This window comes from Cnephaeus nilssonii (assembly GCF_951640355.1).
Source record: "Cnephaeus nilssonii genome assembly, chromosome: 2".
NCBI classification, from domain to species: Eukaryota; Metazoa; Chordata; class Mammalia; order Chiroptera; family Vespertilionidae; genus Cnephaeus; species Cnephaeus nilssonii.
The window spans coordinates 8,117,217-8,693,932 of record NC_137073.1 but is presented as its reverse complement, the minus strand read 5'-3'; the positions used below and the strand labels follow the sequence as shown (position 1 = coordinate 8,693,932).

Here is a 576,716-nt window from a genome sequence, read left to right as displayed (position 1 = left end):
TAAAATGCTTCGAGCTGAGTGATCTAAAGTAACATGGGAAGCTTTCAGAGTCTTATGTCCTCACCTGCAACATAGAGATAACAATAGCATCTACCCTGAAAGGTGGGGGTAGGCACACGGTACCGCATCCAACACAGCATCTGGTATGTGGTGAGTGATGTACATGGAGGCTATTATTTCTTAGTTCCAAGTGAATTCCACCTAACCTGGAGAGATAAACTGTTTCCATTTTATCTTGAAAGATTTTATTGACTAACTCTTATGTGGTCCTTAATATATGACAGGTATTTTGTTAACCATTTTTTACATACATTAATTTAAACCTTACAAACCCTATGGACTAGATATGCCATTATTCCTATTCATTCCCATGTTATAGAGGCGCAGGAGGTTAGACAACCTTCTCAAGGTTACATGGCTTGTCAGTGATGGAAGGGGAGCTCTGGGAGCTGGTTAGTGATGGAGGGGGAGCTCCAGGAGCTGGTTAGTGATAGAGGGGGAGCTCTGGGAGCTGGTTAGTGATGGAGGGGGAGCTCCAGGAGCTGGTTAGTGATGGAAGGGGAGCTCCGGGAGCTGGTTAGTGATGGAGGGAGAGCTCTGGGAGCTGGTTAGTGATGGAGGGGGATCTCTGGATACTGGTTAGTGATGGAGGGGGGAGCTCCGGGAGCTGGTTAGTGATGGAGGGGGAGCTCTGGATACTGGTTAGTGATGGAAGGGGAGCTCCGGGAGCTGGTTAGTGATGGAGGGAGAGCTCTGGGAGCTGGTTAGTGATGGAGGGAGAACTCTGGGAGCTGGTTAGTGATGGAGGGGGAGCTCCAGGAGCTGGTTAGTGATGGAGGGGGGAGCTCCGGGAGCTGGTTAGTGATGGAAGGGGAGCTCCGGGAGCTGGTTAGTGATGGAGGGGGGAGCTCCGGGAGCTGGTTAGTGATGGAGGGAGAGCTCTGGGAGCTGGTTAGTGATGGAGGGAGAGCTCTGGGAGCTGGTTAGTGATGGAGGGAGAGCTCTGGATACTGGTTAGTGATGGAGGGGGAGCTCTGGGAGCTGGTTAGTGATGGAGGGAGAACTCTGGGAGCTGGTTAGTGATGGAGGGGGGAGCTCCGGGAGCTGGTTAGTGATGGAGGGGGAGCTCTGGGAGCTGGTTAGTGATGGAAGGGGAGCTCCAGGAGCTGGTTAGGGATGGAGGGGGGAGCTCGGGGAGCTGGTTAGTGATGGAGGGGGAGCTCCGGGAGCTGGTTAGTGATGGAGGGGGAGCTCCGGGAGCTGGTTAGTGATGGAGGGGGATCTCTGGATACTGGTTAGTGATGGAGGGGGATCTCTGGATACTGGTTAGTGATGGAGGGAGAGCTCTTGATACTGGTTAGTGATGGAGGGGGAGCTCCGGGAGCTGGTTAGTGATGGAGGGGGAGCTCCGAGAGCTGGTTAGTGATGGAGGGGGAGCTCCGGGAGCTGGTTAGTGATGGAGGGGGGAGCTCCGGGAGCTGGTTAGTGATGGAAGGGAGCTCTGGGAGCTGGTTAGTGATGGAGGGAGAGCTCTGGGAGCTGGTTAGTGATGGAGGGAGAGCTCTGGGAGCTGGTTAGTGATGGAGGGAGAGCTCTGGATACTGGTTAGTGATGGAGGGGGAGCTCTGGGAGCTGGTTAGTGATGGAGGGAGAACTCTGGGAGCTGGTTAGTGATGGAGGGGGGAGCTCCGGGAGCTGGTTAGTGATGGAGGGGGAGCTCTGGGAGCTGGTTAGTGATGGAAGGGGAGCTCCAGGAGCTGGTTAGGGATGGAGGGGGGAGCTCGGGGAGCTGGTTAGTGATGGAGGGGGAGCTCCGGGAGCTGGTTAGTGATGGAGGGGGAGCTCCGGGAGCTGGTTAGTGATGGAGGGGGATCTCTGGATACTGGTTAGTGATGGAGGGGGATCTCTGGATACTGGTTAGTGATGGAGGGAGAGCTCTTGATACTGGTTAGTGATGGAGGGGGAGCTCCGGGAGCTGGTTAGTGATGGAGGGGGAGCTCCGAGAGCTGGTTAGTGATGGAGGGGGAGCTCCGGGAGCTGGTTAGTGATGGAGGGGGGAGCTCCGGGAGCTGGTTAGTGATGGAAGGGAGCTCTGGGAGCTGGTTAGTGATGGAGGGAGAGCTCTGGGAGCTGGTTAGTGATGGAGGGAGAGCTCTGGGAGCTGGTTAGTGATGGAGGGGGAGCTCTTGGAGCTGAGCTCTCTGCCAGAACTTCCTGCTGTCACAGAGATACAGCTGGAGGAGCTGGTTGCAGTGGAAAGAATCACAAAAGATTTCTGAGCCAAGAAATATTATAGGAGTGAGGTATGAATTCCACACAACATAATTCAAAAACGTGCACGAGAGGGGCTGCTGTAGCAGCATCTGTGAAGCATGTCTGTGAATGAGTGTCTGCTGTCCACCCTCTCAAAGGGAAGGAAGTGAGCTCAGCACCTTGGAGAGCTCTTTAGGCACGAGCCAACTTCACCTGATGACTTCCAAGCAATCTTGCCTCTAGCAGTTAAAATAATACTTTGACAAAGATAATTAAAATGCACATACAGCAAATATGCCTATACTGAGGAAATGTCTGAAGTTCATGAAATGTGACTGTTCTCTTGTGATATATAGTCAATCATCTTAGCAATATAACAAGTTACCATTGTGCATCTCAAATGAAGAAGGAACAATAAAAAGCCGAGGAAGGGCTGTTAATGGTTTGAATAAAGGCAGCTGCCTCCCTGAGCTGCGGGGGTGATGAAGGTGCTGACACATGACAGCAGCAAGGTGGGGGTGGAAGGCTGAGGGCGGAAACAAGAGCGAGGAGGGGACAGATTCCGAGGAACAGGAAGCAAAGGAACATCTTTCATTAATTAAGAGCCTACTATATACAGCAATGTTGGGAAACTTAAATGTATTTTTTAAATCTTAAAATAGTCATGATGACACAATTACTGATCCTTACATTACAGATGTAGGAAATGGAAGAGACAAAGGGTAAGGGTGGAGAGAAGGAGTGTGTAAAGCAAGTCGGTGGAGGAGAGAGAAGTGGAAGAGAAAAGGGAAGCAAAAGATCAACATATATGCACAGCTGATGTGGCTCAGTGGTTGAGCATCATTGTCCCATGGACCAAGAGGTCACTGGTTCAATTCCTGGTCAGGGCACTTGCCTGGGTTGTGGGCTCAATCCCCAGTAGGGGGCACTCAGGAGACAGCTGATTGATGTTTCTATCTCTCCCTCTCCTTTCTCTCTCTGAAATAAATTTAAAAAATCAACATATATAAATGGGGAAGTAAAAAAAAAATAAAGGTACAAAAATACCTAAGAGAATAAGAGGAAAACCAACACAAGTCAAAAAATCCCAGTGATCCTAAAAGTAGGACAAATTGAGCTCTTTTTTTTTTCCCCAGGAAAGGTTCCATGGGAAGAGATTGTTCCAAGTCTTGTCTGTGCAGAGAACACAGAAAAAGGAAGAGATGCCATGCTAGTTAAAAAGGGGCAGAGATTTGCAAGTGTTGGCAGGAAAAGATACCAATGGATGTGCAACACTGGCCTGAGGCTTCCTGATGGGGGCCTGCAGTGACCTTCTATCTTGAAGGAGGCTATCCAGGCCAATTATTTCACCTAACTCTCATAATGAACAACCTTAGGAGCTAGGCACTGTTGTCAACACCATCACAGAGGTAGTAAGCAGCTGAGATGGGATTCAAATCTGCTGTGTTAACTATAAACCTGATGTAAACACTGTCCTTCTTAGTTAAAAGAGTGGAAAGAAAGCATAATTATTTGCTCATCCTTTGTGGATATCTAGGTAACAATGCTCAGCAGGCCTCCTTCTTCTTGCTCAGACCAGTTCACAGGGCTGGGCCAGGGCAGGACTTGCTGAAATGTTTTTGCTGGAATTTACAAAGATACTGGTTGCAACCCTCCTATAGATAAACTAGTGACCCAGTGCACAAATTCATGCACATTAAAAGGGGATTAATTAGAGGAGATAATTTAATATTGCTATTTGCCCTTTCTCTATAATAGAAGTGTCAGAGATGAAAGAAAATTAGTAAAATGTATATGAAAACCTTCCTCCTGTCAGAGTCTGGAGCACACCACGGGACCCAGAGTCAAGTCCCAACCCACACACATGCACCCACATGCACCCCGCCCCCCCCCCCCCATTGGGCTAGATCCAGACCTGGCCAGTCCCACCCTTGTCAAGCCCTACAGGGCAGGGGGCATAGCCTCAGGTCCCCTGGCCCGGCACCAGGATGGGGGACATGACCTGAGGTCTCCCAGCCCAGACCAGGGTGGGGGGCGTGCCTTGAGGTCCTCCATCAAGCCCCGCCAGGTGGAGGACATGGCCTGAGATCTGCTGTCAAGCCCCGCTGGGTGGGGGGCATGGCCTGAGGTCCCCTGTCAAGCCCAGCCAGGCAGAAGGGTGCAGCCTCAGGTCCCATGACCTGGTGCTGGAGTGGGGGGTGTGGCCTGAGGTCCCCTGGCCTGGCGCTGGGACAGGGGGAGCAGTCTGAGGTCCCCTAACCCAGCTTCAGGACAGGAAGCACACCTTGAGGTCCCCCATCAAGCCCCGCTGGGCAGGGGGCATGGCCTCAGGTCCCCTGACCTGGCACTGGGGTAGGGGGTATGGCCTGAGGTCCCTCAGCCTGACGCCAGGGCAGGGGGCCTGGCCTGAGGTCCCCTGTCAAGCCCCATGGGGGCAGAGGAGGGTGTAGCCTCAGGTCCCTGCTGATTGCTTGTTAAGGCTCCTTATGGTAACTTGGCCTCAGCTGTGGGTACAGCCATCTTTGTGATGGAGTGATGGTTAATTAGCGTATTCCCTCTTTATTAGATAGGATTTTGTTTAGACTACATAGTATTTATTTTTTTAAATTGAATTAGTTAAAAACGTTAAAATATTGGGAGATTTCACACAAAATCCCAGATAAGCCCCCATTCACCTGGTAGACCTGGAAGCTACAGGAGACCCTAGGAAGCGAATCCTTCTCTTTTATAACAGCACCAGCAAAAGTCCAGAAGCTGCTGTCTGTTGTCTCTTAATCAACCAATGCTTTCTTGTGAGTTAAATGCCCTGACTCACCCGGCCCCGGTCATACGTCCACCATCCTAGTAGCTGGGGTTGTGGTCATTCCCACCAAAACCACAGGATGGGTGAGTGCAGGACAGGTGCCTTCGCAAAATAAAGGCAGGACACTGTCACAAGAAGAGGAGGAAATAAAATTTATAATAACAGATTTCTACGTCCATTATAGTAAACTACCTCTGCCATTAAAACATTTGTAAGTGAATAAGTGAAAGCAGGGCACTAGTCAAGAGCCACCCCAGGTCTGACCTTGGGGGACTTTAGAAGTCACTGTTCATCTGTGGCTGGGATCCCACTGTGCAAAACGCTATGCAGGCACCCAGAACACTCAGCATTTTCAAGGGCCAGGCAGGAAGCTCTCTGCAGGGCTACGAGGACTCCGGGGCTGTTAGGAGGCAGCTATTGGCTGATACTGTTCAGCAGCAGGCTAGCTCATTGACTCGCAGACGGTGAAGTCCTGAAAGGTAAAGTGGGTGCAGGTTTGGGCAATGCTTCCTCTGCAGCCTCTGCAGCCTGCCCACCTGGAAGGAAGGGCACGTGGTGGTGATTCAAGGAGAGAAAGTGAAAGGTACCTTCTTTACCAGGAGCCTTTATTTTCCAGGTACCGTGACAGACAGTTTTCTATTTGCTATTTCATTCAACTCTTACAACAACCCTGTAAAGTTAGAGGAATTTTAGTACTAATTAAAGATGGGGAAACTGAGTCTAGAAGTTTCTAAGCACCTTGCTCAGGTTCACATACCTAGGTACTTATTGCATCCACATATAAACATACATATTGATCCCCTACTTTCATTATAGGCATTAAGTGCCCGTCTTCTAAAACTTTCCCATTAAGGCATTTGTTGTATGTGCTCATTTACTCACATCTAACAAACAATGCATTAGACTGCAAGCTGCTTGTAAGTACCAGTCTTACCTGTCATATCTGCTAGATCACCACTTTATCACCTGGCAAGGTGTTTGGCAAAATGGATAACTTGAATGAATATAGGAGTGAATGACTTAACTTGTGCTTATAAAATTCATATTTATTTTATTCCACAATCATTTTGTGTGTTTGCTTAAAATGCCTCTTTGCTCCCTCAACCACTGGAATACACTGTTCATAGTCCTTGTGAAGTATGGTAGCAATCATCTCAGGTAGAAACTGCTGTTTGGGTTCTATACTTATTTGTTTGCTAAAACAATAGAAAGTTATTTTGATTTTCTGAACTTATGTATGCTATCCCAATATTCCATTGATGATGGTTTGAATATCCCATTGATTGTGATCTCACTGGTTACTGAAGCACATTCTTCTGGGAACCAGGACAGCTCAATTGTCCTAAATTGTCTCAGTAGCTACGGATAATGCATTCCGGTTGACTCAGTGGTCCCGGAATCTGGACAGCACAATTATTCTAAATTGCCCTGGTGGTCCCAGATAATGTGTTTCTGTTGATTCAGTGATTCGTAGATACTTTAGATAACCAACTTGCTCAATTTCGCTTCTGTAAAATGCTTTTCGCGAAACAGGTTCCTCATTCCAGACCCAAAGATGTAATCGATACTTTTGTGATATTCTGCCAATATAAGCCAGATGTGGCAAGCTGTTCGGGGCTGTGAAGTTTGCAGTGCTGAATGGCTCCCTAGTATGCCGCCGGCTTTTAATAAATGACTCCATAATTCAACTTCTTGAAGCGTCCTTTGTAAGATGGAGGTACACTACAACACTTGCATAATATGTAAAGCTATACACAAAATAATGTTTTATAAAAATCATTTTATAAAATTAAGCAATATTCAAATAAGTTTTTGCACCTTGTTTTTTTCCAATGAACAATACATTATAAACATACCTCTAGAGTAATATGTATAAATCTAATCCAGTCTTTTTTTTTTTTTTACAACTGCATTATATTTCATGGAATAAATATACTGAGCTTTGTTCAACTCTTCCTTTGTTGGTCAATATTCAGGATTTCCTGGCTTTTGTTCCTTGTCATTTTAAACATGCTTCAGTAATATCTCTGTATACATATTTTATTTACTCATACATTTGTATTTATGGAGTAGACTTCCTGAAGTGGAACTTCTAGGTTGGAGACTATAGTGTATGAGATTTCTTAAACAGTATAATAGATATTGCCAGACGGCTTCCCAGAGACGCTGCGGCATTTCTTATTTATGCCAGAAACACATGAGAGCATTCCTCCCCTTCACATCTTTGCCAAACTTGTATAATAATGCTTTCATTTCTTTGTCATCCATTGAATGAGAGGTGATGTTTTAATTTGATTTTATCCAGTACTAATAAGAACTTGTCAAATGTTTATTGGCCATGATTTCTGCTTTTGTGAATTGCCAAATTGTGGAAAAGTCTTCCAGAAGATCATCAAACCCTATTTTCTCTTCTTGAGCACAGGACTGGACTACATTTCCCAGACTCCTTTGCACTTGGCATGATCATGTGACTGAGTTCAGACCAATGAAATATGAGTGGAAGTAATGGAATTCTCTTCCCCAGTCCTGTTTCAACAAATCCTCCCAAGTGTCATTCTAATACGGAGAACTTTGAGGCCCTAGAAAGGGGGAGTTATGAGACCTGTAAATGAGCACATAAATGGCACCTGCTGTACAGGAAGACCTATTTTAGTCTTCACAGAACAGATACAGACATTCATATTATGTTAAACGGTGGCGATTCAGGGGTCAGAGAGCACCTGCCACTACCTATACTGATATTCTGTTGATATCATTTGTCTACGAGTTTGTTTTTTTGTTTTGTTTTTACATTTTTGAGATGCTTGTTTTTTCTTAACATTTCTGCATCACCTGTATATGTGTTAATCTTCTATTTGCAATGTCTCAAATTTATATTTTCCTCAATCTATCCTTTGTCCTTTGATTTTATAATATCTTCTTCCTTTAATTTAAGAAATTTTTCTTTGACCTGAGATTTACAAATATTTTCCTTAAACGTATATTCATATTTTATTATGAATTATTTTCATCAAGCCAGAGCTTGTGTCTATATGTTCTGCATAGTAGGGATTAAGTATTGCATATTCCCAGATAGATGGCTTGTTATGCCAGAGCCTTTTAGTAAATAAACCTTTATTTTCTCACTTGAGTTAAACTATCATCTATGTAAAACACTAAATTCATTTATATACCAGGATCTAGTCTGTATTTTCTATTGCTTTCTACTGTAGTGTCTATTATTATGGCAATACTGTTTTGATTAGAGCATCTTTGGAGTATGTTTTTACATAAATGGTAGAATAATTCTCTCTCTGCCATTCTTCATTTTCAAAAACCCCAAATTCATTTTTAATGAATAATTAAAGCCAAAAATAAAAAAATAAGTAAAACATGGGATTCTGATAGGAATTTTGATAAATATAGTAACTTGGAAAGGGTGGATTTTTATGATCCATAGTCATCCATTCAGGAGCGTGCTTTGTCTCTCCATTAATTCAGATCATGTTTTATGCTCTCCAATAAAATTTTATAGTTTTATTCAGATAAGTACCGTGCTTGCTAAATTTATTCATAGATATTTTATAGTTTTTACGACTATTGTGAATGGGTCTCCCCTCCTCCCACTTTCATTTCTAACTGTATATTTTTAATGTTGAGTGATCTTTGATTTGCTGCTTCTATAATTCACACCACATTAAGAAGCCCGGCCCACAATGAGTGCCATAGAGAATGTGCAGGATGCATGCTTCCAAGTCTTTGTGTGTGTGTGTGTGTGTGTGTGTGTGTGTTTCCCCCCCACAAACTATGTATTCTAGCTGGGTATTCTAGAAACCAGGTTGACAAATTGGTATACTATAAGGTAATGGATGAATAATCAGGGTGTGAGCAGAGGTTGAGCTAAACCGACTTATCGTGGCAGCTGAACTTGTCCATCTTGAAATGCATGGTGATTCTCTTGGGTAGGAGTTAACACACAGGAGCACACAAGGGAGTGCTCAGAGGACGTTCTACATGGTGAGCTCAGGATAAGCTGGGCCTTCATGATGAAGACATAAGGGGGCTGGTCTAATGCAAGTAATAAGAAAAACTCAAATGCTCAACAGAATAATTGAGGAGAACAAGAACTGGAGACCACAGGAGGACCCAGACAAATAGGATCAAAGTGCTGTTGTGAAGGGGAGGATAAAACTTCAATTATATTTTTTAAGTTTATTTATTATGAATGTATTACAGATGTTCCCTTTTCTTTCCTCCATTGACCCCCTACACCCACAACCCCCAGGCCTTCACCACTCTATTGTCTGTGTCCATGGGTTATGCAGATATGCATAATTTCCCCAGTTAATCTCTCTCCACCCACCCACTCACCCCTGCCTTCTCTCGGAGCTTCGTCTATCTTTTCCATGCTTCTATGTCTCTGGATCTATTTTGTTAATCAGTTTATTGTGTTAATTAGATTCCACATATGAGTGCAATCATGTGATACTTGTCTTTCTTTCTCTGACTAGTTTATCTTGCTTAGCGTAATACTCTCCAGTTCCCTCCATGCTGTCTCAAAGAGTAAGAGTTCCTTCTTTTTTACTGCTGCACAGTATTCCATGGTATAAATGTGCCACACTTATCTTAGCTTTTTTACCCACTTAACTACTTGTGGGCACTTGGGCTGTTTCCTGATCTTAGCTATTGTAAATTGTGCTGCTACGAACATAGTGGTGCATATATTTTTTATGATTGGTGTTTTGGTTTTTTTAGGATATATTCCTAGAAATGGAATCACTGGATCAAATGGCGGTTCCATTTTTAATGTTTTGAGGAAACTCCACACTGTTTTCCACAGTAGCTGCACCAGTCTGCATTCCCACCAGTAGTGCACTAGGATTCCCCTTTCTCCACATCCTCGCCAGCACTTGTCATTTGTTGATTTGTTGATGGTAGCCATTCTGACAAGTGTGAGGTGATACCTCATTGTCGTCTTAATTTGCATCTCTCTGATGATTAGTGACTTTGAGCCTTTATACTAGTACTTAATAATTAGAAAATTAAAAAAAAATACATATAAACAATTTTGCTAAAGGACATACAGTACCTGTACACTAAGATTTTTAATTGACAAGATAAATTGAAAAAGACCTAAAAAGTGGATTAGAAGACTCAATATTTTTAAGATGCCTGTTTTCCTTAAAACCCATTTAAAAATCCCAGGAAGCTGTTTTCTTATAGTAATTAATGAGCTGAATCTCAAATTTCATTGGAAATGCAGAGGCTTTAGAATAGTCAAAACAATCTGAGGAAACATATACTATTAAATTAAATAATATAGTAGAATTATTTTGTTATTCCTCCTCACATGTTTACTGTATTGTTGTTGAGGTCTGAGTTAGAGAACATATGCTCTCTAGACTTATTACAGAGCTAAAGGGATCAAGACCGTGTGGCATTGGTGTAAAACAATGGGACAGAATAATGAGCCCAGAAATAAATAGACCCACATGTGTTTGGTCAACTGAATTTCACAAAGGCGCTGAGGCAATGCACCGGAGAAAGATTAATCTTTTCAATAATAATTGATTTTCCATTTGCTAAAAGTAAGAAAGAATCCCAGCACTTGCCTCACACACAAAATTTAACTTGAGTGGATTATGGATCTAAACGTAAGAGCTAAAATATAAACTTAAAGAAGAAAACACAAGAGAAAATCTCAATGACACTTAAGGCTGTCTAATACTTCTTAAATAAAACACACAAAAATCTATAATAATAAAAGTGTAATATGCTAATTAGACCAGTTGTCCTTCTGGATGTCCTTCCAGACAAGGCCTGGGCTGCGAGGGAAGCCCGGATCCCAGGTGCCAGAGGGAAGTCGGTGCCGGCAGCCAGGGAAGGAAGGCATACTCTTGCCCAAATTTCATGCATTGGGCCTCTAGTAGATATTATAAAAGAAACAATATCAATAAATCAGATTTTATTAAAATTAAAAAGTTTTCTTCTTCAAAAGACTTTCAAAAAATCAAAAGGCAAATCACAAACCTGGAGGATATATTTTGAAAACATATATGTAAACAAAAATTTACATCTAGAATATATAAAGAATTCAGTATTCAAAATTAAAAAGTAATCAGACTGAACGTGAATCATCCATCTTATATAAAAACTGCTGTTTGAAATTTTAACCCTGCTATTTGGCTTCTGTAAATTCTTGCTTGCTAAGACTACTGCCACTTTAGAGAGGCCATTAAACCTTCCCCAGACAAGGTTATCAGTGCTGGCACCAGGCCAGGCCTCTGGTTGAGGTCTCAAGGCCCAGCACATAGAACTTGCAAAAGGGGCCGGAAACACCCCATATTTGGGAGACAAAGAAGGTAAAAACATATAAATAGGGAAAATTCCTGCATGTTGGGGCCCAGAATTTGAGAGACATTTTCCTCTGGACCTGCACGTAATAAATGTAACTCCATCTTTCTAAGTATTGCTTTGTTCTTCTTCGGTTTTCTGTAACAAAGGGGTGTGAGGGAACTTTCTGGGTTATGGGAATGTCTTCTGTGTGTTTGGGGGGTGGTTACATGGGTGACATCACGGTAACATGTGAGATCTGTGCATGTATTGCAAGTAAATCAGACCGCAACAAAACACAGTAAACAGGTGAGGAGGAATAACAAAGTAATTACCATGTATTAATTAATTCTTACCTGGGTTATCTCAGTGAATCCTTACCTCATCTCTGAAAGGTAGGTACTCACTTCATTTTCTAGTTGAGGAAATGGAGACTCAGAGGGGCAGGGGACATGCTCAAGGTCACACTCTAGTAAGTGTCTGAGCTGGGATCCAAAACCTGAATCTGGAGTCAGACCTTTGCTACCTCTTCATCCCATTGAAGCAGGAATTTGGGGGGAACATAAGGGAGCTTAGGGATCTTTTTAGAATTTGGGGTCCAAGGAAAAGCGTGGGGCTGCAGACTGGGAGAAGGTACATTTCATAACACAAGGAAGTCAGGTGCAGTTATATTTCCATAAGACAAGGAGGCAGCAACAGGTATATTTACATAAGACAAGGGAACTGGAAGTAGCCAAGAAAGGTCATATTTACAAAATAAAGAGAAGGAAGCCCTTCATTCAGAAGGAGAGGAAGAAAGCCCAAAGGGAATAGGGAAACAATAATGAAGGAGGGGGGAGAACCTCACAAGTCCCATGTGAAGTTTAACCTTTGAGCCCAGGAGTTACTATAGTAACAAATCTAAGGGAATAGTGACCAATCAGAGGGGATATCAGGCACCAGGATCTGCGGCCTATATAAGCCATAGGGAAAGGGAACCCAGTGGGACTCTTCCTCCCACTTCCTTCTATGTGGGAGTCAGTTCTGTGGGACTCTTTCCCTCGCCCCCTGTGGGAGTCTGTACTTGTTCTTCAATAAATCTCCACCTTTGCTATACCACTTTCTGTCCGTGGATTGATTCTTTAATTCCGGTGGACAAAGAATCCGGGTTCCAGTCCAAAAATTTGGTATCACCATTAAGTTCATTATCTTGAGTCAGAGGTGAACTGGGACTCATCCAGGCGACAGAGGCCATCGTGAGGGATGGCGAGACCCCCGAGCAGCACAGAGAGGGACGAGGTGTGAAAACTTCACTGGGCACTTGTGTGGTGGCCTCTTATCCGTGGAGCCGGTCTGCACCTAGGCACGCCTGTCAGGTTAGAACGCGAGATGAAGACAAGGCCCAATTCTCCAGGCCCTCTGAGCAGCTGGGATTCCTTTCCTGTCCTATGGCGTCTCTTGGAGCTCTTCTTCATCTCCTGAGACCTGGGCTGTTCCAGAGTGAGTTGGAGGGAGACCGTGTCTGGAACATCAGCCCCCTGAGGGCAGGGATCTTCAGCATCTTATTCACTGGTTTTGCCCCAGGGTCTAGCATAGTGCCTAGCTATTTGATGATTAACTAAGTCCTCCATCCATAATTTCAGCAACCTTATGCCCTCTTGTCCCAATTATGCCCCAATTAATTGATTATCTGTCTAGATTTAGTGGGACAAACGCAGGTGACCAGGAGTCAGCAATAACGGCCTATCCCCTGGTACTTCAATGTCTAGACAGCTGAGCCGAACCAGAACACATGACACACAAGACAGAATGAGTATGCAATCACCCAGGGTTTATTTACCTATTCCTGGTGGGTCCTAGGTTCTAGCAAAGGCCACCCGGCGATGCACACTGAAGGACAGACGATGAAAACAGACAGGCAGGCGGCCGCAGTTGGTTCAGGCTCACACAGCAGAGCAGTCAGGGGCTTGTCTCACGGAGCGACATGGAGTCCTCCTCTTAACAGGCAGGAGACGTCAACTGAAGAAGGTCCTAGGCTTATATAGATCGAAGTAAACAACTTGTGTCCTTCTCAGTGTGGGCCAGACGGTGTGCCTTATGCTGGGAGCAGGGCGTTTACACTTTAAGGGCTCAGGGCTTTCACATCAAGATAGTGGGGTGTTCATTAATTTTGGAAGTTACAGAGTATTGGGGTTCCCATACAGCAAACATTTCACACAATAATTATTTCATACCTTAGAGGGGTTTCCTTATGACCATAACATTATTATAACATCTCTGACCACTGTCTGCCTTGTTAAACCTCATCGTAAGGTGAGACCCGGAAGTACTGCTCATGGCCCTGTGAGACCTGCAGGGCCTCCCTCAGGCCCAGGCATGTGCTGGCCCGTGGCCTTTCTCCCGGAGGCGGAAGGAGGCGCGCAGCATGGCCCCTGCATGGGCTGGTGCAACAGGACCCCCCTCTCCTCACTTGGCCCTGTGCCTGCTCCTGGGGACTCACAGGGCCAGCCGTTGACGGGATTAAGATTTGATTTGACACCCCATTGGGGCACCACTCCGAAACTCAATTGTGCCAAGCAGTGGAGGAGCACTTACTGGTTTCAGAGGGGATGGAAACCAATTTAAACAACCTCTGTTCTCTTCAGCCCAGACACACACCATTGCTCCGCGGGCTTAGGAACAGCTGCTGCCACCGAGCAGAGACGGGAGCTCGCTGCGAAGCCCTCCCTCGTCTGTCTGCAGCACAGCCAGGAGAAACTGCGTGCCAGCTCGCTCAGACCCTGAGTGCCAGCTCCCTCAGACCCTGCGTGCACTGTCCTTCCCACCCAAGTCAGCCTGCTTTCCTCCCGGAAGGCGGGGCGGGGCTGGGAGTGCCAGCAGCCCTGGGCCTGGGGCGGGAAAGCAGGGAGAGTGTCGGCTCCCTCTGAGGGTAGAGCTTAAGCTGCAGGGAAAGCAGAGAGGCTGTGACTCAGGAACTTTAATGGAACCAAAGTGGGTGGTGGCCTGATTGTCGTCGCAGGAAGAGGCACAGACACGGATTTACTTTCCAAAGTCCAAGGGACCCAAGACAGCAAACACCAACACACCGAGCAGTTCACTGCGTGCCGGGAGGGCATCCAGGCTGCGACAGTTAATGTTAGGTGTCCTCACGGCTGGGCGGAGGGCGCCGGTGGCTGGGGAAACTGTGTCTGGGTGTGTCTGGGCGTGTCTGCCAGGGCATCTCTGGAGGAGATGGGCATTTGAATCGGGAGACTTAGAGAGGGAGACCCTGCACCAGGGTGGGTGGGTGCCATCCACTCCACTGAGGGCCCAAAAGAGCCAAAAGGTGAAGGAAGAACAGATGGTTTCTCTCCCCGCGCTGGGACACCGTCCTCCCCTGCTCTCAGCCATCAGCTCTCAGGCCGCAGACCTGGGCTGAGTCACCCCACCGGCTTTCGGGGTCTTTCACTGGCAGATGGCATACAGGCCTCTTCAGCCTCCATCGTCACAATTCCTACAGCCAACCTCCTAATCTCCTTGTCTCCTTTTGGTGTAGTTTCTCTGGACAGTCCTGACTAAAAACTGGGAGATCTGAACTTCAAGATGTCTGGGTAGCAGAGATTTTCAGAATAAAGTAGAAGTGTGGTTTCTGGGCTGTAGAAACTGAGATGGCGACAGAACTGAAATCCTGAGTCCACCCAAGCTGAGAGGTAGTGTTGGCAGGACATGGATGAAAGGAAACCATCAGCCTGGGTTTAGGGCAGTTCTCTAGGTTGTCGGTTGATTGTGAAACTGGCCCAGCCCCTGTCTTCAGGTCGCTCATAGTCTATGGGATGGACTGCAGACTTGGCGACAACCGTGACTTGTGGGATGTGCAGTCATCAGAAAGCGTAGGGTGGGGCCAGTGGAGGTCAGGTATTTTTATTTATTTTTATTTTAGAGAGAGAGGGAGGGAGGGAGGGAGAGAGAGAAAGAGAGAGAGAGAGAGAGAGAGAGAGAGAGAGAGAGAGAGAGACATAGATGTGAGAGAGAAACATCAATCAGTTGCCTTCCATATGCACCCCAACTGGGAATCAAGCCCTCAACCTCAGTATGTGGCCTGACCAGAAATCGAACCTGAAACCTTTTTCTTGTGTGGACAACACTCCAACCAACTGAGCCACCCAGCTGGGGAGGTATATATTTTTGAAGATGTGAGCAGGAACTATTACAGCGAAGGATGGTGTGTGTGTGTGTGTGTGTGTGTGTGTGTGTGTGTGTGTGCCCGCGCACATGTGTGTGGTGTTTACATGCATTCTAAGAAAAGGCGGCAGTTGGAACAAGGGCTTGGAAACAGTGCACGTTAAGGTCAAGTGAGAACCCGCTGGTCCCTCGGTGGCTGTGAGGAGCGTCTGAGAGGAGGCTGCTCCTGAGAGCCCTGGGACACCAGTGGGTTTGTTTCTGGCCAGTAAGCATGCGCCCTCGCTTCTTCAGTGACTGTCCTCGGTTATATTTGAGGAGTTGCTCCCTACCCCTGCTAGGCAGCCACATGTGGCCGTGGAGGGTACCTGCTCAAGGCTGGTTAAAATCAAGCCCCGGTTCTGTTCACCAACCACAATGGTGGTGGCCTGTATCGTAAAGAAGGGACATTTCCCCCCAACTTGAACCAAGGTGCCACATGGGCTGGCAGCCACCCTGGTTGTGATAAAGTGTCCAGCTCTCCTTTATCCAAGAATTGGGCACGTAACCAAGTCTCTGCCAACAGGGATCTCTCTCCATGGCGTTTCTAACAAGGATGGAAAATGGTGGGAGGTGATCATCCAGGGACGGAAGCGACCCCATTGGTGCCTGCTGCAAGGACCTCCCCAAGCTCCCTGGCCCCGGCCCTTTGCAAAGGTTCCTCCTGCCTCCAGGAATGTAGAGCTTTGGAGAAAACCATCGCAGTTTAGGGAATCACGTGGCCAGGAGGGAAGGTGCTGGTTTTGGTAGGATGGCCAGGGCAGCCTTTTGGTAGGTGACGTAAGGAGCCATGCAGATCTGAGAAAGGTGCTCCAGGCGGGAGGGGGTGGCGTGGCGGTGCGGGAGGGGGGGTAGCAGGAGCAGAGGCCGAGGTGGGAGCGCCCGGGGAAGGTTGGAAGAAGAGCAGCGGTAAGAGTAGTGAGACGGAGCATGGCGAACGAGGAGGAGACCACAGCCAACATGGGTGCAGCAGTGGCTGAGAACAGGGGCTCTCATGTCAGCCTGTCCCCTCCAATGTGTGACGTTGGTCAAGCTACTTGACCTCTAGTCCTCAGTATCCCCATCGGTTAAATGGGGCCAATAATAAAACCCACCCCACAGGTTGCTGTGACACGTTAATATATGTCAAGGGTTAGAAAAGTGCCTGGCACATGCCTGACTGGGTGGCTCAATTGGTTGGAGGGCCGTCCCATACACCAAAAGGTTGTGAGTTAGATTCCCAGTCAGGCCACATACCTGGGTTGCAGGTTCGATCCACAGTCTGGGTGTGTTTGGGAGGCAACTGATCCATATTTCTCCCTCATATCTCTCCCTCCCCTCCTTTTCCTTTCCTAAAAACATATCCTCAGGTGAGGATTAAAAAACAAAGAAGTTCCACTCTTACTGGTTTGGTTCAGTGGATAGAGCGTTGGCCTTCGGACTGAAGGGTCTCAGGTTCGATTCTGGTCAAGGGCATGTACCTTGGTTGCGGGCACATACCCAGTAGGGGGTGTGCAGGAGGCAGCTGATCGATGTTTCTCTCTCATCGATGTTTCTAACTCTCTATCCCTCTCCCTTCGTGTCTGTAAAAATCAATAAAATATATTTTAAATAAACAACACAAAAAACAAAAAAAACACAAAAAGAAGTTCCTGGTACATACTGCTTGATAAATGTTAGTTATTGCTGAAACCGTGATGACAATTACGTCTTTATTCTCAATGCAAGGGGAAGTCCTGGAGGACTCCAAGCAGTGGAGGGACATGGACTCACTCAGGTTCAAACCTTGCTCTGGCTGTTGTACTGAGAAGAGGTTGCACTGGGCCTGTTACCAGCCGCGGCCCAGGCAAGTGCCAGTGAGTGACAGAGTCAGGAGAGCATCTGCAGTTCCCACTCTGCTTTAGTCACTCAGAGCTGCTTTCTGCTGCTCCCCAAAGAGACCCAGCACCGTTAAAGAATTTGAGGCTGCCCCTGGGGGGAGATGAGGCGGGAGAGACAGGGGCACGGTCAGATCACACAGGGCCTTGAATGTGATTCTGAGGAGGCTGACCTTTTGGGTAAGGCAACGGGGAGCTTTTGAGGGGAAGAAGAAGGATAACATCAGATTTGCATTTCCCAAATCTCCCACTGGTGCGATGCAGATGACAAAGAGGAGGAGAGAGACAGAGACCAGAGACCCAGCAGTGGGGATCCATGGGCGGGGGCGGGGGGGGGGATAATTCTGGGGGTGACAATGAGGCCTCAGGAATAATGACGGAGACTAGTTCTTGCTCCTTTCAGTGGTGGATCGGGACTTCTAATGGGACTTCAGGTCCCAGGGTTGCGATGGGCTGTGTCTGCTAGAACCCGGAGAAATGCCATCACAGATGGATGGTTTTAAGCCAGCGCTGGGAGAAATCTATAAGGCAAACCCGGCAGGATTTAATCAAAGCTCCTGGAAATAATCTCAGATTCCAGCCTCCAGGCCAGGGGTTAGAACAAGGTAACTCGAGGACCAAAAATAATGCAGACCTGCTCTGTTGACCCTCTCACTACTTAAACATGTGAATTAGTTGCCATGGAGATTTCATATTAAAATCTGAGTTTTCTATACAAAAACTCTGGCTTCCCAGGCGTGGGCACCGTCCACACTGGCAGTAATGAACTGCAGGCGGGAAAGGGTGGTGCCTGGTCCGGAGTGCCGGGGCCTGGCTGGCCATCTACGAGTTTCCGCCACCGCCCACCCGCAGGCCTTTGGGATGGTGACCTCCGCCAAGGCGCGCTCTGCCCAGGTTCTGTGCTGAAGAGAGCCATGGAAACTGCTCCGTGCCCACCTGCAAATGCCAGGGGCTGGGAGGAGTTCCCTGTTCACTGTCAAATGTCCTCACCCCACAGACACCAGGCTGTACCCCAGCCCCTGCTCCCCGGCTCCTGGCGGCCGCTCCCTCCCTTCCTCCACGCATCACTTGTGCCGGCTCCCAGGCCCTCCGAATAATTGGGTCTGAGCAAGCATTCCCGCTATAAATATTAATTTGGATATGCTTGGAATACGCGGCTTCTTTTAGATGAATTGTTAACTAGCTTTCTATCTGAAGCTTCGCGATGAGCCAAGCGAGATCTCTCTGCTGGCTTCTCCCTCTACTGGGGGCGGGGAAGGTGGAATTCGCTGCAAGTGGCAGGGTTCACCAGGAGAGGGGAGGGGAGCGGTGTCTGGTCCGGCTCCCTGAAGCTGCACGCTCCTGGACTCACCTGGACAATCTGAGAGGACTACCTTTGCCGGAAACCAGCAGCCCGCAGGTTACAGTCAGATCCCAGCTCTGCGCTAAGTCCCAGCATGAACTGGGGCAAGGTACTTAACCCCTCTGGGCCGTGGTTTCTCATTTGCAAAACGGGGCTAAGATGTGCCTCCCATGGCTGTAAAGGGAATTCAGTTAGACGATGTGTGTTGGGTCAGCACAGCTGATTCTCAGTAAAAAGGGTATGTTAATGAAAGAGAGGATTCTAGAGCTACTTCAGGGGAGTCCACATGTCCTCACCCTTCCAGACACCTGCACAAAATTCAGGGTTTTGCCTGGGCCCTAGTTAGAGTGGCCCTGCCACACTGGTGTCACGTCTAAGTCACCACTGTATCTTGAGGAAGCACAGCCACCCACCCATTCATTCAGTGAACACTTACTAAGTACCTACTATGTGCCTGGTATGATGACAGCTCTGAGGATGCAGTGGGATGGCGCTGGGGATGGGACCACAATGGGAAGGCGTTTGCTGCTGGGAGCCAGCGTCTGCTGGTTAACAGTTCAGATTTTGGACCACAGAGACTGTTGGGTGCATCCCTCTGTAGCCTGTGACCTTGAGCTCACAAAGGACCTGGCCTTCGAAAGTCCACTGTCTTCATCTATAGCATGGGAACAACACTCCCACCAGACAAGGGGATAATAGGTCTGCTTTTCTTGCCTGCCAGGACTTAGTTTTTTGTTTTTTTTTGCTTTGCTTGCTCCAAAGCACAAACAAATGTGTAGTGCTCCTTTTCCAAAAGGAAGGCTGCCTCAGGAGGTGCCCCAGGCTCACACGGCCAGTGCAGCCCTCCTGGCGCTGACCAGCTAGCCAGTGATCACACTGTTCCAGCTGCCGACCAAGCTCATTGTGCAAGTGCTCATGTGGGTGAATCTTCCAGAAGCAGAGAGCAGAGCCCAAGCGTTCAGAAACCCAGGAGACCCTCCCACCTACACAGCAGGGACTTCCAGGCTCCGTGGCATTCCTGGCCTTGCCACGGCGCTGCCTTTGGCACCATGCAATTCTAGACTAGCGGGCTCCTGTCCGCATATAGCAGCGTGGACTCTGAAGCCAGCTGCTGGGCTCAACGTCTGCTCCACCATGTCCTTGGCTGTGTGCCCTTTGGCAGGTTAGCCAGCCTTTCTGGACCTCAGCTTCTTTGCACAATGGAGATACTGATGGTGCCTAAGTAATCGATGTGCTGCTTGGGTGGCCTTGTTCCCGGTGTTTCACGGTGTCAACAGCTGGGAATGGGCCATTGCTGAGCACGAAGTTAAAGGAAATAATATACTGTGACTGGTGGTAGAAGGACCTCAATAAATGGCTTTTTGTTATTATCATTAATACCTTTTATCATTACTATTACTATTTATAATGGAGCTATACTAATGCTGATAAATTTGGGTGGGGCCGCCCCTGGCTCTCACCCACAGGGCTCCCAGCACTGGTGAGACTGTACAGGCAGCTCAGGGAGGAAATGCTTAAGAGAAAACCGGCCCGACTCACAGGGTTGTTGTCATTCCATCTGCCCATTGTCCCCAAAGCAGCTTCCATTTGTGCTGACAATTGCTTCCACTGAGAATGACTGCCCCTTCCTTGACCTGGGCTCAGGAGGCGGCTCTCACTGGAGCAGAGCAAGCTCACATGCTGTGCAATGTTACCTGCCCCTAGGGGTGTGGTTAGGGACTATTCTTAAGGCAACAGGAGAAGCCGGCAGGAGCAGCCTCTTGGGCTGTGACCTTGTCCTCTGACTGGCCGTTCCGGCATCTCCTCCTGCCTGCCTGCTGACCTTAAACATGCTTCCTTCCCTAGTTGCTCAGGGCAACTTGGGCGGCACCAAAGAGTAGCCAAGGTGGGGCTTCAGGGTAAGGGAGGCAGCAAAGTATCTATTCCTCTCTCTGAAGAGTCGACCTGAAAGTAAGGTGGTAGCTACCCTCTCCTTTCACTAACCTTTGAGCTCCAAGAAGGCAGGAACCATGTCTGCCCATTTGTCCTCTGCATGTACAATGCTCAGCACATAGCAGATATTGGAAGTATTGGATGGACAGATGCACAGATGGATGGATGAATAGATGGATGGATGGGCAGATGGATGGATGAATAGATAGATGGATGGATGGATAAATAGATGGATGGATGGATGGATGGATGGATGGATGGATGGATGGATGGATGGATGGAAGGACAGATGGATGAATAGATGGATGGATGAATAGATAGATGGATGTACAGATGGATGGATGAATAGATAGATGGATGGATGGATGGATGGATGGATGGATGGATGGATGGATGGATGGATGAATCACTGAGTTTCTCTACATCTCCTAGTTGCAGGACCCCCACAGCTGTGTTCCCTATTGTCCATAGACAAGTGCAGCCTAGTTCCCAGACTCCTCTCCCAAAGGCAGAGGTTTTACATCCCAGTCATTTCTTGGTCTTTCCATCATGAGGGCTGGGCTCCATCTCTATCCGCCCATTGGCTGGCTGCACCCTGGGCCCCTCAGAGCTACTCAGACCTTTGGGTCCCAGGTCATCTCCTCTGGCAGCCCTGCCCTCCTGTCTGGACATAGGTGTGATGGTCGGGATGACCCACTCCATTTGCTGCAACAACCCCTCAATCTCACAGGCTCAGTACCACGGTGTATTTCTTACTCTTGTTACAACTCAATCAGCTATGGAGCCAGCAGTCTTACATGTCATAACTGAGCAATCCAGTTTCCTCCATCTCAAGGTCCTGCCTTCCCCATGGGGTTCTGCAGCTACAGGGGGTCCCTATGCTCTGAACAAGGAGCATGAAATATCTCCTGAGAGATTAGGAGCCCGGCTGGTGGTGCACATCTTACTCAGCCACGGTCGGCTGGCAGGATCAGCAGTGCCCTCAACGTAACAGCAAGGGAGACTGGGAGCAAGGTCTCTGTCCCCAGGTCAACAACAGGGGACCTGCAGCACCTCACTCTGTCACAGCTTCCTCTGTGTCTCATCCCAGGCCCTGCTGCACAGGACAGAGCCCAGCTCCCGGCCCCAGTGGCCAGCGTCTCCCAGCCCTTTGTAAGGCGGAGGCTCTGCTGTGCTGGGACTGGAGCTCTGTCCTCTGGGGGTGGGACTGGTGGCCGAGGTGCTGCCCCCCAAGGGCCTGGCTTCCTTTTTACTGGGCCTGCCCACCTGCTGGGGGCCCTGGTGTTTCCTTCACCCCAGACCTCAGTAAATGACAAGTGATGACAAAGACCTTGGTGACAGGATGTGCCCACCTGGATATCCAGCATCCGATTCCTGACACCATCCACCCAATTGCTCAAGCCAGAGACTTAACCTTCTGGTGACTGTCCTCCTAAGGGGACCACTACGCTGGTCTCTGTCACCTGCTCTTGACTCGCCCGTGAAGGGACTCACAGTGTATATTCTGCCCTGAGTTCCGCTCAGCACGACCTATGTGAGCTGCACATGCTGTTGGCGGTTCAGCAGCTTACTGACTTGTCTTTTTCCTGCAGGGGGACACTGGGCTTTCCGGTTGGGGCTCCCGGGAACAGGCTGCCACAAAGCCTCGAGTTTCTCTGGTGAGCGCGAGCATGCTTATCGATTGGCCACGTTCCCAGGAGTCGGCGTCCTGGGTCATAGGGTCGCTGTATGTTGAGTCTCAGAAGATACTGACAAGCAGCTTTAAACTATGTATACCAGCCCCTGCTTCCAGCACGAGGCATGCGTTTCAGGCCTCTACTTCCTTGCCACCATTCGGAATCAATAGTCTTTTCAACCTTGGCCATTCTGGTGGCAGGGATGACCGTGTGCTGTAGGTCCAGTCCTGCCAACCTCCCCAAGACATCGCCGCTGTTCCCTGGAAGCTGCACTGGGCTCCCCACTGCACCCTTTGCTTTCTGCTCCTGCCAGACCCCCCAGCGTATCTTCTCACAGCACCCGGATACTGACACTTCCCTCTGAAATGCTTCACTGGCCCGGGTCCTGCTCAGAAAGAAATCTGTGCTCTCCCGGTGACCTTCAGGCCTCCATGTCTCCCTCCTCCCTTCAGATTTGAGTCCAAATGACGCCTCCCTGGAGGGCGGGCCTTTCCTCATTCACTGATTAGATAACGCCCCCCCTCCCGACCCCCTTCACTGCCCACATCACCTACCCCACTGGCTCGCTCTGAGCTGCTCCCACTCGCCTGGAAGCCCCCTGCCAGCGCTCCCTCTGTGCCTAGCACCCGCCAGTCCCGCACATGGAAGACCTTCCTCAGTGTCTGTTGTGAGCACCTGGGGTCTCTGGGGATGGGGTCTTGTGAGGTCCAGGGCCTGTTCTTGCTGCTCGTGTTGTCACTAAACCACTGCATTTCTCACACAAACCCCAAACTGCGGTAAGTGAGAGTGAGAAGCCTAAGGCCCGGATGCCCTATTGTCCAGCCATGCTGGTCTGATGGAAATTCAAGTCCACACCTTGATTCTGACTGAGAACAGACCAAGCCCACAGCGTGGCGGGCCGGCCAGCCTCCCTCCCTCCTCAGCAGGGCTTTTAACCTGGGCCTCCGTCTGAACACGCCACCCCGCCACCCCTCCATAAAGCCTGCCTTGGGGACCTTCTGGAGAGCAGAGATGTACGGCCCTTCCAGAGTCACCTGCGAGGGCCAGGGAGCTGTTCTTGTTATTTTCTCCGTTTTTCTCTTGGACAACCTGGGGCTGATCTAACAGAAGCTCCGCTTCCCCGCCCCCTCCTTCCTGGAGCACCTAGAGGCCTCCCACCCCCCACAGAGCAGAGATGGGCTGCGGGACCCACCACCTCTTGCAGGCTGCGAGGGAGAGAAGGCAGAAACGGAGACGAGCTGATTTTGCGGTATGAAAAACAAGTTCCTCTCTAAGCAGTTTCTTGTCATGTAGCGGACTGAGGCGCCACACCCAGGCAGAGTTCTCGCGCATGCGTGGGCATTAGAGGGCCCGGGCGAGCACGGTCCTGTGGGCCTCTGCGCTGGGCAGTGCCACCGACTCGCTCACTCTCTTCTCTTTCTGACTTGGATTCTCTGTCTCTCTCCCGTCCCCTGATTCCTCCCACCACAAACCCATATGGACCTAAACTCCAAAATGTCAGAGACGTTTCCCCCCGCCCTCCCTTAAGTGCGCAGGCACCATAGAATGGGAATCCTCTGAGATATCTCTCAAAACGTCTCTCTCACACAAACAAGCACAAATACACACCCCCACTGGTGCACACACACACACATATAGAGGGAGACACACCCACACACATCACCTGACTCATATCCCCCTCTGCCCACACAGAGCAGCTCTGGCCCCATCATTCATTCACCCCCTCTCTGCCCCTGTTTCTCCTCATTGATGTGGACTCAGAACTCTGAAATGACCAAACTGAGTCCCTTTCTGGATGCGTTGGCTCCTCCCTGCCTCTAGGTGGAGACATACATGTATGCACATGAACCTGTCTTGTCTTCCTGCTCTCAGCCCTGCCTTGCCCCACGTGGCATTCTTTCCTGGGTGCAGCTGCTCCCTGGGTGGGCGATGCACAGTGGTCACTTCATCAGCTCCTTTGCTCGGTGTCACCATGATTGATGGCAGAAGCAAATGGCCCCGGCTTGTCTCCTTAGGGGGAAAGGGCACGCAGCAGCATAGCCACAGACACAGGCAGTGGAGCGAGGACCCTGACCAGGGCGGGGTCAGCAAGGTGGGCCTCTAGTCCCACCCCAGCGTCCCCCACTGTATGTTCACAGGCCTTCGCTTTCCTCCACAGATTTGAGGCTCTTCATTGAAACTGCGGGTGGCACAGGATGCATTCTTCATAAACACCAACGGCCTATTGCTTATCATTCTTCACTCACTCTCTATTGACTCAGAAAATCTCAAATAGCCAATGAGCTTCTTACAGAAAATCAATATCTCTCTGGGTTCAAGCAGCAAGAAATCAAGGACAAGGGTCAAACTGTTCATGCCCTGTCATTGAATCATCCATCCTTCCATCCATCATCTGTTCATCCATCCATCCATCTATGCAATTATCACTCATCCACCCACCCATTCATCATCTATCCATCCAAATATTCATCCATCCATCCACCTCTTTCCATCTCCACTTTGATCCTCCTAGTCAAAGCCAACATCATCTCCATCCTGAACTACTGCAATGTCCTTCCAGCGGGGGCCCCTGCTTTAATTCTTGCCCACCCCTCCTGCAATCTATTCTCCACCTCGAAGCCAGAGTGATCTTTTAAAAATATAAACCAATGCCACTCCCTGCCTAAAGCCCTGACTTTCCCTGTGCATTTAATATACTCCAAATCCCATATTTAATTCAAGGTTCTGCGGACCCTGTCCCCTCCTTCCTTAACCGATTCTCCTTTTCCCATAATCCCTCCATGCTTTGGCTATCTGAGCATTCTTTTCATTCCTTAGCACACCAAGACTACTCGCCCGAGTGTTTTCATTGTCACTTAGAGTTCTGCTTACCCCAGGCAACATGGTCTGTTGGACATCTATGAATGCTAATGCCCAATTAAGCCAGAGTCACGCACAGTCCCCGGGATGCCCTGGTGGGCCACGTCACAGCTGGTATTATCCTCAGCTGTGATTGTGCACAGATTCTTACTGTTCTCTCCTCTTTCTGACCCAAGTTAATGAACTTCCATCTGATATGATTTATTCAGATTACCACCCTGTGGATTCAAACACTAAATACTTTTTGGGCTCAGGGCTCGATAGACCAGATCTATCTAGAGGAAGAATTTCCTAATGTAAATAATGTGGTCTGTAACTAGTGCCAGTGGGGTCTTGTATATAAAGGGCAGCTGGCTTTTCTCCTAAGAGTAGTAGATCTGGCCTTGACCTGGCTAGAGCCGGGGGCTGGCTTTTGTGTCCTCAGAACCCATCCCCCTACTTGCTGATTGCAAACCCACGGCAAATCCTCAGCCCCATGGTGAGCTTTTCCTGTCATTGCCTGGATGTAACAAGTGTTCTCAACTCCCCCTAATCTTATTAAGCGGCGGCTCCTGCACAGCAGCTGGGTGATTTTCAGTCCCTGCACGTTGGGTGTAGTGCAGCATGCAAGCGGCTGAGCTGCTGTCAATTTCTGAGTGGCGGGCAGCCGCATCCACCCAGCCTCCCCCGCGCCCGCCTCAGCCCAGGGCTCCCCTCGCCCAGGTTCGATGGCTGAGGTCTCGCTGAGGCTGAGGGGCACTTGCTCTCTGACTGTGCGTGTGAGGCAAACAGGAAGGTCAGAGGTAGCTGGAGGGAGGCCGAGGGGAGGGTCCGCTCCATCCTGTGGGAAGAAGAGAGGACACCTGGGTCTGACCTGAGCCTGGCCCCTCCCTTCCTGGGTGACGTTAGCCAGGTCACTCTCTGTTTCTGGGCCTCCGTCTGGACCTCAGTTTCCTCATTTGTGAGGAGCGAAGTTGGACGGGTAGTTCTGAGTCTTCCACTGCAATGGGGATCACATTCTCTAGGCTACGGCTGCCCACTGCCCGACGCAGAGGCAGGACCAGTCCAATAGGCTGCCAGCTAGTCCGATACACAGAACTCACAGAGGGCGGGCTGGCCTCTGAAAGCCCATCTGCAGGGCGTTAGGGTAAAAAATACATAGAAACCAATTTACGTCCTCCCTCCCTCCCTCCCTCCTTCTTCGTGGCCTCTCTCCTTTCCCTTCCTTTTTAAAACGTTTTCTCTCTAGCTCCTTCTCTCCCTCCCTCCCTTGCTCTCTTCCCTCCTTTCTCATTTTCTCTTCCTGTTATTTGATAGCCAAGAGCCTGCCTCAATTTTCTCCTGGTGCCTAGATGCCTGAGCCGCCTCAGTGTCATTGGGAAGTTAGAAACTATCACTATGTGTTAGGGAGAAGGAGAGAGAGAGAGAGAGAGAGAGAGAGAGAGAGAGAGAGAGAGAGAGAAGGAGAGAGAGAGAGAATGAAGAGACTTATGTATGGGGCTGGCAGCCCAGACAGTCAGGCAGGAGTTGATGTTTGAGTCCTGAGGCAGATTTCTCCTTCCCTGGAAGCCTCCTCCGTTTCTGCTCTCCAGGCGCTCACCTGATGAGCGGAGCCGCTGTTACCGGGGCAACCTCCTTCGCTCAGCCAGCTGGCTGGGGGCACAGAGCATGTTTGCAAAGGCCCCTCGCAGAACCCCAGGATCTGTATTTGATTGCACAAGTGGGTGCTATAGGCTCGCCAAGTTGACACTTACAATTAACCCCCACAGCATCCAGTGACCAGTGGCATTTAAGACCCCCACGCCTGTAAGCCAGAATTCTGTAGGTTCCCCTGGCTGAGTCCCCTGGGGCAGGGGGGCAGGGGGCAGTGGCTGCGGCTGCAGCACTGAACGTCTGCCTCAGGGCAACAGCGCGGGGACGACTCTGCGGCAGCCCCGGGAGCACAGGTGGCCGCGGACAGAGCACGCGGGGCCAGCGCGCAGGGCCGCTGTGGAGCCCTTCTTCTTAGACCCAGTCCCTGCTGACACTCCACCCTGTGGTGGGAAGGCCCAGGAGACGTCTGGTGCTCACGATTTGAGACGAGAATGACGCCAGGGAGCAGGGTGGCGTGGGTCCCATCAAGAGAGCACTTCGTCATGCTGGTCCTGCAAGGGGAGGGCTTGGGCGGCCTCGGGCAGGGGCCGGCTGAGAAGGCCGCAGGGAGAGTCAGGGCTGGCCGGGGAAAGGCAGCCGTCTGCACATCCCAGCCGCGGGGGTGGCGATGGTCAGAGAGTCTCCTGGTGGAACAGCGAACACGTGGTCTCTGCCATGGGCCAGTCCTGTTTCATGGTTTGATCCATGCGGCAATGCTATGCGGTCGTTACCGTTATCATCCACGTTCCGTGTACGGAAGACGGAAGCCCAGAGAGGGTAAGCACTTGCTGGTGGTTACGTAGCTAGCGCGTGGTGGAGCCGGGATTCAAAGCCTGGCAGTCTGACTCCAGCCTCTGCTCCGGACCACCCGCCTCAGGGTGAGAGGACAGGGTCCGGCGTGGGCACCTCCGCCCGCTGTGACAGACCGCAGGCGACCACAATGTTTACGGAGCAGAGCGAGGTCCAGGTGCTTCTGTGGGTGTGAGCAATGCAGTGTGGACTGGATGTGGCCATGGGCTCCGGTCCTCGTGGTGGACAGGCCACCGGAGGACCGAGTAGGAGCCTCGGGTTTGCTGGCTCTCAGCAGTACCCAGAGCTGAGGAAACCTAGAGGTCTGCATGCAGCCGAGGCTCGGGGACAATCGGAGTCTTTACTTTTTTTTTTCCAAACTCAGCCATTGGCAGATGATTGGCTTGACGTGGGCATGCACAAGGATGATGCCGTCACCTGGTTGTTTAAAGGGAATTCAGGGGCCAGAATTCCGGGTTCGAGCCCGGGCTCTCCCTCGCCACGGGACGCTGGCAGTTTGCTCAGCCTCCGTGTTTCTCAGTTTTCCTGTCTGCACAACAAGGGTGGTAACAGCAGGCCTCCCTCCGAGGATTATGAGCATTAAACGTGTCGATATTTGTTAAGCACGTAGAATTAGACCTGGTCGATTGTAAATGCTGTGAGAGCGCCAGTGAAGTAAGCTCCTCCGCATTGTATTTCAGAAGCTCCAAAGCCAAGTGGATCACATCTTTATAAGCAACGATCTCTGTGTTCTGTCTCCCCTGCTTCTGCGACTTCCGTCACCTTTGTCCTGGTCTTCAGGTCCACATGGAGCCCAGACCGAGTGCGGTCCAGCCCTGTCCTGGCGCTGAGCCCTGTCCTGGCGCCGAGCCCTGTCCTGGTGCTCGCCCTGTCCTGGTGCTGAGCCCTGTCCTGGTGCCCAGCCCTGTCCTGGTGCCGAGCCCTATCCTGGTGCCCAGCCCTGTCCTGGTGCCCAGCCCTGTCCTGGTGCCCAGCCCTGTCCTGGTGCCCAGCCCTGTCCTGGTGCCCAGCCCTGTCCTGGTGCCCAGCTCTGTCCTGGTGCCGAGCTCTGTCCTGGTGCCGAGCCCTGTCCTGGTGCCCAGCCCTGTCCTGGTGCCCAGCCCTGTCCTGGTGGGGTTCGATGGGGCGAAGGTGTGAAGCCTGGCTCTCCGTGGCCCTGCAGGACTCCCAGTGCCTCCTCTGTAGTCAGCACAGTCCAGCAGGCTGAACACCTTCAATGGCTCTTTATCAACGACTCTCCCACCAGCATTTTACACCGGTGATGGTCTAGCTACCCGCTCAGCCTCCAGCCCACACCTCTTTGGGAGAGTCCCACGTCCTGGCCTTCCCCAGCCGCAGCGTCCTCTCTCCCATCTCCAAACCTTTGCTGCGCTATGTTTATGGCGAGGTCCACCCTCTTCTCTCTCTACCAAACGTACCCCTGCCTTGAAGGTCCAACACGCAGTCACTTCCAGTATGAAGCCTTTGCTGATTTGCCCATCGCAGAGGTCAGTCCTTCCTCCGAACCGCCGGGTGCGAGGTCAGTCCCTCCTCTGAACCGCCAGATGTGAGGCTGGCACCGTGACCATGAAGATGACATTCTGCCTTTCCTCTGGGTACCAGGGAGGCCGGGATCACAGGGTTGAAGGCAGAGATCATGGAGCCCCAACATCCTAGCTTTGTCCTCTCATCATTCCACTTACTGGGCTGAGACCACAGGTGAGTTTTGGCGTGGAGCCTCAGCTCCTCCCAGCTACACAGCAGTGGTAACAGCGCTGCCTGGCACCTCCCAGTGGCCCGTGTCCTCTGGTTCCCGAAGACCATCCTCACACTGGCGACAGCCATTCCTTGAAAACATGCTACTCCGCCGTTTTGAAATCCTCCCGGATTTCCCACTGTGCTCAGAATTAAACCCAACTCTCCCCTGGCCCCTAGATCCCATTTCCCACCACCCCTCTCGCTATGCTGCCCCGCTGGCCTCTGCTGGTCCTTGGACAAACCCGCCTCGGGGCCTCTCACTTCTGGGGCCTCTGGGGCCTCGGGCCTCACTCTTTCCCTTCCCTCACCCACTCAGAGCTGCTCTCAGGCGCTTGCCCTGCAATGGCAGCCTGTACTCTCTGCTGGGCATGCTGTTCCCCCAGCTATTCCACAGCACGTTGACTGACTTCCAGGCCATCTCCCTCCACAACCACCTCAGGGTGTACAAGCTCCAGGGAGCAGGGGCCATGGTGTGATTTACTGTTTTATTCCAGACCTGGATCCTCAGCGTCCTTGGCACGTAGTCGCACTTGAGCAATGACCGCTAATTGAACATGAGGCTCCACACGGGGCGGCTCCAGGCGGGCACGCGTCGCCACAGCCACAGTTACTGAACTCTTCTGTGGGAGCGCACACCGTCTTCCCATCTTCCCGCTGACACGAGAGTTCCCCAAGGGCAGTGGCTGTGTCTTATTCATCTCCGTATCCCGCCCCCCCCCCCCCCACCCGAACCCGACTCAGAGCAGGAGCCAGCCCACGCATGTTAATGGCAAATGGCAAAGACCTCTGCAGACATCAGAGGGCAAACCCGGAGCAGCAGGCAGCCCCTCGCCGGGTGTGCAGGCCTGGACGGATTGGGAACGTTTCATCACCCTTTATCTCCGGCAGCGAGGACACAGCCTGGCGGGATGGAGACAGAAGAGCAGGGGCGGCCATGCCCTGGGGGCCGGAGCGCTGAGAGCACTCAGGAGAAGCCGCAGTCCCTGCCCTGCGCCTCCTGGCCCTCCATCCCTCCCCCTGAGCCCTGAGCCTGCCACCTCACACCACCTCCTACTTCTCTCCCTCCCTTCCGCCCCCCCCTTCTCTCCCCCCCCCCCCCCCCCCCCCCACCGCTCTCTCAGACTCTAGAGGAGCACAGGGCTCCTTCCTGTGGGAGCCTTGGAGCCTTCGTCACTCCCGGGAGCCCAGGGTGTGACCAGCTCCAGCTCCCATCTCAGAGGCCCGGAACCCAACACCTGCAGAGCCTGCGGCTCTGTTCCCACGCCTTGTTGTGTGGGATGCTATTACAATGCCCTCTTTAACAGAATGAAGAAGCCCCAGCTTCAGCCAAACAATAAATAGGGTCTAAACAGAGGCTGTGGATTTAGTTTCTGAGGAGCTGTGGTGAGCAAGCGAAGGGCGCTAATTTGTAACTCCTGGGGAGAAGCACTAGGCACCCCACACTCCAGTTCTCTCCTCCCTCCTGTCCCGCTCAGACCCGAAGACCTCTGGGCCCCCGTTGCCCTTGGAGCAATGCAGCTTCTTGCATGATCCCGCCAGCTGCAAACATCTGGAGGGAGCATCAGGTAATCGGTAAGTTATGGGGTGGTGGGTTAAAAAGGAAAAATATAGGTAAGTAGGTAATGTTTGTCCTCCAAACTTGGCTGAGCAGAATGCCGCGTAATGATAATTTTGTTCCTACCATGTGTCTGCCCTAGTGCTTCTCTTGTGTTATTTTATTTAATGCTCACAGCCACCCTGAGGCAAGTGCTGCTTTTATTCTCCTTGTATAGATGAGAAAGCTGAGGCTCAGAGAGGCTAAGAACTGGCTCAAAGCCACACAGCCGTAGGTGGCAGGCAGATTTATTTCTTTATTAATTTTAAATTTTTCATGTTGACATTACTGCAGATGCCCCCATTTCCCCCCTTTGCCCACCTCCAGGGGGTTTGAATGCCAGCCGGCTGACCCCGTGTTGAGGTGAGTGCTTGGATCCACCTCTGCTGAAAGCATCACCTCGCAGTGAACCGTGGCATTGCTCTTCCCACGCTCAGCATACGGACGAGAGTCACTACTATTCATTGTTGCTCAGCAGGTGCTGTGCGGAGCACTTCTCAGGTGTTGCCTGGTTTATCCATCACAAACACCTCAGGAGGTAAGTTCTGTTATTATCATTGTATTTCACAGAAGAAGACTGAGCATCAGAGATGTGGAGAGATGTCCCGATGATGGTGAGGGTAGAATGGAGCGCGGACCATGGTCCAGAGCCTCGCTCCTCGCTCCTCGCTGCTGCAGTTCCTGCCCTCACGCTCACTTCAGATACAAGAACAGCCTCTAACACAAGAGCCTGAGCTCAGTCCTCAACAAACACAACCCCAGAATTTCTCTACATGACGTGTGTACCAGAGGCGAAGAGAACTCTGAGGACTTGGAGGGGGGCAGAGCCACAGGTGGAAGGGGCCTGGGCTCTTGAGTGACAAGAGAGGGAAAAACTTTCTTCCAACAACCCTCATTGGACTATGGTGGACAATGGAGAAATACTTTCTTTTTGAGAATACAAAATATTGCACCAAATTTTTTGTTATAGAAACTATATTACTGTAACTAATAGCAAACCACTGTAGTCATTTTGACACCCAGTGGTAGATAAATCTGATTTGCCGGCAATGACAGAGTGGAAGGTAGAAGGAACTTGTGGTCTGATAAATTCTCTGAGGAGCTCCAGACTTCCTGTTTTGTGAGCTAATAATAATCCTTCCTGATCCCCAGCCATGTTCCTGGGGCTAGGCAAGGGCCAGTTGTGGGCCTGGCCAATTGGCCTGGGAGTTTGGCTGTGAGGAACTACAGGCCAGTTGCTGGCACCTCCCAAGGGAGTTTATTAAAGAGGAAGTGAGCAGGTTTTACAGTAGTTTGAGGATATTGATGGTCAGTGAGGGGAGGCCCCTTTCTTTAAAATGATGCCATAGAGCTGAGCATGTGTCAGCGGTCCTTTATCCTGGAACTGGTGCTCATGAGCCTCAGCCTCCGTAGACATTGTGGCTCACTTCTGACTGGGACCCAACATAAGCTCCACCAGCCCTCCCCCCCTTGATTTCCACCTGCTGCCTACCTTGGGGTTCCCAAGCCAACAGAGAAGGGAGAGAGGTCAGCTGCTCTCAAAGCTGCAGCATGTGAGCCTATGGATGATGAGCTCAACCACTGCTACGGGAGAAGGCCAGACAGTTGAGGTTCAAGCTGAACTTCAGTGGTGTCCTAGGGCACTCTTCTCTGATGCCTGCTGATGCCCTGGGCACACTGGCACCAGTGGGAAGTTAGTCTGCGTCCCAGGAAAGGGCAATGCTGGTGGGCCAGGTAACTTTATTTCACACAGCATCAGCCTTCCAACTATTTGAAGCTGTAATAAGGGTCTTGGGAAGTCTCCTGTCTGGCCATAAAATAATAGAGGACTCCAAGAAGCCCACTGGTGATGTGAAGGTTAAGGATTATGATGATAAATCATTGCACTGGCTCATGACCTGGCCATACGACAGCTTCCTGCCTTTGAAACACTCAGAAAGGAATTCTGCATTTTCTCACCTAAAGACAGCAGCAGTGCCCTGCAGGGGCTGGTCCCTGTTGGTGGAATTTCAGCTTTGTGGCTGATGCCTAGAGGGGTCTGCATGGATAGGCTGGCCAACGGGCAGTGGGAGCCCTTTGGGACCTCCGGGCAATGACATGGGTGACAGAATGTTGTGAACACGCCAGCCACAGGGTTGAAAGCACAGGATTTCGGATGCTGGGCTGGATAAGAACATCTCTTGAGAGCTTCCTCTTTGAAGAAAAATAATAAGACCTACACATTTTAGTGCTACTGCTGGGGATTAAACTGAAAATTCATACGCTGAGGCCTTAATGTCCAATGTGACTGGACGTACTCCAAGATTAAGCCTTTATGGTGGTAGCCTGGTCCGTATGGCTCAGTAGTTGAGCATCCACTTATGAACCAGGAGGTCATGGGTTCGAGTCCCAGTCAGGGCACATGCCCAGGTTTCAGGCTCAGTCCCCAGTGGGGGAGGGCAAGCAGGAGGCAGCCAAGGCTATCAGTGATGTTCCTCTCTCATTGATGTTTCTATCTCTCTATCCCTCTCCCTTCCTCTCTCCATAAAAATCAATAAAAACATATTTTTTTAAAAAGCCTTTATGGTGGTAATTAAGGTTAAATGAGGTCATAAGTGTGGGGTCACTGATCTGATAGGGTTATTGCCATAGAGTGATCTCTCTCTCTCTCTCTCTCTCTCTCTCTCTCTCTCTCTCTCTCCCAGGTAAGAACGCAGCAAGAAGATAGCATCTATAAGCCGGGAAGAGAGCTCTCAGCAGGAACTAAAAGGATTGGCATCTTGATGTGGGATTTCTAGCCTCCAGAACAGTGAGAAAATGAATTTCAGATGGTTAAGCTCCCCAGTCTGTGGTATTTTGTTACGGCAGCCGAGCTGACTACAGCAGCTACATGCCGGAGCATTCAGTATTACTGAGGGAGAGGTCGAGCGTCTGGAGCAGGATCGATGTATCCACAGGGCAGCCAGTAAACTCCGGGGCGTCTCTGAAGGCCGCCCGGGCTGAGCCCCTAGTGCGGGCTGCCATCTGCCCGCCCCTTCCGCTGTGCTGTACAGGGACGGTGCGGGGCCTTCCTCAGGAGACCTGTCACCTCCAGGTCTCTGACTTCTCTTCCACCTCTGAGACCAGGATTCGTGAAATCTGTGTGCCCCTTGTCAGGCAGGCTTTATTCGGGAGTGGATGTTCTGCAGAGCCTGGGATATGCACGGAAGCCCAGCGTGGGTGTGCCCCGCAGCGTGGAAAAGCAGGCTGGAAGAGGACTGGACTTTACAAGCAAGAAAAAGAGGCCCCGAGGCTGATTGAGCTCACCCCGGTGAGGGCAGGACTCAGTCCTCTGTGATCATCATCTTGGCCACAGCACGGACTTGGAAAGAGGTTGTACAAATGAGAAAGCAAGAGTCACCCCCATCCCAAAGCCAAAGGTCAAAATTGTTCACACCAGTTTGTCTCTCGCCAGTTTTCAGAAGTTGAGGTTGTATTATGTGTATTCCATATCCTTCTGTCATGGAATCCGATACGATAAATATTTCCAATGACAGTAAGTCTTTTTCTAAAACATGAGAAAAATGAGAGGACTGGGTGGAAGTTTCTTTTCCACAAATACGTGCAGATAATTTTCTATTTTATTTGGTGAAGGAAATCCAGTGCACACATGTGGAGAGTGACTCGTGTGGGCCACCGAGGGCCATGCTGCCTGCACGAGGAACGCTTTGAGGAGGGAGGGCAGGGCAGGCGGGAAACCTGTGCAGAGACCTGTCTCGTTGACTAATAAGCCACCACTTCCAACTCTGCTTACATCGCGTTTCTCAAGACAGGAGGTGCTCCCTGCCCTTCAGACACACGTTCTCTGTCCTCTCATTGGAAATCACATGCCAACATGCTAAAACATGCTAACCCAACCCAAACCACGCCCAAACTCAGCCTGCAGTGGACATGAGAGGACAGTCCCGCCACTGATGATGTGGAGGGATTTCTGTAGGATACTCTCTTACATTCTTCAGCATTCTCTTACGTTCAATAAATACCCACATTTTTAATGGACAAAAGAAAAAAAAAGCCTTCTTACCGTCAGCTAGACTTCCTATTACACACAGCCAAATACAACATAGCCCAGTTAACACAGACAGTAAGAACCTTTCCTGTCCTTTCAAATGAGACCCACGGCCACTCGGCCCGTCTCAGCTACTCCTGATTTGCCCCGGCATGGACTCCTAGGCTCCCTGGAATACAAACCTACTTGACTAGGATGAGCATTCCCCGAGAAAAGGAGCCTCGTCTGTCTTCCTACCATCATACGCATGGCGTGCAGAGTAATGCGTGATGTGTAGTGATGTGTAGTGGGTGCTCACTGGTATTTATCCAATGAAAGGGGACCCTGGACCCCTTCCATCAGAGCTGCTTCTTCCCTGATTGGGCGCACCACTCCTTCACCATCGCCCCACCACCCTGCCTCTTCAGCTGGCCTCCTGAGAGAAATGAAAGGAGGCTGAGGTGGAGGTGGAGGCGGGGTCGGGGGGGTGGGGCGGGGCAGGCAGGAGCAAGAGGGACTGATGGTCCACCTGCCAGCGTGGCCCTGGGTAGCGGCTTAATACTTTTGAGCCTCTCCTGCTAAATAACAATGATGCCGATTTCAGTAGGTGATGTGACGTTCCCACATCGCTTCAAGTTAACACACCTGTCACCCCGGGGCCGGGAATGCTGGCTGCTGAGGGCTCTGTCTCGCCCAAGGTTATGCCCTTCCAGTGGGTGCCCCAGCCAGTGAGCGGCCGGTGTGTGGACACAGAGAGCAGCCCCCGTGGCCATTTTGGGAAAACTCTGCAGGCCCCCCTCCTGTGTTCCCGTGGGAGCTCCTGAGTCCTTAGTGCAGCCACATGGTGGGTCCGCTTCTTTCTCCCGCCTTCCCAGCTTCCTCACAGGTTTATTCCAGAGAGGAACGGCTTCCGCGTGCATTCTCCATGTCAGTTTGTTTCTAGGAAACCTTATGTGAAGCCACGCGGACGGCGGTGGGATGGCGACCACGGCTCCTCTGACAGGCTGGGGGTAAGAGTGGGGAGGGCTCCGAGCCAGCACCAGTCCATCCCGCACCTGAAGGCTTTCTCCAGCGGGAGGCTGATCCTCGAGAGAGACATGGGTGACTTATTCCTCCCCAAGATGTCATCCAAGAGGAGGCCCGTTCATCTCTCGGGGCTGGCGGTGCTGCTGTGGGCCCCCAGGGGCAGTGACTGCACAGGGAGGGTCAGACCCTACAACCTGCTCCCGAGTCCGGAGCTGGGCAGGGTCACTCCCTCTGGGCTCTTCCGTCAGCATCCACCCCACCGGCTGCAAACACCCCCGCCTCCTTCCTTAGCTAGTCTCCTGCCAGGTGCCTTAATATTCTACTGAGAAACGCCCAGAGAAACCTGCCAGTCTACACAGAATACAGTGCAGGAAATCATGTTGGACCTCCCTGAACTCACCAGGCGTCCAGGCAGTGAGATCCTAATACCTCCCGTTCTTTTATGGTAATGAGAATGGAACAGATGCCACGGCAGCCCGCCCATTGCAGCGTCACGATTCTCCTAAGACATTACCCGGAATCAGCTCGGGGAGTCCCACGCTAACGCACTCAGAGCCCTGCAAGCAGCCGTGGGGAGTTTCAGTGTGATATACACGAGAGCATGGTGCCTCTTTCAGAATCGTTCCCATTAGGATCTTGGAATAAAGGCCCTTAGAAAGCTCATTAATCGCAGGGGCCTGTGGGACAGGAATGTAGACTGTTGATGGGACAAAGCGCATGCGAGCGGGTGTTGGTTCACGTTTCTTATTCTCTCCTGGCGGTCTTCAGGCCGACCTGCCGGAGAAACTCCGCCGGGGCTCCGGGAAGAAGACACAATTGCGACAGAACCTGTGTGGACGGCGACGGAAAAGACCCCGCTTCCCGGGCCGGGGGGTGGGGGGGCGTCCTGGGGCGTGGCACCGGTGTGAGTCCAGACAACCCATGTTTGATAGAAGACCCCGAACAACCAGGAGGAGGAGGCAGCCGCCAAGGAGTACCGCAGCAGGCTCCCATCGCGTGTGCCCGGCCGCCCGGGCAGCTCCAAGAAAAAGACAGGTTAGAACATTCTAGAGGAAAGCAAAGAGCCAGGGTCCCAGCTGGGAGAGTCAGTGGAAATCGAATGGGAGCAGGAGGCGAGAACTGGCCTTTATGGAGCACCTAGGGTGCCGGCTGTCGTGTGTGTGTGTGTGTGTGTCTCTTCTGTGTGTGTGTGTGTGTCTGTGTGTGTGTGTGTCTGTGTGTCTGTGTGTCTGTGTGTCTGTGTGTGTGTGTGTTTTCAAATAATGGGGAGTGGCCGAGGGAGGTCTGAGCGGGAAGGAGAGGCCCGGTTATCACAGGTCCATCTCCTCACTGCCCACTTCTGCTCACGCCCCACACAGCACCACCTGTCCCCTGGCCTCTGCCCCACCCAGGGCATGCCCCCAGGTCTGCATTCAGCCAGCTTCCCAGCATCTTCTCTGGGCCCCTACCACCTAGAACCCACGCTGAAGCCGAAGGATCTCTCCAAAGGCAAATACGAGCGCGTCTTTCTATGTTTCCCAAGAAAAAGGCCAAATCCTGAACAATGCTCCCCGGTGCAAATTCCTGGAGGCCCTCCTCCGCCTCCCCTTCCAGCCCCTTTCTCCTGCCAGGGCTGCTGGCTGTTCTCCAGGTCCTGCACACCGCGGCCCCTCCCTTACCAGGCTGCTCCCTCCCCTGGTGCACTCCCCGCCCCCCCCCCCCCGTGCCCACCCCCGCCCCCTCAGTGACTAACCCCTGCTCATCTGCACATCTCAGCTCATGTCCCTCTCAGAGGTCCCAGCGAGGACAGGGCCCCTCATCACACAGTCCTGCCTCTGGCTGTCCAAGTTCACATTCTGTGCTCAATAGATTGACTCATTGAGTCGCTATCATGTTCCTGGGAATGGAGACTTCACCCGGTTCTGCCCCCGGCAGTGGGAAGCCAGCACAGGGCTGAGCACAGAGTAGGTCCTCTGCTGATGTGAAGTTGCATCAAATGTATGTCTTCACTTTATAAGAGAGAAAATGGGGACTCAGGAAGGTCAGGCCACCTGCCTCCGGGGGCCCATCATAGCTGGGACACACACCTTCATAGAGCCTCACTCGCCTGTGGATATGCTGGCCGGGAGGGCCCCTCTGGGAGAAGGGGCGGCTGCTGAGCACTCCGCTCCTGGGGAAATAAACGGCAGTGCTACAGTCGGCCCCGTCTCCACTCCATCACCAGCCACTTAAGAGGCCAGGCTCCTCAGAGCCGCCTTCAGCGGTGGGGAGACAGATGGTCCCTAAAGACCCATCTCATCATCCCAAGGGCCAAGTGGGACCTGTGGAAGGGTAACTGGCCCATCAATAAGGCCAGCCCTGATGCTGTGATTGCACGGGGCAGAGCGTGACCTCCCCGCAGAGGCGAATGGCAGTTCTCGGAAAATAAGCACGGCCCCCGGAGCCCCCACAGCCCCCGCAGTCCCCACAGCCCCCGCAGCCCCCGGAGCCCCCATAGCTCCCAGAGCCTCCACAGCCCCCACAGCCCCCGCAGCCCCCAGAGCCGTTGCTATCACATGGGCACCGGTCCTAAGCAAGGCCAGAGGAATCAATGAACTTGTGACGCACACTTCATTGTGCATCTCCATTCACGTGTGCACACTGGGCACAGTGGGGGGCACTGGGCACAGTGAGAGGCACTGGGCACAGTGGGGGGGCACTGGGCAGACGGGTGGCAGATAGAACCGGGTGGAAGCCATGGTGTCTGCATGTGTGCACATCTGTGCAGGAACCCACATCTGCAGCTGGTGTGTGCCTCTGCAGACACACACCTGTGCGTGCATGTGTGTGAGCATGCCCCAGCACATGTAGGCGTGCGAGCACGTATTGCTTATGGATATGCACACCGGCACAGCTGCCCCAGGACCTGTGGGCCTGCTTTATTACCAGGTCTGCGTCCACGCTGTAAGGCATAGGGCATGGGAGGTACTCAAGAAATACTTGTTTTAATGAATAATAGAGACTGCCTACCACTGCTCCTACTAATAACAATAATTATACTAAACGGATAAAACGAAGCATTTCTGGACAGCATGAAAAAGTAGGAGGTTCTCCGGCACAGCCATGAACTAGACAGAGGTGTCGGGAGACACATCCCTTCTCTGATCCTCAGTTTCTCACCTGTCAAAGGAAGGCACAGTCGGCATAACAAGCAGGAGGGCGAGAGTGTCAATTCCACAGGCTCCCTTTTCTCGTAGGAGGCAAGGCTGTTCCGTGAGAGAGGGCTGGCTGGGGGATCATGTAAGGGGATTTGAGGACAGGTGGCTAAATCTTGGAGGATTTTCCAAGAAAAATGAGGAGAGATTGCCAAGGTCAACAACAGGATTACTGAGTGCCCTGGTGAGATTTCACCCTATGAATTGGGGGCAGGGCACCAGCTTGCATCCTCTGATGTAGTTTCAGGTCCACAGAAGAGACCAGGATCCTAGGGACCGCAGATTCCAGTGGGCGGGGTAAGTAATTGACAGGGAGTCAGGCCTTCCACCTGAGGAAAGGCCAGGAGGGGCGGGGGAAGGCTTCGTTGCTTCCCAGCAGCTGGTAAAGCAGAATCAGCATGAAGAGGTGAGAATGCTGTTAGGACCAAGGCTGTGGTCAGGCCCTCAGAGGCGTCTGTTTTAGCGGTGGGGCAGATGGGGGTGATGAGGGGAAGTCCGTGCTGAAGGTCAGGGGCGAATGTCCTTGAAGGAGAGGAGTTAGGGATGAGGCCGGGGCAGTGAGCGCTGCTTTACAGGGAAGGGGATCTTGCAACTCTTCGATAATCTCATAAAAATGGCAGACCCTCCCCTGCAGAGGGGCCGCACTCACCCTTCCACAGGGACGCAGAGGGCTCTGAGCCGGGCTGCTGGGAGACCCCTGAGGGGAGGACAGTAGCTGGTTGGCTGATGGCCCCGCATGAAGGAGGGGCAGAGCGGAGAGGGGGTGGGAAGCAGGACCCACAGCCTCACTGCAGGCAAGGCAGAGATGACGAGGTGGAGGTGAAGTGACAAGGGTGCAAGGAGGCAGCAGGCCCAGGGCGAGGCGCCGGCTGGTTGTGGGCCTGGCCGTCCCGAGCGGGACTCTGGCGTGAGGTTGCCCTGCTGGCTCTGTGAGCGACAGCGCTCGGGCGGACGCGTGCACAGCTGCCATCTCCAGGGCTGCGGGCGCCGGATGGGAAGATGAGAGTCACGAACATGGTCCAGGATCTCTCCCCACAGCTGCTGCCTTCTCCTTCTTTTTGGAGCATGACTTACTTCCACTTCTTGTTCCTGTTACTTCTATTTCGAGATCTGCCTCCAGCTGTCTGTCTGCCACCTCAGAGCACGCTGGGGTCCAACTCCCCTGCGCGCCCCGGGCCTGCGCCCTTCGCTGGGGTCTCCTAGCACCCTCGTTCCAGGGGTTCCTTTCAGTCACCTCCCACCCGGGGTCCCAGGTGCCTTTTCCCAGAGGGACCCTGCGCCAGCTCTCCCAGCCTCACATCCCTCTGCTCCTCCCCACTGAGGTGCTGTTCCCTCCGCCCACCCTATCCAGAGCATACACCTCGGCATCTACAGAAACTGAGGGGGGCTCACTTTCCTCTCACTGGAAGCAGGAGCCGGAGGGAAGCCACGCAGTGGCCGCTCATCAGGGGCTCGCAGGAGCCGAGCACGGGGCATTGCTTCCCCACCTCCCTGGCCACAGAAAGCAGGTAAACAAACCTTGGCCACTGAAAGGACAGCACCCACATCCAGCAGCCTGGATGTCCCAGCTGCACTGGTGAGAGATGCTGTCTGAGGACCCGGAGAAGCTGGGAGCTGAAACAGACGGGAGGACACAGGCCAGGAGGCAGGGCACCACTGAGAAGAGTCTGAAAAACTTGTCAGCCAAAAAGGGAAGCTGAGGAAGCCCTTGGATTTCTTGTCCTCTTCCCCAGAGATTGCTGAGGACCCAAGGATGGGTCATGACCCTCCACCAGTGGTTCAGAAGTTCTGGGAGCCCCTCTCCTTGCCACCACTGCGGGCACATGGCTCACCCCCAGGATGTACCGTCTGTGCTAATTGCCTGTTGACCAGTTGGTGTCCTTACTGGACCCCGATTTCCCTGTGGGAGTGTGTCTTATTCACTGTTGTATCTTATTGTCCAGCACAGGGGCTGGCGTGCAGCAGGCCCTCACTTCCGTTTGTTGAGTGAATAATGAGCGGAACAAATGGTGAATGCTCTGATCCATAATTCATCTCCTGCCGGAGCACTCGGAGAGTTCAGTGTTACAGACTCTTCCTCTAAACCTGCAAATGGCTGGCCCTTAGGTGAGATGGTCAGCCTTGGTCCATGCCAGGGCTCATTTCTTCAGGATCTGCGCTCTGCCAGGCCCAAGGTGCTGAACTGGGTCAGTTCACCAGCATCTGGAGCATGTCAAGGCTTCCCATGGGGAGGTGGTGGAGCATTGGCCAGGTTTATCTCAAGAACTTCTAGGAGGTCTGAACGTAAAGTATTCTTCCACAACACGTGGAACAAGGGCTGGGATGCGGAGCCCAGGTTAGGCTAAAACGTCACCACAGTCTCCAAGCTGATAGGAAGTCTTAGGTCTTTTTCTTCCTGGAGACATGTTTACTTCTATTTCCCCCACTTTATCTTGAACGTGGATGTCAACAGGAAGTGGAGTTATAGGAGAGCGCTACCAAACAGGAAGGCCACTCTGCCACGCACAGAGGGAGCCAGTCAGGAAGTGGGGACCAGGGGCCCACAGTCCCTTCCTCAGTTTACGCCCAAGAGGTAGGGCTGGGACCTACCAGGAGGTGTTCCCTCCACAATTCCCTCTGGTTAGTCTTTCAAAGATCACCGGGCTGCTGGATGAACAGACCTGAGAGGCGGATTCTCTCTCTCTCTCTCTCTCTCTCTCTCTCTCTCTCTCTCTCTCTCTCACACACACACACACACACACACACACACACACACACACACACACACACACGGGAGCAGGTCGGGTTTAAGACCAGGCCTGGCTGACACCAGCTCTCGAGGTTTCGTGTAACAGAAGAGTGTCTGAGATCCATTCAGTCAGCGTTGGGGAACCTGGGATGGAATTGCGCCCCACGTCATTCTCGCTGCTGTGAACAGCCAGGTATGAGAAGCAAATGAAATCTTTATGGAAAATGCCCTAGTCATTCATTCAACACACCCATGATCAATGCTGATGACTAGCCTTTGTCAGGTAGGTGCTCACTGTGCCCCAGGGGCTGCTTACAGCACTTTATACGTATTAACTCCTTCGAGCCTTACAATAACTCTAGGAAGTAAGAATTACTGTTATCATCACCATTCACAGGTGAGAAAGGGAGGCACGGAGAGGTTCAGTCACAGGAGAAAGGCCACCCAGCAGTGGACTGTAGACCTGGGATCTGCACCGGGACAGCTGGCTGCGGAGGGCGTGGTCTTAGCCCCCTTGCTCACTGAGGGCGAGAGCGGCTCTGGGCCCTGGAGGAACCCCGGTGAAGAAGACAGTCCGGACCGCTGTTCTTAGGGTGCTTGCATCACAGTGGGGAGAGAGGAGCGCAGACAGTGGTAAAAGCCAACACGGAAACAAAAGAGCTGCTTCTCAGACGGCCGTCAGAGGCAGATTCTCCAAGGAAATAAAATTTGAGTTGAGTTAAGATTGCAGTGACCAGAAGGAGCCAACCAGACGATGACCTGGGGGAAAGTGTCCCAGACAAAGGGGACACAGCGGGCACCCAGCCCTGAGGTAGGAGCAAGCTGGGAAACGTCAAGACGCAGAAAGAATAGGGCCGCCCTAACAGCTGTGAGGGGGCATCTCGCTGTGGTGTGCATTTGCATTTCCTTGACGATGAGTGACATTGAGCATCTTTTCACGAACCTGGTGGCTGTTTGCACGTCTCCTCTGGAAGAATGTCTATTCAGTTCCTATCGGTGAGGATGTGGAGAAATTGGAAGCCTGTACACTGTTGGTGGAAATGGAAATTGGTTCAGTCACTATGAAAAACAGTATGTAGTCTCCTCAAAAGATTAAAAATAGAACACCATCTGATCCAGCAATCCCACTTCGAGGTGTACATCCAAAGGAAGTGAAATCGTGAATTCAAAGGGATGTTATCACCCTATGTCCACAGCAACACTGTTCCCCAGAGAGCCAGGGTGTGGACACCACCTAAGTGTCCATCGGCGGATGAGTGGATAAGGAAAATGTGTAATATACTCGCATTGGAATAGTCAGCCTTCAAAAAGGAGCAAGTCCTACAATAGGCTAGGGCAGGGGTCCTCAAACTTTTTAAACAGGGGGCTAGTTCACTGTCCCTCAGACCGTTGGAGGGCCGGACTATAGTTTAAAAAAAAACTATGAACAAATGCCTATGCACACTGCACATATCTTATTTTGAAGTAAAAAAACAAAACGGCAAAAACACCCGCATGTGGCCCGCGGGCCGTAGTTTGAGGACGCCTGGGCTAGGGCATGGGTGAACCTAGAGGACATTGTGCTGAGTGAAAGAAGCCATCGCAGGAGGACAAGTCTGCATGACTCCACTATATGCGAACTCTAAAACACTCAATTCCCAGAAGCAGAACGGTGGTTGCTGGGAGCTGAGGGGCGGGGGGGGGGGGGGGGGGGGGGCGGGGGATGGGGAGCTGCTGCTCCATGGGCAGAGTGTCAGGCCACATGAGTGCATTCTAGAGACCTGCTGGACAGTGTGCGCCTGCATCAGGGGTACTGGACAGCGCACGCCTGCATGGGAACGCTGGACAGCGCATGCCTGCAGCGGAAATACTGTGCTATACACTTAAAAACTCCCTGACAGGTAGAGCTCCTAATAAGTCATCTTATCCCAGTAAAATATACTAAAAAATAAAATTGTAAGGAAAAAAAAAAAAGAGGTGGTACCGTAGTGAGCAAGGGGGACTGTGGTAAGTTACAAAACAGGTGAGAAAATGCTGGTCCGATCCAGTAGGCCAGGGCAAGAAGCTGGATTTTTCTGAATACAAAGGAAATACTCATAGACTGGCCTTTAAAGCAGAATAGAACGATCACTCTGTCAGGTGTGTCAATAATGGATCATCAAACCGCTGCCTGGCAGGGCCTAGGCGCTCGGCACACACAGCCGCCCTAATGGCGGGAGGCACCCCGGGGAAAGGCGAGGAAGCTACCACTTGGCAGAGTAAGTGCCACGTGAAGTCCTTTCTCCTCCAAGCATCGGGGATGCTGTGGGAAAGGACTGTGAGAGGATGTTGCTTGACGGTCTTCTTCCGACAGGAGGCCGTGCAGAGGACTGAGCTGGTTCTGCTGTCCGCTCCCCCCTCTCTGCAGAAGCCTCTGCTTGTCCATCGGGTGTGGGTGCTCATCTTAAAATGTCACCTGAACCTGAGCAGTATTCACCCATTCACACCCAAGCGCATCCGCCCGCTAGACAGGGAAAAGGCGGTCACCTCCTGCCCACTGGCCACTGGCCACTGCCCGCTGGCACTGAAGCCTTCTCCACTCAAACGGGCATGCCCTCCTCTGGCTGCCCAGGCAGTGCTCCCCGATGTCGCCCAGGCAGTGACATCTGATGTTGTTTCCTCCCACTCTGGACAGGAGGACTGATCATTCTTTTGGTGCCAGAAACAATGATGAAAAAAAGCAAATGTCTTATCTTTCAAGAAAAAGAGGTGCTGGTCTAGCAGGAAACAGCAGACCAGAACAGGAATGCCCGAGGTGCTGGCCATGGTCACCCCTGAGGGACCATGGTCACCCCAGATGCTGGGCATCCCGCTGCACGTGCAGTCCTGCACGCCGCTCTCTCACTGCTGAGTGCTGCCCACACGACCAGAACTAGGCCTGGGACCTGGTTGAGCTCAGACCTCAACATGTGCTTCTAAGCCACGTGCAGATCTTGGTTCCCCAAGCAGGCGTCACGCTGAGTATCTTTGAGCCTCTCATTTCATGCCGTCCATGTGGTGGGGGTTTGAAGCCCGTGGTTGGCTGGTGTCCTGACCGGCACGCGAGTCCATAAATGGCTGGAGACGCAAACCTGGATGATGACACACGCTTCACAGTGACAACTGGAAGCTGCCGAGTCAGTGCAGGCTCTCGGGAAACAGCGTGAAGCAAACACGTTGCACAAAAACCCTTCCCATGCTCTGAGCCATAATGTTACTGGACAAACTCATTTCAAATAAGTAGCACGCTCTCTGATGTCAGCGCGAGGAAGGCTAAGGGCCAGGCCATGCAGAGGCCACGAAGCACCGTCCGGCTCGGTGGAGAGCAGGCTCCGAGCCCCTGAGGCTGTAGTGCTCTCAGAGAAACTCAGTGGGGCCGTGGCCACTGTGGCTGCAGGCCACGCACTGGGACTCCTGAGAGGACAAGGGTGCCAGGGAGGATGTGCTGGAAGGAGGAGAAACGGCCTTCCAGCCCCAAGTCAGAGCCCAGAGGGGGCGTCTGCTCAGGTCGTGATAGAAAGCAGTTGTTCACAAAGCATGAGCACCCTGGCTGTGTGGGGTGTAGAAGATACACCTACTAACTCCTCACACGGAGTGGAAACTCCAGGCCATGAAATTAATGCAGAAGCTGCCGGGAACTGGGGACTCTCCGGCCAAGGCCACCTCGGAACCAGGCGATGGCATCCCTCCCAAATCTAGGCACGTGCACGACTCCTATAGATGACAGCTCCTGCCAAGAGGGAGCTCACAGCAAATAGTACCATAAACCATGTTAAAATCTACGCAAGAACTAACTTACTACCAAAGAGACATTGCACAAAGAACCTCTGAAGCAGAGCCTGGCGGGAAGAAACGGAGTCCAGGCAGAAGGAGGCTGCCAGGGAGAATTACAGAGCACAAATCAGAAGTGAAGGGAAGGAAAGAACAAATCAAATACGGTTCCTTCTTGGCTGTTGATGAGTTGGCAGGTAAACGAAGGCCTGGGAGGGGATGCTCCCAAACAGACCGGAGTGAGACGGGAAGCAGCAGGGCCTACGGTCCAGCCACATGTCCTCTCTGGCCTTGGACAGCTGGCTGCCCTCTGTCCTGGGAGCCAGAGGCTGCTCCTGGTTTCCCGGGAGACCAAGTCTGTTTACTCAGAGCATCGAAGATGAAGTACGTTTGCACCAAAGCGAGTGGAGAGACACGGGAAGCCAGCTTTCCTCGCCCCATGAGGCTTTACAATGCGTGGCTGACCCACCCACCTGCTCCACAGAGAAGACCTAAGTCTACCATTTGTTTGGTACGTTAAGAAGCTTAGGAAAGTCAAGAGCTTTTTTTCCTTTTTTTCTTGTTTTTCACTAAGCGTGGCCTGCTGGGTAACACGCACGAGCCGGAGGTGGCAATGGTAGGGAAATCACACGATGTCAGCGCTCACCTATGCCTTTGGATGGGACCTGTTGGCAAATGGTAGCCTGTCACTCCGGAATGAGTGAGCTGGGATGCAATGTCAATTTGAGCAGATGCCTTTTTCTACTTTTGCACCCCAATTTAGGGAGGCGGCGGCGCAAACATCAGAAAGTGCTTGCCTAATGCATGCGTTTTAAATTCACAGTGGAAGAGAGGTGAGGAGAAGAGGGTGACCAAAGGATTTTTACAGTTTATTGAGAGATAAATGTAAAGGAATAACAGGAACTGGGGGACCCGCCCTCTTTCATTCAGGGAAGACGCAACGAAAGGGCCAGGGCTCTGTTTCAAAGGCAGCTGAGCAAGGACAGGAGGAGGACGCAGCAGCCACCGTGCGTGTGGGAATCAGCCGGAGTTAACGACGAATCACGTGGCTAACGATACTCCCGGGACCTCGACAGCAGAAGCAAGTCCAAGCCTGAAGGACAGGAAGCTGCCTGGCAGCACCTCTGTGGGGCCCCTGCTACCAGGTGAGGGTGTGGTCCTTCGGGGTCCCTTTCGAGTCCTGTGCTATAGAGACTGGGCATCAGCAATGTCTGGGCTGTAAGCTCCCCGAAGTGAAGAAACGAGGCTCTCCTAACTGTCTACCGAGCAAAGCATAAGGTAGTGATGTGGTTTTCTAAAAGAGCTCTCTTCCCGGCCAGGGGCCCAGGCACCGGGAGCAATGCAGGAGGAGCAAAGAAAACACAAGTGTCAATGTGTTAGATCCCATCCCTTCTGATCCCAGTCTGAGAGTTGGGAGCTCAGGGAGGGGGCAGGTCAGGGGGGTGCTGAGAAGCCTGAAGCAAGGCCTCAGGACTCAGCACACTCTCTGCTTAGGAAAGCATGGAGTTAGGGTCAAGTTCACAGCAGAGGATTATTAAAGAGACTTGGGGTGAGCTATATTGGGCACCCAGATAAAGGTCAGAGGATATTTCAAACTATTTTGATCATGTCTCTCTCTCTTTTCTCCTCTGGGCAGTGTTTCCACAGCTTCCGAGCCCCTCTTAGATGTTCTTTCATGCACTTTGACACCTAAAGTAACTTGAGCTGGAATCTTTCATCTTTCCCTATTTGATGTGAGTGTTGGGTAAGACATCTACATACTAGTAATAAAAATAACAGCTCACATTCACTGAGCACTTGCTGGTGACCAGGGATTAGTTTATTCAATCCTCACAACAATCCTAGAGGTAAATACCAACATTTCCCCATATTTGGTTAGATTCGTGTGCATAGCAGGTGGCAGAGCTGAGAGTGAGCACAGACTGACCCTGGAAGGCAGGCCTGGCCATCACTCCCACAGGGGCCCATCCAGACATCCATGGACTGCCAGGTCGATTGACAACTGCAACTCTTTTGTCAGCAGATGACAAAGCCATGAGAAGATGATTTCAAACACTAAACAAAACCTCTGAGAAGAATACTAATACATTTGAAGGAAGGTTGCATTTCCAAGGTAACTTTGCCCCTACCAACCGATATCATCCCCTGGGAGGTATGGATGACCCCAGCAGCCATGACAAACTAAAAACAAATTAGTAGATTTTGATGAAGAAATACAAACTGCCAGTTATAGGAACAGTCTCAGGAATATAAATTACAGCATAGGGAATCCTACCTAATAAAAGGGTAATATGCAAATTGACCGCACATTTGCTAAGCCTAAGCCACGCCCACCAGCCACGCCCACCAGCCAATCAGGGCGAGTATGCAAATAAACCCAACCAAGATGGCTACAGCCACAGAGAGCAAGGTTTCCCAGGCAACGGAGGAAGCCAAGCTTTCCGCCTGCCCTTGCTAGGCCTAAGCCTCCACTCAAGCTACAAAGTTTCAATTATAGAAGGTAAACAAATCTTAACAGAAATAGCAGCAGCCACGGAGCTGGAGAGAGCAGGCCAGGGTTGCCCCCGGCAACGGAGAAAGCAAAGCTTTCCGCACACCCTGGCCAGGCCCAGGCCTTCACTTAAGGCTACAAAGTTTCAATTATAGAAGGTGAATTAACCCCAACAGAAATGGCTTTCGGCCACGGAGCAAGCAGGAGGCTTGGCTCCACTCCAGGCTACAAAGTTTCAATTGTAGAAGGTAAATAAATTCCAGATACCAGAGCCTCCTCTTGGGTCGCCAGGGGCCCCTGCAAACCACCACAGGCCCCTCGCCCAGGCCTCCCCACTCCCCAAGGGAACCCCCACCCTGATACGGGACACCCTTCAGGGCAAACCAGCTGGCTCCCACCCCTGCACCAGGCCTCTATCCTATCTAATAAAAGAGTAATATGCAGATTGACCATCACTCCAACACACAATATGGATGCCCCCATGTGGTCAAAGATCCTGCCCCCATGTGGACACAAGATGGCCACCACAAGATGGCCAGCAGGGGAGGGCAGTTGGGAGGCACCAGGCCTGCAAGGGAGGGAAGTTGGAGGCGATCAACCCTGCAGGGGAGGGCAGTTAGGAGTGACCAGGCCAGCAGAGGAGGGAAGTTGGGGGCAAACAGGCTGGCAGGGGAGCAGTTAGGCATCAATCAGGCTGGCAGTGGAGTGTTTAGGGGGTGATCAGGCTGGCAGGCAGAAGCGGTTAGGGGCAATCAGGAAGGCAGGCAGGCAAGCAGTTGGGAGCCAGCAGTCCTGGATTGTGAGAGGGATGTCCGACTGCCCGTTTAGGCCTGATCCCACCGGGATCAGCTTAAACGGGCAGTCGGACATCCCTCGAGGGGTCCCAGATTGGAGAGGGTACAGGCTGGGCTGAGGGACAACCCCCCTCTCCGTGCACGAATTTCGTGCAACAAGCCTCTAGTATAGTCAATAATATTCTGATAACAATGTATGGTGCATGGTGGGTATTAGACTTATCTAGGGGGTCACTTCCTAAGGTATATTAATGTCTAACATGGTAAATGGAATTTTTTTTTTGTTTCTCTTTCTATGAGTTCATTATTGGTGTACAAAAAAGCCATAGATTTCTGGATTACATAATTTTGTATCCTGCTACATTGCCAAAATCATTTATTAAATCTAGTAGTTTTTATATGGAGTCTTTAGGGTTTTCTATGTAAAATATCATGTCATCTGTGAATAATGACAGTTTTACTTCTTCCTTTCCAATTGGATGCCTTTTATTTCTTCTTCTTGTCTGGTCGCTATGGCTAGTACTTCTAGTACTATGTCAAACACGAGTGGTTAGAGTGGGCATCCCTGTCTTGTTCCAGTTCTTAGGGGGAATGGCTTCAGTTTTTGCCCGTTGAGTATGATGTTAACTGTGGGTTTGTCATATAGGGCTTTTATTATGTTGAGATATGCTCCCTCTATTCCCACTTTGCTGAGAGTTTTTATCAAGAAAGGGTGTTGGATTTTGTCAAATTATTTTTCTGCATGGATTGATATGATTACTTGATTTTTGTCTCTCAATTTGTTTGTGTGGTGTATCACATTTATTGATTTGCGGATATTGTACCATCCTTGCATCCCTGGAATAAATCCCACTTGGTCATGGTGTATGATCTTTCTAATGTAATGCTGGATCCAATTTGCTAAAATTTTGTTGAGGATTTCAGCATCTATGTTCATCAGGGATATTGACCTATAATTATCTTTCTTTGTAGTGTCTTTATCTGGTTTTGGTATTAGGGTGATGCTGGCTTCATAGAAAGAGCTTAGAAGTGTGCCTTTCTCTTGAATTTTTTGGAATAATCTGAGGAGGATAGGTTTTAGTTCTTCTTTGAATGTTTGGTAAAACGCCCCTGTGAAGCCATCCAGACCAGGGCTTTTGTTTGCTGGAAGTTTTTTTTTTTATTATTACTGCTTCAATTTCATCTGTAGTTATCGGCCAATTCAAGTTTCTTGATTCTTCCTGATGAGTTTTGGAAGATTGTATTTCTCTAGGAATATATCCATTTTGTCTATATTGTCCAGTTTGTTGGAGGAGAGTTGTTCATAGTACTTTTTTACAATCCTTTGTATGTTTGTGGGGTCAGTTGTTAGTTCATCTCTTTCATTTCTGATTTTGTTTATTTGGGTCCTCTCTCCTTGTTTCTTGGTGAGCCTGGCTAGAATTTCATCAATCTTGTTTATCCTTTCAAAGAACCAGCTCTTGGTTTTATTTATTTATGGTCCCTATGTCATTTATTTCCACTCTGATCTTTATTATTTCCTTCCTTCTGCTTACTCTGGGATTTTCTTGTTGCTCTCTTTCACATTCTTTAAGTTGTAGGGTTAGATAATTTATTACCTTTTTTTTTTTTTTTTTTTAGGCAGGCCTGTGGAGTTATGAATGTCCCTCTCAGGACTGCTTTCACTGTGTCCCATAGATTTTGTATTGTTGTGTTTTCATTGTCATTTGTTTCCAGGATACTTTTTATTTCTTCTTTGATCTCTTTGGTATCCCATTTTGCAATTTACCATTGAAACAAAAAAATTAAGACACTAGGAACAAACTTAACTAAGGAGGTAAAAGACCTGTACTAGGATAACTACAGGACGTTGAAAAAAGAGAGAGAGGAAGACATAAACAAATGGAATAATATACCATGTTCATGGATTGGTAGAATCAACATCATTAAAATGTCCATACTACCCAAAGTAATCTACAGATTTAATGCAATCACCATTAAGATACCAATGGATAGCTGAAACTGGTTTGGCTCAGTGGATAGAGCATCGGTTGAAGGGTCTCTGGTTCGATTCTGGTCAAGTGCATGTACCTTGGTTGCGGGCACATCTCCGATGGGAGGTGTGCAGGAGGCGGCTGATTGATGTTTCTCTCTCATCGATGTTTCTAACTCTCTATCCCTCTCCCTTCCTCTCTGTAAAAAAATCAATAAAATATGTATTTAAAAAAATAAAATAAAATAAATAAAATACCAATGGTATATTTCACAGACCTAGAAAAAACTCTCCAAAAATTCATATGGAATAATAATAATAATAAAAGACCCTGAATAACCACAGCAATCCTAAGAAAGAAGAACAAAGTTGGAGGGATCACAATACCAGATATCAAGCTATATTACAAAGCCACTGTTCTCAAAATGGCCTGGTACTGGCACAAGAACAGACATATAGACCAATGGAACAGAACAGAGAACCCAGAAATCAACCCAAGCCATTATGCTCAATTAATATTTGACAAGGGAGGCAAGAGCATACAATGGAGCCAAGACAGTTTTTTCAATACATGGTGTTGGGAAAACTGGACAGAGACATGCAAAAAATTGAGACTAGACCACCAACTTATGCCATACACAAAAAATAAACTCTAGGATAAAGGACTTAAACATAAGACAGGAAACCATAAAAATCTTAGAAGAATCATAGACAGCAAAATATCAGACATATGTCGTAGCAATATCTTTACTGATACAGCTCGAGTACAATGGAAACTAAGGGGAAAATGAACAAATAAGACTAAAACAAAATAAAAAGCTTCTGCACAACAAAAGAAACCATCAACAAAACAAGAGAGCCCACTAGATGGGAAAACACATTTGCCAATGTTATATCTGATAATGGTTTAATCTCCAAAATTTACAGAGAACTCATACAACTTAACAAAAGGGAGATAAACAATCTAATCGAAAATTGGGCAAAGGACCTATATAGACACTTTTCAAAAGAGGACATACAGAAGGCCAAGAGACGTATGAAAACATGCTCAAAGTCACTAAACATCTGAGAGATGCAAATCAAAATGACAATGAAGTACCATCTCATACCTATCAGAACAGCTATCTTCAACAAATCAACAAACGGAAAGTGCTGGTGAGGATGTGGAGAAAAGGGAACCCTCATCACTGCTGGTGGGAATGCAGACTGGTGCGGCCACTGTGGAGAACAGTATGGAGTTTCCTTGAAGAATTAAAAATGGAACTCCCATTTGACCCAGTGATCCCACTTCTAGGAATATATCCCAACAATTCAGAAACACCAATCAGGCAGGATATATGCACCCCTATGTTCATAGCAGCACAGTTCACAATAGCTAAGATTTGGAAACAGCCTAAGTGCCCATCAGCAGATGAATGGATTAGAAAACTGTGGTACATCTACACAATGGAATACTATGCTGCTGTAAAAAAGTAGGAACTCTTACCATTTGAAACAGCATGGATGGACCTGGAGAGCATTATGCTAAGTGAAATAAGCCAGTCAGAGAAAGATAAATATCACATGATCTCCCTCATTTGTGGAATACAATGAACAACACAAACTGATGAACAAAAATAGATCCAGAGACATAGAAGCATCAAACAGACCATTTAACCTCAGAAGGAAGGCAGGGGAAACGGATGGGGGTAAGAGATCAACCAAGGGACTTGTATGCATGCATATGAGCATAACCCATGGACAGACAGTAGGGGGGTGAGGATATGTGCAGGTGGGTGGAGCGCCTGGGGAGAAAGGAGACATATGTAATACTTTAAACAATAAAGATTTTAAATTAAAAAATAAGTATAAAAATAATTATAAAATTTAAAAAAATAAGTGAGAATCCAGACCTGGTTAACAACAACAACAACAAAGTCTAGCCACTATGTTGTACACCTGAAAATAATATAATATTGGATGTCAACTGTAATTTAAAAATTAAAGAATGGTAGATTTCATTTGTTAGTACAGTTTTAAAGAAAAATTGAGCAGTTAGTAGAGAAAGTTCCATGTACACACCTCACCCCACTCCCCATCTCAGCACACTATTCCCATTACAGCATCTTCATTTCTGTTAAAACATCCACATTTGTCTCCACTGCTACACATTGCTATTAGGTCCTTAGTTTACACTAAGGTTCTTTCTGTGTGTTTCACAGCTCTATGAGTTTGACAAATTTACCGCCATTATGGCGTCATAGAGTACTTTCATCGCCCAGAAAATGCCCTGTCTTCCCTACACGTCCTTCCCGCCCCAAGCCCCTGGCAACTGTTGAGCTTTCCACTGTCTCTATGGTTTTGTGTTTTCCAAAATGTCATCTACAAGTGTGTAGTTTTCTCAGACTGGCCCTTAAGGTTGCTCCGTGTCCTTTATGGCTTTATAGCTTAGTTTTTTATTGCTGAATCATATTCTATGGTACAGATCTATCACAGATTATTCATTCACTTACTGAAGAATGACCTAGTTGCTTCGAGATTTTGGCTATTATAAATGAAGCTGTTATTAACATCTGTGTGCAGGTTTTTGTGTGTACATAAGCTTTCAATTATTTTGGGTAAACACCTAGGAGCATAGGTGCTAACTCATGGTTATATTAAGCTTTGTAAAAACTGCCACTCTGGCCCTGGCCTGTGTGGGTCAATTGGTTGGAGCATTCTCAAGAAATCCAAAAGGCTGAGGGTTTGATTCTCGCATATTCCTAGGTTTCGGGTTCAATCCCTGGTCAGGAAGTGTGCAGGAGACAACCAATCCATGTTTCACGTCGATGTTTCTCCTTCTCTCTCTTCCTCCCTCCTTTCTTCTCTCTAAAATCATTTTTAGAAAAGAAAGTAACCACACCCCGTCTTGCAAAGTGGCTGCACCATGTAGCATCTCCACCAGCAATGAATAGCACCCCTATGTTCATAGCAGCACAATTTACAATAGCTAAGATTTGGAAACAGCCTAAGTGCCCCTCAGCAGATGAGTGGATTAGAAAACTGTGGTACATCTACACAATGGAATACTACGCTGCTGTGAAAAGGAAGAAACTCTTACCATTTGCAACAGCATGGATGGACCTGGAGAACATTATGCTAAGCGAAATAAGCCAGTCAGAGAAAGATAAATATCACGTGATCTCACTCATTTGTGGAATACAATGAACAACATAAACCGACGAACAAAAATAGATCCAGAGACATAGAAGCATTGAACAGACCGTCCAACCTCAGAGGGAAGGCAGGGGAAAGGGGTGGGAGGTAAGAGATCAACCAGTAGGCATTGCTGTCTGTGGGCACCTTGCCAGCATTGGGCACTGTCAGCTTCGTTTGGGTTTTAGTCATTCTAGGAGGTGTGTAACAGCTGCAATTCCCCAAGGACATGGGTGCTGAACACCTTTTCTCATGCTTATTTACATCTGTATGTATATCTTTCATTGGCGAGGTGTGTGTAAGATCGTTTGCCCATTTCTTATTGGATTGTTAGTTTTCTTAATATTGAGTTCTAAGAGCTCTTTGTATATTTTGGATAAAGGTCCTTTAACATATGTGTGTTTTTCAAATATGTCCTTCGTGCCTGTGGCCTGTCCCTCCATGCTCTCCAGAGTGTTGCTCCCAGAGAGCAGTTTTCACTTTTAGTAAAGTCCAACTTATCAAATTGTTTCCTTTAACAGAGTGTGCTTTTGGTGTTAATCAAATATTCACCAACAAACCCAGGGTCACCAGGTTTTCCCCTATGTTATCTTCTAGAAGTCTTGTAATTTTGCAATTTACATTTAAACCCTATTTCAAGGTAATCTTTTATTTATTTGTTTATTTTACATCCAGATGTCCAAATGTTCCAACACCATTTGATGAAAAGACTATTCTGTCTACAATGAATTGTCTTTGCTCCTTTGTCCAAGATCAGTTGACTATATTTGTGTGGGTCAATTTCTGGGCTCCCTATTCTATTCTATTCTTTTCTATTCTATTATAATGTTCTATTCTATTCTATTCTATTCTATTCTATTCTATTCTATTCTATTCTATTCTATATGTTCTATTTTATTCCATTCTATTCTATTCTTTTCATCAATTTGCCTGTGCTTCCCCATACCACGTTGTCTTGGTTATTTAGCTTTGCAATAAGTCTTCAAGCCAGGCAGTGTTGGTCTCTGACTTTGTACTTCTTCATTAGGTGCTGCTTAGTGTGTGTCTTCTGCTTCTCCACAAAAAACTTTAAAATCATTCTGTCCATATCTACAAAATAAGTGGGTGGGATTTTGTTTCTGCTTCAGGTTTTCCATTGAATATATAGAGTAGGTTGGGAGGAATTTATATCTTCACAATATTGAGGCTTCTTATCTATGAATATGGAATATCTCTATTTAGATCTTGATTTCTTTCATCATAGTTTTATGGTTTTCACTTATAGATCCTACACATATTTGGCTAGAGTTATACCTACTATTTTGCGAGCTAATGTAACATTGTTTGTTTTAAATTTCAAACTCCAGCTTCCCATTGCTGGTATATAGGTAAAATTGCTGGTCTATAGGTAAAATTGACTTTTTATATTACCTTTATATCATGTGGCCTTGCTATAACTGCGTATTAGTTCAGAAGATTTTAGTGATTCCTTGGGTTGTTCTTTGTAGACATTCATATGTCATCTGCCTGCAGAGATGTATTATCTCCTTCCTCCGCATTCCTGATAGATTTTATTTCCCTTCCTGGTGTCATTGCATTAGCGAAACTCCCAGGACAATGCTGGGTAAAAGTGGTGAGAATGGGTGTCACTGGGCGGAGGGCAATGACAGTCTCCTGCCCAGTAACTCTGCTGTTAGCTGTTGGTCTTTTAGATGATTTTCAGCAAGTTGAAGTTTTCTAGGAGTTTTTATTATGAATGGGTGTTGGATTTCGTTAAAATTCCTTTTTTCTGTTTATTGATATGCCATATGCTTTTGCTTTTTTTCCTGGTTAGCATATGAATTATATTATGTGATTTTGGGGTGTGGAACCACCATTGTAAGCCTGGAGTAAATCCTCTTAGTCGTGGTGTAGAATTCATTTCATACATTGCCTTGGTTCTATTTTCCAACGTGTTGCTGAGGGTTTCTGCATCTGTGTTCGTGAGTAATATTGGTGTGTGGTTTTCCTTTCTTAGAGTGTCTCCGTCTGGTTTTGGTATTTAGATAAAGCTGGCCTCATAGAATGTGTTAGGGGGTGTTCTCTCTGCTTCTATCTTCTGAAATACATTGTAGAGAATCGGTATCACTTCTTTCTTTAAATGCTTCATAGAACTCACCAGTGAAAGCATTTGGGCCTGTATATATATATATATATATATATATATATATATATATATATATATATATATATTCATGGAGGTTATTAACAATAAATTCAATTTATAATAGATATAGGCCTATATAGATTATCTATTTTTACTTGTATAAACTTTGGTAGTTTATGTTCTTCTTCAATACATTAATTTATTTAATCAAATTTAGGGCTATAGAAATATTCATAATATCCACTTACTATCCTTTTAATGCTCATATGACATCTCCCCTCTCATTTCTGATGTTAAAAATTTGTGTCTTCTCTATTTTTGTTATTGTTGTTGTTATTCTGATTAGAGGCTTATCAATTTCATTGACCTTTTCAAAAAGATTGACAGATGTCAGAGAGGAGGTGTCTGTGTGGGGCGGGGCGGGGGAGCAGACAGGATGAAAGAAGGGGAAGAGAACAGCCGAAGAACATATATGCATAGTCCATGGACACAGACCACAGTGTGGTTCGGGCCAGAGGCAGGGGTCTGGGTGGAGGCAGCATGAGTGGGGAGTGGGTGGCATCTCTAATAGTGTCAACAATAAATTTAAAAAGATGTATTTTATAAATAAAACTTTTGTACCACCAAATAAAATAATGAAAATAAGAGCGGCTTTTGGTTTCATTGCTTTTCTCTCTCGATATCCTGTTTTCAAGTTTTATTAATTTCTGTTCAAATTATTGTTATTTCTTTCTTTCTACTTGCTTTAGGTGTTTATTGCTTCTTTATCTAGTTCTCCAAGATGAAAGCTTACACTACGGACTGTTGATTTTTCTTTCTTTTCTAGGATACCCATTCTTTCCTGGAATCCATTTTATCCTCTCCACTGGCTGGGAGTGGGGTACGAGAGGAACCCTGACCCTGACCCTGACCCTGACCCCTGCGTTCTTGGCTGGATTCTGACACTGATTCCGCCTCTCAGTAATACTAACATCACAGAAAGTCTCAAAACACATATAGACTTCAGCCATATTACACGCTCCTAAAAATAACTGCTGTTCGGATTTTTGACACCTCTTTTATTTTTCATTCTTCATCATATCTTTTCAAAAATATTGCGGAAAATACACAAACAATCAAATTTACCATTGTAACCATCTCAAGGTGAACGATTCAGTGGCATTTTATATTCACAATGGGGTGTAACCATCACCACTATCTTGTTCCAGAACAAATCATCACCCCAAAAGGAAACCCTTAGCAGTCACTCGCCATTCTCCCCTTCCTCTAGCCTCTGACAACCATTATGTCCATGTTTCTGTCTTCATGAACTTGTTTATTCTGGCCATTTAATGCTGAGTGGCATATTTTTAAAGCTAAGTTTATGTATAGTGTGTAGCATATAACTTTATTTTTAACTCACTATTGAATTTCAAGGGGTCATCACATTACGTGCTGCCTAATAGTCTATTAAGAAAGTGTCATGACGTACTTAGCTATTTCTTATTTGGAGTTTTCTGGAAAATGTCTTGGTGATTCTGCTTGGCGTGCTGCTGTAGCGAGCACATGATGGACACCGCCCTGCATGGGGGTCCTCCCCAGGCCCTCATTATTTCCTTGGGTTTGATTCCCTGGGATCCCTGGCGGGGGCATGAAACATTGGGTAACCTTTAAGTTCTCTGTCCGTCTCCACCTGCTTTCCAATGGGTTGTGTTAACGTTCAGCATTACTGGCCAAGACACGAGGCACCAGCTTCACCATATCCTGGCCAGCGCTGGCCACACCTTTCTGTTGAAGTCTCCTTGATGTGTGACATATGACTTTGAAAACAAAGCTGTTTTCAGCGCCTCCTTCTCCTCACACCTGGCAGAGTGATTTTCTCAGAAAAACTGGCATATCAAGCCAGATAACATTTCCAATTTATCGCTCCCGAGAAAGTGGCTTCGGGATAAGAACAAATACAGTCTGTGTTCAATCTATTCAATTAGAACAGAACAAGGAATTTCTTTCAACACACACAGATCAGCAAATCCCATTCTGCTTGAATTCCATTTAGCATTTATGTAGCTTAATTAAATCACCCGTGGGGCTGCGTACAGAGAGCACGGCCTGCAGGAAACAGGCTTGCTACATCCTCTCAGGCTCGGGGGCAATAACTAAGTGATGCGGCTGGTTGTCAGAGTCCTCGGCATCTCCTCCAGGTGCAGTCGCGGCTGCAGCTTGGAGCTTGTGAACAATGCGCTGGAGCTGGTGTGGCGGGAGAGCATTGGCCCTGATTCCTGAGCCTCCAGCTCTCTGTGCTGCCCCAGTGCCTTCTGACACAGGCTGACATTCTCCATATGGGCAACCCAGCCCTCTCCACGGGGGAGGGGGAGGGGCAGAAAGAAGAGAAGGAGGAGGCCATTACCAATAATTCTTGTGAAAACCAGTGGCTTACTCAGTGCAAGCCAGTCTGGCTGGTTCTCCAACCAAACATACTTTCTAAAATAAAAATGCACCATACTTTCTAAAAGCTCTCTCTCTCTCTCTCTTCCTCTCTCTCTTCCTCTCTCTCTCTCTCTCTCTTTCTCTCTCTCTCTCTTCAGTTGCAAAGTGCAAAGTGTCCCGTGCAGAGTGGCAAATGGCAGCAGCTATGAGTAACAGGGTCCCTGTGCTTCCACCACCTAAGCCAATAGGACAGCATTTGTGGGCTCTGCCCCTGGCTAGTTGGCCATCTCACTGCCCTTCCAGGGCAGGGCCAAGCCTTACAGGAACTCCATGGATCAGCCCCCAGGAGGAGAGTCCTGACCACCCCACTTTGCAGAGGAAGAAGCAGGCTGAGAGCAGCTACGGGGTGGTGGCTAAACGCAGCCATTGCTGTCTGGTTTCTGAGCGCAAGCTTCCAGCTCCCCCGCTGTACCCGGATGACGGAGACGAGAAAGCGAAGGACTGTCCTGGGGGGGTGTGCCTCTCTTACGGAGCCAGGAATGTGCCAACTGCGCTGCCCCGTGAGCGTCCTCTCCAGGTAAAGCTGGGTTTCCGGCCTTTAAAGCCTTTGGGAGACCCTGGCAGCCAATGGGACCGGAGGGTGACATCCAACACTTCACAGACGGCAGAGCCAGGGGAGTTTTGTTTTTTTTAACTGTGCTTCAGTTGGTGACATCTTCTCTCCCTAATGTCTTTTCACTGAGCTCTCCATCTCCAAGAATTGTGAAGTGTATTTGTGGGAAAGGACCATGCATTCCTCCCAGAAGGCTACAGAGCCTGGCACCACCCACTCCCCTCAATTCACAGTGAGGACTTGGGGACGGGTGTCATCTCGCCAGGGGCACAGGGAGCTGGCGGCCCCTCTGCCACCCCACCCTCAGCTCCCCGCTCCCGCGGGAGGGGCGGGCACTGTCCTCTCTGAGCCACCAGGAAGGCATGCCCCGGGACCTGAGTGCCCACCCAGGCGGCCCTTACTTACCAAGATGCGAACTCCATCCACGCTGCTGTGCAGGCCCAGGGGGTGATGTGGCAGGTAACAGCCTCTTTGAATATGAAGACGCGTGAATTGGGAAGCAGCTGAGTGTAAGAGGAAAATAAATTTGAGAGGATCCTGATTCTGCCGCCTGCTGCCCAGTTGACCCCGGGGAGCCGTAAGACGTCGCTTAGCCTGTGCTGTGCCCCACGGTGCCCAGGGTGTGTACGGCAGCGCCTGACGCACGCTAGGCAACACCTGCATACAGGCAAACAGCTCATTCTTTTCAAAAAGTCATTGAATCCTCCTCATCGTGGTTGTGTTATCAGGCTGCCTGGCTCACCTCTGTTCTAAATCTGTGACCCGAGGAAATAATTTAATAATGCTGAGCCTCAGTTTGATTGTCTAGAAAATAAGAGTAATAATAAGACCTCCTCGGAATGGCTGTTAAGAAGACTAAATGAGAGCAAGGCATGGAAGCTGGTATTTAGGAAATAAACTGTTCTGTTTTTATCTCTCTGCTTATGTGTGGGAGAGGTGGCAGGAGATGAGAGAGTTCAGAAAGGACTATGTTTCGAATGACCTTCAATGAAATTGAAAACTTATTCTTAACAGCATCAAATTTTATGGAACTAATTCCAAGTCTCAGGAAGCCTCTTCCACCGTGCTAGCAATATGTCCAAGACAAACACATCAGCAAGGCTAGCGGGACTTCCTGCCCCCCCTCCCTTCTCCAGTCCTGCCTCCTCCAGCCTGGCCATCAGGTGGCAGGTGGCATTTGCAAACTTTTCCCTTTTCGTTGCCAAATTCCCAACTGGTTGCCACTCCTAGAAGTAATGTGCCAAACCCTGAGTGGGCGGTGAATGTGGGAGAAGCTTAAACCCACCCCACTGGCAGAAAAACAACCCCCCCCAAATCCTATTATAATCTGTTCTTTCTCTCTCTGTTCCTTGTCACCAAGGTAGTTGGAGCCTCTGTCTTCGGCCTCCTCCTCCTCGCATCCTGTCTGATTCATGTGCTGCTGTCTCGGTGCCGAGCCAGCTGCTGCAGGCAACTGCGGCATCCCAGGCAGGACTATTAGCAGCAAGAGCATCTGTCGGGAGAGAGTGGAAGAGGCTGGGGGACGCTGCACAGGGGGAGGTGGAGCTCGTTGGGCAGTGAGTGAGGCCATAGCCACCCTGGTATTTAACAACATCTAAATAATGATAATAATAATAATAATAATAATAATAATAATAAAAATAACTTATGTACTAAGTGCTTTTAAACACATTAGTTTCAATTTTTAAAGAACTCTATGGGACAGGTATTATTATTCCTACTTTATAGACAAGAAAGCTAAGAGTCAGAGGTGTTCGTAGCTTGCCCAGCTTGGCATATCTAGTCATTGGTGAACCTAAGGTTTAAATGTAGGTCTGAGGTCACACAAAGTGTGTGCCTTTAACCAGAACTTCCGCTGTTCAGCTCCCCCAACAGGAAAATGATTGAGGGGCTACTTCTCATACAGGCTCAGGGGTGAGGACAAGGGTCATATTTCAAGACGCGTGGGAGAAAGTCTGAGGTGGACACAGGCTTGCGCAGGAAGCAGGAGACAGCGCACTGGCTGGGACCCGCTGAAGACTTACCCTCCAGGTCAGGGCAGGCGCTGAGAAGCTCAACCTGGCGGCAGACACTGACCCAGAGCTGCAGGGAAGCAGCGGAGGCCTGCTGTAAAAGCGTCAGCTCAGTCCCACTGCCTGAGATGGCAGCAGGCCCTAGTAGCAGAGCGGGTGAGTAGGTCTGGGCGTCGGGCATGGGAGCAGAGGACCAGCGCAGAGGAAGGCAGGCTGGAGGCGGGCAGGACGAGGTGGCCAGCACCTCGGACAGCGAGAGTCCCTGGAGAAGCCTGCGAGGTGAACCAGGCAAAACCTAGGAGCAGGGTTCAATCACGCTCATGGCCATTCCTGTGCTGAGCATAAAGGAATCCAAGATGCTGTCCATGCACATGAGCAGTTAACCCACAGCCTCCTGGAACATGACTGAGAGGCAGCCTGGCAGGCGCCAGCTGTCATGGGATGCGGAGGGGGGGATCCTGCAGCCCAGGGAGGGGCAAGTAACTCAGAGTCAGGGGTGGCCTGAAGAAGGCCTCAGGGAACAAGGGGTACACTGCCATCTCAGCCGGGGGAAAAGGGGCGGGAGGTGAAGGGAAGCCTGAGCAGAAGGAGCAGCAGATAGAGACCTGAAGGTGGGAGCAGCGGGGGCGTGTTGGAAATCAGCGTTAGATTACCTGGGCGGCAGGGGAAGGTGGATGGGGGCGAGGGGAGACAGGCATTTGGAAGGAAAGAAAGAGAAACAGAACCTAAAAGCGCTTTGACAACCCGACAACGAGGCCGGTACATTACAAAGACCAAGGAAAACTGGATGGATGGCTGCTCTCCTTCCAGAAGCGAAGCTACGGCAACCCTGGGCCAGCGCTGTGTGACCTGGAGCCGAAGGACAGCTTCTCCGGTCAGCAGGCTGAGCACACTCCGCTTCCCACACCTTCCTCTCCACACTCCACAGGGCTGGGCAGGACAGTTGAGTTTTGTTTAGAGTATTTATCTTAAGCAGGGGAGCAATATGATCTTGCTTTACAAACATTACTCTGACTAAGGATGAGGGACTGAAGGGAGACGTGTTAGCTGGATATCAACATTATATAGTTGGGAAATAATGGCTTGAGTCACAATGATGGTGGAGATGGAGAAAATTATATATATATATAATTAGAGAGAGAGAGAGAGAGAGAGAGAGAGAGAGAGAGATTTTAAGGAATTATCTCACTCACATAATATAATTGTAGAGAGTGGCAAGTCCAAAATCTGCGGGGTGGACCAGCAGGCTAAAACCCAGGGGAGAGTTACCCTTTAAATACAAAGGATATAAGCTGGGAGCGGTTCCTTCTCTGCCAGAAAGGACAGTCTTTTTTCTGTTAAGTCTTCAGCTGACTGAGCGAGGCCCACCCACATTACAGAGGCTTATTTGTTTACTTCAAGTCCACTTTTTTTAAATGTGAATTTTATCTAAACAATACCTCCTCGAGCACATTTAAAACAATATTTGACCAAATATCTAAATATCTTGATTTAAAAATTTACCAACTCAGGGAAAAATATTTAACTTTCTTAATATCAAAATGCCTGTTAGAGGTTCAAGAGTGAGTATCATATAGGCCAGAAAGCAGGGAATTATAATCCTTGGGCCAAATTTTGCTGTGACACCTGTTTTGGTAAATAACTTTTTTGGAACATCTATCCGTGTGCATATCATCTGTGTATTGTCTATGGCAGCTTTCCATGCTACAAAGACAGAGTTGAGGAAATGTGACAGAAACCATCAAAAGTATTTTCTACCTGGCCCTTCACAGGAGAAGCGCGCTGACTCCTGGAACAGACAATGAGACATCCACGTCTGGAAGGCAGTTTCCGAGTGGGGGCTGGAGACGTGAGTGTAGAAGATCGTGTGGATTGGGAATGGCACGAGGCATGGGGACCAGGACAGGGTTCTGAGTGCTCTGGCATTAGAGGTGGAGCAGAGGAGCATGCGAGAGGCAGGAGAGGGCAGTGGGAGGCGCCAGAGAGGTGGGGGGACCCCCAGAAGAATGTGGCATTGCAGCAGCTGTGAGAGGAAAAGTCCCACGGAGGTAAGCTACGCCAGCTCTCCTAAAATGCACAGGAAGATGGGGGCCCATGTGCCCCTGGATTTGGCATCACGATGGATGGACAGGTGGCATTGATGATTTTAAATCATGTCATTGAAGTTGTGAAGAATAAACTAGATTAAAGTAAAACAAAAAGAAAATGAGATATAGAGCAGTTAACACACCAAAAATAAACAATGTTTTCTAAGTTACAGGAAGGGGGACATGGATTTATAACTAAATATTTTTGTGAAACTATAACACGCCGAGAAGAGAGCATGAATCACCGGTGTGCAGATCAAACATTTTTCAGAAAGTGAGCATACCTGTGTAACCGCTACTCAGATTATAAAACGAAATATTACCAGCATCTCAGAAACCTTTGGTTATAGACCACATGTGTGTGTCTCTCCAATACGGATATGCCGAAACCCTAATCCACAATGTAAACGGTGCTTGAAAAGGGGGCCTTTGGTCATTGGGGTAATTCGGTCATGAGGTTGGCATTCTCGTGATGAGATTAGTGCCCTTACACAGAGTGAGGCGAGGGCTTGCTTTTCTCTCTGCCATCTGGGAAAACAACAGGAAGAGGCCCATCTGCAGGCGAGGAAGAGGGCCGTCCCGGAATGCAAGCATGCGGGCACCCGACGTCAGGCTTTGCACGCCCAGGGCTGTGCGAAATGGATTTCTGTGGTTTAAACCCTGAGCCTGTCGTGTTTTGTCGTGGCAGCCAGAGCCGAACAGGAGGCCTCCCTTGCACACCCCACAGTCTGATCTGCGTTGGAGATGAACTTCCAGTTTCAGTTGCTGGACAATACCTTTCTTTCCCTTTTACTTTTGAAGGATATTTTCACAAGGATTGTAATTCTTTTCTTTCACTACTTGGATTAAATTGTAGCAATTACTTCTGAATTCCATACTTTTAGTTGGGAATTGAACCATCAATTTTATTGTTCCTTCATGGTGTGTGTGTGTGTGTGTGTGTGTGTGTGTGTGTGTGTGTGTGTTAATCCTCACCTGAGGATATTTTTTCCATTGGTTTTTAGAAAGAGTGGAAGGGAAAGAGGAAGGGAGGGAGGGAGGGAGGAAGGGAGAGAGGGAGAGAGAGAGAGAGAGAGATGAAAGAGACACATCAATTTGTTTGTTATCTCCCAAATGTGCCCTGAACAAGGCTGGGGATGGGACCTGCAACCCAGGTATGTGCCCTTGACCAGGAATTGAAACCCTTTGGTGTAAGGGTCAATGATCTAACCACCTAGCAAAACCAGCCAGGGCTTACTGTTCCTTCTTTTAATGTAACCTACCTCCCACAACTCATTCCAGCTGCTTTTACAATTTTATCTTTGTATTTGGTGTTTACCGTTTTCTACAATGTTCTCATATGTGTTTGGAATTTTTGTATTGTGCTTGGAGTTTGTAACAATTCTTAAATCTATGTGTTCTAACTATTTTGGAAAAATCTATTTTTACTCCATTCTCTCTCTCTCTCTCTCTCTCTCTCTCTCACTCTCTCTCTCGCTCTCGCTCTCTTTCTCTCTCTTTCCTCCTCTATGAGACTCCAATTACACAAATGTTAAATCATTGTATTTTACCCAATATGTCTCTTAAGCTCTTTTCTCTATTTTGAGTCTTGTTCTCTCTTTCTGATAAAGTCTATATTTTTTATAAAGTCTTATTTTCAATTCCAATGATTTTCTCTTCAGTTGATTTTAATCTGTTATTGAATCCATCCATTGACTTCTTAAACTTGATCTATTTTCTTAATTAATTTTTAATTTGATGCTTTTAAAGTATATTTTCCAATTCCCTGATAAAATTTTTCACCTTCCCCTCTATTCCGTTGAACATATTAACCAGATTTATTTTAAAGTTTATGCCCCATAAATCCAATATCTGAATCATCTGCAGATATGTTTCTATTGTAGTTAATCTTGGTTCCATTTCTTTATATGCCTAGTAATTTTTGATTGAATGCTGGACATTACACATGAAAAATTAGCAGCCTATAAGTGATGATATTTTTCTTGAGTATTTACTTTAGCTACTGGAAGGATTGAGATAGGATACCTTAATACAATAAGACATGGAGGTAATTCAAGGTTGATTTCAGTCTTTGTAAGGTTTACCTTTAATACTATGGCATAGCCCTTCAGGAGTCCCAAGTAGGATTCTATGTGCTTTCAGGGTCCAGAAAGTAAAAGCTCCGCATAAATTATAAACCTTTTAACAGAAATTTATTCCCAGGTCCTTAATTTTCTCCTGTGATGAATATGAATTGGCAAATGCTTTGGGAAGAAAAGTGGCATAGCGTTTTAGATTTACTTCTCATTGACATTTTATTTATTTATTTATTTTTAATTTTTAAATAAATCTTTATTGTTCAGATTATTACAATTGTTCCTCTTTTTCCCCTCAAAGCTCCCCTCCACCTAGTTCCCACCCCACCCTCTTCCCTTACCCCCCCCACTGTCCTCAACCATAGGTGTACGATTTTTGTCCAATCTCTTCCCACAACCCCCACATCCATTTCCCCCTGAGAGTTATCAGTCCACTCCCTTTCTATGCCCCTGATTCTATTATATTCACTAGTTCATTCTGTTCATCAGATTTTTTATTCACTTGATTTTTAGATTCACTTGTTGATAGATAAGTATTTGTTGTTCATAATTTTTATCTTTACCTTTTTCTTCTTCCTCTTCTTAAAGAACACCTTTCAGAAACCAAGATGGCGGCATAAGGTAAACACCTAATTGTTGCCTACCACAACAATTTTGAAACTACAACTGGAAAAAGAGCGCACACCATCCAGAACCACCGGAAAGCTGGCAGAGTGGAAAACCTACAACTAGAGAAAAAAAAGAGAGGGGGACGCTGAGCCTCAGGAGCTGTGGAGGTGCGGAGATCCGTGAGCGCGGAAAGGGCGGGCGGGCGGCTGAATACATGGCAGGCTTGCTCACAGTGCGAGGAGAGGGAGGGCAGCAGACGCTGCGTGGCTAGCTTTCTCGTTTGGAAGAAAAACAAAACCTCCCGATTGCACTGAAATCCAGCTGCGGTCGGGTAGAAACTGGTCTGTTTGGCAGCTAGCGAGGCTCGAAAGCTGCCTTCTCTCAGAGGCGCGCAGCCATTGATTAGGGCACGGAGAAAACGGCCCTCTTAGGGTGGCGTGGACAGAAACCAAGTTTGTCTGTGCCATTCTGAGAGTCTGCCCCATCCAAGCTGAGCACAGCCCTCCCAGTGGCTGGATTTCTCGTTCGGGAGAAAAACAAAACCTCCGGTCTGCACTGAAATCCAGCCCCAGCTGGGGAGAAACTGGTCTGTTAGGCAGCGGGAGAGGCTCGAAAGCTGCCTTCTCTCAGAGGCGCGCAGCCATTAATTCGGGCACGGAGAAACCGCCCCTCTTAGGGCGGAGCAGACGGGAAACCAAAGCTTGTCTGCGCCACCCTGAGACTCTGCCCCATCCAAGCTGAGCACAGAAGCTCTCCCAGCGGAGACACTGCTGATCCTCACAGCCAACTGGCTTGGAGATCAATTCCCGCCAGTGATACCAACAATCCCAACCACTCTGAACTCCAGTTTCTGGGGACACGCGGGGGACCCAGATGCCTACGGGACTCTCGGCCATCGGTCAGAGAGTGAGAGTGACTTTTCTGTCGGTGTGGATGACACCAGATTTCAACCACTCTCATAAGGGACACATTCAAGAGGCAGACTCAGTGAGCACCAAAGCCCTACTGTGTCTCCAGCACAGCAATTCTTCCGTTACAGACACAGCAGGCCCTCACAAGCAATTGGCCTGGAGGTCAATTCCTCCCAGTGTACCAACAGCAATCAAGGCTTTTAACTACACCAAGACTTTCCACTCAGCCCACAAAGGGGAGTACCAAGAGCAACAACCTAGGGTGATTGCAGAAGCTGAGCTACCAGCCCCTATAGGTCACTGACCACACAAAGCCACTCCATCAACACAGGGAGGCAGCCAAAATGTGGAGACACCGAAGTATGTCACAAGTAGGAGAGATAGATGAAAGCAAACTAATGGACGACACAGTGTTCAGAACCATATTTATAAGGTTACTCAAGAATCTTCTAAAAACCGCTGAGAAACTTGAAGAGACCTTCAAGGACCTAAATGAGAATACCAAAAAAATGGAAAAGGACCAGTCAGAAATTATGCATACACTGTCTGAAATAAAGAATATACAGAGTAGAACACCGCACCCGAAGAGTCAAACCAAAGATCTGGAATATGAGGAAGAAAAAAACACCCAACCAGAGAGGCGGAAAGAAAGAAGAATCCAAAAGTGTGAGGATAGCATAAGGAGCCTCCGGGATGGCTTTAAGCGTACCAATATCCAAATTTTTGGGGTGCCAGAAGAGAGAGAGCAAGATACTGAAAACCTATTTGAAGAAATAATGACAGAAAACTTCCCCCACCTGGTGAAAGAAATAGACTTACAAGTTCAGGAAGCGCACAGAACCCCAAACAAGAGGAATCCAAAGAGGACCACACCAAGACACATCATAATTAAAATGCCAAGGGCAAAAGACAAAGAGAGAATCTTACAAGCAGCAAGAGAAAAACAGTTACCTACCTACAAGGGAGTACCCATACGACTGTCAGCTGATTTCTCAACGGAAACTATGCAGGCCAGATGGGAATGGCAAGAAATATTCAAAGTGATGAATAGCATGAACCTACAACCAAGACTACCCTACCCAGCAAAGTTATTCAGAATTGAAGGGCAGATAAAGAGCTTCACAGATAAGAAAAAGCTAAAGGAGTTCATCACCACCAAACCAGTATTATATGAAATGCTGAAAGGTATTCTTTAAAAAGAGGAAAAAGAAGAAAAAAGTAAAGATAAAAATTATGAACAACAAATACATATCTATCAACAAGTGATTCTAAAAATCAAGTGAATTAAAAATCTGAGGAACAGAATAAACTGGTGAACATAATAGAATCAGAGGCATAGAATGGGAGTGGATTGATAATTCTCAGGGGGAAAGGGGTGTCTGTGTGGGGGGTATGGGAAGAGACTGGACAAAAATCATACACCTATGGATAAGGACAACGGGGGGAGGGAGGGAATTGGGTGATGGGGAGATATGGGGGGAAAAAAGGAGAAACAATTGTAATAATCTGAACAATAAAGATTTATTTAAAAAAAAAAAAGAAGAATACCTTTCAGCATTTCATATAATACTGGTTTGGTGGTGATGAACTCCTTTAGCTTTTCCCCATCTGTGAAGCTCTTTATCTGACCTTCAATTCTGAATGATAGCTTTGCTGGGTAGAGTATTCTTGGTTGTAGGTTCTTGCTATTCATCATTTTGAATATTTCTTGCCACTCCCATCAGGCCTGCATAGTTTCTGTTGAGAAATCAGCTGACAATCGTATGGGTGCTCCCTTGTAGGTAAATAACTGTTTTTCTCTTGCTGCTTTTAATATTCTCTCTTTGTCTTTTGCTCTTGGCATTTTAATTATGATGTGTCTTGGTGTGGTCCCCTTTGGATTCCTTTTGTTTGGGGTTCTCTGCACTTCCTGGACTCATAATTCTATTTCTTTCACCAGGTGGGGGAAGTTTTCTGTCATTATTTCTTCAAATAGGTTTTCAGTATCTTGCTCTCTCTCTTCTTCTGGCACCCCCATAATTCAGATGTTGGTACGCTTGAAGTTGTCCCAGAGGTTCCTTACACTATCTTCATATTTTTGGTTTCTTTTTTCTTTTTTCTTTTCTGGTTGGGTGTTTTTTGCTTCTTTGTATTTAAAATCTTTGACTTGATTCTTGCGGTCCTCTAGTCTGCTGTTGGATCTCTGTATATTATTTTTTATTTCAGTCAGTGTATGCTTAATTTCTAGTTGGTCCTTTTCATATCCTCAAGGGTCTCACTAAATTTATCAACCTTTTCTAGAAAATTCTTGAAAAACCTTATAACCGTGGTTTTGAACTCTATATCCAGTCATTTGCTTTCCTCCATTTCTTTCATTTGTGACGTTTCTTTGTCTCCACATTTTGGCTGCTTCCATGAGTTGATAGAATGGCTTTGTGTGCTAGGTGTCCTATAGGGCCCAGTAGCTCAGCCTCCCCAGTTACCTGAGGTGGACACTCTTGGTGCACCCCTTTGTGGGCTGTGTTCACAGTCTTGTTGTAGTTAAGCCTTGATTGTTGATGCTATCACTGGAAGGAATTGTCCTCCAGGTCAATTGGCTGTGAGAATCAGCTGTGTCTATGCTAGGAGAACTTCTGTGCTGGAGATACCCTATGAGACAAGACTTGCAAAAGCCTCTGTGCTCGGCTTGGATGGGGCAGAGTCTCAGGGCGGAGCAGACAGCAATGACTTCCCGTCAGCCCTGCCCTAAGAGGCCCCTGGGTCTCAGTGTCCTGAGGTAATCGCTGCAAGCACCTCTGAGAGAAAGCCACCCTTGAGTTTTGCCTGCTGCCAGACAGTCCAGTTTTTTCCCGAATGAGTCTGGGTCCCCAGAGTCTCCCCCAGAACTGGAGTTCAGAGCCGTCGGGAGCTTTTGTCTCCCTTCCGCTTGAGAAAGCCAGCCATGTACTCAGTTGCCAGCCCTCTCCACGCGCGCGCACCTCGGTACCTCTGCCTTCCACAGTTCCTTTGAGTCTCAGTGTGCTTTTCTCTTTCCTTCTAGTTGTAGAATTTCCACTCAGCCAGCCTTCCTGCAGTTCTGGATGATGTCCGTTTTGTCTTTTAGTTGTAGTTTTGAAATTGTTGTGCGAGACAGCAGTTTAGGTGTTTACCTATGCCACCATCTTGGTTTCTCCTCTCATTGACATTTTAGTCCTCCAATTTCTGGCAGCTTTGGAAACTTAAAAACTATTTTTCTTTTCTTTCTTTTTTTCTAGCCCCAAAAAGACTGCAGGAAGTCTGTTTATCTGTTATTTTCTGCTCTGATTCTTGACCTCTTATCGGTTTATCAGTAACAAATATTTTTATTGTGGTAAAATATAAATAGCTTAAAACTTACCATTTAAACTATTTTAGAAGTATACAGTTTGGTGTTTTAAGTACACTCACATTATTGTGAAATCACCACCACCATCCATCTCCAGAGATTCTTCATCATCTCAAACTGAAACTCTGTACCATTAAACATGAACTCCCCATCCCCCTTCCTCCCCTATTTCCTCCATCTTCATGGAAGAAAAGTCTAAGAAGAGAAAACAGGCATGAGTAGATTTATCGTGAGGGGATGAAAAACTCCTCCATTGATTTCTATTTTCCAGAAACATATGAAGTCACATCATCATGTGAGAATAAGAGACATGCAGAGTGGGAATGATAGGTCTGAAGAAAGGTGAGAACTTATGCACAATCATCTAGAGAACAGGAAGGAGTTGTACCAGAGAAGCACAAGGATGGTGGGGCCTATGGAGCATCCACGTATGGTCTGAGGTCATGAATTTTAAGGGAAACTGGCTATCCTGACTCTGATTTTCTTTAGTAATGTTTAGCTGGTTAGGGGATTTAACCATCTGAATAAGATGAAAGAAGAGAGAGAGGAGTTACAGTGTTTTCAAGGTAATAATTATAAAAATGGGCCATGAAAGCTAAGCTAGATAAGGAGACAAGCAAAAATAGCAGAAGACTGATGAAGGGGGTATGGCCAAGGGACCTAGGATGGCAAGGATGAAAGAATTGTGGCTTTGAGCATTCTGGAATAGGTGAGCAGAAATGCAAAATGATAGTCTAAGACTGAGCTGTTTGAAATATATTTTTTGTGGAAAAGGGGTAAACTTCCTGGTGCAAAGTTCAGGGTGTGAACACTGGTGTGGGTAATGGAAGTGGGGCAGGATAAAGGTGGTTAGAAGGGAGTAGGTCAAAGACCAAATGACAGCTACAGGAATATTTTGACCACCAAGAATGATGAGAAGAGTTGGGGTAGGAAGAAAGATTGTGAGCCTGGAACTAATATACTTAGTCATTAAAGAAATTTCTAGTTCTCTACCTCCACTTTTACACACACACACACACACACACACACACACACACACACACACACACTGTGTCAGAAGGCATCCAATGGCTGTAAGATCAAACTCTTCAAAATAGCTTTGCATCAGCATGAGATGGTAGTAGGGAGCTCATCTGGATTTCCATGTCCCTCACTTTGAGAAGAGATTCTATGTCGATATTAAACTACTTTCTGAATCTAGCTTATATCTGCTCCTGTTCTCTCTAATTAAAAACATTTATTAAGGCCTTGTGAGAATGTCTCTATAGGAGGCTTTGTCCCAGTATTCATTTACCTTATTGAGAAGTGGCTTTGAGGTTTGGGTGGAATTGAGTCCACTCTCCACAGTGTCATTTCCCTTCAACATGCCTGCCCAAGTGTTAGGCAGGCAAATGAGTTATACCCATCAGCGTGGAGCTCGGGACTCTTCAAGGCTGGGGAGCGAGAAGCTCCCACAGGCTGGCATGGGAAGGGACTTCTGGACGTGCTTCGGCTATTTGGCTGCCCCGAGGACTGAGTCAGGAACAAGCCTGGAGGATGACAGAGTTTGAAGAATTCTGATTCATCAGTGTCTGAAACCTAGTGAATCTGTTGTGTGTGTGTGTGTGTGTGTGTGTGTTTTATGAACCCAAAAACTACAGCCATATTTAATCCAGTTTGTTTAGGTTTTTGCTAAATGGTACCTGAAAGCATTGGTACTCATATGAAAATATTTCAGTTGCTGCGGGAAGCCACGGCTTGCCAATACTGTCAGTACACCAAGTAATGCGGAAGGCCGATGGACCTTGGGCGTTAGCAGGGCTTAAACACTGAGTGTTGAAATAGTGGTGGCTCACTGCAATTCCCTAACCTGATAATCCTTTTACTGTTTACCAAACTTTACCTTTAATATCCCTGTATGCATTGCTAAAGGGAAAATGTGTATTCAAGTAAATAAAAGGTCAGAAGTCGGTGTGCTCTTCACGAAAGAGACACCCCCTCTTCCCCAATGCCTTCTAAATTCATATTTCTTGTATAGCATTTTCATTTGTGCATCAGCCCTTCCTTCAGATCCTGAACCCAGCTGTGCAGGTTGTGGCAAGTTGCCTCTTTCTGTGCCAAACTTGAACATAGCCAGTGCCAGAGCCTACCAGATGGGTGGTGATATTAACCGTGGCTGAAGCCTGATCCCAACATGCCATAATGGAATGTGCTGTTTCCTGCTGAGCTCTGGCCACAGTTCTCCCGTGAAAGAACTGACTGCTACATGACCGGACAGTTTCACTTGAATGTGAGTGCACCTGTTCTCAGGAACATGGCCTTGGCACAGCCCATGCAAGCTCTGGTCTGATTTCAGGTGAAGAGCAGATGCTGTGCAAACTCACTTGCCATCATCAAAAAGATTCTTTGTGTACACAAGCTTCCGCCAACATTACCATTATTTTTTTCAGTCTCTGCTCCTGGAGCTTGGAGCTGATTTAAGCTGTTTAGCTGTAACAGCTTCTGCCCCGAGGGAACTCGGTGGAGAGAGACCCCAGGCAGCTGATTAGGTCAGAAATGCAGACATGCCTATTGACGATCCACCCGAAAGCCAAGCACGTCCTTCGCCTATTAGGCTGCCCGAGTTGGCCTCGTCGCGGCCCTGTGCACCTAATGAGGAGAAAGACTCAAAGAATCCACAGAGGACAGCCCTCCTCTAAGCTGGCAACCAGGTTCCTGCTGCAGGAAGCACCGCTGATTTACCTACAGAGGAGGAGTGGTGTTCAAGCGGCGGCAGGGTCCAGGGGAGGAAGTAGCCTAACTAGGCTCCCTGGACACCTGGGCTTGTTAGACTTAGGAGCAAGCAGCCCCGGGTAGACAGAGCGGTCCTCTTTGCCTTGGTCCACTTAACACTAAAACAGGCTCTAGCTCCCATTCCGCAGCTCTGTTTGGCTGCATGTGCTTTTCACGCCAACACGCAGAACAATCCATCCCAGAAACTGAGGCACAAGGTAAGGAAGATGCCAGGAGCTCCATTTGCACCATCTGCCTAGAAATAGTACTTTAGATATATATGTCCATTTTACATATTCAGAAGTTAAAGCTGTGGAGCAACATCACATCTAACGTCATAGAGCTAATAAGTGCTGCTCCGGAATGCAACCTCTGATAGCTCTCTTTCTCCTGTAACAGTGGTTCTCAACCCTGGCTGACCTGGAACCACCTGGAAAACTTTTCTAAAATCACTGATAAAGAGATCCTACTCAAGGTCCTGCCCAGCTCATCAGTGTTCTGGAGCAGGGCTGGACCTCAACCCAGCTCACTGGAGTGTTCTGGAGCAGCGCTGGACCCCAACCCAGCTCACCGGAGTGTTCTGGAGCAGCGCTGGACTCCAATCCAGCTCATCAGTGTGTTCTGGAGCAAACTTGGACATCAATATTTGATAGGCTCCCTCCCGACTGGCTTAAGTTGAGGAGGAACAAGAGGCTATGTCATAGATGTGCAAATGTCCATGTGCATACCGATCGCTGGAGGGCACTGCTGAAAGGCAGACCCTGATTCTGTAGGTCTGGGTGGGGCCAGTGCTGCCTTTCTAAGAGGCTCCCAGGGGACATTGACACTGCCCTTTGGGGACCACACTTTAGGGAGGGGGCTCTATCAGTGTCTCTCAAACTTTGGTGTGTTTATAATTAAAAATTACTTTAACGTGATATATGCTAAATTTTCATAATAAATAAAATATTTATTGTTACCATAGAAAAATAAAGACTGAGCAACACAGCAGAGGTGATGAGGAGACGTGACGACAAGAGCAGCTTGTGTCCCGAGCTGGATCCTGGACAGAAGAAGGACATTCATGAAGTGAGTGTGAAAGAAGAGCACAGTCGAGTTAGTTAATAGCAAGGTGCTGCCGTTGGCGCCCTAGTTCTGGCACAGGTGCCACAGTTGAGCAGGACATTAACAACCACAAAAGCTGTGATGGGTATACAGGGTCATCTGTGCTATCTTTGCAGAAATCTGTCTGTAAAATCTAATTTTATTCCAAAACAAAACGTTTATGAAAAGTTTATTTTGGAATAAATTTAGGTAGTAGTGGGGAACACCTCCCCAGTTAATCCTAGTATCAGCCAGAGTTGAGAATCACCTCCCAACAACACTGTAGCAGGTAATCTTCGCCCTGGCCCATGTGGCACAGTTGGTTGGAGTGTTGTCCTGTGCACCGGAATGTTGAGGGTTTGATTCCCGGTCAGGGCACAAACTAGATTGTGGGTTCGATACTGGTAGGAGCTCAAATGGGAGGCCACTGATTGATGTCTCTCTCTCTCTCTCTCTCTCTCTCTCTCTCTCTCTCTCTCTCTCTCTGTCTATGTAAAATCAATTTTTAAAAAAGATGGTAATCTCCCACAGTGGCGTCCTTGAGAATATACACACAAACCCATTCTTTTAAAAACATCAGCAAGCATGTCAAACTCAAGGCTGGTGGGCTGCGAGTTTGACGAACTTGCTCTAATGGATCCTATAAACACACAATGGGCGACTTGTTCTCCTTTAGCTGCAGGATATCCCGCAGTAAAGCGCACGTGCCACCATTCTGCCGCCATCCTTCTCCTGACAGACATTCACTTTGTCGCCCTGTTTTCGGTCTGTCTCGTCCCATCAAACCTGCCAGCAGTGTGGCTTTCAGTGCGTGGCTGGTGCTTTCCTGGATGATTGGTGAGCCCTGGCTAACGAAAGTGCCTCTCCTCCCGCCATCTGCTGCAGATGCCCTCTGTTTCCCAGCGAACGACGGCACATTCTCAGCGGCTGCCCACGCTCACGCTGCTGGTGTTGGGATTCACTCTTCACCCTCCGAGCGAGCGGAGCTGAGCACATTGTCCCCTGTGCACCCAGGCGGTGGCACCGGGGGTTGCTGGGCAACAGGGGCAGTGAGGATGGAGAATGCGAGAGGGAGTGAAGACCAGTGGGAAACCTGCTCCAGGACAGGAGGTGGGACGGGGATAGGACTGCCCGGGAGGGCAGTGGGGGGCAGGCCTGTGTCCTGGGAAGATTCCTGCCTCCCTGCCCAGGCTGTCGGAGGGCATTGGTGTAAGATGTAAGCCAGATCCTGCCCCATCCCTGCTGGTCAACATGTGTATGATTTCAGTTTCACTTGGAATGAGACCTGGTGTCCACACTGCGGCCTCCAGGACCTGCATTTCCTACTGCTTCCCTGCCCTCACGCCAGGCCACTCTCTCGCTTGCCTTGCACCTTCCGCTCTGGTTACCGGTCAGTTCACGGGAGGCGCTGGGCTCTGCGCCACCTCAGTGCCTTTGCACTGGGCTTCCTATTGGGCAACTGGCACCATCTCAGCTTGCAGTTCCCACCTCTGCAGGCAGGCCTCTGTGCCCACCTCACACACCTGTTGGTGTCCACTGTGATCCCCCACAGGTTCCCAGGGCTGTGACTTTCCTGTCCCCCAGGCCTCCTTTGCTAGAGTGATGCCCGTGAGAGCAGGCACCTGGTGGTCAGGTTCTCCTCTGTTCCTGGTACCCGACCCAGAGTAGGTCAATACATCCTTATTGGAACGGATAAACAAATGTTCAATGCCTGAAACGTCTGGGGCATTTCCCTACTTGCAAGCTGACATGTGAGCCTGCCAGGGCTCCACAGATGCTGGTAGGAGACAGGACTCCCGGACCCCGTGTCCACAGCACCGTGCGGTGGGTGACGGGAAGGGAGCCCTGAGGTCAGGGCGTCGGAATCTTTAGACTAAGCAGTCAGCGGGCCTGCCCAGAGCACCTGCGCTACACTCCAGGAAGACGCTTTCTGTCTTCTGAGGCTGGTCTCCATGCAAACGTCCTTGAAAAGATGCTCAGAGCAACCTCAATCAGTCCTTTTGCTTTTCAGACCCGCAGAGATGCAACCATGAGGACCTGTCTCCTTTCACTAGTACCAACCGCCCAGGAGCTGGCCTAGGAGTTCAGATTCGTCACATAGGCGTGGCATGTGGCCTTTGTCCTGTGTCCGGCTTCCTTCACTTAGCCGTCCTCCCGGTTTGACCATGTTGTTCCAATGGCAGGATTTCCTCAAGAAAGTTGTTTTACAACCAGCATGGTCTCTTACAGAACGGGTGGGTATTTTGTCTCAAGGTTTAGGGCCCGTCTATCCTGAACTATGTAAACAGACCTGGCACAATAGCACTCAATCCAGACCATAAATATTTTTTCAAGTATCTTTCTTTGAACTATGTGGGAATCCCCACAGGAGGTATGGAGGTTGGAGGCAGTATCCAACCCTTGGATTTGGGAACTGGGCACTTTGTAAAGTAGCGGGGCCCCAAACACTTGACCTAGGGTTCAAGGTGAAGTTCTCAGGGGGTAGGTCGGAAACAGTCACTATATATAAGTAGAGAGGACCAGAGAGGATGTCTGAGTCTATGAAGGGCGCCATCACAGACACCTGAAGCTCCATGCGGGCGGGGCCAGCATTCACTGGGCTTGTCCTGTGCCAGCACCCAGCACCCAGCACCCAGCACTGCGGGTGCAAACCTCTCACTGATTGTCATTGAATTGAGGATTGGATATTGGAATGGATGAATAAACCAAAGAGGGGAAGGTTTTGATTTCTGTTTGTTTTAATCCTCACCTAAGGACATGGAGAGAGAGAGAGAGAGAGAGAGAGACATCGCTCAGTTGCCTTCCATATATGCCCTGACCAGGAATTGAACCAGCAACTTTCAGTGCACAGGACAATGCTCAACCAACTGAGCCACTCGGTCTGGCGGGAAGGCGGAAGGTTTTCATTTTAAATGAGCACATAGTTTTCATGTTGGAGGGGTCCCATATCCCAGAAATCTCAACAGCTACATATTGTCTCCTGATTCTCGGGCCCCCAAGTGGAAGGGGGGAATTACATACAATCTTGCTAAACTTTCCTGGGAACCAAGAAAAAAACCTTTTTATTCTTTTTAAGTAGGCCTGAGCCTACTCAGCAGGGCCCAGAAGACAGACACAAAGGCAGCGCGATCGAGGTGGCTGACTGCGCAGCAAAGTAGAGAGAATCACCCACGCCTTCGCCCGCAGGTTGTCACTTTAGAAAGTTTAGTTATGAATGGTGGCACCATGAGGAAACGGCCGGGCCCTGCCGTCAAGGGTAAGCTGACAAGATCTGTTCAACCCCAGCGAACCCGGTGGTCCCGTGACTGCTCGCTGCCCCGGGTACACACTTGCATATGTACTGCAGCGTGACTTGCTTTAATGAAAAGTTAGGAACAACGGAACAGCTGTCAGAAGAAAAGCTCAATTAAATAGAACAGATAGTACTGAGCTATGATATAGAATATGTTTGAACGAAAAGTTGTTTCCAGAATGATACAGAATGATAAACTTGACTTAAGACACATGGAAGATTCTATTTAGTTTTTACACGTGTGGTATTTCCCAAGCTGATGGCAACCACTGACTCTGGGTTCGGGGAGAAGAGACAGATTGTGTGGGAGATCAAAGGAGGTATTAGTTTTATGTGAAGAAACTTTCATTTTGTGGGAGAATGTTTACATGTGCAATGGAGCATAGCAGTTAAGTAGGAGCATAATCTTTAGTGTCAGATCTGAATTTGAAGCCTGACTTTGCCATTGACTAGCTGTGTGACCTTGGGCATGTTGCTTAACATCTCTGTGCCTCATTCTCATCATCTGTGACATGGGATGATAATATCCGTCTCCCAGACATTAAGAAGATTTAAAGCATTAATGCAGATAAAATGCTTAATGTTAGCTATTAATATCATGTGTTACTGAAAGAATTAAAATTAATTGAAAATGTCATCCAAGAAATGAAGGAAGGGAAGAAGGAAAGAAGAAAGAAGGACAGTTTATATTGCTCTCTCCACAGTAAGCGCGGGCTTCCATCAGGAGAGTGTTTACAAAACAGAATGTCCTCTTGAATCCTCTGGAAATGTCGTGTCTTCCTCCCACGCTCCGTGTAATTATCGCGGCTGGAGCTTCTCCTTCACACAGACCCAATCACGCTGCGGCGGCGCTTGAGTTCAGACAGCGAAATGTCTTCCTCTCTCTTTCTTTTCAACATAATCTAAATTTAACAAGCCCATTAAGGAAAAACGCTTCAACAGGCGACATTGAGCTGATTACAATATTTAATAATCCTACTCCCAAACGAGGGCTTTTCAACACCAGCGTGGAGCCAGAGCTGTGCTCATTGTAGCCTTTTGTGCCAGGATCATGTGGGGGTGCCAGATGGGGAGCCCCTCTGTGCTCCAGCAGAGAGGGAAATAATTGCGGTCACCCTGGAAGGGCCATGTAGAGTCCCCAGTTCTTGGTAAAGTTGGGAGCCAGCTTCCCTCCCCCCACAACAGAACAAGAGACCCTGTTCCACAGGAGAGGCCAGACCCGCTGTCTGAGGCCCTGCAGCCCGGCCCAGGTGCTGTTGCGAAGCTGGTGAGCCGCCTCGCTGTTCTGGTCTCGCTCAGCTACAAAGCAAAGGGACTCGACAATGTGAGGACTTTGCACCACCAGTTTAGGCCTCTGTGGTTATGATTCTAGAGCCACTTGCCTTTGCCACGTGACTGGGAGAAGGACGACCTCCCGTGAAAGTTGGCTCTGTGAACGCATTGCCTTGCCCGTGGGCACAGACCCCGCCTGGACACCATGAGGTCCCATAAAGTGCCTCCCGCCGGGCCTGCAAGTGGAAACCTCTCATTTGTGGGGCAGAACCTACCATTCTGGAAAGGTCTTTCCTGGTACGAGGAAGAGGCTAGCCTGCAAACTGGAGATTGGTGGTGGGAGTGGACCCCGAGGATCTGGGGCCTGTCCTGAGAGAGGCTGTGTCCCTGCCAGAGACCTGCGGACAGCCGGTGGCTGCGCCCCTGTGGATGGGGTCCCACCTCCGCCTCCGCTGCCGCTGACACTGCGCAGTCCTCTCCCGGCTCCCGTGTGACCGGCGCTTCGCTCTGGATGCTCTGGCACTGTCCCTCGCGGGCCTGTGCCTCAGGGCCGGCTCTCGAGCTGTCTCTGCAGTTCCTTCTCTCCCGCCTGCACATTTTCTTTTGGTCTAAAATGTACTGACCTGTGTGGCTTAGTGCTTGTGTGGGTGTCTGAGATTATTCGGACTTTTAAAGATTCAAAATGTACAGCCAGGTAAAGGAGAAAGTCAGCCCAGAAACCCCAATGCCGGGAGCAGCCCATGGTAGCTGCCCTTGACAGTCAGAGCTCACCGCCTGGGGGCCATCCTCAGAGGCCCTGGCTCGGCCTGATGGGGGCACTGGAAGGAATCAGCCACCCGGGGTCCCTGAGGGAGGAGGGAGCCGGAGAGCTGGGCATCACCTGCTTTCCTGCCTCGTGCCTGTGGGCTGCAGAGAGCAGCTCAGAGAGCCCGGATGTCAGACGGGCCACTGGCCTCGGCCCCTCGGGCTCCCGGGACAATCGGCCTTTGGTTGATCACAGGATGGTCTTGTGAGAAGGCTAAAAGGCTAATCCTTCCTGTAACACTTTAAGTTGAACTTTCCCAACATTTGGAGCCTTCCCAGAGAAGCAGAACCAAACTATGTTGTCAACCTGAAGCATAATAACCTCTATTTTGTAAAAACTGCTGTTTAAAATACTCTGCTATTTTTAGACGGTCCCTTATTCTGTAAATTAACTTTATTTTTTAGCTGCTTGAATAATAGGGAAGATAAACTTAGCTGTCTGACCTTGTAGTCATCTAACATAAGGTCCAGAAAAAGCCTTATTTGGGAGACAAAGGGCTGGAAAGATATAAAAAGGGACAGCTTCCTCCATGTTTGTGCTCAGATTTTCTTGGAGGTGACTCCACTGACACCGCCGACGTAATAAAACTGTGCAACTCCATTTCTCTCAGCGTCGCTTGGTTTTTCTCTGGTCTTCTGTAACACTGGGAGCACTATCCTCAGTGTAAACACACAGCACAGAGGCGCTGCCTCCTGGGAGAGGCACAGTGTGTTCCTGTGGCTGTCGAAAGCCCCTCTCCCTCCCCACCCTCCCCCACTGCACAGGGAGGGGAGAGAGGCTGCCTGGCTGGGACGCAGAGGGGACAGCCAGCGGGCCTGGCAGCCAGCCCCGCACTGTTACTGCCTGCTTCCCCCGAGGTCCCAGGCCACGTGAGAGCGCAGCCTGGCTTGTACACCGGGACCTAACCTGATGATTGACACACAGTCAGAAAAAGTATCTATTTCCTGAATTTGAGAAGCAGAAGGAGGTCTCAAACCAGGCAGAAGGCTCTGCGCTGCCCACCCAGCCCTCTGACCTGGCATCCTCTCCCTCCCCCCCCAGCTTTCTTCTTGAGATGAAGCAGATTTATACCTAAGAAATAGTGATATGGCTGCTTTCAGAGAGCAGCTGGGATACATCAGGGAGGAAAGGAGGCAATTTAACCTGTATTAAAATAATCTTGGATTTTAAAAAAACATATATAGAAATTATCCTATCAAATATAGATCTCACTTTAAGTTTGGTAGTTAATATAACACGGCAATGGTGAATCGTTTTAAATGGACAACTATATCCTGCGACAATAAAGTTTCTCATTAACCCTCTTGGTCAGCAAATAATGGTCCCCAGAGGTGCCCGAGTCCCACCCCTGCAATCTGTGGGGCGAAAGGAACTTTGCTGATGTGATTAAGCTCAGGATTCTGAAATGGGAAGATTATCCTGGCTTAGCTGGATGGATCCAGTGTAATCACAGGGTCCTGCTAGGAGGGAGGCGGGAGGGAGAAGGTCAGGGTCGGAGAAAGAAACCGGCTTGAGTGATGCGGGGCTGAGAGCAGGCTGTGAGAGGGCTGGGAGTGGACTGTGTGGCCTCAGGCTGGAAAAGGCAAGGAAGTGAGACTCCCCTCAAGCCTCCAGAAGGAATAGGGACCTGTGGACCCGGCACTGTCCGATAGGGGGCGCCATTTTAAACCACTGAGTGAGTGGTGATTTGTATTAGGAAACTACTACAACCCTGACTTCTCATTCCCCTTCCAGAGGCAATTACTCTTCCCTGTTCTCTTGTCTCCTTCCAGAGACAGTCTAGATAGATAGATGATAGATAGTTAGATAATAGATAGATAATAGATAGATAGATGATAGATAGATAGATAGATAGATAGATAGATAGATAGATAATAGATAGGTAGATGATAGGTAGATAATAGATAGATAGATAGATAGATAGATAGATAGATAGATAGATAGATAGAAAGATAGACGATAGATAGTTAGATAATAGATAGGTAGATGATAGATAGATAGATAAATAGATGATAGATAGATGATATAGATAGATAGATAGTTAGATAGATAGGTAGATGATAGATAGATAGATAGATAGATAGATAGATAGATAGATGATAGATAGATAGATAATAGATAGATAGGTAGCTAGATGATAGATGATAGATAGATGATAGATAGATAGATAGATAGATAGATACATAGATAGATAGATAATTGATAGATAGATAGATGATAGGTAGGTAGATGATAGAGTGAACCCTGAAAAAAAGAAAGAAGACACTTATTAAGTAAGGCTCCTGGCTATCTGGCTAACTGGGCTAAAAATATATTTTTAAAGCAAATTTTAATTTTTTAAAAAGAGACCTAGCAGGCATTTCTGCTCAGGGACCTCTCAGCAAACTGCACTCCTTGGAGAAGCCTTTACTCTGACCTGCCTCCCTGCATTATAAAGGTTTCCTGGAATCCTATTTCAGCCAATAGGATGGAGGCTCTCCCCATCCAGTCAGAGCTGCATAGCTCTGTCCAATCAGAGCAGCTCTATTCTGACCAATCAGGGACCAGGGGCAGGAACTTCTGCTTATATAAGCCAGCTCCTCTCTGGCTGGGATAGTGCATTTTCCACAGAAAACTGAAGACTGCGCTTGCCGGGTGGGAGCTGAAGATGTCTTCACAGCCATGCCATATTGCCATATACCTGCTTGCACTTCATAAAGTTTCATCTTAACTGTACCCCAAACTGGGGATTCCTGTTGGTGTTGAATTGATGCCAATGACCATTGGTTGACAATTGATATAGAGATAGATATAAGCATGTATATGATAAATTCATAGATGCAGAGAAATGGATATGGAGATACAAAGGTAATAGAGATGACATACATGTCATCTGACATCTACTGTAAGCCATCACAGATACTAAGCATATGTGTACAGGTATGTATGCATAGTTTCTGTGTGTCACACAAATAACAATACTGTACATTTTTCTCCACCTCCCTGTTTTCTTCTAATGGTATATCTCAGAGACCTTTAATATCAGTGCCCATAGATATGCTTTGTTCCTCAAAATGCATATTTTAATTAAAAATATGAAAAAACTCAGCAAGGAATTCCTCGAGACTCAGTGTGCTTTGGCTTCTTGTTTCTAGCACCACGGGTCTCCCGGATGGGCCCCTTCTCCGGCTCCCTGAGGAAATTTATAGACACTTCACTGGGTGGCTCTGATGCTCCATCCACTTCTCTCTGCCCCCCTCCTACATCCAGGTCTCCTTCTAACAAAGAAAGTCAGGCCGGAAGTGGCATGAGCGATGCCTGGGAACAGCGCGCTTCTCCCACACATGCACTTGTCCATTAGAAATCACCGGCCCAGCTAGCACTAATTTCACTGAAACCAGGCAGTCCTGGCTGAACACCTACGACATGTGGGAGCCTGCCTTGCTGCTTCATCTGGGATGATAGCCTCTGAGTATAGCAGCCTCATTACTTTGTGGTGCTGAAGATTTAATTAAGAGAGACACCATGTACCTAGCCCAGTACCTGGGTTGGAGCTCCCCAAAACCCCCCTCAGGTTTCAGGATTCTCAAGAAAAACTCAAAAAGCTGTTATGTTTAATTATAATAAAAAGATACATCTTAAAATCAGCCAAAGAAATAGACACATAGGCAGAGCCCTGCCAGCTGTCCCATCCCAGCGGCATCACGCAGAGAGCACTCAATTCTCCTGGCAATGTCACGTGACCATGTGTGCACCATCTCCAACCAGGAGGGTCACCCACGCCTTGGCGTCCGGGAATGTTTAGGGGTCAGTCACAAAGCGTGGAGTGCCTCCAACCACCTGAATGTCAAAGTGCTATAGCGTGCCCCAAGCCTCGGGGATGCAACAGTAATTATTTGCCATTAATCACATTGTTAGCATAAATCAGCGGGCATGGCTCAGCGTCTCAGACACACAGAGACACTCTTAGGAGGCAGGATATCGCTCAGATCCTCACAGCCCTCTCCCAGCAGCTGGCCACGGGCCAGTCCTAAAGACCTTTGGAATGTAAATAAAGCTCTGTTTCTGTCTCCCAAACCTCCACTCAAGCAAGATTACGAATAAGCCAACAATAAGCCCCAGCCCTGCGCACTGCCTCTGTGCTGAGCACGGCTTCGGTGCCATCCCACGTGATTTTCACAATAATTCTCAGTGGTGTCACTCGTTTCCTGTTTTGCAGAAGCTGAAACCAAGCCTGGGAAATTGAGTAATTTGTTTAATATCATCCTGCCACTGCGTTTGGGGCCAGGATTCAAGTCAAGCCTCTAACAACAGAGCCAACGCTATAATCATCTCTTCTTGCCCCGCATTTACCAAAATGAGCACCAACAGAGACCAGGGAGATGGCACGTTCACCTGGATGCCCAGCAAATTCACACATTTTCTCATCTCTTTCCTAAATGTCAATTCCCCAAGGAAGAGTTCTGTAGATCCTCAAACTTAATTCAATCTACCTGTCACACACCCACAACTTAAGACAGTCAGGAAGAAATGGAGACTTAGGTCATGAGAGGAAGTCGGAAAAGGCAGGTGCCTCCGCGGCTGCCAAGCGCCGGTGGACAGCCTGTCCTTGGCAGGAGGGAGGGCCCAGCGGCCTCCGCCAGCTGTCAGCGAGACTCATCCTGACGGGCCCCTGATGGCTCCTGTCTGGGGAAGTCGAAGAGTTGGATGTTTTTGAGGAAGGCATTTGCTGAGGGAAAAGGGCATGGCATTTGTACAAGCTTTTAAATCATTATTTTAAATGTTAAATGTTTAAGTTTCTTGGACCCTGGACAAAATCCCAAATCACTCTATTATTTAAAGCTCACATCGTTGTGCATGTTATTGCCTCTTCAAAGCACACAATAACACGGTAACGACAATCATTTAAAATTCAGAGTAGCTATTTTTCACATGTAGTATAAGTTTCTTGAAAGCAAGAATAATTTCTGATTTATTTATCAATGACTAGAAGAGTGCCTGCCTTTAGCAGACTTGTCAATAAATGCTTGATGAACAAGCAAACGAATACATTAATACAGTGTTATCAGTGGTATGTTTTCCTTAGACGTTTCTTACACCCCCCCAGGAAGGCTAACCATTTGAGGATGAAATGTTATTCTATGGGGATAGGAAGAAAGTAATACGGACTCAACTGTGTGCCCCCAGCGTTCATATGTTGTAGTTCTAATCCCCAGTGTGACTGTATTTGGAGACAGGTTCTTTAGAGGCCATTAAGGTTGAGTAAGGTCATGGGATGGAACTCTGACTCCATAGGTCTGGTGTCCTTAAAAAAAGAGAGACCAGAGAACTCACCCTGTCTCCACCATGTGAAAACACGACGAGAAGGCAGCTGTCTGCAAGGGAGGAAGGGAGATCTCATCAGAAACCAAATTGGCCAGCACCTTGCTCGTGGACTCCCCAGACGTCAGAACTGTAAGAAAATGCATTTCGGTTCTTTAAGCCGCCCAGTGTGTGTTGCTTTGTTATGACAGCCCAAGAGGACCGATCTAAGGCTGTAGAGGTCACCTGCATAGCCTCAGAAGCAAGATTTGACTGAGTTCAACCCCCATCTCTGCAATTTATAAACTTTGTAAGTTTCAGCATATTAATTATCCTCTCTGTGCCTCCCTGCGCACATCTATATGGTAAAGATAACGTTAGTCCATCTCACAGGGCTTAGGGGAGGAAATGGCTTATTCTTACACGGAAAGTGCTTAGAACAGAGCCAGGGGCATGGCATGTGCTATATGTATGAAGCCGGCTGTGTTCCGCAGATGGCCACAGCAAGGTCTCATCCACGTGCGCTTTGGCAATGGATCTCACCACTCCTTCCTGGAGAGGTGGAGTCCATGTTCCCCTTCCTAAAATCTGGGTTTTCCCTGCTATCTGCTTTGACCAATGGGATGTGGTAGAAGAGAGCTGTGTAAGACCAGGCTTCGAAGATCAACTTCCATCTTCAGCTCTTGGAACACAGATTCTTGAAACCTGTGAGGAAGCTAAATTAGCCACACAGAGGTCTGAAAGGAGGAAAAGCAGGCCCCAGCCGACATTCCCAAATGAGCTCCCAGAAGACATCCAGTGACATTGTCAGCCATGTGAGGGAGACTGACTTAGACCCCCCCACTTTCCCAGAACCTCAACTGATACCACGTGAACGAGGAATCCCACCTAAACACCCACAACATGATGAAAATAGTCTATATATATAAAAGGCTAATATGCTAAGTGTCCGGCCAACCGGTAGCTATGATGCACACTGACCACCAGGGGGCAGACACTCAGTGCAGGAGCTGCCCAGTTGCAGTGACTTGGCAGTGGCAGTTCTCGGATGATGCACCCTGAAACCATAGAGGAGGGAGCCCGATTCCTCTCAGGGCCACGCAATTCCACCTTCAGCCATGGGAATGTTGTTGCTGGGACACTGTCGGCCCCAAATCTGGTTTACTGCACATTTGCCTTTGCGTTCCACACCCTGTATGACAGCAACTTTGCAGAGTGCCCTCTTGCACTCTGGGACCTCTGGGGGGATGTCAGAGAGCCGGTTTTGGCCAGATCCCTGCAGATCAGGCCGAGGAACCCCACCTGTGGAGGGACCCCGCTCACTCTGAAGGCTCCCTTTGAGCCACGGTGCCACCCCAGGTGCGGCCAGCCAGGGAGGGATCGCGGGAGGTTGGCTCCAGGGCGTGTCCAGCCTGTCTTGCCCAGTCCCACCCCGTGGGCCACCTTCTAATTAATTTCCTTTCAATGTGTGCGAATCCATGCACTGGGCTACTAGTAAATAATAATTGTTTTAAGGCATACAATTTAGGGTGGATTTTACACAGCAAGAGATAATTCAAACAGAAATGAGTACCAGAAGTTATGTCCTGTGTAACAAAATCCTCAATTATGTGGTAGTAGCTTTGGGTTTGGAGACAGCATAGCCTGAAGGGCAGGGTAGTAGCTGTAATACTCTTTGTTAAGGCTCCAGAAAAATATAACAAGGTATGTCATATATATATATGCTTTATAATAAAAGCCTAATATGCTAAGTATCCGGTCGTCTGGTGACTGGTCGACTGTTCAACCAATCAAAATATAATATGCTAATGATATGCTAAGGCCGCTCAACCGCTCGCTATGACATTCACTGACCATCAGGGGGTAGACAGTCGACCGGTTGACCAGTTGCTATGATGTGCACTGGCCACCAGGGGGCAGATGCTCCAACCAGTAGGTTAGCTTGCTGCTGGGGTCCAGCCTATCAGACTGACCAAGATAGGCTGGACATGCCCTGGAGCCCTCCTGTGGGCCTTCCCCAGCCCGATCATGCACCGGTGGGGTCCTTTGGCCTAGCCTGCATCCTCTCGCAATCCGGGACCCGTCAGGGGATGTCAGAGAGCCAGTTTCAGCTCGATCCCACAGGCCACTCCCCTCGGGAGGGTGCCAGACCCAGGGCTCACAGCTGGTGAGCGCTGCTGCAGCAGTGCAAGCCTCTCCTGATCAGGACTGATTGGGCATGAGCCCACGACAGGCACAGTGGGGCTGGGATGAGCAAGAGCAGCAGGGAGGAGCTGCAGGTGGTTTTGGACTGCGGGTTTCAGCCCGATCCCCGCAGGCTACCTAGAGGGACCCCACCCATGCACAAGTTCGTGCACCGGGCCTCTAGTGTGTGTGTGTGTGTGTGTGTGTGTGTGTGTGTGTGTGTGAAAGCATGCAAAAGCAAATATGAAGAACATTACATTACAGTTGACCCTTGAACGATGTGGTGTTGGGGCACCAGCCTCCTCGCACAATCTGCGTATGACTTTTGACTCCTTCAAAACTTGTCTCCTGGTATTTGGTATTTGGTGGGGATTGAGTCCAGGATCCTCTCAGATACCGAATCACATGAGCTGAAGTCCTCTAAATGAAATGTCCCAGATCAATGCATATAGTCATCCTTTCCCATCTGTGGGCTCTCCACTGAGGGCTGAAAACAGTACAGGTATTACTGAGAGATAAAAAGCCTTGTATAAGTGGACCTGCAGAGATAAAACCCATGTTGCTCAAGGGTCAGCCCTATCTCTAAAGTAGGTTGGTGGGTAAGTTTTGTTTGCTCTGTATTTATTTGCATTTAGTAAAAATGAACATCTGTAACTTTGGGGATACAGTTTATTACTTCTTAGTGATAAGATATACACATACACACACAGCACCCTGAAACTGCCAGGCCTCCTAGACGCTCATCCCCTTTCTACTGCAAGGTCTGGTGGGCCAGGGGTGCCAACCCCTGTCACTGAGCCCCAGTTTTCTCATCTGCAAAATCGGACCCCCTGTGACCTTTCACACCCAATGGAGCTAGACGGAAGAGAGCCCCAGGACTTCCAAGGCTGACCTCAAGAGGGCTGTGGCGTCCACCCGTATCCCCTGGAGTCCTGACCTTAGTACCAGGCTTCATGCCTTGAGGAAGCCGAGGCCCTGGGAAAGGCCCACATGGAAGCTGACAGAGGCCTCCGTCCTCAGCTCAGCCGACCTCCCAGAGAGCATCCAACGACGACCCTTGACCTTGAGGAAGGCCACTTTAGAGCTCCTGCTTCCCTGTGGGTCCCTGGCAACACTGATACCACAGGAAGCAGAGGCGCCGTCTAGTCGGGTCACAGAATTGTGAGAAATAATAGCTTGCTTTATGCAACTATGCTGTGGTGTGGTTTGTTGCCCAGAAACAGATAACCAAAACAAGGAATGTTAGTTGTTACTGTGATTTTAAAACATATATATTTCTGTGGTGTTTGATTTTCCTTGCGTTGGCTACGGCCCACCCTGGATTCAGTGGGGAAAGGGTCCTCAGTATGTTCAGGTGTCGCTCGACCTTTGCTTGCGGTGAAGCAATTCTGCACATCACTTATTCACAGCCTGCCAGAGCCCAAATAGAGTCACAGATTGGGAGACGCAAGATGACACAAGTACCTGTCAGATAACATGATGAAGTTTAACAAGGATGAATGTAGCCCTGCATTAGTATTAAAAAGCCAGCTGCCATGGGCATGTGGCTTAGCAGAAACACACACTTAAAAACTCAGACTTGCCCTAGCTGGTTTGCGTCAGTGGATAGAGCGTCAGCCTGTGGGTCCTGGGTTAGATTCCAGTCAAGGGCACATGCCCAGGTTGTAGGCTTCATCCCCAGTAAGGGGCGTGCAGGAGGCAGCCGATCAATGATTCACTCTCATCATTGATGTTTCCATCTCTCTCTCCTGCTTCCTTCCTCTCTGAAATCAGTAAAAATATTTAAAAAAAAATAAACTCAGGTTTTTTTTTTTGTTTTATTGTGTGTTTTTTTTTTTTTTTTTTTTTGCATGAGGTTTATAAGTATCGAGGGAGTGATGAGGTGGCCAAAAAAGCTCATGTGGTTGTGGTCTGTATTAACAGGAGCAAAGCACCAAGAATAAGGAAGGCTATATGTTTACTCTACTGGGTCAGACCACACATAGGGGCCCATGTTTGCCCAAAGCACTTGAAAACTGAAATGGAAAAATGGAGCCAATTCTGGGGAGAGTGACAAACCAGTGTTAGAGAGAGAGCAGTCAGCTCCCCGCCATCTGGTAGCTTGCATTTTATATGAAACCCCGTGAACCAACAAGGTAATCTTGGAGAGGTAGGAGTCGTAAAGCAAATGAATAAAGTTGAGACAAAAAGGTCGGTGGGACTGGAAGTCTTTATATTGCTTATCCAAAGAAAACCTGTCCACAAAAATGGAATCTTAAGTGAGATTTAACTCATGAGAAGCAAGTTATGTAAAAGAATTGGGAAGCAGCCCGGCCAGCGTGGCTCAGGGTTGAGCATCGACCTATGAACCAAAAGGTCACAGTTGGATTCCTGGTCAGGGCACATGAATGGGTTGTGGGCTCTATCCCTGGTGCGGGATGCACAGGAGACAGTAGATCTCTCATCATTGATGTTTCTCTTTCTCTTTCTCTCTCTCTTCCTCTCTGAAATCAATAAAAATATATTTAAAAAAAGAATTGGGGAGCATCTTTCTAGTTCATAGAAGCACAAAGTGGAAATATTCCCCACCTGGGACAAATTGGACAGGGAGAGTGGTGTGAGCTAAGAGAAATTGGGAGCGGGGCGGGGTGGGGGGGTGGAGGCACATCCATCCTGAATTCAAATGTTGTTCCAGTGTTCTCAGAGCATTGCTGTCCCTGCCATGTTATGGGTTTTGAAGTCAGGTTTGGGGCTTGACTCATCTGATGCTTGTGCATAGAAGGTATAAGGAAAAGGGCCCGAGGAGCAGCCCAGAATGTCCTCGGAGGCCGGCATGTGGAGTTTAGGGTCAGAGTCTGTGTGTCCCCAAAAGGTGATGCTGTCATCTTGATTAGTGGAAACTACAGGGGCTTGTTCAGCTCAGCAAAAGGCAGAGTTTTCTATTCCCATATCCGGTGACAGACTCTGTCCTGATAGGTAGTGAGTTTCTCAGGGCAGGAAGCGCCTGAGTGAAGTCTGGGTCCTGTCTGAGGTGACGGTAGCTGGACATCACACAGCTGGGCACATGCCACAGTTGGGAATGGTAGACATGCCATTAAATAACATTGAATCAAGCGGTAAAATGGTTATTCTTTTTTACCCTGCTGGGTTTCATCCCCATACAACAAGGTTGTGTGTTCAATGCCTTGTCAGGACAAGTACAAAAATCAACCAATGAATGCATGAATTGGGTGGAAAAACAAATTAATGCTTCTCTCTCTCTTTCCTCTGCTCTCTTTCTCGCTAAGTCAATAAATTAAAACAAAAAGTGCTCTGGCTGGTGTGGCTCAGTTCTGTGAGCATCATCTCATGCACCAAGAAGTTGCCGGTTCAATTCCTGGTCGGGCTCAGTCCCTAGGAGGAAGCATGCAGAAGGCAGTTGATCAATGTTTCTCTTTCTCTCTAAAAGTAAATGAAAACATATTTTTAAAAGTAATTCCTTCCTATTATTCCAGTTTTGTTAAGGAGAACATCTCATGTGCCCTTAGTATCTAACGTTTGCTCTGTATCCCCTTTTACAAAAGGAGATAAATCTTTAGGTAAAGATTCTTCCTTGCAAAACTTTTAAAACTATTTTGCTCTCATTGTATTTATTTATATGTGGATGTATATACTTAAGGTAAATGATGTGGAATTTATATTTATGGCAGTAATTTAAACAGTACTTTTATAATAAAGTACATTATTAAAGAATCATTTTGATTTAAAGAAAAACATCATGCATACAGGCATGGATGCTGTATGCTGTGGGCTGTAACTATGGGGAAAACATTACAACGCTAAGAACATAAGTGCCTGTCCGAAAGCCCTGGTTAGACCATAAAGTCTTCCCCGGTCCAGAGCTCCTCAGACCCCATGGGATGAAATCGGGTTTAAATTGCTTTGCTGATTTTCAGAACTAAGTCAGCCCTTTTCAGGAAAGCAGCAAGCCAGACTCCATTACACATGTTTGGTTGATTGGAAGGGCCCTCTCTAAGGATGTTGGCCGCACTCTTTGCTATCTTGTTTAGTTCCAGGTTCAGAAAACCCCAGCGTCGATGAATGTTCTGTGTAACCAGGTGTTGGGTCCAACACCAGCCACGGTGTTGCTGTGAAGGTGACTTTCCGATGTGACTGACATTTACAATCAGTGACTTTGAGTAAAACAGATTAGCCTCCATCATAGGGATGGGTCTCCACCAATCAATTGAAGGCCTTATGAGCAAAGACTTACGTTTTCCGACAAAAGCAGAAATTCTGCCTCTAGACTACAACGTAGAAATGCCGCCTCCGTTCCAACTCTTGGACTCGAGACTCAACATCAACTTGACCTGGGAGACTAACCTGCCCTGCAGTCTCACACTGGCCAGCCCCACAGTCACGCGAGCAACTCCTCAAAGTAAGTTTCCCCCTCTTTCTTGACAGGTAGATAAGAAGAACATCAATATCCATCCATGTACCTATGTCTATAATTTCTCTCCCTGTGTGTGTCTGTATATGTAAAAAGCAGCAACAAAAACCATGGAGGGATTTCTTGTTTTGTGCTACTAATACTATGGAGGTGGGCTTCAGGTGATATTGATCCCGGGGCTCAAAGGGTAGCATAAAAATTTATTTTTACCCATTTCTTGGCTCTGATTTCTGATTGTAAATTCATCCGCAGCCTCTACAAGGTGGCCCTTGGCAGCTTGCATCCTTCCAAGTGCAAGTTCAAAAGTGAAGACGGTATCTCACTCCCCAACAGTTCAATTAATTGTGCCGCCTCTGGCTCCAATAATCACATGCCCACCCCTGAGCTCATCACTGGGGTCAGAGAATGGACTCTGATTCCCTCAGCCAGAGGCCTGCGAGTGGAGAGGGTTGGCTCCCCAGAGGGAGTGAATTCAGGGGATTATTATCAGAATGAGGGTGGGAGGGTATGGGACAGGAATAGCAGATCCGTTGCACTGGTGATTCTCAAACATTGATGTGCACAAGAATCACCGGGGGATTGGTTAAAATAAAGGTTCTGATTCACTAGTTCTGTGATGGGATTTGAAATTCTGTCTCTCTAATAAGCTCCGGGTAATTCTGATACTGCTTTGAGGGGCCACACTCGGAGTACCAGGCCAATATACCGTTGGTGATAAGGGCCAGGGGCAATGAGAGCTCTGCCTCAACTCAGCATGTTGCCAGCCGCTCCAGCCCTTCAGTGAGGCCTGGGCTTCCACACGCACAGGAAGCCCGCCTCCTCCTGGCCCGCGGGGGGCGTGGACAGAAAGCTGATCAGATACGTACACCACGCAGCAAGAGCCCCGGGGCTGCAGGGTAAGTGAGGACAGAGGCGGTGCCCCCAGGTGCCTTTGTGCAGAAGTCTGCTCTCCTCAAGACTTACACAACTCACCGCTGGATCAGAGCACAGCCCCGAGCTGCTGTTTGCATTCCAGGAGCAGGATTCACTGGAGAAACCAGAGGTCAAGGTAGAGTCAGACAATTTCATGGTTGAAGACGTTAGCCCATACCGCACGCTTCTCCGATAAGGTGCTTGTTGCTGGAGGGGAAATTTGAACTTTGTTGGACAAAGGAGACCAAAGTCTTTTACTTTTTAAGTATCATGTTCGTCTTTCCGCCGAAGGCTTCCAGTCAATCCTCCGTGTGTGGGTTTCAAAGACCGCAGGATTTGGGAGGCAGCTGGCCTGAGAGAATCACTGAGCCTTTTAGAAAACATCTACGATTGGACCAAATGTTCCAAGTCAGATGCCAGATAATCAATAGCTGATTCAATCGGGATTTTTAGCTGTAACAAGAAATAGTTATATTTTTGTCATTAGGGGAATTTGATTAATCTTTCATGGTTGATCCAGTTCTCAGATATTGACCACAGTGATTGCCTTACAAATAAATAAAATGAATATAAAAACCTCAGTATTCTTAAAGCAGCAGCGATTGATGTCACAGGATCCTACCATGACTTGTAATTTCCCACCACATTTCACAGAGACACAAGTGTCGCTTAGCCAAGCAAGGGGCCTTGCGTCATGACATGGGTAAGGCCTCCGGGTTCAAGCCACATGTCTACATGAGTCAGAAATCAGTCTCTTTGGTAAAACTGTTTTTAAATAAAGAGGGTTTATTTCTAAAATATTTTACTTAAGTTCAGTTAACCAGTGGATTTTAAGTTCATTTCACAGAGCCTGACCCATAGGAGGTGTTCGGCTGCATTATGGAATGAATTATACTAGAAAGATGTAATTTTCCCAATCAGAGTTGCATTTCTGGTGGGAAAGATAAAATTGTGTAAGGAAATAAAACTGTATGTGCAAAGGGACAATGGGCACAAAATTGCCTGTTGTGTTTCAAAACAGCCCAAGATTTTGATACTAATAAAACAATGAACTCCATGGTTGGAACATAGAGAGGCAAGTATGAAAGAAGGAAGGGGCTAGATTATAATGTGTATATGTCAGACCCTTTCAGTTGCAAGTTGTAAAATACAATTCTATTGGTTTAAGCATAAAGGGAATTATATTGGTGCATGTATACAGGACAGCTGGATTCAGGCATGGCTGGATCTAGGTGTTCAAGTGGTATCACCAGGAATCTGTCTCCATATATATCTTAGTTCAATCCTTCCCCATTTGGTTCTATTTTCATACCAGCTCTCTCCTAGAGGCGAAAGGGTGGGCGTCGGCAGCCCCAGCTTACATGCCCCTGGTTGAGGAGTCCCACTGGAACCAGATGCTCATGGTCTGAACAAAACACCGGGGTCTGACACTTATTAGCTCTGATCCGTAGCCCAGGCTAGGTCACGTGTTTATTCTCTAACCAATCAGTGTAGCCCAGGGAATAGGATATTCTCATTAGCCTTCCTGGATCATGTTCACCTCCCTGAGCCCTGGGCGTGTAAGCAGTCCTACCCAAATGCATGGACTGGATTTGGGAGAAGTAGAAGTTCTAAAAGGAATACTAGGTCAAGTAGAAAAGCGACCACACCAAAAAAATAAATAAATAATTATAGCATGCTGTATGATCCCACTTCTATAATATTCCACTAAATGCAAACTCATCTCTAGTGATGGCAAGCTCAGTGCTTTCTGGGGGCGGGAGGAGAAATAGAAGAGAGGAATTATCAAAGGGCAAGAGAAGTGTTCCAGGCAATGGATAGACTCATAATCTTGAATGTTTCTTGGGTATATTTGTATCAAAATTTACCATCTTACATACTTTAAGCATGTAGTTTATTGTATGTCATTTGTACTTCAATAAAGCTATAAAATATTGGAAAAGAAGGGAAAGTATGATGGATGGTCAGGCAAACAGCAGCCTATGATAGTGTGCCAAACGGCAGTAGAGTTGACAAAACTTTGTAATCAGAAGACTAATATAATTATGGCTTTAAGATCAATGTGGAAACCATATGGATGAAGTACGGGTGCGACAACGGCTGGGGTAGAAACAAGGACACCCATTAAGAGGCATGTGCTTTGGGGGCCCCACTTTTCATCTCCCAGCCCACCCCGACCTTGATGCTTTGCTGTGCAGCCACCTCTGTGCAGGTGTAACCGGCAGCACCCCAGCTCAGCTCCACCTCAACTCTCACTTTTGGTCCTATGTCCTTTATGTAGCAAAGCTGGGAAGGTACAGTCTCCAGCCTGGCACTCAGGCATGCCCACCCTGTGAGTGCATGGGGGCGAGCACCCCAGAGGAGGTTAGCCAAAGGATAAATGCTTCCTCGTTCCTCCCCTGGATGGGAAATCCTTGCTGCGCTCTAAACACCTCCTCTGAAGTGTCCAGCTGGACCTGGCCCCAATTGGCCAGCACTGGTGGCCTCCTCCATGGGGTTCTCTCCCTCCCCTTCACTCTCCCCGACCACTTCCTACAATAAGTGACCTGCATGAAAGGGGTAGGCCCTGCTTCCTAGGGCCTGGGGCACCTGGGTGGGATGCTAGGGGCACAGGACAGTTTAAGTGGGTTGTGCTGAGAGGCTGACTGAGGCAATGCTGGTCTGAATGTAGAAGCAGAGGAGCATCATTCAAAGGCGATGAATGGCAAGTGGGAGAGAGCACATACACCTAACCCATCCAAGAAGGCAGTAGGACCCAGAGAACACCCAATGGCAGGCATGATTATTTCACAAAGAACAACATAGTGTTAGAATCACATAGGATCCATGACTCAGACAAGGAGTTAATACTTCAGTTTGCTGGACATTTAAATTGTGGACAATCTCATCCAGGTTCATTTTTAAATGCTATAATGATTGTTTACCAATGGTCCCAAGATATGAAACATCATTTGTGCACTAATGAGATTGATGACAGGATGGAGGAGTTCAGACAGGGGGTGTGGGCTTGTCTTGACTTCGCACATGGTACCTAGTGCCTCACCTGGAAGCCTGCGGCCGGGGCCTGGGATCTTCTGTTGGCTCATTTACCTGCAGGTCTGCAGGCCAATGCTATCACCTGGGGGCTTCCTCACAACACGGTTCGGTCTCACGTCTCTTGAAGGGACACAGCAAGTCACACAGCGTCATTCTGCTGGTCACGGCAGTTACAAAGCCTGTCTATGTTCAAGCAAAGGACCACAGACCCCACATTTTGACTTGTGAGGGTCACATTGTGAAAAGACCATATGGGATTGCATGCTAGTTTTCTATGGCTGCTAACAGATTACCACAAACTTAGTAGCTGAAGGCCATGCATCTCTAATCCCATAGACAGTGTTGTCCAGTGGAAATACACTGAGTGGCCAGATTATTATGATCTCTGAACGCATAATAATCTGGCCACTCAGTGTGTGTGTGTGTGTGTGTGTGTGTGTGTGTGTGTGTGTGTGTATTAGAGGCCCGGTGGATGAATTCGTGCATGGGTGGGGTCCAGCCAGCCTGGCCAGGGGGAGGGGACATGGGCAGTTGGCTGGCCTGCCTGCTGGTCGAACTCTTGGTCGAGGGGACAATTTGCATATTAGACTTTTATTATATAGGATATACACTGAGTGGCCAGATTATTATTCATTCATAGATCATGATAATCTGGCCACTCAGTGTATAATGCAAACCACATAGGCCATTCAAATTTTTCTAGTAACTACGTTCATGAAAGTGAAAAGAAACAAGTAAAGCAAATGTTGATAGTATATTTTGTTTAACCTGATATATCCAAAATTTTACTATTTCAACATGAAATAAATATTCTAACCATTATTGAGAGAATTTACATTTTTTGCTAAATTTTCAGAATTCATTGTGCAATTTTGCACACACAGCATGGCTTAGTTTGGAGTGGTGGCAATCAGATTGTGTAGCTGCACATGGTGCATTAGAAGTTATTCTATGGCGGCCTCTAGCCATGTGAAGAGCAGGCTGACAGCACATGCTCAAATGCCAAGCTGCCCCTTCCCCCAGGGGACGCCCCAATCATGCCGATGGTTCCCCTGGCGCTGTCTGGTGCACTCCTGTACAAGGGGCAGAGGGCAGGGTGCAGGGAGCAGATCGTAAGCTGCTCTAGGCTGACCCTCAACAAAGTCACTCACTTGACACTTGGCCTTTCTTCCCACTTCTGTTCTCGTTAGTAGCCAGCTGTGTTGGGAATAGGTAATTGGGCCAAGTCCTGAAAAATAAAATTTTATTCCTGTTTTCTCTTCTGGTGCTGGCACCATTACCCACCCCTGAAGGGCAGGCCCCGCAGGTTGGTAGGTGGACAAGGCTTACATTCAGAGTTCTTTGCCTCCCTTTGCAGCCAGGGGCCCGTGGACAACATCAATATAACCAACCCCATCCCAGGGAAATATACCTTCAGATGGCCAACTCCTTTCCCCACTTACAGCATAGAACAACCTATTCTTGGAAAACCCTCACTCATCCTCCTTGAGAAAACTTCTCCGGCACCACTAATGCCCCTCTTCCTTCATCCCGAATGTCTTCCTTCTACCAGAGCCCTTAATGGTTTTTTTACTATGATGGTTTGTTCATTTCTCTGCCACCCCCAATATATTGTTGCATTTTCAAAGAAAAAAGACCATGCCCTTCATCTCTTCATGCCCTGTGATTATCACAAGGCTTTTCCCACGGTAGATACTTAGTCACGGGGGCTCCTTTGGCTCATTACATAGAGGAAAGCTAATTGGCCCCTCTGGGGGAATGAATGCCCGACCTTGGCTTTATCTTCATGAGCTTCTGTTGTTGTCCTGGGTCAAAGGAGCCACATGCAATTCAAAGCACTAGGGGTTGAATACAGGGGTACTTGACAATAGGCCACTTTATCGAGAGAAGGAGGCCTGTTCATATACTGTGGGGAGGGAATCAGTGAAATTCCTGGCCCTTTGCCTTTGGCAATAGTCTTTCTTTTTTTTTTTTCAATTTTTTTTATTAAGGTATTATATGTGTACATATCTTACCATTGCCCCCCCCACCCCACTCCCATATATGCCCTCACCCCCCAGAGTTTTGCGTCCATTGGTTATGTTTATATGCATGCATACAAGTCCTTTGATCGATCTCTTATCTTCCCCACCTCTCCCTAACTTTCCTGCTGCAATAGTCTTTCTGAGCAGCAGGAAGGGAGAGCCTCCAAGAAGGTGTGCTCTGCTGAGGACTTCAAAAGGATCTTGGCCAAGAGAATGCCATTTCTCTGCCTGTCCCTTGTCTCAGAGAGAAACTATGGAAAGGAGAGTTTCAAACAGACTGAAGGGAGTACACAAGCTATTTTCAAGGAAAACAGAGACTAGAGCAAGGCCATCTCGGGATAAAAAGAAAGGTATTCCTCAGCTCTGTAATAAAAGTTCATTTCCATGTTACACCACCTCCACGCTGCTCATTGCTCGTTATCAGCCTTAATAATGGCACCCCCGATCCTCCACGTGATACCCTCATTTCACAGGCCGTTGATCCCACAACTCTGGTGACTTTTATTCATTTTTTCATGTATTTATAGAGTTCATACTATTCGCCTGACACCGCCCTCAGATCTGAGGAAGTAGAAATAAATCAGACCTGTTTCCCTGAAGAAGCTCATATTCTAGTGGAGAAACAGATATAAAACATGAGATTATAATCCACTGTCAGAACTCAGTAATGGAGCTGCCTCTGACCTGCCGGTGGTTCATTTACTCAGCGCATACATGTTACTGAGGGCCGGGTGCTGGACAGGCTCCGGGCCACAGCAGAGAAAGAACAGTCCAAGTTGCTGTTTTGAAAGCTCTCTGAGCTGATAAGAATGGATTTTCAGAGATCGGAAGGGATAACCATGTGGCTGGAGCTCAGTGGTCACAGGGCGAGGTGGCATAAAGTGAGGCTGCAGAGCCGGGCCACGCCGTGAAGGGCTTTGTCGGAAATGCCCACCGGTCAGCTTTACCTTTTCTTCCCTAGATGAATGGTTACAGGCCAGAAAGTGACAACACATGATTCATACTTTTGCATGATTATTCCGGCTCCCGGCTGGAAGAATGGATCTGGGTGAGGTGATTGAGGGTAGAAGAAAATTCAAGATCTGAAGCAGAGAGATCAGTTGGGAAGCTGTTGGGCAGTTTAGGTGAGAAATTAGGTGCATTAGACTTGGAAATGGCAGTAAAGATGGGGAGAAGCGATGGGCAGAAAGGCATTCTCCAGACATAATAAGGCAGCCTGAGCAAGAAGAAGCCAGGAAGTGAGAAAATGTGGAAGAAATATGGAGGCAAGAAACAGTTGAGGAAATTTATCTTCTCCCTAGTCACCAAGAAGAGCATAATCACACCAGAGACGTCACAGCCACCACCCCACCACCACCACCATCACCACCACCAGCACCAGCACCACCACCGCCATCATCAGTGTCACTGCCATCATCATCTTCATTCTGAATGCCATCACAATGATGAATATTTTGTGATGCACAGTACTTTTCGTTTAAAAGTGAATTTTCATCAGTATCCACTCATTTGAATTTCTCAAGTTGGCTCGTATATTTTGAGTTCCCAATCTCTAACTACGACTTTGCTCTTTGAAACCTTTTTTCCCACCACTCCATTCATGGTCACTGGATGTTCAGTCCCGAGATATCTCTCCATTACCTTGTGCTTTGTATCTCCTTTATCTTCATGTGCTGTCCTCCCTAGTTTAATCACTTGGCCAGACACTCCCAGCCTGTCCTTTATGGCCATGGAGGGCAGTCGTTCATTTGATAACCCTTTCCATCCCAACCAGCCCTTAAACTTGGATCACTTTGGACATTCAATTTTTCTGATTATGCACATCACAACATCTTGAGGAGGGTAACCACTGAGATTCAACGTTCTTTATTTAATCTCCTTAGGAAATGCCTTTCACTTTTCAAATCACCTTCCTATCACCCAAGCCCTAGCATCACCTTGGTCCCTCTCTGTTCAGTAGGTAGCTCCGTGGAGAAGCTCACCCCCCACTTCAAAGAAAAGACAAAGGAAACCTTCACATTGTTCCCTGTGCCTCCTCAACTCTGCAGCTTAAAATCTTTGTTTAGGTCATTCTTTCCATGATTTCAGCTTATCTCTGTATCCAACCTCGTCTTTACAGTGCTATCAGTAATGGATAACAAACTAGTTACCTGACTTAATTACTTGGATTGAGACGATTAGGAGCAGTTTATCTTTAAAGGCTGTGAATTCGTTAGACCGAGTGTGCTGTCTAGATCACATCTGCCTTAATGATGCTAAAGGTCACCACTATTTCATCCTCTGTGTGCAGAGTGCAGAGGGGCTTGCTCACGCATTTCTCATCTCTGAAGTGAATACTGGCCTGTCTCCTAGGTGATCCCTTGGTTTACAGGAAGAAGTGGGTGCCCTTATAGTCAGCAAGGTACCCTGGTTAGGTGCCTGTCACCCCTGCATTCGCAAGGGACTCTAACGGCCACCCACCCCAGACATTTATCTGTTAACTCATGTGATTTCAACTGGTAACAAAAAGAGGCTAATCTATTTTTTAAATTGCCACAGAATATACTCTTGAATTCACTCAAAAGCAGAACACCAATTAAGAAAAATCCTACGCAGAAGGTTACCTAAAAAATTCGGTGCACGATTTATGAAATTTCAAATATATCTCTGCACAAAGCCAAGCCACTAGCTCACCGGGAACCTGCATGCCTGTGCAGACCTTGCACATGTGAGTAGCTGAGCTCAGCGTTGACATTTGCTTGGGTTTCCCATCGCCTGTGATACTGTCATTTTTATCAACCCTTTGCTAGAACAAGTGGTGTCACTGTTGTCCCTGGGTCATCTATGTCCTCATTATACAAACTCTGAATATTGGGAGGTTCTCTTTACACCTGAGAGGTGTTCACTCACCTGCTGAATGTCTTTCTTTGACCCAGAAGCACCAGCAGGTGGACGTAGCTCGGAACCCACTGCAAGAGAGCAGAGCTGGGGAGTGGGCATTTCTAAGACCATCTCTTCCCAGTTGTGTGTGGTTACCAGTCCTCACATAGGAAACTACATAGAGGAAATGAGAGAGGATGGGGAGTGCAGGTCCAAAATGTGCCACAAAGCCAGGTAGACCTACGGGAACGGTGGGAGATAAGATACAGGCTCAGCAGAGGCCAGGCAACCTGCAGAGTGCAGGGTAAAGAGTGGAGACTGTGTGACGTTGAAAATGTTATTTAAATTCTCTCTAACCCAATAAAATGTAAATCAGTGAAATATAAGCACATGTAAATCAGAGGGAATATGTCCAACCTATGGATTAAAACATCTATTCCCATTTTACTTATTTTTATTCTTTTATTTTGGCGTAGCCTACATGAATAGTCCCATGCCTACCTTTTTTCTTTGTTTTGAACCATTTTATCAAAGTATGATTGGCATGAAAAAAGCAGTACATATTTAATGTATACAACTTGGTGAGTTCGGGAGTAAGGAGATCAATATACATCCATAAAACCATCACTACCATCAAAGCTATAAACATATCTATCTCCTCCAAAAGTTTCTTCCAGCCTTCTTTATTATCATTATACTAGAGGCCCGGTGCCTGAAATTTGTGCACTGGGGGTGGGGGGTCCCTCAGCCAGCCTAGGCCCTCTCGCAGTCCAGGAGCCCTCAGGGGATGTCTGACTGATGGCTTAGAACCACTCGAGCAGGCCTAAGCCATCAGTTGGACATCCTTAGCACTGCTGCGGAGGCGGGAGAGGCTCCCACCACCATCGCTATAATCGACAGCCATGAACCTGGCTTCTGACTGAGTGGCGCTCCCCCTGTGGGAGCACACTGACCACCAGGGGCCAAGTCCTGCATTGAGTGTCTGTCCCCTGATGGTCAGTGCATGTCCTAGCGATCAGTTATTCTGCCATTGGGCTGAAACCGGCTCTCTGACATCCCCCCAGGGGTCCCAGATTGCGAGAGGGTGCAGGCCAGACTGAGGAACCCCACTAGTGCACTATCGGGGCCAGGGAGGGATGTGGGAGGTTGGCCAGCCAGGGAAGGACCACAGGAGGGCTCCAGGGTGTGTCTGGCCCATCTTTCTCAGTCCTTATCAGTTGGACCCCAGCAGCAAGCTAACCTACCAGTCAGAGTGTCTGCCCCCTGCTTGTCAGTGCACATCATAGCAAGCAGTTGAGCAGCCTTAGCATATTATTAGCATATTATGCTTTGATTGGTTGAACAGCCAACTGGACGACTGGATACTTAGCATATTAGGCTTTTATTATATAGGATTATTATTATTATTATTATTATTATTATTATTATTACTTTCTTTGGTGGTAAGAACACTTAGCATAAGATCTACCTGCTTAGCAAATTTTAAGAACACAGTCCAGTACTCCAGAAGTTACCTTGCACAACTGAAACTGTGTGCCTTTGACCATCCCCTTACCATCCCCCTCCCCCAGCCCCTGGCAACCCCTTTATCCTCTCTGATTTTTAGGTTCCATGTATATGTAAGATCATAGTATTTGTCTCTCTGTGTCTGGCTTATTTCATTTTGCATGATGTCCTGCAGACACATCCATGTGGGCACTAGTCCCCTGCCTACTTCTTGGCACCCCTACTACTCTGCTCATCTCCAATCACTTTTTCCTTTGGAAACGACCAGCTCCTCCTGCTCCAGGGCCTTTGCCTTTGTGCTTCTCTCTGTCCCAAATCCTCTTTCTCCACATCTCCCATGCAGCTCTTGCTCATCACTCAGGTCTCAGCCAGAGTCCGCCCTGGGCACCTGCCCTCTCAGCCCTGCTGGGCCACATCTCCCGTTTACCTCCCTCACTGCACTCCTGGGAACCTCTAAGTGCTTCATTGCATTAGTCCTTTGGTCACTAAATACCTTTTCCCTATAAAATGCGAACTTGATGAGGATAAGGTCATTTGACATTAGTTTCTCATAGTCTGTCCACCTCCTACCAAGGAATGTAGCATACAGTGAAATCTTAATACGTAATAAAATAAGGATAAGAACATGAATCGAGTCCTTGCACACTTGCATAGTTTTAAGTGGTTTTCACATATTGAACAATTGAATCCTCACTAGTTTGTTGTTGTTATACAGATTGCATGGCTGAAGTAGTGGGCTTGTAGAAGTCACTGTGCCCCAAATCGTGCTGCTGCTGAGGGGCAGGGCTGGGATTCTGCCATAAGAAGGTTGGTTCTAGAGTTCAAGCCCTTGTCTACTGGCCTCTTTCGTATCCACAATCATGTGGATATTTGCAATGAGTGAATGATTATCCAGGGAAGAGGGGGTATCCTCAGACCCAGATGGTCTTTCCTGAATTCCCAGCCACATTTACTTGGGCTGGACACTTTTATGGAAAAGAACTGGTCTGGGTAGTCTCAGGCACCAAGTGGTCCCAAAGGGTCATCCTACTTTTCTAGGATGGCACACTCACCACAGGAAGCTGACTCATTGGGGCCAAATCAAAGCCTGGTGATGGGAGGATTATAATTCATGCTCTGGTGTTGCATTATTTATGACTGGAGGTGGTCCATGGGGCCTGACTACTTACAAAGTACTGATGAATTTCCCACATCCCCAACTCCGAGCTCCCCAGAAATTCACAGTCCTTGCTGCTTACCCTCTGAGAAGTGTGGAAGCAGAGACTAAGAAACTGCCTCTTTGGTTTTCTCTAAACACAGCAGAACTCAAGGACCATGTGAGTTTTTGTGTCCTGTGTGGGAAGGTCCACACTGTCACCTTACCTCAGCTCTCCTAAAGGCCTTCAGAATGCAGGTTAGCACACTGCCAATGGCCTTGGGAAGATGACCTCCTGTCTTTTTCAGGTCTGGGCCATTTTATTCCAATAGTGTCATCAATATTGATTATGTGCCTACGCTATACATAATGATAGTACTAATAACCTACATTTCTACAGTCCATGTACCAGTAAACCCTCAAGTTTGCAAGGAAGCTTGAAGGTCACCAACTCTAACATGACCAAGCCTACCACCTCCAGCATTGACTTTATCTTATTCAGTTCTTACAGCCTCACCAGGGAAGTTGGCCATTGGTCCTCCTTTAAAGATGGAGGGAGGCAACAGGAAGGCTTACCCAAGGTCACTCAAGAATCAAAGGCTGTGGGGAAGCATGGGACTTGGTTGGAAGGTCTGTAAGGAGGAATCTCTGAAAGGTCAGAAGCTTCTGGGGGACCTTGCCAAAGGCGGCAGACCCTGCCTTAACTTTTCCAAACAAGTCTGAGTCAAGTCAGGTGTTTTACTAGAATCATTATGTTTAGACTTCAAAACGTCCTTGTTTGAAAGACACTACAGATGCAGGTGTTTTCTCAAGGATGCTTACCCTGCTGATTGTATCTAGAGGTTAATTTTAGTTCAAGCTGTTGTTAAAATACAAGCCTAAGGAGGCAGGCAAACAGGACACCTTGGTGGCTATAGCCAAGTAGTCCCTTAGCTTCTCTTTCACAGAAACATGTGTCAGAGTAATCATTCATCCTTCACTCAGGGTCTGCTGGCCAGTCCCGGCAAAAGGCGGAGCTGGCACTCAAGCCATTGTCCTTGTAAAGTGACATGATGGTGGACACAGCAATACACTGACTCTACCTGGGACGTATTCATTAGCTTTTGCTATGCACAAATCTTCTCAAGCTTAGTGGCTTCAAACAGCAGTCTTTTAGTCACTGTGGACTGGCAAATTAGGCTGCACTCATGGGGTGGCTCTTCATGTCTCCCCTGGGCTCCCTTGGTGGGCTCCTGGGTCAGCTGAGAGCTGCGGGCCTAGGATGACTCAGCTAAGATGGTTTCTCCCTAGTGGTCTCTCATCCTCCCGCAGGCTACCTAGGCTTTCCCTTGTGACCGGTAGGGTCCCGAGATGGGAAGGAAGTTGCAAAGCCTCTTGTGGCCTAGGCTTAGAACTAGAGTAGCATTTCTTTGGCCACAGTCTATTGGCCAAAGCAAGTCACAGGACCAGCCCAGATTCAAGGGAAGGGATACAAACTCCACCTCTGGATAGAAGGAGCAGCAAATCCTCCACGGAAGGGCTGTGCCCTCTCGTAATCTGGGACCCCTTCGAGGATGCATTGGTGGCCTTTAAAAATCTACTGCAGGATGTTACAGAGAAACATTTAATTTTTGAAGGACATAATTCTAACACTCGGGACATTTATATTCCAAAGGTTAGTTTCCTTTTTAAAGTATAAATATATGAAAATCACTCACAAAGAGAGGCTGAATTCAATGTATGTAAATTATACCTTAATAAAAAATGAAAAAAAATAAACCTTAGAGACTGATCATTGTCCCTTGTAAACATGTTACCGTATTTTTCTGTGTATAAGATGCCCCCATGTATAAGACGCCCCCCCGCCTTTTCCAACCCCAAATTAAGAAATCAATATTTTAAACATAAAACAGAACACATTTTTATTTAGTAACTAGAGGCCTGATGCACAGATTATTGCACCGGTGGGGTCCCTCGGCCTGGCCTGTGCCCTCTTGCAATCCGGGACCCCTCAGGGGATGTTGGACTGCCGGTTTCAGCCCGATCCCTGCAGGCCAAGCTGAGAGACCCTACTGGTGCATGAATCCGTGCACTGGGCCTCTAGTATGCATATAAGATCTTTGGTTAATCTCTTCCTGCCCTCCCTCCTCCCTGCTTCCCTCTGAAATTTATCAGTCTGTTCCATGTTTCCATGCCTGTGCGTTTAGCATATTTGCCCTGATGGTCAGTGTGTGTCATAGGTACCAGTTGAATGGTCAAATGGTCTAACGTTCGCTTGGGCTTTTATAGATATAGAGTACCGCAGGAAATGTTTACATACCAGTACTATGATACTATGTAGCATATTTTATTCAGCCTCTGTTGCATCACTGCTCTCTTCTTCATCACTATTAGATCCAGACATATCAATTTCTTCAACTTCTATTGTATCACTGCTGTCTTCTGAGTCACTGTCTATATATGGAGATCATCCTCATAAACTGGTGGCATTTTCTGAGCTAACTTTGTTCGTGTTCTCATGGCCAACCCTTCTCTCCTCATGAAATTGAAGCACCATTTTGCCTTTCCTGTGAAATCAACAATGTTCATTTTGCTTGCAAACATTCTTGCCTGACATTGAATAAGCTTGGTTGACACACATAAGCCACTCTGGCGCTGCTCCATAATCCAAGTCTTAAGCCTCTGCTCCAAGTTTGCCCATTTTGTTGGTTTTCCTCTTAAGGCCTTCTTCTTTTTTGGCATCTTAAGGAGTTGTTCTTCCTGTTTTATCCACTGTCTGATCATACTCAGTGGGAGGAGGTCCAAATTGTCTCTCTGTAGCTCTATTTCCATGCTCTTTTGCATAGCTGATTACATTCAGTTTGAATTTTGCAGAGTAAGACAATCGCTTACTGGTATTTGTATTTTTATTTTTTGACATCTTTATGGGCTCATAATGCTCTGGTCTCTGTTGCATCTGTGCACTCTCCACCTCCACCTCCAATTATGGCATCAGCTGACGTCAGTAACAATAAGGCTCGTGATTGGAGGAAGCCTGTTTGACAAGGTATGGGCAGCTACGCACCCACGCAGCTCCCTCCTCGGCTGACTTCCGTGTATACGACACCCTTCAATTTTCAGTGTAACGATTTTAGAAAAAAATAGGTCTTATACACGGAAAAATATGGTAATATTTATTTTACTAGAAAACCAGTGTTTTAATGTATTTATCAACACATACAATGAATGCCACATATGATGATGTTTCACTCTTTTCAAAGTCCTCTCACATCTCTTTTCTCCTTTAATCAAAGAGCAATCCTGCACTAGGGTGGGAGTTAGTGCCATGTTCTGCTTCATCCCAGGAGGCTGAGATGTAGAGACCCCGAAACCTTGTGGTGTGTTGTGGCTCTGACTGTTGTACCATTATCTCCTGAGTCATCACACCTTTGGCTACACCCAACTGCCCAGGTGCGGGGAGTTTTAATGCCATGTTAGAGGGAAGGAACATAGAAGGCCCTTGATACTGAACATGCTTGAAAAAGCCTAAGAGCACCTTATCTGGTCACTGGCTGAGGTGTGATGCTCTAATGCCTCACCTGTTAAGTGACTTTCAGTTCCTGATATAAATACTCTCAAGAATTTTGTCCATTATTTAAAATAATTATCATTTATTAAGATTTGTAGAATGTTTTAGGTTTTGCAAATCAATGTACACATATGTCATTCCATTTCATCTTCACAATTAGGGACTATTATCAACAGATCTGTAAGTCAGGACACTTGTGGTTGCCAGTGACAGCAACCTAACTCAAACTGGCTTAAGCGAAACAACAACAGAAGAATGTGGTACTTAGAGCATACACAGGCCAGCTGGCTTCAGCCGTGCCCTAATGCTGTAAAAAAATCCCCACCCCTTCATTGCACGTCTGCCTTCCTCCAAATTGTTGTTATTCACAGGTAGGCCTTCCTTATAGTGGTTAAAAGTCGCCACTAACTCCTAGTTTATAATCTTGCAGGTTAGGGAAACCTGCAGAATAAAGCTCCCTATTTCTGGTAGTGCCAAAAAATTTCCTGGAAGGATCCTCACAGGCCTGGCCTAACCTAGCCTGAGTCACATGTCCCTGTCTGAACCAATCACTGTGGTCAAAGGGATGCAGACCTTTGATTGGCCATGGCTGACTCATATGAATGATACTGCCGCAGGGACAGGATAGTTCTTCAGAAACACAAGGGGAATGGTTCAAAATCAGGTGCCAGAATAAGAGGGCAAGGCACTGGCCAGAGAGACAACAGATATCCACAGCAGTAAACAAGAAAAGGAATGTTTGTATCATGAAGTGGTTTTGCTAAGATGGCCCACGGCCTGAGTGCAAGGTCCGAGCTCCAAGCTGGGTTTGCACATGAGCCCTCTGTGAAGGGAACAGCCACTGCCCACCTTACACTGCACACAATACTCTGAACAATTCTGTTCTCCAAATAAGTAGTAACTTTTTCCACATCAGGCAATTCTCCAGTTCACAGTGGACACCACCTGGATGTCCCACAACTTAACTCACTTCTGACACTCCCAAGCTGAAGACAGCGGCAGATCCCACAGCTGAAGGGCTGGGTCCCACAAGACTGCCCCACTTCAGACACCAAGCACAAGTCCGGTTGTCACCTGTCTTTCTGACCAAGCAGCTGTAGATGTCAGCTTCCCAAGACTCCCTCCTTGGGTTTGATTAATTTGCTAGAGTGTCTCACAGAACTCAAGACAACAATTTACTTGAATGATTATAAAAGGATATAACTCAGGAACAGCCAGGTGAAAGAGATGCATAGGGCAAGGTAGGGGAAAGAGCATGGAGCTTCTATACCCTCTGCCAGGTGCCCCTCTCCCCGCACCTCCAAATGTTTACCAACCTGGAAGCTTCCTGAGAATCCCATTCCCCTCGCCCCCCCACATACACCACCTTTTGGGGCTCTATAGAGGTTTCATTACATATGTAGGATTGATGAAATAATTGGCCATTAGTGATTGAACTCAATCTCCAGCCCCTATCCCCTCCACAGGGGTTGAGGGTGACGCTGAATCTTCCAACACTCTAATCATGTGATTGGTTTCCCTGGAAACCAGACCCCATCCTTAAGTGATTTCCCAAGTCATCTCATTAACATAAACTCAGGGGTGGTTATGAATATCAAGATACCTTAATATCTCTTATAACTTGGGAAATTCCAAAGAGCGCTATCAGAAATGAAACAAAGATGAACTACATATTTATCATAAATCACAATATCACACCCTCAGTGCCATTTCCTGCTGACCTTGGTGATGTCCTGATTGTTTATTCAACAAGCACACCAGAAGCAACAGCAGCAATAACAGCAATCATAGTCATTGTGGTAACATCAATGTAATGACATTATGCCTGAACTGTTCTAAGTTCAACTGAGTCCATTTAGAGACCTAATTGGCTTTCCTGACCTACTCATGAAACAGGCAGCATCCCAGCCAGTGAAGAGCCAGGTGCTCTGAGGACCGAGCAGGCGGGACAAGAGTCTAAACGTGGTGTATGTCAGTGAGGTCCCCTCTCCTTAGCAGGTGACCTCAGGAGTACTGAGAATTCCAGACTGACTGGCTTTCAATTCCACTCCTGGGAGAGGCTAAAACCGCAATTGGCTCCAGTATTAAGTCTTGGTAGGGCTTAGCAAACACAGTGGCTCCATTTTGGGTCTGTTGTTTCTTTTTAACAACTTATATAAGCTTATTTAATTTTCAAACCAAGCCTATTAGGTGGCTTGATAATTACTGTTTCCTCTATTATTATCCCCACTATCCTCAGATGAGGAACCTGAGTCACAGACAATTTTTAAGACTTGTCCTCAAAATGCTGCTAAGGCCAGGGAAGACTGAGCTCACATACCTACCCAGTGAGGGGTGAGCTCACACACCTGCCCAGGGAGTGGTGAGCTCACACACCTGCCCAGGAAGACTGAGCTCACATACCTAACCAGTGAGAGGTGAGCTCACACACGTGCCCATTGAGGGGTGAGCTCACACACCTGCCCAGAGGAGACTGAGCTCACACACCTGCCCAGGGAGGGGTAAGCTCACACACCTGTCCAGGGAAGACTGAGCTCACACACCTGCCCAGGGAGGGGTGAGCTCACACACCTGCCCAGGGGAGACTGAGCTCACACACCTGCCCAGGGAGGGGTGAGCTCACACACCTGCCCAGGGGAGACTGAGCTCACACACCTGCCCATGGAGGGGTGAGCTCACACACCTGCCCAGGGGAGAGTGAGCTCACACACCTGCCCATGGGAGACTGAGCTCACACACCTGCCCAGAGAGGGGGGAGCTCACACACCTGCCCAGGGAAGACTGAGCTCACACACCTGCCCAGGGGAGAGTGAGCTCACACACCTGCCCAGGGGAGACTGAGCTCACACACCTGCCCAGGGGAGACTGAGCTCACACACCTGCCCAGTGAGGGGTAAGCTCACACACCTGCCCAGGGGAGACTGAGCTCACACACCTGCCCAGTGAGGGGTAAGCTCACATACCTGCCCAGGGGAGACTGAGCTCACACACCTGCCCAGGGGAGACTGAGCTCACACACCTGCCCAGTGAGGGGTAAGCTCACACACCTGCCCAGGGGAGAGTGAGCTCACACACCTGCCCATGGGAGACTGAGCTCACATACCTGCCCAGGGGAGAGTGAGCTCACATACCTGCCCAGGGGAGAGTGAGCTCACACACCTGCCCAGGGGAGACTGAGCTCACATACCTGCCCAGGGGAGAGTGAGCTCACACACCTGCCCAGGGGAGAGTGAGCTCACACACCTGCCCAGGGGATACTGAGCTCACACACCTGCCCAGGGGAGACTGAGCTCACACACCTGCCCAGGGGAGAGTGAGCTCACATACCTGCCCAGGGGAGAGTGAGCTCACACAGCTGCCCAGTGAGGGGTGAGCTCACACACCTGCCCAGTGAGGAGTGAGCTCACACACCTGCCCAGTAGGCACTGAACTTCCCCAACTTCTCCTGGCTATATTAGAGGCCCAGTGCATGAAATTCGTGCACTTGGGGGAGGGGATCCCTCAGCCCGGCCTGTGCCCTCTCGCAGTCCAGGACCCCTCGGGGGATGTCTGCCTGTCAGCCTAGGCCCAATTCCCTGCAGATCTGGCCTAAGCTGGCAGTCAGACATTGTTCTCACAGTCTGGAGCTCTCACAGTCTGGGGCTCTCACAGTCTGGGACCCCTCACTCCTTATTGCCCACTTGCAGTGGAGGCAGGAGAGGCTTCCACCACCGCCTCTGTGCTCCCCACTATGACCCTGGCTCAGGGCTTCTGGCTGAGCGGCACTCCCCCTGTGGGAGCACACTGACCACCTGGGGGGAGCTCCTGCATTGAGGGTCTGACCCCTGGTGGTCAGTGCGCATCATAGTGAGAGTTCGTTCTGCAGTTTGGTCGCTTTGCATATTGGCCTTTTATTAAATAGGACTAGAGGCCTGGTGCACAAATTCGTGCACAGGTGAGGTCTGGTTGGCCTGCCCCAATGGGGGCCGATTAGGGCTGGGCCGGAAGGGGTGGGTGGGGATGCGGGAGGTCAGCCGGCCCCGCCCCCAATTGGGGTGGGGGGGCCTATGGAGGATGGAGCCGGCTGGGGGAGGGTCCTGGAGAAGACCCACTGAGCTGGAGCTGAGCATGGGCCCCAGGCTTCCCAGGCAGGATGGCCTCAGCAAGGAAACAGAAACCCCAGAAGGTTCTGCCTGCAAGCCCTGAGCTCCCTTTGGCCAGGCAGACTCAGAGGTAGTCTCTCTGTGTGTACATTAGACTCAGCCCGGCACTTGCCTTTGTCTGTTGGTCTAATCCACTGCATCGAAAAACTTGTTCCCCTTCTTCTCTTTGGGCCCTTACAACAAATACAGGCCGATTGGACAACACTGGCCCCAGTGGCAGAGCCAGGCCCCACAATCACCAGGAATTTAGGCCTAAGACAACTGGGTAGCAATCTCCACGGAGCAGAACACACTGCTTTATAGCCTTATTCTCTCCTAAAATGTGCCCAGCTGCTCCTCTTAAGCCGGGATAGACTGAACTAAGGAACCAAAAACTGAGTTTCCTTTGAGGTGGGATCCACCAGGAGCTGGCTGGTGGCAAAGCCCCTCACAGGCAGCTGCCTTCCCCCCAAGCTCAGTGTGCTCTGAGCTGGTCCGTTTCTGGCCGTGCAGGGTCCTGGGTTGCTGGTTGGGCAGCAGGTCCACAGGGTTTCTCTCCACCGCCTCTGGCCTCCTGAGCAGTACCTGAGAGCAGTACCCTCAGGCCCAGCATGCAAGGCAGTTGTTGCTAGAGCCGGGACTCAGAGAGCGAAGGAGCTGGCCCATGTAGAGAGGGACCCACAGGTGGCCAGGGCACACCCCCCACCCCACTTCTCAGTCCCGCTCACATGGATCGGGCCAAAGCCTGCTGCTTGAGACTGACACCACATGGGGAGGGTTGCAGTGGGGAAAGGGGCACCCTGATCTGCCAGCCTTGGTGACGATCATCTCGGTGCCCAGCTGGTTGAATTCGTCCTACAGAGCCTTTATTTCAAGCTGCAGGCTCACGCTGGCCACCTTCACATTCTTCTTTACTGGCGCCTTGGTGGCGGCCACACAACTGGCCCTGGGGCCCTCGGGCTCAGCAGTGGCGCATCACAGGGACCGGTCGTTGTGATCATTCTGCCATAACCATCAGTGGGCATATATATATATATATATATATATATATATATATATATATATATACACACACACACACATATATCTATATCTATATATACATAAATATAGTGAATCTATGAATTAAGCTAAGTGAAAACAAACATAAATGGCTTCATTTATATGATATTTGGAAGGTAGCAACATTATGGAGACAGAAGATAGGCTAGCAGTCATTCACCAGGGGGCTTGGGGAGAGGGAGAGGTGGTTACAAAGTGTGCAGAGGAATCCCTGCGGTGGTGCTAATTACCCAGTGGTAGGTGTTTGTCAGAACTCGCAGAACTATCCACTAAGATGTTGAATTTAATAAATTACACCTTCCTAAAAAAATGAAAGAATATGCCTCAGGGACTGATTGTTCTCCTCTAATAACTATACTAATATTTACTTTACTAGAAAACTACTCTTTTAATGTATTTACCAACAGATATAATTGTTATAGAAGGTTAGACAGACATGAGCAGAGCAAGGACGATGGGCCAGGTACCGAAGGTCACCAGGGTGGAAAGCCCCAATGCCTAGCAAGGGGCAAAATCTGGGAAAGAAGAACCTCACCCCCAGGGTAACATGTCCTCCCCTAGCTTACCACTGGTCATGCGGGTCAGACCCCCTGACCTTTTACTCCCTGAGAACACCTAGACCTCAATTGTATTTCAGCTCCAGGCCCAGAAAAGCAGAAAAACCAGACAAGTGATGCCAGGCTGCCTGGGCACCAGTTGCATTGACTAATGACCCCCTGCCCTGGCACCGACCAATCAGTGGAGACCAAGAGCCCAAAAGAGCACAGCTGAAAAGCTGATGGATATTCTATTGAGACCCTTCCCTAATATTTCCACTTGCAAGATGGAGATAAACATGCTCAGGACAAAGGACCCACTGCCTGCTCTCTCTCAGAGCAGAATGCCCGCACCATTCCCTTCCCCCTTCTTCCCTCTAAGGGAAGTCTTTTTTTTTTTTAATATTTTATTGATTTTTTACAGAGAGGAACAGAGTTAGAAACATCAATAAGAGAGAAACATCGATCAGCTGCCTCCTGCACCCCCCCCACCGGGGATATGCCCGCAACCAAGGTACATGCCCTTGACCGGAATCGAACCTGGGACCCTTGAGTCCGCAGGCCGACGCTCCATCCACTGAGCCAAACCGGTCAGGGTGGACCCCACAAGTCTTGTAACCAGGGGAGCAATGGGCAGCAGCAGCTCGTCCCGGGCTAACCTCTGAACCTGTCTCCAAGGCCCCCTTTTCTCTGACTTCCCAGTGAGACAAAGCAGCCCAGCCTAGGCTCTCCTGTTGCTTCTATGCCCTTCCTTGTTTCACTGTCCTAAGTGTGTTTTTGTTACTTTGCTACCTACACTTTGTCTCTTGATTGGATTCTTTCCTTCAAAAAGATAAGAACCAAGGTCTTGTCATCTTGCTGGTTACATAATGAGCCCCATTGGAAAAATAGATATGGCTCCCAATTCTCTCCCCACATGGGACTAAAGCCATCAGCTTGGGCATCCAAATAACCTTAGGTTGATGCTGTCCGGCCACCTAAGAGAGCTGCCTGTGAAAGTCACCTGGCCTTGCTCAGCCTCAGTATTCTAGCTGCAAAGTGGGGTCCTAGTGCTTATCTAACCAGGGAAGTAACCTGATGAGTTCTATTATTGATATTGGTACCAACTGTCTTTTCTGCAATGTTCACAGGCAGCCTATGCTATATAATAAAAACCTAATATGCTAAGTGTCTGGTCGTCCGTTCAGCCAATCAAAGTGTAATATACTAATGATATGCTAAGGCTGCTCAACTGCTCACTATGATGTGCACTGACCACCAGGGGGCAGGCACTCCGACCAGTAGGTTAGCTTGCTGCTGGGGTCCTGCTGATCAGGACTGAGCCAGATGGGCTGGACACGCCCGGGAGCCCCCCCAGCAGTCCCTCCCCGGCTGGAAAACCTCTGGCCCCAATCATGCAGTGATGGGGTCCTTTGGCCTGGCCTGCACCCTCTCACAACCTGGGCTGAGGGACCACCCCCACCCCAAGTGAGCGAATTTCATGCACTGGGCCTCTAGTCTACATATATAAAGGCCTAATAGCAAATTGTCCCCACAAGAGTTCAACTGGGCGACCAGGAGTTTTCTCACTATGACATGCGCTGACCACCAGGGGGTGGCGCAGAACAAAGGAAGGCCCCAGCCGGCAGCCGGCAGCTGGAGAAGGGAGGCCCTTGCCGGCAGCCAGAAGGCATCCATCAGCCCTGATCACCAGCCAGGCCTAGGGACCTTACTCACTTATGAATTTTGTGCACCAGGCCTCTGGTGATCAATAAAAAGTAGCGATTGTCATCATGTTGCTGGTTCTGGCTTGTTTACACTTAGGTAGGTTTTATGCCCTTTCTCTGCTCTGCTCTATGGCCAGGGGGCTTCCCCTGTGCTGCCTGATTTCCTCAGCTTCTAAGGGTTGGCTTCCTCTTGGGTTTGGCCAGAGGCAGGCATGGCAGGGTACCATCGGAGAGCAGGGGGAAGGGGACACAAGCTTTTCCCCTTCCTCTCCACACACATGGCTTCTGGGGCTCTTCCAAGGCAGATCCATCATGGGCCCAGCATGGCCGGTTCCCTGAGCTCTGGTGACACTCTTCTTCCTCTCTGGAAGGAGTTGGCAGCAGCTTCCTGCTTATCTAAGCTCTGGGCACCATGGTGTCTGAGGCTTGGTCTCAGGAGGGCTCTTCCCCAGGGAGATAACTCCTTCTACTACATTCCTTCTGTCTTATTTTTTAACTAGAGGCCTGATGTATGAAATTTGTGCAAGAGTAGGCCTTCCTTCCCCCGGCTGCCAGCACCAGCTTCCCTCTGGCCCCTGTGATCCAGGCTTCCCTTGAGCCCTGGCTTTGTCCGGAAGGACATCTGGTCTAATTAGCATGCTATTATTATAGATATATTTTTATTGACTTCAGAGAAGGAGAGAGAGATAGAAACATCGATGATGAGAGAGAATCATCGATAGGCTGCCTCCTGCACACCCTACACTGGGGATTGAACTCACAACCTGGGCATGTGCCCTGAATGGGAATCGAACCTCTACCTCCTGGTTCATAGGTCAACACTCAACCACTGAGCCATACTGGCTAGGCTTCCTACCATTTTAAATACTTGGAAGTCATTTCCATCTTCCTGCTTAGACTCAGACTGATACAATCGCCATCCCTGAGTTTTCTGTTTGAAAAATATGGATCTGACTTCTGACTGCTAATGTATCATGAATTCACTGTGTGGTCTTGGCCAAAGCTATAGATATCACCATGTCCCAGCTGCAAAGCAAAGGTGCTCGGTGTGGCGAGCACTCGGGGTGCTATTGTACTAGAGCCTCTCCCCACAGCCGGGCTAATTTTTATCATTAGTCTTATGACATATGTCTGCATTCCCTTCACACTGGCTTCTGACTGTTTTTTTCAGGCTGTCGAGCCAATTACGAAATAAGTTGGGCTGGATCCAGGCTGTGGAGAATGAGTGCAGAGGCTGAGTAAGGTGCAGGCAGCCTCCACATAGCATCCTTTGGGGAGAACCAAACAGGCAGCGCATCCCCAGACCGGCACAGGGGCCCGCCACACCCGCAGCCCTGCACCCACCCTGGGAGGAGGTGCTGGCTCCTTCGCTCAGCCGCCGTAGGGCACTCAGCCAGTAGTCCTGCTGGCCCCACAGACATCACCAGTTGAAAAGCCTAGAAATGGAGGCATTCCCCTGACTGAGTCAATTAAGATGTCAACCCCCAGCCAATGCTACTGTGACTGTAAAAAAAAACCCACAACAACCACAAAAACAAAACCCTCCAATTTCTTTTCTCCCCAGAGCTCTTCCTTCTCTTCATGTAAAAACATCATTGAGACTCTACTGGAAGGGACCCTGATCATGCCTCAGTTTTCACAGGCTGTCATAACAACTGGTGACCACCTGTAACCATAGCAACAACAGCAACAACAGCAACACTAGCCTTTACTTTCTAAATGTTTTCTTTGTTCCAGATACCTGGTCAGGTTCATTCCAATTTAGCACCTCAGTTGATCCTCATTATAACCTAAAAGTTAAATTCATGTTCCACATTTTCAGCAGAGACTGGCCCTAGGAGTAGTTCTGTCATTGTTCAAATGCCTGTAACCTTATCAAATAGAACTTCCCTGACTGCCTTGCCTGAAATTCATCTTGTTCTGTCTTCCAGTTCACCGAGTCTTTCTTCTGCCCTCCATTCTGCTGCTGAGCCCACTCATTGGGGCTTTATTTCAATTACAGTGTTATTCAGTTCCGTTTAGTTCTGCTTTACAGACAGATTCTGTTTCTTTGCTGAGTTTCTCTTTTAGTCTCACGTGTTTTCAGCATGTTTATTATTGCTCATTGAAGCATTTTTTTTATGGTGACTACTTAAAATCTTGGTTTCACAATTCTAGCTCTCTATCATTTTCATACTGGCATTGACTGTGGGCTTTCATTCAACTTGAAATTACCTCTGTCCTTTGAACCATGAGTGATATTAATTGAAACCTGGACATTTCGGGGATTATGTTATGAGACTCTAAGTCCTATTTTGACTTTCTGCATCAGCTGGCTGGCAGGGGAAGGGGCTCACCACCTCGTCACAGTTGGTGGGACAGGAGTCCAGGCTCCTGTGAGTCTCTGTGGGTACCCAAGTGGGGGATGGACTAGACTCTGCTGCTGCCTCCCGGCTGGGAGGGGCAGGTGTACCTTGTGGTTGCCTCCCAAGTGGCCTCCACTGACAGCATAAGATGCGCCTCACTGCTGGAAACCAGGGAGAGTCCTGACACCACCCTATGGGGAGGGTGAGCAGCACTTCATTATACTGGGAGGGTGTGGGATCCCAGACTCCCAATATAGGCTCCTCTGGCAGCACAACAGTGGAGGGGCCTTCGTGCCAGCCTGGCAAGGGCAGAGCATGGGCTCCCCACTCAGGCTGTGCTAGCTTAGATGGGCACTGGGCCATAGGTTTTCCTGTGGAGTTTGGCTAAAGTAGAGCAGCTATTGTCTACAAGTTGTCTGTTTTGCTTGGTTGCCCCTTTCATGGTCTTGGACTGGAGAAAGGGCTTTGTTGGGGGGCTTTTCTTTTTTGCACCCCTTGATGCTTCCAGGTTGCTGGGTTCTTCAGCTCCAAATCGGGATATCTGCATCATAAGAAACAAAAACAAAAATTGGGACCTCATGTATTCCATCTTCCCCAAAGTGGAAGTCCCCATAACCTCTTAAATAACATGTTAACTTAAGGTCTGGCTGTCGAATTCTTAAATAATATAATGTCCACTACTTCTTCAATCTTATTATCCTTCCCCTTTACACATCCACTCCACTCTCCACTCAAACAAAACTATTTACTTGTGGGTGGGAAGCTGGTTTCAATTCATTCTATTGCATCCCTTGGATAAGTTGCTCAGCCTCTTTGTCTCAGTTTCCGAAATAATAGTGTATATATCTTAGGGCTGTGGTTGTGAAGGAAAAGGGTAGTAATTCTTACACAGTAATTAGCAGTGTCAGGCATCTGATAACGTCTAGTGTATACTAGCTCTTCTTATCATCCAAGCTTTTCTTCCTTCCTAACCTTGCTCCTCCTGCCCCAACTTCTTCTCATTCCCAAACTTGACACCCTCTCTACATTCCAGTTTCAGTGGCACCTCTTCCATGAAGCCTTCCTGTGTTCTCTCAGAACAACCAGTCCTGCCCTCCTGTGAAATTCACAGAAGGTTTTCTATCTTCTCTTCCAATATTTTTATGGGATTTCTTTAAGGTAAGGACTACACTAGACTCAGCCCCACATGCACACACTTCTAGCTCATTACAAAGACTCATGCTGAGTGAGAGAATTATTGATTCATTAGATAGAACAAAAGGGGCCATCGATTAAGTCCCATGTTCCTGTGTTAGATAGAATGATAACCCATCCTAGTTCCTGGGACCTGTAAAGATGTCACCAGTCATGGCAGAAGGGACTTTGCAGATGTGATTAAAAGTCAAGGATTACAAAGTGGGGAGATTATCCTGGATTATCTGGGTGCACCCAAGGTAATCACAGAGTCCTTATAAGTGACAGAGGGAGGCAGCAGATTGAATCAAAGAAAGTGATGTGAGGATGAAAGCAGAGGTTAGAGTGATGCGGTTGCTGGACCTGCAGAGGGAAGATGGGAGGGGTCTATCAGCCAAGGGATCCGGCAGCCTCTCTAAGCTTCCAGGGAAGGAAACAGATTCTCTCCAGGGCCTCCAGGAGACACAGCTCTGCCAGCACCTGGACTCTAGCCCAGTGAGACCCATTTGCATTTCTGACCCCTAGAAGTGTAAGATAATACCTGTGTGTGGTTTTAAGCCCCTGAGTTTGAGGAAATTTGTTACAGCAGCAATAGCAAACTAATACAGTGCACATCACTGACATCTAATAGGAAAGCTCATTAACAGGATTATGATGAAAAATAAATGCATTTATTCATTCATTTACTCAACAGTTATTGAGGACCTACTATGTGCTAGGCATAGTCCTAAGTGTGGGAAGTTGACAGGGTGAGTGTATTTAAACATAAATTGAAAGCTGTTACTGCTCTCAGGATGCCCACAGTAAGGGGGCATTGTGCCCCTGGCCAACAGTCACACCAGGCAGGGATTATCAGCAATCACAGCGTAGTGGAGGCTGCCAAGCGTCTTTTTATGGGAGGAGAGAGTTCAACTTTGCCCAACACCACCTTGTTCCTCTGCTTGCAGACCGACTTGAACCCGAGTTGAATGGAAGTGTTCTAGTCCAGTGGCCCAGACACCATCAGTGACACAGCAGAGCCAGAGTGCAACTGCCTGTGCACAACCCTGGCTCCCCACTCACAGTCCATGTGGCCCTGAGCACCTTATATGAAGGCAGTAGGAGCACCCCTCTCCGGATGTGATGAAGGACCGAGGAGTTCATTTGTGTTCGCACTTGACAGAGTACATGGAATATGTAATGTTGCTAAATTTAAAAAAAGTCCTGAGTCTAACCCCAAGTCAGAATTTCTGAGAGCAATGCTTGAAAGTCTGCCCTTTAGTCTCATGAAACTGAAGATGGGAGCTGCTGCACGCCCCTCCCCTCACCCCCCAGGGTAAGCCAGTCACTCAACTACTCCACAGACTTGCCTGTTTTTGTTTTTCTTGTGTTTTCTAGAGAAAGCCTGTGTAAAGGTTACTCTGTCACCATTTTTCTTCCTAGACTCATGAATTTTCTTACAAGCTAGTTCAAACTTTATTTGTTATAAATTACCCTTTTAAAATGCCTAAGCGTTGGTAGTTAATAGAAGAATAAGGATTATCTATATGTTCTCTATGTTCACTCATTCATTCATTCACTCACCCAGCAGCTACTTAATGAGTCACACCCTGTGCCAGATGTGTGTGTGCGTTAATGTGCATGTGCCAGATATGTGTGTGCCAGATGTGTGTGTATGCCAGATGTGTGTGTGCATCAATGTGAGTGTGCCAGATATGCGTGTGTTCCAGATGTCCAGATGTGTGTGTGCCAGATGTGTGTGTGTGCCAGATGTGTGTGTCAATGTGCGTGTGCCAGATGTGTGTGTGCCAGATGTGTGTGTGTGTCAATGTGCGTGTGCCAGATATGTGTGTGCCAGATGTGTGTGCCAGATGTGTGTGTGTCAGATGTGCATGTGTCAGATGTGTGTGTGCCTGTGTGCCTGTGTGTGTAGGAATTACACTCCTTTCTAGAGGAGGAGGATTCTTTAATAGCAACTAGAAGTCAACCAATCAAATGTACATGTGAGGAGCACAGAATAAAAAGATACTCCAGGCAGCCAAAGGTAGTCTTTCATTCAGAAAACTCGCCAGCCTCAGCTCTCTGCTGTTGGGGAGAGAACCTGTGCCAGGCCCGCGGTTCAGCAGCTGCCACGCAGTGCACAGCAAGGCTGTGCTCACAGACCAACAGCCCGGGTACAGAGGAAACAAACTCCATCTGGAGTCCGTTCCCGGTGCAGGGAGGAGCTGGGTGAGAGGCAAGGCGCAGCAGGCAGTAGCATGATGAGCTCTGGGAGTGGCAGTGGTGCCTGGGGGCTGACTTCCAGGTTTGGGAGCCAAACACGGGGTTCAGATCCTGGCTCTGCCACCTACTGGCTGTGTGAACTTGGCAGATTCTTTGGTGACATATAGGCAGATAGTCAATATAGTGAAATATGGCACAAGTAAAACAGTGCTTCCCATAAGGGGCCTGGGAGAGCTGGGTATTTTTGTTTGGTTGGTTATTATCAAAGTAATAAATGTAATACAAGTTCATTAACAGGTGAGAAAACACCAGTTGCTTATGTTCCTCCGTGGCCCCTTCATCTGGTGCCCTGAGGTACCTCCTCAGCTAGCCTAGGACTCCGCCAACCCGGCTAAAACCAATAACACAAACCTGGCTAAAACCAATAACACAGACAAATGAGGGCCTCATGATTGACACAGGACCTGAAGTCTCTCAACCCAGTCGCTCCCTCTCTCTTCTCTCTTGGGATGGGAGGGACTCGGCTAACAGACTCATCCTATTCGCTTGATCAAGAGCTTCGTGATGGGACTTGCTTAGGAGGTCACTGTCCTTCCACTCCAGCCCCTGTCCTGGGTCATAAACCAGGAGCGCCTAGGGTTTGGGCAGAACGTGTGGATGATGCTTGACCTGCCTTCATGGAGCCTTCAGCGCAAGGCAGCCTTTCCCGGTCTGGTCCTGGGGGATGCATAAGCCTTTCAGACCCTATAAAACGCCAGCAGTTGGACAAACTGTGGTCTCAGAGGCTGTGGACGGCTGCTCTTCACATCTGCTCCGTGCTGTCTGCCCAGCTGGCTGCCGACGCGGGGCCACAGTGGGCAGCTACAAAGTGCTTGGAATGAACTCACGCGTCGCCTAATTACTCCGAATTTGCACTTACCATGTCCCATTTTCTTAATAGGTAAGTAGCCATGTGTGGGCATTAACCAAAGGCAGCAAAACTCTGTAGAGAAAACCACTTAAATGCGTAAATATCCAAGAGGAAGCGTAGTGTACTGGTTCAGGTTGAGGACCAGAGAATTTGGGTCAAATTCAAGCTTGGCCACTCGCTGCCGGGGAGACCTCAGCATGACGACACCTCCGTGGTCTAGAAACACGGACCCATGATCACCAGGGAACAGAGTACATGCTTCACAAGGTCAGTGGAGACCAGGGAGGCTCCCTCTGCACCTACACGCGTGCTGTTTGTAAACTGCGTCCTGCTGCAGGTCTCCGCAGCCTTGCACTCGTAGCCCAAAGCTCAGTAACGTGGACACTGGCAGGCGCCTGCGTCTCGGGCCTGGGGACACAGGGCAAAGGGCAAGAGTGACGGAAGGCGGGGAGAAAGAGCTCGTGGAGTCTATTAAGGCGTTCCCGCATACACAAAGAAATAGACATTTGGCAAAAACAAGAAATCGATGTGCTGACCGAACCACTCAATGGCTCACCTACTCCGCGAGCAGCCCTGGCCATTGGCATTTGGGAGGAGAATGGATTTTTATTGCTTAATTCCCTGCAAGCGAAGGGCCAGTGAATTGTAAAATCCTGTTGCTTAACATGTAACATTAAGTATTGAACTAGAGAAAAAAAGAAAATCAATTCCAGGTTTGGTTGCTGATTAGCTTTTCTCGGGGAATAGAGAGTAAAGTGCCGTTATTACTCTTCTCTTTAATTCATAAAGCACCGTGCGATACCTCAGCAAACCCGTTTGCCATCTTAAGCTCAGCTTCCACTCGGCGGCCAGCGTTCTGCGCACCAGGCTCACTGGTGCTCCGGTCCCAGCGGCTGTCTGGGTGAGCCCAAGTTCAGGAGATGTGCCGGGATTCTGAAACTCTGCAGATCTCTGCTTCCTGGGGGTCTCTGTCCCCAGTCCCAATTCATTGCATGTCACCACCCACCCACGCGGTGAGGTAACAGGACCCCTACCTCCACCTGCAGGTGGTGTCCACTGCTAGTTTGTCTGCATGAACCCTGCGCTGCACTCCGGGAGTAAGTGTCTGCCCCTGCCTGCCCTGGGGCCGCAGTCCCGTAGCCTCGGTGGTAACCCAGTCTACTTGACTTGGTCATCCCTTGGTTTCTTATTCAGCAACCCAGGTGAAGAGAAGGCGGAGATCAATATTATCGTCTCGTTTCTTTTCACTTTTTACATTGTTATTGCAAAGTCTACTTTATAATTAATAGCTGTTTACAATAATTCCTGACTTTTTAAGAAGACACAGCAGTGATTTGGGGCCAAAGGAAATACGCCCAAGGCCAGATTCAATCAGGTTCTGTGGCCTCTGACATAAGGCTTCTACCGTCAGGAGTTCTTTCCTCCTAGCACAGGTGCTCCCTGCTCTCCAAGCAGCTCTTCCGGAGTCTGCGGATCGGTTTTATTGCTGGGATTCCTCCTCCCAGGCCTCTTTGAGAGCTGCCTGCACGACTGCTCGCAGAGCCATGGTGCTGCTGTGTCAGTCTATTCTAGAGCCCCTTCTCTTCCTTCTCCCCCTTTTCCAAAAAAATCGTCAGTGACGACTGTGTCCCAGACACGGCGTTTGAAAGATGAGCCAGAACACAGCTGTGACTTGAAGGACTCAGAGTGGAGTAGACAGACTATTAGGGCACCGCCATGCAGCGGGTGCGGCGCCAGAGGCCTGGGGCCCAGAGAACGCATCTTTCTCTCTGCGCCTCCACCCCCGCCTGGGCAGAAGGCTTCTCAGAAGAGGTAGCGTTTCAGGGGCGTCTGGACAGGTTGGAGGCAGGAGAAAAACAAAGGCTGAGAAGAGGCCATTCAGGAAGGTTCCATAAGTTCAACAGATTGCGAATAGCTCATCACGAGATCTGACCAGGAACAGACAGACAGCAGACAAGGCCCCACTCAGGAAGGGCCTCGTTCCCCACATGAGGACTGGTCTCCACCCTCCGATAACCAGGACATGTGTGAGGTCTAAGCTGAGGAGGAACACGCTTTGGTTTGCTTTTAAGAAAGTTCCCTCTGGCGGCACCATGGACAGTGGATTTGAGGAAGGGGAGAGCCTGGAGGCAGGGAGTGGAGGTGGAGATAGAGGAGGCTCTGACAACAGCAGGAGGATGGAGAGGAGGCGGCAGATCTGAGGTGAATGTCAGGGGAGAGGACCCTGCCAGTGTGGAGCAGCTGCCGAGTTCAGGCTGAGGACCTGGGCCCCTGCAGCCACCTTAGTTGTCTCTGTCCCCTATGTGTCTTCTACCAGAAAGTTCCTCCTATGAATCAGCACAGGCCCAGCTTACTCAGCTGCTTACGCCCTGCCAGCTACCAGGGCACAGCTCAGGGTGGAGGGATATTCTGTCCTCACTGTGACATTTAACAGCATCTGTAGGCATCTTTGGCTTTCACAGTTGGAGCTGGCGGGTGCTACTGCCATCTAATGAGGGGGGACCTGGGATGCTGCTAAGCATCCTACAGTGCACGGGGCAGCCAATGGCCTCCTCTCTGCAATCTTCCCAGCTGCCCCCGGGAATGTTAGCATCCACCTTCCACCCCCTGGACATAGTCCTATCTTAGTGTTTGTCCCCCTTATTTCTTTTCCTACTTAAATAATTATGTTAGGTTTTTCCGATTACACAAACACTGTGATTGAAACAATGCAACATGAAATTGTATGTGTGCAAATCCACCCTTTCCTGGGACCCCTCTCCCCTTCGCCGCCTCCTCCCCCACCATATGAACAGCTTAGAACGTATTTCACTTTGCTCTCAGTCACACAATTACTCATCAGCAAATGTGGATGCACACATGTACCACATTACAGGGGTTTTCTCCACTGATTTTTTACACATTACTATGCAACTGGCCTTCCTGCTTGACAATCCCATGGACATCTTTACAAGTCAATAGATATACATATATTCTCTTCTTCTAATTTACTTATGCAAATATATGCAGATTTCTGTAACAAACTCTGAAGGGATCAAATCATAAGTGGGAAATTTTTTTTCTATTATGGTGTTTTGCTTGCCCTACCCAAATCCTGTAACCATGTAACCTGTGCTAACAAAACAGCTGTAAGTCTTCTCTGCCTTTCTCATGTACCCATTCACAAATTTACACACACACACACACACACACACACACACCTTTTTTGTCATTGTTATAATAATAAAAGTAGTATCATATGGAACACATTTCTTTATTTTCTTACTCAACAATACCTCATAGAAACCCTTTTGTTTAAACTACAATTCATTCTTTTAAGTGACTGCAAAATATTCTATTACTAGTAGCCCGTTTGCACGAAGATTCGTGCAATAGACCTTCATTCACCTGGCTGCCTGCACCAGTTTTCTGCCAGCACCGGGGACCCAGGCCTTGGCTGTGGCCACTGCCTTCTGCCTTCTTTCAGGGTCGGGGCTTGGCCCTGGGCGGTGGCCTTGGGCTCGGCCGAACCCAGCGTCCCTGCTACCAATCGCAGGAGCCGACCCCCATTGGTTTCCTGCAGGCTCCCCGCTGGTGCCCAAGGCCGGGAAAGCCTCGGGCGGCTTTCCCGGCCTTGGGCTCGGCCACACCCAGCGTCCCTGCTACGGATCGTAGGAGCCGACCTCCTGGTTGTTGCCTGCGATCCGTGCAGGCTCCCTGCTGGTGCCCAAGGCCGGGAAAGCCTCCGCCCGAGGCTTTCCCAGCCTTGGGCTCGGCTGCACCCAGCGTCCCTGCAACAGTTTCCTGGTGGGGCGTGGTTGGTGGGCGTGGCGTGGTTGGTGGGCGTGGCTTGGGCGTAGCGAAGGTGCGGTCAATTTGCATATTTGTCTATTATAAGGTAAGATATGGCTTATTCTACCTTTCCTTTGTCATCAGCATTTATTTTTGCTACTACAGGCAATGCTGCTATAAACATTCTAGCACACATTTCCCCATGTGCTGGTGTTTTTACTACTGTGGGTGGGTTCCCAGAGCGGAATTGCTGGGCTGGGCAGTAGGTGTACATTCAATTCTGAGAGGTACTTCCACTTTACTTTCCAAAAGGACTATAAAAATTTATATTTGCTCCAGTAACTTTTTTTTTAAATTAAATTTTATTGGGGTGACATCAGTCAGCACGAACATATAGGTTTCATGTGTGGATTTCTAAGTTATAAAATCTGTATATAGCACCATGTGCCCACAGCCCAAAGTCAAGTCTTCTCCTGTCACCTCATATTAGGGTCCCCTTCTCCCCCACCCTCCCACAACCACCACACTGCTGTTTGTTACACATGTTAGAGTGGCCATTATCAACAAAACAAGCAACAACAAGTGTTGGAGAGGTTGTGGAAAAAAGGGAGCCCTCATTCACTGCTGGTGGGAATGTAGACTGGTATCATCACTATGGAAAGCAGTCTGGAGATTCCTCAAAAGTTTAAGAATAGAGCTACCATATGACCCAACAACCCCACTCCTGGGTATATACACGAAATCATATATACACAAAGATATATGCACCCCTATGTTCAGTGCAGCATTATTCACGGTGGGTCAAGACATGGAAACAGCCTCCAGTAACTTTTGAGACAACAATTTTCCCCTCATGCCCACCAGGAATAGTGTTATGGTTTGTAATTATTTCCCCCAAACTCTTGAGAGTAAAGTGATATTTTGTTGTTATATTGATTTTAATTTTCTTACTATGAATGAGTCTGAACCTCTATCTCACATTATATAATTCATAAACTCCATATCCACACAAAGATTTTTATATAAATATTCTTAGCAACATTATTCAAGATAGCCAAAAATTATTAATTACCTGGATAGCAGACAGGCTTAAAAATAAAACCTAAATCACAATATTAGAAAACCATTGAACATACTACACTGGCAAATTCTCAGGATAATAAAGCCTAATAATTGGGAAGGATACACAGAGACCACAGAAAATTTTACAGGCAATTTGACTAAATATAGCTTTATGATGTTTCCATGTCAAAACTTATTTCTTTAAAACTCAGAAAGAAGTGACAGATTTGGGGGACATTTATAATAGAAATGATACACAGTGCCTAAAATTCTGAAATAGACGGTAGACAATAGAGGCCCATGCCTCAATAGAAAGTGGACAATGCCTAGCCAACCCCAGAGGAGCGAATCCACCTGACCAGGGAAACAGTGTGAAGGACTTTTGCTAATCACAAAGGAATGCATGCTTGTTAGAGACAATGAAATTAACAACCCTGCAGAAGTATTTGGAGGGAAAAGTCCATCGCCTCCTGTAGGAGACAGGGTCCTGGCAGGAGGCAAATGACCTACTCGGGGTTTAAATGAAGAGAGTTAAGTGAAGGGGCATTAGGCACAGGTGTCGGCGGTGAAGGGACTGGCAGGGGCACAGGCAGCAGCAGGAGGCTCTTGCCTCCCCAGGTTGAAAGGGGCCTGGGGAGGAGTGAATGTTTTCAGATCAATGGCTGGACCTATGGAAGCAGGGCCACCTGGTGGAAGCTGTGGCCGCAGAGGGAATGCAAGCTCTACCAGAACCTCAGCAAGACGGGCAGGGAGTGGGTTGAAGACATAAATCCCCACCCGTCTCTCCTCTGGCCATCTGATCTACCATCACTGTAGGCCACTAGTCAAACCAACTGGGAAACACAGGGCAAGGGAGCCCTCGGAACCCAGCCCACAGGGGTGAGCCTCCGGAGGCACAGAGCAGGAAGGGAAGGATGGAGAAAGGGTCAGTGAGGCAACCCAGAATGACCAGCTCCTCCCGCTGCTCACCACCTGCCCCAATCCCTGGAAGCAGAATAACGATTATGAATGGTCTGGGGTTTATTCTACTGGAATGTTTTCTATGCACGGTCTTATCACTGCTTACTTCCCAAAGCTAATAAATTTAATATTTAATATTTAAATAACATTAGTGCATCAATAAAGGAAAAAGAGAAACATCCAATGGAAAAGTAGCCATCAAGATAAATGGACAGTTTACAAATGAAGAAATACTTGAGATTAGTAGAGGCTAAAAGAATAAGCCTAATTTGTAATCAAACTCATGCAAATTAACATAACAACAACGTGTCATTATTCATCTATTAAACTGACAAAGAATATGATTATATATGGGATGCCTCCTGTTCTCAGGAGCACAGTGATAACACAGTCACTGGTGGCAGGACAGTAAATTGTTTTAGCCTTTGTTGAGGGTAATTTGGCAAGATATCTTAAAAGGCTTTAAAAAGCATTTACATCTTCTCCCCTAGTAATTCTGCTTCCAGGAATTTATCCACAGGAAATACTCAGAAATGCACATGTGACATCATTATCACAACAGTATTTACAATAACAATAAAATATGTGTGTGTTTTTTAAATATTCACATAGGAGATTTGTGGGGGAAAATTATGGCATGGCCATACAATGAAATACTCTGATGCCATTAAAATCATGATGCCAAGAATATTTAATGACACTAGATCATGTGTGTGGGATGCACCACAATAATTAATCATTAAGCAAAATAATTTGAATGTAAGCCAGGGTCTACTGTATAGTCTATAATCTTAATTTTGTAAAAATAAAAACAACACAAAAAGAACATATATATATATATATAGTTTCCACTTGCCAGTACTCAAACTCTCCAGCTGAATCTTTATCTATACAAGTAGAAATAGAGAAATAGAGACAGAGATAGAGGTAGAAATACTTATATCTACAGTATATATCTATATATAGAGAGAGGAAGGCTAGACCCTAGAAGAAATGATACTAAATTTTAACAAAGTTTCTATCTATGGAGTAAGATTATAGGTTATTTTAACATTCTGTATACTTTTATTTTCCACAACCAATATATTTCTTATGTATTAATTCTGTAGAGACAGGCAAAGGTATGCCAACATCAGTTCATCTTCTGTGTGGCCACATGCAGGTTCTATTTCTCCCTCCTGGTCCACTGAGCTGGTAGGTATTTTAACTTCCAAGTAAGATGTGAAGTTCCTAGAACTTGGAGAAGAAAATCGGTGCTCTTCCAAATACATGGCCACGCCAAGTCTATGAAGTGACTCCCTGGGAGATTTTCCTACGGGTGTAAAAATAGATAGCTGGTTTGTTTTTTTAATCTAGATTCTGCAAGATAAAATGAAGTCATCTCTTTGCATGTAGCGCATCCTTGGGTGTTGTGTTCTGCGGGCTGTCTGAGCTGGCAGTGCTAATGGATGAGCCAGTTCTCTCAGGAGTGGGAAGGGTTTGCAGGAGAGGACTTGAGGGTGAGACAGCCATCCGCTTGTGAGTGCTAGAAGGCGGGCGCGACAGCACACACACAGGGGCTGGCATCCTCAGGCCACATGGTGTGCTCCAGGCAACAAAGTCTCCTATGGAGACCCGTACATGTCTGTACAATGTGAAAGCCAATAGGAAGCTCGGGTCCCTTCAAAAAGAGGCTCGAGCTCTGGGGTTCCTCCCACTGACATTTCTAGGCCCCGGGTTTGATCACAGCCACGGGGGCAACCACAAGCAGTCTGGGTGCCACAACGGGGTGCTGGCCAGTGGGGCCTGGGGCATGAGAAGACACTGGGTGGGACTGGGAGCTGGTGTCTTTAGTTCCAGGCCAGCGGGAGAGTTGAGCTGGGCCCCTCAGATCAAAGCCCACAAGCACCATGTCTGGGACAGGAGGCATCCAAGCTTCTGCAGGCCCAGGGTGAGCTGAGCTCTCGCTCCGCACAAGCTGAGCCATGTCCCTGTGAGCCGCATGGGCCCCCTTCTGGGGGCGGGCACTGCGCTCTGCACCTGCCTTCATCCTCTCCTGGTCTCCCCACTGCCATTCTCGAGTCCCTGACAGTTAGGCCTGGAACCCTGAAATGGACATGAGCATAGGCCATGCTCAACCACCCCGAACCCAGGCACCCACTCGAAATGTCAGCCTCCCGCAGGTTACTGAGGTGCCCTGAGCAAGGAAGAGCTGCGGACACCTGGGCCCCATCCCTGGCATGAGTCCTCACAGCCGCATGCGGTACTAAACCCAGAGCCCCCGTGTGCTGCACGCAGGAATGCAGTTCAAGTTTAAATCTGCGGGTGTGCTTCCGATTGCTCCCAGGTTAGTCATTTGGAGCTGAGGTGTCTGTGAGACAGCCAGGCAGATACAGCATGCCAGCCGAGGGCCAGCCGGCGGTGGTTGGCTGGGGAGCTGAAATCCCTGCTGTCAGTTCTAGTGGAGACAGTGCCAGGTCGGGAGCTGCTGAGGGAGGTGCAGGGGTCAGAAGGCGTCCACACGGATGACTCTGGGGAACAAGATCTTGTGAGGCCCCCATGGGGCTGGGACCTGGCTCCTTGGCAGGTGGAGAGGCAGAAGGATGGATGGAGTACCGGCTGGAGCTGGAGACCATGCCTGAGGGGCAGACTCATCCCAGGGAACGCGTAATGGTCAGACGGCAATGGGGGTGGGGTGGAGAGGGTGGCATAGCAGTTGGCATCAACTTAAATGGAACAGAAGCTTTTCCATGAAGATGGGAGTGGTAGGGAAAACAAGAAATATACACTGAGTGGCCAGATTATTATGATCTCTGAATGCATAATAATCTGGCCACTCACTGTATATCCTATATAATAAAAGGTTAATATGCAAATTGTCCCCTCCACCAGGAGTTCGACCAGCAGGCAGGCCGGCCAATTGCTCATGTCCCCTTTTCCTGGCCAGGCTGGCCGGACCCCACCCATGCACAAATTCATGCACTGGGACTCTAATACACACACACACACACACACACACACACACACACACACACATACACACACACACTGAGTGGCCAGATTATTATGCGTTCAGAGATCATAATAATCTGGCCACTCAGTGTATATTTTAAAGAGGAAAAAAATGAAGAAAAATAATCACCTATAATCTTTATTTTTTTAAAATATACTTTATTGACTTCAGAGGGGAAGGGAGAGGGAGAGGGAGATAGAAACATCAATGATGAGAGAGAATCATTGATCAGCTGCCTCCTGCACACACCCTACTGGATCAAGCCTGCACCCTGCGCATGGGAATCGAACCTTGACCTCCTGGTTCATAGGTTGACTCTCAACCACTGAGCCACACCGGCCGGGCAATCACCCATAATCTTACACACCAAATAAAACCATGACTTGTTATGTATCCCTCTATACCTTTTCCTAAATATGTTGTTGTTTGTTTGTTAAAAAGCACTCTAACAATATATTATTAACATCGTTCCATGGCAATGCTTGAAGAGTTATAGCATTTTAATAAATTCTATTAAGTGGATTTAATTATTTTCAATAATTTCTTATTGTTGAAGCTTTACAATGCTTTTTATAGGAAAAACGCTACTATAAGAGTAAATCATAAGCCAGCTCCCTTCACGGCGGGCTCTGCCATGGACCCTGAGGTCTCACCGTGGAGCCGAGGGAGGGAGGCCGCAGCGGGAGACCCTCTGCACTCAGGCCCAGTGGTCACTCTCCACTCCCCACGTGGCTCCCTTCTTCCCCAGATACTAGTCATCTGAGAGTAATCTACGCTCCCCAAGCCCCGCTGTTCTCTGACGAGATGGTATCTGTTCATCATTCTGTCCTTTCACTGAACTTAGTTAACAGACATGAGTGCTTAGTGTTCCAAAGGTCTTATCCTCATCGCAGCCCTCCAGTGTAAGTCTCATTACTACACCCCATCTCAGGATGGACTATGGCTGGGACAGGCTACTCTGCCCAGTTACCCAGCCAGCGGGTGGCAAGGTAACTTTGTTCTGCCATGTGCTTTGTTTCTGACAAAGGACAGCTATTGCATAAAAGTAGCACATGCTGAGGAGTCTGAGGTGTGTGCGTGTGTTTTCCCAAAAGAGCAGGTTTTAACAGATGAGAACCCTTTCATCCTCGTTCTCCCGAAGGAGGTGGTCACCAGCCACCACAGTGATGGAACCGAGGGCTGAGGAGCTGTGACGTATGGCCTGCATCCTTCACGGAGCAGCGTCCTTTCTGTTACACTGCCCACGCTTGTTAGGACACAACCTTTCAGACCTCAGAGAGGGGCCAGCTGTAACTGGAGGACAAAAGCGGTTGCTACATCTGGGTGGGTGGGTTCATAGCGTCAGAGGCCCGTTTCCTCACGCCTGGCTGACACCGAAGATGCGCGAGGACTCCAGTTCCTCCCGCAGATCCCCCAAAGGTGATCAAAGCTGTAAACAGCAGAATATTTGCAGAGATCAATGGAGCATGACAAAGCTCACATTTAACAAGAGAAATGAAAGTAAGAGTTTACCCGCAGTCAGTGGTGGGGTGTAATGTCACATCCTCACGCTGAAGGTGGAGGAGTGATTGAAATCGATGCTACAGCGAGTGTGTCCCCTGCTCCACATCTGAGCAATCCATTTGCCTCCAGCAGAACACGTTGGGAGGGTGCTTTTGTTGTGTTGCCTCGCTGTGAGGTTTGAATTCAGGTAGAGAGTAGCAAATTAGGCCCCTTTCAGCCAACAGGATCATGAGAGATGGTCCACAAACCACTGCCGCCTGGTGTTCCCAGAGACATCGGGGCAGGGCAAGAGGCGAGATTCCCAGGGGTGCAGGCCTGGGCTTTGATGCTGGATGGATGTGGCCTCTGGGTTATGTTCCTCCCTATACTGGTTGGGTGACCTTAAGCAAGTCATTTGACATTTGGATCCAAGCCACCTCATCTGAAAACTAAACTTTCCTGGGGATTAAATGAGGTGTCATATAAAGAGTTCACAGTTGGCTTTCATAGACATTTTTTTTTAAATCCTCAGCTGATAATTTTTTACATGGATTTCTAGACAGAGTAGAAAGGAGAGAATATGGGGAAGGAGATAGATAGATGATCGATAGATAGATAGATAGATAGAACCTGCAACTGAGGTACATGCCCTTGACTAGGAATCAAACCCGTGACTATTCAGTCCTGGGACCGGTACTCTAACCACTGAGAAAAACCAGCCAGGGCATAGGCATCATTTAGCTCTTGTGCCAATACAATTTATCAAACCCTTTACACATGCCACCTCTTCCAGGAAGCCTTTCTTAATATCCGAAGCAACAACTGGACACTAAAGTGTTGTTTGCAGGCCAGTCCTCCATCCTGAAGCAGCAAGGTGCTAATCAGTAGCACCATCACCTGTAATTCACCACATTGCAATGGATTCTGGGACATGATCAGAGATTATACAAATGTACATATGCACACACATACATCCTATCTAATAATAGAGTAATATGCAAATTAACCATCACTCCACGACAAAATGGCGGCCCCCATAGCCACAAGATGGCAGCACCCAGTCACCTCAGCCCCGCTGCTGGAGTGTCTGGTCTGTCCGACCAACAAACAGAGCCCGAAGAGCAGGGCATGGCGGCTTCCTTAGTGTGGCAGTGGGGAAGCCACAGGCCCTGCAGACAGAGCTCGGAGAGCAGGGCATGGCGGCTTCCTTAGCACTGCAGCAGCGGGGAAGCCCCAGGCCCTGCAGACAGAGCCTGTACAGCAGGGCATGGTGGCTTCCTTAGCACTGCGGCAGTGGGGAAGGCCCAGTCCCTGCAAACAGAGCCCGGAGAGCAGGGCATGGTGGCTTCCTTAGCACTGTGGCAGCGGTGAAGCCCCAGGCCCTGCAAACAGAGCCCAGAGAGCAGGGCATGGCAGCTTCCTTAGAGCAGAGGTGGTGAGAACACCCCCAGGCCCAGCAGACAGAGCCCAGACAGCAGGGCTTGGGGCTTCCTTAGTGCGGCAGTGGTGGCAAAATCCCCAGACATGGCCGACAGAGCCCAGACAGCAGGGCTTGGGGGCTTCCTTAGCAAGGTGGCGGTGGGAACACCCCCAGGCCCCGCAGACAGAGCCCGGACAACAGGGCATAGGGGCTTCCTTAGTGTGTCTGTGTCAGTGAAACCCCCAGGCCTGGCAGACAGAGCACACTGCAGGGCATTGGGGCTTCCTTTGCATGGCACATGGCAGCAGCAGGCAGAGAGGGACAGCAGGGCATGGGGGCTTCATCTCCATGGCTGCAGGGAAACCTCCAGGCCCCGCAGAGAGCAGAGAACCATGGGGAGTGGGCCTAAGCCATCAGTAGGACATCCCCTGAGAGCTCCTGGATTGTAGAGGGTGCAGGTTGGGCTGAGGGACCCCCGTGCACGAATTTCATGCACCAGGCCTCTAGTATATATATATGGATATAGCCTATACAATAAAACCCTAAGATGCAAATCAACTGAATGGCGGGAAGGACCAGACCAGTAGCTATGACACACACTGACCACCAGGAGGCAGACACTCAATGAAGGAGCTGCCCCCTGGTGGTCAGTGCACTCCCACAGGGGGAGCGCCGCTAAGCCAGAAGCCAGGCTCACAGCTGGCGAGCGCAGGAGTGGTGGCAGGAGCAGGAGCCTCTCCTGCCTTTGTTGCAGTTCTAAGGACCCCTCGGGGGATGTCCGCCTGCAGGCCTAAGCTGGCAGGCGGACATCCTCTGAGGGGTCCCAGACTACGAGAGGGCACAGGCTGGGCTGAGGGACCACCCCCTCACTGCATGAATGCCGTGCACCGGGCCTCTAGTAATATATATATTAACTCATCATAAGATTAAGAAACAACCTGAACTTTTAGCTATATTCTGTGAAGACCCAACCATGGTTTGGAAGCAGTTGGATGAGGCTTAGACAGTACGGGGGATGAGGAGTCAATCACTTATCTTTCAAACACGTCCAGAAAGTCTAGATGGCCACGGGTTCCAAGCTGTGGGTTTTTCATGGTCACCTTAAAGGTTCCAAATTGCCTACACATATGTGTTTGGACCGTGGAAATCTTCAGCAAGCAAGACCTTGGGACTTGTGATCTTGGGAGCCAGGCAAGCAGAGAGCCCAGCTCTGGGCTGTGATGCAATCAGAAGGGGTCCAGGCCAAAAGCTGAAGCATGAAGAAGAACCTGACTGCAAGGTCAAAGACTCCAGGTCGGTTGTCTTAGATTTAGGATTGTAATGAGAGAGAGAGAGAGAAAGAGACAGAGAGAGAGAGAGATCTGAGACAAGAATGGTGAGAGAGCCAGGTAGGGAAGCAGACCACACAGGGACCTCATGGGGAACAATGTCACAGAAGCTTGTGGATGCCCAGCTTCCTCTCCATCTCTGCAAACACCAGTTCTACACCATAAAGACAGTGAACAAATAAACCAAATACTGAGAACAAAATTACCATGGAATAAGCAAGGAAGAACCCATAGCCATCCTATTTAATGAGCTTCTACAGATCAACAAGAAAAAGAAAAACACTACACGCCATAAAATGAACTTTTAGAGGAAAGAAAAGTAAGTATGGACAGCATATATATATATATATATATATATATATATATATATATATACACATACATATATCCTACCTAATAAAATGGTAATATGTAAATTACCATCACTCCGCTACGCCCACAATTGGGCCAGCGGGAGGCTCAGGGGGCGGGACTCGGGGTGGCCGGGGTAGCTGATTGGGCCAGCATCTGCGCCATGGCTGTGCTGCGGCACAGAACAGGCCTCTGGGGCAGCAAGCTCACGTCCCGCTGCGGACCATCAAAAGCGGGGGAGCTGGGTGCCTGTCTGCTCCAGCACCAGGCCTTTCAGAAGCCTCCGCCGAGCCGGAGGCTTCTGAAAGGCCTGGTGCACCAGCGGACAGGCACCCAGCTCCCCCGCGATCGAAAGCAAAAGCGTGTAGGGGACCCTACACATGCATGATTCAATCATGCACTGGGCCTCTAGTATATATATGAAAATATTTTAACATCATTATTAATCACAAAAATTCATTGGGATATCATTCTACCTCATCAGACTGGAAATATTAAAAACAAATGCCTAACATGAGGCATGGTGAGGATGTGGCACAAGAGGAACTGTCACTCACAGCTAGTGGCACACAGGCTGTCACACCCACTGCTTAGGACCTGGTCTGCTCTCAGGGGACAGAGTTAAACATGCAGACGGCCACTGCCCAGCAATTCCGCTCGCAGGTGTACATTCTGGAGAAACTCTTACATGTGTGCCCTGAGATATGTCCAATTACTTTTCACAGCCGCAGCATTTATAACAAAAATAGCATTCCAGCACTCGTCTTCAAAGGAATGTGCATATAAATTGTGGTACATTTGTACAGGGAATTCTATGCAGCAACAGGACTGAATGAATGACAACGCAGCGTGTGTGGACCCCAAATGATCATTTTAACCACAAAGAGCAAGTTATAAAAACGCATTCTATATGATTCTCTGTAGATTTTCAAAAAAGGCAAAAACAGTGTTTGGGGATGCATACCTCTGGGGGAAATCGATAAAGTAACGCAAGAAATAAAGAACCCAAGGTATCTGAAGAGCGGTTACTTTGGGCAGGAGGAAAAAGAGGAAGTGGTCAGGAAGGGATAGAGAGGTGAGCTTCAAAGTTCTGGTCATGTCTAATGTTCTCTTGCTCAAGCTTAGCCACAGACACATTCATATTTGTTTCAACGCCATCTGAAGCTACACACATCCTTTGTATGCATTGTTCCAAAGCGATGTTTAATAAGTGAAAAATAATTTTAAAATGAAGTACAATTTGAGGCAGTAAGACTATTTCCAAACCGTCATCAGGATGGCTCCTGTATAGTCCCTGCCTAGAAAAAAGATTAGCTTGAAAATGTCCCTCACATATAAGTGAAGCCAAATGGTATTTGTCTTTTCCTGCCTGACTTACTCCACTTAGAGTAACACCCTCTGGATCAAATGGCAAGATTTTTTATTGCTGCATAATATTCCATTGTATATAGGCACCACTTCTCCTTTATCCACTCATCTGCTGATGGACACCCAGGTTCCTTCCATGTTGTGGCTACTGTAAATCGTGCTGTAATAAACATAGGAGCGCATAGGGGTGTATATATCTTTTCAACCAACTCTACTTAAAAAAAAAAGATTCTGACTAACCCACAATAAAAAGTGTCCCTCACAGCTTCCCCAGGAAAGGAAGAACAGGTGAGGTTTATTTATCCCTCAGTATCATGTGGACACTCAGCAACTCCTTCACAGTTGTAAGGTCTCTGGAACAATTTTCCAAATCCAATATTTGAGAGCTAATTTTAATTGGGCACTCACTATATTCCAGCTCCTCTCCTAAGTGGTGTGTACATTTATTTCATTTAATCTTCACAACACTCAACAAGGCAGATACTGATATTAGACATGATTTACCAATGAGGAAACATGCTGAGATGTTTCCAGTGAAGAAGCTAGGAAATGATACAGCCTGAACTCAAACTAGATCCTTTTGCCCCCCCTCCCCCACCCCAGCCTTTGTTCTAAACCATTATGCTAACCTTGCTCTTTGAGTTTTATGTAATTGTACTTAAATATAAGAATCTGAGTTAAAAAGCTAAAAATCTGAGTTCCAAGATTCCATTTATTCCTCTTTTTTTAAACAGTAGAATGAACGCATTCACCCTCTCTTCTTCCGGGCTCTACTGTAAACACAGCCGCATGTCACAGAGCACAGAGCGGTGGGCTGGACTGCAGACTCAGCCACACGCCATCCTTGGTCTTTGGTTGTAACCCTAAAACACACTATGAAGGGCAGGCTGAGACAAACCTCCTGGGGTTTCTTCTAACAACCTATTAATGAATCTGTTAGAAGAATAATAACTTTTTCTTTATTAGCTTTCCAGCTGCCAAAAGAATTTTACAGTGTTGAGAAGATTTAAAAATGAGTTTATATCCTCCTACCTCATCACTTTTATTTCTAGAAATTTAATCTAAGAAATATCCAGACACATGTATTTTGGTGTCATTTTCAATTGTCCAGAGTCAACTATTTCCTTTTTCTCTGACCGAAACCCTTGGGTTTTCCTTCAGGAAATGACTGTTTCTTTGTCATTTTAGTAAGAGTATAAATAAAGATGCCACGTGTTCTCTTGGCCAGATGGTGGACACAGACACAGGTACACCATTAGGAAATGTTTGACGTGGATTCCTGTCTTGGGTCGTGGTCTCAATGGACTTCCCATCAGTTTCTGCCACTTGGATACTCAGAGCTTCCCGGGTCCCTCTGCTTTCTAATCGCTAGTTACTCAGTTTGTGATTCAAAGTTGTGAATTATCAATAATTCCCACAAATTCTTTCTCCCTTCAAGCCAATCAAGATTGACTTCTGTTACTTAAAATTAAAGGATCCTGATTGAAATATTATCCAAAAAATATAAGACACTCATCATCATATTGTTCCTAAAAGTGAAGAAAGAGGAAATTCCTGCTTTGGCTGAGTGACTCGGTTGGTTGGAGCATCGTTCTGTGAACCAAAAGGTTGCGAGGAAATTCCTTAAAACATGGAAATAGTTCACATAAGTAAGGGTTTATTCAAATAACAAAGTATTCTACAACCACTTGAACTGGTGTTGTAGATATATAATTATTGACTTGCAAAATGTTTGCAACATATTGTTAAGTGAGAAAAGCAAGTTGCAGAGCAATATGTGTATAAATGTGATCCATTGTATAATATCATACACCAATATATTCCGTGATTATTTCTGGGAAGTGGGTTTATGAAGGTTATATGGCTTCATTGTTTCTTCAATAAATTTACATTTCTTAAGAGGTAAACATATTCTTTTAACTTATGGTCACTTGAACAAATAATGGATTTTTCCAGAGGAATTTTTTTAAGTCACAGATCTAGAAAACAAAAGTGAGAATTCCACAAAAGTGGCTGGCGAGAGTTCTGATAAAGCATCACAGATTTTCATGGACAAGGTTCCTGTTCCATGACTTTTTGCAGCCTAAGTGATGAGCCAAACCAAAAACAATAACAATTTTTTGAGAAAGTATCAATGGCTGGAAGAAGGGGAAAAAACTACTGGTCAGCTTTATCACAAGTCAGATTATGACTTAACTAGTTATCTATTTTTTAAAAAAGAGTTAAAGTTGAATCATGGGAAAACCACTGAACTGGAGTTAAAGGAAATGGGTTTCACCCTGGATCTGTCACTAACCAGCTCTACATCATCGGGCAAGTCAATTAACATTTTAGTTCTGTTCATATATAAAATGAGAGGCAGAAATAGATTACTTATGTAATTTTTCTGGAGCCTAAGAGTCCTCAGTTTATAAATAGGAAAAGGACAAGGAGCCTAATTTCCAGGTTCAGCCTTTTGCAGTATCTGTCTAGCATCCCTTCTGGTCACCCCACCTGGTGTTGAAATGTGAATGCAATCTCAAACCACAAGTGGTTGACTAGTCACTCAGTAAGCTTACTCTACCGAATGGGAGGCCCATGGTTAGTTCAGACATCAGTGTGTGCACCAAACAGAACCAATGAGATCAACACCAAAGACGTTTCCAAGACGGACTGGGAAGGAGTCATCCCCTTTCTGCTAGAGCTGACCGAATGGCAAGATGTTGCCCTTGGACCCATCTTTGTCACCAGAAGAGGAGAAGCTGGGTAAAAAATTATACCAACAGAGAGGGGAGTGGGTCAAAGATGAGAAGAAAGGGAAAACCCTGATAATATCGTTCAAACAACTGAACCCAGCCATTCCTGAAATCATTATGATAGCAAATCAATTAGCTTCCCTTTTAGAAAGCTTAATACTGTTTAAATTGGGTTGCCCTGATGGCTAAGTTTATGTGCCAACTTGAATGGGTTAAGGGATGCCCAGATGGCTGATGAAACATAATTTCTGGATGTGTCAGTGAGGGTGTTTCTAGAAGAGATTAGCATTTGAATTGGTGAACTGAGCAAAGCAGATAGGCCCCCCAAAGGCCTGTGGGCAATATCCAATTGACTGAGGGCCCAAACAGAATAAAAGGGGGAGGCAGAGAGAAACATCCCTCTGCTCTGCCCTGGGACAGCAGGGCTCCTGGTTCTCAGGTTTTCAGACTCAGAGGGGCAGTTACAGCATCAGTCTCCAAACCCCACCCCCTTTCCTTCCCATTCCAGGCTGATGCTCCATCTTGAAAATGGCAAGTAATGGAACTTTCAACCTCACACCCATGTGAGCCAATGACTGTAACACACACACATACACACACACACAGACACACACACCCTACTGGTTCTATGCCTTTGGAGAGCCCTGGCGACACAGTTACCACTGCTGGAAACCAAAAGGTACCTAGCTTGTATCATCTCTTCATCGGTACATGGAGTAAAATGACAATTTTTTATCCTAACAACCAAATCTATAATAACTAATCTACCTGTGTATCTGCTCAACTTCAACCCAACACAAACCCCATTCACTAATCTCATCCTCATTCTCACAAAAACCTTGGACGGTAGATATTTTCATCTTCATTTTAAGGACCAGGAATATGAGGTGGAATGAAATAGTTTGCTCAGGATCAATCCATTTGTCTTACTTTGGAAAGAATAAAAAATGGTCAGTGTAAGGACAGGAAAAAGCCATTTCCTTTTCTTTGCTGTGGCCTTCCACGATTTAGAGAAGCACCTGGTAATTAAACCCCAAGATTGTTAGCTCCTCTGATTCAAACAGTTCTCTGTTCAAACTGCAAGACAAGATACCATAAGCTACTCTCAAGGTTGCATTCTTGCATTCCCCTCCTCCCTTCTGTTTTCAGAACTCAGGGATAATTCACACCAAGGAGTCTCTGGTTAGTAGAAAGTTCCCTTCTGCCCTCCCCTTCATACAAGCCTCTTTTGAACTCTTCATAACTTTTGCTCTAAACATATTTTACAGGCTTGGGGGAAATACTGATAAGACAACTCCCTAGGACATTTGCAGGACTGTCTCCTGGAAAGCAAAGAAACTGTAACTTTTTAAGACACTCCCTGGCATCTGCTCAACGTCAACCCAACACAAATCCCTCCCTTCCTGTTACCTAGCAACAGAAGCCATTACTGTTTAAAAGTGGAAACCACCCTTTGTTTCTTGCCCTGTATTGATTAGCAATGCACCAGCTCTTTCTTGGAAAGTAAAAATAAATTTCCTCTCTGCACCTCTTCTTTTAGTTGTGAATTCTTTCACAGCCTGAGTCACCAGTCAAATCCTAACAGTCAGTGATTGACAATTGTTTGATTATCTGTTTCCAATGAGACTTGTTTATAAAACTAAGATTTAGTTTTCATATGCCACTTTTTAACTTGGTTTATGATCTAACATTTATATAGCATTTAGTTTTAGGCAAATAAGTTGGTTATTTTCAATGATTCATTCTTTACCAACAAGTGTGTGTGGTACAAACTAATAATGGCCCCACTATCTATTCTCCCCTCTCACTGGTAACAGGAATATGACAAGTGGGAGGAAGACTGTATTTCCCAGCTTGCTTTGCGGTTAGGTGTGGTCATGTGACTAAGTTCTAATCAACAAAATGTGGAGTGGAAGTGCCATGTGGCAGCTTTTTAGACCGTCAGAATTTACCCTTTGCTCTTTCTATCTCAGCTCACTTACCCTCAGCAGAAGCATGAGCCTGTTGGGTGGAGATCTAGCCATCGTCTTGGATTATGATGCAAATTAAGCTTTCAGGAAGGAGCTTTGGTCCCTGAAGATGTTGCGGGACCAGCCTTGGATGGCCTTCCTCTCAATATGAGAAGAGAATGATAAACTCCTGTTTTTGAAGCTGATATTTTTAGTCTCTCTCACTTGCTGCCAAATCTAATCCTAAAAGTCATCCACTGTATTTGATGTTCCAATTGACATAGAATAGAAATGTAAAATTTTACAGTGGGAAGGAAGCATTGAGGTCATTAAGTCCCATGCCCACAGTTTAGAAATGGGGATCTTGAGTTTCAAAGACAGGAGTGTGCTTTTAAAGATGAAGCAATACTTATCTTGTTCCCTATTATGTTAAATACCCTTACATTTTAATCCAATTGCACAAAATTCATGGTACCCCTATTTCTATGATTATTTAGGTAGTTTGGTTTTGAATTATAAGAATAATCAGAAAAATAAATTTAACTTCAGATATTAATGAATTTGGATCCCAATACTAGCCACATTTTGACCTTGGAACTTTCTAGTCCTTGCTCACTTCAATTACTTGTAAATTTGGGTTGATAACACCTAATTCATAGGATTTTAGTTGATGTTTATTAAAATACCAGTGTCTGACACATAGTAGATACTCAATCAATATGACTTTATTCTTTCATATGGGGAACATAGCTCCAATGTACAGTTTGAATAGTGTGGTATGACATAATAAATATTTATTTGGAAGGCAGCCATGACTTGGGTCTGAATCTCAATTACCTCATCCACTGGGAATATGACTTTAACCATACCTCTTAGGTCCTCATTTGTAAAGATACAAAATAGGATTAATTGTATATCACATGGGTTGTGACAATATTTAGATATAATATGTCTAAAGAGTCTGATATATATTATATGTCCACCCCTATAACATCTGTGTCTTAATAAAACAGAAGTTTGTGGTAATGAGAAGAACCCCAGTAAATCCTGATTTGGGATCCTAAAAATTTTTTAATGCCCTTACTGAAAGACATGATGAGACAACTCAAGTTCAAATTAGTTTTGTTTTTGGGGAGTGTTACACATGAAGGAAACCCCAATGAACACTGACTTGAGCACATACACCTCCAAAAAACAATTGGCTACATAACTGAGAAGGTGCAGAAAGCCTCAGGCATGGCTGACTCTGCATCGTTAGTCTGCACATCACCATGATGCCATTTTTTATATACTAGTATTTATTTCTCTCTCTGAGTCATAGCTCTGGCCTCACGTGTTTTGGCTTTTTTATTAAATAGATTTTCCCTATCCTTTCAGCTTGGCTGTCTATCAGTGAGAATGTCCCTTTTCCAACTGTGTCTGAAAGCTAGAGTAGCAGAGAAGAAGTAGATTATGAGGGCTTTGAGTGCATACCAAGGAGTTCTGACTTCATCATGAAAGCCATGGGGAACCAGTGAAGGTTTTCAAGTTGCAAATACAATTCTCTTCCCAGAAAAGAAAACGTAGGAGGGTCTCAACATTAAAAGCATTGAGATTAGTTAGAAGGTGGTGGCAAGACAGGTGGAACATTAGATGATGAACTAAAATGATGGAAACGAAGACAGAGGAGAATTCCGAGTCAAGAAATAACTTTGAGGTCAAATGGGTAGGCTTTGACTACCTTTATGGGAAGGGAGGAACGGAGAGCTCAGCTCAGGATATTTCTAAGTTAAGCAACTGAGTAGATCTAGGTGGAGTTACCTGACACTGGAAACATAAGAAGAATGTCGGTGAGGGGAACTGAGAAGGTCAATGGGCAATCTGAGTATGACCTGTCTCCTTAAGCAAAGGTGTTCATAATTGGGCCTATGTCCAGAACATTGTAGAGGAATGGAGACTGCAGAACTGGTGTGATACAGTATTGAGGACGTACTCAGAGTCACACTTCAAGTGGGTAAGAAAAGGAGACCATGATGAGGAGGTGCCTGTGAGTGACGTCAGGTGCCAGGGTGTTGTACCATCTGCTTCTTAGTGTCCCAGCGAGTAATTGAAGCATCTCAGAGTGCGCAGGCCTTTCCTTGGCAGTACTGAATCGTCAATGACAGGAAATGCCAGGAAGTATCAAGGAAGCAAAGAGTTTACTTATCTCTACAAAGCAGACCATACAGCAGCTGCTGAAGGATCAAGTGATACACTGTTACATGTATATGAATATTAACTCACAACGCTGTACACTTGAAATACATGAGAATGTTGTCAGTTATGCTTCAATAAAGCCAGAAAAATTATCTTAAAAATCATTTTAAATGTTTTCAAGGGGTAGGAAAAGAAATGTTCTGCCTGCAGAAAAAGAGGGTCCTGAGACCACTCCCCCTGCTCATGCCCTTTGGGACTTTATAGAAATTTATATTTTTTAAAATCCGAATCTAACACTGTGCTTTAGGCCCAGGGAAAACTGAAAACTATAATGTCAAGTGTCTTCTTTCTGCAACTGCACACTTCTGCCTATGCCTAGTGAGCTTGTCAGGCTAATGAAATGTGGCACTTGATAGCATTTCTATAGAAAATGAATCAGAGATTAGACTCATGGAAATTTTAGTGCTAAGAAGTGCCTTAGAGAGGTTTGGTACAACCCACTTACTTTATAAACGTGGAAGTGAAGCCCAGAGAAGCAGAATGACATCCTCAAACCCTTAAAGCTGATTTAGTGGAAGAGAAGTGCTGAACCAGGTCCTGTTGACAATGTCCTTGTTCTTTCGCTCTGTAGAGAAGATGCCACTGTATGGGTGCCGAGCCCGGGAGTGGCTACGCCGCCACTGAGGCTCATACGCACAAAGGAAAACAATGGCTTGATTTATTTGTAAAAGGATAACTTTCCCTTTTTTTCTGATGTTGGTTTGAAGAGAAATAGGAAGCAGTCAGCTTATCTACTCTAAAAATTAATAAGAAACTCTTTTCGTGAGCAAGCATTTAAGAACTGAGAGAGGCAGAAAAAACAAAAAAGAAGACATAAAATCAGAGAAAAATGATGTCTGTTAGGATGTAATAAAGAATAAGAAAGCTAGGAGACAAAGAAGGAAATGTAAGAAAAGAAGCAGAGAAGAGCAATAAGGAAAAAAGGAGAAGAAATAATAGAGATAATAGAGATAGAATGGAAAAACCAAAATGGCTTTCCATTTTGTTTTTTTCCATTTTTATCTCTATTAATCCAAATATAAGGGAGAAGTGGAATATATAAGAAGAAAAAGTAATTCCCCGAAATCAGAGAGAGAAACTCACAGGGTATGTGAGATGAGCTTCCTGGATTCTGCAATAATTGTGTCAAGAGTTATTACCTGGCCATTCACCTGGGAAATGACAGCAGAGAGCATCACTGCCAGGGACACTGTCCGTTGCACAGTCGCTTCTATGCATCAGGAAGAACAACAATACCTCCCGTCCTTAAATCCCTGCCATGTGCCGGGGGCCCTACAAGCGTCAGTGCTCACCCTTAGAACAGAGCTCCACTGGAAAGCCCAGGTCCTGAGCGGTCCGTAGCTTCCTTCCCTAAGTTCCCCAGAGCATGACTGCACTTTCCACCTGAAAGTCTTGTTATGTGCCGAATAAGGTTAATTTCTGTCCCAAATAAATAAAAAAGATTTTACAATTATGAGGGAAGAACTTTGATTTCTGGAAATCCTTTTGTTCTATAATTCAGTACCAACAGTAGTATTCAGAACATTGTTATCATTCCAACCATATTTGTTGAATAAATAAGTGAATGGGTGGGTGGGTGGATGGATGGATGGATGGATGGATGGATGGATGGATGAATGAATGGTGAATGGACCCCAGTGTTTGGTGAGCATGTGCTGAACTCTGCAGATACAAAGATGACTAGCCAGGTAAGTGTGGGAACCACACCAGAGTCGCCAGACAGCCGCTACTCGGAGTGTGAAGGTCTTGTTGTTAGTACGCTGGTATGTCCAAGGCCACTCTGTGCCTAAGCTAAGATACCATAAGCAGGTGCAAGGACACAGGCACAACAATGCCACTGTACACTGCACACATGTACCCTTTTGTAGCCAAAATATGATTGATGTGACTATTGGCACGAAGCCTTTTCTCTGGAATAATACACAAGTTAATGACCAGTGAGTCTGCTGGAGTAGGAAGAAGTGTGCTGGCACGTGCTACACAGAGACGTAGGCTACAGAGACCAACCAGGGTGCTGGGCAGAGGGGTGAGCTAGAGAGAGGAAGGAAAGGCTGGAGAGCTCAGATGGAGCTGAGAGCTGGTACCACTATGATGTAAGGCTAAGAGCTCAGAGAGAGTTCAGATATAGCTACCAGGTTACCCAGCCAGTGTGCTGGACAGGAGAGACAGGAGAAGCTGCTGAGCCAGAGAGCTCCGGTACCACTACAATGTGAGGTGGTAAACATAGGAGGCAGCGTGCAGCTGATCAGATAATAACTGTGGGTACAGAGACTGCTACTACTGTGTGAGAAAGATATGTGTTTATCAGCTGGTGTTCAGCTGCCTGCCTGTATGGAATCGCTGTGAAGGACTGTTCCGTCTGACGGCTATATGGCCACTGGCTTCTGCAATAAAGACTCATTCTTATACACACACAGCCTCTCATGGTTTCACTGTCTGAGACCCAGCGTCCAAGAAGGTCCAGTCCCTAGGCAAAGGGGCTCGGACCCAACAGATAGTGTAGGGAACAGGGTTTGAGAAGGAACCTACTAGTACTCTGGCATACTCAGGAAGAATTTAGAAGAATATATGGACTCAGAGCAACCCAGAGCAGCAGTGCTGAGCAGGGCTCTTGCTCTCTCTGACAGTAAGCAATTATAAGACAGTTTGGTGAAAATGAGGTTGTAATAAAAAATAAATAAATAAATAAATAAATAAATAAATAAATAAATAACAGGAGAAAACCAAACCAAGATACAGAACCTGGGGTCTCAGACCCTGAATTTCAATTTCATGGGACGGGGGTCAGACTCTGCAGTGTAAACCTTCTCCAGACGACTCTGACGCATGTTGAAGGTGAGGCCCACCATTCGGGGCAGGGTTTCCCAAGTTGCCCAATCATAAGAATCACCCCAGAATAAACATACACAGCCCGGGATCCCAGCCCAGACCGAGAGGATTAGGATATTTGGGGGCAGGAGCAGCAGTGGGTTACTGCTTGTGCCCCTCCTTGCTGGGTATCTGCTCACCTTCCCTTCCTACAGGGAAGGGGTATGCAGAAAGCCAATGACAGATTGTGGGGGGTATTTCCCAATTGCACTGAGGACAGCCTAGTTATGTTTTTCTTCTTTGTGGTGAGCCCGAGCAAGAATTCCTAACATAATTACAGTCGTCATTAATGAGGAACGCTTTCTCTCTGCAGGGCACTGGGCTAAGACCATTCATTCACACAGCATCTAATTACATGCTAACCACAACACTAGGACTTCACCATCCACGTTAGAGTGTTAGAAATGAGGAAACTGAGGCTCCAAGAGTAGATGAAACTTGCCTGAGGTCTCCTGGCTAAGGCCAAGAGAGGTGAGCATTTCGATCCAGGTCTGACTAGCTGGACTCTCCATCATCAATGCCTATAGTCCTTTATCGGCCATGTTGCTGTTTATTCTGCTCATGGCCTCCCACCTGCCTGGGCTTCCATTGTGTCAGCAAATCTCCCCTCCCAGGACCTTTTCTTCCCCCGGGCCATTGCTACCTTTGGCTTCTGCTGACCAGCCAGGGAGCTCTGCTTTGGGATGAAGCTGGCCCAACGGCAGACGTTGGAGGGTTACTGAGGAAGTTGTAGGATCGTAGGACCTGCAGCCCAGCCCTTGGTTATTTCTGCTCTCAGATAGGGATGTTGAAGTCTGCTTTGTTGTGAGAAAGAAACAATAGCGTAAGTAAAGAAACTGGGACACGTCTGGCAGGGCTGGGATGCATTTTAATTCCCTTCTTTTCTCCCACTGCAGGAGCTGGACTGCCCCCTAAATCTGAGTGACAGAAGGTTCTGTTGTCACCAGGAATCAGCTGGTGCAAGAATCAGGGGGTGCAAGAAGACTCACACTTATAGATGCTTTTAGGTCTGTGTGAAGTGCATTAAAGACCATAAATCCTCGTCAGTCTGTATGCCCACCCACCGGGGTGCCCTGTGGCTGTCACACACAGTGGGGATTGAGAACTGAAGACTTCCATCCTGGCCACAGCCACTGTCTCCTTACTAGTCTCCTTCCGGTGCGGATTGCTTAGCCTCGAGGTTTAAAAAATGGAGTGTAGAGGCAGACCACTTGGGCTTCAACCCAGCCTCCATCTGTGTGACCTGAAGCAAGTTGCCTAATGTTTCTGTGTCAGTTTCCTCATCTGTACAAATGGGGACAAAAGCATACCAACATCATAGCCTTGTCGTAAGAGTCTCATCAATTAATATATGTCAAGTACTTAGAACAGGGCCTGGCACATGGTACATGTGATGAAAGAGTCAGTTATTGTCATCATATTGTCATGTGACCGCTCCATCTTACAGATGAGAAAGCTAAGGCTCAGAGTGTTCAAGGGACTTGCCTGCAGCCACAGATTGGGGCTGTGGCCTGGCCACTGTCTGGGACAGGTAGCCATCCCTCCGGCCGTTTACCTGGGCTTCTCCCGTTTTCCCGCGGGCTTGGAGAACTGCCGTGGAGGGTGGGCAGCACAGTCAAGCCTTCATCCCTGTCACTGGAGAGCTGTACTCGTCCTCCCTCCCGCTCTGCCTCCTGCCCCCACGCACCCATTTCAAGCGGCTGTTCCCACGGTCCACTGGCAGCGGGATGCCTAACACCCACTGGGAGGAACGGCCTGCTCTGGGCACCCCGGGCTCCACGCAGCTCCGTTAGAAATTAAGTCACAAATTCTAAGGGAGACTTGCTTTCCTCCAGTTATGGCTAATAGAAGGGGGTTGAGGTGGGGATGAGTGTGGCTGCTCTACAGCCCGACGTGACACGTGCGGCCGGCTCGTTCTCACCGCGGCGAGAGCAGAACCAGGGCCTGGAGCTTCATAAAGTTTTTCTTTTCCTGTGTTTAAACTCGGGCCATAACTTACTTAAGAAACACAGAAAGAGAGATTATTTAACATTTTAGAGGTTCCCACGAGCCATAAATCATCTTCACACATGCCATATTTGTTGAAAAGGACAGAATACATTCAATTTTACAGTATATTAAACTTCATCTAATTTGAACGTAAGAACAGACCAGCAAAATAAATGACCAATTTCTGAAGCAGAAATTACCATTTGGTCGCTGCCATTCCGGCGCCGCGGTGTTTCATCATGCTCCTCGCATAAAGCCGCCTGTCTGGCGGCGCGTGGCTATAATGCTCGTCCAAATTAGAAGGCGGTGAAAGAGAAGTGCTCGCCGGTTGTTTTTAATAGGCATCATTTGTCAGATGTTATTCCGAGGGCTTTGTGCTGATGATAATATGCAGATTAAGGAGAAGTAAATATGGGGAAGGAGCTGCCACCAGGAGGGAGAGGTTCCCGCTGCTGAGCCCCAGGAGTGGCTGCCGGGAGAGGGCTGGCCTGGCGGCCACAGCCCCGGGCACAGACAGCGGTAATTGACCTGCGCTGTGGATTCCAGGGAAAGGATGCTTGTGGGGTCCAACAGAGAGAAGAACGCCGCCTGGATCAACGTGCAGTTCAGCCAGGACGGTGACAGTTGTCTCGCCACCACGGGCAGAGCGCTGGTCATCTCGAAAGGCTTGCAAGTGCATTATGGGTCTGCATATTCCAGGGAGCCCCGCTAGGTCGCCGCCTCGTTTCCTAATTAAGCCTTGGTTAGAGGGCAGAGGACCAGGCTGGGCGAGATGCAGGGACAGGGACGTGCTGGAATGGTCTCTGGGAAGTGGCGGGCAGCTGGGCAAGCTCTACCCATCAACCAGTCATTCATTCCACAGACAGCAATGAAGCACCTACCAGGTGCCAGGTGCTGGGCCGGGTGGTGGATGCTACAGAGCTCAGACACTGACGTTCCAGAGAGCTCGTGGTCCGAGACAGCCAAGCTCAGGGGTTTAACACCTGGATTTGGGATTAACCCTTTGCACTCGCTTGCTTTTTTCTCGATTCCTTATTCTACTCGGGATTTAATTTTTTAAATACCCCACATTTTACAAAGTGCAGCAGTAGAATAAAAAACTGGAGTTTCTTTTCATACAAACTTATTTATTTGGATTTTTTTTATATTTCAAATTATTGATACATTCAAAGAGCATAAAAAGAGCTGCTACCGATGCTAACTGTGTCGAGTCACACTCGACATCCGAGTGCAAAAGGTTAAACTGCCTGGGTTTGAATCCCAGGTCTGTCACTTACAAACTGTGTGACCTTAGCAAAATACATGACCTCTGTGTGCCTTATATCTTTAAAGAGCTGATGGCTGAATTGGTTGGAGCATCATCTCTTACACCAAAATGTTGTGGATTCAATTCCCTGTCAGGGCACATCCCTAGGTTGCAGGTTAGGTGTCCAGTCAGGGTGCATAAGGCAGACAAGTGATCAATGTTTCTCTCTCTCTCTCCTCCATTCCTCTCTCCCTAAAATCAATAAAAACGTGTTCTCAGGTGAGGGTTAAAACAGAAAAAAATAGGTACCTGGGCACAATAGTAGGACCTATAGTAGAGTTATGAAAATGAAGTCAGGGAAGCTGACTTTGGACAGTTATTATCTGCTTTATGTCCTACCTGTAAGCTCTGTCCCATCCAGACCCAAGAGCCATCAGTTCCCACCTGGAGTCCTCTGCCTCCTGCTTGGCCTGCAGCCTCTCCTGTCAGTGCTGCGCGAAGAGACCTGGGAGCTCAGTGCAGCAAAATCACGCTCCTCACTCCCTTCTGCGGAGTCCACACTCAGCTGGGCTTGCAAAGGCCCTGCAACCGGACACCTGCCACCTGCCAGCACCTCGCCCACCGCTCACCTTCTCCAAACTCATTCTGCTTTCCAGACACACCAAGCTGCATTACTTACCACTCCGGAATTTTCCATCTCCTTTCTCTCTTTTCCCTCCCCTCCTTTCCTCTTCTTAGATGCCTCCTTCCAAGCTGAAAGGGCCCCTCCTGGAAAGCCAGCACCTCCAGGCCTCAGAGGAGCTGAGATGCTGCCCTCCTTGCCCCCAGGGCACCTGCACTTCCTTTTCATCACGTCTTACACTTGATGGCCCCAACGCAGTATGAGCATCCAATAGTCAGGACTGTCTTTCAAGTTCTCGACTGACATCTCAAGTACCAAGCCCAGAACCGGCTCAGAGCAGGTGCCCAGTGCTTATTGGTTAAGTAAATGAGTGAAAAATGAGACCCAGCAGCCTCTGAGCTGGGCCTTTGCCTTCACTCTTTGTAACATCAAGGTGACAAGGGGCTGGGGCCGTGCCAAAGTGTGCCAGGCCGAGTCAGGGATCCCTGCAAGACTCGGGTTTATGTGCATGGCTGTGGGGCCAGCCTCCCAGAACACATAAATCACCACGCAGCAATCTGGCTCCCGAGCCAGGCGCCTCCTGAGCTCACAGCTCTTTGCAGAGGAGCCACTAGAATTAGGCATAAATCCACTTCTTGATTGAATAAGCAAACACCCCACTGCTCGAAATGATTTACTAAATCACAATGCATAGTGACAGACTTGGGAGAGTCGGGGCACCGGCCTGCTTAGCAATCAGACCTCCTCTGACTACACAGCTGCCTCCGCCTCTGCCCCTCCCCATTCCCCTGAGAGTTCTCCACCCACTCACTCAATCAATATTCATTGAGCACCCAGCACACCATGCCAGCTAGGCACTTACCCAGAAATCATCTCATTTAAACTTAACCTATGCAACACCACAGAAACTTGGTGTTATTTTTTCTCTCATTTTTCAGGGGAAACTGAGGTTGAGAGAGATTAAGAAACACCCAGTATCACACAGCTGATAAATGGCAGAGTTGAGATTCAAGTCCCAAAATATCCATAGACAAGCCCAAGGATGTATCTACTGGGGACTAGGTTCTCTGTTGTCGTATATCTTCTCCTTTGTCCATAGGTATCTCTTTCCACTTCCTCTTTCTATGCCTTTTTTAATTTCCATTTCCTCCTAGAAGTGTAATTGGTGTATGAAAAAAACAAAAAACCTGCACATAATTAATGTATACATTTCGATGAGCTTGGACATAGGTATATATTTGTGTTACCACCACCACAATCTAGGTTATAAAAAAAACTAGAGGCCCGATGCACGAAGATTCATGCAAGAATGGGCCTTCCTTCCCCTGGCTGCCAGCACCACCTTCACTCTGGCTGGAGCCGCCTTTTGGCTCTGGCCCAGAGCCACCTTTCTGCCTTCCCACACTGCCCAGAAGCCCAGAGCGGCTGGGGCGGTGCAGAACGCCTGCGTCATCGCCATGGCGATGACCCAAGCATCCCCTGACCCCCGCCCCTTGGCACCTGCGTATGCAAATTAACCCGCCATCTTTGTTGGGTTAATTTGCATACCCACTCCTGATTGGCTGGTGGGCGTCACAAAGGTATGGTCAATTTGCATCTTACTCTTTTATTAGTGTAGATATCCATCATTTCCAAAAGTTTCCTAGTGTCTCTTCATTGTTGTTGTTTTTTTCTGTGTTTTCAGTGGTAAGAACACCTAATATGGGACCTACTTTCTTAGCACATTTTAGGTGCACAATATCTATTGTTAACTGGAGGCACCAGGATGTTTGGCAGATCGCTGGAACTCATCTGTAACTTCATCTCCTTTGAACAACTCTCCCTTTTCCCTCCTCTGTCCCCTGGTAACCTCATTCCACTGGCTGCTTCTATAAGTTAGACTATTCTCAATGTCTTATATAAAAGGAATCACACAGTGACTGACTTCTTCCCTTAGCATGACATCTTCCAGGTCCGCCCATATTGTTCATTTTTCTTTCTCTTCTGCTTGTATGTGTCAGGATAGGGTAGGTTAGGCTGAAGTGAAAGTACTCCCAAATCTCGGTGGCTCAATACTACAGAAGGTTTTCTATTTTTGTTCAACTTACATGTTTAATGCAGTCAAGCTTAGAGTCTTGACTCCACATAGTCACTCGGACACCTCAACTGGCCGACTCTGCCCTACTTGAACAAGGGCATCATTTGGTCACTGAAGCAGGGGACATGAAGGTTAGCATTGGCAATTAAGTGCCTTCAACTGAGAGATGTGCCTCAAGCCATTCAATGTAACTGGTCTTTTGGTCCCCACTACCTACAGGATTCTGAAGTCTGCTCTTTCATGTGCCCTAAAGGATATAACAGTTTTATTTTATTTATTTTGTTTTCAATTATAGTTGACATTCAATAACATGCTAGTTGAAAGTGTACATCATAGTGGTTAGACACATATAATTTATGAAGTGATCCCCCTATAAGTCTAGTGACCATCTGACACTATATGTAGTTATTACAATATCATTGACTATATTCCCTATGCTGTACTTTACACCCCATGACCATTTTGTAACTGTCAATTTGTACTGCTTAATACCTTCATCTTTCTCACCCAGTCCCCCAAATCCCCTCCTATCTGGCAACCATCAGTTTGTTCTATGTATCTATGAGTTTGTTTCTATTTTTTTTACAATAGTCAAGATATGGAAGCATCCTAACTGTCCATCAATAGACAATTGAATAACGATGTGGTACAAGAATACAATGGAATATTACTAGGCCATAAAATGAATGGAATCTTACCATTTTCAACAACATGGATGAACCTAGAGGAGCCAGCTGCACTAACTTGTAGGCTATCCAGAGTTATTATTATAAAACTAGAGGCCTCGTGCATGAAATTTGTGCACAGGGAGGGGGTCCCTCAGCCTGGCCTGCACCCTCTCCAATCTGGGACCCCTCAGGGGATGTCCGACTGCCTCTCACAATCCAGGACCTCTGGCTCCTAACTGCTCACCTGCCTGCCTGCCTGATTGCCCCTAACCACCTCTGCCTGCCTGCCTGATCGCCCCTAACTGTCTCTGCCTTGCCCCATACCAGGGACTCAGTATTCCCTCCTCCAGACAGTCACAGGCACCCAGACCCAGGCTTCCCTCCCTCTGGCTGGCCGCAGGCACCCAGGACCCGGGCCGGCTTCGCCTGGGCCAGCCGCAGCTGCAGGGGACCATGAGCGAGTGGCTTCACCCAGGACACAGATGCAGGTGCCTGGGACTGTGGAGTGGGCAGCTTGTCCCTCTCCCAGGCCACAGCCTGGAAGGTCCCCATTCCTCTCTCCCCAGTGTTGAGTGTCTGATCCATTACGGCGTGACAGCGTGAGGGCGTGATGACCATTTGCATATTAGCTCTTTATTATATAGGAAATATAATAACTTTTTATTGCTGAGCACTATACAACTCCCCCTCTTCTTGTTCTCATTCACTCATTCAGCAGACACTTACTGAGCTTATACAATATTCAGGGCACCATGCCTGGCATTGTGAATACAGATGTAGAGCAAACACACAGGATTCATGCACTCAAAAAGCCCCCTTTATGATCAGGGCACACATACTCATCCAATAAGTATGTGAGCAAGCCAGAGCTGCATTGAGTTCTATATAAAGGTAAGCACATTGTTATGTAAAAATCTGTAACACAAGTGTGACCTAACCTGGGAACCAGGAAAAGATTCTCTTCAAGTAATGCTTTTGATCACAAGCAACAGGATCATTCTCTGGCCGAATTAAGTATATAAGGAATGTAATCGGAGGATATTGGGTAGCTCAGTCTACACTGGACTCAGTACACTCATGATCTCGAGTCCCCAGCCCACGTTCTTTTGATTTAAAATCTGGGCAGGTGCATTTGTTTGGCAGAGTGGGGTCTCCTTTCTAACTGCAGGATGTTCTGGAAACAAAAGGATCTGCTTTCTCAGAAGCTAGAAAAGCATGAGAAAAGCCCATTCTAGTTACTCCAAGGAAGTAGCAGTGGAGCGGAAATTTAAAGACATGAACTAAAGGAATAGGAAAGGGAGCAAGCATCTTATACTTTCCTTCCTGCCTCACCTAAAAAAATTCAGATACAATCAAAAGCAAAGAAGGTAATATAATGAAACTCCATGTACCCATCACTTTGCTTCAACAATTATGAACTCAGTCTGATTTCATGTATACTCTCACTTTCATATCCTATCTAAAAAAGAGGGAATATGCTAATTGATGATCATGCCCTTACAAAGATGGTGGCACCCACAGGCAATAAGGAGGAAATATGCTAATTGACTGCCGTGCCCTCAAAGATGGCGGCACCCACAACCACAAGATGGTGGTGCCCAGTCCCCTCAGCCCCGCTGGGATGGCAGGTATATGGCACGGGCAGGTCTGCCCCCAGGCAGGTCCAGCCACTCTGTGCGCCTGCCTCTGGAGTCCCCAGTTCCCTCAGCCCCCCAGCCGCCCAGGGCCTCCTCGAGGTGCAGGCAAGCCTCAGATGGCGGCTGCCCAGCTGCCCAGGGCCAGCCCAAGGGACAAACAAATGACTGAACAGCTAGCTGCGTGGGGCAACCAGGTTGATAGGGGGGACAGTTGGGGGCAATTAGGCTGGCGGGGGGGGGCAGTGAGGGGTGACTAGGCCACAGGGGAGGCAGTTGGGGGTGACCAGGCCAGCAGAGGAGGGTAGTTGGGGGCAACCAGGCTGGTGGGCGGGGGCAGTTAGGGGTGACAAGGCTGGCGGGAGGGCAATTGGGGGCAATCAGGCCAGCATGCAGAGGCAGTGAGGGGAAATCAGGCTGGCAGCAGGGGGGGAGGGAGGCAGTTAGGAGTGACCAGGCAGGCAGGCAGGTGAGCGATTAGGAGCCAGCAGTCCAGGATTGTGAGAGGGATATCTCCCAAGGGGTTGATTGGAGAGGGTGCAGGCTGGGCTGAAGGAACCCCCCCCCCCCGCCCCCGTGCACGAATTTCTTGCACTGGGCCTCTAGTACATGTATAAAATCACAGGCATTATTATGTGTATAGTGTATTTATATATATTTATGAAAAATAATAACTAATTTACAAAAACAGCATAACCTTGGTGCAATGATCACCCCTAAGATAAACACTAATTAGAGGCCACAAATGGCAGTGGCATAGGAGAACACACACCTCGTCCCTCCCATAAGCAAAATGAAACACACACATAAGTAGGCAGCAGTCACTTCTGCAAGACAGCTGAACACTGAGTGAGCAGCTTCTGACAACAGACAAGGGGTGTCCAAGTGGAGAGGTTGGGAAGCCACAGGAGCCCTCTAGGAGCTGCATGAACGCTCCAACGTCAGGGCGTTCCTTCTATGTTTATAGGGGGCAGGAGCTCAAGTGAGGTCTGGACTACCTGCAGAATGACTGCTACATCACCTGGAGCCTCCTGCCTCCCGACAAAGGGAGCAGGAACACAGGGTGCCACTACACCCAAAGAATGGGTGAGGCTCTGTCCCCCCACCTTCTTAGAGGGGTGGGGCTCTGTCCAGGTGCTCTGGCCTACCTGCAAGTCAGTGCAGTGCTCTTCCAGACACATGGCCAGAGCCCATTTTGGCCCAAACCAAGGGAGAAAGCAGGATCAACAGAGCATTGCTACATGCACCGGGCCTCCCCCCTGGCTGCTCCAGTGCGGTGGGTCAGTGCCCCAATGCCGTAGGCACCCGCTCAGTTACTACTGGACCTGCCAAGAGCACCCAGGACACATGGTCTAATCAGAGCCCACTTCTACAGAAAGACTTTTCCAAGACTGGAAGAGACCACTGTTTTGTCTAATTTATATAAACAAACATGGAAAGTAAAACAAAATGAAAAGATAGAAGAATATCTCTCAAAGGAAAGAATAAGAAAAATCCCCTGGAAAAAAACCCTAAGAAAATGGAAATATGTAATTTCCTGATAAAGACTTCAAGGAAACATTCATAATCACCCTCACCAAACTTGAGAGGAACTTAGAGAGTACTTCAACAGAGAGTTAGAAAGTATAAGAAAGAACAAAGCAGACATGAAGTCTACAATAACTGAAATGACACATAAATTAGAAGGATTCATAGCAGATTAGTTGACACAGATTAGCTGATCCAAGAATGGATCAGAGACCTAGAAGATAGACTAGTTGAATTCAACCAATCAGAACATCAGACAGAAAAAGGAAATTTTTAAAAATGAGGATAGTTTAAGGGACCTCTGGGAATAGCATCAAACACTCAAATATTTGTATTATAGGGAATTCCAGAAGGAGAAGAGAGAAAGGAACAAGAACTTTATTTAAATAAATAATGACTAAAAACTTTCCTAACCTGGGAAAGGAAACAGACATCCAGGTCCAGGAATCACAGAGTTCCAAACAAGATGAATCCAAAGAGACCCACTTCGGGACATGTAGGCACGAGTTAAAGATAAAGAGACAATCTTGAAGGGAGCAAAAGAAAAACGAGTTAAACACAAAGGCCAACAATTTCTCAGCAGCAACTTTACAGGCCAGAAGGGAGTGGCGAGACATCCTTAAAGAGCTGAAAAAAGGAACCTACAATCTAGAGTAATTTACCCAGCAAGATCATTATTCAGAATTGAAGGAGAGATAAAGAGCTTCCTGGACAGGCATTAATTAAAGGGGTTCACCACCACTAAACCAGCTTTATAAGAGATGTTAAAGGGTCTTCTTTAAGTAGAAAAAAAGACCACAACAAGAAATAAGTAAAATACTTCACAGGTAAAGCCAGATATTTAATAAATCAGACATTTACAAAGGTTAAAAGAAAAAATTATCAAACTCAACTCAAACTGCAATAAGTAGTTAGGAAATACACAACACAAAAAGAGCTAAGATAAGACATCAATAACATAACGCATGGAGGGGGAGTAAACATGTACTCCTGAAAGAATATACTCAAACTTAGACACCTATCAGTTTAACAGAGTCTGCTGTCGATAAAGAATGATCTGCATAAACCTCATGGTAACCACAAATCCGAATCCTGCAAAAGATATAAAAAGAACAAAGAGAAAGGAACTTAAAGCAGCAAAGAAAAACAGCAAACGACAAGGGAAGAGACTGAGAGAAGAAAGGAACAGGGGACAACTATAAAAACAACCTAAAATAATTAACAAAATGGCAAAAGTGCAGACTTACCAAAAAAAGTTACAATGTTCTTACTACCTAAAGTCATTTACAGATTCAATGCAAACCCTACTAAATACCAATAGCATTCTCCTCAGAATTAGAACAACTAATTCTAAAATGTATATGGATCCATGGAAAACCCCAAATAGCCACAGAAATCTTGAGAAAGAACTAAGTGGGAGATATGCTCCCTGATGTCAAACTATACTACAAAGCTACAATAATCAAAACAACATGGTACTGGCATAAAAACAGCTATATAGATCAATGGAAGAGAATCGAGAGTTCAGAAATAAATCCTCACTTACACGGTCATTTAATCTATGACAAATAAGGCATGGCTAAACAGTGGGGTAAAGGAGTCTCTTCAATAAATTGTGTTGGAAAACTGGACAGATACATGCAAAAAACTGAAATTGGACCATTTTCTTATACCATGTACAAAAATAAACTTGCCCTGGCCAGTGTTGTCCAGTGGTTAGAGGGTTGGCCTGCACACCAAAGGGTTGCAGGTTTAATTCCTGGTCAAGGGCATGTACCTGGGTTATGCTTCACTGCCTGCCTCCTGCAACCAGTCAATGTGTCTCTCTCACATCAATGTCTCTCTCTCTCTCTCTCTCTCTCTGTTTCTCTCTCTCTCCCATCCTCCTTCTTTTCCACTCTCTGCAAAGCAATGGAAAAATATCCTCAGGTGTAGATTAACATCAACAAAAACAAAAATTCTCAAAATCTATTACAGACTTAACATGTAAGGCTTGAAACCATAAAATTCCCAGAAGAAAACACAGGCAGTAAACTCTTTGACATTGCTCTTAGAATTTTTTTTTTTTTTTGATACATCTCCTCGGGCAGGGAAAACAAGAGAAAAACAAACAAATGGGACTATATTAAACTAATGATTTTTGCACAGGGAAGATGAAAGTTTATTTTAGAATGTGGTACGTTGCTCAGGTGACTAGGCAAGGAGAGAGTTAGACACCTGAGCACAGAGCTTGGCTAAATGAGAGAAGAGTGGATGAATTCCAGGATGGCTTTTACATTCAAGTGCTCCTTCTGAGTAGCCAGACAATAAGCACATTTTTATGCTTAGCTGTCAACGGATTGAACTATGGTTGCACCCAACAGCATCAGGGTTTGTCCAATCTCAGACCAACTGCCCATGAAGTGGCCTGCTGAGGGAATCTCGCCTGATATAGACATGCTCTATTGCATGGTGGATAATTGAGTAATATTGGAGAGTAATTAAATGATTAAACCGGATTGTTTCTCTTGAGAAGTTCACATAAGAGACAGAGACACAGAAGATAGCACAGAACTCTAGACATCCCCAGAGGGAAGCCATGAAAAGAAGCTGAGGGACAATGGGTACTAGAGTGGAATGAAACAGAGTCCCAGCCCACAGGCACAATTAGTGATGAAGAAATATTACTACAGAGACCCATGAGACCCCAGAGCTCTGAATGATCATTCTGCTCATTATGGAAGGACAACTGCTGAAAGAATTTCCTATAGTTGCAGGAGATCCCGCCTGGCTGGAACTAAAACTCAGATGCCTCTGATGGTGCCTTTAAACAGTACCCTCCTGGCCCCTGCAGTACTCGGGCTCAGTGTTCATTCGCATGAGTCGGTGTGCCCAAGAAGCATTCTTGTGCGGGTGGACCATGGTTTCTGTGTGGACGTGTCAGAGCAGGTGGCTAAATATTAATAAGGAAAGGGAGCAAAGGGAATCGGACATTGCTAAGCATAATCAACCAGGTAGCATAAGTCTGCTTACTCAGGAAGTTCCAGCTTCACACTCCCCAGGGAACCACGTCCACTCCCCACAGATCACTGGGGGAGGGGTGGAATGATAAAGGGGAGGTGAGCACATGCGCAGTAAGTAAGGCCAACATGGCACCACAGAGGCCTGTCAGTCCAGCCTGGGGGAAGAATGGATCGGTTAGAAGGTGGACACAGCACAATCCCACAAAAGCTTGGGAACGTCTGGTCCTTCCTTCCTAAGCCCAATGTAATATCATCCCAGCTAACAAAGCCCCCGCCTCCCTCTCCCTCTCTCTCTCTTTCCCTCTCTCTTACTCTCTCTCTCTCTCTCTCTCTCTCTCTCTCTCTCTCGTCCTCCCTCCCTCTCTCTATCTCATTCAGTCACATGCGCTCACCCCATTTGTTTGGTCATTTTCTCCACAGCAGCCATAAGAGTCTAGCCTACAGCCCAGCAGACTCCACACAGACTGAACTCGGGCCTCAGCCAAGGGGCAGCCATGCGAACAAGCTAAGCTAGCCGGAGGGTGATAAGGCTGGACTGCAATACCCTTGGCAGGATGCAAAATGTCTGCACACTGGCCCGACCTCTGGGCCTGGTGAAGATAAGCCTGGATTTTTCCATGCTGGGGCAGATGGAGGTGGGACACTGGAAACCCAGCAGCCTTCTAACATGACCATGCCACAACCCCCACGCGTGAGTCTCTTGGACTGTTTCCTGGGGACTCCGCGAAAGAACACGGTTTCCACTGGCAGCACTGGGCACAATAAAGAGCTGGCGTGGCTTCCGTCGCGGGTGAAGAGACGTGTGCCCACGCTGAGGGGCCTGAAGCGGGGACACCCGGAGCGCCGCCCTTCTGGCCCAGGCAAGGGGAGTTTGGCAGAGCACTGGGGGCTGGCTTCTTCCTGAGCTGCCAGGGAGCCCAGCCGAGCTCTGAGAGCTCCAGGATGGCCCTTTGGGGAAGATTAGGAAACAGGTCCTGAAAAAATTGCATGTTTCATACATGCCATTGGCAACAGAAAATGTCAATGAAATGGCGGCGACAGAACACAGGGACATAAGCCTGTTTTTCTCCAAGTTTTTGAAGCACCCTCTGAACTTGAACTCTGTAGGGAGGCCAGGGAGAAAGCTGAGGAGGGCTTAGAGGTAGAAAGATTTGCATATGGGCCTTCCCCAGACCTCAGCGTTGAGCACAGCTAGCCCAGCCCGGGGTATTGTTACCTAGAGATCTCTGCTTCCTTGCACTGAGCTCCCAGGTCTCTACAAATCTCCTTTCTTTGTCACAGTAATGAGCCTAATTAACATCATTAGAGGAAATGAAAATATAGACTGAGGTCTCTGGCAGCAAGTGGGCGGTGGCTAAAACCTTCTCCAATTAACCCCTTCCTGCCTGACACTTGATCTCCTTTGGGCTTCTTTGACAGCTCAGAGACCTGGCAGTTTAATTGTTGAGCCCCTGGGCTTTGTAATAATTGCCCTCAACACTGGATGTGGCTGTCTCTGCTGTGCTTTCCCTCAGAACCCGGGTGGCAGAGTGCTTCAGCGCTGTCACACCTTTGCCTTCCTACAGGAGGTGGCTGGCCCAGTAGCAGACCCGAGACATTCTCTAATAAAAGCTTCTCCTTGATAACTGGATCTCAACTTTTTCTATGCCCTTTATATCTTCACAAAATCGTAATCCTCGGCTGAGGATATGTTTTTAATGATTTTAGGGAGAGAAAGAGAGAGAGAGAGAGAGAAACATCAATGTAAGAGAGAAACATTGATCGTTTGCCCGAACCCGCAACCCTTTGGTGCACGGATGACACTCTTTTGAAAAGATACCAGCTCTGGCCGGTTTAGCTCAGTTGGTTGGAGTGAGCTAACCTGGCCAGAGCTAGTATCTTTTCAAAAGTCAGAAAGACAATCAAGCACCAGGTGCGTGTAGAAACGTATGGTTCAAGCAATTCATTGTAAGCTCACTGTCTTGTCTGCGGAAGTTGGAACACACCCACTTGCTGGGCACTTCCACTGGTGCCTGTGGCAGCAGCCAAGGCCGAGACAGGAGCAGCCTTCATGGCATTCTGTCACTTGTAATTTTTCTGTCCCCTCTGGCCCTCTGAATCATTGCAATCCTATGGCTCTGAGGAGCTGCAGCTGGAGGGAGGGAGGGGATGGGCGTGGTCCTCTGGGCCTGAAAAGTTGCCAACAGGTCTCACAAGCAGCCACAGTCCAGGTCTCCTCCTGTGAACACAAGCTCCCATCACAGCCAGGCCGGGGGCTGTGAGCACAGGGCAAACTGGCTCAAGGGGAGGGCAGGACTGGCCAGCTTCTTTCTAGCAGGTGCTTGATTGAACTGTGATAGTAGGTCCACAAGCAAATCTGGCTTTCCCCATTGTCACCCTCATTTTGCAGACAGGTCAATCAGGCTCCGGCAGGCAGTGAGGAGTAGATCCCATCCCAGATCTTTAAACCAAAGACTTCATTGAACTGCTTGTGGCCAGAGTCCAAGCAGCAGGCAGCAGCGGGCCTAGGGCTGGTGGTGCAGACCCTGCAGGAGCCCAGGCATTGAGAGCAGAACCCACCACAGGGCTCAGTCCTGAGTCGGCAAGAAGTTACATAGGGCGTCCCCCCTCCACCTGCCGATGGAGACGGAGATGCTGGAAGGCCTATCATCCCTGATTGGAAAGTCAGTCCCTCCTCAGCTCCTCACTCCGCCTCTCCTGCCGCCTCCTGCCCACCCTCCCTTGGGGTCATTAGACATTGTAGCCACCTTCTGACTGCTGTCCCCGAAGTCTAGAATCAAAATGGCAGCCAGTGTGGTGGTTTTAAGCATTAGTGAGATCCTGCCTTTCCCTTATTCCAAACCCTCCAATGACTTCCCCTCGCCCTGCCCTTAGAATAAAAGCCCAAGTCCTGGCAGTGACATATGTGGGCGAAAGGGGCCACATGCTAACCTGACAAGCTCAGGAGAGGTCTACATGCAAACTCAAAGACTTAAATTAACTACAAGGATGGTCTGAAATTAAACTTTAACTAAAGCAGTTATGGTGTCTTTCCTGACAAGGTCAATTTTTACTTTAACTGAGCCTATCTGTCTTTTTGCATCTATGATAGCATACCCTTGAAATGTCTAGGTAACTTGTAACTTCCCTTTTTCCAGACTCCTCAGGGCACAGCCAAATGCCCTGGGCACCAGGACAGAGACCACAAATTCCTTCATTGTTATTGTTATCATGTTAATTGTTGACTGTTAACTACCCTGCACCACCTAAGTAAAAGAAGCATGTGTCTATCATTTTACTTTTTATTCAGTCCCAGAGGTTTCCTCGCTTTGCTTTCTCTCGCCTTTCTAATCTATCACCAATGGATTTCATGTAACCCACCTACGTCTCCTCCTTTGATTACAATGTGTAAAAATAGATGAAAAACCGCCATTCTCCGGAACACTATCCCAATCCTTTGTGATTCTGCTTCCCAGCAATTGTCGACAGTTTGGCTCAAATAAACTCACAAAAATTCTTTACAGGTTTGAAGGTTACGCTAACACATACGTGGCGTCTGGCTCATCTCAGCATCACTCCCTGTCTGTGCCGGGTTTCCTGTCCCAGCCCGTGTCTGCCAGGAGCACCCAGTGCAGGTTGCTGGATGAGGTGTCACGGAGCGGAAGTCCCGGCCGGTCAGCATGGTGAGGTTAATGCAGGGGCCAAGGGCTCCATGAACCTGCCCCCTGATGGCCACACCTTTGTATCGTCTCCTCTCCTTGAGTGTGGGGCACCTGGGACTTGCTCCTAATCGATGGGATGTGTTGAGGGTAATGGGATAGATGTGGTTACATGCCTGTGCACTAAGACTGCGGAGTTCATCTGCTGGAGTCCGTCTCTCTCCCTGTTGGCAGCTTTCTCAGGCCCAGAGGACACCCCCCACTCCCCTGGAATAAGCAAGTTCCCTGGTTGTGGGCGACCTACTCAGGATACCCGCATGTCTAGGAAACAAAGGTGGCCTGTGGGAGCTGGGACAGCCTCCAGCTAACAGCCAGCCCCTCAGTCTTATAATCATAAAAAATTACAATATTCCAACAAAGACAGGTCCTTTGCTGCCTGCATCCCAGCCAGCACTTGCCCGAGCCTTATAAGCCCCTGAGCAGAGAGCCCAGCCAAGCCCTGCCCGGGTCACAGAATGTGAGATAATGAATGGGTGCTGCTTTCAGCCACTAACATTTTGATAATGTGCAATGCTGGAATAGAAAACGAGTACAAGCAGGCTAGTACTTACAGTCTGTTATCCATCAGATGGAGGGTCCCAGGTCTACAATGATGTATCTGTTAGCTTTTGCTGTGTAACAAGCCTTAAAACAAAACCACATTTAGCGTATGACTCTGTGGGTTAACCAGGTGTTTCCTATGGTCTGGGCCAACAGGACCCCTCTCTGCTAGACTCTACCCTGCATCTTTGAGTACCTGGCAGGTCCCTGGCTTATCTCTGGTGGCCTCACTCCCAGGTGTGATGTTGGCAGGCTAGCTTGAGCTTCTTCCATGTGGTCCTGTGGTTTGCAGGGCAGCAGGAGAGGAAACCTCGGGGCCATTGGTCCAGAGTGGAGCCAGGTACTGGCCTGCTGTGAAAGCCCCCGGGGATTCTACCAGGAAGTCATGGGTGAGTCACTGCGTTATGACACCCGAAAGGTTTCCTCTCTCTTCAGTCTCAGCTCACCTCCCACACCTTTCTTTTTCTTTTTTAAAAATATAATCATTGATTTCAGAGAGGAAGGGAGAGGGAGAGAGAGATAGAAACGTCAATGATGAGAGAGGATCATTGATTGGCTGCCTCCTACACACCCCATACCGGGGTTCACATACAGGGGATTGAGCCCACAACCCAGGCATGTGCCCTGAACCAAAAATCAAACCATGACCTCCTGGCTCATAGGCTGACGCTCAACCACTGAGCCAAGCCGCTGGGCCACACCTTTCCCTTAATTCCCCTGTCGTTGGTCTGATGTTTCTGATGAGTGTGTTCCCCCGCACCCAGCAGTGCCAGTCCTCGCCTCTTCTCTCCCAGTAACTCCCACACTCCTCGCTTTCCTGCCCAAGCACTGCGGCCTCAAGGGGAGGGTCACAGAGTGAGGGGCTGTCAGGACTGTGGTGTCCTGAGAAAAAGAGCAACAACATGATGCGGAGCCCGCGGGGCTCCAGAAGCCTCAGTGCCATAGAGAACTCCCATGCGGGGACAGCCATCCTGCCCGTTTCTAAGACCCTGAGCCAGAGTAACCATCTGGTGCAGAGGTCCTCACAGCGTGGCCGGGGACCCGCATCAGCTGCATCACTGGAACTTGTTGGAAAGGTAGGACCTTGCGGGATCCCCACACCCCTGACCTGCCGAGTGGACATCCTGGGTGGGGAGCGAGGAGCAGGAATCCGTGCTTTACCCAGTCTCCGTGACTCTAACACAAACCAAGACTCAGAACCCCATGATGGCGGATGTCCAAAATGATGGCTACGCGAAATGTTAAATTACACATTGCGAAGCCTATGCATCTGAAATGCATTTCAAACAGATTCCCACCAACACATCTTATAGCAAGTCCACTATCTGGTGACTTTCATAAAGGGTCTCTCCGATTTACCTACACTCGGTTCTTCTGTTCATTCATTCGATGGGAACCGCTGAGAATTCTGTCCTGGGCACAGGGCGCCTGCCCCCTTCTGGTAGGGCAGACAAGTAATGTAACAGGCCACTGGGAGCCCCAGACCTGGGCCACGCCTGAAGCACCAGCCAGGTCCCAGAGAACCTGCTGGACCTGGGTTTGCAAAGGCCTCCAGAGGAGGCCGGGCCGCAGCCACACCTCCAGGTCCGACAGAAGGAGACACAGCCTGCTCTGGGCACAGCAGGCCCTGGGACCTGGAGGGCTGCAGCGTCAGCAACAGGATGTGGCGGCGAGGACTCTGGCCCGCGGGGAGAGTGCTTTCGCGGAGACTGCGGCAGTGAAATGTTGAGCGGGGAAGGTGTACACTTCTCAGCCGGCTCACCTCGCCTGCCGCTGGCTCCTGCAGGAAACCTGTCAGCTCCTGAGATCAATATTTCTGTTTCTTCTCCAGCTTCTTATCACGAAGCTTCACACGGGCCTGTCTGTCTCAGCTCGCACCTGTCAGCGCCTGCGGGAGAGGCGAGAGGGGGCTGTGGAAAGGGGGCCGAGCCCGAGGTGCATTTCCTGGGTGTCTGCTCACAGTGGGGGGTGCGTGCTCGTGCAGGGGAATCTGGAGCAAGAGAGGAGGCAGGCGATCCCAGGGACTGTCACCGTGGTAATCTCTGAGGGCAGGAGGCCACTTAAAACACATCATCTGGTCTCCCCTCTTTCTGTTATAAGTAAAAATAAATTGAAGTGGCCCAGAGATGTCAGAGTTTTCCAAAGTCACACAGCCGTACTCGCACTGGGAGGCAGCATGGAGTAGTTAGCTGTTCCCAAATCGAGCTGCCTTTCAGAAACTCGGGGGAAGCCATTTTTAAACATGGATTGTTAGCCTCCCCTCACACTGGTGGATCTAAAATTTTTAGTAAATATGTATTTTTTATCAGGCTCCTGAGATATTCTTCTGTACAGCCATATCTGAGAGCCACGACCTGCTATGAAAAACAAGGGACTGGACAGGCAACAGATCAGAATTGTTCTCTTTCCAAGTTCTTAGTTCAACTAGCAAAGCTGAGACAGGCACCCGTGCTCCTGCAGCCCATTCCAGGGTAACACCTTCAGGCATGGCTGGATCCAGCAGCTCTGAATAATGCCATCTGCAAGCTTTCTTCATCTCTCAGTTGGCTTCATACTCAAGTAGCTTCTCCCCTCTAGGGGCAAAAATAGCCACTCATGACTCCGAGTTTGCATTTTGTCTCTTTAGAAACCCTGCAGGATGAGAGCATCTCTTCTATAACTCCATCAAAATGATCGGAGTAGGTCTCCTTGCTCTGCCCATCTCATGCCATATGCCCCTCCAGGAACTGGTCACTGTGGCAGATAAATGTTCTGATTAGCCAGCCTTAAACCACCAGCCCAACTCTGCACCCGAAGATTGGTGGCATAGGCCTTAAAAATACCGCAAATGCTCCCGGAGGAGAAGGGGGATAAGACTCAGGTCTACAAAATGACAAGAATGGTATAGTCACTACCCATGAGTCCAGACTTAATGGTCATACATTCTGGCACTGGGACCGGAAGTCAAGTTTCCTGAGTAGGATCTCCCACTAAAAATGCCAGGAGGAGGTGAGATGCTTAAATATCATCTCTGTTCTCATCAACGAAGATCCTGCATCAGCTCTAAGTGCTGTCTGAATGACCTGACTTTCACTCCTGGCCACTTGATATGGACCCTGAACACATGCATAAATGCCAACTAGACGCATTCCCCAGACTCCCTTGCAGCTATAAACTATTCACCACTAAACTGATGGGGCAGGGGCTCCCCTGATCTCTTATCTCCTCCTTACTACATGGGAGAAGGGTGGCAGCTGATGGAACCATTAGAGGAAGTTTCATGTGGAGGGTGGCAGAACTGCCTGCTCAACCTGTCTGCCACCTGCCTACCCCTGGAGACAGAAACAAACTCCATTTCAATTAAGACACTTTACGTTGGAGTCTCTATCATAGCGGCTTAGCCTTCCCTCTATTCTGTTCTTTCCAGATGTTCTCATTCACTGCCAGTGCCTTACCTTAGCTCGTGGCCTGTGCCTCAGCTCCAGACGGAAGAATGAGGAGCGTGGTCACAGGGTCATTCAGAGTGAAGAACCAGCTGAGCATGGGCCCTGGCTCCGCCTAGCTCCTCCTCCCAGGCCCACCAGAGAGCACGCTCCCAGGCACTGTGGTGACATTCTCACGGCCACCATAACGACAGAGAGCTCCAACACAGATCTCATCTCTCTCCATTTAATACGTAGAAAAATGAGACCCCAAGGAAAAATCAGCCAATTTATCTAATGTTTCTTATGAGGCTTTTTCGCACAATGATTTAAAGAGAAATTTCATCAGCTGGGCCTAAGGCATTTCAGGGAGGGGAGGGGAGGGAAAAGACTATTACAGATAACATTGTAGTGAAAGCCTTTATACAGGTAGATGTTTTTCTTTTCTTGAATTACACCTAGAAAAATATTTGAGGACACATGAATGTGTGTGTGTGTGTGTGTGTGTGTGTGTGTGTGTGTGTATACACTTCTCTTTCGGAAAGGCGAGTATTAACTACCACTGCTATTTATATATTATGTAAAATGCACTCTAGTTTACATAAGCACTGTGTGTATGTGTACGCATGAATATCCAAGGTCTGTTAGGAAAAGAACACAAAACAAACAAAGCAGCTATTATACTTTGATAAAGTTACATTACAATTTGCTCTGCAAACACAGAGTGGGGTCACTGAGCCAACCCCACTGCCTCCTACACAGGGAAGGCACCGGGAGGCGACGTTTAAGCTGAGGATGTGGGCGTTGTGGGGGGAGCGCGAGTGGGGGGCCAGGCAGGGAGCAGCAGGGGCAGCTGTGCAGCAGGAGAGGTGAGAAGCACCCAGGTCTGCAGCCCCCAAGCCTGCACCACCTGCGGCAGCCGGGAGGGGGCGCTGGTGTGCAGCGGGCTGCTGAGCAGCCCAGGAGCCCCGAGTGGGCCTGACCCATCCGTCTTGACATTTCCATCTCTCCAGAAGTGAGTAATTTCCCACTCACTTCTGGGGTGACATTTTTCTCCAAAACCATGATCTGTAAAATTAGATGTCTCTGCAGCAGCTCTCTGTGACGGGAGGCGTGTGCTCCGTCCTCCGGGAGCTGGACGGAGCCCAGACAGCGATTGCTGGAGACATTTGCGGGGAGATGGAGGGTGTGCACGGCACGGGGTTAGTGTGGGCACAGGCTTATGTCTCTGATGCCCTGAGCATAACAGCCCTCAGCAGGCAGGGAGGAGGGTGGGTACAGTGAGTGCAGACGCTGCTTCTTCATCCTCGTGTTCCGTCACTGTCACTGCCCAGCCGCACCGAAATCCTTTTACTTCCTTCAAGGCACCATCCCGCCCCCTGACTCTAAGCCTGGCTCAGCCCGTGCAGGGCGTAGAGAAATGCCCTTCCCCTGTGACTGCCCGAACCCACTCCACTCAGCTCCGACGCCGTGCCTGCCCAGCCCAGCTCCCCAAGGAGACAGTTTTACAAGTTTATCCACAGGACACACTATGTATCCCTAATGCCTAGCACTGCCTTCGCTTTGAAACCTGTCCCCTGTCCCCCTGTCCCCATGTCCCCCTGTCCCCCTATCCCCCTTAACCCATATCCTCCTGTTCCCCTGTCCCCCTGTCCCCCTGAATCCATGTCCCCCTTTCCCCCTGTCCCCCTGTCTCCCTGTCCCCATGTCCCCCTGTCCCCCTGAGCCCATGTCCCCCTGTCCCCCTGTCCCCCTGAACCCATGTCCCTCTGTCCCCCTGTACCCCTGTCTGCCAGACTATACATCCCAGAGACAGGAGTACGCATATTGTTCACCACCACATACCTGGCCAGTAATAAAGTGCCTATATGCACCCTCGGTAAGTAGTTGATGAATAAATGAGTGATTGGATGAAGCTGCGGAAGGGAATTTAGGGCTAAAATGAGCTCCACCCCCAGCAGGAGTGGAAGCCACATGGCTGGGAGTGAAAGCCAGGACTGGGCGTGGGGCTTCCCTGTTTCCACAGCAAAACCGTCGCCTGTGTCTGAGACGAGTGCTCCGGGAATTATCGGGCTTACAGACAGTTTTCGGAGGGCGCAGTGCCCAGTGGTGGGAGTTTGAGGACCTGAGATGAGAAAGGAGACTGCTGTTGTGGGTGCACCTGTTCCGCTGTGCGGAGCCTCTTCCAGGCCTGGCACCCAGCTCCCTGCCCTGCTGGGCTTGGGCCCCCATGACCTTGCCACCCCCAGTTTATCCCAGTAGGAGCCTCACCGCCTCCACCATGAGCCCCGCCCTTCCTCCCTAGGCACAGAGAACACGGGCTGCCTCAGCGCTTGCCTTTTCCATTGAGAATGAAGTCACCTTCCTCCACCTAGGACACAAAGATGTGTCCTTTTAGAATTTTCCAAACGTCCACCCTTGACACTCTTTCTTTAAAATCTTCCCCTCAGGATATGTTTTATTGATTTTTAGGAATAAAGGGAGGGAGGGAGGAAAGGAGGGAGGAAGGGAGAGAGGGAGAGAGGGAGGGAGGGAGAGAGGGAGGGAGGGAGGGAGGGAGGGAGGGAAACAATGATGTGTTGCCTCCCACACTCTCCCTGACTGGGGATCAAACCAGCAACCTAGGCCTGTGCCCTGACTGGAATCCAACCCACACCTTTTGGATTACAGAATGAAGCTCCAACAAACTGACCAGGGCTTGGCAATATGTTTTTATGCCAAAAAAATCTGGGTATGGGACAGTAGGAATGTCTATATAAAACCTCAATCCTAGAACAAAAATACTCAGAAACTGCATTAGGATTTTCCAGAGAAATAGAATCAATAGATATATCTACAGACATAGATAGTATGCATATATATATATATATATATATATATATATATATATATATATCTTACCTTATAATAGACAAATATGCAAATTGACTGCACCTTCGCTACGCCCAAGCCATGCCCACCAACCAAGCCACGCCCACCAACCACGCCCACCAGGAAACCGTTGCAGGGACGTTGGGGTGTGGTGGAGCCCAAGGCCTTGGGCACCAGCAGGGAGCCTGCACGGATTGCAGGCAACGACCAGGGGTTTGGCTCCTACGATCCTTAGCAGGGACGCTGGGTTCGGCCGAGCCCAAGGCCTGGAAAGCCGCCCGAGGCTTTCCCGGCCTTGGGCACCAGCAGGGAGCCTGCACGGATCGCAAGAAACCACTGGGGGTCGGTTCCTGCGATCCTTAGCAGGGATGTTGGGTGCGGCCAAGCCCAAGGCCACTGCCCGGGGCCAAGCCCCGACCCTGAAAGAAGGCAGAAGGCGGTGGCCACAGCCAAGGCCTGGGTCCCCGGTGCCGGCAGAAAACTGGTGCAGGCAGCCAGGTGAATGAAGGTCTATTGCACGAATCTTCGTGCAAACGGGCTACTGTTATATATATATACTAGAGGCCCAGTGCACAAAATTCGTGCACAGGGGGGTGTATTCCTCAGCCCAGCCTGCATCCTCTCCAATCTGGAACCCCTAGAGTAAGGTGACCAGATTTTAACATTGGTAAAGCGGGACACCATTGATTGGGGGGTTTCTTGATTAAAAATTTGGTCTATATGGAGCAACAAAAATTTTCATAGAACGCAAAAATAGTATTGTAATATATTTTTTTAAATTTCAACATAAGTACAATTTACAAATATAATAAATAAAAAATTATGTATAGTATTATTTTATTCTTTGGCATATTTCTCATTTGAGTGAATTTCTTTTAGTAGATTGCTGTCGTTGTTTAAAAGGTCATGAATTTGCTGTAATGTAAGTCGTAAGTGTCACTTTCAAGGCCAGCGCTAGACTTTTTGCTGCCACTATAAAATATAAATTATACGAGTACTGTCTGCTAAATTCAAGAAAATTTATGTATTTATGAAATAAATAAATTACTTACCTAAATTATCTGAATAGCTGATTTGTAATGACATCACTTGTTTAACTAGCTTACTAGCACGCAGTACGATGTGTATCGTCTGAGAGACAGTTACAAAATGTTTTCATTGTTACCAATCCCAAAAAATGCCATTGTTCATTAAGTCCAAACAATGGTGGTTGAATTCTAACAACTGATCAACAATGCAAACTTTGATAAGCAGTTCTCAATAATCAGTTCTCAACAATTATTTGTTATTATTAAAGTTTAACATTATAAAATTAACAAAAATAATATAAAACTCATATCCTGGCTAAATAGCCACATGGCCGCTGTAAACCGTATATTCCCTTCCCGTTCTCCCGCCGTTCCCTAGCTTGTCATGCATTCTTTCCAAAAATTGGGACTTTTTTAAAACGCCGTGGGATGCGGGACAAATTGTTAAAAATCGGGACTGTCCGGCCAAAAGCAGAACATCTGGTCACCTTACCCTAGAGAGATATCTGACTGTCCGACTACTGGGATTGGGCCTAAACAGGCAGTCGGACATCCCTCTCACAATCCAGGACTGCTGGCTCCCAACTGCTCACCTGCCTGCCTTCCTGATTGCCCTTAACCACTTCTGCCTGCCAGCCTGATCATCCACTAACCACTCCCCTGCCAGCCTGATTGATGCCTAACTGCTCCCCTGTCAGGTATACTGTCCCTAACTGCCCTTCCCTGCCAACCTGGTCACCCCTAACTGCCATTCTCTGCCAGCCTCATTGCCCCTAACTGCTCTCCCCTGCTGGTCTGGTCCCCCCCCCCAACTACCCTCCCCTGCAGGCCTGGGTTCCCCCCAACTGCCCTCCCCTGCAGGCCTGGTCACCCCTAACTGCCCTGTCCTGCAGGTCTGGTCCCCCCCAACTTCCCTCCCCTACAGGTCTGGTCCCCCCAACTGTTCTCCCCTGCAGGCCTGGGTCCTCCCCAACTGACCTTCCCTGCAGGCTTGATTGCCCCAAACTGCCCTCCCTTGCAGGCCTGGGTCCCCCCAACTGCCCTCCCCTGCTGGCCATTTGTGGCGGCCATCTTTGACCACATGGGGGCAGCCATCTTGTGTGTTGGAGTGATGGTCAATTTGCATATTACTCTTTTATTAGATAGGATATATATATATATATATATATATATATATATATATATATACACACACACACACACACACACACACACACACACATATTACATAGAAGATATATACATATACATATGAAGTAGAGAGGTACAAATTGAATTGATTTTTGTTATAAAGAATTGGCTCATAGGATTATGAAGGGAGAGTTCTGAGCCCCAGTACCTGAGAAGCAGGTGTAAGTTCTCATGTAAGTTCCAGTCTGAGTCTGGTCGGAGATTCCCATGAAGACCAAGGTCCTGGCTCCAACACAGGCAGAGAGACATATGTTATAATTTAGCAGAGTTCAGTTGGTTACGAAGGAGCACAGTTTAGTTGATGTGCTGTACTGAATTGGACAGGGACATCTGACGGTATAAACACTTCAAATGTTCCACCAAAAACTGCACAGAGGGGTTTCTATTGGATGCCTCAGTTCAGATTACAAGCCACTCAGTGCAGGTTCTTCAGTGCTCAGAGGTAGTGGGTGTGAGCAGGAGTGATGAGCATCAGTTCTTAGCCAAGGCAGTTGCCACTGGTGTGTATCCTTCATCCTCCTTTTCCCTCTGGGTGCATTTGGGGTCTGCATTAGAGTGGAGGCTAATGACCAACATCACATTTCCCCCAACGATTTCTTATGAAATTTTTCAATGTAGAAAGTTGGAAGAATTGTATGGTAAACACCCATATACCCATCACCTGGATTCTGTCACTAACATACTATTCTTGCTTTAGCACATATCAATTCTCTATCCACTGTTCACTCTATCCATTATCCATCATTTTTTGTTTTTGTTTTTTAATCCTCATCCAAATATATGTTTTTATTGATTTTTAGAGAGAGAGAAACATCAATATGAGAGAAACATTGATGGTTACCGCCCGCCCCCCCCCCCATCCCCTGGTTACATTCCCCAACCGAGGATCGAACCCATAACCTTTTGGTGTATGAGGCAATGTTTCAACCAACTAAGCCACCCAACCAGGGCGCATCTTGTTTTGAAACTGCATCCAATTTAGATAACAAGTAATAATTCTTGGTTGGGATGAAATACTGATATTTCAAGTTTGTTGTTGTTGCTTCAGTCAATGTCAACTATTCTGACTACTAAATATGACTCACACCTCAAGTCAACTTATCTGATTCCAAAGAGTTGGCACCAAAGCTGCCGAAGCTGCTCTGAGGCTGCTCTGCCACTGGCTTGGGTTGGTTGTGGACACATGGACAGAGTAGTCTGGGCTGGTTGTGGAAGCGTGGACAGAATAATCTGGGCTGGTTGTGGACACAAGGACAGAATAGTCTGGGCTGGGTGTGGAAGTGTGGATGGAATGGGTTAGGCTGGGTGTGGAAGTGTGGATGGAATGGTTGGGGCTGGATGTGGAAGTGTGGATGGAATGGGTTAGGCTGAGTGTGGAAGTGTGGATGGAATGGTTGGGGCTGAGTGTGGAAGTGTGGACGGAATGGGTTAGGCTGGGTGTGGAAGTGTGGACGGAATGGCTTAGGCTGGGTGTGGAAGTGTGGACGGAATGGCTTAGGCTGGGTGTGGAAGTGTGGATGGAATGGGTTAGGCTGGGTGTGGAAGTGTGGATGGAATGGGTTAGGCTGGGTGTGGAAGTGTGGATGGAAAGGTCTGGGCTGGGTGTGGAAGTGTGGATGGAATGTGGCAGATAGGAAAGGAGTGAAGTTCTAGCTTGCAGTCCCTGGGATGAAGCCCACAGGCTCTGTAAGTGGTAAGTACAGTTTCCTGCAGGAGGTTTAATTAATCAAAAATATAAATTTATTAAAAGAATTCATTTCATCATATAAATTCAATGTGTGCAAATCTTCGTGATCATTTATTTAGCCCTCCTCTGTCTTTGAAAACATTTTTTTTCCATTTTAATATGAACATTTTTATTGAGGTGAAATTCATATAACATACAATTATCCTTCCTAAAGCCTGTGAGTCAGTGGCATTTAGCATAGTCACACTGTACAACCATCAGCTCTCTCCAGTCTCAGAGCTCCTTCATGCACACCATGTCCCATCCTCACTAAACAATCACTCCCCACCTCAACCCCGCCCCCACTCCCACTGGTGACCTGTAGCTGCTCTCCCTTTCCATGCATTCACTTAAGGGTTGGTACCTAGAATGTATAAGGAACTCAAGAACAAAAAGACAAACAACCTAATTCTTTAAATAAGCAAAGAACTTCAATAGATGTTTCTCCAAATATAGACAAATGGCCAAGCAACGCATAAAAGCATGCCCATTGTCATTGGTCATTAAGGAAACACAAATCAAAACCACAGTGAGCCCTAACCAGTTTGGCTCAGTGGATAGAGCGTTGGCCTGCGGACTGAAGGGTCCCAGGTTCAATTCCGGTCAAGGGCATGTACCTTGGTTGTGGGCATATCCCCAGTAGGGGGTGTGCAGGAGGCAGCTGATCAATGTTTCTCTCTCTCATTGATGTTTCTAACTCTCTATCCCTCTCCCTTTCTCTCTGTAAAAAATCAATAAAATATATTTTAAAAAAACAAAACACACAGTGAGATGCCACTTCACGCCCACTAGGATGGCTTTAGTTTTAAAATGAAAAATAGCAAGTGTTTCTGAGGATGTGGAGAAAGGACCCTCTGTGCGTGGCTGGTGGGGATACAAATGGAACAGACATTCCAGAAAGTTCACTCGTGCTGACATCGACCCAGCATGTCCACTCACCCAGCATGTCCATGTACCCAAGAGAAGCAAACACACATGTGCACACAGGCGCTGCATATGAATGTTTATAGCAGGATAGCCAAAAGGTGGAAATAGCCCAAATGCCCATCAGTGAATGGGTACATAAACAAATTATATCCACATGCAATGGAATAGTTTCATTTTTAAAGATAAATCTTGGAAGCAATTTTTGAAAATGTATTTATCTTTTCTTGACTGCGTCTGTGACTCTCAGATACTTAACTGCAAAATAAGGTTGGTTCCACTGTAACTTTCAATATTGCAATATTCTGAGATAAAATATATATTTCCAATTGCAAGTGAAGCAAATGGCAGAGCTCTTAACACTCCAAAAGATGTATCCCTCAATGCACTTTCACTGAAACTTTCTTCCATCAGTCACACTTCCATTACTGATATCAAACATAACAACAAGATATATAGAAAATACCCCTCATCAGTGGCCCCATCTCAGGCCCAAATCACTCTGCTTTTCCCATTAGAGGCTTCCGTATACAGGCTGGGACGCACAGCCATTTAGCCCGAGCGTGCCTGCACTGAGCCATGCCTGCAGGACCTGCTCCCTGACTAGGTTACAAACGAGTCTACAGCCCTCAGTTCCTCTCCACCCCTTGCTCAGCATCCTCCAGTCACACTCCGTTCCTGGTCCACACAAGCTCAGCTCAATGTCAAGTGCTGTGCATCTGCCAGCAATACTCCTCCTCTTGCTATTCCCCTGGTTTCCTCTCTTTATTCAGGCCTCTGCTGACTGACAGGCTCAAGAACATCTTCCCTGACTGCCTTCTCCACTGGCAGGCCCCCCAAATGTCCCACAATGCATGCTGGTTATTTTGAATTAAAACTATTTGACAAGCAGCTGGTAAAAGAAGGGCGGGTTGACCCTCCTGTCTCCTTGAATGCAGGAAATAAATCCTTCCTGTGAAAGGTGCCGGGGAACAGAGAGAGACCCCCTGATGGTCAGAGTTAGAAACCCAGGCCCCAGCGCCTGTAAAACCAACCTTGTTACATCTGTACTAACCTGCTGCTCCACCCTCCTGTGCAGATTCCTCATGAACAAGCACCCGACCTGTGTCTTTGTCCTGTCAATTCTTCACAAATTCCTTCTTTCTTTGTGTAAAAGGCCGCCTGTCCTGATCATTCTCCTCATCACTCATGATTGCCAAGTGCACCTGTTACCGTGGTTTCCCCCGCTAATCCCGCTAATCTGGTCTTGTGTCAGTCAATGGTGAGAGTGTAGTCCTAAGAACTGAAGATGGGTAGAGGGGATGTTTCCCTCCCCGACACCACTGCGGCCTCCATTCCAAGCACCCCCTTGCTCAGTCCCCTGCATAAAACAGCACTCTCTCCAGGTACCTCGGTTATTCATTTGCTTGTTTGCTTCATGTTCTGCCTCTCCGCTTTGGGATGCATGTCCACGGGCACAGCAAACTCCTTCCGGGCCTGTGTCCAGTGCCAGGACAGTTCCGGCATGCGGTGCGCTCCTAGGTAATATTTGTTGAACCCGTGAGGCAATCATGCTGCTCCTCCTCTCTGGACATCCACCCAGAGCCTGGGAACGCCAGGCTTTCCCAAAGAGGTGGCTTTGTAGACGAGTAGAACTTTGGGCGGAGCCATCACCAAACCCGAAGGGGGGGTTAGCACGGAGAAGCCCAGCACCTTGACTGCAACCATTGCCCTGTGCCAAGAAGTGCGCGGAGTCCTTCACCAACCACCTCCATTGGTCCTCCTAACAGTCTCACATCATGGCAATATTGTTGTTACTACTCTCTAAAGAATGAAACCAATTCTCAGGATGAAAAACAAGGAACTTGTACAAAAGGCACAGTGGTTCGTGTCAGGGATGGACTGTGCTTCACTGACAGGGTCAGGGGTTAACAGTGAGAAGTTGGGGGAGCTGCGTGGTATCTGATCAAGAACTGGGGGGGGTCTTTCTAAGCAAAGGAAAACATGACCAGATTTTCGTTTTAGTCCGTACTCTTCAGTGTGCGGGGGAGGAGAAAGCTAAGGTAAAATGAAGTGGTGACGGCTGTAAGGGAGTTTATGAGAGCTTTCACCAGATGGTTGTACTGGATGCAGAGGAGGTCATGACTCCTGTGGTCTGGGGGACGAGGTTTGGAATCATCAAGAGGATTCAGTAACTAGCTGGGGAAACAGGGAAGTGGGCCCTTTAAGAGGGAAAAATGAAGCTGCTCAGTCTCCGAGGATCAGACTTGAGCACGCTGCGTGCCGTGTACATTCTGGTTGCCTCTCCGTGAAAGGCAGTGAACTGCCACAGGTGCTGAGGAGTCTGCCAGGATCCTTATTCCTACTCAGTGGGAGGTACTATCCACCCACTTGCTCCAGGCTACTTCTCCCCATTCCGCGCCTCCCACACTCAATTAGTCACAGCGGCCAGCCCATCCACCGCTACTTAAACTTCTCCGTTCTCCTGCTGCTGACAGCGCTAGCTGTCACCTCCTGTCCAGAGTGAGTCCCACATCCTCGCCTGATGCTCTGCAGATGAATACCTTTCAAGAGTTTCCAAGTGTTCTCACCCCAAGTCTATCAGACGATGTTCAAGGACCTGCACTCCCTCTGCATTCGACTCTGTCTCACTCTCCAGCTCATCTGGGTTTTGTGTATTTTGGTGTCATTTCAGAGTTACAGAAAACTTGTAAAAATAATACATGGAATTTCCATATTCTCCTCACTCAGATAGACCAATCCCTTCCATTTTGCCCCATTTGACTTATCACTTTCTCTAGGTAGATAGGAGAGGGGTGGGCAGGAGAGAAGAAAGAAAGGAGGAAAGAAAAAGAAAGAAAGAAAGAAAGAAAGAAAGAAAGAAAGAAAGAAAGAAAGAAAGAAAGAAAGAAAGAAAGAAAGAAAGAAAGACAGGTAGATGGAAGTATATTCCTGAGACATGCCGTGCATGTTTAGTGTATATTTCTAAGAATAAGAACATTCTCTTACATAGCCAAATATCAACATCAGAAATGTTAGCACTGATTCAGTACTATTATCTACTCCACAGACTGCATTCACAATTGTCAATTGTCCTAATGATATCCTTTTAAGTTATTTCTATTTTCCAGTCCAGGGTCCAACCCGGAGTCACGTATGGAGCTCAGCTGCCACGTCTCTTCCTTTAGTCTCCTTTTATCCAGAACAGCTCCATGCCTTCCTTTGTCCTTTTTGACCTTGACATTTTTAAAGAATGCAGCCACTTATCTTGTAAAATGTCCCTCAATTTGAGTTGCCAAATGTTTCGCATTGACTAGATTTGGGTTAAGAATTTTGGCAGGAACTCCAAGGAGAGGACCGGTTCTCAGTGCACCCATCAGCCAGGGCCCAGGAGGGTGGTGCCCATATCCGCTATGAGACTGATCAGTTGGCTACACTGGTGCTCCTAATCTCTCCATTCCCAAGTTTCCTGATTCCCTCTTGTCATTAATAAGTGTCTCATGAGGAGGTATATAAATAGTTTGCTCCCCATTAAACTTTCCCCTCTAATTGCATAGTCCACTTATAATTTTCTCATTCCACCATTCCTTCTGTATTTATCAGTGCCATTCTTCTATTAGGGGGAGCAATATTTATTTTTTTATCTACTCATCAGTTTATTACAGAATTGACTTACTCGTCTTTATTTCATTTGATGGATAGTATTCATTTCTATAATCATTTACTTTGATGATCAAATTGTCCCTAATGTTGCCATGGGTTGGCCCTTTAAGCTGGCTCCTTGACCTTTTAATACACCCCTGTGAGTCTAAGCAAGTCATTGCTCTAAGGCATGAAATGCCCCAGCCTCGCCAATCTTCAACTTCTCTCCAGAACAATCTCCTACCCAGCCAGGCTGGACTTTTCCCCATTCTTTAAGTTCTACAACTTCTCCCTTCTGCATTAGGGCTTTAGGATACGTTTGTCCAGCTACCTACACAATTCTCCTCCTATTATGCCTAGCAGACATAAAGCAGGAGTAAAACAAATATGATTGGCTAAATGAACAAAAACTGTGAAAAAGGAAGCATATTTCTATGTGGGTTCAGAGGACAGATATATGGACACGTGAGTAGCAGTTACAGGTAAGTGGCAAGATTCTGCAACAAGGAGCGTGGGAAAGTATTTCAACAGGTGCATCTGACCTTCTGCAGGCGATGTCACAGGGAACCTTGCTTGGGGGAAACGGTGGCCCCTATGACCGCTAAGGCCTCTCCTATCCCAAGGACCTGTAATTCTGGTATTCTATAAGACAAGCTTGGCAGAGACACTCCTAGTATATCTTGGAGCCCAGTATGTGGGTGGATTTCTAACCTTTTTTCATGACAATTTAGATGCAGATTTTCCCACCGAGGTTGCCATCAGTTGGGAGGCGTTAACAAGCATACCCGCGCAGAATTCAGTTGTAGCAATTTAGTCCTTCCAACCTGAGAAGACATAATTACATGCCTTTTAACACGGAGGAGGGATCTGATCACTAACCATCTTTTGCCCCAGGAATCAGGGAGGTTCAAGAGGAAGGGCGGCTGGACTAGTGGCTGGCAAAGTGAGGTTGTCCTGTCGACCCCCCGCTGTAGGGCAGCGCTGAGATGAGAACCCTAGCTTCACCATCCAAGAGGTGTGGGGACGTTAAAATGCTTCAACTCAGTGAGCCCCGCCTCCTCACCTGCCAAATGGTGAAATAAAGCCTGCCCGTCAGGGACCTTGTAAGGATTCATGGTACAATATTGGTAAAGCAATTGGCGAGGACCACAGTGCATAGTAAGTGTTAAATACACACATCTTCGCCGTTGTTATATAAACGACACTAAGCAAGTGGCTTAGGCTCTTTGAGCCTCGTGGTATACACGTGACACTGAAAGTGATTATACTCATCTTCCGGGTTTTGCTGGGGCTTCACAAGCTATGACTGCGGAGTTCCTGGATGCTGACAAGGCCTAAGAAAAGGCTGATATGGTGGTTAAAAGTTCATCTGATAGGGAGCAGCTTAGACAAGAGGAAAGTGTATGTTTTAGTAATATGTTCTTTTAATTAAATTCTCAGACCAAAGATTGGCAAAATAATTTTTTCATGCTGCTTTCCATTTACAAATTTATAGCAGACAGGACTTAATTGAAAAATACCTCTTTCTATTTGGTTTCCAAATTACTAAAGTAGCTAAAAAGGCTGTGACATTTTACAATATTTCACATCTGACGGGGAAGATCGTTTTCAATGAAAAATACTTCGGTCTCCTTGTTTTCACTAATGAGACTGGCTGGGTGACAGGATTTGCTTTTGTGACAGGTCTGGCGCTGACTTCCCTAACCCTTTCCTTTTTATTTCCTGGGCTCACTCTGCCCACACACGGTGCCCTGGATAATTCACCAGACAGCTTGCAGTTCTATTTGGGTTCCATGTGGTGTGGACTCCATGCGTACTGAGGATCCGACAGGCTCCTGTCCACATCCACACCATTTACCTGACTTTCCAGCACCCAGCATGGCCACCATAGGGCCACTCTACTTATCTCTGTATTTAAATCTCCTACCCAGTTCTACACAACAACGGTCTCTCCGGGTCTGTCCAACCAGGAAAGTATTGCAGGTATCCTGTCAGAATGGGCAGAGAGACCAGCAGAATTACCCCGGATAGGGACAGACCTCGGCTGGAAACAGGGGAAGAGGAGGAGAAGTTTGTGTCGGGGATTCACAGGAGCCCTAACTCACCATCGGCACAACAGAAAGTCAATAGCAATGTGTGAAGTTGATACATCAACAAAATAACAGAAGGAGAGTATTATTTTAAAATATAGAGGTAATGACCAAGAGAGCTAAGAATGATACTGCTTAAAAGTAGAGGCAAAAGTGGGGGAAAGATTCAACAAATGATGGTTGTTTTTTATTATGGTCTATCGAATAGACTCTATCCTATTATCTTATGCTTTCTAAATCCATATTCATGTATTGCTTTGATATAACAAATTAAATAAAATCATTTCTTTCATGTCACTGGGTAGACATTCCTGGGTCTCTTGTTTTTGCAGGTACTAAAGCACATTGTTAGTAATTGTGTTTTTGTATTTAACTCTTTCATAAAACTGTGAGTGCCTCATCCGCAGGTTTTATATCTTTGTTATCTTGGTAGCCGTAGTGGGTCCAGCACATAGTATGCACACACAAAAAGGTTGTTGAATGAATCCCTGGAAGAACTGGGGTTAGGAAAAGGAAGTAAAACAACTTGAAACTTGCATTTAGACTTAATTATATCATTACACTGGTGGATCTGCTCTGAGCAGTCGGTACATAGGCTAGAAAGAGCAGAACAAGGGGCCTGAGGTAGGCTGGAGGGAATGGTAGGGAGGTCAGGGAGGTCAGAGAGGGTCTTTCTTAAGGAAACGATGCCTGTGTCAAAAGCAGGTGTTAATGAGTCAAAATGAGCAGGGTGTACTCACTTGCAAGGAGGGCGCAAAGGGACAGTCATTAGTTTAGGCTTAACATTGTTCTGATTCTAAGGAGAGGTCTCGGCACAAAGAAAAGGGGCCTGTAGCCAGATGATACCGAGTTCAAGCCAAACAAAGATTCAGGAACCAAAAATACTAGAGGAGGAAGGGGCTGCCATGGGAAATGGTACGAAACACAGAACAAATGCCATCAAGAAAGGGACAGTGAAATGCTCTCGATTGTGGAGTATGTTATTTCTTCCGTTAAAAAAGAAATGAATGCCCTTCTCCTGCCAGCTCTTTGGTCTCTTTGAAAGTAAAATATTTACTTTTCTGCATTATATGTCTCTAATTCTTCTCTTCCCGTTTGCTCTTAAACTTACCCCACAAAAACTGCTCCTTTTCAGATCGCTAGCAACCTCCACATTGCCAAATCCTGTGATGAATTCTCTGTCTTATTATACCTGAACTCTCAGCAGCACTTCACATCACTGTTCACTTCCCTCCTCTACCCTTCTTCTCAGGACCTTCCTGCATGTCTCCTATCTCATCGGCTACTCTTTCTCAGGTAATTTTGTAGATCCTCGTCTTCTTTTAATATCTCGATGTTGGAGGCCCAAGCACTCAGTCCCTGGATCTCTCCCTTTTTATTTATACACACTAGAAGCCTGATGAATGAAATTTGTGCAAGGGGCTCAGCCTCTGCTGCAGTGGTGGCTGCCTCTGCCTCGGCCCCCACCACTGCTGCTTCGTCCGGAAAGTCATCCAGCCTAATTAGCATATTATGCTTTATTATTATAGATTCCCTTGGTGTTCCAATCAATCTCTGACTATTCCTAGTGACTCCCAATTTTGTATTTCCAACCCAGAACTTAACCCTAACCTTCAGACTCATAAATTGGGCTGCTTAGTCAGCATTTCTGCCTGGCTGAAAGACATCTCAAGCATTCCATGTCCAAAGCTAAACTCTTGACTTGCCCAAATCCTGCTCAACCACAGCCTTCCCTGTCTCATGTGGAGGCAACTCTACCTTTCAGTTCCAAAGACCAAAACTGTTGAAGTCATTCTTTTTATTTATGTGCCAATAACATCTGCCAGGAAATCCTATTTGTTTTACCTTCTGTATATAACTAGCATATGACTACCATTCTAGAGTAAGCAACCATAATCTCTTTGCTAGATTACTAGTAGATTCTTAAGAGTTCTTCATGCTTGGATCATTGACCTTTAGAGACTATTCTGATCAGAGAAGACACTATTATCATCTTAAAATACAGGTTAAAAAAAAGAAATAATCATCTCACACAAATTCTTTCATATAGAGGAGTGAATACTTTCGAATGCATTATAGGAAGACCTGACAAAGACACGACAATAAGCACAATTACAGACCAATAAGCCTCATGAACATAGGCACAAAAATCCATAAAGAAATATTAACAAACTAAATCCAACAATGTATAAAAACGATAATGCATTATAACTAAGTAGGGCTTATTCCAGGAATACAAGATCGGTTTAAGATGCTAAAATAAATTAATATAATTCATCATATTTACAGAATAAAGGAAAAGATACAATAGTTTTAGAACATAAAGAAAAATAATTTGCACAATCCAGCATTTTGGGGGGATTTAGATAAAAGCCAACACTCAGCAAGCTGCAAATAGATGGGGACTTCCTCAACCTAACCAATGGAGTCCAACATCATATTTAATTTAGAAATACTGAGTGCTTACCTCCTCACTAAATAAACAAGACAAGGATAAACCCTTCTACTCAACAATGTCCTGGAGTAAGAGTAATAAGGCAAGAAAAATATATATGAGGCATCCAAGTTGGAAAGAAAAAAGTAGAAGTATATCATTTATCAGATGTAGGAAATCCTAAGGAATTGACCAAAAAAATTATTAGAAATAAAAATTAAATTTTGCAAGTTTGTAGGATAAAAGTTAATATACAAAATTAAAATGTATTTTTTGCATACAAATGGAAATTAGACAATAAAATTAGAACATTTCCACTTATATTAGTGCCAAAAATTTTAAATACTTAAAAATAAATTTAGTAAAAAGCATGCAAAACTCTTCTCTGAAAACCATAGGATGTTGCTAAGAAAAATTGAAAACATTCTAAATAAATGAACAGATATACCATGTTCATAGATGTAAAAACTCACTATTGCTAAAATCTCAATTCCCTCCAAATATATCTACAGAGTTAATAAAATCCTAATCAAAATACCAGTAGCCATTTTGAAAGAAGTTTCAAGCTGATTCTAAAATTTATATGGAAAAGTGAAGAAACTAGAATAGCGAATACATTTTTTTTTAAAAAAAACAAACTCAAAACTGTAGGACTTACACTATCCGATCTTAAGACTTAAAAAATTATGATAATCAAGACAGTGTGGTATTGGCAAATCATAGACATATAAATCAATGGAAACAGTCAGAAAATTCAGGAATAGTTCCACACATATATGGTTATCCCATTTTTGACAAAGATACCAGTGTGATTCAGTGGGGGAAATTATTGTTTTTTTACACAATGGTGACCGACCAACTAGCTGTATCTTTATTTAACACCATACACAACAAATACCTTGAGATGGATGATAAATCAAAATGTAGAAGATAAAATTATGAAATTTCTAGAACAAAAGAGGAAAAGGTCTTTGTGATCTCTGGTTAGACCAAGATGACTTAGAAAAAGCACAGGAACTTGAAATCTGATCTCTAACAGACCTGATGCAAAGGAACTGCTCTGTCTCAATCATTCAAAGAGGGCACTTTCCAACTGGGTTCCCAGAAGGCTGATATAAAATGGGCGTAGTCTGCAGAGGGCTTCAGAGAGAAGGTCAGCCCCACCCAAAAGTCCTAGCCACCTTCATCTTGTTCCCCGAAGGGGGAGCTAACACTTTCTAGGGTTACGATTGGCTCTGGAGTTGATGGTTTCTTCACAATTATCCATTCAGCTCAGCTCAACAAATCGTATGCCAGTGTAGTTCGGGTGCCCTGCCAAACAAAGGTAAACCAGCATCAGAACCACCTGGAGGGCTGGTTAAAATGGGATTGCTGGGCCCCACTTCCGGCTTCTTCCTACAGGAACTCTCCGGTGGGTCCCATGCAGCTTCGATCCCCACATTCCTGGGTGCTGCTGGTGCTGCTGCTACTAGTCTGGGATCCTTACTGGGCAAGGTAAGGATTAAGAGCAGAGATGTCTGGTCAGATCAGTGGTATGCTGGAGCCAGCTTCTACTGGTGTGCCAGAGCCCACTGGTGGCTTTAAATCAGCCATGATGGGAACATTGACACCAGAGAAAATGGCAAACTCTACAAATGAGGACTTATTTTTATTTCCTGGAGAGCTCCTTATTAACACTTACCAATGTGCTCCCGAATCAGACACCCCTAATTGTGTTCCAATTCTAGTTTCCCTGAGTCTGTTAAGACAGGAACCCTTGAGCAGGGCAGTTAAGGTCTCTAAGCCCCAGTTTCCCCACCTGCAAACAAGACAGATCTAGGCCTCAAAGGATTGGTGTGATGGGTAGTTGATAAGGAAGTAACACTTTAGTGCACGGCACATGTTCATGCCCCCGTAACGGAGCTATGATTTTATTGTTGGTGGGAGCAGGCCAAGGTGTAAATATACAACAGAGATGCAGTTTGATACGTTCGTCCATGGAGGGATTATTGTGGAGCGGATGAGAGTGAATGACCACTGGAGCCCAGACCAAATTAAAATTTAGGGAGCCTTTATTAGCCGGCCGGCCGGGCCAAGCAACTAGCAGGGCAACTGCTCTGCCATTCTCCACGCAGGGAGACCAGAGAGCAGTAGCGACCCTTTGTGCAGGACCGCTTTTAAGCACATTAACCACATCCGGTTTTTGCAGAGCAAGCAACCCAAGACAAAACAGTTTTTCCCAAGTAACGCCAGAGTCATGCCATTGACGACCATGTTATTCACAGGGTCATCCTGTTCTCCAGAAAGCTGACAGTGTTCTGTGAAAGAAGGCCTACGTGCTGGGAAGGGGCCATGAGACCATATCTCAAGGCCTGGCCTAGTGTCAGCACTGACAACTCTATCTGGGGCATAGTCCACGGCCTCTCTGGAAGCATGCTCAAAAATTCCCACCCTCCAACAGGGATGTGCAGGGTGCTACGGGAGAATGAAGACGACCCTAAGGCCCGGACTGGAAGGGGGTGGTCAGGGGAGTTTCTTACCATTTCTTTTGAAGCCTGGAGTGTGGACGTAGGGGAGTGGGAGGGAGGAATCCACTAGCCTCCCGTGCCGTTGAGGAAGCTTGGGAACTCCGGCCACGGGGCATGATCCCACACTGAAGTCCAGGTGTGCGCACCGCTAAAGAGCTGTCGGGTTCCGTCTATCATCTTTGATTACTTCTTGAGCCCTGTTCCTGCCAGCTCAGACTTCAGAGCCCGCTGCCCTGCCTCACAGCTATCTGCTCGGGACTCTGAGAATGGAAACAAGTGGGGACTAGGCAATCCTTTACGATTTACACACTTCCCTGTTTCATTTCCCAAACAATATTGCAAGAAATATAGGTTTCTTTATTCATTTATCTATATACTCAGAGAAGGTTCGCCGAGTGCCTACGCGGTGCCAAGCGTGATCCAACACACTGAAGATGCAGGCGTGAGCCTCACAGAATCTGGAAAGTGACAGTCACCCTGGAGACGAGGGGGTGACACAGGGTGGGAGGTGAGGAAGAGGCTCCAGGCTCCGAGAGCACCTCCTACCTGGCAGCCACAGGGACAGTGTGGCCGCAGATCAGATCAGAAGCACAGGGACGGGGCGTGGCGTGCGGCTGGGAGAACAGCCTGGTGTGATTTCAGGGGCCTTAGGAGCCCTGAGAGGGATTTGGGTCTTAATCCTGAGAGAATGAAGGCTTCTGAGCCGGAGAGGGACATGATCAGATTTGCATTATTAAAAGCTCTCTGTCGAAAGAGGGAAAAGCGAGACAGCAGGAGACAGCAGGAGACTGTAGGACGTTTTCAGGAGGCAGGTTGCCAGAGGCAGGGTAAGGTCGAGGGAGCGTCCTGGGGTTTAGTCAGGACTCCCTGGTGGGCGGGGGTCTGTGCAGGGGCTCAGAGCTGGGAACGGCGGGAGATCAGTTTGGGAGACCTAGGTGTGGAGACCTGGGTCCCTGAGTGCAGTGTTGGCTGTACTGGGGGACCCTGAGCTCATTCAGTGCTGACGTCAGCGGCCAGGCAGGTATACGGACACATCTGGGCTAGAAGGATCAGGCTTGGAGTTCTGAGCTAACAGATAAAAGCTATGGGTGTGAGCAGTACCATGTGGGGGCAGGGAGGGGGAGCAGAGCGCCAGTGACCCCACCCCAAGAAATTACAGAGACAGAGCCTGGCATGAGAGCCGGAGGAGTAAGAGAGAGGTCGGGGGAGGATGCGGAGAAAGAAGCCAAAACAGGGACATTTTCCAGAAAGAGAGAGTGGTCAATGTTGCAAATCTCTGAGGCCATAAACAATAAGGAAAGTCCGGGGGAAGGAGCTCCTAGGACCCAGCTGAACAGAGCACAGTGGCCCCCCCTCCCCCCACTTTCACTTCCTGTGCTTTCATTACACGAGGTCAGCCATGATCAGAAAATAGTATATGGAAAATTCCAGATATTTTGAGAGAGAGAGACAGAGAGAGAGAGGGCCACATTCACATAACTTTCATTATAGTACATTGTCATAATTGTTCTGTGTTATCAGTTATTGTTGTTAACCTCTTACTGGGCCTAATCTATACATTAGACTTAGTCATCGGTATGTCTGTACAGAAATAAACAGCATATGCAGGGTTCGGTATTATCCACGGTTTCAGGCATCCACTGGGGATCTTGGAAGGTCCCCCCGCAGTTAAGGGGGGACGACTGTAATTGGTGCCTCAGGAAAACCTTCTGGAGGAGGGCAGAGGCCGCGAGGCGGGGCCAGTGGATTTATGGGGATTTTCCTCTGAGTTGCTGTGGTGAAGGGAGAGCTAGGGAAAGCTGTGAGTGACAGTGTTTGTCTTACGCTGCCATTTCCTGCCCATCAGGATGCTTTTCTGCATCGAGTAACAGTGGCTTACCCATCACTCAGTGAATTCTTTTTTTGTCTTTTTTACAGTTTAGTTATAACCCGATTTTCAGTAAACTGACCTAGAGCCAAACTCAAAAGTCCATGTGAATAAAAACCACAACTCCTGAGCACTTACTATGCCAGGCTCCCTGCCTTCATGCCCCACAAACGGCTCAGAAGTGGAGGGGTTTTGGTCTACATTTACCAGCGGGAGACTGAAGCACAGAAAGGGTATGCAACCTGCCTAAGGTCACACAGCTAGCAAGGCATGGAGCCTGGGTTCAACATGCTCTCCTGGCACCAGCTCAGGGCTCGTCGCTGCTGTGTCTCAGGCGGGCACAGGTGCACCCGAGAGGCCCGGAGTTTCAACCAAAAGTGCCAACCTCAACTGCAAGCAGCAAGGGGCTGCTTTGCATCCTGGCGTGAGAGTTGGATCTTAGAAGAGCGGCATGTCAAGGCTGCTGGGTAGCTGGGAAGGGCGGGCTTACTTTGGGGGCTCCTCCTTCTTCTTTGCACCTTTCCCTCAAACTGTGACCTAATCTCCAATTGCAGTGACTGTCATGGTCTCCAAGCTCCTCCCTGACCTCACCAAGTAGGGGTTTTCCTTATTAGTGGGGAGCCCCATAGCTCGGTACCTCCCCGTTCTCAGCACTTACAGTCTTCATTGCATATTGTATGGGTAACACCACCCCTCCCCACCCCCATTATGCTAACTGGTGCATCCTCAGCACGTGACACCATCCTTGGAACATATCCATTCTCCATAAACCCCAGGCCACAGGGAGGCTGTGGCTCATTCTGGATGCCCTAAACTGCCTGGATCTGCAGGGCGCGAGTTCCCTGGGAAGCAGACCTCCTGGGAACAGAAAGCAGGGGCTCAGGCACTGAGGTTTAGAGACCCTCTTGGTGAATCAAAGAGCAAATGGCTGCGCTGTGCTTCAGCCCCCTGCTGTGGGCTCCTGGCTGATGAATTTGCCTTCGGATCAAAGAACATTGAACTGGAATAATCAAGAGGCTTTGCAGTGCTCTTAGAACCGGAGACCTGGGTCTATTTGACAGGCGATGTACAGATGTCCAATCAGGCCTGTCTCTCGTGGGGTGGGGAGTGGGCAGGACACATGACCAGGGTGTCCCAGTCAGCTCCTCAGCCATTCTAGAACGCTCCCTGGCCCCCCTTCCCCTCCCTCTGCCTCCCTTTCTCTCTCTATGCTATATGCACAAGCTCACAGTTACCGATTCTTCCTCATAAATCTCCTGCGAACCCACCTTCTCTCCTCCAGGCCCATTGCCTCAATTCAGGCTCCCACTGTTCCTACCTGGGCTTTCAGCTGGACCGCCATGGGCGTCGCCTGCCACCAGGTGACAGCCAGCCATCCACTCAGCAGGCATGCTGTTTCTAGAGCCCCATCTGATCAGGTCCCTCCTCTCATAAAACACCTGGGTGGCTCGCCATTGCCACAGGACAGAGGCAGGCTCTAGACAGGCAAGAAAGCCCCGTACAGCCCAAGCCACCAGACCCTCCCTCTCCATCCGTCATTTCTCCGACGAGCATTTTCACTTGAGCCATAAGATACCTGCGTCACCCCGCCCCGCAGGCGTCCTTTGCTCCACCTGGAAAGCCAGGCCTCTGAGGCAAAGTCCTGCTAATTCTTCAGGACTCAACGCAGACATGCATCCTTGTGAAACCATCCCCCACGCCTAGGATATGCAGTTGTGTCAGCTGACAGACAACCATCTGTGCTCCCACTGGGCCTATGCAATGATCTCAGAGCTCTTGTGTTTGTCTGTGTGTCTGTCTCCCCTGCCAGGCTGTGGGAAACTCGGGGAGCTGCAGGGCAATAAAGTCCAGAGGTTGGGAATTCAGGCTACCGTGACATAAAGTTCAGCATTTAAATCCTGGTTCAATCACATTATAACCCTGGGGACTTACTTAACTCTGTGCTTGAGATAGTATCAGTCTGTAAAATGGGCACAATAGCAACCCACTCATGTGCTTCTTACGATATGGCTTGGCTTATCATATGGCACATGGTAAGTGTACAAAGATAATCAGATGAAAATGATAATCAAAGACAGGTTTTATGTCCATTCCTCTTCTCATCCCTTAACACGGTGCGGGAACAAAGGAGGTAGGGAATATAGTTGAATGAATGGAGTGAGCTGTCACAGGGCGTTGGGAGGTGTGGAGAGGCACTCATTTCTGCTCTCTGCACTCACCTGTGCCAGCTGGACGTGCACGGCCCCGATTTCCCATGGGAAGACAAAGTGAGAGGCAGTGAAGGTAAGTCTGTCCGTGGCACTGGAAGGGCTGGGACCAGATCTGCCGGATTCCAGCTTCTAAATGCCACTCCCGCTGCAGCAGCATGGTTCCCAGCCACAAGCTCATGGGCTTTCCGGCGGCCCTGGCTTCCTTCGCAGGTAGGATTCGGAGCGTGGTTGTGGCCTTGAAACATAAATAGCCACCCGCTGTGGAGCGGTTTGGTGTGAAGGATGTGCGGGCTGGGGAGAAGTGAGACATAAAATCATTATTTCATGCAGGAAGACATTGCAAAGAGGTAGAATTATTTACTGTATTAATTCTGTCCTTCAGTCCCCTGCTCGCCTCTGCATAATAACTTAGTCGCAGGATGTATTGTTGGCAGCATTTGGGGACATTTCCACTATGATTTTTGCAGAAATTGAATAATCTAGACTTCTGGTTCTACCCTTCCCTCTAACTACGTCCTCTGCCCTCTGCTGGCCCTTCCGCGCTTCTTCCACCTCCACTCTCTGCCAGTCCCATTTCTTCTCATCAAATTCTGTTCCTTCTGCTGCTCACTCTTTTGCCACTCTTACCCCTTTCTCACTCTCCAAACCCCTCTGTCAACCCTCCATCTTCACTCTTATTTTCCATCTGAGTGGATTTCTTTGGCGGCAGACTGAAGGACTCATGGGTGCCCACTCCAGTCCCAGTGTGGCTCTGGGGAGAGCCCACAGGCCACCGCAGAGTCATCACATGGAGCCGGCATAGTCACTCTCCAAAGTCATGCAGAGACCACGTGGAGAGCTGCAAATCAGCTCCCAAGAGCTGGTCTTGGGAGTCATTCAATATGTGCTCAATTGATTATCCATATAAAAAAGCCAGGGGCCCTCACGACCGAAACAACAGGACAATGACTAAACAGGCTGCGTGAGGCAACCAGGCCAGCAGGGGGGTTAGTGAGCGACGACCAAACGACTGAACAGCAGGCTATGTGGGATGACCAGGCCAGCAGAGGGAGCAGTTGGGGGCAACCAGGCTGGCGGGGTGGGAGGGTAGTTGGAGGAGACCAGGCTGATGGGGGGGCAGTTAGGGGCAACCAGGCCAGCAGCGGGGGCAGTTGGGGGTGACCAGGCCGGCAGGGGCAGCAGTGAGGGGTGACCATGCCGGCAGGGTGGGGCACTTAGGGTGATCAGGTCAGCAGGCAGAGGTGGTTAGGGGTGATCAGGCTGGCGGGGGAGGGGGGGGCGGCATTTAGGAGCAATCAGGCAGGCAGGCAGGTGAGCAGTTAAGAGCCAGCAGTCTTGGATAGTGAGAGGGATGTCCGACTGCCGGTTTAAACTGGCAGTCAGACATCCCCCAAGGGGTCCCCAATTGGAGAGGGTGCAGGCTGGGATGAGGGGACCACCCCCTCCTGTGCATAAATTTCGTGCACTGGGCCTCTAGTTCATTTATAAAAATAATAACAGTAAGAAGAAGAAAAAATAAGAAAAGAAAAGCAGAAAAAGATATTAAATGGTGACTTGAATACATAAAACTAAATGGGAGATGGTGGATTAAAGCATTGCAATATTATAAGAGACAGAAGGAAGGGATAGAAGTAAGGAAGGGAAGGAAGAATGGAAGGAAGGGAAGGAGGGAGTGAAAAAGAAAGAACAAAAACTAAAAAGTAGTTCACAGAGAACTATCCTATAAAATCAACATATAGAAACATCCCCTAGAATCTCAGAGTTACAATGACTGGGATGAAGATCTTGGGGGTCTATCTAAGCAGCATCTGCACACCCCTGATTTACACACCAATGAACCACTCTTGACCACAGAATCATACTTAATGGCAGAAGGTGGGGGAATTCCCACTTCAATCAGAAACCAAATAGCTGTCATCTGATAAGCAGCTCCATGGGTCTGGGAGGGAGTATGAAGCAGGATGAGCAAAAACCAGTTAAAGCCACAATATTCCCACTTGGGTTCCCGTTTGCCACCCTGCTGCCGGGGAGCCTCACTTCGGAGGATTTCCAGGCTCGTTGCACAGGCACACAGAGGAGAGAAATTCTCCTCATGTGTAGTAGGACCACAGTTGTCCACTACTGCTCTACAGCTTCTTTCACATTAACATCAGCTCTTGCCCCCACATGTGGAACACCTGGTGACTGCTCTGGGAGCTTCAGATTTATCATCCCAGCCCTGGCCAGTTTTTCTCAGGGGTTAGAGCAGCGGCCTGTGGACCAAAGGGTCACAGGTTCAATTCCCGGTCAAAAGCACATATCTGGGTTTCAGGTTCCCCAGCCCCAGTAAGGTGCATGCGGGAAACAACCAATTGATGGATATGTCTCTGTCATGTGGACATATCTCTCTCTCCCCTCCTCCCTCCCTTCCACTCTGTCTAGAAATCATTGGAAAAAAATATCCTCAGGTAAAGATTAAAAAAAAAATTATCACCTTTTAATCCCCACAGCATCTGTGAGAAGCAGGAGTGAACATGTCCAGGTTAAATACAGCATAAGACATTCAGAGGTGAAGCAATTTCCCCGACATGGCAATGCCATGGAATATAACTGTTGTAAAGAAGGACACACAATGTTAAAGCCTGATTTAAAAATTGCTATAAAGTTTTCCTGAGCATTTATAAGGTAGACTAGAAAAAACAGAGATTTACTATGCTTTTATTTGGAAGAATAATATTTTTAGAACATTACCTCTCCTAACATATAGGTATAAACAATTTCAATAAAAATCCAAATAAGTTGTACATATTAACAAAATGATTCTTAAATTTTAGAAATAAATATCCCAAAATAGAGAAATATTAATAGGCAGTGAGAAGAAGGTATATAAATGTACTAATAGATTAATTTTCTAAGATAAGGTAATGATTGCTAATCTACACTAATACAAGAGAAAGATACAAATTGACCGTACCTTCATGACGCCCACCAGCCAATCAGGAGTGAGTATGCAAATTAACCCAACAAAGATGGCGGGTTAATTTGCATACACAGGCGCCCAGAGGCCCAGGGTGGGATGCTTACGTTGTCGCCATGGTGATGACGCAGGTGTTTTGCACCGCCCTAGCCACTCTGGGCCTCTGGGCAGTGTGGGAAGGCAGAAAGGCAGCTCAGGCCATAGCGAAGGCAGTGCCAGCAGCCAGGGGAAGGAAGGCCCATTCTTGCATGAATCTTTGTGCATCGGGCCTCTAGTCTATATATATAAAAGGTTAAGCAACCATCTAGCCGTCCAACCAGTAGTTATGACCACCAGGGCGCAGATGCTCTGACCGGTAGCTATGACACACACTGGCCACCAGGAGGCAGATGCTCAACGCAGGAGCTGCTGAGATGCCGAGCTGCGGTGACTTGGCAGTGGTGGTTCTTGGGTGATGCACCCAGAACCAGAGAGGAAGAAGCCCAATTCCAGGATGCATTACCCGAGAACCGCCCTCTCACAATCCAGGACCCTCGCAATCTCAGGGGCTATGGAAGAGCTGTTTTTGGCCCCATTCCTGCAGACCAGGCTGAGGGACCCCACTTGCTGGAGGGACCCCACTCACTACAGACAACCTTCGAACCGTGGCCCCACCCCAGGTGCGACTGGCCAGGGAGAGACCGCCTGAGGTTGGCTCCAGGGCATTAGGGCATGTCCCACCCGTCTCGCCCAGTCCTGTCCCACTGGCCTCCTTCTAATTAATTTCCTTTCAATGTGCATGAATCCTTGCACTGGGCACTAGTAAATAACATGCAAATAAATTATAATATAATACAATTACCATACTTGTTTAAAACACAATGGAAACTGGTTCAAGAATGGATGGTTTTATCAAAGAAAAAGTGTTGATAAGCCAAGGGAAGGATCAACATATATAAAAATGTACAATATGATAAATATGGCATTTCCCATCAGTAGAAAAAGGAAGAATCATTCAATATATGCTCTTGGGTATAATTTAATATATAGTCAACCCATTATACATTTATAAAAATAATAGTAAAAAGAAGAAAAAAGTGAAGTAGAAAGAAGGAGATGGATTTATTGAGTGATTATTTGAACATATAAAACAAAACAAATGAGAGATGGTAGATTAAAGCATTAATATGTTATATACAAAGAAAAGAAGGAAGGAAGGAAGGAACAAAGGAAGGAAACTAAAAAACAATGTAAGATACTCTAGGTAACCAAACTTGGTATAGGTAGAAAGACTTTTTAGCATAACAAAGAAAAACTAATATACATATAAATAGATTTTATTATTTTAAATATTTTTATTTTAAAATATTTATATCAAAACCACCATAAACAAAGCTGAAAAAATCAATTACAAATTGTAAAAGTGTTTTTGTAGAATATATGAACAGAAATAGGATACTTAAATTACTTAACATTTATGTTTATTCTGTTGCTATTTATGTAACAGAAAAAGAATATTTAAAATATGCAGAACTCACTGAATGAGGAAGAAATACAAAATCTAACAGACCGGTCACTAGCAATGAAACTGAAACAGTAATAAAACTCCTAATAAATAAAAGTCTAGGACTAGCCCTGGCCTGGTAGCTCAGTTGATTGGAGAGTCATCCAGTGTGCCAGAAAGGTTGTGGGTTTGATTCCTGGTCAGGGCACGTGTGGGAGGCAGCCAACCGATGTTTCTCTCTCACATCAATGTTTCTCTCTCTCTCTCCCTCCCTTCCTGTCTCTCTAAAATCAGTAAACATATCCTCAGGAGAGGTTTAAAAAATAAATAAAGTCTAGGACCAAATGACTTCATAAGTAAATTCTATCAATCATTAAAAGAAGACTTAATATCTATCCGTCTTAAACTATTTCAAAAAATTGAAGTTGCCTGACTAGTGTGGCTCAGTGGTTGAGCGTCGACCTATGAACCTGGAGGTCACGGTTCAATTCCCAGTCAGAGCACGTGCTCGGGTTGTGGGCTCAATCCCCAGTAGGGGGCATGCAGGAGGCAGCCGATCAATGATTCTCTCTCATTATTGACTAGAGGCCCAGTGCATGATTTAATCATGCACCTGGTGCACCAGCGGGCTGGCTGTCCGTGGGTGCCCCAGGCCTTCCGAAAGCCTCCGGCGCTGCGGAGGCTTTCGAAAGGCCTTGCGCCGGAGCAGACAGCCGGCCGGGTCCCCCGCTTTGGCCTTTGATCGCAGGGGACCCGGCCGGCTGTCCGCCGGTGCCCCAGGCCTTCCGAAAGCCTCCGGTGCTGTGGAGGCTTTCGAAAGGCCTTGCGCCGGAGCAGACAGCCGGCCGGGTCCCCCACTTTGGCCTTTGATCGCAGGGGACCCGGCCGGCTGTCCGCCGGTGCCCCAGGCCTTCCGAAAGCCTCCGGTGCTGTGGAGGCTTTCGAAAGGCCTTGCGCCGGAGCAGACAGCCGGCCGGGTCCCCCACTTTGGCCTTTGATCGCAGGGGACCCGGCCGGCTGTCCGCCGGTGCCCCAGGCCTTCCGAAAGCCTCCGGCAGCCATGGCACAGACGCTGAGCTCGCGGCGCCAGTGGCACCGCGAGCTCAGCGTCCTGCTGGCCCAATCAGCTACCCCGGCCACCCTGAGTCCCGCCCCCTGCGCCTCCTGCTGGCCCAATCGTGGGCGTAGCGGAGTGATGGTAATTTACATATTACCATTTTATTATGTAGGATGTTTCTCTCTTTCTTTCTCCCTTCCTCTCTGAAATCAATAAAAAAAAAAAATTGAAGTTGAAAGAACATGTCCAAATTCATTTTATGAAGCTAGCACTCCCCTGACACCAAACCAGATAGACACTACTAAATAAATAAATAAATAAATAAATAAATAAATAAATAAAATTTTTTAAAAATTTAAAAAGGAAGAAGAAGGAGGAGGAGGAGGAGAAGGAGGAAAATACAGGCTAATATCCTTGATGAGTATAGATGCAAAAGTTCTCAAAAAAAAACATTAACAAACTAGATTCAACAATACATTAAAAGGATTACACATCATGACATAGTGAGATTCATTCCTGGGATGCAAAGTTCATTCAACATCTGTAAATCAATCAACGTGATACATCACATTAACAAAATAAAGGATTAAAACCATATGATTATCTCAATAAATGCAGAAAAAGCATTTGACAAAATCCAATATCCATTTATGATCTTAAACAAATCTCAGCAAAGTGGAAATACTTCAACATAATAAAAGCTATATATAACAAACTCACAGCTAACATCATACTCAGTAGGGAAAAGCTGAAAGCTTTTTCTTTAAGATTAAGAAAAAAACAAGGATGTCCACTTTTACCTCTTTTATTCAACATAGTATTGGAAGTCCTAGTCACAGCTATCAGACAAGAAAAAAAAAAGTAAAAAGCATCCAAATTGAAAAGAAATAAGTAAAACTGTCATTATTTAAAGATGACATCACACTATATATAAAAAACCCAAAAGACTCTAAAACTATTAGAACTAATAAATGACTTAAGTGAAGTTGAAGAACACAGAATCAATATACAGAAATCTGTTGTTTCTATACACCAATAATAATAAGAAGAATTATTTAAGAAAACAATCCCATTTATAATTGTATCAAAAATATAAACTACCAAGTAATAAATTTAATCAAAGAGGTAACAGACCTGTTCTCTGACAACTGTAAAACATTGAAGAAATAAATTGAACAAGATACAAATAAATGCACATATATTGGAAGGACTATTATTGTTAAAATGTTCTTACTACCTAAAGCAGTATACAAACTCAATGTAATCCGTATTAAAATACCAATGGCATTTTTCTCAGAATTAGAACAACTAATCCTAAAATTTATTTGGAACCATAAAAAACCCTGAATAGCCAAAAAAATCTGGAGAAAGAACAATCTTGAGGTATCATGCTACCTGATAGCAAGATATACTATGAAGCTACAATAATCAAAGCATCATGGTACTGGTAGAAAAAAAACAACACCCAGATATATAGATCAGTAGAAAGCCCATAAATAAATTCTTACCTATTAATTAATCCAGAACAAATGAGGCAAAGAATAACAGTGGGGTAAATACAGTGTCTTCAATAAGTGATATTGGGAAACCTGGACAGATACACCAAAAAAAATGAAACTAGACCACTTTCTTACACTGTATACCAGGCATGTCAATCTCAAAGGCTAACAGAGGCCAAATAAACGAGGCATGGGGCCTTCGGGCCCAGGCCGCAAATTTGACCTGCTTGCTGTATACAAATATGAACTCAAAATGGATCAAAGACTTAAATGTAAGACATGAAACCATAAAATTTCTAGAAGAAAACATAGACAATAAACTTGCCATCACTCTTAGCAATATTTTTTTTTGTTATGTCTCCTCAGACAAGGGCAACAAAAGAACAAAAAATAAACCAAATAGGACCACATGAAACTGAAAAGTTTTGTTCAGTGAAGGAACCATCAACTAAACAAAGAAAACCTACTGAATGGGAGAAGATAGTCACCAATGATATACCTGATAAGGGGTTAATATCCAAAATACATAAGGAGCTCATAAAACTTAATACCAAAAAAGAACCCCAATAATTTGATTTAAAAATGGGCAGAAGACCTTAATAGCTATTTCTCCAAAGATGGCCAACAAACACATGAAAAGATGTTCAACATCACTAATCATCAAGAAAATGTCACTTAATATGACAATGAGATATCATCTCACACCTGTCATAATGACTATCTACCTAATAAAAGAGTAACATGCTAATCGACCGCACCTTCATGACACCCACCAGCCAATCAGGAGTGAGTATGCAAATTAACCCAACAAAGATGGTGAGTTAATTTGCATATGCAGGCACCAAGCAGCTGGGGGCAGGGCAGGACACTTGAGTCGTCGCGATGACGCAGGCATCCCGCACCACCCCAGCTGCTCTGGGCCTCTGGGCAGCTTGGGAAGGCGGGAAGTTGGCTCCAGGCCAGAGCAGAAAGGCGGCTCTGGCCAGGGTGAAGGCAGTGCCGGCAGCCAGGGGAAGGAAGGCCCATCCTTGCACAAATTTTTGTGCATCGGGCCTCTAGTCATCAATAAAACAACAAATAGCAAGTGTTGGCTGGGATGCTGAGAAAAGGGAATCCTCATCCACTGTTGGTGGGATTGCAGACACTATGGAAAACTCTATGAAGATCCCTTTAAAAATTACCAGAGGGCTGACATTAAGCTCCAGCAATTCCTACAGTAATTTGAAAAGACATATGCACCTCTGTGATCATTGTAGCATTATTGACAACAGCCAAGATATGGAAGAAGCCTGGTGCCCACTGATAGACAAATAGATAAAAAGAATGGAATGCTTTCCAGGCACAAAAAACGAATGAAATCTTACCATTTACAACAGCATGAATGAACCTGGAGGGCATTATGCTAAGGGAAATAAGTCAGACAGAGAAAGACAAATACTCTATGATTTCACTTACTTGTGGAATCTAAAAACAAAACAAAACAAATGGATAAACAAAGCGAAGCAGGAACAGACACACATATGTAAGCTGATGTTTGCCAAGGGAAGGGAGTTAGATAAATGGGAATAAATATTAAAAATAAAATATGCAGAGTTCTTACAAATGAATAAAAGTTATAAATGCTCTGATAGCAAACTAGGCAAAGGGTATGAACTAGCTGTTCACAGGATAAAAAGTCCAAATGCTCAATACAAATATGAAATGTGTTGAAAGAATTTATTGTGAAATATGTGTCTCTTGTTAACTTGGGAATGAATAAAAGAACCATTGTTGATATGTGAGGGGTAAAAGACATGCTCACACAATACCAAAAGGAGCAAAGAGATAAACTATTATTTTTTTTATTTTCAAAGGTATTATATCTTTACATATCAAAAGCCTTACAGAGCATGCATAGCACTTGACCCAGCAGTAAGCATATGCATAATTCAACCCATGATTCTCCTTCTAGGAAATGTATTCCAATGCAGCAATCAGAGATGTACTCAAATATGTACGTGGGTATACATGTCTCTGGCTAAGATATAGATATTTATATCAGCCCGTGGTGGCAGCTTCTTCCATGAATCTCAGTTACTCTTCTTGCTGGTGGCCATACCCTTGGGTTGCCCCACTGTGTTTGGGCTGCCTGAGTGACTTTTCCTATTACAAGTAGAAGATGGCAAAATGATGGCTGTCTCTTCTGTGATTAGGTTACAAAATTCCCCCCCCCCCTCTCTCTTTCTCTCTCTCCTCTCTCTCTTTCTCTTCCCCTCTTGCTTGCTTTGATGAAGTCAGTTGCCAGGCTGTGAGCTGCCCATGCAGAGGTCTATAAAGAAAGGGACCAAGGAAGGCCTCCAGCCAATAGACAGTGAGGGACTGAGGTGCTCAGAACCCACAGAGAACTGAAGCCTGCCAGCACCCACAGACAGGGCCTAGGAAGTGGGTCCTTCCCAGTGGAGCATGAGAGAAGACCACAGCCCCAGCCAACACTGACCACAGCCCCAGAGACTCAGAACCAGAGGACACAGCTAGGCTGCACCCAGATTCCCCACTCAGACACTATGAGATAATGAATGTTGTTTTAAGCCTCTACACTTCAGGGTAATTAGTTGCACAACAACAGATAACTAATACACAGCTTTATTTATAAGAATGTAAAATTGGAAATAATAAAAATGTTCATTAAGAACAGATCAAGTGCCCTATGAAGGATTCAGATAATGGTAAACTGTGACTATATTAAAAATATTAGGTATTGCTACAGGAAAAAGTTTATGCCAGATGGTAAGATAAAAAGCAGGCTACCAAGTAGTTTATATAAAACTAGTGGCCCGGTGCACGAAATTCATGCACGGCCTGCACCCTCTCCAATCTGGGACCCCTTGGGGGATGTCCGACTGCCGGTTTAGGCCCGATCCCTCTAGCAATCCGGGACTGCTGTCTCCTAACCGCTCACCTGCCTGCCTGCCCGATTGCCCCTAACCACTCTGCCTGCTGGCCTGCTGGCCTCCAACTGCCACCCCCCCACCCGCTGGCCTGCTCGTCCCCAATTGCCCACCCACCAGCCTGATCACCCCCAACTGACCCCCACTGACAGCCTGCTCACCCTCAACTGCCCCCCCCCTCCTGCCGGCCTGCTCAGCCCCAACTGCCCCCCCCCCCCCCGCTGGCCTGACCACCCCCAATTCCTCCCCCATAGGCCTGATCACCCACAACTGCCATCCCATCCTGGCCTGATCACCCACAACTGCCCTCCCTTCTTGGCCCCTAACCGCTTCTACCTCGGCCCTGCCATCATGGCTATGTGCAGAAGAACGTCCAGAAGGTCTCTTGGAAGGTATCCCAGTCTAATTAGCATATTACCCTTTTATTAGCATAGATAGAGGCCTGGTGCATGGGTGGGGGCCGGCTGGTTTGCCCTGATGGGTGTCCCAGATCAGGGTGGGTGTTCCTTTGGGGGGTGGGGTGGGCTGGGCAAGGAGCCTGTTGTGGTTTGCAGGCTGGCCACGCCCCCCAGCAGGGACCCTCATCCCATGGGGGCATGGCCAGCCTGGGTAAGGAGCTGAGGGCCGTTTTCAGGCCGGCCACATACCCCTTCAGTGTGGGGGTTCCCACTGGGGTGCCTGGCCAGCCTGGGTGAGGGGCTGAGGGCCGTTTTCAGGCTGGCTACACCCCCTTCAGGGTGGGGGTCCCCGCTGGGGTGCCTGGCCAGCCTGGGTGAGGGGCTGATGGCTGTTTGCAGGCTGACCATGCCCCCCAGTGGGGACCCTCACCCCATGGAAGCATGACCAGCCTGAGTAAGGGGCTGAGGGCCATTTGTAGGCCCCTCCCTCAGCAGTTGGCCCAGGCAACCCAAGCCTCCCTCGCGCTCAGGCCAGTTCCATGGCCGCCGCCCACAAGCCCATCCTTCAGTGGCCAGCCCAGGCAGGCAGGAAGCTTGGCTTCTTCCATTGCTGGGGGTGACCCAAGCCTCCCACACACTCCAGCTGGCTCCGTGGCCGTTGCCATCTTTGCCCCACTAATTTGCATATTCTCTCCTGATTGGCTGTGGATGTCACTGGAGTCACGGTCAATTACCATATTTATCTCTTATTAGTATAGATGGCACTATTTTTATAACTTAAATAAGTCCATATAAATAAGAATATATGAAAGTATATGCAAAACTTTCTTCATTATTGCTTTTGGAAAGACTTGGACATCAGAGCAGTCTCATCATTCTCCCCATCCAATGGCCACTTTGGAAAGTCCCCATCCTCAGGAGCCTCCTGGGAGCCCAATCAACCAGGGGGAAGTGATGTGCCTTCCACTGGAGAAAGGGAATATCAAGTGAAGGGACAGTGTTATTTCCTGTGGGGAGGTGTGTATAGGAGGTGCTATTCCTGTGGGGAGGTGTGTATGGGGAGTGCTATTCCTATGGGGAGGTGTGTATGGGGAGTGCTATTTCCTATGGGGAGGTGTGTATGGGGTGTGCTATTTCCTGTGGGAGGTGTGTATGGGGAGTGCTATTTCCTGTAGGATTGTATATGGGGAGTGCTATTTCCTGTGGGGAGGTGTGTATGGGGAGTGCTATTCCTGTGGGGAGGTGTGTATGGGGAGTGCTATTCCTGTGGGGAGGTGTGTATGGGGAGTGCTATTTCCTGTGGGGAGGTGTGTATGGGGAGTGCTATTTCCTGTGGGGAGGTGTGTATGGGGAGTGCTATTTCCTGTGGGGAGGTGTGTATGGGGAGTGCTATTTCCTGTGGGGAGGTGTGTATGGGGAGTGCTATTTCCTGTGGGGAGGTGTGTATGGGGAGTGCTATTTCCTGTGGGGAGGTGTGTATGGGGAGTGCTATTCCTGTGGGGAGGTGTGTATGGGGAGTGCTATTTCCTGTGGGGAGGTGTGTATAGGAGGTGCTATTCCTGTGGGGAGGTGTGTATGGGGAGTGCTATTTCCCATTGGGGTGTGTGTATGGGAAGTACTATTTTCTGTGGGGGGGTGTATATGGGGAGTGCTATTTCCTGTAGGTAGGTGTGAGTGGAGAGTGCTAATTCCTATGGGGGGGTGTGTATGGGAAGTGCTATTTCCTGTGGAGGGGTATATGAGGAGTGCTATTTCCTATGGGGGGTGTATGGGAAGTGCTGTTTCCTGTGGGTGTGTGTATGGGGAGTGCTATTTCCTATGGGGGTGTGTGTATGGGAAGTGCTATTTCCTGTGGAGGGGTATATGAGGAGTGCTATTTCCTATGGGGGGGTGTATGGGAAGTGCTATTTCCTGTAGGTAGGTGTGAGTGGAGAGTGCTAATTCCTATGGGGATATGTGTATAGGAAGTGCTATTTCCTGTGGGGGTGTGTATAGGGAGTGCTATTTCCTGGGGTGAGGTGTGTATGGGGAATGTTAGTTCCTGTGGAAGATGTGTATGGGGAGAGCTATTTCCTATAGGTAGGTGTGAGTGGGGAGTGCTATTTCCTGTAGGAGGTGTATATGGGGAGTGCTATTTCCTTTGGGGGTGTGTATGGGAAGTACTATTGTGAGTGGGGGGTACTATTTCCTGTGGGGGATGTATATGGGGAGAGCTATTTCCTGTAGGGAGGTGTGTATGGGGAGTGCTATTTCCTGTGGGGAGATGTGTATGGGGAGTGCTATTTCCTGTAGGAGGTGTGTATGGGGAGTGCTATTTCCTGTAGGGGGGTGTATATGAGGAGTGCTATTTCCTGTGGGGAGGTGTGAGTGGGGAGTGCTATTTCCTGTAGGTAGGTGTGAGTGGGGAGTGCTCTTTCCTGTGGGGAGGTGTGAGTGGGGAGTACTGTTTCCTGTAGGAAGTGTATATGGGGAATGCTGTCTTATATCTTGAGTTGACATTTATGCAGAGACCTGAGTGAAGTGAAAGTGAGTCACACAAACATCTGGGAAGGTGATTTCAAGCTGTGAGAACAGCCAAGGCCCAGCAGCAGGATCCGGCCCCTAAAATCCAAACTTGCCTTTGCTACAGCGCATGTAGATTTCACCACCCCCAGCATGAAGGTAGGGTTCAAGGGCTAACTCTCCCTCCTCCTTGGAGTTCTAGGTGAAGGTGGCCAGGCAATTTCAGAGACCTAGATTTCCAAGGTCTCGCCCAGCTGGATTCAACCTCTACTCCCTCGCAGGCCCAGGGTCTGCTGTAGGTAGGTGTGAGTGGAGAGTGCTAATCTCAGGCAACCGTGGCCAGCAGGGCAGTTTATCACTGCAACTAGGACTTTGAGTTGTTGTCATGGACCAAAGCATAGGGATGGCCTTCAAGGCAAAGCATCTCCCAACCCACCTGAGGTTTTGGGACATCTGTCCTGCGCAGGTGCTGTGTGACCAGCCCACTGTGTCTCAAGCAAGCTCGGTCACTGACTCTAACTGGACTTCTAGGTCTTTCTCTCTGTCTGCAGTTTACTTGCCCAATGGCCAAAGCTTTTTCCTGGTCTGTTTAACACTGACCACTGCTATATAACCGATATTTATTAGGCCCTGCCTGTAGCGTGCTCAGTGATGAGAGCATTACCCACTTAATCCGCTCCTCACATGTATGAGGAAGGCATCACCGTGGGAAAACAGGCCAGCGCAAGGTGAGCTCACTTAATGTCATCATCTCATGTTGCACTGGGACTGAGACAGGAGCCCAGATTTCTCTGGTTTCAGAACTTTTTACCTGTCTTTCCCCAGGAAATCACATCTTGATTTCTTTACATTTTTCCCTTTTCCTTCCTCTTTCGCAGTGTCTGGTTTTGGGTGTTTCCTGGTGTTTGGAACCACCTCCAGGCAGAATTGTCTTTTGACACATAAACCCTGCTCTCCTGCAGGCAGCCTCGGGAGCTGAGTCTGCCCTACCCCAACAACACCCACTCCGGCCTCGGCTTGCTTCTTCTCACCCACGCTGTGCTATGAAATGATAAAGGCACAAACTGCAAAGTGATGACCACCTGCGGCCATCCTGCGCACCATTCAGCATGCTCAAGGCTGCCGCTCGTCCCTGTGAAGGGCTCGTGGGTCTGTGCACAACCTGTGCAGACAGATGAGGGGGCCCTGTGCCCCTATTGCATGTTTGGTGTCTAAAATTCATTGGTTCCCACCCTAACCTAGGCTGCATAGCAGAATCACCTTGTTAGGAAGAGGGTTGTGGGAGAGAAAGAGAGAGTTCCTTCAGTTTCATTCTAAAACCAGAGAATGAAAATAGAAGAGTAGGGCTGGTGATCCTTATCCTATATAATAAAAGCTTAATATGCAAATCGACTGAACAGCAGAACAACCAGTTGCTATGATGCACACTGACCACCAGGGGGCAGGCGCTCAACACAGGAGCTGCCCCCATTCCTTTGGCCCCAGGCCAGCCAAAGTGGGTGACAGCAGGGGCCCCGCCAGTTGCCTGCAGAGGGAGGCGACCAGCCGGGGGTGGGGCTGGTGAGCAGGTAGCGCCAGACCAGCCAAGGCAGGTGCCAGCAGGGGTCCCTGATCACCCCGCAGGTCACCCCACAGATGGGTCCTGATCGCCGGCCAGGCCTAGGGACCCTACCCATGCACAAATTTTGTGCACCAAGCCTCTAGTCCTATATAAAAAAAGGCTAAAATGCAAATTGTCCCCTGGACCAGGAGTTCAACCAGGGGGTAGGGCCAGCCAGCCAACCACCTGTGGCCCCTCCCCCTGGCCAGCCCTGCCCCTGATAGGCCCCCCACCCCAATCAGGGGCGGGGCCGGCTAGCCAACCACCCACAGCCCATCCCCCAGGCTGGCCCTGGACCAATTGGCCCTGATCACGGTGGGCTGGCTGGACCCCCCCCTGTGCACAAATTCATGCACAGGGCCTCTAGTTTTTAATAAGCACTTCATGGAATTTTCAAGAAGCCTGTCTATAATCAGACATTTTCTTTACCTGAATGAATTACGTCTATAGCACCATCCAGGTGATTGTTCAGGAGACCCAGGTCCTCCAGCTGATTATCCAGGGCATGACTTGCCTGCATCCTGCAGCATCCATCACAGACGGCCTGACCACCTGAGGCCAAAGCCCAGGCGTGGCTAATGCAGCTGTGCGAGCCTGTGGATGTTCCTGGCACATCGCCATGGGGGCTGACCACTGAGTGGCCTGCTGGCTCTACCTGAAGCTGGTCTTGTTCAGAGTTAATCCAGGCCTAGATTGAATCATCTGTGTTACTCAGAGACTGTTATAGTTTACTAGGGTTCCGTTATGAGCTGAAATGTGTTCTCCCAAATCTCACACGTTGAAGTTCTAACCCCCATAAACCCTCAGAATGTGACTGTATTTGGAGACAGGGCCTTAAAAGAGGGGATTAAATTAACAACCCATAGGACTGGTGTCTACAGGAAGAGGACGGGGCACCCGGGATGCACAGAAAACGACCCTGTGAAGAGGCAGCAGGAGGGCAGCCGTCTGCGCCCAGGGGAGGGGACTGGGGGAAATCCATCTGCCTGTTGAAGCTCCCAGGCTCCCAGGCTGTGGTACTTTGCCGGGGCTGCCAGGACAAAATAGGGGCGGGTGTCCTAATCTCCTCTCCTTATGACGTATACGAGTCATAGTGGATCAGGGCCCATGCGACCACATGCACCTGAACCACCTCTTCCCAGACCTCATCTCCAAATGCCACCACACCCTGAGGTGCTGGAGCTGGGACTCCAGCAGCTGGCCTTGGCCGGGGAGAGGGAGACACGAGTTGGCCAATGAGAGACCTTAGAAAAGAGGAGAGAGAGAAGAGCTCGGTCTTCTCTGCCTTCTATACTTTGGGCAAAACACAGTCCTGGGTGCATTCAGTCCTCATAAAAGTGCCGGGAGGTAGAGCAGGTGGTCTCCCTTCGAAAGGCGGGAAAACAGAGGCCGGGAGAGGAACCCCGTCCTCCCAGGCGGGAAGGGAGGAAGAGCCCTGGGATGTGCTTATTTTCACAACGTGGCCCCGGGGCCCCTGCCCAGCCTCTTTTCCAGGCATTTGCAGCTCCCAGCCAGGACCAGTTTTGCAGAATTGGCCCGTCAAAGTGGTGATACTAATGGGATGAAGCTCTTAGGCCCCCGTGGCATAAGCTCATCGAGCAGAGAGCTCAGCAAAGTGCTCAGGCCTGGCAAATGCTCTAAGCAGTGATGGCTTTTCTCATCATGATGGTTATTTTTAAGCCTTGAAAACTTTCAGTGCAAAAAAGGAGACTGTAAAAGTGGTGATTTTACCATCTACTTGTGGGCACCTCGGCCAGCATCAGGACGGGGCCTGGGATGTTGTCACACACATCAGCTGCCCTGGGAAGGAGGCATCATTGTTAGCTTCAGTGTTGAGCTAGGTGGTCTCACTGCCCTAAAGCTGGGGGAGGCCCAGATGAACTTGCAGATGCCCAAGCTCTATTAGCTCACTCCAATGGACGATCTAAATAGAACTAATCGCCAGCCTCAGCCACTGCCCTGGCCCTCGCCTCACACACCACACCGCTACTCCGTGCATTCACATCCCTGGAAATGAGTCACATTAAGTTTCTTCTCATCTGAAGAACACAAGTCCTCACCCACTGCCCACCCAGAACGCCCCTTCCAATTTCTATCGCACAAGGAATCTTGGTCTTGAAAGGTTAGACCTGCAGTTTCACTCCACGAATCTGCTCCAAGTCCCCCAAGGAATCTCCCATATTGAGAGGAAGCAGAGGAACATCTGTCATTAGGCTAGGATGCACCCTCCACACACTGTATTCTTTACTGCTCCTAACTAGTCTAGGAGGAGGCAGTTTGGAAGGCTCCAATTTATAGATGAGGAAACTGAGGCATAAAGAAGTTCAGTAACCTGCGTAGGTCACCTAGTCATGAAGAGGCAAAGCCAAGCCAGACTGACTTCATCTTTCCATGTGTGATTTTAAAAAATATATATTTTTTATTGATTTCAGAGAGGAAGGGAGAGGGAGAGAGAGGTGGAAACATCAATGATAAGAGAGAATCATTGATCAGCTGCCTCCTGCACGCCCCCAATTAGAGATCGAGCCCACAACCCTGGCATGTGCCCTTGACCAGAATCGAACCTGGAGCTCTTCAGTCCACAGGCCAAGGCTTTATCCACTGAGCAAAACTGGCTAGGGCACCATGTGTGATTCTTAAGCCCCCAACTAATTTTACCAATAAGGAAACTGAGACTCAGAGTGGTTTGGTGACTTGTAGACAGTTAGCCCCTGAGTGGGAAATGAAATCCAAAACTAGTCTCCTAAGTCTAACAGTTCAATCGAGGGTCATTTATCTATTCAACATAAATGAATTGACCTAAAAGATGAAATGAGCCCCTGTCCATTGACAACTGAATGGGTAATCAAAATCTGGTCTATACATACAATGGGATATTATCCAGGGAAGGACGTTCTTCCCTGGCTGGTGTGGCTCAATTGGTTGGAGGTCGTCCCATGCATGGAGGGGTTGCTGGTTTGATTCCCAGTCAGGACACATGCCTGCGTTTTGGGCTGGACCCCTGGTAGGGGGCATGTAGGAGGCAGCCAATCAATGTTTCACTTTCATATAGATGTTTCTCTCTCCCTCTCCCTTCCTCTCTCTCTAAAAATCAATTCATAAAAAAAGGGAAAGGAGTTCTAACACATGCTACAACATGGATGAACTATGAGGACATTATGCTAAGAGAATAAGCCAGTCACAAAAGGACAAATACTGTGTGATTCCGCTCAGATGTGGTAGAGTAGTCCGATTCATGGACTTTCTGTAGAATGGTGGGTGTCAGGGCTGGGGAGGGGGGAGTTGTTTAATGGGTATAGAATTTCCGTCTTACAAGATAAAAGAGATATAGAGAGGATGGTAGTGATGGTTGTACAAATTATGAATATATTTAATACCATTGATCTGATCACTTGAAATGGTTATGACGATAAATTTCTAATATGAGAAGCATGAGAAAGCTGTAAACACAGAGTAAGTCACCATATGGGCCAGGCAGGTAATGCCATGAGCAGTGTGGCTTAGGTGGGACCATGGCAAACAGGCACACCTGCCTCATATGAATGGGACGGAACCTGCTCACTTTGATTACAAATGCCCCCAGAGAAAAAGGCAAGCCTGATGTTGGCTGATTTTCTCCTTTTCAATAAGAAGCCAGACACCTGGATTTTTACACGAAGACTCATGATTTATTTCAATATCAGCAATGAATTCCATTTTGTCAAAGCACTATCTCCCCTGCCCCCAAAGCACCCAATTATAGAATTGCGAGAAATTGACCCAGTTTGAGGCCTCTGAATTATACCATGATGTGATTCTAACAATACCGGCCTGTCTGATGGATTTGAAGGCACTGGGAAGAATCAGGCCATTATCTTCATTACTTCTATTCAGACATGAGATTTAACTTCTATCCGTGCAGTTACCTCTTTGTGTGCAATGACCTATGTGCCTGTTTCTCTGACAGGTTGTGAGCTGGTCAAGGCCAGGGACTGAGTCTTCCTTGCTTTGGGCCCCTAGAAGAAAGCTACACACATAATAGGGGCCAGTAATTAGTTATTGGATAAAGCAATTATGGTGAATGTGTATAGATAGTTTGTATATGTATTATGGATGGAAGGGAAAAATGACACAAAATAAATTTTGGGTTTTGTTGAAGGTTGGTACTTAAGTAAGTTATTTTCTTCTGTTTTCCAACTCTCCACACTGTTTACATTAATTTTGTGGTTGTTAATGAGAGAAGATATTACAATAAAAATATCAATTTGTTTTCAAGGGCTCTCCTTTCGTAGCTGCTTGCCTTGGGATACAGACCCTGCTGGGGAGAATTCACCACAGCATCCTACTCGTTGGCCCAAACTCACACCACTGAGCTCACAACCAAAGCAATTATAATTTGATATTATAGTTACATATGGGAATTACATGATTTCATTGTATTATTAAAACCTTGTATCTTCTCTACACCAAAGAGCCCATCCAGCCCCATCCAGACTATTCCCACCACCATTTCCAGGCTCTTTCTGGAAAAGGTCTGTTTAGGAAGGGTGGGATTTCTGCAGTGTGGATCAACATGGAGAGAGGTAGGGTCTTGGTGAAGGGACCAAAGAGATGACATGTTGGCCTCACAGATCATGGTGGGTGGTCCCAGCACCATGTTTAAGAGGAAACAGCCACGTCCTCATTCTTGAGTGGCGTGGGAAGTCCTAGTCAGCAGCCGAGGCATGCGTGGCACAGGGGAAGCCAAGTGAGAATCCAACAGCGGGGCCAGATCCACAGGAAGCATCTCTGCTTCTTCCACAGTCTGCCGCTCCACGGATTCCCATCCATCGGGACAATGAGGAAATGGGGCTCTGGAGGAAAATGCCCTGTGCATGCGTCCTGTGGATCCTGATGTAAGAAGAGAGGAGTTAGGCAGGGGATTCTGCACAAGAAGCACCTCTACAGAATCTCTATCCCATGGGCAGAGCCAACAGAGAGGAAAATGGAATCACCGTTGCATGATGTATGCTGGTACTTCAGGGCCACCACAATCCTGCTCCAGGGTCTGACTACAGACAATAAAGAAACATTAGCCAAGTCCTGGCTCGTTTGGCTCAATGGATAGAGCATCGGCCTGCAGACTGAAGGGTCCCAGGTTCAATTCCAGCCAAGGGCACATGCCTGGGTTGCGGGCTCTATTCTCAGTAGGGGGCGTGCGGGAGGCAGCCTATCAACGATTCTCTCTCATCATTGATGTTTCTAACTCTCTCTCCCTCTTCCTTTCTCTCTAAAATCAATAAAATGTATTTTTTAAGAAAAGAAACATTAACCAAGTTAGAACTCAACCATCAGTGCTATTAATATCCGAGCCCTTCCTTGACCCCTTCCCTCCGCAACGGGAGGTCATGTGGAGAGCATGGTTTGCACCCCACCCTAGTTTCCAATTCTACTCCCTTTGCTTTCGAGGTGATGTTCTTCTGTGTAGCAGACCCAGACGTAAACCATAATTGAATGGAAAGAAGCTGGAAAACAGAGCCCTTCCTGCTCAGGCCTTCTCTCTAAGCACAGGCAGGACCAAGGGCAGGAGACCCTGGTGCTAATGAGCAGAGACAGTGCTGGACACATGCCATGTTCGCATCAGTTACACTGGCTGCTCTACCTCCTTGGGGAAGAACAAGAAAGCTTAGAAGCATGGACACAGTTTCCTTTTCTGTGGAAATACGCGGGAAAGCCCTGGCTGGTTTGGCTCAGTGGGTAGAGCGTTGGCTTGCGGACTGAAAGGTCCCAGGTTCATTTCTGGTCAAGGGCACATGCCTGGGTTGTGGGCTTGATCCCCAGTGGGGGGCGTGCAGGAGGCAGCCAATCAATGATTCTCTCTCATCATTGATGTTTCTATCTCTCTCTCCCTCTTCCTTTCTCTCTGAAATCAATAAAATATATTAAAAGAAAAAAAAAAGAAATACGCGGGAAAACGAGTGTGGATTAGACACTGCGCTTTTTCTGAGAGCTACCCCAGATAGAGCCCTTTTTGGTGCTCTAGGCATCTTTTCCTATATTCACTCATTTAATCCTCCCAACTGTCTTATGAGGGAACTAAGGTGAGTTGAGGCACAGTGAGGACAAATGCTATGGCTGGTGAGTGGCAGTCAGGCTAAAACCTGAAGGCGCCGCACCAAAGCAGGCACTCTGAGCCAGAGTTGATGCACACAGCCCCCACCAGTCTTCGCCCCTGTTTGCCAGCTGAGGAACCTGAGGTTTGCTCATGATTCCAAACCAAGTTGGGTCTAGAATGCAGGCTGCCCGAACACACAGTGCACTCAATTGCATCGTGGAAAGAGGGCTACAAATAAGTGGCTATAAGACCCTCAAGCCTTGTATGTGATGGGCATGTAGAGACTCACCCGAGGAGACCCCACGGTTGCGGTCCAGCCAATGCATGTTATGTCTGGTTTGCTATTTATGCCAAACTCAGCTGAACAGAGCACAGGAGACACAAGGAAGGCAGCGGTCTCCGGGTGCCCCTGGGGCTGGCTGAGGCTGTGGTCGGCATCCCAGGGAACACTGGGATAAATGTGGTTTTTTAAGTTAAGGTTTCAACGTCATTGGCCTGACATGGAACCCAGGCATAAAGGGTTTTTGTTTGTTTGTTTTTTAGTTCCCCAGGCGACTGTAGTGTGTCACAATGTCAGAGGAACCCTGGGCCAGGAAATGCACTCACACTGACAATTAGAATTAAGATCTTCCCCTAAACTAACCTTCATCTAAGACACCTGGGGCTTGGCTGGGCAATGACACCTGAAATGGAAACAATCTGCCATTATTTATGGAGTTTAATTTCAGCTCTTGACACTAAAGCTATGACTGTGAGGAGGGCTTGGGAGGGACGTTGGGGAGGCCGAAGGCAGATGCTGAGGCCTCGGGATGGGACGGGAATCAGCAACGTGCTGCCCTTGTTTGGTAAACACACCAGTGCTTAATGGTGTCTAATGGTGCCTGTAATTGATGTCTGAAGTTATTTAAAAGTAAATTTACTAGAAAATAATTAGCAATTTTATAGTTCACCACTTCCTCATTTTGTGGATACATTTTTTTCCAGTGGTTTTATCAGGCACCACAATACAACAGGCCATAAAACCACATGCCCAAAATGGAGGTAAGCATGGGTCCCCTAAAGTTATAAATACATTTAAAATTTGTTTGATTAGTTCTTCATCAATGGGAAGATAGGGTTATCTTTTCCTCCACTACCCCCCTACCTTCCCATCTCCCATTTGCATCTGCAATAAATTATCCTTAATCAACATCAGGGGAAAGTAGTAGGAAGGCAGTTTGGTGTTAGCCTAGCTTTGACCTTGGGAGTTCTTAACCTTAGCAGTGAGAGCATAGAAGAAAATTGTTCCCTATTAGGCCAGCTACATCTACAACTTAATGAGCTTGAAGAAATATTCATTACAGCTCAACTCTCCCTCTCTCCACCCAGCTAGCCCAGAGCTACCAGGAGAAATGAAGAAGTAGACATTAATTTACCAAATATCTTACTAGAGAATTAGATAGATGTCTCTTTGTCCTTTAAACCTTCTGTAGATGAGAACAGGTTCTGCATCTTTCCCCTGCTTGCCACTAAAAGCATGACCCATGGACCAGCAGCAGCAGCCTTGGGAGCTTGTGAGAAATGAAGAATTTCAGGCTCTTCCTCAAAACTACTGGAAGGGGCTCTCCGGGGGTGTGAACCAGATACTTGTGTTTTCTTCAGTTTTCAGGCCCTCGTTATGTGTGCTTGAGTTTAAGAACCAGTGCCTTCTAGGGATGCTGTGAGCAAACATTCGAGAATGTGCTCTGGAAAAAAATTGGAAGATGCTATCAAAATTCTGGTATCATTGTTTCCCTGTGTATTATTAAGTGTGAATGTTATAAATAAAAAAATAGTATGCTGTACAGGCCTAGAAAACTCATCCTGAAGCTTTTTTTAAAACTCCCTATCTCTGTTGCTAAATCTTGAAACTTTTAGAGGCAGACACGCACACATCAGGATAATGTAAGACTCCAAAGGACTTTCGAGGATTGGGGTGAGTCGTGAGCCACACCAATTCTGTTTAAAAACAATGAAATTGTGCCGGCCAGATAAAAATACTTCTGCAAGCTGAATTTGGCTTGAGGATCAATATTATGCACCATACAAATGTTTGGACTGCTCAACAAAAATGTGTCCTCGATATCCCTTTTATTACTTTTCTTCGATTTTTGGTGTTATAGGAATTAATTGTTTGAGAGTCTAGTGGAGTCCAGTAATTTTCCTGAGTGACAGACTATTTGGGCCACTTCCCCACATTCTAATAAAGCCATCTCTTAGTTTTTAAGGTTGGCATCCTTAAAAGTTAAACAACAAAGGTTACTGAGCAGTAAATGAGTACATCTGGGACTAGCAGAGGAACGGCAATTTGTGACAAGCAAACTATGAGGAGCCAAGGGCAAGTCCAGAGAACAAAGGAGAAGACCTTTCCTTCATAGAGGACAGAAAGTGGGAGGAGTTGTTTCAACAAAAGTTCATTGGAGGAAAGTGAGAGTTTGGAAGTGATGGCAGCCTCTCATTGGCTGCAGCGAGGGGCAGCTTGCTGTTGCTGGGCAGAGGGGAAACCTTCCTTCTTCCCTCTGGGCCATGCAACCTGCCATGATGGTTGATAGTGCCTGAGAGTGCTGCCTCGAGGCTTCTGACTCCATTTCAAATGAGGTTTCCTTTGTTCATTTTCACAATGTTATCATTCCCCTCTGGGAAAACGGCTCTGTTCACTCTCTCTGGTGACAAAGCACCAGAACTAGAGAGTGGTTTGCTGGAGCGATGTCTTTGGAGGTCCCTTTTCAAGGTCATTCTGGCTGTCCATGTTTCAGTGGAAAAGAATGGCTGTTTTAAAGGAGGAGGAACCCTGCGAATGGGAGGGGCCTTACCCCAGCAAGTGGAGCAACTGGCAAGAAGTTCCAGTCTGGTCTTTAAGCAGAACTATTTTGCAGGAAAAGGGATGGTCGGTGCGGGGAAGGTACCACAGGTACAAATAAACTGTGTAGGGCTAATGACAAATCAGTGTGGAAGGAGCCCTGGGGATGCAGGCATTGCCAGGAGGAGGCAGGAGTGGTGGTTTGGAGACAGACTGTAAAAGTACTTATGTGCTAAGCTGAGGAATCTGGAATGTATCATGCAGGCAATAGGGAATCATGGAGAACATTTTATTGGTTTTCCTAGCATCTCCTTTGGAACCATTCTCCCCACTCAGTAATTATCTCTCTCAAGTCCTGAGAGCAGGGCTGGCTCTGCCCGGTCCCCGAGTGTGTGCTAAGCCAGGCTGCGAGCCTCAGCCACAGTGATTGGTTCCTGTGTGGTCACATGACCCACTTTTGATGGAGCTCTTAGGAAAATATGTTTTCTGTGGAATGAAGAGTGGAGTAGGCTGGACTGCAAGCAGCCACAGTAATATCATGTGAAAAAACTCAGAATGATGGCTGGTCATGTGGAAAGGTAAGAGGGTAGCAAAGGGTTGGAAGACAGAGGGGGTGAAAGAGAGGGGACTGGAAAATAGCTCCCGGATGCAGCCATACCTTAAGCCACTCACCTTTCGGAAATCTCAGTTGCACGGCCAGGACATTCCCTTTAGTCCTAATCTTGTTTGAATTGTGCTGTCTGCCACTGCCAGTTAAAGTTGACATTAAGCACGAGGTTAAGAGCTAGGGACCCAAGGCAAAAGGATGAAACGGGAAGACTTGGGTGGAGGAATTCAGCTGGTAAGTTATAAATCTATAATCTATAATAATAAAAGCATAATATGCTTAGACCAGATGACCTTCTGGACGAAGCTGGGGCTACGAGGGAAGCCTGGGTCCCGGGTGCCAGAGGGAAGGAAGGCCTACTCTTGCAAGAAATTTGTGCATCGGGCCTCTAGTAATGACAATAATAGCAAACCTGCCCGGCTCTTTCTTTGGGCCAGTCCCTCTGTGAGCTCCCTGCATGGGTCATGTGACGTAGCTCCCTCCCTGTCACTGTCTCTGTCTGATGGACGAGGGACAGTCAGTCCAGAGGTAGAGAGAGAACCTCAACTTTCTCCATTCAGCCAACAGCCTTGACCAGGAGAACAGGGGACGGGGTCCAGGGAAGCACGAGTGGAATAAGGAGCAGACTGGGAGTGCAGCTGAGGTAGGAGCGGGATTGATAGAGCCTGCCCGGAGCACGCAGCAGAGCGCCGGGTGACGGCGCATCCCGCTGGAGGCTGGCTGCAGCCCGTGATTTAGACCTGGTCCCGGATGCCCTGCCAGGGGCGTAAACAGCGCCTGTTTTATGTCTTGTCATGTCTCCCTCTCAGCAGCGCGCAGGGTAATGAAAGCCCTTCTCTCCAAAGCACTTTGCACAAGCATTCCCCAGCAGATCCTTTCCCCTGGGACCCTCTGTACCCACTTCTCCTGGGATCAAAACCAGAAATGTTTCTTCCTTAAATGATGGAAAAGAGGCTACCTAATGATCCATCAGAAAGTCTTGCCTTTGATCGTCAAAGCCACATGGACTCTGCAGCCGTCACCTCAAATGCGCCCGTCTTCCCTCTCGGGAGAGAGGCAACCAAAGGGCTGCTTCAGCTGGCTTTCCCATGACGGCTCAGAGAGAACGCGCACCGCTTTCTTTTCGTTATGCCTTTTTTTGTGTGTGTGTAGATTTTTGATCATCCCAAGGCTGTTCCCATAATCTTAGAAATAAACCGGTGACAAAACCTCAGCCCCTAAAGACACGTGCGTTTAAGGGGAAAGACCCTTTGTTACAGAGACACTGTCACCGCCACCCAGTTGCAAGTAAAGATGTGACAGAGGGGATTGGGCTTCCTGACATTTTTTCAGGAAAAAAGGTTAATCCCTTCTGTCCAGTGCAGAGCTGTGTGAGGGATGCTTGTCCCCCACCCAGTCCCACCTCCATTCCCAGGGCCACGTGGAGGCAAGTGACAGGCTCTCAGCCTTCAAGGACCACACTGGTCACGTTCCCAACCTGCTTCCAGCCTAACCCCGCGATTCCAGCTCACTTCACACCCCCTCCTGCCCGCCCGCATATTTTGTGCCTCTTCCATGTAGGGAGAGATCACAAAAGAGAAAACAAAGTTAGTTAGCAATTCTCAGAAAGCTTCATCTGCACCCTTCTCTCAAGTTGGAGATGTACAGCATCTTCCCAGCCACGGTCCCTCTAGTGATCAAGTCCCACAGTCCCACCCAGGCTGCCTACGGGCTGGGGCTCTCGGACCTTCCACCTTCCAGCCAGATGGGTGCCTTCTCCTCTGAACCAGCGGCACCTCCCGGTCACACCCTTCCTCAGCACCGGGAGCAGCTGCACCACGTGAACACTCACCAAGCAAGTGGAGGGATGGCAAATGGGATTTCACAGCCTCCTGGGTGTCTGTAACAAGCGTTACTGCCCACAATGTCCTTCTTGTGTTTAATGTAGTTGATTCTGTACAGAGATGATTCCCCATGGCCTCCTTGGAGCATCCGTGTGCTCCCCATCCAGCGCCCCTCCCCCGCCCACAGACCGAATGCCGGGTGGGCAGAGCACAGGGCCCATTGGGTGCACAGGCCACGCACACGGGCCCAGGTCCACCCAAAGGTGTGCTCCTGGCAGAATTCAGGAAGCGCTCGCCCAGCACGGTTGGCATCTCCCAAGGGGCGGCCTGTGACTGCACGCTGGCGCCCAGGCCCGGGCGCTTTCAGAATCAGGGAAAACTCCACCCTAGCTTCTACTTTTGGTTTGTGTCCTCAGTCTCTGCTGCGAGGGCCGTGGGATGTGCACGGGGCTGGAGGTGGCAGATCCGGGTCGGAAGGCTGGCTCTTCTTACCCAGAGCGAGACTGGATGCTTCCCACGTTTGTGTGAGGAACATGAAGATCTCTAAGACACGAGCCCTGAGGGTCCCTCACACCGCATTTCTCAGTCCCGCTGCTGGCCTGCACCTCGATCCCTGCATTGGCTTTTTCTAGTTCTCAGAGCACCCCAGAGGGTTCCCCGCGACGTCCTGTCACCTGTATTTATTTATTTATTTATTTATTTATTTATTTATTTATTTATTTATTTATTTTGAACAGCGTGTCCTGGAGAAATGCGACAGGACCCCGTTCCCGAGGCACAGGGAACATGCTCTCTGTAAGGGGAGGCCTCGCTCACTGGAGACCCGGAGATGTGGCTGCTGGAAGGTAATCTGTCCAGGAAACCTGCTGGGCAGACCTTTCGGGTGCCAGGTGGCGAAGGAGAGCATCTCCTGCTCTGGCCTCAGTGTGACTGTAGATGGTTACCTCAGATGCAGGGCCCAGGACTGGCCAGTGAGGAGTCAATCCCAATGAGCTCTGCATCTCCCTTCAGGCCTGCCGGTGCCCCACAGCTGTCACAGCGACCAGGGTGCTGGCCCTGGAGCCAGAAGCTGGGAGCGGCTCCTTCTGACCCCCGGACACGATGGGCCGTCCTAGCTCCAGTTACTCCTGGGCTTTGGTCATTAATCTATGTCAGAAGCACGCGTCCCAAGTGGTCCAGACCATGAGATGGAATCAGAGCTATTCAAACGGACCTCCCCTGGGCTTAGAGGATATGAGAGTCCCTGGAAGCCCTTGGCTGCTGCTCCTCAGGGCAGGCTGGCACGCATGCCTCCCTGAGCTGGGCTTTTACTTCAGCCAGAGCGCTGCTGCGGAGCTTTGGAACATCCCTAAACTCCCAAACATCACAGTCCCTCCTGTGAACACGGGGGTAAGACTTGTGGGTCGTCCCAGACCTAGAGGACACCCTGTCTTATCCTGTAACCTCACTTAAGACGTGTAAGTGTGCACGTACATTTTCATGTTCACTGAGTTTAGCACATTTTAGAGAAGTTGGATGTCTATTGGTCTGCTTCCCTTCTTGATATATGAGCCAAAAAGTAGCTGAGAGCTAAGGGAAGAGGGTCATCCTGTGACTTGGCTTCAGACAATTACAAGGAAACTACAGGTGGTGGTGTGGACGGCCTTGGAAGGACTTTTGTCCCCTGTCAGTGGCTTGGCCATGGTCACTTACAGAAAGCAGACACAGCTTCCATTTAGGGAGAAGGTTACCCTTGATGGCAATGTTCTCCACACACACTTCTCTTTCTGTCCCCCAGGTCTCCTCCTAATATCCTGCCTTCTTGATTACCCAATCTTGTATTTTTATCTATCTATCATCTATCTATCTATCTATCTATCTATCTATCTATCTATCTATCTATCTGATATATTTTTATTGCTTTCAGAGAGAAAGAGAGAGGGAGATGGAGACAGAAACATGAATTATGAAAGAGAATCTTTGATCTGCTGCCTCCTGCATGCCCCACACTGGGGATTGAGCCCGCAACTTGGGCGTGTGCCTGGACCAGAATTCGAACCATGACCTCCTGGTTCCTAGGTCGACGCTCAACTCCTGAGACACGCCAGCTGGGCTGTCTTTTATTTTGATGGTATTTACCCGTTTGTGCTTTAGCCTCCCTCTGAAGCATAAGATAAGGACAGTCTTATGAGTTGGGATGAGGCAAATTCTGATGACTATGGCCTTTAATGGCACAAGTTCTTGGTGTCCTTTTACCCTGACCGCCCCTCTCTGCCCCCAGGTTCACGTTTCCATAGCACCCTGTGCATCTCTCTCACAACAGGGTCAATGTTTACTGTATGCACGTCTCTCATAGCCATCTTCCCCATTGGGCTGGGAGCCCCGTCCAGCAAACCAGCTTTGCTCACTCCCATTCTCTTCCAATTGCCACGTGGCCCCACTACACATAATTGTAAAATAAAAGTCTCAGTGAAACGTGATTGACCCTAGAGTAATGGGATTGGCCTGTGTCCAGGGACTCTAGACATTCCTGCCACCTTTATCTGTGGACACACACTCCACACCTGTTCTTGGCCTGCATTTTCTCCTCAATGACATGAGGAACTCATTACCTTGCCATATAGTCTCACAATGTCTGAGTGGTTTCATGTATCTCCTACACCTGGAAATGACACATCCTCACACCCACGAGAAGCCAGAAGTCATATGAACTCCCCTCTCCCACCCCAATGTGCTAAAGAATCCAAGGAACCCCTGCCCCACTTTATTTCCAGAAACATGCGAGCCCTGCTCCCAGCACCTGCCCTGGCTCTCAGCCCTCTGTGTCATCCTGGAAAAGATTAGGAGTCATGGCCCCAGGTATAGCATTCAGAGCCCAAAAACTTGAAAATGTCACCCCATTTCCATCTCAAGAAGATCTGTCTGGCCCTGTGTGAACAAGCCAAGGTGCCTGGTTGTATCCAAAAGAACCTTGAGTGTGGGGCAGGGAAAGGCCGCTGTGATGAGAACGTGCGTGTTGTGGGGAGGAGGTGGGGTCCGGACCCGGTGGAGAAAAGGTATTGTATTTGAATGCCTGAAATCTAGCCAGCTCTGTGCTGTTCATAGGGGGCTGTTTTCGGACCTTAGCTTTGGGCAAAATCATTTTCCTTTAGCATCATCATATTGTCCAGTCTGAGTAAATATATACCCTTGAAATACTACAGAGGCATGTTGTTCAGGAAGAAGTATGAGGATCCACCTCCCTTCTCCTCCTCCTTCATCTTCTTCATGACCATCGTCAGCATTACTCTCCACTATGTCAATGAAGCGCTTCAGTTTTTTAAAAAAATATCTTCCCATCATTTGGTCATCAGAGAAACTCTGGTGATTGGCCAGTAGGGATTAAATAAGCCCATTTTAGAGATATGGAAACTAAGATTCAGATGGACAATGCTGCTTGTCCAAGACAGAAATAAGGCCAGGCTTAAACCAGCTACCATTCTTCTGACTGCCTTGAGGCAGACAACTTCTTTGGGGAATAAGGAGGTAACAGGTGGGCAAATGGGAGGGGCAGAAAAGACACGCACCAGGAAGAGCGGAGGGGCTGAGGTCTTAAAGAAGTGTGGCTCAGATCAGGAGCCCTAGTACCATGGACTGGGGCAGGTCACGCTCCTCAACCTGAAATTCAATCTGCGAGGCTCCCAAAGGTTGCTCGGAGGTCCTGGGAATGGCCACACCTTACTGCTCTCAAGTCCAAAGGTAAAAGGGGCTGCTGAATGTCTCTGTTGTCATTGTTCTGTGTTTAGAGCTGGTAGGTCTAGTGCCAAGGCCAAGGCTTCCATACCTTTCAGGCACAGAATGACACTGGCGAAGGAGATGAGCATGGGGTAAAGGCAGCAGCACCACCCGAAGGATGGATCTCCTTTTCTCGTCTCAGTAGCAGGCTTTCCCGAGCTCTGAGTCATCATTCCAGGGAAGGGAGGGCAATAGAAAATTAAGTATAATTTATGCTTTGCTAATTGAAATCAAATACAAAATTCAATCTCCCTCGAGTCACATTGCTCGCGTTTAAATAGGGTGGAAGTGTTATTAACCTGCCTCTATTTGAGCAGGTTGACTTAGCTTTTCTGGATAGGAAGTAATTCCTTTGTCAAGTTTCCCCACTGAGGAACAGGGCAGGGCGGCTATGTGGCTCACTCCCAGCGTCTGGGGATGGAGCTGGGGCCGACACTGCAGAAATGGAACTGAAACATCTCAAGTTCGCACTTCTTTCCAGAACCATGAGCTTCCAACCATGTCATTGAATGACCCTTCAAATAAAAACACTTAAGCTCTCGAGGCTCAGGCCTCTGCCCTGTTTCTCTAGAGAATATTAGCCTCCTGTTAAATGCCAGCGGGTGTAAATGCCCCAAGAGGTTCCCCACTGTTGTGTCCCAGGTGAGAATGACTGTAACCATCAGCTAGCCAGGCTAACAATGGATTGGCTCGTCATGTATGTGAGGACACAGGACTGGGTTCCTTTTTAAGCAGCACAGAAGATCTGGATGCTCTGAGTTCAAGAAGCCACGCAGCCAGGCAGGGAGATAAGAAGTGAAGAGGAGGTGTGATCGAGGGGCTGAGTCAACATGTGTCCACTCAGGACAGAAGAGATGGGGGAGGTTAGAGAAATGGTCATTCTTAGCTGGTAGAATGTCACAGTAAAGCTTCCCTACAAGCAGGGAAGCTGTGACCTTTGCTCCTTTGACCTTCTAAGTCATACATTCACTCCTTATGTGGCCCTCATTAGACTTCCCCCAGAAGGGACCATGTTCCCCCAAGCAAGCCCTTGGGGACCACTTCTCTTGGAAGTATCCTCACAAAAGCTATAGGGAGGGTGGGAGGGAGGACAGGAGGGCAAAGACATACACACGTAAGACTTTTCTCCTTTGTTCTCAATCCCAGAATATATATATATATGTATGTATATGTGTGTATATATATGTATATATATGTGTGTGTGTGTGTGTGTGTGTGTGTGTGTATATGTGTATATATGTGTATATGTATGTATATATATATATATATATATATATATATATATATATATATATATATATTATTTTTAATCATCACCCAAGGACATGTTTATTGATATTTGTTAGAGAGAGAGGAAGGGAAACATTGATGTGAGAGAGAAACATCGATTGGTTGCCTCTTGTACACGCCCCAACCAGGGGCTCAAACCTGCAACCTAGGTTTGTGCCCTGACCAGGAACCAAGCCCTTGACCTTTCTCTGTATGGGAGGATGTGCCAGTGAACTGAGCCACACTGGCCAGGACCATAAGAATATATTTTAAAGGACAGATGATTGGGCCCCACCTGGACTCAAGAAATGTGAAACAGGACTCAGGAAGCTGTAGCTTGAAAAACCCCACAGATGGCTCTGAAGTGTAACTGGACTCGCTCCTTGCTCTTCCTATAAAACAGGGCCCCAAATCAGCAGCACACCATACACTTTTCTGAGCAAGCATGCATTTATGCATTTTCTTTCTTGAAATAGGTGTATTTCTCTCTCTCTCTCTCTCTCTCTCTCTCTCTCTCTCTCTCTCTCTCCCTCTCTCTCTCTCTCTGTTTTTTAATGCTCACCCAGGGATATGTTTTTATTATTGTTGTTTTTTTAGAGAGAGTGGAAGAGAAAGACACACACACACACAGAGAGAGAGAGAGAGAGAGAGAGAAAGAGATGTGAGAAACATTGATAAGTTGCCTCCTATACATGCCCTGACTGGGGATTAAACCCACAAACTGGGTATGCACCCTGATTGGGAATTGAACGTGCAATATTTTGGTGTATGGACAATGCTCCAAACAACTGAGCCAACTGGCCATGGCTAGGTATTCTTTTATTTTGGTAGTAAAGGCAGAATATGTTGCCTTCAGCTCAATAACCACTCTCTTATCTGGAAAAACAATGATTTGTAAGGTTGTTTCTCAATCGGGCACACTAGTCCATTCCTCGCCAGGACCAGTTGAGAATGAGAAAGTGGTGCTCCTTACAAGACAGAACCCCCAGAAGATCTAATCTGGGTCCTTCTGGTCATCCCAGAGAAGGGAAACTCCCAGAATCCGAGAGTAGGGGTGGGGTTGGAGGTGACCAACAGAAACACGCCATCAAAACCCATTGATTAGGTTGCATTAAGCTTTATAACAACACAGTTTTCATTTAGCCGGAGAAATGACAGTTTAGTAACAGCTGAACAGAGTTAGCTCCCCACGCACACATTTCCAATTTTACTAGAACAGTTCCTGGACCGGGAGACCTGTGAACAGGGTTTATGTCGAATGCTGCATTTTAATCAAATACGACTAATGGGAAGGGATACTTTAATCAGTAGCCCTTGAAGGGGGTTGTCTCAGACAGCCCTTGCTCCCCCCCACCCCCATAAACTGATGTAACAAGTGGAGTCAGCCCTCTTGTCACTCCCCAAAATGTGCTGTCTGTGAACAGAGCAAATGAAGCAAGAGATGACCACGAGGGCAGATGGTGGGCAAATAGATGATGGTGACTGGTACCCTGTTCACTGTGTGGCTAAGGGTTATTCATAACATAAGACATGCCAACTTTCTGGTCCTTGCCCTTCTGGGGACCCTGAGGGACAGAGCCCACCCCAAAAGCATGTTTCAGAACCAGGTGCTTGGGGAGAGAGTCTGTAGGTGTGGAGACCTCCCCCCCAGAGGACTAGCTGTCTTTTCCGCTCCCAGAGATGGCGTTCACCTCTACCAAGCCCGGGGCTCTGAGCTTCGCTGCTGCCACGCTGCTCGAAGAGCAGCCCAGGGGCTGAATCTAACACGAGGGCAGGAGCTGAGCTCCAGCGCCCTGGGTGCTCATGAAGAGAGAGACCCAGCCCACCTTGGAGGGCTCTTAGAAGGAAGGTTTCCAGGGGTGTCAGCTTTTTGGGGTGAGGAATGTGCATGCCCCTCCCTTTATAAGGTGTGGAGGGAGGAAGTCACAGGGTTGTGGGATGAGATCTTTCAGGAAGGCCAGAGATACCTTGGCTGAGGTCCCTCCCCTAGGAGTTCTGGACCACTCAGCCACAATTAGCATTCCAGAGAGATGCCAGAGCAGGGTTCATACAGGAGGGCCTGGGCCAGACACAGGGCTAGAACTCAGGCTTCCCACAGCAAAGTGAGAGCCCCCAAATAGACCTTCCTTTCTTTGTTTCACTTAAACAAATATTCATGGCACTGTCTCTGACCTAGACAGCTATTCAATCCTGTCTTCAGACTCTATTCAACCATAAGAGACAAGAATTAGCAGTAGATCTTGGTGGCCATCTGGTCAACCAGATGCTGCTGCCCAGGCAGGCCTGGCTGCTCTGTAGGGAAGCAATCCCAGCTGGACGAAGGAGGAGACCTAAGTGACACTCCAGCAAGGCTGAGGCTGCAACCCTGGGGATTCGGGACTCAGGTAAGGAGTCTCCTCAGCTGCTCCCTAGCCTTCCCTCACATCTCTAGCCTTATTTGTCACCCTCTTCCTGCTCCCACTGGAAATCTTGACCAGTCATTTGGTAAAACATCATGTTGAAGGGCTTGTAGAATTTCCGCAGTCTGTGGATCACATCCGGGTCAATGCGGGGATGAGTCCGACCTTTGCTCTTGCCTAAGCACCTGGGGGCGCCGCTGTCTTCTGGCTTCTTGAGGCAAGGGAACCCCTTGGTTTTATTGAAATAGAAATGCTTCTCAGTCACAACACGCGTGAGGCCTAGAAAATCCTGTACTTTGGCCATTTCCCCGGCGGGGTCCACGATGAGCCGCTCCCCGCTGACGAAGAGGATCTGGGAGAGGGGGAAGAACTGCAGCCAGTTCTCCAGGTGCAACGCATACAGCCCTATGCGAATGGCGCTCCAGGAGGCATCGATCAGGCCCAGGGTCCGGTTTTTGAAGGCCAGCACCTCGAAGGTGGGGATCTCGGGCTTCTTTGACAGGGTCTGGGTGTAGTCAGAGATGGCCCTGGTCACAGGGTTCCTCACCACCACGATCAGTTTGATGTCCTTGGCCATGGAGTGGATGCGCTTAGGTGCCTCATTTGTCACAAAGTAACTCGGTGTCTTCTCCATGGTTATCTGCCCATCCACGGTCTTAGGCATCACGTTTCTGGAAGAGGGAGAAAAGGAAAAAGAGTGGTCATTCCTACCCATAAATACTTTAATTTTGCACGAAACGTGTGATGTAAATAGCTCGTGGGGAGCTACCACATAAAATTCATGGATCAACACTTGTGGTTCTTTTTAACTATCTGCCCCTCTAGGGTTCTGATTGTAGAATCCTCAGAAAAGGCAGCATGAGACTCATGGGTTCATGGCTGGGAGCCTTATACACCTGGGCTTAAACTGCTGCTCTATTTCTTACCAGTTATATTTAGTCTAAATATACTCTTAATTTCTCTATGTATTAGTTTTATAATCTCAGAAATGGAGATAATAATGGCACCTAGTTCCCAGTGCAGTATGAGGATTAAGGGAGATAATGTTTGTAGAGCATTTAGCATAGACTCAGGCACATGTAGGAGCTTAATACATCAAAGTTATTATTATTGTTGTAGCGGCTTTCAGAAAATGTTTGCGCTCAACAAAACCTCAAAGATTATCTAGTCCAGGGGTTGGCAAACTACTGCCAGCCTTCTGTTTTTGTAATGCCTGCAGCTAAGAATGATTTTAAATCTTTAAATGGTTGGGGGAAAACCAGAATAATAATAATAATAACATTTTGTGATGCATGAATATTACATGAAATTCACATTTCAATGCTCATAAATAAACTTGCGTTGGAACACAGCCACACTCTTTCCTTTACGTGCTGTCCCTGGCTGATGTTGCACACAGCAGGCTTGAGTTGCAATGAGACCATGTGACACATAAACCCAAACATATTTACTCTGGGCCCTTTAAAAAAGTCTGCTGTCTCCTGACCTAGTACAAAGACCTCACTGTGCAAAGAAGCAAACTGGAGCTCAGAGAAGGAGAATGGACAGGCTCTGTGACATCAACAAGTTGAATCACATCCCCGAATCTTATCCTAAAACTGACCGCGAGTTCACCTGAGAATAAAAGGGCATATAGCGTGAAAGCATCCAGCATAGTTTGGTTCTATGAATGGGATTCCTTCTTTCTTTGTTCCAGGGTTGCAGGTGGGCCACGGACTGACCCCACACCAGGGCCATGCTCTCACTTTCCTTCCCAAGGTTGCTTCTATCCCAAATTCACCCCTCCATCTGTGTTCACCTTCAGGATGGCCTCGTCTCATTGACAGCTTCAAGATACTAAAGGACTTGGATGCTACTTGTCCCCTAGCCCCCATGTAGCAAGCTTACCAGTGAAAAGGGGAGGTGCAGGACCCTATTATACTAAAGTGACCAGATTTTAACATTGGTAAAGCAGGACACCATTGACCCGGGACCGGGGTTCTTGATTAAAAATTTGGTCTATATGGAGCAACAAAAATTTTCATAGAACGCAAAAATAGTATTGTAATATATATTTTTAAATTTCAACATAAGTACAATTTACAAATATAATAAATAAAAAATTATGTATAGTATTATTTTATTCTTTGGCATATTTCTCATTTGAGTGAGTTTTTTTTTTTTTAGTAGATTTCTGTCATTGTTTAAAAGGTCATGAATTTGCCGTAACGTAAGTCGTAAGTGTCACTTTCAAGGCCGGCGCTAGACTTTTTGCCGCCACTATAAAATATAAATAATACGAGTACTGTCTGCTAAATTCAAGAAAATGTATGTATTTATGAAATAAATAAATTACTTACCTAAATTATCTGAATAGCTGATTTGTAATGACATCACTTGTTTAACTAGCTTACTAGCACGCAGTACGATGTGTATCGTCTGAGAGACAGTTAAAAAATGTTTTCGTCGTTGCCAATCACAAAAAATGCCATTGTTCATTAAGTCCAAACAATGGTGGTCGAATTCTAACAACTGATCAACAATGCGAACTTTGATAAGCAGTTCTCGATAATCAGTTCTCAACAATTATTTGTTATTATTAAAGTTTAACATTATAAAATTAACAAAAATAATATAAAACTCATATCCTGGCTAAATAGCCACATGGCCGCCGAAAACCGTATATTCCCTTCCCGTTCTCCCGCCGTTCCCTAGCTTGTCGTCCATTCTTTCCAAAAATCGGGACTTTTTTAAAACGCTGCGGGACGTGGGACAAATTGTTAAAAATCGGGACTGTCCCGCCAAAAGCGGGACGTCTAGTCACCTTATATTATACCCCAATTTGCTATAGGCATCTGTAGACCAAAATTAACTGACGGTAAACCCATTCAATACCTGTCAGTTCAGCCGACCATCTGCCACCACGTGCTCCATTAAGTCTATTCACTTCCAAGTCTTGCACCACAGTGGTACATTCAGGATTACACAAGGCCTCTTTGTTATAATGACATGCTTTTAAATGTCTCAGCTAATAAACCTTAATACAGATGAAGATCCCTTAGCTTCCCCTACCATAATTAAATTTATTTACTATCGCGTGTGTAGAGAAAGAATGACTTTTCTTTTATCTCTAATTCACATGCTCTGTCAATAATTAATTGCTACTGGGTTTTGAGCTTCATCAGCAAGCACTGTTATTGAGCAAGAGGAATGGCCTGGCAGAGAAATTCACAGGGCTGGTGTAGTTAGGCCATAATGGTTGGGCAGCACGGAGTTTTCTGATCAAAGCAATAGCCTTGGCCATAATCATGCTTATCTTGGAACAACATATTCTTCAAAGTATTTTGAATGTCTTTATGCTCATGTGTCTGTCTGGCTTGCACTAGATTTAATTGTCTCATTTGAAGGGACAGGGCTAAGGAGCACAGCCTTTGGGAGTTGCATGTGCATAATTTCAGAGTTCTGACTACCCAACGTCATCTCGATGAAGTTGCTTAACCCACTTTGAGCCTCAATTTTCTCATCTAAAAATCAGGGTTAATAAGAATCCCTCCCTCATAGAATTGTAATGAAGATGAAGGTGATAATGCAGGCAACTCACTGAGAACAGTGCCCAGTAATGCCATGATTTTTAAAACCTAAGCCAGGTGCACAAGGTCATTGGCACAGCAATTCTTAGAGAAGAACAAGGAAAAAAACCATTTACATTTGACCCAATGGAAAAGTTGAACAGCATGGGAACTAAAGAGCCCATCTAGGAAAAAAGGATATTCTGACTCCAGCCAATGCCACCAGACCACTGCCTGACCGGCGGGCTGTGGCCTGCGAGGAGCTTCTATTACGAGCTCAGCCAGCATTAGGGACTGGTCCGACTTCCCATTCTTATTTCAGTTGGAGAGAGATACTCTCTGAGCATGAAACTCACGTCCTATTATGGAAATATTAAATACGTGTTGAATCCGTAAACACCTGAAGGTAGATTCTTATATGGCCCTTCGCAGAGTTTAGTCCAGATGTGTTTTTGCCTTTTGACTCTGTTGCACTTTTCTTTCGTGCAAATGCAGCTGCTAGGTTTCTCTTCTCACCTGTCCTTTGAGTTCACGTCTAGACCTCGGTGTTTGTCTTCCCATTCCCCCCTTCCAATCCATGTCCTTCACTTTGGCTGAGTGCTGTCTGTGGTCTGTCAAGATCTTTGTGGATCTCAAGTCTTTCATCTGCAGCATCTGGGATGAAATGGTACCCAGCCCATAAGCCAGTGTGAGGAGGAGAGGACAGGTGTGCCTCACTCAGCGCTCGCACAGAGGGAATGAGAGGAGCTGCTGGAGAAGGTAGAGGGGAGCCTAGGAGCCTAAATGGCTTTGTGTTACAGTTGAATTAAATCATGTAATTTAGGAGAGTTATGCATTTGGGGCAAACATGACAAGGCCATCTCATTGGGCCAAAATGTAACTATTGAGTTGATGGGAATTTTTCCCCAATAAGAAGTATCCAGAGAATGCTTGAAATCTGTGAAGTAGCAGTTCTCCATTCCCAAAAGTGATTTCAACTCAGTTACAATCATTCATTCATTCATTCATTCATTCCATAATTGCTCACTTCCATAACTGACAATATACCAGTGAACAAAACAGAGTCCATTCCTCCACAGAGCTACCAGTCTAACTTCCACATCTGATCAACGGAGAGGTCTTTATAGCATCACATGTATAACTATTTTAGTCAACAGAGCAGATAGCGTTACTATCCCAGTTCTACAGAGAAGGAAACAGACTCAGAACCTAAAGGGGGTTTTCAAGGTCTCCCCGAGGGACCATGTTGGTTTCTAAGCTCACTGGCCAAGCAGAAGTAACAGTACCAGTGCTAACACCAGCTCCTGGAAAACAGCAGGTGCTCAATAAATACCCGTTGAATGAATTCTCACCTGGGCCCTCGATCTGGCAACTATTTCTGTACCTCTCCTAGTCTCCCTCTTCCTGGAAAACTAGAGGAGCAGCTATCCTACTCTGACAGACCAACTTCTCCCCAAATCACCTTTGGAGCTTATCCCCAGCTACCTTCTCAGGACTTCTCACCCCCAATTCTCCTTTTCTCTCCTGGTGTTAAGTAAGTCCTTCTTGACTAGATCTGATGTTTTGTCATGCTGCTGTTCTCACATCCTGGTGTGCCTGAGAAACAGAAAGAAGACCAGTCACAGCACAAGGGAGTGAGGAAAGGTAAGAAAGTGAGAAAACACGTTCATTGCGTGGGCAGGAAACTGATCGTGGAGAGCCTCCCCGCGCCGGGAAGATGCTGGCGCTTACTCTGTGTGATGAGCAGCCACCAAAGAACAGTGAACAGGAGACTGTGACATGATTACCATCTTAAGAGATGCTCTGTAGCTGCTTTGCTGAGAACAGACAAGAGTGTGGCAAGAACAGACGAAGGTGACCTGTTAGGAGGGCATTTCAGGATCGCAAGTTGGAGATGGTGGTGGCGCCAACTCCTGTGCAGAGTGCTGAGTGGTAAGATGTGTTTAGAGTCGGATGCATTTTAAAAGTAGGGACGACAGTCCTTTATGATGGCTGTGATATGTGTGCAAGACAGAGAGGCATCCTAGCGACTCCAAGATGGTTGGCCTGAGCCAACAGATTGGAGAACACTGGGAAAGAGGCCGGTTTCGGGGGAAGGTACCAGGTCTTGCTTAGTCATCTGAGGGATCTGCTGCACACCCAGGTGCAGGTGTTGAGTGATCACCTGGATCCAGGAGCCTGAAGTCCATGTTGGAGGTGGACATTCGTGTCAGGTGCGCACAGTCCACCTGCCAGTAGAAGAAGGACCTACCTTTCTCTTGAATAGAAAAGGTGTTTAGGTGCTGGGTGTGCAAATTTTTTTTTAAAATTCCATTACAAAGATTTTCACTAACTCCTTTCTGTTCCCAAAGTCCTTGATGTCTCTCTTTTACAGAGCTTAGAACAACGAACGGTCTCTATGCCCTGTCCCAAGGCCGGCATGGCGGGTCCCAGCCCCTAGAGTGCAGGCAATGCTTCATTCACCTTTGTATGCCCAGTGCCTGACACAGTACCTCCCATGTAGTAGCTGCCCCATCACCACCTATGGTTGTTGGAAGACATACACATGAAAGGATCCCTGGGAGTCAGGAGACCTGGGGCAGCTTGGGGGCATGGCTCCTCTGAGCTGGTTTTCCATGCCTGGGCGCCCAGGCTTCCGAGTTCCACGCCATCCCTGTCTGAAAGACCACACGCTCAGTGTGGAGCATATGGTGAGAAAACACTGCGTCTGGGCTTGGAACAGCTCGTTCACAGTATCTGGGGTGCTCAGAGCAGCCGTGACACCAGCGTCAACACACAGTCCTGAAGCAAAAATCTTTCCCTGAGACCACACAGCTGCTCTCGCTGCCCCAAATGTTTATGAGACACTCCACATAGCTCGCCCTGCCCCCTTTGCTCCGCTTCTGGTGGCGCTCTGCTGAGTCCCAGCCCCATCTGAGTGCAAGTTCTCGTCTGGGGCCTCACAGGAAATGATGCTAATGGTAGCCATGCACTAGCTGTCACACACCGTGCACTGAGCACTCTATGCTGTCTTCTGTGGTTGAGATTTCAAATCCTGCCAGCAGACCAGGGTCTCTAAGCATCTTCGGACCTTGGACTCTACAGCCTCGTGGTCAAGAACGTAGCCTCTGGACTTACTGAATCGGACCCACTGATTAGCTGTGTGACCTTGGGCAAATTACTGAACCCAAGTCCTGTGTGTCTGTTCTGTCACCTGGAAAGCAGGCATTATCTCATAATCCCATCGCACGGGGCTGGATGAAGGTCTCAGTGAATTAGTAGTGAAAAGGGTGCCTCACATTCTGTAGGTTCTCGATGCACTACTGTAGCTTTCAAACAACTGTCTTAAGAAGGTACTACTACTACCCCCGCCTTGGACATCAGGAAACTGAAATGGATTAGTTTGCCCAAAGGCACAAGAAGTGGAGCTGAAATATAGTCCCAGGCCTGTGTCGCGCCATAGCCCAAGCTCTTAGTCATTGCTTGGCAATTTGTAACTAAACCACGAGGCTCAGCAAGGTGACACGACTGGCCCAAGGTCACACTGTGGTAGGTGGCAAAGCTGCACCTTAAAATGGGACTCATTCTGTGTGTTGTCAATGCGGGCTGTCACTGACTTACCACTGGGGGTTACAGAAACCCATGCTGGAATCCCCAGAAATTCCTCCAGATCAAGCAGCATCATTCAATTTGTGAGATCTCTCTCCAGGGCCCCCTCAGTGGAAGCAAATGGACCGTCATGAATGCCCGGGGAGAGAGCAATCACCCGTGTTAGCTGTAAGTGCCCATTCTTGCGAAGGGTCAGCTGCCTCTGCATTGCTCACATTAGAGGTACTCGGACACCTCACATTTTCCCTAACGCGTTATCCAGTAGAACAAATGGTGCATAAATTAGCAATATTTTCTGAGCTCCCCTGATGAACTGTAACCCAAGAGAATGGGGGTTGGAGCAAGGGCATGGGACCTCGGGGGTCTCATCTCTGAGCCATACTTGCTTTGAGCAACTTATTTCCCTCACCCATCAAGTGAGGATAACATGTACTCATTCCCAAGGAAAGATACCAGGCTTTCTCTCACAGAGCAGGTCCTGGTAAATGTCCCGTCTCAGTACAGCTGGTGCCCACAGTGGGTGCAAGCACACCTGTATGTTGAGTGCATGAAGGAGACAGCTCTGTTCAAATTCTGAATCTAAATGACTCTTCCTGGTGGCCTAATGCATGCGTCCCTCTGTAAGAGATGGGTGCCCAACTCTTAGAGCACCAAACAGCTCGTGCTGGGCATACATGGTATGGATTACTAGAAATCTCCTTCTCCTTGCCACCCCAAGGTGCCCGGACATCTGAGAAGCCTTGTTGCTGGGCAGGTCCTGGCCACTCTATGGGGCTCATGACTCCAGCTGCTCAAGTCCTAGGCATTGCTTCCATTTCTCCCTGTCATCCGACTTCTCCCAGTGCCATCACCACCTGCATGTTTTGATTTAGGAAGCACCAATGGATAGAAAGCAGCCATGAATTCCACGACCCTTTGCAATGAACTTGTGATTCAGTCATCGGCACTGAAGCCATGTTTCTGAAAGGTCGCCGTGTGTGTGTTTATATGAGTTTTTATTGATTCCATTTGTGAAATGCTTGGCATCTACAGGGACGTGGCCGTCCCTTGCAATAATGTTCAAGCCCAGAGGCTGGGAAGCAGGGTTCGAAAACCTAAGCCATTGCCTACCTTCAATGTCAGCTCCCATCCATGCCCTCACCCCAACTCCCCCTCCACACATCCTCTTTTTTTATTGGGCCATTGCACCCCAGAGGTTCTAAGACAAGACACTTACTGACTTAGAATGAAGGCAATTACAGAACACCCTTCCCCTGCCGTGACCGGAGGCGATTCCACCCAGAGCTCACCTCTCTGATACACATTCATACTCACTCAAAGACTGACCCCTGCAGACCCTCACACACCAACTTCCATTAGTGGTTTCATTGTATTTTCTTTCCTCAGGCTCAGCATTTCAAGGGACAGGTGCCACAATTTAATGATGACTACAGAGGTGTCAGCATGCCCACATGGGCACCTCGTGCTCACAGCTTAACAGCCTGGACAGGAGGGCTCCCCTTGGGAAGGCTGCACTCCAGGTCTCCCCACCTCACCTCTCACTCCCCGCTGTGTGGCAGCTCCTCTCTATCTTGGGGATCCTGCTAGTTGCCCCACCCTGCTTGCTCAGCTGAGTCAGCCTCTGTCTCCCTGTGGATGTCTAGGCCTCCTGCCTCTAACTGTGGGGTCACTTCAGCCCTGACCTCAGAGTGATGAAGGCGGCTGCTGATAGGTCAGCTTTTCACTCAGGTCTTGCCTTTGCTTGACCAGCCCCCCCCGCTCCCCCGCCCTTTGCTTTGTTCCACCTGCTTCTCAAGTTCTCAAGACTCTAGCGCGTGTACTTCGTGGAGGCCCTTCACTATTGCTTGTCCAGAGCATTGCTTGTTGGCCGTCCGTGGTCATGCCTCCTGGGCCTGGGGTTCTGCCCACTTGGGCAAATGTCCTCCAGCTGCTGCAGAGGATGCATGTGTTGTCTGCCCCTGGGACCTGGCTCTGCCATCCTCATTGTCAAGGACTTTGGGAAACGTGAACCTCATTTTCCTCCTTGTATACAGCAGGGAATCCCAAGCGAGACCTATCTCAGAGATTATTCATGAAGGTTGAAAGGCTGGTGCTTATGGTTCTGCTGCGCACTGAATGCTCGTGTCCCTCCAACATTCCTGGTAGGTCCTAATCCCCGTGTGATGGTACTAGGAGGTGGGGCCTGAGGGAGGGGATGAGGTCACCAGGGTGGAGTCTCATGAATGGGATTAGTGACCTTATAAAAGAGACCCCAGAAAGCTCCCTCCCCCGGCTGACATGTGAGGACACGGGGAGAAGAAGAAAAGACACCCTCTATGAACCAGGGAGTCCTCACCAGACACCGAGTCGGTGAGCAGCTGGTCTTGGACTTCCAGCCTCCAGAAATGTGAGAAATAAGTATTTGTTGTTTAAGCCATCAGTCGATGGTGTTTCTGTGAGAGCAGCCCAGACGGACTAAGAGCGAGGTGCCGGGAAGGAATTAACTGCTCAGCACGCGTGCTAATGAAGGCTGCTATTGGACAGCGGCCTGTTTGCCCACCGCGCGTTCACAGAGCACACCGTCTCAGGACCTGTGCTCCTGAGCTCATTTAACTTTGGCCCCAGTGCATCCTTCAAACAAACTTTGCTTTTGTAAGTAATTTGTAAAGCTTCTCCCTGGTGATCCAAGGAGCCCGGCCAGCGCAAACAAAGCACATGCCATTTCACTGGCCAAAGGGTTGCTTGGTTCAATTCATGCTCCGCCAAGGGAACTTGTGAAATAAGTCAGTCCAGATGGGAGCATCCATTCAATGAGCACAGGTGTGAGCAGTGCCAGCTGTGAGAACAAGCTGGGGTCGCACTGCGGCCCCCGGCTCCCAGGTGTGGCTGCAAGGATTCTGAGTTGGGGAAACCTGCAGTCTGTGCTGAGGGATTGCGGCCCAGCTGCCCCTTCCCTGTGTTTGGCCAGAATTTCAGGACAGCGTCTTCTACAAATACCCACAAATACTCAGGCCAGAGCCCTCCATGTTGTCCTTGAGACAGTTCCTTTGCAAAGCTGCTTCCCCAAACCGAGATCTCCAGCTTCCATGCTGTAAACCACACTCATAAATTAATTACTGGGTCCTACCGTGTCTGTATGTAGTCCTGACTCTCACAGCTTGGGGCTTATGAAATACTAAGCAGATTTTCAAACCAATCAATCTGATCCTACAACAGAGGAAGAAATGACGGATGATGGAAGAGGCTCCGTGCACACCAGAGAGACAGACACAGACACGGACACACACTGCGATGAGAAAATGGAAGGTTCTTAGGGTGTCAGATATTCATGCCTATCGATCCCCTGTGGAGTTCTCTCTCTCTCTCTCTCTCTCTCTCTCTCTCTCTCTCTCTCTCCCTCTCACTCTCCTCTCTGCTCTTTTCATAATTGGCTTTCTCAATATTCAGTTCTTGACTCAAACATCACCCACTCAGAGCACGATCCCTTCCCCTAGGCAGCATCTGAATTCCTTCTCTGTCCTCCTTTCGTTCACTTCAGAGGGCGGGCGCATCGTTACCTGGAGTTATCCTGCTTATGTGCTCATTTCCTCATGCATAGTCAGTCTGTCCTCCTAAAGAATGCAACTCCAAGGAGGGAAGGCAATTGGCACTTTCATTACCTGCTGTACCCCAGCCCCTCACACAGTGCCTTAGCATCAAGTAGGTCTCAATAAATATTTGCGGAATGATGGAAGACATAAAGGAAAGAAAGCAAAGAAGAATAAATGAAGGTAAGAGGAAAATGTGCCCAAATTGAGGCACAGAATTATACCCAACCCTACACTGCAGCACCCACCCCTCCCGCCAGCCCGGGTCCTGCCCACTCCTAGTCTTCCTGACCGGCCACAAGGAAGGGCACCACTGTCCACCATGCCACTCGGCCCGAACCTGGGAGCCGTCACTGATTCTTCTTGGCCTCACCTCCCCAGCAATCTAATCCCAGGAAGCCCTGTCTGCTGCTGCTATTTCTAACATATAGCTTAAGTGTAACCTCTCCTTCCCATCCTTCCTTTGGCATTGCTGGGCCACAGCACTGCCATCTTCAGCATCCCCCAGGCTTGGCCCCCATGGCACTATGCACTGAGCAAGAGTGAGCTTTCCACAGCTTGCTGTAGCCGAGAGGGAGGTAGGGCAGCCCAGATGGTAATGATCCTTGTGTGCCTCAGTTTCCCATCTAAAAAGGGAGATTTCAATGATAACAAAAAGATTTTGTTGATATTATTGAAGATTGAAGAGTGAAGGTTGAATTGTCTATCCTACCTAATAAAATAGCAATATGCAAATTGACCACATCTTCGCTACGCCCAAGCCATGCCCACCAGCCAATCAGGGCAAGTATGCAAATTACCCAACAAAGATGGCGGTTAATTTGCATACGTCGAGGGAGGGAGGAGTGAAGACTGAAAACAACTTAGAAGGAAGAGGGAGGAAAAGCGGAAAGCAAGGTGGCTGCCAGAGGGAAAGCCTGGGCGGGGGGGTGGGTGGTGGGGGAGGCGGAGTGGGGCAGGCGGCAGCGGCACATGGGTGCAGGTGCATAGGCCGCAACGGCGGCAGCAGCAGCGCACGCGGCCACAGCGGCCGCTTGCAGGATTCTTCCTGCAAATGGGCTACTAGTATATATATAAAAGGCTAATATGCGAAGTGTCTGACCGGTTGCTATGACATGCACTGACCACCAGGGGGAAGACGCTTATTGCAGGAGTTGCTGTGACGCACTGGCCATTTACAAAGAAACGGCACCGTGGACCTGGTGCTGACAAAGCAACACTTGGCTTCCCCCAAGTGGGATGCAGGCCCGCCACCACCCCAGAGCGACACCCCACCAAATTGCAGTCGACGCTGCCAAGACCCCATGGCACAAAATGTGGCCCACAGCCCAGCCCAGCCCTGAAACGGTTGCTGTGGGTGCTGGATAATGATGTCACATAGCAAAACCCAGTTTACTCTCCCTAGTGACTAGCCTCCTTGAAGTTTCTTCAGCCCAGGAACACAACTTGCTTTATAGCCAGGTGGAAACATTTTACACTTTAACCAAATGTCTGTGAAGTGTTTTCACGTTCCTCATTTCATTTGATCCTCATAGAAGTCCTGGAGTAGGTAGGTAGGAGACTCAGTGGAATCCTATTTTATTTTCATTAGCCAGAAAATGCAGATTTAGAAAGTTTAGAAACTTGACCCGACTGAAAAGAAGTAGGAAATGGTGGAACTTGAAAATGACTTCAGGTTTTCTCAATGCACAGAATATAGTCAAACACTGCTACAGTTAAATATTTCACCCTTTGTTCTTCCTGTGTGATCTACAATAACAATCTGCTTCGTGTTGATATTTACTGCTGTGTTGCTGACAATTACCTGAAAGAGAAGTTGGGGGGCTTCACTGGACTGGAAAAAGTTTAGCTAAATCAGAAAGCAGGTGTAATTAAGCTAGTTTATCTACATAAATAAAGCTCTCGCTGGCGCCAATCACCCGCATGTGTTTCCATCTGTCATTGTCGATCGTGAATTTGGTTAACACTTCTATTATAGAGAAAGTGCGAATAGCGATATTAAAATATTTCTTCTAATTAGTTTCCTTTCAATGTGCACGAATTCATGCACCAGGCTTCTAGTATGTCCATAAAGCCCACTTAATAAATCTACCTAAACTTTATCATTACCATCATTGTTGCATCATTACTTTGCCTAAATCCTTCCAGTAATCTATCATTATGTATGTTATTAAATGCACTCCCTTTTCATGGTCTACAGGTTCTGTAGGATCTGTCCTCTACGTGCAATCCCATTTGCTCAAAGTCCCACAATGCTGCCTTCTCTTCATCTCGTCTCCACACTCCAATTCCTCCCTTTCTTGCATTTGCCTGTTCCTTACCCTGAAATGTTCCCTCCCCAGATCTCCCCACAGGTGGCTTCTTCTCACCATTAAAGGTCCAACATGGAAGCCACTAGCTACATGTAGCTACTTAAATGTAAATAGATTAAAATTAAATAAAACCAAAGATTCAGTTCCTTCGTGACAGTAGCCACACTTAAAGTGCTCAGTGGCTACAAAGAGCCAATGGCTACTGTCAGCATGCAGACACAGTGTATTCCAGAACATTCAGTGGTAGTGCTGGTCTGGACCACAGCCATGATTTGTATGACGTCTACATACCACTTAGCCATCTCTCAGAAAGACTTTTCCCTGATCTTTCTATCAAAAATCATGCCTGCCCCAAGGCACTCCACCCCATTGTTTTGCTTTCCCTTCTTCGTTGCACTCTGTGGCACTGGTGAAGATCTGCAACCATCTCATGGACTTACTGGTTCACATGATTTCTGACTCCTCTCTACCTGAATTTAAGCTCTATGATGACAGGACTTTGTCTTACTCACTAGGTTTTATATCTATCTATACTAGAGCATGGTGCAGAATAGGTACTTAATAAATGAACAATGAATAAATGAATGACCCCCCTGGATATGTACATCCACATTTATACACACTCATTCCCTATATCCCAAGAGGCCAGAAGCAGGACAAAGGAGGCAAAGTAGGGCCTACACTGGTGGTAGCTGGGCCACCAACTCTATGTCCAGGTGGTGAAAAGGTAGGAAAGGTTGAGGCTGAACTGCTGAAGATGCTGAGGCTTATTCCTGCCCCTGGCCAGAGCAGCAGGGCAAGTAGAACCAGTTAAAAGTGGCGAAACCTCCACCATGAAGTGCATGTGTGAATTGGAATCATGCATCTCCAGCCTCTGGAAGAGGTGGGGCTGAAGGTTGATCTGAAGGTCAGTTGTAGAGTTCATGATTGAGGTCATGTCACAGGTCTGGGATAAACTTCAAGGTTAAGAACAGGAACTTAGTTGGGCATCGTTTCGTGCACTAACAGATTGCGGGCTAGATCCCCAGAAGGAGGCATGCAGGAGGCAGCTGATGGGTTTTTTACTTTCACATCAATGTTTCTCTCTCTCTCTCTCTCTCTCTCTCTCTCTCTCTCTCTCTCTCTCCTCTCTCCCCCTTCTTCTCTCTCTAAAAAAAAATCAATAAAATATATAATTTTTACAAAAGACAGGGACTGGATTCCAATGGCAGGGTTCAGCCTGTTCTCTCCTCAAAGTCAACCCCCTCTCTGGAGAAGAAAGAAGTAGAATTTGCTGGTTTGTTTGTGTTGTGGGGCTTGCTGCCTTATCTCCAACAATTTTTCCATCTGCCAACTCTGCTGCAAATGGATTCACACCCTGGAGTCACCACACCAGTGACAACAATTCTGGGGCCCATTGGAATTCCTTAGGACCTATAATGAAGCATTCTGATTCAATTGGTCTGTGATGGTGTCTGGTCATTGTCACTTCTTAAAAGCTCCCCAAGGGATTCAAATGTGCAGCCAGGATTTAGAAACTCATTGCTAAACCAAATTCCTTAAAAGACAAGAGCACATCTTTCCATCTCCATGACTTTGGAGGACAGGGAAGGGCTGGAAACTAGACTGATGTTATTCCATGACAAGTAGGTGGATAGACAGATGGGCAGCTGTGATGGTTAATTTTATATGTCCACTTCTATATAGCTGATGAAACATTACTTCTGGGTGCATCTGTGACAGTGTTTCTGGAAGGGATGAGTATTTGAGTCTGTGGAGTGAGTAAAGAAGCTCCCCTCACCAGTGTAGGTGGGTATCACCCATTCCATTGAGGGCCTGAATAGAACAAACCGGTGGAGGAAATGTGAATTCGCTCTCTGCTTAAGTTGGAACATCATCTTCTCCTGCCTTTGGTCACTGGAACTTGGGCCATCCAGTGACCAAGAGCAGGAGACTATGACTCACACTATAGGCAACCCTAGTTATCAGGCATTTGGACTTGAATTGAGACTCACAACATTGGATCCCCTAGCTCTTAGTTCTTTAGACTTGGACTTATACCACCAGCTTTCCTGGGTCTGCAGCTTGCACATGGCAGATCATAGTACTTCTTGGTCTTCACAAGCCCATAATCCAATTCCTATAGTCAACTAATCATGCTCTCTCACTGTTTATATAATTATAACATCTAAATAAACACACACACACATATACACACACACACATACACACACACACACACACACACACACACATATATATATATATATATATATATATATATATATATATATATGTACTAGAGGCCTGGTGCACAAAATTCATGCATGGAGGGGGGTGGCCCTCAGCCCAGCCTGCACCCTCTCCAATCCAGGACCCCTTGGGGGATGTCCGACTGCCGGTTTAGGACATTTAATTTTAGTGCTTTTTCATTCACTGATCTGTTCATCTGTCTGTATCATGATAACCTTGAGTATCTCTAATTCTGGACACCCACCTATACTCATGCTATTATGGACTCATATTTTTTTATATCAGGTTCTTTCTTATTTGATTAAGTAAGTATACTTACAACAGAAATTGTATATCACTACCTTGAATAGAAAAACAATTACAATTGCTGTGGCAGACAGACTCTAAGGTGGCTCCCAATTACCGCTCGCCCCCCGACATTTAAGCCCTGGTGTAATCTCCAAAGCTTGAGAGTCTGAAGGACCCAGGACTTGCTTCTAATCTAATCTAATGGCAGTGGGGATGAGATATTGCCTCCATGATTTGTTACATAAGATTGTAACTTCTTTCTTATTATCAGACTCTATTGACACCCCCCCCCCCCCCGCCGGGCTTTGATGAAGTAAGCCACAATATGGAAAAGTCCATTTGTCAAAGAACAGAGTAAAACCTCTGGTCAACAGCCAGTAAAAAGCTGAGGCCTTCAGTCAATAACCCACAAGGAACTGAATCCTGCCAACAACCACACAATTTTGGAAGCAGATCCTTTCCCAGTTGAGCTTCAGATGAAACCTAAGCCCTGGCCAACACCTTCATTGGAACCTTGGGAAAGACCATCAATCACAGAAACATCAAAGCTGTGAGATCATAAATCTGTGTGATTTTAAGCCCTGTCTGTGGTAATTTGTTATGTATCGATAGATAACTCACACAATTGCCATAAATAGAAGGTAACAATACAAGAAAAGACTGATGAGCCTGCCCTAGACTCTGAGTCTGGTATTTCCTTTCTGATAAGGGAAATTAGCAGTTAGCTTTAAAGACCTTCCAGCACCAAGGTGAGATTTTCTCCTTTGATTTAAATGAGATCTTCTCAAAAAGATTGAAAGGGAATTATATTCTCTTCCCTGTCTATGCTTAATTGCATGGTTCTAGTCTTTGTTAATTCTTGTAGCCAATCACACTAACCCATTGACCTCTAACCTCTAGTTGGGAATTAACATCTCATTCAGGTTGGGGATATGTCAGCACAAGGAACCCAGAGATAACAGATGGCCTTGACCTGAGTAACCTGTCCCACCTACAGAGTTCCTGCACCTGGAGGTCCTGTCTTTCCTCTATGTCCACTATTGTGTTTCTATCTACAGGACTGGGATTACCTGCCTGTTCTCCTACAAAATGTCCCTGTTCTCCACTATTGTAGACGCATATACCAACCCCGCCCTCTTCCCTGAGGCTCTACTCACTTTGCCAGACTTTTGGGGGGTGACTGAGAGTCCTAGCAGGTTCTAGCCCCTGGGGAAGGGAACCCCAGAAAGCTCCAGGTCCAGGGGTTGGAGCACAGACAATGTCACAGCCTTTGCTGCATATCTGGTCATACTGTCTACACACTTCTTCCATCACATCTATCCACACTCATCCTGCAAACACTACATCAACTTTTGGAACTGTTTTCAGGGTAAGGATCCCCTTGCTGCTCTCTTTTGATGCTCCTATCTGGATCCTTTCTCAGTAGCCTGGCAAAGTGAAATTCTGCTTTTGCTGAAAGATCCCAGGGGGGTAGCACACGGCCCAGGTGCTCAGGGACCTCACCTTCTGCCTGGACTCACGCTGCCTGGTCTACAGAATCACCCCCGCCCCCTCTCCTCCCCCCTTCCAGCTCAACACACATCTGACACACTGCCTTGGGGACAGGCTTCTTCTTTCTTGGCCAACCTCTGGGGATATGTTCTCAATGAACCTCGAACCTGTGCACCTTGAGTTGGGATAGATGCTCCTCTGATTCCAGGGGCATAAATGTTTCCCTTTCCAGATCTGAACGGCTGCCTTAGTGCAGAGAAACACAAAGACCACGTGTGCCCTCTGGACAGATGCCTCCCCTTCCAGGGTCCCCCACCACCTGCACCTCTCCCCCAGCAGCCTCAGGCTTAGTCCTCCTGCACAGAGCCTGGCTGAGTTACGGCTTCTGGGCGAGTGTGGGAGTGTTGACACAGTGTCATACCCTAGGGAGCATTCTAAAATTTGGATTTTCTACTTAAGAAAACTTCTCAAGATCTTCCCATTTCAGGGCACATATCATTTTTAAATGAATGTCACATTCTATTTGCAAGCCATCATTTATTTAGTCATTCCCCCATGGAGGGTCCTATAGTTTTAACCAAGTTTTTATTATGACAAGGCTGAAGTGAGCGGCCTTTGCACTTGACTCTGTAGGCACTTGTTTAACTACTTCCCTATACAGCCTTAGGTAAGCTGACCTGCTTCACGGGAGTGTGTGTACGAAGGCTTTATCAGATACCGCAAACCGCCCTCCATGGTGGTTATGCCAAACTCTGCCCCCACTAGCAATGTGTGAGGGTACTCATGTCCCTCAGCACTCAATGGTACTAAATCTCTTCATTTCCATCAATCAGGTGACCCATGGCCACCCCCCACCCCACCCACCCCGGACTCAGCTCATGTGTCCTGTGTCCCAGGCTGGACATCCCCGAGCTGGGCTCTGCTACCTGTGGCTAGCCGTCGATTTCCACTCCTGACACATCACACCATATGGCACGTTTGTGTTTCCCTGTCATCTCTCCTAGACTGTGAGCTCTCTGGGATAAAGGCCAAATTAGGCTCCCAGGAAAAGTTTGCTCAGTTGGACCAGATTAACCCCCTGCTTTTTCCAGATGCTGTCTCAGGTCTTTGCCAGGAATTCTCGTGCCCTGGCAGCACCGGGAACAGGTGGAGTTCCCTGTGAACTTTCAGCATTGATAAATATTTATGTGAAAATAATTATATGTGGAAATTAATGTGGTGCAACTGAGCAGAAATAGGACATAGACAAAACTCAAAGCCAGCATCTGCTGGCGAGAATAAATATTAGCCAGGCCCGTGGACCCCCACGTGGAGCACTGGGTTATGGCCACAGACCTGCCACGTGCCCCCACATTCTGCATGTAAGCCGCTTGGACCTTCTTGTCCTTTTCTGGAGACATCAGATGGTGTCATATCTTGGATGTGCATATCAGAGAGGCCCCAACTTCCTGAAGGGCCCTTTCCTTCCAGCCCTTTATCTGGGCCAACCCTTGTTCACGACATGCCAGCTCCAAGCCTCCCCCTCGGAGCTTCTGAGGGACATATGCATGAATCCATCCAGAATTCCTGACATCATTACATCTATAGGTGGGATGCTCCCCGCTATCTCCAACATCCCAGATGCTTCACCAGAGGGACAGGCAAGAGAAAGAAAATGGGAGAAGGAGGAGAGGGAGAGAGAGTATGTGAGCATTCTGGAAAATGTCACATTGGTAATTGAATGCTAACCCTAGAAATGATTCTCATCATTGATCAAAACCAGACATAGGACCCTCATCCACCCACAGTCCGACGGCTGAGGACTGCTGGAGAACTGGCCTAAAGACCAAAACACCATTCTCCTGGATTTTCTGCTTATCATTCTTGCATGTGTGTAATATATTGCATTTCTAAACAATACACTGTTAATTTTGCTTTTTTGAAAAAATGGCCTATATTACTCTGTTTAGTCTTCTGTTATTTTTTTTAAAAATTAAACAATATCTTTGTGAAATTCATGCCATTGCATTGTGTCAATTAATCCATTTTCACTGCTGTATAATATTCCATTGTGTGACTTGCATTATTAATCCAGTTTTCTGATGATGGACATGGGGGTTGTTCCTAGACTTTTGCTTTATAGAACTGCTGCTATGTAAATTCGTGTGCGTGCCTCCGGGGTATTTCCCAAACAATGGGCATGCTGACTCCTGCCCTGTGATGTAACCCTTATAAGACGGTGGCACTTACGTTACGCTCCCTCCACCTATGCGTCAGAGTTCACATCCTAATCCTTGAGCCTTACTTTGTGCTACTGTCGTCACTGGAATTTCTCTGGGTTTGAGAGATCTTTTTGGTTTATTGATCATTTGTGTTTTCTCCTGGGTGAAATGTTTATATCTTCTGCCCATTTTTCTACTGGATTGTCTTTTTTTCAATTGAGTTTTTTGTATATTCTGGTAGTACTTTCTCTGTTATAGAGATTGCAAATATCTTCTCCCAGTTTATGGCTTAACTTATCACCTTTTTTACGCGTCTTTGGATGGTCAGAAGTTTCAATGTTAATGTTAATTTATCAATCTTCCTTTTGTGACTAGCACTTTTGTTTCTTGTTTTAAAAATACTTCTCTACCTGAGAATATATGTATAAGGGAAGTGAAGGAGCAGATTACCTGGTTCTCTGGGGAAGAGTTTGTGCAAAGGGCCTGGGGTAGGAATGTTCTTAGTGTGCACACGGGGCCGGTGAGTGGAGACAATGAGAGAAGGATTCCTTGGCAGGAGATGAAATCAGAGAGGCAGCGGGAGGCCTGATGAGGAAGCTCTACTAGTATTCTGGGAATTCTTTGGAGGTTTGGAGCAGAGGACTAAGCGTTTCCAGTTTACCGGGCCACTTTTCCACCTGCTTGGGCCGGAGTGCACAGGGATGCGGCAGCTGGAATACCCAGGAGGAGGGATCTGAGCGGCCCAGGTGAGCGCCGCCAGCCGGGGGTGGGCAGGTTCTGGGCAGACACGGGAGGGAGACAGTGCCTGCTGATGGATGGCATGTGCAGTGTGGGAGGAAGTGAGCTATCAGGGTGACTCCAAGTCACAGGCCTGAGCAACTGAAAGACAAGTGAACTATTTCCCGAGTTGGAGGAAGACGCAGGGGAGATGGGTGTGGAGGGGAAAGTCACAAGCTCTGCTTCCGACTGTTGTGCCTGAGATGCCTCGGAGACACCCACATGGAAGTGTCCGGAAGCAGTGAGTACGCGAGGCTGGCAGAGAGTTGGGTGGAGAACTATGTGGACATTGGCAACGTGTACAGATGGCATCCACTCAAGTGTATACGGAGATGAGAAAAGGCCCACGGACTGAGCCTTGGGATCCTCTACCTTGATCTCACGGGGGGAGGCGAGGGGAGAGGGACGTGGCAGGAGGCGAGCCTGGGAGAGCAGGTGTCTCCAGACCGACAGGCCATTTCCTGCTGGCTGTGTGCCACGTCTGCACCCCAGGCCTGTGGCACGCTGTCAGGAGCCAGGGCTGTGCGGTGCCGCAGCCCTCCTCCTCCTCCCCCAGCTGAATTATTAGCGCCAGTAAATGTTTGCTCTGGCTCATAAATGCATAATGCCCACCACGCAACCTCAGCCGCCTGCCATCAGGGCTCACTCAGGCACATGCAGAAGGATTGTGCGCGGAAGATATAAATGACGCTGTCGCCCGAGGCTGCTGCGGGATACGGGGCCACAGAATTAGAGTGCCACCGAATTTCCCACCGAGCAGCCTGCCTCCTAGCCACGGCCACCAGGCAGGCAGGGCAGCAGCTGTAACATCGCACAGCTGGTAACTGGCAGGAGTACAGCACAGTGCCCGGCGCAGAGAGAGAGCTGAGGAGAGCGAGCTTCTTTTTCTCCTGAGGGTGATTTGTGACGTCGTCTCCCGGGCTCCATCGGCACTTTACGTGGTCCTCCACGTGTCTATGCCCTTGCAGTCCAAGCTCCGATGTCTCTGGGCGTGGGCCTGGCGGGTGGTGGGAAGGGGGGCAGATTCCTCGTCCTGCTCCTCGACGGACCCACTTCGTCTACATCAGCTCAGGTCACCCCGCAGCCAGGGCACCAGCACTCACTGCAGCAGCTCATACTTACTGACCCCCTTCTGACTGGTCGGGGCAGTGCCGCCCTGCTGAGTCTATGCTACCGGTCCCCGCCACCAGGAGCCTCGCTGGGAGACCCCCAATAACACCTGCAACTTCCTCATCCCAGCAAACGGCCACCACTATTTACCGAGCGCCTGCCCGATGTCAGGCTGTTCCCTGTGCTTTGCAAGATTAACGTCATGGCACCCTTATGCCAATCAATCCTCTGGGGTGAACATTACTTTATCCCGACTTCCCAGATAAGGAAACTGAGGCACGGCGCAGTTCCATGACTTGTTCAAGGTCACACCCCTGGCAGAATTCCAACAAGGCAGCTCTCGTAACCAGTCCCCAAGGCCACGTCAGGATGTGCAACAGGCCGGGGGAATGATGAGCATCTCTCCCACCGGCTTCCCGAGGCAGGTCTGCGGTAGGTGATTTCCATGACAACACATCCTTTCATCGCTAATTCTGGAAAATTAGCTGGATGGTTTCACCCACTTTACCAAAGGCAATTAGGCTCTGAGAGTGACCCACCCAAGGACACCCAAACACTGTGTCCCCGGCTGAGATCTGCGTCCGGGTCCCCCGAGGACTGAGCTGGGTTCCGGCCGCAGTGTGACCCGAGCTGATGTAGACGAAGGTCTGTCCAGGGCACTGAGAGGCCAGCAGAGGGAAGGGCTGACCCCGAGAGGGCGGGGAGGTGAAGGGGGCGGCCAGTCCAAACTGAAGGAGAGGGCCTTTGGGTATCAGGGCGTATGAGGTGGGCCAGCCGAGCTGCTGTGATGGGTCAGCCTGAGCCCTTGCTCGCAGGGCATGGCTATTCCTGTGCACTGGGCAGAGGGCGGATGTGGCAGGCGGGTGGCCCGGGAAGGCTGAGGAGAGGGCCTGGGATAGTTCCCATGACACCTTGCTCCCTCCCACCCCCTGCCCCCAATCTGTGCCGGGGATGAGCACGTGAGGAGAGGTGTCTGGTCTCACTTTCCTCCTGCTCACTTTTGGCTGAGTGTCTGAGCAGGTCTTGGTTTGGGCCTGCATTTGCCCCATTGTTAAATGTCCCCCAAGCACGGCTGACCAGGCCCCCCTTTAATCAGAGGGTTGGTCTCAGCTCCACAGTGAATGTGGCCCTCTGGGTCACATGACCCTCCCACTCAACTGTGCCTGTTGACGCCCAGCTCCTGGCTCTGCCCCCAACTCCTGCATATGCTTTTGGCCCATCAGTTGGAATACTGGTCTCCAAACAGCAACAACGATTTCCCTGGATATGGTTGTAAAAGGGAATCGACTGAAAGGCTGTGTGAGGAGACCGAGCTCCTGAGCAGGATGGAAGAGGGTAGGAAGCGGGGAAGCTGGGGGCGCAGGCCACAGGAGTGGGTCAGAGTCTGCGCCTCCTCTATCCCTCATGTTCTTTCTTTCCTTATTCATCTCTTGTTCTCCCTCTTCTTATCTTTTCTATTTCACTCCACTAACAACCCAGAGTCCTGGTAGGACACTTCTGAGCGCTCTCGCTCATTATTCAAGGGAGAGGCGGTCCTAAACCACACACAGCGAGGCACAGGCCGCTCCCTGGTGCAAGTAGGGGCACTTCTAACCAGACGCCCAGGTCAGCAGGCACCTGCACAGGCACAGAACACGGAGCAAGCCCGGTGGAGCAGGGCTGAAGAACGCCAGGGCAACGCCCGGGGGCAAGCGTGTCTGCAGGCCCAAGGCTCAGGCAGGGAGGATGGTGCGAGTGGGAGGAAGTGATGGGGACAGGGGTGGTATCTGTGGGGAGAATGCGTCCCTGCCAGCTGCTGGTGGGAGTGGGCTTCCTGGGGTGTGGCGGGAATAGAATTTCTGGAGGCCGCCATGACAGGAAGAGACATAGTGGGAAGCTTTATTTCTGTGGGGTTACACTTCTGAGTTGCCAAGGCCCCACTTCCCTCTGTCCCGCCATTGAAGTGTGGCTTCCGCAGGGCTGGGATCTAAGCCAGTGCCCAGAGTTTTCGCGTCCTGTTGGGTCACAGTCCAGTCCAGCATCCGGCTGGCTTAGTGTGTGTTCCCAGTCACGGTCCATCAGTCCATTGCATGTGAGGGTCCTCGGGGCAGGAGCAAAGCCCGAGGAACCAGAGAACCAAGAGAGCAAACTCCTTTGTCGAGGCAGGGATTATGTTTCCCCAATACTCATGGGTTGCATCGGCCCTGTCCCTTCTGGCCAATAATCTCTGTTCCCAGGTTTGACTGACAGTTGCCTTCCATACATCACCCCAACTTCACTGGGCATGCATCCATCTCCCCATTGTCCAGTCCCTTCCCCCAGTGATCTGCAGGGAATGGGCTGGTGAGTCCCTGGGGGTGCAAAGTTGCAGCTTCCTGGTGAGGCTGCCCAGATGGCCATGCTTATAATGTCAGGCCTCCCTTTCGCTCCTTCCCTGTTAGTAATAACTGGCTAATTACACGGAATCAGTGGGAGGAGATGAGAGCATGAGAGCAGTGGGGCCAGACAATGCAGAGCTTGAGGCCCCTGTGAGACTTTGGGTACTGAGGCAGGAAGACCAATGAGGGGCTACAGAAATCATCAGGGAGAGTGATGGTGACTTGGATGAAGCGAAAGGTGGTGGACGTGTGAGGAGATGTAGCTCCAGCAGGATTTGCTTGCAGCCTGGGTTCAAGGCGTGAGAGGGATGGGAAGGCTGAGTGAAGGGAAGGCCGGAGCCCCCATGTTCTGAGAGGAGGAACCTCCCGAGGAGCAGCCTTTGGAAGCGCTGGGTTTGGACATGCTAATGTTTGGGTGCTTCCTAGACAGCCTAGTGGGAATGCTGAGGAGGCAGCCGGAATCTCAAGCTGAGAGTTCATGGGTCTGGACTGAGAGCCATAAACTGGAAAGCAGCCAATAGGAGGCATTTACAGCCTTGACGCTGGCTGAGCTCCTAGAAGGCCAGGTGGAAACAGAGGAAATGCGGAGGATGCGCCCCAGGCTCCCCGCGAGCCTTGACCACAGAGCTTCCCAAAAAGGGATCTGCTGACCCTTCAACAAGCAGTACCAGCATTTTTTCTTCCTCCCTTCCCCTTCCTTCCTTCCTTTGTTCCTTCCTTTCCTTTCCTTTCCTTCCTTCCTTCCCTCCTTCCTTCCTTCCCCTTCCTTCCCTCCTTCCTTCCTTCCCCTTCCTTCCTTCCTTTCTTTTCCTTCCTTCTTTTGTTCCTTCCTTTCCTTTCCTTTTCTTCCTTTCTTCCTTCTCCTTCCTTCCTTCCCCTTCCTTCCTTCCCTCCTTCCTTCCTTCCTTCCTCTTTCTTCCTTCCTTCTCCTTCCTTCCTTCTTTCCTTCCCCTTCCTTCCTTCCTTCCTTCCTTCCTTCCTTCCTTCCTTCCTTCCTTCCTTCCTTCCTTCCTCCCTTCCTCCTTCCTTCCCCTTCCTTCCTTCCTTCCTTCCTTCCTTCCTTCCTTCCTTCCTTCCTTCCTTCCTTCCTTCCTTCCTTCCTCTTCCTTCCCTCCTTCCTTTACTTCTTTTTTGTCACTTACTTGAGTCACTAATGTGACTCCAACTCACAAGTCTATTATCCTTTGTCAACCATATCAATCACAAACAGCACGTGGGGCCACCACATGCTTCCAGCATCAGGCCTAGAGGCAGCACCATGCAGACGGGTGGGCTGGTGGGCGAGGGGCTGGATTTGAGCTGCCAGGAGGGCAGTCTGGTCCCCAACAGACTTTGATAGGGTGACTGGTTAGTAGCACCAGAGGAAGGGACGCCTTCACACAAGGTGATGCCGGGGCCCACGAATGGCTTAGCACTGTGATCGGCAAACTGCGGCTCGCTAGCCACATGCGGCTCTTTGGTCCCTTGAGTGTGGCTCTTCCACAAAATACCACCGCCTGGGCTAGTCTATTTTGAAGAAGTGGTGTTAGAAGAAGTTTATGTTTAAAAAATTTGGCTCTCAAAAGAAATTTCAATCGTTGTGCTGTTGATATTTGGCTCTGTTGACTAGTGAGTTTGCCGACCACTGGCTTAGCGGAAACTGACCCAATCCTCTCCATGAGCAGCCCCCTAGTGAGCGTGTCATGAAACACTTCCTTAGAGGGTCTGCATCCAGTAAATGGACTGCGCTTCCTTTTTTAAACCACCTTATGGCATTAAAAAATCTAAACAACATGCTCCAAGGCATTCCAGCTTAACTTTGTATTTCTTGTGTGAGTGTGTGCATCAAATCTGCACGTTGTAGAAAAGTTGGGCTTTCTCTGTATTGGTGTGGGTGTTGCCTCATATTTTATCCACTTTCAAACACTACTAAAAGTAGTTTTTAGTGACACATAAAATTCCACTCTTTAAAATTCAGTTTCTGAGGATAAAAAGAATAGGAAACACAAATGGGATGTGAAATACTCAAGGGCATTGAGTTTTAAATGATATGGTCATTAAGCAAATTTATTGCTGAGAAAAATGTTGTTGGATTAATTAAGCTGGGGAGGTTTGATTAGCCATGTACCAAAAGTCTCACTCATGGAGATCAAATAAAGTGGCCAGACATGAATTTGAAGGAATAACAATGTACTTATAGAGAAGACACCTGGGGATGGAGGCAATGGTGTGGGTAACTGACCAAGATGGCAGGGCAACACCTGCCCAGCTCTGAGACAGTTGGGAGTTTGCCCCACACACAGCTGACAGCCACCAGCAGTTTTCCTGGCTGTTCTGTGAGCTCCAGAGCACATCTTTTCCTCTCCAAGAAGAAGAATTGTGATTCCCTGAAAAGAAAACTAAACTGGAATCATATGGACCGGAGTTCGAATATGAACCTACAACTTATTTGCTGCAACAGTGGTGTGTTCTTTTGAAACTCATGTCTTGGGCCTCTGTTTCCTTATTAATAACTAGAGGCCTGGTGCACAACATTCATGCATGGGGGGTAGTCCCTCAGCCCAGCCTGCGCCCTCATGCAGTCCAGGACCCCTCGGGGGATGTCTGATTGCCGGCTTAGGGGAGCGGGCCTAAGCCAGCAGTTGGACATCCCCAGAGGGGTCCTTAGCGCTGCCACGGAGGCAGGAGAGGCTCCTGCCACCACCACCGCTGCGCTCACCAGCTGTGAATCCAGCTTCTGGCTGAGCAGTACTTCCCCTGTGGGAGTGCACTGACCACCGGGGGCAGCTCCTGCATTGAGCATCTGCTCCCTGGTGGTCAGCGCACATCATAGCAACCGGTTGTTCTGCTACTTTGTCAATTTGCATATTAGTCTTTTATTATATATGATGGTAATAATAATGCCCATTGTTGTGAAAAGTAAATCAGGCAATTATATAAAAACACCCACCTCTGTGTGCAGCATTAGGCTAGCTCCTCTCCCATAGCCCATTTCTCCTTCAGGACAGATAACTACATTACCCAGCCTCTCTTGCAGTAGGATGTGGCCATGTGACTTAATTCTAGCCAATAAAATAGGAGGTAGAGTGATATGTTAACTTCCAGTTCTGCCCCTTAAAAGCTCTCACTCACAAGCTTCCCACTTCTCTCTCCACTTCCCTGTGGGCGATGTTTACGCCCAAAGCCATCTTGGAAGCTAAATGTTTACAATGTCAGCAACGCTGTCACCCCGTGCTCCCAAAGCACCGCGTGAAGCAAACCCTCCCTCCCTCCCTTAGCCTAACGACCTCTTGACTATTTACATGAGTGAAAAGTAAACTCTTACTGTGTGCGCCTGCTCTAACTTGTACAGACAGAGTGTGATGCCTGGTAAGTGCTAAATAAATGTTTACTTTCTCTCACCCTTACCCTGACGAAAGAACATGAGCAAATGAGCTACAACCCAGAGAGAGTAAATCACTTGCCATTACACACAGGAGGTGGCAGGTAGATATAGCGCCTGGCGATTGGGGGCTGGAGGAAGAATGTGCTTGCTTTGTATGTACCAGATCTCAAATGGGATAACGGGCCTCATGCTGCCCAAGGGACAGCTGTTTCAAGGAATGGTATTTTACTTTGCTTGATTTGTTACCGTGTGAGGAACGGTACCACCAAGGGAGAAAGAAAGAAGAAGTAATGGTGTGGCACTGACAAGAAACCCGGAGGCCTCCCCTGCAGCAACCTGGGGATCCGAGGACCACCTCTGAGAGCCCGGAGGAGTAATGACAAATGCCCAGCAGGAGGGAAACGTCAGGACAGGGGTCCTGGGGACGGAAATGCCTCCTTGGCCTTCCTGGTGAGGCAAACCCTGGGGGCGGCCTTTCCAGGGGGCTGCGTTCCGCATGTCAGGCTTCCAGTGCACGAGCCAGGCTCAGAATTGATATATTGACCTGTCCACTCTCAACGGAAACACTTTCTTTGTCAATAAGTCCACAGTGCTTGCAGGCGGGATAAGCTTTGGTTATCTCACACTTTCTTTTTCACATATCCCTGGAAGAAGGGAACTGATGCCAATGGGAATGTAACACATGAAGACAATAATGCACGTTACCGTGGTAAACCCTGCTGCTGGGGTCACCTAAGAACTTCTGTCTGGGAGAGACCACAACCCTGAATCCGATTTGGAAGGAAGATAGAGAGGATATTGTGAAAGAAAAAGGGTGGGAGGCAACCATAAAAATAATAAAAGCTTGGTTATTTGGTTATGAAAAAAGGAAAAAAATATGTGAGATCACAAAGTAAAAATCATCCATCTATGCTTCCATCCACCCATTCATCATCATCTATCCATCACCTACTCACTCATCATGAATCTATCCATGCATCCAACCATCCATCCATTTCTCCTTCCTTCCCTTTCCTTCCTTCCTTCTTTCCTTCCTTCCTTCCTTCCTTCCTTCCTTCCTTCCTTCCTTCCTTCTTTCCATCTATCCATGTGTCCATCCATCCATCCAAGCATCCAAATACACCGATGAGGACCTTCTATACATAGATACTTTGCATATAAATGCAAAAACTACCAGGAAAATTCATCAGGAATCCTATGGAAAAGGAGAGAGATATATACTGATTATTAATACATGCAACCAGCATAATGTGTTTTTTTTTAATTTCACTCATTTAAGGTCATTCATTTTCCTGCAAGTGTTCGATGAGCACTCTTGGGTCTTGGACACTGAGGTGATAGACGAGTTCTCTGTCCTCACGGAACCTACATTCCCATGGTGACAGGGCTCATGGCTGTGCAGACCATGAACACCTGGCAACGTATTGAAAAAGAGAGGAGCGGTAGGTTTCAGGAAACCTGCCTGCTGAGGTGCCCGGCACTTAGGCCGAGATCCGAAGGAAGGGAAAGCAAACATCAAGAAAAGCCAGAGGCAATGGTGTGTCAGGCAGGAGTAGCCTGTATTTGGGCCCTGAGCAAAGAAATGAAAACTAGCCAGCTGGCCACCACCCAACTGGCAAGGCAGAGGGCTGCGACAGGAGGCTGGGAGGAGGTGGGCCGGCAGGCCACAGGACTTTGGGTTTTATTAGAAAGCCCTTTAAGTAAAGGGATGGCTTGAGGTGGGTCCACACAGGTCCTTGCCGGGAATGGACTGGGAATGCAGAGGTGAGGATGGAAGTAAGGTGACTAATTTAAGGAGAAAGACGGGTTGGGGGGTAGAGGAGATGGGGGGTAGGGAGCTGGAGAAGATATTGGAAAAAAACAGGGCCTGCTGACAGTGCGCATAAGAGCCGTGGGGGACATGGTGACGGCGAGGAGGACTCCCAGGCTCCAGGCTTGGTGACTGGGCAGACGGTGGTACCATTACAGAACTGGAAAATTGAGAGGCTCAGCCCCTCTTCTCCTGCCTCCCCCCTGCTCAGCTAGGGGGCTGCCATCGCCCCATCTGCAAAATGGCGATAATAACAGCCTCCTGAACTACACAGGACCATTAAGACGATTAAAGGCCTGCAGGAGATAGCAGGTGCTAATGAAAACGCCGACAGAGGGGCTGTGGGAGAGCAGCCACCCCAGGATGCAGGTGGCAGGTTGAGTTGATTTCTTTCAGGCCTTTCCCAATCCCTCCGCTTCGGTTCAGGGAGATTGACGAGGCTTGACCATGATGCGATGGAAGTCATTTTCATAAATCCCAGTGAGAAAGTTTTCTCCTTGTTGTATCATTGCACCATGGATTGTGAGCAGGAGGAAGGGGGGGTGCAAGTGAGTGACTCACACATCCCCTCACGAGCCCCGCAGTCCTGAAAATCGGGGGCCACTACATAAGTCACCCTCAGAAGCCTCAGGGACCTAAGAAGACACCTGCTCAGGAGCAGTCCACTCCCCCACAGGACCTGTGGGTTTAGAGGATCTGAGAGGGTCCCCATAGCTTGTTCCAACATTTAACAATCATGCCTTTTCATACTTAACACGGGAATAGCAGTGCCTTCCAGGCACCGCAGTGGTGAGGATGGGATGGTGGAAGAGACAGGCAGAGCCTGTACCCACCGGCCCCTCGAGAGCTTCTGGACCCTCTCTCTCCAATGAAATGGGACACCCCTGCACCCTTCTCTTCCCTCTTCCCTCCTAACGCTGTCACCCCTGACTCGTATACAGGTTTACTTACTTACTGTCTGCATCCCACCCCCCTCCCCGGCCCCTTGAATGTAGCTTCATTAGGGCAAGGGTTTTTGTCTGTCCTGCTCACGTCTCTTTTCCCAGAATCTGGCTCATAACTGACCCTCAGTGAACATTTGATAAATGGATGAATAAATGAATGTGAATAAACTTCTCACGGTGTCTGAGATGACAGATGTGGAGTCCATGTTGGTGTTCCTTTCTTTACCCCTCCCACTATTGACTATTAGAGCGACGTTTGCTGCTGTTCATCCCAGATCTGTCCTTCCTCTCAAGGTCTGAGTACAACGAGGGAGTCCGGCTGCCTGAGTTGAAATCCTAGCTCGGCTACATACAGATGTCTGACTTGGGACAAGCTATTCGATCTCTCCTTATCAACACCTTCCCTCTCTCCTCTACCCACCCATCAGTCCACCCATCTGTGTGTCTGTATAGCCATCTATCACCATCCACACACCCAAACTGCCATGTCTATTCTGACCATCCACCCATGTGTTCCTTCATCCAATAAACACTTACTGAGCACCTACTATGTGCTAAAGCCCATGCCACACTCTAGAGGTCCCAAGGTACATAAATGCTAAATTTTATGTGTCAACTTGACTAGGCCATGGAGCGCCGGGTACTGGATCAAACCTTGTTCCTGGGTGTGTCTGTGAGGGTTCTGGGTGAGATCACATGTGAGTAAGGCAGATTGCCTCTCCCGTGTGTGAAGCCTCCAGCTCGGTGAAGGCACGGATAGAGCGAAAAGGCTGATGAGAAAGGGCTGTCTCTGCCCGACTGTCTTCAGGCTGGGACACTGATCTTCTTCCGCCTTTGGACTTGGACTCAGCATTCGCTCTCCTGGTTCTCGGACCTCTGGAGTCAGATCGGAACTTCCATCACTGGCTCTTTGGGGTCTCCAATTGGCTGACTACTAATCTTGGGGCTTCTCAGCCTCTATGATGACATGAGCCAATTCCTTAAATTAATTTCTCTCTCCCTCCTTCCCTCTTCCTTAGTCTCCATAGATGGATAAATAGACAGACAATCTCCTACTGATTCTGTTTCTCTAGGAAACCCAGACTCATACAATAAGACGGTGTATCCACCACAGGACCTAGAGCCAGGACCTGGAGCCTCGGCCAGGTCTGATGAATCATCAGATATGATGCCTTGGGGCAGTCGAGACTGGACACGCAGCAGTGGGAGCCACACGGCTTAGCTGGGGCAGGTCTCCTGCTGGCATCCTCATGAGTCCCGGCCGGCCAAATCACACGCCTCTTAATGTAACCAGCAGAGCTGGGCTGTCCTGAGAAGAAACTGGCGATGGCCAGTTCTCTCCCACGCTTTATTCTGCCGAGGACAGTGCAGCCATGACGGGGTCGGGATGTGACAGAGACAGACCCTTGAGTAATAGCTCAGGAAGAGAGCTCTGGGAGCCCCGGATATTCTCTCCTGCCCCCCCCCCCCAGCCCTCGGCGAGGACGCAGGGTGCCCACACAGTGGTGCCCAGGGGACAGAAGTAATGCTGCTCAGCTCAGCACTTTCAGGTTTCTCCCCAGGCCTCCCAGCTCCTGCTGCCCCATCACGTGTCATTCCACCATGTGGTCCTCCATTAGGATCGCCGCCCCTAGAGCACAGGGGTTTTCATCTCTTTGTTTACGGTTTTGTCCCCACACCTACAGCAGCACTTGCCACATGGCAGGTGCTCAATAAATATTTTTCCCAAAAATATGCATTTCTGAAACATTTGCCTCCTGGATCCCACTTGTATTTGGAGTCCTGGGTTTTGAATTCTCTGTGGTTGATGTTCTCGGCACACGGTGGACTCTTGACAAAAGCCCGTATCTTCTCCCCTTCTTCCTTGCATGCGCGTGATTTTGCGGGTCAGTGTCTGAGATTCCTAGCCTCGGGAACGGAGACCTGAACAGGCCCTTGCCAACTTCACTTTTGGCATCTCTCTAGGATATGGTGCCTTCCCTCCGAATCATTATCTGGGCTTAGTAGCACCCCACATCAGTTTGCCCTTTGTACAGGGGTCCCCACAACAGAGGTGGAGGAGGGCCGGGCGTCACGGTGTATCTAGGACATGAAAGATGGGCCATGACGACAAATACCACGCCGGAAGGCAGGAAGCAGCTGGCCAAGCTCTTCTCCGTTACTCAGAAGCAAACAGTGCGTGCATGCGAATCTGATCAGGCAGAATCTATATCCAATAGCATTCATTGAATATCTATTATGTGCAGATTCTATTCTGGATGCTTTCAATATATCTGTTATCAATCCATCCAACAACACATCTGATTACACATCTGTATTAGTTACAGAGGCTTAATATTCCAATAGATCAAGGTAACCACGGCAAGTAGGAAAAATGCCTGATAACAACTCACTATTGACTATTCTTCTTTGTTAAGGTCTGGTCAATTATGTGTCTCTGTCTTGTTATCTGCTCTCAGACTCTCTGCAGTGACACTTTGCACACATCTTTCCATAAACCTACCCTAACCTCTCTGGCTCCTGCATCAAGCAGGTGACACCACCTGTGGGAACTGGGCACATCCTCCTCACACCTGCTCTGCCCTCAGCTGCTCAGGCTGGGCGCACCCTTCCACCTCCAGCTGAAGAAGTTCCGTTCTGGTTCCCAGGGTCCCCAGATTAGGCCTTCCCCTCTGATTCCCAGGGTCCCAGGTTAGACCTTCCCCTCTGATTCCCAGGGTCCCAGGTCAGACCTTCCCCTCTGATTCCCAGGGTCCCCAGATTAGGCCTTCCCCTTCTGATTCCCCAGGTTAGACCTTCCCCTTCTAATTGCCAGGGTCCCCAGGGTAGATTTTCCCCTTCTGATTCCCAGGATCCCAGGTTAGATCTTGCCCTTCTGATTTCTAGGGTCCCTAGGTCCCTAGGTTGCTGCCTCATATGCACATTCCCTGGGAGGGGCTGAGTGGCTCAGGCCACAGACCTTTTAGGAGAACAGCTGGGCTGTGACCACCAGGTTACATCTGCTCAGAAAATTGGCTGCTGCTAGCACACACATCACACACACACACACACACACACACACACACACACACACACACACACCACGTGAAGCCCTTACAGGGACCCTCCAGCAGCTCCCCAGCAGACAGCAAACAGTAAGAGACACGGCCTCTGGGAGCTGTTCACTCAGGGGCAGTGAAGCTTCCGCTGTCTGCCTGCCTGCCTGTCTGTCTGTCTGTCTGGACCACAGCAGAAGAAAATGGTGGATTTGAAGAATTCACAGGGTATATTTTTGATGGTCTGACTTAAAATATAGCCCACATGGCCCAAGGAAAAGTGAATGTTGGAGATCGTTGTCGAGAGCCCAAGTGGAATGTAGTGTTTCTCTGAGCAGCTGACACAGAGAGCGTGAGAGGCCCGTGTGGTTGCTGATTGGAGGGGACACAGCACAGAACCTGCTCGGCTGCCCAGGTGGATAGAACCAGCTGCCGTTTACATCTGAGCAGATGGTCCTAATCACAGGTGTGGGCTCTCCCTGCAACCCACACACTGCAAGCTCCTCCCTGCAGGTCACACAGCAGCCAATGAGCATAACCAGCACGTACTTGTTTGGAGAAATGTAACACTAGAGTTGTGTGAGCTCATCAGCCTACCCTTCACTCCACAGCCAGCCAGCCACTGTGACAACCAAACACCCACTACCACAACCAACCACCCACAACCAACACCCACTACCACAACCAACACCCACTACCACAACCAACACCCACTACCACAACCAACCACCCACAACCAACACCCACTACCACAACCAACACCCATTACCACAACCAACACCCACTACTACAACTAACACCCACTACCACAACCAACACCCACTACCACAACCAACACCCATTACCACAACCAACCACCCACTACCACAACCAACCAACCACTACCACAACCAACACCCATTACCACAACCAACCACCCAGTACCACAACCAATATCCACTACCACAACCAGAATCAACACAATGGACATCCGCTACCACAACTAACCACACACATGACAGCCACCAATCATGACAGCCGACCAAACATCACCACACAGAAGCAGCCATTAATACATTCTCAACCGACTACCTCCTGCAACCACCAGAAAACACCACAAGCAACCACAGCCCATCAACCTCAATCACAGCTAATCAATGATGTCACAGCTGACCAAACATTACCACCAGCTCTTTAACACAGACAACCAACTCAGCCAACCAACAACACAGCCAACCAACAATCTCCATATTCAACCAGCCACCACAACCCAGCATCCAAAAGCCTGTTTGTTACCAGATAACTTTTACATAGCATTTACCTACCCTGTGCCAGGAGCTGTGCTAAGGCTTGCTACCCCCACACTAACCCCGTGAGACAGACATTACTGCTGCTGCCGCCACCATCAACACCACCACTGCAACTCACACTCCATGCGCTACATCCCCACCCTGATGCAGTGATCACCGCGACAGGTACAGAAGGTGTGTCACAGAGAGGTTAAGTCATCTGCTCTAGGTCACACAGCAGTCAATGGCAGGTGTAGAAATTGAACCTGACACTCAGGCTTGATGTGAAACACTCATCCACACACACCATCCCTCTGAACGACAGGCATGGTGCGCAGGGCACCCCTGCCAGGTGCTGTGCTGGTGCCGCCAGGCGTCAGCTCTCTGGTTCCTTACCAGCCCCGACAGGAAATGGTGCGATCCAATGTTTAAGGTGAAGAAAAGGGATCGCAGAGTTAAAGAAAATTGCTTTTAAAGCCACCCGAATGTTCTGTTTAAAAGAAGATTCAGGTTTGTCTTAGGGACTTGGGGGTGCCTTGGGAGGTGTGTTCACGTGGTGGGGGCCTCCCTCACTGGCACCTGCCAGTGCTGAGCACCCAGCAGGTACTTGGAGGTGGTTACCGGGAGGCGGGTACTGGGAGGTGGGTACCAGGAGGCGGTTACCAGGAGGCGCTTACCAGGAGGCGGGTACTGGGAGGTGGGTACTGGGAGGCAGGTACCGGGAGGCAGGTACTGGGAGGCGGGTACCGGGAGGCGGGTACTGATGGTGGGTACTGGGAGGCGGGTACCGGGAGGCGGGTACCGGGAGGCGGGTACTGGGAGGTGGGTACTGGGAGACGGGTACCGGGAGGCGGGTACTGGGAGGTGGGTACTGGGAGACGGTCCATGGGGCCCTGGGAACGCTGCGTGTGCTCGCAGAGGGTGCCAAACCACCACTGACTGACGCTGTAGATACTGGGCAGTGTCTACAGCTGCTCACGGGAGCCACTCAGGGCCAGGGTGGCCAGGATGCGGCCACCAGAAACCCACCTGTTCCCAAGGCCGGCAGCCTCCTGATGCCCTTCCGAAGGCGCTGGCCCTCGGCCCGGGGTCCTCAGCAGGCACAGCAGGCGGCATCTCTCTGGCCAGCCTGTCGCCCGCGGGCCCGGGAAGAGGGAAGTGCCATGACTACGCGGATGACCCTGCTTAGGAGTCACAGCCTCCTGCTTTGAGGCAGCGCCTCCTGTCCCCCCAGGTGCTCCCTGCCGCCTGTCAGGACGGGCCCTCCCCTGGCTCCAGACGGTGGAGGTAAAGCCTGAGCAAAAGCGGGTGTGGCCCCGCCTCACGGAGTTTAAGCTCACATGAGAGAGAGACATAAAACCAGTGATTACATAAATGTTCCCTCACAGTAGTTCAGTGCAGCAGAGACGACGCCCGCGAACCGCAGGCGCCTACAACTCAGGGCCGTGAGCTGCTGGGGGACCGCGGTGGGGCGGGGCACAGGGGCCGTGGCTGGGCTGAGATCCAGTGTGTAACTAAAGGAGCTCTTGCCCACAGCAGTGGCCGCAGGAGCAGCAGGGAGACAGCTGGGGGCCCCAGGGCCGGCCCTTATCTGCAGGGAAAGGGCAAGCACTGCAGGGCGGGGCGTGGGGGTGTGAGGAGGTAATCAAATCATTTTAGGGGAGAGCGTTTCAGACGGAAGCAGGGCCAGAGGGATGGATTGGGGGGGGGGGGGGGGGGGCGGGGTCACAGTTACTGTAATAATCCAAGCAGGAGACAGGTCAGCCTGCCGGGTGGGGGAGATGTGAGGGCGGAGACTTGGGCGCTATGAGGTTAAACCAGAGGCCCTGCTGATGCTTGATGTTAGGGGAGTGCGGGCGCCAGAGGAGTCAGAGGCCTGGCGGGGTTGGCTGGGCAGAGAAGCTGCACTTGCTCTGATCGGAGCCTGGGTTCGGTGGAACCGCTTGTCCCTCAGGGGGAAGGAAAGACAGGGAGCAGGCGAGGGCTGTCCATCCGCGGGGCGGCCAGGCTCGCTCTAACCCGGTCAGCGGGACTGAAGCCCTGGGCACTGGAATGAAACACAACTGAGCCGCCTGGACGTGCCCACTGTGTGGCCGGCAACGTGCCTGCCGCCTGCTTTAATGGGCAGATGACATAAACTCGGCCCTGCGCGGGGCATGAAGGAGATGCCGGCACTCTGAATTACCAGGTTCGTCCAGGTGCCACAAAACAGGTGCGGAAACTGGACCCCCAAAGTGACCAGAGAACCATTAATCAGCTTGTTCCACACTGAAGGCCTGGAGAAAACCACAGAAACCCTGCACCCCTGAGGGGCGGGGGGGGGGGGGGAGAAAGGAACTTAGCAGTGACTCAGGGAGGTGGGGGAGGGGCAGTGCCGGCCCGCACCTGGGGGGCAAGGCAGGTGCTTGGGACCCTGACTCACTTCGGGTTATCAGCAAACACAGAGAAGAAACCGTCGCACGGATGACAGGCACAGTCGGAGATCAGTGGGCGCTGAGAGAGGTGAGGAAGAAATGGATAGTATGACAGTCCAAGGGCTTTCTGCACTTCACTCATTGAGCAAGTATTTCTGTGCACCTACTAAGTGCCCGGCATGGTTCTAGGTGTTTGTAAACAGATGTTCTCCCTACCCTCATGGCCCTGACGTTCTGTGGGTGTGTCTGACAAGAGGAGAGAAGCAAATGAATATGTGATCCATGTCCTGTGATTATAAGGACTAGAAAGCAAAGGAAAAGCAAGGGGATGGAGAGGGGAGCGTTACGTAACCTGCAAGGAGGGGGTGTGAGCAGGGGCCTGCCTGATGTGAGGAAGCCGGGGCTGAGGTTAACTGAGGGGTGAGCACTCCAGGCACATCCCGGACAAATTCCATTTCACACAACCAACAGGTTCTAGGAACCCACTTTCCAGATGAGAACACTGAGGTCAGAGATGAGCTGATATGTCTGGAGTTGTGAAGCTATGGCTGGCAAACCTGAGGTTTGAACCTGGACTGGCCTGACTTTATATCAGCTGTTCTCTCAACTACACTGAACTACGTGTCTGCTCTTACATTTTATTTAGGTTTCCACCATCTATGCAGGAGTTCAGACCAGCTTGCTTAGAGAACCAGGCCTCCACGCAGGGGAAAGAGAGGAGAATGGAAACAGGCAAGACCCAGGCCGCCGAGGAGAGGAGGGTATGTCCCTACTCCTAACACGGCTCACACGTGAGATCCGAGGCCTCCAGCTGCAAAATGCGCCACTGGGAGCAGTCAGGAGAGCGCCGAGGCGAGCACAGCGTGGACGGTGTCCCATGAAAGACGCTGTCGCAATGCCTGCCATGTCCCACTTCTTCTCTGAGGCCTACCTACGCCCACTGTCACCCCTACGGCTATTCTCTCGATCCCTCCAAGCAGAATTCACCTCTCCTGGTTTTACAAATCACCATGAAAGCATTTGTTTGTCTTTAAATGGGTCCGTAAGTGTGCTTTTTGGAGGATGAGAGTAAGGATTTTTATGTGGCTGTAGAGGCCTCTGCAAAACCCTGTAGAATTTTAATAAATGTTATTATGGTTAATATATGGTATATAATCTAAGATGTCCTCAGGGCCCTTCAGTATATGGCATACGTGAATTTCAGGGAAAAGCAGTGTCTGGACTTGAGCTAAAAGCTCTAAACCATCATTGCAGGAATCACTGGGAGAGTCTGTCCCCACTGCCCAAAAGCAAGACCCAGCGAGCAGAGACCTCGTGTGAAATATCCAAACCGTCTCCCAAGGTTGCAATGGGAATCGCCTGTGCAAAGCTATTAATTACAGCACCCAGGCTTCCACAGTTCTCCTCCAAGTAAGCAGCGCGTCTATGGGTGAAGGGCCCTGCTTGTAGACACAGGTCCCCCCGGACTCAGACCCCAAGTGTGCTCCTAGGCCCTGATACCTCGGGCAAGCTCCATAGCCTCTGTTCACCTCCATTTCTTGATGTATAAATGAGGTCTAGGAGCTACATTTTCATAAGGACTGGGATCATTCATGTACGAGCACACGTGTGATTAAAACAACATTCAAGAAGTGGCAGGATGTTATTCCCTTTCGGCTGGGAGTGTAGGCCTCATGGTCAGCGGCGTTCCTGTATCGTTCACTAAGACCTCAGAACCACTCTATCTCTGCATCCCGACACAGGGCCAGTGTGCCCTGGACCCTCCATGAATATTTGTTGAATGAATGAATTAAATTTAGTCTCCAAACAATCCCATCACATGAGTAGGATTGATATCGATACTGTTGTAATTAGCCAGTTATTAATAACTAGAGGCCCAGTGCACAAATTTGTGCATGGGTGGGGTCCCTCAGCCTGGCTGGTGATTGGGGCTGATCGGGGCCATCTCTCCCATTCCTGGTAGGGCTGATGGGGGCTGGCCAGCCGGGAAGAAACCACAGGAGGTTGGCTGGCCAGGGAGGGACCGCGGGAGGGCTCCAGGGCGTGTCTGGCCTGTCTTGCCCAGTCCAGATCAGCTAGACCCCAGCAACAAGCTAACCTACCAGTCAGAGCATCTGCCTCCTGGTGGTCAGTGCACGTCATAGTGACTGGTTGAGTGGTCAACCATCGATCAGTCGGATACTTAGCATATTAGGCTTTTATATGTATACTAGAAGCCCGGTGCATGAAATTCGTGCACAGAGGGGTGTTGTCCCTCAGCCCAGCCTGCACCCTCTCCAATCTGGGACCCCGAGAGGGATGTCCCAACTGCCCATTTAGGCCCAGTGGGATCGCGCCTAAACGGGCAGTCGGACATCCCTCTCATAATCCAGGACTGCTGGCTCCCAACTGCTTGCCTGCCTGCCTTCCTGATTGTCCCTAACTGCTTCTGCCTGCCAGCCTGATCACCCCCTAACCATTCCCATGCCAGCCTGGTTGATGCTTAACTGCTCCCCTGCCAGCCTGTTTGCCCCCAACTTCCCTCCTCTGCCGGCCTGGTCACCCCTAACTGCACTCCCCTTCAGGGTTGATCGCCTCCAACTGCCCTCCCTTGCAGTCCTGGTCCCTCTCAACTGCCCTCCCTTGCAGGCAGGGTGCTTTCCAACTGCTCTCTCCTGCTGGCCATCTTGTGGTGGCCATCTTGTGTCCACATGGGGGCAGGATCTTTGACCACATGGGGGCAGCCATCTTGTGTGTTGCAGTGATGATCAATCTGCATATTACTCTTTTATTAGGTAGGATAGAGGCCTGGTACAGGGATGGGGGCCAGCTGGTTTGCCCTGAAGCGTGTCCCTGATCAGCGTGGGGTTCCCTTTGGGCATGGGGCGGCCTGAGCGAGGGGCCTGTGGTGGTTTGCAGGCCGGCCACGCCCCCTGGCAACTCAAGCGGAGGCCCTGGTATCGAATTTATTTTCCTTCTACAATTGAAACTTTGTAGCCTGGAGCGGAGCCAAGCCTGGGGCTCCCTCCGAGGCTGGCAGCCATTTCTGTTGGGGTTATAATTGAAACTTTGTTGCCTTAAGCGGGTGGGCCCGGCCAGGGTGTGCGGAAAGCTTTGCTTCCCCTGTTGCCGGGAGCAAACCTGGCCTGCTCTCTCAAGCTCCGTTCTGCCGCCATTCTGTTTGAATTTGTTTACCTTCTATAATTGAAACTTTGTAGCTTGAGTGGAGGCTTAGGCCTGGCAAGGGCAGGCGGAAAGCTTGGCTTTCTCTGTTACCTGGGAAACCTTGCTCTCTGTGACTGTAGCCATCTTGGTTGGGTTAATTTGCATACTTGCTCTGATTGACTGGTGGGCGTGGCTTGTGGGTGTGTTGAAGTTACAGTCAATTTGCATATTACCTTTTATTAGGTAGGACTAGTGGTCCGGTGCACGAAATTCGTGCATGGGGGTGGAGGGAGTGTCTCTCAGCCCGGCCTGCACCCTCTCCAATCTGGGACCCCTCGGGGGATGTCCAACTGCCGGCAGTCAGACATCCCTCTTGCAATCCGGGACCACTGGCTCCTAACCGCTCACCTGCCTGCCAGCCTGATTGCCCCTAACCACTCTGCCTGCTGGCCTGATCAACCCCAACTGCATTGCCCCAACCTTCCCCTCCCACCGGCCTGCTTGACCCCAACTGCCCCCCTGCCAGCCTGCTCATCCCCAACTGCCCTCCCCTGCCAGCCTGATTGCCCCTAATCACCTCTGTCTTGACCCCACCACCATGGCTTTGTCTGGAAGGACATCTGGAAGGTCTCCCAGTCTAATTAGCATATTAATCCTTTATAAGTATAGATGGATAGATAGATAGATGGATAGATAGATAGGTAGATAGGAAGGAAGCAAAGGGAAGGCTTCACCAGGAAGCTGCAGTTTCACTCCCCAGGGAACCACACGCCCATTCCCGGCAGATCACAGGGCAGGGGCTGGGGGTGGGTGGGGTTCAACAAGGGAGACGGACACATGCACAGTGAGGCTGGTATGACCCAGGGAAGGTACTTGTCTGTCAGTCACACCTAGAAACAGATTTCAGTGATCAGAGTGGGCAGGCCACTACAAGCCCGTGAACATTTTGGGGATACATAATCCCCCAAACAAAGGAGCTCCCTTGCATTCGCCCATGCGGCCCACAGCCATGTGGACCCCACACAGTGGACCATGGACGGCAGCTAGGCGACGCTGCATCGGGCTGTGCAGACATGAAATGGGAACACTGCACACTGGCTCTGATTTTAGCTCTGCTGACGCCCCAGCTATCAGCTTGGAAAGTCGGGGATTTAATTCTACACAGATAATAATCACTCTTTCTCCCACGCAAAGCTCAGAAAATTCTTTTTCTCAGGAGATTGCAAGAACCCCACCCCCATGAGCAACAGGTAGGAAGGAAGACCTCTCCCCACCAGCAACAGAATGGTTCCCATGTTACAGATGAGATCATTGAGGACTCTGGAAGGGGGGGACAGACTTGCCCCCAATTATAGTTACTAAGAAAGTCAGGATTTTAATTAATTTTCCTGGATCTAAGCCCCAGCATCATGTCACCTCACTAAACTCTCTCCAGAAAGTCTAGGATGCTGAATGCGAGAGAAGCCAGCAGAAACACGAGTTTCCATCCGAGAGTCAAACCTGGAAGCCACGCGCTGTGTCCTACCAGGCGAGCCACCGCCTGGAGGCAGCCGTGCTTGGAAGCCACTAGCGACCAGGGACTCAGGGGACTTACAAAGGACAAGGAACCTGTGCAAACTCCAACCCTTCGGTTGGCAGACTAAGGATCTTAGGAGGCAAAGAGGATGATGGAAACATGATCACTGCTTAGATGGGGGAGCATTTAACACTTCAATTGCTGCAATCTCACAGGAAGGAAGGGGGATTAGCCGGGGTGCCAGCTTTGAGACTGGACTTCAGAAAGCAAAGGAGCGAGGGGAGTGAGTTCCAGCGGAGAGGCTGCTTCTGAGGGCCCTGGGACTCGAAAAACAAATCTCCTAAAGTGTCCACCGAAAGCCATGGCGGAGGCACGAAAATGTCACGAGGGATTCAGCAAATTAAGTCTGTTTAGCTTCAACCAGCAGGGCTCGAGGGGAAGGATAGCTACTCACAGACACCGGGAGGAGGGAGGAGCTGGCGGGGAGCAGCACCAGAGAAGCTGCCCCTGCGGATCTGGCCCGGAACAGACGAATAAAACTCAGCCCCGGGGAGGGTAGATGAGGGCAGAGTCCACGTTTGGCAGGGAAACCATCCCACCAGGAGCTACTGGCCCTCTTTCTGCTCCCCACCATTCTAGGCCTGCTCCTGTCACAGGGCCTTTGCACGTGCTGTTCTCGGTAATTATGTAATTCTCGTCCCCCAACCCCACACAAGGCTGCTTCACGCTCATTTCATATGTTATCTCCCTCAGAGCAGCTGCACGGACTTCGCAGCCCTAGTAAAGTAGCCCTGTGACCTGCCCCATCAGCCGCCAAGTTATTGTATTTTTTCTTATTCAGCGCACTTGCCACATGTGGAATTATGGCTTTTCACTCTTTCCTGGGTTATTTTAATCTTCCCTGCTCTAGAGGGGAAGCCCTGTTTGTCTGCATCAGCGATCAGCCGGGTCTGGCCGGTCATCTGCTTTTATAAATGCCGCCGCACTGCGCGGGACACCATCCGTGCACCTGCGCGTCCCCACCGCCAGCTTCACTCAGCAGCAGCACCGCTGAGCCATGTGACAGAAACCTCGCAGTCCGCGAGTCTAGCCTTCTTACTACCTGGCCCTTTACAGAGACAGGTTGCCGACCCTGGTTCCATGCTTGAGATACATGCGACAGAGTTCATGAGTAGAACGAAATAAAGGTTTGAAGGGAAGTAAAGGATCGGCAATGCTGAGGCTAGCTGCAAATGCTACCAAAATATTCAAATTCATGCAGTTTGCTCAATCTAATACGTTTTTCCAAACATCCACTGTGGGGCCATGCACTGTGGGTCCATGCACTGTGCCTAGAGGGGGACAAGAACGGGTATAAATACAGGGCACTGTTCTGGTGTTGGGGCCCTAAGCGCTGGTATAAGAGACGGACTGAGAAATGCACTGCTGTAGGTCTGTGTGTTGCAGAGAAGTGTAGACTGTGCTGTGGCGGGGCGGGGGTGTGTTGGGAGGAGAGATCACGGGAAGACGTGTAGAAGGGAACAGAGGGAAATGAGGAAGAGTTCATCGAATCCATGACATTTCCCCTCATCCTTGAATATCACTAACCCTGGCTTCACTTATTGGGCATTTTCTTTGCGCCAGGCACTGTGTGGAAGCTTGTCACACTCAGTCCTCACAGTTAACCCCAATGGTGGATGCTTGCTTGTATTAGAATAGGTTGGGTTATGCTGAAGCACAACCAGTCTCCATATCTCAGTGTTTTAAAACAACCAAGGTTTATTTTATGGCTCACATAACATGTGCAATAGAGTGGGCAGACCATGAGGGAGGGGTTGGGGTGCTCCACGAAGTTGGCACGGGAGACCCGAGGGTGATGGACACTCCACCATCCAATGAAACCCCTCCTTTAGCATGAAGCTCCAGCTTTGCTGCTGCAGGAGGGAGGGCAGGAGGGAGGGCAGGGACAGCTCGGCACCTGCTGGGCACCAGCAGCCTGTGCCCGTTTTCATTGGTCCAAACAAGTCACGTGGCCTTGCCTAACCCAAGGGGCTGGCAGTGTGCCAGAGGAGAAACTAGAAGTAAGGGCTGAGTGTCAGCAACGGCTGCTGGTGTAATTATGAACGGTGCAACCGCCACACAGGAAGGTCAGGCAACATGTTCACCCATTAGGAAGAATGGGGTCTGGCGGCAAAGCCTAGTCCACTGACCTGCACTTGTTCCCTCAACCAAGATGGATGACATGGTCCTAGCGGTCAGACAAGAGCTTCTCAGGCCGAGAAGAGAGAGGTCACGGCCAAGGCCCCTGGGCTCCTGCCGGCCACTGCCACCAGTGAAACGCGGAGGGGGGAGGTAGCACCCCAGCCTGGTCACCCACCTGAGGCTGACAGTTCCTGGGAGGATCCCCTTCTTTAGGGGCTGCCAGGCACCCCAAGTCATCAGAGCCGCCCGTTTCCCTAGCATTTTTCCTAATCGGTACCAACAGCTGCTTTCGTCCTTACACAAGACAGACACGGTCGTTTCCCTGTTTTATTATTGACACAGTCTGGCCTAATTGCGTGGGCTCTCAACTATGACCTGTTAGAGCTTCACTCCGCGGGGAGTTTTCAAGGGGAACACAGCATCCTGGTTAAAGACCGCAACATGCATTTTCCCAACCAAAGCCAGTTGTCTGTAAGCCCCCAAGTCAAATCTCTTGTTGAGTTTGTTCAAACACAAATTAAGAGTTGAATTTACATAGATGCAGCGTCTTGTAATCATGCTGGTCTGGGCGTCTGCGTTCAGGACTGGGTGCATCGGCTCGGCTAGATCGCATTTCATGCTGAAAGCAGTTTTAATCCTCTAAGCCCCTGTGCACGCTGCTAGGCCAGGGCAGCCGTCCTTGCTAAGGAGACGCGCGGAACCTGCTGCGGCCAACCGTAAGCACACGTCTCCAGGACGGGGCCGTGGGCACGGGTCTGTTTAAAAATGAAAGAGCGAGCAACTTCGCAGGGAAAGGCGGGCACGTGTCATTCCTGCGCACCCCGCCCCCACCCCAGGAGCACGGCTCGCCACGGGGGTTACTGAAAGTGCTTGGAAAGAACATTCCTTCCATCGTATTCACACCACGTCACTGAATGAACTCATTTTAGGAGTGTGTCCAATACTCCCCGAGCCCCTGGCATGTGCCAGGCACCGGCCTGGTGTTGGGCACGCAGCAGGAACCCACCCCTCCAGAAGCTGGAAATCCAGTGCTAGGCTGACATGCAAACACACACAAGTAAGCACGTACCGTGCCTGGCAGCACTGGTGCTCGAACATACGTACAGCGGCATAGGGGCGAGGATGGCAGCGGAGTGGGCGAGAGCCTCGCCGGTACCTGAGGATGTAGGAGGTCCTCACCATGACCTATGACCTCACAGTGACCACAACCTCTTGCAACACAGATGTCACTGCCCTTCCCACCCAGAGGGGAGTCCATTTCCCCGCCTCCTGGAACCTGGGCTTGGCACAGGTCAAAGCAAGTCCTCCTGCAGCCCTGCCTTCCTTCACCCCCGGGGAGCCCTGAGATACCCCCCATGCAGATGCCCAGTCACGCTTCCTGGAGGCTAAGGTGCCAGTGGACTGCTCGCAGTGCTGGACAAGCTGGTGAGGCCCGTGGGCCATCAGAGCAATGCAGCTGCACGAGGGTCCCAGGTGAGGGGGCAGAGGAGACGCTCGGCGCCTCTCCACAGAGACATCAGTGTCATAGTGAGGCGTTATGCTTTGGGGTTGCTTGTCATGTAGCAACAGCTGTCTCAGCACCAGGGGAGAGGATTGCCAGGAAGGGAAGAGCAGTGCAAAGGCCCTGAGGCAGACTCTGTGTAGTAGTAAGGGGGAGGGAGGTAGTGAAGAGGGTGGTTCAGGGAACCACACAATGGCCAGTGTAGCTGGAATAAAATGTGCAAGAATTCTTAACAATCCTATATAATAAAAGGGTAATATGCAAATAGACCGAACGGCCACGGCCCCTCACCCCGGCCAGCCCTGCCCATGGCCCCTCGCCCCAGCCAGTGCACGAATTCATGCACTGGGCCTCTAGTTCTGAATAATCTCTAAGGAATGCAGAATTTCAATTCTAAAGCCCATAAAAGCATCGGCCACCCCTGTCCTCCGCCCTCCTCAGAACCCTGTAATAATAGCTGCCAGTGACTGAGGTACTTTCTTGTCACCAGGATACGGCCCTCCTAGAGTCCTATAGGGAACATGTCATTGTTTCCAGTTTAGAGAAGAGGAAACTTTGCTTGCAGAGACATTTTGTACTCAGTGGAAAACCCAAAACCTATTCTCACTGCAAAGCCCCCACCTTCCCCACGGCCCTCTCCCAGGATGGGGCTCAGATGCTCCTGGCCCGTCAGCACTTGCATCAACCCAGCACCTCCCAACGCTGCGGATGTGACCCTTCAGGGGTAGCGAGCTCAGCTCAACCAGCAGGGTGGTTGGGATATACTCAGAGTCACCGCGTTAACCTGGTGAACCCAAATATTGACCTCCTGCTGGACTCCTGGGGTGCTCGCCCACTGCCCCCCAAATCCACACTGCTGTAAGTTCTCCTGCCACTGGTCTCTGCCCGGGGCCTGGGCCCTCGAACGCTCCTGCACGTAGCACAGCTTGCAGGCTCAAGCACAGCCTCCAGTTAACCCAGACTTGTAAAAGGAATCATTTAAAGTAGCTCCTTCAAACCGGCCGGTCGGGGACTGACGTGCTGAAGGTGGAATCACAGTTTTGGTTATTGATGGAGAAATGAATTAAACTGAGAAATAAAGGCAAGGGGGAAATTAAATTTCTAGATGATACAGATCAGCATCGTGTACCTCCCAGAGAGGAGTGTTGGGATTAAGTAAGTCCAAGATATTGAAACTTATTTCAGAAAAGGAAATGTCCAATATTGCAGAAGATAATGCGTTCTTTTTAGTAGAGAAAACCCCAGCTGGCACGGGTGAAAGATTGGGGGCAGGGGGGAGACAGCACTGGGTCGCCCTTTGGGAATGTAGTAGGCAATGTATTTATGGCATTTCCAGCCACAAAAGTAGAAAAAGAATCTTTGGAGATAGTTAAACAACTGTGATTGACGGGAGATATTAAGCTAAAGTCTCACGTTGCGGGGGGAAGCGCTTCTGTGAGGTGTGGGGAAGCCCCAGTTCCCTGCCCTCAGCGGGTCTGAGAAACACGTGGGCGTGAGGGGCCTGCAGGCGCGGCTACTTCCCACCAGGGGCGGCGCTTCGTTTGGAAACTGGAAGGCTCGGAGGGCATGACTGAAATACTCAGTGCGGATATTCAATATTGGAAAAATAATGCAAGTTATTGAAGACAAACATGAGCTGTCTTCAGTGTCTCTCATTTTCATAATCTCCAGGTAGTGCCTTAGAGCTGACGACATAGATACGCTTTGTCTGGTTCGGTTTTATGACAACCCCGAGGGAGAGAAACTAAGTAGTCAAAGATTGGGAGCCAAAAAGGGTCCACCGGAACTGACCAGGTGACGAGTGGCGGAAGTGGGACTCAAACCCAGGACTCTGTCACCACACCCCAGGCCACATTAGCTCTTTAAATTAAATTAAATTAAATCAAGGAGATTTAATGATACTTATGATGCTTTAATGAGCATGTTGATGTTGAGAGTCAGAAAGCATAGTAGCTCCCCACATTCGCATCATCCTAAAGACTTGTCAAGAGTGATCGTCACTCCTCGAAACTTTTCCCCGCCCCTTAACCCTGGCATTGACATTTGAACCCGGCTCCCTGTGAGACGGGGCTGTCCTACAGGCCACGTGGCGGTGAAATAAAACAGCGCCCCAAAGCGCTGGGCACATGGCAGCTGTGGAATGACGGGCCGATGAGTGTTCCCTGAGAGATTACGTGGACGAAAGAGTCAGACCTTGAGTGTGTACTATGCCTGACATGCTGGGCACTGTCCGAAACTTTGCAGGCATTAACTCACTTAAGCCTGTGAGGGAAGGGGTAGTTTCAGCCCGCTGCATACCCGGGCTCTTCACCGGTCTATATGCTGCACCTCATGTACAAGAAGAGCGTTACCAGCTCTTAGGTGCCATCTTACATTTCTAAGACTGAGGCCACCGATACACTGCAGAGAACACCGGTCTGATGCCAGGTATCAACCCGGATGTCCCATAATGCAAATCAGAAGGCCCTCCAGCTCACCGGCCGAGTACAGGACGCCAGGTGGCCGGAGAAACGGAGCGCCCCCTCCAGACTGCCTTACCCTCCCGACAGCTACCAGCCCTCAGAGAGAGCCCAGGGCGGCGGGGGTCAGAATGGCCCTAAGAGAAAGCTCAGCCAAGTACTTGCTGAGCTGAGAGCACAGAGGCGAGTGGCCCGTCTGGGCCCAGAAGCCAGGCCTCCTGGCACTGAGGTCTACACCACGCTGCTGACTTTCTCAGGCGGTTTCCCCTCCGGGTTTGATGGTCCCTCCTTCGGTGACATCGAACCCAAAGACAGCAGAGGAGGAGAAGGCGGGAGCGGCGTTAGCTCCAGTCCACATTTCCAATTGGCCTCCACCGGAGACTTCTGCTAACTGTGCAAAGGACACTGTGCAATCAGCAATGGTGACGTGCTGGCACGGCTGCGGGGGAAAAGGCCTCCAGGACTGGCGGGGGGAAAGGGCAGGTCCAGGACACAGCGCTGAAGGTGGGCTTCCTTCTGAGCGCGGCCTCCTGAGTCTTGCAGCCTCGGTGCCTCACTTGCTCCCCCAGTCTTGGCCCGAGTCTTGGCCCGGACCCAGCCTGCAGCTGGGAGCCTGTGTCCTCCGACTGGCCTCTGGGGTCCTACTAATGAATGCATTTTACAATAAATCTTCTAGTTACCTTGTGAAGAGCATGACTATATCACATTGTATTTTTTAGTGAAAACATTAAATGTAAACACTAGATATAAACCATCATTTTATAACCCTTTTGGCATTGCATGATTTTTTTTTTTTAATATAGAAAAACCTTCAAAAAATGCAAGTGCCTGTTCTTCCCAGAAATGGAGATGTCTCTCAGCACAGACACACGCCCCTTTCCCTCTAGAGTCTTCTTTGGACTTAGATCCCTCCATCGCCTGCCCCTGCCGGCCCTCTTCATGCTGAAAGCAGCCCCGCCCCATGGCGCCCAAGCCTGGCCCCTCTCCCTCACTCCTCATCTACTCCCACTGGCATTCCCTTGTCTGTTTCATGTGCCTCCTCCTCGGATCACAAAGAAATTCATCTCCAGGGTTTGTGGAGCTCTGTGTAGGGGCGCCTATGGGGCTTCATGCATAATTAATGACAATTCAGCTACACATGTTTTCTATTAGCAATTCAGGCTCTTTTAGGACTTTTTAAAACATACTTTGCAATTCACCAAATTCTGAGAGGCATTTAAATAGGAAAAAAATCTATAAAAGCACAGAATGTCTGAGGCTTCTGGAAGGCGGCTTTAATGAAGAATTTCTCCCCAGAGGAGCATTTCCTGAAAGGCTTTTTGCTCTGTACCACAAGGTCCTCCAGATGAGTACAAGACGAAATCGCGAGTCTCCTCAAAAACAATGTCAATGGAATACATTTTTAAAAAAATGGTCCCAGGTTACCATAACAACCAAGGTTCCAACATCATGTTGACTAAATGCAACGTGATATGATCAGGAAGACCAGAGCAGAGAACAAAAGTATCTGGTTTCTATAGCAACTGGATGTACAGAAAATAGAGTTGTTTCAATAGGGAAGTTTTCAGTGCCAGCATATTTGAGGGTGAATGAACACCCAGGAAATTTTTACATTAACCAAGATTTGTCCCATCACTTTGTTTGGTTGACAAAGCTCTAAGATAGAAGCTGTATCAGTTAGCTACTGCTGTGTAACAAATCTAAAAAAAAATGTAGTGATTTTAAATAATAATCATTTATTTTTCTTGTGAGTCTTTGGGTTGGTGGGAAACTCTGTGTATCTGGACTGGGCTCAGGTCATCTGTGCCAGGCTCATCTTATTTCAGTCTTGCTCAAGAGTCTGTAGTCCGCTAGCAGGGCCACTGGGGACTGGCTGGCCTAGGAAGGCAGCAGCTGACATGACTTGGTTTTGTTTCATTTAGTGCCTCACCCCCTAGCAGGCTGCTCCAGACTTTGGAACCAAAGAAAGTCACGTCTCAGAAGACCTCTGGAAGTCTCAGATCAGAACTGGCAGGCTATTATTTCTACCTCATTCTATCAGCTAAGGCAGGGGTGGGGACCATTTTCTGCCAAGGGCCATTTGGATATTTATAATATCACTAGCAGCTGCTGCGGCTGCCTTGGCCCTCACAGCCCCAGCTTCATCCAGAAGGTTGTCTGGAAGGAGGTCCAGTCTAATTAAAATATTATGCTTTTATTATTATAGACTAGTGGCCCGGTGCACAAAATTCATGCACGGGAGGGGGGGAGTCCCTCAGCCCAGCCTGCACCCTCTCCAATCCGGGACCTTTCATGGGATGTCCGACTGCTGGGCCTAAACTGGCAGTCAGACATCCCTCTTGCAATCCGGGGCCGTTGGCTCCTAACAACTCACCTGCCTGCCTGCCTGATTGCCCCTAACCACTCCCCCTGCCAGCCTGATCACCTCTAACCGCCTCTGCCTCAGCCCCCACACCATGGCTTTGTTTGAAAGGATGTCCGGAAGGATGTCCAGAAGATGTCTGGTCTAATTAGCATATTACCCCTTTATTAGCATAGATTACAGGCCATACAAAATTATCAACTTGAAAATTAGCCTGCTATATTCAGTCAAACATTTAATTAACTCACTCCTAATGCCTTGTTAGGGCCAGACCAAATGATTTTGTGGGCCTTATATAGTCCTCGGGCCAGTTGTTCCCCACACCTGAGCTAAGGTGAGGCACAAGGCCAGCACAGATTCAAAAAGTATAGAGAAAGACCCCATTTCTTTTATTTTAATTTTTCAATTACAGTTAACCTACAATATTATTTTAGTTTCAGATGTACAACACAGTGATTAAGCATTTATATCACTAATGAAGTGATCACCCCAATATGACCTAGCAATCCCACCTCTGGGTATTTATGTGAAGAAATCCAAAACATTAATTTGAAAAGACAGATGCACCCCTATGTTCACTGCAACATTATTTGCAATGGCCAAGATATGGAAGTGACCCTACATGTCCATCGATAGATGAATGGATAAAGATGTGGTGCATATATGTAATAGACTGCATGGATGGATCTAGAGGACATTACGCTAAGTGAAGTAAATCAGACAAAGACAAATACAATATGTTTTCACTTATATGCGGAATCTGAAAAACTGAATAACTGAACAGACTCCACTTCCTGATGACAGAAGCTACAACGCCCCATTGCAAAGGGTGCAGATAGAGGCAGGTGTGGAGAATCAAAGTCATTCTTACAAACAATCAACCACGATGCCAGCTTTTTTATATAACAACCCTTGAAAGCACACACAAGAGTTAAACATGCAAAAGTCAAACCATCCAGGCCTGGCCAGTGGCTCGGCTGGTTGGAGCGTTGTCTGTGCACCAAAAGGTTGCATGTTCGATTCCTGGTTTGGGCACATACAGGAGGAAACTGACTGATGTTTCTCTCTCACATTTATTTTTTTCTCTCTCACCCCCTTCCTCTCTCCAACATCAATAAAAACATACCCATGGGTGAGGATTAAAAATAATTAAAAGTCAAACAATGCACTCACATATTAAAAGCCACTAGGCTTCCAGAGAGCAAAACAGTATCATAAAGTGCCAAATTTTAGCACAGATGTTAGACACAATTTTTAATGATATGTTTCCAGGGTTTGGTACTTGTTCTTTATTTTATTCCCTTCCTCCAAAACTGAACAGAGCCACTGACCACTTGCACCCAAGGCCGTATAACAGAGGCTGGATCTGAGGTCACCTGGAATGTCCCCTTATCAGCTGGTGGACACAGCGGTCCAGTCAAGTCAGAGTTTCTGGGTCCAAATTTCCCCTCAAACTCTGGTTACATGAGTCTGGGTAAGACCCCTGACCTCGATGACCCGGGTACCCTCAGCAGAAACATGAGGGTATAATTCAGAGGTAAGCAAAAGTAGGTTTACACAGTTGTGATTATAGGAAACACAGTTTATTCTTGTAGTATTACCTATTAATTATTGCATTACTTATTTGTTTACACTGTAAACCTACTTTTGTCTACCCCGTATTTTATTAATTCTAAGATACACTTTTTACTTATTTGTAGATTCTTTTATCTTGTTAATCATTTACATATACAGTGTATGAACACATATGATCATACTACAATATGTTTAATAACCTCTTTATTCTCTATATCATGAACATGTTTTCATATCATTATCGCTCTAAAAGTTCATTTTGTAACATCTCCGAAATTGGAGTGTGCCACACTATCGATGCCATTTGAAAGTCAAGCATAAGTGTGTGCATGCAACTGATGGCTTCTTAAGAGTCAGCAAGTCCCCCTGTGCCTCCCCCAGGGGCTGAGGTAATCGACGCTGATCAAACAGGTCCGCCCCAGTTAGTGCTCGAGGCGACTGTCTCCATCAGCGGGGGCTGCTCGCAGAGGTACCAAGCCGGGGTGGCTAATAAGTAACACTTTTATTTCTCACAGCTCTGGGGACTGGAAGGCTGAGAATCAGGTGCCAGCAAAGTCGGGTTCGGCTGAGCGTCCCTTTCTGGTGACAACTGCAGGAAGAGAGCGGGCTGACCCCTGACCCCTTCTTATAAGGGTTCTAAGCCCACTCATGAGCCCCACCCTCATGACCTAATCACCCCAAGCCCCACCTCCTAATGCCATTCACTGGGATTAGAATTCCACCATGCGAATACTGGGGGGTCACAAACATTCAGGCACCAGCAGGGACCATCCACTAGAATGGCCACTGTCTCTCGCAGAAGTAATACCTTCCCTCCTCCTCCCTTAACGGATTCTTTGTGACGTTCAGGATGAGACAAAGCCCGTTTTATGTGATGCGCATGCAGACGCCCTTTGTCTAACAATTACTCACTCACCTCACCTTGCTCACGGGGACCTTCACGGGCTCTGCTGGTACCCCGCCGCGCACGTGCCCCTGTCGTGCGCAGCCGCTTCCCCCGGGTCTGCTACGTGGTTCCTGTCCCTGAATTCTAGGGTTGACAGTGGAGACACCCTTGTCTTCTTTATGAGATCATAACATGTCACGTCATCCACAGTCCCGGCGGTCACGGAACATGTTCAGGAAGGTCCTGGCAAACACGCCCTCCCGACTTGGTGAAAAGCCATCCGGCTCCTTTGAGTGATGTAATAACATAAAGGTGGGCAGACATGTATGTGATGAATGAAGATGAGACGTAGCTTGCCTTACCTTGCTGCCCTGTTTTGCACTTTTCTCTCAGAGCTAAGGAGTCAGTGCCAGCTTTTGGTACTTGGTCTCTTTCTTCCCTGGAGGCAGCCTCCGATCAGAGGGTGTGGCTGACAGAGGGCTCTGCTTCCTGCTACGTCAGGCCTCCTGGAACGAGGCTGCTGAACAGAGCTTCGGGGCTGAACCCCTGGGGATGGTCTCCCCTCCCTCCTTTGTCACCTCTTGTTCTGTGGTTCAGTCTGTGCTGAATGCCCAACCTTATGCCCTGCGTCTTTAACTCAATTTTCCCCTACCAGCCGGCATGGAGTAAGCAGCCAGAGACATAAAAACGTATGCCCAGCTGCACCCCTGCTCCCGGCTTTCCCTGCTCTGTCCGGGTCGACACCCTCTGCCAGATTCATTCCCTAAACCCTGATGCCTAAGAACCTTCAGGATTCCACAGCCCAGGAGTCGCAGCGAAACTATCCTGGCTGACTCCACATCTCCCTTCCTCCGGCTCCATGCGCCCCGGGCCCTCGCCGCCAGTCCTCGCTTCCAGGGCGCCCCGTGGCTCCTGCACGTGGTGCCGAGCCCGCTTCGGGGCTTCTGCTCACTCTCTCTCCACACCTGGGCCGCCTCCCACAGTCCCTCCACACCCTCAACACACACCGTGCAAGCGATTTTTTTTTTTTGCTAGTGATTAAAAATAACCAACTTTTAAAGATTGAGTTTAGCTTAAAAACCCAGATTTCCAACCTCTCCTAAAATAGTGGAAGACTTGGCTCCGCTGGACCCTCCTCCCCTCGCAGAGACTGCTGGGAAGGGCTGATACGGGTGGTGTCTGGAAGAGGGCGGTCGCATCCGGCTCACATGGCCCCAACCCTCAAAACATGCGCACACGCACCAGCCCCATTCACCCCGCACATGACCCACCGAGCCTTTTACATGTTTCCTTAATGAATCCAGGTGAAGCCCAGACCTAATTTAAGACCATTTGCTCCATAAAGCATATTTTAGTTGTGTTCTAATTGTTTCCCTGAGGAAGTATGAGATGTTAACTGTCAACTGAAATGTTCTAATTTAGTGGAGTTAGCCACAGTTTTGCTGGAATCCTGGGGGTTCATAATTGGCTTCCAACAGCCCTCTCTGTCTCCAGCCGCATTCACACAGCCAGGCTTTCCCACGGGAGTGAAGTGTTATCAGATGGCCTCTAACATCTTTTCCAACTCAACTCAACTCAACTCAGCTTGGTTCTGTGAGCATCTCACCCACTCACTCTCCCTGGCACATCTCAAGACAAGGCTGAGCACCGTCCCGTTGGCTGAAAATGTATGGGACAGACAGGCAATAGCTAGGGGCTATTTAAAGAACCAAATGTGGTGGGGAAGATGTGGGGAATGGTGGAGATGGTGTTAGATCCAGCTCTGAGCTACAAGAGAGAGTCAAGCTAGCCAGGAACTCTGACAGTGTGGACACACTGATGGCTCGGATCAGCACAGGGCCCAGGGGTCCCGGCCGTGTGTGATGCAAGGCGGTGAAGATGGCTCAGAGCTGCGGCAGGCAGGCAGGCAGGTATTAATGAAGTCGGCTAGCAGGGTTGCAGGCAGCTAGCCACCGTTCAGGTGAGATCGTCTCATCCCTGGAGGCAAAAAGAGATAGGGAAGAGGAAAGCGCATCTTCATTGACAGACGGCACCAAGGAGGCCATCATTCCAGAACTCGAAGAGGGAAGAAAAGCCAGACTCTCATTTATTAAAGTGTAATAGGCACAGCTATCACCATTCCCACTTTACAGATGAGAAGACTAAGGCTCAGGGGTTTAAGCAGCAACTCAGTATTGGATTTAGGAGCTGAACCAAATCTATCTTCTGCCAACATTCCTTTCTCTAAGTTCTCTACATTGGATCTGAGAAAATCTGGTTGGACTGGGGGAACCTGGCTCTGAAACAGAAACTTAAGGAATAGTGGGTACATGACCTTTTAGTCATTCAATGTTCATTAAGTTCTTTCTCCCATTTTTAGCCCTTGTACGTCACAGCTAACTTCATCACCAACTCCAGAAAGGGGAACAGGACCCAGTCTAGTCAAATAGAAGATTTCATCCCCTTCATCACACGATGATTTCTTCAAGGATGAGCAGGTGGCCTGAGCCAATCCAACCAAGATGAGTTGCAGGAATTTTGTAGGAGGTACTGGGAGGGGAAAAAAATAGTTCCTTTTCCCCATGGGACCTGAACCCGGGAGATCTTTCCATCTTGTCACCATCTGATCAGAATTGATCAGAGAATGAGGTCAACACAGATCTGAGCTCTGAGATGGAGGAAGAAAGAAAAACTGAGAAACGGGTCATCATTGGAGCCTGAGCCAACTGCCACTGAAGCTAGAACAACTCTTCTGTTCTTCAAATTCCCAAGCCCACAAATTCCTGGCTGCTGAGACCAGGTAGGTTTTCTGTCACTTACCATGACAGAGTCCTGCTCCGATTCTGGGCAAGAAGTAGAGATGAAAGTATGCCAGGTTCCCAATGAGCTGGTGGGATTTCTTAAATCCACCCTCCTTCTGGTCATAACTGTTCCCAGATGCTGGTGTGCAGCCAGGATGGTGAGAGGAGGCACTAAGTGCACGCTGGGTGACGAACAGCCTCAGGTTAGAGAAGGGAGTGCTCACTCACTCATCAGGGCTTTTTCAGATGGCAAACAGGTGTCTGGCTAAAGGAGTCTATGGGAATAATCAATTACCCTCAAAAAAAAGAAAGAAGGAAAACTAGGAAGCCTTTGACAAATTTCCGTATCGAGACCTGTTCAAAACTCTGTATCGGGACAGGGGATGTGTGTGCAAGTTGCCACGAATGGAAATTTGCTCAGAAACCAAGCACAGGGACGTGCACAGGCCTTCAAGGAATAGGGACATGGTGTCCCTCAAGCACTTGCCTTACTGCACATCGTTATAAAAGAGCGAGGATCGCTTAGAGTAGAAACCCCAACACGTGGATAACAGTGGATTCTTTCAGTGTGCAAGAAGCCAAAGGGACGGGAAAGAGTCTCCAAGATTCCCCAGCCACTCAGTAATCAATGACTGATCAATTAATCAAAATCCAAGCCGATCAATTGCAGGGTGGTGTTTGAAACTACTCCGCCCTCAGGACATTTCTAGACCAAAAAGAGAACTAGAAGCTGCTGCCTTATTCCTTGGTGCGGTGTCTGGTGGAAGGCTGGACACACCCTCGGCACGCAGGCAGTGCGGGTTAGCGGGTATACCCGGTTTCAGGGGACCAGTGTGCCTTCCACCTGGTGGCTGCCTGGAGAACAATGCGGAGAAAGAGTCCCGTCTCTGTCACGCTTCAGTGTCCGCGTTAGGGCTGGTTGGCAACATTCCTCGCGGGGAACGCAGCGGCGGCAGGCAGAGCAGTGCACTCAGTGTCTGAGTCCTTGCGAACTTGAACTGTGGCCGCAGGAGCAAGGTGCTCAGCGGGCATGTGGCTCAGCCCCCAATGGCCCCAGGAACTCCCAGAGCCAGAGAGGAAGGCAACAGCTCTTCTCTGGTGGGGAAGGTTCCCACTAGGGGACTGGTGGAGAGCATAGGTCAAGTTCAAGTGCACCTCCTTCCCAGGGCTCCTGGCTCCTCGTACTTCTGAGTGGCCATCCCACCTTCCTTTGAGGGGCAGGACTGGGTTTCTGTGAATTGGCTGTAAGGGGAAGTCCTAATGCTCACACTGACAACAATCAGGAAGATGATAACAACAACAACAAGAACTTCTCCGATTTCGGAAGGCCTGGGGTTACGCCCACAGTCCCCTCAGAACCCGGTGAGGTCAGCATTCTTACCAGCTCACCAGCCGACCTGGTGCTCACCTGCTCTCCCGCTTCACACAGTGCAGATGGAGCTGGACGCCTGGCATGTTTGTGAATGACGGAAGGAAGGAACGCATGAAGTGGCTAGTGAAGCCAGCTTTTCCGGCCTAAGTTTGTGCCTTGCCTCCTCTCCCAGTATTGGTACCTACGGCTCCTCCCATCCCTGTGCCGCTCATTGTTAGGGATAAACGACAGTGGTTTTGTGAGCGGCTCTGCCTCTCTGGCCTGGTGGCTTTCTGTAGGAAAATGAGCTTCCACATCTTATGGCCAGGGAGGGAGGAGGGGAGAGAGAGAATTAGAGAGATACAGAGAGAGAGAGAGAGAGAGAGAGAGAGAGAGAGAGAGAGAGAGAGAGAGGAGAAACAGCCAGAGACCCCCGTAGTCGCGGGCCTGCCACTGTCCCAGCTCCTAGTTTCAGGCTATGCCACATTCCTCCCCATGGAGGCTCAGCGTTGCTCCTCTGGCTTCCCTGCTTGATCCCCACTAAACCCATCCTTTGGGTCACACACTTTCCTCCTCCCTCGGGAAGGGCTGACCCACAGGCTCTGACCTCAGCCCACCAGGTCAGAGCCGGAGTCCGGCGCCCGGACCCTCGCAGGGTCTGCACCTGCGCAGGGAGTGGGGATGCTCCCGGGCACCTGTTCATTGGAGCTGCTCGTCAGGACACCGGGGTCCCGCTGTGCAGTTTGGCTCTATGACCTCACTCATCCCCGTCCCTCTTTGGGCCTCAGTTTCCCCATCTGTACAGAAAGGGGCTGGTAAGATGTTCCCGATGGATCCTTGCAAAGTCAAAATTCCAGAATCATCTGCTTGTGTTGAAGGAAGCAGAGACCATGATAGAGGGGAAGCTATGTCCCCCCCTACCCCGAGCAGTCCTGACCCTGCTGCAGGAAGTGAGAGGCGAGCAGACACGCAGTTCTTTGGCGCTGCTCTGAGGCCCAGACGTGACAGACAGGAGAGAAGCCTGTAATCATGAGGCAGGAGAGCACAATCCATTAAGACCTTTTAGTCAGAGCCGCCACGGAGCTGTCCACCTCCTGCTGCGCCCGCGATCCCGGTCACTCCCCTCTTCGCAGGCCCAGGAGCCCCCCATGCTGGCGCCTTCAGCTCACTCCCGTCACTGCCATGCCCGACGCAAATGCCTGCACGAAGCCATGCAATCTAAAAATATTAGCTTCGCTGGGACCTGATTTCCTTTTCTTCTTTGACAAATGGAAAATCCCCAGGGGTCGTTCTGAGCTGATGGCTGGATAATGCTCAAGCACGGGCCTGTGGGCGGCTCGGCCCTGCCCTGCCATGGGAGACCGGGCTTCAGAGGGGCTGGTGACCTCTAGCAATCGCCCAGCCACAGCACACAGCTCGGAGAGCAGCTCCAACTCGAAGCGCAAGGGCGTTTTCCTGTGAGGATGGTGCTGCTCCCGCTTCATCGGTAAAGCCCCTCCCCACCAGCACCTCCTCTCTCAGGAGGACGTCTCATCAAACCATATTCCCACTCTCTCCACACTTTCTGGGCAGGACTGTGCTCTCCTTTCTCGACCCCAGTGAGAGGTCGCCACCAGCCCCCCGATGCGCTCCACCATGAGACAGAGACCTCACTGGGTCCCCAGCGTCCACCCTCCTCACGCGGACAGACGCAGTTCAGATCGCTCTGCCCACGTGACACAATCAAATGGACATAATACCAACTTCACAAGACAGTATAATAAGAGCCTCAACATGGTACACCTAGTGCTAATCCTATATAATAAAAGCCTAATATGCAAATCGACTGAACAGTGGAACGACCTGTTGCTATGATGCACACTGATCACCAGGGGGAAGATGCTCAACCCAGGAGCTGCCCCCAGCCCGCAGCCCGCAGGCCCCAGGTCGGCCAAGTCGGGTGCCAGCAGGGCCCCCCTGATTGCCCTGCTGGTAGCCCCACAGATCAGCCCTGATTGCCAGCCAGGCCCAGGGACCCTGCCCGTGCATGAATTTCATGCACCGGGCCTCTAGTTATAAATATGGTACATCTTATAATACTGATAATGACACACGTGAACTTGTCCTCTCTCAGTATTTACATAACAAAGAGTGCCAAGTGCAAGCTGATCTGTGTTACCACCAGGAGAAAGCAATAAATAAATGTGTCTGTGTTATGGCTCCTCTTGGGGGAAACAGAAGGACCCTTTGTGGTTTTTAGGGGGTGGGGTGAGGGGCAGGGGGTGGAGAGCTCCATCTGGGTGTAAGGGGAAGAGGCTGAGCTCCAATGGTAATCCCTGAGATGGCCCGGGGGCGCTCTGGCCCCGGGGGTCCTCGCCATGAGTTCATGGACGCCGTGCTGACCGACACTCCCTGCTCCTCAGCTCAGGTGCTCTCCTGAGCCTATGCCCTCTCATGGGGTCTTTGCCTCACAATGACCTGGTGCTGACCCACCCACCTCCCAGACCTCACCTTTCTACTCACTCTGGCGAAGGGAGCCGTTCCTGCATGACCTTGTCCTGACCACCAGCTCTCAAACCTCACCTGGCCATTGGCCTCAATTCTGATGACTCAGCTGCCCAGCTGCCTGGCCCCTTGACAGAAACTGACCAAGATTCATGGGAGAGAGGCATTGCACTGATAGGTGAACTGAGTCTGTTGAGAAGGGCTGAGAGCAGAAGCTAATTTGAATGGATAAGAGTTACTTCCTTCTGAAAAATAAGAGCGATGCATATTCGCTCTCTCTTCCCTCCCCTCCCCCTCTCAGGTCAGGATGTAAATCTAACCTGTGTTTATGCTCTGAGGGCATCTTTTTCAAATGCCCAGTGAGCCTGAGCCAGGGGTAGACAAGCCAGGTCATAGAGAACTCTTGGCCCAAACTGCAAAGCCTCACTGTCAGCATGAATCAAACAATCAAAAGGTTAGCACGTCACTTCTTCCTGGCCAACGTATATTCAACTGCTGTGAATGACAATGTATTAGGATGGTATCCGTCCCCAGAACACAGAGAGGAGGGGAGGGGAGGGAAGGGGAGGGGAGAGGAGGGGGAGGGAGGGGAGGGGAGGGGAGGAGAAGGGAGGGGAGGAGAGGGGAGGGGAGGGGAGGAGAGGCGCAGAACCTCCTGTGCACCTTCACACAGCAGAGGGGGAGATACTTAGCACAGGGACAGGGACCAGCTTTGAGGACTTAAAGCAGGATGTTTGGGGGTTCTTATATGGGAAACTTTCCTTCAAACCCACAAGCTCTGGTGTGTGTCTGCAGCCTTAGTGCTTTCGGTGGGTATCACCTAGAACGAGGCTGCTGCCCCTGACCCAAAGCAGTTACACTTGCGGCCTCCCTGCCAGCCCTGTACCCACCAAGTCCCGTGTTCCCCATAGGGAGTGCCTGCCTCCCTACATCCTCCTCCTCACTGACCGAATGCCTGCTGTGAGCCAAAGTACAGTGCTTTGCAAATACCACCCCTTTACCCCTGCCACTGAGCAGCAAGCCAAAGCCACACCTTCTCAAGGCCAGAGCTGAGGGTTGGGGCTACTCCAGTCCAACTTCAAGGCCTGTGTCTTCCTCTGGGACCTCAGCCGGCTGCCTCCTGCCGGGAGCCCTGCCCCTCTGGTTAATGATTCCCATTAAAGAGCAATTTGGATGATCCAGTAAGATCAAAGCATCCCATTTAAGAAAGGATAATGGGGGGTGGGGCAGGGATAAGCAACTCTGAGTCAGCTTCATAGGAACAAACAGAACCATCAGATCTAACCTTTGTCAGGTCTCAGAGAATCTCTAGTCCAGGGGTTGGAAATGCAGGTGACTTCGGGGAACAGCTATGAGATATTGGGGAGTCGCCATCTCTGCTGAACAAGATGGCAAACACTTCCCTGTGGTCAACAGTACGGCCTTCACACTTTATTTCCTTCTCTGGCCTGGGCACATGGTAGGATCACATGTCTCCACCTCCTCTTAAACTCGGGCCTGGGTGTGTGACTTGTTTAGACCAATGACATGTGGGGCGAAGTGATGTGTGTCATGGGCAGGTCCAGAGGCATTTCCTCCCGTTGCCTGTGGTAGCAGAAGTCCGTGTTTCACGGAAGCCTGCATCAGCCTCCATCCCAGAACCCGACGCTGGGCAGCGCCCCTGATGAGGCATGATAGACGTGATTTCTGGATGAGGAATAGACATTTTAAACCAGTGAGACTGTGTTGTGATTGTTACTGCAACATAGCCTGGTCTAACCATAGTACACGTGCCTGAGCATCCACAGTAATAACAACACGTAGGGAAATAAAGAGACAGATAGATGACCATATTGCTAAAAAAAGCAACTGTAGATGACTATAGTTGCTTATCCCTGCCACAGTCCCCATTATCCTTTCTTAAGTGTGGTGCGTTGATCTTTCTGGAACATCCACAATTGCTCTTTAATGGGAATCATTAATGAGAGGGGCAGGACTCCCAGCAGGGAGGCAGCCGGCTGAGCTCCCAGAGGAAGGATGTTACATTCTGATTTTTGAGTCTCCAGGCAAATAAATTAGATCCAGAGAGATAAATGCTTGACCGGGATCATGCAGAGACACACGTGGTAGTCCCAAACCTAGGATAAAGAGCTCCTTGCCCCAGGCTGGTTAAAACCACACTCCTAAAGCCCCAATGTTCGTCTTCCTGAGAGAGAAGACCATACTATCTGCTTCTTTCCTAAGAGCCTGTTGTTTAAGTCCTCTGGAGCCAGATATGTTTATTTTTCTCTAAATTATATTTCTACTAGAGGCCCGGTGCACATTTTTGTGCACTGGTGGGGTCCCTCAGCCTGGCCTGCACCTTCTTGCAATCTGGGACCCCTCAGGGGATGATGGACTGCCGGTTTCAGCTTGATCCCCATGATGGGGCCAAAACTGGCAGCCCGACATCCCCCGAGGCAGGCGGCCAGGGAGGAGCCTGAGCCACACCACTCCCGCTCATCCCGGCCCCTCTGTGCCTGCTGCTGCTCAGAAGCACTGCCGTGGAGGCAGGAGAGGCTCCCGCCACTGCAGCTGTGCTCACCAGCTCTGAGCCCTGCGTCTGGTGCCCATCGGTCAGCTGAGCGGTGCTCCTGCTGTGGGAGCGCACTGACCACCAGGGGGCAGCTCCTGCATTGAGTGTCTGCCCCCTGGTGGTCAGTGTGCGTCATAGTGACCAGTCGACCGGTCGTGCGGTTGCTTAAGCTTTTATATATATAGATATATAGGTGACTTTGGAGGTTCATGTTGAGTAATAAGAGCAACAAGTCCTAACATTAATTAGTCGTTCTAAGTGCCCTGATAAGCATTTAAAATGATTTATCTCAATCTGTGTACATGACAGACCTCAAAGTTCCACCTGCTCTCACAGACCATTATACAACTGACAAAGTGGCTGTCGATTTACGTGGGAAAGTGGTTTTGTGAGGGGAGTGTCTTATGTTGCCAGAATGTACATGTAGATGCAAAACTGTAAGGGTGTTGCCTAGAGCAGCAGTCACCAAACTTTCGGACCTCACAGATCCCCAGTGGGCCGCAGACCACTGGCTGGTGACCACTGGCCTAGAGAACATCTTTTACAGATGGGAGCCGAAGCTCAGAGCGGGAAGGGGGCTTGCCTAAGGCAGCACAGCAAACCAGCGGCCCAGGACTCGACAGGTGTCCAGTCTGCTCCACTTTTTCCAATGAATGTCATGGAATCATATGAGGCAGCTAACAACATATGTTATGTAAGATGGAAGGAATTAAAGAAGCTAAGCACAGTATATTTTTAGTCGATCAGAAGTCCTCATCTCAAACCAGACACTGTCATCAGAAACTGTCCCTAGAGGTAAAGGCCCCACATGGGGCAGGGCGGGCAGAGTGCAACGGCCTAGCAGTGGGCGGGGCCCGAGCCACCTGCTCCGGTGACCGTGGCCATGGAGGGATGCAGTGCCCACATGGCCAGGCCTTTTGAGTTTTTCAGAATAAGCCAGGATTCTGGATCTTATGTTTTTAAAATAAAATATGCAGTCCCCTGACTTAAAAATCACACATTGTGTGAGACTTATAAATAAGACGTTTTAATGTCTGGAAAGCAGGGGCTGGTGGGCCTGTGCAGGAAGAGGGGAGGGCTGGGCGGGGAGGGCAGGGTGTCAGTGCCAGGTCCTGCCTGCTGACAGCTCCCTGCCCCAGGCCGGTCTCTCCTTGGCCCACGAGGCTAGAAGTGAATGCCCCCAGCTGTCTCCTCTCTGAGTTCATCTCCTCCCATCTGTCTCCCCGCGGCTCACCAGGCCGAGCCACGTGGACCTTCCGGCTGCTTCTCAAACACACAGTCACAAACTCACAGCACTGCGATGGCCTCAATGTTTGGGTTTCCCCCAAATTCCCATGTTGAGCCCCTAACCCCTCATGTGGTGGTGCCTGGAGGTGGCGCCTTCGAGAGGTAACAAGACTCAGGGCGGTGCTGGGGATGGAGCATGGTGGGGGGGTGGGACGGCAGAGCTGCTTTGCTCTGTGAGAAGGCGGCCGTGGGTAGGCCACGGGATGGGCCCCCACCAGGCATGGCACTGCCTGCGCCTCGTTCCTGGGCTTCCAGTCGCAGCCGGTGAGAAATGCAGGCTGCTGCCGGAGCCACCTGTCTGCGGTGCTGTGATACCAGCCCACGCTGGCAGCCACTGCTTCTTCCACTGCCCTTCTCTCCCTGCGGACCCCACAGAGCCCCCTGTTACCCTGCTCATATCCCAGCCTGCACCTCTCTCCCTGCGGACCCCACAGAGCCCCCTGATACCCTGCTCAGATCCCAGCCTGCACCTCTCCCCCCGCAGACCCCACAGAGCCCCCGTTACCCCACTCAGATCCCAGCCTGCACCGCTCACCCTGCAGACCCCACAGAGCCCCCGTTACCCCACTCAGATCCCAGCCTGCACCGCTCACCCTGCAGACCCCACAGAGCCCCCCGTTGCCCCGCTCAGATCCCAGCCTGCACCTCTCTCCCCACAGACCCCACAGAGTCCCCCGTTACTCCGCTCAGATCCCAGCCTGCACCTCTCTCCCCGCAGACCCCACAGAGTCCCCCGTTACCCCGCTCAGATCCCAGCCTGCACCTCTTACCCTGCAAACCCCACAGAGCGCCCCGTTACCCCACTCAGATCCCAGCCTGCACCATTCACCCCGCAGACCCCACAGAGCCCCCCCGTTACCCCGCTCAGATCCCAGCCTGCACCTCTCACCCTGAAGACCCACAGAGCCCCCCGTTACCCCGCTCAGATCCCAGCCTGCACCATTCACCCCGCAGACCCCACAGAGCCCGCCCCCCCCCCCGTTACCCCGCTCAGATCCCAGCCTGCACCTCTCTCCCTGCAGACCTCACAGAGCCCCCCCCCCCCTCCATTACCCCGTTCAGATTCCAGATCCACTGCCTCCTTCGTGGGTAGGTCTCCACTCCCGCCCCGTTGCCCTCCCTGACCGTGTTTTACCTGCCTGCTTACTTGCTGTTATTTTTGTTTATTTCTCTGGTCTCTCCCAAGTGCGATGTCAGGCTTGGAGAAGAGACCTTTTCCATTCTGTCTGCAGTGCTCAGACCAGCAGGGATACGGGTCCGTCTATATTTGTAGAAAAGAGGAAGAGAAGATACAAAGAAGAAAGGATAGAAAGAAAGGATGGGGGAGGGGTGCAGGGAAGGGTTTGGTGGGCACCCCATGGCTGCACAGAATCTGGAGTGAGCGACTGGTCAGACAGACCTGAGTTCTCCCCATGCCCGGCCTACTCCCATCTGGGTGATGCCGCACTTATGGCTCCTGCACATTTAAGCCTCGGCGTCCTCCTGGGTAAATACACACAAGAACCTGACCTCTCAGGCTGGTTCTGAAGACTAGAGGAGACGCCTGTGGGAGATGTGATGGCTCCCCCGCCCCCAGGGCAGGGGTGTGTGAAATGGCGCTCCCCCCATAGGGACACGTGGGAAGAGGCTGTGAGCTCCCCGTGCAGAGAGCTCAGGAAATCACAGCAGCTCTGCGGCTGTCCGTCTTAGGTAATTAAAGGCACAGCAGGCAGGTGTCATTGACAGGTTAACCTGACGTTTCTCCCCGCCCCACGGCCCCTGACAGAGACTGCCGCTGGGTTCTGATGAAGCAGGTCTGACTTCAGATAGTTTCCTTCTAGGTTTTCTGCCTGGGGCTCTGCACATGTGTCGGGTTTGTTATTATTATCATTTTTTAATATGTTTATGGATTTCAGAGAGGAAGGAGAGAGAGATAGAAGCATCCATGATGTGAGAGAATCACTGATCGGCTGCCTCCTGCATGCCCCCACTGGGGATTGACTCCACAACCCGGGCATGTGCCCTGACCGGGGACAGAACCGTGACCTCCTGGTTCACAGGTCCACGCTCAACCACTGAGCCACGCCGGCCGGCCGGGCTGTAGGGTTTGTTACTAAAACGCAGAGGCGCATTGCATTAACCCAGCACACCTCCCAGACGCGCCGAGATGCGGGTCTCCCACGGGGACCGGACCTCCACACGCTCCAGCTGCAGTTTTTACATTTCCAGTGAAACTGCCCACATCACGCAATGAGGTCTCCTGAGTAGCCGTGTCTTCTGCAGGCTCCGTGCGCTGAGAAGGCAGCGAGTCTCTGAATGGCATTCTGAACACGGAACGTGAGGCTCCCACTGATAACTGACCACGGCCTCCCACGTGTGCACTGCCCCACGCCTCGGCACATGCATCACCACGGCTGACACGAGGGTGTCTCGGTGCGGGCGCTCAGAGTTCCAGTCCCTGGGCCACGGGCAGTGAGAGGTGCGGCTGGCAGTCCCGAGTGAGTCCCGGGCAAAACTCTGGCCTCTCAGCCGGGACCCATGGGTCATCAGCCCGGCCGTAGTCGCAGCACCTCGCACGGGGCTGGAGTGTGGGAGGCACTCCGTAACTCTCCGTGGATAACCGCTTGTTTCCAGAGAAACAACCGACTTCATGCCATTAGGTGCTTCAGAGTGCGCGAATGCATTCATTTCTGCTTATGCATTAGAGAGGGAGCAAAGGAAAACCACTCGTTCATGTCGGGGGATGGGATGATTACAGGCGTGAGAGCACACGTGTGTACACACACAGAAGCACAGATACACACAAGCACTCACACACATACACACATAAATACATATACATGCAGATACACCCAAACACACATTTACATATACACACAGATACACACAAGCACTCACATACATACACACAGAAACACATATACACTTAGATACACACACACAGATACATACATACACACAAACACACCTACACACAAATACACACAAATACACACATATACATAAACACACCTACACACAAATACACACAAATGCACACAGAGACATGTACACACAAATACAGACATATACACAAACACACCTACACACAGGTACACAAACACACAATACACACATCCACACAAACACACACATACATATACACACAAACACAGATACACACAAATACACAATACACACATACAGGTATATACACAAATGCACATACACACAAACATACACATACATACACATACACAGATGTGCACATACAAACACATGCATACACAGAGATACAAAATATTCACACAAACACATACATGCAGATGCAAACACACCCACAAACACGCAAACACAAGTATATACACATACGCATGCCCACCCACTCATCCACAGGCACACATGACCACACACATACACACACACACACACACACACACACACACACACACACCATTCCATCATTCTCCAGGCGTTTTCCTAATAGGTGTCATCGATTTCTCACCTCCCTCCCCGGCCTTAGCCCGCGCCAGTATTTCCCAGGGTTCTGGCATTTGCAACCCCCTTCATCATTTTTGCCATGGCTTATAAGAATTATTCTATTAATGTTCCAATATTTTCTTTAAATTAATCCACTTTAAAAAATGTGGCTACCTTTAGGTACTAAAGGAAAGCTTTATATTATTATTGCAAGTGGGAGCCCAGAATCACCTGTCAAAAATGAAACGCAGGCATAAAAATTAACTAAGATGAGAACAACAGAGTATTATCGAATCCTAGCTGGATGCCATTATCCTCCAACGCTATTAGCAAATGCCAGGGAGGTGTGAAAGGCACACCAGCGCCAGCTGAGATATTCTTCTTGAAAAATGTGAAGAAAAATGAAAAGGGAATGACTCGCTGAGGGGTTCAGTGTGATTTAAGGTTGTACCCCAGTGCCACTTAAAAACCCGTGACACACAAGCACACCATACACACATACACACAGATGTGTGCACATGCGTTCCACACAGGGAAGCTGATCTACAGGGAGGATGAACCCCCCAGTGGCATCCCACGTGTTGGGCCGTCTGACCTGGTCTTTGTCTGTAGCCTTTTCCATGTGGCCACCCGGACACACCCTTGGTTCCAGCCTCTTATGGGCTGAACTGTGTCCCCCCAGATTCCTATGTTGAAGTCCTAACCCCAGAACCTCAGAAGTGACTCTATTTGCAGACAGAGCCATTCAAGAGGTGATTAAATTTAAATGAAGTCATTAAGGTGGGCCAATCCCATCTGACTGGTGTTATAAGGAGAAGGATTAAGACACAGGCACTGAGGGAGACCCTGTGAAGACACAGGGAGGAGATGGCCACCCACAGGCCCAGGGGAGGGGCCTGGGAAAGCCCCGCCCCTGCCCACACCTGGCCTCAGACTCCGCCTCCAGGCCTTGAGAAGGCCCACTTCTTTGTTTAACCCCGTGAGTCACTGTCACCTCAGCCCCTGCAGACTAACACCTTCAAACCAGAGCTGCGCCGCTTCCCACATGTACACATTCTCCCAAGGCCCAGCCCTCTGCGCCGCTGGGGCGCCTGGCTGAGTGAGAAGCCACGCCCCTCTTCCAGCACCACCTCTAGCCTCCTTCATGAGGTATTGTCCCATCATCCACACAAATGCACTTTCAGCTTTTGCCAAAACCATTCTTCCTTCACTCTGCGCGCCGTCCCTCACAGAACCCGCTTTCCCCCTCCCCCTCCTTGCCATGGGCTGCTGAGTGCACGGCGCAGGCCTTTCTCACGTACTAGGAGCCCAGTCAACACGAATCAATGAGATTGGATTAAGTAAAACGATATACGAAGACTGGAGAGTGGGGGAGGAGGAGCTGGGGACACAGGGCTCCGAGACCAGGTGGGGCGGGGCACTGCGCCTGCCATCGCTAGCGGTGTGGCCCTCAGTGACATGTGAGGCAGGCCGAGCTTGCGTTTTCTCTCTGGCAAAGCAGGTTAATCACAGCACCCAGCGAGGTTGTTTTAAGATAAAGGGACTTCCAGCACAAGAGACCAGCTGGCAAATGACCGGACTCACTCTCCACTAACTTCCCACTAAAATATTCATGAAAATAGATACGGCCATAAATGCCAAGTTCCTGCAGCCCTGGGCACAAGAAATATTGAGGACAATCTTTGGGGCCCTGGAGCAATTTCCAGGAATCAGAGGGAAGGGTCCCTGATGCAGAAAATAAGGCCAGCCCGTCCGCTAACTGCTCAGCCACAGGCCTGGAGCCTGTGCCAGCAGAGGGGGCGCTCACCACTGGGTGGGGCTCCCAGGGGCCCGAGGCTTCATCCCCCCACTGCTCCGCTCCCCCCAGCGCACCCCGGTCTGCACACTCAGGGCGCAGCCGCCATGTCACGTAAGCGGGAAAGAAAAGGAAGAGGACAGAGATGAAAACCAAGGTGGCTGAAGTTGTCCACACCCTTTTTTCTTTTGGGCAAGACAGGACAGAAAGGAAGGAGCAGCTCGGAGCGCAGACCGCAGCGCTGGCCTGCCCGGGTTTGACGTCTGGCTCTGACACCAGCTGCGGGGTGTTGGGTAAATTACACTAAGTTTTCTCACCTGTCAAATGGGAGCCCCCACCTCCTATGTTAGTGTGCAGATTCAATGAAGGGCTTTAGAATAGTGCCGAGGACCCCAGTAAGCCCTGTGTAATGTGTGTTAAATAACCTACAGCATAGGTGTACATGTACATACACACGCGTAAAGCAGAGATAGGACATCCTCCTGAGTCTTAAAGAACCACACTGGGTAAACGTTTTCCGAGAGGACAGAGACGTGGTTCAGCATGGACGTCGCTATAGATCTGACAGCCGCCAGCAGTGCATGCGGAACCCAGGGAGACACGCTGGCGGCAAGCAGCAGGCGGCCCAGCTCACCTGTGCCCACGCGAGGCGCTGTGTGCAGGTGCGGCCCACGCCCCCGCAGAGACCGCACTCAGGACGCTCCGGAGGGCAGGCCTGGGAAAAGGTGCCCCATGGGCAACAAAAGCAACTTTTTGAAGGCAAAATGCTGTAAGGTCTCCATAAAGTTTCAAAAATATGCACTCCATGAAATAAGAAATAAAGCTGAAATGAGAAGACAAACTGAAATGAGAAGGGGTGCCTGAGGGAAGCTAAGTTGTATGAAAACAAAAAGAAGTAAACATGCATCCGGTGCGATGGAGGAGACGGCCGTCTCCAGCACAGACGACCGCCATTAGTGTCGGAGGAGACCTGGGATGTGGTCCCAGTGCAGGGAGACAGCAAAAAGGACAAACCTGTCGAGGGAGAGAAAGTTCACGAATGACAGTCGTTCCTAAGGAAAAGGCCAGAACAGGAAAATCCGCACTCTGGGGAGAAGCAATGGGAGGAAGGTGGGCAGGACGCCTGCATGGGCGAGGGCTCAGCCAGGGAGTGGGGGGTTGGGGGAGGGGGAGGCCGCGATCAGGCAGGGCCACCCACAAGGACCACCAGCCTCAGTGCACCCCACTCTCCTCCTCCCAGGCCCTGCGTCCCAGTGCCGGCTCCACCATTCCAGTGCCTCCCAGACTGAATCCAAGGCCACTGTCTGCAACGTGTCTGGCTCTTCCTGGTTGAACAGTCTCCGTTCAGAGAAGTTTGGGCAGGAGTACGTTAAACTCAAAATGAATTCTTCGCCGCAGAACTGCAATGCTAAGATGCACTCTGAATTTTAAAGAGAGAGAGAGATTAGGCTGCGTCTTCAGATTCAGAAAGGGTGGAGGTCATTTTTCCTGATACTTTTGACCACAATGCCAACCCCCGTCTTTTTCATCCCCTGTAACAGCTACTGACATCTCAGACTAGGCCGAGAAATGCCCAGGTGGCCTCAGCCCGCAGATGCCAGGACCAGGTGTGGCAGGCCCTCGGCGTGCCCGCAGCGCCACCCCCCGCAGAGCAGCCTGATACACAGATCGACACTCACAGAGGCCGTCGTGTCTGCAAAATCCTGGGTGGGAGACCACGGCCAGCCTCGCAGGCGAGCACCTATCCACTCCCAGACCCGAAGCGCCTCAGTTCACTCCCTTTGCCCCTCTAGTGCCAGTGGCCACCGGGCACGGAAAGGCCTGGCCCCTGCTTCCACCGGGTGTGGCTTCAGTGGGACATGGATGATTTGTCCCCATGGTCCCCCGATGTCACATCTACCTGGGATCTTGCTCCAAACCAGCAGCCTCTGCTACCACTGGACTCGGAACATCATCCCGACCTGGAGATTCCCTGTGCCAGCCCCCCACCCCCCAATGGGCAGGGTCCTGGAATGCTGAAATGCAGCTGAATCCCCACTTTCCCATGCCCAGTCCAGATCCTCCCTTTTGTATCTGGCTCAGGTCAAGGTCTAGGCACTGACAGCCTCTCACCAGAACTCATTTGTGGATTTCCGCCTGCCCACTCCCGCCCCCCGCCCCCCGCCCCCTCCTGCCCTGCGGAATGGCTTGGCTGCTCAAGGAGTCACTGTAACACTTAGCACAGCTGGAATGGAACATCTGGCGAGGGAGAAACTGAGGTGCAATCCCAGGTGTAGGAAGTACTGCCGGTTTCCCCATCCAAATACCGGGCTGCACCCAGGATCCCACGGTCTGGGCTGCACCTGGACTCCCAAGGTAGGAAGGAGCAGAGCTCCTAGAGCCAGGCCCCGGGGTGGGAATACCCATAAGGCCACTTACTAGCTGTGCGATTTGGGGCAACTTATTGGATCTCTCTGTGCCTCATTTTCTTAACCCGTAGATTGGGGCTAATCACGGATAGTGGCGGAACCAAGCTGACAGTGAAACTGGCTAAGAGGCTCTTGCATTAATCCAGACAAAAGATAACAAGGACCTGGCCTGAGGCCGTGACCGGGAGGGTGAAGATAAGGTGGTGGAATTGGGAAGTTATTTAGGACATCAAATGGCACGATTTGGTGACCAATTGACCAGGGCACCAGGGGAGAGGTAAGATGAGAGAGAAACCATTCAAGCGTAGCTCCAAATGTTTTCCTAGGGCAGGTGAGCCAACGAGGATGCTGTTACCACGGCAGGTCAGAGAGATGCTCACCTTGCTGTGGGTGTGACAGCGAGGGGAGCATTACAGGCGTCTCTCGTCGTAATTATTTCGTACTTCCGTTGTCATCTGGTGACAACCCTCAGATGAGGAAACTGTCTCTGCTGCTTGGCCTCTGCTACCTCATTCAGTCCTCACAGTGGCCCCATGAGGTCAATGTTCTGTTATCTCCGTCATGGAAAACAGTCCCTGAGCCTCAGAGAGGTGAAGTAACTTGCCCAAGATCACACAGCGCCTCGACTGGGGTTTAAACCCAAGAGGATAGACCTCTTGAGGTCTGGCCTCCAGTTCTGCGCCCTGCCCCCAGATGCCTGCATAACGCAGCTTAGATGCGGGAGGCGCTAGGCTCTGCCCCGGCTGGGGGAGCGGTGTTTAGTAGAGCGTGCATTTGTCACATCTGCTTTACAAACCTGTGTGTGCGTTCTGCTTGCACACGAGGTTTCCGTGTCTAATTACAGTGCTGAAAGCCATTACATGCACAGATAGATATGTACACAGAGATTAGGACATGGCAATAGCATTTGAACATAAAAGTGCATGTGCTTTAGAAGAAGAATAGCATATTTTTAACTCAGCACTATTTGCTTAGCTGATCGCTAAGTGAAATTGGGGGTGTTAGAAAGCTGTGAATAATGTTCAATATTAACATCATAGGTTACCTGGGAAAAAAAGGTTTTACGGTATAAAATGATACTGCCAAAACCAGCAAAAGGCTTAAAAGTCCAAAGCACTCTAAATATTGATTTGACTCAATTGTGCAATTTAGAACATTCCTATTTCCCCGAGAGGAGTTATTCTTGAGGAAAATTGTGAAAATGGAATGTAAAAAAGTAAGAGAAGGGAAAGTAATATGGCAGATCTATACTGAGCAGACTTCCCTTTCATCTTTTGGGAATTTTATTATCACTCCCCCAAAAATGGAGCTGCAAATGATGGTCCTCCCGGTGAAACCATCCCAGCGGGGCCAGGCTAAGGCTCTCAGGAGGGGCAGCCATGCACGGGATGGCACCCCGCAGTGGGAGCCGGGCCGTCCCACACCACCCAGGACCACAAGGCCTGAGCCTGTGCAGCAAACACAGCAGAGAAGTATGGATGCTAAAGAGGCTGGGAAACAAGTGGCGGCATTCACCTGCCACATGGCGGTAAAGCCATGACGGGAGGATGGGGGCTCCATCTTCTAAGTCCTGAACTATCAACACACACACACACACACACACACACACACACACACACACACACAGAGAGAGACATGCACACACAGGCACACATGCACAGACATGCACACACGGGCACACATGCACACACACATATGCATGCAGGCACACACACATGGGCACACACACAGGTGCAGGCACACACACACATATAAATGCCAGCATCACTTTTATTATGTAGGTGGTTAAACAGTCACTTTCTCCCTCAATGTTCTAACATGTAAGAGGACGTCGGCCTGTTACTAACTGCAGAGTGGACGGCGACGGGGCTCCCTTTTCTGCCCCCGTGCAGACTTGGGGTGGGATGGTGAGGGACCGAGGCTCCAGAACCTCGCAGGCAGGCTGCTGGAACATAAGGCAGGCAGGGACACACAGAATGCCTATCCCCGATCTCAGAGAAGCTGGGATAAACGCCAGTTCTGCTTCTCCAGCCAAGCCCTCGCTGCTTGCCAGGAACATTGTGCGTCAGTAGACCAGGGATGCTGCCGTATGGACCCCGACATCCACCTACATCAGCCTCCTCTACGGTGCTGGTGGGATGCAGACTCCCGGGCCCAGGCCCCAACCCACAAAAGCAAAACCTCTTTGTGGGGGTGGGGGTCAAGGGTTCTTATGCCACTATACTTGAGAGTTACCGTGGTAATGAATGTGACCAGATGCCATGGTTTCACAGGGACAGTCCTAAACTCCAGGCTTTTATAAATATTATGATATAGGTCTGAGGTCAGCAAACGACAGCCCAACCGCTGAATTTGGCTGCCACTTGCTTTTGTAAATAAAGTTTTATTGGCACACAGCCACGTTCATTCATTTTTGTCTCCAGTTGCTTTGAACTACGATGGCAAAGTTGAGTGGTTGCTACGGAGATCGTATTGCCTGGGAGGTCTGCAATATTTACTATTGGACTTCACAGGGAAGGCTGGCTCACTTCCAGGGCCGACCAGTGGCTTTCAACCACTTCTGTCCACCAGAATCATCTAGGGATTGTTTTGTTTCCTCTCACTTTCCCAGACCTTTCTCAGAGATTCCAAGTCAGCAGCCTGGGGTGGACTGGAACACAGGTCTCCTTTAAAAGGTGGCGCTAATGCGCAGCCAGGGTGAGGATGCTGCTCGCTCGTGGCTCGGAACCAGGCTGAGAAGAACTTGCCTCATACTCGCACCTCCTTATAGCTGAGCATCCCGGGCAGCGACGCCAGTCTCGGGTGTCTTATCTGTAAAACCAGGGCGTCGATGTGCATGGATTAAATGCTCCAATCAAAAGACACAGGGTAGCTGAATGGGTAGGAAAACAAGACCTGTGCGTACGCTGTCTGCAAGAGGCCCACCTCAGATCAGAAGACACACACAGGCTGAAAGGAAAGGGGTCAAAAGGATATTTCATGCAAATGTGAACGCCTGAAAAAGCTGGGTAGCAACACTTATACCAGACAAAAGAGAATGCAAAACAAGGTCTATAACAGGAGAAAGAGGGACCCAGCAATGCACTTCTGGGTGTTTATCTGAAGAAACCCAAAGGACTAATTTGAAAAGACACGCGCAGCCTGTGTTCACTGTAGCATTATTTACAACAGCCAAGATGTGGAAGCAGCCTAAGGGACCATCAGCGGACGAGTGGAGAAAGAAGTGGTGCACATGGACGATGGAATATTACTCAGCCGTTTTTAAAAAGGCAACAGCATGATGGGCCTAGAGGGCATTGTGCTGAGTGAGAGAGACAGAGAAAGACAAATGCCGTATGGTTTCACTTACGTGGGAATCTACAAAACAGAATGAGCGAACCAACAAAACAGAAACAGACTCATAGAGGCAGAGAACAAACTGATGATTGCCAGAGGGGAGTGGAATTAGGGGCTCAGTAAGAACAGTGGAGGGATTAAGAAGTACAAATGGGTAATTACGAAACAGTCACGGGGATGTAAAGTACAACACAGGGAATATAGCCAATAATACTTTAATAACGGTGTGAGGTGCCGGTGGGTACTAGACTTAGCAGGGGGATCACTTTGTAGGTTATATAACGGTCTAAACACTATTATGTACGCCTGAAACTAATATAATATTGTATGTCAACTGTAATTAAAAACAAAAAAAATATTTTAAAAATAAAGTAATTGTTGAGAAAGGACCGTCGCTTCGTTGGGCAAGTTAGGATGAAGATTAGAGACAATGTTTGTTTCCCTCCCAAGACAGGCCTCAGCAGAAAGTCCGAGTAAATAGTGCTTGCAGGAGGGTGGCGATAACGGTGAGACCTGGGGCGGAGGCCGCTGCCCGCGGCTTCCACCGCGCACTGAGGGCACCTGTGTGAAGCCCGCCGTGTGCTCTGGAGGGAAACCAAGATAAACACCAGCGACAATCATCCGAAGGAGCTCATGGCCAAGTACGACACACAGCACGTTAACAATGACAGCAGCAGGGAAGAAAGAACGGGGACAGACAAGTCCAAAAATGTTTAACTTCAGTGATCATCGGGGAAACGAGAAGTAAAGCTTGTTGTAAATAATGCCCAGTAAACATGTAATAGTAACATTGAAAGCAATCTGCTTTCCCAGAAGTGGTAAAATCTGTACACCCCTCACTTCCTCCTCCTCCCTCGGTGTCCGGTCTGTAGAGAGGTGCAGGTGCTGAGAGACGTGCGCGCGCTCACTGGGATTGCGGCAGCCAGAGACCGTATTGCCTGGGAGGTCTCCTCAACTTTGCCATCGTAGTTCAAAGCAAGTACCACCTAAGTACCCCCAATTTGAGGAACGGAGGGCTAACTAAAGCATCATCCCTCCGTCCCTGGCATGTTACTGCTGAAGCTCTATTTTTAAAATATATTTTATTGATTTTTTACAGAGAGGAAGGGAGAGGGATAGAGAGTTAGAAACATCAATGAGAGAGAAACATCTATCAGCTGCCTCCTGCACACCTCCCACTGGGGATGTGCCCGCAACCAAGGTATATGCCCTTGACCAGAATCAAACCTGGGACCTTTCAGTCCGCAGGCTGACGCTCTATCCACTGAGCCAAACCAGTCAGGGCTGAAGCTCTATTTTTAAATGATGAACCTATGCAGGTATAAAACGGACAGGAGTCCCAAGTATTTTGGGCGGTGTTGCGGAGCAGAGCAGTGTGAGAATCATGCATCAGAAAGCACACAGACCCAACCGGAAACCCTACGTTTTGATCCCCACAAGTGGAGGCAAATTCCTAGACCTCATTACTTCCGAGAAGCAAAGGTAGACTTAGAGTGGGTTAGGGAGACCTTTCACTCACTATGTTGTTTGAATATTTAATGATATGAATATATTCATGTACTAATTACAGACATTTCTAAAGGGAAAAGGACAATAGTTTAACTTGGTAAGCATTATTACAGACGTGTTGTATAGCATGATGGTGGTACCAAGGAGAATTCTGCTGGGTGGACGGAGAGGAGCCGCCACTCGGGTTAGGGGGGAGCCGAGCTGGGCTGTGGCAGTGGAGCCACTGGGGAGGGGCCACGCGCAGGGGCAGGCGCAGGGATGCTGTCACACATTCTTCCATTCTTCATTCAACAAACATCTGCAGAGCATCTCCTCTGAGCTCCGGAATGTTCCGGGTGCTGGCAACACCGAAGGGACAGACAGACGAAGGCCCCGCCCCTCCTGATGCTCCCCTTTAGTTTATCCTGACAGATGATACAGGAACACGCTAGCAATGCCCCCAGTGATGGCAGTGGCAATTGGGGTCATGCAGGGACGGGAGGTGGCGTGTGCTGCGGTGGGAGTGGGCTCCCCGACGTAGTCAGGGTCGCCTGAGCAGGCCGCGCTAGGAGCTATCATCAGTGGAGCTGAAGGTGCCGAGAGAACCAATCTCGGGGGGCCATCGGGGACAAACATTCCAGGCACCAGAGCAGCAGGCACAGGGGACCTGGTCAGGGCTGAGCTGGACGTGTCCCAGGACAACAGGACGGCACAGCTGGAGTGGGCAGCAAGAGGGCAGCATGTCAGTGAGTGGTGGGCGGCAGGGCCTGGCACCCGAAGGCTTGTGAAGCACGGAAGGACTCTGACTTTCCCATGGAGGGAGCCGGGGTCCCCGAGGCCTCTGGAGGAGAAGTGGCTTCACCTGCCAATGTTTCCTGAGGCCTGTCCGGCTGCCTGGCTGAGACGGCTCTGGGGCGAGCGCGGCAGCAGGGAGCACTGAGGGCCCTAGATACGGGTGTGGGGCTCAGCCTCAGCAGCCCTGGGCATCACTGGTGCCCCTCCCTGAGGAAGCAGCACCCTAATTCTTAGACAGACCTGCCTGTTCCTTGCAGACCACAGGCTCAGGGTACCACTGCTGGGCCCGGCACCCCATGCCCATACCACCACCAGTGTGGCAGGTGCAAAGCAATCTATTGAAGCCGTGCATAAAACACGTACTGTCCTCCCAGCTTCCTGTGACCTGGAAGGCCAAGTTCAAATCTGAGTGACTTCTCAGATTCCCTTGCCAAACTTCGGCAGCATGGGGAGGGCAGCTCCTGCGATGGCCCTGGATCCTTGTCCTCAGCCCATGCCCCACGCCGCCTCCTCCTCCTCCCAGCTCTGCTCACCGTGGCGGTGGCTTTCTGTACACATGTGAGTCCGTGGCAGTTGGACATCAGTGGACAGCGGCCTGTACCCCCTCTGGGTTTGGTATGCAATCTGCCCTTGGGAGGACAGATCCAGGGAAGGGCAGCTGGGTAGGGGAGTCTAGGCTTCTGTACCGACAGGAAGGTCCAGAAGGGAGGGGGCAGGTGTGGTGGGCAGGTGCCCTGGGCCTGTGGCCTCCTTATCCCCCAGGGAGACATGCAGTGGGAGAGTAGACCTCTAGGGTGTGTGACCCGGGCAAGGATGCTTCTTGAATGGGCTTAAGAGTGGTCCTGCCCTTTTTGCTTACTCAGCTGGCTTCTCCCAAGGGGCCTGGGATGCCCTGACTGGTACCCCTGCCAGGAAGCCGTCGTGGGGCGCTCCTAGGTCTTTGAATCCTGACGGGAGGGCTGGAGGAAGAGTGGAAGAGTTGGAGCTGGTCTGCACTGGCCTCAGGGTGTTGAGGCGATGGTCTGGGCTGCTGCTCTCTGGCTCACCCCTCCCCAGGCCTCTTTGCTCAGCTCCCTGCAGCCCAGGAGCTTTGCCTGCGTTCTTTCTGGGTTTGCCCTGTTCAGAGACAGCTACTGTGCCTATAGCCAAGAAACCGCACACGACGCAGGCGTGTTACAAAAAATTCCATGTGCCACATTGGAGCAGTTGACCTTTACTCTGTAGAAAATTGGCTTTAAACAGAGAAGTGGATTTTTTAATGTCTGGAGAGACGTGGGAGATGGGCTGGAAGGGAAGAAAAGGCCCCTCCAGCACCTCAGACGGTGGCTTCCCCGAGGCATCCATCCTGACCTACAAGTTGGACTTCAAGGAGGAAAGCAGAAAACCCCGCGCAGGTGGCTGAGAGTGAGACCAGGGATCGGACAAGGCAAATGTCTGCATTTTCAGGAAAGAGGGGGGATGCAGGGCTGGCTCCCGGAATTACAGGCGGGGCGGGGGAGCACCAAGCCCCGGTCTGTTCTGGAATACAGGGAGCAGGTGGCTTCTGCGCGGGGAGAAGCGTGGGGGCGCCCGAGCCACCCTGCAGCCCTCTCCCCACATGAACTGAGAGCTTCAGCAGCAGGGGCGCCGGGTGCCTCGGCCTCGCCAGCTGGTGCCGTCCGAATGGGCGCCATAAGCCTGTGCCCAGGGTACATGTGCCCTGCCCCCCACTCCACTGTCACGTTTCCCTAAGTGGCTTTGTCTTTGCCACGGAAGAGGACAGCACTGAGGGGTCTTCGTCAGGGGTGGACGAAGGGATGCGATGTGTATTGGGGAGACCTCCGGCTGCAGGGGAGGAGGAGACCGAGCCACGGGGAGACTGCGAGGGCCTGAGGGAAGGAGACGGCAGGAGGACTAGAGGATGGGCAGGAGTGAGGGAGCAGCCACACGTGGATCTGGGGAGTGAGGGAGGAGAGGCCACACGTGACCCCTAAGTGGGTGCTTAGTGCAGTGACGGGCAATGGCGACTCCATGACGGAGGGACTTCCGACAGAGAAGCAGCCTGGGGGGCGGGGACTCTGAAACCCCTAAGAGGCAGCAAGGCACTGGACACAGGCTGTTGGTTGGACATATGGACATGCTAGTCCCTGTATGAAGCCACAGATGTGCCCGGTGCCCGAGAGAGAAGAAGGAAGAGCCGAGACCAACCACTAACGCCCCTGTCTGTCCACTTGGAGGGCCCTCTCTTACATCTCACGCTTACGGGCGTTTTCCTTCCCGTCGCGGGGCACCCACCATGACTGGCTCCACCTAAACCCCATGTCACCGCAGCTAGCTCCTGCGGTGGTGTTTTGACTGTGAAGTGTGTTTCACGGCGCCATTATGCCAGTGTCTTCCACAGAGATGGTCCGAGAGCTGGGATGACGAAGCTGATTCTGGGCGTTTGTATTGGTTCTCCTAATGGGGACTCCGCATCTGGGCTCTGAAACCTCGGCCTTTACGTGCCGAGACCGTCCATCCCATTTCCTGGAGCATCTCCAGTTTCAGGGCAGAAATATATGAACTAGACTAAGTCCTGTGGACCAGGATCCAGGACGGACAAAGCCTACAGGCCTGAGGGATGGGGAGCGAGGGAACTTGGGGGTGTTATCGAGAGGCCTGGCAAGAAGAGGAGACAGCCAGCTTATTTATTCCGTGTGGCCCCAGAGCAGGATCCAAGACTGACACCTCATATGCTCTGAGCCAGCACAGACTGCTAGAGAGCAGACTCTGTACATGTGTGCTGAGTGAGGACGGATGCCTAATGCGGGGAGCAGTGACCAGGCTTGCGTGAGGATGCTAGGGGTCATCTCCTGCATTGAGACCCACCCCTGCTCCAGCCAGCCCCTCCCTTGTTCTGCCCTCCTCCCAGGAACCTGGGAGGTCAGAGCCAGAGAGTTGGGCTCCCGGGGGGGAGACAGAGCCAGAGCCAGAGCCAGCGACCTGGGCTCCAGGAGGACCTGGGGGAGCCAGAGCCAGAGCCAGAGAGCTGGGCTCCAGGAGGACCTGGGGGAGACAGAGCCAGAGCCAGAGCCAGCAACCTGGGCTCCAGGAGGACCTGGGGGAGACAGAGAGCTGGGGCCAGAGCCAGAGAGCCGGGCTCCAGGAGGACCTGGGGGAGACAGAGCCAGCGACCTGGGCTCTAGGAGGACCTGGAGTAGACAGAGAGCCAGGGCCAGAGCCAGAGAGCCGGGCTCCAGGAGGATCTTGGGGGACAGAGAGCCGGGGCTCGTAGGACCCGGGGAATAGGAATCGGGTGAGGCTCTCCTGTTCTTTCCTGAGGGCCACCCAGAGCTGCAACCAGATTGTGGAACCTGGTTCCGGACCGTGGGGTGTGGGAGGGAGAACATTTGCTAAACAGGACACATCTAGCCCTGTCCCTTTCACCTCTCTTGGTCCACGGGATCCTACCTTTCTTTCGGGATGAGGGGTTGAGCTCAGAGGCTGCGCTGCCCAGCTGCACGCAGTGGGGTGTGCATTGAACCCAGACCCGCCCAGTTCCCCGCCTGCGTTCCTTCCACTCAACTTCCCAGCCTCTTCCAGGCCTGAGGAGCGGGTCTCACCTCACCCACACCCCCCGGAGTGCAGAGAGCATCTGAGCTCGAGCCACGTTCTTCTCATTCACCAGGAGGGTACTTTGGGCCAGAACCTGAACCAGGGTGAAAGCCAGGCCCCCGCTTCCTGCGGGCGGCGCTGCTCCAGAACCCGGCCCCAGCCCCTGAAGACACGCTTCCTAAATGTCCAGCCTTCCCTCTATAATTTTTAATTTGGGACCAATTTACTCCTTGCTGCTTGATAGGATCTAACACTCGCCGAGTCCAAACAGATGCCAGGATAATGAGAGCTTGCCTCAGTGCAGTGCGGTGCGGTTAGTAGGCAGGCCTCCCAGCCCCTCACCGCTGGGACCCACCCCGTCCCTAGGCCAGCCAAGCCTATCCGGATTCCAGGCTTGTGTGGACAGAAATGAGGGTGACAAGAGCCTGGTCTGGGCTGAGGGGTGGGGTCTGGGATTGGTCCTACTGCTGCTACGTGTGTGGCTGGGCAGCCAGCTCCTTGCCCTGTTCACCAAGAAGTGCACCCACAGGCCAGTTCCTTCGGCCGCACCCTCGCCCCTGGAACGGCACTGCAGCAGGCCCGGCCTCCCCAGGGGGGCCAGTGCAACGTGAAAGTGGGGGACCCCTGTGCAGAAATAATTTCAAGATGCAACAGCAGAGCCTTAAAGCCAGTGTGGGCTCCATGCACCCACTCAGGCGCGTGCCCATGAAGCCAGTTCTGCCCGGTGCCCCACTGTGACGGCATCACACCTTACCTCCTTTAGTCCTCAGGACACTTCTGGGAACTGTCTCCACACCCACGCTTCCAGTCCAGGAAACAATCTCTGAGCCAAAGAACGACTCGGCACGGGTCTCAGAGCGACTGCCCGGCCCTCTGCTGCCCCACCTCCTGCCTGGACAGGGCTCCACTTCTGTGCCCGATCCAGAGCTTGGACAGTTCCAGCCTGGATGGTCAACGGGGCCTGGGCCAGTCAAGCTTTGCCCAGAGGAGGGCCACGAGTACCAGAGCCCCAAGAGGAAGCCCAAATGGAGCCATCCATCGGTGGCTGGGACTTTGTAAGAGACTGTTATGGCTGCCAAGTCCAGCTCCTCCTCAGCCGACACAGGGCCCAGTCAGCACACCGCTCTCCACACGCAGGTCCGCAAGCTTCTCACCTGGATCACCAAACATGCCCAGTAGAGTTTTCTCTTAACTAGCACAACTTTTAAGGGGGGATAAAATATAGCTCCTCCCTGACCTCGTTCTTTACCCTTTTACTGTACAGGAAACCACCTAGCACAACAACAGAGGGAGACGGGAACTGGATCACTGGTGACGTCACTGAGCTGCTGAATTACCCACCCAGGCATCGCCCTGCTTGCCAAACATACTAGTAGCATTAAGTGCAATAATAAACCGCTCTGCTGATCAGTGGAGTCAGAGCTCCTTGTTACTTGGGGCTGACAGCAGCTTTATGACGAGCTAGAGTTGATTGGCTTTTGCAACCCAAGAATTGGTCCAGGTTATTGGCATAAGGAGACATGAGGGAGGTTTCTCAGCAGATGTGTCTAAGCCTTCTGCTCCTTGGGAAACTTCATTCCATCATTGCCCATCCTCCCGGGTGGCATCAATCCATGCTACAAGGGCAGTGCCAATCCAAGCCTTCACATCTTGCCACATCGGTGGCTTTACCACCGTCTTCGCTAGCTAGCAATTTCAGGACCAAGGGCACGTTGGCAGCCTATCAAACCGCCTTGCGTTCTGGGGAGCATTGTGAATATCAGATGTGGGACCCCGGTGAGAATACAGGGGGAGCAGATATTGGGATGCTCACAGAAACCCCAACCCACCATCACCCAGACCTACAGCTGGGATCTCTCGTAACGTCAGCCATGCTCTACCCTTTCCTGTTGGAAAAGTGTGACCTTTTGTTAAAGAGATGCACAGCTGTTCTATCAGAGATAACTTGAGTGTCGCTTTTATTCTCTGCAAATTCATAAAAGAGCAGCATGTACCCCATGGCCTAGAGGGAACCGGGTGGAATTGAGTAAAAAGAAAAATCACAAATCAGAACCTTACCCAGTAGTGACTTTACTATTAACGGAATGGGAGGGGTCCATAGAATAGGATGAGTCGCGTCCTACAAGCAAGCTCCAGTGGCCATGGGACCTGAGCGCCCAGTCCGTCCCCGGGCCTGCCGTTGGTTGCCCACCAGCATGGGGCTGCTGCCCGGGGCTCAGCCTGTGGCAGGCTTTGTTTTGCCACTTTGTCTGATGCTGAAATTATGTGAAGATTAATTAAGGAGATATTGAGGGTGTTTTGTAAACCATCAAGTACTTGTTTTTAAAACAAGACTTGCTTAAATAATAAAAAAAAGCAAAACCAAAAACACACAAGATAGTTCCAGGTGCTTTACCTACGTGTGACCAGCTATTCCTCATAGGTCATAGGTCTAAAGCAGTGGTTCTCAACCTTCCTAATGCCGCGACCCTTTAATACAGCTCCTCATGTTGTGGTGACCCCCAACCATAAAATTATTTTTGTTGCTACTTCATAACTGTAATTTTGCTACTGTTATGAATCGTAATGTAAATATTTGTTTTCCGATGGTCTTAGGTGACCCTGCTAGCGGTTCTCAACCTGTGGGTCGTGACCTAAGACCATCGGAAAACACAGATATTTACATTACGATTCATTAACAGTAGCAAAATTACAGTTATGAAGTAGCAACGTAAATAATTTTATGGTTGGGGGTCACCACAACATGAGGAACTGTATTAAAGGATCGTGGCATGAGAACCACTGGTCTAAAGGAACGAGGGACCTAACACAGCAAGTGGTCTATTGTAGCAACCAGCCAGACACCTCCTCTATGGACACCACGGGTACCACGCGCTGATCCGGTGCCCCCTGCACATCGCCTCTAGTGCTGCCAACCGCCTCGCAGGAAAGCATTTGCAGATGAGGACAGGAGAGTCAGGCTGCTCAACTTGCTGGGGTCACATGACTTGCAAGTGACAGCGCCAGGGTGCAGGCTTGTACACGCCCGGTGGCACACCCATGCTCACTGCCCCGTGCCACGCCCACTAGCACGTCTGAGATAAGAACCGCTTAGGACAGCGTCTTCACTCCGGCGGGACTTTCAATGCGGTCACATGATTTCCAGCTGGCGGTGCCAACGCCGGGGGAAGGGAAGAACCGCAGGCACGCCTGCAGAGTCCCCGTGTGTGGCCCTGGATATAAACAGTCTCCCACAGACGTAGGTGGCACGTCAATAGGACGTAAGCTGGAGCCATGAACGATGACAATCATCGAGGTTCCCAACACATGGGAAAATGCTGGAGAAATACCGTGGGGTAAGGAAAAGGAGAGGTGACCATGATGATTTAAACAGCATTTCCACAGAATAAAAAGCATCCCTTTGCCCACAGGGACCTTCTCTCAGAGCGGGAGTGACCGACTGAGGAGCGACGGACCAGGTCTGCCTGCCACCTGCTTTGTGCACACAGCCTGCAACACAGCCGTGGGCCTCACTCACGCACCGCTGTGTCTGCGCTCACGCCGCCCGGGCAGAGCGGTGACCTCCTGGTCCCCAAGCCTGACAGTACTCACTATCTGTGTGTGCCACCCCCCTCTCCCCCTCCTCCCTTAGTGCTGGGATATGACCCTGTCCCGCACTAAGGCTCAGCGTCAGGCCTCGGGAAGAGCAGACACAGCCAGCCCCTGGGAATTGGCTACCACCAGCCTGTCTAGATTTCAACCATGATTCACGGTGAGGTGAGTGCTGGCGGTTTTACTGAGAGGAGGGCCTCCATGGGAGACTTGGAGCCGCCACCACTGCGTGCATCCCCGTAGCCTGGCCGCCTCCGTCTCCAGTGCAGACGCAGCGACCCAGGATGCCTCTTTCCGTCCTGTCCTGTGAAGCTCCCACAGGGAAGTCAGGACTTGCTAACTCGGATGCCCTCAGGGGCGAGACAGGTGATGCAAGTGAGTCAGGGGCTGCAAGACGACAGGGAGTGATGGGAACAGCGTGAGCAGGGAAACCCCCATCCATCCAACGGTGCAGGCGGCTCCCACCCCAGGCTGGTCACCCCAGGAATGAGGGCCCTGTGGCCAGATTAATGACTTTTCTAAGGTAAAAAACAAACAACCAAAAAAACAAAACTCCCCTTTATTTGAAAGTTGGCAACTTACAAGAATACCACATAGAACAGTAGAAATTTCCAGACACAGTTGGTCCTAAGGCAGACAGTTGTCAACTTGGCTAAACCTAACTTCACAAGCGTGCGGGTCCAGGTGGGTTCAGGGTGCACCTGACGGGCATATCTGAACACCTGATGGGTATTCAAGTCCTTGCACAAGGTCTACTTGGAAGTTTTAAAGATCCAGGCACTGAAATAAACATCAACAGTGAGCACTTGCGATATGCTAGGCCAGTGGTCGGCAAACTCATTAGTCAACAGAGCCAAATATCAACAGTACAACGATTGAAATTTCTTTTGAGAGCGGAAAACCGACATGGGCCACGAAGTTTCAATCGCACTGTACATGCGCGCCCGCACGTGGTTATTTTGTGGAAGAGCCACACTCAAGTGGCCAAAGAGCCGCATGTGGCTCAAGAGCCGCATGTGGCTCGCGAGCCGCGGTTCGCCGACTACTACGCTAGGCCCTACTGCAAGTGCTTTATGTATATTAACACAGCTATTCCTCATGGGGCAAGGGCCAGCTGCACCAATGCCATGTCACTGACGTGGAAACTGAGGCACAGACAGCTAACTCATTCACTCCAGGCGACAACACTAGTACATGTGGAGATTGGGTTTGAACCTGGGCAACGTGGGCCCCAGACTTTGGGGTCCTAACCAGAACCCCCACCCTGACCATCTAGTTCACACAGATGCCCGTCCAGCAGGCATGGTGTGGGGCCGTGATTCCCTTCTCACACGCTCCCAGGCGCTGCTGCTGCGGGTCCAGGAGCACATGGGCAGCACAGCTGACCGCCAGCCCAGGGTCTCAAAGCCCCACTGCCCCGAGCAGCAGCGTCCATGCCCTGGGAGCTCCCTAGAAATGCAGCTCATCAGGCCCAGCGGAACGTCTGGGGTGCGGCCCAGCCATCTGTCTGCCAGATGATTTTGATGCAAGTTCAAGCTCTTAGAAACCCAAGCCTCAGTCGGGGGAGTCCCACAGCCCATCCTCTCTGACCAGCCCAGCTGGGCTGTGGAGGTCGGCGAGCCTTCCCTCTGTCTCGGGCGCTGGGTTCCTATGGAGGGACACCAAGAAGAGGGTGCCAGGGCTCAGACGCTGTAGTTCCTGCCGTGCCCAAAAACGCAGCCCCTCCTTAAACAGTTACACGGGACCTCAGGCTGCTTCCATTTGCATGTGTACCCTCCACTCAGGCCAAGATCAAGTGAGAGAAAATTGTCCCACTTCCACTCAAGTCACCCCTGAGCTCCACAACTGCCTGGCAAGGTGGTGGCACGTGTGCTCTGGGCGGGCACCCAGCTCAGAAGCCGCCCACGTCCCGGGCTTCGGGCACTCGCAGCCTTTGGAAGGCGCCTGGGGGGGAGCGGGTGTAAGGGGGTGTCTGGGGAGCGGAGACGGCACAGCTGTTGTCTGCAGCAGCAGGAGCGTCCGGTCGGCGTCGAGACGGACACTCAATCCCTGCGGGAGAGCCAGTGAGTGGTGTCCGGGCCGGGCCGGGCCGGGCCGGCGCAGTGGCGAGCAGCCGTGGCAGTGACTGTGATGGGAGTTGGAATGAGAAGCATAAATCTTCATTATTCCCTGTCTCAGCCAATTTGAACCCAACGCCTCGAACAGGGGTAGAGTTCACGTCTCCTCGAAAACGGCAAAAAACTGATTAAATGTACAAACTGCTATAAATAGCCCTCAATCCACGCTCGTGCTCACGCTGTCATCGCCGAGGGAGTGGGTTACAGGGTGCAGATGGGGATCTGTCTGGAGAAGTGGCACGCTGCACCCCGGGTCCCAGAGGGGCCCTGTGCCCTCCCCGCGGGTCCCCTGTGGCCCCAGGTCGCTCTGCTGCCAGAACCCTCGCTGCTCTAAGCATAAAGGCGGCCAGCACCCAGCCAGCCCTCTGACTCTGAGCGCCCTCCTGTTAGAACGAGGCACCTCAGAACATGGAGATGCAGAGCCATCAGTACGGATGAGAAAGGCGACTGATTAATAAGAATATTGTATTAAGAACACTGTGTGCTTAAGAGCATTAACATACCAGCATATTTTATGTTTGCACACATAGTGAGTGAACTTAGAGACCAGACTAACTGGGAAATGAAAATACTAAATGCTGGTGGCCTTTCTCACGAGCCAATGCTGCTACTTAGGGTCTGGGGTGCACGATGTGTGAACACCACACAGCTTGGGACACTCCTGCCTGGACGTGTGGAAATCAAGGGGTGAAGGGCGAGGTGGGGAGCAGGTGAGAGAGAGACATTGAGGGCGGCGGCCTCCACCTGCCGGGCACAGCACAGGGATGATGCCGTCTGCCCTTTGCTGCCTGAAGAGCCCTCTGCATCCAGAGGAGGTAAGAGGCTGTGGAGCTGGGCGTGCGAAGTCACATGACTGTAGGAGCCAGACAGATGACACGCAGGTGAACTGGGACAGGCGAAAGGTCGTGGAGATGGTGGGACTGTGTGGAAATTAAGCAACTTCTTGCTACTCAGCTCCGGCCAAGTTTTTGAGAGAAATTATATGTGTAAGGAAGGTTGATATGTCTCCATGAAAAGATAACGAGCGTCACTTACCAAAAATAGCTGGTAAACAGGAACATATCAGAAACAGAGAGAAAACACACCGCAGAAGTCAATGTAGATATTGTTGATCAGGTTGCAAGTCCAAGACCCCCCCTTCTCTTTGTAGAAAAGAGGGGTGTGAGCTGGTGACAGACAGGTGTTAAAGCTGCCGGCGCCACACTGAGCCCCTCTCCTGGGTGTAATGACAAAGGGAAGGACATGTGAGGGAAGTCCTGGCCCTGTGAGGCGAGGTTATCTAACGCTGCTCAGGTCGCTTGGAAGATGACCCAGTAACACCAGCGTGTCACCTGTGAGATATGCTGCATACTCGGGCCCTGGGGGCGAGCTGACACCACATCTGTGGGCAGAGTCCCAGATACTTTACCCACAATGAGCGTCCTTGTGTTTGCAGGGGCAAGATGTGAGAGGGCAAGCCCGTCGCCCGTATTCCGATCTGAGCAACCATGTGGCTCTAGGCTCACTTCCCGGTTTACTTTATTCCAAGGCTTCTCAATCTCGTCGCTACTGAATTTGGGGCCAGAACACCCTTCCTTGCAGAGAGAGAGGGCTGAGGTGTGCCCTGTGCAACGTATAGCAGCATCCTGGCCTCCCGCACTGGACCCCAGTCATACCACCCACACCCCAAGCTGTGACAACCACACAGGTGTCTACACCTGGCTCCATGTCTCCAGGTTAGGGTACAGTCATCCCTAGCTGAGAAGTACTGGTTTTGCATAAATGTGGTTAAAAAAATGTGCCCTCCCAAAAGAGGTCTGACTTTGTCCTTGAATTTCCCAGGGGATAAGAGCACCTTTGTTACTCAGACAGTTCGTGCTAACAGGTGACTCCTGTGGGCCCAGGTGGCTTGTTAACCAGATGACTCCGGAGGGGTGGCTATGCCTCCTCATGGACCATCACCTGGTGAGAGCAGCTGGACCTCCAGGCAGGGGAGCAGGGCTGGGGGTGGAGTCAACCACGTGGGCAACAACTCAATGAATGGGGCCCCAGGAAAAACTCTGGGCACCGATGCCTGGGTGAACATCTCCCGATGGCCACACCGATGTCCGGAGGATGGGGCATCTCTAAGGATGATGAAGCTTCGTGTTTGGACCCCCCCATGTGGGTAAAACAGGGGTGCTGGGATAAATCTTCAATTCCCACCTGGGCAGGTCACGGTGGGTAGTCACAACCCAGGCATAAACGCTGCAAACGTAACATTTTAGGAAAAGGTTTATCGTTGCTTGAAGCAAGCCCTGTCCATGTGTCTGTGCGCCAGGTAAACACACCTTTGAAAGAAGTCATGACCACCCTCAAGAGAGCACATGACCTTGTTACCTACCCCGTAATCCGACCCGGCATAAAAGCTGCAAATCTAACTTTCTGGGGCATCTGAGATTTTGCTCCACAGCAACTGTTGTCAGTTGTGCTCAAATAAACTCGTTTCTTACATCAACACCTACTCTCCTTCCCCCGCACACACCTGATTCTGCTCCGTCTCCCTCCTGCTGGCTGGTTTTGTTGAGCATGCTTTTGTTTTAATAAAACATAATTGTAAGTATAGCACTCCCCTGAGTTCTGTGAGTCATTCTGTGAACTTCCACACCCGAGGGTAGTTGTGGAAACCCCTAAATCTGTAGCCAGAAGGTCTGAGCGGAAGTGGCCTTGAGGGCCCCAAACGTGTGGTGAGGGTCAACATCTCAGGCTGCTTGACATGTAGAAGGCGGTATCCTTAACCTCCACTTTGCCAACTCCAAGTGCAGGTGTAACAGGGTCATCTATTTTTAACCATCACTTCCGTTAATTTTGTCTTAAAGATGTTTTCTCTAGCAGTTTTACCATAGCTCCCTTGGGGAAAGGGCTGTGTTCAACGGCTTTAGTTCATTATAATGGCCAGGAGTTCCCATCACAGGAAGCCAGGAAGGTGTGGTGGAGATAGCCCGGGCCTCTGAGTCATGGGCACAGACCCCAAGCCCAGCCCTTGGCTTGTATGTGGTAGCTAAGTGGGTGGAGGAGGCGGCTAGACAACAGCAGAGCAGGAACGAAAGGCCCAGAACAGAAGGGACGCAGGGAAAGCCCTGGGTGCCCAGCAACGGGCTAAACTGGTAACAAGTATTGTGGGGTGGGGCCTTGCAACCTTTCCTCCCTAGAATATCGTTGGCCCCGGGTTTAGACCCCTGATCGTAAACATTGACGGTCATGGGGTTCGGACCTGCCCCTGACCTTCCTCCCCTGGCCTGTCACTAGTTGTGCAGTTTAGACCCCTTAGAGGAGGAACAGGGGGCAGGGAAGTAGCCTCATAGACTCCCATACACGCCCATGCACGACCACTCCCTTAAGCATTGGGCCCTCTGGACAGTGAGGCTCTGACCGGCATCAAATTATCTTAGGAACAAAGCCTGGGGTCGTGAACCATGGGGACAGAGTTTTGGTCAAACTAGAGATGACATCTAGGCTTCGGCTGGGTTTCAGCTCCAGGCCCAGAAAAGCAGCCAAACCAGGTGAAGTGAAGTCAAGACCAGCTGCAATGACTAATGACCCCGCCCCGAGCACTGACCAATCAGGAGAGACCGGGCCCTGAAAGGACACGCCTGGAAAGCTGACGGATAGTCTATTGAATTCCTCCTGAGACCTTCCGGTCCCCTCCCCGAAGCATGTGCCTTGCATCCCCTCTCCTAAGCTCCCAGGGCCCTTCTGTAGCCTGGGTCCTGAGTCCACACAGCCCAGCTGGCTCACCCCCAGCTCTGGGACTTTCTCAGTAAACTCTCCTATGGGGGGAGTCCTGGTGCCGTTCGGGTTAACAAAGTCACTCCGCCTTTTTGAGACTTGCTGTCCTCCTGTGCAAAATGGTGATGACAGACCTTTCATTCATTCATTCATTCATTCATTCATTCATCCATCCATCCATTCATTCATTCGTTCATTCATTCATTCAGTATCCATGGAGTGGGCACTGATTTAGGCCCCAGGAATATAGTAGGGAACGCGGTCCCTGCCCTCACGAAGTCATATTTTAGTAGGAGAGACGGGCAACAAACAACTTCAGATGATGGCAGGGGTCACAGGGAAAATAAAGCAGAATAAGGTAAGAGAAAGTGATATAGAGTGGATGTTTTTCTCCACTGAGCCCTTTAAGAACATGTCTCTGTGCAGCTATCATTGGTGCAAAGGCCCTGAGGTAGGCACGTCTGGCATACCTGGAGTCCAGTGTGATCACTGGGGATGAAACGGAAGGGAGCCCAGGAAATGCATGTGCTACGTGCCTGGCACTGAGATGACCATGTGAGCGCCTGTTGGGTGAACCCGCAGAAACGTGTGCTGACTGTGACTGCAAACGCCCCAGGAACGGCAATGGTGGATCCTGTTGTGTGCTTACCACATATTTTATATGAATTAACTCATTTGAGCCTCACAACCTCCAAGGTAGATAACGTCGCCTTCCTCATCTTTACAGATGGGGCAATAGAGGCAAAAGTCTGAAGTGAACTGCCCACACTCACGTAGCCGTTAAGCGGTAAAACCAGGACTAGGCGCTGGGCGGCGGCCCTTGCGCGCCCAGCACTGTCCCTTTAACAACGTCCCTAATCCAAGATCTGCTCTCCTTTCTCTGACCTCTCAGAACACACTTGGACTTTTGCTGTGTATTTCTTACTTAATAAATTTATTTATTCAGTGAGCATTTATCAAACACCTGCCAACTTTCCAGCCCTTGAACAGACTCCGAGAATATAAAGGACGCGGCCGGCCTCTACGCGTCCTGGAGATTGGGGGCAGGGGCAAGTGCACATTATAATGTGCTATTTCAAGCCCCGAAACGCTGCTTAATTGTCTCATGTGTCTTCAGCTTGTCTTCCCAGCAGGGATATGTCAGCAGAGGTGCTGGTGTATAAAACGCATCGCCAGTGAGTCTGGATTTTTCATAAACAATGGGACAGACATCAGTGGCTTCTGAGACACAAAAAGCGGCAGAAACAGAATCACAGATTCCGGGAAACCTGCAGTTGTGCTTGGAAGTCACTCTGCAGCCAGGCTTTCTCAGCTGCCCGACCTTGACCTTTCTCCTTTGACCTGTCCTCTTAAGGAGCCGGTCTGGCTCACTGCACGAGGGACACACTTCCCTTTCATGTTGGTTTGGTTGCACATCATTGCTTCTCCCTGGTCCTCACGCTCAGACACTTCCACAAGAAGTCCTTCCCCATGTGCCAGGCGAGGAGGGGAGCCGGGAAGCGGTGTCCTCGCCGTATGGTGAACCAGGATTGCCTGCGAGCCACACCCGCCGGCGTAGCTGTGGGCCACCAGGCCCGGCTGCCTCGGTTGATGAATGCTTGAGATTGATTTGGAATTTGTACGTATCTCTCTCACAATCATTAAAGAGGCATTAATTGATTATTCAGGTGTAGAATCTATTCCATTCTTCAACTTTACAGCCCTCTCGATTTCTTCCAGAAACGGCAGGGGCTGCCTGCCCCTGGCTTGTCCTTCATTAATCTTGGCCCCTGGGATTCACGGGAGGAGAAGCTGGGCGACTCCGTTTCCTCGGTTCTGTGACTCACCCCGCAGCCTTACAATGTGGTCAGTGAATTAGTAAAAATGGATTTCACGTCCCTTTCCATTGTCACCCCCACATTGTCTCCATCGCAACCCTGTTTCCGGTATGGGAACACACACATGCTCACCTCCACACAAGCACATTCGCGATCACTCACACCTGCTATCAGTGCGTCACCAGCTGCCCACCCGCCACCCAGCGGAGTCCTGCCTGCCTGCCTGCCTGACCGCTTTAAACAGTTCACTCCGAATGCTTCCAAGGCCCTCCGCTTGCCACAGTCCTCACCGACCCGCCTTCTGTGGTTTCACTGATGTGTCTGCCCCTGGAGGCACGTTCATTTGCAATCTCCATCTCTAGTCTCGCACAAGCACCTCGAGTTCCTAGCCATCCGCGGCGGGCACTGTGCCAGGCATCCTCACGAGGGAATGTCGGGGTCCCATCTTCCATGAGAGGAAACCTGGGCTTAGAGAGGGTAAGGCAGTTGTTTAATATCTGGTAGCAAATAAATGGCAGATCTCAGATTGGAAACGGGCCATCAGCCCCAAAACACACCAACAACTATCCCAGCACGTCAGCCCTTTCTTCAAGACTCTGTTCAGACGGTCCCTCCTCTGGGGAGCCTTTTGAGCTCCCACAGGCGGAGTCCTCTTCCCTCCGAGGACCCCCAGCATTCCACACAACGGGCCTGTGAAGTCACCCACCTCTGCTGCACTTCCTGGGTTCCAGGTTAGCGCCCTTCTAGACCAGCTCTTCTCAGACCTGACATGACCGATGCCTAAGAACATATCCAGATTCTCCGGGTTTCCTGGAACCCCAATGTAAAAGCCCCACCCTAACAAACAAAACGGACTTAACAGTCACCCTCGGCACACTGCCACGCCAGTCAGACGGTGGGAACACTGAAAACCCCCAACCTCCCATCTGAAAACCTCTGCAGGCGGGCGTGTTCCTCTCATCTCCTGGTCTTCCTTGTTCAGCTTTGGCAGCTTCTGGCCCGGAATGAATGAATGAACGAACGAACGAACGAACAAACGAATGAATGACATCACAGGCTTTTGGTGAAAGAGATATGGCCACGTTAGGGAGGGAAAGTTAAGCCAAAGTGAAAGGCGACTTAGCAGCGCTGACCCCCCAGGGGCAGTGGCTGCAGCTCGGGGCCCCGCAGCTGAGAGGTGAGCTAGTTTTCACACGTCTGCAGCCCAGAGCCGCGCTTCCCACCCCACGGACGGGAGGCGAGAGCAGCCACCTGCTGCGCCAGCACCGTGTGCATGGGCATGGACCGTGTCACTTCTGGGCGGAGGTCTGCAGAGCTGGTGCGCAGCGTGCCGTTTTCTTTCGCTTGGCCACACCGGCCATGTGCCCGGCGGCCGGCCGAGGCTGACTCCCCACGTCTCGAAAGCAGAGGCCTGAGCCCACTGCTGGGGATGCGAAGCTCACCGAGTAGAAGATACCCCTTTGCTGTGTAAGCAACTGGTATCCGGAGAGTATTCCTGCAGCAAAACCTACTTATTCCTTCGCGTCACCAAGATTTACTGAGCAGCTAATATGTCCCAGGCACCGTGCCGGGAGCTAAGGATGTCATAGCGCACAAAATCAGGCAGGCCTGTGCCCTCACAGAACTCACTGTCTCCTGGGGAAGACCAATCGTCATTAAAGAAAGACATTTAAATGTACGACGTGGCAGATGCTTTGAGACAAGGAGCATGATGCCATGGGGCAAGCTAACAGAACCAGGTGAGCAGAGACGTCCCTGCGGCGTTCACAGAGGAGCAGAGAGCTGCAGGAAGAGAAAGCCCAGCTCAAGGTTTGGGCGGGGAGAAGAGGCTGTGAGACGTGGGCAACAGCATGGGCCGGGACCCCAGGACAAGGCCCCGGGTCTAAGTTGCTGAATGAAGTGCCAGGAAGACCAGCGGGGAGTTGCTCGCCTGCTCGGGCCCAGCACTGGCCTCCACCCCTGGTGCTGCGGAGGGTGTCGGTGCACAGGCGGTGACGCAGGACCTGGAGGTGAGGGAACCTCACAGGCACTTCACGGACACCAGCGGGTCTGGGTCGCCCGTGCGCTGAGCTCCGGACCCCTGCTTGCCTGCTTGTTTTGTAACTGGGACCCCGACTCTACCTGCCATGGGCCTCAGAAGTTTATACCTCGGAAGAGCGAGAGCCATGTGGTGGGCGGCTTCCCTTCCTATTGCCTCATAATCCCCGTTCCCACTCAGAGTTCATGGAAGCGAAGTGTGACATCCCTGCAGGACAGTGTCGTGGGGTGGGTAGAGGCTGGGTCCCCACGGCCTGAAGGGGAGCCCTGGAAAGGGGGGGAAGGCCTGGTTTATGACTCACGCCTCTGAACAGGAGCCTGCAGGGTTTGGAAACCATGGGGCAGGGTAGCAGTATTTACGTTTTATGGTGCTTTCACATAGTGCCCCTTTACCTCCCAAACTTCCCTAAACTGTATATGCGAACACCCCCACTTTGCAGACGCTTGCAGAGGCTAAACAATGCCATAGATAAGGACACTGAGGCAGAGAGATGCCTCAAAGCCGGTAATGGGTAAAGCTAAGACCTGAATCCAGTTCTATCTGATCCCGAGTCCTTCTGGGGCAAGGGATAAGCTTCCACTGGTGCAAAAATTAAAGCAGGAGTTCTAAAAGCAAATGCCTCCACGGCCTGGGAGAAACACAGCAGAGAGCGGACCAAACAGCATGTCCTTTTGAAAAGGGGTCCCCATTCACCAGCTCCTTTTGACAACTGCCACGGGGTCAGGAAGACAGATCTCCCCATATTTCAAGAAAATCCTAAAATTCAGATAATTACATGAAATCTTTAAGCTGCTAAAATGCTAGCATCTAATATGAACAAACAAAGAAATAAAAATATCCATACACCCACCCATCCATCCACTCATCATCCATCCATCCATCCATCCACCCATCATCCATCCATCCATCCATCATCCATCCATCCATCATCCATCCATCCATCCATCCATCCATCCATCCATCCATCATTCATCCATCCATCCATCATCCATCCATCCATCCATCCATCCATCCATCATCCATCCACCCATCTATCCATCATCCATCCATCCATCCATCATCCATTCATCCATCCATCCATCATCCATCCATCCATCCATCCACCCATCATCCATCCATCCATCCATCCATCCATCATCCATCCACCCATCATCCATCCATCCATCCATCCATCCATCCATCATTCATCCATCCATCATCATCCACCTACCCATCCATCCATCCATCCATCCATCCATCCATCCATCATCCATCCACCCATCATCCATTCATCCATCCATCCATCATCCATCCACCCATCATCCATTCATCCATCCATCCATCCATCATCCATCCACCTATCCATCATCCACCCATCCATCCATCCATCCATCCATCCACCACCCATCCATCATCCATCCATCCATCCATCATCCATCCCTCCATCCATCATCCATCCATCCATCCATCCGTCATCCACATATCCATCCATCCATCCATCCATCCACCACCCATCCATCCATCCATCCATCCATCCATCCATCCATCCATCATTCATCCATCCATCCATCCATCATCCACCCATCCATCCTTCATCCACCCATCCATCCATCATCTACCCATCCATCCATCATCCATCCATCCATCCATCCATCCATCATCCATCCATCCATCCATCCACACCTCTGCACAGACCAACACTGTAGTTAAGCCTAATTTCACTTGGATGTTACTTTGGTCCCCAGGAGACGTGTGACAATGTCTGGAGACATTTTTGATGGCCACAACTGAGGACAAGGAGTGCTCCTTTAATTTGGTGGACAGAGGCCAAGGGTAGAGGCTTCTAACATCCTATGCCACACAGGACAGCGCCAATGGCAATAGTGCTGAAGTTGAGAAACCCTGGCTTAACCGGGGCCCCTCAAGCTCTGACGTCTTTCTTCACCCAGCCACGTCTTCTCCTAGTCTCACCGCCCCTCACAGCTCTCCTGTGCCAGGGCTGGAACATATTTCCTTGCTATTCACTTGTTTGCCTTGTGCCAAATCTGGGCTAGTTCTTACTAATGTGGAAGGACTGGAGTTACACGTGCAAATCCAGCTCCCCGTTCCAGTGTCTGAGGCACAGGAGCAAGTGAACGGCAGTCAATAGTGTAAACAGAGCCTGGGTTAGATAACCTCACCGGGCGGGAGTGGCCCAGGGCGCCTCTGGGCTGCTGAGCAGCAGAAACACTAAACACAATCCAATTAACTCACTAGGAGGTGGCTTATCTCCTCTTACTTCCTGTGGAAATAAAGCCCCTGCTAAATACACAGATTGATTTAGCCATTAACTCCAGCATCACTCAAAATAAGACTCATTATATTACTGAGTAAACCGTCACCTGAGTTTTCAGGGTGGGCGCACTGCTAAGGAACTCCACCAGAGCCCCATGATTCCCAGGCGCCAAGCGCCCCGGCCTTCCTCCCGGACAGCCTGGGAAGCGGGTGTTGTCTCCACCTTCCCGTGATCGTTGCTCTCTTCCCAGAAACAGACACCTGCACGGGAATCCCTCTTAACACAATGCTATTTCAGCAAAGGTGAGGGAACTCTATGCCCGGAGGAAGGATATTGAATGGGAAGATCAACGGCGATATTAAAAAAGAACAAAACACAAAACCACTGGTAATAAAAGTGGGTTAACTCTGCACGTGAGCCACAGGCACTGATCTGGCGCTTAGGGCAAGACACGGAGCATCTTCCCGTTTCCGGTGGAAACCGACGGAAGAGCGTGAAGGCGCGGCCATGGAATCTCTGAATAGGTGTTTCCGTGGATTCTGCACACGGGCCGGCACCCACACGGCACATTCTGCCCTCGCCTCCCACCAGACTGAGTCACGCCTCCCCCGTGGAAACCAAGCCGAGCGAAGGCTCTGTCTCCCTGAGTGCGTGCCCACGGGCTGGCTCCGGGCGCCGGCACAGGACGCAGAGCGCGGCACAGAGACGCTGCCACGACCCTCCTGACGTGCGCTCCCCAGAAGTACCGCAGCCACTGGACGCCTGCTCCCCGCGTTTCCCCACAAACCTCACCGGGGCTCCTACCTTCATCTTGGGTTAAGGACGGGGCACATGACCTTGGTCTCTTAGTCTCTATGCACGCTGTCCTCCGCAGCATCTTTGCGGAGAGCGGAGTAACGGTTTACCTACCAGCCACTCTTCTCACGTGGCCCTGGCCTGTACAGCTCAGTGGTAGAGAAAGGCGTGGACCACTGCTCAGGGCCCGCAGACCCCCAGATCCCCAGCTCACTCCCCCCGCCGCCCCGCACTGAGGGAAACCTGTTCCCGCATCATCTGTCAGGAGGGTAAGAAGCACTGAGTATTGTCAGTAGGGACTGGGGTTAGCGGGCGGAGGGAGCGAGCGCCCCGTCTCCTCTCCCTCCAGAGACCACCAGCGTGACAGCAGGTCCCAGTTAAACAGCATAAACACACGTGCACGGAGACAACTGGAGGGGGCACAAGCGTGGGGTGCAGACTGGGTTGGTGGAGTGGGAAAGCTGGAACTGAGCCCCACTCTGGCCACACCGACAAGAAGCAAGTTTGTTCCAAGGAAGCACAGAAGGCGCAGGCCCCGAGGTTCCAGCGAAGGGATGGTGGGCGCCTGCACTGAGCCAAGGGGGGCTGTGGGGCTGAAGGCCCCCTCCTCTCCAGGGAGCACAGGCAGCCCCCCGCCCCTGCTCCCTAATGCCACCCTGAAAGCACCTCCAACTCGAAGGCCACAGAAACACAGCATCTGTGGCTCCAGAGGGGGACCGACCAGTCAGCTCACTCGCTGCCCTGTGAGCAGCGCAGGGAAGCCCCATCGCCTGGCCTGCTCCGTGGGCCCTGGGACTCAGGCTGGAAATCCTAAGCGCGGAGGCACTCCTGCAGGGAGTGCGACACTGTGGCGCGGGCACTGCTCTGTCTGGTGTCCTCCTGCCCCAGGGAAGAGGGTGCCTGAGCATGAAGTCAAGGACGAAGCTGGTCCCAGAGATGAGGGGCCGGGCGTGGGGGCCAGGCCTGCGGCCCCTTCATCAAACCAGCCCACACTCACTGAGCGGTTAGCGTGCATCAGCCCTGTCCTAGGAGACTTGTCATGTTAAACCAGCCAGCCCTCCCACAGCCCTCTGTGGTGGGTACTAGCATTAACCCCCTCTTACCCGTGAGAGAAGTCGCCAAGTTCAGTAAGCAGGAAAGCGAAGATTCCAGCTGGGGAATTCCAATAGCTCCACAGCCCGCGGATCCCACACATGCGCCCTATGTTCCCTGGTGCTAGTTCCGTGGGTCAGCACATCCTCTCGGCCCCCCGGGGCTGGGTTTCTGTCCCTTCTGCCCCTGAGACTCAACCAAGCGACTGCGTGTCTTGTGAGAGCTAAATCGGTGCTGATGGCTCGTGCGGCGCCCACAGTGAGTGTCCAGCCTTGCAGAGCTTTCCCCGGAGGAGGTGCTGAAGGAAGGACTGAAGCACGCACCTAGGGAGCCACGGCTTTTCTGGGAACCGAGCAGTGCACAGCTCTGCTCCCTCAGAAGTCGAAGGCTCCGCAGCTCTAATTCCTGGATTCCCCAGGCCGAGGCCTATGGCTCACCCTTCCCCAGACCTGGCAGCTACGCAGGATTTGGCTCAGCAAGGAACTTAGGTCTTAGCCTCTTGCACCACTCCTGGTTCCCTCCCTCTAAGCAAACAGACCAGAGCTTTGCCTGGCTCGGCCCCGTTGGCCTCAGGAGCTGGACTGCAGTTGAGGTGAATATGCTGTCCTGTGCTCTGGAGAGGTCTGGTAAGATGTCACAGGGCCCTGGGTGAGGCCCCTTGTGCTTTTGTGACTCCGCTTTTCCTAAGCCACACCGCCTCCTGTGGACTGATGATCCCAAACACCAGAGCGAGTTTTGGTTCTCCTTCTGAGCACAGACCAATGACCCCCATTTCCTACTAAATATGTGCAACTGAAAATCCCACAGAAGCAAAGTACCAGCATGATCCCACTCTCTTCCATGCTGCCCCCAGCCCCATCCACCTGCACTTCCATTCTGTTAATGCCTCAGGAGTCTACAGGGGACAACTGGCTCTTCATCAGCCTTGCCTGACCCTCACGTTCAGTCATCAAGTCCTGACAACGCTCCCTTAAATGTCTCCCCAACACAGCCTCTCTCCCCTTCCCTCCTTATATGGGGCTGAACTACTGCCAAGAGCTCCCTAAACATCCTGCCACCTCCAGGTCATTTCCATCCTAATCTGCCTTTCCCAGCGTGATCCCTCTTCAAAGGCCATTCGGAGCCTTGGAGAAAACGGCCCAGTAGGTAGGTGCAAGCAGTAAGGAAACCCTTGCTTCAATCCCCTTTAAAATGCCCACAGACAGCCAATAAGAGGGAGGCCTGTTATCTCCCCTAACAGGATAAAAGCAATCACACTTTGAATCAGGGACAAGTTTATATTAATTGCAGTGTCCTTCAAAATAGATCTAAAAACATATCTTCTTATGTTGCACGCTTGTTGAAAAACCTCAATTTCTTTGTTATTGCCTAAAGAAAGATAAATCTTAATACTTTTTAAACTTTTTTTATTTGGAAATAATATCAAACCTTCAGAGAAGGTTCAAGAATAAAAACAGTACAAGAAATATCTACATACGTTTCACCCAGATTCAACTACTCTCGCTTTACTATCTGCTCTATATGTAATGCTCTCTCTCTCTCTCTCTCTCTCTCTCTCACACACACACACACACACACACATACACACACACACATACACACACACACACACACAAACACAAGCATTTTCCAGAACCATTTCAGAACACATTGTATATACCAGGGCCTTTCACCTTTAAATAGTTCAGTGTATATTTCTAAGAATAAGAGGTATTTTATGTAACCACAGTACAGTTATCCTCTTCACTAAATTTAACACTGACTCAATACTTTTATCTAATCTACTGCCTGAATTCCGATATTGTCAATTGACCCAGTGCAGTTCTTTATTGCTTGTTTCTCCCTCTAGTACAGGATCTGGTCAAGGATCAGAGATTGCATTTTGTTGCTATATCTCCTTAGTCTCCTTTAATCTGGAACATTTCCACCACCTTTATCTTTTGTGACATTGAATTTTTTTTTTGGAAAAATACAGTTCCTTTTTAAAAAATCCTGACCCGAAAGCATGCTTAGAGAAAAGGGGGGGGGAGAGAAAGAGAGAGAGAGAGAGAGAGAGAGAGAGAGAGAGAGAGAGAGAATATCTAGAGGAAGATTAGGAGAATGAGGTGCCAACCTGGTGGGATCTGTTGTTTGGCTTATTCCCATTCTTTGGGAACAGTATCCATTTCTCCTTAGGGAAGCATCTACCCCTCCACCATTCTTAGCTCCTGTTGGGCCTTAAAATCGGCCAGAGCAGTGGGTACCTGATGCAGGCATGCCCAATCACAGTTTTACCTTTCTGTATAAAACTGGCTCTAGTTTTAGTCTTTAGGCTCATGATCACCAAATCAAGTCAGGACTTCAGTTGGAAACGGAAGGAAAATGTTGACTTTCTGCTGGGGTTGCTGAACTGAAGGGACATTAAGTCTGGGTTACTAGCAGACACTATGACCATGAAGTCAGTGGAGGAAATATCATAGACAAGAGATGGCGAGAGACAGAGTCCGGGTGCCACAGATGAGAACCTTGATCCGGTCTTTCTCAAAGTCACTGTGAATATTCCCTTTATGTATCTCCACAAATTCTCTTTAACTAGTTTGAATTCAGTGTCTGCTACTCACCACCAAAAGATTTCTAGCCAATCAGCCTTATAAATATACCATATGAGGAATGATTAAGGAACTATTAATTTTTAAATTTAAATGGCACATGGAGATCATTCCTTTCAAAAACCAGTTCATGAAAATCAAGAATGAGGTAAGAAAGACCTGCATTACTAGTAATATTTGCATTTTTCTGGAGGTTGAACTTTTTTTCTCTTTGCTGTTATAATTACCTAGAGGCCCGGTGCACGAAATTCATGCACAGGTAGGGTCCCCAGGCCTGCCCAGCGATCAGGGTTGATCAGGGCCTTCAGGCCTGGGCCTTCCTTCTGGCTGCCATCCAGGGCCTCCCTTTCCCAGCTGCCAGCTGCTGGTTGGGGACTCCCTTCTCCAGCTGCCGGCCAGGGCCTTTCTTTGTTCGATGCCACCCCGTGGTGGTCAGCAGATGTTATAGTGAGCAATCGAACTTCCAGTCTCCTGGTCAAACTCCCAAGGGGACAATTTTCATATGAGGCTTTTATATATATAGATTATAAATCTGGTAAGTCTAAGAAGCTACAAGTAAAAAAATAATTAATTTGATAAGGTGGCTGGATGTAAGATAAATATAAAACATCAACATGTTTTCTACATCAAGCAGTCACTAGCTAGAAATGAAAATTGAAAAAAAATCGTATTTATAATCATGGTAAAAATACTTAGAAATGTATTAAAACAAAAAGATATGGAACTTAGAGGAAGAAATCTATAAAATTGTACTTAAGAATATCAATCTAGATATCAATAAGTGAGAAAATATATTATGTCCAGGAATGGGATGACTGAATGTATTAAAATATCAATTATCTGAAAATTACCATATTAATGTAATTTTAATTTGAGTACCAAAGTTTTGTTAATTTTATAAAATGATATTAATTTTCACATGGAAGAATAAATTTCCTAGAATAACTAAAAAAATGAGTCAAGAAGATAGTGAAGATTTACTTGCCTTGCAAGGTATTAAAACATATTATGAAATTACCATAATCAAAACAATGGGGAATTAATACAAATCAATAAATAGATTGGGAGGCAGGGAATAAACCTTGTGATAAATTGCATTATATATGACAAGTATACAAAAAAATGCCAGTAGAGCATAGTTTTTGTTTTTTTAATTAATGGTACTGGCAAAAATGCCTATTATCTGGGAAAAAAAAAATAGAACCAGTTACCTTATACTGTATAGTAAATTTTAGATAGATTAAAAACTAAATGTAAAAAGAAATAACTTAGCTAAAATCCTACATTATAATTTAAATATCTATATGAATCTCTAGATATTTAAGCCACACGAAATACCAGAAGCTGTAAAACTCTGTCTTGTCTGTCTTTTGCCAGGCCTCTGGTGCAGGATGGATGCAAGCAGTGACATAGCGAAAGGAGAATTCTTCTTGGAATCCAGGAAGGCATCGGGTGTAGTGTGGTCTCCACCGATGCCTGCAGAGAACTGCTTTAACCAACAATGAGAAGCCCGTATTTGGTCCGGTATCTTATCTGGTCTCTGATCATATTTCTTCCCTTGTTACCAGCCAAGGGAAGAATTTCCTGTATCATTATTTATACTGATTATCTGCTGGTCCATCTTATCTACAAATATACCATTTTTCATAAGAAGGAAGAACAAATCAACTGAAGCGAATGTGCTTCTTAGCAAGGTGACACGGGGCCACGGTTCCAATTCACAGTCCTGGTAGTCTGAGCAAAATGGAAGTGGGGGCAGCAGAAGAAGAGAGAAAAGAAAACTCACATTTACTGTTCACTTACTACTTGATAACTATTTTCAATATCTCATCCAAAAAAAGGTGTGTCATCATTCCTGTCTTGTCCTTGAGGAGACTAAGGCTCACCAAGGTTAAATATTTTGCCCAAGGTTGCTGGGGTAAGTTTCCCTATGTACCTCCCTGCCTGTTTTCTCCTGTCTGCACTCAGATCTATCTTGGAGAAACCAGCCAGCCCCTCTTGTGCCTCTGGGTGGGCGGGCACACGCCGAGGCATAGACGATGACTTTGCTTCATCCCCTGGCCACAGTGAGGGGATCAGGGATAGACCTGGAACTCGAGTCTGTTCTATTAGAGCCCATTTAAAAATGTCATTGGGATTGTTGAAAAAGAAAAGTTCTTTTAATTCGGGTCGCTGAGGTGGTCAACTGTATGCCTAGATCTGCCAGAAGCTGCCCAATGGACAGAGCGTCCTGAGAACTGAGCTGAACAGGTGAAAGCATAATCAAGAGCGGGCCAAAACACAGATTCTTGATTGGCGAGTTTGAGCCCCTGGATCCAGCCAGACCTGAAGCAAAGGCTGCCTTTGGACTTTGTAGATGCATACACCGATACGTTCTTGCATGCACTAAAATCACGTTACACTGGACCGCTGTTCCCTGCACAGAAATCTGAGTCCCCACGGAGCCCAGAAGTGATAGAGCCAATAGATAAATGTCTTTCTGCCTCCGAAGGTCATGATCTTCCCACAAGGCCATGCTTCCTGGAAAAGCACTGTATTCCCTGGAGGAAAACAGTGCAATTCACAGAGGAAACTGCTGCGATACCCGCCACCTCCTTGGCCTGCTGTGCGCACTGCACCATCTTTCATGCGCGGGATTAGGGAAGAGCATTCTGGGAAAGCTAAGGAAATGAGAGTTAAACTGTATTGATGAAGACCAGTTCCCAGGGGTTCGGGTTTATTCCACATGCACATGGCACTCGGGCGAAAGAAGGAGTTGGAGTGGAAGGAAAAATGGGCTGTTCAGCTGCGTGATTTTAGGCAAGAGGGGGTAGTGCTCGGAGCCTTGTTGTGTGTTTTTCTCTTCCTCAGCAGAGCTTTGTGAGATGAAAATAAGATCTTGGCTGTTAAAGTGCTTTTATTTTTCTTAATTGCAAAGGGCTATAATGTAATCGTATTCAGTGTTGCTGGGGTATTTAAGTACAGTTTAGATTTCCAATGCTATTAACGCAACATATAATAGCGAGTCTTTAGACTCAGCATTAAAAACAACATTTAAAGACATGAATATTGGTTAAAAATAAATAAGTTGGATCAAGTTAATTCCATTTACTAATAGAATAAATTAGCTCAAAGGCAGTATTGGAAAGATAAAAATGGTGACTTATAAATAAGCCCTATACATTATGTTCTCTTTAAAATATTGTATGAAATAGCAAGAAAGGTAGATAATATAAATAACATAAAATGGGCAATAAAGAGAATAAATAAGTTACAATAAGATTGAGAAAAATAAATGTAAAGGATTAAAAATACCAAACAAGACTACTTAGAATAAAAATAAAAATGTGATAAGATAAAACTAGGGAAGGGAAATGTGTGATAAAGCGAAGGGAGTTAAATAAGATGGTTTGCTAGGAGGCATGGAGGACCGCAGGAGCGCTGGGCACTGGCGCCAGGTGTCCTACAGCCAGTGCCCCCTTTATTCCAGCAGGGACCCTGCACGCTCAGGACCAGCGACCCCATTCCACAGTTAAGAGAGGTGCGGCCTGAGAGGTGTCGCCGCAGGTAAAGGGGAGCCTGGAAGGGAACCCAGTCTTCTGGTTCCCCCACGCCACCTCTAAACAGCTGGCTCCCCTTCAGCGCCCCCAAAAGCTGGCTCCTGTCCTGGATGTCACTGGAATTCCAAGATGGGTTGATACCCTTGGAATGTCAGGCAAAGGATCCACCCCATTGTTTCAGCAACAGCCCCATTTCCCCTGGGAACCCAGCCCTACTACAGGCTCAGCCCAGGAGCAGCTCGGACCCAGGCCTCAGCCAATCAGCATATTGCTTTCCCTTCACAACAGTGACTGGTTCCAGAGAAGGCAGGTGACCCAAGATTCTCACCCCACCCCACCCCACAGCATCCCACCCAGCTTTGTCTTAAATCTCGGTGTGCAGGACAGCCCTGAGTGGGGAAGAAAGGGCATCTTAGTTCTTCGCCCTCCATCAGGCCAAACCTGCAGCAGAATGGCCCCCACACCTCACCAGTGCTAAAGCCAGCATCCGAGGTTCTCCTCCTCACAACCGGAAGCTGACTGACAGAGACATCAGCTCAAACCCCGTATCCCTGTTGTGAGAGGCCATGAAAGAAGCCAAGAAGGCCTCTCACCCGTCCCCTCAAAGCCCCACAAGAGGTGACGCTCACCTGCCCACAGGTGTCAGCATCAGACTACGGTGGCCCGAACCTGGAACTCCCAGCCTCGGCAAACTCCTCGGGCGTTTCCTTTGAAGACTGATCATGGCGATAATATGCCTAAGATCACAAATTCCTTTTTGTATTGGGTTTCAGCAGAAAGAGTCAGATTAACCTGGGTTCAAATATTAGCTTTGTCATCTAGAAGCACGATCCTTGGCAAGTTAGCGGCTTTCCCATTCCTCTGTGTCTTAATATACACGATTTCCTCTACCTGGAGTACACATCCACCTCCCTGTTAGCCTGGCTGAACACTGCCCATCATCCAGAACTCAGCTTAGGCGTCACTTCCTCCAGGAAGCCCTCCCTGACTTCCCACCCTAAAGTCTAAATGAAGATCACCTTTTCCAGTTCCATTTTTTTCTTGTCTCAGCACCTGTCTCACTATTATAATCATAAATATTTACTTCCCCCACGAGAATAGGAGCCCCACAAGGGCAGGGAGTGTACAATTAGTATTCATGATCAGCCCAGTGCCAAAGTTTCTGTGAATGAACCAGTAGCTCAGCCTTTCCATTCACTGTGTGAAATGGACATAACTGTAGCCAGCCTCACGGGATTGCTTGGAGAGGTAACTCAGCGTGGAGGTAGCCCAGCATATACCTGGCACACAGAGGGTGCTCAATAAATGTTAATTCCCTTCTCTGTCATGTTAGCCTTTCTAAGAGATTTGTTTCTTATGGAGTCACTTTTTCGCTAATCACTAACTCGATCTCCCTGATTACCATTAATAAAGCTAATAGTACCCTCCCTCTATCCTCGGGAGACAAGGACAACTCAGGGGTTAGTGATCATCTATCTCGGCTTGACAGTAATTCCTGGGTCACCGTCACTGAGAGAGCTCTTTTCTCTCAGTAGCTGTCAACACAGAAATAACGTGATGAAAAGTGTTAAATATCAGATATAATAAATGGCACCAATGGGAAGCTTAATGCTCCGAATATTTCCTTTGAGCTGCCGCCTTTTGCATTAATTGAAGAAAGAAGTGTTCACTTGGTTAGAATACCTGCTTAGGACCCCACTCATAGACGTGTGCAGCGCGAGCTCACCAGCGCAGTGGTTTCAATTAGTGGGCATCAATGTTATTGATGACTCGAGGATTCAGAGAGCATGCTGGGCCGTAATGACAAGGGAGATGCCCCGGGGACTGTGTTCTCCACAGGGTTCCGCTGAGGTGCGGGCACAGGGCTCTGCCTGCCGGCACGTGCGGCGAGCTGACGGCAGGGCCTTACACTGAAAGCTACTTGATGGGGACCTGGCATCGCAGGGCTGACACGGATGGAGGCTGGTGCTGGGTGTGCCTGAGGCAGAAGCACAACCTGCTACTGAGCACCTCTTCTGTATGAGGCAACGCAAAGCCCGCGGTTAAGGCGCAGGCCCTGGAGTCAGGCAGGTTTAGGTGTGCAAGTGGCTCTGCCGCTCCCTACGTACCCTGGGGCCCCTGATCTGCTGTTTCTTTATTTGCAAAAAGGAGCTGACAGCACCTGGCTCATGAGGTCACCGTGAGGATTAAATCCACTTCATGCACTTGGCACAGTGCCGGGCACAGCGCCAACTTTTAGATGTTATTCTTACTGCAATCCATGTGCAATGCAATTTCATCTCCACACTGGTCCTACTGGGTTTGCATTATTATCCCACTAGAAGGCTCACTGGATTTAGAGACAAAATATTTGGGTCCCGAAGTGGTTTAGAATGGCCCAAAGCCAGAACGCTGCCAACACCAGGTGCTGGCGAGGAGGCGGAGCACCTGGAACTCACCGCTGATGGGGGGGGGGGTGCAGAATGCGCAGCCACCGTGCCAGTCTGGTGGGCAGTTTCTTACAGAACTAGACATGCTTTCACCATAGGACCCAGCATTTGCACTCCTTGGTGTTTACCCAAAGGAGTTAAAAACAGGTCCACACAAAACACAGCACATGGATGTTAACAGCAGCTTTACTCACCATTGCCAAGACTTCAAAGCAATCATGAAGTCCCTCTGAAGGTGATGGATAAGTACACGGTGGGACGCCCAGACAGTGGAGTGTGACGCAGTGCTCAAAAGCAATGAGCCATCAGGCCATGCAAAGACATGGAGGACCCGTGAATGCATCTGACTAAGTGACAGGAGCCAACCTGAAAAGGCTACACACCATGTGATCCCAACCATCTGACATTCTGGAAAAGGAAAGAAGGCCAGTGTTCGCCTGGGTGCAGGGGGTGGGATAAACAGGAGAGGCACACGGGATCTTCAGGGCATGAAGTCATATCCTCCTATATAATAAAAGCCTAATATGCTAAGTGTCCGGTCAACCAGTCGGCTGTTCAACCAATCAAAGCGTAATATGCTAATGATATGCTAAGGTTGCTCAACTGCTCGATATGATGTGCACTGACCACCAGGGGACAGATGTTCTGACCAATAGGTTAGCTTGCTGCTGGGGTCTGGTCAATCAAGACTGAGCGAGACAGGCCGGACATGCCCTGGAGCCCTCCCACAGTCCCTCCCAAGCTGGCCAACCTCCCACATCCCTCCCTGGCCCTGATCGTGCACTGGTGGGGCCCCTTGGCCTGGCCTGCACCCTCTCACAATCCAGGACCCTTCGGGGGATGTTGGAGAGCCGGTTTCAGCCTGATCCAGCAGGCCAGGCTGAGGGACCCCAATGGTGCACGAATTTGTGTACCGAGCCTCTAGTGTCTTTATAAACTTGTCCAAACAAGTGTATGTTGCACATGGAATGTACAACACTAGGGGTGAATGTATACTATGGACTTTTGATAAATAAAAAAGAAACTGCCCCAGAGACTAGCAGCTGTGTCCCTGAGAACTGCATTCAGCCTCTGCAGAAGTCCATGTCCTTCCCCACGGAATGGGAAGGAACCCCCGGGTGAGGTCAGCTTGAGTTTAAATGAGGCCAAGCATTAGAAGGCCTCTGCTCAGGACAGGCGGGCGATCACCGAGAGTTAGACCAAGACCAGGCAGCGTCCCGGCGCCCGGTGGCCCAGCTCGCAGGAGGGCGTCCGCTGGGCAGGCACGGAGCCAGCGCTGATGGGAGGAAGCTGGCGTTGTTTACATTCCTAATTACAGGATCCAAGGCTTCAGCACAGCCAGGTGTCATTCCAGCAGACAAGGTTAATAGGATGCGAACGGGCCCAGCTGCCACCACGCTGCTCTCCCACGACAGGCGTGGAGCGCAGTCAGATGGATTAGCGGCAGCCTGGCCGCGCCGGTCAACTCCAGCTGCTGGAGACACGGCTTAAAATTCAATCTTGCAGATTCTAAGTGCCTCCCCCGGCCTCCCCCGGGTGGCCGAGGTCTGTTCCACAGAAAGGCGCTGCCACAGGGGCGGGGGGTGGGGGTGGGGCCTAGTCAGTCCTTTGGCTGGTGGCTTCAAACACTGCCCCTTCCCCGGTGATGGCATTTAGGAAGGAGGAGAGCCGGTGGTCATTGCGGCCCACGTCCTTGAACCTCCGCCATGTTCCAGCTGCGTGGCCACAGCCAGCCATGTACCCATTTGGGATTCAGCCTCCTCGTCGGCAGCATGGGGATAGTCCTTTGAGGGTTGCTGTGAGGGTAGAGTCCTCAGAGGCACACAGGAAACTAGCTCAATAAACAGTGAGGATGATTAGCGGCGTTGCTTTAATGGGCTAGCCGGGCAGGTCCCGAGCCCAGGCAGCCATCAATTTGCAGTCCGCGCCCTGCCAGCCGGCAGATGCTTTAAGCAGACCGATTAACAACCTGTTTCTGATCAATGATTTATGGCTTATGTTTCCCTGTTAATGAAATGTAATTGCCGAGCCCGAGATGTAGCGGGGTGGCAAAACAAACGGCCATCTGAAAATCATACCCCAGGTCCCCTGAGCAAAGCTGCAGCCACGCGCCAGGGTGTCCATGAAGGGAGGCGCGCACCGGGCCTGCCTTCGCGGGGCCTGCTCTGCCCCGAGGTGGCAGGGCCTCGTGCCCGTGTATGCTGCTCCCTAAAAATCAACGCCCTAGCGCAACACCAAATGGCTTCGGCTAACGTGCTTTTGCATGAGGACTAAATTTTCCTCACAAGCATCAGTGTCAGGGCTAAAATAACACGTTTACAGACACAGTGAGCATAAACAGCCTCGGAGTCCACCAGGACTGCCCGGAACCGCCCGTCTCCCTCCGAGGGCCGCCCCGACGCAGCGCCCGAGTGCAGAGAGCTGGGCTGCTCGCGCCTCGGGCCTCTCCTGTTTTGTGACATTGGGAGCAAGTTCACTAAAATCGAAAATCGAAAAGAAAACACCCCCAACTTTCGGTCACATCGTCGATACAGTGGGGATAACGAGACCAGCCTCAGACAGATGTTGCAGATATTGATCTCTTCTGCCTTTCCACTCGCCCATCCGGTGAGCGTTCCGCTCTGGGTTCCAGGGACACTGCGGCGATCCAGACAGAACAGCCTGCCCCGCGGGACGGACACTCAGCTCGCGGGAGAAGGCGGCAATGGCAGTGCCACGTTAGAGGCGGTAACTGAGGAAAACTAATCAGAAGGGGGAGACTGAGAACAGCAGTGGGAACGCAGAAAATCTTACTTTATTTATTTTAAAAGTTTTTATTGATTTTTTTAGAGAGAGAGGAAGAGAGAGAAACATTGATTAGCCACCTCCTGCACGCCCCCTACTGAGGATTGAGCCCACAGCCCTGGGCATGTGCCCTGACTGGGAATCGAACCGGCAACCTTTCCGTGCAGGGAAGGACGCCCAACCAACTGAGCCACACCAGCCAGGGCTGTGCAGGCAGTTTAAATAGAGTGGTCAAGAAGGCCACACGGAGGTGACCTTTCAATGACCCCGGAGGAGGAGGGTCTGTGTAGAGCAGGACTTCAGCGAGAGCCAGACGCACACAGGGAGCATCACTGTATGGCTATGGCGCTGTCACTGTTTGGGCTGCTGTTGCCACCGGCAGAAAGGTGTGGAAATGTGCCTGGGAGAGGGCTTCGCACTCACAGCCATGCACCCCTAGCCAGGGGCTCCCGGCACAGACTCAGACACCGTCCTGCAATCAGGGAGACTCTGAGGTGAGCGGAGCCGGCAGGAGAAGCTGCACGTGACCCCAGGAAGCCCAGAGCGTCCCGGCCCGTTGGCTCCGTAGCAGGTCCCTCTGCCTCCAGCGTGTCCAGCGTGCGCTGGGCAGACACCTGCCTAGGACTAAACGCAGCCGGGAGAAGCCCCGGTTTCCCAATCACCACCCCGAGTCTCGAAAGGCTGCCTTGTCATGTAGCGCTTGACTTTCTAGAGATTCCTAAAGAGCTGAAAATCCTGGATTTTGATCTCCACTTTCTAGCCTCCGGAGACCAAAGTTAAAATCTGGGCTTCCTCGCGCTTGGCGCTTTCTGACTAACTGTGTGATGCGGGAAATGTCACTTAGCCCGGAGTGTGGATTGTAAGAGTTGCTCATGAGTCACAAAACCAGCACGGGGTAGAAGCGAGACGTACGTGCAGGTCTGTCTGACTTCACATCCCTGCTTACGTGGGCCGGGGTGGAGAGAGCACCTCTCTGATGGGAGCACCGGTTATGTGAGCAAACAGCCCCCGCACCCCCTCGCTATCTGAGCTGCCTGAGGGCACTCTCTCCATAGGAAGCTTCCTGGCAGCAGGAGGCCCTGGCTGGACTCAGGGAGCAGAGCATCACGCAGGTTATTACCTCCTCCTGTAACAGGAGCCTCCCACTGCCTCGCATCACGGAGGGGGCCAAAAGCGACACCACACGCCAGAGGCAGGATGCCGAGCACTTCCGGGGCACCGCGGCTTTCTTCTGACAGCTGGGTGGCATTAGCCCCACTCTGCGGAGCAGGAGGCCGACCGGGAGAGGGAGGTTTTGGCCAGCGTCACAGCTAGAAAATTCTGGTAACACACAAGCAGTCTGACTCCAGATCCGTGCTGGGAGTCCACCATCCATCCCCCTTAAAGGAGCCAGCTGGCTTCTGGGCACACAGCACATATTTAAGGAGACACGAGTCCTCACGCTGTGTAAGGCCAAACCCTTTCCTCCGTGCCTGTACTCGCTGCTCCTGCCCCCACTTCTGGGCTCCCTGCCTCAAGCACCTCTCCTGCCTCTCAACATGGCACCCTCCACGTTTACCAAGGCAGAAGGGAAGCCAATAGTAACGGTGATGGGGTGACTGGGCTGCTCTTAAACCCCAAATATTCACCTGAAGTGCAAGTACTTTTTTAATTTCCTTATTTGCTGTTTTATTGCCTGACAATATCTCTCATCTCTTCTTCGGGAAACAACCTCCAATTTTCTTTGGAGAGAACCATCACATCCAAGTATCCGTCCAGGTGGTTAACCTGAAGTTAAACTGCCACCCCGAGCTCCAGCATCCAACCTGGGCCAACGAATGCACCTCAAGATGTTTGCTAAACTTATATTGGGAAAACCGCAATGTTTATGCTGGGGTGGGCTAGCGGCAGGGCAATCCCTGGAGTTGCCGGTGACCAGGTTTTCCCGTAGGAGGAGAGCCTGGATGAGAATCAAGAGGAAAACAAAAGGAGACGGGTACCCTATGGCACTGTGACCTCCTTGATGCAGCCGCACCTGAATCAGTTACATGCTCCAATACATTTTTTTCCCTAAAGCCATTTTGAGTTGGGCTTTTGTCACTTGCAATGAAGACTCTTAAAGCACACCCATTCTGTAAGATGTCAGCCCTGCAGCCTAACCCTTTTGTAACTTTGTTACAAACCATGTATTCTGTTGCCCCAGGGACACACTCCCGAAAGTCAGCCGCAGATTCCTCCCCAGGGCCCCGATGTAAGAGAGTCAGGGTACTGGGTGTCTGATCACACTACTGAGAACCTGTTGGCAGCCGTGGGTCTCTGTGCTTAGTCCTTGGTGTTAGGGGCAGAGATCGAGGTATACAGCCCGGGTTCTAGGTCAGGTGCTGTGGCTTACCTACTGCTGGCCTTGGCCATGAACTTTCACCTGTCCACGTCCCAGTGTGCTCACATAAACCGGACACAATACTGCTGTCTAGGACTTGGTGTGTAAAAGAGAAGTGGTAAAACTCATCTCTTGAGAAAGGCAAATAGTCTCTCCCACTCCCTTCCATGTTCCTTGGCCCCTACCTCCGTCTCTGTCCACACAGGCACGTGTAGCTGCTGTTCCAGAGAAGAGCACGAGTGGAAATTAAGTGGTCCAGACGGACATGCCTGCTCGGGAGGCCTGCAGGACTGGCTGCTGCTGGGCAGGGGGAGTGTGGCATCTCCAGGGCTCCCTGCAGTAAACGGAAGGATGCTGGGGAAGCCTCCTGCAAACTGCACATCGCTAAAGGGTGTGAATTGGGAGGTCAGGGACCTCGGGGAAAAGCATTTCTCAGGTCAGCAAGCAGTGAAAAAATCCTTCTCAAAATCCCAACAAGTCCGAGTGCACGCTCTCCTCCCAGGCCAAGAAACTGTGGCAAAAAGCACAGAAATTCAGGGTGCACCCCCTCGGTGTTGGACACCACACTAGACATTTCATACAAATCTCTGCTCATCACGATCCATCCAAGGTCAGGTACTGAGTCCTGGCTACAGGCTCCTTACGGGGGCATGAGGCTGGCGGCCTGGCCCCAAGAAGCTCCGACTGGGAAGGAGAAAGTGCAGGACACTGAATGGAGCCCTCATGGGCAGGCACTGCCAGTCCTTGCCCACTCTTCTGGGACACGTAGCCGGAACCAGTGGCTGATGGGAGTTGGTGTGCAATACCCCAGCTCCCTGGCCTCTTGGGTGGGATCCCCTTGAGGATCAAGGTTTACTTTGGCTCCAGAGTGCCAGGGGGATTCAGTACCCACCGCGCTGACTCACCCATTGCAGGATGCCTTTGTGTTTCTCTCCCTTCCCCACCCCCCATCACTGTCTCCTGGAATCAGGTTCCAAATGTACTATTTGCACATGAGTGGCTGTCTTAGGCTCTGCTTTTGGGACAACCCAACCTAAGGCATCATGCCCGCTTTACAGATGAGGGAACTGAGGCTCAAGGTCACAGGAGGCATCCCCCAAGTGGACACTGAGGTTCCCGCCGGGTCGGGTAACTGCACGCACACGGGGCCAGGGGCAGCTCCAGGAGGGACCTCTCCTGGGTTCCCCGCCGACGCCATGCTGGCCAGGGCCCCATCTCCCTCCACAAGATGAACCAGCAGGAGCACTGAGGGTGGTGAAGCCCTTTGTCATCTGCATTAATATGCATCGAGGTTCACGGAGGCCAGTGCTGACCACGCCACGCGGTAAATATTACCTCGGGACAATGACCTGCCCGTGACCTCAGATGCCTGGTTGTGAAATGCAGGCAGATACCTATCCGCAGGTCCCATGGCTTGGAGAAAGCAATCAAGGGGGTTATGAGACTGGGGGTTAAAACAAAAGAGGCCTAGACGCAGAGGGTGTCTCCCTGCCTCCCTCTGTCCTCCCTCTACAGCCCAACCCCACCTGGCCTCAGGGTCATTCCCGGCCTGCCTCGTGTCCATTGTCACTGTCTGCAGAATACATTTGCTGTGTGGCTGCCTCTGAGATGCCCCGGTGCTCCCGCCTCCTGCCGGTCACGCCATGTGGAATGCCCCCTGGCACATGGACTCCAGTGTCTGACGCTCTGACAGACGCCACAGCACGATGGTGTCACCTCCTGGACAAGGACGGCAGACCATCATCTCCCTCTTGCTCACACTTACCTGCTTTCTCTTGCTCACTCTGAGGAGAGCCATGCTGTGAGCTGCCCCGTGGAGACGCCCATGTGGCTAAGAACTAAGGGCAACCTGTGGCCAAGACCAGCAAAGAACCGAGGCCCTCGGTCCCACAGCCCGCGCAGAGCTGAGGCCGCAGCGACCACGGAGCTAGCTGGAAAGCGGACCCTCCCCGGAGCCCAAGGTGACCAGAGCCCGGCTGGCACCTTGACTGCAGCCCGCAGATTCTGAGGCCCGAGATGGAGGACGCAGGTGAGTGGCGCCTGGAGTGCGGACCAGGGACACGGGAGATGTTCATCCATGTCAAGTCGCCGAGTTTTAAGACAATGAATTACGCAGCCATGGATGACTGACAGAGCCTCCTCAGCATCTCCAGGGCTGCGCCCCTGCCGGCTGGGTAACAGGACCTCAGCCAGCGCTACTGCTAGTTCTAACTCCACTCGCTCCCTAACACGACAGTGCCTGGCAGGCTAAGTGCTCAACAAATGCCGGATGCCACCTGCCGTCTGTTTGGGCTGCTAGAACCAAATACCACAGACGTGTGGCTTAGACACAACAGAAACGCATGTCTCACGGTGCTGGAGGCTGGCAGGCTGAGGGCAGGCCCTCTTCTGGGTAGCAGACTCCTTCTTGGGTCCTCACACAGTGGAAAGGGTGAGGAGTTCTTTCAGGCTTCTCTATCGGAGCACTAATCCCATTCATGAGGGCGCCACCCTCGTGACCTAATCACCTCCCAAAGACCACACCTCTTAACAGTGACACCATGGGGGGTAGGATTTCAACATTTGAATTTTGGGGAGACACAGACATTTAGGCCATAGTGTCATCATCATCATCGTAACACTAGCTACTGGGAAGTCATTTCAGTGTACCATGGATAACGAGTTATTTGCCTATATTATCATACTAGAGGCCTGGTGCACGAAATTTGTGCATGGGTGTGTGGGGGCCCTCAGCCTGGCCTGTGCCCTCTCACAGTCTGGGACCCCTCACTCCTTACCACCCACCTGCTCGCTGCTCCTTAGCGATGCCGTGGAGGTGGGAGAGGCTCCTGCCACTGCCACTGTGCTCACCAACCATGAGCCCAGCTTCTGGTTGAATGGTGCTCCCCCTGTGGGAACGCACTGACCACCAGGGGGCAGCTCTTGTGTTGAGCGTCTGCCCCCTGGTGGTCAGTGAGTATCATAGCGACCGGTCATTCTGCTGTTTGGTCGATTTGCATATTAGGGTTTTACTATATAGGCTGTAAACCTCACAGCTGCTTTTTTCAAGATGCAAACCTGATCCTCCTCCCCCCTTGACTAAAACATTGTATGGATTTTCCCAATCTCTCACGACGAAGGTCAAAATCCCCGACGTGTTCCAGGCTTTCTTCCGCCCTCTGTGTCGGCCACACAGGCTTCTTTAGTCCCTCTCCCCTCTCCCCCTCGCGCCCCTCCCCCCCCCCCCCCCCCCCCCGCCGCTGCCTGGAGATGCCCAGACCTGCTCATGCCTGTGGGTGCAGGCTCTCCCGCCCCTGCCTCCCCTGCCAGCTCCCTCTCTGGGCTCCCTGCCCAGGCCCCCCCGCCTTGTTACACTCAGAAGCCGCTGACATCTCTAGCGTCTTTTCCAGCTCAGGTTGTCTTCCTTTGCTGACCCTCTGATCAATGTCTCTCTCCCTTCCTGCACCCTGACCTCCATGAGGCAGAAACCATGGGCACCTGTTTGGTTGAACATTCCCAGTGTTGTGTTGGGGTGTCCTTTCCCCTGCTCCCCAACAGGCCTGCGCAGTCGCACTCAGCAGTGCTGAATGAGGGGGAGGCTCGGAGCGGGGACGTAACCTGCCCTGGAGCACGAGCTCGTAAGTGGCAGGGCCAGGACTGCCCTGGAGCAGGGCCACGGGTCCCAGTCTTCATGCAACCTTTACCCCAAACAGCATGGGCCTCGGGCCCAGACTGGCCCCTTTTCTGGATAAATCTGAGGCCAGAGAAAGAATTTTCCTGGACTTGCCTGAAACACCCGGGTCTTGGACAGACAAGACCTGCAGAAGGGAGGAAAAGTGCTGACTTCTGCCTTGTTCAAGGGGCATTCCAAATGTGCTTCTATGGGAAGGAAGAAGCCGGCACAGGAAGCCGTGCTGAGATGGAAGCTAAGGGAGGAGATGACCTTGAAGTAAGAGGCCCTGCTCGCAACCCGGTTTATGTCCGTCCTCAGCATAGCACCTGGCCATGCCAGTGGCCAGCTTCACTTCGCAGACACAGGTTTCTAACCCGAGATGAACGGGACGCTGTGACAGGCTTTTTTAGTCAGAGAGCAGTGGCCGGGGAGACACTGGGCCCAGGAGGTAACGCTGCGCAGGGATTGTGACCAGGGGTCGGAGGCCGAGGCAACGGGCAGTCAGGATGACCTCGCACGGCTGCCAGGCGTCGCTCCAGCTCCAGGCCTTCTGGGAACACGGCCCGACCTCCCTCCCGGCTTCTGGACGCTTGGGGTGGCTGAGGGGAAGGGAAACAGGAGATGCCCCGTGGTGACCACGGGAGAGGCCACAGTTAGATCGCCTCGCCGTGCTTCAGCCAGTCGGTAAGGTGAGGACTAGTTCTCACTGAAAAACGACAATTCTGACAACACACCACACAGTTCTACCAGCGTAACAGGACAATAATGATGTATGCTAAGCACCCGGTCTGTGCGCCAAGCATTGGGCCGAGTTATTTACAAATGTCTTCTCTTTGCTTGACGCAAGGCCCTAGGAGAGGGGTCTGCAAGCTGCCGCCAAGGGCCCCGCCCCGCTCGCCCTGAGCTAAGGATGGTTTTAAAAGAGGGAGATTTTGTGAGACGTAAAAGTTAAATGAAATTCAAATTCAATGTCAACAAATGAAACGCATGCGGCACAGTTGTGCTTGCACATTCTCCAGGCACCGCAGGGCAGAGCTGGAGAGCGGCAATGAGACGGCCTGGCCTGCAGAGCCGCCCAGAGCACGTCTCTGGTCCTTCACAGAGGGGCCCGGTGGCCTGGCCTGCAGAGCCGCCCAGCGCACGTCTCTGGTCCTTCACAGAAGGGCCCGGTGGCCCGGCCCCGGGAGGGAGACAGCTGGCACTCTCGCACCGCTTCCCAGGAGGAACAGAACGTGGACGTGCCGCCCGCAACCCCCCCCCCCCCCCAGCCCCCGCCCAAGAGCGCACAGCCAGCCGCTCAGCACGCAGTGAGAAGTAGTGGACACTGGTGGTCGCCTCTCCTCCCCGCCGTCCCCCCACTCCCCTCCCCCCGCCGTCCCTGCCAGACGCCTGCGCAGGGAGCACCGCCCTCCTGGACCATCAGTGACTGGGAGGAGGCAGAACAAATGGACGCGCTTGGGAAATGAGGGCGGAGCACGCCAACGGGCAACTCACACAGGAGCAGTCACGGTTGAACAAAGGCACACGAGCCACTTGTGATGAAGTAAGGGCCACTGAAATAGAGACAGCATGGTCTGTTACGAAGCTGGGGCCCCGGGCAGATTGTAAAACTCCCTGCTGTCGAGGGCGCGCTTTTCCAGATTCTCTCCAGCACAATCGGCGGGAATGTCAGCGGATCTCTCCAGAAACTAAGCTGGCAGCATTACTCAGCTTCTCTCCGCCCCTAGGAACCCTGAGAGTCCCTGTGGCTAGTGAGCCCACGGCTAAGGTCCACCTGCCGTAGGCCAGCTGAGACGAAGAGAGACCACTGTCCACGTGCCCCAGGCCCCTGTCTAAACGGGGAACCCACCACTCGGCAACAAGCAGGCTCCGGCACATCCCACCACACGGCCACTGCAGACGTTTTTAGAAACCCAGTTTCCGAAGAATGTGTAGTGTGTGAGTTCCATTCCGCGTGACAGCAGAGGCTACGGAGGAACTGGACAGAGAAGAGCCTGCCTGGACTTCCCATTAATGACACCTCCCCCACCACGTGACCCATGCGCGGCAGGAGGGCACGGTGGCGAGGGGAGGCCACTGCGGTATTCCAGGCTAGGAAGGGTGCCGGCTCGGACTAGTGCGTCACGGCGGGAACTCGCATGGGCATTTCTCAGGAGTAGAGGTGACAGGGGTGGTGAAGCAGAGGTCAGAGATGATTCCAGAGCTTGGCCGGAGCTACTGGATGCAGCATTGGAGGAGGTTCCGGAGAGCAATCAACCAGGACGTTTGGTTTGGATACATTAAGTCCCAAAGTACTATCCTGGTCATTTCATGGGGGTCTGTAATTCTGAATATGTCGATGATTGCCCGTTACAGGTTATTTAAGGACCAGAGTGTATTATTTTATAAAGGATATATTTTCCTAATTGCAATTTTTAATAAAAATTATGAAATAAATTTATTATAGAAAATCTGGAAGATCAACCGCACAAGGAAAAGTAAAATGAGTGACAATGCCTGGCCTCACAGACAACGCTGTGCTCTCTCGCCTGGGAGAACAGACGCCACGGTACCTATCAGACCGCGCCCTCGGGCTCCCCAGGGCCCAGGGCAGAGCCTGCGGCCCGAGCTTTCAGGACCTGGCGTCTCCCTTCGCTGGCTTCTCCCAGGACCCGTTTCCCATCCTCCGGTTTGGACTGAGGTACCCTCTGAGGGAACTTGCACCATTTAATTCTGAGCTTCAGTTTCAGCACAGGTCTGGCTATGAGAGAGGCCCTTCCATGTCCGGGGTGTCTGGGGTGCTGACCAAGACATCGGGGGGTGGGGGGATAGCTTCTGAGGCCACTCAGGGTCCTCTGATGTCTCCCCAAATCTAGTATCAGATAGCACAGTAATAACGAATGGCTTGATAAGTGATAAAAAAAAAAAAGTATTTGGATAAACTCAGCTCAAAGGATTTAAAGGCGAGTCCTCAGAAAGATACGGTGACAGATTATGGAGAAACACAGAGAAGGTGCACATTTTAAACCCCTCCAGTCGTGCAGTGCAGCGTGCACATATATAAGGGCCGCGCCTCTGGTCAGAGCTGGGCGAGGAGCTGGGTCAGCTGACCTGGCCCCGCCCTGGGACAAAGCCTCGTGGGTGTCACCTTCAGGTGGACAGACTCTTCAGCAGCTGTGCTCCGCCAGGGATTAGCCAGTCACTTAAGGAACTTCCGTGACTCAGTCTTCTCACCGGTAAAATGGGCATAACAAAAAGCCCACATCTGCTGAGTTCCAAAAAGGCACTTGATAAATGGTAGCATCTGTATGCATGTGTGTGTGTGATCATCAAAGCATTCGAGGTCAGCAAACCCTCCCGTTTCAGATGAGGAAGCCAAGGTGCAGAAGGTCGAATGATGTGCGCGAGGTCAGAGATGGAGGTACTGGGTCGGACTCCCTACCGCCAGCTGGTTCTTGGATTACCTCCCGCAGCCGAGGCCTCAGGCAGGGAGAGGCGGCGTTCCTCTGCTCCTCCACGGGCTTAGAGGGGGTTTCTCGCACTGGATTCCCTTCTGTTGCACTACCCTGACGGAGAAAGAGAGCCTCTCTTCTGGACTTCAGTAGGTGGCTCTCCCTCCGAGCCTGTCCCCTCCCTGTGGAGCCGTACTGCTGTGCCTGTGACGTTCCTCAGCTTAACAATCCCCCGGCCTCCCACCTCCAAGGAGGCGGACTCCAAACTCCGGTCCGACCCAGCTGAGCTGGCTTTCCCAGGTGAGGCGTCTGTTTCCTGGCGTCCAGTGCCCCGCAGGCCCCCAGCTCCGCGTGCCGCCCTCCCTCACAGTACAACATGTGGCCTTTTACTGAACATCGTCCCGTGCGCTGGGAGCTCCTTGCGGAAGGACCGGCCTGTAATTCATCTACAATGAACGATCCCAGCTCCCCTCTAATCACTCCCAATAGAAACAGAGATGGCGGCTTTGATGTAGTAGGAAACTTAATGAATATTTGCTGAAAGAATGACATAATATTAGTAATAATAATAACACAGAGTTATTAAGTGTGAATGATGTCCCTCATAAGCTTCTAAATGCGTTACACGGAAACTCATTTAATCTTCACAACCACTGTGATGGGCAGCTTCCCACAGGGCTCCCGGGATTCCCCTCCGCGCTCTCACGCCCTAAAGACACACTTCCCCCCCCCCCCCCCCCCGGAGTGTGCGTTGGGCCTGGGACTTACCTCTGGTGAACAGCGTGCACCGAAGTGTGGGATGTCACTTCTGAAATTAGATTACTGAAGACTAGGGCTTCTGTCTCGCTCTCTCTCTCTCTCTCCCTTTCTCTCCCTTCCCCCTTCCGCCCCCCTTCTGCCGAATCAAGCTGACGTGCTGTGAGCTGCTTTATGCCGAGGATCACGTGTCAAGAGACCAAGGCAAGCCCTTGGCCAACAGCTCAGGAGTAACTGAGATGCTCGACCCAACAATCCTCAAGGAACCGAATCCTGATAGCACCCTGTTGAGTGAGTGTGGAAGCTGGCCTACTTCAAGCCTTAAAACAGCTTCATGGCTAACACCAGACTGCAGCCATGGGGTGGACGGATGAAATGAGTTTATGACGTGATCACATGGACACATTTAACACCTAATTCATATATAAACGATCATTCAAAGGCCAAAACACTCCCTTCCTTTACAGCAACCAGAGGAAGGGGGAAGGAGACTGGCATTTATGGAGCACCTACGACGTTTCAGGCCTTGTCCTGAAGTTTGATGACCCCATTTCCATTTCGCAAAGGGGAACTGAGGCTCAGGCCGCTCAGAATGACACCGAGTGTCCGACTCCACAGGATGAATGGAGGACGGGGAAGGGAGGGGCGTGAGAGTCACATCTCAGTCCCTCGCTGGCAGTGAGCACCTGTCCGCGGGCTCCTTCAGTCATGGCTCTGGGCCAGGCACTGTGCTAGGCTCCGGGGGCAGCACTGTGTGTGGGGTCAGGCTGGGGGTGTAAAGCTCAGCACAGGTGCCAGAACCAGAGCATTGGCCATAATGAGCTCACGTGGCCATAATGAGCTAACATGGAATAATAGCTCGTTCACCTAGGCTCCTCGTGACGTGGATGGGACCATCTGCTCCTTATCCAGGCATGCCACGCTCAAGTTCAAGTTCATGCTATGGCAAGCCCTTCCCTTTCCCTCAGGAAAGAGGGGAAAGGGCACGGAACTGCCCCCTGCAGAGTGCCAGCCTCCCACACACACTGCATCCTTCATCGCTGGCATGCCGGTGAGTTACCGCTGCCGAAGGCCGATGCTCAGAGCTGAGGGGCGTGCCGCAGGTCACAGCCAGGAAGGCGAGGCGCTGAAGGAAATAAGCGCACCCTGCTCCGGAGCCCAGGCTCTTAACCACACGCTGAGATGCACACGGCCGCTCTGCAAAGCACTTCTACACACACACGCACATGCACACACCAGACCACCTGCCACCCACCAGCTCTGCACAGGCAGATCGCGGGGTGCCCCCCAGCCAACAGGATAACAGTATGTTTGAATGAATTCAGCCAAGATCCCAGAGAACTCCCTGCCTCAAAGAATCAAGTTCCTATCCCACCAGGAAACCGCCCAAAGCTTTGTCTTCCCAAGACTCTGAGGGCATGAGCAGCACGGAGCCAGGGAACACACCTGTGGCCAGGAACTCAGGCACTGGGGGCAGGTATGTCACGGCCAGCAGCAGTGACAGCGACCACCCGTCACAGTCCTCAGAGCCTCCGTTGGATGGTGACAGACACTATCAGCCCATCCGTTCCCCACAGCAGTCTGTCTTACGAGTGCTGACGTCGGAAATACAACGCACAGCCCAGTTCAGGAAGCAGCCCCATCACAGAGCCAGGAGGGAGAGGCGGGATCGGAACCCAAGCAGCCTGCATCTTAAACACCCCCCGATGCTGCTGGTCACCAAGAATACAGAACGAAGGAGGCAGGTGGGAAAACAAAGCACAAAGGAGACGGCTGGCACCTGTCGCTCCACCCCAGAGAAGGAGGGGGCGAGAGGCAGGGGCAAGTTGGCGCCCTCGAGTCTCCTCCGGGGCTGCCACGGAGCCGCCTCACGGGAAGACAGCTGCCGGGTTCCCAGGGGTCCTGCTTTTCCAGATTTGACGTAAAATGCCCAGATTTTAAGTGTGGGCACTGGGCTGGCCATGCGAGGGCCACATCTGCTCACACGATGCCCGTTTCAACTCGTCCTCAGAACTGGCCACCACGGCCCTCACTTCACCGCAGTGCTGCCAGCATCCCTGCCTCTGATTGCCAGGGCTCTTCCCGACCCTGGTCAGGATCTGGCCCAGCCGGTCCGCCCCTCCTGCCTCCCCTGGGAGCCTCCACTTCTGTAATCACGGAGAGATTAATCCCTCACCCTCTGACAGCCCTCCACATATTTTGATCACGGAAATGATTTCTGAGCTGACGTAAATCTGATCCCATCTAACAAGAGTGATAAAGGGGTCTCGTGTTCACAGCAGATCAGAGCGGCGGTCACTGCCTGGAGGGCCGCTGTGCTAGCAGCCTGGCCCCGGCACCCTCCCCCCCTGCCGCGGCCCGCAGGCACCGCACTGAGCCTCCCCCTCCCCCACCACCTGCCCAGCCCCCCACCCAGTCAGCTGCCTCCGCACACCTCCCCCCTCACCTGTGTCCAGGAGGCTGCCCTCCGACCGGCTCATCCAAAGTGAAGCACCAAACCTGACCATGGCCACTTCCTGCTGAGACAGGACTGTAGGCAATTCTATCAACTTTTTGGAGCTTCTGCTTTTAAAATAAGCTGATTCCTGGCCCTGGACCGGCACTCCCACGGAGGGAGCTGGCCCCAGCATGGCCCGAGGCTGCCACAGCTGGGACTCTGGGCCCCCAGCAGTTTCTGAATCTGTGGGCCGGGGAGGCCGGAAGGTGCGCTGCCCACACGTCCCAGGCAATGCTGAGGCGCAGGTGCAGGAACCATGTCCTGGAACCTTGCTCGAGCATTCTGGAAACCCACCGGCCAGGGAGGCAGCGCGGGGCGTCAGTCAGACACGCAGGCCTAGTCAGAACTGTGAGCGAGAAGGCCCAGCTCCTTCACGTCCCAGCCACGTGGCCCTAAGCCTGTCCCTCCCCCTCCCGGGCCTCGGTGCCTTCACCTGTACAGCAGGTGACGACCCTGCCATCGCAGGCAGGGTCCGTGCAGGACACATAGAGCCAGGCTGCGGGCGCTCAGGAAAGCTCAGCCACCATTTCTCAGAAGCGACGCCACGTTCAATGAGATATGCATCCGGGGAAGCACTTGTGTGGGGTTCATCCGCAAAAAGACGTGATGCTGCATAGAGTACCCTGTGAATACCCTTTCCTTGTGATTTGGGGAGAGAGTGCGGTGCTTCACGCCAGCACAGGGAGGGGTGCCCGGCGCGAAGCGAAGGGGAAGTTCCCTTGAACAAGGTCTTTGAGGCTACAGGCGTGGGAAGAAGGAAGGGGCCACAGGGAGGCGACTGGGAACACAGTGGTGGCTCAGAGGTCAGAGACACCCACAGGAGGCCCCGCATGAGCCTGAGGACTCAGGAGCCTCTTGGGCGTGAAATATCCCAAATCGGGATTCACTGGCCTCACCTGTCCTGACTGATGGCGTCACTGTGTGGCTGGACTTCTGTCCGGGAGACAGCAGGGCCCTCGGCTCACGGCTTCCTGATGGACCTGCCTTGCCCAGGGTCCAGGACGCAGAAGCCAGGTCCCACTACCTGGGCTGCACCCCCCCCCACACACACACACAGGCAGCCAGCCTCCCAGATGTGCGGGGTGGGAACCCTCCACCCCAGGCCCCCAGCTCCTTTTCCAGCCGGACACTCGTGCACACCCCCGCAGCTGAACGCCCTACCGCCGAGCTGCACACGCCTCCCAGGGACCGCAAATGCAGAACAGAGACCGCCTGCTTCGTGTGCATGCTTAGCCTACGGCCTGGCACGTAGTAGCCGCTTATTACATGTAGGATTAACTGGGAAGTGGCTCCTTCTGGGCCGACACTGGGAAAGAACATGCGACAAGCACTGGCTGATCACCGATCCTTAGGGAGCGGCAGGACTCCTGGCCTCTGGGCGGCTTACCTGGGGTCCCGCCTCCGCCCCACCAGGCCCTCGCTGTGGGACTTGGGGCAGGAATTTAATATGCACGCCTCAGTTTCCCCCTCTGCAACATCGGAAATCGCAGGGTTGCTGTGAGCATAAGTTGAAACATGTTGAGCACTTAAAACAGTGTCTGTCATATGACTGCACATTTTCATGATGAGAAGTTGGGGCACTTTAGAAATTCTTATATGAAATGGTCCATTTTCAAAGGCACTCATTAAGTCCTGCCCACGAAGAACACCGGGCCACCTGGCCGGCTCCTCGCTCCCACCGTAAGGTTAGAGGCTGCCCTGACCCGGCCAGACAGGTGCCGGTCTCACGGCCAAGGACGCGGAGCTGGGAGGGAGGACGCGACCTCCAGCGCTGCCCACTGAATTCTTTGGTGCTTTCGAGAATAAAAGGCTGATGAAACCCCTATGGGAGTACACGCTGTGTGTCAAACCATCGCGGGCACGTGGTCTGTCTGGGATGGGGAACCTGTAGCCAGGCGGACACAGAGCGGCTCTGGCGGGAAGTCAGAGGGCGCGCTGGAGGCCGAGCCGCACGGACAACTCGCTGAGGTTGCGCTGTTTCAGAAGAGAATGCAGGAGTCCCAGCATTTCAGGGCCACATGCGCACGGGGCAGGGCTTCAGAGAGGCAGCCTGAGACACGAATGAAGGAGGGGTCCAAGGCTGGAAGCCGGGACAAGGGAAACTGGCGCAGCCGGACGTCCAGGCATCAGGAGCACGAGGCGATGGCGCTGGGAGAGAGGCCGCAGACACGCTCAGCCTTGCCTGGGGAGGTACCGGTCCAGGAGCAGAGTTTGACATTCAAGATTCAGGCCGCCGCAGCTCTCTGCACACGACTTGGGGTACAGAGGTGAGGCCCATGTGACACCAAGCAAAGGACTGCATTTGCTCAGAAGCCCACCTTTGCTTTTCAGACTGGACTTGAGTGCTATTCCTGTTGCCCAGGATGTGTGCCTGGCCATCCCTCTGTTGTGATATGACTAGACATCCCTCTGCACCTTGGATGCGGTCAGGGCGTAGCTCCAGTCACAGAATTTATTGAGCACTTACTGCATGCTGGGCCTGTTCCATGTGATGGCACACGTGTCACCTCGTTTAATCACAGCAACCCATGACTCAGGGTGGGAGACGTCCTTAGAGCTCAGCGGGCCACCTCCATACTCCTGCCTGGGCATGGTCGGCCCCTCATCCCCCTGCACTCCTGCCTGGGCGTGGCCAGCCCCTCATCCCCCTGCACTCCTGCCTGGGCGTGGCCAGTCCCTCATCCCCCTGCACTCCTGCCTGGGCGTGGCCAGCCCCTCATCCCACTGCACTCCTGCCTGGGCGTGGCCAGCCGTGTATCCCATTCGCAATGGAGCAGAACAATGTGTCTCAGCAGGTGGAGGAGGATAAGGGTCCACTGTGCTGGCCCATGTGTTCAGAACTGGAATTCAAGGCTAAGGATTCCAGAGTCACGATGGACACAGCTGGCCCCCACGTCACTGCCTGGAGGAGAGCCACCAGGGAAGATGTGAAACCCCAATAGTTCGTAGGAGCCAGACATGCTCACTGTGGCCAGGCACTGGAGTTTGGGCTTGTTCTTCATGGAAGCTCACATGAATTTAACTGCTTTGACTAAAACATGCCATCATGCCCAGTTTACAGACCAGAACACTGAGGCCACAGAGGGCCAGCAACGCGTCCACGGTCACGAAGCAGTGAGTGGCAGAGCGGAGGCTGGCCCAGGCCTGTGGCCTCTGAATCTGGGTTCTTCCTTTCTTCTCACCTGGCTCCTGTGTTCATGCCTCTTCACATTTCCAGGGTGGCTCTCATCCTGTACCAGCTGCCATGGTGGGAGTGAGCTGGGGGCACTGTTTTCCTGGATACGTGGGAGAGACCGTGACTTTGTACTGTGTGTCCTCATGGGGTGTATACGAGGCTGCCCGCCCCAGAAATTCTACTGGAGACGCTACCGAGGGTGTCCAAGCACTGCTTGCCTGCCATTCCCTTCTTTTCCCAGTCACACGCTCCAATCGCACCCGGGCAGAGGGAGAGCCAGTGACCAATAGGCTGGCGGACGGTGTCAAAGTCCGAGTTTTATTTTCTAAAAATCAGCCACACGCCACACCTTGCACACCTGTCCGTCACCGTCACAGAGCAAACGCGCACCGGTAAGCGGGAGCTCCGAGGTGGTGCCATTTTCCACTCCCCGCAGCTCTGTGCGGTGCTAATGCCATTGAAATGGTCCCCACCCCAAGGCCTGGAGGCCCAGGCTCTGATAACCACGTCCCTGTGCAAAGACCATGTCCATAGCCCTGGTGGGCATGCAACTCAGACCTTCAGATTTCAAACCCAGAACGAAGCACACACCGTTCTCCCAGGGGAGAGACATGGGCTTATCCTAAGCCTCTGGACCAGCCGGAGAATGAGCCACGCCCCCATTCATTCTAGTTAGAAGGAAAGTAGCCCCCAGAGTCCCACAGGGTCACTACAGGAGCGGGTTGAACCCCAGGATGAAGCGTCTTCCACTGGCCTTGCTGGCGCCTGGTTCTAGGCGCACTCCCTCCCCGATGGGTGCCCTTCCGCTGGCTCTGGCAGGGCAGGGGGCAGCAGCCGTGGGGCCTGGTCGAGAGGCTACTCTGCAGCGTGGCTGTGTCACTGCCCCACCAAGAGACAGAGTTGGTTTACCTGCCCGTTGACTCAGGGCCGGCCCGACCGCCTTGACCACCAGAATGTGGTGGAAGTGACATTCTGGGGCGTCTGAGTTCGGACATGAAGAAGGCCTGGCACCGTCCACCGGGGTGCTTTGCGGAGCGTCAGCCAGTGGGTAAGAAGCCTGACTCCCCTGAGACCTCAGCACCCGGAGAAGCCAAGAGGAGCCACGAGAAGAAGCCGCGTGGAGAGCGGCCCTGCCCCAGCCGAGCCGCAGCCGCAGCAGCGTGTCTGCCAGCCTGTGCGTGAGCCCAGCTCAGAGCACCTCCTCCAGCCCCGAGGAGCCGGCTCAGCGAAGCCACAGGATCCAAGAAAAGTCCCCGATTGCATTCTGCTCCAACTGCAGAGTCGTAAACAAAGCGATAATTGTTACCATTACGTTTCAAGGTGGATGCTATGCAGCAGACAGCCGAAGGCTTCCGTGGCATTTGCCCCATCAGAGCGGTGATTCTAAACATCGGGTTCTGTCTCGCTGCCTCCCTCCCTCGCTGTGATCCCTGGGCTTTTCCCTGCGGAGGAGCCACAGTCCAGGACAATGCCCGGCACACAGTAGGCGCGCAGAGGCCTTGCAGGAGGAAGTGTGCCGTGCCTCGGAGCCGGCCTCCACGGCCTGGCAGGCAGCGCACCTGCAGCCCTGCAGCCCGCTGCTCCGTCTCCCCGCAGCTCAGGGTCCCGGCAGCTGCAGGACATGCTGGGCGGCCAGTGATGAGCGCCCCCTCCGCACAGGCTCTTCTGAGATTTAAAGGGCTCGTGGTAAGAGGGCCGTGAAAGGTCCCTGATTTTTCATGACTGCGGAGCTGCAGATAAAATTTAATTAAACGGATCCCTGCAGTGATGTGCCCACTGCTCCGGATCGAGTGCAATTACTTTCCTTGCCCGGCCTTCACTGGAGAAGAGGGGAGGGGGCGGCAGCCGGCCACGTGCCCTGTGACAGGCCCAGGAGGGCTCCCACAGGAGGCATCGCCGGGCCTTCAGACGGGCCCCGGTGGGGGGCCTGCAGCTCTGAGCAGCATGCTCCCGGCCTCACCAGCCTGGGCTCAGGCTTCCCCTGGAATCCTGCCACGCCTCCTGTCTCCAGTGTCACCTGCATCCAACCCCAAGCTCAGGCGTCAGTCAGATGACCCACCTGCCCCTTTGTGAGTGCACAACCTCACCTCACCTCACCTTCCTCTTGCTTCTGGAAGGCTTCCAGGGACACCCGAGTTTCCATCTCCGCCTGGTTCCTCTTCGGTCACCCCTCCCCTGGCTAAGGGATGAGCACCTGACCTGTCCCGGCTTCGGACTGAGAGCGGGGTTCCAGGAAGGGTTTTCCTCCAGGAAGCACAGAGGAACAGTGGGAGACGGCCTCTGCTCATGCCACAAGCACAGCTGTGCCACAGAGTGCCCGGACGGGAGGCAGCACTCAGGTGCCAAGAGGCAGCAGCCAACATTGCAGGAGAGGGTGGAGGGGGGCGGAGGGGGGAACACAGACATCGTAGGGGAGGGCGGAGGGGAAACACGGACATCATGGGGGGGGCAGAGGGGAAACATGGACATCATGGGGAAGAGTGGAGGGGAAACATGGACATCATGGGGAAGAGCGGAGGGGAAACATGGACATCATGAGGGAGGGCGGAGGGGAAAGACGGACATCGTAGGGGAGGGCAGAGGAGAGCAGTGGACATTGTAGGGGAGGGCGGAGGGGAGAAGCGGACATTGTAGGGGAGGGCAGAGGAGAGCAGTGGACATTGTAGGGGAGGGCGGAGGGGAGAAGCGGACATTGTAGGGGAGGGCAGAGGGGAGAAGCGGACATTGTAGGGGAGGGCAGAGGAGAGCAGTGGACATTGTAGGGGAGGGCAGAGGAGAGCAGTGGACATTGTAGGGGAGGGCAGAGGAGAGCAGTGGACATTGTAGGGGAGGGCGGAGGGGAGCAGCGGACATTGTAGGGGAGGGCGGAGGGGAGAAGCGGACATTGTAGGGGAGGGCAGAGGAGAGCAGTGGACATTGTAGGGGAGGGCAGAGGAGAGCAGTGGACATTGTAGGGGAGGGCAGAGGAGAGCAGTGGACATTGTAGGGGAGGGCGGAGGAGAGCAGTGGACATTGTAGGGGAGGGCAGAGGAGAGCAGTGGACATTGTAGGGGAGGGCAGAGGAGAGCAGTGGACATTGTAGGGGAGGGCGGAGGGGAGCAGCGGACATTGTAGGGGAGGGCGGAGGGGAGAAGCGGACATTGTAGGGGAGGGCAGAGGGGAGAAGCGGACATTGTAGGGGAGAAGCAGACATTGTAGGGGAGGGCAGAGGAGAGCAGTGGACATTGTAGGGGAGGGCAGAGGGGAGAAGCGGACATTGTAGGGGAGAAGCAGACATTGTAGGGGAGGGCGGAGGGGAGAAGCGGACATTGTAGGGGAGAAGCAGACATTGTAGGGGAGGGCAGAGGAGAGCAGTGGACATTGTAGGGGAGGGCGGAGGGGAGAAGCGGACATCGTAGGGGAGGGCAGAGGAGAGCAGTGGACATTGTAGGGGAGGGCAGAGGGGAGAAGCAGACATTGTAGGGGAGGGCAGAGGGGAGAAGCGGACATTGTAGGGGAGGGCAGAGGAGAGCAGTGGACATTGTAGGGGAGGGCAGAGGGGAGAAGCAGACATCGTAGGGGAGGGCAGAGGAGAGCAGTGGACATTGTAGGGGAGGGCAGAGGGGAGAAGCGGACATTGTAGGGGAGGGCAGAGGAGAGCAGTGGACATTGTAGGGGAGGGCAGAGGAGAGCAGTGGACATTGTAGGGGAGGGCAGAGGGGAGAAGCGGACATCGTAGGGGAGGGCAGAGGAGAGCAGTGGACATTGTAGGGGAGGGCAGAGGAGAGCAGTGGACATTGTAGGGGAGGGCAGAGGGGAGAAGCGGACATCGTAGGGGAGGGCAGAGGAGAGCAGTGGACATTGTAGGGGAGGGCAGAGGAGAGCAGTGGACATTGTAGGGGAGGGCGGAGGGGAGAAGCGGACATTGTAGGGGAGGGCAGAGGAGAGCAGTGGACATTGTAGGGGAGGGCAGAGGAGAGCAGTGGACATTGTAGGGGAGGGCGGAGGGGAGCAGCGGACATTGTAGGGGAGGGCAGAGGGGAGAAGCGGACATTGTAGGGGAGGGCGGAGGGGAGCAGCGGACATTGTAGGGGAGGGCAGAGGGGAGAAGCAGACATTGTAGGGGAGGGCAGAGGGGAGAAGCAGACATTGTAGGGGAGGGCGGAGGGGAGAAGCGGACATTGTAGGGGAGGGCAGAGGGGAGAAGCGGACATTGTAGGGGAGGGCGGAGGGGAGCAGCGGACATAATAGAGGGGGATGAAGGGGAAACTCGGAGGAGACCTAGTGATTGATGAGGTTTCCCAGCCCCGGGACCCATCGGAACATCTCCACTCCCCGCAAGCTCCAACTACGCTGTTTCGGTGAAACGTTCACTCCTGCTCACACGGCGCTGCAGGGGTGGCCCCGGAGGAGACTGACAGTCACAGAGGGAGTCAGCCAAAGGCACTTGGACACCGTGTTTGGTTAGGGTCAACCACGCCTCCTCACCGGGGCCTGACCTCCGGAAGTGTTGCCGTTTCTCCCCAAACAAGACTGTTAACATGGAGGGAAGGAGCAACTTCGGGGTCTCACCAATACGTCTGTTGTCACTTTAACTTACGAGTGAGATTCTGCTGAGAACAGCGGGGAAGAGACGCTGCCGGGGCCGCGGGACTGACATGCGCAGAGCGTGGGCAGGTGAGTGCCGGCTCAGGAGAGAGGCTGCTGCTCCAGCTCCTCCTGCACCCCCACTCCTTCCTCGGACACACCTTAATCAGGTCACGTCACGGTGTGTATCACCGAGTCTGTCTCCCCCCAAATGCTGCAGTACCACGTCCTGCTCATGCTGCCCCCCCCCCCCCAGCTCCAGTGCCGACAACATGCTAACACCCCAGCAGGTGCTCCCTGAATAAATTCATGCCACGTTACAGGTACAGCCGCCCCGGGTACCCGTGGCCAGTCCTCGGCGCGGGAGCTGCAGGGATGCCCGGGAGGAGAAGAACACCATCCGCACGCTCACCTCTTCACAGCGCCCTGTGCGGATTCCGGGGGGAAGGCACGCGGTGCTGATCATGAAGGCAGTTCGAACACGTGCCCGGGCTTCCCGGAGAAGGGGACGGGGCGTGGGAGCCCGCACGGAGGCCCGGGCCTGCGGGTGTGGCTGGAACCCGTTCTGCAGGCTACAGAGTGACGGGTGAGGGCCATGGCACCTGCAGGACATTGTGCAAAGCCACGCATCCCGTCTCCCAGCCCCGGGCCATCCCCTCACGCGTCCCTGGCCATCTGCCAGCCGGCTCGTCTGAACAATTTTAGCATCAATGCCGCTGTGCTGGGGGCCGGGGGCACCTAAAGGCTCTGTGGCCACAGGTTCAGCAGGTGAACAAGCAGCTTGATGGCAAGGGAGGGGCGCCGTGGGCCCTCAGCACCGCCTCGCGCCCAGGCTCACCCTCAGGGGCCACCAGGCCTGACCCAGCCCTGCTCCACAGCGTCTGTGCCGCCAGCCTCTGCCTCAGCGCCCATGCCAACTAGGAAACCACCTGCTTCTCAGGCACACCCCCTGCTTCAGCGCATCCCCGCCTCTTCCCCAGGCCGGGTTCCCTGGCGCACACTGGGCTCCTTCCCTCATCACAGGCCAGGTTCTCCACACTTCTCCCAAGCTCGGCCCTGCCCTGCCCTAGACACTGCCGAGCCGCGGGGACTGGCAGATCAGGGTCTCCGTGCTGGCTTTCCCTTTATGGTTTCTCTCATTTATTCGGCCTTTCTATAACCGTTTTCTGAGAGCTCGCACGTCCCGCAGAGGACAGCCAGAAGGGGACATAAAGCTCACACCTTCCTGTGCGTTCCATGTGCGAGGGGCGGGGGGGCGGGGAGAGTAAACAGGGAGGTGGATTCACATATCACATGTGCTAGTGATTATGACTATTATGATGACTAGTATTACTATTTATTTGATGCATCATTTGGGATTAGGTTTGGCTGTAACAGAAAACCCAACAATGGCTTAAACAAGACGTATTTTCCCTTTGGCATAAATCCAGAGGAAAGCCACCTGCCTGGAGTGGCGGCCCGCAGCTGCAGGGACCAGCCCCTCGGTCCGCTGCACCATGCTCAGCCCCTGGGCCACAGCGGCCCTGAAGACTCTCCGCTCCAGGCCTGGGCGGCTCCTGGCTGCAGGCACCTGACACTCGCCCTGTCCGTGGCCCCAGCAGAGGGCTCGGTCCACAGGCGGAAGCGGGAGGGGCGGGAAGTAATGCTTCAGGAGCAGCCCTCAGCCAATAGCGGACACGGAACGGTGTATAAACACCCCAGCTCCCGTACTGCAAGGAGGACACCTCTGCAGCACGTGCCACACCACTGCCCAGAGCTCCCAGCCGGCGGGCCCGGCACAGCTGGCTCTCAGTGCAGCCCGTGAGGCTTCCTCCCCTTCCTGCCTCCCTCTCTCCTCCCCGACCTGTGCTTCCTGGGGTCACCGACTGATCAACCGGTCGCTCTCCAGCCTGACTCAGGGTCTGCCCTCCTGGGGAATGGACCTGAGGCGTGGCCTAGGGTGGCCACTGGCGCTCCAGCCATCTCATCCGAATCCCAGCCAGCAAGAAGGAGGGGCAGAAAAAGGTGAGTCCCCTCCTTTAGAGAGCATCTCTTGGGAGGTCACCCCCATGGCCTCAGTGGGTAGCAAAGGAAGCCGGGAAGTGTAGTTCTCAACCTGTGGCCATGTGCCCCCGAGGTCAGGCATCTGTAGGGAGACAGGAGGGGCTCCCGCGCGACTCTCAGTGTCCAGGGGAGGGGCTCCCCCGCGGCTCAGCAGTGTCCAGGGCAGGGCAGGGCCGAGCTTGGGGAGCAGGTGTTTGGGTCCCGATGAAGCACAAACAGCCTTTCACGAGCTCCTCCCTGGCAGCCCCAGGCAACCTCACACCTCGGTGCCTACCTCCCCCCATGCACCCCGGCCCAGGCTCGGCATAGCCCGTCTCCCCGGGTCTGGGAGAAAAGCTCGACTTCCAACATCAAACCAGGCCAGGATGGTTTGTATATTAAGTTCCTTCAAGCTGGCTGTTCCGTCAACTTCATTTGAGATAAAGAAGTGCCACATGAGACCCAAGCCTCTAAGGGTGATGGGCAACCTTTTGAGCTCGGTGTGTCAAACTTCACCAAAAAACTGAGCATAACTCGGGTAGTGTGTCACTTTGAGGAAAAAACATTATTTCGCAAATGTTTCATCCTCAGGAGCAGCAAATGTTTCATCCTCGGCATGTGGCCGCCTCAGCGGCCGCGTGTCATCAGAAATGGCTACGCGTGTCAGTGCTGACACGCGTGTCATAGGTTCGCCATCACTGGTTTAGGGGATTCCTCAGAGGCGAGAGGCGTTAAATGGATGTAGGATGCCGTGGCTGGTGACAGGAAGTGGTCCAGAGGCGAAAGAGAAGCTCTAAGGACGCCGCACACTCATAGGATCTCAGTTCAGGGAAATGGGGGGTTAGAACGCGCCCACGGAATACTGTGGCACACAGCATCGCGCTACCTACAAAGACATTTAAACTTCCCGCCACTCAGGTAGGTTGCCTTATCAGCACGCTTTAAACACAAAGTAGTCAAGGCTGTGATGGATTGAATAAGTTGCCTTGGCCACACAGCCAGCAAGAGACTGACTAAGAATAATAACGAAAACATGAACAATAATGACGCATATCCGAATTCTTCTTCAGGTGCCAGGCGCTGGGCTGAGGGCCATGCTCATGCAAGTTCTGCTTCACAATGTCACTGAGGTGAGTGCGGCGATTATTTCCATTTACGAGTGAGGACACTGAGGCTGAGAGACACAACATCAGAAACAAGTGACAGCGGGTGCAAGAGACCACCTTGGCCCACTGCCAACCAGGTGCTTGAATCCCTCGATGGAGCTGTCTGTCTGGGACCACCGGACAGCACCTGGAAAGGCCCAGCATCAGGCACGCACAGCCTCCTAGCCCTACCCACTGCCCTCCTGGAGGAGGAAGCACGGTCAGGTCTGATGGCCCTCACCATGGTAAGAGCCTTTAAAAAAAACCACATACACACATACACACACACACACACACACACACACACACACACACATACACACTAGTGACCTGGTGCACATTAAAAGGGGATTAATTAGAGGAAATAATTTAATATTGCTATTTGCCCTTTCACATAGAAGTGTCAAAGATGAAAGAAAATTAGTAAAATGTATATGAAAACCTTCCTCTTGTCAGAGTCTGGGGCACACCACAGGACCTAGAGTCAAGTCCCCACCTACCCACATGCACCTCAAAATCATGTGAGAACCAGACCCGCCCCCCCCTTTGGGCTGGATCGAGACCCGGCTAGTCCCACCCTTGTCAAGCCCTGCTGGGCAGGGGGCGTAGCCTCAGGTCCCCCGTCAAGCCCCGCTGGGCAGGGGCGCGGCCTGAGTTCCCCCGACCCAGCACTGGGGGTGCACCTTGAGGTCACCGTCAAGCCCTGCTGGGTGGGGGGCACGGCCTAAGGTCACCTGTCAAGCCCAGCCAGGCAGGGGGGCACAGCCTCAGGTCCCCTGGCCCAGTGCTGGGGTTGGGGGGTGTGGCCTAAAGTCCCCTGTCAAGCCCCACTTGGTGGGGGGCGTGGCCTGAGGTCTCCCAGCCTGGCGCTGGGGCAGGGAGAGCAGCCTGAGGTCCCCTGTCAAGCCCCACGTGGGTGGGGGAGGGCGTAACCTCAGGTCCCTGCTGATTGCTCATTAAGGCTCCTTATGGGAACTTGGCCTCAGCTGTGGGTACAGCCATCTTTGTGATGAAGTGATGGTCAATTAGCATATTCCCTATTTATTAGATAGGATATGTATATTACTAGAGACCCGATGCACAAAATTCATTCAAGAGTAGACCCTCCTTCCCCTGGCTGCTGGCACCCGCTTCTCTCTGGCATCCAGGACCCAGGCTTCCCTCCAGCCACCTGGGACCCAGGCTTTCCTCGCAGTCCCAGCTTTGTCCGGAAGGACTTCTGGTCTAATTAGCATATTATGCTATATCTACATATACTGAATAGCCCACACACAAGTTTGCCCTAGGACAGGGCTCAGCAACCTTTTTCTGGGAAGGATCAGAAAGTAGATATTTTCAGCTCCATCGTGCACATGGTCTCTGTCCACTGCCCAGCTCCTGTGCTGCAGCTCACACGCTCCGCAGGCTGTGCCTGGACCAGTGGATGTCATTCTCTTCTCATGTATCACCACATTGATGCCTCTTGATTTCTGTCCAAGCATTTGGAAATGTGAAAACCATGCTTGGCCCGTGGGCCACACACCAGGGGGCAGGCAGAGTCGACGCGTGGGCATGGCCATGTGGTGCCAACCCCTGGCCTAGCATGGAGAAAGGTATGTGGACACAGCCCTGATCTTCCTCCCGCTTACAAAGGCGCTAACAGGCACCACAGCACACTGTGCTTTTATTTTTAATTTAATAAAATGGCAAATGGTTAGAGAATTGAAGTATAGTTTTGGACTGGCCCACTCCAACCTCAAGGATTAGCGTCGGATGTCTGCAGACCAAGATTCGAATGGAGAGTGTGATCCTACAGCAGGGCACACTGCCTCGCTTAGGAAGCTAGACCTTCCTGAAGTTGCATGTGGGGCGGGGAGCACCATGTGCCAGTTCCTGGGTATGCGTGCTGGTGGTTATTGCCTTGCATCTCCTCCGTGACACCGTTAGGGCTGTGTTATTATCCCGCTTTGTAGGGAAGGAATACGAACTCAGAGATGAAGTGACCTGCCCGACATCACCCAGCACGTGGCAGGAACTCACCTCCGGTGGCCCGACGCCAGTTTCTATGCCGGGGTCCCGGAGGAGCTGGGACAGGAGCGTAGTCACGCTCTAAGCGAAGTCCCTGTCAGCCCCAGCTCTCCCCGCACCCGTGATGGATGGATGTCCCGGCAGCAGGTGGGGTCAGCCTCACAAGGAAGAAGTTCATTAGAAGACCGGGGGACGCCCCTGCAGCAGCCCCTGCCTCCTGCAGAACAGCGGTGCTGCCGCTCAGGCCAGGCCTGCCCAGCAGGGAGGGCAGAGGAGTCGGGCCACAGGCAGCGTTTCCAATGGTAATGGCAGGAGGATCCAACTGGCACCGCGGAGGACTGTCCTCACGCTGGGCTTGGTCAGCAGGCATCACATGGCTCAGTCACTTAATCCTCACGGCGAGTCCAGCAGGTGGGCTTTCCTGCACTCACCTGCTGCTGGAGGGAAGCTCAGCTGACCAGTGCCTCACGCAGGGCACCTGTGCTGGATTCCAGAGTCCATGCCCTTCACCTATAGGGCTCAGCAACAGCTCCCAGGTGTCAAACTGCACCTGTGTCCTGCTTTGGCTCAACAGCCACTGATCTAGATATGCCTGAAATGAACCCAACAGAACTGATTTAAAAATAACCATTTCAGCACAAGAGTAGTCATATCTATAGGGCATCAAACAAGAAATTTGACAGTCATCATTCATTCATTCACTCATTCATTTATCTGGTCATCCATCCATCCAAACACCCATCCATTCATCCAATTAATTAATCATTCATTTAAACATGTAACTATGTTGCCTGGGTGTCAGGCCTGCTAGCCTTGGAGAGGGAAAGCACAGAGATGAATAAGATGCAGTGTCTGCCATCCACAGTTTAACCTTTTACAGAGGTCATGCTTCTGAGTGTGTCGGTGGGAGTGAGTTGTAGGAACAAGGCAGGTGAAGACCCTTGCAAAGGAGCTACTCATGGCCAGGGAGTCAGATAGGCTGGGCCATCTGCCTGGATGCTGATCAGTTGTGATCCTTGATGGCTCCATCTCGTGTCTCTGCAGCCCACTGCCCTCACCGACGCCACAGCTACCATCCCCAGATATCAGGAACTGGGTCAGTGAAGAGATATCCTATCTAATGAGGGAATATGCTAATTGACTGTCATGCCCTCAAAAAGATGGCAACGCCCACAGCCAATAAGGAGGGGTTATGCTAATTGACTGCCACACCCTCAAAGATGGCAGCACCCACAGCCACAAGATGGTGGTGCCCAATCCCCTCAGCCCCACCAGGGTGGCAAGCGCACGGCATGGCCGGGCCCACCATCAGGCGGGTCCAGCCGCTCCACGTGCCTGCCTCTGGAGTTCCCCAGTCCCCTCAGCCCCCCAGAGCCAGCCCAAGGTGCAGGCAAGCCTCGGATGGCGGCTGCCCAGCTGCCCAGGGCTGCCCAAGGCTCAGGTAACCAGGGCTGGCCGAGGCTTGCGCTGCTGGCAGTGGCAGCAGCAGAGGTGTGATGGGGGCGTCGCCTTCCCCTGATCGCCGGGTCGCCTCCCGACCCTGAGGGCTCCTGGACTGTGAGAAGGGGCAGGCCGGGCTGAGGGACCCCCCCTCCAGTGAATGAATTTTCATGCACCGGGCCTCTAGTAAGTCGATAAAACACAAGCCATTTGTGAAGTTGTGCAGGAGAATTCCTCATCTGAACTATCCTGCAGAGGGAGTGCCTCAGGAGGCATGGGCTCCCTGGGGGTGCAGGAGAACTGTGGCCATCCCAGGTGACAAGACTCGCTCCTCAGCAGATGCAGTCAGCTCCTCTGAGCGCCATATTTGACTGGGTCTTTCTTTTGAGCTTCATCTTTGGCCCATTTAGTCCAGTTTTAGCAAGAATCATGCAGCATCGGCTTAGAGAAACCCCCATCCTTGCTATCCACCTGATTCCTTACCCCCTCCGTGTCTTCTTCCCCAGGCTTGCCTTCAGCAAAACGCTTGCTGAGTCAGTTTAGCCAGAATCCCCTTGCCCTTGATGTCTCCTCTCAGTCATTTCCACCCGCTGGCCCCCACCTTGACGCTTGGCTATAAATCCCCTCTTGTACTTGGAACGGCGCCCAGTTCTACAAGAGCCTCAGTTCCCCAACCGCAGTGGATCCTGGGTAATGTGTGCTTCCGCCACTTTAACTTCCGCCCGCTCTGCTTTCCTTCGACTGGTGGATGCCGCAGGAGGGGCTATGGAAAAGAAGAGTCCTTTGTTCATTCAAAAGCGACTCCCTAGGTGCACCTGCTCTGAATAGCGGCGTAGCCCCTGGCTCTGAGTCTGGGGAGTAACAAATACCATCTGACAAGCCAGGCTCTGCCAGGACAACACTCTCAGGCTCCGGCATCTACAACCGGCAGGTAGTGAGTCTGCTCCCAGCGAACTAAACTTCACTGTAGTTTCCTGTTTGTATACAGGCCGAATGCAGCATCACTGCAGAGAGATGTGAGGGCCCGCTCAGACAGGAAGGGACTAGGTTGGCACAGGGGTAGCACACTGCACGTGGTGGCAACCTCGGTCGTGGTCATGGGCATGAGGTGGAGGAAGGACTAGGGGGCGTGGCCTGCAGCATGGAGCAAAGGACAGCTATGGAGTTTCACACACCCCTAAACGCGTCATTAGAACACGGGCTACACAGGGACCGATGCGGGCGAGCCCAGCAGCAGGAAGAGTTCTTTCCAGCGGGGACACGGGTGTTCCAGGAAAGAGGTGATGTTTGGGACCATGGCACGACGCGATTCGTGCACGGAGAGGGCTCTGCGGGCATTCAGGAGGAGAGGGCAGCCCGGGTGCCCGAGGACCCGTGGGCACAGGTGGACCTGTGGGCACACATGTCAAAGCAAACACCGGCCACCGGCCTTTACCCACAAAACTAAAACCCAAATCCAGAAGGCTCTGAAAACCAAAATGTTTTCATGACATTTTGTGACAAAACCTGAGCTGAGCTGACACGGAAGCACGTGTAATTTTCATTTCCGCATTTTGTGTGAATGATCGTGTGTCAGGAGAGATTGTCCGCGAGTCTGGCGATGCATCACTGCCCACACCCTCGGGGCCAGTACGTGTTATGTGGCGCATGTACCACGCTGCCTTTCTAAAACAGCAGTTCAGCTAAATCCCAAACACGCCTGGTTTTGGTAAGGAGGCATGACTCTATGGTAATGATACCTAATATTTACTGAGCACTTATTATATTCAGGTACTTCTCTAAGCACCTGAGTTAACCCTTCTGGTGCAGGCTGGCACTGCTATTACCTCTTTTGCACAGATGATAAAGTGGATTTTTAAGGAGGTTACTAACCTGCCCAGACTCACACAGCTGGGAAGTTTCTAAGCCAGGACTCAGAGCCATGAAGCCTGCATCCTTAAACCATACCCTCGACCACCTGTATTGCTTAATTAAGAGCAAGTGTGGTTGGCTGCATTACTTACTCACAATCCTTCCCTCCCTTCCTTCTCCTCCCTGTCCATGCCTTTTCCTTGAAAAAAGATTACTCTTCCCCTGGCACGTGGGCTTGCCTCTACCAGTGAGATGTTCATAGAAGCGACAGGAGCAGAAACTAAATGCCCTTGTGATTTATTATGGATAAAGCAAGGTCCAGGCAGCTGCATGACTCCCAGAATGAGAGACAACTGGCCCAGACCGGAACCCAGTCCAGAGCCTGAGCTGCTTCCACCAACTCACAGACTCATGGAAGAGAAAAAAGAAAGAATGCTTCTTGTTGAACGCCACTGAGGTGTGGGGTTGTTTCTTACTCAGCATTATCATAGCGACCGCTGACTTATTGGAATTACTGAGCTTGAGGTGGACATGGGAGCATTTTCTGAGATAGGCATTTAAAGTTGATGTTAGCCGTATTGGGAAGTGTCCTAAAACTAACGTTAAACATTGAGCCACTACTTCCTCCCCGTCACCACACATGCACTGACTTAACACCCATCAATGGCCTGCCTTTGTTCTTAGGATAAAACCCCAAATCCTTAGCATAATCCGAGGTCCTCCATTCTGGACCCTGCTCAGCTCAGTGACCCCACCACATCTTGTACCGAGCTTCCCCTTGCAAGGTGTTCCCAACCACGCGGCTGCCTCTCAGTTCCTTTCAGTACACATTCCTTTGCCACAGGGCCTTTGCACATGCTTTTCTTGTTGGTAGAAATGCTCATTCACTAACTCTTTGCCTACTTTCCTCTCAGTGTGTCATCTCCCTCTAGCAACCTTCCTGAGCCTGTTGGTGAGTCGATTTCCCCTGTGATGTGTGCTCTGAGCACCACGTGTTTCTCTTTCATTTTACTTATTATAGCTGTGATTTCATGTCTGTTCATAAAATTTGATCAGTGTCCATCTCTGCCACTAAACTGTCTACTTCCAGAAAGCAGCCACAGGGTCTTGGCCCCACCCTTACCTCTGTAACCCCAGCATCAGGACGCCCCTGACGCTGACTGCTGCTCAGTACTTTGGTGAATGGAAGAGTGCAGTGGGCTGATAGCTTCCATAGCACCAGGACGCTGGCTGCTGTGGCTGCCTAAAGCACACGAGAGCAGAAGTAGTCCTTCCTTCTTCCACGGGCCCTTCAGCTCCACGGGCTTTCTCTGACACTTTGCCAAGACCATCCTTCACAAGGCCACGGTGTGGTGGGGGTGCTCCGGTCCGCTCTCACCAGCCAGGACATGTGACCTCCCCTAGTGCCACGTGGCCCGTCCACACGGCAGGTGTCGCTCCTGGGTCCCGGCATCCCCACGGCGATGCTACCACACAGAGGACTCCCGCCATGGGAGGCGGATGGAACCTGGATGCGCAACGCTCTCCACGGGTCGTCCAAGCCGTCACCTTCGAAACGGACGCACAAGCAATGAGGGTGTCTCCGCCAGCGGAGCAGCGTGGCAGCTACTGACTCTATTCCCTCCGAGGTGTGAAGAGGCCTGCCTGGATCTCCCTTCCCAGCGTGGACGACAGGGCCACAGCCTGACCCTGGCAGGCCCAGGGGAGGCCTGCGTGGTGGCCTTGCAAACGCAGCCCTGAGTCACCACACGGACGGTCTGGATGAAAGCTTCCTGACTAGAGGCGCGTCACGGTGTGGTCACGTCCCAGCGGGTACCTTCCCTGGCAAAGGGCAATCTTGCCTCAACTGAGCCTGTCTACAGACTCGCATCTACGATAACGTACCTTTAGAATGTCAGGGTAATTTCCTTTTTTCTAGACCGCTTAGGGCACAGCCTCCCACCAGAGAAGAGACCACAGAGGCCCTCGTCGGCACTGCTGTCATGTTCCTGGTTAACTGTTAACTCTCTGTACCACCCATGTAAAAGGCATGTCTATACATTGTACCTTTCATCCAATTCCAGAGATTCCCCGCCCCCCCTTGCTTTCTCCTACCTCCCGAATCTGTCACCAATGAATTTCATGTAAGCCCCTGAGGTTCCCCTTGGATTCTGGTGTGTGAAATAAGTGGTAAACTGCCATTTTCCAGAGCGTTTTCTCAATCCATTGAGATTTTGCTTCGGCGTGTTTGCAGGTGCTGAGTGCGGAGGGTGGGGGGTGGGGGGGCGCTGCCTGTCACTGATGTGGCAAACGTCTTATGGCCCTCCTCATGCCCCAGAGCTGGGCAGCGCTCCCCACACTCAGTGCGCTGTGAGGTACTTCATCCATCCTTCGTGTGGGAGTGATTGTCACACCCTCATGCCCCTTCCCATGGGGTCTCTTTGTACAAAGTCTCCCATCCCTTGGCCTGTCCTGATGCCTAAGAACGCCGCGGTGCTGAGGATATGGGTGATGCTGGTGGTGGGCAGGCTCATCTGACAGCCTTGATGATCAGCACTATGGTTGTCATCATTTCGTGTGACTGAAGTGGGCTGTTTAATGAACTGCTTGGCTTACTTCCTTAATCCTATATAATAAAGAGGTAATATGCAAATTAACCCTCATGCCCTCACAAGATGGCTGCCTTTGACTAGGCTGAACAAGCAGGCTGCGTGGTGCGACCAGGCCGGCGAGGGGGTGAGTGAGGGACGAACAAATGACTGAATAGCAGGCTGCATGGTACGACCAGGCCGGTCGGTGGGGGGGGGATGAGGGGTGACCAGGTCGGCATGGGGGGCAGTTAGGAGTGACCAGGCCAACAGGGAGGGGGCAGTTGGGGGCGACCTGGCCAGCAGCGAGGGGCATTTAGGGGTGACTAGGCCAGCTGGGGGGGGGCAGTTAGGGGCAATCAGGCTGGCAGGGGGGGTCAGTTAGGGGCGCCCAGGCAGGCAGGCAGGTGAGCGATTAGGAGCCAGCGGTCCAGGATTGTGAGAGGGATGTCCGACTGCCGGTTTAGGCCCAATCCCCGGGGATCGGGCCTAAACCCGCAGTCCGACATCCCCCAAGGGGTCCCAGATTGGAGAGGGTGCAGGCTGGGCTGAGGGGGACCCCCCACCTTGTGCACAAATTTCATGCACCAGGCCTCTAATTTTTAAGATAAAGATGAAAATCACCCTGCAGGTACCACAGAGTTTATTTTTAAAACGGGACAGGGCAGAGAATACACGTAAATGCCAATGTAAAACAGTCTCCACAAAAAGACTTCTACGGAGAGAGCAACTGCTTCAAAGAGCACGGCGCCTGCAGTGGCGAGGACCTCTCCTCTCATTCTCTGAGAAGGGGTGTGGAGAGAGATGACCTTCCTCCAGAGGCCGGTGTGAGCTGAGCGAGCACACAGAACCTGTGACTACCACCTGGACTAATTCAACATGCATTCGGAATGCATTCACTTCTTACTGACTCACTTCTTCCGAGAATTCTGCCAGTGGCCAGCTTTTCGGGATCCAATCTGTGTTGCTCATTCTGCGATAAACCCTGCCATCAGCTCCTGTCTCTCCTCCCCACTCCCCAAGTGTGGGGCCCAGGTCCTATGATACTACTGGGCTCTGGAGCCCACCCACTGGAGCAGCCCCATGACCTCCAACCTGTTACCCAATGGTCTGGGACCAAGTGACACAGGGACGTCCTATTCCCCCCCCTCCCCCAATGCTTTCAGCCCCTATACCAAATGGCCAACTCTGCCCTATGGACTCAGTTGCCATTCACTTGTTGATTCCTTCAGTAACTGCTAAAAGCCATGGGTAGTCAGAGCTCTGAGAGGAGAGAACACTCCAGCCCTTGCCCCCACATCATTCCTTTCTCGTGCTGGGAGAGGGATTCTAAAGAAGAGAAGACAGAGACAGCGTGGGTGTGGAAATGCCGAAGGACACGACTGGGCATTGGGTTGGGAATAACTGGGGTGGAAGAAAGCAGCTTTGGTCTGGGTGGTCGGGGAAGGCCTCCCGAGAAGTTAATATCTGAGATGAAACCTGCCTGAGAAAACACCAGCCGAGTGAAAACCTAAAGAAAGCGTGTCCCCGGCAGGAGGACAGCCAGAGCCAAGGCCCTGAGCAGAAACAAAGTGGATGCGTTCAAAGAGCAGCCGGAAAGCCGCTGGTTAGCTTTTCTGGTTGAAGCTCAGAGAGCAAGGAGGAGGTGGTGGGATATGAGGATGGTGAGAGGCCAGAAAGCAGATGCCTTGGGTAGCGAAGGACTAGGAGGGGCCCGTGTTCACTGAAATACAGCTTCTACTTTGATCAGCACTCCAGGCCACCTGGTCAACCTACTCCATGCTTCATTCTCCCAACAAAACAGAAGTTTTCTTCTAAACCCCTATTCATATGACTTGTGTGTAGCTCTTATAAGTCTTCTTCCCAGGGGCTTGGCTCTGCTCCCCAGGCCTCTGACCAAGACTTGCCTCCACAGGAGATCTGCCCAGCCCGTGGCCCAGCTGGCCCCGACTCCAACCGCCGGGTTCCTTCTGCAAATCTGTGCTCGCTCGTACCAGGCCTTTGGAACCAAGTCTGATTCTGCTTCATTTACCTTTTGGACTTGACACCTTGGGCATGTTGGAATCGAGTAAGCACGCCCTAGGCCCATAGCCTGCCCTTACGCGGTGGGCGTCTACGCGGCCCTGAGTCCTTCCCTCCCGTTGGCCCTGTGTCTAACCCCAGCACGGCCTCCTGGCCATGCTCTCCGAGCCTCTGAGGCACAGCACAGTGGCCCCAAACAGTGCCGCACAGCTTAATCCTCAGACCTGACTCACGCGACTTAGCACCAAATAACTCCGGGCTGCTTCAAAAAAATCAAATCTGGAGATTTGTCACAATTGAGGGCATTTAAAAATTATGTTCAAGCTCTGATGGCAATTTCCAAAGATCCGTTCCCAGAATAGCTGGGAAATTGCCAAGTAATTGGAATAAAGCTCTGACTTCCTCAGGGATCTACTTGGAAGCCGGAGGACATCCTTGTGGGTGCTCGGGAACCAACGTATTCGTTACCAATTGGCTTTCTGCCTCCCACCCGCCACGTGCTGTGGTCACAACCCCTGCGGCACAGTGGGGTCCAGACCTTATCTGGTGAATCAGGAACCCGACGGGGGGAGCCAGGGCAGCAAAGCTGAGAAGTCACAGGAAACATTTGCATTTTGGGCAACAGCTCCTTTCCTGGCAGCGTTTCCAGGCCCTTCCCCGCGCTGGTGCCCTGTGTGGCCGGAGGTTTACAAATGAGCAAGACTTAAGTGGTTCTGAGGATGGCACTCTCCGGTCAGTCTGAGCTGGGGCCACCACTGCCCACAGGCCAGGTCCTGCTCCCACACGCGGCCGCTTGGATCGATAGAGTGTTTGCTTTTAACTGCCAACATTAAAACACTGTTAGGGAACCCATAAAAACAAGGTTTCAGAGCTTTCGTAACACAACTGCAGCACCTGTGCACACTGGGCCCACTTGGCCTCTCGGGCAGCACACGGCTGGCCCTGTGGCACCGGCCCCCTCTGCGGTAAGCTCGCATTTGCCTCCGTCGCCACCCGGCCAACGAGGTGCATGTGTTTCTGATCTCTGCTCGACAGCTTCACCAGCCAAACAACCACCAGTGGCAAACATCTGATCTGGAGTCAGAGGGCCAACTTCACACATTCGGCCAGAAAGCCCTCATGGATCACTCGCTAGGAATGAGATATCTCACTGGATGTCTTTAATACCTGAGACAAAACCGTAGCAGAATGTCATTCCTCTCTCGTCCTTGGGATCAGGTGCCAGCAGGGCGACACAGCGCTTCTGTGGCAGAACCTCTGGTTTGGCAGAGGAGAAAGGCTATAAACATCAGCCTCGCCGACTAACGGCACGGTAAGATGTATTTCCAAGGAAAAGCAGAGAGCACCAGGAAACAAAGGAAAGAAAAATCTGCCTTCCCCGGGGGATCGGGGAAGCTTTCTCTGATACAGTGACACGTCAGCTGAGACCTCAAGGACAAGGGAAGTAGCAGGGGACGTGGGACACGGAGGAGGGGAGTCTCGATGAGGAATGGCAGGCGCACAGGCCTGCAGGCAGGAACGAGGCTGGCACAACTTGGGAGTTAAAAGACGGCTTTTTTCTCTTATTTTTATTTTTAATGCCTTAGATAAAACCTTGGCAGAGTTTCATTACTCTTACGTCCTTAGGAACAGGTACCAGTCCCTATCGCCGCGGCGATCTTTCCAATATACTCGGTATTGTTGAGCAAGAGACGGCGTGAGTGCTCCTATCTGGGCTTTCACACACAAATGCAGGACTCCCGAGCAGAAAACGCACACGTCTTTTTTGCTCCCTAAAAAGGCAATGAAATATATGCAACTCACAAGTCCCCAACGCATCAGCCTGTGACTACAAAACGAGATGGTGCTCTTCGTTCCTGCGCACATGACTGTGGCCAGAGGCCCTGCAGCTGTCTCCCAGCTGCTTCCGAGAGCTTGTGCCCGTGTCCACAGCGGTGCTGTGGTTTCTGCCCGCTCTGAGCCTGTCTTGCTGGGCCCAGCGGTCCTTGCTGGTGATACTGCCCATGAGCACCTGGCCCTGGGCACCGGCGGCTGCTGTTCAGATGCGAAGGGCAGTCCTGGGAGTTCCAGCGCTTGCCCTGCAGCCCGGGCTCAGAAGCACCTCTGGAGCTGGACAGCATGGCCGTGCTGTCCCCCGCGCTGGCTGCCCCGAAGGCCCTGCGACGTGACGGCTCCATGCGTCTCTTCCCCTCCTGCCTCCTTGTGGCCAGGAGGCCGCTGGGCTGCCACCACGGACCCTGGGTACAGCGGAGCCGGATGCTTCACCAGGTCATCTGGAGCTACTTGCTGCATCTCTCCGGTCCTATTTGTGTATTTATGAAGTGGATACACTCAGCCACGGCGCCGTGTCCCGGGGAGGACAGAGCCGTAAATGAATGCAGAAGCACCCGTAGACCCTGACGGTATCCATACTCGCCTCTCACAGCGGGTTAGCGCTCTGCCCAAGAAACGCTGTGACCATCAGCTCAGGGCCGACCAACAACACGGGATAATGCTGGCCACAGGTCCTCAAGGCCCATCACCATCTAGCCTCTCCCCAGCTGCACCTCCTGCCGTCTGCTCACACACCCAGTCCACGCGGGGGCCATGGGCACAGGATGCCTCTCTGTGTCTCCGTGTTCCACAGGTGCTGCTTCCCGGCCTGGAATGCCTTTCCATGGCCGATGGGTAAGCAAGATCACACAGGACACCCGCTATTTGAAACAGAGGTAATTCAACTCATAGGGAGGGAAGGAGAAGAGAGGCAAGAGGAAGGGTAGAGGTGAGAAGAGGGGAAGGGAGGGAAGGGGAGGGGAAGGGCTGGGAGGGAAGGAAAGGGGAGGGGCGGGGAGGGAAGGATATTGACAGGTATGTGTAACTAGAGAGTCCATGGGCAATATTTCAACCATTACTTGGTCTGGAGTTCAAGCGATAGGACATACTTTCTCTTTGTTTCTTGTTATTTTGAAATGGATTCCATTCTTACCCCCGACAAACTCACCACCCAGTGGCTGTAGCTCCTACTTTCTCTCTAGTTGGCGACCAGCTAGACAGATGTTCAACTCTCCTATTAACCCAAAACACTGTCCCAGAAAGGTATCGCCTTGTCCCTAGCTGGTCCAACTTGTTGACCAGAAGACAGAATGCCTTAGTCAGTCACCCATTCTGTCCAGGCCCAGGAGCTGTATCCACATCATGCAAAGCACAGCCCCACGAGGCCCCGGGCCCCACAATGTCAAGTGCCAGGCACTCGGTGACCAAAAGCATGAAGGCCTGGGACTGACTCTGCCCTCAAACGCTCCCTTTGCCTGCGCCGTGCATCTCACCTGAGAACTGAGCCCAGACTGTGATGCCCCCAAATCTGCTGCTGGAGGTGCCTCAGCAGCAGGCCCCACCCTGCTCGCCCCTCTGCCCCCTGTGGGTGGCGCCTTTCCTGGCACAGAGAACATGGTAGTGAGAGATAATTAGTGGGTGACTATATATTTTTGGCCTCAGGTTTTTATATTATCTTTATCAAACTGCTGGTTATATTCATCTTGTGCTCAAATAAATCCTCTCGGATTTTATATTTATCCCCTTTTTACATGAACACATTCCAAGTTGGTTTTTCTCCTCATTGGGAGAAAATGCAATTCACATTTTAGACTGAAACATGAGTCTTTGCCTTAGTCCACAGTGAATTTCAACTTAGGTCTCTCCAGCTCTCCACCTTGAATACCATAGTTTGGAGTCCTGGTTTGTTTGTGCCTCTTATTAACTACTAGAGGCCCGATGCACAAAATTTGTGCAAGGGGCTCGGCCCTTGCAGCCATGGCTTCACCTGGAAGGTCGCCCGGAAGGCTGTCCGGAAGGTCGTTTGGCTGTCCAGTCTAATTAGCATGTTACGCTTTTATTATTATAGATGAGCCTCAGCTTAATTTATTAGGTCTTCTAGATCCTCATCAAATCACTTCCCCAAATAAAAAATGTCAGGTTGGACAGACGGAACACAGAGGGTCATTAGTGGACCAGGGATCAGAAAGGGACGTCTCTCTCCAGGGGCAAGAGGAACTGCCCATCACGGGCAGGGCTGGGCCAGCAGGGGTCATCCTCAACTAAATGCATCGCCGTCTGATCAACGGCCCCGTGGAGGGCCCCCTGGGTATTCAGCAAAAGCTGAGTCCGGGTAAACCTGAGCGCTTGGTTGGTCCCATAGGTGTTTTCAAGTTGACTTTTCTTTTAATGTGGGAGATTTCAGATAAGGGTCTCAATGTCTGGCTTTTATAAAAGCCCCCCAAGCCTAGCAACGTGGGGCCCATGCCCGCAAAGTGCGCCAGCAGCCGAAGCTCAGGATGGAGCGAGCATGCCGTCCAGTGCGCCACAGTCCACGTCCGCCTGGCCCCTTCCCCTCCCTGCCTGGCCACATCAGCCCTGCCGCACTCGAGCCTGCTTTTCGGCATTCCTCTCAGGTGCCTGAGCAACTGTCGAGGGCTTAGGATTGCCCCACCCGAGATGCTCACGCGTGGACCCCAGCCGAGGCTCGGACAGGAAAGCAAACCTCCTCAGCCTGAATGTCCGGGTCCAGAAGCCCGAGGTGCCACAGCAGGACCCGACCCTCCTGGCAGAGCTGAGCATCACGCTCCTTCCCATGGGCGGCACCACCATCCCTCAGCCTCCCTGCTTCCCCCACTGGGCCGGGCGCTGTCCTGGGCCACGCTGTGCTGCAAGTCGCCGCCCTTCCCACGCGCATTCCAAGGGCTCTGCCCCCACTTCCCGGGGACAGTGAGCCTTTCTTCTCGCAGGTGAATAACCTCAGCTCCGCCCACCACATTCATGCGCAGAGGTTTCTAGAATCCACCTGTCCGCCTGGTCACCTGCTCTGAGCCTAGAGGGCAGCGTGGCATCAGGGGCCAAGCAGGGAGCAGACACACGGGAACAAGTAAAACGTCACCCACCTGAGAGCAGGAACCCCTCCAGGAGGCGTCAGGAGCCTCAGGGTGGGCGGGAACCCATGAATCCCCTGACCTTCCTGAAGGTACACATGAAGCTCTGGGGGAGGAGAGAGGGGACTGGGGAACCAGGTGTGATTCACCCATCCCTGAGGTGGGCAGGAGGAGCAGCAGACAGACTGACAGTGACCAGGACAAGAGCCTCACGCAGGGCCCCGTGCACCCCGGCACCCGAAGCACTAGAAGGTTTGCCAGCCTTGCTAACGCTCCCTGCAGCTGGAACTGCAGGTAGACCAGGAGGCCGCGCGTCCGCGTGCAATGACGCTGCACCTGGGAACCAATTATCATCAGGAAGAGCGTTAGAGAATGAGGGGAGCTAACCTTTTCTAATCCCTGTGACAGACACCTCTGGGCAGCGATCAATACAGCAAGGGGCGGGGAGGGGGGGAGCACAGAAGTCTCTCTCTGCGCCTTCACAGCAGTAATTAAAGGCGGTTTAATGAGAGCCCGAGAGCGGTGTCTGCGTGCAGAAGCAGACGGGCGGGGAGCCAGCATTGGTGTGAGTCACACTCAACCTCTCTGACTACATGCGGGACAAGGACATCTGGGAGCCAGCCCCCATCAAGGAGGCCCGAGTGCCACCCCGGAGCCCACAGCGAGGGGAGGGAGGAGGACAAGATGCCCTGGCCCGAGATCTTCCCCCCGCCTCCCCCCACTCCCGCCGACATCTCTGGGGAACACAGCTGCGTAATGTCCCCTCCCTTGCAGAACAGCGGAAACCGGGCCGCCCTGCGTTTGAGGCCAGTTCCCCGCTGGGAAGCCGTTCTGCCTTGAACCAGTCCCTCCACCTGCTGAGGCCTCTCCTGTGAGATGGGACCGTCACAGCAGGTTCAGGTGGAGGCCTCGGTGGGGTCGCGGTGGGTGGAAGGGCCAGCGCCTGCCTGGCTCCCGGCGAGCGCTGTGTGGGGGGCACTGTTACCAGCTTGCCGTCCCTGGCTCAGGCCCCTCACCCAGGTGTGGGAGCAGGAGCATCCCACCTGAGGGTACTGTTAGGCCGCCCGAGATGCAGCGTGCCAGTCTTGCCTGTGCCAGCAGGAAGCAGGCACCAAAGCGGCAGCTCCTGCGCTTGCTCCGGGGTAAAGACGGGCCGTAGCGGAGTGCACAGGTGGGAACTGCTCTGCAGTGTGCGCTGCAGTGAGGGGGGGGGGGGGGGTTGGGGGGTGGCTGGAGAAAGGGCCGCAGGGACAGCGCCCCCTCAGGGAAGCCCAGTCTTCGGAGAGGAGAGCAAGGTCCTTCCAATGGAATTGTTTCCCCAAACGCGCCTGCTGGAAGCAGGAGGTGGCCCCTGTCACGATGCTTTCCAGAGATGGAACGCCTGGAAGGCAAAGCGACAGCAGACACAACCATATGGCTTGCTACACGTTCCACATAAATTACCTTTGGCTCTGAGCTAAACAAAGGAAGGTAAGACAATTCTGCATTTTAATAACAGCCCCCCCCCCCCGCCCTTGCAGGTCTGTTGCCCCCCCACCAGGACGTGTCCGCAGAGGCCTGTGCTGCGCCCCTGCCTCCTGGTCAGCTGCCCCGCGACTTCAGACCCGTATCTCTTGTCTCCATCCTCCATAATGAAGTCGGTCACATTTTATTGCCAAATGGCCCTGGTAATGCTCCTGCAACTGCCCACAGAAGGTGCTTTTGCGTTCAGGAATAAAGAGCAAATTTGAATTTCATCAACATAAACTGGCGACTGGGTCAATACATTGTGGTGTGGTTCTGGTTGGTGCCCCCAACTTTATCTATTTTTAGGCTTTGTTCCTGCAAGGAAGCAAAAACGTGCCACCTGAGTGTGTTAACGCCACAGCTAGGGGGAGAGCTGGGACCCACATGGACTGTTTTCGGTAAGGTGGGGGAGGGGGAGCAAGGCATTCACCACTGGTGGGAAAAACGCAGCTGGGATTCGGGGAGGAGGAGCAATAAAAAGAAGCAATCACTTACTCCAGCACCAACTTTGCAGTTTACAAGGCCTTTGTTCCACGGGTGATAGTCCTCCCAAGAGTTTCAAGAGATTAACCTCGTTGTACACAAGGGGAAATGGAGGGCCAGCTGTGGGAGGGGGTGTTTTTCAGGGCCACACAGGGATTGTAGACCTTAGATAGAAACCGTGTTTCCAGTTCTCTCTCCTTTAGGCTCAGGGAAAAGTCACACCACCCTGCCCTTAGGAGTTAGGTGTGATCTGTGACTCATTTTAGACCACGGAGCGTGAGCAGAGGGGGTGGATGTCACCTCCAGGAGAAGCTTTGAGAGCCAGAGTACAATTCATGGCTTCTTCTCAGCTGCTACAAAGCCGACACCCCAAACAGTGGGCCCCACTGCCAGGGTCCTGGAGTGAGGAGACGGGAAGCAGAGCTCCAGCCAGACCATGATGGGCAGGTAGCGAAAGTGAGGAATCACACTTTGCATCTCATGCCATGGGACTGGGCACTAGTTGTTACCGCAGCATAACCTAGCTCATCCTGCCTCTCATACTCTGCTGAGCAAAGCCAACATTGGGAATCCAAGTTCACAACTTTTCTTTGGCCCTCCTTCTTCCATTGGGAATGCCTCAGTCTTGTATTCCTATTTTCTAGAACAGCCAATTAAGTGTTGGCGAGGTCATTTGGCTGAATGTCGATAAGCAGCCTTATGATGTCTGCTCTACATGAGGGCTCCCCCCCTCTTCCTCTCTGCTCCACACCACACGGGAAAGCCTATGGTCCAGCCATTAGCAGCACAGGCTGTGGAGCTGGCCTGCCTGGTGGAAAAGTGACTTTGAGCACGTGTCTAAACTCTCTGAGCCTTATCTATAGATAGAGTTTCCTCATCTATAAAAGAGGCAGCATCTCCCCATGGGGTTGTTGTGACATGTACAAAAGTGCTCAACACAAGTCATGGAACACATGAGGCTCTCAATGTGTGCTCACCATGACTCTCCTTCATCCACCAATACTCTAGTATTCAGAGTATGCCCCCTTCATGCAACAATACTCTAGTACTCACAGAGAATGCCTGCTCCATCCACCAATACTCTAGTGCTCACAAAGTATGCCTCCTTCATCCATCAATACTCTAGTACTATTAGAGCATGCCTACTTCATGAAACAATACTCTAGTGCTCACAGAGCATGCCTCCTCCACCCGACAATACTCTAGTACTGACATAGATATGCTTCCTCCATTCAACAATACTCTAGTACTCATCGAGTGTGCCAGCTTTCTTTGGCATCGTCACTGCTAGCTCAGTGCTCCCATTGTGTCCCCTGGCCTGGACTGCTGAGATGACAGCAAGCCTGCCCCTAAGCCTTGCGAAGTGCAGGAGTGGCAACTGCTTGCAGGATGAACTCTGGGGGTAGCACCACAGGTGGCTTCTGGCAATGTGTGTATCCCACATTGCTCATTCAACCTCACAAGCTATGACCTTTTGTCTTTGCACCGTTATCATCACTTTCAGGTCTCTCAGAACGTTCATTCCTTTTTATTCTATTTTCATTAAATTTACTGAGTGCTCGCCAGGTGTCAGGCACAGTGCTCAGTGGCCGGAATATAAATGGCGACTCAGACACAGCCCTCAAGGATTCAGGGCAGCGAGGGAGGCAGCCCCAGGAGAGAGGGTCTAAAGCACTCCGATCAGCACTGGGGTAGAGGATGTGCAAGGTACCCGGGGCCGTGCTGCTTTATCCAACAAATATTTGCCGACATTTTGCTCTGGTCTGACATTTTGCTCCCCTTGGAAATAGAGAGGTGGAGAGGCCAGGCACTGCTCATTCTCACATGGAGTTCAGGATCTAGGATTCGCTCCAGCACCCGCTCTCCCTATGTGTTCCCTATGCCCAGTCTATACGGCGTGGGCACAGCCGACTCTACTCCTGAATCCAGGGATGCCTTTATAATCCGAGATGGGCTTGACCAGTGGGATTTTGGTTCAGGAGTGGGCACAGGATCCAAGGTGTCCATTGAGAGTGGGTACCTGGACGTTGGCTGGAGTTACTGAAAAGGAGGTCATCCCATTTTGCTGGGATTCCTACATTGGGAGAATGGAAACCCAGAGGGACCAACGTGTCTTCATCAATATTTAGGGAGGAGTGGCTGAGGATGAAACAACAGAAGGAAAAAAGAGAGGCAAGAGATGAAGAAAGATTTCTAGTGACATCTTCTTAGCCACAGTCATGCTGAATTAGACTGGCTCCAGCCACAGCTGAAGACATTATACCTTGAACTTTTCCAGTTAATTGAGTACTTTTTTTCTCTTAAGCCAGTTTGAGTAGATTTCTGTCACTTGCAATTTAAAGAATTCTAAAGCACTAGGCCAAGAAAGAGGAAGCAGAAAGTCCTATGAAGACAGAGCAGCATTTCTCAGACCAGGACCTGGCAAATCTCATAGCAGGCTGGGAACTGAATTTCACTCCACGGTTTCTGTAGCAAAAGGGTTGGGATGGGAGTGGCTGGCGTTTAGACAGGCCCGGACCACTGCCACCTGACAGACTGGCCCAAACCACTGCCACCTGACAGAATGGCCCAAACCACTGCCACCTGACAGAATGGCCCAAACCACTGCCACCTGACAGAATGGCCCAAACCACTGCCACCTGACAGACTGGCCTGGACCACTGCCACCTGACAGAATGGCCCAAACCACTGCCACCTGACAGAATGGCCGAGACCATTGCCATCTGACTTTGCAAATGAGGGGAAACAGCGGTATTTTCTTCTCTTTCTTGACAAGCTGAACACTACTCTCGTTTCTCTCCTTCCTGGTGCCAGCTTTCTAGGCGATCACCCTGGCCGAGCCTGTGAGACTTTAGTGCTGAAAACTGAGCTTCCCAGTGCCTCCCTGGAATCCAGCCCACATCATCTGAGATCCGAGGCTTGAGAGACAGACTGGTCACTTCCCAGGCATGCCCACTTGCCTGGTCTTCACGTGGGTGCAGGCCGGGGGATCTCAGGCTCAGACACCACACAAAACATCCTGCCTCCCCACGCCCACCACACAGCATCATCACCTTTGAACCTGACCTTCTCAGGTGCCTTTGTGGCTCCAGCAGGATTGTCACTCAGAAAAGCTCATGCCCCAGAGTGGGCACGAGGGACCTCAACTGGGCGCATTCCTCCTGGCCGTGTGGCAAAGCTAGAGGAGAGGGTTTGGGGAATAGTGTTTGGGCCTTGGGACACAGAGAGAATCCTCCCCCAAATAGGAGGAAGGCTAATTACTGCACCCATTTTTATGTTTCCTGTATTTTTGCTGAAGTTCTCACTAAGTTCATTGAGCATCCTGATAACCAGAGTTTTGAGCTTGGCATCTGGTAGATTGCTTGTCTCCATTTTGTCTAGTTCTTTTTCTGTTGTTTTTTTTGTTTGTTGTTCTTTCATTTGGAATATGTTTCTTTGTCTCCTCATTTTGGCCGTCTCCCTGTGTTTGTTTTTATGTAATAGGTTGAGCTGCTATTTCTCCCAGTCTTGGTAGAGTGGCCTATGTAGTAAGTGTCCCATAGGACCCAGTGGCACAGCCTCCCCGGTCACCTAAACTGAGTGCTCCAGTTGTGCCCCCGTTGTGGGCTGTGTGCACCCTCCTATTGTAGTTGAGCTTTGATTGCTGTTGGCACATCACTGGGAGGGATCTATCCCCAGGCTGATTGGCTGCAAGGTCAAGCTATGACCACCAAGGAGGAGCTACTATGCAGGGGCTGACCCCACAGAGCAAGACTTGCTTCAGAGGGGCTCTAGTGCCTGATGAGTCTGCCCTTAGAGTGTGTTGCTTGTGCAGATGGCTGGGTGGTGCTTCAGAATGGTGTAAAGTAGTCCAGTGACTCTGAGGCCTCTGGGGAGAAGGTGCAGGGCAAAATCATCCATCACCTGTGCCCTACCCAGAGCCACCTTGCATACATACAGAGTGATCTGAAGATGGCTGCTATCTGTGCTGGGCTTGAATGTGCCCAGGTGAGGCCAAGCTGTGAACCAAGGCTGACTGCCACTAGTGCTGGGCCTGGGACCATTTAGTGAGAGGTACAGGGTCACCAAGGCAGAAGCTGCTTGTTTGAGAAATTTTAGGAAAGTCTGAAGCATGAGCCAAGACAGGCCATTTGTATAGAAAACAAAACAAACAAACACACTGGAAATGGCTTGGGTGAGCCCACAAGTTGGGGTGGGGCAGGTTCTCAGGTAATCACCAGGGTGGGCAAACAGTTTGAGCCAGGTTGATGGAGACTCAGATATGGTGCAACCTGCTGGCTCTCTGCGGGGAGGCATCATCAAAGGAACAATGGCCTCTGCCAGCACTTCTGTCTGGGAGAAAGCTGCCCATCCAGCTCTCGCCATGATGCTGGACAATTCAGTACCCACCCCCCACCCCAATATGTCTCTGGTGCCTTTCAAGCTGCTTCCCCAGAGCTGGAGCTCAGAGGGAGGGAGTCTGAGTAAGTCTGTGTGCTAGCCCTTCAAGAGGAACTGCCTGGGACTCTACTCTCACTCAGCCTTAATCTCCATTAAATTTTATAGCCAGAAATTATGGGGATTTCTCTTCCCAGCACTGGAACCCTGGACTAGGGGGCATAGTGTGGGGTTGGGACCTCTTGCTCCACAGGAAGGACCTCTGAAGCTAAGATATCCTTATGGATTCTCGACCACCACACATGGGTGTGGGACCAGCCTATTTCACATCTCACCCTTCCTACAAATCTAGATGTGGCTTCTTTTTAATATCCTTAGTTATAGGACTTCTGTTCAGCTAGATTTCAGATGGTTCTTAATGATGGTTTTGTAGTTTAGTTGCAATTTTGCTGTAATTGTGGGAGGAAATGCATACTCTGCCATCTTGACTGGAAGTCAAAATTCAGCTTTGTCTGTCTTGTTCATTAAGTCCTCAGCACCTAGAGCATGATTTGGCACAGAGTAAGGAAGGGCTCAGTAAATATTTACTGACCTGATGGATAAACACATAATGGAAGTGGTTGATTTCGTTTTTTTCCTTTTATTTTTAGAGAGAGTGGAAGGGAGGGAAAGAGACAGAGAGGGAGAAACACGGATGTAAGAGAGACACATTGACTGGTTGTCTCCTGCATGTGCCTTTACTGACGCCAGGGATAGAACCTGCAACAGAGGTATTGCAGGAATTGACTGGAATTAAACCCATTACCCTTCAGTCCATGGGCCGACGCTCTAACCACTGAACCAAACAGGCTAGGGCAGAAGTGATTGATTTTCAATGAACATCCAGATTTCTAGTTTCTTTTGAAAAAAAAGTCAGAAAAATTAGGGAGACAGGAAAATTAGGAAAACAGGGAGTTGGGGTCAAGTAGCAGCTGTTCCCTGAAGACAGGAGCTATTCTTTCCCTTTTACCACAGTCCTCACCACTCCCTATTGTCTCATGCTGGGTTCACTTCATTTTACCCTTCACCTGCCAATGTGTAGGCCTTCACATTCTAGACTGTGACCTAAGCCATTGTGAGAGGTTTCCCTGTTAAGTCTCCTCTGATCCCTGAAGAGGGCACAGCAGAGAGAGTGGGTTATCGCTGACATCGCCAGCCCTGTCAGCATCTCTCCCAAGCAGTCCTTACTTCTGCTAGTGTCTGTGGCAGAGGGAGGCCAAAATATCACAAACCATCCCACACCTCGCTCTTCATTTGCTTCCAACATTCCCAAAATGTGAAACGTGATTCCTTCAAAATGCAAAAGAATCCAGTTCCTTAGACAGTTGCTGTTCTTTTTTCCTAAAATGCTTTACAAATGCTAAGTTTGTTTTTATTACCTCATATTCCACTGGCCATTGCTGGCAAAGGAGCAAGGGGAAGGAAAGAATGTCGTTGATTTATCTGATCAGGAAAATCAAATGGCTTCACACTAAGTTAGAGACCTTAAAGTATTCTGAATGGCCCTGCTGCTCTCAGAGTGAATGCTGCGGGGGCACTCACTGAGCAGATCTGAGATCCCAGGAACCCACCTGGGCGTGGTTCTGTGGATACTGCATCAGCAGCTGGGAGGCACCATGGCTTTGTGGTTAAGAGAACGGATTTCTAGCTAAACAGGACCAGGTTTGAGTTCTGGCTTTGTCCCTTTCCAATCGGGAGGTTCTTAGCCTCTCTTAACCTCAGTCTCCATATCTGCAAATGCTAATAAAAATAGTAAGCTCTTCTTCAATTGACGTGAAGGTTAGATAAGGATTGGGAGGTTTCAACATTAATATAAACACTTGGTGCAGCATCCAGCACACAGCAGATGCTCAGTAAATGCGACTTGTAAAGAAAAACAGCATGAACGCTTGCCCTCCATCAAGTGATAAACTTAGTTCCTGCCTGTCTCAGCCAAGCACACGCTGTTGTGGTCCACTTGCCCTCGCAGGCACTTTGCCGAGCCCCCAGGGTAAGAGAGTGGTCTTGGTATTTACACTCTAGTTGGAGGAACATACAGTTGACTCCCCGCTCACCTACAGGGAATGCGTTCCAAGACCTGAAAGTGGATGCCTGAAACCACAGATAGTACTGAGCCCTGTACATGTATGTTTTTTACTACACATATGTACCTATGATAAAGTTTAACTTATAAACTAGGCACAGTAAGAGATGGACAACAATAATAAAAGAACAACTGCAACAATATACTATAATAAAAGTTCTGTGAATGAGGCATCTATATATATAAAAGGCTAATATGCAAAGTGTCTTCTCGGGAGTTCGACCGGGAGGCCGGGAATTCGAACACTCGCTATGATGTGTGCTGACCACCAGGGGGCAGTGCGGAATGAAGCAAGTCCCTGGCTGACAGCTGGCAGCTGGGGAAGGAAGGCCCTGGCCAGCAGCCGGAAGGCCCCGATTGGCCCCGATCGCCGGCCAGGCCTAGGCACCCTACCTGTGCACAAATTATGTGCATCGGGCCTCTAGTTGATAAATAAAATAAAGGTGGCCAGAACACAAGCACTGTGGGACCTCGGTAGTGATCTGATACCTGAGATGGCTGCTATGTGACTAATGGGCGGGGAGCATACTCAGCATGGATGTGAGAACGAAGGGACGGTTCACATCCCAGGTGGGACGGGCAGGAGGCCGTGAAATTTCATCACACTACCCAGAATGGCTCACAACTTAAAAATTATGAATTACTTATTTCTAGAATTTTCCATTTAATATTTTCAGAGCATGGTTTACCATGGGTAACTGAAACCACAAAAAGCAAAACCCCAGATAAGGGGGGACAACTGGACACAACTACAATTACTCATCATTTCACAAGTACATACAAAGGCTGCTCGGAGCCCAGAGGACAGAACTACTCCGCTGGGGTGGGGTGTGCGTGCGTGTGTGTGGAGTTCCCAGGGAGGCACGTCTGGGGGGGGGCAGAGAGTAGATTAGTAGTGGCCTGGGGTTCTGCGTGGGAATGGGACTGATTACAAAAGGGCAGGAATGATCTTTAGGAGAAGATGGAAATGCTCAAAATTGCACAACTCTATAAGTGTTGTGAAAACCATTGAGTTACACATTCATGTGAGTGAATTTTATAATATGCACATCAGCTAAGCCCGCGGGGTAGGCAGAATTCACCGCACAGAGAGGAGGCCTTGGGCACCCCGCAAACAGGTGGTGGTGAAGGAGCAAAGGCAGAGAGCAGCAGCACACAGGTGGGAGCAGAGATGGGTGAAGGGCTGGCCTGGAGCTCACCTTGGCGGCGGCCCCTGGACAGGGACAGAGGTGCTTGTCCCGCCCTCAGCAATGCCCGGCCCCCACTGTGTCAGTCTCTCTCCGGCACTAATGTGGGCTTTGGCTTTGCAAAGAGACGTCAGCTCACTGTTTGCAACCAGAAATCCCCTCCTAGGACACGGGAGCAGGAGTGTTTGACTTTGCTCGTGTTCTCCCGTCAAAGCTTCCCCTCCGCTGGCACTTAGGGGATTTGTAGCCTCTTCGCAGAAACAGCACAAGAGGTTTTCCGGCTTAATCCCAGACCCTCGAGTTCAGCTGCAGGCGGCGTACGGTGTACGTTTCGAGAGCGCGAGGTGCCTCTGCGGCAGTGAGCTCCGAGCTCCATGCAGGGAGGGGCTGGGGAAGCCAAGGTTTAGAGCTGACCGAGGTGAGGCCAGGGCAGCACCTTCGGGGCTTCTGGCCGGGCCACATGTCCCTTCTGACTGCCCCCCCTTCTATACTGGCAGAGAGTTACATTCTTCTACCCCATGCTCCTGACCTGTGAGATTGGATCCCTGGTCCCAGCGGGCGGCTGGGGTCCCCGGTCCCGGAGGGAGGGCAGCTGCGATGGTCTGGCTGCAGGGTCTGGCCCTGAGCTGAGAAGTGCACGCTGCTCTGGGCCAGTCAGTGGGCCTTGCCCACGGAGAGGCGGGAGGCCTGTACGCCGAGCATGGACATCTGGTTGGGACAGTGATGGAGTTGACTCCCCTCCACCCTGACTGCTGTGTGGGTCCTGGGCCTAGCCCTCTGTGAGCCTGGTTCACCTGCTTAGACCCTGGGGTTTTTAGGTGCTCTGTCTGCTTCCGGTAAATTCCTGTCTTCTGCTTAAACGAGTTGGAAACGAATTCTTTGTAATCAGTGTCCTAATCAAGGCAGAGGGTGGCTTGCCCGGGTCACAGTGCAGACGGGAGCCCAGAACCCCGCCCCTCTGCCCAACAGGATCTTCACGGTCCACACCCAGGACGGGGGGGTGGGGGTGGGGGGCTGCTGGCCAGCCTTGGCACCTGCACACGGGCACCGATGGCTCCAGAAGCAGGTCCGCTTCAAGGTCAACCAGAGAAGGGCTGCATTTTATGTAAGAGGGAAGGCGTGTGGAAGCCACAGATAAAGACAATTCAGGAGGGGCAGTGAGGGTCAGAGCCGCAGGACCTGACGGCCCTTGCAACAATTTCAATTTTGTTTAAACGGGGTCATTAGTATATGAAAGTAGGTTCAACTATGTACCTGGTACAAATCAAGTACAAGTTACTATTACCAAACAATAGTTATCCTTAGAATAAGGAGAAGCAATTGATGACCTTTGAGTTTTGAAACATCTCCTGGATGTAGGGTGAATGATGGTTAGGTCGAGCCCTCAGAGGGGACAGGAGGCAGACAGAAGTCTAATGTCATCCTCACACCGAGGGAGGATAGTACCTTTAACTGGCGGGATGTCGGTGGATAGAACAGAAGCTGATACGTTAGCGAGACATCTAGGGGGACCTGACAGGGCTTGGTGACAGGCTATGTGGGACAGAGAAGCAAGCAGCTCAGAGGCGACGTTGGGAGTTTGGGTAGAATAACTGGACGGCTGGTCATGTCACGTACCAGAGGCCGTGGACTAGGAGGAAAGCAAGCTGTGGGGAGGCACTGAGGTTAGTCTGTGCACACTGCGTGTGGATGCAATTGAATGTGTGAGTGAAGCTGTCAGCTAAGATCTGGGTATTGACTCTGAAGCTCATGGAGGAACCTGAAAAGGGGACGTTTTGGGTCATCGGTGTTGCACAGTTGAAGCCATGGGGATGCAGGAGATGCTCCGAGTGTCCAGGGTCACATTCCCAGAGAAAGCCAATGGCATCCATCAACTTGACGGATGCTGTAGCCACCTCGAGCCGAACCCACCCTCCCGCCCCCAATGCCTCCAACCCCTGCGAATAAATATTTACCTATTGAATAAGCAAACCAATCAATCAGGGCATGGACAGGACTGAAGCTGGAGCTGCAGATCACATCCTCCCGCGGAGGCAGCGAGAGGAAGCCGTGGCCGGAACCAGCTGATTTCCTGAATTCTATCTACACTCCCTTTGGCTGCCTCTCATATTTTTCTTAATTTTCAAGAATCAACACAGAGGCAAAAGGACAGGCAAATAAAACATGACTGAAACTTCATTAAAAAAAAAAAAAACACAACCAAACCCAAACTTGATTTTGTTACAGAAGTCTGTTCATTACTATTCTGTTCCGCCGAACGTCTTCCCCCTTGATGGATGCCCTGAGTTGCAGGCACCAGACCTCAGCCGCAAGTCCCTGACAGACAGGCCAGCTGAGCCCGGAGCTTTCCAGCGTGAACACAGGGAAACGGGAAAGAACAGGGTGAGCCTGGCAGAGAACAGACATTTAATAGCCGTGTTCAACACGAAGGGGGGGATCTAGCCTTGAGTATTAGGGGTATCTTCCAATTAGCATCAGCTCTTCCTTCCACAAAGCTCTCACCAAACGCGGCCACTCCTCAGAAGTCTGGGCGAGCAGAACACCAGAGTTTGAAGAGTCAGCAAAGACGCCCGTTGGAAATTCTCTCGGCGGATGGATTTGTGCCGCCGTGGCAGAAAAGTGCAAGAAGCAAGAGCAATAAAAACAAGGTTGGTGAACTTGACGCAGTGAAGTCAGAAAACCTAATTTTTAAGGGTGGCTGCGATGGTCATTAAGCAGCTGCCTTTTATGGGGAAAGTTTATATGATGTTCCAGAGGGTGCCATGCCAACAGGCCCTTCAGAGGAAAAGTGGCCGAGGTCCCTGTCCCTCTGCCACAGCTGACTGGCCGGGGCAGGACAGCCCCAGGGGAGCTATGGATGCAGCAGCGGCTCTTACGTTTTAATCTGCAAAAGAATCACCCAGAAAGCGCGTTTAAAAGGCTGCTTTCGGGGCCCATGCTCGGAGTCAGGACCTCCGTAGGTCGGCGTGCAGCCCCTGAACCTGCATTTCTAATGGGCTCCCAGGTGGTGGTGCTGACCTCACTGGGCCCAGGACTGGCGCACGCATTCCGCCTACCAGATGTCATCTGTGATGACAGGGACACTCAGGCATCCACTGTGCCCAGAGCAGTGCTGGCCACTGTAATCGCTCAATAAATATGTACTGAATAAATGACCCTCTCTCAAGGGGGGACAACATTTAGAGGCAGCAGTCAGTGGATAAGAGAAACCCAACAACACAGAACAGGAAGTCAGAAGAAGCCATGCGACAGGAGAAGCCACGAGGCCACCAAAGGGCTGAGCTTGCAGGGCCACGTGGGAGTCAAAACCTCGAGAGGAGGGAGCCGGTCAGTGGTTCAGGGCCGTGGAAGCAACGGCGAAGGCTCACTGGGTTGCCACATCCAGAGAGCTAGAGCGCACCTAAACCTCTCATGCCGATGCAGCGACGAGAACACCAGATTGTGTGAGGTTCTAGTTTTTAAAAATTCTTCCATCTCCATAGGGAAGATAACACCACCCCCTGCCTTCCTTCTTTCTCCATGTGTCCTCACCATCCTCTTCCAAGGAATGAGGTCACTGCCAGCCACAGCCAAGAAAGGGCCAAACATCAACCCAACTTAGCCCGGAGACCTGGATTCCAAACCTGACTTTGTGACTTACGTCTTGGCCGCCAAGGAAAAATCACTTAAATCCTCCCACGTGTGTTCCTCATCTGTGACACAGAGGCAGCGTTGTCCCTTCGCAAGAATAACGGACACAAAACTGCAAGTTGTAACGAGTGGTCCATAATAAGAAAAAAGCACATGTGTGTAGATTCTGAATCTCTTTCCTGAACTTTGGGCAACTTTGAGAATTTGAGACTATATTGCAGCTGGCTCATTCATGTATTCATTCATTGCACAACTGTTTGAGCACCTACTCCACGCCAGACCTGTTCTAGGTACCAGGGATACATCAGTAAACAAGAGACAAAGACCACTGGAGCATGCGTTATGGAGAGAGCAATGGATGTGGGAAGGAGCGGAAGTGTGCAGTATTACCAGGTAGTGTTAAGTGCCTTGGATAGAATGTCAAGAGGGGTGAGGATTGCCATTTTAGATCTGGGAGCTGGAAAGGCATGACAGCGTAAATGAAGACCTGAAGCAAGTGAAGGGCAGGTCTTGTGGTGATCTGACTGCCTCAAACGTCCCAGGTGCAGAGGACTTCAGGTGCAGAAGAAGGCCCGGGGTGGAACGGGGAGTGTTTGTGGAAAAGCAAGAGCCCAGCGTCCCTGCAGGAGAATGACTGAAGCCAGTGAGGAGGAGGTGAAGTCAGAGAGGGCTTGGCTTCGAAGAGGGGCTGCTCATCACGGAGGCCCACAGCCCGTTATCAGAAAGGGCGTGGCTGCTCCTGAGCCCATGGGAAGCCGTAGGTCAGTTTGGAGGAAGATGTGGCCCAGGAGAACTTGTCTGTACGGGATGGATCTGGCGGGTCTGTGTACACCACAGACAAGATATGATGGAGGCTCAGACTTAGGAAGAGCAGTGGAGAGGAGGAGCATCGTCTCATCAGCACTGACGTTAGAACACACGGCTACTGTGGAAGCTCAAAGGCAAGAGTGGAAAGAGGCTCAGATCCCAGAGATGACACGAAGGGGCTCAGACCCGCACCCTTTGCTGGGCAGATCTTAGCCCCTCTTCACCGAGAGCTCAGTGGGAAGGACCTGGGCCTCTTGCTCCGGTCCCCATACATCCAAGCTTCTTGAAAGACTTGTTTCATACGAATTGAATTTCTCCCCCCGCTTCCATCCTTCAACCACCTCCAATACGCATTCTTTCCTCATCACTCTTCTAAAGTCATTGCAAAGCCATGGGGCACACGTAAGGCCTCACCTCCTCACACCGCGGCAGTTTCAGTACGGCCATGCTGCTTTCTGAAGCCGTCTTCTCTTGCCTCTGGTGGCGCCAGCGTTCCTAATTTCCCTCCAAATCCTCTGTCCCTCTTTCTCAGCCTCCTCACGGGCCCGCCCACTGCTGCTGTGGTAGATTCGGCGGAGGCTCAGGCTGGAGGCTCCTCCACCCTTCTCCCTAAGTGACGTCATAGTCCTGTTTCTTACAAAACCAGCTGTTCCCAGCGCCTCCCCATTTCACTCATGCCCCACCTCAGACTGATACAGACGCTGCTTCCCACCACGCTATGTGCATGTCCAAAGGCTGTCAGACTCACACGTCCAAACAGCATTCTTGCTATCTCCCCCACCCCACCCCCAAATATGCTCCATCTTCTCTAGTTAGCTCCTATAAGGATAACGTTTAAAATGTGATGTGAACATCCAAGATCACAGATGTTCTTAGAAAAAATGGGAAGATCTGTTGGCACGGGTTCCCACAGGGTGAAGGTCTGCTCTAGGAAGCCCACGCATGGTCCCGTCTTCCAGTCCCTGCTGGCTCAGGGCACACCAGCAGGATCGGGGCGGGGGGCAGCCGCTCACCAGCCTCCTACTGTACTTTCCTCCCTGCTGGGAATTCCAGGACCCATCCACACTGGCACTTTTTCATTCCTTAAAAGATCCAGGTTCTTTTCTGCCTCAATTCCTTCCCTCTGGCAGGAAACAGCCCTCATTCTTACCACATTGCCCCTACCATCCTGCAGATTTCAGTCAATGTCACGTCCATGGGCCTCATCACTGACCCCATCTAAACTGTCCTTGCCTTGTGCTCCTTCATAGCCTTTCCTACAATTTCTAATCCTGCACACGAGTGTGCTTGGCAGCTCCGTGCCATCTCTCCCCGCACTGCTGAAAACACACTCTGTGTGGTGGTCACCACTGGATATCTAGTGCCTGGCACAGCAAGTCTCGGTCAGGTGGCGGGTGAATGAATTCCATGTACATTACAATATTCGGACGGTCAGTTTCCTCACCCGTAATGTGATAGCAGTGGTATTGACCTTCTTTGTGCTCAGATTACTTGATAGACCACATAAAACCACGAGATAACCTACCATTTTATTACATTTTTATTCTGCAGGCGAGAAAGGCTATTCTACCCATGTTTGTATCATCAGCACCTGGTATAAAGTTACTGCCCAACCAATGTGTGTTGAACTGAATTGCTATTATTATTTGTCTGCAGAAGGCAAGAACGACAGCCGATGGCAGTCTCCTGGTCCACAGTTAACATTCCTATCCTTCTTCCTCAAAAAGATGCTCCGGCCCGACCGTGAGGCGTGGGGATCTTGCCGTAAGCATGTCTGCGGTGAATCAACACACTTACGGCCTAGGGCAAAGTTTTGTTTCCCTGAACAAGTTTCTGTTTCTTATTTTTCAAGGCGCCTGAAGTCTGTCAATAAATATGAGGTTCATTGCTTGAAGGTTTGACCAGCAAAAGAACTATAGAAAGTCTGTCTTCACCCAAAGTCAAAAATCCTCTTCACACACAGCACGGGTTAAAGCCAAGTCGGACCATGATGGGGAGGGAGGCCCCAAGCTGGTGGGGGGGGGGTGTCAGCTGTGGTCAGCGTAGGACTCGCATTTGTCTGTGAGGCTCCGAACATCATCTCCGTGACTCTGCAGGGAGTGTGTGACAGCAGCCACATGGGCTGGTCTACACCGTCTGCCTGTGACCCTGTCCAGCTCACGTGTGTTTGGGAAGAGGGATAACAGAAAATGTTAAGGAGTTCCTACTATGTGCCAGAGCTGGGAGACGCATCCTCATTTGACCCCCACTCGAGAGGGACTGTCATCCCTTTTTAGAGACATGAAAACCGAGGTTCAATAGGTTAAATAACTTGCCTGAGGTCACAGCACTGGCAAAGGGCAGCGGGCAGCGGCACACGCACTGAAGAATGAATTCAAAGGACAGACCAGCAGCAGAGGCAGCAGCAGCCAGCACCTGGGAGTTTCAGTGCTGACCTGCCCGCGGACGCCAATCTCCAACGAGCTTCATGGACCAGCGCAGCCACGGCTCAGCGCCCGGCGCAGCACTGCGGAAGGGATGAGCTGGAGTCAAACACAGCTCCGAGCTGATGTGCGGGCCTGCTGGACCTCTGTCCCGCGGCGGCCTGGCCTGTAACACACACACAGCGAAGGCCGCCTCGCCTTTCCTCTCCCTGCTCCAAGCAGTGCCCCTGCCTGCGATGCTTCCCCTGCAACCTGCCAGTCCCCCTCTGCCCTACATGCCAGGAAAGTCTTCCGTATTTTCACGTAATCCTCACAAATGCTTCTTCTTCCGGGTCATGGGGCTGAGGCCTGGAGAGGTTCAGCAGCTCACGGGGCCCGGACCCGAATCTCAGCCACTGTAAGCTGAACCCCGCTATGCAGCCAAGGCGCATGCTCCCTCCCTCGCTGCACACCAGGACTGTCAGCACTGAAAAAGCACGGGCCTTTTGTGTTCATTCACGGCTTTCACAATGCCATCCCCTCACCTGGCATTCTGTGATTACGCATCGCCACCAGGGGAATGTAAAGGTGGCAAGGGCCGGCCAGGTCGGCTGGGGTGTGAAAGGAAATCAGCCAGCCTGAGCCAATGTTATGATGGACAGGAAATTACTAGACATTCAGTATCTGTGCGGATCTCCTTTTGGTATCATTTTACCTTAAGAGTATTGTTAGAACTCCAAACACATCCACGGGGGTTAAGGACATGGAATTTTCATTATGACTGTATTTTCCTCAACAGCTCCTTGTGTATCAAGAAGAGAGAAAGGCCAAGAAATGGAAGGAAAGGCAAATAATTGTATTATTTCTGAAACAGAATCCATAAGCAGGTGCGTTTGTTTGATCACTCCAGGCTCCTCTCCCGCTGCCGCTCCAGAGAGAGCGCGGATGGACCTGCCGGGAGGTGGTGCCCACAAAGCCTCCTCCGGATGGACCTGCCGGGAGGTGGTGCCCACATAGCCTCCTCCGGATGGACCTGCCGGGAGGTGGGGCCCAGCAGAGCGATGTCTATGGTGCCAAAGTTGAGAAACACTGTTTTAAAGGGGTACATCTCTGTTTTTGAATTTTTAAAAAACATTTATTTAGCAAATTACTATCTGTCACTGACAAGGCTTTTCTAAAGCACACTCCTTTATATACTTTCTGATTGAGCCTCCAGGTCTCCCTGTCCTCACAGGGTCTGGGTCCCTCAGCACAGCGCTAGGATCTCCATGACCTTCTCCATGCAGGTCTCACCCCCAGGAGCAGCTGTGCCAGACTTCCTACCATCACCCCGACAAGCCCCAGACCCGCACCCCTTTCAGCCTGGTCACCCCGGCCTCCCTTCCCCACCTTGCAAAGCTCCATGGTCCCTCGAGGCTCCATCACGTCACCTCTGACACCTTTCTGAAAACCTACTACTCACAGTGGGGCTCCGGGACCAGCAATACCAGCGTCATCTGAGAGTCTGAGAAAAGCCGGGTCCCAGGCTCCCCTGCCCTACCCCCCGGACCCAGGGAGCAGCATCTGCCTTCCAACGAGATCCCCTTACGGTGCAGGAGGCCTGTGGTAAGCGCTGCCCGCGCTCCTCTGCAGGCCAGGTCCTCGAAGCAGCCCCCACTCACAGCCTGCGCCCAGAGCAGCGACTGGGTGTGTCTCTCTCACTTCCCGACCCCGATCTGGCGAAGGGAGGTGTTTTATTCCTCTTTCTATGACGGGCATCGTTTTCATATCACTGGCATCTAACAGAACAGACACCCAATACATGAGGCCTACACAAATGAGCCGTCCATCAGCCCATGCTTCCCAGCCCCGGCCAGAGGAGACGGCCCTTCTCCAGACAGCCGCGTGCGGTGCGGGCCCGCGCCAGCCACAGGGTGCGGGGACACCTCAGCACCCACCCAGCGGTGCCCAGGACCCCTCCCGTGACCCCCCTGCAGCTCCCTGCCTGCCAAGCCCTGTGCTGGCCCGTGGGGACACAGGATGAAGAAATCACACTGGCCCCTCCTCTGGCTGGGGGTGACCTTCTGGGAGGGGGTCAGAAATGCACGAATAACCCCAGGTGGTGAACGCTGTCGGGGGTGGGTGTGGGGGTGCTCCCACGGCCTCAGTCTCCCTCCCGGAAGGAGGGAGTGGTTAGCTGAGCAGCTAGGACGAGCAGCCAAGGGCAAACAGGGGTCAGTGGAGCAGGGGCTATGGGGGCAGCCTTTCCGGGAAGGGGACACAGCAGCCGAGATCGGGGGGAGTGTGAGGAGCTCACAGCTGCGGGGTGGGGCGGGTAATCCCATCAAGGCCCACATTCTGTCTGTCCCTCTGCGGGCCTCACCTCTGGCGGGACCAGGGCCCCTCTCCTAGCTGCAGGCCAGACCTTCGGAGTCACAGCCTCCTAGCCAAGGTGGCCACGCCCTTCCCACGCTCAGAACACTGCCTCCTGCTCCTCCCAGCCCCATCCCCACCTGCTTCCTGCTGCATTTGGGCAGGCGGCTGGTATCACTCACACTCACCCCTCGCACACTCACTCCGTCACTCATTCAGCATGCTTACTGAGTCTTCCTACATGCCAGTCCTGGGGACCCAGGGGTGAGTAAAACAGGCACAGGCATAAGGACAACAAGACCAAACCAAAACTTCCCCTCTCTGGACGGCCAGGGGCTGGGGAGCGGGCAGGGACAGGGAGGGAGAGCTCCCAGGGTCAGCCCCGCAGGCCGGCTTGGACTCTGCACCTGCAGCCTCACAGTGAGCCCACCTGCCCACAGGGCACAGCCAGGTGCTGGGACCCGGAACTTCCCTCCGCCTCGCATCCCTTCCGGTGACCCCAGTTCTGTACACCCCCTACATAAATGGGGCGGCGGGCATGACAGAAGGCCCTGATTTCATGAGTCTCCAAGGCGCTATCGGGAGCGGGAATCACCCAGGACGGAGCAGCTGGCCCTGACTGATAACAGGGATCTGGCGAAGGCCGGGAGATTCATTCTGTAATTCGGGCCGCGGAGGGAACGTCTGATTCCTCAGTACAAGAGTCTGCAGCGATGCCACCATTCACTGTCCTAACAGCTCCATTAGGACACGGTTCTGTATTGCTGGGCATTAAGTTACCCACAGTTATTTTGTTTTATTCGCCATTTCGGTGAGATAAGACATGAGGAAAGGGTAGGGCTGGGCATCTGTGATTCGTAGGTGAGTTAAGCAAAGCTCTGTGCACTCTCCTCCCCTGGCTTCTCCCCGCCCTCGCTGGGCCTTCTTCTTAGTAAGACCCCATTTAAGGAGCTGTCAGGGCCAGCAGCCAAGGGCCTGGGCAGCCCTGGCCCCACTGTCCCTGTGCATGGAAGTAACGGCACCGTGACTTACTGTCTGCGCTGCTCTCGCTAGAATGGGAGGGCTGAGTAGTTGCAACAGGGACCTTAGACCCTCAGACTCCGGGATGCTTACTCTCAGGCCTTTGCAGACAGACTGACTGGTGTTCTGTGGTGTGTCCTGCGCAGAAGCATGTGCATAGTCTGCATCCTTCGACCCACGTCAGATCCCATTTTACAGATGAGACGATCAGGCTCAGCAGTGAGGGCCAGAGCCCCGAGCTGGGAACAGCCGATCTGATTGCGGCCTCCACACCTGAGATCTGAGCCGAAAGGGCCCTCACCAGGAAGGGACCTGTTGGATGAGGCCCTCACGCTGCCCCAGGGCTGTTGGAGCTAGCTGAGGGCTGGCAGGTAAAAACGTACTGCGTCTCAGAGCCACACTCTCTGGTAGGTGGCATATCCATCTGTAGATGGCACGTCGTGTCTTCAAACGCCTCCCAACCATCCACTCCCATGGACTCCCTGACCCCCTTGCTTCTCAGCGTGTGCCAGCAGACCACGTGGGAGCTGGTTAGAAATGCAGAACCTCGGCCCAAGCCTGCACCTACGGAGCATGCTCACATCCCCAAGTGAGTGGTGCCCGTGGTTAGGGTTCAGGGCCCCTGCTCCATCCCCACCCTGATGAAGTGGAGTCTGTGATGCCAGCAGCCTCAGCCAGTGCCATAGGGGCGCTCCACAGCCTGCCTGTCACACTGGCCCAGGGCACCTCCATCCACAGCCTGCCTATCACACTGGCCCAGGGCACCTCCGTCCACAGCCTGCCTGTCACACTGGCCCAGGGCACCTCCGTCCACAGCCTGCCTGTCACACTGGCCCAGGGCACCTCCGTCCACAGCCTGTCACACTGGCCCAGGGCACCCCCATCCACAGCCTGTCACACTGGCCCAGGGCACCTCCATCCACAGCCTGCCTGTCACACTGGCCCAGGGCATCTCCGTCCACAGCCTGTCACACTGGCCCAGGGCACCTCCGTCCACAGCCTGTCACACTGGCCCAGGCACCTCCGTCCACAGCCTGTCACACTGGCCCAGGGCACCTCCGTCCACAGCCTGTCACACTGGCCCAGGGCACCTCCGTCCACAGCCTGTCACACTGGCCCAGGGCACCTCCATCCACAGCCTGCCTGTCACACTGGCCCAGGGCACCTCCGTCCACAGCCTGTCACACTGGCCCAGGGCACCTCCGTCCACAGCCTGTCACACTGGCCCAGGGCACCTCCGTCCACAGCCTGTCACACTGGCCCAGGGCACCTCCGTCCACAGCCTGTCACACTGGCCCAGGACACCTCCATCCACAGCCTGCCTGTCACACTGGCCCAGGGCACCTCCGTCCACAGCCTGTCACACTGGCCCAGGCACCTCCGTCCACAGCCTGTCACACTGGCCCAGGCACCTCCGTCCACAGCCTGTCACACTGGCCCAGGGCACCTCCGTCCACAGCCTGTCACACTGGCCCAGGGCACCTCCGTCCACAGCCTGTCACACTGGCCCAGGGCACCTCCGTCCACAGCCTGTCACACTGGCCCAGGACACCTCCATCCACAGCCTGCCTGTCACACTGGCCCAGGGCACCTCCGTCCACAGCCTGTCACACTGGCCCAGGGCACCTCCGTCCACAGCCTGCCTGTCACACTGGCCCAGGGCACCTCCGTCCACAGCCTGTCCCACTGGCCCAGGGCACCTCCATCCACAGCCTGCCTGTCACACTGGCCCATGTTCCTCTCTTCAGACCCCTCAACAAAGGCAGGCCTGTCCGCCCATCTCCCAGGACAAGGTGGCTGGACCCTGACATTCCTCCCCCAAGGGCCTGCCCTTCACGCCTCCCATTTCCACTGCCCCGTCTGTGCTGTGAGTCTGAAGGATGTGAGATGCACTCTGGGCACTGAACCCCACACTGGGTCACGCCCCGTCACAATGTGCCCCGGACGCCTGCAGAGACAAGCGGGCGCTGCCCTGCACCAGGATCCTGAGGGCACATATTCCAGAAGCCCCGCCGCCTCGGCCCTGAGCGGACACTCAGGGACTTCCAAGGGCAACTCCAAGGGCACCTGCCCTCACTCAGGGTCCCTGTCCGTGAGGCTCTGGACACACCCCACAGCCCAGCCTCCAGGGCAGGCCTGGCACACAAACGCTCAACCTCCAGCCTCCAGCTCCCAGGCTGCACCTCTCACCGCAGGCTCCCGCACCTTCCCCTCCCAGCACACAGGAAGGCAGCAGCGGAGTCCTCAACGGGCTGAGCCCGGGATGCAGCGCAGGCAGTGAGGACAGAAAGCCCACCATTCTGTGATCGCCACCCCACCCCCCACTGTTTGGTATTGTGGCCTCTGGGGGCTCAGCTGTGGCTTTGTCACTCGGTCCAAAAAGGCCCAGCCAGGCTGCTCTGCGCTGCTGGCCGAGCCCCGAAATCCCTCAGCTGCTCCAGCACAGACGCCAGGAGGCCTGTCTCCCCCACACCTATGATTCACCGCCCTCCCCGATCCCATCACCGGCACACATCTGCTCCGACTTAGGATAACTAAAGGAAAATTAAATGAATCAGCTTCGTGTGTCTCCAAGGTTATTTATAGGACTTTAACACAGGCTGATACAAAATAGAGAAATAGAGAGAGGAATAAAAATAAGTTATATTCCCAGGAAGCCAAGCAAAGTTCAAGACAGAGGAAAATAAGTCTGTCCTTCGGGCTGATGAAGCTGTAAGTGTCTCTGGTTTATCACAGCCGGCCTCCCGCCCGGTCTTGGGAAAATCGATGCGACCTGTAGGATTTTGAGAGATCAATATTGAAAATACGCACTTTGCAATGCAGAACATGTGCGCGGCGCGTGTTTCAAGGGGCCGGCGCGGTGAACAACCCTAATCTAGCGCTCGGAGGAGCATAAATATTGACTGTTGGGATGAGGGCGACGCGGGCCCTGCTCTGCGGGCGTGTGCCCAGCACGCAGGGGCTGGGCTTAGGGCACTGAGGGACCTTCAGCTTTCTTTACGCCCACATGTGATGCCACCTTTCAGAAATGGTCAGAGAGAGAACTACACACCCCAGAGACCAAAGACGTAGCCAGAATGTCAGATCAGTGTTATCTCCAACCTGGGAGAAGAGGTCACGAGGCCACACCTGGACCCTCCAACCCCCGCCTGGGTCCCCAGGTCCGCAGGTCCCCATCACCGGTCGCTCCCCCGTCCCTCTGGAGGCCTGCCAGAACCGGCCCCGCATGTCCGTGGCCATGACTCTCCCTCCAGTGCGCCCGCGTCTGCCCTCCTCAGGCAGCTGCTGGCCGCGGTGGAACCCTCCTGATGACGGCCATCTATGATGTCCTCTACTGCGTGCCCTCTGTCACTGTGGGCAGCTCACCGGGAATCTGCCCCTGGGACCTCCTTCAGGAGTTACGCCCCCACACACGTCCCGGGCCCCAGGCATGTGGGCGCTCACTGTGCCTGGATCCTTCCCATCCCCAGGCAGCAAGCATCTGCTTGTGAACAGCTAGTCAGCAGCACGCTTCCTCGGGCTTCTCTCTGCTCTCCAGTCCGGGTTTTCGGGGGCAGACAGAGGGTTTTCTGTGGCCCCACAGGTCCCTCTAGTCCAGCACCGGTTTCCTGGGATTATAATTATACTGTAGCTCCTACTTACCCGTTTACACGTTTTACTGCCTGTCTTCCTCTCTGGAATATACATCCCTTGAAGACAGGGACTCTGTCATGTTTACTGCTGGGACCCTGGCCCCTAGAATTGCTGCCTGGCATAGAATTAGCACTCAACATATATCTGCCGAAAAAAATGAAAAAATGAGTCTACTGAGCAGGGTGGATGGTGCGTTTGCTGAAGAGAAATCTCGTGTTCCGTTTGCATCCTGGGTGCACAGTGCGTGCCTGGCACAGGGTAGGACTCCACGTGCCGTTGTGTCCACCTGGGTTGGCTTGAAAGCACCTGCACGGGAGGGGACCCCGGGCCTCCCCCAAACTGCTTCCTCTTCCTGGTCTCTGGGGACAAAGCCAGATTCAAGGCTGGAAAGCAAGGCTGCCTCCCACAGAAAGAGAAGCGCGTCTTCTGTGAGGATCAAGGACAAAAGATCCCGGATCTCAACACCCCAAACTGGCAATTATGCGTGGCAGGCTTCACCGTGCTGTTTACGGACGTAAATCCTCACCTTATCTCCAGGAAACACACCGCAGTGTCACTCCGCGGTAACAGGCCTCACGGCCCACGACTCTGATAGACGCCCTTCCTCCCGCGGCGTGCAGATGGGGCTGAGTCAGCACTTCCAGGGCGGCCGTCGCGCTGGGATTTATCACTCGGCCATAAACACGCCGCTCCGGGGATGAAGAAGTGAAACCGCCCCGTGTGCGAGGCTGTGCGTGAGCACGCGGGGGCTGTCGCCCGTGGCTCGAGGAGCAGCCGGGTTCCCTGGTGCAGCTCTGGTTCAGCCACTTCCCTCGTGAGGAACAGAGCCCTCTCCAGGTCTGAAGCAGCAGCACCCAGGGTGCTCGCTGGGCCCCGTGGACTCCCTCACCCCCACCTCCAGGTGGTCCCCACATCCTCACAGTCCACCTGCCGTCCTCCTCCACCTCGGGGCACCCGCCCATCACCCGGGAGTCTGCATTACTGACCAATTCCCCGGTCAGGCCGACCTTGCTGCTCCAAGGACCCCTCTCTGAGAAGGGAAATATTAGAGAGACCCCAACACATCCCCTCCCTTGCCCCCCCTCCCTTCATGCAGACCCTTGCCATTGCACAGTGGCCCCTTTAGCGTCTGCCCCTCCATCTCCTCCGAGTCTCACGTGCCTTTAGCTCTTCCTTCGCTGTCTGCCAAGGACGTCTTAGGGGAAAGGGCCAATCACATCACTTCCCAGCTTAAGACACTATAATCCAAACACAGCCTCCCATGCACAATTAAGCCAGAATTCTTAGCCACTCCAGCCAGGTTACCCGTCTCCCCGCAGAGAGCGAGAGCCACTCCTGTCCATCCCGCCACTGCCCACACGCCGCGCCTTGATATCTGTCAGCTTCTCATCGGTGACCCACGTCTTTGTCAACCTCAGCTGACGCAATGCCGTAAATGAGTGTCTGCTAGTGACCAGAGCTCAGTGAGTGGTGAACGACAGGCAGGATTAGTAAGTGAGGGGGTTATAATAAGCGGTGACATCTACTGAGCATTGCCTCTGTACCGGGCATGTGCAATATGCGGTGTGTGTATTAACTCATTCAATGCTCCGAATAACCCTGAGAGTTAAATAGGGGGAGCCCCACTTCATACCAGAGCTAGTTGAGGCTCTGAAAGCAATATAACACCCCAAAGATACACAAGCAGCAAAATCGATCCAGGTCGCATTTGTATTAAAATTCCAAAATCTTTCTCTTAAATGCCAAGCTTTATTAAAAGACTGATAGAGGACTGAAGACATGAATGAATGAATGAATGAATGGATGACTTCTGTTGCCCTGGGGACCTGGGGAGCCAGGCAAGCTCTCCCCACCAGTTCATGCAGGGCCCTGCTCCGATGGCCAAGTGCTAACATATAAGGACAGAAGGGGTGATTTATGCCTTTGGTTTACTGCCCGGACCTCTAGTAGCTCAAAATAAAATCTGATTTTAAAAAGCAAATGCCTCCATCTGTTATTTCAGCTCCTTGGGACCAAGATGAAGGATGCAAAGATGCTTGACTGGCACGCTGAGCCCCAGGAAGCTGAAGAATATGTTGTTCCTCCAGAGATCACTAGGGTGTGAGAGGCCAGAGGCCCCAAACACCACTCACCCACTCCCTCACCTACCAACCACCCGTCCGTCCTCCCGTCCATCCATCCTTGCGCTCACTCATCTACCCATTCATTTATTCATTTGTTTATTCTTCTACATTCTTTGATCCATCCTGATGTTCATTCTTTCATTTACCAAATACTTAGTTTGTTTGTGGAACTATTTAAGTGCTGCAAATACGGCAAAGTTGGAAGAGAGTGTTCAAATTATTTTCCTTAAATAAAAATTACCTCCCAACTGATACCTGAAAGATATATAAGAATTATTCAGGCAGAAAAGTGTGTGGATAAGAGTGTCTGGTGTAGTGAATGGAGAGGGTGGGGTGAAGTTAACGTGTGCGGGCTGTGAGAGAGACAGGTAACGTGTGTGAGCTGTGAGAGAGACACAGGTAACGTGTGTGAGCCATGAGAGAGACACAGGTAACGTGTGTGAGCCGTGAGAGAGACAGGTAACGTGTGTGAGCTGTGAGAGAGACACAGGTAACGTGTGTGAGCCGTGAGAGAGACACAGGTAACGTGTGCGAGCCGTGAGAGAGACACAGGTAATGTGTGCGAGCTGTGAGAGAGACACAGGTAACGTGTGCGAGCCGTGAGAGAGACACAGGTAACGTGTGCGAGCCGTGAGAGAGACACAGGTAACGTGTGCGAGCTGTGAGAGAGCTGGCGCTGAGGAGGTCCAGGATGGTGAAGAGAGCAGAGTACGGGGCGCCAGGAGTGAGGGAGAACGATGAGGGCTGTGGAAGAGGATGCTCGGCCCCCTTTGCTTCCAATAATAATAACCAGGCATGTCAGCAGCTATGCAGACCTACAAGGGGTGCCCTGAGGAAGAACTGTGGCAAGCTGAGGGGACTTAATATAACCACATTCAGTTATACCCATATCCTTACAGGTTATTGATGAAATGAGGGATTGGTATGAATTATACCACTCAAATATGGGGGTGCAAATACACACATACAAACATTCATACAAGTTTGTATTTATGTCCGTCTACCATCTTCATCTTTCTCAATCAACTCCAGTTCTGACCCTAAGTCTCCATTATGCAGAGTATGGGGGCGGGGAGGGCGGCATTCTAGTTCTTCTGGAGTTTTCCCCTGACCTTGAGACTTAATGTCACCGTGTGGAAGTTGGAGGGCAAGATGCTGGCGACTCCGGTGACCTAGCCGGCCAGTGTGGCGGCCAGCATGACGATGCTGCCTCCGAGGCGCTGGGCCACTTCTGCCCGGCGCGGAGCACCTGGCCCTGTGATGAAACTGCCTCGCGGTCCCCTGCGCGCATCCAGCAGGTGAGCCGTGTCACCTCTCTTCTGCACTCACTCACTCCTCCTCACTCACCCGCCAACTGGGTGGGCTGAAGGATGGCCCCCTCTTTATCCCTCTTTAGGGTGGTGAGGAGACCCACACTCTCCGCATGAAGACACACTCCAGCCAAAACCCTTGCCCCGTCTGGGGCTTCAGCTTTTGGACACAAAGCCCAGAAGAAAGTGGGGGGCAGCTCTCTCCCTGCGAGATCCCTCCCTGGAGGCACTCAGCACGGAGCTGGCTGTCTCTTTGGTTGGACAGGACGCAGACAGAGGAGGAAAGCGGGGGTAGGGAAGACACAGAAACAAACCATTGATTAATGCCCCTATTAGCACGGAGACGCCGTGTGGAGGTGGTTTGGAGAAGGGCACAGTGAGACATAGACAGGTCATAGCACACATATGCAGATGGTAAGATAAACGGTACTGATGCGCCTGTATTTCTAAACGCCCCCTAATCCTTGCATGCGAAACTCATTTTTCTCCACTTTCCAAAACGCGAAGGAAGGCCCTGTCCGGCCACACAGGTTTCTGGGGGAGGTGTAATAAGATGAGCGCAGGGGTAGAGGACGAGGAAAGGCCGAGGCAAGCAGGGCTGAGGAGCAAGCACCGGGCGCAGGCCCTCCCAGAGCTTCCTCTCCTTCGGCACCGTCCTGCTCAGCACCGTTCTGTTCGGCGTCAGTGAGACACCAGGAACTTAGCTCTGTTTCTATCCATCAGCTTGTGGTAACACGGACTGTGCTGCATGTGGCTTCATGTAAAGTTGCAGAACGTGTGGGAGACGTTGAGTAGGAGAGAAGTGCTTGGAGGAGAGAAGGGCGGAGCAGCTCTCCTGTGAGTGCGGGGAACAGCGAGCGTGAGGGCCAAGGGGAGAGGGAAAGGGCACGTTGAGACCCCTGGGCTGCTGAACGTCCGCTACTCCCTGGTTCCCGGGGAGCTGGTTACGGTTCCCCAGGCGCAGAGAGCTGCTCCCAGAGTTTTACAAGGACCCAGCCGCACGGAGCCAGGGTTACTACGTGACGTTCCCGGGGCAGGGACAGAGACAGGTGTGCGGGGCCGGGGTGTGCGGGGTGGATTCTGTCCCACGCGTCTTCACCTGCAGGGAGCAGCGAGGGTTCAATGCACATGAGCTCAGGGAAGCCAGAGACCCTGGCCTGGCACTGCAGGGGCATACGCCCAGCCTCACTGCAGAGCTGCACCGCGGGGCGCCCACCCTCACCCCCGGAACAGCAGACCAGCTTTCAGCGGCAGGGCCTCCCAGCCATCCTGAAGCAGGGGTCACCCAGGTGGCAGAGAGGAAGAACACAGAACCCAGAGTCCCGCAGGACCGTATTAAAGTAGTCACCCTCTCTATCATCCCTCCGGTCACAGCTACACCCCAGGGTGGCTGTGTTACATCAATCCACACACCCAGAGCATCTGGCAGGTCACAGGACCTGATCCATCCTAACTGCCACCCTTTAATGCCCGCTAAAAGCTCAAGAACGTAAATTTTCATGTGTTAGACTAAAGGAACGTAGAAAATACAAATACAAAACAAGACAGTCTCATTTTAACATTGTAAGACAAGTTCTAATTAAGTGTTGAAGTAAAATTGCATAGAAGCCAATTTCTGCAAATTCTCCTGCCGATACGTTATTCGTTCATTCTTTCATTCATTCCACTCTGATCAGTGGCAGAACCATAGCAAGCGGGGAGGAACCCCGGCTCGAGCCGGTCAGAGGTCAGACACAGAGCTGGAATCACACCCCGGTTATGGGTGATGACAATGAGAAACACAACCGCGCCCCAAGTCCGTGGGGGAGCAGGGATTTGGGGGGACACGGTGCTCCTGCCTGGGAAAGGCTCCAAGTCCATCGAGGGCTGGAAGAGGCAGTCTGTGAAGAATGTGCCCGACTGCAGTTAGGAGCGGCGAGCCCAGGACAACGTGCACAACCAACGCAGCAAGTGGGACAGGAGGCGGCCGGGTTGGTCTGGCATCGTCCTTGTCCTCCTTCCTTAGGATGTTGAGGCGTTACCCCACACAGGCCACCCTGTGACCATACCCCCCCACACAGGCCGCACTGTGACCACACACCCCCCCCACAGGCTGCCCTGTGACCTCACCCCACACAGGCCGCCCTGTGACCACACCCCACACAGGCCGCCCTGTGACCTCACCCCACACACAGGCTGCCCTGTGACCACACCCCCCACACAGGCTGCCCTGTGACCACACCCCCCCACACAGGCCGCCCTGTGACCACACCCCACACAGGCTGCCCTGTGACCACACCCCCCACACAGGCTGCCCTGTGACCACACCCCACACAGGCCGCCCTGTGACCTCACCCCCCCACACAGGCCGCCCTGTGACCACACCCCACATAGGCTGCCCTGTGACCACACCCCACACAGGCCGCCCTGTGACCAAACCCCCCCACACAGGCTGCCCTGTGACCACACCCCACACAGGCTGCCCTGTGACCTCACCCCACACACAGGCTGCCCTGTGACCACACCCCCCACACAGGCTGCCCTGTGACCACACCCCACACAGGCCGCCCTGTGACCACACCCCACACAGGCCGCCCTGTGACCACACCCCACACAGGCTGCCCTGTGACCACACCCCACACAGGCTGCCCTGTGACCTCACCCCACACACAGGCTGCCCTGTGACCAAACTCCCCCACACAGGCTGCCCTGTGACCACACCCCACACAGGCTGCCCTGTGACCACACCCCACACAGGCTGCCCTGTGACCACACCCCCCACACAGGCTGCCCTGTGACCAAACCCCCCCACACAGGCTGCCCTGTGACCACACCCCACACAGGCTGCCCTGTGACCTCACCCCACACAGGCTGCCCTGTGACCACACCCCACACAGGCTGCCCTGTGACCACACCCCACACAGGCCGCCCTGTGACCACACCCCACACAGGCCGCCCTGTGACCACACCCCACACAGGCCGCCCTGTGACCTCACCCCACACAGGCCGCCCTGTGACCACACCCCACACAGGCCGCCCTGTGACCACACCCCACACAGGCTGCCCTGTGACCTCACCCCCACAGGCCGCCCTGTGACCACACCCCACACAGGCCGCCCTGTGACCACACCCCACACAGGCTGCCCTGTGACCTCACAGGCTGCCCTGTGACCTCACCCCACACAGGCCGCCCTGTGACCACACCCCACACAGGCCGCCCTGTGACCACACCCCACACAGGCTGCCCTGTGACCACACCCCACACAGGCTGCCCTGTGACCTCACCCCACACACAGGCTGCCCTGTGACCACACCCCCCACACAGGCTGCCCTGTGACCAAACCCCCCCACACAGGCTGCCCTGTGACCACACCCCACACAGGCTGCCCTGTGACCTCACCCCACACAGGCTGCCCTGTGACCACACCCCACACAGGCTGCCCTGTGACCACACCCCACACAGGCCGCCCTGTGACCACACCCCACACAGGCCGCCCTGTGACCACACCCCACACAGGCTGCCCTGTGACCTCACCCCACACAGGCCGCCCTGTGACCACACCCCACACAGGCCGCCCTGTGACCACACCCCACACAGGCTGCCCTGTGACCTCACCCCCACAGGCCGCCCTGTGACCACACCCCACACAGGCCGCCCTGTGACCACACCCCACACAGGCTGCCCTGTGACCTCACAGGCTGCCCTGTGACCTCACCCCACACAGGCCGCCCTGTGACCACACCCCACACAGGCTGCCCTGTGACCTCACCCCACACAGGCCGCCCTGTGACCTCACCCCACACAGGCTGCCCTGTGACCACACCCCACACAGGCTGCCCTGTGACCACACCTCACACAGGCCGCCCTGTGACCTCACCCCACACAGGCCGCCCTGTGACCACACCCCACACAGGCTGCCCTGTGACCTCACCCCACACAGGCTGCCCTGTGACCACACCCCACACAGGCTGCCCTGTGACCACACCCCACACAGGCTGCCCTGTGACCTCACCCCACACAGGCCGCCCTGTGACCTCACCCCACACAGGCTGCCCTGTGACCACACCCCACACAGGCTGCCCTGTGACCACACCTCACACAGGCTGCCCTGTGACCTCACCCCACACAGGCCGCCCTGTGACCACACCCCACACAGGCTGCCCTGTGACCTCACCCCACACAGGCTGCCCTGTGACCACACCCCACACAGGCTGCCCTGTGACCACACCCCACACAGGCTGCCCTGTGACCACACCCCACACAGGCTGCCCTGTGACCTCACCCCACACAGGCCGCCCTGTGACCACACCCCACACAGGCTGCCCTGTGACCACACCCCACACAGGCTGCCCTGTGACCACACCCCACACAGGCTGCCCTGTGACCACACCCCACACAGGCTGCCCTGTGACCTCACCCCACACAGGCCGCCCTGTGACCACACCCCACACAGGCTGCCCTGTGACCAAACCCCCCCACACAGGCTGCCCTGTGACCACACCCCACACAGGCTGCCCTGTGACCACACCCCACACAGGCTGCCCTGTGACCACACCCCACACAGGCTGCCCTGTGACCTCACCCCACACAGGCCGCCCTGTGACCACACCCCACACAGGCTGCCCTGTGACCACACCCCACACAGGCTGCCCTGTGACCACACCCCCCACACAGGCTGCCCTGTGACCAAACCCCCCCACACAGGCTGCCCTGTGACCCCACCACCCCACAGGCTGCCCTGTGACCACACCCCACACAGGCCGCCCTGTGACCACACCCCACACAGGCCGCCCTGTGACCACACCCCACACAGGCCGCCCTGTGACCACACCCCCCACACAGGCTGCCCTGTGACCTCACCCCCCCGACAGGCTGCTGTGTGACCAGTTTGCCTTTACCATGCAGAAGTGGGAGGGGCAGCTCTAGTGGGGTCTGGCCTCAGCCACAGGAGACCAAGCTCCTAGAAGTCACTGAGCAGGCACGCCCCAGCATCGCAATGGGCAGAAGTGGGTCACAGGCCTCCCGAGGCTGGGGGGGGCAGGGGAAGCACGTCTTGAGCTGTGCAGCTTCCACCCGGGAAGACACAGGGGGGTGCCTGCTGGGTTAGCCAAGCAACAGCATGTGCCTCCAAGCCTCCAGGACGCAGGCACAGCTGAGCTGGCCGGGCACAGGAACCGCAGCGGCCGGACTGGCGCTCCACTCTGCTCCGGGGAAGGCCTCACAGAGCAGAGCGCGCAGGAGAGGCGCCCGGAGAGGCGTGCAGTCCTGTGCCAGCCAGAGGCCGGACGGCTGCCAGGCGGGGGGGACAGCCAGGAAGGCAGGGAGGCGGGAGAGAGGCAGTGCACAGAATGGTGGCACTGGAGTGGGGATGGCGACCCCGCCAGGGAGTGGGGAGAGATGGAGACTTCAAACAGATCAGGGTCCCACTGCACTTTAGCTGGTCACACAGTGCTGTCCCAGGTAAAGGGCTGCCTGCAGGGAGTCGGGCGCCTCCGGGAGAGGGAGGGCCGCAGTGAGGAGCGCTGAGCATGAGAAACAGCCACCTGTGTGTGGATCCGGGTTGCCTGGAGCAGGAAGTCCGGGTTGATGCTGTAACGCTCACATCCCCCTAACTCTCATCCATGTCCCTTTAGCACAAAGCTTGCCCACCTCCGGCACAGCCTGCATCTGTCCCCATCAGGCGTACCTGTTCTGTTGTATTTGCATTTGATTTGTGCTATGGTTGCCCTTTACCCATGGCACTGACTGGAAAGAGAGAGCGTTTCTTTCATTTTAATCCATGTAAAATGCTTCAAAATGAGTTATTTACAGGAAAACTTGCGCAAGCAATAGCATAGGTGGGAGACAATGACAGAACCCGGAAGACCACGCACAGCGCTGCCCTGGCGTCCGCACACCTGACGGTGGAGTGCAGGGGCCACTTGGGAAGCCCCGTCCCATTTGCGCAGAGAGGGCGGTGAGGTCTCTGCACAGACTCGCTCGAGGAGCACAGGAGCCAACGCAGGCAAAGCCCTAGGACCGTGCCTGGCGCATAAAGTGACCCTTCCCCCGAGCGCTCTGAGTACACCAAGGTCATCATCAGCGGGAGGAGCGGGAGCTCCGGGGCGGCTGGCTCAGGAGGGGAGCCAGGAGGCTGTGTGTCTCCTGTGCGCTCAGCCAGGAGGGGGCAGGGGGCTGGTGAGCGCGCTGGGCAAGCAGGATCTCCGTCTCTCGTGACAGCGGCCTCCTGTCCCTGGGCTGGGCTCGCAGCAGCTGACTCACCGCCAGGAGCCCTGCACAGACTCACTCACTGAACACCGTGCACAGACACCATCCCCAGCACAGCCCGTCCCCAAGGAGGCGCCTGTCACTTCCAGAGTGCCAGCTGTCACTCAGAGGGGCGTTCTCAGCGGCTGAAGTGAGAAGGAAAACACTGAATACAAATGGAGGAAAGACCAAACCCTTGAGCCGAGGAACGTATCCTCCCTACAGCCCCGTTCGCCGGGCAGCCCCCACGAACCCCTGCGCGACCTCACCCAGGAGGGGAGGGAAGGAAGAAGCCCAGCTCAGGGGTTCTCCCAGTCCAGGCAGGCCCCCTCCATCCGCTCCCCACTCCCCATCGGGTTCAGTCCTCATCACAGTCCTGCAAAGAGCCCGAGCCCCCAAGGATTAGGTTACTGCCCAGGTCACAGGCCCGAGTGCACCCGTGGCCAGCATTTCAGGAAACCTGCCTCTGAGTGAGGCAAGGCCGTGGGCTTGGAGACCCCAGCTGTGCCGTCTGACTTCCTGTGTGGAATCTCCCAGATGCACCTGGCCTCTCCCTACATGAACACGTCCGCCAGTGCTGTCACAGGGGGGTGGGAGGAGAGGGAGGGATGCGGGTCCATCAGACAGGCAGCGGCCCGCATCCTGTGCTCAGTGCCAGAGGCTCTGGGAAGAGGCTGAGACCCTGTTCCAAGGACGAGGGTGCAGAGCCTGGGGTGTGTCCCTGTCACCCACCCCCTCTCTCTTCCCCCGCGCCACTGTCCCTTGGCCTCTGCCGTGGATAGAAGTCTGTGCCCCCCAAGCTCCTACAGTGACGCCTACGCCCCAGTGTGATAGCACCTGGAGGTGGGGCTCGGGCAGGGGGCAGGTCAGGCGGGACGGGATCATGAGCGGGATTAGAGTGCTTGCCAGAAGAGGCCCGGGAGAGGGCCTCCATGCCGCCCGTGCATGTGCTGTGACGGCAGCAGGACAGCCGAGGACAGCGACTGCCGAGGACAGCCCCCGCCTCGGCTCCGGTCCCAGCCTTCCCTGCCCGCTGCCTGCTCACGCTCCTGCCGCCTGTCCCCCGACCACCCGTCTCCGTCCACCCTCTGCAAATCTATAGCGTGATCTTTCTGAAACAAGCTCCGATCACGTCACGCCCGGGATTGAAACTCTCAATCTTCCCACCGCCCTCATGTGACATCCCCAGACCCACACTGTCTGATCCTTGTCAACCGACCAAGCTTAATATCCGGCCAGATCCCGTTTATCTCTCCTCCCAGGCAGGGTGTGAGCCACATCACCTGTTCTCTCCAGACTGGTGCCTTTCTTTGTATGCACTGCTTCCACTGCCCAGAACACACACACACACACACACACACACACACACACACACACACACACGAACACACATGCATGTATGCTCACACACACATAAGCACACCTGCATACACATGCAGACACACAGAGATGCACACACATGTGCTCACGTGCACACACATGCATATAAGCACACACGCACGTGCACACACATATGCAGATGCACATGCATACACACATGCACACAGATACACATGCACACATGTGCACACACATGCATACCCACTCACAGGCACATGCACAAGCACACTGTGCCTCACCCGTGTATTCTGCCCTCCCAGTCTCAAGCCCTTTCTAGAAGGATCCCCTTGGCATATATTCTTATTACAGCCCTGAACCCACTTCCCTGCCACACTGATGTTCTGATCTGTCCCCCACACCACCCTGTCTGTCCCCCATAGCATTGTCTGTCCCCTATACCACCTTCTGTCCCCCATACCACCCTGTCCCTCCACACCACTCTATCTGTCCCCCACACCACTGTCCATCCCCCACACCACTCTGTCCCCCACACCACCCTGTCCCTCCACACCACCCTGTCCCTCCACACCACCCTGTCTGTCCCCCACACCACCCCGTCTGTTCCCCCACACCACCCCGTTTGTCCCCCACACCACCCCGTCTGTCCCCCACACCATCATCCATCCCCCACACCACCCTGTCCCCCCACACCACCCCGTCTGTCCCCCACACCACCGTCCATCCCCCACACCACCCTGTCCCCCCACACCACCTTGTCCCCCCATACCACCCCGTCTGTCCCCCACACCACCCTGTCTGTCCCCCAACACCACCATCCATCCCCCACACCACCCAGAGTCCAGGAGGTTTGCTTTCTCATCTCTACATCCCGACTTCCCAGTAGTTGGTATGCAGCAGATGCTCAATGGATGCTTGCGAAGTAAATGCATGATTAGGAAACATGATGGGTCCCACAAATGGAGGCACATCCGGGTGGTATGGGAGAAACATTCCTACCGGCTCTCCTTCTGCACATAAGCGGAGGCCTACGAACTGCAGCCTAGCACTATGTCACGGAAGCCAGAGGGCCAGGCCACTTCCCTGGAACTTTCCTTCCTGCTTTCGAGCTGCTTTGTCCTCACCTTGTCTCCCCCCAATAGCGATGATTTATTGGCTAGTGCGACATCTCTGTCTAGAGTGGGGAACAACCTCATTTGCATACTATACTGTTTTATTTCAGCTTAAATCAGGCTTAAAATAAGAAATGGCTCCCATTGAACTAGCATCACCCCCCTTTAGCAGAAGCCAGCATTTGAAAATCTGAGAAAGTCCTCAGCACTCCTAGGAAAGCGAGCAGATGGTGATACTGTGCCTGGAAGGAAGGGAATGAGCTCAGGTTCTGTAGGCAGAAGAACAAGGGCCCAGGGACAGGAGCTATGCCCCTCACAAGGGCTCCACACAAAGGTCTGCGCCTCACCAGGCAGGCTTCAGGGGGAGAATGAGGATCACAGAGGTGAGATTACCCCGGTTAAAACCTGGCAGAAATGCCTCACCACTGAAGTCTTTCCCTGGGGGGGGGGGGGGGGGGACAGGAGGAAGCAGCTCTCTGGACATCACTGAATATTGGAAGCAGAGAGAGTGTCCCCGTTTCAGGAATTACATTGATGCTCACAGAAGACTCCTGTAACTTTTGCCTGACCAGCACCCATCACCTCATTTGTTGAGTGTACCCACAATTTTTATTTAAGAAATTACTCTTTCAGTCTCAGTGGATGGGGTGAATCTGACACCATCCCCCAACTCCAGAGTGGGTATGTGACCTCAGCTGGGATACTCAAAATACATCACCATGGCCACAGTGATTGGTCCATGAATTGGCATGTGACTCAAGTCTGACCAATGAGATCCTTCCCTGGGACTTTGTCTGGAAGGGTTGCTAATCAGGAAGGTTTTAAGCCTTGAGCCAAGAATGTCCCTCTTTGCCATCACATTCCCCACCAAGCTGAGTGATCTTTTAAATAGGCAAATAAGAGCATATTGTTCCCCTACTTATAAATCATCAGTGGCTTCTCATTACACTTAAAATAACAAACTCCTTCTCATGGACACAATCCCCCTACCTCCTGCCTCTCTGACTTGTTCTCACATGACTTCCTCTGGTCACTGAGCCCCAGCCACACTGGCCTCCTTTAGTTATTGGAGTGCAGCAAGATCATGCCTGCCTCAAGGCCTTTGCAGGTGCTGTTCCTTCTGCCTGGAAACTCTTCCCCGCATCAGCACACCCTGGCTCCTTCCCAGTACACGTGTCTTTGGCTCACCATGTGTGTCCCTTCTCACACGTCGCCCGCTCACAGAGGTGTTCTATGGTCCTTCCCTCTACTCTCACTCTATGTCCCTGTGCATAGCTTTATTGCCTTCATTACAGCATTATCTGAAGTTGCACATCCATTGCCATTTGTCTACTCATTTATCCTCTCTTCCCCTCTGGAAATAAATTCCACCAGATCAAGGATGTCGCTGTCTTGTTCTCTGCTGCATCCCCAGTGCCTGCAGCATGCCTGGTGCATCACACACCCTAACAAGTGCTAGATGGGCTCATTAATGAGTGAATGCATTCATCCCAACTGAGAACAGGCCCAAAATGAAAAAGGAAGTGGCTCTGAAAGACAGACAGGATTCCTAGCAGCATCACTGAGTCCATGGCCCAACTGAGGCTGCCTCCTCCGGACTTTTCAGGTAAGCGAGCAAATGATTTCCCTTCTTAGCTTAAGCTGGTTTGGGTCCCCGTCACCTGGGACCACAACACTCCGACGTACACCATGGGGGTGGGGGTGCACTGAGCGAGGGGCGAGTGGTGGAGCCCGACCGTGCCACCTTTCTCCACTTAACTCCACATCCCCAAGCAGAGTAAACAAGCCTTGGTCACGAAGGTCTGGCCACTGTCCTCTCTCACTCACTGGTGGCTTAACACGACTCAGTTCCAAGCCTTTCACCTGGCAAGGAGGAGGGGCTTTCCCAAGAGAGACAGGAAGTGTGGCAGGGTCAGACACGCTAGAAGGGACTGAGTCATGCCCTGCACTCTTCCTGTACCTGGGCCCACCCACCCCACCCACCCCACCCACCCACAGGGGCCACTGGCCCCCTCTCCTGCCCCTAAAACAGAGGCACCACCTCGAGGATCCATGCTCGTCCGAAAGGGAAGGAAACGCGCTCTAGTCCCACATGTGGTCAGCATCAGGCCCTGTTCTCTCGTAGGGTGGCCTGGGCTGGCTCCTTGGCTGGGGCCTCAGGATTGTGCCGGGCTGGTTCCTACCCCGTCTCTGCCTTGGAAACCTTCTTAGTGACGATCACAACAGGAAACAGCTGCCTGTAGTTGGTGTTTGTGGCGTGCCTGGCTGTGGCCTGAGTCCTGTTCATGTTCTGGGTTCATTTACTCTGCACAACGAGCCAATGAGAAAGGTACCCTAAGTAGTCCCAGTTCACAGAGGAGGATGCTGGGGCACAGAGAGTTTAAGTGACTTGCCAACATCACACAGCTAGCCCAAGGTGGCAGGTTAGATTTCCTACAGGTGGATGCAACCACATTCCCTCCCTTAGGCTTCCCCACAATGCTACTATGACCTTCCTCCCCCCACAGAGGGCAGGGCTCCTGCCCCTCCCTCAGCCTTCCCCACAATGCCACTGTGCCCTCATCCCCACAGGGCGGGGCTCCTGCCCCCTCCCTCAGGCTTCCCCACAATGCCACTGTGCCCTCCCCCTGACCTGGAGTGCATCTCACTGTGTGGCTGGGAGGCTGGATAATGAATGGCCATGGACTTCGCCTGCTCTCAGGGGACTCGGTCTCAGTACCTGGCACCAGGCTAGTGCGTTCCACCTGCGAGCCCAGCTGAGGTCCAGCGGGAACCAGCCCCACACCAGCTGTGGGAGTGGAGACTCCCGATGGCCCCTGCCCTGAGTCCAGTCACTGCCAGCCCCTAAGGTTTCCCCCCAGAGGCCCAGACATCAGGGAGCCGAGACAAGCCTCGAGCTCCTGACCCGCAGGGCACCTGCCCTGATGGGGCTGGGGTTGCAGCGGTTTGTCACCAGCACAGCAACTGGAACACCAGCCCGTCCACAACCGTGTGTCTGCCCCGGCCACAGGCTCTGCCGCCAACAGCACCTGCCGCAGTCCCTCATGCGCAGTGACAAGCTCGCCATCTTCTGCCGCCCGGGTCACCCCATCATTTCCTGCTGAGCTTCCGGAGCGCCCGCAGCCAACCTCAATTACCGCTTCTTGTCTGTCGCCGGAGCCTGTGACACCAAGGGTCACCAGCGAGACTGAACTTGCTGTCCCTTCCTGACGCGGGTGCTGACCCCTCGCGCCTGCCCATAGGCCTCAGGCTCCTGCCCACGCCCCTCCCAGCCAGCCCCATCCCTTCCAGGGACTCAGTCCCGGTTCAGGATGGCGCGGCGCCTGCCTTCTTCCTCCCCTGAGGAATGGGACAGGGGAGGCAAAATAAGACAAAATAGTAGCACCTGGCACCTCCTGAATCCCTACTGTGCACGGCTGGAGGTGAGCCTCATGTTACCCCGTGTGATCAGTGACATTCTGGCCCTTTCTGCAGACGAAGGGCCTGGGCTCAGAGAGCAAGTCATTTCTGGTCACGCAGTAGTGTCTGTGCCTCAGTGGCCCCTGAGAAGTCCATCTTGGAAAACGGACAGCAAGAGAGATTGCAGGAGGCAGCTGATCGATGTTTCTCTCTCATCGATGTTTCTAACTCTCTATCCCTCTCCCTTCCTCTCTGTTAAAAGCAATAAAATATATTTTAAGAAAAGAAAGAAAGAAAGCACTGGTGAGACGGGGCAGCTGTGCCCCGGGGAGGCTCGGACAGCGCCAGGTCTGTGCAGCCAGGTGAGGGCCCCTTGCCCACCACACAGCTTGGCACTGCCCGGGCAACACGGGCATCTGACTGTAGCTTCCCTGGTTCCTGGGGAGAAGATGCAACCTCCCGGCCGGCAGGGGCTGGGGACCTCCACATACCACTCAGACCCCAGCACCTCCACGCACACCCCTCTCACTTCCAACAGCCTGAGCCAGAATCCTGCCTCACCAGCACCCATGACCTGTCACTGGGACGGGGAGTTAGCGCCCCCCTGGGGCAGCCCTTCACCATGGACTCGCCCTTTGGTAAGGATGATTGAGACATCTTTTACCCCATTTCCCAGAGTTCCACAGTGTTAGGCAGCCAGTGACAGCTGGCGCATTAATGCCCCCTGTCCCTTCCCACTGCACCTCCAGAGAGCAACCTGTCAGCACGTTCCCCATCAGACACCTGCATTCCTCCCCTAAGGGACCGCCCCCCCCCAACCCCCGCCAGCAGCCTGTTTTCTTCGGCCACCCAACCTTTTACAAACGCCCCTTCATGACCCTTAGAAATTCATCTCCCCTCAGCCTGCATCTCATGGAGCAAAACAAAACCCTAGAAGCTCACACGCTCTCCCACCCACCCTCAAGACTGCCCATGTAGTCGCGCAGCAGAAAGAGCTGTCTTCTGGAAGGCGATGCTGGTGCCACCCAAACAGGATTATAACGACAGGCACCCGCCAGGACGGCAGCCAGCACCACGTTGGTGTCACAGGCAGGGACACTCTGGAGCAGGGCCTGCAGTCCTGGGGTGCCCCGCCCACGAGCCTCCACCTCCTCCCTCTCCCCTTTCCTTCCCTGCAGGTTGCATGCAGACCCAGCCCCACCAGCATGAACGGCTGCAGGTCCCCTGAAACAGGCCAAGTTGTCTCTTCCCTTCTGCCCTTCTAAGTGCCGCGCCATCTGCTGAAATGCCTTGGCTTCTCGGAGGGTCTTAGGGACCCGTTTCCTCCTCACCCACTCAGACTCCCGTGTTCCCGACTTTCTCACCTGAAGGAGAGAGAACCTGGGGGAATGTCAGGGGACGGAGCCGCCTGCAGCGCAGATGGTCACGGAGCAGATGCTACGGACGGGCTCGTGAGGCCCGACGCCTCTACAGGCAGCGCTGGGTCGGGGCTCAGACGCCTGTAGGGGGGGCAGCCACAGGCAGCAGGTAAAGCCAACAGACACAGAGGAACCGAACTCTCAGTCCTCCTCCTTTCTCTCTGACCACTTCGAAACAGTCCAGTTTCTCTTATTTATATCTCACGTGCAACTTGCTAAGCTCGTTTTAAAAGGCATAAAATCCATAATGTTTTCTTCTCATTGTATTAATTTATAATCCCCTTCTACTTCAGTTAAGTGATACCTTTTGTTTCTTTTCCATTTTTATTAATGATGTAAAGTTTCCATTTAAATGCTGAGTCAGAATAAAGATATTAAGTAAAGGTTTATACACACACACACACATATATATACACATATTTGTGGCCTATGTAATATAATGTGTATGACATGTAGTAAGTATATATTGCACGTATAATTGCATATATTAACCACAGGTGGTGCTTGGATATGGCAAACATTTGATATTCAAATGAGTCAAGTTTAAGGGGAGGAATCCTATAATAACGGGCCGAAGCAGCTGCCTTCGGATGCCGTCCCTTCCTGAAAGCCAGGTGATGCCCAGGTGATACCCACGTGATACTCAGTGTTCAGTGGCTGGAGCCGAAGGAGCTGTGCCAGTGCTCTGAAGAAGCACAGCTTGAGAAACTGGTTGGGGCCGGTGTTCGCCACCCACAAAGGGCTACAGAAACCAGGTCGTAACCTGAACTCCCCCCGCCCCTCCTCTCAGGGTGTCTGGGCTGAATTTCCACATCTGGGGCCATTTCAGAGCTGAACCACCGCTGTTTCAGCTCCAGTGAGTCCCTGCCCGGAACTACCATCGGCAGAACCCTGTGCCATGCAGGGCCGGGCTGCGGCCTTCAGCAAACAGGCGAAGCCCCCCGGCAGGTGCTTCTGACCCTCACTCACTGTCCCACCGCCAACCAGCAGGCCCTTCCCCAGCAGCGTAGGCACGAGCTGACAGGCAGTGAGTGGCCAGGCTTGTCACTGTCCTTCCCAAATGTGCTCAGAGACGGGCCTCTTCTCCTCCAACTGCACCTTCTCGCTCAGCCACACTCGCTCACGCATATGAATCGAGCAGGCTTCGATGAGCCAGGAACTCTTAAAACGTCGGGGATAGACTAGAGCCAGAACCACAAACACTTCACCTCAGTAGCCTGTGCTCCGGAGAGTCAGAGGCAGACGGGCAGCAAACACAGGTGGACATCACAGATGGAAGGACAGAGGCAGGGGCGCCAGGCTGCGTACACACAGAGCAGGAGCCGGGTAGGTGCCCGGGGGCTGTGCACGCGTGGGGGTCAGCCCAGTGGCCAAGGTTTCTATGATGTTTTGATCTGAGACTTGAATGATGGAAGGAGCCAGCCTCCAACAGCGCAGGGAAGGCTCTTCCTGGTAAAGGGAGACGGGGCACACAGCCACGGACCACACTCCTTCGATTCACCTCTTCTTTGATCCCCTCCCTCACGTACTGCGTGGCTCTGCATCCCACACTTCTCTTCTCAAGGCTTAGCCACGAGGCTCTGGGCTGAGTTTCACTCCCGGTTCCATCACCAGCTAACCAAGGATCTCATCTCCGAGTCTCAGTGTTCCCATCTGTGAAAGGGGGACAGAGATAGTACACCTGCCTGGGAAAATGTGCTGCAGGGCTGTAGCTCAAATGCTCGGCTTGCCTCCTGGGTGATAATCAACAATGGCTGCACATCACCCCAACGTGACTGCGTTCCCGGACACACTCTGCAGATGTGTGGGTTCACGCCAGCCCGGGATGGGTCCCAGCAGAGTGGCCTGAACCCGAGTTCCGAGTCCCTCCTTGACTGACTGAGTCAGAGCTGATTACTGTGACATAGGAGCTGATGTGAATTTTATTTACTTATTGATATTTTTGGGGTTCCAGATATTTTTCAATAGCTAGAACACTCCATGCCCACGGTCTTCAGTGTAGGACTTCTTTCTAGCAGCCCTCTGAGATTCAAAACAGGCCATTGAAGCTCCAGGCAAAGACTACAGTCTTGAGCAGAAAGGCTTCCTGAGTTTCAGCGCCTGCATCCTTTCAGTTTCGAAAGACCCAAATCCCGAGCGAAACAACAGGCATCGGGGAGCACACTTACTGATCTGGGAAAACGCGGTTTCTCCGCTACAAGAAACCCCACCGGCTGGGGAGGAGGCGGAGAGCAACATGAGGTTAGGCTCTGCGTGGGTACCTGGTGAGGCAAGGCCAGCGCAACAGGAGTTAGGACTGAAATTACAGACATGAGCGTATAGGGAGCGTCGTCTCACTTCCCACGCGGGGCCAGGAAAGTGACCAGGATCTGCGCCCTGCAGCGCCGTCCTGCGGGTCACACAGCACAGGGGGAGCGGCAGCCTGGTGCTGATGAGGGCGAGGCCAGGTCCCTGGGTCGGGAGGACTCTGTGGACGGAGGCGGAAGCCATGCAGGTGAGCAGTGGCATCAGCCCGTGAACTGCTGTCCTCCCGGCACCTGGGAAGGCAGCAGCCAACATCCTCAGCCAAGAGAAACCCGCCTGCGCCCCAGTAACTTGCTTGGCATCCTCGGAATTGCCCAGGTGGACCGATCCCCTTCATGAAGGCGCCGAGTGGCCATGGCCCTCCAGGTGAAAGGTGGCCCTAAAACCCAGGTGCATCATCTCGGCACAGACGCCTAGAGGAAAAGGGGGAACCCCTGAGCTCCCGGAGCTGGAAGGACACTCGGACACGCCTTAATGCACTCGCTATTGTACACATGCGATCAGGAGAGATTTGCTGGAGAGACAACTGCCATCAATAAACCATGGTCTAGCCCAGTGGTCGGCAAACTCATTAGTCCACAGAGCCAAATATCTACAGTACAACGATTGAAATTTCTTTCGAGAGCCAAATTTTTTAAACTTAAACTTCTTCCAATGCCACTTCTTCAAAATAGACTCGCCCAGGCCGTGGTATTTTGTGGAAGAGCCACACTCAAGGGACCAAAAAACCGCATGTGGCTCGCGAGCCGCAGTTTGCTGACCAGTGGTCTAGAGAAAGAGCAGCCATGACCTGCCCGACTCGGAGCTGGCCCAGCCCTTGCTCCACCCGCTCCCTTCACTTCCCGCGCAGAACTGGGAGGATGGTGCAGGAACACAACCTTCTGAGACGTAGAGTTAGACGGGAGAGGCTATGCCCCAGGGTCTCCAGGCTCATCCCTGTCGACCTCTGGACTGTACACGCCAGAAACGGGGGCTCGGACAGCTACGCTGATGAGAGGGATGGAGACTGAGGTCAGCGTGGAAGCGGGCAGAGTGCGGGAAGAGGACCCAGGAGCTCCCCGTGCCGTGAGGCCGCGCAGCTTTCCTGACACCAGTGCGTGACCGTGTGCAGGGAGTCCCGAAAGCCGAGGACGCTCGCTGAGCCTCTGTGCTTAGGGCTTTATTGGGGCGTGCCCCAAAGCCCCGCCCTAAGTCGTATCGTCAGACCATCCAGCGTGACCCAAGGTCCCAGCAAACAAAGACATCCCTGCAGGTCTGACATTGGACCACGACCCAGCCCTCAAGGACAAAAGCCAGGCTTCTCAGGCAAGATGAAACTTTGCTGCACCCTGTGATAAATGACAACAGCTGCCAGAAACAACACCGTTAAGAAGGATTCTCGCAAACTAGTGTGTCTGAAATCGGGTCCTGACACTCCTGCCCGGCTGTCCGCCCAGCACTGCCCAGTGGCCTCTGCCTCTCCTGGTGCGCCCTGAACCCTCAGGCTGCCCTGACCCGCTGCCGTTTGGTGATCTTGCCCTTATTTTAACCATGCCAGTTACAACAGCAACCACTGCGGTCACTCACTGGTCACGGACCGTGTTCCAGGTCCTGAGCCGGACGTTGAACGTATCTGGTCACATCTCATTGTCATTAAAGAGATTCTCTAGCAGGTGCCATTTTAGTCCCATCTTGCAGAGGAGACAATCGGGGACAAAGACGTGAAGCTCTTTATCCAAAATCTCGCTGCTAAGAAGAGACAGAGCTTGGACTGGAACTCAGAGCTGCCCGCCCCGGTGCCCTGGCCTCCCGGCTGCAGGAACAGCCCCGCCCCTGAGACCACCATTCTCAGATTCCCGTCCCCTGCTCTGGCCTGCCCCCCATCCACCCAGGGTGACCCCCTGGGAAGCCAGGTGGCCACCACCTGGGGCCACTGGTGAAGCAACCATCTCCCAGGTCACGTCCTTCTGGAAAGAGCCCCGCGCCGGCCCCTGGCCCCAGAAGCCTTCTGTCGGGCGCTGGTCACCAAGAGCGCGCCCTGTCCGCCGCACCCAGGTAACCCCTCACCTGGCCCAGCTCACCCCCAGATTCAGCCCCTTCTGAGTGTCTCAGTCATCCAGGCATTCCTGACTGTCAGTCTCCGACATCTAAGGATTTTTAAAAAAATCTAATTTGTCTAAGGACCATTCACCTTCATTGTGCACGTCTAATGAACACGGAGCGAATCCTGTACGTTCCGGGAAAGGCCTGCATTCGTAGGGACCGCTTCCTCTGGTTACCTCTTTATTTTTCACTCTGAATCTTCGAGTCCAGTTTGGGTTAAGTTCTTCACTTCGAACTTCACTTTGGCGGAGAGGAGGTGAAAGTGCTCCCCGTGGGGAATGTCTCGGTCCTGAGGGATGAGCTGGCACTCACCTGTCCCTGGCCCTGGCCCCGCTCCTCCTACTTAGCTCTCAGCCCGGGACCAGCCCCTGTGAGCTGCCTGCCTGTTCTAGTCGTTGGAGACTAGGTGTTTCCCAGTCACCCCTGTGCTCCGCTCAAGACACCGGCTGCTGCTTCTCACCTCCTGGACGGGCAGCCGAATGCTCTCCTCACAGTGTAAGCGGCCGACTTCCTCCTCCCACAGGATGCGCGGGGAGCAGACCCCCTCCGGCACAGCACCACGCCCTCCACGGAACCAGGGAACGCGCCCAAACTACAAGCCCACTCTTGCTGCCCTAACTCCAGTCGCCCTAGTTCCCTAAGACGCAGCCAGCAGGAGGTCCTCTGTGGTGGGCCGTCTCTGTCCATTCCACACGCCTGTTCGTTCTTTACCTATTAACTTAGCAACCCCAGCACTCCAGGAGCTGTCCAGCAATCACGGGACATGCAGGTCTCACGCCCTGGCAGCGGGAGGAGTGACAAATGCCCGTTAGCACCAGGCCCCTAATGGCCGGCGCGGCGCCTGGCACTTAGCCACTGAGGCGGCTGCACATTACAAGGAGTTTAAAGGGTGTCACCAGCCTGAATGAATCCTGGACGCTCTGGGAGGTGGAGGCCTCACTTCACATAAAAGCCGCCCTACGTCAAGTCCGCCTCGCACCCGGAGAAGTGGGTTCCGGCACATTTGCAGCTGGAGCCCTGAGCTCATTCAACAGGTAGTTGTTGCATGTCTGCCACGTGCCAGGCTCTGTGCTGGGCTGCGAGAACACAGCTGAGCAAGCAGACATGGTCCCTGACCAGTGACACTGGTCCCACGAATGAGACAGCCACTAGGCAAGTCCAGTTCATTCATTGCTGAGTCACACACGCTGCTGGGCCACAGACACAGAGGAGGCCAGGGAGCCCGGAGCCGGGGACCCAGGGAAAGGCAGAAACCTCTGGGCAAGGCAGGCGCTTCCTCAGACTCGGTCTCCTCATCCAGCAGAGGGGCCGCCTCAAACATGGTTTGGGTGGACTGAGCGAGCTGGGGCACCGCGCCCTCCCCAAGCCGGTGCGCACTGCAGGCGAGCGGCCACGCCAGACCCGTTCTCCAAGGACAGTCCCACCGCCAGGGCTCGGGTCCCTCAGAACTCAGCGGACCCGAGAGGGCTGTGCGGGTCGGTGCGCTAGGGAACCCCAGGATCTTGTCTTAGACCCCTCACTGGTCCGCAGCTGCCTGGGGTTTCCGGAGTCTGGGCTGGGGGGAGGCACCACAGCGACTTCCTCCTGACGCAGGCCTCCCAGAGCCGCACCAGCGCCCGGACACGCGGCCAGAGCAGCGTCTCCGCGGCTTAGCTGGGCGGGAGGGCAGTCTCAGCCTTGGGCCCAATATTCAGCATTTTTTCCAAAGGCTCGGATAAAAGCGGATGAAAACCTGCGTGTGTACCAAGTGGGATGTATCTTGTAGGCAATATGCTACATAATGGAGTCAGGCTCCCAGAAGACCCCCGGCAGCTGGTGCGGCAGGCTGATCACTCAGCATGACACGTGCAGACAGAAACGCGGGCCCTGCCCTCCGGGCCAGCGGCCATCTGGACGAGCCCTCGATGGGGAAGCAGGTGTGAGGGCACCTGGCCCGTCGGCGCTGCCTACAAGCTCAGTGCCGGTCCGCGAGACGTGGCTAAGGCAGTCCGATCACTCTGGTTGCATCACTCGGAGTAGAATTCTAGGAGGAGGGAGGTGACACTTCAGCCAGGAAGGGGTGGGGACTTCACATCCCACCTTGTGGGTGAAGAAACTGGGAAGATTAACTTGGAGAGGAGCCTGGGCGCAGGACTGGCATTTCCAAATTCTTAAGTCTATGAAAGCAGCAGCTGAAGAAAACAGCCGCTGATGTGGGCCGGGGGGAAGGGGGAGAAGGGGGCGGGGGACTGAACGTTGGGCATGCAGCCATTCCTCCAGCCCTCCCCACAACTATACGCCACCCACAACGGAGAGGACGCTGAGGCTGGCAGGGGCCTCGGGCCGAGGCCACACATTGGGGAGGGTGGACCCGGGATGAGATCAAACCTGAGCCCAGATTCAGCTGCTCACCAAGCCCACTCTGCTACGTGGGAGGCTCCTCCCAGAGACGCCTGCGGGATGAGGGCAGGGGGAGGGTGCTGCCTGTCATGCCAGCCCTCGGCAGGACGATCGGACAGGACTGCGGCCACTGTCCTGCTCACCTCACGCCTCCAGGCCCAGCGCTCAGCACGTCTCTAACGGGGATCTGCTGACGAACCGAGTGAATGATGAACAAGCACAGCTGCAGGGCTACGCGAGAATAACTCTTAACAAGGGCCCTCACGGTGCTCGAGTCCCGGGGCGCTGTGACACCGCACCACACGGGCAGGTGGGCGACACACGGAAAGTTACTCTTGCACAGACAGCCCTGCCGGCTGGACTGTGGATCCCCGTGTCGGCAGGCCACGCTCCTCTGGATGCTCTGAGGGAGCAGCCCTCTGTGTCTCTCCTCGCTCTGACGGTACCCGAGCGCCTTGTATGCCTGGTGTAGCCATGTCACCCCCATTTCCGCCTCCAACTCACAAGGCAGCCTGCCTTCTGGGGGCACCGCCTGTCTCTGCACCTCTTCTATCTCTGACCATCTTCACTCATGCATCTGCGAAGACCCTACTTCAATAGGTTGCATTCACACATTGGGGTGGACGTGAATTCCGGGGGACCCTGCTCAGCCCAGTGCCACCGCGGAGGAGGGTGTTTGAAGATGGGGCATGGCCCCATGCCAGGCATGATCAGGCGGAGGGCTGGACCCGAACGTGAGGATGTGGGCAAGGACGTCATGGTCAACCCAGGGCATTAGGGTACCATCCTTTTACTCAGTAGCACTCACTCACCCCGACCACGTTTCCAGCATGAAGTCATGTGGCTGGAAACCCCAGCATGATGGGGCACAGCGTTCCCTCCTGGTCCTCACAGCCTAACGGGAAGGGCGGCCTCGCAAACAACCAACGATGGCACGAGAAAGCTCACTCCGCAGGGCTGTGGAGGCACAGGAAGGAGACGGAAGGGCGTAAAGTGCCAACGAGGAGTGGAGCTCTCCACGCGGGAAAATCATGGCAAAAGTCCGCTGTCTCTGGCCCAAACCAACTCTCCTCCTTCTGGTGACAACACAGAGCATCCGTGGGAAACACTTCTCCCTTCTGCACTCTGTGCACTGAGTAGGATGACCTCACCCTCAGCTCCAGGCGGTTCGGGTCGGTCGGCGTGTCCCGTGTCCTTGTCTAACTAAAGCCAATTAAGTGCCAAGGCGACCATGATGGGTGGAGGGCAGAGGCCTGCACGCCACTGCTCAGCTGTAAGAACGTGAGGCTTACAGCTGCTGGCACCACCTTGCAAGCCCAACGGGAGAGTCTTAGAGCTGCCAAGGATGACAGCAGGTCCTGGCGAGGAGCCATCCGGCAGCACACGGCCACAGCTGGTGCTGTCGGCATTGTCTAGGCACTGCAGCGAAATGGGCAGTCGGGGAAGAGCTTCCAAGCCTATGACCCCTGGGCAGGCTGATCACACACCTGCAGAAGCCTCTCAGCCAGCATGAGCCTCCCCATGGCCACGCCTCCCGTGGCCACGCCTCCTCATCCTCAGGTGCTCCCAATCCAGTCCACTTGGGGTCCTGGAAATGTCCCCTCTGGGCTCCAGGGGGCTTGTAAAAGCAGGAAGCAGAGCTGAAGGCTACAGTCACATCTTATGTGCAGAGTCCCCAGGCTGCAGACTGGGCTCAGCAGCAGTGACAGAGGAGCCAGCTGCCCAGGACCACCAGAAACTCGTTCTGAACACTGCGCACGGGTACACCTGTGTGTGTGTATCTCAATGTTTGTACGTGGGGCACACCTGTGTGTGTACTAGTATGTGTCTCAATGTTTGTACATAAGACACACCTGTGTGTGTATGTGTCTCAATGTTAGTAATGGGGCACACCTGTGTGTGTACTAGTATGTCCCTCAATGTTTGTACATGGGGCACACCTGTGTGTGTACTAGTATGTGTCTCAATGTTTGTACATGGAGCACACCTGTGTGTGTACTAGTATGTGCCTCAATGTTTGTACATGGAGCACACCTGTGTGTGTACTAGTATGTGTCTCAATGTTTGTACATGGGGCACACCTGTGTGTGTACTAGTATGTGTCTCAATGTTTGTACATGGGGCACACCTGTGTGTGTACTAGTATGTGTCTCAATGTTTGTACACGGGGCACACAGGTGCATCTGTGTGAGTCTGGGAGGAGGTGTGGTCTGCAGTCAGAGCCAGCGTGGACATGCAGGCTGGACTGGGCACATGGACGCCACGCCCGCCTGGCATTCTTGTTAGTGCCATGAATGACCAACACTCAGAGGGGCAGCGTCCCTCCCTCCTCAGATGGGCCCAGTGAGAGTAGCCAGGCTCCCACACACCGGCTTTCCCAGAAGCAATGCCGGGGACAAGGGGACAATTCCACAGACAGGGAGCTGCAGGGGACTGTGCTTGTCTGCGCTTGTCCTGGTTAACAGGTTGTTGGCCTGATAATCGTCTGTCTGATCCTCGTTATTTAAATGAAGCATGTGGCCCGCCGGCCACGAGTTTCACATGCTTGCTCTAAAATGTAGGCGTTAAGACAGTAGTAACCTTGTCTTTCTTGATTGACATTATCCATTTACTTAATGATAACAGACTAGTAATTTTAAAATGGGACTCCAACAGGTCAGGCAATATTCGGAGAGTGTGTGTGTGTCAATGTTTGATCCTTCAATGATCCCAGAGGCTGCCACCGTCACTACCCCACGTACAGATGCGTGAGCCGAGGCAGAGGTTGGATAACTTGCACAAGGTCACAGCTGGCGTCGGGTGGAGCCAGGATGTGAACCTACAGCAAACTGGCCCCGGAGCCCATGCTCTCTAACTGCTACCACGTGGATGCCGCCGCCAGCTGCCCGGGAAGCGGGTCAGTGAGCACTGACCACACACCAGGTACATGTCTAGGTGCTGGGGCCCCAGCTATTATGAAGTCAGCGGCTCGCTGAGCATCTCCTGGCTGGATGGGTGGATGGATGTGTGGATGGATGTAGGACAGATGTAAGAACGGAGGGACAGAAGGATGGATGAACAGCAAGGCGGGATTCAGGGCTCTGGAAAGAGAGCAGAATGTCACCAGTGAGTCATCAATAAGCGAGGCTGTGGCTCTCTCTTCCTCGGGGTTTTCTGCTTTTGACAGGAATTTGTCAGTGAACTGCACACAGACTCTGGCCCCTCCCTTTCCCATCTTGTGACCTGGAGCAAATCATTTAACCCCCTGGCCCTGCTTCCTCGCTTATAAAATGAGAATAACCCAGCTCCTCACAATGTTGCTGTGGATTAAATGCGGTTTGCTAGTGTTCAGAGCCCAGTTCCAATGTCACCTCTTTTCTGTAGCCTCCAATTCAAGTCAATTCAACAAATGTTAGGAGACCTTGTGCTGGGGGAAGGACACCACAGCAAGCTGGGCAGTGTGGTCCTTGCACTCAGAGGGGTTCCAGTTTAGCAGGAAAGACGGGGAAAACAAACATGTCAGGTGAGGGCTGAGAAGGGGAAGGGAGGATTCTCAGGGAGCATCTGACTGGGGTCGATCAGCCTCTCCGTGATGGTCCCATGTGCTTCACCTGGGCTAGCGAGCACTGCACATGTGTCTCCCCTCCCACACCTGGCCTTAGAGGGATGCCCACACAGCACTGAAGGAAGAGCCCATTGTGCCTAATGGAGTAAAAATGGGTAGATGTGTGGATGGAAAAGAAGAAGGAAGGAGGGAAGGGGGGGAGGGGGGAAGGGAGGAAGGGAGGAAGGAAGGAAGGAAGGAAGGAAGGAAGGAAGGAAGGAAGGAAGGAAGGAAGGAAGGAAGGAAGGAAGGAAGGAAGGAAAGATGGGTGGAACGCAACTAAAGCAATGGTCCAGATGGGAAGAGTCAGGATTTCACAAAGCCTACATCCAGGGGCAAAACCCAGTCCACCCTGAGCCAATGTCCACATATTTAAAAACTGGATGGAACAGGAATAACAGAGGCAGATCTGGGGCAGACAGAAACTGCAACTGAGGTGACATGAGGAAGATGAAAACCAGGGCCCGACTGTAGGAGGCACTAGCAATACAGGCAAAAAGAAAGACCACCTTGGCGAGCTGGGCCCTCCCTCCAGAGCGACAGGTGAGGTATGTGACAGATGCCCACCAAGGCCCCGTCTCATGGATGCGCCTTCACTCTGTGACTTCGCAGTCTTCCGTCCAGAGGTGGGACTGGTGCTTCTGCCTGAAGCTGGCCTTGCCGTGGGACCCACTTCGGTCCATGGGACCTGAGAGGATGTGACAGAGCAGGGCTGATGGCGCCCCACCATGAAGTCTGCTCTCCTGCTGCTCTGGGTGCCCTGCGGCCACTGTTACCTGAATGGCCGGTGACAGTCTGCTCCATAATGAGAGACACATGGCCGAGTCACGCCTCGCGCCCCGGCTGGCACAGCCAACTGTCAGGCGTGAAAGGCCACTGATCTGACATCAGCGACCCAGGGTCTTCACTACCGCATCTTCCCGTCTCGCCAAAGAATACTCTGAAGGAGACACATACTCCCTAACTCTGAAAGCCCATCTATCAGCCTGCCGATCTATTATGCATTTTCTAGCCATCTACCTATCCCTCCGTATGTGCATTTCACAGGTGGGTAAACTGAGGCCCAAAAAGTACTTTCCAGGCTCCTGTTCCATGTCCGGCCCCGTGAGGTTGAGCAACTTGCTATATGCGGGTGAGCGGAGAGGAACCCAGTTCTTTCCACTTTGCGCCCAATGCTCTCACTCAACACCCCTCTGACTGAGTAGTGCTTACTCTTCACTTAAAGGAGCCAGCACTCACTCGGCCTGCTTCACCGAGCACTGAACAGGTGCCAGGGCCTGAGGCTAGTGAGAGACGTGGGCTGAGTGTCTGGGATGAAAACCCCCATAGAAAAGTGCCTTAGTAACCCTTATGCATTGAGCAATTGTGTGAGTGTGTTAGGGTGTGAGTCAGTGTGTGTGTGTGAGTGTGAGTGGGTGTGTGTGAGAGTGTATGTGTGTGAGAGTGTGAGAGTGTGTGTGAGTGTAAGTATGTGTGTGAGTGAGAGTGTGTGTGTGAATGAGTGTGCATGTGAGAGGGAATGAGTGTGAGTGTGTGTGAGTGTGCTTGTGAGAGGGAGTGTGCGTGTGAGTGTGTGAGAGTGTGAGTGTGTGTGAGAGTGTGCATGTGTGTGTTTGTTGCGTGTGTGTGTGAGTGTGTGTGAGTGTGCGTGTGTGAGTGTGAGTGAGTGTGTGGGTATGAGTGTGAGTTGGTGTGAGTGTGTGTGAGCTGGTGTAAGTGTGAGTGAGTGTGTGTGAGTGTGTGTGAGCTGGTGTGACTGTGAGTGAGTGTGTGTGAGTGTGTGTGAGCTGGTGTGAGTGTGAGTGAGTGTGTGTGAGTGTGTGTGAGTGTGAGTGTGTTGTTTACTGAAGGAGAAGGCGCTGGACATGCGGACTGACAGCAGAGGGATGACTCGGGCAGTGTGTCCGGCTGGCAGAAGGAAGCTTTACCGGCGCAGGACCTGGAAGCCATGCAGGGTGGGCACGGAGGACAGTGAGAGTTTCAAGGTGAGGGGTGACCTCGTTTCTGCCCTTGCAGCCCTGCCCACCGCACAGACAACAGGCAGCACTCGGGCCCCTGTCAGTGGGGTTGCTAGTGTCCCCATTGCCCTCCTCCCAGCCTCTTGCCCACAGCATCTCTGACTCCTCCGTAGCCTTGGAGTCTGCCCTACAGCACGCCCTGCTGTGTGAACCGCATCCTCGGCTCAGCCTTCTTTACTCCTGGCGGTGGGAGGATTTTAAGGATGGATTTTATCGTAATGTTTGTTTTAACTCTATCAAAGACAAGACAGCCCGGGTTGGACATGTTTTCTGGGGCTCAGTGGCGCCTCTCCTATGTGTATGAATGGGGGAGCCTTCCAGGAGACCAGGCTTCCCCACAAACACACAAAGAGCGAATGTCAGATCAGAGAGGCCAACGAAATGGGTGTTCTGACGGCTGAATTCCTCCGTGAGATGCCAGTGCACGGAAGAAACCTACTGCCGCCTGAGCAATAAACGCTCCCTTCAATATAGAAAGTGCACGCCCTCCAGGCACAGCAGTCCGAGGCAAGTCTCTGGTCCTCCCCACAGACCTGTGCATTACCTAGAAGCACAAGTGAGCTCCCACCCACACAGGATGTCTGGGGTCACGTTCCCCCAATACCTCAGAATGTGACTGAATCAGAGGCAAGGCCTTCAATAGATGATTACATTGAAATGAGGCCATCAGCGTGGGCCCTCTCCAATCTGACTGGTGTCCTTGTAAGAAGTGAGGGGACCCGGGGAGACACTGGGGCATCCTGCACAGAGGAATGGCCACAGGAAGAAGCAGCAGGAGGGGGACGGTCTGCAAGCCAAGGAGAGAGGCCTCAGGACAAAACCAACCCTGCTGACACGTTGGTTTGGCCTTCCAGCCGCCAGAACTGAGCACATAAATTGCTGCGGTTTAAGACCCCCGTCTGTGTATTTTGCTAAGGCAGCCTGAGTAGACTAACATGTGTCCAAACACTGGGCGTCGTGGGTAAAGTGAGGTAGCATCGCAGAAAAATTTTATGTATGAAGTTTCTATGTCCAGACAATCTTACAGGACAGAGATTTGAAACCGCTATCCAGATTCAATATCTGTCCAGGAAAATAACTATATAACATCTCTCTATAAAATCAAAACAGTGCTTAATTCCAGTGGGTGATTTGATCTTTTAAAAAAAGATTGAGGGTGTGTTTTTTTTTAAATCCAATTGGTCAAACCCATAGGATTCTTCAAGGATCATCTAGGAGAGTCCCTCCATGCCATCAGCGTGGACAGAGAAACCTCAGATAAGACCTAAGGACTCGATTCCTAAAGACACAGAATCATAAAATTTCATTCCTTTAAAGTTAAGAAGTTCTATTTATCATAAACATCACTGAGAGAACAATCAAGCCTCACAGTGGAAAATATACTTCTAACGCATAAAACTAGCAAAGGATTCATATCTGGAAGGTATAAATCAATAAGAAAATGGGCTGCACAATGGAAAAATGAGTAAAATACTAAATCACACCACACAAAAGAAATCCAAACAGCCAGAAAGAAAGAAGCGCGCCCAATTCCATCCAATTAGGGAAACAACAATCAAAGCTGCAAGGAGCCACCGCTACGCAGTCAGCAGAGGTGAGAACGCGCACAACACCAAGGAGAAGCCAAAGCGGGAGGCGGCGCAAACCCAGCGGGAGGACGCGGTGAAGCAGTTTGCGTTACTCAGTGACACAAATACCCAATGACCTCAGCAGAAACGCATGCACTCACGCACCAAATACAGGCACCAGAGAATGCACGGCGACTGAGAGAGGGTAAGGGATACAGACTGCGGCCTTCACCCCGGCTCCTGGCCAGAGCGTCTAAGACCTTCGTGATTTCCTAAGCAATAAAGATACCAGGAGCATCTTTGCTTCCACTTGGCATCTGACCCCAGATCCTGGTCCATTGCTCCTACATCCCTTGTCATTTCCTGGGTGACAGGAGCATCTTTCTGTCTAAGGAGGTGACTGGCGGGCTCCGGGTGGGGCTCGTGATACCGTGACATAGTAAGAAATAAATATTTGGCCTCTGATGATTTAGGGCACAGAGCTCCTAAGCCCTTGGGATTCCCGAAGCCCTGAGAGCAACCCAGGTGTTCTCTGCTATGTTAATGAGGTGACTTTGGGATTTCACCTAAGGGCGGGGCTGGTTGCCAGGAGGACCAATCATTTGATTGGAGGGTTGAAACTTTTAGTCCCACCCCTCCCCTTACCTTCAGCCCTCAGGTGAGGGGAGGAGATGGAGGTTAAATTAATTGCCAATGGCCATGATTTAATCAAGCATGCTAGGGCATGAAGCCACCATAAACTTCAAAAGGACAGGCCTGGAGGAGCTTCGAGGTTGGTGGGCACATGGAGACCGGGGACAGTGGCACGGAGACCGCGGACGCCCCTTCTCAGCACCTCGTCCCAGGTGTCTCTTCATAAGGCTGCAGATCCCTAGCCTTTAATACCCTTTGTGATAAACCCGTAATCTAGTGAGTAAACAGGCTTCCTGAGTGTGGGAGCCGCTCCAGCAAAGTAACCAGACCCAAGGAGGGTGTGGAGGGCGTGGTGGGGACCTCCAATCTGTCCCCCGTGGGTCAGAAGCACAGGTGCCAACTGGGCTTGCGACTGGCATCTGCAGTGGCAGGGGCGGTCTCGTGGGACTCAGCTCTGGCCCTGTGGAATATACGCGAGGGCACGGGGTCAGGGCTGGGTTGGATGTAGAATGCCAGCCGGTGCCAGCGCATCGCTTGTTGGTGTGGGAACGCTGTGTATTGGTGTGATATGATTTCGAGTCCACTTGTTTACCACTTAAATTAAATTGTTTAAATCCATTTGTTTATGACAAAGACTCCCCAAATCGTTGTTTTTAGAAGTGAAGCTCTTTTCATGCACATATAAGCTGTGTCGGGATGCCATCGCGCCACATTTGCTGTGACTGCAAGCATGCGGTAGCCTGTGGGTGACGCCCATCGCTGGGCGTGGATCCATACACACGTGGAGAAGCAGCGATGGCAGGGGATTCAGCCTCTAATCCCAGAGTGCATAGGACAATCACGAGTTTCAGCTTGGGCCAGGCGACACGTGCTGACCTAAACAGCTCTGGGAACCCACGGGGGCTTTTGCTCCTGCCGTGGGAAGGCTGTGACCAGACCCCGGGGAGGCGCCGAAGACCAGCCCGCCACACAGCGCTGTCCCCCCAGCACATCTCCAGAGGCAGGGCCTTACACTGTGTGCTGCCAGCGGGGGGCCAGCTCCTGGGGTCACCCGGCTCTCCCAGGCCTGCTGTCCACAAAGGTCCACCTCCATTAAATTGCGACTTTATTCCTTTCATCTTCCCTTGCCTAGAACAACAGCATAATTAATCCACCATTGCTTTGGAGTACGATATTTATTTATTGGCTTATTAAGAGACATAGTCCATATGCTACAGACTGGTGAAGTTCCCACAGTGAACCTGTATTAAATAAACTGCTGGTAGAGACAAAAACAGTCTCTATGCATAATTTTGACCCTGAAAACAAAAAGAAAAGGGAAAAAGCCCTTATACATGTCAGAATCAGTTCCAGATCTTCATCGGCTGGTTACCCGAAAGAACGGTGCTACGACCTTTCAGCACCACGGCCCGGGAGGAGAGGGACTGGAGACGGAGGTAACAGTCGTGCCTAAGTGACGAAACCTCCATAGAAATCTCGCAACTTGGGGGTCAGGGACTTCAGGGCTGGTGGACACACCCCCGTGCTGGGAGCGTGGCACCCAGCTCCACCGGAGGGGGCGCCTGCACTCAGCCTCCGGGCTTCCCCTGTGCCTCCTTCACCTCACTGCTCCTCTGTACTCCTTATATTCACTTTATCACATTATAAACCGGTCATGTAAGTGCTTCTCTGAGTGCTGTGAGCTGTTCCACTAAATCACCAAACCCACAGAGGAGGCTGTGGGCACCCTGATGTACGCACCATGGAGCACAGGTGACGGCCTGGGACGCAGACTGGTGTCTGACGTGAGCCGTCTGGTGGGGCTGAGCCCTGCACCCTGGCTCTGATGTTAACTTCAGGCAAATAGCAGCAGAACAGAACTGATTGTGGAACATCTATTTGGTTCCATAGAAAATCGAGAGTTGCTTGGCGAGGGAAGAACCCGCATGTGCCTGCTCACAGAAGCGTCTGTGTGAGTCCTGCAGGAGAAACACGGGGGCGTTTCTCTCCGGCTGTATCACCCGTCATGGGCATGAGCTGGAAACAACACACGTGTCTAACACTCAACGCCATACCAGGAACACCGCACAGAGCCGAAAAGGAACAAACCACAGCTCCACACAGGAAGTGGCTCTTGCAAACAAAACGCTGAGTGAAATAATACACTGAGTGGCCAGATTATTATGATCAGTGAACACATAATAATCTGGCCACTTAGTGTATATCCTATATAATAAAAGGCTAATATGCAAATCGCCCATGTCCCCTCCCCTTGGCCAGGCTGGCCGGACCCCACCGCCCATGCACAAATTCATGTACCCGGCCTCTAATACACACACACACACACACACACACACACACACACACACACACACTGAGTGGCCAGATTATTATGCATTCAGAGATCATAATAATCTGGCCACTCAGTATAATTTCACTCATGTAAATTTCAAAAACTATATTGTTTAAGAATGATAGGTGGTAAAATTCAAAAGAAAGGCACAGAGCCAACTATTATAACTTGACATGGTGTGTTTTTTTTTCCTAAGAGGAACGTGTCAGGCTGTTTGAGGGGCACAGTCTTCTGACCCGGGCAGGGGCTTTGCTATCATTCACTATACTTTTTGGTGCACTTTTCGATATGTTTTATTTTACAATAAAAATGTTAAGAGCAAAAAAACCAAAAACTGCCCAAGCATGCCGATTTAAGTCATAACCACGACAATGTGAACAGGCCTGATCCACTGGCCGGCCTCCCATTATAAATAACAGGACCTACTCCAGTTCCTGCCACCTGAGGGAGTTCACTCTGGTTCACCTGACGCCAAGGAACAGACTAAGCTGAACTCACACAGCAGAACTGGGCCCCGATTGAGCTGCTGCGGGCAGGGAACTCCTGGGTTGAGAACCTCCGCTGCAGCTATAGACGCCCGACGTCCAACACCAGGAAAACAGATGCTCCCCACTCAGTTCAAGTCCCTGCCGCACACAGCCGCATCCGACCAGCAGCACCCACCAGTGCGATGGGCTGAGGGGTCACCTGACCAGCAGCACCCCCCAGAGAGATGGGCTGGGGGGTCACCCGATCAGCAGCACCCCCCAGTGAGATGGGCTGGGGGGTCACCCGATCAGCAGCACCCCCCAGTGAGATGGGCTGGGGGGTCACCTGACCAGCAGCACCCCCCAGTGAGATGGGCTGGGGGGTCACCCGACCAGCAGCACCCATCAGTGAGATGGGCTGGGGGGTCACCCGACCAGCAGCACCCCCCAGTGAGATGGGCTGGGGGGTCACCCGATCAGCAGCACCCCCCAGTGCGATGGGCTGGGGGGTCACCTGATCAGCAGCACCCCCCAGTGAGATGGGCTGGGAGGTGTACCGACCAGCAGCACCCCCCAGTGAGATGGGCTGGGGGGTCACACGACCAGCAGCACCCCCCAGTGAGATGGGCTGGAAGATCGCAGGCTGGTGGCTGTTTCGTTTCTGTAATTTCCCTGCTCAAGGCGAGAGCTGTACCACGGGGTACTATCAAAGCACAGAGCTCAAAAAGTCTGGGCCGTGAGGGCAGATTTTCCCAGGGGCAGCCAGACAGCTGGACCCGGTGATTGTGCAGGCCGATGGGATGTGGACAGAGAAATAAAACGCAGCTGCTCACAGAAAGCAGCTCACGGGCACATCAGGAAAACTGCTTTTGAGCCCTGACCCTGAACTTGTTCGGTGAGTGCAGCTGGCTTACCTCTCTGAGCCTTGATTTTCTCTGTTATCTAATGGATGTGATATCGGAGTTACCTTCCGGTCCAGCTGCGGAAACTAAGTGAGAGAACCCGCGTGAAGTAGCTCAGTGAGTAGCTCATGCCTTCGCCTCACTTCTGTGTGTCACCATCCTCCGTCGGGACCTGCCAAGGACTCTGCTGGATCCACAGTTCCCGTCTCTCCAAGTCCCTTTGTGAAAGGTACGGGTCCATCAGAAGTACAGGTGAGAAGACTGAACCATATGATTTTAGAACAAGTATCTGCTTTCTCTCTCCAAAATCCCAAGAAATGACAAAACACATTTTCAAAGAATAAGTTCATAGTAGCCAAGGGAGTACGCCAGATCTATGGGGGGGGGGGGGGGGGGGATGGGATGACCCTCACATGGCAGAGGATGACTGTCGTGGAGGGAAGAGTGGCAACTCATTCCAAACCTGAAATAAACAAACGCAAAAATGGCAAGGCCTGTGCGTCCTTAAGTTAAGTGCGGTGCCGCGTGGAGGGCAGCTAGACAAAGAGCGGAGGCACACAGCTCAAAGCTCCTCAGGTCGGGGAACATGTTTAAGATCGCATGAGATACAATGTAAACTTTATGTCACCAATCTTGAAACCCCATGCAAAATGAATGACTTCTTGGGAAAACATGATTTATGAAATTGTCACAAGAAGAGGTGGAAAACTGGAGTAGACCAGTAACCACGGAGGAAATGGCAAATGCTTTCAAAAACTGCTCCACACGACGTGCCAGTGAAAGCAAATTGGAAACGGCTTTCAAATTAAAAACACACAGACCTTCCCACTAAGAACTTCCATGCCTGGGAGTCTCCCCAAGGGGTAACAGAAGCACCAGCACACAGAACATGTGTGAGGTTCAACAATGCAGAATTACCTGCAGAAGCCAAAATGCAGAAAACAAAGTGAATGCCCTCACATGAAAAATTCTGTGGTCATAAAAAGTCGGCTAGGTTTTTATCAGGTGGTTTGGAGCGATCTGCAGAACGTATTGATGGTGAAAACGGCAAGGTCCAGAGAAGCACAGACATGTGTGTTCCCACCGGGTTCTCACAGGGGCGAGCAATGGTGGGCATGGCTCTGGTGGAGGAGAGGGGAGGCGAGAGCTACCACTGCAGAGTAAGTCAGAGCATCCTCCACTACAGAGGACCAATCTGCAGAGGACGAGACCTCATCTGAGCTTTACCCCACCTGGGGGAAGGGTTCATTCCCTCCCTGTAGGAAGGAAAAGTCCCTGGCAGCAAATACAAACACAGCCCAGCCCACAGCAGGCTAACATGAAACTTCACACTGATGGGCTGTTTGCCTCAGGTTCCTATTACCCAATATATCAGGTCCAACTTTCAACCAAAAATTACAAGGCATGGTAAAGGCAAAGAATTAAAGAACTGAGAAACTCTGGGGTTTCTAGTCATATAATTCACTACATTACAGAGTAAGAACAAATGTATTTTATTATTCCAGTGTACACTGGAAAAGTATTTTATAAATTTCAGCCATTTTTTTTACATAAAAATTCTTGGAAAAACTACTTCCCAACTCAAGAAACTATCTACCAAAACTCTAAAATAAGTGCCAACATAAAAAAAAAAAAATTCTCAATAACATCAAGAAAAGACAAATTCCTGGTATCACATTCACCACGTATCATTATTCTAGAATTTGAGTGAATGCAATGTAAAGGAGAGGAAATACTGGAAAAGAAATGCTGAACAGTCACTATTCATGGAAGATAACACTGATTAACTGGAAAAGTGAAGAAAACCAACTGAAAAACTATTAATTTATAATACAATCCAATTAGGTGGACAGATACTTTATAAATACACAAATGTTGTTTCCTGTCCTGTAACTGAACAACAGTGAATTAACAGGATTAATGAAAAGATCTCCCTTCTCCAAACAAATGAGATAAACAGAAATAAACGGGCAAGAAGAATATAAAGAAAACTAGAGGCCCAGTGCATGAAATTCGTACACTGGTGGGGTCCCTAGCGGCTGGCGGCAGCCGGCCGGGTACTCCCTCCCTTCCCCTGGCCGCCTGCCACTGGCCAGGGCCTCCCTCCCTTCCCCTGGCTGGCTCTGCCCCCTGGTCGAACTCCCAGAAGAACTCCCGGTCGAGGGGACAATTTGCATACTATGCTTTTATTAAATAGGATTCTATAAATTTATGGAAGTATCTTTCAAAATCCCTGAATAACTCAAAAAGCCAAATATTTCAAATCTTCCCCCTAAAGAATCTATAAATTCAGTGTTCTACAAAATAAATCCTCAAATGTATTCTTATCAAATTGGCAAGCTATTTTTAAAATAAATATATTTTAAAATAAAAAAGTTCTGTAAAAAATTATTGAGAAACATAATGTGTTCTATCTGCTATCAAATAAATGTTAGGAAGCTACAGAAATTTAACAAGTGCATTATTAACGCAGACTGCCCAGAAGTGGAACTGTGAGTTGAAGAGAAACCTGTATACCTTGATGGAGGCACTGGAAATCAGAGCATGCTTGCAGAACTGACTTCAAAAACTGGTGGCTTACATGACTATCCATTTGGAAAATTTTCAAGTTCTTCATCCTTCACATTACACACACAAAATTAAATTGCAGAATAATTAAACACTTGGACATTAAAAATTAGGTTAGAGGACAATCTAGGATAATACTTTCATAATCTTAATGAGAAAATGTTAAGCAATAAAAAAAAAGAAAGAATCAATAAAGAAAAAAAATGGAATGATTTTACCTTGTTTGACATTCATTTGACAAAACACTCTGAGGAAAGTTATAAAATTAGTTCAAGACAAGTAACATTTTAGGAGAAATTATCTGTATCATACGTAACAGAAATAGACTTGAAATCTAGAACATTTCTAAAACTCCTGCAATAGATTTTTGAAGAAGAAAAAAAGATTACTCAGAAAAAGTATAAATATTTTGCTGCCTATGGATTCTTCTAAGATTTTTATGGTTTCCCGTCTTACATTTAAGTCCTTTATCCATTTTGAGTTTATTTTTGTGTATGGTGTAGTTGGGGAGCGGCCGGGGAGAGGTCGGGGGGGAGGGGGGAGGTGGGACTTTCAACAATAAAGAATTTATATATTTTTAAAATGTAAAATAGGTGGAACTATGTGTAGAAATGTTCAAGTTTCCTAGTAATCGGAGAAATGGGTTTGGACTCAGCCGCTGAGGGGAGTCGTTTTAGCAGCACCAAGAAGAGCCAACAACTCGTTTCTGTACCCGGGCCCCAGGCCCTCTGGGTTCCCTTCCCTCTGCGACACTTTTTTCCAGATTGATCTTTAATCCCATGAGCTACCCCGTCTCTTCCCACTGTATTTGCCCTTACGTCTTCTAGGCCAGTGTTCGGCAAACTCATTAGTCAACAGAGCCAAATATCAACAGTACAACGATTGAAATTTCTTTTGAGAGCCAAATTTTTTAAACTTAAACTTCTTCTAGTGCCACTTCTTCAAAATAGACTCGCCCAGGCCATGGTATTTTGTGGAAGAGCCACATTCAAGGGGCCAAAGAGCCGCATGTGGCTCACGAGCCGCAGTTTGCCGACCACGGTTCTAGGCTATCTTCTGTTGATGGGAAAGGGGAGGAATTTTTAGCAGTTTGACTTGCATTCCTGTCCCGGGGGCTGCCATCACAAAGCACCACAAATTGCATGGCTTCAAACAACAGAAGTTGTCATCTCCCAGATCTGAGGCCGGGAGTCCACATCGAGGTGCACAGGGCCGGCTCCGCTGAGGCCTGGGGGCAGCAGCCCCTCTGTGTCTGCCTGGCTTCTGGGGGCCCCAGAGTTCCTGGGCTTGGAAAGCCTCTTGAATCCCTGCCTCTGTCTTCTCCTAACTGCCTCTCCCTGCGCCTGGGTCTCCACACGGCATTCTCCTCTCTGCGTGTCTGCCCTTCTGCAAGGACACCAGTCCCCTGGGATTAAGGACCCACTCCACTGCACCATGACCTCATCGTAGCCAATGGAGTCCGCAATGATCCTGATTCCCAGTAAGGTCACGTGCGGAGGTCCTGGGGGACAGGTCTTCAACCAATATTTTGGGGGACACAATTCAACCCATAATAATATTCAACAATCCTATCTAATAAAAGAGTAATATGCAGATTGACCATCACTCCAACACACAATATGGCTGCCTCCATGTGGTCAAAGATCCTGCCCCCATGTGGACACAAGATGGCCACCACAAGATGGCCAGCAGGAGAGGGCAGTTGGGAGGGACCCGGCCTGCAAGGGAGGGCAGTTGAGAAGGACCAGGCCTGCAAGGGAGGGCAGTTGGAGGTGATCAACCCTGCAGGAGAGGGCAGTTAGGGGTGACCAGGCTGGCAGAGGAGGGAAGTTGGGGGCAAACAGGCTGGCAGGGGAGCAGTTAGGCATCAATCAGGCTGGCATGGGAGTGGTTAGGGGGTGATCAGGCTGGCAGGCAGAAGTGGTTAGGAGCAATCAGGAAGGCAGGCAGGCAAGCAGTTGGGAGCCAGCAGTCCTGGATTGTCACAGGGCGGTCGGACATCCCTTGAGGGGTCCCAGATTGGAGAGGGTGCAGGCTGGGCTGAGGGTCACCCCCCTCCGTGCACGAATTTCGTGCACCAGGCCTCTAGTAAATTATTAAATAATTATGCAATAACCCAAAGAGTGCTCTGTCGCTGTGCACAAAGACTCGGTTTGGTCTCAAGGACATTACACTGAGTGAAAGAAACCAGTGTCAAAGGTTATCTATGGCATGACTCTATTTATATGACCTTTTTAAACAGACTGGACTGCAGAGATGGAGAGCAGCTCAGTGGCTGCCCAGGGAGAGGGTGGGGCGAGGGTGTGGCTAAGCAAGAAGACAGGAGAGTGTCATGGGAGGGGGGTCAACTGTCCTGAATACTAATGGTGGTGGAGGTTACCTGAGTCTTTACAAGTGTGAACATTCACAGAACTGTGTGCTAAAAAAAAAAAAAAAAAGTGATTTTCACTGTATGATCCTTTAAGAAATAAAATGAAAAGAAGTTGCACATGAGAGTGTTTTTGGAACCCCAGACTATCATGGAGTGAAAGGCTGATGTTCTGAGGGCACCCAAATATTCAGACTAGCACCCCAGCCGGCGATGTTTCTGCTCCTCAGATCAGCCCCAGCAGAAGGAAAGGCTGTGACACAGCCCCGGACTCACAGGCGCGGCCTTGAGTTGATCATTTTCCCCTATTGAGAACTGCGACGCGGTACTGCTTCCTCACCATTCGCCTCACACACCGCTGAGCAGGGAGTCAATGCTAGGAATTCAAAAAGTGTCTTCAAAAGGAAAGGAATGGTGGGACTGAGTATGAATTACATTTTGGTGTAATTAACGCAGCTCAGATGCGGAATCTGTTGCTACACACTCATTTGTAAGGATGGGCCCCTCCCATTCCCATCAGAATTGTCATCTTTGGTACAGCCCGGTGATGATGCTATCCTGTTCCCCATACAGACACCTAGCACATAAAAGGCGATATGTATTTCCTCGTGATTAAGTCCCTGATGATTGGTAGGTATTTCTGTCCAAAGCAATATGTAATTTTTATGGCTGGTGTATTGGTTGACCTATTCTTGGTTCTCACGTGGAATCTGAGCCATTTTTGTCCTTCATTCACCAAAATTCATTGGGCCCCAACATTTGCCAGTATATTAGCATGGAAACAACAACAGCAATAATAATAACATCTCAAAGAGCTGGCTCATTTCTTGCTCCCACTCTGTGCCCACTATGGGCTGGCTGGTTTGGGGCTTGGTCCCATGTCTCCTCTCTCAGGTCTGCCCATCCCCTTGGCCAAAAAAAAAGTGGATGTAGCCACAGATTCCACATCTGAGCTGTATTAATTACATAAAAATAGCTTAGCCCCCCTACTCTTTTTCTTTAAAGTCTGAACATCTCAAGTGGGGTCCTGTGGGATGTGCCATGAGAAGGAGGCTGCCCTCAGAACCTAACGGGAAGAATGACCCCTGGACTCACACCGCCTCTGCTCCATGAGCCTCCGCTCCATCACTTACCCTCTCTGTGACCCTGGGAAGACGTGTGAGCCTCCTTGTGTCTGCATTTCCTCATCTGTATAATAAGGACTATTTCCACGTGAAAATCTGTTGCTTTTTCACCCTCACCTACCACCACTGCCTGCTCCCTTCTTGATGCAAAGTAGTTTTTAACCACAACGACCTCCTAGTAAAGGCCCAAACAGGCCACTGCCTTCCTGCCTTTGTGCCTCCATGTGACGCACTGTCTCTCTTCACTTTGAAATCCTTCTGTGTGCAGAAGGCCTCTGCAGGGGACCCCAGGTCTCTGCAGGGGGTGCAGAACCAAGAACAGCAGAAGTCCTTTTTCTGCTTTATTTGCCAGGCGTGGGGAGCAGGGTGGTTAAAGTGGCAAAGAATGAGAATTTTGTTTTCTTTTTCATGGATCCTGAAGAAAAATAGTCCAGTAAACACTTAAAATGGGCTAAGAGCTAGAAATTAAATGTAATAGAGTGACTTCAAAACCGGAGAGATCCATTTATTTTCAAGGCTAGGAATTTCTGGGAAGGTATCACCTGGGAGCTGCTATTTGAATATCCTCTGAGAGGTTGGGGCGAATTTGTCAAGGTCAAGACAGTCAAGATGTGGCGGATTCTCAGCCCACGCAGGCATTTCAAATTCCTGATGCCACAAGTGAGAGTTAAAAAATAATTATCTGTATGCTCATTACAGGACATGCTTCTGGAACAAAGTAAATTTTAAAAATTGAAAATTAAATAAAAGGACAAAATGCCAGTCAAGTGTGGAGGGAAATGGAATTAGTAATTTAAACATCAGAAAAAATAGAATTAAAGGCGAGAGACATCATAAGGGACACTGGAGAATATTTTATTGATAAAAGGTGATCAATTAAGAAGCTATCTCATAAAAAGTTATGTACCAAACAACAGAACTTCAAAATAAATACATCAAAGATATTCAGAATTCTGAGGGAGTGACATACTTCCTGCTCAGATGTTCACAGATCGAAGTAAAATACAGAAAGGATTTCAATGATTACAACTAACAAGTCTGAGTAAACAGATATGTTCATATGTGTGCTTATCCTATTTAATAAAAGTGTAATATGCAAATCAACTGGACGGCAGAATGACCGGTCACTATGACATGCACTGACCACCAGGGGGCAGATGCTCAATGCAGGAGCTACCCCCTGGTGGTCAGTGCGCTCCCATAGGGGGAACACCACTCAGCCAGAAGCCAGGCTCACAGCTGGAGAGTGCAGCGGTGGTGGCGGGAGCCTCTCCCTCCTCCACTGCAGGTGGGCAGTAAAAAGCAAGGGGTCCTGGACTGCGAGAGCCCTGGACTGCAAGAGGGATGTCTGACTCCCGGCTTAGGGGATGGGGCCTAAGTAGGCAGGTGGACATCCCCTGAGGGGTCCTGGACTGCAAGAATCATATGTACCGGGCCTCCAGTATGTATAGCAGGTCTGTATTCACATATATATTCTGTACCAGGAGGATATAGATTCTTTCAAAAGAAATTTTATCAAAAATTTTGATGTTTTATCAGGCCATAAAAATCTCAAATTCAATAGAAGTAAAAGAGCCTGGCCAGAATGGCTCTCAGTGGTTGAGCCTTGACCTATGAACCAGGAGGTCACGGCTCAATTCCCAGTCAGGGCATATGATTTGGGTTGTGGGTTCGATCCCCAGTAGGGGGTGTGCAGGAGGCAGCCAATAGATGATGTTTCTCTCTCAGCGATGTTTCTATCTCCCTATCCTTCTCCCTTCCTGTCTCTATCAATAAAAACATTTTTTAAAAGAAGCAAAAATATTATAGTTGTATAGAACAGTTAATGTGATAAATTTCAAAGTATTAATAGGTGGCAAAAAACAAAAGTAAATGACATCATCACAAAACTATCTGTTTTTAGATTTTAAACTGTTTTCTAAAATATATTCAGAAATTCAAAACTGAAATTATGACCTGTTTAGAAATGAACAATAACTAGACCGCTACATATCTAAATTATGGAATGAAGAAAATTTATAACTAAATACTTGTATGAAAATACAAGGAAGATTGTAAATAAATTCAAGAATGTATGATGGTTCATCAAGAATGCTATGATGGTTCACCATTAGAATTTCTGGAGTAGCCACCTTCATAAAACAAAGGAGAGACCCTATATAATCACCCAAATACATGCTAATAATTTTGATAAATATCTAACTAAATTTTAGAAAAATTCACAGCAAGCAAGAAATAGAAAGAGACTTTATTTCATCTGATAAAGGGTATTCACCAGAAATTTAGGAGTGAAACATTATAGGTATTCCAATTAGAATAAATGATTAAATATAACAGTTTATTATCATTGTTATTACTCAAAACTGCTCTGGATATTCTAGACATCACATTGAGTCTAAAAGGAAGAAAAACTGTCAAGAGTCAAAATTATAAAGAATTTCACAAATTATCGTTACTTGCATGTGTTTTAATTCCTGACCTTAAAAAATAACTCTGCTAAAATCAAGTTAATTTTCTTAATAAGAATGTTATTAATTTTTTAAGGAGAACATTATAAAGGTGGCCAATTGCAAACAAAAATTAATAGCTCTCCTAAACACCAATAAGAATTTACAGCAGGAAACAATCCCAATTATAATGATTTATAACATTAGTAAAAAAGGCCCAGTTAGAAGCATAACTAAAATTCATAAGATGTAAGAAAAATTATAGTTTAACTGAAGTACATTTAAAAATACTTAAAATATTAAGTACTAATGTTTTATTTTATTTCTTTTATTGATCAATCTATTATTTCAATGCAATCCCATGAAAAATCTCAATGTGATGAAATTTAATAAAATTAATAAACTGCTTGTAAATTTTATCTGAAAAGTGAACATGCGAGAATATGCCAAAACAAAATATCTGGTATTGGAGGGAAGAACAGTCAGGGGGATTTGCCACCCCAAAAAACAGCACTGCCATACACAAGAAGCTGCAGTAATTAGCTCCAGAGACACAATAGCATGAAGCAGATGGATAAATCTCAGAGGGAAGGGGGCGGGGGGAGATTAACCGAGTAACTTATAGACATATATGCATAACCCATGAACACAGACAATAGTGTGGAGAAGACCTGGATGTGTGCTGGGTGGAGGAGATCAATGGGGGGAAATGGGGGACATCTGCAATACTCTCAACAATAAAGGTAATTTAAAAATTTAAAAATAAAAACAATATGGTTCTGGTAGAGAGATGAATGAGTGAAACAGAACAGACAATATGGAAACAAATGAAAAGTTTAAGTATGATACTGAGAAATCTCACTACCCAGGAAGCAACCATAACAAGGTGGTGAGCTAGGAGGTCCCCCAAAGACAGTAATTTAACAACTCCCCACCAGTGAAGTCGGCTGGGAGAGCTCCGGAGTGCAGTGAGGAAATGCAGAAACCCTGGAACACAAACACCAAGGATGGCCACACAGAGAAGTGAGGGAGCATCTTACTTCATCAGCTCAGCTTGGCCCAGCTCTGTGTCAAGAGGGATCCCCTTGGACACAACATGCCCCCGATGGGGAAAGTTGGAAGTCCAACAACTTTCGCTGCTGAGGGTCCCAGCAGCCCTCAACACCACTGCAGATGCATGCAGGCTTCGCTGAGGAGAAGAGAATGAGTGAAAATGTCTCAAATCTTGGGAGAGAAATGAACCAGACTCGTGGAGCTCAAAAGACTCCAAAGAGGAAGAGCATAAAGAAGAGGGCACAGAGATACGTTATAGTCAAATTGTCAAAAGCCAAGGACAAAGAGAGAATTTTGAAAGCAGGATGAGAAAAATGACTCATCACACATAAGGGAACCCACATCAGATTATCAGAGGATTTCTCTGCAGAAAACTTTGACCAGGAAAGAGATGATATGATAAAAGTAAGAAAAATATTGCCAACCAAGAATACTATACTCGGCAATTCTATCCTTTAAAAATGGAGAGATAACACCCTTCTCAAAAAAACAAGTTAGGAATGGGTCACCAATAGATTTGCCTCTCAAAAAATGCTTCAGGGCATTCTTAAGTTGAAACATGCTAAGCAGTAATGTGAAAGCATATGAGTGCATACTCTCAACTCTAATGGTAAAATATAGACAAATGCAGAATAAATTTACTCTGTAAATGGTGCATAAATTATATTTAACCTTAATATAAAAATTAAAAGATAAAAAAACACACACACCACATAAAAAGAAGCAAACGCCGATGACAAGAACATAAAGGGGGCAGTAAAAACGCAGCATTTTTGTGTGTAACTGACGTTAACGTTTAACCAACTTAAAACAGACGTTATAAATACAATATATTTTATGCAATCCTTGCATTGACCACAAAGAAAAAAAACCCTGTAATGGATACATAAAAAAAAAAAAAAAAAAGACCACAAAGAGAAAAGAATCAAAGCAAAACACTGAAAAAGAAATCAAGTATCAAAGGAAGATCGCAATAGCTGGAGAGAACAAAGTAACTGCAAAACAGACAGAAAACAATTAAATGACAACAGTCATTTCCTCTCCATGATCATCTTAAATGTAAATGGATTAAACTCCCCATCAAGACACCGAGGGATGAATGTATGAAAAACCATGAGCCATCAATGCGCTACCTGTCAGAGATTCCTAAAGGACTTAGGGCATGCATATGCTGGAAATGACAGATGAAAAAGGAGCTACCATGCAAATAGTCATCAAAAGAAAGCAGGAGTGACTATACTTCTATCAGACAAAATACATGTTAAGTCTAAAACTGTAGAGACAAAGAAGTCATTATGCAATTACAAAAAGTTCAATTCAACAGGAAGATAAATCAATTATAAATAATACGCACCCAACATGGGACACCTAAATATACAGGAGCCCCCCTTAACCATGGGAGATACATTCCAATACCCCCAGTACATGCCTGAAACCTCAGATAGTACTGAGCCCTAACGTATTTTTTTCCTATAAATGCATACCACTGGTAAAGTTTAGTTTACTTTAAAGTTTAATTGCTGTTTAATTGATAAAGTTTAATAACTAATCAAATAGAGCAATTGCAGCAATGCACTGTAGTAAAAGTTATATGAAAGGCTTTGGGTCATTGTTAAGTAAAACCAGGGTCACTTGAACACAAGCACAGCGGGCCTGATAACTGAGCTGACCACCGTGTGACTATGTGTGGGAAGCGTGTGCACCTGGACACTCGGCCTTCTCTTCAACCCAGCAGTTCCACTTCTTAGGCTCTCTCACAGAAGAAAAACCAACGCATGGGTGTCCTCAGATACAGGGAGGACACCTGCTGGGTTTTGTAATGTCAAAAATTAATATTACTCCATGAACGCCCAGCCGGCGTGGCTCAGTGGTTGAGCATGGACTTCAGTTCAATTCCCAGTCAGGGCACATGCCCAAGTTATGGGCTTGATCCCCAGGAGGAGCCAATCAATGATTCCCTCTCATCATTGATGTTTCTATCTCTCTCCCTCTCCCTTCCTCTCTGAAATCAATAAAAATACATTTTTTAAAAAAGAGTGCTCCATGAGCACCACAAAAAGAATGACTAGATAAATCACCTCACGTAGCGAATTAAAAGAATGAGGCAACTACATGAGCGCATCCAGAAGAAAGGCCAAGATGTGTGTAAAATAAAATAAAACTTCAGACTCAGGGGCACTCGGTAAATAATTTCTGAATGAATAAACATGAATTTGTAATTGAATGAAAACATGGTCCCAACTGTATTTAATAACCAATGAGACTATAAATATATCTTTGCAAAAGCATAGAGAACGGTCTTACAGGAGGGACCCCGGAGCGTTAAAACTGATACGCCCAGGGAGAACGGCGGGGACGCGGCCTGTTCACACCGGGTAATTCCTATTTAATTCATCTGCAGATCAGCTCAGGAACACAGCAGGAAGCTTAAAGTGGAGCAAAACATGGTCCATTTCAAGAATCCAGGACACAAACTTCAGGCGGCTGGACCAACGTGAGGGGAGAAGCCAATCAAAGCCCAGCAGAACGAGGGGCAAGCCTCGTCACAGCAGATGGCCTTGGACCAGGCAACCCTGGTTCTGATTCTGCATCGCGGACATGCCCGACAGCCAGGCTGCTGCCACGTCTGTGCCGGGACTCACGGCAGCCATGGCGGAAAGATGGACGCTGATTGCAGCTGCTCCGTGTAGATGATCGGTAGACAGATCCCTCCCCATTTTATCTCCAGATTCTTCGCCAGAGTTGCTGGGCTCACTTTGGTCGCCTCTGTGAAGACAGCCTTGTGTCCCCCCTTCCCCAGTGGGCCTGCCTCCCAGGACCCAGCCCTAACACAGCTCCCTCCTGCACACCCAGCCCGGCCCTGGGATCCATTTTGACCAGTGGGGTGCTGTGAAGGGGCTCAGGCGGAGGCGGGGCTCAGGCGGAGGCAGATCACAGCAGCCTGGCGGCTTCCTCTGGATCTTTCCGGATGCTCACTCTTAGGGCTGCTCCCCGTGGGAAGGTAGCTGCCCTCTCCAAGGGCAACTTCCTGGAGACCCTGAAAACCCCAAGGATACAGAGAGGCCCGGGCAGGAGCGCCAGCGCCCGCTGCCACAGCGTCACCCCGCAGAGGACGGGGCCCCTGCAAGCCCTCCCTGGAACTGCCCTGCTCTGGAGCCACAAAGGAGAGCTGCCCAGCGGAGCCACGGTGACCCCCAGGCTGTGAGAAATGACAAGTTGTTGTTTGAAATGTTTGAAACCACCACATTTGGGGGTAGCTCACAGGGAGCAACAGATGAGCCGAACAAGCATTCCTTTTCCCAGAAGACAGGCCCTGCAGGAGGGTGAATGGAGGTTATGTGTGGAGGTGCAGGGAGGCCCTGCTTCTAGTCCCACTCCTGTTGCTCACCTCCTTCTCTGCTCAGTTTCATTACATCCGGACTTCAGAGGTAGGCACTATCCTTAGCTCCATTCTGTAGATGAAGACACTAAGGCTTTGGAGTCGACATGACTTGTTCAGCATCACACGGCTCTAAGCAGAGGAGCCGGCACATCCACCCTGCCTCGTCCTCTGGGGAAACACTGACAGAGCCCAGCACGGCAGGGCCTGTGAGAGGCACTCAGCACCCTCCTTTACCCCCAACCCCGAGTTCAAAACAGCTGTTCATCCCGCAGGTCCTGACTGCTAGGGTGCTGGGGGTAGGACGGTATTTTGATGGCTTTCTAATAAAGGGATTAACACAGCGCGCACACGGAGGAAGTTGTCAGGGCTACCTGGGTTCGCTCCCTGGGTATCTGAAAATGTGCCAGTCCAGGCCGTCGATTCTGGGGATAAAAAGGTGAAGAAGACGCGTTCCTGCCGTGGCGGGAGAGGCATGGAGCAGCTCCATGCTGCCGTGTGAGGCCCAATAACTGAAGTCTGTATGAAGCGTTTAAAGGCAGACAGGGAAAAGCCCACAGTTTCAGTGTGTCAATTATCCAAGTTTCTTTCAGCATAAACTCGGATCTTTCAGTAGATTTCTACATCAACGCAGCAAGCATTCCATTGAACCTCGCAGGAGAGGCCCGTGGTGCTGTATGTAATCCCCACACTTAAGCCAAAGCTGCCACTCCGTGCGCTGACCTTTCCTTCAACAAAAGCAACCTGCGTGGGCTGCCTCCCGGCCACGGGCAAAGGGCAGGCTCTGCGGCTGGACTTGCCAGATGATGATGAGTCCAAATGTCAAGGAGCCATTGACTCCCGTGTCGGTGCCAATACGTCGCCAATACGGTTCCTGCCGTGGCGAGCTGGGCTCAGCCCCAAGGTGCCAGATGGTACCGAGTACTCAAGAACCCCGCCATCTGCGAACAACTCCTCCCACGGCCCTCACCACGCGCCCCGCTGACGAGCCGCTATGGGAACGCATTGAGAACGCTGGTCTGTGGATAGTCCTGCCCCTTCATTACAGCTCTAGGTCTAAGACTGTCAGAGTGGGGACACCCACTGAGTGAACCACTGAGGAAGGTCCTCGTCTGTCTGACACCCCCTTCGCCAGGAACTCAGACCGGAGGACAACGGAGACCATCCTGAAGGCTGCTCTATGATACAAAATGCTCCCCGGGTGGCCCTTTTGTGAATTAAAGGTGAAGGAATAAGATGTCAGGAGAATTAAATGCTGGGTTTCATTTGGCCATGCGGAGACGCTCTGTCTGAGACAAGGAGCCTGCTTGCCCACGGTGGCCTGTGGGCTGGGGTCGCACTGCAGGCTCGTCCAAGCGTGCTGTTTACATGGGTGCTGCCTGCCTGAAGAAACAGACCTCGGCGGTGTTGATTTGATCCAGGCTGTTAGGACGTGTGATGCCTTCTAAGAGAATATTCCATAGGTGATGGAGTCCTTGTCGGAATCCATTTTGGCCCCAATAGGTTGGTACATTATTTCTTCACAGTGCTCAAAGCATTAGGGTGCTCATAAAATGGCTTAATGAGCCATTTAAAAATGCCCTTTATGGAAAAAATCACTTCTCTATTCCAGGAAGCTGACATTACATTATCTTCATCATCATAATGTGATGGCACATGAGGACTCTACCTAGAGGCCTGGCGAGCCTGGAAGTTACATGATGACCAACAATTTATTTGATATTGGAAGCAAAATAAAATATGGAAATTATCTGACAGAACCTATCAAAACACTCTCTAGTGGAGCAGTCACGATACCATGCTGACCTCACAGATCCACAGTATTGGGGGGGAAACTTCTGGAATGTCACGTATTGCTTCTCAAAATGGCTCCAGGGAACCCTACACCAATCTCGGATTCCTCCTGCCACACCCACGCTCCCTGTCCACTTCCTGCAGCAAAGGCCTCCAGAACTGTCTTTAGGGCATTTAGGGGAAAGGCGGTGAAGGGATTCTGGACTGGAACCTTCTCCATCACACCCCGCCAGGCCCGTGAGTCACAGGAGGAAAGCGAAGTGACCATGACCAAGATGCCACCGGTTGTTGTAAGAGATGGAGCAGGAGGAACACGCTGGCTGCGCTGGGCAGCACGCCGTGTGGGTGTCAGCCTGCTGGACTGACCCCGGCTCCTGAGGCAGAAGCTCCGTCAGGAAAGCGTTCTGTGCTGGCCTCTCCCCTAGCTCTCCCGTCCCATCCCGTCCCGTCCCGTCCCGTCCCGTCCCGTCCCGTGTTTGACATCCCAGAGCCTCACTCCCCATCCCGTCATGAACAAAAGTGAGGAGCGGCAGCTGGCTGACCGCTACAGTCGTCCAGGCCCCGCATTTCAGTAAACACTACAATGTAACACAACAGCTCCTTGTCAGAAAAAAGCATGCAAATAACTCAAGGAGGGGTCAGAGGTCATCGATTCAGACACGGGTGCCGCTGTGGATGAGGGAGTGGGTGAGCGGGCGGTGTTTTATTTTGCTGATAACCCCTCGGACCTGCTGAGAAACCACTACTGATTGTCCTACAGGGAGAAAATTCTGGAAAATTTCTTTTGAAATGGCAGAAGGGAGGGTCCAGTGGATACCGTCCTATTTTATTTCTGACTGTGGGTTTATGATTCCCTTTGTCTCTCAAAGAGAGGAAGGTCACGGATAGAGGGCAAGCAGGCTTCTCTGTGAGACTTCCTTGTTTCCCATATGACGTCTTGACGCAACCAGATGCATAAATAATACATGCCATAACTACATTACCCCTGTTCCCGGAGGGTCACCTCTCAGAGTCTGTTTTAAAGGATCAATACCAAAGAGGGCATCTACAGAGTAAGGAACTGGCACGTGCCAGATGCTTTCATCCCCAAGGCTTCTCCACGCGGCCGGCTCCTGTGCCGAGGCCGGTCGGGAGGTGGCAGCCACGGTCACCTGGCACCTTCAGAACGAGGAGCTACCTAAACCTGCCCGGGCCCCTGAACCCAAGGCCAGGCTGCACAGTGCCAAGGCCAATGTGGTCCCCTTTTATTTATGTAGAACAGTGACACCCAGTGGCAGGGAAGGCAAACCACAAAAGGGAATTCTCTGGTGGTACCTCCCCACTCTTCAAGGGACCCTTCAATTCTCATTGGGGTTCGCGGGAAACGTGGCCCCAAAGGGCTTCATGATCTTCTTGGCTAAATTATTTTAAAAGATACCCCGTGACTTATAAGTAAGGGCCACCTCAGGGGGCTAGACCTACCCCAGCTTCTCTGGGAAGATACCCCTCCCCCCACTGAAGCACCCAGGAATGGAAGTGTCCATGAAAGAACAGAAGGTTCTGGAGTTCTGAAGGAGCCTGAGCAAAGAGGGCCCCACGACTCACCAACCGAGGGCACGGGTGGTTATCCAAAGACCCTGGAGTGAGTGACGTGCGGGGGAGAATTTACCAGCGGAGGAGGAGATGGAAGCCAAAACCATCCACTCTGGTTTTCTGCTGTTCGACCGCGAGTTCCCTGAGAGCTGAAACCATTATCTTCCCCTTTTGTTAAAACAAGCTACATGTGTCTGACGAATGGCAGGTACACCGTAACGCGGATGAAAGAGGGAGAGAGAGCAATAAAGAGGGTGAGTCGGGGAGGAGGAGCCCTTCTGGGAAGACTGCGCGAGATAAGGAGCCGCAGCGCACTTCCCAGAACAGAACGCCACGCCAGCATTCAGCAGCTCAGGGAGCCGGGCGTCAGTGGTAGTGGCTGGTACCCCCCGCATCCGCCCAGCACACCGTGCCCGCGTGTCCTCTATCAGTATTCCCATCTGGCCCCTGGGAACCAGCTCAGCTCTCCGGCTGGGGAGCTGCCAAGTCGGACTCGAACCCAGACGCCTGACGCCACAGCCTGCTCTCACTGCCCCGCGGCACCGCCTCTCTCCCACCAAAGTGGGGGTGTCAGTCCCAAAGGGCATTTAACGTACAGCAGGGCCTCGTTAGAGTGCGTCCTATTACTGCATTGAAAACACGCTTTACACAGGTCCCCAGTGGGGCTGTGCATGGCGGAACCCTGCCCTCACACGCACCGTGCCTCGGCTGTCCTGGCGGGAGTCAGGCACGGAGCCCGCCCCCTCACTCCCAGTCTTTGGCGTTTTCTGACTTCGGCCTCTCCCTCCCCCAGCTGTCCCTACACCGGTCATGCTAAGAACGGGAGTCCACCCTTTCTAAAGAGCTTCCAGAACGTGAGCCTCATCATCGTTTTCACGGTTTCCTGCGGGGGCCACAGGGAACCGGTTTCCTCCCTGGACCCGTGTCATTGAGAATAAAGAGGGAGCAGGACGGGGGCTCATGTCCACACACACACACACACACACACACACACACACACACACACACACACACACCTCCTGGACGTGAACGAGCTGTGGCATCTAGCGAGTTCTAGCGAGTTCCTGACCGGCGACGTTCTGCAGCGGAAGCCGCTGGCCTGGTCCCCAAGGTCAGCTCTCCCACTCGGGAAGGAAGTCTGGTATCACGTAAACTCGATTTGAAATCACCCAGGAACTAAAACTTGGAAGCTCAAACCATACTGACCTGGGGAGACGTGAGGTCCCCAGGAGGCGGCGTGGGCACATGACCACAGCTGCCCCTCCCCCGCGTGTGCACCCAGGGTGCCGAGGAGGCGCGCCGGGTGCACAGGTGACCTGGAAGGCCCCGCGCCTGCATGTGCTGCGTGGACCCCTCCTGACCTGCATGCTGGCTGCCTCGGGCTTTCCGCTCTCCGTGCTCTTTAGTCGGGCATTATGCGGGTTGCATTCCAGGTCTATTGTAATTTAGCATTTATAGTCCATGGTGCCTCTGGGACAAGACCGCCTCCCTGCAGGATCCTGCTCTGCATTTCTGTACTGATTAATACACCATTTCCACCGTCACTTACGCCGCCAGTTCAAGCCCTACTGTTATTTTAGTTGCGTGTTGTCAAACAGGTGAATTTATAAATGTGTTACCTGAAGGGAACGTTCCCCTAAATAGCAGAAATGGAGATGTTATTTATTTATAATTATTTGTTAGATGTGTAAAATGTTCCTCTTGCTGGAAAGCCTCTGGCTAAATACAAATTAAAACAGGTCTGAATGTAGTAAAAGCAGCCACGACATCGTTTTAATTACCCACTGGGGCCGCCAGGCGACACAGACACAGCCTATCTCCCTCTTCCCTCCCTGTTGAACGGGACTGCCTGGTAGGTGTGGACTCCCTGTCTCCACCCTGCCTCACCTGGCCTCCCTCCCCCGTTCTGCATCACACCTGGCTTTGCAGAGCGGGGAGGGGACGCGAGGGAGAAGGTAGCTCTCCATGTTGTGCCTTGGGGGGAGTGACTCCAAACAGCTTCTCCCAGCAGAGAGAGAGGGGCTGCTCTTCCCTCGCCCAGGTCTGGACATGGCTGCGGTCGGCCACGTGTCCTGTCCAGCCTTCCTTGCCTTCCCTTAGACCCTTCCCCCTGAGTTCTCTTCCGCTTAAATGAGCATGGATTTGTTCCTTGCGATCAGGAAGCCTGACTCAAAGCGAAAGCAAGAGCAGTGTGGGCTGCCCTGCCCGAGGGGAAGAGAGTGTATCTGTCAGGAGCTAATTCCAAGCCCAGCCAGCCCCGGGCAGGTGGGGAGCCCCGCCTTTCTCCGAGACAGCGGGAAGTCTGGGCCTCGGTGCCATGGGACTTAGACTCTGACTCTGCGGTTACTGGATGGAGGGAGCTCCTGTAACCCCTCTCACCTCGGGCTCCTCACCGGTCACGTGGGTCCCTGTGATGACTCCATGAGCAGACACGGGACAGCCTTCTCTCCGGGCGCCGCTCTGTACATGTTAGCTAACATGGATGTTTTCATCATCTGTCAACTGGGAAACAAAGTCCTCATCACCCAGATATATTTTCAGGATGAAAGGTGTGAGACAATACTCTGAAATGCATAAAGAGTCTACAAACACGAAGCCAGAAAGAATAGATGCGCTGCCCTCTGCTCGCCCACAGAACTGAGCTAGCTCCCGTTCGCCCAGCGACTCCTCCCTACCGGACGTCAAGCCAGCAGCTGGGAGTTTTCAGGTTGAAACAAAGGCAGGGCAGGAAGCTGCCCTGGAGGTTTTAGGAAAGTCTCTCTTTTTAAAAATGAATTGATGATTATATATTTCAGACATTCAAACAAATATAAAGAATAATATTTTAAAAAAACAACCCATCTCTCAGCTTAAGAAATAAAATCTAGTCTATACCTCTCTCTCCTTCTCCCCACTTTTCCACAGGTGCATACATCTCTACACAATATTATATAAGTAATTTATTTTGTTGATTTCAAAATTATAAACATATGGTGGCCCGCTGCATGTATTCATGCAACATTATGTCACAGAGGCACCATGGTTGTGTACAGTCTTGCTCAGTGCCGAACAGTCTGACTCTGTAGGAATCTCTCATAACGACTCAGTGGTGATGGACAGCGAGGTCACGTCTGATCCCAACACTCTCGTCCATCTCCTTGGTACTGCTATGCCAGAGTGCCTCTGGGCCAGGGGTTCTCCAACCTCAGCTCCATCAGCGTCAGCTGGACAGCTTCTTAGAACAAAGACCCTCCCTTCCTGAGTTTGTAAGCAAGACAGTTGGAGCTGCGATTCGATCTACCCTTTTAACACGTTCCCAGATGCTGCGGCTGGCTTTGCTGGCCCAGGGGCCACCCTTTGAGAACCACTGCTCCAGGCTTCGGTTAAGAGGGGGAGAGGTGGGTTGTGGCGTATAAAGACCTTCAGCTTTGCAGGTATTGCCATATTGTCTTCTAAAGCTGCTGAACAGACAACGCAAAGGAGGTGCCACTCTCCAAATCCTCATCCCCTCGGAAGACACCTTTGTTGTTTTACGGAAGTGACGGAGTAGCCCTCCCCGCCGGGCAGTAGGCTTGCCATGTCTTACTAGTGTCATGAGACAGAGCACACAACACAGGCAAAGCTGGCTGCGCATGGGCGAGGCCAGCCAGGTCCCTCGTTCCCCCGCAGCATCCGGACCCTGGGATGAAAAGGATTCCCTTCTGCGAGGCTCAAACCAACACCTTCTGTGAAAAGGACACACTTGCTGACTCTACTTATCAGTTTATTTGGATTTCAAATTCTGCCTTTTCACCCAACTATCCTCCGGGCATGAGCAAAGTGGCGCCCGCTGGCTGCCTGTGCCTGCCCTTTGGTGTTCAGATCACAGGAGCACTCGGGGCACACCCCGGGTTTCCACTACGTGCCAGGCACCTGCTCTTGTTTCATTTTCCCAGCAGCCTATGCTGCAACATCATTATCTCCAGTTCACACAGCAATAATAATAACGGCACACCAGTTAAAGTTAGTGAGTGCTGGCTGCGTACGAGGCACGGTCCCACGCTCCCCGCGTGGCTCAGTTCATCTGCTCCGCACCACAATCCATGGCAGAGGGACCGCCTTTCTTGCCATCTCATGGAGGAAGTAACGGGCAGAGCAGTTCAATCATCGGATCCAGCCACGTCACCCACCGGTGGACTCCAGATCTGGCTGACTCCAAGATCAACATTCTGACTATTTTGCAACTGGTCAGTATCAGTCACTTCACTTCTTCTTCGCATAGGAAATGGAACCCCAACTTTGGGGGATGTGACCTCAGCATTGTGTCTATGAATGCAGCTGAAATTAGCCCCGAGGATCCCAAGCTAGGAAGGGGAGGTGCACAGAGAATTATTTGAACAGCTTTTTTTTTTTCCAGGGAAACTAGCTAGGTTCAGTGGACCAAAACTCCAACTGGAAAGCTGTGAAGGAGAGCTGAAAATAAACATAAAATTTAATTGGAAAATAGATTTACTGACGCCCCTCTGTCAATCAGATGTCCACCTGGCGCACGCCCAGGCCTCGCAGCCGTGACCTCGGCGGAAGAGAGGCGACGGCGCGCTGCTCAGGCCATTGGCATTCAGGCCGCGGCCTCCCGAGCTTCTTTGTTTTGGGAAAGAGCAGAGGCTTTGCTGCAGACCGCGCTCCCAGACAAGATGAATGATCATCAAAACACAGTCAGCAAATTTAAAAATATGGATGAAGAAAAGTATTAATATCCTTTCTGAGGTAATCAGTACTTTTTGTTTGACAAAGAAATTGCCCAGTGTTTATGGTTTATGCAAATAATGTATGTTAATGCCAAGGCTGCCGAGCATATAGCTTTGCATATAAGTGTTTGTGGGAAATACATGCCAATACATTTAAACCTCTTCCTCATATAAACACAACGATCTCATAAATATACAGCACCTTGTTCTTAAAAACATTCATTATAATTTTATGTAATGCAAATTACGTTGGAATAAATTATTTTTTGCTAAAATGGCAAAGTCAGCGAAATCCCAGGGAAATGTGAAGTCCCCACCATTATGTGCCGCTCAATTACACGGAAGGGAGCTGACACCCTCCCCGCAGCACCACCACTCCCCACTCCCCGCTCCCCGCCCGGCCTGGCCTCCTGGTCAGCCAGGGGCTCTCTGTCCCTGGCACCAGGTCTCGCCTTTGCTGCCTGAGGTATTTCTTTGTTGTGGATTGCTAATAAGGACCTTTAGCCGAGATAATTTTTGAGGATGTGAGAATCAACCGTGATGACTGAGGAGCCCAAGGAGCAGGAGCAGGCCTGACGGCGTCTGTTCTAGAGTCCCATGAACAAGACCTAAGAGAAAGGTACGCATGCGGCCACAGAAGGCCACTAATACCAGCCCTACGGTGTCCTCACGCACGTTTCCATCATCTCTTCGTTCAACAAACAGGTACTGAGCACCTATGCGCCAGATATAATTCTGTCATCGGAGATGGAGCAATGAACAGGCCAGGAAGGGCCATGCCGTCTGGAATTGGGGCCCAGAGAAGTAACCATGATTATCTCAGGCAGAGAGGAGTGAGCAACCCTACCAGGGAGGCCTCTGGAGGGGCGGAGGAGGGGGAATACTCCTCCGAAGAGGTGGCAGTGAGGGGCAATCCGAATGGGGTGATGCAGACTGACATGTGATGGTTGGGGAAGGTGCTCAGGGCACATGGTCCTCAAGTAGGAGCGGTGCCGGGAAAGGTGAGGGGACCAGGTAGGGGAGCCAGCAGGGCGGGCGTTGAGTCCTGGAGCCGCACACGGTGCAGAGCTGGAGTGGATCCTGGTGCAGGGGCGCTGGGTGCTCACCGGCACGGATGTGTCCCAAGACCTCAGAGTGCCACGAGTGGCGTGCGAGGCAGGAGGAGCCAGCTGTCAGGCCATCGCTGCCCGCGGGACGAGAGACGGAGGCGACTGACCAGGGCCTCAGCAGTGGGCCAGGCCGGTGGGCCAAGGTGGGCTACATTGGAGAGTTAAAAGACAGAACTCGCTGGTGGACTGAAGGTAGAAGGGAAAGGGAAAGAAGGAGTCAGACTAAGTCATTGTGTTTGGACGCCAGCAGGCCAGAGGGTGGGGCCCCACCCTCCAAGTCAGAAAGAAACAGATTTGGGGGAAGTCAGGACATCCGTGTCGTGGCGTTAGGAGATCTCTGAGTGTAAAGTCAAGTTAGCCACTCGATGTTCAAGTATGAACTCAGAGCAGCAGGGGCCAGGGGGCCGGAGATGCAAGGGGGGGAGGGGATTAATGAACAAGAACCGATGTCCCGCCCCAAGGAGAGAGCAGTGAACAGAGACCGTGGCCTATGCTCCTGCGACCGTGTGATGCCTCAATCAAGGGATCTTCATCTAGCCCACAGTCTGCACAAGCCCAGACGACAGAGGAGGAGAAAGGGGAAAAGCTGGTGCGACGGAACACGTGCCGCCTGCCTTTGAGAACTGCCTTCCTGCTCTGCTGACACTGGCCACCTGCTGACCAGGAGCTTCCTCCCACCTTCCACGGGAGGAGGCCGCCTGCCCGGGGAAGCGGTCCGGCCTCGCCGTCCTGCTCTGCCTCAGGGACCGGAAGTGATCTTCTGATGTCCCGTTTGGGGAAATGCCCTTCCCCCGGCGGAAGCCAGGGCTGGCAGGAGGCAGGCCTTCCCGCTCCATCTGCGGGCAAGTCCCACCAGGCCAGGCCCTGAAGGGAGCGTGTCCCAGCCACGTGCTACCTGGAATGGACGGGCACCTCCATCCAGGGCTGGATTCAACCAGACTCACTGTACCCGAAGCCAAGCGCCCACCTGCCTTTCAGTACGAAGGTGCCGGGACTGCCTCCTCTGCCTCCTCTTGGTCTCCCGGAGTCAGGCAGAAGGGAGATGCCGGCTACTGAGGTCCCAGCAGACACGTCACGTGCACCGAGTTCCCACATCAACCCGCCTTACAGACGAGGACACGAGTCCAAGGAGGGAAACGCCTGTCCAAGTTCACAGAGCCAGCCAGCGACCAAGCCCGTGAGCCCAAATCCAGTCTGAACAGCGGCCTGCTGATGGCGAGACCCTGACGTCACAGGATGAGCAGTGGAGAGCCTGGCACACAGTAGGTCAGGTTTACTCTGGAAAGAGATCCCTACAGATTAAAGTGCTTAAAATTATTTTATACAGATGGTCCCTGACTTAAACATTTTTTTTTACTTGAACATGGTGCAAAAGCAATACACATTTCAGTAGGAACCGTATTCTGAATTTTGATCTTTTCTCAGACTAGTGATACACAGTTTAATATTCTCTCTTCTCTCTCTTTCTCCCCCTCCCTCCCCCCCTCATGGTGCTGGCAGCACAGCCGACCACAGGTCACAGTCGGCCACAGGATTCCACAGGCCACCCACTGGTGCTGGGCGGTGCACGGTGTTAGTAGTGCCGTTCAGGGTTGTATTCTGTGTTTTCACATCCCGTCATGTCGCAAAACTCCCATCTGCGCCTCCTGCTTCTGGCAAGGGGGCACCCAGCGCGATCACCTGTGGGCTCAGGTGGTGCCCTGAGCACCCTTCAGGCCGCCAGGGCTGTGACAGTCCGAAGAACAGGTGTATTAGGTGCATTTTCAACTCACAATGTTTTCACCTCAGGATGGGTTCCATCCCCAGCCGAGGAGCATGTGTATGTGGGAGCATCAGAACACGCCAAGTGTAGCATCTCCAGGGTCTTCTAAATCGATGCCCGCAGTAAACAATTAGGCCCAGCATCATGAAAACAGAAAGCCTGCTTTTTGTATGCGACAATTAAAAATTCAAAAACAGGAAAACCTTCCACGGGATTGTTCCACCTGTCAGCAAATGTCCGGCCGCCCGACACTGCCTGGAGGGTGCTGCACCTGTCCTGGGACCCTGTGGCCGATCAGGGGACAGGTGCCAGGGACACTCTGCTTTGGCTTGAACAGGGCACGCGTGTGCTGAGACTGTCGCAGGGCAGTTCGGCGTGTGCTGGACAGGAGACGGCCGTGTGCAGGGCTCCGTGGCCGCCTGCGCAGCTGACACTCAGAAAGGCTCGTGGCCCCCAGCGAGAGGCTGAGAGCAGCCGCCCCGATCCCGGCGGATTTTGGGTTCTTGGTTCTAGTACTGTGTTCCAGCTGAGTGTCCTTCCAATTTCAGATCCTAGCCTCTTGAGAGGTCTGGCTCTGTTTCTTATTAAGTCCCAGTTCATATCTTTGAATCTGCACAATAAATCTCCCCTTCACTGTTCCCTGGCCTGGTCTGAACCAGAGCTCCTCTGACTTGCAAATAAAGGCACGTGGACGACGCTGCTTTCCCTGAGTTTGCCGGCCACGCCGCGGATCTTCTCCGTCTAGAGGCTTAGGGAGGGCAAGCATGTCTGCATTTCCTAACGAGAGAAACTGCTGTAGAAACTGTAGCCCACGGGCGGTGTTACCATCCCCTCTGAAACCACTACCGTTCACCCTCCTCAACCACAGTCTCCATCCCTCCACTCGACTACTCGCGACGCCCCCATGACCCTCTCTGAGGCTCCACACCATCTTCCTTTCCTCCCCACCCCTGCATTTCTCTCTCTAGGTGCACTCCGTCCATGGTCCTTACTTCTGCCATGTTCTTGATAGTACCGTCACCACCCTATGCCTTTCTCATTTCCTACACCAACCCCAGCCTGCATGGCCATACATATTCTTCCCCTTATGTGTTAGGGGCTGTATTGTGTCCCCTCCAAAAAGTCACAGGTTCTGGGAGTGAGCGCATCAGCATATATTTTGGGGGCACAATTCAACCCATCGCACTCCATCGAGCTCATCTGGGTGTGACACATTGGACACAAGCAACAGAGGCGGAGCTCGAGGCCACGGGAACACCGGGACGGACTGCAGCCACCTCTGGGCCAGAGCAGGCCGCGCTCTCAGCATGGCCTGCATGCAGACCTGTGCCCCACTTCCGCTCCCTCGGGGCCGTAGACGGGATCTGGGAAGATTGGACTCACTCTCTGCAGTGTCCTGAGCCGGTCCCCTCCAGGCCTCCTCCTCAGCGGCCTCCACTTCTGCATCTGCCCTGAGGGGGCATGAGGCTCAGCCAGGCCTTCCAGCCACTCTGCACTCAGCCATTTCTCCCACGGCTGCCCCTGCCCCTGTCGCCAGGACCATGCTGCTCTGCCCACTACAGCCCATGCCATGGGGTGCAGACCCTTCACGTAGGCTTCTGTGTTCTGTATGTATAAAACCAATTCTTTTTTATTTAAATAACCGAAGAGACAAAAAATTAAGTAAATATGTCTTGGAGAAGACTTATTGGACGTCTCATAGAGCCAGTAAACTATAGATCAAATTAGAGGAGATAGTGGGAGGTTGGCCACCAGTCCACCCCAATTGGGGCCAATCAGGGCCAGGCTGGCTTGGGGGAGGGGTCGCAGGTGATTGGCCAGCAGACCTCGCCCCCAATTGGGGTGGGGGGGCCGATTGGGAGTGGGGCCAGCCATGGGGAGGAGCTGTGGGTGGTGGGCCAGCTGGCCCTGCCCGAGTGGGGTGGCAGGTACCGATTGGGGACCAGCGGCCTGGGGGAGGGGCCATGGGTGGTTGGCCTGCTGTCCCTGCCTCTCATCAGGGTGGGATCAGGGGCAGGTTGGCCAGGGGGAGGGACTATAGGAGGTTGGCTGGCCAGCCCCACCCTCAATTGGGGTGGGGGGTGCAATCAGGGGTGGGCCAGCCGGGGGAGGGACTGAGAGCCTATATTGGTGGGGCTGGCTGATTGGGGGCAAGGCTGGCTGGGGGGAAGAGAGGGGGCATTTGGCTGATGGCCCGATCTTGATTGGGGTAGGAGAGTCCGATCAGGGGCGGGCTGGCAGTGGGGAGGGGACACGGGGTTGACCAGCCAGTCCCATCCCCTGATCGGGCCGGTTCACTGGCCACAGTGGGCGTCATAGCAACTGGTCTTTAGGGTCATTATGGCCTTTACGGTCGCTGGCTTTTTATATATAGACGGCTAAAGGAAGACTGAGATGGGGAGGAGCTGTGTGATGAGACACTGTGTCCCTGCCTCTTCTTTCCCCGGGCCCTCCTCCCTGCGGAAGACGCAGCCACTCTCCAGGGCCGGCTACCCCGACAGAAACACGAGTCTGCCTTTGGCTTTTGTCAGAGAAGAGTTCAGACCTTGGAATTTCATAAACCTAATCCCTCGGGGAATCAGGAAGCAGAAATGTAGCATGTGAGAGCCTCAGAACAAAGAATTCCCTGAGCTATAGGAATGGAAGGCGCAAACACAGCCAGCTGGACAGATGTCTAGGAATCCTTGTACACATTGGGATGAGACTAAATATAGAGGGACACCTGGGGCCTGGACTGTAGTCCCTTCCTAAGAAAGTTGCTCATTGTTATCCGAGTAGACAGTGAGGACTGGGGAACGCCACCCGCACTCCCCGCCCACACTCCCCGCCCACAGATGGAGGAGCAAGCCCTGGAGACACAGGCACACTGTGGGGGCCAGAGGCCTGGCCCAGGGCTCTCCGCAGGGGTGGCCTTGCCCCGGGGACACCAGGCCTTGTCTGGAGATGCGCTTGGCTGTCACCACTGGGAGGGGTGTGGGTGCTGATATCTAGTCTGTAGAAGCCACAGGTGCTGCCAATCACCGGACCAATGCTCAGGACAGTCCCCCTGCCCCCAAAGAATGACATGAACCCAGACGTCAGTGGGGACTGCTGACCAGGACCAGTTACTCCACGTGCAGGGCCCAGAGCAAATTGAAACTGCAGGTGCACACGTTCAAACGGCCAAGTGGGAGGGCAGAGCATCACACCCAGCAGAGGGGGCGGAGCCGCTCACACACCTGGCCCGCTCTTCCCCGAGAAACCCTGGGCTGGAAGCCACTGCCACAAATGGGCCAGGAGGCCCCTGAAAAAGGAGGTCTGTCCTGCCTTCCCCGGGACAGTCCCCTTCTGACCTGCAGAAGCTCCTGAGGAGAGTGGACCGACCTACGACAAGCCAGGACTACAGGGACAGAACTCAGGGCAAGCAGACCTAGGAAGCCAGGCTGTGCGGCATCCGATGCATCACGTTAGGGAGGAAACCTCAGGTGTGCAGAGCGCCTCGGCCAGGAGTGCCAAGGAGCGAGGGCCTGGATAAAGGAAACCACGGAGAAGGAGCGTGTACTGAAAGGACAGGCAGGTTGATCACATAAAAATAAGCCAGCCTCTACCAAGGAACAAACAGCTTGAAAAAGGGACGGTGGAGGACAAACCATTTGCCACACAGCAGACAGAGGCAGGGCTAAGAGTATCACTATGTAAAGAGTTCTTATAAAGCAACAAGAGGAAAACACTTTACAACAAAAAGGGCCATCGACCCTCCCCAAACTGCAAATGTCATGATCAACATGGAATAGCAGAGGTAGCATCACTAAAATACGTAACGGTATAAATTTTAATGATTCAGAAACACTTTTCACTTGTCATCTTTGAAAGGGGCACAAAAATAATCATAACCCACGGTCTTGAAGACGAAAAGGAAGCTGGCCCTTTCTTCGGGTACGTCTAGACCTCGGCAGGCACTCTCTAGAGCAGAAAGATGTTCTGCATCAAACTGCAGATGAACAAGCTCTTTGTTCCGCAATCCCTCCATCTGCACAGTCCTGAGGAAGTCAGGCGAGTGGGTGCGCGGAACACGGGTTCTGCAGGAAGAGGTTCCCTAACCTACCTCCATCCCTGCAGCGGCCGAGTGGCAGAACAGGTGTCTGACCCGTCTGCCTTCTCTGGGCGATGCAGGCACAGCCCCCCAGGCAGGGAGACGCAGGCGCACAGGAAGCACCGTCCATGGGCCAGACTCGGCCCTGGCCACGCTCTCTGCAGGTGCGAGGACCCTCGCGCACTGCGGATCGGGAGCACATGGCATTTCTGGGGTGCGAGCATTGAGGTGGAGGAAGGAGACACTTTAGACCCTTCTTGCTCAGTGGCATTTCCTCAGGACTCCGGGCCAGGACCAGCCACTCCAATGCACACTGAGTCCCTTGGCCTGTCACGTGTCCCACCAACAGCCAAGCCACCATGCGAACCACACATCTCTCCCGTGGGTAAGAGTCTCTGCTCAGAATGACAGATCACTTCCCTTCAGAGCGCCCCGGGGCACGTGTCAGTGGAGCTGAATTTCACCTGGGACCACAGCTCTGTGGAGTAGTGACAGCAGAATCCCCAGCACAAATCAAGCGGGCCGCGCAGTTCAGCAGGAGACGCAAGTGCTGGGATGCCACTGGAGCTAGGGAGGAGCGGACACCGACTCCCGGGGGCAGGGTCTGCGGTCTCAGGGCATTTCACCTCCGGAAAGCAGCCCTCGCAGATCAGACAGGGCTGCGGGGCGGCGGGGCTGCGGAGCATGGCCCTCTGTGGCTGGGACATCGCTGGGGAACCTGCCTGGAGAGTGAAGGGGGGTTGCTGGAGGGAAACTCCGTGGGAATACTCAGTGTGTGTGCACGCGTGGGCGCCCGACCTGCTTCCTCCCAGCCTGGGTGGGCTGCGGACTCCGAGGACCCCGCCAAAGCAGCAGCTCCACCGGGGTTGCAAGCAAAAATCCTCTCTGACGTCTTCCCGCTGCCTCAGTTTCCCTGCCTCTCACGCAGGCCCTCTGCATGGAGCCTGTGTGATCTGTGAAGCTCACACCCTGCGCAGGTCTGTGAAGGCACCGATCGCAGTGAGTTTGGACTCTACTCTCTGTCCCTTTCTCTAGATCTGTGCCCTCTTCACGCGCCCCGTGTCAGCACAGCGTGTCTTCAGGGTCCAGCACTCGGAGAACACCTCTGGTGGGACAGATACACACAGAAAGCGGAATGGAAACGGGAAGAAATCAAGCCCTAACTGAACCATCAGACTCGGGATGGGGACCTCTGTGTGGCGCAGGGTGCTGAATGCTGACTCCCTGGTGGTGTCGCCTCCTCCTGCTGTAATTGTCCCCCTTTCTCATGGCTTCCGATCTTCAGAGCAGCTCTGCGTACGCCGAGCTCTTGGCATGGAGCTGCCACCTCTCAGGGGACACGGCGCATTCCCCCCTTGGCGACCAGAAAATACGTGACACGGGAGCCGAGGAAGAGGCTGCCACCCTGGGACACTGCCTGGGGGAGCATAGCTCTGCAGCACCCAGTCTCTCACTGTCCCCCAGACGTGTGTCCCTCCCCCGCCCCTTCAGGACCCACATTTTGCTGGTGAGGACACTGGCGGGGAGAAGTCCACCGGCCACGCAGTGTGCGGGGAGTGGCGGGTGAGGGCTTATGACCCCCCACCTCCAGCACGGGCTGAGCAGCGCACTCCACTCCCACCTTCATACCCGGGGCCGTCTGATGGGAGAAATATGTTAAGTAAATAACATCACAAATATATAATTATAAACCACAGTAAGCAAAACCGCATCCATATCTCCAGCAACAGAGGAATGGCCAAATGAGTGATGGTGCATCCATGTATAATAAATTACTAGCGTGGGCAACAAAAAATGAGCTTGCATAAATACATTTATTTACCCAACACACACCCTCTCTGTGTGGAAAAAGAGAAAACAGGGCACAGAACAGATTGCAAAATATGATCTTATTTTTCTGAAGAAATGTAAAAGACATATGGACGGAGCCCAGGCTTTAACTGCTACGTGGTCCAGCCCTCTCCGGGGTACAGACCATCCTGTTAGCCCATCCTTTGGAACAGGAGTGGCAAACTACCCCTGGGCTACATCCAGCCGGAGGCCTGATTTGTCAATAAAGTTTTAGTGGAACATAGACACGCCCATTCACTTGCATTATTGTCTATGGCTTCTTTCCTGCTACGGTACTCAGCTGAGTAACTGCAACAGACACTGTATGACAGCAACGCCCCAAATGTTTACTGCCTCGCCTTGACAGAGCGTCTGCCAAGGGACACTCCGCCCAGGAGGCTGGGGTACGGCTGCTCTGAAACCACAGCCCCCCGAGCGAGCACTTCCGCTGCCAATCCCCTCGCAGGCGCTTCACAACCATCTCCTACTCATTCTCTCACCAGCCAGGTGGTAGGTGATGCCACTAACCTGGCTTTACAGATGCGGAAACCGAGGTCAGGGGGCGACACAGCAGTGGACGAGGCCGCTGTGGAGAGGCAGCTGAGAGGGCACCGGGGTTCCCTGCCATGGCACCCTGCCTCCACCTCCCTCCCTTCCTGTTCCAGCCTCAGCCATCACAGGGACCCGTCAGCCTGATCTGGGCCCGAAGCCCTGGAATTCTGCCACCGTCTCTAACTTGGGACATAAATGATGAATAATATTAATCAGATCGGACATCAGCAGGAGAGACGTGGTGCAGCCAGGGCAGACCACAAGTCGGGACGAATGTCAGAGGCACAGATGACAAAGGGAGGGGCGCCTGTGGGGCAGTCAGCTGTCAGCGGGCCTGCGGGGGGTGGGCTGAGGGCCACCGTCGAAGCTGCTCCGAGGACTGTGGAAGGTGGGACAGTGGGAACGGCGCTGCAGGGAGGAGGCGTCAGGTGCTGAAACCGGAGTCAGAGACACCCTTGGTCTTGAGAATGGTTCCCAGCCCTGAAGGCACAGCGGTGCGGCAGGGCAGTGAATTGCGGGTGCACGTTTAGCCTTTTGCTGTTGTCACGATGGAGCTTTTACATATTGGTATGTGCATTATTTTAGATTCCTTTCATTTTCACTTCTCCGGCATATTACAATTAGCTCACATTGGTTTTATTCATCAGGCATGTGGATGGGTCATATTATCTATGAATTTCTTTCCAAGACGTCCTACAAGTATTTTTTATAAAAAGGGGACATTGAGGGATGGATGTTGAAAACACTAGCCTCGTAATTCAGGGAGCAGTGGGCGCCGGGAGCTGGAGCGGGCGGAGGCTGGAGCTGGGCTGCTTGTCAGGGGCCGGCTGAGTAGGTAGGAGGAAGCCTGCCGACCGCGTGATGGCCCTGGGCACGGAGGCAGCTCATGGGGCTGAGGCTTCCATTAGCCTCTCACGTGCTAAGGGCAAATGGAAATAAAAATATATTTCAAACTTTAGAGATAACCCCAAGAACACGCTGTAGGGTTCCTCGCACCCTGAACGAGCCGCAAGCACGGAGGGGCTCCCTGAAGGCCCAGCCTCGCCAGCTTCGCCAGCCTCAGCAGAGGCCTGGGGCCGGCTGGGCGGCAGGGAGATCTGGCAGGAGAGGGCAGAGAGGAGGAAGAACAAATAACAGGGTCAGCGAATGCCAATGCCTGTGCCATCAGCGAGGGCAGCGTGTGGTGATGGCTGGGGCATGATGGAAGGTGAGACGAGGGGTGTAGGTATCAGATTATCGAGGGTCTTTGCCACTGGCAGACCTAGCTTCTCAACGCCCATCCTCACAGCAGCATCAGCACCAGCAGCACCGGGGAGGCTGTGAGAAGTGGCCCCAAGAACACCTGTGCGTCACTTCATCGCATGTGAAGGCTTCCTAGCTGCTGTGCAGCCTCTGAAGCTGTTGAGAGGGGGACTGGACCAGATGAACAGATGCAGGATTCCACCCCGGAGACCACACGGAGGACGGTGAAGGAGGCCGGCCACGGACAGAAGGTCATCATTGTGAGGCTCCCTGGACCTCATAAGTTAGTGTCATCTATCTATACTAATAAAGAGCTAATATGCTAATGGTCAGGACGCCTTAACGGGTAACGACCAGACCATTAGCATATTAGCTGGGGCGTTGCTCCGGAGACGGGGCGGAAGCGGGGAGGTGCACAGAGGAGGCAGGGCCATCCCATGCCGGGAAGGGAAGGGGTGAGAGCCCATAGCGCCCCCCTCGCCAGTCTTTCGCCACCCACCGCTCACACTCTGAGTGCCCCGTGCCCACCTGCCAGGGGAAGGAGCACAGCGCAGCAGGAGGGAGGCTTCCAAGCTCTCCTCCGGTGCGATGATGGGGCGGAGCCGCCGCATTGCTCTGGAGACAGGGCAGAAGCAGGGAGGCGCCTGGAGAAGGCGGGACCAGTCCAAGGCGACTGGAGGGACTGAGGGCGGGGCTTGAAGCAGCCAGAGAAGGCCAGAGGGTATGGGGGCGGGGCCAGGTGCACTGGAGCTCTGCGTGGACAGGCTCGGGTATCAAGGCAGGGCTGCAGGTGGGTGGGCGGCGCTGCGCGATTTCACATGCTGGGCTCCTAGTATATACACCCTGAGTGGCCAGATTATTGTGACCACCCCATCAGTACTTCGTTGGGCCACCTTTATCCTTCAATACTGCGGCAATTCTTCTTGGCATTGACTCCACGAGATGTTAAAAGGTGATGCGAGGAATCTGACACCATGCCTGATGAATAGCACTGTTCAGTTCTGTGAGATATGATGGTTGTGGAACCAGCTGCCTGATGGCTCTTTTAACTTCGTCCCACAAATGCTCAATTGGGTTGAGATCCGGTGATTGTGGGGGCCACCTAAGCAAGGTAAAGTGTCCCTCATGTTCTTGAAACTGCTCCTGCTCAATATGAGCACCATGGCATGGCGCATTGTCTTGTTGGAAGCCATCTCCATTGGGATACACCATCAACATGATAGGATGAACTTGATCAGCAACGATACTTAGGTATGTTGTGCTATTCAGACGTTGTTCCACACAAATTAAAGGGCCCAAATCATGCCAGGAAAACATGCCCCAAATCATAACACTGCCCCCACCAGCTTGAAGGATTGTACTCATGCATATGGGATGCATGCTTTCATGCTATTTCCGCCAAATTCTCACTCTGCTATCTGCATGATGCAACTGGAAATGTGATTCATTGGACCACATGACTTTTTTCCAGTGCTCGACTGTCCAATCCTTGTGTTCCTGTGTGAATTGGAGACGTTTTTTATCTTGGTAACTGCAGACAGCAAAGGTGTTCGAACAGGACTTCAGCTTCCATATCCCATACGATGCAGTGTACAGCTAATGTGCCTACAAATGTCAGGTGGTCATAATAATCTGGCCACTCAGTGTAGATAAAAGCTTAAGCGACCGTATGACCTAACAACCATTTGATATGACATGCACTGACCACCAGGGGCAGATGCTCAGTGCACTCCCACAGCCAACCTCCTGCGACTCCCTCCCCACCCCACCCCTGCCGGCTGGCCAACCTCCTGTGGCCCCAATCAACCCTGATCACTGGCCAGGCCAAGGGACCCCACCTGTGCACGAATTCGTACACCGGACCTCTAGTTTTTGATAAAACACATTTACGGCTCAACTTATTATCTTTCCAAGAACTTTCTAGAGACACTTGTTGATACTGTATTACCAAACTCTACTAATAACGACCATCATTCTAATATCAGAAGTGACTGGACATGTGGGAATAACAACTCCAGGCACCACAAAAGGCACCCTTGAATATTATCTCTAATTCTCACAGCGACTTTGAAATCCTGGCAACCACAGCAGGCATGCTGTCTGCTCCTGCATCCTCGCCACTTAGACCCACACCCTTTCTCAGCCGAGTGGCTCCGCGCTGAGACCACCCTGAGCTCCACTTTCCTAGTCCTGGTGATGGGTGTGGGAAGGCCATAGGGTCCAGTGAAGGCCAATGAGAAGCAAGAAAAAGTGGGGGGTTCGTCCGGGGAACAAGCTCCTGCAGGAGCTGCCCAGAGAGGTGCCCGTTCTTTCCATGAAAACTGTGTAGAGGGATGAGCACCGTGATGTCCGGAGCAATGGCCGCCACGTGGCCTCTGCGAGGGAGGCCACTCTGAGGAGGGAGCTGGCACTGCGGGAGACCGAGCTTAGCTAACAGACAGCCCCGTTCCCTGGCGGCCAAAGAGCTCTGCACTGGGTACCAGGCCACACCTGCCATGAGCTGCTTCTGAAATTCTGTGTTCAAGAAACCAATTTCGTTGTGGTTTAAGCCAGCAGTTCGTTCCCTCGTCACCCAGTTTCCTAGCTGACAGACTGCCATCAGGTTCATTTTCCAGCTGAGAAGCTGAAAATTAACGAGGAGAAGTTACCTGTTTGTCACGCAGAGGGTATTTAAAAGCAGACCGTCTCACTCGAAGGTCCATGCTTTTCCTGCGAAGTTTTGCTCCTTCTCAAATTTAACAATTTTGAATCAACACTAAAAACATCAATGAGGAACTAGTAAGATTTCATTGAAAGCTATAGGAAGCATAACTTCTACAACCAGGGGGAAATCAAACCTGAAAAAGTGAAATATTTCCTATGGCTTACTTTTCTACTTCATTTTAACTTGCTGAGTCATTTAGGGATATTTACTGAGAGCCTGCATTATATGCCGATACTATATGAGAAATATGAGAATGTGCCCTCACCAGACAACAGAGCCTGGAAAACTGAAGCAAACACTGAAAGTGCTAAGGAAAGAGACAGACAAGTCCACAGTCAGACCTGGAAGATTATTAACACCCAGTCTCAGCAAATGGCGGAACCCCTAGTCAGAAGATCCTCCAAGACACCGAAGACCTGAACACAATCAGCCAACCGGCCCCAGGTGATCAACACAAAATACCCTGCCCAGAGCACACAGAACATCCACCAAGGTAGGCATGATCCCAGAGCTGACAGGACTGCTCGGGCCCCAAAGCCCCATTCACACCCCTCCTCGGGCCGTGGTCGCCTTGACCTTTTGATGCCAACCTCAGGCACCCTCCTCTCCAGCTTGAGAAGAAACTGTAATAACCATGAACTATGAAGTGCTAATGTCAGTGTTCGCCAATGAGTGACACTAAGTACATTATCTCACTTCATCAAGCAACAACCTTACAAGACTGGAGACAAGCCCCCCCCCCCCCCCCGCCCCAGGGTGCCCAGAACAGAACCCTAGGAAAATGCCAGGCAGCTCCGAGGCAGATAACCAGCCGGAGCATGGCTGTCCACGTTCGAGGAAGAACTTAACGGGGAACACAAACGCCACCTCCACCTCCACAGCAGGCTTTGAATAGAACGTGTAACGTTGGCGCAGGATTTAAACAGAACATACAACCAGAGAGAAGGATCAGATTTTCCACAAAAAAAAAAAAAAAATTGCTTGGGAAATTTTAGAGACCATCTGCTTTTCACTCTCAAGGAAATCATAGAAAACAGACCCTGTAAAATAAGAGGAAATCATAAGGCAACTTGCTGAGGGAAAATAAGGAGGAAGCTGAGAGAGGGAAGGAATTAATTCAAGGAAAGAAATAGCAATGCACAGAATTAAAGCATTGACGAGACAGGACATTTCAACACTTTGTTAAGCAAAACGAACTGAAGGAGCTATTTCTGAATGAAAGGAAAGGAAAGGAATAAACCACGTAGCGGTGACGTCACAGGGGTGTGCACAGCCTGTAGTTGAGCTGAAGGAAACCCCTGGGCCCTGAGGAAGACATGGGACAATGGGATACACCTTGACAGAGTTCCGCCAGGAGTCCTCTGGCCACGTGGAGCAGGCAGACTCCACACGCGTCCCCCAGTGGAGAAACTGAGGCCTTCGGAAGGAGCCCGTGAAGTGGAGCTGGGCGGGACGGGCAGAGAGAGGCTAAGTACAAAATGGAAGGGCTCACTGCTCACCAGAGAAAAACGGGAAATACACAACGCCGAGCCTTCTTGGAACTTCAGTTCCACTGAGGGCAGGGATCCCCGTCAAATGCAGAGAAACAGGAACTGAAGTGGTGCCCGCATCCGCCTCAGCGGAGAAGCCGAAGCCATGATAAAGGGGGCCGTTTCATTCCGTGAAAAGCAGCTATCACCGGGGGTCACAGTTCGATTCCTGGTCAGGGCACATGCCCGGGTTGTGGGCTCGATCCCCAGTGGGGGGTGTGCAGGAGGCAGCTGATCGATGCGATGATTCTCTCTCATCATTGATCTCTCTCTCTCTCTCTCTCTCTCTCTCCCTTCTTCACTGAAATCAAGAAAAAAATATTTAAAAAAATAAATAAAAATTAAAACCTCATTTGTGGGGAAGGCGTATCATAACGGCAGCAAAGGACAGGAGTCAGATGCTAAGAACATCCATGCCACCCTCTCTGGGCTTGGCGCCCGCACGGCATAGCCTGGGACAGCGGTGTTCGCTGGCAGTCCGGCGAAGCACGATGGACACAGGGACCCTCCTGAAAGTTAAAATCAGACAAGGAAGTCATCTCGCTTTTTGGCTCAGCTCGTCTGGACAGTGTGGGCGATGTGAAATGTAAGTGGAGCAATATTACATACACACCGGACAGGAAGAGGCCACTGGATCCCTACTGTGGGTCCCACTCCACTCCCCGGAAACCAAGAGGTTCCCTGCAAACTGACACCGTGGTTCAGTCGGCGGCCAGGCCGGACTATGTAATTCAGTCCTCATACGCACAATTCAAACGACCACGTCCCCAGGTGGCAGTAATACCCAGTGTAAACGCCTAACACGTGATCGTAACGTTCACAATCACCTCGATGTAGACCAACTTCACAGGGCGGTGCACGCGCCCGGGTGAGAACCACGCGCCCTCTGATGGAGCACAGAGCACACTGCTGTACGGCACGTTCGTAGACGGGACAACACTGCCCCGATGTAAATCCTTAAACACTGATCCACAAGCTTAACATCACTTACTGAATGTAACTACAATCGCAACGTGATTGTATTTGAAATCTGACACCATGACTCTAAAACTTATCAGCCAGTAAAGTAGATCAGAAAAGCCTCCAAAATATTGGAGGAGGGAGGAGGAGGAGGAGGAGGAGGAGGAGGAGGAGGAGGAGGAGGAGGAGGATGTACTATTGGACAATAAAATACAACATAAAAGAACAATAAAAAAAAAATGTTCCTTAACTGAGGTATATCGATGGGCCAGAATAAAAAGAAAAGACACAGACACAAACATATAAGTATTTAATGGCCCCTAAAGTTGATATTTCAGATAGGTAGGAAAGGAACCACATATTCAATATATAAATTTAGATAATATAAAGGTTTAAACCACACCTCAAGCCTTACAACAGGATAATTTGTAAGTGAATAAAAATTAAAAAATTAAATTATAAAAATAAATGGAAGAAAAGCTAAGTAAATATTCATATCATCCTTCTCCCCTTCATTTACCCCCATTGCACTCATCAGCTTCTAAGAAATGATATCAGTTCTGTATTGTTTTGTTTACTGTCTGTCTCTTCACACTAAAATGCAGGCTCTGTGAAGACAGGATCTTAAACTGTTTATCCCAGTGCCCTGGGGGGCTCCTGGTAGGAGCTAAGCAAAAGCATGTGTCGAATGAATGAATAAACAAATGATATCAAATTGGAAAAAGTCTGTCTAAACATAAAATCAAAGAGGAAAGTAACAGGAAAGAAAGGTTGTAGACTATGCCTTATATAAATTACAAGGTGAATTAATTTTTTTCTCTGCATCAAAAAGGCAAATAAAAGTATAGATAGATTGGAAAAATATTTGCAACCTGTATTATAAAGACTATGATTAAGTAATTAGCTTTTATAAACAATGAGAATGAAAAGTGGGCAAAGATGATGTCCAAAAGAAAAATACATTAATGGTCAATAAACATGTAAAATGTGTAATATCACAAATAAAAAATTATATTAAAATGAGAGTGAAATACAATGTGTGAGAGACACACTGACTGGCAAAGGGGATCACACGCTGTCTCCGGCCAGAGCGTAAGGAACAGATTCCTCCCCTTCTAAGCAGTGGAAAACTCTATACGATCTTTCTGGGGAGCAAGGAAATACGTCCAGTTTTACGTGTGCGTGCCCACTTACCAACAACCTGCTTCTAGCAACTGTCTTACAGAAAGTTCTGCACAAAATAGTAGTCAAGAGAAGCAAGGATTCCCGATACATCACTATCATAACAATGAAAAGATGTCACTACTTAAGTGCCTCCGATTTCAGATAAATCAGGGTGCACCAACACGACAGAGTAAGATGCACCTCGAGGCACACCAGTGTGGGTCAGGCCACAGGAACAGTGCCTGTGACAGAGTGGGCAGAACAGCCGGTTATGAGTCGTGTGGATGTCTTGCGTCCGTGTGCATATGCAAGAGCAGTTCTACACCGCGGTCCCAGGCCAGCAGAGTCAGTACCACCCGGGAACTCGTCCAAAAGGCAAACGCTCGGCCTCACCTCAAACCTACTGAGTCATAAACATCAGGCACGGCACTCAGAACCCGTGTTTCCCCAAGCCTTCCACCACGTCCCAATGTCACGAAAGTTCGAGAACCATTGGAAAATCCTGAAAGACAGACCCCATACTGTAAACAAAAGTCTCGGGGACAGTTTCACCGGAACGTCCTTTTCTCCTCTGATGCCTCATCTACATGCCCGCTGATGTGAGCTGCATTTGACACCTGATAAGGGAAGGTATGTCCATCAGAGAAAGAAGGAGGTAGGGGGAGGGGAGGGCCAAATAAGTTCCTAATAAAACATTCATTTTGACAAGAATTCAAAGACATTTGTCTTAAAATTTGACAACGTTTTCTAGTTCTCAAATAGCATTAAGAAAGTAGAGTAAAGGGGACAGTGGGCTCTCAGAAACAAGAGACATCTGGCAGATATTACAGAGAGAGACTGGGAAGTCATAGCTGAGGCTATAAACCTTGGCACATATTTGACCCAGCAACTCAAATTCTAAGGATTTCTCTTAGATAAATATTTGAGGGAATGTTTCATCTACACTAATAAAAGAGCAAGATGCAAATTGACAGTACCTTCGCAATACCCACCAGCCAATTAGGAGTGAGTATGCAAATTAAACCAACAAAGATGGTGGGTTAATTTGCATATGCAGGTGCCAAGTGGCCGGGGGCAGTGTGGAACGCCCCAGCTGCTCCAGGCCTCTGGGCAGTGTGGAAAGGTGGAAAGGCAGCTCCGGCCAGAGCGAAGGCGGTGCCGGCAGCCAGGGGAAGGAAGGCCCTTTCTTGAATGAATCTTCGTGCATAGGGCCTCTAGTTCAATAATAAAAAAATAAATTAAAAGCATTCGAAATATTCTATAATATAAACTGGATTAAAAGAATTATGTTACCCACTGCTATTGTGATATAATTATTTCATTTAAAAGGATGGCATGAATGTAGATATATTGATATAGTAATACATTAATACTTGAAGACCAGTGCACAAAATTCATGCCTGAGTGGGGTCCCTAGGCCTGGCCAGAGATCAGGGCCAATCAGGGCCAGGCCAATTGGGGCTGGGTCAATCAGGGCCTAGTGGCCAGGACAAGGAACAGGGGGAGGGACTGAGGGAGGTTGGCCATCACCCCCAGGAGGGAGCCAGCCCTTGGCCCCCCTGGGAAAGGGGCTGTGTCTGCCACCACCCACCCCCATCCCAGCCCGGGGCCAGGGTTGGGAGAGGAGGCGACAGTCACTGGGCCAGGTATGGAAGGAACAGATGCCAGACGCCAATGCTGCCATTGTGGTTACCCGTCTCCCTCCCACACCTTTCCTCGCCGCCATGCTGCCACTGCAATGGGTGGGTGCCGATGGGGGAGAGGGACAGGGTGCAGGAGGTTGGCTGCCAGCTCCTAGGTGGGAGCTGGCCCTTGCCCCCCCTGATAAAGGGGCTGTATCTACTGCCACCACCCTCGACTCCCCATCCCAGCCTGGGGCCCGGCCCTGATTGGTCAATCGGGGCCTGCTGGCCAGGGGGAGGGACCGCAGGAGGTTGGCTGGCTGGGGGGGGAGGTTGGCTGTGGGAATGCACTGACCACCAAGGGCAGCTCCTGCATTGGGCATCTGCCCCCTGGTGGTCAGAACGTGTCATAGAGACAGGTTGTTCCAGTCGTTCGGTCCTAATGGTCGCTTAGGCTTATATATAGATAGATACTATTAAAAATGTAGCTGTGGATATTAAGCACTTACTATGCATTAGGCAGTATTCTAAGAATGTTATTCCTAACAACCATATGAAAAAGTAAAACCACCATTCTACATACAAAGAAACACTTTTGGAGGGTGAGTACCTAGCCCAGGATCCTGAGCCCGAGCTCTGAGCAGGGGTGCGGGCTGTGGTGGGTCCGAGCGCCGTCTTCCATGTCCATCCAGTGATCATTGTTCACTTGGTGGCATTTCAGCTGGTGGTGGCGGCTCACAGAGCAAACATTGGAAGACCAGACACTAACACATGAACAACGGCTAGCTATCGCTGGGCCATGAAATTCAAAGTAATTTAAACTTAGTTTTCTATGGGTTCATCTTCTGGTCCTAAATAGAAGACCTGAGCTATGTAAGTGATAAATACTTAATTGGGGACACATTTTTGTATATTAACAGAAAAGAGCACATGAGAGCTCCTGTGAGGGCCAGCTCTCCCAAATCCACCCACAGAGAGCGAGCCGAGAGGCGGGTGCCCGGAAAGAAACAGTACTTCCGACAACAATGAGAACGTGAGCGTGGTGAGCGTGGGTGGCATGGAGACCACTTCTCACACCCAGCATCACACTTCGAGACCGCAGCTACGGAAACACAGCAAAGCCCGGGAAATTCCCTCCAGTCCACCCATGAATAGGAAGTGAGGGCTTTCCTCATGCAGAGACCCCAACAGCTGGGGTCTGCAAGCTGCCCGGGCCCCTGCTTCACACACACCACCTCCGTGTGTGCAGTGGGCGCTTCAAGAAAGCCCGTCTGCTCATTAGAGGGATCACGTGTCACTCTGTGCTGTGCTGTCAACAGTCTCACCTCAGGGTCCAGGGAGGGTGGCCAACGTAGGCAGGTAGGCACCTCAGGTGAGGACGGGACTGCAGGCTCCCACCCAGGGCTGCAGACACCCCCTGAAGGATCGGGGTGCTGTGGAGGCTTACCCGGCTTAGTACGCCCCAACGGCCGGCACTCAAGACGCAGATTTCTCCAACTGCACTGTCCTAGGGCTTCCTATCCCTCTGTGGATAAACCTGGCCTTGGGGTAGATTGTATTATTGTTCAAAATGTTCCCTGCCACTCCCCTGGCAGGATTATTTTCTCCCCCCATTGGCATTGAGGTGTCCACGTGACTGCTTTTGGCCAATGAAATAAAAGTGAAAGCGTCACGTAAACACAGTTTGCTTGTGACTTCACTGGAGTTGCTGGACTATCTCCCTCTTCTCTCTGCCTTAAATCCACTGATACGCCAGACAGGTGCAGCTCCATGGCCTGCACCCCCCGAATCCCCGTTGTGTAGCATAATTACAGCTGACCCAAAGCGGATATGAAACGTGGACAATAAACCTCTGTGAGTGTAGGTCAGACCCTGTGGGGCGATCTGTCACTGGGGCATAACTTAGTATAAACTGACCGACACGCTACTGCATCTCTGCTTTCATCTGTGAAGACCCGCTCAACGCCACGGCCACGTCATCCTCGAAGCTCCGTGACCCTCCGCATTCTCAGACGTGGCTGGGTGTGTCTTCCTTCCTGGAACGAGGGCTTTATTCTCTCCTTTGGTCCTGATGATGGAATCACTGGTTCCTCTGTGGAGTGGAGAGCAGGCTGATCTGTGCGCCCCCATCCCTCCACCCCAAGTTCACTGCGTACTTACATCAAAAACCTGGCCTTGCCCAGCCGGCGTGGCTCAGTGTTTGAGCATCGACCTATGAACCAGGAGGCCATGGTTAGATTCCGGGTCAGGGCACATGCCCAGGTTGCACGCTTGAGCCCCAGTAGGTGGTATGCAGGAGGCAGCCAATCAATGATTCTCCCTCATCACTTATGTTTCCATCTCTCTCTTCCTCTCCCTTCCACTCTGAAATTAATAAAAATATACTTAAAAAAACACACAAAACCTGGCCTTCCATCCAGCATGGGCACAGCCTCCACCCTCCTGGGATATTAACAGGATATGAGGAGCCGTGGATGCTGCTCCAGCAAGAATGACATGGCCTTCAGACAAGAGCGGAAAGATGGCAAAACAGGAAATCCCTCATTTCAGTCAGCATCCTCGAGGGCCTGTGGCATCTCAAGCTTTGCACAAAGGAAGGCTGCCTGAGTAACACTGTTTTCCAAGAATCCAGGATCCCGGCTGTTATTCATAGTTCTGTGCACTACGACACAGCACGGTTGTCCCTGGCAATGCAACGCGGCGTCTGCTTTCTGAATGCCAGGAGCAGCATCGCGGGCCACTGTGAACCTGTGACGTGAATGTTACAGGGAAGCCTTGAAGGACAGAAAAATGCAGGGCGTGCTGGGAATGGGCAAGAGGCGTCCGTAACAACATCAACATCGTCATCTTTGTTAATACGACGGCTAACAGGAGCGCTTGCTGGATGGCAGCGAGGTGGCTAAGCCCTCATGAGAACTTGCTTTGCCATTCCCAACTTACCTGACAGGAGGTACAACCTCTTATCACACTTTAAGATGAGAAGATAGGAGATTATAAAGGTGACTTGCAAAGGATCATACCACAATCAACGGGCGGTTCTGAATTTGAATGTAGGTCTCTCAGCATCATGGTCTGAGCTCGTGTGTGTGTGTGTGTGTGTGTGTGTGTATATATATATATATATATATATATATATATATATATATATATGTATATATGCCAAGCAACCACAATGACGGAACAACCAGAATGACCAGTAGCTATGACGTGCACTGCAGCAGCCAACTGGCCCCATCAGGGTCCAATTGCCCCCCAACCTCCCTCGGCCCTTCCTCCCAAGCCAGCCCTGCCCCCAATCGGCCCCAATCAGGGCAAGCCAGCTGGACCCCACCCGTGCACGAATTTGTGCACCAGGCCTCTAGTATATTATATGACTTGAGATTAATGATACAAATAAATAACAACATTTGGGAATCTTCACATATCTATAATCCTCTTTCAAGAAGACTAACATGGAAGAAGAAAAAAAACAACTCACTGTCTAGACAGTTTTGTTTGAGTCCAAATCAGGGCACTTTGTGGCTGTGTGATGTTAACCTACCCAAGAGCTGCTGTAAGATGCTACTGCATTTATGGAATGAGGACCATGATTCTCGCTTTAAATGGCTGCCGTGAAGACAGAAGGTGAGAATAAATGGGATTGACAACTTTCAACCCCAAAATGCTAAGTAAGTGGCATTGACAGTGATTCATTTTGGTGATGTCATCCCTGGTTGCTCAATGACAACGATGAACTGATACTGACAAGCCCAGTTAGACCCAACAGGAAACCTAAGTATAAAATCAAATTCTGAGCATCCAGTTTCTACTAATGTGGAGTAGCTTGCAGTAGACCCACATTCTCAGCAAGAGCAATGACAACAGCCAATAACATATCAAAGTCCATCTGTGTGAAAGCATCCGAGAGCTTCCTGGCAGCCAGCAGGGATTTAGGCAAGAGCAGGGGGAAGGGTTAACTAAATCGGGGTTCAGCACTGCCAAGTCAGCCAGAACTTGAGGAGCACACAGACAACGCAAGGCAACCTCGAGTCAGCTCTCTCCACGGTGGTCGGAGCCGTCTGTCTACCGCCTGCCCAGGCAGAGGGCATCCTCACCAAGAGCAGCGGCACCACCAGAACGTCAACACCGACATCTACAATGGCCCACACCCAGCTGCGGCCACCAGGCAGAGCGAAGGGTAGCATCGAGGGGGAAAGGGCGAACCACCAGGGACCCGGTTACTGGAGCTGTCAGACTCCGACTGTGAATGCTGATTAAAATGCTCCCTAAAAAGCGATGAGAAGTTACAGAATCTGAGCAAACAGCTGAACTGTATAAAAAAGAACTGAGCTGAAATTCTAGAACTGGAAACTATAATAGACTCAGGTTAAGAACTCGGTAGCTAGGTAAAGCAGCAGATCGGACAGAGGTAAGGAGAGCTTGTAGACGCATGGCTAGAAATATCATAGTGATGCACAAAATGTCATTTTTAAAAAGCTGAAATACAGAAAAGAGTGGGAAAGAGCTCTATGAAACCCTTGGGGAAAGGTTATCATTTATAGAATTTGAGTCCCATGAAAGAAAATAGGGAGAACGGGACTAGACCAAAATATAAACAGATAAAAGCTCCGAATTTTCCAAAACTGGGAATGACAGCAAAGTGCGGACTCAAGAAGTGATACCACACCCAAGAAGGATTCATGCGAAGCACCTCATATATAAACCGCTACACTGAGGAAACAAACATTTTCAAAGCATCGAGGGGAGAAAAGACACATCTTCAAAGGCACAAAATTAGACGAGCAGCTAACTTTTAAATAACATAAGTGGGGCCAGAAAAAAAATGCAATTGCATCTTTGGAGCAGAGACATAACCACCAACCTACAATTGTATCCTCAGAGAAAGCATTCTTCACTAATGAAGGTGAAGCAAAAACATCTGAAACAGAAAACAAACTAAGAGAATTCGTTGGGAGCAGACCTGGCTAGGGGAATAACCTGAGGAGTTATTTGGGATGGAGGAAATGGTCCCAGGCAGAAAGGAGAAATGCAGAAAGGATTAAAGAAAGTCTAAGTATGAGAATGAGTTTAGTGAAACTCTGACTGTACAAAAGAATACACTTATGAACCATTTGTAGAATTATAATGTATGGCAATCCTATCTAATAAAACAGTAATATGCAAATTGACCGTACCTTCGCTATGCCCACAGCCAATCAGAGTGAACAAGATGGCGGTTAATTTGCATACGCTGAGGGACGGAGGAGTGAAGAAAGCAGAAAGCAAGGCAGCTGAGCGGGTGGGCGGTGGCAGGCAGTGTGCGCTGCAGCAGCGGCGGCAGCTGCAGTGGCGGTGGGTGGGGCGCACAGCGGAGGCCGCGGGCAGGGAGTGGCAGGCAGTGTGTGAGGCCACGGTGGCCTCGGAGGCGGTGGTGGCTGCAGGCGGGGTGTGGTGAGGCGGGCGGCGGGTGGCAGGGCGGGTGGGTGGGGTGGGGCGTGCAGCAGCAACACGAGTGACCAAGGAGGCGGAGGTGGCGGCAGGCTGGGTGGGGTGGGCGGGATGGGCGGGAGGCGCCCCTCCCATTTTGCCCACCCCGCCCCGCCCCGCCCGCAGCAGCAGGAGAGGTGGCGGGAAAGAAACCTGCCAGAAGTCTTGCAGGAAATATTCCTGCAATGGGCCCCTAGTAGCAATATAAAAGGCTATGGAGGGTAGAATTCAAAATGTCCCACATTCCTAGCATTATCTGTGAATTTGTTAATATTAGGTATTCGGTAATAACAATTCAAAGATTAACATTTTATTTCCTAGAGAACTCTTAAAAAATATCTACATACTAATAGAGAGGGGTAAATGCAATAATTTTACAATACTGAAGTAATCAAAAAGAAAGCAAACACAGAGGTAAGGGAGAAAAGGCATATAAAACAGTGGGAAAATAAAAAAAAATAGTTTAAATTGTTATATAAAAATTTCAACATATCAGTATTAAAGTATAGTCTAAATGCACCAAACTAAATATAGTCCAGATGAATTAACATTAAAAACTATATGCTGATCTTATAAGAGACATACCTTAAATATAAGAACAAATAAAAGTTGACAGTAGGGGCTGGAAAAGCTATACCTTACAAAAACTAAACAAAAGAAAGCTGTTGGAGCCCTACTAGTATAAGACAGGGAGACTTTAAGACAAGACAGGTCACTGAAGATAAAGAACATTTCATTCTAATAGAATGGTCACACTGCCTGGAGGACCTAAGCATTCTAAATGTGTCTGCAACTAACAGCACAACAGCAATTGTATCAAGAAAGCTGATATAACTAAAGAAAAATAAGTAAATGTACAAGCATAATAACTTCAACACACTTTCAGTAACTCACTGTAACTGGTCGAATAAGCAGAGCAAAATCCAGAATTTTTTAAAAATCTTAACATGATTAACTGCATGTACCTAATTGAACCATATATATAACACTGCACTTGGAATAACACACAAAGACATAAACACACAAAATTTTAAAGTTTTTCTAGATATTTATTAAAATTTACCATATCCTGGATCATAAAGTAAGTCCAAGCAAATGTCATTCCGAGTATATTATTTGACTATATATTAGAATTCAGCAACAAATCAATAATAAAAGAAAAACTAGAAAGTCCAAAATGTTTGGAAACCAAGCAATACAAGTGTTAATAACCACGGTGAAAGGACATATTAACACGGATATTAGAAAATATTTTCGTCCAAATATTAATGAAAGTGCAATTGGTAGGAAGGAGCTAAAGTCATAAATAGAGGGAAATTTATAGCCTTAAATGCACCGACTAGAAAATAAGGAAAGCTGAAAACAATTTCTACCAATATAGCTAAAAACATTAATAAAGGAGCCAAATAAACTTTAAAAATGAGAGGAAAAGAAACAACAAATACAAGGGCAAATTTAACATGAAAACAGAAAAAAATCAAAGAAGTAGAAGTCGGTTCTTTGAAAAAAAAAACATGTAAAATTGATAAACAAATAGCATGATGGTCAAAAAAAGGAGAAACTGCATAAATTACAATCAAGAGTGAAAAAAACAGCATTACAAATCCTACGGGTGCTTACAAGACAGTGTAAGACTATTAAAACAACTTTATGCCAATACATTTGGAAATTCAGATTACTAGGACAATTCCTAGAACAACACAACTTAGAAAACCTGTACAGGAGACATGGTAAGCCTGAAGAGTCCTACATCAACCAGGGAATTTAAATATAAATTAAAACTTTCAAACATAGAAATCGGCAGGCCCCAAGAGCTTCATCAGTGAATTCTTCTAAACACTTAAGTTATAATTAACTCCAGTCTTTCACAAACTTCTCAAAAAACAAAACAAAACATCAAACAAAACCTGACATTGGTACAAGAAAAGAAAATTACGGAGCTATCTCTCTAATATACATAGATGTAAACATTCTAAGTAAGAATTATGAAACACATTCAGTAAAAGAATGTAATAATACATCTCAATAATTTTTGAAACTCAATCAATGTAACTCACCATATTAACAGAACAAACAAGGGAAAATTCATACCATTAGCTGTATAAAAATCACTTGATAACATAAAATACCCATTCATGATAATTATAAGCAAATTACTGGTAAAATAAAATGTTTTTGATCTGCTAAAGAGCAACTTTAAAACACTAAAGCAATGATCATAACTAAATTTGAAATGTTGACAATTTCCCCTCTGAAGAAACAAAACAAGGATGCTTGCTTTCCTCACCGTTATACAACAATACATTGGAGATAAAGTGCCATAAGACAAGAAAATAAAATAAGAGGATTAGTAAGAAAGAAATAAAACTGTCATTATTCACAGTTCACTGGATTATATACTAGTATACAGATAACCTAAAAGAATAGACAAATTATTAGAAATAAAAGTGAATTTGGAAATTTTTCCAAAAAAAATCTACTGTGTTTCTATATGCTAGCAACAAATAATTAGGTAATGAGAAATTTTTAAATATACCATTTTCAATATCACCAACTACTTAGGACTAAATCTGACAAGATCTCTACACAAGAAACTGGAAAGCATTATTAAGATAAATTAAAAGTCAACTTGATAAATGTAAGGATATACTACATTCATAGGTTAAATAAATATGCCAACTGTCCCACAAATCAAGCTACAGATCTGATGTAATTCCAATCAAAACCCAGTAAGTTACTTTTATGGAAATTGACATGATGATTCTAAATATACATGGAATCTCAGAAGGCTGAGAGTAGACAAGACAATCATGAAGAAAAAGAAGAAGCTCTAAGGGCTTAGACTTTCAGATATCAAGAATTATTATAAAGCTACAAGAACTGAAATGGTGTGAAATTGGCTCAAGGATAGACAAATAGTCCAGCAAATCCGAATACAGAGTAAAGGAAGAGACCCACAACTACACAATCACTTCCGTTGTGACAAAAGTGACATTATGTTGCAGAGGAGGGAAAGTGGACTTTTCAACAAATGGTTGTGTCATTTAGATCTATCATCAGGAAAAAAAGAAAAGGAAGAACAGATTTTTGCTTCTACTTCACACCTTACTCAAAAAAATCAATCACATATGGATTTTGGATTTAAGTTTGAAAATAGAGCCATAAACCTTTAGGAAAAAGACAGAGAATATCTTCACAAATTTGAGATAAGTCTTAATTTTTAAGCGGAAAAAAAAAGCACTCACTATAAAAAAGAAGATATTGATAAACTAGGCTATCTAAAAACAAGAACTGTTCACAAAGGTAACTTGAAGAGACTAAAAAGGCATGTCACAGACTGGAGATTATATATATACTAGAAGCCCGGTGCATGAAAATTCATGCACTGGAGGGGGGGGGTCCCTCAGCCTGGCCTGCCCCCTCTCACAGTCCGGGAGCCCTGAGGGGCGAGAGGTGACCAGGCGATCAGGGGAAGGCGATGCCCCCATCACACCTCTGCTGCTGCCACTGCCAACAGCGCAAGCCTCGGCCGGCCCTGGTTACCTGAGCCTTGGGCCAGCCCTGGGCAGCTGGGCAGCCGACATCCCAGGCTTGCCTGTGCCACAGGCCAGCCCTGGGAAGCTGGGGGGCTGAGGGCAGGTCCGGCCACACCATGCACCTGCCGACCCCACCCCTGGCTGGGCTGAAAGGACTGCGGGACTCCAGCAGGGCTGAGGGGACCAGGCACCGCCATCTTGTGGCTATGGGCACCGCCATCTTTGTGATGGTGTGATGGTCAATTTGCATATTCCCTCTTTATTAGATAGGAGGATATATATCTGTATTTACATATACTTGTACGTATATGTATATATATATACATCTATATTTATGTACATATATACACCTATATCTACATCTATAAATATGTATATATACATCTATATCTATGCACCTATATATACACCTATATCTACATGTACATATATATATTTACATATTTATTGAAATATAAAACCATTAAAAGCAATGAGCCCAAGGTGCACCTTGCAGAAGAGTGTAACCACGTGCTCAGTAAAGCGCGTGAAGAAGTGCTCAATCTTGTTCATCATCAGGAAAAATGCAAATTCAAACTACAACAGGATACACCATAACCACCAGAAACGCTCAGAATTACAATGTCACCCAGTGCTGGCGAAGACAGGGAGCAGCCTGAACTCAGCACTGCTGGGGATTTCAAACTGTTAGGAAACTTTACCATATGGCCTAACTGGGAAGATTTGTCTACGTGATGGCCAAGGGAATATTCTCAACAGGAATGTGTACATATGCCCCCAAAGGAACATTAAAGAATTGGGGATTACTCTTTGTAATACCTAAGCCCCAGAGCCCCCTCCCCCCCAACAAGCACCAGCGGTGGGTGGACGCACTATTTTCCATGAGCTCACGTGGGGAACACTCCATGGAAGGGAAAGGATACATAGTGTGGGGTTGATGAGAACAGACTCAAAGGCCATTCTCTTCATGGCCCACACACGGAACCCTCACACAGTCAAAGTGAAACATGTAACACAAGTCAGATGGTCCTGGTGACCTGGTGTGGCGATGGCGAGGGACTCGGTGGGGGACTCCACGGCGGTGTTCTGTCTCCATACACCATCTCCTGATTTGGGTGGTGGGTACATGGTAATTCATTCTGCGGCAGTTCATCATGCTGTACACTTCACATTTGGGCACATTCCTGTATGTGTTATATTTCTATTTTAAAATTTCTTCTAAAAATCCAGTCCTACCCATATTTTCTTTTCATGAGACAATAAAACACGGTAAATCTCTTTGGCCCTGTGCTCTTTTATCAGCAAAGTGAGAAATTGGAACTAAATAAGATCTTTTGTAGTTGTCATTTCAATTTCTTCCAGAAGGAAACACTCAAGTGCCCACTCCCAGACCAGGAATTTCAGGTAGAACTGCTCCCCAACTCCACATGACCCAGCCTGGCCAATCAGCATACACCATCTCCTGGCCACGTCATTAATGCATTAAGAAGTGGGTATGTAGCCCAAACAGGGCCAAGGATTTTAGGACAAACTTCTTGGAATTACCTAACAAGAACAGCACACTTGGCCATCGAGACTGACAACAACCTAGTGAAGATAATCCTGGCATTACTATCGTACTGTGAGATTCTGCCTGAGAATAAAGAAAAAAACAGAGAAAAGCAGAAATGATGATGAGGAGGAGGAGGAGGAAGAGGACAATGCTGACAGACAAGAGATGATATGTGGAGCCACAGACAGACAATACATAAATAACAGACGGACAGAGAGAAGATGCATCGATTATTCACAGAGGCTGACTTGTGCTAATATACATTTGAGAACCTGAACGGAGTCATATCCAATCTCTGACTTTTCAGTTTTGGGAGCCAATCGCTTCCCTCTTTGGCTTGAGGCAGCAATTGGGTTCCTGTCACTTGCAGCCAAGAGCCCTGACTTCAAATGTCAAAGACCACTTCCAGCTTAAGCCCAGGCCTAGGCAATGCCTTCCCAAACATTCCCAACTGCACCTGGATGGACCTAGGACAATGAGCCGCACACGCAGACACCAGCTCCCCCATTGCGAGCTTCATATTCCCGGGAAATCTCATATTATCTTAAAAGAAGAAAAAGAACGAAAATCATGCACATTTTCTAACCTACTCTGTTGTCTTAATATGAAAATACTAGAGGCCTGGTGCACGAACTCGTGCATGGGTGGGGTCCGGCCCGCCCACCCTGATTGGAGTTGATCGAGCTGGGCCGACAGGGGGAGGGGCCGAGGGCGGTTGGCCAGCCGGGCCCTCCCCCCTGGTCGAACTGTAGGTCAAATTCCCAGTGGAGGGGACAATTTGCATATTAGCCTTTTATTATATAGGACTGTTCAGACTGTCATATGAAGCTGACACGCCAGGAAGACGTGTTATTCTGAAGCTGCCCAGGCCCCGCCCAGCACTGTGGCCTCCTGGGGCCACATCTCCCTGGTGTGAGGATGAGGACAGGCTTAGGGAAGGGGTTTCAGCCTCAAATTCCTACAGGGGGTGAGGCCGGTGAGACAAAAGGGTCCACAAAGGATGCCCACTGTGGCCAGCTGCAATTCAGCTCCAGCAGGGTGGCCACCCGGGAGTGTCTTTTTAATCTCCATGCAGGCCAAACCCATCTGCAAGGTGAATCAACTCTGGTTTCAAACACACATTCTTCTCCCTTCCCTCTAAGACGTGGGCAATGCTTGCACTGTTGTTAACATCTGTTCTCCAAATACCCAGTATTTCTCTTCTTCCGAAAGATATTTCTTTCAAATAGAGATGAGGCATTGAAGCCCTGGCATATATTTACTTAGTGGAACGATATTGCACTTTCTGAAAATCACATGGCTTTGCCTAAGCGATCTCTAGAAGGAAAACTACCCTTTTCCGATAGGTACGCTCACATTTTATGTGACATTTTTAACACCCTCGGAGTTTCAGCCCCAATCGGCAATGTTTGAATTGCTTTTAATTTAGCAAGTCTCCAGACGGGAATAACTGGCAGCTCCCTCTGCACGTGTCAGAGCCAGGTTCTCCCGGGAGACGGGTGTTCGCAGGGGGATCGCCCATCCCTGCTGCTGAGTGCCCACCCCTCACAGCTTCACGCTGGCAGACCCGGCCTCTGAAATCACAGGGCAGCTGGGTGTTTTTTAATAACTTAATATAATGGAGAATTTGATCTGAACCATTAAAGAAAGGGAAAATTAATTTACAAACGGACACGGTGACCTTTACAATTATGTATTGTGGCGCTTGTACAACATCCATTCAAAGGCAGCTGCCTGCCTGATGCATATGCAATAAAATGTCCTTTCAGGAACAAGACCCCCTGTCCAGAGAGTCCATGCGAAGTCAAGAATGAGGTCTAATTGATACACACCGAAAAGCAGTCATCTGCCTGGCATCCTGGGAGCCTTCGGCATTTTAGTTACAAATCACTCTGGAATAACAACCTTGGCAATAAAGACAAGGATCCGGGTACCCAGACTGAGTACTTGGTGTCAGAGAGCACTGGGCGGAGAGCTTCCGGCCTGCTGCTTCCCTAATCCTCCAACCCGCAGGGCAGGAGCTCTGACCTCGCTCTGACCCAAGAGGAGCCAGAGCTCAGAAGAGCAACTGCCAGCTGCCAGGTTCCACAGGCTGCCCCACCCCACAGGCTGCCCCACCCCACGGGCTGCCCCACCCCATAAGCTGCCCCAGCCCACGGGCTGCCCCACCCCATAAGCTGCCCCACCCCACGGGCTGCCCCACCCCATAAGCTGCCCCACCCCATAAGCTGCCCCACCCCACGGGCTGCCCCACCCCACGGGCTGCCCCACCCCATAAGCTGCCCCACCCCACGGGCTGCCCCACCCCATAAGCTGCCCCACCCCACGGGCTGCCCCACCCCACAGGCTGCCCCACCCCACGGGCTGCCCCACCCCACGGGCTGCCCCACCCCATAAGCAGCCCCAGCCCACAGGCTGCCCCACCCCACGGGCTGCCCTGCCCACAGTTTCCCCCAATTAAGTTGGAGGCCCTTCGGAAACCAGCTACCCAACCATCTGCTCTGCACAGGGATGCCAGGTCCTGACCTTTCCCCACAGCAGGCCGCTCTCCTGCCCTTCCAGCTCCGTGAATACCACTCCCTTCCACTGAGGTGCTCAAGTCAGAAATCCAGGAGCCATTACAGGCTCACATCCTCCTTCCCTCCCCTCCTCCCTCCCCAAATTCAGGGCGACTCCAAGACCTGCTGGCTCTACCTCTTCAACAGCAATCCCATCAGCTCCTGCCTCTGCGTCTCCTCCACCCGCAGCCGTGTCCAGGCCACCATTCCTCCACCTTCCACTCTGGTCTGTGGCACCTGAGTCCAGTGTGGCTGAGTGGTCTTTTAGAAATGCAACGCCACCCCTCCTGCTCAGAACCATTTGATGGTTTCCGAGGACTCTCAAAACACAGACCGAGCCCTGCTCCCCGCAGGCCCAGGACCACACCTCTCCCCACTGGGCCCCCAGCCCCTCTTCCTGCCTGCTGCAGAAGCCACACTGGGCTGTTGGGTTTGGAAGGCTCTTCCCTCTGCCTTTAAGTCCCTGCCTTCCTCCTCACCGGGTTCAGCTCCCATCATTCCCCAGGGAAGCTGAGACAGGGAAGGGTAGGCAGGTCAGACTCCGCTCACCATGCCTGCAGTGTTACATCTATGTGGGTGACCACATGATTAATGGCCCATTTATTTGGACTAATTAGAAACAAATCCTTCTTAATGACTGAAATTTCTGAATTAACAGTTAGAGGCAACTTGGTGAAATGGTAGCCATACATTTCCAGTTCAAATTCTAACTCTACTCACCAGCTCTGTGACCTTGAGCTCCCTGTGTGACCTTGAACTCCCTGACTCTCCTTTTTTACATAAATAAAATGAGAATAGTACCCACACCCATCCCTCCCTCCCAGGGTTGCTGTCAAGGTTAAATGAGACAGAAAGGCGATGGCGCCTAACTCCCAGCACGTGCCACGCGGTAAGGATTCAACTAGCGCTTTTGGAGACTTACGTATAACAATGAGGACTGACTTCCAAGAAATACTGTTGAGTAAAAAAGCAAATTGCAGGTGTTCAAAAGGTATAAACTTCCAGCTATGATAAGGTGACCAGATCGTCCTGCTTTTGGCGGGACAGTCCCGATTTTTAACCATTTGTCCCGCGTCCCACGGCGTTTTTAAAAAGTCCCTATATAATCTTTCCAAAAATAGGGACTTTTTTAAAACACCGTGGGACGCGGGACAAATGGTTAAAAATCAGGACTGTCCCGCCAAAAGCGGGACGATCTGGTCACCTTAATGAGATACATAAGTACTGGGCTGTAATGTACAGATGGCTGCTGCACGCAGCCGGTCGGAGCCGGCCTGGGGATGGGGCCTGGGATGGCAGGGCGCCTGCTGGGCTCAGGGATCGACTCGATGACTGGGTGGTGCCTTTGAAAGTTGCTAAGGGAGTTCCATCACAGGGAAAACAAGTTGCTTTTTCTTCTTTTTTTGTATCGAATGAGACAATGGACATTAACTAAATGTACTGGGGTCATCATTTCACAATAGATGGAAGTCCAGTCACGATGCCGCACACCTCAGAGGCACACAATGCTCTGTGTGAATACTGCATTAATAAAACTGGAGAAAGTCAAGCAAATGGCTCACAATACACACAACATGGCACACTTGTGCTGAGCACCCTGAGCCAGCGCTGCAGTAGATCTCCGCAGAGAACGAGGGCGGGGACCACGTAACACATGCGCACTGGGTGGGTCTGAGACACCGGTGGAGCTGACGCCAGGGGACTGCGGCCTCATTTTTCGGAAAAGAACATATCCATACGCGTGTGCAACTAGTGATGCTGAACAGCTACAGAAGGCCGGCGCCTCACTCCCGCCAATCCCTCAGCTCTGAGTTCGTGTCCTCCTCGTCGTCACTGCAGCCCTCTGGGCGGAAACCACGCCCGAAGCAGCGGAAACAACAGACATGCTGGAAATCAATGAAAAGATGCTTCTTAAGGGACAAATTGGACATGATACAAAAATGCCGTAAAAGCGTTTAACACATTTTGTCACCCCAAATAGTTCAAAATCTCTGAAATGTGTGTAGTTCGAGAGATGGATGGTGGTGATAAAGGCTCAATGTTGTGAATGTACCTATGCCTCTGAAGTGGACCCTAAAAATGGTTAAAATGGTAGCTTTGTGTTACGTATGTTTTACCACAACAAAAATAGGTTCACGCACATCTTCCTTCAGAGTGTAAAAGAAGGCAGCTTGCTGTCTGATTACCAAAAATTCTTCCTCAATCAGATTCCCGCCGCCCCACCTGCCCTACCTTCCCATATAACGCATTCCCCCCAAGACTGGCTCAGCGTCCAGATGGCTTGAGTGTCTGGTAAGCAGGGACCTGCCAGTTGCCACAGGGGAAGGCATGGATTGGCTCGATGACCAGAGCGCTGGTGGGAGCGGCGCTGGTGGGAGCGGCCCTGGTGGGAGCGGCCCTGATGGGAGCGGCCCTGGTGGGAGCAGTGCTGGTGGGAGCAGCCCTGGTGGGAGCAGTGCTGGTGGGAGCAGCGCTGGTGGGAGCAGTGCTGGTGGGAGCAGTGCTGGTGGGAGCAGCCCTGGTGGGAGCAGTGCTGGTGGGAGCAGTGCTGGTGGGAGCAGCCCTGGTGGGAGCAGTGCTGGTGGGAGCAGTGCTGGTGGGAGCAGCCCTGGTGGGAGCAGTGCTGGTGGGAGCAGTGCTGGTGGGAGCAGTGCTGGTGGGAGCGGCCCTGGTGGGAGCAGTGCTGGTGGGAGCAGTGCTGGTGGGAGCAGTGCTGGTGGGAGCAGCCCTGGTGGGAGCAGTGCTGGTGGGAGCAGTGCTGGTGGGAGCAGCCCTGGTGGGAGCAGTGCTGGTGGGAGCAGCCCTGGTGGGAGCAGTGCTGGTGGGAGCAGCCCTGGTGGGAGCAGTGCTGGTGGGAGCAGTGCTGGTGGGAGCAGTGCTGGTGGGAGCAGTGCTGGTGGGAGCGGCCCTGGTGGGAGCAAACCGTGACTTCCAGTGACAGCGGCCATCGATGGTGCTGAAGCTGAAACAGAGGGCAGGGCAGCCAACCCCCAGTTCACCTACAAAAGCTGGGAAAATGGGCAGTCGGCAGCAGCTTTAAAAACTGAACCATTCTGGAAAGTGATAGGAGGTTTGGAAGAGGTGTCACAAGCTATAAATAAAAGCAGCATTGAGTTAAAGAGATAATTGGATTGGTGAAAAGAAACACAGTGGAAAATTGGAAAGAATCCGTTCACTGACAATGACATCTTCAAACATATCTGCAATCTACGAAATACGAGGGGAAAAAAGGCGCACGGCATTCCTCTGATATGAGAAATTGGAACAAGGCAGATTGGCTAAATAACTCCCAATCCACTTCATTTTGTTTTTCAAAGCAAGCAGCAAAATGAAGGCTGGGTTCCGTTTTCTTTGTGTTCAGCGGGGAAAGGAGACGCTGCTCACAGTGAAAGCATGTGAGGCGAGCCCCACAGCCAGGGACACAGCCAGCCTATTACCACGGAGGACTAAGATGTAGGAGAAGGATTTTTAAACCATTGAGCCAGTAAGACCGGTAGTCTGATTCCATATGCCCATGCTTGCAACAGCATGTGAACTGATTTTATTGTAACCTATTTGAATCTTCTAATTTAATAAAATATCATTAATTTTAAATGAAGTCAGAACATTCACCAAAACAAGCTGATATTTGATTTGCTCGCATTAGATTTTTCATTGTTTTTATTAAAGGACAACGGCCCACCAAGCAGCTGCCGAGCGCGTGTTAGTTCCCTGTCTGGGGCTCCTCGTGGCGTCTGCTCTAACACGGGAGGTGCCGGTCCCCAGGGAGGGCGTACAGAGGACCCGATCAGTGTGCTGTCCTTCTCTCGTGAACTGCATCCCAAACTGCCCTGGTCAGACCCGACGGTGGGAACTCTCTGCAGGAGCTGGGAGACTCGTGTGAGCCACGGAAGGACAGGAGGCAGAGACAGTTTGTGGGGAGCACACCATGGGCCACTGAGCCCCCGGGGCCAGGCGCCAGCAGGACAGGGTGATTGTGTTTGCTGGCAGAGTTCGTTTCTGATTTTCTGAATGGCTAGCTATTTGGGAGGGAGAAGTAGGAAGGGAAAGACACTAGATGAAGGTGACTTGGACATTTTCAGCCCCATTATGCCCACCTCCGAAAAAAAAAAAAAAAAACACTAAAAACCCAAAAGGGAAGAATAGTCTTTAAATAGCTTTTCTCAGAAAGGAAAGGATAATAATGCTATTTTTTTAAATGAGAGTATAACGTGGGTGGTCAAAAGCTAGGGTCCTAGGGTCACATGACCTGGATAAGATCTTCCTTTTGTTGTTCATCCTCACCTAAGGATATTTTTCTATTGCTTTTTAGAGACAGTGGAAGGGAAGGGGAAAGAGAGAGAGGACAACTGATGAGAGAGAGACACATTGATTGGTTACCTCCCGCACACGCCCCAACCAGGGCCGGGGATCGAGCCTGCAACCGAGGGAAGCAAACGCGGGACCCTTCAGTCCACAGGCCGACACTCTATCCACAGAGCCAAACCGGCCAGGGCTGGACTAAGATCTGGGCGTCCTCACTGGCCAGCGGCACGAGCCTGGGTAAGTTCTGGGCGCCCTCAGCACCTCGGTGCAGCCTGCCGTGCCAGGGATGGCGGCGCCCACCACCCACGGCAAGTGGAGAGTAAATGAGTTTGTGGGAAGCATGCATTTCCATGGAGCAGACACACGCCAGGTGTGGGAGCGAAGGCTCTGAACAAGAGGACGGCTTGGGAGGAACAGGGACCTCAACAGGAGGAGGACGGTGGCATCCTGCTCCCGAGAGCCACGGACAGGCTGTGGTGACAGGCAGGCATGCGTGCAGGTGCAGCACCGCCTCCAGGAGCAGTGCCCACGGGGCCGCAGCGCTTTGCAGTGTGTGTGTGTGTGTGTGTGTGTGTGTGTGTGTGTGTGTGTGGTGGAGGGGGGAATCTCCACAGAAACCCAACAGCAGCTGGAGCAGAAGAGTAGGCTTCAAACACCTGCAGGTCCAGGCAGGCCACGCCCACCCTTTCACACCCCTCCCTCTCCTGGCTGCTCAGCTCCCCTCCTGACACAAGCTGCCCCAAGGGTGGCCCCAGAAACCAAGTTCAACGTTCTGGCCAGTGCCTGGAACTGAGTATTTGCTGTGTAACTGAGTTTTGCCACTTAGAGAGGCTGTAGGACTTTCTATTACTGAATCGGTACCTGAAAGTCCGTGGTGCCTTCCAGAACTTTCATCCAGAGGCAGCACCAGAACCAGCCCGAGTGACTCCAAAGAGGCCATAGAAGATGAAAACAAAGTTGCCTTAGGGTCACCCCACACAAATCACGCTCACTTACCCAGGGGTTGAACGTTTTACGTGCACAGCGATCACTAACAACCCCTGCTGGGCATCTACCTGTAACCACACCACCACCCTACAAGGCGGGCCCAGTAATTGCCCCCATCCGCATTTTACAGTCACAGAAGACTGCTAACGAGCCCCAGGTCACCCAAGTCAGTGTCAGCTGGGATTTCCAGCCACTCTGTCAATTCTCTGCTTCGCCTCCTTCTTTTGGGATGGCTTAAAGGACAAAATAAAAATAATCATCATCACTGATTTAGGGCTTACCCCGTGAGTCACATGGATTAGCTCCAATTACTCTCCACGGAGCCCCTGGGGTCGCCCACCTTCACTGGTGCAGAAACCGAGGGAGAGGGAGCAGGGGGCCGAGACCACGCAGCCCAGAAGGCTGACCTGGGATCAGAAGCAGGCAGCCCGGCTCCAGGGGCCACGCTCCTGGCCAGAGGATCCACGGCCTCTCGGAAAACACGCTCTAGACAGCAAAGTGTTGGGTGGATGTCAAAGAGACTACGCTTCTTGTCAGGACAGCTTGGCCACAGGACAGGGCAGGGCTCGGGCTGAGCTGCCATCACAGGCAGTGCCTGCCAGCCAGGGAGGAGCGAAGGCCCGGAGGCAGGGGTGAGGGGCCCGGCCCGGAGCCGTGGGCCAGGACTGCTCTCATGGAGGAGCTCATCTTGGGCAGCAGGAGGCGGATCGCAGAGAACACACACAAATCCAGAGCAACTGTTGGCGCCAGTGCGCCCACTGCCTCCCTGGCACCCTCATCACTCTGCTAAGAGGAGACGGAGCGATAAGCAACCCGTGACCTCAGAATGAAACCCAGGAAAACGGCTCCTCCTCCGGCGATGCCGGAGCACAAAGCCGCTGGTCGCCAAGATGCTGAGCCGCTCTGGCACTGGGCGCGGGCATCTTCCTCTCACCCACCGGGAGCGCTTCCCTCCCGTGCACGGGAGTGAGTGCTGTCACTGGCATTGCCCCTCCTACTGTTTCTGTCGGTTTTATGGAGTGAGCTGAAAATGGCTCCGCTTGGTGGGAAAGGATTCGAACTCATCTCCGGAGACCAGTGTGCTGGGAAGGTCCTGCTCGGAACAGCAGGGGACTGGGTTTGGCTCCGGATACCTGAAGCGTGTCCCCGAGAGGGAGAGGGACACTTTTAAGATCAGATGGTTTTGATTCTGCAGGCTCAGGCACAGTTCACGTGGCCCACTGTGAGCAGCCAAGTCTCTCAGTTTACGGTTGGTTGGTTGGTTGTTGGTTGGTTGGTTGGTTGGTTGGTTGGTTGATAAAATGAGTGAATGAATGAATGAATGAATGAATGAATGAATGAAATGACTGGCACCGTGGGAAGAATACAGACTTCAAGGCCAGGCCCAGTGGGCTGGGACCTGCTCAATCACCAAGCCTGTGGGACTCTGCCCAGGCCACTTAACCTCTGAGCCTGTTAACTCATTGGAAAAGGTGACAGCAAGAACCACCGTGCTGGGCTTCCGTGGTTTTCTTCTGTTGCTCTCTAGCCTCCATTTATCTTACTGCCTGTAACGCCGATTCTGTGTTGGTGACCCACCCCTCTCGCATCCTCTAAACCTTGGTCATCTGGGTGGATCCAGCTCCCCCCACCCACAGCCCAGGAGTGAGCACATGCAATTTGATGCTTGGGTGTGGCATTGCTGAGGAGAAGGTGATGGCATCAGGCAGGCCCATGGTCAGGCCAGCCCATCACAACCTGTCAGTTGGGGCTCTCCAGAGAGACAGAAGCCATAGACCATATGAATGTAGATACAGATACAGATACCAATGCAGATACAGATGCAAATGTTGAAAATAGATACAGAGATGGAGATATAAACAGACACAGACACAGATGACAGATAAAAATATAGAGACAGATATAGATACAAAGACAGACATAGACAATAGAGATGTATAGAGATATATAGATGAAGACAGATGATATAGCTAGATACAGATGTAGGTAATACAAATACAAACATACCTCGGACATTGCATGCTCGGTTCCCAAGGACCACAATAAAGCAAATGTCACAATAAAATAAGTCACAAATTCTTGATTTCCCAGTGCATATAAAAGTTATGTTTATACTATACTGTAATCTATTACATGTGCAATAGCATTATGCCTTAAAAAAAGTACATTCTGCCCAGCCGGTGTGGCTCAGTTTGAAAGTGGACCTATGAACCAGGAGGAGGTCACGGTTCAATTCCTGGTCAGGGCACATGCCTGGGTTGCAGGCTCGATCACCAGTGGGGGGTGTGCAGGAGGCAGCTGATCAATGATTCTCTCTCATCATTGATGTTTCTATCTCTCTCTCCCTCTCCCTTCCTCTCTGAAATCAATCAATAAGTCAATACATACATACATACATACATAAATATATATATTCAATATATATTTAATATATATATATATATATTAAAAGTACAATCCTTGATTAAAAATACTTTATTGCTAAAAAATGTTAACCATCATCTGAGCCTTCAGCAGTTCATAATCTTTTTGCTGGTGGAGGGTTTTGCCTCGATGTCCATGCAAATGCAGTATCTGTTAAATGCAATGGATATAGAGACGTAGGTGTGGACACAGAGATTCGCCTGACTGGACGAGGCCCACCCACATCACAGAGGGTAATCTGCTTTACTCACAGTCTGAAGATATGAAAGGTAATCACATCTTTAAAGCACCTTCACAGCAACATCTAGACTGGTGTTTGTTCTGAGAAGCTCAGGAAAAGTGGATTTTATTCAGAAAATCTGAAATGTGGTCTGCAGCACGGGACACATTTTTTCCTCAGTTTCCACGTTTTGCTCACATAGTCTATTCTAACACGAAAGCTGGAGTAATGCTGCTAAGACATGAAGCTAGTCATGTCTGCCCACGCCTGGCTCTCCAACGTCTTCCCACCTCACTCGGAACAAATGCCAGAGCCCTTACAATGATCTCCACGTCCCACACAATCTGCCCCTCGGTGGCCCCACAGCCACGGGCATTCTTCCACGTCAGGGCCTTGGCACCTGCTGTCTCCTCTCCCTGGAAGGCTCTGCCCACAAATACCTACCAGGCTTATTCCTTCACCTCCATTTCTCTCCACAGTGCTCCCAGCTCCTACCACAGTATTTATTTCAGTTACGCAGTCAATGTATAAGCTATTGTGCTTTCTGCTGTATCCCAAAGCCCAGAGCTGTGCCTGGCTATAGGAAGCAAATAGGTATTTTCGGGGGGGGGGGGGGGGGGAAATAATTACTGAATCCTGGCAAAGATGGGGAGGTGTGAAGGATATTGGCAGGTTTTGAGTAAAACAGAAGATTACAGAAACAAACAAAACAGATAAAGTGGAGACAGAACATGTTAATTCTAAGGCCGTGTGGGTAGCACCATGGGTTCACTCACCAATGTGCAGTGACTAACGTGTTTGGGTCAACAGTGACCCCTTTGCCACATTTCCGGGACTCCCACCGCTCTCAGAGAGGACGCCCTGCAGGGGCCTGGAGGCACCAGTCCGGAGGGCCCAGAGGACACGGAGGAGGAAGAACTGGCTACACAACACACTTGGAGAAATGTGCCTTGTAAGGAGGGCATGCATCTTTGGGAATTCTTCGTTATGTTTTGTTGCTAATAGTGGAACCATTGACTCCATAGAACCAGACAAACACGACTTAGTCAGCAAGAATGTGGCTCAGTCACCACGATGTGTAGAGACTTTGGAATGACACAGAAGATGGGATTTTAGAGTTGGGACATTCCTGTGACCATGTGCAAGGTGGCACTAGGAAAGAGCTGAAGATGCACGGTCCCGGGTTTGAGTTCCAGATAAAAGGGACTCTACTGAATGTGTGCAGCTGAGAATATACTGAGCAGAGTGCGGACTATTTTCTCCTGTGGCTCTTAGTCCGGGCCAGGGTGACCGCGCTCAGCATCTCAGGACTCAGGTCGCATCTCCTGCCCATGTCCCTGTGTCACAGTGTCCAAGCAAGAGCCCAGGGCAGGAGTCTACGAGGGACAGGCCATCACTGCTAAGGCTGGACCTGTGGCCTGGGAGGAGGGCCTACTCCTTCGACGGGGGACTACGGTTGGGCCCAGGCTAGACCCTCCCAGTGAGCATGGCCCTGCAGACAGCAGGCTCCTCCATGCCAGGACTCACTCATGGGTGATCCCTAGAATAAATACGGCTGGGACTACCCCAGGAGTTCAGAGACGGACAAGAACATGGTCTCTGCCATGGAGGAACATGGACTGGTGGAGACAGAACCAAAGGAGTGGGTCCAGGAGCCCACAGGAGAAGAGTGTGCATGAGGCCAGGAGAGAGCGGGCTGGGCTCACAGCCCTCAGAAGGCGTCTCCACAGGGGGCGTTCCCCGAGGGGTCTACAGGCTAAGCAGGGGCCTGCCCTGAGAAGAGGATGGGTAAGCCATGCAAAAGGAGAGCACACGCAAAGGCAAACCTGTGCGCAAGTGTAAACCACCAGGAGGCCGGTTGAGAAACTCAGGGGAAAGTGATCCTGGGGTCCAAGTGGGGGAAGCTGAGATGGGTGCCTGTGACGGCGGGAACTGCTGTCCTCCTGTAGGGCCTGCTGTCCTCCCGTGGGGCCCGCTGTCCTCCTGTAAGCCCTGCTGTCTTCCCGTAGGGCCCGCTGTCCTCCCGTGGGGCCCGCTGTCCTCCCGTAGGGCCCGCTGTCCTCCCGTGGGGCCCGCTGTCCTCCTGTAAGCCCTGCTGTCCTCCTGTAAGCCCTGCTGTCCTCCCGTAGGGCCCGCTGTCCTCCCGTAGGGCCCGCTGTCCTCCCGTAGGGCCCGCTGTCCTCCCGTAGGGCCCGCTGTCCTCCCGTGGGGCCCGCTGTCCTCCTGTAAGCCCTGCTGTCCTCCCGTAGGGCCCGCTGTCCTCCCGTAGGGCCCGCTGTCCTCCCGTGGAGCCCGCTGTCCTCCCGTAGGGCCCGCTGTCCTCCCGTGGGGCCCGCTGTCCTCCCGTAGGGCCCGCTGTCCTCCCGTGGGGCCCGCTGTCCTCCTGTAAGCCCTGCTGTCCTCCCGTAGGGCCCGCTGTCCTCCCGTAGGGCCCGCTGTCCTCCCGTGGAGCCCGCTGTCCTCCCGTAGGGCCCGCTGTCCTCCCGTGGGGCCCGCTGTCCTCCCGTGGGGCCCGCTGTCCTCCCGTAGGGCCCGCTGTCCTCCCGTGGGGCCCGCTGTCCTCCCGTAGGGCCCGCTGTCCTCCCGCAGGGCCCGCTGTCCTCCTGTAGGGCCCGCTGTCCTCCCGTGGGGCCCGCTGTCCTCCTGTAAGCCCTGCTGTCCTCCCGTAGGGCCCGCTGTCCTCCCGTGGGGCCCGCTGTCCTCCCGTGGGGCCCGCTGTCCTCCCGTAGGGCCCGCTGTCCTCCCGTAGGGCCCGCTGTCTTCCCGTAGGGCCCGCTGTCCTCCCGTGGGGCCCGCTGTCCTCCCGTAGAGCCCGCTGTCCTCCCGTAGGGCCCGCTGTCTTCCCGTAGGGCCCGCTGTCCTCCCGTGGGGCCCGCTGTCCTCCCGTGGGGCCCGCTGTCCTCCCGTGGGGCCTGCTGTCTTCCCGTAGGGCCTGCTGTCCGCCCGTGGGGCCTGCTGTGCCAGCTGAGAACCGAGGACCTGAAGCCGACTGTACCTGCAGAGGAGGTCTGCAAGCAGCAGGGGTCTGAGACAGTCAGATTGCATAGGAAGGGCTTTTCCCACGAAGCCCTGTGAAAAGCCCTGGTGCTTCTAATAACAGAGCCTGTGCGGCTCCAGCCATAGAACCCACACAGTCACATGCTCTAGCCATAGAACCCACACAGTCACATGCTCCAGCCATAGAACCCACACAGTCACATGCTCCAGCCATAGAACCCAAACTGTCACATGCTCCAGCCACAGAACCCACGCAATCACATGCTCCAGCCATAGAACCCACGCAGTCATGTGTTCTAGCCACAGAACCTTGCAGTCATGTGCTCCAGCCACAGAACCCACGCAGTCACATGCTCCAGCCACAGAACCCACAGTCATGTGCTCCAGCCACAGAACCCACACAGTCACGTGTTCCAGCCACAGAACCATGCAGTCATGTGCTCCAGCCACAGAACCCACGCCGTCACATGCTCCAGCCACAGAACCCACGCAGTCACGTGCTCAAGAGACAGAACCCACGCAGTCACGTGTGCCAGCCACAGAACCCAGACAATCACATGCTCCAGCCACAGAACCCACATAGTCACGTGCTCCAGCCACAGAACCCACACAGTCATATGCTCCAGCCACAGAACCCACACAATCACATACTCCAGCCACAGAACCCACATAGTCACATGTTCCAGCCACAGAACCCACACAATCACATACTCCAGCCACAGAACACGCACAGTCACATGCATGCTCCAGCCACAGAATCTGCACATTCACATGCTCCAGACACAGAACCCACGCAATCACATGCTCCAGCCACAGAACCTGTGCAGTCACGTGCTTCAGACACAGAACCCACACAATCACATGCTCCAGCCACAGAACCCACGCTGTCACGTGCTGCCTTCCCCTGCGGAGGGCTAATAGCAGGAGCAGCGCTCACCCCACAGACATGTGCCAGCGTCTCATCATCCAGCTCCATTCTCCAGAGCCCCGTGCAGACGCCCTCGAGCTGGGACCCCTGGCAAAACCACCCTCTGGCACATCAACCCAGCAGCGTGGCCTGGTGCTCACCAGTCCCAGAATGAAACCCACTCTGCTCTGGAACCGTGATGGGTCGATGTGCCAGCTCACAAACCACACACCCGGGTGGTGCAAGGGCGTCACGGAGGCCCGCATGACAGCATCCTGCTCAGTCAGCGCTGCAGGAGGCGTCCCGGAGCGCAGTCCCGCACAGGGAAAGTAACAGTCACGGGTTTGAGCTACGAGCTGGGACGTTACGCAGCAAATGTCTCCGCGCCCTGGGAAGTCAGTGCAGCCGAGGAAAGGGACAGTGGCTGACGCGTGCATTGTGATATGCACACATCATGATAAGCACACATCTCGACGCTGTCGAGAAGGTGAATGGGAAGCTCTGAGCAAGCACGTGGGGGAGGCCCCGTATGCGGGACAGGCTCCCATGTAACTGCCTGTGGGCTGGCTGCCCTCACACATCCTGGCACTCGGTGCCTGTCCAAACACATGTACACGCCACTCATGCCTCACCGCGAGCTGGGAGCCCTCATTATCCCCGCTGCCCACGTGAGGCCGCTGTGGCACAGAGCGACCAAGTGACTTGCCCACGGTCACACAGAGCCCGGAAGGAGACCCAGCCCAGCCGGCCGCCTTTGGAGTTCCCGGTTGGAGCGCCCACGGCCACGGAGGGGAGACGCTTTCTGGAAAGCAGGAGACGTGCGTGTGCCGTGTAGTTCTGCCACCCCCTGCTCCCAGTCCTCGGGGCCGTCGCTCAACGTTGTGAGCCGGGTTTTCCCACGGTGACAGGCAGATGCCGGCCGTGCCTGTCGGAGGCCTGGAGCCGGTGCAGGGCTTAGCAAAACCCCCAACCGAGAAGTCGTCAGAGGCCCCGCCTCTTGTTGCAGTCTCACAGGGTCTGCACTCCAGTCACTCCTCGAGTGCTCCTGTGACCACTCCCCTGGCCTCCTCCACACTGGACCCCGCCTCCTACTGTCGACCCGCACAGCGCTGCTGCTGAGGGCGGCCCGGGAGAGCCTGCAGGACGGACCGCAGGACACCTCGTCTGGTCACCAGATGCTCTGCGACCCGGGGGCTTCGCGGGGCTCCCCTAAAAGGATGGGCCACGCCGCTTTCACGGCAGCACACAGCCTTCCCTCCAGACGGCCAGAGCTCAAGGCACTTCATAGGTCAGCGCGGGCCATGCCCAGACTTAGAAGTAAACAATCCTATTTTCACGTTTAGTGATATGTAGCAACTCTTATTACCACCACGTGAGGTATGGGAGCTGAGAGAAGGAAGACATGGCCCTGACTTGAATCGATTAGGGAGATAAACTCACAGCTGGGTCAGTCCGTGTACATGCTCGGTGCGATTTCCAACTGTGTGCAGGCCTGCGGGAGGGGCACAGCACGCCTGGCAGGGGCTGGGCAGACCCCATCCAGGGGACACGCATGGAAGACCAGCAAAGCTCCGGGCGGGGCGGGGAGGGGGGTGCCTGAGGACAGAGCAGAGGAGCCGGGTCCGCCTGGACCACGGCGTCTGTGAAGGCTGTGCGGTCCTGTCCGGGCTCAGAGCTGGGGACGGGTGGGCAGACGGGCCAGGCACTCCTGCTGACACTCAGCTGCACGGCACGGCACGCGTGGGACGGATATACTCAGGGCATGCGGCCTGTACAGACACGTATGGTGTCCGGTCCAACTGCCTCTTTTCCCTGATGGAGAGGCTCACGTGCACTCCTCCCGGCCCCAGAACTTCCCGAGGGCCCTGCGTTACCCGCAGGCATCAGAGCCGCCTGCCTCGCAGAGCTGGGCATGGCGCCTCCGCCGAGGTGTGCCACGCGCTTACCCTCGTCCCCCGGGCCCGGGCCCCACGTCACAGCCCCCTGGCATCCCAGGCTTGCCGTAGACCGTGACATTACAGGTGTGAAAACAAAATGTCGCGTTTTTCTCACTCCCTTTCGAAGAGAATGGCGAGACCACAGGATGACTTCCTCAGACTCAATCGTCTCTCGCTTGGAAAGGCTCTCTGAATTCTGAAGACATGGCTGCCCTGGCCTTCTCTGCTGCTCCCCTCCCACTTCCACATTTCAGCTGCAAAGTGGAGATTTGGGGTAAACGTCTGCACGAAGACAAAGGAACCAACAGTTGCTCAATCCCTGTCCTATGCCTGAAATGCACTAAGTATTTTCAGCCCTTAAATCCGGGCAAGGCACATACGATGAGCTAAGTGAGGATCAGAGAGGCTCAGGACCACACGGGACCACACAGCCCCGAGGCGGAAGTCCCGCTGCAAGGGCTGGCTCCAGAGCACAGGGCCTCCCAGGACAGCCCCTGGGCAGGTGACGCCTCGTGAGCTGGGGTTGACGCATTCAGTGATCCAGGCGTGAGGCAAACAGATAATGCTTCCTCCAGGCCAGGTGAAGACTGTGGCTGAGGCAACGGAGCCAATCCTGACTGTGACCATCCCAGTACCCATCACGACAAGGATACTCCTAAACAGCGGTCAGGAAGCTGCACCCGGCCCGCCACACCCAGCCGGCGGCCACACCTGCAACCAAGCCTTATTCACGCTTCGACGGCACAGGTGAGCAGCGGCAACAGAGACCATGTGGCTCACAAAACGGAAACACCTCCCCTCTGTCCCTTGACAGAAAGCACTCACCAGCCCCAGCTGGCACATCTCCATCCTCCCATGAGTGCGGTGTGAAGCCCAGGGTGACAGGTGGGAGAGGCAGGGGACGAGAACCGCCAATGAAAATGCATTGGGCTCTGCGATGGTCAATGCCATGAGTCAACCTGACTGGCCCATGGGATGCCCGGAGAGCGGGTGACACTGTGCTGGGTGTGTCTGTGAGGGCGTGTCTGGAGGAGACTGGACGGTAGGCTGTGTCAAGACCATCTCACCTCAGTGGACAGGCACCACCCATCAGCTGCGGCCCAAGCGGAACCGAAAGGCGGAGGAAGGGCAATCCCCTCTCTGCTTGAGCCGGACGGCCCACCTTCTCCGGCCTCAGACAGCAGAGTTCCCGGTGCGTGGGCCTCCGGCCTCAGATCCAACTGCACCAGCTGCTCTCTTGGTCCTTCCGCTTGCAGATGGCAGATCACGGGACTTCGTGGCCTCTGTGACCCCATGTGAGTCAATTCATGAAACGTGTATCTATACCATCTTTTTTCTGCCAAGGGACCATTTGGAGATGTATTAACATCATTCACGCACCATACAAAATTACCAACTTAAAAATGAGCTTGCTCTGTTTGGTCAAACATCTAATTAACTCACCCCAATGCTTTGGCAGGGCCAGACCGAATGATTTCTCAGGCCATATAAGGCCCGCGGGCCGGACGGTCCCCACCCTTGCATGAGATACGTCCCTACATCTCTCTGCTTCAAAGAACTGACGACTCCCTGGGGGACAGAGACTAGGACAGCAGGTGTGAGGCGGGCAGTGAGGGTCTGAGGACACCAGCTTCCGGAGGAGGGAGGAAGGAGCAACCAGTTCTTCCCACTTAAGATGAGGGGAGCTCCCTGGGGTGACGCGGGAACAGGATAAACTATGGTCGGCCAAACGGAGAAGAGGAGGAAAGGTGTGCCACGAGAGAGAAGAGGCTGTGCAAGGGTCCTGAGGTAGGACAGCCCTCGGCACGTTCAAGGGCCGGCCCGGAGCCGGCTGTGGCTGCGCAGAGGGCCTGAGGTGGGCAGAGGAGGAGACGCTGGGCGAGAGGTCGGTTCTGCAGACAGGCTCCATCCTGACCCTGCAGTCCTGGCTCAAATCCTGCCTGTGGGGTCACGTCCGTGACTTCCGTACCCAGCTCTCAGTCATCGTGAGGCCCCCATGGATTTATACGCTTCGCACAGTATATGTAGACAAGTGCCCAGAAAACGCATGTATAGCACTTAGCACTGGCCCCGATGCGTCTGAGCACGGAACAGTCACTTATCGTTAAGACGATCTTATCCGGCTGATCCAAAAGGCCCTGCACGCTAACTGCTCTTCGTCTACTGCAACATTCCACCTCCACCCATGCTTTAACCTGGAGAGAAGTATCAGGAAACAGAAGCGGGTGAAATGCATCACTACAGGCTGTAGTTAGAACGTGTTCCACTTCAGAGAACAGCGCAAATGCAGGCGCCACCCCTTCCTTGCTGTGTGACCTGAGAGAGGTTACCTGACCTCTCTGCGCCTTAGTCTCTGATCTGTAAACTGGGGATGATCACAGAACCAGACGCCCCTTAAAGTGGTCGTGAGAACTAGATGAGATGATTACATAAAGCGCCCAGCGCAATACTTGGCACGGAGGAAGTAATCAGTAAACGGTGGCCATCAACTTGTCATCTTCAAGACCACCTGACATGAGCGAGAGGAGGATGTGTGTTTTCTCCTCGCGCTCTAGGAAGCCCTGATAGAGGAGCAAGGGCTTGTACTCACTTGGCAAACGCACTTCAGAGTCTAGACATTTCTAGTAAAGCGGAGAAAAATGTTCACCGAGTGGAAGGCAAGTGCAAATCCTGAAACTTCTAAGTTCCTTTTTAAGTGCAAACACGGCCCATCACCTCTCCTGGAAACTCCACCCAGTCAGGAGCCAGAGACACTTCCTAGTCTGCATCTGCACTCAGAAGGGGAGGTGTGGGCGGGGCACGCGCCTGGGGGAGGGCTGGGACCAGAGGCTGCGCCACCTGTGTCTGCCTTGCTGTCTTCTCCCCGCGCCCCGCCCCCCGCCCCCCGCCCCCCGCCCCCAGGCTGGCGTGGTGGGGCTCTCGCTCTCCAGGAGTGGAAGACATTAGAACTGCTTGCTCCTTGAAGAGTATAATCCACCCTGCACTTAAAGCACCAGCAGCTAAATAGGTGCTTATTTAAAAATCAATCTAAAGTCAATGTTTCCTTCTGAAGTCCTTTCACTGGGAGGGCCGCGGTGGCGGAACGGAGGGATGAGCCTTGAGTGGTTCCCACGCTGAGCGCAGTATCTAAAGGAGACTTTGCCGAGTTCAGTGCATGACAAATGGGAGCTGTGAGAGGCGATCCAGGGTAAAATGCCAAGGCTGCCAGCCCCCTCCCCTCCAAGGGCCCCTGGGGAAGATGCCTGTCCTCCCTGCTCCAGGAGCCAGGACTCCTTCCCAAGCCTGGGGGCCGGATGGAGCCGGCACAGATGGCTGGTGAGTGGGACGGAAGGAGACGTGAGACCCCACAGCTCCGTGGCATGCATGCAGGTGTGTGCGCACCGGACCGTGCAGGTGTGCACACAGACACACTCATGCCCACACAGGCACACAAGGAAATGAGGTTGGCGGGCAAGGTGCCAGGGCTGGCTTTGCACGTGGGAGCTGCCCCTGCCTGGGAGAGCTGGCTCTCTGATTCCTGCTGCCCAAGTGTCAGACTTCCATGTTCTGACCCAACACACATCAGAACCTGGGGTCACAGACCCAACTGTCACAGGAGCCGGGAGATCACAACTGCATGAAGTGGCCGGAGCTCGCCAACAAGGAGTGGTGGGGACTGCGGCAAACTGGAGGGCCCCTCGCTGTCTCCCCGCTCCCCTGGCTCAGCACCAGGGGCTGTGACGGGGTAAAAATGTGGACCCAGTGTTGTTCCGTATTTTGATTTTTTTAAAGAATCCAGAAGCCCAGATGTGTATGTGAAATCTCCAAACTTGAAAATAACAGCCATTGGTCTGAAATTGTCTTGACCCCACTGCACCAAGCAGATCAAAGCTGCTCTCCGGTGTGAACGGTCCCTACGCTCCACTGAGAACAGCAGGACCTGGCGGCTCTTTCAGGCCAACGTTCACAACACAGGCCACTGGGAGCCACTGCGGAGCGCCAAGGGTCCAAACTGCACCCCAAGTGACATCGGGGCTCCTCAGCTACCAGCCGCCTCCCCCCATGGCGGGAACCCTCCCTGCGGTCCTGCCACCCAGCAGCTGGGCTTCTGGTCAGTGTGTTTGCTCCAGAAATGAGAAAGGGGGAGAGGTAACAGCTGCTCCCCGCCCAGGGCCTCTGGACCTGCCTGGTCTCCCCTCACAAGCTAACAGCAGGCCTGTGACAATTTAAAAAGAAAATAACTGACTGCAAGGGTATGGCCCATGAAAGCGCATCTATTGTATGATGCCATCCGTGCTGACTGAGACACGCGTGGGCGAAAGAAGGCGGGAAGGCCCAGCGTGGGGATGAGAAGAAGCAGGCCTCCAAGCCCAGCTCTGCACGCTGCTCCCTGCGCGCCCCGCCTCGCCTCCTCCCTGTACAATGGGAAGGCTGGGCCTTACGCTTTCAACTCCTCATCTCCACTGTGAGCTCCACAACGACACAGATGCCTGGTACTCCGGTACCAGGGACACAGCCCGTGAAGGAGCCAGTCTGCTGGGCACCGTAAGAAACCGGGAAGCTCCAAGCTCGGCCAGCGGGCGTCTGAGAGGCAGCTTCGTCACCGACTGGCTACGTAACCCCAGTGTGACTCAACCTCTCTGAGCTCCTGCATCCCCGAGAAGTGCCAGGCACTGCCCAGGGCCCAGGCACACAGCAGGCGCTCAGGGCCTGGCAGCCCCGCTGCCCAAACTCGGACGGTGTAATGCAGACAGAACGCTTAGCCCAGGCCCCCGAATGGCCTGGCCTGCAGGTGTGTGGGGTGGGGCCCACACGGTGGGCTTGTTTCTTTTGGTCAAAGCTGAACCCAAATTTAAACTCAACGTGTCACATGTAAATATTCTATTTGTGTTTCTTTTTAAAGATGGCGAGTAATGACAATATGAAGCACCCGGAGTCGCCATGGGACTTGGCTGGTGACAGGTCAGGCTGCCCCTGGAGGTGGCACATCCACTCTCCGGCTCCCCATGGCCCCCCCCAGGCCCTGCACTCATTCTGACACCTGCCTGGCCCCCCCGGGGCCGGCCTTGCAGCCTGTGGACCAATCCCAGAAGAAAGGAGAGAGCGGGCGAGGTGAAGCAGCAGAGGAAAGGGAGACTTTTGTTGAATAAAATCGTGAAGATGACTACGGCATCGCTTACCCATAAGGATACACATCTGCCTGGCAATACAAGATGCTGAAGTACCTGCACCGCTCAGGAAGCGTGCTATGGGAATTTAAGACCAAAACGAAAAGAAAAGTAACTGAGTGATCTATTTCCCATCTTGCAATTCATGGAACATCTTACGGATGACTTGCAGACTCTTATTTTGAAAGCCTTCCCTTTTTACCCATCAGTTCCTATTTCTTCCTCCCTCAGGAAGTCACATGATGGGGACCTCACAAGCATGCAGGATTGAGAGCCAGGCTCTGCACACTGGCTGTGCCCACCGGGTGGCACGGGCACCTCCCAGGCGCCACGTTGTTCATCTTTAAGGAGGGGGAGAAGGCCTCTTCCTTCCAGAGATGCTGAGGGGACAGAACTGGGAAGCAGATGAAGCTCATGCACTGTCACTACCTGCAACACGTTTGCTTTTCGGTGCCGAACCCTCCACCCGAGTGTAGCTCTGCGAAGGCAGGGTACCCGCTCTGTGCATAGCAGTGCTCCCGGTGCCTGGCACCTGACAGGCATTCAATCAAGTTCTTGATTTAAAAGTGATGCGTGTACAGCCCTGGATGGTTTTGCTCAGTGGATAGAGCACTGGCTGTGGACTGAAGGGTCCTGAGTTCGATTCTGGTCAAGGGCACATGCCCAGTTGTGGGCTCGATCCCAAGCAGGAGGCGTGCAGGAGGCAGTCGATCTATGATTCTCTCTCATCGCTGATGTTTCTATCTCTCTCTCTCCCTCTCCCTTCCTCTCTGAAATCAATAAAAAATATATATTTAATCCCTAACCAGTTTGGCTCAGTAGATAGAGTGTCGGCCTGTAGACTGAAAGGTCCCAAGTTCGATTCCGGTCAAGGGCATGTACCTTGGTTGAGGGCACATCCCCAGTGGGAGGTGTGCAGGAGGCAGCTGATTGATGTTTCTCTCTCATCGATGTTTCTAACTCTCTATCCCTCTCACATCAATGTGAGAAAGACACATGGTTTGGTTGCCTCCTGAATGTGGCCGGAACGGGGCCAGGGATTGAACCTGCAAACCAGATACAGGTCCTTGACCAGGAATCGAACCCCGTGACCCTTTGGTATGTGGGCCGATGCTCTAACCACTTAGCACCCCAGCCAGGGCAGTGGTGCCTATTTTCAAACCTTGCCCATTGACCCAAGTCCAGAGACCTCATCCCACATCCCTGCCCTAACAGACTAAATGAGCATGGGGGTGGGGGGGTCCTTGGCATCATTCTGGGATTCTTGACTTGATACTCAATGCGTGTGCTCTTCCTGGTCCCACTTTCTAACCATAGCGACCAACAAACACACCAGTCGTTACCAGTCAGGTAACTTCGAGCCAAGACTTCTCCCACACAAGAGACTCTGGAAACGGGGACTGGGCAAGTCAGCAGGACCCAGCGCCTCCCAACTCCCGCTCCCGGCACCTCAGGTGCAGCAAAGGAGCCTGTTTTCTCTGAGTTGACCACTGATTGGATGAGAATGGGGCACCTGACTCAAAGAAGGTCATCCGTAGGTTGGTACGCCCTCTGGATCATCCCTGCAAATTCACCTAGATGCACAGCAGCCAGGAGCCCATGCTGGGCCTAAAAGGAGGTGTGTCCCACCAGAGTCCTACTCGCAGGAGCCTGGGGTCCGCATGGAATAGCTCTAGTCAAAGCAATGACAGACCTTCCGTCTGAGTCGGCCGTGACTCAGGGGGACTGGGAGCCAGCATTTTTTAAAAATATATCTTTATTGATTTTTACAGAGAGGAAGGGAGAGGGATAGAGAGTCAGAAACATCGATGAGAGAGAAGCATCAATCAGCCGCCTCCTGCACACCCCCCACTGGGGATCGAGCCCACACCCAGGCACATGCCCTTGGCCGGAATCGAACCAGGACCCCTCAGTCCACAGGCTGACGCTCTATCCACTGAGCCAAACCAGTTAGGGCTGGGAGCCGGCATTCTCAGCCCAGCTCAGCTTCCATGGCAACCAGCTCCTCATCCTGGTCTTGACCATATATTCCTGTAGACCTGGCTTCTCAGTGGCGTTTCGGAATCTTCATAACGCCTTGGCCCAATGAGCAGGAGCGTCGCTCAGAATAAATTCAGTGGAACAGCATTTCATGCCAGGATTTGTTTCCTTTTCACAAAACAAAGGTGTGCTCTAAGGATCAAAATATGACTTTTAATAAGGTTGCAGCATCGGGAAGCCCGTGGCTGCGGCTCTGCCACGCTCCAACAGCCCAGCACCAGCTCTCCAATCGGGGCTGCCACCGTCCCGGCCTCTTACGTCTTCCCTCTCTTCCCTCTCTTCCCCTGGAGCTGTTTCTCTTGTTTTGTGTCTGAGCTTTTTTCCGGGTGAAGGCGACAGCTGACATGACCAGAAGGCGGCCTTCCACAGGCTACTCTCACCTCAAAGGACTCCGCGGTCCAGGCACACTCAGCGCCGAGCGGAAGTGTGTCCTGGCCGCTCATTCTTCTGTAGAAGAGTGACCTCATCGAGATCCACGTCCGTGGCCACACATGGTGGGGAGCAAAGAGAACCTTCTAACCGGGCACCAGCTCCCGGGGCACTGCCTCCTCCACATGCCCACCCGAGCTCATGTCACTGTGCCAGCCCTATTCTGGGCAGTCAACACTGGGTGTCCTATAGCATTAAGCCAAGGACACGTGCCAAGTTGGCAAAGGCAACGGTGATATTTTCAAACACTGGCTGGCACAGGGAAGAGTGATGACAGGATGCCTACTGGGGAAACACGCATGCACACACGTGCGTGCACACAAAGGCTGCGGTCCAAACCCCAGGCCGCATGCGAAGCGGTGGATGGCCCTTGGCCTTGTGTGCCTCATCTGTGAAACGGCTGCACGGTGAGCACGAAAGGAAAAGGCCCGGAGGGAAGTCCTGTCTGCGCAGAACATGCCCTCTCGCCTCTGCCTCTGCAGCTCCCTCCGCACATGAGCTCCGCTGGGCTCAGGACCCGAGTCTCACTGCTTGTGGGCACCTCCCTTCAGTGTCCCAACGTGTCCCCAACAGAATCCATCACCATCCCCCACACACCTGCTCATCCCTCTGTGCTCCCACACCCCCGGCTGGGACCTCCTCCACGGCGCCCGAGCCAGGAGTCGGCAGGATGCTGCGCTCCCTCGCCAAGTCCTCCGGTTCTGCTTGCCTGGATTCCCCTGCCTCTTCCCACCGCTGCTGCTGCTGCAGCCAGCTCCGTCCGGGCTGCTCCCTGCGCTGGTTTCCAACTGCTCTTCCCTTCTTGCCCGCATCTGACCTGTTCGCCAATCACAGGCCAGAGCAATCTTTCTAAACATTCAAATCTGAGCAGGCCACTCCCTTGCTCAGGAGCCTTCAGTGGCTCACCACTGCCTTCAACACAAAAGACAACCTGCTTAGCCCGCTCAGGAAGCCTGCACTGCCTTCTGCAGGCACTCCTGCCCCTCCGGCCCCGCTTTCAGACCCGGCACCATGAATCCTGTCTCCTGCCAGCACCCTCGGAGCTCTGCGCATGCTCCTTCCCGCTGCACAATACTCCGTCCCCCCCTCCCCCCAACGCTGCCTCCCTCACTGGCCAAAGGCTTGCCCTGCCGATATCTGACTCAGTGTCTGCCCTGTCCTTGCTCAGTGCCTGGTGCTCAGTCAATATTTGGCAAATGCATAAATAATGTGACCTTCAAAGTGTTGCCTGGAGAGGGCAGGAAAGTGTCCACTGCAGACGCCCTGGAGCCTTGGCGGGGTTCCCTCTGCCCAGGCCACTCTCAACCTGGCTGCAGCCCGCTGAGCAGGGACTTGGGGGACGGCCTTGAGAGGAGGCTTCCCACGGCCTGGCTGCCTTCCATCCCGAGACACCGCTGAGCAGCCTGGAAAGCAGCCGTTGTTGCAACTTTCCCAAAGGCAAGTGTCTCCTGTGAACCCACGACTCCTGGGCCTCGGATGACCTTCCCGAGGTCGAGGTCGGAGCCGCCTTCTTCACCCAGCAGCTGATCTGATGGACCTGGTGTGGCCTGCACAGGGCCAGGGTGCGGAAGCCAGCAAAAGCCCGGAGATGTGCCCAGTTCAACTCCCGCACGCCTGCCCTCCTCCTGGGCAGCCAGGTCGGCCCTGACCCTCCCGCACTTGAGGACCCCGCAGACTGCAGGCTCCTCTGCCTGGCGCCTGGCCCTCTGCCTGGTGTTGTCAGTCCCTTCTCTGGCTTTCGCTTGAGGTAAATCCCTCACAGATGCCTCTTGATGCCTCGCCCCTGGCGTCCCCCACAGGAGCTGGTCTCACAGTGACAGCGTCGCTAAAGTCACCAAGAGGTGCTCACTCTCCCTGCGCTTCATGGGACCCCCGCTAGCCCTCACGGGTACTCCCTCCCCTGGGATCTTCCCGAGACCTCAGTGGTCATGAGTGTGGGTCCCGAGTCTGCCAGCCTGCCTGCTTGCCTTTATTGTAAAGGGAAAAAAGAACATGCTTTTCGGAGCTAACATCTGAGTGGGATGATGTACAGTGAGACTCACGAAGAGGATTAAACCAATGCACCTCAGGTGTGTAGCTGGCACAGGCCACCATCCCCCCGCAGTGCACTCAGGTAACTGCTGGCCAGTGGAGCACAGGCGGTGCCCGAACAGGACTGAGTCCCGGGCCCCACCTTATCCGCAGGGACACCTTCCGAGATCCCACGGATGCCTGAAACCAGGGAGAGCACCCAACCATGTAGTATTGTGCTTTCCCTGCACACCTCCGATAAAGTTTTATTTATAAACTAGAAGCCCAATGCACGAAGATTCGTGCCAGAATGGGCCTTCCTTTCCCTGGCTGCCAGCACCGCCTTCGCTCTGGCCGGAGCTGCCTTTCCGCCTTCCTACACTGCTCAGAGGCCCAGAGCAGCCAGGGTGGTGCGGGACGCCTGCGTCGTCACCATGGCGACAATGCAAGTGTCCCGCCCCGCCCCCCGCTGCTCAGTGCCCGTGTATGCAAATTAACCTGCCATCTTTGTTGGGTTAATTTGCATACTCACTCCTGATTGGCTGGTGGGCATCTCGAAGGTACAGTCAATTAGCATGTTACTCTTTTATTAGGTAGATTATGCAATTTCACAGGTATAAGATTTCTTCTGACGTAGAGCCTAGCAACTGTCACATACAGTATTTCTTCTTTGCTTAGTAAGTGAAGAACTTCCACCTTTTCACCTGAAGGGAGCCCTGCAGGCTTCTCTCTGGATGCCCCAACGGCCCGCACCCCCACTCCTGCGCTTCGGGGCGTCACTAAGCAAAATGAAGGAGACATGAACCCAGGCACTGCGGCAGCAGGGCAGGGGCTCTGATAACCCAGACGGCTACAGGGTGACAACCGGGTGGGGGGCGGGCACAGAGCAGAGACACTGGACAAAGGGATGGTTCCCTCCCGGGCGATGGAATGGGACAGGGTGAGATTTCATCTCAGAACGGCGTGCCATTTACAATGTGTAACTGTTTATCTCTGTAGTTTTCCACTTTATTTTGGGCTGCGGTTGACCGCAGGCAACGGAAACCTTGAAAAGCAAACCGCAGATGAGGGGGGCTGGCTCTGCCGGCACTTAGCAAATACTGAATGGCTGCGTGCTCCGGGTGCTGAGAGCGGCTCACGGAGCTGGTTCCCCCCTCGGCTCAGTCTCCTGTCAGGCAGGTGTGCGCAGGCTGCTCCATCCAACACCTGCAACTCCGAAGGGCTCACCGGCCCTGGCTCATGGAGGCCCCAATCCTTCCTGCTGACCTTCCAGGCAGTTTAGATGGAGGCTGCGCTGCCAGGACCATGCTACCAACAGGGTGGCCAGGAGCCACATGCAGGGCTGTAGATCTCAGTGGTGACTGGAGGCCAGCAGTCTGGACCGTACAGACAACAGAGGGCCTCCCGTCGTCACAGACAGCTCTGCTGAGCGGGGCGGTGCACGGCCACCCGAGTCCCCGGAGCTAACATCTGCGTGGGAGGCCGCACGGGGATCACCTGCTTGTATTGGCGAGCACAATGTGGCTGCGGGAAATCCACCGGCGGGTCCGGACCAGGCCCAGGCTTCCCCGGGACCTGACCCTCGCCGGCCTGCCAGAGCTCTGAGCCAGCTCTCTCTGACTCCAGGTCTGACCTGGAGAGCAGTCTCCTTGGCAAGCCGCAACCCCTCCCACCTGGCTTTGCCATTTGCACACACACACCTGCATGGGGGCTCTGCCTCAGGAGCCTCTGAAGTTCTTCCACCTCATCCCTGACTCGGCACCAGCCCCGCTGCCCCGCTGCTCCCTTAGACGATCCTAAGCCTTTTTATAGGAAGGTCACTTCTGTGGGCTGAATTGTGTCTCCCCAAAATTCCTATGTGGAAGCCCTGGCCTCCAGTAATTAGATCATGGCTATCTGTGGATATGAGGCCATTAAGGAGGTCATTAAGTTGAAATGGGGCCATAGGCTGGGTCTTAATCCAGTATGAGTGATGTACCTGTAAGAGGAAGAGACTAGGTCACAGAAAGACACACAGACACACAGACTGAGGGACGACCCCGTGAGGACACACAGAGAAGACGGCCGTCTGCAAGCTAAGAGAGGCCTCAGAAAAACCTGCCCTGCAGGCACCTTGACCTTGGGCTTCCAGCCTCCAGAACCTTGAAGAAATACGTTTCCATTGCTGAAGCCGCCCAGTGTGTGGTACTTTGCCCTGGCAGCCGAGCAGACCAACACAGATGCTCCAAATGGATCCAAGTCCTGGATGACTTCCGCTAGCCTCTCCTTTCCCATTGCTCAGAGGCCGTCTCTGAGCCAGGCTGACCCTCAGCATCTTCGTTCACACCAAGCTCCCCTCTCCCTCCTGACAATCTGGAGCCTGGCAGGCCATGGTTAGCATCCCAGTCACCCACCTTCCCGCCTGCCTCCTGTGGCACCAATCAGCTGCACAGGTGGCTGCTCTACCCCCGAGAGGAACAGAGAACCAGCCGACAGGTCTCCACACTCAAGTTCAGGCACGGATGGTTCAGGCATGGCCCACGGACGGTTCAGGCACGGCCCACAGACGTTCAGGCACGGTCCACGGACAGTCCAGGTACAGCCCACGGATGCTTCAGGTACAGCCCACGGATGGCTCAGGCATCCTGAAGACCGTGGCAGTTGGGCCACCTGGGAGGAAGGACTCTGAGAGAAGCAGGCTGGGCCCAGGGACAACTCGAGATGAGGACTCGGGGTGACTCAGGATGAAATCAGACACTGGATGAAATCCACGAGGCAATGGCAGCGTGAGTGCAGGTATCACAGGAGATACAGCCGGTGAGACAGAGACCATGATCAGTGTCCCCAACCACCTAGAGACAGCTGGGAAGAGGACCAATGACATGATCAACCCTGGTACCAATGGGACTGATACAATGATCAGAGCAAGGGCACTGCTGAAATGGGAAAGAAAGAGGCAGGAAGTCCCTGCTGTCCTCAGAGCTCCCTACCCCTCTCAGCTTTGGGGTGGAGGGAAATGGAGGAAATGGGAAAAGGGTGGTCCCACAGAGGGACATACCTCTCCTGTCCCATCCTGGGTGCGGAAGAGCATTTTGGGGACACACTGAGAGACTGCAAGTCATTCTGGGGCTCGGGGGACACACAGGAAGAGTGAGGACCTGTGAGTCCCTAGAAGAGAATCTCTCCTCTAAAACACTAGCCTTCCACTCAAGCACCCACTCGGGAGCGTGTATATTAAACAGTCATTGTGATTCTTCAATGTTCCAGATCATGCTAGGGGCTGGACCTCAACAGTGAGCAAGACTGGCTTCTCCAGCAGCCCCACCCGACAGGCACCTGCACCCAGTCAATCTCCAGCAGCCCCACCCGACAGGCACCTGCACCCAGTCAATCTCCAGCAGCCCCACCCGACAGGCACCTGCACCCAGTCAGTCTCCAGCAGCCCCACCCGACAGGCACCTGCACCCAGTCAGTCTCCAGCAGCCCCACCCGACAGGCACCTGCACCCAGTCAGTCTCCAGCAGCCCCACCTGACAGGCACCTGCACCCAGTCAGTCTCCAGCAGCCCCACCTGGCGGGCACCTGCACCCAGTCAGTCTCCAGCAGCCCCACCCAACAGGCACCTGCACCCAGTCAGTCTCCAGCAGCCCCACCCGACAGGCACCTGCACCCAATCAGTCTCCAGCAGCCCCACCTGGCGGGCACCTGCACCCAGTCAGTCTCCAGCAGCCCCACCCAACAGGCACCTGCACCCAGTCAGTCTCCAGCAGCCCCACCTGACGGGCACCTGCACCCAGTCAGTCTCCAGCAGCCCCACCTGACAGGCACCTGCACCCAGTCAGTCTCCAGCAGCCCCACCCGACAGGCACCTGCACCCAGTCAGTCTCCAGCAGCCCCACCCAACAGGCACCTGCACCCAGTCAGTCTCCAGCAGCCCCACCTGACGGGCACCTGCACCCAGTCAGTCTCCAGCAGCCCCACCTGACAGGCACCTGCACCCAGTCAGTCTCCAGCAGCCCCACCCGACAGGCACCTGCACCCAGTCAGTCTCCAGCAGCCCCACCTGACAGGCACCTGCACCCAGTCAGTCTCCAGCAGCCCCACCTGACGGGCACCGGCACCAGACAGTCTCCAGCTCAGTGTCTAGGTAGAAAGGCTGAGGGTCTGAGATCTTCCCTGAATGAGGCACCTGAGGACAGGAAAAGGAATGAAGACGGAAATTCCCTATCATGTGACCAGAATGTAATGGTGAACACAACATTAAAATTTAAACGGTGCTCCACATCCTACGTCATCAGGGAAATGCAAATTAAAGCAACACTGAGGTTCCACCACACCAGCTAGAACAGCCAAAATGCAGAACACTGACCCACCGAATGCGGGAGGACATGAAGCGAGAAAACTTGCACTCATCGCTAGTGGGGGTGCAAAGGGGTGCAGCCACCTGAAGACTGCTTGGTTTTTAACTAAATGTCCTACCATGGCACCCCGCCATGTGTTCCTCAGTGTTTGCCCCAAGAAGCCGAAAGCTCCCACCCACAGGAACCTGCTCATGGACACTGCAGCATCTTTCCTCACAACCGCCAAACCTGGGAGGCAACCGAGACGCCCTTCTGCAGGTGAGGGAGGGGCAACCTGTGGCCCGTCCACACAGTGGGATGTTATTCGGTCATAAAAGGAAATCAGCTATCAAGCCATAAAAAGACTCGAAGGAGCCTTAAATGCATCTCAGCGAGAGAAGCCGTCTGAAAAGCCTGCACACTGTGTGATTCCAACGATCTGACATTTGGAGAAGGCGAAGCTGTGGGGACAGAAAAGGATCAGTGGTGCCGGGGGTGGGGCGGAAGGAGGGATGACTCCGCCATGCTCAGAGGGATTTCAGGGCCGTGAAAATACTCTGTCTGATCTACAATGTTAGATGCATGCCACCGTAAATTAGTCCAACCCCTCAGAATGTACCCATCTAGCGTGAGCCCTAATGTACACGATGGACTCTGGGTGGTGGTAACGGCTCAGCGTGGGTTCATCCGTGCCAACAAATGTACCATCTGGTGGGGGAGGCTAACAGTGTGGGAGGCTGACACTGGGGGAGGCTGACAGTGGGGGAGGCTGACAGCGAGGAAGGCTGACACTGGGGGAGGCTGACACTGGGGGAGGCTGACACTGGAGAGGCTGACAATGGGGAGGCTGACAGCGGGGGAGGCTGACAGCGAGGAAGGCTGACACTGGGGGAGGCTGACACTGGGGGAGGCTGACAGTGAGGAGGCTGACACTGGAGAGGCTGACAGCGGGGAAGGCTGACACTGGAGAGGCTGACAGCGGGGAAGGCTGACAGCGGGGGAGGCTGACAGTGGAGAGGCTGATACTTGGAGGCTGACAGCGGGGGAGGCTGACAGTGGCGGGGAGGCTGACCCTGGGGAGGCTGTGCATATTTCAGGGAGGTGGCACATGGGAAATTTCTGTACCTTCTCAATTTTGCTGTGAATCTAAAATTGTTCTAAAAATTGTCTATTTTTTGAAGTCACATGAAATGGCAATAAATAAATGATAAAGTATAAAAAATTTAAAATTTTATTTTTAATTAATTAATTTTTTAAGAATATATTTTTTTATTTTTACCAAATAGGACCCCACTAGTCCTCTTGTAGCAACGAAAAACCTACAATCTCCTTCAACTACTTCAATGGCCATTCCCTCATTCTAGTCTTTACGAGACCCATTGCAAAGCGTACGTAGCACACAGCAGTCATTCAGCTAACTGAACACCTACCACGTGTCAGGTCCTGGGATCTTACACCCACAAAACAAGCAAGATTTTGCTCTCCAAGTGAAAACAATAATCTTTATGGCGCTATTGCTGTCCACCAGCGGGCATCAGTGCAGACCGTAGTAGGAGCTGGAATGAAGGGAATACCTACTACGCACAGTGCTCTGTTCCAAACACTTCACATGTATTAACTCATCTAGTCCCGGAGCCATGCTGGAGGTGTACACTATTATTATCCCATTTTATGGATGATAAAGTGAAGCCACAGGGAGTTCAAGTGAATTTTCTCAAAGTCATTCAGCCATGAGGTGGCAGAGGAGAGGTTCAAAGCCAAGCAGTCTGGCTCCAGAGCCCAGGATGAAGGCAGGTATCATAACTGTACCTGGTTTAAAGGTAAGGAATGTGAGGCTCATGACAGTTAAAAAACTTGCCCAAGGTCACATGGCTTATTGTGTTAGAGCTGAGATTTGAACCCAGGTTTTAAAAGTTATACTAGAGCCCTAGCCGGCTTGGCTCAGTGGATAAAGCGTCAGCCTGCGGAATGAAGGGTCCCGGGTTCGATTCCGGCCAAGGGCACATGCTTGGGTTGTGGGCTCGATCCCCAGTAGGGGGCATGCAGGAGGCAGTCGATCAATGATTCTCTCTCATCATTGATGTTTCTCTCTCTCTCTCCTTCTCCCTTCCTGTCTGAAATCAATAAAGAAATATATATTTTAAAAAAAGTTATACTAGTAACCATCTGTCACCATACAAACTCATTACAATATGTTGACTACATATTTTTAAAGAAGTAATAACAGAATAAAACTGGACAACTCACCTACTCTTATTCCAAACACACTACAAAATGGCAGTCGCCAAAATAATGTGGCACTGGAGTCAGGTTAGTCTGACAGGGCCGCTGAGCCAGCTGTGCCGGCTGAAGCCAGGGCTACGGTCTGAGAGCACCACTCACGCGGGATCTAAGTGAGCAGCGCTGTCCTGGAGGTGCAGTGCCCACCTGCTCAACCCCACGCGGCACCCCGAACGCATGGGAGACTGATTTCACCACACTACACACACAGATGAGGGGTATGAAAATAATACGGCTGACCAATGAATGAAGCAGGGGTTCGGGGTGCCAACCCCACATGCAGTTAAAAATCCACATACAACTTTGACTCCCCAAACTTAGTCATCCTTCAGTATACACGGGGATTGGTTCCAGGACCCCCGAAGATACCAAAATCTGCTGATGCTCAAGTCCCTCATGTAAAATGCATGTAACTACGCATACATGGGCCGCCCAGCTGCGGACTCCCACCCGCGATGGGAAATAATATCTGTGGTCCACAGTTGGTTCAATCCACAGATGCAACACCAGCGGACACAGAAAGCCAACCACACATTTATTGAAAAAATCCATGTATACGTGGAGCACACAGTTCAGACCCATGTTGTTCAAGAATCAACTGCATAGAAAAGGTGGGTCCAGGAGCCTGCCCACAGGTAGTTCTTGATCTCCTTACACAGGCAGGACCTACCTCCAGCACGGAGCTGCCGAGCCACGTTTGCTGCAGTTCTTTCAATGAGGTAAAAAGTTCCCCAGGCGTCCCCACAGGGTGGGAAAACGGGGCGCCAGAGCCTCCTGCGTCTTCGTTGGGCTATGCTGTTAGGACTCCTTTCCTCAGTGTGTCCAACTCCATTGTCATTCTTTACTCTCCTCCTCTGCACCCGCCCCAAGGACATCCGTTCACATGGGGGTCATTTTTATCAACACAGCAGTTTCGTACAAGGATATATCCTAGTTTCAAGGATATATCGTAGCTGCCTCTGCCTCCCCACAAAGGTCTGTGGTCAATGCTGAATTTGGGGACATGGGCTCTTCTTTGGGGTGCAATGAGCTGGGGAAGGAGTGAGATTTGCTGTCATGTGATTCGTCGCTTTCCTGTCAGGTCAACATCTCCAACTCGCCCTTGCTCTGGACTCCTCCTGCCACTGTCTTGTTTTAATTCAGGCTCACATCTGTCCTCAACCGGACAACTGCGACAGCCGCCAGGGATGTGTCCTGCACCCCACCTCCCACTGCCAACCATCATCATCAACACCCTTCCCACTGTGACCAGCGTGGTCTCATTAAATCACCAACCAAACACCTGTCACTCCTCTGCTTCAGATTCTGCATGAGACCTCCGTTCCTGCGGGAGAGTCACGGGCACAAGTGTCTTCCAGGTCCGGACAGGTCACGTGGAGGGAAGAAGCGTGCGTGCGCATGCGTGTGAGCCTCCGTAGTACCACCCAGAGCTGTCTCCCCCACACTGACACACTTTGTTTGCATGTTGAAGATGAATAGTCTTCACCGCCACAAAGAAATATGTTCTCTCTCACTTTTCCTGAAACAGACAGAACTCTCAGGGAAGTTTTGTTTTCCTTCTTGCAGTAGAGACATAAGGAAAGGAAATGTTTTATGTTCCTCTTTCCTCTAAGAGAACAGTGCAAGTCAGACGATAAGGAAGCTGATACTCGGCCAGCTGGGAGGGCAGGGCTGGGCACAGCAGGGAGCAGGCCCCACTGCGGACACCCTTCCCTGGACAGCCGGCCAATGCCACCTTGTAGGAGGGCAGGCCCAGAGCTGCCAAATGTTCTGATTTTTCCAAGAACAGCTGAAAATATGGATTTTTATGAGCGAGATCTCTTAATTAAAAACTGGAAAATTGCTTTATTTTTAAAACCCCAGTCCAGTCTAAACAAAGCACAGCTCTAAGCCACATGTAACCTGTGGCTTCCATTCTATGACCTCTGACCTAGGGCACAAAGGTCATCCTCACCTTCCAGCACTGCTGTCACTCCCTTCTCCCCAGGCCTCTCCTACATGCCACGGTTTACCCATACCTGGGCCTCTGGGCATGCTGCTTCTTCTTCCTCCTTTTCCACCTGGAAAACGCCTCCTCTGAAGCATGCCTCCAGCTGGGGAGAGGCGGAGTTCCTCGCTGCCTCTATAGGGCTCCCGCAGTACTTTGAACATCACAGTGTGAACCCGCTCTTTATTACTTGCATTAATTTCTGTCTCTGTGAATAGTATGTGAACTTCTTAAAGGCAAGAGTTATTCCTTTTTCATCTCTGTGGCTCCAGTGCCAACAATGGGCTTGTTATGGAGAAGGCCTTCCTGGATGTTTGTTGAATGGGAGGCTGAGTGGGTGGATGGATGGAAGGATCTATAATAATAAAAGCATAATATGCTAATTAGACCAAACGTCCTTCTGGACGAATCCAGGGCTGTAAGGGAAGCCCAGGTCCCGGGTGCCTGCCGGCGGCTGGAGGAAAGCCTGGGTCCCAGGTGCCTGCCAGTGGCCGGAGGGAAGCCTGAGTCCTGGGTGCCAGAGGGAAGCCGGTGCTGGCAGCCGGGGGAAGGAAGGCCTACTCTTGCATGAATTTCGTGCATCGGGCCTCTAGTTAAAGGATAAAAGGATGAAATGATGGAAGGGTGGATGGAGAGATGGAAGGGTAGATGAATGGAAGGATGGAAGGGTTGATGAAGGGAGGGAGGGATGGATGGATGGATGGATGGATGGATAGATGGATAGATGGATGGATGGAGGGATGGATGGATGGAAGGGTAGATGAATGGAAGGATGGAAGGGTTGATGAAGGGAGGGAGGGATGGATGGATGGATGGATGGATGGATAGATGGATAGATGGATGGATGGAGGGATGGATGGATGGAAGGAAGGAGGGAGGGAGGGAAGGAAGGATGGATGGATGGAGGGAGGGAGGGAGGGAGGGAGGGAGGATAGGAAGGATGGAGGGATGAAAGGATGGAAGGGTTAATGGAGGGATGGAAGGGTTGATGCATAGATCGATGGATGGATGGAAGGGTGGATGAATGGAGGGATGGAGGAATGGAAGGACGGAAGTAAGGGAGGATGGAAGGGTGGATGGGTGGATGGATGGATGCGTGGGTGGGTGGATGGATGGATAAACTGTGTGACTGAAGGCTCCTCACCAGGGTCTGCAGTACAGCTGCCAAGGGTTAGTCCCGACATTCTCGCTTTATTTAAGCTCCTAAAACACACCAAGTTTATTCCTTTACCAGGGACTCTGAACTTGTTCTTTCACCAGCTCTTCCCAAAACTAGTTCCTTCTCATAATTCAGACAAATCCTCCTTAAAAAGCCCTTCTCAGCCATCCCAATCAGAAGACCCACAGCCAAGTCAATAATTATTACATTGTTGTGCTCGTTAGTAATTCATTCTCACCGTGTGAAATTGGGGGGTGTCCATGTCTGCTTTCCTGTCCACGTGGTGCCTCCCATCCACCCCACTAGAAAGCTTCATGAGAACACACTGTGGCCAGCACACTGCAAGTGCTGAATAAATATGAAAAGGTTGGATAAACAGATTGCTAAAGGAGAAAATAATCAACTAAATAAATGAGTAAAGCCCAGTTCTTATTGGCCTTTGTGGCATGAACAAAGCCCGCTGGGAATAAGCAATCTCTTGTCCTTACTGAGAGTCCCTCTAAGCAGCTGTGTGCTGCAGTTCTGAAGAGCCTGGCCTTACATCCCTGTAGACCTGGGCTTGAGACTAAGATTTGTCACCTGTCATCGCCAAGTGACCTTAGACAGACAAACTACTGAACTTTCCAAGCCTCGGTTTCCCCATCTGTCCAACAGAAATCGTAACAACACAAACTCCTAAGGCGCCTGCGAAGAGTAAGAGCATCCTGCATGCAAAGCACCTGAACAAAGTTCGTCACACACTACACCCACGTGATCGCCGCCTCGGGGAAGCTGTGAGGCCTCTCTGCCCTCTGACCTCCAATGTTCTGAGACCTGGCCTGTGCTACAGAGACTTCTGCACACCTGATCCTCCCCGGGCATTTCCCCTGAGCGGCTCTGCAAGCCTCCAACCTGAGGAAGCTTCCTGTGCTGGACAGACGCTGCGGGGCCCTTCCCGGGGCTTTGAACCAAGGGGCCGCTTTGGGCCCCTGCAGGGCGGAAGGGCGTCCACACCAGGCCAGCGAGACGCGGACAGCACCGCTCACAGACCCGCCGCCTCTTGGCAATGCCGTTCTCCGGGGAAACTTCTTCTGAGCAGTTTCCTTGGGGGTCAGGCCACCGTATGTGAATCTTCTCTGTGGGCCCCACATATGTCAACATGGCATTTTGTTCAGAAAACGCATAAAGAGGATTGCCGGCTGCAAATACGACACTCGCTCTAGAATACCGTCAGCCTAATTGTTTGCAGAAGCAAACAGACAGAGTATGAGAAAAGCTCGATCTGTAATGGTGGGGCCTGCACAGCTGCGTCCCGAGGCGGGCGGCTGGAGAGCGGTGGGGCAGACACTGAAGTGCAGCGTGGAGCTAGCGCGGAGCCTTGATGCATCACCTACTGGGGAAACAGGCGCGCTCGGTGTGTTTGGGGACGACAAATACTTGATTCTTCATCAAGTGTGTGCTTTGCCGTCAGTGGCTAATCTGACCCCAGGAAGAGGGAGCCGTGTCTCACGTGGCTGCAGAGCAAGCGCAGGGCTGACTGTGAGAATGATGGAGGATCTCTTAAGCACCCAATTCCCACGCCAGCAATGCCCTCCGCTGCGTTTTTCTCCTGCTTTTCAAGTTGCCTGTAATCTATTCAGACAAATCCTTTTATCACACTGGTTTCCTCTCCTCATTATGACCCAGGTGATTAATTACTAAATTTCTCCCTCATTCTTGCACAACTCCGCGGCTCATTTTTCATGTGCAGAGTGGCCTTTCTTGTCCAAGTGCACGTGTCTGCACCGCTCAAATGTCTCCATTGCACGTCTCCAGGTTATTAATAACGGTTCCAATTGGCCATTTGGAAAGCTAGCCGTCTGCAGATCTGACTGTCCCAGCGCCAGCGGGGCAGTGTGGAGGAGCGCCCAGCCCGCCCCTGGGTGAGGAGTCGGCATAAGCAGTGACCGTGACCCTCAGAGCCTTTCAGGAAACTCCTCTTTCTGGGACAAACGGATTCATGGAGTAAATGGAGCTGGAGGCCCCTCCTCGCCCATCTCCCCGCGTCCAAAGCTGGTCCGAACCGGTCCCTGTGTGGCAGCTCCCAGCCAGCCCAGACTGGATCTTGGAATGAAAATCGGAAGGAAAGGAAAAGGGATGCACTAGAGCTGATGTGAAACTTACTAGTCACAGGGATGCGGCAGGAAAGGCATTTTAAAACAATCTACGCATAAGGACACGGGGCTTCCTTTCACCCACGTGGGGCTGACGCCTGACCCCGACAGCAGCGGAGCCAGGCTGTTCTCACTCCTCACGCCCCACACACACCGCCCTGTGCGTGAGCCAAACAGCAGGGACCACGGAAGGCGGTTAGGTTTCCAGGTTTCCGTCCGGACCTGCTCACGCCCCACCACCCTCTTCCCCGCGAAGCTCTTCAGTCCCGTAACAAACGTGAGCGCTGCGGGGCACCGTGTGGAGCAGGAACAGGACACGGCTCTGTTAGCACGACTCGTTGCTGACGGCACTTCACACTCCTGAGGGGACTAACAGGTTCCCAGCAGAGGAGGCCAGAGTGCCCCGTATCATGTATGCGTCATGCCTACATCATCAACATCGTTCCGCGCACACATAGCTTAGCGCCTGGCTTTGTGTAACGCTCTGTGACATTGTGTGAGTCAAATTACAAGAATCCCCAGCTCGGTCTCTGCCACTTACTTCATTTTCCCAGGGATGGCGACAGTGAAAGAGCCTTTCCCTAACTGGAGAGGATGGAGAGCTGAATGAGGCTGCACACACACGTGCACACACATGGGTACACGCACACATATGTGCACACACAGGCATCGCCCACATCTCCACACTGCCATGGGAAATATCTTCTCGGAGGAGGACAACGGGGTTGAGACAATGAGTCACTTCGAGTTGGCCTTCGGCCAGGACCCCACACGCCAGCTCCTGTGAAGCTCCGTCTCAGCATGAGCTGATGTCCGCATCGGTGGCCTCCCGCATCGGTGCCTCCTGTCCCAGGAGTCAGAGGGCAGCTCCCTGGCCCTCCCTCCTGTCCCAGGAGCTTCCCGGCTCAGTCAGCAGCACTCACTCCACACAATAGGAACTCCTTGCAAATTAGCATTCCTCCCTCCTGCCTGCCCTGCCCTCCAGTTTTCAAACATAACAACAATCTAAATGAAATAATGAGAGAGACTCATTCTGATGCTGTGGAGGAAACTGGTTTATTGCTAAGGCAGCAAAGAGAACTAATTGAATGCACTGGAGAGAAGGAAGCAGAAGGGAGAAGGAGAAAGGAGGGTGAGGTAACCTGATGGAATGACGGAGGCGGGAGAGGTTGACACGTGTGCATGCGAGACACACGTGCACACACACACACACACACACACACACAGGCAAGGCAAGCGCTGGGAAGTCATAGGAGAGAATCTGCACAGCTTCTGAGATGGCAACGCCGGCCAGGACGGGGCCCACAGGGCCTGAGAAAGGCCCTCCCGCAGTCCACCCTCCTCCAGAGCTCCCGGGCTTAGGTGGAGCACGCACGCGGTCTGGCCCAGACACAACAGTGACCTCAAGTCTCAACAGCAGCGCGGTGACCAGGGGCCACAGTCGCTACACTTACGACTCATCTTCCATGAAGACCGGGAGTCCAGAGGGGCTTATCACCGTTGACCCCAAAGGACGAAGCGATGCCACGTGCCTTCCCGTGCCAGCTCGCTAAAGGCCACGCAGCCTGCCGTGTCCCTGCAGCACTGGCTCTGGAGCCCTGGCTGCACGTGTGAAGTCTGCTGCCCTGAGGCCATCATGCCGGGAGAAGCTGTGGAGACACTTTCTTCAACCATCCCAACCATCCCCAAGGACCCAGCCTCCGGGCACGCCAGCGGGGCCCAGGACACGAGCTGAGGAGACGGGGCCATTCCAACGCCAGGCCATGTGGGCTCTCCCAGGGGGCCAGGCGCCATTCTGCTCCTCCCCACAGAACCAGAGCCTAATAAAATGGTCATCTCACAGCACAAAAGTCCGTCAGTGTGTCACACCATGAAAGCAACCAGAGAAGGCCTTACTTTTCTCTGCTTCTTCAGGAAAACACCCATTTCCACATTGCTAATCTTAGTCTCAGCATCTGGACAGTGGGACTAAGGCGAATACTATCTAGCTCACAGAGATTTTAAAAGAGCCACCAATATCAATTATGATAAGAATAACCACCACCGACATTTACTTAGAGTTGCTATGTCTCAGGGTCCATCTTGCATATCTACACTAATAAAAGAGAAAGATGCAAATTGACTGTACCTATGTGACGCCCACCAGCCAATCAGGAGTATGCAAATTAACCCAACAAAGATGGCGAGTTAATTTGCATATGCAGGCGCAGAGCGAAGACTGAAGACTGAAGACAACTGAAGACTGAAAACTGAAAAGGCTTGGCTTCTCCGCTGCGGCTGGAGCAGAGAAGCCAAGCCTTGCTGCAGCTGGAGTGGAGAACCTGAGAAGCCAAGCCTTGCTGCGGCCGGAGCGAAGAAGCCTAGCCTCGAGGCTTAGCTTCTCTGCTGCGGCCGGAGCGAAGGCCTGGGTCCTGGGTGCCAGAGGAAAACCGGTGCCAGCAGCCAGGGGAAGGAAGGCCTATTGCACGAATCTTCGTGCAACGGGCCTCTAGTATTATATAAATTAATGCTCTTAACCACCCAGGAGGTAGAAAGCTATTATTATCCCCTTTAAAATGAGAACTCGAGGCCCAGTGAGAGCAGTAGCTTGCTGAAACACACAGTGAAAGGCAGAAGGTGAATTTGAAACCAGAGCAGCCTTCTCCATCTCCTTAACCAACAAAAAACCTGCTTACAAGTAGACAAGCATTTAGGACAGTGCCTGGCACATATTTAAGCTTAAGAACAACGTTACTGTTATTATTAGTGGTGTTGTTTTTATAATCAACAGACACAGACTTAGGAAGTACCCAAGTGGGTCTTTCCCCCCCTCTCTGGTTTGGCACCTACAGGTGAATTTTGGGTGCCCTGTCCACTCCTCGTAACCCCTCCCAGCCATCAGAAAACAACGGGGAGAATATCCACAGTGTGTACTCTCTATGCCCCGACGATTTCAATTTCATGCTGTACTGAACCTTAGAAATGCCCCCTTTTCACCATGTTTTTATCCTAAACCAGTGTAAAAACTTTTATATTTCCTAATGGAGTGTACATTTATCCATTCCTACCAATCTAATGGCAATTTATGAGAAGTGAGGCAATAGCCGGTAAGATAAGCTTGAAGCTTTCATTCCCAAAGTTCAATCAGTTAACCTAGGATAGCAATCACGTTTCCGGAATGAATAATGACGTGGAATAATATCTGGATGGAGATTTGCCTTTTTGCATAGAAAATTGCATTATCATGTGCGCATCTCAGCTGGATACATAAGTTTACCAATAAGAATAGTGCTTCATGCATTTTTATCATGGAGCCATTTGATGCTGAGATTTCCAGAGGATCCGCGTTGAGGGAGGAATCCTTAATGTCTGTATAATGCGTGATGTTCTCTGAGCTGTAGGTGTGAGGGTGGGAAGGCAGGAGTGGGCTCTGCAGTTCGGAAAAGCTGCCACCACACTTTCCCAGGGGTTCTTCCTTCCCCTGAGCGAGGGGGGGAGCTGCCGAGGCACCGTGAGACCGAGTTCTTTAAAGAAATGGCACTGAAAATAACCGCCATGTCAATTCCAGCTAATGGGGCACAGTATGGGCTCATTTCGAAGCGAGGAGGAGTGGCGTGCAACCATTAAGGAAGCAATGCGTGTGCCATCTGTGAGCATGCCCATCTAAGCACAGCTCGGCGCATCTCTCCCACAGACGAGGAGATGGACCGCCCACTGACCGGGTCCCGGGCAAGCATTAGGAAGCATAATTGTAAATGAAATTAGTGGGGAAGCAGGCAAGGGTTTTCCATGGGAGCATCAAAGACTCCTATTGGTGTGAGACTTAATTCCTGAACTCCACTAACTCCCCCTCTCACAGGTGCAACTGCTGGAACATTTCAGATGCACACACCTGCTTGCCAGCTGACATGTTTAGTTGAGAGTGTGCCCTTTCAAACTCAGGAGGAAGCCAGCTGAGGAAACCCGCGCTCCGCCCACCACTCCCGGGATGAATGAGCTGGCTCCGGCGGAGTTCCGCCTGTGAATGACCTACAGCACTGCTTCTCCACTGGGAAGACATCCACACTTGGGCCTCTGATGAAAGCTGAAGACTTCCACGGAGTCTGCTGGTGCCCACTGAAGGCAAGTCCAGTGGCTAAGAGCACAGACATTGGTGTCAGGGAAACGCAGGCCTGAGTCCTGGACCTGCCCCTCTTCTGTTCTATCTGTGCCTCAAGTCCTTCCTTCCATAAAAGAGAAGCAAAAACAGCACCTGCCTGAGAAGGTCCGGGAGGACTAGGTGAGGACATGCAAGGGTTAAGCACACCCTGTGCCAGGGAGGGCGCTGTGCCTTTCAGTTCCTAAGTACTGATGCTCATGGGTTGGGAGTCCAGTCCTGCCCCAAGTCCTGAGTGGACACAACCAAGTATCTTGGCCTATAGGAGGCAGCAAAAGCACAGTGGTGCGGTGGGTGCTGTCCACAACTGTGGTGCTGAAAATCAGCCCATCCCCCACCTTCTAAAATAGCATTCAGGGCTACCTGCCTGTCCTGTCCACGGCTTCTAATTGGCCAGCCATCTATGGCAAGAGGAGTAAATAACGCTGGTATCGAGGAATAATACAGACGATATTTTTCCATGTGGGCCATCAAGACTCTCCCACTTCTTAGCCCTAACTGGTTTGGCTCAGTGGATAGAGCGTCGGGCCTGTGGACTGAAAGGCCCCAGGTTCAATTCCAGTCAAGGGCATGTACCTTGGTTGTGGGCACATCCCCAGTGGGAGGTATGCAGGAGGAGGCTGATCAATGTTTCTCTCTCATCGACGTTTCTAACTCTGTCCCTCTCCCTTCCTCTCTGTAAATCAATAAAATATATTTTTAAAAAAAGACTCTCCCACTTCTTTGGGATTAATTGTAATGGTTAACACCCACTTGTGACTTGAGCCTCTACACACTGCATGCTCTGATCACTGGCACCCTTTCTTCCTCTTTAAACACTTCATATCCACTCATATCTCTGTGCTTTTGCACATACTGCCTGCTTTATTGAGGATGCTCGAATCCCATTCTATGCCTACCAATTCCTCTAAGGCCCAGATACTCACAGTCTAATGGAGCAGACTTAGAGTAGAATCAATAGGTAAGCCCACGAAGCAATGTACCATGGGGAACAGGCAGCCGATGCAGGGTGAGAGGAATGAAGGCGGCTTCCCAAGGGGCGTGGAATCTGTACGGGATCTGGAGGATGCCTGAGGCAGGTGACAATGAAGGGGAAAGGCCATTTGCAGTGGGTATTTGTGTTTCCATATTTGCCAAACATAACATCTGACAAACTGTCCCATGACACTATAGAGACCAGATGAAGAAATCAGAGCCAAATGAAACAACGGTTAGGACACGTCAGAGCTTATTTTTATTGAAAACATGTAGATTAGGAAAGATCGGATTTTAATGGTGTACAAAAGACTACAACATGCTATAAGATTCTTTTTATATAAAATTCTAGACACAGCAAAGAGCTGGCATAAAGTACATTTACTGGGGCCACAGTGGGGAGGGGACTGCAAGTGAACTCTTTTGGGTGACAGAAATATTCTATACCTTGATGGTATACATGACTGCTTATGGTCATCAAAACGCGTTACTTTCATACTGATACTTTGTGAATTTTATGGGATGTAAATTAAACTTCAATAAAGTTGATTTTAAATGGAGTAATGAAATATTTAATGTGTATGAAATACAGGACCTCACCCAGGACTCTGCATCTTTAATGAGCATCTCCACCAAATCTGCTGTGGACGGTCTGAAAACAACCATTTTAGAAATGCTGATGGATTGATCATCCACTCAAAGTCATACTTGGGAAGATCTCTAGTTGTCTGACGCAGGACACCATGCTTGAAATTGTGCAAAATGCTATCAACAACATGTGTGTGGCCGAGACTTGCAGTTGCCAACTTAGCACTTATTCTCTCATTCATCTCCAGTAATCGATGCATTTTATATGGGTACATAGTTCCCCAGTGAAACACTATATTTCCCAGCCTCTCTAGATTTGGCCATGTGATTAAGTCCTGGCCAATGAAAAGTAGGTTTCAAGATTTCCAGGAAAACTCCTTTAAAAAGAAATGTGCCCCGTTTTGTCTCCATTCCTCCCACTTAGAATATGAGTACAAAGCTGGAATCCCAGCATCCATCTTTAACCCTGAGGCAACATGTTCAAGATGGAGAAGCACCTATTAAAAGGAGCCTGAGTCCCTGATGGCCATAGAGATACTATTGACTATATTAGACCACATCTAACTCTGTATCTCTTTATTTTTAATGGTTTATTGATTTTTTTAGAGAGAAAGGAAGGGAGAGAAGGAAAGAGAAACATCAATGTGTCATATTGATTGACTGCCTCCCGCACGCTCCCTACCAGGGATCCAGCCCAACCCAGGCATGAGCCCTTACCTGGGAATCGAACTGGCCACCTCCTGGTGCACGGGACGATGCCCAACCAATTGAGCCACACCAGCCAGGGCTGGGCTTCTTTTATATTGGAGAGAAACATAAACGTCTGTCTTATTTTAAGTCACTGTTATGTGGGATGTTTCTGGTATGTGCAGCTGAACCTAATCTTAACACATCCTTTTGGCTTACTAACTGCCTTTCTCACCATGCTGGTTTCATTGTCCAGGGTGCTGGGTGGCAAGAATCAAATGTCAGGCAAATCTGATAAAATAAAACTGGGACAAAGGAAAATCTCTTAGGGTCTTAGTTGACCACAGGACTCAATATTAGTCAACTCTGTGATGCAGATGATTGCAAAAAGCTAATTCAGTGTCAGGTTATATAAATGGAGGTAGCGTATAAAGATGAGCCTTTTAATATACTTTGTGGAAAACAGATGGCATATTAAATTCATTTCTGGACATGTCATTGGAAGAAGAATGCTGATAAAATTGAGAGGAACAAAATTGAGAACGGATTAGAGATAGTGGTCAGAAAATATCAACTGAAGAATTTAGACTCTAACCTGGAGAAGGGAACACGGGGGCGGAAGGGACAGACGTTGCAAACACTTGCAAAGCCATCGTGTTCTAGAACAACAGGTCTCGTGCGCACAGCTGAAGAGGAAACACATGGGCACCAGAGGGAATCAGCATGAGACCCACCAGACCGAAAATGAGCTGCCTCACAAAATATTGACTTCTCTCATACGCTGATTGATTAATTGATTTACACCTCACCTTGTGCCCAAAATAAATAGCTAGCATTTCTAAAGTGATTATGTGATAGCACTAGTCTGAGTGCTTTATATGTATAATTCATTTTATTCACACGACACTCTTAAGCAGCTACTATTATTATCCCTATTTTTATGGATGAGCAAACTGAGAAGAAAGGTTCAATAATTTGCCCAAGGTCACAGAGAGACAAGGATGGAGGCAAAGCCGAGATTCCAAGGCAAGCATCCGGCCTGGGACCCCGCGCATTTGCCACGGGGCATGGCCGCCCTGCTACGGGGCAGGCGGCGAGGGGAGGCTGCCACGCTGAGACGGCAGCGGGGACTGCGGGCCTCTCCGACCCATCAACCGTGGGGGCCCAGGGCCCTCGGAGGGAGGCTGGTCTGCCGAACCGTCAACAGGCTGGGTTTGTGACCTGCAGTTTGATGTGAAGGTCACACACTGTACGGCAGTTCAAGAGAAGCACAGAAGCCAGAGGCACAGGTTTGTCTGAAAAGTGGGGGCAAGAGACGGAGAACCTGATATCACCCCTCGGCATTGTGAGGACTGAAGCCACAGAGCACTCGGGTTTGAGGAGGTGCAAAGCAGAGACCTGGATGGCAGGCGCCAAGGCTCAAACTGTGAACCACACCCTGCACGGTGTGGGCAGAGGCGGGCCCTGGGCACAGCCTGATGCTGCAGAGGGCAGGACGCGAGCCGCTCCAAGGCTGAGTGCTGAGACCTGTGAGGGCCCGTTGCCTTGGCTTGTCCAGAATCCACCCCTCTGTTCTTCAACAGCACCCCGATTTTATCTGGGAACCCCCTCTGCCAGGCTCTCAGGTATGCCTGACCCCTGAATCCACCATCACCCATGTTCAGACCTGGCCGACAGCATGGCCTATTCCCCAGATCAGCATGGTTGGTTTAGGTGGACATACGACCCATACGAGTTCAACGAGAATTAACCTCCGTGGAATTATTAGGAAAGATCCTTCCTCGTTACCAGCCAGGGCACCTGTGTGGGTACGCCGACTGCATGGAGGTGCTGGGACCATCCCGCTATGGGGACAGTTGTCCATTCATGAACAAACATGACAGGAAGGAGAGCCAGGGGGCTGGGTGGGGGTATTTGCATATCCAGATCTAGTGTATTATTATTACATACACTCCCTGGATTTTTGTTATGCACACAAATCAATTCTCCTTTTTGTCGGTTTCTGTCACTTGCCATGGACAGTGATGGCCGGTGTATGCCCGCTATGCTTCGGGGTGACCGCTCCCCCAACACGTGCTTCCTGCGCACGCCTCTCTACTGCGTCACAGGTTCCTGGAGAGCAAGGAGTGGCCTCCCCCCACTGGCAGCACCGCCCGGGGCGGGAGCATTCGCAGCAGAAACAAATGTCACTGAATTCATTTAAGTCTATTAAATGAAATAATACAGGCGAGAGGGTGCTATAAACTGTAAAGTGTTTTTACTATTATTTCAAACAAAGGTGATATAATAGCCTCTCTTTGTTTTTAAAATGTACTGAATCAGAAACTCCATCGAGTTCACTGGGAAGAGGTGCCCTCGGCGTGTTTTGCTCAGCCGCACGGCGTCCTACCAATCTGGCCCTTTGCCTTTTTGTCTCTTCTTTCTCCAACGCATCCTTTAAGGAAATGCAGTGCTGGTACTTAAAATCAAATCTTGGCAAGGTAAATGCTTTCCTTTATACAAAAACAAAACACAAAAAAAAAAGATGGAGGAGTACATCATTTAAAGCAATAAAAAAACAATTTATGATCCATCTCTGATGTTCAAATGCAAAATGGGACAGAAAAATGTCTATGCGTAATGAACTTTACAACGTCTGCTAAAGTCCTGCATGGGAAGGAAAAAAGACAGATGATTCAAAAATAGAAATCTCTTCCACTCAAATAAGTTTTGCAAAAGTAAAGTACACACACACACACACACACACACACACACACACACACACACTATATACTATAATCAAAAATGATGTAATAGTGACCGATTCCAGATGGGAACTAAAAATCCACAATAAGCCAAGTGATGAGAAACTCTCACCATATCTTCCAACTATGCTCACTCATACCTGGTCCTTTCCCTGGTCCTCAGCCAACAGAGAGCGTACACGGGAAATGATGGGGCAGGCGGAGAGCCCATCCACTGAGCAATTAGAAGGCGGGCTAGGGAAGGCAGGGCACATGTGCGTCCCTGACTGCCACTGTGTGACCTGGAGCAAATCAGCCCACCTCTCTGGCCTCAGCTGCCATACCTACAGAAGGGGTAAGTGATGCCTTCCAGGTTGTTGGGATTGAGTGATAAAACGACCCAGAAAGTGCTTACCGCAGGAATCCATCATCGGTTTATTCATCCTTTCATCGTGCCTGGTGTAAAGCAGCCACCACAAATCAACGCGGCCCCCCACAGGAAGGCAGCCACCCCGAGCACCGGCTGTGGGCTTGCGCTGCTTCCAGCTGCTTGCCCACCTTGACCAAGTGAAGTCACCGTGGGCCCCTAAGGTCTTGGAGGCTCACTTCGTCTAAGAGCCTGGGCCTACTCAGGGCGGGCAACTATTCACGTCGAGGGGCCAGGCAGAGACCCGCCCTGGTGTAGGAGCCCTGCGCGGGCTGCACCCTCTCTCCTGGTCTCGCCTCCACCTCCCAGCGGGAGCCTGGGCCAGAGGCTTTCATCACATCAGCCCAGGAAGATGCGGACCCGGGAGAGCGCTGCCGCCAGCTATCTAAAGGTCTGTGAGCCGCACTTGGACTCTCCAAGAAAGCTTAAGTGGAAAGGACATCTTCCAATAACCAACATCATCATCTCCCCACGCGCTGCCATCCCAAACAGACAGCCGCGTCCAGGAGTCCCGCCGTGGAAGCTCCTTTCAGGAAACAATCAGCTACGACATCGCCGTCCAATTCACTCTGACACTGATGAGCTCCAGGGCTCCTCAGGAAACAGCAGCGGGAAGGGCGCAGTCACGTGACGCCAGCTCCCGCCAGGCTTTTGAGTTGTGGTTCTCTGTCAAGTGTGTCATTCGCTAAAGCGGAGCCAGGGGGAGTGGGCAGGCACAGAGAGCTGCCTGTCGAAGGGGAGGCTAAGATCATCAGCAGGCATTCTCGGTCTCCATTCATTCAGTCAATCATTTATTCATTCATTCAATAAATATTTATTAAGTGCTAGGTTCTCTTCTGGATGCTGAGGACAGAGCAGTAAACAAACGAGGCGCAATCCTTGCTCTCACGGAATGTGTGTGCCGGTGGGAAGACACAAACAAAAAATAATGAAGGTAAACAAGAGCCCCCAGGAGTGACAAGGGCCGGGATGGGACCACGCTCAGCGGCATGACGGGCAGAGACCTGGCTGGAGGGAGCAGGCTGACGCCTGTGCAGCCAGGCTGTGCTCTGGACGTTTTACGAATGAGTGACAGGAGACAGCCAGGAGAGCTCCGGACAAGTGCCACCGAGGTAGGTGCAGGTTTCCTCAAAGGGGGTGCCACTGGCGCTCGGAGCGGGTCTCTCTTGTGTGGGCCTGTCCTGAGCACCGCAGGGCAGGTAGTGTCCGGGACCCCACCGACCTACTCTGTAGGGTCCCCTCTGCAGTCATCAGGGCAGTGGAAGATGCGTGCACTCACTTGCAGGGGGAGGGGAGGAGCATGTCTCTCCATAACCACTGACAAAGGAGCGAACCAAGGCAAAGGCCTGAGTCAGGCACAAGCAAGGGCTGTTCACACAGCAGAGAAGGCTGGTGTGTCTGGCCTGGAATGAGCGACGGGGAAAGGCGGAGGGTGAGTTTATAGGTAGATAGGCTTGGCTGTGGTATAGGAAACTGCAGGCTGGCAGCTGGGAAGGTGTTAATACCATTGTAATTAGCCAGTTGCTAATAACAGGAAAAGAACAAAGGGGAGGCCAGACATTGTAAGCAGGGCCATCTGGGAGCTGCAATTTCACAGGCCCCAGGGAGCCACCGCCCATTCCCTGCAGGTCACAGGGGAAGGGACTGGTCAAAGAGGAAGTGGCGCATGCCCAGTGAGGTAGGGGTGACATAGGGAGGGTGCCTGTCAGCCTAGCCTGGGAGCCATGGGTTGGCCAGAGTGGGTGGAGCCAATGCAAGCTCACAAAAGTTTGGGAACACATAATCCCCCGGACGGAGGCATTCACTTGCTTGGCGCACCCGGGGCTCTGGGCGCTCTCGGCTCACGTGGCTCTCTCGTTCCTCTGGCTTTGCTCGCTCCTGCTCCCGTTCCCTCCACAGCCATGTGGCCCTACGGACCCCACACACATGGACTGATGGGCTACAGCTGGAAACACAAACGCGGCCAGCCTGCTGCTGGACTGGACCGTGCAGACAGGGAACGGAAACTCGAGGCCACGGCTGTAACCCTGGCCCCGCTGACGGCACAGCTGGACTTCTTCCTCGGCAGGATGAAGGGACACGGGACCTTGGCAATTCCGGGGTCTAATCCCGCAAATAAGTCTCATTCATTCTCCCTCGTGTGCAAGTCTCAGAAAATTCTTTTTCTCATGACATCGCAAGAAACCCACAACCTCCACCTCCCGCCCCTGGTTCTCCCTCGCACAACAGGTGGGCACAGGGAGAGCTCCCACTGATAACAGCGTCACGTAGGAGACAGACGAGGAGCAGAGCACAGAAGCCAGTTCCCACCCGCCGGCACAGAGTCAGGAAAGGGGATACGATGTGGTGGGCAGAGTCAGTGCCGCTGTTGGCCCAGATGCCAGAGCACAGGGACGTGAGCCGACGACCTCATTTCATCAGTCCGAAAATGCTTACCTGTAAGATATGTTTTACTTGATTTCAGAGAGAGGAAGGAAGAGGGAGAGAGAGAAACATCAATCATGAGAGAGAATCATCCATCGGCTGCCTCCTGCATGACCCCTACTGGGGATCGAGCCTGCAACCCAGGCATGTGCCCCGACCTGGAATGGAACTGTGGCCTCCTGGTTCGTGGGCCGACACCCGGGCCAGGCTGAAATGTTTACTTTGATTGACATTTCAACCTGTCTGAAATCAGAACGTCTCACAATTAGCACATGCCGGGTAGAGGTCATGATGATTGTCACTGCATCACAGCCAGCAGAAGCCTAAGAGACATCCGTCTGAGAGAAGGGAGCGCTCTGTGAGCAACGCTGCAAGAGGAAGGGCCTGAAAGGATCGGAGAACAAGACACGGAAAGGGCGCCGGGGACGCCACACCCTGGGGGTGAGCAGGAAATTCAAGGAACACGCAAACCAATTCATTTCATTTGCTTTTTCTGGTGAATGAATGCACAGGAGTGGTAGAGGATAGATAGCTAAGTCTAGAATGTTCTTTCGATAAATACGAAATGTTGCAGTTCTCAATGGGAAGGTATTGTTATGACTTAATTAGCTTTCTTCCTAGTGGTCACGAGAACAGGAGTGCACCTTCCAGACGGAAGGACACCTGAGGGCGCCTACGGAGCACCCAGAGCGCCAGGAACCCCACGCGCTACTCTGCACGTCGCCTGAAGCTCCGGGCGCGCTCCACCTCACGGTTAGTAACTCCACGGCACGCTTTCTTTCCTCACCTCGCACAAATCACAGCCAATACTTAAAGGACCAAGGTCACGCTACAGGGACATGATGCCCCCTCTTGGTCACACCCTCTAAGACATGTTCTCCAACCTTGTTTTTCTAATTCGCTTCCCCCTCTCCTTTGTGTTGTTATTTTTTATAGGTTTTTTTTTTTTTTTTGGGGGGGGGGGTGTTGTTTGTTTTTACTTTCCAGTTTGACCAAGCTGAGGGATGCTAGACTGCTGGTGCAACCTTATTTCTGGGTATGTTCATGAGGGCGCTTCCAGGGCAGATTGGCATTGGAGCAGGTAGAAGAAGGAAAACCCCCTCACCAATGTGCTGGGCATCACCCAACCCACAAGGGCCTAAGGAGAACTAACAGGTGGAGGGAGGGCGATTCCCTCCCCGCGTGAGCTGGCACACGCACATTCTCCTGCCCCGAACACCACCACTCCTACCTCTGGGGCCTCTGACTCGGAATGAATTACGCCACCAGCTTTCCTGAGCCTCCAGCGTGCAGGTGGCAGATCGTGGGCCTTCTCGGTCTTCCTAATCATAGGAGCCCATTCCTGTAATCCCAAACTCTCTGCCTCCCCCTATCCCTCTCCCTCTCCCTTCCCCTCCCCCTCCCTCTCCCCCTCTCTTTCTCCCTTTCTCCCTCTCCCTCTCCCTCTCTCTTCAACCCCCCTTTCTGTTGGTTCTGTTTCTCTAGAGAACCCTGACTAGACAGCCTGGGAACATGCCCTTTGACCTCTGCTCAGACACCATGGGAGGCATGAGGAAATGAGAACTGGGACTGGGCCAGATGGAGGTGCACTGGGGAGAAGTGCTGCAAACTGAGACTGGACGGAGTGATTAAAGAAGTCACACTGCTGTGAGATCTTCAGCAAAGAGCTGGGCCATCAGAGCCTCTCCTAGCTTTCATCCTTCCATCTTCTGGTGACCAGCCCCAGTTCCCTCTGGGGGCACCCCTTCCTCCTCTGGCTGGGTTGTTTCAGGCAGGCTGCCTCCACCCTGGCCCCAAGGTGGCAGGAGACCCAGGTCTGTGCCATCAGTGCACAGTGATTGGCTCAGAATGGCGTGCAGCCCAATCGGGGCCAATCGCAGTCAACCGGGAACTTCCACTGAATCTATCTGAGAAACAGACGGGCGCTGGAGAGGAAGCTGGAACCCTGGCAGCCACCGCCTGGGGAGCAAAGCCAGCGCAGAGCCAAGGACTGGAGACAGCCTGGGGGTCTGGGTCCCGGGGCCAGCTGTGGCTGAAGCCTCTGGACAATGGCAGATGCTTCCGTCTGCTGAGCACACAAGCTCCTTTGTGGGGAGGGCGGTGCCACCCCCAGCAGACAGAATCGCGCCTTAACTACATACTGCTGCGTCCTGCATGCCCGTGGTCCAAACGTCCAGGCAGATGGGCCATGCTGGCCTCTTACCCAAGCTTTACACGAGACTTCTTCCACAGCAGTGCCAGGGCGGGCGGCCACGCTCCGCAGTGCACAAGCACCAGACACCAGACACCAGACGTGTGCTCCCTGCAACCCCTACAGCTCCCTGGCCAAGGGCTTTCCCCGTCAGAGCCTGGTCGGAAACCACAGAGCACACGGCACTGAGGACAGCACTCCTGGGGGCCAACCCTCCACCGTCTGGTGTGGGTGTCCCAGGGGATGACGTAAGACACAAGAAAACTCCACTGGTCCCCTCACCACCCCATCACAAAGCCTAAATCCCCTCCGTCAGGTCCCCCTTTGGTGTCTCGGTCTCTCTCTCTCTCTCTCTCTCTCTCTCTCTCTCTCTCTCTCTCCCCACCTCTTCCTCCCTCCCTCCCTCAAAGCCTTCTGTTGGGATACATCTGTGTCACACAGGAGGGGTCACCTGTCCAGATCACACAGGTCTGCTCATAACACGAGGCGCAGCCTCCTAGAGAAACCAGACAGGCCTGCTCCCGGCTGCCTGGCCCCCCGCACTGTGAATTCCTTAAGAGGGAGGAAGTGTCTTTCCTGGGCCCACTGTCCCCAGCACCCCATGCAGTGCCCGGAACACACACACACACACACACACACACACACACACACACACACACACCAGATACATACTGAATAAATGGTTTGTGGGTGACAGCTCTGAGGTTGGGAGTTAGGGGCCCGGTTTCTGCTTTTGGCTCTGCCCCAGTCTCACCCTCACATTCATGCCATGCCCCTGGGGCCTGGGGCCGGGGGCCTCATTCCAGCCAATGAGAAGGTGGCCTCTGAGCCCTGGGATCAGAGCTGGCGTCCGGCACCACTGGGTTTGTTTGGCCCATCCTTGATTTTACATGTTTGCAGCAACCTGAAAAGCTGAGAGAGTTCATATAAAATGCAGACCTCTGGCTTTTCTTGCAGAACGGAAGCTCTGGCAACATGGAGCCCACCCTGTACAGGACAGCAATGGGCCGGAAAGAGTAACGGCCGCCCCTTCAAATGAGACCGAATCTCCCGCCTCCACAGTCCCACTGCAGTCCCCGCACAAGGTCAGCCTCCACTTAGGCACGCGGCCCTATTTCTTTTCTTCTCGTGAATAAATAAATATCTGTGGAGATTCTAAGAGGGTCGTGTCTTAACATCGAGAGAGAGAGCATACTTCTTAACAGGAGTGAACTTAAACCCCAAATACTCAATAACACAATCAATCGCCCATGTCACATTTATTACATGTGCCAGTGCCATTCTAAACACATCAACCTGCCCCATGCAACCTTCAGAGCAACCCTACGAGGTAGGTGCTAGGAGTATCCAAATTTTTAAAAAGAGAAAACTAAGGCACAGAAAGGTTAAGTAACTCATGCAAGGTCACACAGCCTGCATGTACCTGCTACATGCTAAGCCAGGAGCCCAGGCAGCCTGCATGTACAAGGTGCTACATGCTACAGCCAGGAGCCCAGGCAGCCTGCATGTACCCGCTACACGGGGGCCAGAATCCAAGCCAACCAACTCCCAGCCCACTTCCTTCTTCTACACCATGATGCTAATCCTGGAGCCTAGACTGTACTGAGTCCTCATACAGCTTTTCTGAACCCGGAACTGAGTCACTTATCGACTCTCCCGCACTCCTGTGTAAAATGTGATGCCACAGGGCCAGGCGTGCTGCTCAGGTCCAGGGGAAGGAACCCGAACGCCGAGGGACGTCCAGAGTCCGCGCCTGCACGGGGTCTGCTGGGAGCAGGGCTCCTTCACCAAGAGACAGGGGGAGAATTTCTAATGCAGCAAGTTATCCCAGCCCAGGCTCCGATGCAGAGTCAAGATCACTCAGGTGAGTAATAATCAAAGATAACAAAAGTATATCTCACAGCACCAATTTATTGGGACTTGTAAATCATAAAATGCATGTGCTTCTATCTTGGTATTATCTAAAATGCCTCTCCCACTGTTCCCATCTCCCCAATCCTGGAGGGAGAGCAGCCCAGGCAGAAGGTTCTAGAAATCCCTCACGTGGGCGGGATCTCAGAGACGGGACTGTCTTATTGGGCAGGCACTTCCCACCTGGAGGTCCTGGGCTCGGTCAGGGCATCGTTTTATCATCACACTGATGTCAACAGGGACGCTGCCATCCAGCGGCTGCTCCCTGAGTGCTGGGCACGGGCCGAGGCCCACCTCCGTCCTCCCATCAGCACCCCTGTGCCACGAAGCAGGTACGACGGTCCCCCTCAGGCAGGACAGCCTGGAGGGCTGGTACATGCCTGCGACTGAGGAGGTTGGTTTCTCCCCTCCTGTCCCCCAGTTTGTTAGAATCCACCTTGGAAGGAGGGGCCTCAGAGGACATTAAGCCACACTGCTGAGTTTCCGTCGGCCTTTCCGGACCCTCGATAGGGGCAGAATCATAGCAACCCGGAGGCCTGGACTAACTGGAGGCCTGTTACTAACCCGGAGGCCTGGACTAACCCGGAGGCCTAGACTAACCCGGAGGCCTGGACTAACCCGGAGGCCTGGACTAACCTGGAGGCCTGGACTAACCAGAGGCCTGGACTAACCCCGAGGCCTGTGACTAACCCGGAGGCTTAGACTAACCCGGAGGCCTGGACTAACCCGGAGGCCTGGACTAACCCGGAGGCCTGTGACTAACCTGGAGGCCTAGACTAACTCAGAGGCCTGTGACTAACCCGGAGGCCTGTGACTAACCCGGAGGCCTGGACTAACCCGGAGGCCTGGACTAACCGGAGGCCTGGACTAACCCGGAGGCCTGTGACTGCTGGCTGCTCTCCAGCACTGGTTAGTGTGACATCATCACACACTTCCTATTCCTATTGGCTGGTGGCTGCTCTCCAGGGCTGGCAGTCTTAAGCTCTGCACATAACACACGGTGCCGTCTCTCTCCAATTGCACTGCCTGTCCCGGGGGCTATGTGGGGTGGCAGGACATTGTGGGGCTCCCTCAGCAGGCCTGGGGGCCCGAACCCTGCACAGCCCAAGGAAAGGACTGACCCTTGGCCACGTTCTGGGACAGGAGCTCTGCGCCCTTGGAACATCCTGCCTGGTCTCTGTACTCGAGACACTGGACAGCGCCATAGCCTAGGCCCTAGGCTAACACTGTGATTTGTGGTGACCGGCTGGAGCCCCGGGCCACACCCTGTCAGCCTGACCTCCAGAAGAGGCTAAGGTCAGGCCCATGAGCATTCGGTGCCGACATGACTGACCCTCAGGGCAATTCCTGGCCCTCAAGCTCGGTGAGCTTCCCTGGGCAAACGCAGCCGTGTTGTCACACATCGTTGCTGGGAGACTCGAGCTCATTGCAGCTCCACTGGAGAGCCCGCTGAGGCCGGCCCGTCTCTCCTGGACTCTGCCCTCCGGTCCCTTCCTTGGCTGATTTCAAGGCGCAGCCCTGGGATGCAATGCCTCATAGCTGTGTCCCACCGCTGTCCTGAGTGCGGCAGTCCTCCTGGCAAATCCTGGGACCTGACAGGCGGATTGAGGGACCCCCAACCCAGGCCGGGAGTCAGGAGAGGGGCGAGGGAGGGAAAGGGGAGGAGTGAAACAATAGAAACCAGCCAAGGATTGTTCTATAGCCAAGCTCCTCACTGTGTACTGTGTTCACAGGCGCCTGGGAGACGCTGAACACCGAAGACAACAACGAGAGGCTGCCCGGGCGACCCCAGGGCATAACCCCCCACGGGCATCATCCAGGCCGCAGAACCGGCTCCCCAGCTGTTTCCCCAGCGCAGCCACGCGCCCCCACCTGGGAGATACCTGCTCCCTTTTGATGAAAACACTACATGAAATAAAGCAAAACTTCCACAACTGACCTGGCCGAGACTTGGCCAGCTCCCGGCATTCAGTAAGGCCTGTCTTCTTTCTGTCCAACAAGACAACAGAACGCAATGCCGCCTAGTCCTGTGCCGCGGGGGCCAGGGCACAGTCGTGGGGAGCTCCGCAGGGTGCATGCCTGGACCCCAGTCACACCCTCGCCCTCCCCCCCCCCATTCACTGAAAACCACTTCCAGCAAAAGTCATTTGAAAGAAATTACCTCTGTGCATTACACCACATGCAGTGACAAACGTCCCACACGAGACTCGGTGGTCCCGAAGCAATAAAATTTTTGCTGAAATGCAAGATGTAATAACTCGAGGGAAAGAAGACCCGTGACAACCAAAGGGCAGGGAAGGGAGTGAGCGTCGGGGACCTGAGCCCTGACAATACAAGGCGTCACCGATCTGCAGCTGGAAGTCGGTCCTTGGGACTGAAATCCCGGACAGCAGCTCCCTCTCGAGCTCTGCCGCTCGCCCAGGTGCAAACCCTAACACTTCGTCAAAGAGGAGGGAGGGGCCAGGCGCCAGGTGGAACCTAAGTCCCAGCCAGGCTCGCGGCGTCTGGGATCAGAGGGCACAGGTGCAGGTGCGCTATGGAGTGTGAGCAAGACTGGCGTCTGGAGCGTTCAATAGGCACACATACAAGTTGTGGCCAATGCAGGAAACCACAGGCTTTTCACACATCAGACATCTGGGGCCATTTTCCAAGCACCATGTCCCATGTCTATTTCAGGGAGTCCCAGGAAGGAAGTCTTCTCCCACTGGGTTCCCTGGTGTGGGGCTCCCAGTGGCTCCTCGGTGGGGTCCACCTCTCCAGACTTCCCCGAGGGCCCTGCACAAGCCTGTAGGACTAAAACTCCTCCAGGGTTTAACTATTATCACTGCTGGGAAACAGAAGACAAAGACGCCAACACTAGGGTCTGAGTGGTACAGCCGCTTCCCACTGGACTCAAGTGTGACCCCACCCAGGGGCTGCCAGAGGCCAGGTGTTACGTGTCTCCTTTAACCCGACCAACAGCCGAGGGCAAAGCTATCACACTTTCCACTTTGAAGATCAAATATAAAGTTCAGAGAAGCCAAGCCATTAGTCCAAGGTCACAGAGCTAGGATGCGGCAGACCTGAGCTTTGAGCACACGTCAGAATCTAAAACCTGAATCTAAACCTACTGAACAGCCAACCGAAGAGAAGAGGAGGCGGACCCCGGCGGCAGGCTGTGTGGGGTGCATCGCTCATTCCCAGGGTGTGCACACTAAGCCACCCCTCCTCCAGCTCGCCCAGCGCTCCCCTGAGGTCCTCACGCTGAACTCAACACTGACTTTCCCCCTTTAAAGCGTGCATGGGCGCGTGAGCGCGGTTCCTCCCAGTTTCAGCCTTCCTTAAAGCACACGCTGATCAGCGATCCTGGACGCCGACCACGCTTCCAGGCACGAGATGTGCCCACTGGCACAGCCCAGCCAGAAGAGGCCCCTGGGAAAGGCCGGAGGAGGACTGAGCATGTGGGGGCTCCTGGGTACACCCGAGTGGAGGGGGCCGGGCCATTCTGGGATGCGGCGTCCACTCCTTCCAACCATCTGTGTGGTTCCCAAGGGTCTCCTCCACCGTGGAAGCACTCGGCCCAAAGTGATCAGTGAGAAGCATCACCGTATCAATAGTAGATCATTGAGGTGTTTTTCTGATGGACTTTTTTTTTTTTTTTTTTTTTTGGTTAATCCTCAACCAAGGATATTTTTTCCATTGATTTTTTGAGAGGGAGGAAGGGAAAGAAGAAGGGAGAGAAACATCCACGTGAGAGAGACACATCAATTGGTTGCTTCCCTCAAGCTCCCTAACCAGGCCTGGATCGAACCCACAACCCAGGCATGTGCCCTTGACCAGGAATCGAACCTACAAATTTTCAGTGCCCGGGCCAACGCTCTAACCACTGGGAAACACAGGCCAGTTCTCCCGCACCGCCAAGCGATGCTGTGATTCCACCTGTGACTGAGGCTCTACGTGTGAGGGCAGGGAGAGCCGGACATCCCAGACACAGGGGACTAGAGTGTAAATATTTGCACCAGCTTCCTGGAGAGAGACTGGGCCATGTGTACCAGCCCTTTAAAATCAGGCTCACCGCTTACCTTCTGACCCAGTAATTGTATAGCCATGTACTCCTGGGAATTTATCGTACGGAACTGTGTGTGTGTGTGCATGTGTGTGCACACACTTTCTGTACCCACTTGTTCACTGCAGTCTTGTGGGACTAGGCAAACCGCGGGAGCAGTGGCACTGTCTGGCTGTCTGGCACCAGTTAAGTGCCTTCTGACACAGCGATACCACCCAGTGAGCACCACACACCGATAAAACGCATGCGGTACAGGAGCGGGGTTCACACTGTGGGTCACGGACTCTAATGAGTCATGAAACCAGCTCTGTGGGCCGTGGCCAACTTTTCAAAGAGAAGAACAGGAAATGTGAGTGCACCGCACATGATGAGTGGAAGTAGGGCTTCGTGAAAAATGTTTTAAATGCGTGTGTGTTTACACCAGGTCATTAAATAAAATGTATTTCCTACTGCAGAATATAGTAAAAAAAATAAAGACCACTGTGGTGAATAGAATAATTACTTGGCAGCATGGTAATATGTCAAAATTCTACGTGTAAGGGAAAAAATGTAGGTTACAAATCACATAGTGTAATCCCAAGTTTGAGGTAATACCAGTAATCAAACAGACATGCACAGATGTACATAGACAGGGAGCCCCCTGTGGACAGCAGGATTATGGGAGAATGCCGTGTTTCCTGGCATTTTCTAAATTTCCTGCAATGAACAATTATTATGTAATTGTTTCTTCCAGAAAAAAACTAAGGCTATTTCCAAGTGTGGTGTGGTTAAGTACAGTACAACCTGAAGGTGGCTCTCAGGTGGGGACATGTGACAGAAGCAATGAATGAGATGACCAGGCCGCCGCCCCATCCTGGGGAGCGTGCCTGTGGAAAGTGAAAAGCACCCTTCGGAAACGGTGTGTGCCGACACCTGGGGCAAGTGCGTGTGCCTCGGAGCAGGAGCCCGTGAAGAATAAAGCCAGTGGCATTCAGAGCTAAAAGCATTCCGAATCATGGCATGACAACACACAGGTGACTGTTGTGTCTATAAAACAGAAAGGAAGGAAGGGAGAAAATGAAGCATAAGGAGGGAAAGAGGGAAAAGAAAAGTACCAAAAATATCTATTCTTAAAAAAAAAAAAAGGAAAGCTTGTCTTTAAAATATAGCAGCAAAAAGCGTAACAAAGCTTTCCTATGACCACAGGTCTCAGCCACCAAGTGTCCTTCTGAGTTTATTACACTTTAAACTGCCCAAAAACTCAATAAACTTGCTTTAACTCACAATGAGTTAATGAAGTGGCCAGTGACCTGACCGCTTTCCCAATCAGAGGAGGAATTTCATGAGCCTGGCCTATTCAGGCCCTGGTGGCTTCCTGGTAGCAACACAGACATTTGAGAAAAGCGGGTGGGGGAGCTGGAGTATGAAACCAGGACCACTGGTGGCTTTATTTCATCTGCTCTGCTCCATGGTGCCCCAGGGTGACATGGGGCTGCTTTCCATCACGAATTCACTCCTCCATTTCCCAAATCTCCGCAGGTACAGGCGTGGCCTGTCCTCACCACACTTCCATCCTGTGGGCAAGACCACGCGCTCCAGGACTTCTCTGCAGGCAACTCTGAGTGTCGCTGGGATGGGGAGAATGCTCACTGATGGGCAGCGAGAGAGTTAAAACCACCCTCTGTTGCCACTCAGACAAGACGTGAGTATCAACACGTGTGAACACAGAAGAACACTAACCCAGGGAGACTGACAGTCTTCGGGGCTGGAGAAGAGAAGCATTCAAACGTCACTGTTGGAGGACAAATCCATCCTTATGGATGTTACTGTGAAACTTTGGGGTCAAACGAAGGTGGCTTCGCTGGCCACGTAAAATTGTCAGAGAGTATACTGCTCAAAATCATACCCCTTTCTCAAGATTCGTTTGTGTATTCCTAGCATCTTGCAACGTACTGGAGATAGCAGACAGCTAAACTAACCATCCAATATTAGATGAATATAGTTGCTTGAATTTTTAGTGGAATCCCAAAAAGATTTCAGGAAAGAAATATACAGAAACTCCCAAAGGCCTGGATTCACTTGTATGCACCCACAGATAACTTACTTCTCATTCTTAAAAACTTCTACATCATTTATGTTGCTTTATTAGCATTTCTTTTCCAGAGCTTTGCATGTGTATCTCATTTATTCCTTATAACTATCCCATGGAATATGTATTATTAATTCCTCCACTGTACAGATGAGGAACCCGAGTCACAGACCGGTTCAGTAACTCATTCAAGGCAACACAGCCAGCAGTCTTACAGCCAATACTCTTAGCCAAGCAACTGACTCCAGAGCTCATGTTACCCGCTGACACCCATGCCCGAGGCAGTCTAAATGTCTAGTGTATGGCACCTAATTCTTTCTCCCAAAAGCCCATGGAAATAGCTTGTTAAAATACAGTGGCCTTCCCCAAGTCATTCCATATCCATGCCCATGTGGGGTACTGTCTGACAGACCAAGGCAATTTCCTGCAATGCCACCTTCATTTTCACTAGCGAAAAAGCAAAGCAAAGTGAAACAAGGAAAAGGAGGAGAGTGGGCGGTTCTCGGGGCTCTCTGTGTTCTGGGCCTAAGCAAACAAATGGTTTTAATGACGGGGGAGTGAGTGCACACATCACTTCCCTGGCTCCTTTGGTAGACCAGATAGCCCTTGTCATGGACTCTCAGACCCCTGCAGACAGACGTGCCCTATGTTCTAGGTTTTATATCCCCTGAGATCTGACAGAGCAGGTTTTAATAAAAAACAATCTGCAGCAGGTTAATTTTAGGGTAGAGATAGTTGATTAGTTTTATTCTCCAAAAAAAAAAGTCTGGTATGTCAACCACTCCCAGTAACATCCCAGGCAGTTATCTAATAAACTGGAGCTTCCTGAGTTGGCCGCACACTGTCAACACATCAAACTGACAACCACGGGTCAGAATCCTTTATTTTATAATACAGAAAACCGGGTGCATCGAAGAATCTGGTCACAAATACACAAGGGGGCATATAAAAGCGTCCATCTTCCATGTCCTCCCTCCAGCTCGATGCTTCTTGTCAAGAGAAGGCAAACTCTCCATATAAATATGTATTTGAGTCATAAAGTCCCCCCAGTCCTTCTTCAGAGGCAGGGGGAAAGAAGAGGTCCCCGGAGAAACGTCTGGCTAAGAAACAGTGCCTCTGCCCCTCTCACCAGCTCCCGATGCCCTCCCTCCTTCTCGTCCACCTAACCCTGCACCAGGCAGACCGGCCACCACAGGGGGCCACGCTCCACCCAGCAGGTGTCCCTGCGAAATGCGGCCAGACCACGCCTCTCCAGGCTGTCTGCGTGGAGCTGCACTGATGGGCTGGGGTTCGCGTGCAGGAGACTCGCCACTGTGGACACAGGACACAGCCCCGTCATGGGAGCCAGGCGGTGGGAATGTTCATGCGTTTGGGTGGGGTCTGGGAAAGATTGCTTTGCGTGAAAGGAGTGTATCTCATGGCTAAGCAGCCACATGGCATCAGGGAAAAAGTAGCAAATAAAAAGCTAAGCTAGTCCATGTGAAGTAGTACACAAGGCAACCCCCAACCCAGAATCCGCCCCAAGGTGATGCTGCAGTGGCAGCCCAGCCCCCGGTAGCAATAATCCACACCAGCGATTCCAACCGTGTGCCGCCGGAGTGTGTAAAACCCGCAATACCTGGCTGTGTAGTCGGGGGCACTGACCTCCTTTCCCTAGACTGTCAAATAAAAAATGACAACAGCCAACACAAGAGCTGTGGATGAATTAAAATTATATCTATATTTTGTCGGATTGGCAAAAAATATTTATTTTTGGTGTGCGGCAGATTTTTAGTCATTAGCTTATGTCCACGAGATGAAAAGTTGGAAATCGCTGCCCACACTGATGACACGTATAAAGAGAAGAATCGTCACTTCACCATAGGATGCTTACGTGCCCACGCCCTCTGTCCCCCCACCTTCCGCTTCCTCTGTCCCTTCTGCCGGACACTCTCCCGTCACCACCGGCTCGGAGCCTAAACAACAAGCCCTACAGGTCCCGTACGTCTCAGCTTAAGTGCCACTCCCCTCGGGAACCCCCTGCTCTGTTCACTGTGCATGCTCCGGATCTACAGCAGTCCTGGCAGGCAGCAGCTACCTAACAGATTGTAATAAGTGGATAATGTAATAAATGATGTGGCCCACGTGTGGCCAGTAGGGTGTAGAGGAAATACACTAGGGCCTTCTGGAAGGAATTTCATCCCCTATAAAAGACAAGTGCTGCCGGAAGAACATGGGCGGTCACCTTTCTCCCTCCCTTCTTCGCACTCCCTCCACGAGCACAGGCAGCTGGAGCGAGGGCCCCATCTCCAGATCACGAGCAACAAGCCACGTCCACACCCAACAGGCTCACGTGCAGCATGGAGGCGGCAGCCGGCCCGGCCCTGCACACGGGGTGACTTGCAGGATCGATCTTGGACCACCGATCCCCGCTTCTTGCTAAGTGAAACCTCAATTCCCTGACTCACTGTTTGTTAGGTTTCTCTTGCTTATAGCCAGAAGCATCCAAATGAGACATTCTGCACTTTCCATCTAAGTGGTGACTGGCATGTGCCGGTCTGTCTTCCTACCGGGACTGAGTTCCACGAGGTGAAAACGCCTTGCTATTTCCCACCTGCCCGGCCTCTGCGGCAGCACCTGGCCAGGAACGGGACCCCTTACACATGCCCCCACTTCCACCTCTCCCAGTTCCCAAGGACTAACCCGCAAGCCAAGCCACTTCTCTCTGCACCGGCGGAGGCATCGGTGGTGCTGGCTCCCTGCTCTCGGATGCCAGGACACGGCCTAAGATCACTCTTCCTCAAGCTTTCTCTAAGTCAAGTGCACAGCCTTCCGACTCCAGTCTGGAGCTTTCGGTGACACTGAATGAACATGGCTGCTCCCTCCTTCCCTTTCAAAGCCCTGAGTTAGCCATAGAATGCATCCTGTTTTCCACTGGCCCCTACATCTTTGTTTCTTCCGTCGTTATGTATTCTCCACCCAATTTCAAAGCCCAATCCTAAGCCTTCCTCCCTCCCACCATGTACTCACTCCCTGTGCAAAATCACCCTGACCATGGCTTTATTACTTTTAGGTTGCACCACAACTGCGTATCTCCAAGCCTTTCCTCTCCCCTGTGCTCAGATACATCTATCCAGCTGTTCAGTATCTACATATGAATGTCTCAAAACCACATGAAATTCAACATTTCTCCCCACTCCATCTTCAACATCCCACAAATTGGAATCTTTCGTCCCAGCCTTGGTCACTAAGCCAGTGCTCGCCCCAAGCACATTGCCACCCTGAAGCACAGTGTGCTCCGACCAGGAAATCTGACTAAAAATCACCTGAGGAATGAACTGCTCTGCAAAGGACCAGGGCACGGGATAGACAGGAAAGGTTCACTGAGCAGATGTCCGCTACCTACCCTGAGCCCGCTCTTCTCCTGGTTATGTCTCAGGGATTAAAACCATCATTCTCCCATCAGGTTACTGAAGCCATATGCCTACCAGTTCCTCCTGACCTCCCTCTCTCTCGTGGCCCAGAGGCAAGCCAACATCATAGCCTTTCAATCTTGCCTGCCAGATATCATTCAATAGCACCCGATCCTTCCCATCTTCTCTGCCACCCTCCTGCCTGAACCACCAGGATCCCTTCTTGCACTACTGTGAGTACTTCCTACATTCTTATCCCTCCTGTCCATTCCCTACATAGCAACCAGGCTGATGGTTCAGTAGGAGGCTGACCAAACCACCTGTGTGCCAGCACCATTGAACAGCCCTCTTTCTCCATCTCTCTGAAGAGAAAGCCCCGAAGCTTTACATGTCTCGCCAGACCCTGCACAGCAATCCTCTCCAGCTTCATCTTCACCATGCCTCCCTCTCTGTGGGATATATATATATATATATATATATATATATATATATCCTAGCTAATAAAAGAGTAATATGCAAATTGACCATCACTCCAACACACAAGATGGCTGCCCCCATGTGGATACAAGATGGCCTGCAGGGGAAGGCAGCTGTGGGCGATCAGGCAAGCAGGGGCAGGCAGTTAGGGGTGACCAGGCATGCAAGGGAGGGCAGTTGGGGGCGACCAGGCCTGCAGGGGAAGGCAGTTAGGAGTGACCAGCCAGCAGAGGAGGGCAGTTGGGAGAGACCAGGCCTGTAGGGGAGGACAGTTGGGGAGGATAAGGCCTGCAGGGGAGGGCAGTTGGGAGGGACCAGGCCTTCAAGGGGGGGCAGTTGGGGGTGATCAAACCTGAAGGGAGGACAGTTAGGGGTGACCAGGCCGGCAGAGGAGGGAAGTTGGGGGAGACTAGGCTGGCAGGGGAGGGCAGTTAGGGGCAATCAGGCCAGCAGGGGAGCAGTTAGGCGTCAATCAGGCTGGCAGGGGAGTGGTTAGGGGGTGATCAGAGTGGTAGGCAGAAGCAGTTAAGGGCAATCAGGAAGGCAGGCAAGTGAACGGTTGGGAGCCAGCAGTCCTGGATTGTGAGAGGGATATCCGACTGCCCATTTAAGCCCGATCCTACCAGGGAAGTCAGACATCCCTCGAGAGGTCCCAGATTGGAGAGGGTGCAGGCTGGGCTGAAGGACACACACCCCGTGCATGAATTTCGTGCACCGGGCCTCTAGTATATATACACATATATACTAGTAGCCCTGTGCAGGAATCCGTGCACCAGTAGCTCTCTGCGGAGCCTGGCCGCTCCGTGCCCGCTGCCCAGAGGCTCTTTGCTGCCCAGTAGCCCCCTGCGGCCAGGGTGGAAGGCTTGCCTTGTCACCGCAGCGACGAAGCAAGCATTCCACCAGGTAACTCACACTGCCCGCTCTCAGCGGCCGTCCTCCCGGGACTGGGGGACTTCGGCGGGGCTGAGAGGACTGGGTGCCGCCATCTTTGTGACAGAGTGACAACTAATTTGCATATTACCCTTTTACTAGATAGGATCATTAATTTCAGAGAGGACGGGAGAGGGAGGGAGAGAGAGAAACATCAAACATCAATGATGAGAGAGAATCATGGATCAGCTGCCTCCTGCACTCCCCATACTGGGAATCAAGCCCGCAACCTGGGCAAGTGCCCCAACTGGGAAAGGAACCTCCACCTCCTGGTGCATAGATTGATGCTTCATCACTGAGCCACACCAGCCAGGCACAGGGTGGGTTTTTATTTCTCCCAGCACGCCACCCGCCTTCTTTGTCATGAGGTCACTGCACATGCCATTCCCTCTGCTTGAACTGCTGCCTCAAATACACACATGCATACACACGCATCTTTACCCCCGGCTCGTCCTTCACATGCCACTTTCTGAAAAGAGTCTCCCCTGTCTCTCTGATCCCCCACAAGGTGAAACCTCTTGCTGTTCAAATTCCACCCTTGGCGGTAGCGGCTTCCCTCGGCCTCCTTGGGCTCATAATGCAGGCTTTGTTTGCCCCGATGGGTTCTAGAGCTTCTCCACTGGGGGCAAGTGCCACGAGAGTAAGAATCAACTGCCTTCTCTGACTGTGTCCCCAGCACCAAGCACAGCGCCTGGCACACTAGCAATAGGAGCTGAGAAATAAATGTTGGCATCGTTCCTAGGAGGCATACCGAGTAAAAGCACAGGCTCTGGAGTCAAACAGGCTAGAACAGTGGTCGGCAAACTGCGGCTCGCGAGCCGCGGTTTACCGCTCTGTTGACTAATGAGTTTGCCGACCACTGACCTAGACTCTTGATTCCAATACTTACAGGCTGTTGTTGTTCCTTGTGATTAAGCCCCTATCCCAGTGGTCGGCAAACTCATTAGTCAACAGAGCGGCAAACGGCGGCTCGCGAGCCGCATGTGGCTCGCAAGCCGCAGTTTGCCGACCACTGGGCTAGAATCTTGGGTCGGTCCAAAACCAAGGTGTTGTCGCCTTGGGACAAGCCACTTGCAGTTTCCCTTCTTAAGTCTCCGTTTCCTCATCTGTACAATGGGGACAGCAAGAAGAGTCCATGAGATGATCCACCTAAAATGCCTGACGCCTGGAACACGGACGGCACATGTTACCGATTACAATCAAGTTTAGCCACCAGCAATTGAAAACCCAAAATAATATGGTGACGCAACCCAGAAATCTGTCTCGTTCAGGGGTTCCCAGGGGCGCCTTCTATCTTGTTCTCCGTCATTCTCCAGATGCGGCTTTCTCATCGTTCGGAATTACTGTGCAAGCTTCCCCCACCAGGCCGCATTCTCTCATGAGCCGGAAGCGTGTCCTCGGAAGGACGTTCTCAGGAGTCACACCCAGCACCCACTCTACCCAGCACCCACTCTACCCAGCACCCACTTTACCCAGCACCCACTTTACCCAGCACCCACTCTACCAGCACCCACTCTCAATCCCACCGGCCTGGACTCGGCCTCATTAGCCACATCAAGCAGAAGCGAGCCCAGAACACACTCTACTGCAGGAAGCTGAGACCAAGAGCGGCCTCTCCCAGCAAGAGCGGGAGGAAGATTCTCGCAGGAGACGGGGCACTTTATGCCCGGGGTGCCCCACTCCGGAGATGGCCCGGGCAAATGGGGCTTCAGAGGCCCCGCCAACAGCACTCAGCTGGTCACAGGGACGCACCTCTCCCACTTTACCCAAAACCCCAGGACCACGCCCTCCGCAACCTTCTCCGTCCACGGGCCTAGGGCTCACAGGTTCCCCGAGAGATGGGTCAGCTCTGGTCTTGCCCAGTTCCCTGACCTCCTCCCTCGTCCCACGGGGAGAGGAGCCTGAGAGGTCCTTCCCATTGTCGCTCACGCCCGCCCGCCTTGGGGTGTGCAAAATCCAGCAGGCGCCACGCTGGACTCCCCAGGGCGCTGCAGGCCCAGGCAGGACTCTGGCTCTGGGTACCTGACACGGCGAGGCTGCCCCGCCGTCACTAACCAGCACCTGGGGCACCCGATCTGGCTTTAGAGCAGACGTGACCCTGTCACTCCCTCAAACTCGCTTGGGAAAATTAAAAAGGAACCTCTGGCCTCAGTGAATTCTCAAGCCTGCGAGAAAAATGTCTGCGGCGGTTCGAGAGAGGAGGGAGGGGCGCTGGGTATTATTTTGATAATAGAAACTAAACTCTAAATAAGAGCACCCAGGAGTGATAACCACACTCAGCTGCCTCTTCCTGCCATCCCGTGGTAATTGCGCGTGGGATCCATCCTTGGTATTAAAAGCTTTCATCAGGAGCAGCAGGTGCCCGGGGCAGAAGAGGGGCTGAGCTTTACTGAAGCTATAGCATTACTTGGAGGCTACGTGGAGGTCTCTCCAAGAACTTAGAAATAAGACTGCTTTCTGACCACTGATCAAAATATATCGAAGGGCATCTGTCCATTCTCTGCAGACGTACGCACCAAGACCACCGGGGTACCTGCGCGCCTCGTCTGTAAACGCGAAGGCTGTCCGTGGGGAGAGGGGCGGTCACTCTGTCATGAGACAGCCCGCCAGGCTGCATGTCGAGGTTACAGTTAAGGAACCTGACCTCTATGCCGTGTCCTGGGAAGTGTTCATGGGCTAATGATGGTCACCACAGCAAAGGCGGGCTCGGCAGTCAGCAGCCCGGCCTCCCGCTGCCCAGCTCTGTGACTGCGGCAGGCTCCTGGGCATCTCCGAGCCGGAGCTTGCTCAGCTAAAACACGGGGCCATCGCAGGACCACCTCACGGCGTCCTGGGAAAAGCAAACCCAGCACTCGGCCTGGAGATGGCGAAGCAGCTCGGGGTTAGCGAGCGACAGCGCTGGGGGTGCGGACAACACCTGGTCAGCGTCGCCACACCGCGTGGTCAGCGTCGCCCCACCGCGAGGGTGACCACCTCTCACTCCCCTGTGCTGCCAGCTCAAAGCGAAGGAAACGCGACTGTCCGCTGCCCCTTCTGGGAACGAAGCGGCAGAGCAGGAGGCAGGAGGCAAACCTCAGACAGGGAAAGGCTTTCATTTTACTTCCCCTTATTTGTTGGTGCCTTCTGCTTCTAATACCAGCTCATGCTACTTTCACAATAAAGGTGTTTTGTTTTGTTTTGAAGATTGGCCTTGAAGAATTAAACTTTAATTGCATCTCTTAATGGAGGTTAGAAGAGAGAGATGCAGAGCTGGGGGTGGGGACATCGCCCAGCCTGAGCCGCTCGGGAAGGAGGAGGCAGCAGAGGTGGCCAGAGCTCCAGAAGCATGGGGGAGGCCAGCTCGCCTCAGACCTGCGTTTGCTTTGAAAGAGGGGCCTCCAGGCTCCTCGCTGGCCTTCGCTCCGCGTCACAGCCTGAGATTTGTCCCCCAAACGCCTGTGTCCAAGCCCTAACCCTCAGCACCTCCGAACGTGACGGACCTGGAGGCAGCACCTTTGAGGAGACAGCTAAGGTACAGTGAGGTCACGGAGGGGAGCCCTCGCCCATGGTGACTAGTGTCCTTAGGAGAAAAGGGGTGTTTGCACAGAGACACGCAGAGGAAGGCCCTGTGAAGACACGGGGAGGAGACGCCCTCCACAGCACAGGGGAGGCCGAGACAAACTGACCCTGGCCGCACCTTGAACGTGGCCTTCCCGCCGCCAGCACCGTGAGAAATGCAGTTCTCCGGGTTAAGCCCGCGTGGCGCTCTGCGCGGCGGCCGGAGCAGGCCAACGGCGTTGGTGACTTCTCCCTCATGTGCGTTTAGTTTCTATGTGCAAGCCCATCAGTCTCCCTTATGGATTCTGGGTGCTCGTTTTTTTAAATATTAACGAGAAAGGACACTGCCCCCCCACCATCATGAAGATGCATCCACAGTGCCTTCTGACGCCATCGTTTTTCTGGGTCACTGTCGGGGTTGCTGTAGGTGGTACCTCTCCCCGCAGCTCATTTCTGTGACCTGCTTGTGGGCACGCCCTAACGTTCTGGAGTAGCCCATTCTCTATATTAGTTTTACACTCGTGAAAGTATTTAAATTATATTATAAAAGCTTATTTTAGGCATAGAAAGATGTTCACTTTTAGGTGAAAAAAAGAAAATTATTTTTAAAAACACATATTTTTGAAAACTATATATACTTTGTAGCTACTGAAAACTTATGGAAGCGCTGACACTAAATTAGTAGTAACAGCTAGCTTTGGGTGACAGAATTTTTTTTTAAAACATATTTTTATTGATTTTTTACAGAGAGGAAGGGAGAGAGATAGAAACACCGATGAGAGAGAAACATCGATCAGCTGCCTCCTGCACACCCCCTACTGAGGATGTGCCCACAACCAAGGTACATGCCCTTGACCGGAATCGAATCTGGGACCTTTCAGTCCGAAAGCCGACGCTCTATCCACTGAGCCAAACCAGTTTCGGCAAGGGTGACAGAATTTTTATGCTTTCAGCATTGTCTAACTGTCGTCACTGAGTAAGTACCACTTAAGTAACGACCTTAAGGGAAATCCTACTGTATCCCAGGGGTCGGGCAGTGAGGAAGACAAGGACACAGTGAGGACCAAGATACAGAATGTGACAGCGAGGCTCTGGGCGTCCGACGAACTCATGTCAGGGTCAGGGTGACCTGGGCAAGTCCTCTAACGTCCCCTGCCTCAGTTTCCTCATGTGTGGAATGGAGACAAACATCAGTGCTACGGAGAGATGTTTGTGATTTGCTGTTAAGGAAAATGAAGTTTAATGGCCGTAGAGTCAGATGTAAAGGAAGAAAAAGTCCTGGCGATCTGTTCCCCGACAGTGGAATGTGCTCCATACGACCGAACGGTGTGCTCATCGGTGGCCAGGATGGGAAAGCATGTATTTTGTGTGTTTTTATGACAAGAAAAACGAATGGAACAATTTTTTAAATAAGGCACAGTCTCTCTCGCTCGGGCTGCCAGGAGGGCTGTCTGGGGCACTGTGCAGGTGGAGTTCTCAGAGGGCGTACCAAGCACCCAGTCAACGCGCCGTAGCGTCCCACACGAGCGAGAAGAAGGGCAAAGCCGCGGAAGGGCGGCTGCCACGGTCAGGCCGGGAGGGCAGGGCGCAGGCGTGGCTCAGGGGTGCAGGCAGCGCAGGGCACAGGCGTGGCTCAGGGGTGCAGGCAGCGCAGGGCACAGGCGTGGCTCAGGGGTGCAGGCAGCACAGGGCACAGGCGTGGCTCAGGGGTGCAGGCAGCGCAGGGCACAGGCGCGGAGGAGCCAGGGTGCGGAGGATCGGCTCCATGCCGGGCACCTGCCTCCCCAACACCAGGGCACCCCTGGCACGGAGCTCTAACAGGCAGCGATGCTGCTCCTCACACCTGGCCAAAGTACTGCGCATGAAGACACGTTTCCAAAGGCAGCTGCCAACCTCGGGGTGGGGAGGGGGTTCCTCATGAGGGACGAGAGTGTGGCCCCGATGGAGCAAACACTGTCTGCGCCCAGTCCTCCCTGCGGCATCCCACAGCCGAGGGGGTCAGACAGCGGCTCCCCGTCCCGCACAGCACATGCCCTGAAGTCGCCTAGGCTCCTCTTTAAAGCACACAGCCCCACCCGGCCGGCGTGGCTCAGTGGTTGAGCATCGGCCTAGGCACCAGGAGGTCACGGTTCGATTCCCAGTCAGGGCACAGGCCTGGGTTGTGGGCTTGATCCCCAGCGTGGTGTGCAGGAGGCAGCCGAACAATGATTCTATCTCATCACTGATGCTTCTCTCTCTCTCCCTCTCCCTTCCTCTCTGAAATCTATTAAATAAAATAAAATGCACAGCCCAGGGCCACTCTAGCTCAGCTGCCACGGGGAGAGGGCGTGGCTGGGCCGCGGGGTCTCTCAGCAGGGCTTGGGAAATAACAGGCTCTCTGAGGTCCCTGAAGTGCCAAGACCTTCACCCAACCCAGCAGGCGGACACCATCCACACGTTTCACAGCATTCAGACCGGCGGGTGCATTTCCCAAACAGCCCGAACCTGCAGCAACGGAGCTGTTCTCAGACGCAGACGTGAACTCCCCGCAGACATCGCCAGGCCGTCTCCGTCTCCGTCTCCGTCTCCGTCTCCGTCTGCAGGCGGCACAGCGACAGCTGGACTGGGTCCCCGTGGGTGGCAAGACCCAGCATCTTCTCTCTCAGAGAAGCAGCACGAGGTCATGGCCACAGCAGTGCACCTACACGCCTCTATTCGAAGCCTGGTCACATCAGCAACGACCTGTGGGTCTTGGGGTGCCATCTTCAGCTCCCTATGCCTCAGTTCCCACGAGCGTACAGTACCCTAACTCCATAGGGGACTACTGAGTGAGGGCTGAGTGAGACCAAGGAGGGCCAGGAACGCACTGGGGTTCCTTTTCATCGCATAAGCACGCGAAGGAAGGTAGCCACCGTCACTGAGAATTCGTAATGTGCACACGCACAAATGCTGGGAAGTAGGAACCACGAAAGCTAACTTCCTGCGTAATCTCCTGGTGATTAAAGTTTGCCTTTTTCTGAGAATCTTAAAGTCAAGAGAAATCCAGAAGAAAGCTCTGAAAACAAGCGCTCACAGGGGCCTACGGAGACCCGTGACCAGCAAGAAGCGTGTTTGCGCGATTCCTGCCTCCTCCCGCTCCTCCCGGCCAGCCCTCGAGGGAGCGGCCTGCGGTGTTCTTTGTGGGGAATGAGAAATACAGTCCCACTCCGCAGAGCTCGGGGGAGGGACCCCACAGCAAAGGGGACAGTACCAGGGATGGCTGGAGCTGGAGCCTCCAGAAGGTCAAAGGTCACATGGAAAATGCCCTGGACCTAATAGTGACCCTGGGGCTTTAGGAGCCCGAATCCTTCAAGTTCCCAAGGAATCCCGGCTGAGGGACCTTCACGATGTAATTTGCACACGTGCACGCGCGCACAAACTCACACACGCACACCAATGAGAATCCCCCAGACAACACACAGCATACCTACTGTATCTCAAGACATTAGATTTGACCAAAAAAAATATTTTTTCCAAATGTGGATTTCTTTCTATAAAATGTCTTCCAAAAGCATAAAATATTAAGTCATATATAAGTCTCTCTCGCAGGCCTTCCACGAAGTAAAGAGGTAAAGTGAGAGAATGAGAAACCCCGGGCTGCCTGGCTGTTAGACCCAGACTGAAAGGCAAACCACTTCGCCCTCTCCCCGCGGAGCGGTCCGCGCAGAAAGATACCGTGATGAGCCATTCCACTCGCTGGCCGGAGAACTCTCTCCAGGAAGAGATACAACCCCTTCAAATACTCGCAGGCAGCTGCCAGGGGTTGCTCAGGAAGTGATGGAAACAGTAAATTCTAGATAAACCAAAGAGCTTACATACCTACAGGCACAGCACCTGGACACGAACTATAGGGTGGTGAAGACCTAGGGGACTAGGAAAAGGGGGGGGGGGGGGGGAACGGGAGATATCTGTAATACTATCAACAATAAAAACTATATAAAAATTAAAATAGTGATTTCTGAGGGCAGGTTCTTTAGAATGCTTTGTCAGTACTTAACACACCTTAGGTGCACAGAGAGATGTGTCCTTTCTGCGGTCCCTCCCTCTCCTTCCCTGCCCTCCTTCCCTCCTGCTGCGGGGGACACGCGGATGCTGGGCAGCGAGCAGAGGCGATCCCGAGCCAGGCCTCGGGGCGCCCTCCTTGGTGGAAGCCACAGATCAGCCCAGATCCTCCGTCGCCCCACAAGCCAGCGGGAGCGTCGTGTGTGTGTTCCCTTCGGTTGTTTTTCGGTGAAAGATTACATCTGAACAGACGAGTCTCGAAACAGACATCTGTTGTTTTGGCACCAGCATCCGCTTCCCTTCTCTGATAACCGCGTCCTGCTTTTGCTTTGGGAAGATGCCCGCATTTTCTCCTCTGCGTCTGTGGGGAACTGACCCCACCGGCTCCCGGCGGCTCTGGCAACAGGCCTGGAGGCCGGATGTGCACGCGCCTGAGCCCAAAGGAAACAGTGAGCTGGAGGACAGGGCAGCAGAGGCACCTGGGAAAAGCCGGCCCACTTTCCCTACTGCATTTGGGGCAAGAGAGCGGCTGGCACCCACTGACCAGCACAGGGGACAGGGCTGAAGAAGGGAGCCAACTGCCTCGGAGGCAGCAGACTCCCAAAACAAGAGGCCTGGTGCCTGTTTCAGCCCTATTTAGGCCGCCCACCCAGGACTTCGCAGACACCTAAGCCATTCAATTCCTTTTTGGCTCATGTTTGGTTCAAATTTTACCTCTCGTTTTTGTGTTTTAACCAGAAGAATCCTGGCCAACAGAATTCCATAGCTGAAGCAAGTTTCTAACAGGAGAATTTTTCTTCAAATGTGCTCTAATATATTGCTTTTAGGCCATTTTTTCCTCCTGATGAATGACAGGTAAGGAGACTGATTAGAAGTACAACCCCACCATAGCTGCTTTGGCTCAGTGGATAGAGCGTTGGCCTGCGGACTGAAGGGTCCCAGGTTCGATTTCGGCCAAGGGCACACACCAGGATTGCAGGCTCAATCCCCAGTAGGGGGCATGCAGGAGGCAGCCGATCAATGATTCTCTCTCATCATTGATATTTCTCTCTCTCTCTCCCTCTCCCTTCCTCTCTGAAATAAAAAAAGAAGAACATCCAATTTCAAGAAGAAGAAGAAGAAGAAGCAGCAGCAGCAGCACAATCCCAAGACAATCTAGGAGCACCACAGCTAGAGTTGAAGGTAAAGTTGAAGGAGGGACTTTCAATACAGCAATTCCTGAGAGGATGAGAACCAGTTAGTATAGACTCGCTGGGAGATCAGTGGCCCTGGCGAGGTCCCGGGTTTGCTGGTGGACAATACCAGGCAATTTCCAGGTGTGAAGTGGGCAGTGCACCTGTTTATTACCTGGCATGTGTACTGTAGTAACATTTCCTAATATTAAATGTCTTAGCATATATTTATGGTAACATGGTATGTTCATGTTTGTCCACATCCAGATAGTTGTAGGCATGCTAAGAAGGAAAGAAAAATACCACCTGGCAATATTCTCTGTATCCAATCACAAGAGAAAATATTGGCTAAGAAGCAGGTACGGAAAAAAGGTACCCAGCTGCATCTGAGTTTGTTTGTTTGCTTTGAACGTGCTGGACACACCTGTTCTGATGCCAGTTCATTGCTCGCTGGGAGCATCCCTTTCACAGAGCCTCGTGCCGTGCAGGGCACAGGCAGGGTCTCCGCCGGAAGAAGCCAGGAGCCACTCTCGTCTGCATCTCGGGACGCACCTTCCTTTGGGCTCGCATGTCCCATAACCACACCTCGTGGCCGTGTCCTTAAATAACAGGGGCAGCTGAGCATTACATAAACATGTTTTAAATTGACCTCCGCAATGTCAAGGTCATTTGGTGGCACCAGATCTTCCCCCCCAGAATGGGAGGATTAAGAAGTAGGAAATGAAGACACCTGGTTCTTAATGTGGGTGAAGTTGCAGTAACGATGAATGTAGGCAAGTATTAATGGCAACCCTGCAGCCATTTCCAACGAATGCAGCTCTCACCACTCGGAGTGACCACGCTCCGTCCAGGTGGTGCAAGAGCAGGCCATGTGGAGGGGACATGGTGGAGCAGAGGCTGGAATGGAAGGGAGGATCCAGCGGGCAGTTGCTAAGGAAACAGCAGCACGGGTGGAGGGTGCCGCAGTGCAAAGGCCCTGAGGCGGGCCGTGCTTGGCTCCCGGGTACGGCAGAGGCAGGGCTCCAGCAGAGGGGCAGAGAGAAGAAGGCACGTGAGTGTGGTGAAGAGGTGGGCAGACTCAGGTCCTGTAGGGCCTTGCAGACCACGGTCAAGACTAAATGGTTTTTGTAGGTGGACAAAAAGCCATTGGAAAATGTAGAGTAGGAATGTGAGCCTTGGCCAATTTTCTCAGTGGTTAGAGCGCCGACTCACACACCAAAGGGTTGCGGGTTCGATTCCCAGTCAAGGGCACGCACTTCAGTTTCAGGTTCGATCCCTTATGCCCCGAACAAGGCAAATGTGGGAGGCAACGAATCGCCTCCACGCAGCGCTGGGGTGCTCCCTCCCAGCCGCCTCCACGCAGCACTCGGGGTGCTCCCGCCCAGCCACCTCCACGCAGCGGTGGGGTGCTCCCGCCCAGCCACCTCCACACAGCACTCGGGGTGCTCCAGCTCGGGGTGCTCCCAACCAGCCACCTCCACGCAGCAGTCGGGGTGCTCCCGCCCAGCCACCTCCACACAGCACTCGGGGTGCTCCAGCTCGGGGTGCTCCCGCCCGGCCGCCTCCACGCAGCGCTCAGCTGTGAATGCGGCTGTCGTCACACAGGAGAGAAACCATGGATCCTACTGAGGCCACTGCATGTTGGGTTTCTTGGCGGCAGAAGTTTGGTTTTTACCCCAACCAGCACGGTGACCACCTGCACATAGAGGGCATTTACGTGCATGTGCCATCTGGCAGGAGACCGAAAGCGCCGCGAGGTGCTCTTCTCCGGAAGAGAGAAGCAGCCAGGGAAGAACGAAGCAGGGCGCCTGCTAGGAGGGCGGGGAGCGGGCTGGCCCTGCGAGATGCCCGCAGCAGCGCTGAGCCGAGCCCCGAGGCCCAGCGGCGAGGGCAGGCCGCAGGGCTGCCTCTCGGAGGCTCCGAGGAAGAGCCCTTTCCTTGCCTTTCCAGCTTCCAGGGCTGCCTGGATCCCTTGGCTCCTGGCCCCTTTCTCCATCTTCAAAGCCAGGCCAGCAGGCGGAGCCCTCTCCTGCCGCCATCCCTCTGGTCCCAGCTCCCTGGCCTCCCTCTTCCATAGGAAAGGACCCCGAGATTACAGGGGCCCATGAGATGATCCAGGATAAGCCCCGTGTCCAGGTCAGCTGTCAGCAATCTAATTCCTTCTGCAGCCTTAATCCCCGTTGCCACATAATGGAGCAAGGTCAGAGGTTCAGGAGAGCAGGACGGGTTATCTGGGGCCATCACCCTGCCTCCCGTCCTTTAGAAAGTAGGCAGCCAGGCAGCCAGAGGCGGGCCATGACTATGCCGACCTGGGCAGCACTGACTGGGAGCGCGTGAGAAGGGGTGGCGGGCCAATGGGAACCGAATGATGAGATCTCTGGTCCCCTCCAAAGCTCATCAGCTGCAGGGCAACCCTAAAAGCAGATGTGCCCTGGAGCGTCCGCGTGTTTCAGTGAAAAAGCGGGCGCAGCAGCAGCCGGTGTCAAGTAGAGGAGTGCACAGACGGGGTGCTCGGAATCCTGGCATCCTGATGCAGTTGGCCTCCCAGGGTGTGATGCCCACGGCCTATGATGTTCCTGTAAATTAAACTTCTTAATCTGACTTTATGATAAGAGTGCTCGTCCTGCATCCCAGGCATCCCTGGAGTGCGGCATTCCAGAAAACCAATTACCAGGGGGATTCGCGCCAACGTGCAGGGGTTAGTAACATGTAACCGGGGTAGGCAAAGCAGATGCCTGTGCAGCGCATCCCGTTATCCTATCCTGCGGTCCCTGTGCGGGGACGGGGGCTGTTTTCCCACCGTGGAGACGAGGAAACAGGGCTGGCAGGCTACATACTCACCTATCACACAAAGCAAAGCAGACCCGGGACCCAGACTCCAACCCTTAATTCCTGGTTCCAGGCTCAGCTTTCTTTTTCAAAATACCACAAAGCCCCAAACAGTCCCAGTGCCCTACGATAGACGCGCTCAGGGAGTTTGACTGGAATGCTTCTTTCCTTCCTCAGCTCCTGAGAACCCAGACCTCTAACCCCCACAGAAGGCTTCCCCCCGAGGCACAGGGAAAGGTGTGCCTACGCCGTGGGGAGTCAAAAATCAAGCAGAGGGCCTCCGTGGGATGGTTTGATTATTCAATGGCAATTATGCAATTTTAATCATGCATTTAGAGAAACATAATCCCAACTGCTCTTGGAGCCTAACAGCCCATCAGGAATGACCCAGGCTCTCCTAAAACTTTGGCAGTGACAGCAGCAAAGGCCAGAAACCAGAAGCCACGTGCTGCAGTGAGAAGGCACCTGGCTGTGACAGGCCGTAGGTGACACGGGGACTGCGCTCGCCCTCTGAGATGGCGTTCTCTCATTTGTTAAAATGGGATAAGGCGGTATGGGCCGTGCCAGGCCGCTGTGCACAATAACTGGGACAACGCCGTGTGCTGAAGGAAACTTTTGGGGAGACGATCTAACCCACAGCTTGTCTGAGTGGGTTTCTCTTTCTTACACCCAAAATAATCTTGCAAAAATAGTATGAGAAAGACATCAGAACAATTCTCAGCCAGAGTTACCAAAAGAGGTGTTATTTCTTTTCAGAAGGTTTTGGAAGACAATTTAGCACACACAATGCACTCCTTTCATTCATTCATTCATTCATGCATGCATGCATGCATTCATAATTAGTGATTAGTTAACCATTACTGAGTGCCTACTGTGTGCCAAATACTGTCTGGGCAATGGCAACAAAGACGATGGACAAGACCCCGGGTCCCACGCAGTTTGCCTTCTAGTGAGGGCGAGAGGAGCCGAGGAAGGAGAGCAGCGCACGCTCTGAAGGAAATGGCGCGGACAAGGAGGGGCTGGGAAGGTCTTCTGAGCTCCGATCTGAGCCGCCCCCTGAAGGGGAGGTGAGGAGACCTTCAGCTGAGGGGTGGGGCAGAGTGCCCCAGGAGGGGAACACAGGGAATAAAAAGCCCCTAATGTGGGAATGAACTTGGTTGAAGGGCAGAAAGGAAGCCACTTCTGTGTTGGGACAAGAGCCCTCAGGGAACTGGGGTGGTGGGCCTGCGCCTCAGCCTGATGCAGGGACTCAAAGCTGCAGAGGGCAAGCCAAGGCCAGCCTGAAGCTTCCCGGCCCCTCCCCGTGAGGCTGGAGGACCCCGCCTGAGGGAAAGGGCCCATCACAACTAAAGGACCTGCCGTAAGTTTGGGGCCAAACCCCTGGGTTTGAATCCCAGCTCCACATTCGGACCTCCTTGTGCCATAATTTCCTCCTCTGTGAAAGGTGGGCAAACAGTACCTGCCTCACCAAGTGCTTGTGAAGACTGCATGCCTCCACCATTTGGAACAGAGCCTGGCACACGCAAGTACAATATGTGTCTACCGCTGCTGCTGTTGTCACCGCCGTTACCAGCACTGCCACGGCTCCTGCAGCCACTGTTACCACTGCTACTGCTGCCACCGCCCGCATGTGGCCGCTGCCACGGTTCCTGCAGCCACTGTTACCACCGTCACTGCTGCCACCGCCCGCATGTGGCCGCTGCCACGGTTCCTGCAGCCACTGTTACCATTGCTACTCTTGCCACCGCCCGCATGTGGCCGCTGCCACGGTTCCTGCAGCCACTGTTACCACCGTCACTGCTGCCACCGCCCGCATGTGGCCACTACCACGGTTCCTGCAGCCACTGTTACCACCGTCACTGCTGCCACCGCCCGCATGTGGCCGCTGCCACGGTTCCTGCAGCCACTGTTTCCACCGTCACTGCCGCCACCGCCCGCATGTGGCCGCTGCCACGGTTCCTGCAGCCACTGTTACCACTGTCACTGCCGCCACCGCCCACATGTGGCCGCTGCCACGGTTCCTGCAGCCACTGTTACCACTGTCACTGCTGCCATGGCTGCTGTTGCCACCACTGCTACTGCTACTGCTTCTGCAGCTACTGCTGCCACCACTGTCACCACCACAGCTGCTGTGCCACCATACTGTGCTCCCATTGCTACTGTTGCCACTGCTCCTACTGCTGCCAGCCTGATACTATTGCCACAGTTGATACGGTTATTCATTCAGATCCAAATCGTCATCTTTCTGGTGCATTAAAAATAACCATCACTTGTCCCTGGTTTGTTTGTTTGTTTGTTTGTTTGTTTTGTAACAATAGGAGTGCATCTAAATTGACACCAACTCAACTGTTAATCCACACCTGGGCACAGTCCTAAATCTGGGATATAAATCAGTCAACACCCCCCACCAAGTATTTATAACACTGTTTTTGAATCAGGACCGTATCCATTGTCTTACCATCCTCTCTTCAGTCAAACAGAATGTGGAAAGTAAGGGGATCCTATGATTGAAGTCCAACACTTGGGCCATGTTCACAGAAACAATATTTTCAGGCCATTCTTAGACACGCTGGACTGATCGCAATCTAGCAGCAAAGAACTCCAGTAGAAAGGGCAGGCGAGAGGGGATGACAGACGGGTGGGAAGAAAGAAATGCTGTCCTAGAGAAAGAGGTCTCTCTCCATTTACTCGTCTCTTTTTATTGCCCCTCAGTAAAGTATTGAAATTTTGTTCTTACAGTCCCTTGCAATTTTTGCTAAATTTATTCCTCGTTATTTTGTCTCTTGGGTTGATTCTATAAATAGAATATTGTCTCTCATTATATTTTCAAAATCGCTGGTGTAGGCATATAGGAAAATTGTAGATTTGCATATTAATTTCCTTGCCTTAATAAATCGTATTATTGTTCCTAATAGCGTCATTGTTTACTTAAGTTTTTGAAAAAGAGAGGAACTTACTGGCAAATGGTGATGATTCTACCTCCCACTTTCTTATTCTGTTCCATATCTAATTGCATCATTTATTAATTCCTGAGAAATGGTAAGTAACAGTGATGACCGTGGGCTTTGGGTCCTGGTCCGGAGTTGTGGGGCTGTGTCTACTGCTACACCAGCAAACATGATGCTGGGTTTGGGAATGACCCTATTTTATCACGGGTTGTACTAAAAATCAGGAACAGATATTTAATTTGATCAGATGTCTTTTTAGCATCCATAAAACAAATCCGAGGATGTTCTCATTTACTCATATTAAGAATAAGTCAAATGATTACATTTTTCTAAGATTAAACCATCCTTCCATTCCTGGAGTGGATCCCACTTTGTCAGGACTTTGATGAAATGGAGTCAGGTGCTGGTCCATGTCTCTGCTCCGGGAGCTCTTTCAGATCACTGGCCGTGACTGACGCCCATCTGCCCCAGCAAGTAGTTAACGATCAATACATGCGCAATGAATGAATAAGTGAATGGCTAAAACAAAGGACTGAGCCTCCCAAATGAACCCTTTCTCCTCTTCCTGGGTTAAAATACTGAGAGGGACCCTGTGCCCGGCCCAGCGTGGGTCCGGATGTTTAATGGGCATGTGGTTTACTGGCAATAGAATCCCTGCACACCACATTCTCTGCAGGGAAACTATTCCTTATGGTTCCAATGGGACTCACCCTGCTTCTCGGCTCCCACCACCCCCCACCCAAACCGAGGGGTGGCCACCTCGCCAGCCTGACTGGACGCTGCACAAGGACTGCTGTGGGGAGGGGCACGTGACCAGCGGGGCCACCGGCGTCTGCCGTTTCTTACAGAAGCTCTTAAGGAAAACCATTTCCCAAACAGCTGATACACATGCACATGCTTACCAGGCCTGCTGCTGACCACCTTGTCTAAAATGTGGTGAGACAGCCCATCTGAGAGTGAAGCACGGCAGGGACCGACATGGCAGAGAACGGGAAGGGGGAGACCTGGGGACGCCATTGGAGCCCCGGATTCAGCTTTTCCTGGTGCCCATTACCCCCTACGTCTTCCTAATCACACAAGCCAATAAGTTATCTTTCTTGTTTGTCATAGTTTAAGTTCAAGCTCTAGCATTGGCAACCTTCATGTATTGCCTTGTTTCCCTGTAAACAGATGTTTACATCTCCAAGTAAAGGTCAAAAAAAATTTTTAAAAGAAGGTCATCCTAACTGGTAAGTGTTAAAAAAAAAAAAAATTCAACAGCCTGCTTTTAATTAATGGCAAAATGGGCTGAGAGGTTCCCTCAGCGAGTAATAATCTCAGAGTGAAATTCCCAAGACAGTTATAGAGGCGCTTGTCAAACCCCAGAAACCAGCGGAATCGAGAGATTGCCGTAACCGGCGGTGGTCCGGCAGGTCCGGAGCCAGCATCGCCATCCATCATGTGAAACCGAAGCCCTGGAAACTTCCTGACATGCGGCCCAGCAATCGGGCCTTCACCCCTCCCCAGGCCTCTCTCCGGACCTGACTGGAAGTAAGACTAACAGTGAATTGTGCCCCGACGTCACATGTCACAGGAGTTCCCGGGGCCTGCCGGACCAGCCCTGCGTTCTCAGCTGCTTCAGCTCCGCAGACGGCGAGGGCAAGCCGCCCTGTCCAGGCAGCACGGATCCCTACTGCAGGCTCCGGAGCATGCCCACATGTGCTGGACAGCCCGGCTGACTCCTCTCTTCCTTCTGCTCAAGTTACAAGAGACCAAATTCTGGAATCGGCTTTGATTATTCTCTGGAGAGCTACTTAAGAGCTGCTTCAGGGTTTGAAATCCCTCATTCAGACATAATCTGGAAATAAAAGACTGCATCAAATGAAAAAATGCATTACAGCTTTCTCTCTGGGACCTTCAGGACTGATAAAATAAAAGGAAGGAAATGAAGAGAAAAGCAGCAGGAAAAGAAAAACTGGGAGAGAGAGGAAGGAAGGGGAGAGGGGAATTGACTGTCACAAACTCGATGGGTACTATGGATACCATTTTATTTCGGCCTCACATAATCCCTTGGAGGTAACATGAAGCCCATTATGCAGATGAAGAAATCGAGGCTTGGTGACATTAAGTAACTTGTCCAGTGTCACGCAATGAGGATGAGTGGATGCTGGCTCAAAGATACAAAATCATGCTGCAAACAATGTTGCTTCTACTGTACCTTTTTGTTCCTCTGAGCAATATAGAAATGTGTTCTAGAACCAAAATATTTCAGTGACTGAATGAATGGGCAGGCCCTATGGAGACGATCTAGCCTCATCGTCTAAGAAACAAAGATGAGAGAGTGAGAGAGAGCGAGAGCGAGAGCGAGAGCGAGAGAGAGAGAGAGAGAGAGGGAGAGAGATTGGTTGATGTAAGTAACCTGACGTCCGGTAGAACTGGTACGTGGCAGAACACAGCCTAGAACCCAACTTTTCTAACTCTGACCAGACTCTATTTATAAGCGCAATTTATCCGCATGGATCAGGTCCGGGCACTCATGATTCGTGAGTGAGCACATGAGAATTCTCCCACCTTCCAGAAAACGTTCACTGGGAAGAGGCGGGAAATGTGTTTGTGAACGGCCCTGCTCTGCCTCGATGTCCGTTTCCATCTAGCCCCTCTTGCGTTGTGGCCGGCGCCTCTGCCCCACGCTGGTGAAGACCTGGGACGGGGAGCGGAACGGACACTGAACTAGCCCGTGGAAGCAGCGGTCCCGGCAAGGCCACGGGGCTGGGCACGCCGGCCACTCTCTGGCACGGGCTGGAAGCAGAGGTTAGGAACGGGCGGCAGCTGGCTGGATCCCGCCCGCAGGTGGGCTCTGCGTGCCTCAGTGTTGGCCCACACAGCACTTTTAAGAAATCTCATTCTGTTGCCAACATTCAAAACCAGGAGATCTCACATTAAAACCTGATTTCCACTTTTTCTTCCCAAATGGGAGACCGGGTAAGCCTGACGCGCCTCTGAGCATGGAAAAGAGTAGCTGGAAACAAGCAGTGGGCACCCCTTTACAGAATACATTCACCCCGTTTCTCCCCACCTGGTTCACTTCCCTCATTTACAGGCTCCCCACGGCCCTCGGCGACCCCTGGTTTAAAAGGTTAAGCTGATACAGATCGCAAAGCCAGTCATTATTAGACGTTTCCCAAAACATCCGGGTAAGGAAACATTTCCGCGAACATTCTCACAGCTGAGATAGAAGGTAAAGCAGATGAGACCAGCAAGATTGAGAAATGGAAAAACCCAGTTTGGGCCTATTTGGATTTTCTGCTCTGGAACCCAGTTTTTGCTTAGAAAATATATTCACTTGTGTCATTTCATTTAGTCCTCCCAACAACCCTGCAAGGAAGGAATTAGTCTCAGGTAAACTGAAGCTGTTATCCAACCCAGACCGTCCAACGGGAACGCAGGCTTGTCCAGCTTCCAAGGCCGTGCTTTGGGAATAATAAAGGACACTTTGGAAATCCTTGAGGCTCGTTTCCACCCCAGGGCCTTTGCACTCGCTGCCCCCGCTACTTGAAAACCTCTCCACCCAGCTCTTCACTTCGTTTACATCATTTCCACAGAGAGGAGTCCCCTGGTCGTCTGATTTAAAGTCACAGGTGTGTGCGCACCGATTATGCTCTAAGCCACTGCCCCTCACACTGAGGCCCTGGGACCTGTGGTGTCCGCATCACCCGCCCCTCCCAGCCGTGCTGAATCAGAGCCTGCATGTTCACAACATCCCCAAGTGACTGATGTGCAGGAGTCCTGTCCCGCGGGTATAAAGTGTGAGTGGCCAGTGTACCTTTAAATTTCCTAGCAGCCACACTGACAGAGGCACAAAGACAGACGTGCGGGTTTGCCATCTCCCCACCCGCTGTGAAATGCCAGTTCCAGAACGAACGGGGCTTGCGTCCGCGCTCCTGTGGCCCACTTTATCCCCAGGACCGGAAACAGCACTGGGACACGGAAAACACTGATAAAAGTTGTGGCACACAAGAAGGAAGACGGTCTTCCAGCGCTCTCTGTGTGGCCATGCGGGGCAGGGGAAGCTCTGCGGTGGGGCAGACGCTGCCAGCTCACCACGGGCAGCTCACGGGGACCCTCCCGGAAACCCTGAGCAACAAGTGTGCCCTCGGAGCCACCTGTGAACCGGGAGCGTCTCAATCACACTCACAGCCTCATCATGACGCTCCAACGTGACCACAGGCCTCTCCGGCGCCAACCACCACAATCACTGCGCTCAGCAAGGGCCAGCGCCGGTCCTCCTTCCTTCTCTCTCCAGGCGCCATGTGGGAACGACGCCGTCACCACTGTCCTCCGGGAGCTGGCGGGACTACAGCAACCCTCCCCCGAGTGGCGTTCCCCGGCCAGTGGGCCGTGCGTCAACTGCTGGCAGTGAGGACAGCCTGAAACCCTGGAGGGTCACTTCCCATCGCCCTGGGCTGAGTGGTTTCCAAAAGGCTGCGTACGCGGCCACGGTGGCTGCACAGTCTAAACGGCGGGGGGCCGCGCTCCTGGCCTCCTCACTTTGATGGGTTCTGCTGTGGCAGCCCCCCCACAGGGCCCCGCCCTTACAGCATTCAAGGCCCTGCCCATTCAGCTCACAGCTCCTACCAGAGCAGGTGAGGGACTGGGACTCTGCCCTTTATTTGGGGGCGGGCGTGGAGGTGTAACCTGCCCCGCACCCTCGCTGACCGCGGGCCTTGCTGTCCAGGCAGGAAGCCCGCTCTGCTGCAGCTGTAACACGCCCTAATCCAGGAGGCTATCGGGGCCTGGAAATCTGAGGCACATGTTCTAATCCCAAACGTGTTTTTAAATCACATTAGATCAACAGCACGGGAGGAAGCAAAACCCGGATTTAGACACCACTGGAGTGGCTCAGCGAAGGCGCAGCTGCTGGCTGCTGGGCTGCCCCCGAAGGCCCAGGCCAGCCCTGCTGGGAGCAGCCGCTGCTTCTGCCCGCCTCGCGGGAAACAAACACCAGAAACCTTTGCAGAATTGGGGGGCCATGGGAGGCACACTGAAAAGAAAAAGAGGTGCATGGGGGGGGGGGACCTTGAATTCACCTGGGGCTGTGTCATCAGGCGACAGAAGAGGAAGGTCCCGGTGGGTGTCCAGGGCAAGTGAAACCTTCAGTACACAGGTCCCACTGCAAAGGCGGAGCCACACCAGCCACCGAGAGCGAGGGGTCTGTCCTGGTCTGAATCAGTGCCACGGCCTCCTCTCTACAAGCCGGCGAGGATGCCCTGCCCGCTTCTTCCACGCACAGAGGCAGGAGCCTGGGACAGAGCTCAGGAAAATATGGGGCCCTCAGAGCACCGCTGGCCCTGGTAAGGCTGGAGAGACACCCAAGTCGTCGGGGCACACGTGGCTTCTGTGGGTGCAAGGGGTTCTGGGAGTCCGCTCGGCTAAGATTCCCTCCGCGTTTGACAGACTCTTCTCCAGCACTTCCGGTCACACCTCACCAATACAGGCACCCGCCACCCGGACAGCCTGGGGTGGGACTGAGGACACAGACATCACGCGGTCCTCCACTTCCAGCCACATCTCTGCGGTGTAGCAGCTGGAAGGGGAGCCCCAAATACCACAGCCAGGTCCCCACAGCGAGGCAGTGCATGTGCCTTCTTTTCCAGCCTCGGTGTAGAAGAACATCGGAAAACCAGGCATCTTCCATCCCCTCAGTCAGAAAATTGCCAGCCCCTCCCGCGGGCTTCCTGACTGGAATCCCACCACACACCCCACACCACCTTTAAGGCATCTCATCAGACCCCCCTTCTGTTTCCAGGGGCTGCAAAGCTACCCACACACATTTCGGAAAGATCTGATCCTTAGGCCGCCCTCTCCCGAAAGGGCATTTGACACTTCTCACAAGATACACAGCTTTACAATCCGAAGTAGTATGTTTGTGTGTGTGTGTGGGGGGGGGGGGGGGGGGGGCCAGCTACCCTCACGAGACCAAAGCTGCCCCACAGAAGCAGCTAGAACCTTCCTGCAACCATCAGTTAACCGAACCCTCCCCAGACAGCACGCCCCTCCGCTAGGGTTGCATTCATCATCCGAACACCTTTTTAATGATAACTGCAACCCGGAAGTCATGGCCTGTGATGTTCAAGGTACTGATTTTCCAGTTAAATTGGGCATTTGCTGTTTTACGTTTTGATAGGAAGGGGCTGTTTGAAGCCTCCTAAAATGTTGCAATTAGTTCTCTCTTTTGAAACAGGCAGGACATTAACAGACACATTTGCAATTTCCTTTAATGTGCTGGAATGTTTATGCCTAAGTGTACTCTCTCCAGCTTTCCAAGTACAAAGCATATTTTAAAAATGGGGGGGGGGGTGTGGAATCAATCACACATTTATTATATATTTCTGAAGTTGTTATTTCTAAAACTTTCCCAGGCTGTAATTTAAACTGAGAACGCCATCCCTTCAACAGGAAAACAACTTGTTAGGAAACAATCCTGATTTTACCTATTGGCTCTGTTAAGATGATAACATCATTTCAGCTGACACAGCCTGTGTTTCCCTTTGACAATTGCAATTAATTACGGAGATGCAACAGAGATGGGGCCAGCCATCCAGATCCGTTTTCCGAGGAGAGATAAAACAGGAGGAAAGAGGGGAAGAGAACAGCAAAGGAGGCTTGCGTGTGGGCATCCGCGCCAGTGCTGCTTTAAATGTTATGGCTGGCAAGAAAGCTGGGCAATCATTTATTTTACCTGCGCTCAACTTTCTAGCCCCCTCCTCTCCTCTCCCTCCCCTTCTCCCCCACCCTCCGCCCTCCCCGCTGGCAGAGGGGGGAACAGGAGGGGGGTGAACGTCCACAATCCTGGGAAGGGCTTGGGTGCAGGCATCAACACCCAGGGCACCTCGGTCACCTGGTCAGCGGTGCTACAGAGGCAACCGCAACCCAGTGTTCATTCGGCCAAGGGGATAGAAAGTTCTGGAGATGGAGGACACCCTAGGTCTTTACTAGAAAGCCCAAACTCGCCAGTACCATCTTTTTAACTGTTCCCTATTCATTTTGCTCTAACCTGAAAAATACTTAAAGTTGGATTTCAGCCACGCAAATGCGTTCGAGGGCGATTCTGAGAGATTCCCGGGGATCTCAAAGCCCTTTAGTCAACACAGCTGCCCTGACTCAGTCCTCAGCGTCCCCCACAGGAGCGCGGAGCTCCCCAAGAGCCTGCGGAAGGAGCGCTGGGGGCACCAGGGCTGGGAACTCCCAGGCACCGAGCTGCGCAGATTCAGAAAGCAGTTGGCTGGACCAGCAGCTCAGGAGGCAGAGCCCGCCGCCACCTCCTCCCGCGCCCTAGCCGGCCCCAGCCCTCCCCGCCGCGCCCCGGGCGCCCCGCCAGCGTTCCAGAGGCTCCGCGGGGCGCGGGGCCCTCAGCACGGCGCCAGGACTTCCCTCCGAGTCTCCCAACCGCCGAGCCGGGTCCTACCTGTACCACTCCAAGCCCTTCTCGTAGTTCCTGTCGAAGAAGTGCGGCTCTACGCCCACCGCCCGCACGTCCGGGTGCACGCGGATCGCCTCCAGCAGCGCGCGGGTTCCCCCTTTCTTGACCCCGATGATCAGCGCCTGGGGCAGCTTCTTCTCCCCGTAGTCCGGGGTGCTGGCGGCGCCGCCCCGCTCGCTGCTCCCGTTGGCCGCCCTCCGGCCTGCGAGCTCCTCGTCGGTGGTGCTGGACTCCTGCGCGTCCCTCTCCAGCAGCGCGCTCTGCACCGCGGTCATCTCGCTGGGGTCCGGCGGGGTCCGGAGCCAGGCGTCCCGGGCGCCGCCGCCGCCGCTCGCCAGCCCCCAGCCGTCGGCCCCAGGGGCGGCGGGCTGCTCGGGAGGCTCGGTCAGCTCCACGCGGCTCGCGTTGTCCGGCGGCGGCGCGGGCGGCTGCGAGGGGGCGCCGAGGCGCACGGGGGGAGGCGGCAGAGAGGGCGGCGGCGGGCTCGGCGGGGGCTCGGCGGCGGCGCCCGGCGGCTCCTGCAGCGCCAGGGGGAACTGCAGGGATCCCGAGCCGCCCAGGAGGTTGTAGCACAGGTAGGTGACGGACAGGGACAAGGTGCACATAAACAGCAGCTTGCGCGCCGGCGGCCCCTTAGCCGAGGCGCCGGGCGGCGGCGGCGCGGCGAGAGGTGGAGGCGGAGGCGGCGGCGGAGGAGGTACGGGCCACGGGGCCATCGCGGCTCCCGGCTCGCGGCGGCGGCGGCCCCCAGCGCTGCCCGGACATGGTTTCAGCCGCCGCCCCCGCCGCCGCCGCCGCCGCTGCCCAGCCGCCCCGGCTGCATGAAGCGACGCCGCTGCGCCCCCGGCCCTGGCCGCTGTCCCGCTGCGCCCGGGGCAAGCCCGGCCGCATGGCCCCCTTCCCGGCTCTGCCCGCGGAGTCCGGGCGGCCCCCCGGCTCCCCCCCTCAGCCTCTGGCAAGGGGACCGAGGGGGGCGCGCGGGCCCGGCTGCACCTGCTCCGCCCGCAGCGCCTCCGTTTCCAGGCTCGGCCGCGGCTCCTGCTCCAGCCTCTGCCGCCGCCGCCGCGCGCTGTTGCGGCCCCGAGTTCCTTCCCGCTGCTAACTTTCTGCCGGGAGAGCGAGCAGCGCGAGGGGAGGCGGAGGCCGGGCGCGCGCCCCGCGCCGCCGAGGGAGGGGGTGTGCGCCTCGCGCGCGCCTGCGGAGGGGGCGCGGGAGCGGAGGCGAGCGCAGGGCTGGGGCGCCGGGGAAGCGGAGATCGTGTGCCCCCCGCCTGAACGCACACACACTGGAGGTGTTCCCCGCCCAGCCCCGTGGCTTCCCTTTCCCCGGGAGCCTGGGACGCCGCGTTCTCCATCCTCTCCCAGTACTTTCGGGACGTAAAGCCTGCCGCCCGCCGCCTGCCACGCGCCGCCGGTGCCAGGCACCGGGAAGCAGGGGGCCAGGGGCTAGCGAGCTCAGCTTCCCTTTGCCCTGGGACTCCAGGCAAACTCTGCCGGCCCCGGACCCGCCCTTCTCTCCCTGGATATCCTCCTGTCTTGGGCCCAGGAGCGATTTCTTCTCCATAGCAGCTTCCCCATCCCAATTTCCATCTTTCCAGCCTCCCCATCTTAGCTGGGAGCTCCTAGTGGGTGGAGCTTTGACACAAACCCCCAGGTTTTCCTGCCCCAAACCTTTGCCTCTGTCCTGCCACCAGAAAGCTGAGGCTGCCACCTCCTTAAGCACAGTCACGCCAGCGCCCCTTGGGAACATTGCCACTAAAGGAATTCAGATTTCCCTGGACTGAAATAGACTGAGACCGTCGTTCATCTATACACCTAATAAACAAACAAGTTGGGCGACTCTGCTTCCTGGGGACAGGGCTGGCCCTGGATCCCACCCCCCAACCCCCAACCCCCAACCCCCAACCCCCACCCTGCTCTGTCCCTCCCAGGGCCTGGCCCTGTGAGTCCCAGGTATCCCGCTAGCCACAGCTGGGTGCCTGGCAGGTCTGATGTGGTGCGTTTGATCACAGAATAGATACAACAGTTGAAAGAAAATGTATATAATGTCTAAATATTAACTAGATACCTCGTGTCAAAGAGGAAAAAGAAATGTTAATCAAATAAGATGAAGAGCAGGGACTTTTCCCCGAGCGAACAAAAGCTCACTGCTGCTCTCAGCTGGACAGAGTCTCCTTCGCCGCAGCTCCGGTTCAGATAAAGATTATTCCCTCGTAATGCATCTTTATGGTGCACCGGGGGGCTCCGCACGCAGGGGCTGGTGTCCTGTAAATCACCCGGGAACCAGGGGTGCTTTTTCAAGCTCGCACAGCTGCATTGCTCTGCTGTTCCTGGGCAGGGGCCCCTGGAGCTGAGGGACGCAGCTCACCCATCCCTCCTTCCAGCCCAGCCCAGCGTAGGGAGGTCAGCCAGGAGGCCACCGCCAGGTCCCTCACCTTTGCAAGGCCAGGCACCGGAGGCCAAGCCTGTGGCCCAGGGCTCGCCTACACCAGTAGCGCCCACACTCGCTGCCCACCCTCTCAGCCATCCAAAGAACCTGTTCCACGATCTAGTTTTACGAAAGATGTGCTTTCCGATTTGGAAAGGTTTGGACAAAGTGGTATTAAAATTTAGCCCAGAGGTGGCAAATGGGGAGTTGAATGTGGCCAGCACCGTGATATGAAGAAATGTAAAAGAGTGGCAATATTTTAAAACTGAGGGCTTTCTCCAAAAGTATCTGGATACGAGGTTTCCATTGAAACAGCAGATCCGGCAGCTCTGGGCCCCTCGCTGGAGCTGAGAAGCCATGTAGGTGGGGCATCTGCCCGGTCTTCGTGGTGCCACCCCGGCAGACTACCCGGCATGCATCTTACTTGCCTGGAGACTGCTCAGGAGGAAATCTCCCAGGACCTTTCACCCTCTGGGGCCCCAAACAGTCACACTGGAATTAGAGACTCTAGCAGGAATATAGAGCCTGTCGCTGGGCTGTTAGGCCTGCAGCTGCTGGGGAAGAGTTGGTGTGGGGAGACGAGCTTCTCTCAGGCTGGTCCCTCTTCCTTTTTTCTGCTCTAGATCTAGGCTTTTCCTGGGAGCGAGTTCTTCCGGACCCCGTGATGGGAAGTAGGGGCTGTCTCATAGGGAGAACTCAGCCTCCATAATCCCCGGGTCTGGAGACTAGAGAGAAGGGTTTTTCTGTTCCCTCAGCTACACCCATGCCCCGTCAGACCCGCCTGAGCTTTACAATATTCCCCCAGTTGTGTCCAGGCGTCCAGCAGGCCTCATTGCTACAGACCCCAGAAGCTACAGGTGCCCTCTCTGACCCAGGAACCCGCCCGCCCTGCCTGTGGGCTCGATCCCCAGTAGGGGGCGTGCAGGAGGCAGCTGATCACTGTTTCTCTCCCATCATTGATGTTTCTATCTCCCTCTCCCTTCCTCTCTCTGAAATCAATAAAAACATTAAAATTAAAAAAAAAAAAGAATGAAATTGGCTTACATTGCATAAGCAAAAATACCGGGCCCAGTGCCTGACGTACAGTGGTCACCAATAATTATTTGAATCTAAATACTGGCTCCTGCCATGCCTGCTCCCAGGAAAGCCTTCCCCTCAGAACATGCATGTGCACCCTTCTGTCCAGCCAGCCGGCGTGGGAGCTGGGCTTCACTTTCCTGAGCTGCCAGTAGCATTCATCACGCCAAGTCCAATGCCTTCTACATTTTTCTAAGCAATAGAAACGAACTCTGGCTAACTTCAGTTTTGTTTGGTTTTTCTTTTTAATTAAAGAAATTTACGAGGAGGATGTGTAATAACTCCCATAACTGAAGGGGATTTTTAAAAAATCAACGAACAAGAAGCAAAGACAGGTTTTGGGAAGGCCTGCAAGCAGGTCAGTCTCGTGGCCAGCGGGAGCACGCGGCCCGAGAGTTTGACATGCTTGCTGATGGAGCATAGAGTGCACAGATGTCGGTACTGCCCTTCACCACACAGTCTCGGCGTCCGGCGGCCCACAGAAAAGACCCTCTTTCTGCCCCTTCCGGTGACGTGTGACTGACCCGGGCTGATGGAGCTCGGGCACAGGCCAGGCTGCCTCTTCCACTCAGAAGCTCGGGTGCAGGGGGCGGTTGCCGGTGGGAGTGTTTCCCGCCTGACAATCCTGCCAGGAGTCGGAGTGGGCCTGTCTTCCCGCCACCTGCTCAGGCCCCGCGCTGAGTGAGGTCAGTGCAGAGCCAGCGCCGATGACAGGCAGCAGCATCAAGTGCCCGGGCTGTTTTCAGCTCCCACGACTTGGGGGTTGGTTGTGAGTACGACACAGCCCATACTATCCGACTTAGGAAGACACACATGTTCATTTCCTCTCCTGTTAGAGTTAGGGGAGGCAGAGGCGGCAGGTCAGCAGGCCCCGTTAGAGTTAGGGGAGGCGGCAGGTCAGCAGGCCCCGTTAGAGTTAGGGGTGGAGGCAGGTCAGCAGGCCCGTTAGAGTTAGGGGGGGAGGCAGGTCAGAAGTCTACGCTGGGCCAGCAGTGTGGACAGAACCCTGGCCTCCCACCCAGCGCATTCACTTCCCCGTCTGTCTTTGTCCTGTCAGTCTGGAGAGAAAGTTCCCGACAGGCCACATGGTGACAAAGAAGGACATTAGATAGTTGTAAAAGGAGCAGAAACTAACAATAATGGCCGAGAACACTAGGACCTTGGGTTGGGAAAGATCCCACATGGGATCAGAAATACTGAGAGCTGAAAGCACTCCATGACAAAGTCTAGTGGGCGGGGTGAGGCAGTACCAACAAGCAAGGTTATATGTCCCATAGACTCGCCCAGGAGAAGAAAAGTAAAGACGAATGAGCTACATGATTGGCTGAAGAAGCCAAAAAAAGAACGAGAGTCAAGTCCGGAAGGAAGAAAATGACCAAGATAAATGCCACGCCTCTGTTTATATTTATTTGCTGTTTACTTATCTATGAACTGAAGTGTGTCCCCCCAGAACCCCGATGTTGAAGCGCTAACCCCCAAGGTGACCATGTCCAGAGGCAGGGCCTGTGGGAAGGAATGAAGCTTAAAATGAGGTCATCGTGGTAGAGCCCTCGCCAGGTAGGCCTGTGGCCTCAGAGGAAGCCGAGCAGCTCTCGGTGTCTCCTCACACAGGTTCCCGCATCCCACCTGCTGAGGATGTAGAGAGAGGGGACCTTGTGGCGCCGGGAGAGAGCCCTCACAGAAGCCCCCCTGCTGGCACCCCATCTCAGACTTCCAGCCAGAACCCTGAGAAATGCTCCCTGTTGTTTGTCCCCGTCTATGGCATCTTGTGTAGCCTGGGCTACAAGCTTGTAAATAGGTTCTGGTACCAATTCCAATGTGTGTGAGGGGCATGGCGGACCCCCCAAACCAACAAGCAATGCCTGGACACCTCGGGGCATCCTACAAGTCAACGAATGCTGACGCACTGCGCCCACAGGGAGCACCGGGCCCCGCTGGGGCAGGGCTCCGTCCCACAGACTGTCTCCCGCAGCTGCCAGGCGCCAGCCCCGTCGCCACCTGTGCTGGTGACCCGCTGGCTCTAAGTCAGAGGTTCGCTGGAAGGACTCCCAGAACTCAGAGCAGCGCTTTGCTCTCTGGATCACCGGTTTGTTAGGGAAGGATGTGACCCGGGAACAGCCATGGGAGATGCGGGAGCAGGTGTGGGGACGCGCGCGGAGCTTCCATGCGTTTCCAGGTGCCCCTCTCCCTAAACCCTGTGCTCACCAACCTGGAAGCCCTCAGAACCCCCTGTGTTTGTCTGTCTGTCTGTTTTGTAGAGGGTTGTTACATATCCATGGCTGATTAAATCTTTGGCCATTGGTGGTAGATTCAGCCTCCAGTCCCTCCTCTCCCTGAGGGTTGGGGATGCGGATTGTTAAAAGTTCCAACCCTCAAATTACGTTTACATGGTTGAGTCCCCATCCTCAGTTATCGAAGGGCTTTCCAGAAGTCACCTCAATAACAAAAACACCGTTATTGCTCTTACCACAGAACATTCCAAGGGTTTTAGGAGCTCTGTGCCAGGAATGGGTCCAAGACTGAAAATACATTACTTTTTTTTTTTTTTTTCAGAGCAAGGGACAGAAACATTAATGATGAGAGAGAATCATTGAACAGCTATCTCCTGCACACCCCAACCGGGAATCGAGCCCAAAACCCGGGCATGTGCCCTGACTGGGAATCCCATCACCTCCTGGTATGATGCCCAACCACTGAGCCCTGCCAGTCGGGCCAAACATACATTTCTTATTATAAGTCACCATCTCACTGTTTACCCCTGGTCTTCTCACAGGATCCCTTGGAGCAGACAATCACAGAGGTCAAAAGGCACTGGCACGTGACTAGAATCCCATTCAGTCACTAGTAACCAGCCGGCCCAGCCTCTTGTCACATGAAAATATGGCACAGGGCGAGGACACTCAGGTTCGCAGGCTGCCACCCATCTCCTGGGGTCCCCAAAGCAGGAGTGGTCTCAGCCGCACATGCCCCTCTTCCAGGCGGCCCTGCTCTGAGGAGCCAGGAGGCAATACCGTCTCGCTCTGAGCCTCTGTCGAGGTGTTAGTGTTGGATCTCCCTCATGACGAAACCCAGCCACGTGTTCATCCCTGACCCTTCTCCTCATGTGGGCCCAAACTCTCACCCCTTTGGAAGGGACGCGGGTTCGCCGCGATGCTGGCCTGGACCCCAGGCAGCAGTACTGGTCTAGCAAGTGCCTCCCTCCGTCCACGCTGGTTCATGTGGAGTGAGAGGACACAGGTGCAGAACTGGAGGGCCAGCTTCACCCCCAGGCAGCACAGCTGCACTCACTGCTGACCCCAATGCCGGCGGGGTGAAGGCACCGCCCGCTCAGTCAGGCCCTTGGGAACTGTGACAGCTCGCAGCTCAGGAACCATCCGTTCACAGCCCCTGTAGCTGCAGCCCTGGTCCTGTGATCACTGCATCAAGGAGGGGGAAATGTAGGTGACATGGGAAGAAGAGGAAAAAGTATAGTCATTACTGTCCTCCATTGGCAAGAACTGCGGTCATATCAGCACCCTTCCCACACCCCCTTTTCCAGACCCACCAAAAAAACAGAGAAAGACAACCACGGGACATCCTTCAGCCCCACTCATGTTCACACAGAGTGTGAGCACACACTCAGGAAGGTGTTCATTTTTTATTTTTATTAGTTGTCAGTGGCTTACTTGCTATTATTGCTTTTACTGATTCGCCAAAAGCCTCTTAGGTATTAAGGATATCAGATTTTTCCCTCTATCATATATCTTCCAATTACTGAGTTACCGGCTTGTCTTTTTTTTAAAATATATTTTATTGATTTTTTACAGAGAGGAAGAGGGATAGAGAGCTAGAAACATCAATGAGAGAGAGACATAGATCAGCTGCCTCCTGCACACCTCCCACTGGGTATGTGCCCACATGCCCTTGACCGGAGTCGAACCTGGGACCTTTCAGTCCACAGGCCAACGCTCTTTCCACTGAGCCAAACCAGACAGGGCACCAGCTGGTCTTTACCAGGAAATTGTTTTCATGTTTTTAATTACATATGCTTTTCATTTTTATGATTCGTATTCCATTTCTCAAGTATTTTCTTTGTAGTTTTTACCTTTGGTGGAAAATGATGTCCCCAAAGTCAATGTACATTTTCTTCTAGTACATTTTTGGTTTATAATTTTTTCTAAACTTAAGTGTTGAAAGCATCTGACATTTATTTTGACATATGGTCTTACACAAGGACTTAACTGTATTTTGTTCCTCATTTTCCTGGCACTAGTTACTTCCCAACAGTTTGAAACTCAAATGTGATACAATAAAGGCATAATGTTGGGATTTCCCACCCAGAAACACAGGCGATGAATCTCCACTCATCCAATCTTCTTTCTTATCTCTTATGGGGCGTCTATAATTTTATTGACATAAACCCTGCACAGATCTTTGTCTGGATGAATGTTCTGACATCTAATTGTGCTTTGCTTAATTTTATAAGGCTTCCTGTTTTCTTTTTGTTTCATTCATTCTTTCTATTGCCATTGGAAGTGACTGGTATACTCTGGACCCTGGACTGGACGTGGAGGTAGCAGTGAGGCAGAAAGCAAGAGGCCTGGCATCGGTAAGACAGAAACAATCACACAAGCACGTTTTTAAAAGTGAGGCAGACGCTAGGAGAGAGAAAATGCCGAGCGTGGGGAGCACATTGGTGGAGCACAGCAGCTATCATGCTGGCAAGAGAAAACCTCCACAGAGGAAGTGACATTTACGTCCCTGTGTAAAAGGAAAATTGGATTAAGCCAGGTAAAGCGAGATTATTTTTAGCAGTGCAGCATCTCACCCACTTCATTCATTATAAATACACTTAGTAAAGTAAACTGCAGGTAACTTCCCTCAGAGAAAAGGGGTACTGCCAAAGCCCACAGCAAACATCACGAGAACCTTAAAGACCAGAACAAGACAGGCAGGCCTTCCATCACAGCCTTTACTCAGCACAAACCAGGCTCAGTGGCTGCAAAAAAACGAGAGGATAACAAAGCGTGAGAGTTGGGAAGAAAGAAACAAATTTTTATTACTTGCTAACTATATGTTTGGTGGCCAAAAAAAAAAACAACAAAACAAACAAAAAAAAAAAACTATGGAAATATACAAACAAAAAAAGTAAATTAAAAATGCAAATAAGTAACAACATTCTCATAGATAATCAGAATACAATTAGAAAATATAATTTTAAAGGAAGATCCTATTCAGAATTACAATAAAATCCATTAAATACTTAGAAATAAATCTAATAAAAGGCAAGCAAGTTCTTTTATAAAAGATAAAATTATACAACTTTTTGGAAGGACATTGTATTAATTACGTTTCCTGGCTGTCATAACGAAGTACCACAAACTGTGTGGCTTACACCGGAAATGCCCTCTTTACAGTCAGGAGGTCAGGGGTCAGGCACCTGGGTGTCCACAGCACGCTCCCTTTGAGACTGCAGAGCCCTTCCTGCCTGGCCCGGCTCCTTGGAGCTCCTCAGCTTGCGCTGTGCCACCCAACCTCCGCTCTGTGGTCACATGGCCTCCTCCCTGTGTGCCTCTGTCTTCTCTGGGCACTTTCCTCTCCTGGTAAGGACACCGGTCAGATGGCTTAGGGCCCACCCTAGTGACTGGTCTTAACTTGGTTACATCTACAAAGACCCTATTTCCAAATAAGTTTCCACTCACAGGGACTAGGAGGTAGGACTTCAACATACCTTTTTGGAAGACACAATTCAACTCATAACAGGCATAAAAATATATGAATAAACAGCCCTGGCTGGTGTGGCTCAGTCGGTTGGAGAGTCGTCCTATACACGGAAAAGGTTGCAGGTTCCATTTCTGGTCAGGGTGCATACGAAAGGCTACTGACCAATGTTTCTCTCTCACATCAATGTTTCTCTCTCTCTCTCTCTTTCTCTCTTTCTCTCTCAAAATTAATAAAAACATTCTTGGGTGAGGATTAAAATATCTATATGAATAAGCAAATAAAACCTATGCATTTATTATATTTATAAATGAAAAACTCAGTACTGTAAAGAAAAATTCTCACCATTAATCAATAAATTCCATGTAATTTCAAACAGAATCCCAACAGGGTCATGTGAGGTATGGAATAAGTATTATGGATTATGTGTATATTTTTGTGTTAATTTTAAATTTCACATGGAGGTCTAGAAGAAACCTAATATCAATCCCTCCTTTAGAGAAAAAAACCCACAAAAATGTGTAACAAGAAAAACTAGTATCCCTTGAAGTAGGGAGAGTTAAGAAGGGAGAGGGACTTTAATTAAATGGAAAGATTAAAGTAAATTTCTTAGCTCCAAAGTACTTTGATTATTCAGGTGCTATGATGTAAATTCTCTCCATATTCTGATAGGAAAGCTGAATTGACCACCTCATGAGATAATCAAGGAGCTCAGGTTGTTGATATAAACTAAGATGAAGTTCCCAAGTAGAAAATATTGCAAGTAGAAGCAAATGTAACTGGGTAATATGACCTCTGGGAGTGACAGGTTGGGCCCAGTGTATTTTCCTACCCTTCCATGTGTAAAGAAGTCTCTTGTTATGAAGTTAATTTTTAATGTATTTTTATTGATTTCAGAGAGGAAGGGAGAGGGGGAGAGAGATAGAAACATCAGTGATGAGTGAGAATCATTGATCAGCTGCCTCCTGCACACCCCACACTGGGGATTGAGCCTGCAACTCAGGCATGTGCCCTGACCGGAAATCGAAACCTGACCTCTTGGTTCATAGAGCGATGTTCAACCATTGAGCCATACCAGTCAGGCCAAAGTTATTTTTATAGAAGAGTATGTCTTTACCTATCTGAAATGTAAAAATTTGTATGTGCATGAATGTTGATGTGCAAAATACATTTTTCATAATTGTGAGAAGTCAAAAAATATGACTAATGAAGGAAAAGGTAGTGATTGTTCCTATTTTCATTCCTCTCAGTGCACTCATTTACAATTAATTCACTGGGGTTTAGAAGCATTTTTATGTTGAAACTAGAGGCCCGTTGCATGAAGATTCATGCAAGAATAGGCCTTCCTTCCCCTGGCTTTGCTCCCGGCTGCCCAGGAGCCTTTGCAAGACTTCACTCCCAGCCGGAGTGCTGCTCCTGTAGCTCCCTCCGCCCCCCGCCCTCCCCCTCATAACAGGCATCCTGCCCCGCCTGGCAGCTCCACACCTACATATGCAAATTAACCTGCCATCTTTGTTGGGTTAATTTGCATACTCACTCCTGATTGGCTGATGGTCGTCGTGGAGGTATGGTCAGTTTGCATATTTCTCTTTTATTAGTGTAGATAGTTGTAGTGACAAATGAGTGTGTGGATAGCACAGAGTCCTTTACCCTCTTCACCCACCTCCCCTGGTACTAGCATCGTATATGAGATGGCACAGGTGTTCAAAGGCAGAAGTTAGCCTTGCCACAATACTGTCAACTAAACCACACGCTTATCTTCCTGTTTTGCTGGTGTCTCCACTGACACTCTTTTCCTGTACCAATGTCCAGCTGTGCTATGTTTGTCCTTGCATCTTCTTAATGTCCTCTGGTCTGCGTGGAGGAGGAGGTCATCAGAGGACAGGACCACCCCTGGCCCTCAAGCTGCACCCAGGCCACTGAGTCTCTGTGCCTCCTCCCCTGTCCTTGGCATGTGTGTTCTGCCCACTGTCGCACCGTGGGAGCCGTTTCAAGGACACAGCTTAGAGAGAGTGAAGAGTTGTTGAGATGTCTGGATGGAATATGTGACTGAAAGGATTGTATATGTGACTGAACCCTGTTACAGGGTTTCTCTATAAGCTTTTAAGGTTCCAGGGGGCAGGGTGGAGATCTCGCTGCCTTGCAGTCACCCAAGACGAGCTTCGTAAGAACCCTTGGTTGACAAACCGGCCGCCTACCAATGTGGAGGGGCCTGCCTCTTCCTTCAGCCTCTCCTTGCCCCTGGTTGTGAACTAACACCATGTTGCTGTATCTCATTGTCTTTCTCCACTTTGACACTTTTGAAGAGCACCAGACAGGTATGGTGTAGAAGACCCCTCACTTTTTGGGTTGTCTGAGGTTTTCCTCATGGTTTCCTTGAGGTTATATGTTTGGGAGAAAAAGACGATACAGGTAAAGTGCCCTTCTAGTGACATCCTATCAGGATGCATGACATCAGCATGACTTGTTGGTGCCATTAACCTTAAAAACAAGATTAACGGGGTTTCTCCACTGTAAAGTTATTTCTTTCTCTTTCCATAATCTATGTTTTTTTAAACTTTTTTAAAATTATTTTTTAGAGAAAGGAAGGGAGAGTGAGAAACATCAATCAGTTGCCTCCTGTACCTGCCTCGACCTGGGATTGAACCCACAACCTAGGTATTACTCTGACCTGGAATCAAATCCACAATCCTTCGGTGCATTGGATGACCCTCCAACCAGCTGAGCCACACCAGCCAGGGCCCCATAATCTATGTTTTAGATGTGACTGCCTGAGTCCTGCTCATACTCAAAAGGAGAGCAATGAAGTTTTACCTCCTAGAGCGAGGACTGGCAAAGATTATGTGAACACATGTTAAAACAGTACAATAGTTAACATGTATTGGGGGGATATATATGAGGTTATCCAAGCATCCTGTTTCTCTTTAAAGTTCCACCCACTAGTTTTAGTATCATCAGGGGTCTTATCCATAGCAATGCTCACTGTGGTGGTCTAATGGTGATTTTCTATTTCTCTCATTTTTTATGTTTATTAATTGGAATTTTTATGTCAGAAAGATATATCCCTTTTCTCCATTTGCTTGTTGATTCAATTCCTTATTTATATCTGCATGGATTCGTGAGTATTTATTTTATTCTTTGGCCCATACAATCAGTATAAACTTATTCTATTATAATTTATGTCATTGCCGACAATGTTCCAGATTTGGTTATTGGGAGTTCTTGCATGTTGTATCCTTTTGACGGGCTCCCATCTTTTTACTTATTTGTTCTTCCTTCTTTCTGGACACTTCAAGATGCCCAGGCCCATGTCGTATTTTCCCTCTCTAGCCCTAAAACCAGCATTTCTCCAAAGAGTCCTGGTCCTTTCATCTAAGAAAGAGAGAGAAATCAAGAAGCAGGTGCTGCTTGCTCGTTGCTACTGGGCATCACTCTCACTGCTCTCAGGCTCCTTCCTAAGATGACCTAGGAACAGGAATACATATACCTGCATGTTAACACCAGTCCATTTACATATTTACATAAAAATAACATGAGTGCCTACTGAAATCTGCAGCTCTAAGTCACATAGGGGTTCACTCTCATCTTCACACTTCCTTACTGGCATTCTCTTTCTCTGGCTCTCAGTGTACATGATTTATTTATTTGCTAGAGGCCCGGTGCACAAAATGCGTGCACTCGGGAGGGGGGGTCCCTCAGTCCGGCCTGTGCCTTTTCAAAGTCCGGGAGCCCTCGGGGGATGTCTGACTGCCACAGAGGTGGGAGAGGCTCCAGCCACCACTGCTGCATTTGCCAGCCATGAGCCTGGCTTCTGGCTGAGCAGCACTCCCCCTGTGGGAGTGCACTGACCACCAGGGGGAGCTCCTGCATTGAGCATCTGCCCCCTGGTGGTCAGTTCACATCATAGCGACTGGTCATTCTGCCGTTTGGTCTATTTGCATATTAGCCTTTTATTATATAGGATTTGTCAGCCCTAGTAAGCATGTAGAGTGGTATCAGCTAGCCCATATCCCTGTGTAACTCATGGTTTTTGATTCTCCTCCCTTAAACTGAATCATTGACTCTGCATATATGACAGAGGCCTCAGCTTTATTTTAGGTGTTTAGCTATCAGTGTGGTCTGTCATCTCCCCTCTGTAACAATTAACATTGAAATTTCTCCGACAGCCTCTACATTTAAAGCACAACAGAAGACTATGTTTATTCTTCTACACAAGGGAAAAGGGCAGAGAATATCCAACATAATTCTGAAGAACACAAATAAAAAATGAGTATCCAGCCCTAGCTGGTTTGTCTCAGTGGATAGAGCATTGGCCTGTGAACTGAAGGGTCCCAGGTTCGATTCTAGTCAAGGACACGTGCCCAGGTTGTGGACTCAATCCCCAGTAAGGTGTGTTCAGGAGGCAGCCCATCAGTGATTCTCTTTCATCATTGATGTTTCTAGCTCTCTCTCCCTCTCCCTTCCTCTCTGAAATCAATAAAAATATATTTTTAAAAAATGAGTATCCACACGATCAGATGGCAAAACGATG

The 576,716-nt window shown here is 51.0% G+C and overlaps 1 protein-coding gene across 1 annotated transcript; it reads right to left on the bottom strand.

The window, feature by feature from the left end:
- Window positions 1-221,015: 221,015 nt before the first annotated feature.
- Window positions 221,016-563,697, bottom strand: HS3ST4 (heparan sulfate-glucosamine 3-sulfotransferase 4; the record flags this gene model as incomplete). The annotated part of the gene is made up of 2 exons (XM_079759630.1): window positions 221,016-221,652; window positions 562,967-563,697. The coding sequence occupies 2 exons, from the start codon at window positions 563,695-563,697 to the stop codon at window positions 221,016-221,018; spliced, it is 1,368 nt and encodes a 455-aa protein (XP_079615756.1).
- Window positions 563,698-576,716: the final 13,019 nt, after the last annotated feature.